Source organism: Bubalus bubalis, chromosome 9, assembly GCF_019923935.1.
Source record: "Bubalus bubalis isolate 160015118507 breed Murrah chromosome 9, NDDB_SH_1, whole genome shotgun sequence".
Classification (NCBI taxonomy): domain Eukaryota; kingdom Metazoa; phylum Chordata; class Mammalia; order Artiodactyla; family Bovidae; genus Bubalus; species Bubalus bubalis.
Genome location: NC_059165.1, coordinates 99,267,124 through 99,804,421, shown reverse-complemented (window position 1 = coordinate 99,804,421; position 537,298 = coordinate 99,267,124). Strand labels below are relative to the sequence as shown.

The window sequence follows — 537,298 nt, the reverse complement described above, 5'->3', positions numbered from 1 at the left end:
CCTGAGGGCCAGCTCACTAGCCCCGGGGGATCCAGCTAGAGGCAAACAAAGCAGCTGGGGGGGAACTCGTGGAGCTCATAGTCTTCCAGGAAACAGAGACTTCTGTTTTAGTTTCCTGCGGCTGCTGTGACAAAGTACAACGAACTGGGAGGCCTAAAACAACAGGATTTATTCTCTTGCAGTTCAGGCAACCACAGGGCCAAAACTAAGGTCTCAGTAGGGTTGGCTTCTGCTTTAGGCTCTGAAGGAGCCTAAAGTGAGTTCCACACACCTCTCCCAGTTTCTGGGGGCTGCCAACAATCCTTGGCCTTCCTTAGCTTGTAGCTACATCACTCCAATCTCTGCCTCTATCTTCACAAGAAGCCATCTATCCTTCCTGTCTCTGTGTTTTCTTTTTTTTTTATTTTATTTATTTATTTATGGCTGCTCTGAGTCTTCATTGCTGCTCATGGGCTTTCTCTAGTTGCAGCAAGCATGGGCTTTCCATTGCAGTGGCTTCTCTTGTTGTGGAGCTCAAACTTTGGGACATGCAGGCTTAGTTGCTCCTCAGTATGTGGAATCTTCCCAAACCAGGGATCGAACCCATGTCCCCTGCATTGGCAGGCAGACTCCTAACCACTGGACCACCAGGAAAGTCCTCTGTATCTTCTTTTCTGTCTTTTAAAAAGGACACATTGGATTCAGGGCCCATTTAAATCCAGGATGATCTCATCTTGAGATCCTCAATTTATTTAATTACTTCTGCAAGACTTTAATGCCAAATAAGGTTATAGTCACAGATTCAGGCACACGGGCATGTCTTCTAAGGGCCCACTATGCAACCGACTGTAGTGGGCAAAGTATGGTACTTCCCATCACCAGAGAGCTTGGAGAGAGGACGCATGCGTGGCAGGTCCTGGGCACACCATCCAAGGTACAGGAACTTGTCAGGGCTCAGAGATAGGCCATTGGAGCAGCAGCCCCATGGATAAAGCTCCAAGGAAGACCAGGGGCATGCATAAAGCAGGTCTGAGCTGAAGAACATGAGGCCCTGGAGGCCTGGTGTGGGTGGAGCAGAGAGAACAGGAGAGAGTAACGTGGGGTGTGCCCAGGAATGAGACAGGCCCAGAGTCAGGGCCCTGCTGAGACAGGCCCACATGCCTGAGGCAGAGGAGAAGCCAGTTGAGAGTTTGAGTCAGGAGGGACATGGCATGATCTGCTTTTACCCAGAAATTTGAGCTGAGGTCTGGGTGGTTTGTCTCAATGGGGGCCCAACTTTCCTTGGGAAAATAATGCTGGACAGTGTGGCTGGGCCTGACTCCAGATGAAACATTTCACTGAAGTATTTCAAGGGCACATGGCCTCTTGGTGTGGGGGTCATCAGCAGTGAAAGAATGGGATCAGACTTGGGTGCTCACAGGTGCCCTCTGGCTGCCATGGGGGGAATAGATTGGGACAGGGCGGGGGTTGGGGGGGGTGGGGGGGGCGGTGATCCAGGGTGGAGCTGGGAGATCAGGGAGAAATTGGTTGGGGCTGGACGAGGTGGGGGCCAAGGAAGTGGTAGGTAGTGACTGAATATGTATTTTGAAAGGAGACCTGCTCATTGTCCCTCCAGAAAGTAGTCCTACTGATTTAGGAGTTGTTGTTTATTTCTAAAATATTTATTTACAAACCCATTGGAAGGTTGCCTTTGGGGATGGGAGGAGAGTAGGAGTATTTGTTTCAGGTATTTATTTTAAAAATTTCAAAGCTAGGGCTTCCCAGTGGTCTAGTGGTTAAGAATCTGCCTTGCAATGCAAGGGATGACACAGTTTGATCCCTGATCCAGGAAGATCCCAAATGCTGATGGGAAACTAAGCTCATGGACCACAACTACTAAGCCTGCACTCTAGAGCCCTCGAGCCACAACTACTGAAGCCCACGTGCCCTACAGCCGATGCTCCGCAACAAGAGAGGCCACTGCAATGAGAAGCCTGTGCTGTGCTTATTCACTCAGTCGTGTCTGACTCTTCCCAACCCCATGGACTGAAGCCTGAGTATCACAAATAGAGTAGCCCCCACTTGCCACAACTAGAGAAAGCCCATGCACAGCAACAAGACCCAGTGCAGCCAAAAAAAAAAAAAATATATATATATATATATATTTTTTTTTTTTTTAAATTTCAAAGCTTAGAAAACTTACACGAATAGTAAAGTGATACCCATATTCCACTCTCCTGGTTCAGCAGCAATTGTTATTATTTTGTTACATTTGTTTTCTCTGTCTCCCTATATGTTCATAGGGATGTATACAATATTATAATATGGTATATAAAATGATTTATACATGTATAATTTTTTCTGAACCATGTGACAGTTGCAGGCATCGGGACTTTAACACGTAGTAATTCAGTGTTTGGACTTCTCAGGTGGTGCTAGCAGTACAGAATCTGCCTGCCGATGAAGGAGATGTAAGAGACCCAGTTTCAATCCCTGGGTTGGGAAGATCCCCTGGAGGAGGGCATGGGAATTCACTCCAATATTCTTGCCTGGAGAATCCCATGGACAGAGCAGCCTGGCGGGCCACAGTTCATGGGGTTGCAAAGAGTTGGACACGACTGAAGCGACTTAGCACACAAGCAAATCAGTGTGTATGTCCTAAGAATAAGAATATTCTCTTGTGTAACCCGGAGAAGGCAATGGCACCCCACTCCAGTACTCTTGCCTGGAAAATCCCATGGACGGAGGAGCCTGGTGGCCTGCAGTCCATCGGACACGACTGAGCAAATTCACTTTCACTTTTCACTTTCATGCGTTGGAGAAGGAAATGGCAACCCACTCCAGTGTTCTTGCCTGGAGAATCCCAGGGATGCCGGAGCCTGGTGGGCTGCCATCTGTGGGGTCGCACAGAGTCGGACACGACTGAAGTGACTTAGCTGCAGCAGCAGCTTGTGTAACCACAACACAACACTCACACTTAGGAAATTTAACGTGGATATGGTATTATTGTCTAATATTCAGGCAACATTCAAATATCCTGGATCATCCCAAGAATATCCATCATAACTCTTTTACCATTCTTTGAAATTCTTATCAAGGATCCAATCAAGAATCAAAGACTGATTTTTGTTGTCTTCTATCTTTTATCTCCTTCGATCTAGAACCATTTACCAGTCATTTATTCATTTAATTAATGGATTGATTTTACCTTTCATGACATGGATCTGTTTGAAGAGTCCAGACCATTTTGTTTTTGTTTTTTAAAGAATGTCCCTCCATCAGGTTGTGTCTATTGTTATTGTTGTTTTCCCTAGTAATTAATTTGAGCAAACTCCGGGAGAAGGTGAAGGACAGGGAAGCCTGGCATGCTGCAGTCCAGGGAGTTGCAAAGAGTCGGACACAACTAAGTGACTCAACAACAACAATCAGATTCAGGTTAAACACTTTGGGCAGGACCAAGTTCTTCGAAGGTGATGTGTCTTTCTGAGTAATACATCACAGCAGTAATAGTGAGACAGCCTATTCTATCAGAGGTCATATCTTTTTATCACTTGGTTATGGTGGTGACTGCCAGCTTTCTCCACTGCACCTTTTCCAAGGTAACTTTTTCACCACTGAAATTAACAAGTGATATGTGGGCTGGTTCTTTGACAGTGAATATCTACTGCCCCATTTAACAAAGAAATGTCTGAATCAATCATTCCTCTGGTGGATGAAAAATGGTGCTTTTCTAATCTGATCTTTCCTTCTGCATCTATTAGTTGGCATTCCAGAACTCCACCCCCAACTCCCCACACACAAGGGTAGAGGCAGCATTCAAATCTGAGCTCCTGACAAGGGCGTGGGGGACGAATTGAGAGAGAAACACGGAAACATATACACTATCATGTGTAAAATAGATAGCCAGTGGGAAGCAGCTGTATAGTACAGGGAGCTCAGCTCAGGGCTCTGTGATGACCTCGATGGGTGGGATGGGGGTGGGTGGGAGGGAGGCTCAGAGGGGGATAATATATGTATACTTACGGCTGATTGTTGGACAGCAGAAACCAACACAACATTGTAAAGCAATTATCCTCCAATTTAAAATAAATATTAAAAAAAAAAAATCTGAGCTCCTCGCCAGCTGGGCCTCCCAACCTCTTGAGCTATAGAATCAAGAAGGAAGGAGATACCCAGTGTTGCTCTGTGCCCTTGGGCAACCTGCTCACCCCTTCCTAGGCACTTCCTCATCAGTCAACAGGTGGCTTCATGTGGATTCTGCTCAGGACTCTGTTATCCCCATGTCTCACATACCGTCTCTCCAGGTGTGTGGAAAGAAGCAGCTCAGATGTCAGGCACAAGCAGCACAGTGGAGACAGTCCCACAGAGGGCACTGGCCTAGCCAGAGGCAATTGATAGCTCAGTGGGGGTGGCAGAGGTCAGCAGAACAGGAAGAGAAGGACAATAGCTGTGCCCGCTGCCACAGCAGTTTCAGTATTTGCCAGCTGGGTGGGGCTGGCCAGGCAGCCCTCAGCAACAGCCCAGGGCCCACTCCCCCCTTCACTTTACCGCTCTGCAGGCCCTAGCCCAGCTGGAATGTGCAGCAGCTCACCCAGGGAACTGCAAAGACTCATTCCATGAGGCTTGAACAGTTGAAGTCTCCAAGAACTACAACTCCCAGAACACACAGTGAATCCTTGATCTGGCCCCAGCTGTCCGAGTGGCTGTTGTTCCTAGAACAAGGAAATGTCATCTGTCCTGGGAACTGACAGTCCTGGCCTATTGTTGTTCAGTCACTAAATAGTAGCTGACTCCTTGCAACCCCACGAACTGCAGCACGCCAGGCTTCCCTGTCCTTCACTCTCTCCCAATAGTGAGATAATCAAAATTATGATTTGCTCAAAATCATGTCCACTGAGTCGGTGATGCCATCTAACCATCTCATGTTCTGTCGCTCCCTTCTCCTCCTGCCCTCAGTCTTCCCCAGCATCAGGGTCTTTTCCAGTGAATCGGCTGTTTGCATCAGGTGGCCAAAGGTGGAGCTTCAGTATCAGTCCTTGCAATGAGTATTCAGGGTTGATTTCCTTTAGAATTGACTGGTTCAATCTCCTTGCTGTCCAGTGGACTCTTGTCTTCTCCAGGACCACAGTTCGAAAGCATCACTTATTCGGTGCTCAGCCTTCTTTATGGCCCAACTTTCACATCTCTACATGACATCTGGAAAAACCACAGCTTTGACTATACAGACCTTTGTTGGCAAAGTGATGTCCTTGCTTTTTTTAAAATATGCTGTCTAGGTTTGTCCTGGCCTGGGAAGGGTGCATTTGTGTCTTTGTTTCTTGTACCTGCTTCTGCCTAAGAAATCTCAGTTACAAGCCAAACCTGGAGATGGTGAGATTACCTAGTTCCTTCATCCACATATGTATACTGAAACCCCGCTCTGTGCCATTCTCAGGACTGGAGGGTCGGGGACAGAGGGGCAACAGAGATAAAGGAGACAGACTCGTGAATGTCAGCTCCCTGAGGGCTGAGACTTGGGTTGGCTGGCTATCCTTTGCAATCTAGCACAAAATATGTGCTCAATAAATATTCGCTGGTCAACCAGCAAGCAAACAGACCGTTTTGCCCTTGTCTTTCGTACCACTGCAACCTAAAGATGCTTTGGTAGCTGCTTTGCAAGCTCCTTCGCTATTGCCCTCTTCTAAAGTGTGCTGTATCTCTCTGTCCGCCCTCCAAGCCTTTGCATGCCCTGTTCCCTTTACCAAGAGCACATTCATTCAGCTTACTCGTAGACGTATCTGTTGAGATAGGACAGAGCCTGGCACGGAGCAGGAGCGCCTTAAATATTTGATGAGTGAATGAATGAATGAATGCCCTTGTCCATTGTCCATCCAGGACGCCGGACACGCGGGACCCTCCCTATTCATCTCAGTTCCCCGCCCTCCCGCCCAGAATGAATACATCTTTTTATCCGCCCTGAGGATGGCCGAGCTGGGGCATGGGCAGGCCGAGTGGAGGACTGGATTAGGGACAGCCCTTGGCTCCCTCCCGGTATCCGAAAGGGTTCCATTTTCTGGGCTTTGGAAGTTTGTATCCTTTCTCCCCGCACCCCCAAACTCAGTATCGGTCACCTGACTTCCACGACTGGTCCCCCGCCTCTTAGCACCCACAGCACCCCACACGGACACTTAGCCAAGAACACGTGGTCCGGGGCCCCCAGCTTCCCATTGGCCGCTGGCCTCCTTCCTCCCAGAGATTGGCTCGGGCTCGGCCTCAGCTCCCCCTTCCGCAGCCTCGCGGTGGTACAGCCCGCCGCGGCTTAGGAGGGGCGGGAAGGTCCAACGCTTCGCGGCGCGGGGGAGGTGTCGTGAAGAATCGAGTGAAACGCAGGGATCCCTCTGGAATGTTTCCTTCGGGTTCCACCCGAAGGGGGGCGACGTGGAGTGGATTGGCCGCGAGCGCCGGGCGGCCGCTTCTGATTGGCCAGATGTGGGCGCCAGCCCCGCCCCCTGGCGGTGGCTGCGGGAGAGGCCCGAGCCAGAGTTTGCCGAGAGAAGAGGTGGGCGAGCTGGGCGGCGGCTAAGGAAGCTCAGGTGAGTATACCCTGCAAGGAGGTGGGGAGGGGGGGGTCCATCGCGGCCGCTCGCGGGGACCCCGGAGCAGACCCGCGAGATCGCGGACCCGCGGGGATTCGGCCTATCCTGCGGGGTGGGGCCGGCCCCATGGACGCAGCTGGAGGTCTAGGCTGAGTTGGGTGGAGGGGCGGGACGGGGGGAAACGTCCGAGTCCCATTCCGGGAGGGCCGCCTGCCTTCCCTCTAGGGTCAGGGGTGAACGCCTCCCGGCGCCGGGATGGCGTCTCCAGCCGCACCCCAGCCCCCTGCACCTCTGGAGAGTTCCCGTCCCGGTGGGGACAGGCGCAGAGTCGGTATTTCGGGCAAGTCCCCGAGGCTGGCCTTGTCCCAGAAGCTGGCCTTGTCGCAGAAGCTGGCCTTGTCCCAGTCGTCCAGGGCCTGGGGAGGGGGTGGGGTGCTTCTTGGGAGGATCGAGGTCCCGATTGTAATAATGAAAAAAATCACCCGGGCTAGCATTCATTGAACACTTCCGTGTCAGGTATTTACCATGCGGATCATTGAATCACCCCTCATGGAAGTTGCTGTTACTTCTTTCAGAGGTGAAGCAGCAGACCCAGAGAGGTGGAGTGTCTTGCCTAAGGTCACACAGCGAGTAAGTGGCAGATCTGGGACTCAAACCCATGCCTCAGAGTCCAGAACTGGAATCTCCGCCACTAGACTAGGTATCCAGTGGCTTCAGGGCTCAGGTGTTTCTGACCAGCTCCTCCCACTCCATTCCCTCCAACCACACAGCCATCTGGGGCACACCTGCTGGTCTTTGCTTTCACCAGCTGCTCAGACAGGAAGCTGCCCCCATGTCCCTTTTCACCAAAGCTGGAAAAGCAAGACCAGAATACTGGGTCCTGAGAAGAGAGGGACATCTGTGGGAGAGATAGGTGGGTGGTGGGGACCACTGGGGTCCTGTGGCTGCTGGGCCCCTGGGGAGGCCTGGGCCCCGGACAGTAGGCGTTCTCCCTGGAAACACCCATGAGCCGGTTTTTCAAGACTGATTCAGAGGCCTCCCGCCCTCCTCTTCCAAGCAATACACTGCGGAAAAGGGGAGCATGGGCGTGGTGTCCCCTTCCCTATCTTGCGTGAGCTCTCAGGAACCCCCTTCCCCATTTCCTGCTCCTCCCATTGCAACTCTGTGTGGCTGTAGGCTTGTTAAGTTACGGGCCCTTCCCAGTGAAGAGAGGGTAGGGATGTGGGATTCCAGCCAACCTGCTCAGTGCCACTAGCTGACTTGAAGCTCATTTCCTCCATACCTGTGTTCAAGTTTAAGAGGAGACTGGGAGTGTGGTAGGGAGGTGGCAGTTTGAAACTGTACAGTAGGCATGTTCTGAGGATAGGGGGGCTCGGAGAGTAGTCAGAATGAGGGCATAAGACACATTATTCATTCATTCTGTACATATTTATTAAGTATCTACTATGTGCCAGGCGGACTTCCCTGGTGATTCAGTGGTAAAGAATCCTCCCGCCAGTGCAGGAGACACAGGTTTGATCCCTGGGTCGAGAAGATCCCCTGGAGAAGGAAATGGCAACCCACTCCAGTGTTCTTGCCTGGAAATCCCATGGACAGAGGAGCCTGGTGGCCGTTGCAAGAGTTGGACAAAACTTAGCAACTAAACCACCACCACCACCACCACAGGCCAGGTACTGTTCCTGGCACAGAGGGTACAGTAGTGACCACAACAGAAATCCCTGCTCCTGGGCAGCTGCCATTCTACTGCGGGGTGAACAGGCAACAAACAAGTTGTTCAGTTCAGTTCAGTCGCTCAGTCGTGTCCGACTCTTTCCGACCCCATGAATCGCAGCACACCAGGCCTCCCTGTCCATCACAAACTCCTGGAGTTCACTCAGACTCGAGTCCATCGAGTCAGTGATGCCATCCAGCCATCTCATCCTCTGTCGTCCCCTTCTCCTCCTGCCCCCAGGCCCTCCCAGCATCAGAGTCTTTTCCAATGAGTATGATGAGGTGGCCAAAGTACTGGAGTTTCAGCTTCAGCATCATTCCCTCCAAAGAAATCCCAGGGCTGATCTCCTTCAGAATGGACTGGTTGGATCTCCTTGCAGTCCAAGGGACTCTCAAGAGTCTTCTCCAGCACCGCAGTTCAAAAGCATCAATTCTTTGGCGCTCAGCCTTCTTCACAGTCCAACTCTCACATCCATACATGACCACAGGAAAAACCATAGCCTTGACTAGACGGACCTTTGTTGGCAAAGTAATGTCTCTGCTTTTGAATATGCTATCTAGGTTAGTCATAACTTTCCTTCCAAGGAGTAAGCGTCTTTTAATTTCATGGCTGCAGTCACCATCTGCAGTGATTTTGGAGCCCTAAAAAATAAAGTCTGACACTGTTTCCCCATCTGTTTCCCATGAAGCGATGGGACCAGATGCCATGATCTTCGTTTTCTGAGTGTTGAGCTTTAAGCCAACTTGTTCACTCTCCACTTTCACTTTCATCAAGAGGCTTTTTAGTTCCTCTTCACTTTCTGCCATAAGGGTGGTGTCATCTGCATATCTGAGGTTATTGATATTTCTCCCAGCAATCTTGATTCCAGCTTGTGTTTCTTCCAGTCCAGCATTTCTCATGATGTACTTTGCATATAAGTTAAATAAGCAGGGTGACAATATACAGCCTTGACATACTCCTTTTCCTATTTGGAACCAGTCTGTTGTTCCATGTCCAGTTCTGTTGCTTCCTGACCTGCATACACATTTCTCAAGAGGCAGGTCAGGTGGTCTGGTATTCCCATCTCTTTCAGAATTTTCCACAGTTTATTGTGATCCACACAGTCAAAGGCTTTGGCATAGTCAATAAAGCAGAAATAGATGTTTTTTTTGGAACTCTCTTGCTTTTTCCAGGATCCAGCAGATGTTGGCAATTTGATCTCTGGTTCCTCTGCCTTTTCTAAAACCAGCTTGAACATCAGGAAGTTCACGGTTCACATATTGCTGAAGCGTGGCTTGGAGAATTTTGAGCATTACTTTACTAGCCTGTGAGATGAGTGCAGTTGTGCGGTAGTTTGAGCATTCTTTGGCATTGTTAATAACAAGTAAATAAAGAAAACACTTGCAGAGGTTGATAAATGCTGTGAATAAAATATGAGGGAGTGGCATGGTAGAATCTGTAAGAAAGGGGGATCTCAGAAGAGGTAACTTTGGAGCCAAGATCTGAATGACAAAAAGAAGCCAGCTTTCTAAGGATCAGGTAGGGGGCACAGCCAAGGCAAAGCCTCTGAGGCTGGGCCAAGCTTGGCATGGTATGGCTGGGGCAGGAGAGAACCCAGAATGTGATTCTGTGGGGATCTGTGGGTCACATTAAGGAGTTTAGAGCTTTTCTTCTATCACATGGGAAACCGATGTAAGATTTGAGGCTGGGGAGCAACACAATCTGGTTTATGTTTTAAAATAGAGACATGAATTTAAATAACAGCCTAAGACTGGAAGACAAGAGTTCTGCCAGAACAGCATGTAATTAAGTCCATGGTCCTGAGTTGTCTGGACCACAGGGGTAGTTGTAACAGGCAGGGACAAGCGGAGGAGGCTGCTTGGAGGAGGTGGCCAGGAGTAAGCCTTGACAGGCAGAGAGGACTGGGATGTTCCTGGGCAGGGCAAGGGAAGAGGCAGTAATAACAGTGAGAGTAATAATTTTCTTAAATCAAATGTCAAGCAAAGTGCTAATTGAGTTACTTGCATAAACTCTTTGGATTCCTATAAGCACTCTAAGAGACAGTAATTCTGCCCATTTTTCAGATGAGGAAACTGAAGCCCCATCAAGTGAAGTGACTTGCCCACAGCCACTCAGCTGGTAAGTGACGGGTGGGATTTGAACCCAGGCCACTCTGCCTCTTCTGGCCTGGAAAACAAATTCATAAACCACCCACTTACCACCATTATTTCCCTGTCCTGGGTAAGACATGAAGCCAGCCTGAACCAGGGCATCAAGTGTAGGCAGAGTAAGGAAGTTGGGAGTTGGTGAGCAGGATGTAGGGGCCCTAGAAAAAGAGGGAGTTTGAATCTTGGCAGCTGACTAAAGATGGTACAGATAGAAATAGTAGTAATTGTCACCAGCCTTTGTGGAACTCTTACTGAATCCCAGGAGCTGTTCCAAACACATGTATGATTTCTTTGGAACTCAGAAAGGTTAAGACATTTGCTCAAGGTTGCACAACTAATAAGTGGCGAATCCAGGTTTAATATTTATGTTCTTTGCATTCTGCTAAGATGTACAGGGAGTGGTAGGAGGGGAGCCAGGGGAGGTGATGATGTGGGGTTTTTTGTTGTTTTTGGTAGCATCATTAAGGGAGTATAGTGAAATAACTTGACAGAGCAGTACCAGTTTATTCATTCAGAATGTATTTTATTTCTAGTATCTAGAATATATAAAGAGTTCCCACAAATCAATAAGAAAAAAGACTAGGCATTGCAATTAAAAACAGACTGTGCAGTTTTAGAGACTTCCCTGGTGGTTCAGTGATTAGGACTCTGCTCATTCACTGTTGAGGGCCGGGATTCAATCTCTGGTCAGGGAACTAAGATCCCATGAGCCACATGGCATGGCAAGAAAAAAAATTGTGGTTTTTAAAAATGGGCAAAGACTTAAGTAGTTTACAAAAGGGCAAATCCAAATGGTTTCAAATGTTTTAAAGGTTGTTTAGTATCATTGATTAGAAGGGGAGTAAAAAACAAAATCTCAGTGTCTTCATGGTTAGATGAAGCACCTACTTTGTGTCCAGAATTATGCTGGGAAGCAAGGAATAAGGGACCCCAGAGGTAGGACTTATACTGTTGCTGGGGAGACAAGATCCTACTGAGGGCAGATGCTACGGCCTGTGCTTCTTTGTCTCCCCAGAACTGGGCATAGAGACCGGTGGCTGGTGACTATTAGATTCATTAATCCATCCACTCATTAATTCCCCAAGTATTTAGTAAGCAGCTGCCCTGTGCCAGGCCCTGTGTTCTCTGAGCTAATAGAGGAATGAGTAAGACAGGCAAAGTTCCCTGCCCTTTTTGGAAAACAGACAATGAACAAGCTAAATGAATGAAGTATGGCTTCCACCTGAAAGAGGTAAGAGAGTGAGTTGGATGGCTACCAGAGGGCACAGCCAGTGCAAAGGCCCTGAGGTTGAACTTCATCCAGTGTGTTGAAAGACCAGGGAGGGGGCCCTTGTGTCTGCAGGGAATGAGCAAGGGGGACAGAGGCAGGGAGTGAGGGCATATGGCTGATGTGGGCTGGTCATTTGGGGCCCATGGGCCAAGGGGAGGACATTGACTTTTACTCCAAGTGAGGTAGAAGCCCTGGGAGGGGTTGGAGCGAGGACAAATGTGACCTGACTTATGTTTTACAGGATCACTCTGGCTGCTGTGTTGAGAGACCATTGAGGGCAAGGGCAGAAGCTGGGAGACTCAGAGAAGGCAGCTGCAGTCGTCTAGGTGAGTTGTTTTTGCTTTTAAGATTTATTTATTTATGGTTGCTCTGGGTCTTCATTGCTGTACTGGGGCCTTCTCTAATTGTAGTGTACAGGCTTCTCATTGCAATGTTTTCTGTTGTTGTGGAGCATGGGCTCTAGGACATTTGGGCTTCGGTAGTTGTGACGCATGGGCTGAGTTGCTCCATGGCATGTGGGATCTTCTGAGCCCAGGGATCAAACCCATGTATCCTTCATTGGCAGGGGACTTCTTTACCACTGAGCCACCTGAGAAGCTCTAGGTGAGTGTTGATAGGACTGGACCAGGTGATGTTAGAGGAGGTGTTGGAGAACAGATGAATGAATGAAAATGGGTACAGCTCAGGGGCTCTACTGAATCCAGGAAAGCCCTAGGGAAGAGGTGATCTGAAAGGAGGGAGCAAGAAGTCCCCCTTACATAGAAAAATATAATTTGGCATAATCTGATCCTTACCACAACCTGGCCAGGTGGATGGAATGTCCCCATTTACAGGTGAGGCATCTGAGGCCCAGGGAGACTGAATCACCTAGGGGACAGCATCACTGTGATGAACTTGGGCTTGGGAGTCAGATCTGAGGGTTGGGGCCAGTTTCTGTGACTTTGGACTTAAACATGAACTCTTTGCTAGTCTATAAAGGCCTATACAGTTGACCTCCATTGCTTCTTTATTTTTTTTTTTTCTTTTTTAATATTTATTCATTTGGCTGCACCAGGTCTTAGTTGGGCATGCAAACTCTTAGTTGCAGCCTGTGGGATCTATTTGCCTGACTGGGGATCGAACCTGGGCCCCCTGCATTGGGAGCATGAAGTCTTAGCCACTGGACCACCAGGGAAGTCCCCCTTCGTCACCTCTTTTACCTGCCCTCTTCATGTTCTCCCATTGCTCACTCCACTCTAGCCACACTGTTTGCTAGCTTAATTGTGAATCTGCTCAGAATCTCCCATGACTGCCATTTCACTCAGATCAAAAGCCCAAGTTCAGCCTCTGGCCCACAGTGTCCTGCAGTCTGCCTGTTACCTCTCAGTTCAGTTCAGTTCAGTCGCTCAGTTGTGTCTGACTCTTTGTGACCCCATGGACTGCAGCACGCCAGGCTTCCCTGTCCATCACCAGCTCCCAGAGCTTACTGAAACTCATGTCCATCAAGTCAGTGATGCCATCCAACCATCTCATCCTCTGTCGTCCCCTTCTTCCTCTGCCTTCAGTCTTTCCCAGCATCAGGGTCTTTTCCAGTGAGTCATTCCTTGCATCAGGTGGTCAAAGTATTGGAGTTTCAGCTTCAGCATCCGTCCTTCCAGTGAATATTCAGGACTGATTCCCTTTAGGATTGACCAGTTTGATCTCCTTGCAGTCCAACGGACTCTCAAGAGTCTTCACCAACACCACAGTTCAAAAGCATCAGTTTTTCGGTGCTCAGCTTTCTTTATGATCCAACTCTCACATCCATACATGACTACTGGAAAAACCATAGCTTTGACTAGGCGGACCTTTGTCGGCAAAGTAATGTCTCTGCTTTTTACGTCTCTGCCCTCACCTTTTCCCACTGTCCCTCTTACTTGGGGATCCAACCACACAGGCCTTGCTGATCCTCAAGCATGTCAAGTAAATCCCCACCTCAGGGCCTTTGCACTAACTGTTCTCTCTGCCTGATGTTCTTGCCTCATATCCTCCTATGGATATTTTCTGCTGTATTTCAAGTCTCAGCTTCGCCTGCTCAGAGAGGCAGGTCCTCTGTGACCTTGTCTGTAAAACTTGTTTTATTGTCTTTATAGCACTCTTAGAAATTATATTGAATATTTACACATCTGCTTGCTCACTGTACAGCTTCTCTGAACTGTATGCTTCTGGACAGCATGGACGGAGCCCCAGCTAGCTCACCTCTGCAGCAACTAGGAGTGAATTCGAAAAATGCAACCCTGGGTCTGGTGCTTTGGCACAGTGAACAACCTGTGTAACTGCTCATGATGGCCCTAGTCAGGGACCTTACTGCTTGTCTTTTTTTTTTTTTTTTTTAATAATTGAAGTTATTTTAATATTTGCAGCATACATTTTGCTCAGTGGTTCAGTAATGTGCTTGAGTCATTCACAGAGGTTTTCTCTTACCTTCACAGGTATACTGTTTAGCAAACTTTTATGAAATTATTAATTACAGCTTTGAATTATTAAATAAAGCATTTTTTTTTTTGACTGCACCACATGCTTGTGGGATCTTAGTTACCCAACCAGGGATTGAACCCATGCTGGGTCTTAACCACTGGACTGCCAGGGAATTCCCTAACTAAAGCTTTTAAAAACATATACACACACACACACACACACGTATCCACTTAAACACATACACCCATGGTGTATACACACACACACACACATACATATGTATGTGTATTTGTAAACTCTTAGAATTTATCCATATAAGATTGTTTTCTTCATCCATTAACCCTTCATCACAGGCTCCTTATTTACTCTGGGTAGGGAAATGTGGGACCTTGCTTGTCTTATTGAAGGCAATATCTACAGTGGTGCATGGAATATAGTTAGTGCCCAAAACATATTTGTTTGAAGGGAGGGACGGAGGAAGAGAGATAGAAAAATAGAGTGGAGGGAAAGGAAAGAAAAAACATGTATCAGTCAGGATAAGTTTTGCTGCAGTAATAAGCATCCCCCAGAATCTTAGCAGTCATACTCTACAATGGTTTATTTTTTGTTCCTGCTGCATGTCCATTGCAGCTTAGCAGGGGGGTTTCATTCATTGTAGTCACTCAGAGCCGGCCTGGTGGGGCTGCCACCACATCAAATGTGGCTGGTCACCCTACTGGGAAAATTAGATCTGTGGAGGTTCTTGCTCCAGTAATTAAATGCTTCAGCCCAGAAATGTCACGTGTCACTTCCTCTCACAACTCATTGTCCAGAACTGGTCATATGCTTACCCAGTCATAAAGAGGCCAGGAATGCCATCTGCTTACATGCTTGGAAAGGGAAGAGTCAGAAATTTTTTGTGCACGATTGCAACCAATAGAAAAATAGAGAAACGTAGACCGTGAGCCTCCATTTTCTCATCTATTAAATGGGCATAATCACATATTATGGTACATCATGTAATCACATCAGGACAATAATATGGTCCCCATGATATGATGTGAGGATAAAGTAAGATCACAGAGCAATTAGCAGTTATGGTAGATATTAGCTGATATTATTTCTGTGCAGGTGTGTAAGTGCTAGGACCAGGTTTTTTTTGTTTTTGTTTTTTTTTTAAGTGAAACAAAGTATTTATTAGGAGGGAAAAGAGTGTGAATAGGCACACATGAGGGACTTAGAGTGTCATGCCCTCGTGGTAGTTTGAATCACTTATATGAGGCATTTTTCCCAGGTTCCCTTTGGCCAGTCATCTGGCTGGGTGATTGCCTGGCTCTGAGCTGGCACCCGATTTTGAACTGAGGCCAGCCTGTTCTCTGAATAACTTCATTGGGCCTGTAGGGGCAAGGCGGCGTGAATTTCAACGCAGGCCCTGAACACCTTTTCCTGTCCTGCAGATTTCCTGGGTGCGCCCCCTCCTCTCACTGCTCATGCCACTAGGACTGGGGCGGCGGAAAAAGGCGCCACCTCTGGTGGAAAATGAGGAGGCTGAGCCAGGCCGTGGTGGGCTGGGCGTGGGGGAGCCGGGGCCCCTGGGCGGAGGTGGGGCGGGGGGCCCCCAAATGGGCTTGCCCCCCCCTCCCCCCGCCCTGCGGCCCCGCCTCGTTTTCCACACCCAGCTGGCCCATGGCAGTCCCACTGGCCGCATCGAGGGATTCACCAACGTCAAGGAGCTGTATGGCAAGATTGCTGAAGCCTTCCGGCTGCCAGCTGCTGAGGTACCTACTGGGGAGCTGGGCACTGGGGTTCCCTGATGGTGAGCTAGAGAGAGGCCGGAGTATGCATCCTGTTTGTGAGCTGTGGCTCAGGTGCTGAAGCTGCAAATACTGAGGCTTTACCCCAGTGACTTATGGGGAACTAGAGGCAGGGCTGGATGGTGAATTTCATCAGGCATTGGGAGGCCTATGCCCCAGTGGATTATGGGGGCTGGTGGCCACAGCTGGATACTGAGTTCCAGTCAGGCATGCATTAGGAGACCTGCAGCCCAATGTATTGTGGGTAACTGGAGACCAGAACTGGGTGCTGAGTTCCCGTCAGCACTGGGAGGCCTCAGCCCCAGTGGATTGTGGGAATGGACAGCCAGGGGTGGATGCTACATTCCCATCTTACATTGAGGGGTTTGTAGCCCAGCGGACTGTGGGAGCTGGAGGTCAGATGCAAGATTCACCCCGCTGTGATTCATTGGGAGGTCCAACCCTAAGGATTTCAGGGGCCAAAGGAATGGAGGAAGCAAGGAGGGTGACAGTGAGATCTTGCAGGAAGTAGATGCAGGGGTCTCAGTAGGCAGGATGGGTATCTGTGCCCCTTCATTCATTCCAAAAGCATTTTCTGATCACCTACTGCATGCCAGGCTCTATGCCCTGGAACCAGTAGGGAGTTTTTTCTAGGACAGAAACCCAGCCCTAGCAGAGCTGACATCCTAGTGGGGACCTTGACTGAGCTCTGGGGTGGTCAGGCACTGGGGGGATACCTCCAGGCCCTTCCCAGCACCCCTTCCTTCCCCCTCAGGTAGCAGTTGGCAAAGGGCATGGGAGAAAGGTGAGGGTTTAACGTTTCCCACTCCTGCAGGTGATGTTCTGCACCCTCAACACCCACAAAGTGGACATGGACAAGCTCCTGGGGGGGCAGATCGGGCTGGAGGACTTCATCTTTGCCCACGTCAAGGGGCAGCGCAAGGAAGTGGAGGTGTTCAAGTCGGAGGAGGCGTTGGGGCTCACCATCACAGACAATGGGGCTGGCTATGCCTTCATCAAGGTACCTGGGGGTGGGGCACCCAGAGTCTGGAGGGTAAGGCCTAGCCTATGATGGTAGGACCCAAGGGTGGCACCACAGGGGCTGAAAGCTCCTTTCCCCACAGCGCATTAAGGAGGGCAGCGTGATCGACCACATCCAGCTCATCAGTGTGGGTGACATGATCGAGGCCATCAACGGACAGAGCCTGCTGGGCTGCCGGCACTACGAGGTGGCCCGGCTGCTCAAGGAGCTACCCCGAGGCCGCACCTTCACACTGAAGCTCACAGAGCCTCGAAAAGCCTTTGGTGAGGGGCTGCTGCCTACCCCCTTGCCAGCCGCCACCCCCCACCCCACGCCCGCTCCTGCATGCAGTACCAAAGGCCACCAGCAGGTGGTGCCCAAAGCCCAGCTGGTGGTAACGGGTGGGAGAGGGGGTGGGGCAGCCCCACCCTTTCTGCGGGGAGAGGGTTGGCTCTCTGCCCAGCTCAGGAGGAGGATGGAGGCAAGGAGGAAGTTGCCCCTACACCCAGCTTCCAGAAGCCATTAGCCTAGCCAAGCGCCCCCAACCTGGCCAACCCCCTAGCCCCAAGAAGCCAGGCTTGGCTGCCCTATGCCAGCCCCCCTACTTTTCTGTCCAGCTTCATTAACTCTCAGGAATGGGCTCAAGGTCCCTGGCGTGGGGGTGGGGGACTCTAAAACACTTTCCCAGGCAGATAAGGTTGGTCTGCTGCCCAGCAGCTAAACCCCCTTGGCCTTGGGGAAAGTAGCTAAAGACCCAGGACCCATTCCCTTCCCGTCCCTCTGGCCCCAGGGACAGGAGTGGTCCCCTCCAGCCTCCCAGCCCTTTTCCATTCCTAGCCCCTGGCTGTGCCTCCTACACCCCGGCCAAGCCAGAGTCAGGAGACCTGCCCTCCTGGGGTCACCTCAGCCCCCAGCACCCCCAAAGCCTACAGAAGCTTGGAGAAGGTGGAGGGTGGTCTGAAGCCGGGATGTCTGGGTTTCTGCCCAGAACATGCTGGAACTGGGCTCCTCCAGTCCTCACCCCTTCCCCCTATCTCCCACAGACATGATCAGCGTGCGTTCAGGGGGTGGCCGCCCTGGCTCCGGACCCCAGCTGGGCACCGGCCGAGGGACCCTCCGGCTCCGATCCCGGGGTCCAGCCACAGTAGAGGATCTGGTGAGTGTTCCAGCTGAGCCTAAGTCCCTCCCCACTCGCCCCCCCAACCCCCACCCCCACCCCCACCCCACCCCCCCCGCAACCACCACTTTCCTGTGAAATTCATAGGTGGCAGCATCACTCTTAGCTGAGGGCCTCTGGGCACTGGATGTCCGTCCACCTCTGCCACCTCCCAGCTCTAGGACCTTCCTTGAGCAAGTGGACCTCAGTTTCCTAATCTGTGAAATGGGGCTAATAATACTGCCACTTTTGGGGTTGTTGTGAGGAAGAACCATGGGTTTCTATACCAAAAGTGGTGTTAAAAAAAAAACTGCGCTCAGCGCTCAGTATAATTACAGGTATATTCACATTATCATAATGTCGTCATCCCTCTTCCCACCCCCAGCCTTCAGCCTTTGAGGAGAAGGCCATTGAGAAGGTGGATGACCTGTTGGAGAGTTACATGGGCATCAGGGACACAGAGTTGGGTAAGTGAGGAGGGGGTCATCAGGGTCTGGGGATGGGTGGGAGTGTGGGAGAAAGGGGCTTGTAGGTCCTGTGGGGCCGAGTCTGCCCTGAGTCCCTCTGTCATCTGTGCCTCCATTCTGCTCCCCCGTCCTTCCCCCTCCAGCGGCCACCATGGTGGAGCTTGGAAAGGACAAAAGGAACCCGGACGAGCTGGCTGAGGCCCTGGATGAACGGCTGGGTGACTTCGCCTTCCCGGATGAGTTTGTCTTTGACGTCTGGGGGGCCATCGGGGACGCCAAGGTTGGCCGCTACTAGGCCTTCCGCTGGACCTCAAGATGACTTGGGCCAGTGGGCCAGGCCCGGTGGGAGCCTCTGGGGCAGAGACACCGTAGCCCGGACCCCAGCGTCTGGCTCGGGCCCAGCTCAGTAGCCCGGAGATGATGCAGAGCGGAGGTGGGGCCGGGCCTCTGCCCCTCCTCCAATCGGTACCACCCCCTCGCCAGTTCCCAGCCTGGCTGGGGCGCCCAGCCCCCTGCCCCCGCCCTTCTCCCCACCTACCTCAGCCAGGGTCAGGCACAGCGGCGGAGAGGGACCAGCCAGATTGGGTGGCCACCCCCACCTCCCCGCCCCCAATACTTTCCGCCTCAGCTGCCAAACTGGTCCCTCCTATCTCCCTGGGGCCTCGGGTTCTGTTTGGGGGTCGTGACCTCCCTAGTTTCCTGATGCAGGGAATGCAGGAGGGGGTGTGTCCCCCCCTCAGCAAATGCAATAATACCCTCCTCTTCCACTCCCCACCCCCACCCCCATCTCCCCAGAGGAACCCCCTCACTGTGGAGTCTGTTACCTCCACATTTGAAACACTAGTCTGCTGTGAAACCCCCCCAAACTCCCTCCCTCCCCAGCCCCCCTCATGTCTCCCTCAGCTCAGCCCCAGACTGAAGGGGCAGGAGGGAGGGATGATGGTGGTGGGCTTTTGTACCTGAATTTGCTGTCTGGAACATAAAGAATCTATCTGCTGTTGGATCTGTGTGGTGGCTTCGGGGTGGGAGAGGAGGGTGGGTCGGGGCTGGGAAAGAATGCAGCAGCTGAAATCCATCTTCTTCAGGCTCCAAATTGAATTAAGAGCTGGCCCCAGCCACCCACCCCCTCCCACCCGTTCCGCCTGATGAGGCTCTTGGCTGCAAGCCACCAGGCTTCCAGGCAAGGCCGGAGCTTCTTCGCCTACTCAGGGTGCAAATCTTGCTCCCTTTTGAACAAAGCTTCCCGCCACCCTCTGGCCTGATGTAAACAGTGGGCAAGAGGCAGTGGGCCCTTGTCTGTTCCGCCCCAGTGGCCCGGAGAGCCCCCAGGCCAGAAAGGGAAAGTGTTACTCGCTCAGTCCTGTCCAACTCATTGTGACCCCGTGGACTGTATAGCCCGCCAGGCTCCTCTGTCCATGGAATTCCCCGGGCAGGAATACTGGAGTGGGTTGCCGACCCAGGGATCGAATCCCAGTCTTCTGCATTGCAGGCAGATTTTTTGCTGTCTGGGCCAGAAGGTATGGAGAAAGAAAGATGAGGTGGGCTTCAGATGGGGTCTCAGCCTGCCCCAGTCAGTGCTGATGGGGAGGAGCCCACCCCAAGGCTCTGCATTGTGGGGGGAGCAGTCACGATGCACCCTCACTCACCCCACGCCCCCTGCTCCACCTAGGCTGACTCTGGATGTGTGGGGTCTGCCAGCGTCCAGGGCACACCATACTTCTGTGCTGGATGTAATAAACCTGGAGTGCTTGTTCTGACAACCCACTTCATCCTTGAGGATTGAGGGGGGACCAGGGCAGGGGTGGGTGGGACCCTCGCCAGACCTGGAGGGAAGAGCAAGGATTGAAGCAAAGGGAACCCAGCCAGAGGTCCCCACAGAGGTGAGCTGAGAGGCAAGGTGTGAGCCTCCCTGCTCCCCATTTCCAACATGCAGGCAATGGGTCCTGGGAGGGGGGCACAGGGACAGAGGTTACTCCAGGATTCCCCGGGCACCTGTGCGCACTTTGTATGTCTGTGTTAATTGCTCAGGTTGTGAAGGGGTGAGCCTCTGAGTCTGGGTGTTGAGAGGAGTAGGACTGTCGCTCGGTGTTGGTGGTTTGTACTGTGTTGAGGGAATAGGGTGTGACAGCTGTCTCTGCATTCCAGGGTGTTTGTAACTGGCAGGGCTTGTGTGTGGAGTGTGGCTGTGTGACTACATCTTGGGGTGTCCAGTGCCGTAAGCAGGCTTCTCTGGGTGTTGCTGTTACTAGGGGTGTGACCAGCTAGATCTCGGAGTATCTAGGGGGTTACCATCCTTATGTCTCAGGCATATACAGTGTGTAACCTGTGGGGCCTGTCTTGGACTGTTAGGGGGCATCTCTGGATGATTTTGGGTGTGGCTGGGGGGCTCTGTCAGTGTTAGCGGTTGTGAGCACTGCTCAAGGTGCTGGGTCAGCCTATTTGATGGCACTAAGGGGTGTGATGGACTTCCCAGGTGGCTCAGTAAAGAAACCACCTCCAATATAGGAGTCGGGGGTTCAATCCCTGGGTCCAGAAGATGCCATGGAGAAAGAAATGGCAACCCACCCCGGTATTCTTGCCTGGGAAATCCCATGGACAGAGGAGCCTGGGGGGCTACAGCCCATAGGGTTGCAAAAGAGTCAGACACAACTTAGTGACTCAGGAACAAGGTATGTGATGGTCCCTTTCTCAGGGGCCTGTATTTCAGGCTGTTGGAGTCTGTAACAATGGGTGTATCTGGTGTTGGGGGTGACACTGTCTCAGGGTGACAGAGGCTGACGCCAAGGGTCTGAGGAATGTGGCTGCTGCTGGGCTGGAAACAGGCCATGATGGTGGCGGGGTCTTGGAATGTTAAGGGATACAATTGTGTATGTTTGGGTGTGAGACCATTGTGTGTGCGCGCACGCATGCATGCGCACATGTGCCCCTGCAGGATGTGATTCTGCTTCTTGGGGCAGGAGGTGAGGATGCAGCTGTGTGCCCACAAGTGTGGCTGTGTGTGTGACTTGGGACCGCGTCCTAGAGCAGGATCTAGGAGACCGCCTACCAGTCACCACACCTCCTGGTCCCCCTGCCCCGCTTTGGCCTCCTCCTCCCTCTCCCTTCCTGGGGGATGACTGGCTGCACGCCTAGGCTTTAAGCCCCTGTGTAAATAATGGGCGGATCTCCTAGGCTGGCTGGACCTGATCCAAACTGATCCACCCAAGGCTCTGCCCACCACCACCCACCCAGCATCCAGGAAGGCACTGGCAGGGCAAGGGGCTGCCACTGGCCCCACTCAGGGCTGGCTCTCCCACCTCACAGCCCTGCTGGGGGTAGCGGCAGCCCCCCTAAGCCACTCCCGCCTGCCCTGGGTGACACTCACATTTTCCAGTGTTTAGATTTTATCCGCTTTATTAATGAGGCAGGCAAGAGGCCCACGCCTGGGGGGCGGGGAAGGGGGCTGCTCCCGTCCCACCAGGGGAAGAGGGTCACGGGGCAGGGAGGACAGGCCAACTTCCTGGAGGCCCCCACTTACTCAGGAGAGGAGCTAAGGTCTGGGAGTGGTCCCTGACCATTGCCAGGAGTGCAGGGGGGTGGTGGTCCCTGCCAACCCAGGTCCCCCGAAGGCATACACCAAGTGGAACGGCCTCTGGAGGCTGGAGTGGGCAGCGGGAGGAGGCAGGGAGCGGAGGAGCCGCCCCAGGAGGGAGGGAGGGGGGAGGGAGCGGCCTGCCGGAGAGCGGCGCAGCAGGCTGGGGTGCAGCTGGGCAGCGGAGCAGCAGGGGCCAAACGGCAGGCGATGGGGACCCTGCATCCAAGGCAGCACTGGGTAAGAAGGCTTGGGCCTGAGGACCGTCACTGGGGGAGGCAGGCATGGAAGGATGGGGTACCCCCAGCCTGTGCTTCCTGTGTTCTTTGACTCTCAGCCCATCTGTCTGTCCCAGTTGATCTTATCCTCTGTCCGGCCTCTCTTTCCAGAAGACCTAGCAGTTCTGCCCTCTCAGCCCTCACCAGGGGGTATCAAGGAAGGGATGGTGATGGGTCAGCCTTGAGGCCTCTGGGGCAGGGGGTGGGGAGCCAGCAGGAGGAAACTGGGCAGCCAAGGGGTGGCAGCAGTGGTCAGAGGTAGGGTCTGGGTGGGAGACAGCAGGAGAGCTCAGAGGTGGGAGTGTGGGGCGCAGGGCTGGGGCTCTGAGGACAGGCCAGAGGTGCCGAAGGGGTAGGTCTGTGGGCACAGAGATGGGGCCTTGAGGACAGAGATGGAGTGATGGGGACAAAGATGGGGGCTGAGGGGACAGGGAATTGGCCCGGGGGGTAGTGTGGGGGAAGCGATGTGCCCATGGTGGGAGAGGTGGGCTGTGAGCATGTAGGGTGGGGACAGAGTAAAGGGTGATGGTCAGAGATGGGACAGTGAGGTCAGGTGGGGCCCTGGGATCAGAAATGGGTTAATGGTTACCAGAGAGGGCTGGGGGCCCAGGAATTTGTGGTGGTGTCAAAATGGAAGGTGGGTGTCTGGTGGGTGGGTAAGGCTCAGAAGTGGGGTTGGAGACAGGTGGATTGAAGCCAGGTGAGCCCTGATGATCAGAGAAGGGGTGCAGTGGGGGCCGACTGGAGCCGGGAGCGAGAGATCGGCCGATTCGGGGCAGCGGAGGAGAACTGGATCAGGCGTCGGGAAGCCAGAGTCATTTAGAGTTGCCATGGGTACAGGGTCCCTAAGAGAACTCTTATAAAGTCAAATGGGTCGGGATGATCTAGGAGGGGAGAACCAGCTGGTCCAGGCCAACGGCAAGACTTCACCTTCTCCTTCTCTCCCCAGCCCCACCCCCAGCACCTGACATGAGCCCTTGTGGGCCCCTCAACCTGAGCCTGGCTGGCGAGGCGACCACGTGCACGGCACCCGGGGCTCCCAACACGTCCGCCGGACCACCGTTGGGCCTGGCGGGCGCATCGCCCGCGCTGCCCATCTTCTCCATGACGCTGGGCGCCGTGTCCAACGTGCTGGCGCTGGGGCTTCTGGCGCAGGCCGCGGGCCGTCTGCGGCGCCGCCGCTCAGCAGCCACCTTCCTGCTGTTCGTCGCCAGCCTGCTGGCCACGGACCTGGCGGGCCACGTGATCCCGGGTGCGCTGGTGCTGCGCCTGTACGCGGCGGGGCGCGCGCCTGCTGGCGGCGCCTGCCACTTTCTGGGCGGCTGCATGGTCTTCTTCGGCCTGTGCCCGCTGCTGCTGGGCTGCGGCATGGCCGTGGAGCGCTGCGTGGGCGTCACGCGGCCGCTGTTGCACGCAGCCCGCGTCTCGGTGGCCCGTGCGCGGCTGGCTCTGGCAGCGCTGGCCGCCGTGGCCTTGGCCGTGGCGCTGCTGCCGCTGGCGCGCGTAGGCCGCTATGAGCTGCAGTACCCCGGCACGTGGTGCTTCATCGGGCTGGGCCCGGCGGGAGGCTGGCGCCAGGCGCTGCTCGCCGGCCTCTTCGCCGGCCTTGGCTTGGCTTCGTTGCTCGCCGCGCTCCTGTGCAACACGCTCAGCGGCCTGGCCCTGCTGCGCGCCCGTTGGCGGCGCCGCCGCTCTCGACGGCACTTCCCAGCCGGAGGAGGCCCCGACAGCCGCCGTCACTGGGGAGGGCGCGGACCCCGCTCGGCCTCCGCTTCGTCCGCCTCGTCCGTCGCTTCGGCATCCGCCGCCCCGGGCGGCTCTCCGGGCCGTGGCTCCTCACGCAGAGCCCGCGCCCACGACGTGGAAATGGTGGGCCAGCTCGTAGGCATCATGGTGGTGTCATGTATCTGCTGGAGTCCCTTGCTGGTGAGGGGCGCACAGGTCCACTCCAATCCTGCTCCTTCCCACGCCCTCCGTGACCCCTCCCACCCTTTTCCATTGTGTCCTTTCTCCCTGACCCAGCCAGCGCTCTGCCCTTTTGCCCCCACCTGCCAGAGTCCACCCTTTGTTCTCTCCCTCTGACGTCCCACTCTTTCCAGGCCCCTTGTCTTACTCCTTCCTGGGGTCTGTATAGGTCACCGGATCCAGGCAAGCCTCCCCTTCCAACCCCACCCTCCTAAGTGCCTTCATTCCCTAGCTCCCTTCTAGCATCACCACCTCTTTCCTTTTTTTCCCCTATTTTATTATTGGCCGTGCTGGCTGTTAGTTGCTTCTCGGGCTTTTTCTCTCGTGGTGCGCGGGCTTCTCTTTTGCCCAGTGTCTTATTGCCTGGTGCGGGCTCTAGAATGCATGGGCTTCAGTAGAAGAGGCATGTGGGCTCAACAGTTGCAGCTTCCAGGCTCCAGAGCACAGGCTCAGGGGTTGTGGTGCTCTGGCTTAGCCTCCCAGCTGGCATGTGGGAAATCTTTCCAGACCAGGGATCGAACCCGCGTCTCCTGCATTGGCAAGCAGATTCTTTACCACTGAGGCACCAGGGAAGCCTTTTCTTCCATCCTCTGTCCTTTGGGGTATCTGGGACTTCTTTCTCGCCTGAGCGCACACCCAATGAAGGCCTTTGCTTCTGCCATGCTCTGTAAGGCCCTGCTTGCCCCCACCCCCCTCTCCACAGCTCCTTCCCAATTAGACTCCCACTTACTTTTACATTGCGTCCCTCCTCACAGCCCCCTTACTTCCCAGGCACACTCCCACCCATCCCAACCCTACCCTTCCCCAGACCCCTTTTCTTACACCGCCCCACCGCTCACACCACCTTTTCCCGCAGGTGGTGGTGGTGCTGGCTGTCGCAGGCTGGGGCTCCAGCTCCCTGCAGCGGCCGCTGTTTTTGGCCGTGCGCCTCGCCTCGTGGAACCAGATTCTGGACCCCTGGGTGTACATCTTGCTGCGCCAAGCAGTGCTTCGCCAACTGCTTCGCCTGCTGCCTTCAAGGGCAGGCGCCAAGGGCAGCCATGGAGGGCTGGGCCTAAACAAGAGCACTTGGGAGGCCAGCTCGCTGCGCAGTTCTCGGCACAGTGGCCTCAGTTCTTTTTAGGCACACCCGGCGTCTAAGCCAGACCACCCGGGACCGGCCTCAGGTCCGCAGGGCAAAGACTTCGGGGAATGAAATCTTTTTGCCGACAAGCCCAGGGCGGTGGGTCCTGTCTGGGCTGCAGCACTCTGGTGGCCGCGCGGAGGCGGCAGAGGCGCTGTGTAAGCCTCCGGGGTGTGCAGTTCTTGAACTTGCCACGCGGGGGCATAGAGATGCAGAGCGGGAGTCGCGGGAGCATGCGCGAAACGCCATGGTCGCAGTCCTGGGGGGAGCTCCGCTGGGAGCAGAGCAAGAGGGTCTGGGGACGCTAGTCGCCCCTGTCGCCATCAGGAATGACTCCCACAACCATTCACTCATCGTGGCCCTGAGGTCCCCCAACACAACCCCAAGTCCCTACCCACAAGTCACGCCCCATCACGGGACTCTACACAACTCTGAACCCTCTCCCATCGCAGCCCACCTAGGCTCTCCACCAGTCACAGGCCTGAGTCTCCACCATCCCTTGGCCCCTCTTCATATGACCCCCCACCAGGGCATCTCCCCATCACTCCCTACACCGCCAGCCACCCATTGCTTCCCTTCCCAACTCTTCCCACCTCCAAGCACTCCTCCCCGCCCCCATCATCACTGTGCACAAAAAGAAACAGGATGCATGGATGGGGCAAACCCCAAAGGCCTTTTTAAAAACTACTAACAGCTCGGTGAGGGCAGGGGTGGGGGAGGGGGCTAGCAGCTCCCAGCCACAAAGTCGAAGTCCCGGAAGGCCGCCTGTTCAGTGGCTGTGAGGGGCCGTGCGTCGCGGGGTGGGCTCAGCGTGGGGGCCTCCCCTGTGAATTCCTCGTCAAAGTTGCTGACATCAGTGCGGCCGGCCAGCGTGGGTACGAAAGGCGGCGGCAGGCGCCGGGCCAGCAGGGCATCCCAGCCCAGGGTCTGCAGGGCGAGGAAGGGGAGAGGTCACCAGGGGAGGCTCGGGGCAGACCACAGGAGGGTCTGCTCCTTGCGACGTAAGTCTGGGTCTTTGAGAATCAACATAGAGTCACACGACAGAGGTGGGGGGGGGGGGCATGCTGGGAGCTCAGGAAGGGTTACAGCATGAGTGTATGGGGAGGGGCGGCAGCTGGGCTCCGACACAGCAGTGCTCCCAACAGGCCAGCCTGCAGTTAACTTGGGTGGGTGTAGGAAGGTCAGTGGGGGTAAATGGGAGGAAGCAAAGGCAGGTGGGTGTTGAGGGGAGGTAACAACGTTGGACGTGCAGCCACTAGGTCTTGGGCATGGGGGAATGGGTCCTGGGGGTGGGAGACTTCACCCTGAAGAAAGGCTGTTTTTTCACATCCTCAGCGTCCCTCTCACTGGATCCCAATCTCCGCTCTGGATTCCTCCGCAGCAGCTGGGTGGAGGGAGTTCCATGTTAGCGTTCCCCTTCCCAGCCCCAGGGTCACTTCTCCTGGCTCACCCCGAGTTGGGCAGGGGTCCTTACCCTGCGCATGATGCCAATGGCTTCAGCTGACAGGAAGCGGGGGTAGCGAACCTCATCGTTGACAATGCTGTCAAATACCTCCTCCTCATCGTCCCCTGGGAATGGGGACTGGGACAAGGAGAGCTTGGATGAATTAGGCCCCTCTGACCATACCACACCTGGTTCCATTCACCCAGGGCTCTAGCTGTACTTTGACACGGCTCACTTGAGAGGGGAAGGACCCCAATTTACAGATGCAGAAACTGAGGCCAAGGAGGCAGAGCTACTTGTCCTCAATCAGCCAGCCCATAGTGGAGGGTGAATCTGACACCCTCCTCCTACTGGCCCCCCTGCTGGATCAGCAGCAAAGAACCCGCCTGCCAATGCAGGAGATGCAAGTTTGATCTCTAGGTCAGAAGATTCCCTGGAGAAGGAAATGGCAACCCACTCCTGTGTTCTTGCCTGGAAAATCCCATGGGCAGAGGAGCTTGGCAGGGTACAGTCCACAGTGTCACAGAGTTGGGCATGACTTAGTGATTAAACAACCCTCCCACCTCACCAGCACACACTCAGGTTACCAGGGACAGGCAGGGTGGAGCGCCTGGGATCTCACCTCACCAACCAGCATTTCATAGAGTAACACACCCAGTCCCCACCAGTCCACCGCACGAGTGTACGACGTGTCCGTCAGCACCTCAGGTGCCAGGAACTCTGGGGTCCCGCAGAAAGTGCTGGTCCGGTCCCCATAGCCCATCCCTGGGGGGCGGGGGTAGCAAGGCCACGTGAGGTTATGGGCGAGGTCACAGCTCTAGCCCAGCCCAGCATGGGGTGGTCTAGACAGCCAGCCCTAGGAACCCAGTAAGGTAAGCCAGGTGGGGCTGGGGGGCTCCATTACCTCCCCTCTCTGTCTGAACCCCAGAAGTCAGCCCCCCAGATCCGAACCCCGCCTCTCACCCTCCTTGCAGAGGCCAAAGTCTGCAATCTTGACATAGCCCTCGGTGTCCAGAAGCAAATTGTCCAACTTCAGGTCCCTGTGAGAGGGGGTGGAAGAATGTAAGGAGGGATGAGTGGGGATGTGGGTTCTGCCTGAAGCCTGAGGGCCCCCCAGTGGGCAAAGCGGGTATGTGCACGTATGCACGAGCCCACAGGCATGAACCCGCACACGCACACACACCTGTAGACAATCTTGTGTTCATGGAGAAACTGCAGCCCCAGCACCACACAGGCCGAATAAAAGCTGCAGAGAGAGGCTGGTATGAGGGAGCCGGGTCTCCAGGCAAGGTAGGAGGGTCACAGAAGGCTCCCACATCGTCAAAAGCCCCCCGCAGTCCCCCGTAACTCCAGGAGGTGTGGGGAGGCAGGGTGCCAGGCTCACACAGCACGGGGCTCCGAGAACACATCACTGTGGATGTGCAGCATCAGGTCCCCGCCAGCTGAGTACTCCATCACGAAGCATACATGCTCTGGTGTCTGGAAACAGCCAAACAGGTTCACCAAAAAGGGGTGTCCCGCATTGGTCACAGCTGCCAAGATCCGCTTCTCACACATCAGGCTGGGCAGGGCAGGGGGGAGGGGGATGGGGGTCAGAGAACACAGCAGCTCACTACCCCGGACTCCCGTCATTCCCTAGTCTTCAATCATCAGATGTTTGCTCAAGGGCCTTGAATGGCTGTGCACACTTGGGCAAGTTGCTTAATGCGTCTGAACCTGCTCAAGAGGCACCCAGAATCCATCCATTGTCCTAGTAACAGTCCCCTGACTTCCTTTTGGGAAACCACCAGGGGAACTGTTACTTCCCTTCAGAGCACCCCATCTCCCAGGCCAGGAATGGTTCATGAACGGGCAAGCCAAGCCAATGGGTTCAAACTCAAGATTTCTGCTAGAATGAATAAGGGAGAAGAGCCAAAGCTGGCAGATGAGCCCTAAAGTGCTAAAGCAGGAGGTATCTCTGACCCTATGAGGGGAGTACAAGCAAAGCCCACACAGATAAAAGCAGAAGTGAGAGACGTCAACTGAGCACCTGGATACAGCCATGCCTGAAGGTAGTCCACCCCTGGACTTTTCTGATCCAGAGCAATAAATTCCTCTATTTGCTTAAGCCTGTCTAAGTCGGATTCCTGGTTAAAAAAGGGATGTCAAGAAGACTGGGACTATCTCAGTGCCTCTACTGGACATTTACAGGGTGCAAGGCACTCTGCAGAATGATCTAGAGGCATCCTCCCATTCAATCCACCCAGCAACCCTGCAAGAAAGGATTACTCCCCTTTTATAGATGGGGAGGCTGAGATTCAGAGGGTAAAGTGAACACTCAAAGGTTTCTATGCACATCTGTAGCAGAGGCAGGATTTGAACTCAGGGTCCTGACCCCAAAGCAGAGTCAGTACATGGCACCATTAATAGCACAGGCTTCAGAACCCAAGTCCCTAAGTTCAAATCCCAGACCTGCTGCTTACTGGCTATGTGACCTTGGGCAATTGGCTCAATTTCTCTGTGCCATCAGAACTGGGACCATAACAGTGTTGACCTCTTAGAGCTGTTGTGAGGAAGGAGTTACTGAATGTAAAGGACATGATGGGTGCTTGCTAAGAGTCATTAAATACTGGTGGCTCAGTCGGTAAAAGAATATGCCTGCAATGCAAGAGACTACCTGCGATGCAGGAGACCCGGGTTCGATCCCTGGGTCGGGAAGATCCCCTGGAGAAGGAAGTGGCAACCCACTCCAGTATTCTTGCCTGGGAAATCCCATGGACAGAGGAGCCTGAAGGGCTACACGGGGTTGCAAAAGAGTCAGATACAACTTAGCAACTCAATAACAACTAGCTTAGTAAGTAGGAATGATTGTTATGAATCATTCTCACAGAACTCCCAGGAAGGGAGTGCTCTGTCTCCCACTTCCCAGAAGAGAAGACTGATGTTCTCAGAGGGCATGAGCAGGCTCCCCACCTCTCCACCTCGTCTCGGGCCACAATGTCCCCTTTCTTCAAAGCCTTGATGGCGAACAGCTCCCCACTGGGCCGGAATTCAGAGAGCAGCACCTGAAACCACAGTGGTCACAGGGGTGGCCTTAGTGGCCAGTCTAAGGACCTGGGGTGTGGACCCCCAGCCCCCCAACTCCTTACCCCCCCCATACCTCACCTTCCCAAAGTGACCCCGGCCCAGCACTGCCAGGAACTTGAAATCCTCGAGGGTCAGGGGTGACTTCCTCAGAGGGCTGCAGAAAGACGGGACTGGTGGGGAAGGGACAGTGGGCAGGGGTGGTGGGTGGTGGCCAAGGGAGGGGTGTCACCTGCACAGCATGGGGCCTGGCGTCTCCTGGGTCTCTGAAGGCAGCTCGGGAGTGGTAGTAGTTGCCTGGATCGGAGAACTCTGTGACAGAGAGAGGAGGTCAGAGTACAATAACCCGTAACCACAATGGATATGACCCATCTCCAGTCTGACCTCTCATCTCCGTATAATCAAAACTATGTGTTTTCCAAGAGTCATGTACAGATGTGAGAGCTGCACCATAAGGAAGGCTGAGCGCTGAATAACTGATGCCTTTGAATTGTGGTGCTAGAAAAGACTCTTGAGAGTCTCTTGGACAGCAAGGAGATCAAACCAGTCAATCCTAAAGGAAATCAACCCTGAACAATCATTGGGAGGACTGTTGCTGAAGCTCTAATACTTCTAACCTATTGCCTTTATTGGTAACAGCCTTATGGAACAACCTAATTCTTTACATCATATGAATATATAATGAAGAATCAAAATTAAAAATTAAATTGGAGAACATTTACCTACTGGTCCATCATTCCCACTATAGAGATAGTTTTAAAAGCCCAACCAGTGCAAACAGGTAAACAATAGGAAATACAGTTTTTCCTGCCCCAGCTGCTCTTCCCAGAGCCAGCTGCTGTTAATGATATCGTGGGTACCTTTCTAGATGTATTTTATACTCATTCAAGCATTTTTGTGTGCATGTGTGTGAACGGCCATCACAGATATCCAGGAGTGGAACATCTAGGTCAAGATAACACCCATTTTTATCTCAACCAGCTTGCCCTCCCAAGAAGATGTAGTGATTCACATGCCTCCCACTGACTGCCTGCCTGTTCTCCCGCATCCTCTCCAGCATTCAGTGTTAGTCAACTTCTGGATTTTTTTTTTTTTTGCCAAATTCATCTATTTAATGATCTCATTTAATGCCATGAAGCATATAATATTATCGCTGCCATTTTTTAGAAAATGAGGTATAAAATGCATTCAGTGGGGTGGGTAATGGGACCAGCTCTTACATATGTGTCTACCCAGATGCCTGTAAGCTACACCAGGGGTTGGTAAACTCCGAGTTTTGTACAGTCTGTAAGCTAAGAATCATTTTTATGTTTTTAAAGGGTTGAGGAGAAAAATCAAAAGAAGAAAAATAGTTTATGATTCCTGAAAGGGATATGACACTCAGTAAGGCTTTCCCAGTGCACAGCCATGTGTCTATATCACGTTTTGCTGCTTTCTATGAGAGTGGTATTGACGAGACATCACTGTGACCCATCTGACCCACAAAGCTGAAGATACTGATGATATGGTCCTTTCCAGAAAAAGTGTACTTGCCCTCTGACCTAGATCAAGCTTCAGAACATTTTCATCATGCTGGCAGGCTCTCCTGAGTCCACCCTCCTGTCAATAAACTGCCTGGAGGAAACCACTAACTTGACTCCTGTCATCGACATGAGTTTTAAACTTGATCATTTTACAGGGTGGTGTGCTAACCGCCAAGAGGTAAAGCGGCTTGGCGTGGGTCACACAGATAGGCAACAGAGCAGGAGTGGGGCCCACGTGGCCTGGCTCCCGAGCTCATGTGTTTGTCTGGGATAGAAAATGAGACCCCAGCTCTGGCAGAGATGAGCTGTGTGACCAAGGAAGTTCCTGGTGAGAGCTTGGAACCTGAGCTGGGCCAAGGTGGGGTGCTCACCAGACTGGATGGGCTGGAAGGAGGACCCAGAGGGCTCTTCTGGGGTGAGCTGTCTGTCTCAGTCCCAAGGTTCAGCTTCTCCACAGATATGTCACTGCGGCACAAGGAAGGAAGGCGCATCTAAGACCTGGCACCCAGGAAAGCAGGCAGGGGCAGCGGGCCTCCCAGGGCCCCGCCCCCGCTTACCCTGTGGACCGAGCCTCAGGTCCTGGTGAAGCCCCCGGGCTGAAGGTACCAGTGGCTGTGGCGTTGGGGATGAGCCTGCGGAGCAGCCGTACCCAGGTGGCGACGTCAATGTTCATCTGCCTAGCGCGCTGAAATGCCTTCCCTGGGGAGGGGCGAGGGAGGGGGTGGACGTTAGCCTCCGTGACACGCGCGGCACCCCTGGTCTCTGCCCTGCCCCGGTTCACCCCCTCACCTTGCTGCTTGGAGAAGATCTTCTTCTGTCGTCGGAGCCGGGGGATCCTCTCAATGACAGGGTTGCGGAAGGTGACCTGAGGGGAGGGGCTGGCGTGAGGACCCTGGCCCTCCTCTAGCATCTCGCTGGGGGAAGCTTCAGGGTCATAGGTGTGCACACCCGTACATTTCCAGGGTTCCAGTCACTGTGGCATCGCATCCAACCACAGAGTACCATGCAGCGTATTAAGGGGTCACAAAACCAATCCATCCTTTGACGGGACCACCTCTTGAAAGCCACCCTGGAAAAGCAAGAAGCAGGCAGGCAAGCAGGCCCTCTTCTAGGGGTGGGGAGCAACTCTGATCCAACAAGACCTACGGACGACTCCAACAAATGGGAACTACCCTTCCTCTAGTGTCCTGCCTCCCCACCTGTGTTCACAGACCAGCATCACCAGCATCACCTGGGAACCTGCTGGAAAGGCAGATTCTCAGCACCTCCACCCACCCTGGACCCACTGAATCAGAAACCCTGGGGGTGGAGCCCAGGAGTGTGTGTTCTAGCAAGCCTTCCAGGTGATGATGCTGGTGTCCACTCATGTGGGGAAACCACTGGTCTCCTGGAATTCTCCCAACTGCATCACATCTTCTGGAAGGTGCTGAATTCATAGAACCGTGTGACTTTATGGGTGTCCCGGATCTGGTCACCTCTAGCCACGTGCGGCTACTGAAATGAAGTAAAATGTAAGCTGACTGAAAACGTCAGTCCCCCAGCCACACTAGCCAGACTTCAAGTGGCTAGCGGCTACTATATAGGAGGACGCAGACACGGAACAATTCCATCTACGATAGAACTCAACTATTGTAGGCTCATCGACAACAGAACTGCAGAAGGTTCTACAGGATGGTGCTTTGGGGAGGACAAAATAGAATGTTGTAAGTAAACCCTGGGGGCTTCTCTGGTGGTAAAGAGTCCGCCTGCCAATGCAGGAGACACAGCTGATCCAGGCAGATCCCACATGCCGCCGGGCAGCTAAGCCCATGAGCCACAACTACTGAGCCTGCGCTCCAGAGCCCGTGCTCCGTCACTAGAGAAGCCACGGCGATGAGAAGCCCGCCCGCCACAACTAGAGAAGAGCCCCAGTAGCAACAGAGACTCAGCCAAGACAAAAATAAAAATAAGTACCATTTTTTTTAAAAAGAAACAACAATCTTTCTTAAAAAAAAAAATAGTAAGTAAATCTTGAAGACAAGCAGGACTGCCTCAGCACTCTCACCCCTGGCCACCCACCACTACTGTCCACTTGGGTTTTGGACAGTCCTCCTAACAGAAGAATAATTTCATGGCCCTGTCGTGTGAAGTCAGCTCTTCTCTGCTCCTTTCCTTCTGTGGTCCTGGATTACGAGATCATGTAAGAATTTTTACCCAGATAGTAAGATAGCCCTTGACTATTTCAAGAATTTTTCTAGATATTTTTAGGAATTAGTAAATTAGTTAGAAATTAGTGAAAAGTGACTAATGTTTTGAAATTCTGAAAGCATTTTCTAGTGAAAACTTAGAGTAATATAGATTTTTGGTCTCTACAGGCTTCCCTGGTAGCTCAGCTGCTAAAGAATCCACCTGCAATGCAGGAGACCTTGGGTGGGGAAGATTCACTGGAGAAGGGATAGGCTACCCACTCCAGTATTCTGGCCTGGAGAATTCCATGGACTGCATAGTCCATGGGGTCGCAGAGAGACACAAGTGAACAACTTTCACAGCCAAGGAAAAGCTTCTTTCAGGTTAATCTTTAAACTCACTAGAACCCAATGACTCTCTTGATATTTATCCCATTACTGAAAACAGAGTTAATTATACAGATGTTTTTTATAATACTGTGCACTGGGAATTTTTTATACTAGGGTTTCCCAGGTTGAGCTAGTGGTAAAGAACCCGTCTGCCAATGCCAGAAACATAAGAGATGCAGGTTTGATCCCTGGGTCAGGAAGATTCTCTGGAGGAGGGCATGGCAACACACTCCAGTATTCTTGCCTGGAGAATCCCACGGACAGAGGAGTCTGGTGGGCTAGACTTGCAAAGACTCTAGCATTGCAAAGAGTAGGATATGACTGAAGTGACTTAGCATGCATACACTGGGAATTCTGTTTCTTTTTCACATTTCTGATCTTTTTCACATGGTCTGATCTTTTTGCAAAGAAAACTGGTATTTAAAAATCTAAGCAAGTGGTGGGGACTTTCCTGGTGGTCCAGTGGATAAGACTCCACACTCTCAATGCAGGGGGCCCAGGTTTGAGCCCTGGTCAGGAAACAAAGATCCCACATACAGCAATCAAGTCTACAAATTACAACAACTGAACCCAAGCACTCTAGAGCCCAGGCGTCACAACTAGAGAAGCCCGAGAGCTGCAATGAAGACCCAGCACAGCCAAAACAAATAATAAATTAAAAAAAAAATCTAAGCAAGTAGCAAAATGAAAAAAAAAAAAGAATTTTCCCCTAGGGTTAAGGACATGGGGAGATATATCTATACATACATACATACATATATGTATACACACACACACATGTGAAATGAAAGTGTTAGTCACTCAGTCGTGTCTGACTCTTTGTGACCCCATGGACTGTAACCCACAAGGCTCCTCTGCTCATAGAACTCTCCAGGCAAGAATACTGGAATGGGTTGCCATTTTTTCCCCCAGGAGATCTTTCCAACCCAGGGATTGAACCCAGGTCTCCTGCATTGCAGGCGGATTCTTCACCATCAGAGCTACCAGGGAAGCAATTTATATACGTGTGTGTGTGTGTACTGGATTGGCCAAAAAGTTTTTATGAGTTTCTATAAGATCTTACGAGAAAACCCAAACGAACTTCCTGTTCAGCCCAATACATAAAACAGGGTACATTAGTATTTTAGGGGCAAATTTAAAGAATTTCTGAGAATAATTCTGGTTAAATGAGGGGGCCAGTGACTTTCTCTGTGTCTGTTTCCTCCTCTGTCAAGCGTAACTAGTAGCGGTCCCTCTTGCACGGGTTCTTGTGAGGATTTATAAGTCAGTGCCAGCAGAGCACTTAGGACAGGGCTTGGCCACGCGACAAGGGGTCAGCTAGGAATGTCATTTAGACTATGGCTCTCGACCAGGGGCTGCTGGCCATGTCTGGAGGCATTTTTAGTTGTCACAACTTGTGCGGGGTTGCTACTGGCATCCCGGGGGTGGGGGCCGGGGATGTGACTCGGCACCCCACAGTACACAGAGCAGCCCTGCAACCAAGACCTACCCAGCCCAAATGTCCATAGTGCCGAGGGTCGGGGGTGGGCTCCCCTGATGAGGACCCTCACCCGACAGCACTGGGGAAGGAATCTCTCTGCTCAACTGTGGCTCTCATGGCAATCCCCATAATACGTTGCTTGGTTTTGCTTTTCTTTTCTGGCTTGACAACATTTTGCTATTTCTTCTTCTTTTTTTAATATCTTGTTTCAGAATGAAACCAATCCCAACTTTAGTCATACATCATGGGACTAATTAAATGTACTTTCCTATCAAGGTTCAGAGACTAAGGGGAAAACACATCCTCCCCTTCTAGAAAACCAGGAGAAAGAGACACAAAAAGCATTTTCTGGGCTTTCCTGGTGGCTTGGTGGTAAAGAATCCGCCTGCCAAGGCAGGAGACAGGTGTTTGATCCCTGGTCCGGGAAGATCCCACATGCTGCAGAGCAACTAAGCCCATGTGTCCCAACTGCTAAGCCTGAGCTCTGGAGGCCAGGAGCTGGAACTATTGAGCCCATATCCTGCAATTACTGAAGCCCATGCACCCTAGAACCCGTGTTCCACAAGAAAAGCCAACGCAATTAGAAATCCACATGTGCCGCAACTCAAGACTAGCCTGAGCAGCAACGAAGACCCAGCACAGCCAAAAAAAAAAACAAAAAAAAAGCATTTTCTCAGGGTGGGGGTCAGGCTGTATGTACCTCAGCCACCAGGCAGCCCTGAGGTTCCATGTCCAGCTGCACCTCATGCCTCTCGTTGTCCAAGAAATCCTCCAACTTCAGGAATTTGAGGGCACACAGGCCCCGCTGGTCCCGCCAGAACACAGCCAACTCCAATTCCCGTGCCTCAGGGAAGAAGAGGGCTGTCACTTGGGGTGCCTGAGGCCCCAGGCGCTTCCTCCTCCCAGCCCTCTCACTCGCCCACCTAACTCACCCTCTCCAGTTCCAGGGTAAAGCTCTGGTCCCAGGCGTTGGGGCCACACGGCTTCCAGGATGTCTGTCCCACCACTGTGTTATCCAGCTTGAGCACAGTGCTCACCTCATCTGGAACAGGGGTGGGGGGAGGGTGTCAGGAGATTCTGGGGAGGAGGATAATCTCTTATATCTTATTAATAAAGAAATCCTCTCTTCCCCTATAATATTCTGCTTTGCTATCTGACCAAGCTCTACAGTCCTGCCTTTCACATTAAGCCCTTCAATCCATCTCCAGTTGATTTTGGTGTGTGGTGTGAGGCAGGGATCCAAATTCACTTTTATTCTATATATAAATCCCAGCAATATATTCCTAAGTATTCAATCTAAAAAAATGCCAGCAAGTATACATTGGGAGATGCATAAATATGCTTATGTAATAGCTCTAAACTAGAAACATCTGCCTATGAATTAACATATACATGGTAATATAGGGTTATTAGCTAAAGCATGAAATCTATTATTTACAACTATTTTTTACCTAAAAAAAAAAAAAAAAAGACAGCAATTTGAAATGGCTCAGTCTAAGACAATTAAACCGGGCTAAAAATGAATGAAGTATAATTTCATGCAACGGTATGAATAAATCTCCCACACAATGTTGAAGAAAAGAAGCCGTTACCATGGAATACATTCTGTATGATTCCACATATGTGCAGTTCAAACACAGACAAATTAAACTGCATTGCTTTGAGATGGTACATGGGCGCTAAAACTACAAAGAAAAGCGAGGAAATGATAGCGGTAAGAGTGAGGAGAGTAGCTACCTCTAGGACAGAGGAAGGGGCTGGAATTGAGGAGGGGGCATGAGAGGGCTTCCAGAGAATTCTATTTCTTGACCTGGGTGGTGGTAACATAGGCGGTTACTCTATTGTCATTCTTCTTTTATCCATACTTTTACACGTGTGCATTCATTTCTTTTCACATTGTGGTAAAACTCACATAAAATTTACCATCATTATCATTTTCAAGTATACAGCTCAGTGGTACCAAGGACGTTGATACTGTTGTGTAATCATCACCACCGCCATCTCCAGAACTCTTCATCTTTCCCAACTGAAACTCCGTCCCCCTGGGTAAACAATAACTCTCCATTTCCCCCCCCCAAACCACTAGCAACCACTATTCTTTCCATCTCTATGAACGTAACCAACGTAGATACTTTGTATAAGTAGACTCCTATACTACTTGTTGGCTTCCCAGGTGGCTCAGTGGTAAAGAATTTGCCGGCCAATACAGGAGGCGCAGGCACATGGGTTGAACACAGGGATTCAATCCCTGGGTGGGGAAGATCCCTTGGAGAAGGAAATGGCAACTCGCTCCAGTTTTCTTGCCTGGGAAATCCCATGGACCGAGGAGTCTGGCGGATTACAGTTCATGGGGTTGCAAAAGAGTTGGACACAACTTAGTGACTAAACAACAACAAAAAGACAAGAAGTATCCCTCATGCTAGCTTCTAAGTCATATCCGACTGTTTTGTGACCCCATGGACTGTAGCCCACCAGGCTTCTCTGTCCATGGGATTTCCCAGGCAAGGATACTGGAGTGGGTTGTCCTTTTCTTCTCCGGGGAATCTTCCTGACTCCGGGATCAAACTCGTGTCTCCTGCACTGGCAGGCGGATTCTTTACCACTGAGCCACCAGGGAAGCCCACTTGTCATTTTACAGCTGGTTTATTTCACTTATGTACTCAAGTTCATCCATGTTGTAGCGTGTTTCAGAATGTCCTTTTTTAAGGCAGAAAAATCCAGAGAATTCTATTTCTTGACCTGGGTGGTGGTAACGTAGGCAGTTACTTTAGCGTTATTCTTTTTCTACTCATACTTTTAAACGTATGTATTCGCTTCTTTTCACATTGTGGTAAAACTCGTAACATAAAATTTACCATCATTATAGATGTATTTGTATAGAATAGAATCGATTTCTATAGAATAGACTTCTCTGGAATCCACTGTGTGGATGGACCACAATTTTTTTATCCGTTCATCCATCAACAGACACTGGGTTGCTTCTTTCTGCCTTTTGACCACTGTGAATAATGCTGCTATGAACATGGGTGTATACCAAAATCTCTTGGAGATCTGGCTTCCAACTCTTTTGAGTATTCATTCAGAAGCAGGAATACTGGATCTATGGTAGTTCTATGTTTCATTATTTGAGGACCTGCCATGCTGCTTTCCATGGTGGCCACACAATTTTACATTCCCGCCAACAGTGTAGAAGCCTTCCAGCTTCTCCACATCCTCCCTAACACCTGTTATTTTATCTTGTTCTATTTTACAGTATCCATCCTAATGAGTGTGATGAACGACTTTTTCAGAATGTTACCATTGTGGGAAATCAGGGACCACCCCCGGCCTACCCCACCTCATCCCTCCCGGACATCAGTGCCACTCACTGGTGTTCTCGGCTTCCGCTTTGAGGCTGCTCCTGCCACTGAGACTTCCGGTTCGGCTGTAAAGACCTCGGGCTGGGCGGCTCAGGAAGGGGGTGCGGCTGTCAGGGGTCCCAGGCCCCCCCACCGAAGGTGAAGGGTTCCAAGGGATGGTCTCTGGAAGGTCTCTGCAGCCCACCACACGCACCTCCAGGGTCCCTGAGAGAGGGGCAGGCTCATGGGGTGGGTTACATCTGGGGCAGGACGAGGGCTGCAGGTGAAGTGGGCATGTGCAGAAGTGGCCAGCGTGCAAGTAGGAGTTGGTGAGGGACAATTGGGGTGAGGCAGGGGGTCTGCTGCAGAGATGGCTGTGCCAGAAGAGAGAAACAGGGGACAAGGGGGAGGGGTGGGACAGTCTGGGGAAGAGCTCTAGATGCTGAGGTTCAGTGACAGAAGAGTAGTTCAGAGTGCAGGCCGGAGGTCCAGGCAGGGGTGAGCCAGGTAGGACTCGGGGGGTCCAGGGTAGGATTCAGTAGGCTAGTCTGAGGTCTGACCCTGGGGCTGGGGTCTATGGTAGGACTGGTCTGGGGAGGTAGTGGCTGACGGATCTAAGAAGGGAGGGGCTGGCTAGTCTGGGGGTGGGGGGTCAGAGGTTCAGGACTGAGGATTCTGCGAGTGAGGAACTATGAGACTGAACTCTGGCTGGAGAGAGAAGCCAGGGCCCTTCAGGGAGGGGTGGGGAAAGTGAGGATGGGACTGTTGTTGCTGCTGTTGTTTAGTCACTCAGTTGTGTCTGACTCTTTTGCGACCTCATGGACTACAGACTACCAGGCTCCTCTGTCCATGGAATTTCCCAGGCAAGAATACTAGAGTGGGTTGCCATTTCCATCTCCAGGGAATCTTCCCCACCCAGGGATCAAGGATGGGGAGATGAGGGCAAAAGTCTCTGGGAGGGCAAGGTAGGGTGGGAAGTCTAGGGTCCATGGGTCTGTCTGGCGTAGGGAAATGGGGCGCAGGGCTACAGGGTTGGAGTGAATGGAGAAGGGAGAGGACAGTGGAATGGGAATCCAGGACTGGGGAGAATGAAGATCCCAGTTGCAGGTTTGGGGCTGGGGGCTCAGAGGGGCAGGAGTCTAGAGCCAGGAGGGTGGGGTCCTGATTTGGGGCGGAAGCGGGGAAGGACAGGGGAGGTGTCGGGACCCACCTGTGAGTGGTGCAGGCTTGCTCAGGGTGCTGTAGTGCGTGGCGGGGAACGGCCCGGCCAGGCGGGCGCTAAAGGCTGCGGACGAAGCCGCGGCAAGCTCTTCGCGCAGCAGCCGCCCCTTCGGGTGGTCAGCGGGGAGCTCCCCAAGCCGCCGCTCCAGCGCCTCCCGAAGCAGCCCCAGCTTCTGGTTGGACTCGGTCAGCTTCTCCTGGGCCTGAGGTGGGAGAAGCCTGGCCGGGCTGCGGGCGGGATCCGGCACTCCCCTCCCCCAGGCCGGCTAAGTCCCACCTGGAGCTCCTCCCCAGAAGCCCAAGCCCTCAAATCATCTAGGTCCGACTTGACACATGAGTCCCCATCCCTCGCCGAAGCCCCACCTCTTCGGGTCGACGCCCCGCCCCTCACCTCGCTGACGGCTTTGCGGTCCGGAGCCTTGGCGGCGCTGAGCAGGCGCAGCACATTCTTGGCACCCTCGGCCACCGCATGCTCCACTCGGAAGTGGTGACGCAGCTCCTCGATGCGCAGCTCCACTGCCCCCAAGTCCGGACTCCCTGTGGGCGTAAGACACGAGGCAGTGAGGCCAGCTTGAGCCCCGGCTCCAACCATCCTGGTTCTAGAGACATGCACCCATCTGTAGGAACAGGCACTGGCCAGGGACAGATAGCCGTCAACAAGCATCACTCCCTCCCAAGGTAGGGGGTCATGGGGACAGTCACACTGTCACCCACGGGTAGACAGCCACACATGCACCCGGATGCTGTCACTCTTTTATCCAGACACCATCACCCACAGAGCCAGTCCCAGGGATGTAGTTAAGCTGCCACCCAGGGGCAGACTTATATACAGACACACAATTAACACATACTTAGGGGAACTTCCCTGGTGGTCCAGCAGTTAAGAATCTGCCTTCCACTGCAGTGGATGAAGGTTCGATCCCTGGTGAGGGAACTAAGATCCCACATGCTCCGGAGCAACTAAGCCCATGTCCCTGCAACCACTGAGCCTGCGCACCACAACTGGAGAGTCTGTGCACCGCAAGGAAAGAACCCACATGATGCAATGAAGATCCTGTGTGCCACAACTAAGACTCAATGCAGCCAAATAAATAAAAATAAAACACACACTTAAGAACAGATACGTTGCTGATGGGGACACAAGTTGCTTTCCAATGGAGGCAGTTTGGCGATTTCTGTCAGAATTATAAATATATCTACCTTTTGATTTAGCAATCCCAGTTCAGGTACTTTATCCCATAGAAACAACTTTGCACTTGATGTATGTTGTTTTGTTTTTGTTTGGCCGTACCATGCAGCATGTGGGATCTTAGTTCCCTGACTAGGAATTGAATTGCACCCCCCCACCTCCCCTGCAGTGGAAGTGCAGAGTCCTAACCACTGGACTGCCAGGAAATTTCCCTTGATATATGTATTATACGTGGTTATTCATAGTCTTTTTTTTTAAGAGCGAAAGATTGGAAGATACCTCATTTCCTCTAGTAGGGGTCTGAGTAAATGAATGGTGACCACCCACACCGTGAAATACAACGTAGTTGGAGGAACAGGAATGGTGTCAGATAGATGTCATCAGACTGTCTCTCAGAGGGTGACAATGAGATTGTCACTTTGTCATTAGTGTAGGCCTTAGAACACACATACCCACACACTCTTACAAAGATGCCACCACACTGCCACACACGGGTAAGACCGATATTACAGACACAGATATATACCTTGTCTGTGCTGTGCTATCATTTCAGTCGTGTCTGACTCTGCAACCCCATGGACTGTAGCCCCCAGGTTCCTCTGTCCATGGGATTCTCCAGGCAAGAATACTAGAGTGGGGTGCCATTCCCTTCTCCAGGGGATCTTCCCAACCCAGGAATCAAACCTGCAGTTCTTACGTCTCCTGCATGGGCAGGTGGGTTCTTTACCACTAGCACCACCTGGGAAGCCCTATGCTGCTGCTGCTGCTGCTAAGTCGCTTCAGTCGTGTCAGACTCTGTGCGACCCCATAGACAGCAGCCCACCAGGCTCCCCGTCCCTGGGATTCTCCAGGCAAGAACACTGGAGTGGGTTGCCATTTCCTTCTCCAATGCAGGAAAGTGAAAAGTGAAAATGAAGTCGCTCAGTTGTGTCTGACTCTTAGTGACCCCATGGACTGCAGCCTACCAGGCTCCTCCATTCATGGGATTTTCCAGCCAAGAGTACTGGAGTGGGATGCCACTGCCTTCTCCGGGAAGCCCTATACACCTTGTCAACTCCCGGCAAAAGGAAAGTGTCACAGGGACAGAGGGAAAGTCACAAAACATAAACACCCTAATGGGACAGAATCAGTCAGTCAGTTCAGTCGCTCAGTCGTGTCCGACTCTTTGCGACCTCATGAACCGCAGCATGCCAGGCCTCCCTGTCCATCACCAACTCCTGGAGTTCACCCAAACTCATGTCCATTGAGTCGGGACAGAGTCACACAATGGCAAAACTCCCAGGGCTCTAATTCCAGCCCAGGGAGGATCACGGCAACACAGGCACACTGCCACACAGATAAGGCACAGGGACAGGCAAAGAAATGCCCGCACAGGACTTCCCTGGCGGTCCAGTGGTTAGGACTTCGCCTTCCAGTGCAGGCGGCACAGATTTGATCCCTGGTTGTGGGGTGAGGGTCCCACGTGCCTCACAGCCGCAGAATCAAGGCATGGAATGGAGGCAGAGTTGTAGCAAATTCAGTGAGGACTTGTGGACACAGTCGGGGAAGGACAGGGTGGGACGGATAGAGAGAGTAGCACTGACATATATACACCAGCACGCATAGCACAGCCAGCCAGCGGGAATTTGCTGTATGGCGCAGGCAGCTCAAACCAGTGCTCTATGACAACCTAGAGGGGTGGGATGGGGTGGGAGGGAAGGTTCAGGAGGGAGAAGACGTATGTATATACTTATGGCTGATTCATGCTGATGTATGGCAGAAACCAACACAATATTGTAAAGCAATTATCCTCCAATTAAAAAATTTTTTTTTTTTGAAGAACAAAAAAAATGGTCCACATTGAAAAAAAATCTTTAAAAGAAATGCTGTCATGATGTCATACAGTCAGGGCAGCATGAGCAATAATCATAGACACACAGACCCAATGTCACAGGGAAACAGGCTGGCTTCACACTCAGAGTGAAGTCCCAGGGATGTAGCCACAGCCCAACAGAGGACACAGCACAGTCACCCAATGGAACAGGGAGTAGGTGCAAGGACACACTGTCACCTAGGTGCAGGAAACCTGTCACCCACAGGCACAAGGTCACAGTCGTGCTTATCCACGGCTGTAGACTTCAAGGACAGTCTTGCAGTCCCACATGATGACCTAGACTCAGACTCAAGCATTCCTACAGTCACACTCGCCCACAGCTGTGCGGCACCCACCAAGACTTTTGTCACATGTGCCCAGGTGGTTGTCAAGACTTTTACACTTACAGGGGCAAGATTAGGCTGTCACCAAAAGTTACAATGCGAGGACAAAGTAAGGAGACAGCCATCTATGAATCTGGAAGAGGGCTCTCGCCAGACGCTGTATCTGCCAGCGCCTTGATCTTGGACTTTCAGCCCCCAGCACAGTGAGAGATAAATTTTGTTTACATGCCCCCTCATCCCTAGTCCGTGGTATTGTGGTGGAGCAGCCCAAACACACTAACACCCACCAACAGCTGACACACTCTCATGGTGACACAGGAACTCTCATAGTTACGGGGCATGTGTACAAACTCTGGTCCCCAGGGCAAATACCACCTTAACACTGACAAACGTTCACTAATACAGTCACCCCTGCAGGTGAAACCTGGAGAGCTGATGCATACAATACAGCCCGTCTCAAATTCAGGACGACAATTGGGTTGAGACGGCCTCAGGCATTCAGACACTGAGATACAAGGGAAACACACACAGGCTGTGGACACCCACCGTTTCATATTACGGGGGCCAACACGGCAAGGCAACTGCCGAGCCCAGGGGTCCACACGTTTTTCCCATCAAGAGCCAAAAGGTAGGACCTCCCTGGTGGTCTAGTGGTTAAGAGGCTGCCTGCCAATACAGGGGACGTGGATTCAACCCTAGTCCAGGGAGATTCCATATGCCGCAGGGCAACTACACGCCTGCTGCACAACTACTGAGCCTGCGATCCAGAGCCCGTGAGCTGCAGCTACCGAAGCCCAAGAGTCCATGCTCGACAATAAAAGGAGCCACTGCAATGAGAGGCCTTCACACAACAACGAAGGCCCAGCACAGCCAAAACTGAATTAATTATTTTTTTTAAAGAGCCAAAGGGTAAATATTTTTGTCTTTGTGGACCACAAGCTCTGTTGCCACTACTTGGCCCCACTGTCACAATGCACAAGCAGTCCTAGGCGACAGTAAACGAATAGGCATGGCTGGGTCTTCAGTATTTCCAAAACAAACAAAAAAAGGCAGTAGCAGATTTGGTCCAAGAGCTGTAGTTTGCCAATAACTGATCACGTGCAAATCTCGAGTGGGACAGAATGGGAAACTGGGGCCCAGAGAGGGTCAGGAACGCATTCTAGCATGGTGAGTCACAGCACCCATCTCCCTGCCTTAGAAAGGGACCCCTTGTGGGGCTGGGAGCTGAACTCTGCAAGGTGGAATGCAGGGGAGGCTGTCTCAGGGTGATGGACTCACCTTGAGCCTCGTCTGGGGCCGCCTGGCTCTCCAGCTGGCAGGCCTGCAATGCCCGGCGCAGTTGCATGCGGATGATATCTATCTTGGTCTTACTGTCTTGCAGCATCTGCTGGGCTGTCAGCAGCAGCTTCCGATCCTGATGGCAGAGACAGGCCGTGAGGGGAAGACTGGGCAGGTGGGGGCCTGACCACCCGTCCTGGTGTCTACCCCAGGCAGGCTCTGGGTGACAGAGCATTCATGTGTGGGTGTGAAAGAATGTGTTCCTGGGTATTGAAGGGAGATGGAGCCTTGGCATGTGAATCCTGACAGCTGCCACCTAACAGCTGTGTGACTTTGGACAAGCTGCTCAACCGCTCTGGGTTTGTCTGCTCATCTGCGGGAAGGGGAGAGTACTAACAGCACCAACCACCACTGGGCTGAGGATTAAAGCAGGTAATCTGTGTGCAGGGCTCACAACTGTGCCTGGCACCAGCAGGCACTGTATTTGTGTCAGCTGTTAGAATGGCGTATGTGTATGTGTTCCCCATAGTGGGCGTAGCCTTGCCTGTAGCCACATGGGTGAGTCCAGGGCTGACTGGGTGTGAGACAGTTGTAGGCAGTTGCAGGGAGCAGGGTCCTGATGTTGGTGTGTGCAGTTCAAGCTACAGGGTTGACTGGACATAGCCAAGGACCCTATGTGTGTACAGGTGCCAGGAACTGGTGGTGGATTTTTCCATTGACTTGGTGCTATGTTCAAAACCAGGCACTGACAGACTTCCCTAGTGGTCCAGTGGTTAAGAATCCACCTGCCAATGCAAGGGACACAGGTTCGACCCCTGGTCCGGGAAGATCCCACATGCAGCAGGGCAACTAAGCCCATGTGCCACTACTGAGCCTGCGCACCCTAGAGCCTGTGCTCCATGACAAGAGAAGCCACTGCAATGGGAAGCCCATGCCCTGCAACTAGAGAGTGGCCCTCTATGCTCCACAACTACAGAAAGCCTGAGCGCAGCAATGAAGTCCCAGAGCAGCCAAAAATTAAAATAAATAAAATAAATTTTTAAAAAGCCGGCACTGACAATCTGTGATAAAAGAAGACTGGGTATTGACTGAAGGGGGCAGGAGGGCACTTCTGGGTGACAGGAAAGGTTCAGTAAGGGCGGTAGGTACCTAGATCAAGATTCACTGGCTGTACACTTAGGTTTTCTGCACTTGATGTCCATCTGTTACACCTCAATAAAAGGTTAAGAAAAATGCTGCACGGTCTGTGTCCTCCGGTGCAATATTCACGTTTGTGTGTGCACTCACGGGCATGAATGCTCTCTGGGTCTCTAGCTGTGTAGGTCTAACTCTGCCCGTGGGTGTAACTGTCTCTGGGTGTTGCTGCCAACCTGTGACTGTGTACTTGGTGTTGGTACAACTGGGGGTACATCTGTGTGACAACGCTGATATCTGGGTGTGAAAAACTGATGATGTGTGTGTCTGTGAGTCTAGGTGTCCTGCTGGCCTGAGCTGTGTGTCCTGGGTGTTCTATGATGGTGTGCGTCTATGTCTAGAGGTGACCGTGGTGGTTATCCTCCACGTGCTTCCGAGAGTTGTTACTGCTGTGAATCTAGATGTTATGACGGTATGTGTATGTGTCGCAATGGTGATATGCCACTGTGTGTCTCTAGAAGCTGTTATGACCATGGGTGTGTCTCTAGATATTATGATAGTATATACATCTGGGCTTCTCCAGTGGCTCAGTGGTAAAGAACCCGCCTATCAACACAGGAGACATGAGTTCAATCCCTGAGTTGGGAAGATCCCCTGGAGAAGGAAATGACAACCCACTCCAGTATTCTTGCCTAAAAAATCCCATGGACAGAGGAGCCTGGTGGGCTACAGTCCACAAGGGTGCAGAGTCGGACACGACTGAGCCACTAAACAGTCACGTGTGCATCTAGGCGTTGATCTGTGTGTACATGTCAGAGATGCCACCAGCAGTGAGAGGCTGCATGTTGCCCCGTCTCTGGGGGTAACTGAGTATGGGGGGGGATTCTCTGCCATGTGTCGATCTGACATCACCCACAGTCATCCAGTTTCCTCTCTGCCCCCACCCAAGCTGCCCACACTCCAATCCTGCTGCAGAGTCACTCAACAGCCCTCTGTCCCCAACCCAGAGCGCTCCAGCCTCCTAGGGAGCAGATGGAGGTACCAGCCCGGCCCCACCGCAGGCTCCAGTCTGTGATGCGCCCGCAGGTGTACATGCACGCGGGGGGGGGGGGGGGTTGTGCACGCATGCTGCTCCCACCTTGGTGCTGCCGTTGCTGTATGTCTGGATCATGTTCTCTGCCCCCTGCTTCACCTTCAGCTCGATGGCCAGCTGCTTCTCCAGACCGGCTACGCGGCTCAGGTTGGTGGCTGAGCAGGCGGAGTCGCCTGTGCCAGGGGACTGGGGGGCATCTGGAGGGGTGGATGGGGCAGAGTCACCGCAGCCCTCCTCTCCAACTGCCCAGGTGCTTTTGCGCCAGCTGAGAGGATCCACCCCTGGGCCTGGGAGGAGGAAGAGCTGGGGGCCAGGGGCCACAGGGCCCACTCCCCACCAGCCCTCATAGGGAAACCCTTTCAGGGCTGGGGCGGGACCAGTGTGAATGAACACAGGTGTGTGTGAGTCCTTGGTGTGACCGTATATACCTTTGTAGAGAAGGTATATACACCCCAACAATGTACACGGTTGTGTAGGCGTCAGCGGGTGTGGCTGCGGTTAAGTCTGTGACCTTCAGAGTGCTGGCATAACTGAGTGTGTGCCTCCCCAGGTGCTAGTGTAACTGCGAGATGTGAGGTGTTAGAATGACCTTGTGAGATTCTGGGTGATGGGGATGACTCTGTGCACATGTTTGTGACTGTCAGCACAACTGTGCAATCAGATCTCCTGGCACTGGTGTGACAGCGTCCGAGTGTTGGAACAGCTGGACATGTGTGTCTCTGGAGGTTGGCACAGCTCTGTGTGAATCTCCAGAGAGTGGTATGACCATCAGAGGGACTCTGGGTACAGCTGTGACAGGATGAGGTTTTTGAGCGTTGGCTGAACTCTTTTTCATCACCTGCAAGTGTTGATCTGATAGTGTTGCTGCTGCTGCTAAGTCGCTTCAGTCGTGTCCGACTCTATGCGACCCCACAGATGGCAGCCCACCAGGCTCCTCCATCCCTGGGATTCTCCAGGGAAGAACACTGGAGTGGGTTGCCACTTCCTTCTCCAATGCGTGAAAGTGAAAAGTGAAGTCGCTCAGTCATGTCTGACTCTTCGCGACCCCATGGACTGCAGCCCACCAGGCTCCTCCGTCCATGGGATTTTCCAGGCAAGAGTACTGGAGTGGGGTGCCATTGCCTTCTCCGTCTGTTAGCCTCCAGCTGTTGACACAACAAAGAGGTGTGTGGGTGCTGGGCTAAGTGGTGCTGAGTCTCAGGTCTTGTCCAGTTGTGTGTTTAAGTCTCCGGCTGTTTATGGGTTGGTAAACACCTGTGACAGCAGCTCTGTGTGTCTGAATCTCTGGGGGTTGGTGTGAGCGTGTGTGAGTCCTTAGGTTTCGTGTACGTGTTGGTGTGATGGAGTGTGCATTTAACTGGGTCCTGGTTGGCAGTATGGAAGTCTCTGGGTATTCACAGAATGCTGTTGCTATTTAGTCATTCAGTCATGTCTGACTCTTTAGCAACCCATGGAGTATAGACGGCCAAGGCTTCTCTGTCCATGAGATTTCCCAGGCCAAGAATACTGGAGTGGGTTGCTATTCCCTTCTCCAGGGGATCTTCTCGATTCAGGGATCGAACCCACATCTCCTGCACTGCAGGCAGATTCTTTACCGCTGAGCCACAGGGTAGGCCCTTGGAGTTGTCTGGGTGCTGGCGAGACTGTGTGTGAGGGTCTCTGGCTACTGATGTGATGTGTGTTACATCTTTGTTTTTAGTTGTAAGATGAAAAAGTTCTGCAGATTCCTTGCACAAAAATGGGAAAATACTCAATACCACTGAGCTGTATGCTCAAAAATGATAAATTTTCTGTAACATGTTTTTTTCCAAAACATTTTATTTTATATTGGAATATAGGTGATTAAGGGCCTTCCCTGATGGCTCAGTGGTAAAGAATATGCCTCTTAAGCAGGAGATGCAGGTTCAATCCCTGGGTTGGGAAGATACACTGGAGAAAGAAATGGCAACCTATTCCACTATTCTTGCTGAAAAATCCCATGGACAGAGGGGCCTAGCAGGCTGCAGTCCATGGGGTCACAAACATGGGGTCTAAACAGAAGCAATAACAATAGCCAGCTAACAACGCTGTTATACTTTCAGGTGCTGTTATGTGTTTTTTAATCACAATTAAACATTTTTTTTAATCAGCTGGAGCCTTTAGGTGTTGTCTGGGTGTGGGTGTGACTGTGAGTCTGGATATTTGTGTGATACCATGTAAGCCCTTTGGTGTTGCCCAGCTGTGGGTGTGAGTATGTGTACCTTTCCCTGGGTGTCGGTTTTGGCCTTTGGTCTGCCTGTATTTGGGCCTCCCAGATGGCACTACTGGTAAAGAATCTGCCTGCCAATGCAGCAGACGCAAGAGATGCAGGTTCAACCCCTGATCGTGAAGATCCCCTGGAGAAGGAAATGGCAACCCACTCCAGTATTCTTGCCTGGGGAATTCCACTGGACAGAGGAGCCTGGCGGGCTACAGTCCATGGGGTCACACCGAGTTGGACACGACTGAGCACTTGCAGCAGTAATAGCAGCCGCCTGCATGTTCAGGTTGGACACTGCCATGACCGAGTGTGTCTCCCTGGGGGTCAGTGGCAATGGGCTGGCTGGCCTTACTTTGGGACACAGTGGGTGAGCCCTGGGCAGTGGAGGCCCCCAATCCCGCATCCCCCACCCCCCACCCCAGGGAAGCCTGGCTTACCGTGCACGCCCACCGCAGGGTCGGGCAGCACCACGTGGGCATGCAGCTCCTGCAGCTGCTGGTGCAGCAGGTCAAGCCTGCGTGTGGAGCCGCGCAGCACCAGCTCCACAGGGCCCAGGTTACGGCCCAGGTCGGTGGTGGCTCGCCGCAGGTTCTCTGCACCCTCTTTCAGCTTCAGCTCCTTGCGGATCTCCCGCCGCAGACGCTCCCGCTCCAGCTCCAGCTGCTGCTGTACCCCAGGGGCTGCCAGGTCGGCACCTGCCAGGCCCAGCTGCTCCAGCAGGGACCAGCTGCGCGGCTCACTCTGCGGGGGACGAAGCAGGGTCAGTGGGGCCAGGGCGGCTCTAGGGGTGCAGACCACGTTCAGCCGGCCTGGCCCGGCCTCCTCCGGGGGGGCACTCCTGACACAGGGCCTGGTCCATGGCCTCCGACGGTCCCCCAAAACTGGGAGGTGAGACAAGGCCCTGTGCCTGCTTCCTGACACCTCCAAACTGTGAGGTCCCAAGGGCAGGGCCTTCTCCTTGCCATCCCCTCAGACAAGAGGACCATAGGTACAGTTCAGTCTCGCCCCGTCCTCATGCAGTGGGATCCTGCAGGGCAGATTGCACTGCCCCATCACTGGGTCCCCACGGCTCGGGGTCCCCAAGGTCAGGCCCTATCTCTCCTTCCACTGTCCTCCCAAATTAGGGGAGCCCAAGAACAGGCTTTGTCTCCCTCTGTTGCCCGCAAATGACCAGGTCCTGAGGGGAGACCCCCTCTCCCCTCTGCTGCCCCCCTAAACTAGGAGGTCCCAAAGGCAGGCCCCATCTCCGCTCCCTTATGCCCCACATTAGGAGGGCCTGAGGGCAGCTTTCCTTCTGCTGCTCCCCAAATGAGGAAGTATCAAGGGCAGGCCTGTGATGCCCCCCAAACCACAAGGTTGGGGTTACAAGAGCAGGTTCCTTCTCCTCATGGCTGTACCCTTGAACCAGGAGGACCCAGGGACAGGACTTGTCTATTTCCTGTTGCACCCTCAAACTAGGAGGACCCAGAGACAGGCCTCATCTATTCCCTGCTGTACCCCAAAAGTAGGAGGGTATGGAGACAAGCTTTGTCTATTCCCTGCTGTACCTCCAAACTAAGAAGACCCAGAGACAGGCCTCATCTATTCCCTGCTGCAACGCCAAACTAGGAGGATCCAGGGACACGCCTCATCTATTCCCTGCTGCAACCCCAAACTAGGAGGGCCTGGAGACAGGTTTTGTCTATTCCCTGCTATACCCCCAAACTTGGAGATCCTGGGGCCAAGCGCCATCTCCCCTCCTTTTGTTGTCTACAACTGAGACCCTAAAGAAAAGAGCCCTGTTCCCTTCCTCCTCTATTTCCCCAATCTGGAAGCCCAAAGGGCCCCAAACAGTTTCATCTTTCAAACAGAAAACTCCAAAGCCAGCACCCCACCTCCTCCCCTCAGTCCAAAACCGAGAGGTCCCAAGGGCAGGGCCCCTCTGTCCTGTGCCACTTGGGGTCCTCTTCTGCTGCCCCTCCCCCACAAGGACCCCAGCCCCCACCTCCAGCTCCCGGTCCAAAGGGGGATCAGCCTCCGCCATCCTGGGTCCCGGCTGAGGGCCCCGCCCTCTTCCTGAACCTCAGCCCTGCCAGGGCCTCTCGCCTGCTACTTCCTCTTTCCTGCGGGCTCCCAGCAACCCCTGCGAAGGCCAGCTCTGGGGCTCTGGGGCATCAAGAGGACCTTCCTCTCAGCCCCGACTCAAGGGCTGAGCCTGCTTCTCTGGGGTCATCCCAGGGGTGGCCCCTCTGCTCCCTGTCCTGAGGATGCCCAAGGTGTACACAACAGGCACACACACAGGGGCCCACTAGTGTGGACATGAAGAGCAGCCTTCCCCACATATACAGCTTTCCTACAACACACTCTTATACACCTACAGGCATGTGCAGGTATCACAGGCTGGCCAGTGTGTGCCCACCCCCCACCCCCTGTATATACTTATAAACACCAACACCCACAAGTGCTTACATGGGCGGCCCAGCCCCCTTCCTGTCCCAACTTCCGGCTTCTTCTCAGCTAGGTTGCCTGCTGCTGCTGACCATAGCTTGGAGGCCTGGGGGCCCGGCCGGCCCTGCGGTACCTCCCTGAGGCCCCACATCATGAGGAGACAGCTCTGCAGGGCTGGGGTGCGAGTGTCTCCACTCAAGCTCAAATATGAATATTAAGAACCATGGTGGTTACTACAAGCTGCACGCCAGGTCAACTAATGCCGTTCCAGGAGGTGCTATTATCACTCCGTTTTCCAGATGAGGAAACCGAGACCTGGGGCGGTGACCTAACTTGCCCAAAGTCCCACAGCCAACAGGAGACAGAACTGAGATTTCCTACAAGAGTGCCCAGAATCGGAGCTAGTTGTCAGCCAGGCAGGAAGAGCCCCACGTATATTATCTGCCACCATGGTGAGACTCGACTTTAGAGATGAGGAAAGTCAGGGTTTGCTCTCCATCAACTTCAAGGGCAGCTGCCCCCAAGGAAGATTTACTTCAGGCCTAAAGTGTCACTCCCATGATCCTCCTGACCCCTCAATTTTATCCTGAGCAGCTGCCATATTTCCCCTCCCACTTTACAGGTAAGGAGACTGAGGCTCAGAGGGATGGCAGCAGCAGTTCTCGACGGCAGAGGGGATTGCCAACACTCCCACCTCACTTCTAGGGGCAGTTGGCAATATCCAGAGCCATTCTGGGTTGGTTGTCATAACTGGGGCTGCTACTAGGCTCTATGGGGTTGAGTTCATGGAAACTGCTTGACATTCCACTGTAAACACGAGAGCCTCCACCTCCAAGAATGATTCAGCCCCAAATGTCAATAGTGCTGAGCTTCAGAAACCCTGGATTAAAGGACACAGACTCACACCCTGAACTGCTGACCATGACCACTGGTAAGGATTTCACAGCAGCCCCACCTGCAAGGGGCTGACCTGGTCTACATCCTTCCTCACCGTGAAAACCCTCTGGGCTACATTTTCTTTTTTTCAATTTTGATGGCAGAAACCAAGGCTCAAAGAAGGAATGGTGCTGGGCCTAGGACACACCGTGAGGAAGTGACAGCTCTGGAATTTACACCCAGGGTCACCTCCTACCACCTGCTATCAACCAGGTCCCACCGGCCACCCAGCCCCACCCTGTCCCCAGCAGGCAGAGCAGCGGTGCAGCCAGGAGCAGGGCCAGCTCGAATGAGGGGAGTCCGGGTGGTGGGGAGGAGCAGGATCCCTCAGCCCCACCTCCTCCAGCAGCTGAGGGCTGAGAATATGCAGAGGGAGAGAGGGAGGCTGGGCCTCCCAGGTTCTCCTTCCTTGGGTGACTCACTCTTATCCAGGGCAGAGGTCACCTGAGGGCCAACCAGATGAACCCATGAATCAGGAGCCTGGCCTGGCCTTGGGGAATCCCCAACACCCTCCAAGAAGCAGAAAACGCCTCCCCCGCCCCAGGTCCAGAGGGTCCACTTCCCAGAAATTCCCTCTTCCTAGAGTGACCAGGGATCTAGACCCCATGTCCGGAGATTTCAATGCATTGGGCGTTTCTGGAATCCGGACAGGACATCCGTTTGCCGGACACAGAACAGACAGGCACACACACTGGGACAGACAGAGGGACAGGGGTAGCAGACCCAAGCAGCCACGAGAGAGGAATGACCAGGACGGGGTGGGGGTGGGGGTGGGGTAGGGAGAAGAGAGCAGGCAGGAGACGGGAAAGGGGACCAGGGCGCAGGTCCAGCCTCGTTCCAGGAATCACAGTCTTCGTCCAGGCCATGTCTGCTACATGCCAAACGCATGCATGTGCCAGGGGAGTCCTACACTGTCCTCCCAGGGCTGATGGGGTAGAGGCAGGGACCCAGGCCCTCCCCAGCCCCCAAGGTCTGACCTTGTGTGATCGGCAACACCAGATACGCCCAGCTCCTCGGCAAGGCTGGCAGGCCATCAGCAGGACTGGGGCGGGGGACAGGGGGTGACGGGGGAGACACAAAGGGGATGTGGGGGCAGGTGCAGAAGGAGATGAGAACCCAGTTACACAGCAACCACAGGACGATGGAGAGCTGATGAGGCACTGTGGGGGCACCGGAGGTACAGGACATGTCTCAGATTTGGGTCACTGACCCAAAGAGGTTTCAGCAGTCACTCCGGCCCTGCTCACCACAGGCAGGGAAGGTGAGTTCCAGGCTGTGATGTCCACAAGATGGCACAGGGAGAACCTGGGTGGGTGGCACTTCGGTGTCAGTCACCTGTGCCTGTGTGTGTGTTGATGTGTGGGTTGTGGGGTGACCCGGTCCAGGCAGGATTCCAGGTAAAAGAGAATCCCCAGTTCATTGACATGGACACTCCCCACCTGGAATCCTGGGATAAGGTTCCACCTGGCAGCCGAGTGGCTGGCTGTGTGGGTCCCTGGTCCCCAGACCTAAAGAGGTGACTCTGGCACTTCCGCCAACAGGTGCCAATCTGCAGCGTCGCGACCATCGTAAAGCTCAGTCCGGAGGTGGGGGTGCCGCCAGAGCTTTGTTGTGCGTGGGGGAGGGTGGGGGAAACGGGGCGAGTGGCCTGCGCCCTTCCTGGGGCATCGCGCCAGGCACCTGCTCAGGTGGAGCGGCACCTGCAGGAGAACCGAACGCTGAGGAGAGGGAGCGAGCGGCAGGGTCGACTGGCACCGGGATGCCCAGCTAGCCACAGACACCCGAAGTCGAGCCTTCGCTGGCCCTCTCTAATTCTCAGAGAAGGGCGGAGCTGGGAATGCTGTAGGACACCCCTCGCTCCCACACCCTCCCCTGTGCGTACCTCCACCTGCCGAGGAGACTGCGTTGGCTCCACAGTGCCGGCCCAGGGAGGGGGCGCCTAGCGCTCGGGGGAGGTGGGGACCCACCCTGGCCGCCCGGATCCCGGGAGCTCCGGCGGTGCGCGGGCGGGGGTCCCCAGCGCCGGCTGGCCGCTGGGCGGCTGCAAACGCAGGTGCGCCTACCTGCACAGCGTCGCTGGCCATGTCCACACGCAGCCCGCCAGGGGTCCCCGCGCGGAGGGAGGGGCGCTGAGAGGAGCGCGCGTGCGCCCCGCACGGGGCGGGGCGGGGGGCGGGCGCGGCGCGACGCCCCCGACAAGGCGCAGGGCCGGCTCCGGCCTGCTCGGCTCGGGCCGCGCCTGGCCTGGCCGCCGAGTCCGCGCGCCGCGCCCTCCGGCCCCAGCGGCCGCAGGGCCCGGTCACGTGACCACCGAGGTCGGCGCCCGGGGAGGGGGCGGGGCCGAGGGGCGGGGCTCCCGACGGCCCCCGGGGCTGCGGGGTCCTGGCCGCCGTGCGCCCCCCTCCGGAGCGGAAGCTGCCGGGTCGGTTTCGCTCGCCTTTCCTTCTTTCGGATTTCTCCCTGTTCCCACGGGTCACCCGATTGAGCGCGCGGGAACCAAAGGAAAAGAGGGAGCCACGTTAAAGCGGGGAGCTGTGGAGGCCTTTGGACCTCCCGGGACCTCCTCTCAAAAAAACAAAAACAACTCATTTTCTCCCTGTGTTTGCAAGTTCAGGCTTTCTTGGAACGGTCTGTCATTCAAGGGCACCGGAGCTTCCCCCACAGGCTTGAGACAAGCTCTGAGCAGACTTGTGTTCAAATTCCAGCACCCTATGCCTTGGGGGAGTCCCCCAAACCTAACAGCCCCTTATCTGTATAAAAAAAAAATAAAGAAGAATTGACCTACCCACCCTTGGAGGTGTTGACAAATGAAATGAGACAATGCATGCCAAAGTGCTGTGAACGCAATAAGCGCTGGACAAAGGTTAGCTGCTGTGATTTTTAGTGTTTTTGCCGTTGTTATGTAAAGAGATTTGACCCCTAAATCCGTCACGGACTCGCTGTGGGCCCTGTAGCGTCTAATCCTCAGTTTTCGCCTCTGTAAGATGGGAACACGCCTCTTCTTCGGGGCTGCTGCGTGCAGGTGGCGCTCTACGGTGCAGACTCGTGCCGGGTCGGAGGCAGAAGGTGGAGACCTCTGAGGAGCTTCTCCAGGGTCTCCGGAGTCCCTGGAGCATGCAGCCTGGCTCGTGGCAGACCGGGCACTCCCTTTCAAACCCAGTGACTGAACCAAGCTGCGGTCCCTTGGGCGCGGGGCAGAGAGCGCTCCTCCGCCTTGGCGCCCTCCTGGGACCCTCCAGAGCGCGGGAGGCTACCTTGGTTACCCGCAGCTTTGCATGGTATACGCGGTCCCAGAGATCGGGGCGGGGTGTTTTCTCTTTCCCTTTGGGCGACTCTTTGGGGCTGGGTAGTGGTGGTGGTGAACAGAGGAAGAGGAAGAGGAAGAAGAGAAATTATACCAATCTACAATCTGCCCACTTCTCCCCTCCACGGTCTCCACCAAGTCCATCTTCATCATCGTTCACCTGGACCAGTGCAATCGCCTCCTGTCAGGTCCCTGGGTTCCTCCCTTGACCTCATAGTCTCTTTTCCCCACAACAACCCAGGGATGCCTAGGAATGTCTAAGTCAGGTAATGTCCCACCTCTGCCTAGATCCCTCTTTGACTCCCAACTTCCCCAGAGGAAAAGCCAAAGTCCTACCAGAAACCCACAAGGCCCTTCACCTTCCTTCTCTCCTCTTTTCCCACCTCTTCACCTTGCTCACTCTTTGCAGCTCTTTTGCTTTTGATTTAAATATGAGGAAACTCAGGCCCCTCACCCTCAATGAGCTTCCCAGGTGGTGCTAGTGGGAAAGAACCCAACAGTCAATGCAGGAGACTCAAGAGACACAGGCTACATGCCTGGGTCGGAAAGATCCCCTGGAGTAGGGCATGGCCACCCATTCCGGTATCCTTGCCTGGAGAATCCCAGGGACAGAGGAGTTGGGAGAGGGGACTACAGTCCACAAGGTCATGAAGAATCCAGACATGACTGAAGTGACTTAGCACCAATTATAAAGTCTTCCTCTAATTTTCCAGCCCACCCATTTTACAGATGGGGATGATGGGGCCAAGCAAGGCTGAGAGCCAGTCTACCACCTTATCCAGGGACGGGCCCTCTGCTGCCTGACAGGTTTCCAGGCTGCTTCCCTGGATAGAGCTGGGGAATCCTGCCAAAGTCTCACTCCAACCTTCTGGCATTCATTTACTCAGTGAATATTTATCGGCACCCACTGGGGACTTCGGTAGCACTGGAAACAAAATTTCACTCTGGGCTTGAAACACCAAGGACTTATTGTATAAACTCAGCCAAATATGATAACTGCACCAACACCTCCCTGTGCCTCCTCTGGCCTCTTTCCAGTCCTCTCCAGGGCCTTAGAAGCCCTAAATCACCCCCAACATAACCCACCACTGCCTGCTGGAAAACCTGTTTCTGGCACTCTGGAGCTCTTAGGAAAAACACCACTCCTCGTATGGCCTGCAAGGTAGTCCAGTCCAGCCTCTGCCCACCCGTCCAGCCACATCCCCCTCCACTTCCCTCACCCCCATCTAACAAAACTGGCCTTCTCTCCATTCCGCAAATAATCTCACCTTACTTCCAACCACAGGGCCTTTGCACTGGCTGTCCCCCAGTCTGTAATGCCCTTCCCTCACATCTCCCCAAGGCTGGCCTCTTCTGATCATTTAGGTCTCGGTTTGTATGTCATCTCCTCTGAGAAATCTTCCCAGAGCACCTCCATATCCTGTCATCTCTGGCCCATGGCTCTACTTTTTTTTTTTTAAGATTTTTTTTTTTTAAATGTGGACCATTTTTAAAGTCTTTGTTGAATTTGTTACAATACTGCTTCCATTTTATGTTTTGTTTTTTTGGCCACCAGGCATGTGGGATGTTAGCTGCCCGATCATACCCACAACCTCCTGCGTTGGAAGGTGAAGTCTTAACTGCTGAACCACCAGGGAAGCCTGTTTTCTTTCTTTTAAATATCACTTGTCTCTGAAATTTCCCAGTAACTGGCCTAAGCTCACTCAGTCTTTGTGGAAGGAGTAAATGCACTGAGTGTGAGCTGTCAGGAGAAAGGTAACCCAGCCAGTGAATGCCTTGGGAGGACAGCTGCCCAAGAGGAGGCAGAAGGGCTGGCACTAAGGGACAAATTAGGAAATTGCCAAATAGAGAAGAAAAGGGTGTGTGGTGGAAGGAACAGCAGAAGCAAAAAGGCCCAGAGGTGAGTGAGGTAGAACCTGGTATATCCTTCTTCCTCTGCCCTAGTCTCCCACTCACATCCCCTCATTCATTCCACTCTGGCTGCATAGCCTCCTCATCCATGCTGATTCTTACCTCAGGGCCTTTGCACTGGCTGTTCTCACTGCCTGCAACGCTTTTCCTTCTCATCTTGGCATTCTCTCTTTCTCACTTCATCTCCATTTTTGTCTAAATGTCACCTTCTTAAGGAAGTCTTCCCTGACTGCATCTCCACCCAGAACAAGGCCCACCCCATCTCTACCAAGCTCCACCCCTCACATACTTTTTTCATCCTTGCAAAATTTTAATAAATTTGACGACTATATTCTTTCTTGTCAGACTTTACCAGGAAGATGTCAGTTCCCAGAGGGAAGGAGGGGCTTCCCTAGTGGCTCAGTGATAAAGAATCCACCTGCCAAGCAGGAGACATGGGTTCGATCCCTGGGTCGGGAAGATCCTCTGGAAGAGGAAATGGCAACCCACTCCAGTATTCTTGACTTGAGAATCCCATGAACAGGGGAGCCTGGCAGCTGCAGTCCACGGAGTCGCAAAGAGTCGGACACGACCTAGAGACTAAACAACAACAAAATAGGATACGGATTTTTGTCCTGTTCACTGCTGGGTCTCTGGCTCCTTGTTGTTGTTCAGTCCCTAAGTGGTGACTGACTCTTTGTGACCCCATGCACTGCAGCACCGCAGGCTTCCTTGTCCTTCATCATCTCCTGGAGTTTGTCCAAACTCATGTCTATTGAGTTAGTGATGCCATCCAATCATTTCATTCTCTGTTATCCCCTTCTCCTCCTGCCTTCCATCTTTCCCAGCATCAGGGTCTTTTCCAGTGAGACGGCTCTTCCCATCAGGTGGCCAAAGTATTGGAGCTTCAGCTTCAGCATCAGTCCTTCCAATGAATATCAGGGTTGATTTCCTTTAGGATTGACTGGTTTGATCTCCTTGCTGTCCAAGGGACTTTCAAGAGTCTTCTCCAGCACCACAGTTCGAAAGCATCAATTCTTTGGCGCTCAGCCTTCTTTATGGTCCAACTTTCACATCTGTACATGACTACTCTTGCTCCTAGAACAGGGATTAGCACACAGAAGGTACTCAAAAAACAGCTGTTGGATGAAAAGATGAACAAACCAGGTCTCATGAAAGCATGGCTGGAGTTGGGTTGGTTTTTTTTTTTTTTTTTTTTTTTTGCTGATGAAACTGGAGTAGAGAAAACTCCAGATGTTGCCCATAGTGGGAGTGGAATTCAGATCTGACCCTGAGGACTGTGGGAACCACTGGTAGATTCTTAGCAGGGGAGGAACTGAATCAGGATTATTTCTCAAAAGATAAGGCTCTTTGCAAAGCAGGTCTTCACCAGCGGGGGAGCATAGGGGGCCTGAGAAAAGAAATGGGAGTAGATTCATTTGCCACCAGAAGAACTACATGTATCAAGGAGGCTAAACTCAAAAACATCATGTGGAGGGAGGGGATAAAGAAGCAAGGTTAAAAAATGATAGTTTGCTATTATTTATATAAATTACAAAAAAATCCAGAAAGGGATATTATGTATCAAGTTTGTGGAGCAGTTCAGAGTAGTGGGCAGTATGCCTGACATCCTGGCTGAGGTTTGCCAGGCTGCATGCGTGCTAAGTTGCTTCAGTTGCATCCGAGTTTTTGTGACCCTGTGGACTGTAGCCCGCCAGGCTCCTCTGTCCATAGGATTCTCCAGGCCAAAATACTGGAGTGGGTTGCTATTCACTTCTCCAGGGGATCTTCCCTACCCAAGGACAAACTCACATCTCTCATGTCTCCTGCACTGGCAGGCGTATTCTTTGCCACCTGGGAAGCCATCTGGGTCCAAATTCTGGCACCACTGCACAGGGACGGTGAGACCCTGGGCAAGTTTCTTTTTTTTTTTTTTTTTTAATTATTTTTATTTATTGAATGAATTTATTTGACTGTACCAGGTCTTAGTTGTGGCATATGGGATCTTAGTTCCCTGACCAGGGATCGAGCCCAGGCACCCTGCATTGGGAGCATGGAGTCCTAGCCACTCAGCCACCAGGGAAGTCCCTGGGAAAATTTCTTCACTGCTCCATGCCTCAGTTTCTTCATCTGTAAAAAGGGATGATCATAGTGCCATCTCCCTCATAGGGTTGCTGGGAAGTTTAAATGAATTAATTCTCATAAAGCTTAGCATGTGTGTGCATGCTCAGCTGCTCAGTCATGTCCAACTCTTGGCATCTCCATGGACTGTAGTCCACCAGGCTTCTCTGTTCATGGGGTTTTTCAGGCAAGAATACTGGAGTGGGTTGTCATTTCCTACTCCAAAAGCACGGAATAGGGCTGCAGTCATTGTTCAGTTATTTTTACTTAAGCTGTTTCTGTAGTGGGGGAGGGGAATGGAGTTGGGGGTGTGAATAGAAGTGACTTTCACTTTAACAATAATGTTATGTCTTTTACTTTAAATTATTGATTATTTTGATTGAGGTGCAACTTACATATGGTAAAGTACACAGATCTTTTGGCATGCAGCAACATGAATGTGTATATATGCACCTACCTCTGTGGCCCCCACTCCCCTTTTGCATAAGTTTTACTTGTGCCCTTTCCCTGGCAAGCTCCTCATGTAGATTCTACATAAATTAACTTTACCTGTTCTTGAGCTTCATACTTCATGGAATCATTTTATGATTTTTTTAAATGGCTGGACTTCTTTTCTCTTTAAGTTTTTTTTTTTTAATATGGACTATTTTTAAAGTCTTTATTGAATTTGTTACAATATTGTTTCTGTTTTATGTTTTGGCTTTTTGGCCACAAGCATGTGGGATCTTAGCTCCCAAAGCAGGGATTGAACCCACACTCCCTGCATTGGAAGGTGAAGTCTTAACCACTGGACCACCAGGGGAGTCCCCAAATGTCTGGATTCTTTCCCTTAATATTTATTTTGTTTTCTGTTAATGTAAAATTCACCCTTTTAAAGTGTACAATCCAACGTACACTAGATTGTACACTGTACAGTGTATGTTTGCAAAGAACATGGTGTTTTTAATATTTATCCATCATGTTGTGGATGGCAATCATTCATTCCTTTTTATTTCTAGTGGTATTCCATGGTGTGAATGGGCCACAGTTTCTTTCTTCATTCATTTGTTGATGGACATTTGGGTTGTTTCCAGTCTGGATCTGTTATGTATTAAGATAACTTTTTGACCACACCGTGAAACATGTGGGAACTTAGTTCCTGGACCAGGGATCAAGCCCACAACCCCTGCATTGGAAGCATGGAGTCTTACCCACTGAACCACTAGGGAAGTAAAAGTGAAGTCGTTCAGTCATGTCCAACTCTTTGGGACCCCATGGACTATAACCTACCAGGCTCCTCAGTCCGTGGGATTTTCCAGGCCAGAATATTGGAGTGGGGTGCCATTTCCTTCTCCAGGGTATCTTCCTGACTCGGATCAAACCCGGGTCTCTGGCATTGTAGGCAGACGCTTTACCATCTGAGCTACCAGGGACTGCGCTGAACCAGTTCATATCTTTTTGTGGACAAAAAAAAAGTTTCCTTGGACTTCTCTGGTGGTGCAATGGATAAGAATTCACTTGCCAATGCAGGGGACACGGGTTCAACCTCTGGTCTGGGAAGATTCCACATGCCAAGCAGCAACTGTGTCTGCGCCCCTTAATTACTGAGCCCATGCTCTAGAGCCCACGCGCCACAGTTACTGAAACCTGCACGCTCTAAGACCCGCAAGACACAACTAATGATCTACTAATCAGTCGCTCCTGTGCTGCAGTTACTGAAGCCTGAACACCTAGAGCCTGTGCTCGGAAACAAGAGAAACCACTGCAATGAGAAGCCTGCACACAGCAACTAGAGAGTAGCCCCCACTTGCCGCAACTAGAGAAAGTCTGCGTGCAGCAATGAAGATCCAGTGCAGCCAAAAATTGAAAAAATAATAACGGTGTGTATATGTAAAAAAAATTTTTTTTAATGTTTCATTGATTGGTATGAGGACAGCTTAGTCATGACATAGGTGCCTCTTCAATGCAATGGGTCTGATTGGAGATGATTTTTTCTGTCTTCAGGGGTTGGAGGTGGACATTAGCAATGTCTGGAGGCATTTCTGGTTTGGAGACATTGAGGCATGGGTGTTACTGGCATTGAGAGGCCAAGAATGCTCCTAAACATCCTACAAGGCACGGGATGGCTCCCACTGCAAAGAAGGATCCGGCTCAGATGTCAAGAGTGTTGGGCTCAAGGTTCCCTAGTTAACCTTATTACAAACTGCCAAATCATTTTCCGAAGTGGTCTTCTTACTTCTGGTTCCTCCACAGCCTCTCCTCCAACCTCGGTACTGTAAGTCTTTTCCTTTTTAGCTATTTGGGTGGGTGTTTAAAAATCTTTCCTATCTTAAAATAATTCTGAAATGAATCAGGCCAATATGACAAATGTGAACATTTTTTCATCTTGGGTGGTGGATATACTTTAGCTGGCTCTAATCTTTTCTGGATTTAAAGTTTGTGGGATTTTTGTTTGTTTGTTTCTTGTGGCTTTCTTGTTGCTTGTTTTGAATAGTAGAAGCTCCCCCTGGCTGCATAGATGGTGAATGCCCTGTTTTTTCTTTTCTTCCCCCTTGTTTTCCAAGACTTCTTTACTGGACTCAACTGGCTCCAGTCTCCTCCTTCTCCGGCATCATCTCAGATAATCTAATTCCTCCAAGGTCACCTTTCACCTGCTTTCCTGGAGCTCCTCTTCTTTCCCCAGGAACTGGTTTTCTCCAGCTTTCCAACTTAGCTGGCTTTGGCCTCTATCTCCACCTATAGACATTCTGTTGTTCCATCACTAAGGTGTGCCCAACTCTTTGTGAGATAGAGGTTTTGGCTAATAAAGAGAGCTGGCTTTGTCTTGAATTCCTGCCAGCAGTGTGACTTTGGGACCGAGATTAACTCTCTCTGGAGCTCAGGTCAACCACCTGACAATAGATATGAACAATGGATGTGCTAATACACACAGCTCATCTATTCCAGGTGAGAGTTAATCTGTTGATATATTTAGATTTCTCAGAACAAGGCTGAGCACCAGGACAGACACTGGGGTGAAAAGTAGGGGAGGCACTTGCCTCCAACACAGCATTTAAGGGGGTTCCCCCAAATTAAATATAAACATGTTTTATGTGTTTTTATGTGCAATTTTCGGAGAAGGCAATGGCACCCCACTCCAGTACTCTTGCCTGGAAAATCCCATGGATGGAGGAGCCTGGTAGGCTGCAGTCCATGGGGTCGCTAGAGTCGGACACGACTGAGCGGATTTCCCTTTCAACTTTTCACTTTCATGCATTGGAGAAGGAAATGGCAACCCACTCCAGTGTTTTTGCCTGGAGAATCCCAGGGACGGGGGAGCCTGGTGGGCTGCTGTCTCTGGGGTCGCACAGAGTCGGACACAACTGAAGCGACTTAGCAGCAGCAGCAGCAGCATGTGCAATTTTTAAAAAATCAAAAGTAATGCAAAAAAAAAATCCAAATAAAGACAGGATCAGGGCTTCCCTGCTGGCTCAGTGGTAAAGTATCCACCTTTCATTGCAGGAGACACAGGTTCAATCCCTAATCTGTGAAGATCCACATACCTCACAGCAACTAAGCCTGAGTGCCATGACTATTGAGCCTGTGCTCTGGAGCCCTAGAGCCACAACTACTGAGCCCACATGCTGCAACAACTGAAGCCCGAAAGCCCCAGCGCCTGTGCTCCGCAGCAAGAGAATCCAACAAAATGAGAAGCCCTCTCATCACTACTAGAGAGCTGTCCCCACTTGCCACAACTACATTGCCCACACAGCAACGTGGACCCAGCACAGTCAATAATAAATAAGCAAATAAAATCATTATTATTTTTTTTAAAAGACAGGATCAGTAGTTCTGAACGTTTCCTTTTGCAGGTGCCAATATGGCTTGACGTGGCACTGTTATGGCAACCCACTCTAGTGTTCTTGCCTGGAGAATCCCAGGGACGTGGGAGCCTGGTGGGCTGCCGTCTATGGGGTCGCACATAGTCGGACACGACTGAAGTGACTTAGCAGCAGCAGCAGCAGCACTGTTACTGACCCTGTCTTTACTTAAAATTTTGATATTTTGCTCATCAGATATTTTAGAGAGATTTTAAACATTAACTTCAACTTTAAAATACTGCATTCAAATATTATTTATCTTGATGACTCAGTTTTTTAAGATTAAAAAAATTATTTTTTTAGTTTTGGCTCTGCTGGGTCTTCGTTGCTATGAGTGGGCTCTCTGTAGTTGCGGAGAGCAGGGGCTACTCACCGTTGTGCGTGTTTCTCATTGCAGTGGCTTCTCTTGTTGTGGAGCACAGGCTCCAGGTACACAGGGTTCAGTAGTTGCAGCACTTGGCCTCAGTAGCTGTGGCTCTCGGGCTTAGTTGCTGCACTGCATGTGGGATCTTCCCGGACCAGGGATGGAACCCACGTCCCCTACATTGCAAGGCAGATTCTTAACCACTGAACCACCAGGGAAGTCTCATGAGTCTTTTGCTTTGTTTGGTTTGGTGTTTGGTGCCCCCCTTTAAGTTTGCATGCCTCACCCTCATTCTGGCCCAGCTTCCCCACTTCCGGGTATAGAGGAAGTGCTCTATCAGTGTTCTGATGTAATTATTACACACAATATCTACCTTATGTCATGTAAAGCCTCCCTCTGGATTGACTGGTTGCTCTTCATTGGGCTTTTTGACTGAAGTTATACCTGTGATGACTTTAGCTCTGAATTTGTCTCAGACATGGACTCTGAGGTAGCTTTATACTAAATGAAAACGGAAATGCCTGAACCTCTTTGGAAAACTGTGGAGAAAGATTTAATTGTGTCAAGGGCTTAGGGAGACTGGAAAGCTGGAGCAGGCTTATGGAGTTTGCCCTACTTATTTTCCTTCCTCCTTCCGACCCCCCAAATCTCTCATAGCTGAGAAAAGACTGACAGTAGCAGGTATGGCAAGAATTAAGAATCACTGGAACTTTCACAGGGCGCTAGTGAGAATGTAAAGTAGAACAACCACTTAGAAAACTGCCAGGATCTACTAAAGCTGAACACTCACATGACCTTCCACTCACCATTTCACTCCCAGGTATTTGCCCTAGAGAAGTAAATTCGTTTTCACAAAAATACTTGTATATGATTTATTGATAATGGCCAAATATTGGAGAAAAAATGTCTATCTATAGGTGAATGAAGAAACTACATTGGCTATATTGTGGAATAGCCACACAGTGGAATACTACTCAGGAGTAAAAAAGCAATATGCTGTACATATTGCTATGTACAGCAATGTGGAAAATCTCAAAACATTTTGTTGAGCAGAAGCCAGACACAAAAGACAATCTACTGCATGATTCTGTTTATATTAAATTCAAGAACAGACAAGATTATAGTGATAGAAATAAACACAGTGGTTGCCTGGTTGGGGCAGGAGGGAGGAAAGGGGTGTGGCTGACTTGAGAGGGACACAACAGAACTTTCTGTGGTGATGGAAATGTTCTGTAACTGCACCAGGCAATTGTCACTCGGGTATCAATCATCAGAACTCATGGGAACGCTCAACTCGGTAAAGCACTGGCGGGATAAAAAGGCTAGGAAATTTTCATACAAAGAAAACTAAAAGTAACAACAACAACAAAATTTTTATAACGAAAACATCCTGGTTTTGGTTTTTTCGGCCTGAACCTGCATGGCCACTCGCACAGTGTCTGACCAGGACTCGACTTTCAGCAAACAGGAATTGTGGCTTAGGACCATTTCTCTCACTCCCATGCCCTGAGGGGCCCCTTCTCTACTAAAGTTGCAAAATGTCCCTCCACGCTGGCATCATTCCAAGCTCCCTAGCCTTTTCAGAACTCTTTCAGAACCTCTACGCTGCAGGACCACTTCAAAAACTTCTTTCTTCGGCGTAGAGACCATATTTCATAAGGGCGAGACACTCACCCTGGGCCCACATCACGGCTTCGGTTGCCTGTACTAAATATGGTGGCACACGAGCCGGTTACAACGTCGACCACGTGACGGTACGCTCGCAGACGCCCGCTTCGGTCAGCCCACTCCGGCGCCTACTTTTAGATTGACCAATGAATCGGAGGTATGAGGCACGCCCTTTTCCCCTCTCCACCAATAGCCTCCAGACGCCTTCCGCAGAATCCAATCATCGCTTCCGCCTCTCTTGAATGAAAAGCGAGCGGTCCAGTGAGCTGTGCCGCAGTCGGACGCAGGAGACAGGAAGCGCTACAGCGCGTGTCGGGGCTCGAGAACGGTAACTGGAGTCGGGTGGCTCTCTTCGCAGCACGGGGAAGCGAACGAGGAATCAGGTGAGCGGCTGGCCCAGGCGCGGGGTCGCGGTGCGGAGACGTCGGATCTGCGGGCGAGCGGGAGATAGGAGACGCCAGGAGTTGAGGGAAGCCGTCCGGGCGCGAGACAGGGGGAGGCGGGTCGGTTGTGGTGTCCCGAGCGCGCGTTGGCGGCCGTTGGGCGTTAGGGCGCATGCGCGAGGGGTAGCCTGGCCGTTGGAGCGCGGGTACGGGTCCGCTTCCGGGAGGGGCTGTCATGGCCGTCTGCAGGCTGAACCCCACCTTGGGGCAAAGTCTGCCTGTTCTTGGAAGCCCGAGGCGATTTGGGGAAGGGTCAGGAGGCGACGCGGGGATCTGGGGCCGCGGAGCGCGAAGCCGGAGCTTGTAGACGTGACGATCTTGAAGATCGAAACTCTTCCTCCGTTCTTGCTTTGCGTTTCAGGGGGTGGATTCGTAGTTCCAGAGATTTAGGGCAAAAAAATGATGTTCCAGTAAGGAACAAAGTCTTAAATGAAAATTCTCTTGGGGGACACCTCAGGGTGAAAAGGGTACGCCAAAGGGTCTGAGTTGTTACTTAGTCGTCTGTAAGCTTTCAAGTTGATCAGCTCTTGGGGTCTCTGCCACCTTCTCTGGGTGGAGCAAACAGCGCCAAATCCTTTCCTGATCTAATTTGTTTTGATTTTTAGGTTCTGCCTAGCCAGTCCCTAGAAATTTTTGTGTGTCAAGCTTAGTCTGTCATTAAATTTGTCTCCCCATTAACACAAAAAGAGTTTCTTCGAACTCTTCTCTTATTTTTTGGAATGCACATCTCCTTCCGGATTTGAAGCCCAGAGTAGACGACGCTGCCTCTTTTATGTCCAAGGCTCCCCGAGGGGTTGGTCCTTCCCTGTAGGGTGATCCATCCTCTTTTCCCTCTTTAACAATGCTCCCATCGTGGTTAACCCTCTTTCATTTGGTGTCTGGTTTTCCCTGCTGCTGGTCCCTTAACTTACTCCATCTTCTCTGGAGTAACTTGGTCTTGAGCAAATCCTGATTGAGTCACAGCTAAAAACCTAATCAGCGATTTCTTATTGTTCAGCGAATTAAGTATGAATGCTCTGGGCCTAACCAGCTTGGTTTTCTGCCTCTTGCTTCAAGCAGCCAGTTCTTACCAACCCCTGAAAGGGTTTGGACTAGTGGTTTCTGGACTGCCCTTTGCTGGTGCCTTTTCTTCTCTTTGATGCTTGAAGTGAGCCTTCCTGTTTACACCAGTAGGAATCCTCAGTACTTGGATTGCCTCTTTCAAGAATCCAATAAAGATACTTGCTTAGCCCCTAAACTCTGCCTTGAGGCCCCGATTCTGATTCCATTCATTCAGCCATTTGCTCTTGAGTGCTTACTGTTATGTACTAGGTCCTGTTCTGGGTGCTGGGCTGGCATGACTGGAGGGGGTGTTTTTTTAGTTGGACCCAACTTTAGAATATGCCTTTTTGGAACAACAGAACAGCTTCCCTGATGTTCAGTGGGTAAAGAATCTGCCTGCAGTGCAGGAGACACAGAGATGGGGGTTTGATCCATGGGTCGGGAACATACCCTGGAGGAGAAAATGGCAACCCACTCCAGTATTTTTGCCTGAAAATCCCATGGACAGAGGATCCTGGTGGGCTACAGTCCATGGTGTCAATAAGAGTTGGAAACGACAGGGTGACTAAACAATGGAAAATGCCTTTTTGAAACAACAGAGGTTTGAAAAAAGTGGGGAAAGCAAGTTGAAAGGTGCTGAGGCATGTTTGAGGCTCAGCAGCAAGGCCTGTGTGTGCGGGTGACGGGGGTGACAAACTCTGCATATAGAGGGAGTCAGGTTGTGCCGGGCTTGATAGGCTGTGGTGAGGACTCTGTTTTACTCTGAACACAGTGGGATCCTGTGGAGGGGTGTTGAGCAGAGGAGTGGCTTTCTCTGACTTAGCTTTTTTAGGCTCCCTTCAGCAGCTGAGGGGCATTGAGGGGGAGTGGGAGATGGAAAGCAAGGAGCCCAACAAGGCGGCTTTTGGCATAATCCAGGCAAGAGGTGACAGTGCCCAGGTGCCCCTCAGCTGACAACGGCTAAAACGAACTGTAGTATTCCAGTAAAAAGGAATATTCATCAGCCACAAAAAGGGATGGTGTACTGATAACATGGCCACAATGTAGAGGAACCTTGAAAAATTATGTGAGTAAAAGAAGTCAGACTGTCACATGTTGTATGATTCCATTATATGAAATGTTCCAAATAGGCAGATTCATAAAAAGAAAGTAGATTAGTGGTTGCCAAAGGGAGTTGGGGACACAGGATGGCAGCCTAAGGATTCAGTCTTATTGACATGAGGAAATGTGTGCTAAAGATGATTGTGGCAGCAGTTGAAAGTATTTGTGACTGCACAAGAAACCAATAAAATGTGCCTTTTAAACAGTGCCTTGTATGGCATGTGAATGTCTCCATAAAGCTGCTCTAATCTAAAAAGAAAGGTGATGACAGCCTGAGAACCAGTGACGTAGCAGGGGTGAAAAGTGGCCTGATTGACCTGCTTGACTTTATTGGCTGGTGGGACAGGAAAAGAGAAAAGACAGAACAGTTCAGAGAATGGAGTTGCCTTTTCTCAGATGCGGGTTGAGGGGAGAGGTTGTCCATAGAGAGGCTGCACAGAGGTGGTTAAGGCCCTGGGGCTGCATACTCAACAGAGGATGAGTGGCAAAAGGGCCACAAATTGGGCCTGGGACCATCAAAATCCCTCTCAGGAAAAGGGACTATTTTTAGCACTTCCACCCCCTACACTGGGCTTCCCTGATGGCTGAATGGTAAAGAACCCGCCTCCCAGTGTGGGAGACATGGGTTCAGTCCCTAGGTGGGGAAGATCCCCTGGTGGAGGGCATGGCAACCCACTCTAGTATTCTTGCCTGGGAAATCCCATGGACAGAGGAACCTGGCCAGCTATGGTTCGTGTGGTTACCAAGAGAAACGACTTAGCAACTAAATGACAGCAACAACCACCCCCTTGACTGGAGGCTGGGGTGCAACAGGGAGGACAAAAGACAGTATTCTCATGTTTGGGTCCCTTGTAGCCTGCACCCACTAGGTGCTCTGTGTGTCTGAATTAAATGAAGCCAGGAAGTGATAGCACTTTGTATTAATTCTTTTTACCATCTTGGCTGTATTCTTACTGGCGCCAGGCCCAATGGGAGGTCTTTTCATGAGAGCACTTAATTATTCCCTTGTGCAAACCACAAATAGCAGGAGCAGCTGGGGCTGGGTAGACACTGGCGAGCTCACAAGCTCCCATCTCTCCAGCATCCTGGCAGTTGCATTTCCAGGCTCAGGGTGGGGTCCTTGGGGAGTGAAGGGGGAGGGGAGTCCTTGAGACTAGGGGTCTGAGGCTATTCAGTAGAGCTGAGACCTTGAAGCTGGGAAGGAGGCATTTATTTGTTCAGAGACCAGAAGTAATGCAGCAGAGTCATGTCTGTGGGGCTGGGCGACCTGAGCTAGGGTAGAGGCTCAGTGAGTATCAGCAGCCAAATGAGGCTGGGGGTGGCATGGAATGGGGTGGGTAGGGGCCAGAGAGGGAGGTTGCAAGTGGAAAGGAATTGGGGTTTCACTTGGTGCACCTGTGGTTGTGGCCTGAAGGGTCCCAGGGAGAGGTGAGGCAGCTTGGTGGAGGGTGGTGGAGATGTGGGCACAACAGGTGGAAGCTGGGGAGTGCTACACAGGTAGAGTAGTGGGACCTGCTGTTGGAGTCAGTGGTGGAGGTGAGTTAAAGACAAATCAGAGAATGATGTCCAATCTTGGCTTCAGTGGCTGGGTGGCCAGACCTGACCCCAGGACCTCACCCACCTCGGACTTGTGTCAGCAGCTCGCAGCTTCTGTGCAGCCGGCTCCCTCTTCCCCCTCACTCTGGGAATTTTCCTGCCTGCGTCAGTCACCGTTATTGCTTCACTGAGCCCTGTTCCCCCTCCTCTGTTCTCAGCAGCATGGCGGAACAGGATGTGGAAAACGAGCTTCTGGATTATGAGGAAGATGAAGAGCCCCAGGCACCTCCAGAGAGCGCTCCACCTCCCCCCAAGAAAGACGTTAAGGGTTCCTATGTTTCCATCCACAGCTCTGGCTTCCGGGACTTTCTGTTGAAGCCAGAGCTCCTGAGGGCCATAGTGGACTGTGGCTTTGAGCATCCATCAGAGGGTACGCACCCCTGGGTCCTCCCTTCCTCGGCTCTCCTCTCACTGCTTCGGCATGGTCCCCTCGGGTGAGGGGCCTGCACGGAGGGAACGTCCGTCCGGTTTCTGATAGCTCATGTGCTCTCTTCCCTCAGTCCAGCACGAGTGTATTCCACAAGCCATCCTGGGCATGGACATCTTGTGCCAGGCCAAGTCAGGGATGGGCAAGACAGCGGTTTTTGTGTTGGCCACTCTGCAGCAGATTGAGCCCGTCAACGGACAGGTGGGTGGACACCCTTCCTGCCAGGCCCCAACTTCCTGATGCAGCAGGAATCATGGGTCCTCTTGTTAAAAATCCTTGTTCCTGCATCCTCTTTGTGGACTTTTAAAATTAACTACGGTAATTAGTTCTACTGGAGTAGGAGATGGCAACCCACTCTAGTATTCTTGCTTGGAAAATCTCATGAACAGAGGAACCTCACAGGCTACAGTCCATGGCGTCACAAAGAGTCAGACGCAAGTGAGCAACTTAGCACGCACACACTTAGTTGTTACCAATATCGCCCCCAAAATGATGAGCCAAGAGGAAAAACTGAAAAGTGCCCAGTCTGACCACCCGGCAAGATGGCTGTTATTTCCACGTGTGCTTTTCTGGATCGTGCACATACAGGAAGGTGGTCTTACACCGAACATGGTTTTGTTACTGCTTTTATTGCCGACAGAACACAATTGTCTTCTCATGCCTTGAATGTTGTAGTTCACTACTTTGAGGGGATAATTGCGGCGCTTGCAGGTGTCCTGTTCTTGACATGCTGGGGCACACCTCCCTGGGTGGTGTGTGGGTGCATGAGCCCTTGTTACTGACCTTAGGGTGGGTGGTCTCAGAGGGAAGGTTTCATGGGAGGCCGTGGTGTGGTCTCAGTCCTTGGCATTGTGGGCCAGGAAGGTGTGGTAGCCTTCCCCTGGTGGTCATAGGCCAGCCAGAGGGCAGGCTTGGGAAGCTGTTAGCATGGAGGGTGTCACCAGCTAGGCGTCTCCCTGGCCTAGGGGGACACACCTGAGTAGCTATAAGGAGATGTAGGGAGGCCTTTCCTGGTGGCTCCAGTGCAGGAGATGCAGGTTCAGTCCCTGGGTTAGGAAGACCCCTTAGAGGAGGAAATGGCAACCATGGACAGAGGAGCCTGATGGGCTACAGTCCATTGGGTCGAAGAGTCAGACATGACTGAGGGACTAAACAAAAACAACAAACAGTAAGTCTTATTACCTGCTAGGGAAAAAACTAAAAATGAATATACAGGGAGTGAGCAGCAGCTGATAGACTGGGAGAAGCTGGGGCCATGTGGACTGGACCTTCCAGGGGACCAGCACCAGGGTGGGCTCTGGCCAGGGGAGGACTTCTGACATTGCCTTAAGGGTCTGTGCCCCACCTGCCCCACAGGTGACAGTCCTAGTGATGTGCCACACTCGAGAGCTGGCCTTCCAGATCAGCAAGGAGTACGAGCGCTTCTCCAAATACATGCCCAGCGTCAAGGTGAGTCCCCAGACCGAGGGGGGCGTCACGTGACCCTCTGTAGCCTTGCTGGCCGTGGCGCTGGCCCAGCCGGCATTAACCAGGCTTGGCTGCAGTGGCTGCCTTTGAGGTCTGTGGTGGTTTACGCTCCTGAAAAGCCTGATGAATTATGAATGGCCCCCAGAGGCCTGTGCCAGTCTCAGTCCTGGGGCTGCTTTTCAGTGGAGCTGGGGCCAGGCTCTGAGGCCTCTCCTGTCCCCAGGCACCAGGTCTGGCGTGTCAGTGGGGGCTTCGCAGGGTCGTGAACTGAGTGGCCGCAGTCACTGGAGTTGGATGTGAGCTTTCGGCCACCAGATGGTTGACGGCAGCTTTCTGCCCACATAGGTGTCTGTGTTCTTTGGGGGCCTGTCCATCAAGAAAGATGAGGAGGTGTTGAAGAGGAACTGTCCCCACGTGGTGGTGGGGACACCAGGCCGGATCCTGGCGCTTGTGCGCAATAGGAGCCTCAACCTGAAGAATGTGAAGCACTTCGTGTTGGATGAGTGCGACAAGATGCTGGAGCAGCTGGGTGAGTGTCTGCGCTGGGTCTGCAGGCTGTGGAGGCCCCTTGCAGCATCCCCCAGACTTCAGAGCCAGGCCCTGACAGGGCAGGCCAGAGGTTTCCCCAGAGTGGGGTCGTGTGGGTGGCCGGCAGGCAGGTCTCCTGGAAACAGATTTGCGGGCAAATCCTGGCATTTGGCAGAGTGAACTGCGGCTTCAGAGCTAGATCTTGGAGTGGGACCACAGGGCCCAAGATAAGCCGTGTCTGGGCACATGTCCATGTTAGCCGAGGACTGTGGCCTTGCCACCTGCTGGTTTAGCTCTAGGCCCCCGCCTGCGCTCAGGGAGCCCTGACAGGGCTGGTGGGAACTGGGGCTTGTGCCTGGGAAGCGGCTGCAGCTCTCACTCCAGTGGCTATCTCTGCCTCAGGCTCCCCACCCTGAAGCGTGGCTGGAGGTGCGCTGGCACGGCTGCTCCGCTCTGGCAGCGTGTAAGTGGATTGCCGCTCCTCCCGCGCCTGTGCTTATTACCCTAAGTCCGGGCCCTCAGGCACCTGGGGCTCCCCCCCTCAGGCCAGTCTGCACTCACACCGCCCTTGTCATGGGGCCAGCGGCTCCCTGGCACAGGTTGGGAGGGACAGGATCCAGTCTTGGGTGGGGGTCATGGTCTGGCAGGCGCTCACGCCCCATTTCTTGCCAGATATGCGGCGGGACGTGCAGGAAATCTTCCGCCTGACCCCCCACGAGAAGCAGTGCATGATGTTCAGCGCCACCTTGAGCAAGGAGATCCGACCTGTGTGCAGGAAGTTCATGCAAGATGTGAGTAATGGCGGAGAGCTCAGTGCGGTAGCTTCAGCCTCCGAGGGTGCAGGCTCTTGCCGCTCCCCAACATCCACGCTGCCCTCATGGCACAAGCATGCTGGAAGGCCGGCGGAGCCTCTTCCTCTCTTGTCAAACTGGGAGCTGAGAGCTTGGTCTACACCTGAACCGTGCCGGACCTTAGATCCAGCTATTGGGAGACAAGTATTGGGGGTACAGAGGCCTCTTTGAAGTATTGCAGCCATGGAGTCACTTTTGGAAGGTTCTGGGCAGGCAGAAGGCCCAGAAGTAAGCCCCGCCTGGCTCTTCCTGCTCTCCTCCCTGCACAGCCCATGGAGGTGTTTGTGGATGACGAGACCAAGCTCACGCTGCACGGGCTACAGCAGTACTACGTGAAACTCAAGGACAGTGAGAAGAACCGCAAGCTCTTCGACCTCCTGGATGTGTTGGAGTTTAACCAGGTGATGCTTCTGCACTCCCGTGGCCTGTGCTGGGGTTCCTGGCCTCGGGGAGGGACTCTGGCCCTGACCCAGGTCTGCCCCTCCCTCCCTCGCAGGTTGTGATCTTTGTGAAGTCAGTGCAGCGCTGCATGGCCTTGGCCCAGCTCCTGGTAGAACAGAACTTCCCAGCTATTGCCATCCACAGGGGCATGGCCCAGGAGGAGCGGTGAGTGTGGGCCACCCTCAGCCCCTGGCAGGCCCCGTGGAGGGGATGCCACCCAGGGTCCCCGTATCTGATGGCCACCCCTTGTTCTTCTCGCACCTAGCCTGTCGCGCTATCAGCAGTTCAAGGACTTCCAGCGGCGGATCCTGGTGGCCACCAATCTGTTCGGCCGAGGCATGGACATTGAGCGCGTCAACATCGTCTTTAATTATGACATGCCTGAGGACTCAGACACCTACCTCCACCGTGTGAGTGGCCCACGGGGGTGTCCCTTCCCCTCCTGCCCCTTTCTCAGGGTTGGTGTTGGATGGGGACCTCTGTCTGTTCTCAGCCTGACCCTTGCTCCTGTCTCCCTGCAGGTGGCCCGTGCGGGTCGCTTCGGTACCAAAGGCCTGGCCGTTACTTTCGTGTCTGACGAGAACGATGCCAAAATCCTCAATGATGTCCAGGACCGGTTTGAAGTGAATGTGGCAGAGCTTCCAGAAGAAATTGACATCTCCACATACAGTAAGTGGCTCAGACAGGGCTGGGGTGTCGGGAGAGGTGGGGGACAGTGGTGGGGCCTCTGTCCCCACGCCCCCTCCTCACTGGCTTCCCCCATCCCCCGTGTGTGTCTTACAGTTGAGCAGAGCCGGTAACCGCATGCCCTGACGACCAGAGCCACTCTACTTCCCACGTGCTGCTTCAAGTCCTCTTTCTAGGCGACACTGGGCCTTTCATTTTACTGTTTAAAAGTTGTAGATTTGTGCAAGAATTAAGTTTGTATTATGGAAGTCTGGCTCCCACAGTGTCTATTTCTGTCAGCTCACTGCATTTCATGGACACCAGGGGCCCGTGGCCTGGTCAGTGAGCCTCTGGCCAGCAAGACATGCCACCTTCTGTGTCAACATGAAATTTAATTCTTGAAGTGTCAACACTGAAAGGTTTATACAGATTTTTAAAAAACAGACAATGTCCACAGCCTTCACATCATTTGAACCCTCTGCCCTGGGGCAGATGGGCCTTAGTACCATGAGCTTTCTTTGGCAAGGGGCTGAGAAGGGCCCTGCCCCTCTCCCACCCAGCCTCAGTCTTAGCTTAACCTAGAAGCAAAGTCTCAGCACCTTGGCCTCTTGTTCTGTAGCAAAGACAGATGACGGGAAAGGGCCAGGCTGGGCACGAGTCCTCATTCTGTCCTGGCCTGGTGTACTTGAGGGGGCTGTCCCTACCCTGGGTGCTGACCGGGGTGGAGCTGAGAGGCAGCAGGAAGTAGGTCCGACCCTCCACCCTTGCTGGGTGTTCAGGGGTTCGGTACCAGACGGCTGTCACCCTCCTCTCCGTGGTGTGTGTGGGGCCCGAGGCAGGAGGGAGCAGAGCAGAGAGGGAGGAGAGGAGGTCATCTGTGTGTGCAAAAGCTGCTGAGGCCACAGGAGATGCTGGTTGGCCAGATCTGCACCTTCACATGCCAGACTCTGAGGGCCTGAGGGCCTGGAGAGAGAGGAGCACAGCGTGAGAACGGAGCCCAGAGACCCGGGGGCCTTCTGTCCTGTACCCCCAACCCCAGGCTCAGCCGTTACCTGAGTCTGATTGTGGCTAGAGCCAGACCCAGAGGTGGTTGTGGCGAACTCGGAGTACTTGTTCCCAGCAACCATGCAGGCCCACTTGCGGTACTCCTCTCTCACCTGTGGGGCACAGAGGCCAGGTCAGGGGAGGACAGGCCCCAGGATAGGAGGAGAGGCCCGGCCCCGCCCGCAGCCTGGCCTGCGGCCCACCTTCTTGTTAAGGAGGCAGTACAGCACGAAGAGGAAGAAGCCCTGCAGGCAGTTGAGGATGCTGAAGATGTAGGACAGCACCCAGCTCTCCGGGTCAAAGAGGAGCAGGCCGAAGACCCAGGTGCAGCCCAACACGAAGAGCTGGGCGATGGCCGTGATAGTCAGCACCCTGCGGGGAGGCAGCCAGTTGCAGCTGGGGGCCCCACCTCACACACCCACCTCTTCTGTCAGCCCCCCTCCCTGCCTGTCTTCTCACCTGGCTTTCTTTAATTTCTTTATGTCAGGGTTGATTTCAGAAAACTTCTGAGTGAGTTTCCAGACAGTAATCACAAAGATGATAGCATTGCCCTGGGCAGGGAGCACAGAATTCAGATTAGGGGGTATCCTTGGAACTTGCAGGGAGAAAGCTGGTACAGGGGCTCAATGTGGAGCCGAGTGCTTCAGATTTTCAAGGGTGTGGGGTGGGGCGAGGTGAGACAGTTACCAAAACGATGAAGGTCACAGGTCCCACAAAGCTCCAGAGGAAGCCACCCTCGAAATTCAACCAGCAGCTGGGCAAGAAGGGAGGGTCTGGTCAGCACCCAGTAAGCCCAGAGGGGAGCAAGGGCTCCGTGCAACCCCCAAGCCCTGGCCCTCCCAGCACCTCGCGCTCACAATTTCTCGCGGCCATAGCCTTTGCTGTAGGCGCCTGCTGAAATGCCCACGATGATCAGGGGCACGCCGTAACCGATCAGGCAGAGCCAGAGCTTTCTCAGGCCTTGGCCCTGGAACACGCGCACCACGAGGAAGTAGAGCTCCACACCCTCGAGGCTCATCCAGCAGAAGGCGGCCAGGAAGCAGTAGTGCAGCAGCACGGCCACCAGGCGGCAGCGCGTCCCCACCTGCGGGGACGAGGGCGGAGGGACGGGGCGGTGACGTCAGCGGTGGGCGGGTCTGGGACTGGACGCAGAAGCAGTGAATGGGCGGGGCCGTATGCTTCGCTGAGGGGAGGCCGACCACCCTACCCAGCTGGGAGTAGGCGGAGCTATTCCATTCCAGGCCCTCGCAGGTCTAGCGCCCAGGTGAGAGTGGGGCACTCCACGGGGCGGGGCCTCACCTCGCCGCCTTCGTTCTCTATGCCCGCCAGGAAGATGGCAGAGCCCACGAAGAGGCAGATGCAGAGGTGCAGGTGCACTGTGGTGCGCGAGCCCTGGATGGGCCGCACCAGCAGGAAGGTGAGGATGCACAGCAGCAGGCAGGCCAGCGACAGCGCCAGTCCCACCTTGGTGATTAAGGCCAGCTTCGGGTCCTAGATGCAGGACGGGACGGGTGGGGCTCCATCAGCACCCTGAGGCCTTCCTGCCCTCCTTCTTGTACCCCACCACCCACACCCACCTGGGACCTGGCCTGCAAGACTCTGATCAGGTGGCTCATCTCCGTCCACCTCCTCTACCATCAACATCTGAATAAACCTACTATGTCTCTCTCACCCTAAATACCACCATCCCTGCACCCATGGGTGCAGCAGGTATCCCCAATTTCTCTGGATGAGTGCCCCCACTACACACACCCAGACAGTTCTTAGAAGGTCCCCCGTGTATCCTCAATGGCTGCAACCTTCTTTCCCTACACTGATGAGCCCACCTCTCTGACCCTCATCTCCATCTCATCTCTTGCCTCTCCAACACCTTGCTGCAACTATGAGCTCATCAAAACCCACATTTGTGTCCTTCCTGGGCCTTGGGCCTGGACCACCAGCCTCCCCTACTCTGCCTGACCCATTCCAGGTATTCACATGGCCCAGTGTATCTATGGATCCCTCAGGAGCTTTTAGTGATATTTAACAACTTGATGGAGCTTCCCCAGTGGCTCAGTGGTAAAGATTCCACCTGTCAATCCACTAGGAGATGCTGATTTTATCTCTGGGTCAGGAAGATCCCCCGGAAGAGGAATTGGTAGTATTCTTGCCAGGAGAATCTCATGGATAGAGGAGCCTGGCGATCTACAGTCTGTGGGGTCCTGAAAGAGTTGGACACGACTTAATGACTAAACAACTTGTTGGGGGTGGGCCATCAGAGGGGCACTGGCTGAAGTAAGGCCCGCAGTGCCAGGCCACTCTGTTTAGTTGCTGAGTCATGTGGAGGTCTAGGGGTCCCAAGCAAGGGGCTGCATCTGGTCTGTGCAACCATGCGGAACCTCTTGGACCATTCCACTGAAACCAGCTGCTTGTCCCGCCTGAGCCAGCCATGCCACAGTGGGTTTCTGAGGATGGCCCCGTCTGCTCACCTCCACATCATAGTGGGCCATGAGGATGGCAAAGCTGCTTAGGTGGCTGCACTGGCAAGTGATGCTTCCGTTGCCTCTGCCCATCTTCCAGCAGCCTGTGGTGGCCCAGGACCCATTCCCATTGCTGTCCTTCTTCCAGAAGGCACAGATCAGCTCCTGCCGTGGCTTGAGCTCAGGCTGTTCCTAGGGAGAGGCAGTCATAGAAGTTAGCCTGGAACCCTCTTGTGGGTACTGGGCTTGGGTGGACCCCAAAGAGGGCTGCTTCTCCTTTGACACTTGTCTACTGAGCACCGATTGTGTGTGCCAGGCCAGGGGACCTGGGAGTGAACTGGGGAGACAGAAATCCCTGTCCTTCTGGGCTGACATTCTAGTGGGGGAGACAGATAGAAAATAATACACCTAATAAGTAAACTAGATAGTGTGTTAGCAAGTGCTGAATGTGAAAGAAAAGAGCAAAGGGGAAAGGTGGGGTGTGATTACAGATTGTAATTTAAACAAGCAGGTCCAGGAAGACCTAGATGAGTAGGTGACGTGTGAACGAGCTGACAGGTAAAGGACTGAAACATGGCAGAAAGGTGCCCCAGGCAGAGGGCCTGAGGCACGTGTGAGGAAGCAGCACAGTGGATGGGGTGGGGAAACGAAGGCTGCTAAGAGACCACGGGGACCTTGGCTATGGGGTGAGCAGTGTGGCTGACTGTGCTCCCCACCCCAGGACTCACATGGAGGGCGAAGGCAAAGGAGACATTGGAGTCGAGTTTCTCGGTGTTCGTGTTGCTCAGAAAGACAGAGCTGACCGCTGAGAGAAGCATGACCTTGGCACCTCGGACAGGACTCTTGTAGGTCTCTTTCAGCTTCTCCAAGTCCAGTTTCAAAGAGGCATTGGCCAGCAATTTTTTCATGTTCTGACTGGAGAGGATGCCCACCACGGTGGGGCCTAGGGGACAGACATGCTGGCTACCTTCTGCTCTGCTTGCTTCCATGCCCCATCCTTCCTCTGAAGATGTCTAATTCAAGCTTGCTAGTCTGCCATGATGCCCAGAGTCCCGCCCCAAGGCTTGGTTTCCTGTGGCTGCACATTCTGAAGCTGTGTTGCTGTTGTTCAGTCCCTCAGTCCTGTCCGACTCTTTGCGACCCCATGGACTGCGGCTCGCCAGGCTTCCCCGTCCTTCACCATCCCCCGGAGCTTGCTCAGACTCACATCCATTGAGTCAGTGATGCCATTCAACCATCTCATCCTCTGTCGCCCCCTTTCCTCTTTCCCTCAATCTTTCCTGTATCCTAGCCATATCCTAGCTTCTCCCTCCCTGTCCCTGGAGTGCCCGCTCTGGTTGCCTGCCATTACCCGACTCCCCGCCTGCAGCTGCCACGGCCCAGTCCAGCAGCATCCGTGCGTGGCTCTGGCCCACGGTGACGTTTCCTTTCCCCTGCTCCTGGACCACCACGGACAGCTCTGAGAAGAGAGGGGGCAGTGATCGGGGGCTCCAGGTGTGGGAGGGGGTCCTAGGGGGCTGGGGTGGGGCAGGACGTGGTCTCACCTGTGTCGTCAAGCGAACGGTAGGTGAAGGAGTCTTTAGGTATGGCTTTGGCCAGGGTCCTCAGGATCCGTTCAAGTTCTGAGAGCAGGTGAGTGACTGTGACGTGCTTGGAAGACTGATCCAGTGACTCCAGGTCTCCTGAGTTTTTCAACAGGTCATCCACTGACCCGACGAGGTCCTGTGGGTGACGAGTGACAGCTCCTGGGTTGCTGCACCACAAGAGCTGCCCGAAGGACCCTGGTATCTCGTCTCCCCTTACCCCACCCCCACAACTGGGGTACACACTGGAGAACCAACTGGGTTGCCTGGGGGACAGAACCAGGGGAATCATCAAGACACGGCAGTAGCCAGAAGATGAGTAAGGGGGTTGAGCATGTGCCTATGTGCACATATTATAACAGCAACAGTGTTTAACATTTATCACGCACTGCTTTTATGTCAGGCCCTGTTCTAAAGTCTGAGGCTTTTCTGGTGGCTCAGTGGTAAAGAACCCACCTGCCAATGCAGGAGACGCGGGTTCAATCCCTGGGTCAGGAAGATCCCCCAGAGAAGGCAACGGCTACCCACGTCAGTATTCTTGCCTGGAGAATCCCACAGACAGAGGAGCCTGGCAGGCTACAGTCCATGGGGTCGTAAAGAGTTGGACATGACTGAGCGACTGAGCACACATGCAGGCACTTTCTAAGTCTGCACTGCCTGAAACAGTTGCCCTGAGCCCCAGATGTCACTTGAAATACAGCTCCACGTTGAAATGATAATAGTTTTAATCTATGGGGTTAAATGCAATTTTCACCTTAATTTCACTTGTTTACTTCTTTTTTTAAAAAATTAATTTTTTAATTGAAGGATAATTGCTTTATAGAATTTTGTTGTTTTCTAGCAAACCTCAACATGAATCAGCCGTAGGTATACATATATCCCCTCGCTTTTGAACCTCCCTCCTATCTCCCTACACATCCCACCCTTCTAGGTTGATACAGAGCCCCTGTTTGAGTTTCTCTGTCTGCTTCTCCATTGCTGCCCTACCGTTTTTTCTAGATTCCATATAGGTTAGTATACGATATGCATCTTTCTCTTTCTGACTTATTCTGTATAATAGGCTCTAGTTTCATCCACCTCATTAGAACTGACTCAAATGCGCTCCTTTTTAGGGCTGGCTGAGTAATATTCCATTGTGTATATGTACCACAACTTATCCATTCATCTGTAGATGGACATCTAGGTTGCTTCCGTGTTCTAGCTATTGTAAACAGTGCTGCAATGAACAATGGGATACATGTGTCTTTTTCAGTTTTGGTTTCCTCAAGGTATATGTCTGGGGTGGAATTGCTGGGTCATATGGTGGTTTTATTCCTAGTTTTTTAAGGAATCTCCATACCTTCTCCCATAGTGGCTGTATCAATTTACATTCCCACCAACAGGGCAAGAGGGTTCCTTTTCTCCACACTCGCTCCAGCATTTATACTTCTACTCTTTAAATTTATTCTTTACCTTTATATTTTAAAAATGCAGCTACTGGAAAAATTCAAATGACATAAAGGGCTCACATATTTCTCTTTTAAAAAATTTATTATTATAATCTTTTTAGAGGCTCAGTATTTCTACCAGGCCAAGCGCATATGACATATAGTATTTATATTGTATGCCAGGCACTTTTCTTTGAGATTCACTCCTATCAGTTCATTTAAACCTTTCCCCAACTGAACAGAGGTTCAGAGAGGGGGAGTCACTTGCCTGAGGTCACACAGCAAGAACTGGCAGTGGGTGGGATGAGGGGTATTTGAACTCTGTGGCCTTGCTCCAAAGGTGAATTCTCAACTGCTCCATTCCATTGACATTATATTCCTCTCAAACACGTGTGTGTTTGTGTGTGTGTGTGGGGGTGCTTCCCTGGTGGATCAGTGGTAAAGAATCCACCTGCCAATGCAGAAGACACAGCTTGGGTCAGGAAGATTGCCCTGGAGAAGGAAATGGCAACCCACTCCAGTTTTCTTGCCTGGAGAATTCCACGGACAGAGAAGCCTAGAGGGACTGAGCAACTAAATAATAGCAATCTGTGACTTTTGTAGACAGATGTATGCGTTTGACCAGAGGCCTCTGCTTGGGCATCTCCATTCACACTGAAACATCCTCCAGCCACCCCACACTGTCCTGCCCTTACCTGCATGGATTTCTCAGCCATGTCTGGTTTAAAGTCTCTGCTCATTTTCTGGACTCTTTCGAAGAAGGCAGAGAGACTCTGGAGAGAGGGGAAAGGTGGGGAAGTCAGAGAGTTTCATCCTGGGTTGGGGAGCTTCGGGGAAAATGAGTGATTAGGGTGAGCTGGTTGGAGGGATTTTTTGCCGCTGGTCCCCACTGGGGCCACTCACCCGGCTCTTGATTCCAGGGGGAGTGGTCCAGGTGGGGAAGGAGATCTCTGCAGGGGACAGGACAGCAGTTCATTAGCTGTGGCAGTGTCTGTGTTTGCTGTGGGCGGGGCCTGGGGTCAGGGCAGGACAGGTACCTTTACAGATGGTGTTCCTTTGCTTATCCTGGAATCCAGGTTTAGGCTCCCAGCCTCGGCGGCAGTGGCACCTGTATGAACCCACAGTGTTGACGCAGACGGTGGAGTTGTGGCACTGATGCCACCCGGAGCTGCACTCATCCACATCTGGGGGCAAGAAGGAGGGGGTCAGGCTCTGCCCCAGCCCTGTGAGGCCCCTGTCCTCCTCGTGCCCCTCTTTTTCCCATATTAGTCCCCCAGGAGGTGACCACCTGGTGTCCGCACATCCTCGAGTGGTGGACACTAAGGTTATTTATGGGAAGTGTGCAGAGTTCTGACACACAGCAGATGAGCCCCGCACAGATAGGCAAGTTGTGAAAATACTGAAGTATCTTTTCTCGTGATTAGAAAAGACCCTGATGCTGGCACGAGGAGAAGCGGACGACAGAGGATGACATCACCTACTCAATGGACATGAGTTTGAGCAAACTCCGGGTGATAGTGAAGGACAGAGAAGCCTGGGGTGCTGCAGTCCATGAGTTGGCAAAGAGTCCGACAGGACTTAGCAACTGAACAACAATTAGCTGCTTCCCAGAGTCCCTGGGAGCCTTCCCCTTCGTACCCCAGCTCCTTCTCCAGGACCCCCCAGATCTCACATTTAATTAACACATTAATCACATTCAATTAACAAGAATTAGTGCCTGGCATAGCAGGACACATCCAGCATTCATTGTTTGGTTTGTGTGGGTGCCACTGAATATGTGATCGGATGTTTTGAGTGTGGGTCTCCAAGAGTGTAGGCTTCCCAGGTGGCTCAGTGGTAAAGGCTCTGTCTGCCAGTTCAGGAGCCCCAGGAGATGTGGGTTTAACCCCTGGGTCGGGAAGATCCCCTGGAAGAGCAAATGGTAATCCACTCCAGTATTCTTGCTGGGATAATGCCATGGACTATAGTCCATGGGGTCGCAAAGAGTCGGACAAGACGACTTGAGCATGCACGCACACTCCAAGAGTGTAGCATCTGAGCTCCGAACCTTCACAGACAGTGTTGTTTGGGCCATTGGGGGATCCAGCAATAGGCTTCCAGCCGGGGCGGCAGCGGCACTCATAGCTGCCCACGGAGTTGAGGCAGTGGGTGGAGCTGTGGCATGGGTTTCTCCCAGAGGTGCATTCATTCACATCTGAGGACAAAGCCAGAGGGTCAGCGCCACCGCCACTTCCGCTTCTCACTGCCCAGTACCAAGGACCCCACTGTGACTGCATGTGTCAGCACCTGGTGGCCTTCAACTTGACTCTTAAAAACACCTGTAAGATGGGCGTGGTAGGGGCCATGGTCCTCAGTTTATAGGCAGAAAAACTAGGAGTGAAACTGAGTCACAGGGGCTGGACCTTCCAGACCAAGGATTCTTGCCTCTGGGGCCCTGGACCAAGGTTCCCCTTCTAGGAACTGGAAGTGAGAGCTTCCTCTGCTCAAATGTGGCAGATGTGGAAGGGGTGAGGTCTGGGAGATGTTCACAGAGCCAAGTTTGGGGCCCGAAGTCTCTGCTGTCTCCCTGGTCTGTGGTGGGACCATTCGGGGAGGCGATCCTTAGGCAGGGCCCTGGCAGACCCTTGTCGTCACAGGAACTCGAGTCTCTTCTCTCTGCTGCTCGGGCTCTGGGAACTGCCTCGGCTCCTTCCCCAGCTCCAGGCCCGCCTCACCCTTTCTTCCTGGGGTCTCTACCTGTGCAATGCCTCAGGTCCTCTGGGCTGAACTCCAAGCCAGGTGGGCACTGGCAGGTGTAGTTGCCCTCGGTGTTGATGCAGACGCTGCGGCCTTTACAGACTCGGGGTCTGTGCTGACATTCGTCCACGTCTGCAAGGGGAAGGAGAGCGTGATGGATACCTGCTGTTGTGGACAGCCTTCGGGCCTGGAGTTTGGCCACGTTTTCTGGTATAGAAGGATCCAGAAGGGCCCACTGTCTCTCCCCTGGTGAGTGGGGGCCTTTCCTCATTCACACGGAGGCATCCTATGGCGAGCATGGTGGCCCAGACGTTCTGTTGTCCAGACGTGGCCAGAAGTGGCCCAAGTCCTCCCCGTCTGCCAGTTCTGGCTCCCTCAGCCTCCCTGGGAAGCTCCCAGCTTGGATGGGAACATCACAGCTGCCTGTGTCCCAGTCTGAGGATTTGGACGAAGGACTGGGTGGGCCTTCCTGGAAGCTGAGTGTAGCTGTGTTCCCTCAGCAGGGCCCATCTTGGCTCCTAGTGATGGACTTTGTCCTGACTCCCCCAGGGCGAGTGCTGCCATCTGAGTTCTCCTTGGATCCTGCTGACTCGGGCAGGACAGCACTCTCCTGTCCGTGCTAACTCTGAGGCTCCAGCTCCATGAAGATGGACCAAGATCCACCCTTGAGTCAGGCAGCTCAAGGACAATGTTTTGGGGCAGTGGCATGGAAGATGAGGATGACAGAAAAAGGTCAGGGCCACCTGGGCAGTGGGCACCAGGCCATGCTCAACAGTGGGGCTGATGTCTGGCCAGGCAGCCTTGGGGCTATGAAGGTACCTTTTTCTGATTTCCATGAAGGCTTCCCCCAGGCTGGCAGGAAGTGGTAAGAATCCATATCTGAGCAAAGTTCACAATGAGCAAAGGCTAGGTGGCTGGAGCAGGGGGCAGGTGCCCTTGGGTGAAGGGTGGCAGGTGTTTCTGCCATCTTGGCACTTGGCCTCCCACTAGAGACATAGACCTGTGCATCCTGCTGGGTGGGGCTCAGCCTCCACCTTCTGGGTCACTGTGGGGCCTGGATTGGTCTCCTCAGTAAAGGGTCAGGCCAGGGGAAGTGGTCTTTAACGACGTCTCATCATCTGGTCCAGATGGAAGCCTCTTTGTTCAACTGACTCTTGCAGTGGGTTGGGGGTTGATGTCACCCTGGGACACCCCTGACACAACATCCTCCCAGGCCTCGGTCATCAGAACTGCCTCAGGTCTGTGAACCGGAATTACTGGGGAGGGTCAGGGTGGAGCCTTGGATGGGGCGGGGAAATAGATGGAGGCTGAGAAGCTGAGATGTGGGGTCAGGGTGACAGAAGGCGTCTTCTCCAGGCAGGTTGCTGGGCCAGGGCCATGGCCAGCCGGGGACAATGGACTGTTCCTTGAATCTCCTCCTTCAGCATTTCTAGACAGGTCCCCAGAGTCCACCACGACCCAGGGTGTCAGAGGCCCCAGTGGGGGCAGGTCTCCTCCCAGCAGTCATTAACAATGGCAAAGAGGACAGATATGGTTCTGGGACACATGGTGCTGTGACCGCACCGAGTACCTTGAATGTCACCCCCATGACAGTGGGGTGGATGTTCTGAACATTCAGAAGAGCCCCTCTGCAGAGGTTCTGAGCCTTGGGGTTCAGAGAGGGCTGGGAGACCAGGTAGATGCACAGGATGGCCCTCTGATGCCGGAGAAAGTGGGATGAGGAAGCCAGGGAGCAGCCCCTGTCTTCTGCCCATAGCAGACCCCACGGCCTGGACACGGATGGACACGTGCTCAGGTGCAGCCAAGGCTGGAATGCTGAGACGGGGTTGCACAGACAGTCCAGCTGAGCCCGCCAGAGAGCTAGGTCTTCAGGCGGCAGGCTTTAGTCCCAGTCAGTAGGCTGCTCTCTGCCTGGCACCCTCCTTGAGGCCCTTGGAAGTCCCTCTCCCAACTCACTCTTGTTCATGCGTGTCTCTAGAGGAACTCACAACAGTAGGTGGGCGGCACACCCAGGCCAGATACTGAGTGGGATCCACGACCACCATGTACTGCTGTGCAGGCTGATCACTGCACAAGGGTATCCAGCCAAGGAGGCAGGTGAAAACCAGCTCACACTCCATTCCCCAAACACACAGTTCAATGGGATGACAGGGAACTTTTCCCTATTCACGTGAAGGCTCTGGCCAGGCCACATGTTTCAAGCACAACATCCACCCACAGAGCACCCTGTGAACCAGCAGAGACCCCACAGATGCAGGACCCCTCTTCCCTCCTACCAGGGAAGCTCTGCCGCCCTCTATCTGCAGGGCAGGAGGGAAGGGGCTGGGACCAAGGTTGCGGGCTCTTTTCTGTGCAGAAGAGTGGGTCAAAGGACCCTCCTCAGAGTCCTCTGGATCCTGGGCTCAGCCCCCTTCTCACCTCCCACCTTCCCTTTCCTCCCCTCCCCATCCTCTGTATTCAGGTCTAACCATCTCCATGGAGCCCTCTCTGCCCACTGCTGGTCTCCTCTGCCCCTTCCCCTGCCTATCTTCTCCCACTGGAAAGGGGGCAAAGCCTAGCGATGTATGGAGGCCAGGCTCCTCCTGGGTCCCTGGTGAGGGAGTGGACAGGACAGCTGCTCCTGAGCACCCACCCTGGGGCACAGCCCCCAGGGATGCCCATCCTGGAAAGGGTGAGTTAGATCATGATGGCCATAATTTAAAACGCCAACAGCCCTCACTGTTTTGTGCTTTGTTATTCTTCTTCTTCTTATTTATACCCCAGCAACTCTATGAGGTAACCACCATTGTTACCCCCTTTTACAGATGGGTAAACTGAGGGACAGGGCAGTGAAGTAACTTGTCCAAGATCACACAGTTAGTAAAAGGCAAAGCTACTTTTGTTGTTATCCGTAAAAGACACTCTTTTTGTTTGTTCGTTTAAAGCATAAACTCACAATTATATTATGACATCTCACATGTTAATGACTTCTTTTTTTTTTTTTTTTGGCTGAGCTGTGCAGCATGTGGGATCTTAGTTCCCTGGCCAAGGATTGAACCCATGTCCTGTGTATTGCAAGGTGGATTCTTAACCACTGGACCACCAGGGAAGTCCCAAACAGTGATTTCTGAATCAGTATCCTGGCTAAGGTCACACGCAGAGCGATCAGAGGGCAAAGCCAGGACTTGGGCCCCTGGTTCATCATGCCACCCTGCCCCTCTGTGCAAGTGGCAAGGCATAGGTACACCTGTCTCAACGCAGACCTGGGTGCCACACCTGTAACCAGGATGCTGCAGGAAGGACTCAGCATTTGAGGCCCCAAACCTCAAGAATGAGAGGCGGGAAGCGCAGCCTCATTCTTACCTCGACATGTGTTCTCACTCTCATTCCGGAAGATTGTTGCCCCAGAAACAGGCTCGTATCCTGGGCTGCATGTGCAGTGGTAGCCCCCTTCTGTGTTCTGGCAGTCTGCTGAACTTCCACAGTACACTGGTGAGGGTGGGCCACACTCGTTGATGTCTGGAACACAACAGGATAAAGGTCACCTCCCAAAGGCACGAGTTTGGTTAGTGCAGCGATTCCCAACCCCTACCTGACTCCCCAGCTTTGGGCCTGAAGTTTAATCAGTATCCTTTTCGAAAGAATTAAGACTCTCAGGCCATACTGCTGAGACTGGGCTGTGGCTGGAGCAAGCCATTCCTAAAGCTTGTGCAATCAGCTCTGTTCTTCTTGGCCCTCTGGCTGTCACCCTGGATTTAGACACAGTGGGAAGTGCTGAACTGGGGTGTGGGTAGAAGCCCTGTGTCCCCCTCCTCAGTCCTGAAAGGACAAACTGAGGCACAGACTCCAGACTCCTGGAGACCCAGCTGTGCTCTCTCTAGGAAGCCATGTGTATTCATGTCTCATCTGTCCATCTTCATATCTTTTCCTTTCTCTTTTTTTCTGTTCTTGATGATGGACCTGAGGACAAAGGCTGAGGCCCCCAAGCAACAACCATGTCCCCCAGAAACACTGGACTGTACCCCACAATATCTGCATGTCACGCCATCACCCCCAAGCCGCCGTACCGTCACAACTCTCCAAGGGGTCGGTGAAGATCTCCCCAGAAGAAGAAATGAATCCTGGAGTACAGCGGCAGGCAGTGCCATTGACACATGAGGAGTTCGGAGGGCACCGCAGAGCGCAGGCTGTGGGGATGGAGACCTTGGTCAGAAGGTGAGGGCTGAGCCAGGGGCTGGGGATGGGGACAGGATCAACTCCAGGAGATGGGGTGCTGGGAAGGCGTGACCCTGACCTTCCCCCTGTAACCGGTTTGTCTCCTGCTTGGGCTGAGCAGTGCGGGCGGAAGTCTAGGGCCCCTTCCCCAGGCTCCAGCTGTGGACCACGTTGCTCCCAGCAGACTCACCCTTGCTGTTCTGGGATCCAACTTCCGCCAGAGTCAGCAAGAAGCACAACACTGGAACAGAGAGGGCGGGGCATCAGAGGGGCCACCAGCAGGGAAGGGCAGATGCAGTCCCCAGAGTAATGCAAACGAGGAAGAGGGGGCTCTCAGCCCCTCCCAGGCTTGGGCTCTGTCTCTGTCTGTTGCTCAAGGAGAAAGTGGGTACGTGGCATCTGCCTGCGAATGAACACCCACGGCCAGGGGATCTGCCACCTGTCACCTGGAGGTGGGTTTCAGAAACTGAGGGATGGCAGGCTTCCCTCGGGGCTCAGTGATAAAGAATCCACCTGCCAATGCTGGAGACATGGGTTCAATCCCTGGTCTGGGAAGAACCCATATGCCACGCAGCGATTGAGCCCATGTGCCACAACTACAGAAGCCCGAGAACCCTAGAGCCTGTGCTCCACAACAAGAGAAGCCGCCACCATGAGAAGCCCACAAACCACAGCTAGAGAGCAGTTCCCGTGAGCCACCACTAGGGAAAGCCTGTGCCCAGCAACACAGACGAAGCACAGCCAAAGAGAAAGAAACTGAGGGATGAGGAAGAGTTCCAAGCACCGAGGGGTCCCGGCTCCCGGGGACAGGTGTGGGCAGCAGCTCAGTAATCAGACTGGAGCCAGGCGGTCCCAGGTCTCATCCTGGACTGTGGTCAGGCGACCTCATCTCTCAGAGCCTCAGCTTCCCTTTCTGTGGAGTGGGGATGATGACAGGACCCATTTCCTACAATACTGTGAGAATTAAGCCTGCAGATATCGCCTGGTGCACCAAAGTGTACTATCATCAACGTTTCTTTTCTTCAAGTCATATTGGAGTATAGTTGACTTATAGTGTTGGGTTAATTGCAGGTGAACAGCAAAGTGATTCAGTTATACGTGTACATATATTCATTCTTTTTCAGATTCTTTTCCCATAGAGGTTATCACAGAGTGTTGAGTAGAGTTCCCTGGGTAACGTTTCTTTACGTAAGGAGGGGGCTGGATCAGGCAGTTTTCTCAGATTCCACCCCCAACACTGAATCTAAGATCCTCTAGCTCCCATACCCTTCCTCAGGGACACAGGTTCACCCACCCCACACCTGTGTCGGTCAGTCCTGATGGCTGTCTTGGGACCCAGTGGCGACATTTAACCTTGGGGTCCCCCTGCCCCCACCCCAGCGCACAGGAAGATGCTGTGGGTTCACACTGGGGGTGTTGCTGGAAGGGGGTCCTCTCTGGCTGTACTTACCACCCAGGGGCACCCCACTCTAAGGGCCTCTTCAAGTCATCAGGGCCTTTAGAGATGGGGATCTCCTTACGATTCACCAAAGAGAGACAGACAAGAAGACATGGAGAGAAAATAGAGATGAGAGAGAGGGAGAAAGAGAGAGATGGAGACAGAAGAGGAGAGACAGATGGAGAGAAACACAAAGGCAGAAGTTCAGGCAGTGATAGAGAGAGATGGTCAATCCTAAAGGAAGTCAACCTTGCATACTCGTTGGAAGGACTGAAGCTGAAGCTCCAGGAACTTTGGCCACTTGAGGGGAAAAGCCGACTCATCGGAAAAGACCCTGATGCTGGGACAGACTGAGTGCAGGAGAAGAGGGTGACAGAGGATGAGATGGTAAGATAGCATCACTAACTCAATGAACATAGATTTGAGCAAACTCCGGGAGACTTTGGAGGACAGAGGAGCCTGGCGTGCTACAGTCCATGGGGTCGCAAAGCCTGGGACACGACTTAGTGACTGTGCAACAAGAGAGAGATGGACAGAGAAATAGGGAACTCCGCAAGAGAGAAACAGACGTGGCCAAGATTGGACAAAGAAACACAGAGATGCGGAGATTGAGAGGGAGATAGGGAAACAATTAGGAGGCGGGGATGGAAACAAAGGGGGAGGGAGGGGGAGGACAGTTCAACCACAGGGGGAAGCATGGAGGGCTTGGGGGAGGCACCCAGTCCCTGCCCACCTGGGAATGCTGTAGGAGGCTGCACAGACCCCAACAATCCAGGGAGACCCAGAAGGGGGCAGTGGGCGGATGGATGGGGCAGGAGGAAGGGCAGGAGTGAGTCACTTCCTGGGCCAAGGGAAAGCATGACTCACATACAGCTCGTTGCCCCTGGAGGGAGCTTCCAGGGGAATTCTGGGGTCTGTCATTGTGAGCCCGGCTTGAAGGGCTGTGAGGGGTCAGCAGACCGGAGGGTCCCCTGGCCACTCAGTCCCTAGGTCCAAACTTGATATCCTTAGGTTGGCGGTGGGCATGGAGTCCCTCCCAGAAGCCCTCTCAGCAAGGGTAAACTGAGGTTGGGATGCCCTTCCCCTTCCTCGTTTGAGGATTTCTCTCGTCCTCCTCTCGGGTCACAGGGCTTGGCTAGCTCCCCCCTCGGCTGGGACTCAGTTCCTCTTTGCAGGACAGACCCAAAATTATTGCCGCACCACCCCTCCCCTTCCCCACCGCAGCAGGATTATGCAGCCTGGGCTGATTCGCCCCCATTTCCCAACTTCCTGCTCACAAATGCCCTGTTTGTGTCCATTCTGCAGATGGACAGATTGAGGCCTGGAGCCTAGAAAAGGCTCAGGAAGAATCTGGTGAACAGAGGAGCTTGGGAAAGATGGGACTGGGACTTTCCTGGTGGTTCAGTGATAAAGAATACACCTGCCAGTGCAGGAGACATGGTTTTGATCCCCGAACTGGGAAGATCCCACATGACGAGGAGCAACTAAGTGCGCCACAACTTCTGAGCTTGTGCCCTAGAGCCCGGGAGGTACAATTACTGAGCCCGCGTGCCTCTAAGAGCAGCCACTGCAGTGAGAAGCCCGTGCACCGCGACGAGAGAGTAGCCCCGGCTGACAGCAACTAGACAAAAGTCCTCGCAGCAGTGAGGACCCAGCAGAGCCAAAAATAAATAAAAAACAAAAAGTGATAACACTTAAACAGAAAAGGTGGAATGGGGTCAAGTTTCCCAGACCCTGTGTGGGGGTGGGACAGCTCTTCTGAGCCCCATGCCCTCCGCCAGGGCGGGGTTGGGCTCTGCTCCCCCACCACAGAGGCTCCCAGGCCACAATTTCTCCATCTGGGTCCTTGGAGGTCGCCCAAACAGGAGCTGGGAGAGGCGCTGCTGGTCATCTGCGCCCAGTCCCATCTGGTTTGCATTCCCCCTGGCGAGTCCTGAGCGGTTACATTCCTGGGGTGGGGGCAGGACAGGCAGCCTCTCTTTGCTCCTCCTCAGACCCTCCAGTCTCCCCCCAGATCCACCAGTAAAATAATAACGTGTGTGTGCTCAGTCGCTTCAGTAGTGTCTGACTCTTTTCAACCCTTATAGACTGTAGCCCACCGGGCTCCTCTGTCCATGGGATTCTCCAGGCAAGAGTACTGGAGTGGGTTGCCACGCCCTCCTGCAGGGAATCTTCCCGACCCAGGGATCCAACCCACATCTCCTGCATCGCAGGTGGAATCTTTACCGCTGAGCCAATAAAAATATTGTTTACTTAATTCTTCCTGTGAACTAGGAATAGTTTGCTTTGGAACTCACTTAACACAGCCCAATAAGGTGAAGATTGGTCTTCCCCATTTTACAGATGTGCAAAGTGAGGCTCAGAGGCAGTGAGATTCAGCTCCAGTGACACACCGCTTCCCCCTCCATCAGGTGTGCCCCACACAGACTCCTCTTTCTAGCTTCCCCGCCCGGGAGCCACTGAGCTTATGCCTGCCAACCTGGGCCAGCACGGGGAATCCCGTCCCAGGGCGACCTGGGAAGCCCTGGTTGGCACCCCAAGGGCCATTTCTTCATTCTCTTTGTTGCTTGGTTGCTTAGGCAACCAGCTGCCCAGATAACCGTTAGAGCCACCCTGGGTGGGGCGGGAAGGGAGGCCCTGGGGAAGTCACAGCAAAAGTTCAAACCTGCCACCAGCGCCGGTAAAATCTTTTCCACCCACCTGCAGCTGAATCCCAGCTGGATCCGGGGGAGCGAGAATGAGGGTCTCTGGGGCTGATTTTGCCACTGAGACAGTGTGGGACATGTTGGGGGTACCCCCACCTGCAGTGAAGAGGTCCAACCCCCCAGTCCTCCAGCCCCCTAGGATCTCCCTAAAACCTGTGTTAAGAGCCGCCACGTGTGTGTGTGTGTGTGAGAGAGAGAGAGAGACAGAGACAAAGACAGAGACAGAGATAGGGAGGGTCTCAGCACTCCTTTTTGCCCCTCCTCCTTCCCCAAACCTGTTTCCCACTTTGGGAGCAGTTCAAAGAGCTCAGAGATTTCTTTGGGACAGGGACAGGCTCTAGAAAATGCCGGGGGATCCTGCCACCTTGTGGGGGTGCCTGGCCCCTGGGCCCAGGCCCCCTCAGCACCCGCCCCCACGCCCGGCCATGTGACTCCCTTCCAGGCTGGCCCCAGAGCTGCCAGCTGCACCTCGCATTTCTCCAAGGAAAAGAGGGCGCGGGGGCACCACAGGGTGCTTCCGGGGGCTCCCTGGCCGCTTGCCCCGACCCCTCAGGGCCCCAGAGCGCTCACCGTGAAAGAGAAGAAAGGGGCCGCCGTGGGGGCCTCCCATGGTCCGAGCTGCCGCAGGGGAAGCAGAAGATGGGGCAGGGCTGTTTCTGCCGCCGAGCTGGGCAGCTGTGCAAGCTTTCCCAAGGCCCGCCTGGCCTTTATAAAGAGGGGCGGGGGAGCAGCCGCGGGCCCAGGGCCCTCCCCGGAACTGGCGGGGCAGCTGGAAGCCAACAGGAAAGTGGAGCGAAAACACAGACCCAGGGGCGCCGCACCCGCGGGCGCGCACACACACACATTAAGGTACAACCTGCCCTTTGGGTGTCTGCACTTTCTGGCCCCTGTGTAAAACGGCTGGCGGATCCCAGGGCCTAGGGCAGGGGGAGGAGTCTTCCCAGGACCTGCTTGCCTTGTTTGGCCGGAGGCGTGTAGGCTGGGGAGGGGCCGCGTTCAGAAATAACTCGGGGCTCCCACGTTGCGGGGACCACCCTGTGTTGGCTGCCTTGTCTTGCTGAATCTCCAACGCCAGTTTCCCGCGCTAACAGAAACTTCCTCCTTTGTTTTCCAGATGAGGAAACTGAGGCCCAGAGAGGCCAGAGTCCACATGAGAGCTGTGCGGGGGGTGGGGCACAAAGGGGCCCTTCGTGGAAGCCAGGCTGGCTGGCGCCAAGAAAGCGGAACTGCGGGGCCCCAGGGCCGAGGAGGTCCGAGGTCCAGGAGCTGGCCTTTTCTGGGCCAGCGTTTCACCTGGCGGGAAACTTATATTTCAGGGATTCATGGACACTGCGTTAATCAACAGAGAAATCATATCATAGGAGAGTTGTTTCCTTTTCTAATTAATCATGTGACTGACTTGTCTCTGAAACCATCTCATCATTTAAAACAAACAAACAAAAAAAACACACTAGTATTTGTAAAGCACTTAATCTGAGCCAGGCCAGATTCACCTAGAGAAAGTGAAAGAAAGTGTTAGTGGCTCAGTTGTGTAGCTATAGCCCGCCAGGCTCCTCTGTCCATGGAATTCTCCAGGCAAGAATGCTGGAGTGACCATACCCTTCTCCAGGGGATCTTCCCGACCCAGGGATTGAACCCAGGTCTCCTGCATTGCAGGAAGGTTCTTTACTGTCTGAGCCATCATGGAAGCCCTCTAGAAGATTCAACTAGAGTTATCTATTTCAATTCACTGACTCCTCAAAATACCTTTGAGGCAGATGTTGCTATGATCCCCATTTTGCAGAAGGGGAAAGTTGAGGCACAGTTCACAAGTAGCTAAACGGAGATCCACAGGCAGGCAGCAGGGTCCCCAAGTGTCTGCAAGGAGCCCAAGCTCCAGCAGAAAGTCTCAGTTGGGTGCTAATGTGTCTTTAACACCCTGGTAGCCCTGAAGTTTTTCCAGCTAGAATCCATAGCTTTATGTTCCTTGTGTTATTATATATTTGTTAAGCTTACAGACTATCTGAGGCAATGAGAAGGGTTTTTGAATTAGGACATCAAAATAAAAGATTCTTTTAAAGGAATGGATTCAAGAATGCAATAGCATAGACAATTAAATAAAACATTAAGTACATAATAGTCTAAAAGGAGGAGGATTGTGGTCATGGAAAAAAAAGGTCACCCTCGGCCAAAGACAGACAAACATTATCCCAGGGGTAGTGGAGCACCCCAAGTTGTAAACTTAACCCTTTCCTGCCCTTGCTGTCCTTTTGATCTGGACAGGGTATGGGAAGGGGGCCCCATCAAGGAAACTGGGGCCTCTCTGGACCTCAGTTTCCTCAGGGGGAGGGGAGTGGATATGAGAGGAGACTGGGAGGGGAGAGGGCTAGACCAGGCCCAAAGTGAATTTTTGGCTTTTTTCCCTTAAAACTGGAAACGCCAGGGCTGGACATCCTCCCATCCCCAACAGGTCTGACAGCTGGTGCTTACAAAAGCTGGGGGTGGGTGGGGGTGGGGGTTCCAGCCTAGGGAGCCACTGCCCTCCCCCCAACCCAGGGATGTGTCTTGGGCCCTTGGAGCAGGTGTAACCAGCTCAGGACTCAATTTTCCTTTCTGGAGAATGGGACTATAATGCCTGTCTACTGGCTTCACACAGCAGGTTGAGTGATATGAGAGAGAAGGCTTGGGGAAGGCATGAAGGGGGACATTACACTCCCCAACCCTGACCCTGGCTCCTCCCCCGCCACCCCCTCCATAATCTGGCATAATCAGCAAGTCCTACAGCTCTGCCTTGAGATAGACCCAGAATCTTTGTACTTCTCCTTCTTATTGGACCCCACCCTGGTCCAGCCATGTTATCTCCTGGGTCTGTGTTCCAGCTTCTGCCCCCCCAACCCCCACTCCTTTCCCCTCCGAGAAGCCCAAGGGTGCCTGAGTCAGGTCTCATCTCTCCTCTGCTCAAGAGCACTCCATGGCTCCCTCTTTCCTCGGAGTAAAACTGCACGTCCTCTTTCAGCCCATAAGACCCTGCCTGCTCTGCTGGGCCACCTCCCTGCCCTCACCTCCTCCCACTCTCACTTGGCTACAGTTTTTCTTTTGGAAAACACTGGGAGTGACCACAGGGCCTTTACACAGGCAGTTGTCTCTGCCTGGAGCACTCTTACCCAGAGAACCAGATCACCTCTGTCTCCTCTCCCTCCTTGCCCAAACATTCCCTGATCTAACCTCCACCCAGGCGTCCATGTCATAAATCTAATTCTCTGGATACTCCCTGCTTTCTGAGTCTGTCACAGTTCACCATCCGCCCATCATAAAATCTACCTTCTTAATTTGTCTACTGTCAGACCCCCACCCCCACCCCCCACTAGACTGTCAGCCTGGAGGGCAGAGCTTTGGTTCATTTGCCTTTCTTCAGAAGCAGAGCTTCTAGGGTAAAGAATCCACCTGCCAATGCAGGAGATACAGGTTTGATCCCTGGGTGGGGAAGATCCCCTCAAGAAAGAAATGGCAACCCACTCCAATATTCTTGCCTGGGAAATCCTATGGATAGAGGAGCCTGGTGGGTTACAGTCCATGGGGTCGACTTAACAACTAAACAAGATACAGAGCACAGCCTGCACCCAGTAGGGCTCCACTGAAGGAAGTCCCCTGCAGCCTTCCTGATCTGGCCCCTGCTGAGGTGTCCTGGTGTTTCTCCCCCACCCTCTGCCCTGAAGTCCCAGCCCCAGTGCCCCTGGACAATCTCATGACCTCTGGTCCACAACTGTGTAGGGCAAGGAGGGAACATGGGTCCCTGTTGATCATCTGGAAAACCAGCACGTGGGTGAGGTGGGGTGGGGTGTGATCGGGCCGCTGGCCTGCGATTCCTCAGCTAGGAAGTAACTGATCCAGGACTAGTAAACCAATCAGAATGATAGCTGAATATATTATATTTTTAGTATTGTAGCTGCCATGAAACACGTCATTGGGCTTCCCAGGTGGGGCTCAGTGGTACAGAACCTGTCTGCCAGTGCAAGAGATGCGGGTTCTATCCCTGGGTCAGGAAGATCCCCTGGGGTTGGAAATGACAACCTACTCTAGTATTCTTGCCTGGGAAATCCCACAGACAGAGGAGGAAAATGATGGGCACAATCACAGGGCACCCCAATCTTCTATCGGAGGTCTGAGGCAAACCCAGTCTCTTCTGCTTTTCGACTGTGTGGTCTCAGGTGGGTGATGTGGCCATTCTGGGCCTCAGTTTCCCCATCTATGAAATGGTCGGAATCTCGCAGCAGGGCTGATGGGAATCATAACGGAGTGAGTGAATTGTAGGGATGTAGCTGACAGTAGGGACTTCCCAGGTGGCTCAGTGGTAAAGAACCTGTCTATCAATGCAGGAGATAAGGGTTCCAATCCTGGGTTGGGAAGATCCCCTAGGGGAGGGTATGGAAACCCACTCCAGTATTCTTGCCCGGAGAATCCCATGGACAAAGGAGCCTGGCCAGCTACAGTCCATGGGGTTGCAAAGAGTTGGACACGACTTAGTGGCTAAACAGAGGCAGCAGCAGTAGCTGAAGTTATACAGTTAGTGAGCACATCAGGAGCTGTTAGGATGATTCCCTTCTCTTTGGTACTGTCTGGGGTGGGGAGGCAGGGGGGACCCCAATATCCTGCCCCCTGGCTTCTGGCGTCACCAGCCCATGCCCAGCCATACTTGCAAGCCTGGGCTGAGGCAGGGGGTCAGATGGGGTCTTTGGGCGGAGAGGGGCATAACAGGAAGCCCCCTGTTAGGGAGACAATGGCAGAGGAAGGGGTGGGCCAGCCCCCACACAGATGAGCCCAGCTGCCGGCTCCAGGAGGGCGGCACAGCTATTGTGAGGCCAGACAGCTGTCCCTGCGCCAGGAAACCCCAGGGAGCAAGGGAAGGGGGTTGGAGGCCGAAGGCCGAGGGCCAACCCTGACCCTCCACCCGGGGGAAAGAAAGGCCCAACGATGGGTCCATTGTCTCCTCCTGCAGGCTGGACACCTGGGTTCCCTTGAGGCCAGCCCTCCAGAATCCACCTGACCAGGGACTCCTGGCACAGACCCTAGCCAGCCCCAGCTGGCATCCTCCTAACCCCTGGCCCCCACCCGGCCTAGCCCATGGTGTTGGGAGCTAGCAGCTGAGCTGGGCTGTATTTATAGTTCCCTGGCACTGCTGAGCAAACCCCTAAATATAGAAGCTGAGCTATTTGGGGCCACGGCCCTGGGGCAGAGTTGGGTGGGGGGGCCACGGCATGTGTGCCTTTTTAGCCTGGACCCCCAGGACTGCCCAGGCCTCTCAGTCTCCTAGGACTGGGGTATGGGGACGGGGTCTCAGGAGCACTCTGTTGTATCCCATTTGAGTGGGGGACAGAGAGAGATGTGGTGGAGGAGCTCCAAGCCAAAGAGGGGTGAAGCGAGACGAGAGGCTGTGATGCCTCAGAGAGGCCCGTCAGGGGCTCAGGATCGGGTATGGGGTTCCCAGCGCCCTGTTCCACCTCCTCTCTCACCCCAAACCAAAAAGGGGGTTGAGCTGTTGCTTCAGTGTTCTCAGCTTCTAGGAAATGAATGCCTACAGGAAACTGCACGGGGACATTCAAACCCCAAACAAACCCCAGAGCTTAGCAACCTCTTCCCCTTCCCCATTAGCACTGAGCTCACTGGTGGCCCCAGGGTGCAGGGGCTGGTGACGTGGGCTGGGGGAGGTGGGGCTATAAATAGCTGATTTATAAGCAGCTGCAGGGACATCAGGGCAGGGGTTGGCCATGGATCCAGGAGCGCTCTTCAGGGTAGCTAGACCCCAAAGTGTCTCCTATGTCACCCCCCCACACCCAGCAGCCAGCAATCCCCAAGATTTGGGGAAGAAGAGGGAACAGAGGGGCGAGCTGCTTGAACACCACCAGTGGTTTGTTAAAGGCAGCCCATTATCACAATGGCTTTTAAGAGATTCCACAGCAGGAGGCACCATTTCGATCCCCAGTCAGGGAACTGAAATCCCATATGCCTCGCAGAGTGACCAAAAATAAATAAATAAAAGAAATAAAATACTGTAATGGAACGTTAATGCTTACTCGGCAGCAACTGGAAAAACAGTGGAATATTACACAGCTGTGACAAAGAGCCCCAGAGGGGTCGCTGCCAGGTGGCTGGGTCCTGGCAACACATTCTTTCCTTCTTAAAAATTGAGTTCAGTGTGCCATGCTGTGTGTGCTGCACTTAGTTGCTCAGTCGTGTCTGACTCTGCTGTCCCATGGACTGTATCCCGCCACGCTCCTCTGTCCATGGGGATTCTCCAGGCAAGAATACCGGAGTGGGTTGCCCCTCTCCAGGGATCTGAGTGCAGTGTAGATCTTAACTTGCAGCTGGACAGATTTCATAGTAGATTCTTTAATCTCTGCTCCCACCCCAGCTTTATTGAGGTATGACTGACAAAACTGTAATATATTTAAAGCCTATGACTGGATGATTTGATCCTAGTCGAATCTTCAGCTTGGAAGAAAAGCTGTCGCCAATGTAGAATGCATATTAAAAAGCAGAGACATTACTTTGCCAACAAAGGTCCGTCTAGTTAGGGCTATGGTTTTTCCAGTGGTCATATATGGATGTGAGAGTTGAACTATAAAGAAAGCTGAGCGCCAAAGAATTGATGCTTTTGAACCGTGGTGTTGGAGAAGACTCTTAAGAGTCCCTTGGGCTGCAAGGAGATCTAACCAGTCAATCCTAAAGGAAATCAGTCCTGAATATTCCCTGGAAGGACTGATGCTGAAGCTGAAACTCCAATACTTTGGCCACCTCATGCAAAGAGTTGACTCATTGAAAAGACCCTGATGCTGGGAAATATTGAAGGCGGGAGGAGAAGGGGACGACAGAGGATGAGATGGTTGGATGGCATCACAGACTCGATGGACATGGGTTTGGGTGAACTCCGGGAGCTGGTGATCGACAGAGAGGTCTGGTGTGCTGCAGTCCATGGGGTCGCAAAGAGTCGGACACGACTGAGCGACTGAACTGAGCTGAACTGAATCTTGAGCAAAAAAGAAGTCCCCAAAGACTATACAGAAACCACTCGCATCATAGAGCTCAGACAGAAAATGAAACAAGTTTTCAGATGTGTAAGAAAACAAAAAAAATAAAGGAGGAGTGAGAGAGTAAGAAACAGAATTCAGAATGGTGGAGGGAGGGAGCAGGGCCATCTCCTACTTCTTGTTGGGGGTTTGTGGGTATACCTAGCAAAAAATTTTTTTTTAGTTAATGAATAAAGTAAAGTAAAACCGGTCATGGATAGACCTGTGGTCATGAGAATGACGTTTCATCACTTCTGTGAACTAGGCCCCATCAACAGGTTTATGAAATTGAAAAATATTTAAAGCATCTCACGAGAAGCAGTTAGAAGAAGCAAAGAAAAGAGAGACGACCAGAGGTGGCCAGAGGTGGGGAGACCCAACTGGGAAAGGGGCACAGCTGGTGGTGGGGTGCGGTGGTCAGGGAAGGGGAACTGGCAGCCGCCAAGCAGAAGCTCTGCAGTCCAGAGCTGGGAACACCACTTAACTCCTGCTGGTGTTTCTGCCTCTTGCTCTCAGGTCTCAGCTTCTTCCCCATTCTGCGAGGGCTCTGGGACCCCCAAGCTGGGGGCTGACAATGCCCAGTGAGGGTGGACACCAGCCTTCCAGGGGCTCTGCAAGGGGGTTCCAGAATGTGGGGCGGGGGAGGGGAAGGAAAGGGGGTTAGGCTGAGGGCCCTCGTCCATCTCTCCCCCAGCCTCAGTTTCCCTATCTGGGCGCCTGCATGACAGGTTTCCAGGGTCCTGGGTAGTCAGGCCATAGTGCTGCTGATGATCATGACCAGTGCTAGAAAGAAGTGCTGTATTCTGGGCCAGGGGCTTTGGGACAAACAAACCCATCTCCAGGACTCTATCAGACTTAGTCGCTAAGTCATCTCTGACTCTTTGGGACCCCATGGACTGTAGCCCGCTAGGCTCCTCTGTCCATGGGATTTCCCAGGCAAGAGTACTAGAGTGGGTTGCCATTCCCATCTCCAGGGGATCTTCCAACCCAGGGATCGAGCCCATGTTTCCAGGATTGGCAGAGTTCTTTACCACGGAACCACCAGGGAAGCCCATTCTATCAGCTATGGGTCTGCTTTCCACAGTTGTGGGAAATAGTCTGGCAGTTCCTCAAAAAGTTAAGTATAGAGTTGTGTTATGAACAAACAATTCTTCTTTTAGGTCGATACACACAAAAAAATGGAAAGCAGAAACTCCAACACACACTTGGACACCCACATTCATAACAATGTGATTAGAAACTGCCAAGAGGTGTAAACCACCCAGGTGTCCATGGACAGATGAATGGATAAACAAAATGTCCATCAGCCTGCTGGAATATCATTCAGCCATAAAGGAGAATGTATTTCTGAGATGTCTACAACATGACTGGAGGTGGTGATCGAACAGCATTGTTCAATATACTACATGACACTGGGTTATTCATTTGCAAATTGTTGTTGTCGTTCAGTCTCTAAGTCATGTCGGACTCTGTGACCCCATGGACTGCAGCAAGCCAGGCTTCCCAGTCCTTCACTATCTTCACTTGCTCAAATTCATGTCCATTGAATCTGTGATGCCGTCCAACCTTCTCATCCTCTCTTGCCCCCTTCTTCTCCTGTCCTCAATTTTCCCCAGCATCAGGGTCTCTTCCATTGAGTCGGTTCTTCGCATCATGTGGCCAAAATGTTGGAGCTTCAGCTTCAGCATCGTTTGCAAATAATTAACTTTATATCATGTGAATCTCACTCCAATTTTAAAAAATTCTGAGTGGGTCACAGCAGTGTCCCCCAACCCAACTGTGGGCATCTCTCCTTTCACTCTCCTTTGGGGCTCATAGGTCTCCCCTCATTTCATTTCCACTGCCCTGAGATGAGTTAGGCATTGTCTTCTTCCTTTTATGGATTTGACAGTCATACATTCACTCAACAAACATAGCATGCCAGGAATTCCCCAGTGGTCCAGTGGTTAAGACTCCATGCTTTCAGTGCCGAGGGCCGGGGTTTAATCCTTGGTCAAGGAACTAAGATTCCATAAGCCGAGTGGTGGGACATAATTAATTAATTAATTAAAAAGAAAACACAGCCTGCCAGTCACTGTTCTAACACTGGGGAGCCAGGTGGTGGTGGTGGTGGAGACGTGAACGAGCCGGACTGTCTGTCTTATGAGGCTGATATTTCATGGCAGGTGAACCCTGTGAATATGATAAATAAGAACATTGCAGAGAATGTTAAGAATGGGAATATTAAGCAAGTTAATGAAAGAGGTCCCATCACTTCATGGCAAATAGATGGGGTGGGGGGAATGGAAACAGCAACAGATTTTATTTTCTTGAGCTCCAAAATCACTGTGGATAGTGACCGCAGCCATGAAATTAAAAGACGCTTGCTCCTTGGAAGAAAGGCTATGACCAACCTAGACAGCATATTAAAAAGCAGAGACATTACTTTCCTGACAAAGGTCCACATAGTCAAAGCTACAGTTTTTCCAGTAGTCATGTGCGGATGTGAGAGTTGGACCATAAGGAAAGCTGAGCACCAAAGAGTTGATGCTTTCAAACTGTGGGTGCTAGAGAAGACTCTTAAGAATTCCTTGGTCAGCAAGGAGATCAAACCAGTCAATCCTAAAGGAAATCAACCCTGAATATTCATTGGAAGGACTGATGCTGAAGCTGAAACTCCAATACTTTGGCCAAGTGATGTGAAGAGCCGACTCACTGGAAAAGATCCTGAAGCTGGGAAAGACTGAAGGTGGGAGGAGAAGAGGGTGACAGAGGATGAGATGGTTGGATGGCATCGCTGACTCAGTGAGTATGAGTGTGAGCAACTTGGGGAGATGGTGAAGGACAGGGAAGCCTGGTGTGCTGCAGTCCATGCGGTCACAAAGAGTCTGACATGACTTAGCGAGTGAACAACAATGAAAGAGAGGGAGATGGGTGGTGGGAAGGTTGCTGAACTGAACAGGGCAGTCAGGGAAGGCCCTTCAGAGAAGTTATTTGAGAAAAGACTTGAAGGAGGTGAGGAGGGTGGAACTATGGGGAGATCTGGGGAAGAACCTTCCAGGCAGAGGGAACAGCCTGTGCAAAGGCCTTGAGGCTGGTGTGGAAGAGCAAGGAGGCCTATGTGGCTGAAGCCGAGTGAACAGTGGGGAGAGAAGCAGGAGAGAAGGCCAGAGAAAGCATGGGGTGAGATTGTGTGCAGCCGCTAGAAAGTCAGAGGTGATATTTAAAATACGTTTTAACACCTAACAAGTGTGGAGGCCAGCTAGTGAGAACAGAGTTAGCCCCATGTGGGTGCTCTCCTGTTCCCCTTATCTCTGAGGGCCTGGGGGCACCGGGATCCTCCATAGGTTGTATCCGTCATGCACTGTCCACGTCCCTCCAGCACACGTGCTGCGGTCAAGGCCATGTCCCTGTATCTCACAGAGTGCATGCTCCATGGCTGTGCTCAGTAATGGCTGCCGGGATGAAGGTGCACGTCTGAATTTATTGTGGCTGTATCTTGACACTTATCCCCCTTTCTTTCTTAAAAATTGAAGTGTATTTGATTTACAATATTGTGTTAGTTTCAGGGATACAGCAAAGTGAGTCGGTTATACATACATACGTATGTATGTATTCTTTTTCAGATTTTTTTCTGTTGTAGGTTCTTATAAAATGGTGAGTATAGTTCTCTGTGCTATACAGTAGGTGCTTGTTGTTTACCAGTTTTATATATAGTAACGTTGGACACGACTGAAGTGACTTAGCAGCAGCAGCAGCAGTGTGTATATCGGAGAAGGCAATGGCACCCCACTCCAGTGCTCTTGCCTGGGAAATCCCATGGACAGAGGAGCCTGGTAGGCTACAGTCTGTGGGGTCGCGAAGAGTCAGACACGACTGAGCGACTTCACTTTCACTTTTCACTTTCATGCATTGGAGAAGGAAATGGCAACCCACTCCAGTGTTCTTGCCTGGAGAATCCCAGGGACAGGGGAGCCTGGTGGGCTGCTGTCTATGGGGTCGCACAGAGTTGGACACGACTGACGCAACTTAGCAGCAATAGCAGCAGCAGCAGTGTGTATATGTTAATCCCAAACTCCTAATTAATCCTCTGCCTCCCCCTTTCTCCTCAGGTAACTATAATTTTGTTTTTCTATGTCTGTGGATCCGTTTTGTTTTGTAAAAAAGCTCATTTGTATAATTTTTTATTAAGTGATATCACGTGATATTTGCTTTTCTCTGTCTGGCTTATTTCTCTTAATGTGATCATCTCTAGGTCCATCCATGTTGCTGCAAATGGCACTATTTCTTTTTTTATGGCCGAGTAATAGTCCACTGTCTGTATTTAAACACCACATCTTCTTTACTCATTCATCTGTCAATGGATATTTGAGTTGTTCCATGTCTTGGCTCTTGTAAATAATGCTGCAGTAAACACTGGGATGCGTGTATCCTTTTGAATTATGGTTTTCTCCAGGTATATGCCCAGGAATGGGATAGCTGTATCATATGGTAACTCTATTCTTAGCTTTTCGAGGCACCTCCGTTCTATTCTCTGTGGTGATTGTTCCACTCTACATTCCCACCAACAGTGTAGGAAAGCTCCGTCTCCCCCACACCCTCTCCAGAATGTATTGTTTGTATGCTTTGGATGGCCATGACCATTCCGACTGTTATGAGGTGGTACCTCACTGCTGTCTTGATTTGCATTTCTCTAATTAGTGATGCTGAGCATCCTTTCATGTCTGTGGGCCGTCTCTGTGTCTTCTTTGGAGAAATGTCTATTTAGATCTTCTACCCATTTTTTGATTGAGTTTTTGGTTCTTTGATTTTGAGATGCATGAGCTGTTTTTGACATCTTTCAACACCTCAGTAAACTCTTTCCATTTTCCGTTATTGTCTTTTTTTTTTTTTAAAGAAAGGAAACAGTCTTTGATTCATGGCTGGACTGTAGGATGAGGTCAAGGCTCTCAGGCCCCTGGGAGTGAGGCCCAGCCCTGAGAGCCAGCAACCTTTTAAATTTTGCTCCTGAGTGCCTCACTCTCCTCACCCTATTCCCAGCTCTGAGTCTTAAGAAGGCAGTGGCATTAGCTGATTTAATATGGCCTCCACACTGTCCCTGCCAATGTCGTTCTTTTTTCTGCTGTCCTCCACTATGAAAATGGCCTTATTTTCCTTTAGTGGCAGTGGCATCAAGGTTCTTTTTCTTTAAAATTATTTTTTATTGGAGTAGAGTTGACTTACAATGTTGTGTTAGTTTCTGCTATACAGCAAAAGTTTCCTTTCAAGATAAATTCACTCAAGAATTAAAGAAAGGTGGTGGTCCAATGGCTAAGACTCCGCGCTCCCAATGCAGGGGGCCTGGGTTCCATCCCTGTTCAGGAAACTGAATCCCACACGCCACAACTAAGACCCGACGCTGCCAAATAAACAAACAAAAAAATTAATTTGAAAAATATCTTTTAAAAAGGATTAAAAAAAGGAAAAGTTGCTTGAAGGAAGACTCTGTGGGCAATGGAGAGAGGAATGAATGGTGTTTGGGAGCTGTGAATCAACTCCATGCTGCAGGAGGTGAGGGTGGGGCAGCAGACCTGGATCCCGTGCGCAGGAGTGATGCTGCCTTGGCCAAAAGTGTCTTGTAGGTGATGCTACTCTGAGACAGGGTGAGAGAGGGGCAGAGGGCCCCCCGTGGGCAGACAACATACTTTTCTGAGTGGTCGGAGAAATGACTTTTCTGAGATAATTTCCTGTTGGCATCCCCGTGTCTGGGGCCAAGGGTGTCCCTGGGATTTCCAGGGTGCCAAGTGACAAAGTTCAGCAGGACTTCCTTTGTGGGTATGCCACCACAATGTCTGCCTCTTGCCCCTAATTTCTGTCTGGCTTAAGGAGCCAGCCCTGGGCACCCCACAGGCTGCCTGATGCCCATAAGACCGGGAAGCTCTGGCATTGACAAGGAGACTGGCACCCATGCCCTGAGCTTTCTTTGAAACTGACTCGTTAAAATCCCTGGTGGGAGACTTCCCTGGTGGCACAGTGGATAAGAATCCACCTGCCAATGCGGGGCACACCAGTTCCATCCCTGGTCGGGGAGGATCATGCCTCAGAGCAATTAAGTCCGTATGCTACAAGTACTGAGCCCACGTGCTGCAGCTGTGTAAGCCTCCGCGCCTAGAGCCTGTGCTTCAAAACAAGAGATGCCACCACCATGAGAAACCGGCCCACTGAAGTTAGAGAGCAGCCTCCGCTCTCCACTAGAGAAAGCCCAAGCGCAGCAATGAAGACCCAGTGCAATCAAAAAAAAAAAAAAAGAAAATCTCTGGTGGGGTAAATGACCATTAAAAGATGCTCAGGATCACTAATCATCAAGGAAATGTGAATCAAAACCACAGTGAGATACCACCTCCCACCCATTAGGATGACTACTATCAAAACAGAAAATAACAAGTGTTGACAAGGATGTGGGGAAATTGGAACCCTCATGTACCATTAGTGGGAACGTAAAATCGTGCAGATGCTGTGGAAAACAGTATGGCAGTTCCTTTAAAAATTAAACAGAATTAGCATACCACTTCTGGGTGTATAACTTCCCCAAACTGAAAGCAAGGTCTCAAAAAGATATCTGTACATCCATTTTCATAACAGCATTATTCATAATAGTCCCAAAGGGGAAGCAACCCAGTTTATATAAGTGGGCGAATGCATAAACAAAACATGCTACATCCACGCAATGGAATATGATCCAGCTTTTAAGAGGAAGGAAATTATAACACACAGGTGAAGACATAACACTGAGTAAAATAAGCTAGTCACAAAAGGACAAAAATCCCATGATTCTACTCACATGAAGTGGTCAGATTTGTAGAAGAATGTCACTGCTTGCTGAGGGCTGAGGGGAGGAGGAGGGGAGTTGTTTAGTGGGTACAGAGTGTCACTTTTGCAAGATGTAAAAGTTCTAGTGGCTGATTGTACCCCAGTGAGGGTTACTTAACATTCACTGAATGAATACTTAACACTGCTGAGCTGTACACAAAATAGTTACAATGGTAAATTTTATGTTATTTGTTTTTAACACTTAAATTTTTTTTTAAAAGGAAATATATTTAAACACATAGTACAATTTGGATGAAACTTGAGGACATTATGCCGAGTGAAATAAGCCTAGCACAAAAAGACAAATACTATACGATTCCACGGGTTCGCTCTCTGGTCCGAGAGGATTCCACACTCCCTGAAGCAGCTAGAAGCACATAGCAACATGGAAGAGTCAAAATCTTGCAGAAAGAAGAAAGGTGGGTGCCAGGGGCTTGGGGAGTGAAGAATAGGGAGTTATTAATGGGGACCAAATCAGTTTGGGATGATGCAAAGGTTTCTGGAGATGGATAGTGGTCATGGTTGTACAACACTGTGAATGTACGTCATGCCACTGAGCTGGTCACCAAAGATGGTTAAAATGGTAAATTTTGTTATGTGTATTTTGTCACATTAGTTAAAAACTCAGGGTGGGAGGTTAAGATGGGACTGAGGCTGGACCCACCAGCCCATGAGGCTGTTGGACAGATGATGGACCCCCATGGAGTCGATACCAATTATATCCTGAAGCCTCATGTGTTTCTGTTCCCATGTGGACCTTCCAACCTAGATTCAAACACCCAGCTCCTCCTCAATCTCGCCTGGGGCTGCTACAGTGGCCACTGGGTTCTGTCACTACCATTCCAGCTTCTCTACTTGCAGGCGGAAGGGAAGAAGGAGCTGCCCCGCCCACTCATGTGGTCATATCACTTGCTTTGCCCAGTGAACAGTGAGCAGTTATGACACATGTCATTTCATGGTGGAAGCTTTAAGAGCTGGGGCTGGCCCTGCTGTGTTTCTTTTGCTTCGGCAACGGGCAGCCTGCAATGTGCCAGATGGTGGCCAAGTGTGAAGCAAGATCTGTGATGTCTCAAATCCCTGAGATGTGGGGCTCACATGTTACTGCAGCAGAACTGAGGTTGCCCTGCCTCTGACACAGTGACTGGCATTTGAGTCATCTCCTCTGTGTGCTGATGACCTTGGACCATGAACCCCAGGGCTGGAACGAGGGTGAGAAGTGAGGCTTTCACCACAGATAGCAAAATGTAAGGGGATGACAAAGAACTCTATTGTCAAGATGAATATTTTTTAAAACTTTATTTTTATTATTATTATTTTTTCTTTTGGCTGCGCCATGCAGCATGCTTTAACCAGGGATCAAACCCAGGTCCTCTCCATGGAGTCTTAACCGCTGGACCACCAGGGAAGTCCCAAGGTGAATATTACTTCAATGCAATGTTCTGAATAATTGAAATGAATGCAAAACGTTTATGATGAATAAAAAGGTAAAATTTTAAATGAAGATGGGATCTGTCCAAGTGATACGCCAAGACATATTGAAGCTTATCGTTGTTGGTTAGTTGTTAAGTCATGTCTAAATCTTTTGCAATCCCATGGACTATAGCGCACCAGGCTCCTCTGTCCGTGGGATTTCCCAGGCAAGAATACTGAAGTGGGTTGCCATTTCCTTCTCCAGGGGATCTTCCCAACCCAGGGATCAAACCAGAGTCCCCTGCATTTGGCAGGCGGATTCTTTATCACTGAGCCACTAGGGAAGCCACCAGAGAAGAAGAAGAGGGAAAAATCAACCTGTGCACCTCACTCACCTTACTCTAGTCCCATCCCTGATAAACACCCAGGATGCTCTGCCTGGGAGCTTTCTCCACAGGTTTCTCCATGGACCACAGGTCTGGACTGATAGGACGTTAACATGCCTGGGAATAATCCTTCATCACTTTGGGTGGATCGGTATACCAGCTCCCTCACCCCTCATATGGGATAACTAAAGTGTGTGTTCTACACACTCTGTCAGAGGTGCCCCACAGGGACTGAGTCCCAGGTGTTCAGAGCAAAAATGTGCTCATTCAGACTTTCAGCATTTCCTGTCCGCCCCTCTGTATCTCACTTCCCTTTTTCTCCACTCATGCTGTCCAGGATCCCCTTCTAATGAAGCACCTGCACTCAAATCCTTGTCTCAGGCTCTGCAACTGGGAGAGGCCAGTGATGATTTTTTTCAACATGGCAAGCACTATAATTCCTGGTTCCCCTCCTAACTTCTGGCCGAACCTGCTGCTTGTTTTTCCATTGCTCAGTCGTGTCCGACTCTTTGAGAACCCATGGACCGCAGCATGCCAGGCTTCCCTGTTCATCACCAACTCGCGGAGCTTGCTCAAACTCATGTCCATGGAGTCAGTGAGGTCATCCAACCATCTCATCCTCTGTCACCCTCTTCTCCTCCTGCCCTCAATCTTTCCCAGCACCAGGGTCTTTTCCAATGAATTGGACACCGAAGCTGGGGTACGTTTCCCTGGTTGGCAATACTCCATGCATGTTGTCGCAATCCTTACTGGCAGAACTGAGAGCTGTCAGCATGACCCAGAGGGGACAACTGGAAACTCGTGTCTAGTCTCTCGAGAGACTGACCCATGCACCGCTGTTTCTTGCTGATGTTAATCTCGATCTTTTTTTCCTGCGATAAACTGCAACTACGAGTGTAACAACTTTTCTGAGCTCTGTGAGTCCTCCTAAATCACTTACTCCAAGAGAGGTCTGTTTTGTGTTTTTGTTTAATATTTATTTATTTATTCGGCTGCATTGGGTTTTAGTTACCGCACACAGTATCTTCATTGCGTCATGCGGAATCTTTTGTTGACGCGTGTGAATTCTCTAGTCGAGGCCCGGGGGCTTAGTTGCTCCATGGCATGTGGAATCTTAGTTCCCTGACCAGGGATCAAACTCACATCCCTTGCATTGCAAGGCGGATTCTTTTTGAAAAGAAATTTATTTATTTTTTGGCTGTGCTAGGTCTTCGTTGCTGCGCGGGTTTTCTCTAGTTGTGGCACACGGACTTCTCACTGCAGTGGCTTCTTTTGCTGCGGAACAGGGGCTCTAGGGGGCTTCCCTGGTGGCTCAGAGGTTAAAGCGTCTGCCTGCAATGAAGGAGACCTGGGTTTGATCCCTGGGTCGGGAAGATCCCCTGGAGAAGGAAATGGCAACCCACTCCAGTATTCTTGCCTGGAGAATCCCATGGATGGATGAGCCTGGTGGGCTACAGTCCATGGGGTCCCAAAGAGTGGGACACGACTGAGCGACTTCCCTTCCACTTCCACTTCCAGGAGCTCTAAGATGCCTGGGCTCAGTAGTTGAGGCTCCTGGGCTCTAGAGTGTTAGCTCCATCGTGGTGGCACATGGGCTTAGTTGTTCAGCAGCATATGAGATCCTCCTGGATCAGGAATCAATGAACAGTGTCTCCTGAACTGGCAGGCAGATTCTTTACCACTGAGCCACCAGGGAAGTTCCCCCGAGGGTGGTCTTGGGGGAATCTCCAGCCCGAGCCTCCATTCCCCAACCAGCTGTCCTCTTTGAGATCTTCATCACCCTTGTCACTGAAGGATATTCTTGCTCACTTGCTATTTCCTGTCTCTCTCGCTTGGATTGAGAGCTCCTGGAAGGTCAAGACCTCATTTGTGGTCAAGAGATCGTCCCTGCTCAGCCACTTTCTGGCCCTGTGACCCTGGGCAAGCAACATCTCCTCCCTTGTGTGTAAATGGGAACAGAAACCCATCTTGTTCCTTCTTAGAGTTGTCGGGAGATGGATGGGCTGATCTAATAATGGCCAGAAAGGCCTCTTTACAAGTATTAGCTTCTAAGCGTCGGCCAGTCTGTCTCCCCCATTATAAGAGCTCAGTTTGGCGGCTTAGTGGTCAGCAAAGGGGCAATGAATTAAAGCGACCTCTCCAAAGCCTTTGACATGGAGAGGGAGGAGGGGACCAGAGATCCCCAAGTGGTGGGGAGGAGGAGGGAACACAGAGGTCAGAAGATGGGGGAGGGTGTAATCCCTGCCTTGTGGCTCTGGCCACATAATGGCCCTGCCACAGCTATTTGGGGCTGCTTGGGGAGCCAGGCCCACTGTGGCCACCAGGGAGGCAGCCTAAGGAAGTGGCAGAGCTGTGTAGAGACGGAGGGGGTGGGGGAACCAAATCCCATAGTCATGGCTCTTAGGAGGAAATACGTGGGAGGCCTGGGGGGAAGATCTGGGCAATTGAAGCCGGGGCTGTGGGCCAGTCCCCAAAGAAAGCATGTGCCGGGCGGCAGTCGGTCTGGCCCAGCCTGGGAAGATGCCTCCTTTACTGCTGGATGCCCGGGAGATGCCTCTGGGCTGCTGGACACAGCCCTGACCATCCCCCACTCCCCGGGAGGAATGTGCCCCCTCCCCCGCCACTGCCTCTACACTCTTCCACATAAGGCTTTCGGGGGGCAGCGAGCGGGGCGGGGTGCTCACACCATATGAGTTCAGGACAAAGGAATCAGAAACACATGGACTGGATTCCCCAAGGAGGAGAAATTCTGGAAAGAAGACTGAAATGAAGAGAGTAGAGCCTGAAGGGGTGCTAGGATGGGGACCTGGGAGGAAGCAGGGGTAGGTGCCTGGTTCTGCCCGCAGTGATACACACACCCCCAGGGCTCTCAAATCAGCCTCACCTGGGGATGAGGTCCGTCCTGGACCCTTGTGCAACCTGCTCCATCCCCTACCTCTCTGAGCCTCAGTTTTCTTCTTAGTGGCCCAGAGGCTCAGGTCAAAATTTTGGAAGTCATCCATATCTCTCTGGGCTATTTTCATCTTCTTCTCTTTTTTCTTCTTCTTGCTCCACATGCCGCACCACCCCCCAACCCCGCCACCTTCTTCCTCCTTTCCCCTTCTCCCCCTTCTCTCTCTCTCTCTCCTGCATCAGCAAACCCAGTGGTCCAGGGGTTGCTGACCACCAACTCCCCATTATGCATAATTCAACCACATTTCACCTCCTTCCCGGCCTCAATCATCTCCCACTTGGACCAGTGCCATCACCTCTGCCTGGATCTTCCAACTCAGACTCTCACGTCTCTACAGGCTGCTCCCCCAATAGTGGCCAGAGGACACCCTCCCCTGCTCAAGAACCCTGCTTGGCTCCCACTTCACTCAGAGCAAAAGCCAAAGTCTTCCCCAGGACCACCAGGCTCTGCACACTCTGCCCCGTCCCCTCCCTGCCCTCACCTCCTCCACTCTCCCCCTGGCTGTTCCTTCTGCCCCCCACTGGTTTCTTCACTGATCCTGGCATGCTCCCACCACAGGGCCTCTGCACCTGCCATTCCCACTGCCTAGTACCTTTCTACCCTAGATTTCTGCACGACTTTCTCTTCACCTCCTTCAGGTCTTTCCTCAAACATCACCTCCTCAGAGAGCCTTCCCTGACCCCCAACTTAAAATCGCATAATTTTTCGTAACACATCAGCATCTGACAACTCTGTAGATTTTCGTTTCTGATCTTGCTTCCTGTCTGCTCGTGAGAACATCAGTTTCACACAGGCAGGGTTTTGTGGGTTTTTTTGGTTTGTTTTCTTCCCCACTGGGCTCCCAGTGTGAAGAGTAGCTACTTGTTGATCTAACTGACTGAATGATGACAATCCCATCTGAAGATGGTTGGGGCAAGTTTTTTTCCTAGCTTTCTTGAAGTCTAATTTATATTTTGTTTAATTCACCTGGTATCTGCAGTCAGGTGATTTTTAGTAAGTTCAGGGTGTTATGCAACCACCACCACAATCTGGTGTTTGGGAACACTTTTGACAGTTCAAAAGTTCTCTCCTTCCCTTTTGGGTTTGTTTTGTTTTCTTTTCTTAAATTTTGTCTATTTGGTCACACGCCTGGTCTTAGTTGCAGCACATGAAATCTTAGTTCCCAGACCAGGGATTGAACCTGGGCCCCTTGCATTGGGAGTGCAAAGTCTTAGCCACTGGACCACCAGGAAAGGCCCCTCTCTCATTCCCCTATATAGTCTTTTCTCCACTGCCCCCTAGTTTAGGCAACCACTGATCTGTGTTCAGTCTTTTAAGCTTTGCCTCTTCTAGAAATTTCTCAAAAATGGAATCATACAAAATGTAGTATTTTGTATCTGGCTTCTTTCACTTGGGGTAATATTGTTGGGGATCCATCCATGTCGGTGTGCTTATCAATTCTTTGTTCTTTTTCATTGCTGAGTAGTATTCCATTGTATGGATCTACCACATTCTTTTTATTCATTATCAAACTGTATATCTGATAAAAGTCTTGTATCCATAATATATAAAAAGCTCTCAAAACTCAATAATGTCTCAATATCCACTCATATTTAAAACTCTAAGCAAGGTAAAAAATAGACGGGAACTTCTAAACTCGGATATAAGGTGCCTACCAAAAGCTCATAGACATTTCGGTCATTGCCACCGTTGGGCTATTACAGATAAGGCTGCTCTGGAGACTCGTATGCAAGTTTTGTGCAGAGTCTACTTTCATTTCTGGATCATATGGGACACAAATGTTTAACTTTTTAAGACACTGCCAGATGGTTTTCCAAAGCGATGGTACTATTTCACTTCAACACCAGAAGCAATGGAGGGTTCCAGTCCCTCCATATCCTAATACTAGGCATTATCAGTCTTTTTTATTTTACCTCTCCCAAATGGTGTGTGTGGTGGTATCTCATCATGGTGGTTTTAATTGCACGTCTCTAACCACTAATGATCTTGAGTATCTTCTCCTATTTTTATTTGCCATCCAAATATCCTCTTTGCTGAATTATCTGTTTAAAACCGTTAAAAATTGTTTTTAAAAACATTTATGTATTTGGCTGGACCAGGTCTTGGTCGCAGCACACAGGATCTTCTACCTTTATTGTGGCGTGTAACATATTTTAGCTGCAGCACTTGAGATCTTTAGTTGAGGCATGTGAACTCTTAGTTGCAGGATGTGGGATCTAGTTCCCTGACCAGGGATCGAACCGGGGCTGTCTGCATTGGGAGCACGGAGTCTTAGCCATTGGAGCACCTGTGGTTGTTCAGTTGCCCAGTCGTGTCTGACTCTTCATGAGCCCATGACTGCAGCATGCCGGGCTTCCCTGTCCCTCACCATCTCCTGGAGTTTGCCCAAGTTCACGTTCATTGCATCAGTGATGTCACCCAGCCATCTTATCCTCTGTCGCCCTCTTCTCCTTTTTACTCTTAGTCACCATCCAGTAGTTTCCCAGAGCTGCAACTTTTGTTTTTTTTTTTTCTTTTCTGACTGTGCTGCAGGGCATGTAGGATCCCAGTTCCCTGACCAGGAATTGAACCCACATCTTTTGCATTGGAAGCTTGGAGTCCCAACCACTGAACCACCAGAGAAGTCCCTTAATTGAGTTTTTAATTCTTTTATTGAGTTTTTTTTTGTGTGGAGGGGTTTTGTTGTGGTTTTGGTTTTTTGGCCATGCTCTACAGTTTGTGGAATCTTAGTTCCCCAACCAGGGATTGAACCCAAGCTGCAGCTGTGAAAGTGCTGAGTTCTAATCACTGGATGACCGGGAAGTTCCCTGTTTTTGTTTTTTATTGAAGTATAGTTTCTGTACAATATTATTTGTTAGAGGTATACTATGTAGTGATTTATAATTTTAAGGTTATACTACATTATAGTTATTATAAAATCTTGCCTCTATTTCCCATGTTGTACAGTATCTTATTATTTAGTTTTTTAAAAAGTTATTTTTCAATACCTTGTTGCTGACATATAGAAATAGAATTTATTTTAAAGTATTGATCTTTACTCCAATAAAAATTAGTTATTAAAAAAATTGACCTTGTATCCAGGGATTTTGTTAAAGTCACTCAGTTCTATTAGTTTAGCAGTAGATTTTTTTTTAAAGCATTTTTATTTTACTTTGTTGGGCTGTGCTGGGTCTCTGTTGCAGCATGCAGGCGTCTCTAGTCATGGTGCCAGGGTGACATATGGGATCTAGTTCCCTGACCAGGGAGTGAACCTGGACCCCCTGCATTGGGAGTGCAGAGTCTTAGCAACTGGACCACCAGGGAAGCCCCTAGCAGTAGATTTTATTATTTATGCAATGTACATAATAGTGTCATTCACTGACAGTGAAGGTTTTAGTTACTGCATTTCAATCTTTATGGACTTCCCTGGTGGCTCAGATGATAAAGAATCTGCCTGCCAATGCAGGAGACCCAAGTTCGATCCCTGGGTCAAGAAGATCTCCTGGAGAGCAGAATGGCTACCCACTCCGGTATTCTTATCTGGAGAATCCCATGGACAGAGGAGCCTGGCAGGCTACAGTCCCTAGGTTTGCAAAGAATCACACACAACTGACACTTTCACTTTTCAATCTTTAAATCTTCTATATTCTTTCTTTATTACCTTGGCTAGGTTCCCTATTGCAATGTTGAAGACGAGTGGTGATAGGGGCCATTTTCTCTTGTTCTAATCTCAGAGGGAAATCTTTCACTATTTCACAACTAAGTTTGATATTTGCTGTGACGTTTTGGTAGGTACCTTATATCAGAGTTTAGAAAATCTCATCTATTTTTACCTTGTTTAGAGTCTTAAACATGAGTGGACATTGAGACTTATTATTGAGTTTTGAGAGCTTTTTACATATTATGGATACAAGTCCTTTATCACATATGTGATTTGCACATACTTCCTCCTGGTCTGTGACTTGTCTTTTCATTTTCCAAACATTTCACTTAAATGAAGTCCAAGTTATTCATATTTTCTTTTACAAAACATGCTTTTGGAGGCATAGTGCTAAAATTTTTTTGCCTAAGCCAAGGTCACAAAGATTGCCCCGTTTATTTTCTCCCAGAACTTTTATAGTTTAAGGGGAATTTTTGTTTTTGTTTTCTTTTGGATTTTTTTAAATTTTTGTTTGTTTGTTCTGGTTGCACTGTGCGGCTTGTGGGATCTTAGTTCCCCAATCAGGCCCAACAGTGAAAGCACTGAACGTCCTAACCTACTAGATCTCCGAGGAATTCCCTATAGTTTTAGGTTTTATATTTAGGTCTATGGTTTACTTCCCAGGTGGCTCAGTGGTAAAGAACCTGCCTGACAATGCAGGAGATGCAGGAGACCTGGGTTTGATCCCTGGGTGGGAAGATGCCCTAGAGAGGAAATGGCAACCCATTCCAGTATTCTTGCCTAAAAAATCCTCTGCATAGAGGAGCCTGGCGGGCTACGGTCCATGGGGTCGCAAAGAGTTGGACATGACGGAGCGCACATGCATGCTCTGGTCTATTTAGAATGACTTTTTGTGTAGAACGGGAAATAGAGTGTAAGAGCTCCCCCCATCCACTCTTCTCCTTCCTCTTCCTTTTGCATGTGTATATCCTATTCTTTGGACAATTCAAACGGGGGTTATTTTGGTTTCTGGTTGAGTGGGTACTTGGCTCCTGCTTGCCTGTCTGTAATTCTCCCACCAGGGTCAGGGCAGGACTGCAGGAGAGAAAACCATAGACAGGATGCCCAAACAGGATGTTGCCCAACCTCTCAGGGCTGAAATCCAGCTCAAGGGTCCTTATCGGCCCTTCCATCAACAGCTCTACTCGAGCCAGACCACAGGGCTTGCCACCTTCCTACAGCCCCTGGCTTGAGATCCAAACAGAGCCCGGTGCCAGCAAAGCCTGAAATAACCTCTGGACCCCTGTGCCTTCTCTGAGGGGGCAGACCCTGTGTCCGTAGGACTTCCTGGGTTATGTTGGCTTCTCAGTGATCAGCTTCCTTCCCTCTTGCCCTGCTCCAGTCAAGCTAGGTCACGTGCCCTTGTTCCCCGAGCCACTCCTGTTCCCACCAACCTGCAGAAGGCAGAAAGCAAACACTTTCCCAGAAGCCTTGCCCAAGTGCCCTGGATCAGGGTGGGGCTGGGGGCTTCCGGGAATGAGAAGCTCGAGGTATTATATTGTTCTCCCAGCCCTTCACCCAACCCATACCTCCCCCTGTGGGTCATGGGAGAAGGTCACAAACCCAACTGAAACCATTCACCTCAGATTGGGACCTGAACCCACATGGCCGGGGCTCAAACCTGGCCAAAATCCACAGTCTTCCAATAGAGATCACACAGCTGGTTTTGGGACCTAATGGAACTCAGGTTCTTGATGTCTCCTTGTAGAAAGAATTCAGTGAGAGACAAAGTGATAGGTAAGAAGTTGATTTATTTAGAATGAAACACGCTCCACAGAGAAAATGTGGAATGTCACAGAGGGCAAGTGCAGCCTCGAAATGTGGTGTGGGGCTGGGTAATTTCACAGGCTAATGAGTAGGAAGACCATGAGCTCAGCTGCTAAGTCGTGTCTGACTTTTTGCAACCCCAGGCTCCTCTGTCCATGAGATTTCCCAGGCAAGAATACTGGAGTGGGTTGCCATTTCCTCCTCCAGGGAATCTTTCTGACCCAGGGATTGAACCCGAGTCTCTTGGCAGGCAGATTCTTTACTATTGGCACCTGGCGGGAGGATTATTCATCTATTTTGAGGAAGGGGTGGCAACTTCCAAGAACTGGGCCACCTCCCACTCTTGGGTCTTTGAAGGTCAGCCTTGGAAGTGCCATGGCACCTGTGGGTGTGTCACTTAGCTTGCTGATGTGTTACAATGAGCATATACTGAAGTTTAAGGTCTAGTGGAAGTCCACTTGTCTGCCATCTTGGACCCATTTGGTTCCAATCGGTTTATGTTGAGGTCTTGGGCTACGTCGTTCTTTTCAGTGTTCTGCCTTGCCTTCTTCCTTCCTGTTTCAGAACCTCAGGGAAACACGGGGAGAGGATGGTAGTGGGCAGATCAGCAGGGATCACGGTGCGTAGAGACCCAGCCTCTCTGTGTGTGTCTATGACAGCTGCTTTGTGGGTCTGACCATCTATTCTTTCCGTGAGTCTGGTCAGGTCCCATCTTTCCTCTGCTCAGAACACTCTGTGGACCCCATCTCACTCAGGCCAAAATCCAAAGTCCTCGTGGCCCACAAGGCCCTGAACAATTGGCCCCATTGCCTCCCACCCTCCTCCTCACGCATTTCCTCCAGCCACACAGGCCTCCTCACCGTTCCTCAAACACACCCGGACACAGTCCAGACTTGGGGCCTTTGTACAGGCCGTTCCCTCTGCCTTTCCCAAATATTTTTACTCCTTTTGCTTCAAGTCTTTGTTCACATACCATCTCCTGTTTAAAAAGATCTCAGCTCCTTAGGACTTCTCTGGTGGTCCAGTGGCTAAGACTCCCCGTTCCCAATGCAAGGGGCTGGGGTTTGATCCCTGACCAGGGAACTAGGTCCCAAGTGCCCCAACTAAGGATTCACATGCCTCAAATAAAATCTGGTGTATACTAACTATACATTAGTGTATAGTTTAATGAAGAAAAATAAGGTGTGGTATAGAGAAAATTAAAGCAGGGGGAAAGGATAGAGACATTTGAGGAAAGGGAACTGAGTTGTTTTTATTTTTTAATATTTATTTATTTATTTGCCTGCACCAGATTTTAGTTGAGGCATGTGAATCCTTAGTTGGGGCACTTGGGACCTAGCTCCCTGACCAGGGATCAAACCCCAGCCCTTTGCATTGGGAACGGGGAGTCTTAGCCACTGGACCACTACCAGTGGGGTGAGGAACGGTGAGGAGGCCTGTGTGGCTGGAGGAAATGCATGAGGAGGAGGGTGGGAGGCACTGGGGCCAATTGTTCAGGGCCCTGTGGGCCACGAGGACTTTGGATTTTGGCCTGAGTGAGATGGGGTCCACAGAGGGTTCTGAGCAGAGGAGAGGCGGGACCTGACCAGACTCAGGAATTTATTATTTTGGCTGTGTTGGGTCTTTGTTGTGGTGCACGGGCTCTCTAGTTGTGGCATGTGGGATTTTAGTTGCCCGACCAGAGATCAAACCCACGTCCTCTGCATTGGAAGTGGATTCTTAACCACTGGACCACCAGGGAAGTCCCTATATACCACACCTTCTACTGTCATTATAATTCACGTCTTTACCTGGAGTATTAACTCCATGAGCACGAGGGGTGTTTCTGGTATATTTCCAGCACCTAAAGCAGAACCAGGCATGCAGTAGGTGCTCAATAAATTCATTGAGTGAGTTGTCTCTTTCTCATTCACACTTTGTCCACTTAGGCCTGGCGGGGCCAGGCCCACCCCCATCACCAGGACCGAGCACAAGATCAGACCTGGTTCGTGGACACACTCCACTTTTTTCTGGCTACTGTGATTGATTCCTAAATGACACGGATCCCAGTCTGTCCAAAGCCAGGCAGCCCCAGGACTTTTGCCAGAGCTATTGTCAAAGTAGCTGTCTTCCCTAGAGTTTCAGGGCTGATAAGATATAAACCAGGGATTGTGAGGCCATTTAAACCCCATGGAAAATGGCTGTCTGAGTGTGAAGCTCACTAGAGGACAGCTCATTTGAGAGAAGGGCTTCCCTGGTGGCTCAGACAGTTAAGAATCTGCCTGCAATGTGGGAGACCGGTGTTCAGTCCCTGGTTTGGGAAGATCCTCTGGAGAAGGCAATGGCAACCCACTCCAGTATTCTTGCCTGGAGAATTCCATGGACAGGGTCCATGGGGTCGCAAAGAGTTGGACATGACTGAGCAACTAACACACACACACACTTTTGAGAGGGGAACATTACTTTGTTTAAGCCTCCGGATCCAGTTGTGCCTGAAGCCAACATACCTTAGACTTTTCAGCTGTATGAACCATTAAATTATTAATATTTTTTGTCCTTAAGTCAATTTGGGTTTGAATTTTCACTTGCCACTGAAATAGTTCTGACCAGTTCCTTCTCCCTGCTCCCTCTTTCCATTCCTTTCCTTTCCACTTCCTTTTTTCTCTTTTTTCCTTCCTTCCCTTCTTCATCTTTCTCTCTCTCCCTCCATCTCTTTCTTTCTCCCTCCTTCCCTTTTTCCCTTCTTCCCTCCTATCCCTAATTTAATCCTTACCCCATTCTGGTCTAAACCATCATTCTTGCCACCCCTCCCGCAATGCAGCTGACACAACTGAGTCAAATTGCACTTTTTACCTTCCCTCCTAACAACCCTCCTCCCATCACCGCCTCCCCAGCCTCACCCCTCCCTAATTCAGTGCCTGTGTGTTAGTCACTCAGTCGTGTCCAGTTCTTTGCAACCCCATGGACTGTCTGTACTCCACTAGGCTCCTCGGTTCATGGAATTCTCCAGGCAAGAATACTGGAGTGGGTAGCCATTCCCTTCTCCAGGGGATCTTCCTGATCCAGGGATCGAACCTGGGTCTCTCTCATTATAGGCAGATTCTTTACCATCTGAACCACCAGGGAAGTCCCTACAGGACTCTGCCAAATGTGGGTCTGAAATCCAGCTCTCCCACTAGAGGGCTTTGTGCCCTGGGTAACTTCCACCTCCTTAAGCCCCAGTTTCCCCACCTGTAAAACAGGTGAAAACAGCCTGATGATCGTTCTCAGGTCTGCCTCCTTTCTAACTTCTTCTAATTGCTCACCCGAACTTCACTTCGCCTGCCCTCAACTCACTACCCTTGAGCATTGCTCAGAATCTTCATCTCCTGGGACCCTGCAGAAGGATGTCCCAAATCACCCTGAGCCCTGGGGGTCACCACAGTCATGGTCCAGGACTCTGATGGGACTGCTGACGTCATCCCTACTTTACAGATGAGGAAACGGAGCCCCGGGTCACCCAGCCTGCGTATAAACAAGGCAGTTTCTCAGAGGAGTAAAGCATGCTAGCCTGGAGAACTCAGGGGAAAGGAGCGGTGCCTGGGGAGACAGTGGTCAGGGAGGGTTTCCTGGAAGAGATGACATTTTGGGGTCAGAACTTCCCAGACACAGCATCATGGTGGGGGGCGGGGGAAAGGAAGCCAGGTAGAGGGCCTGCCAGGGCCTGAAGTGGGAAGCAGTGGGTGTGTCTAGGGGCCTGGGAGGGCATCAGGAGAAAAGCAGGGAGGGGGGCAGTTCTTGATCTCCTGAGCCCAGCAGAGGGCTCTGGGAGGAACAGAGCGGCCCCAGGTGCTGAGTGAGCCCCCACTGATGGAGCCCCCTCTGGGCCCACTGGGTCTCTTTTTTGCCTAGAAAGTGGATTCTCTGCCAGCAGACTGGTGGCTTCAGACCCTCCCTGTCCCACCGCTCTGATCTGCCCAGCCCACCCCGCATCTCCATGCAAGGAAATTGAGAAGATTCGAAGTAGAGGAGGGGCTTCTGGGAGGGGAAATATTTGGATTCTCCGAAGGCATGAGAATTGCCTGATTCCCAACCGATTAGGGGTAATTAACCCTTCGCAAGGCAGTAATTAAGTCTGTGCCTCTGAAACCGTAATTAGGAGCTCCAAGAGGCTCCGCCCCCCTCCCAAGAGGCAGACAATCCCCAGTGCTGAGGCCAGCTGGGACTGGGGGCAGGGCTCTCTTTCCCTGGCAGGGTTGCGGGGTACTCACAGCCTGCCAGCCTCCCTCAGCACCACCCCATCCCATCCCAAAGCAGGGATGCAGGGACCAGCGCCCATGGAACCCAGGCATTTTCCTTTTGGGGTTGTCAGGCCACACAAGGAGACTTTGCTTTTGCGGGGCATGAAGTCAGGGAGATGAGGCTGGGCAAGGGGCCTGGGGTGTGGGGCTGGCAACAACCCTTAAGGGTTTTCCTCTCTGGCCAAGGGGAGCGAAGCAGAGATCCCAAATCAAAGTGGGTGAGGACCTCAGGGACACGGGCTGGCCACAGGGAGGATGGGGGCAGTCTTAGGGGGCTCAGTGAGGACAGGAGATGCCCACTCACCACAGCCAAGAGGCATTGGCCTCAGGAGTCAGGCTGACTGTGTGCTCTCCGGGTCTCCCAGGGAGGTGGCCAGGAGATGAGGAGCAGAGATGCAGAGTTCCTGGTGTGGGGCAACTGGTGCACAATGATCCCTGGGACACTCAGGTCCACAGAGACCCCCTGCTTTGCCCCTGCCCCATCTATCTAGCCCCCGGCATCCACCAAGCAGACTTCTTTTTAAAAATAATTATGAATTTAAGCTGTCTTGGGTCTTAGATGTGGCATGCAGGAACTTTGATCATTGCAGCTTGCAGGATCTTGGTTCCCTGATAGTGATTGAACTCAGGACCCCTGCATTGGAAGCACGGAGTCTTAGCCACTGGATCACCAGGGAATTCCCCCTCAGCAAGCTTTCTGAGGCCAACTCTAGGTCCCCACGTAGAGTCCCATTCCTCTCCACTCCACATGCTCTTTGGTGGTATAGCTGGAGTCAGTATCCTCAGAGGCAAATGCCTGGGAGAGGGAGGCAGGTCACATGGTCTGGGGTTTTTTCTCTGGTGTGTGTGGGGAGGTGGGGGGGCACTTGCTCACAGGTGTTCATGGTGGGTTGGGAGGATGGTATCTATGTGGAGCTGAGTGGTGATAGAGGGCTTTCAACTCAGTCTGAGGTTTATTCTTTTCTTCTCCAGCTCTTAGGAGACGACACCTCAAGGAGGGGCACGGAAGCAGGGAGACCTGTTGGATAGGGAGTGTAGGGTGGGATTTGTCTCCAAAAGAGTATTTGACATCCCACCTGACCTCTCCCTCCACTGCTCAGCTCTGGCCACCCTGATCCTTTCTTGTCCAGTACCTCAAGCTCCTTTCTCTCTGCCCCAGGACCTTTGCACCGGCTATGTCCTCCACAGATGCCTTGCCCCGGTCTTGGGGTGGCTGGGGCTTTATCCCTCTCAGTGCATGTTTAGTTGCTTTGGTCGTGTCTGACTCTTTTCGACCCTATGAGCTGTAGCCTGCCAGGCTCCTCTGTCCATGAGAATACTCAACTGGGTTGTCATGCCCTCCTCCAAGGGATCTTCCCGACCCCGGGATTGAACCCAGGTCTCATGTCTCCCGCGTTGGCAGGTGGGTTCTTTACCACTAGCGCCAGCCACCTGAGAAGCCCATATCCCTCTCAGGCCTCAGTGCAAACGTTGCCGCCTCCGAGAGCCCCCGCTACTCCGCTTATTCAGAGCAAGCTTCCTGTCCTCTTACATCCTTATGTTCACTTTCACCTTCAGAACACTCATCCCAACCAGGAACAGGCTCCTGGGTGTCTCTCCCCTTCCTCATTTGTGTTCCGCGAGACTGAATGTTTCAGAATAGCAGGGAGTTTTACCTATTATGTTCCTTCTGTGTCCTCTGAACCCAGAACAGAGTTCGGTACAGGTAAGTGCTGATAACTGCTGGTGATGGGAAGTAAATGGGCGACAAGATTACAATGTGGAAACAGTGGCTGGGAAAAGCGGAACGTGGAGGAGAATTTTGTAGACGGACGGCAGGGGCTGCATCCAAAACTGTTGAGCGGCCTCCCACCCTACAAGTCCTGGGTGGGGAGAGATGGGAGGGGCGACCCACTTTCCGAGTAGTCGCACGCACCTCCCCCCGGTGGCCCACAGGTGGCGCTCGCTCCGCGCACTTTTAGCGGCGGGAAGCACAGGTGGGAAAACCTGAGCTTTTGGTGGCTGAAGAGGCACCTGCTGATTTAATCCCCGCCCCTATCTTCCTGGGGTCAGCCCCTGGCCGCAATTTGGACGCCACCAGGGGTCTCAACTTCTGGGGGTGTCGGAGGCACGGGGACGGTGGGTCTGAGAGGAGCTGAGGGCTCCGCCCCACGTTTGGCTCTTGCTCACGCATAACGAGTTAAGCAGCCTGAGGAAGGGTACCTTGAGGGTAGGGGAAGTGCTTGCTCTGCGCATGTCCTGTCTTAACCCTTTATAAACTGGATCTGGGTTCCGTGTTTGGCCTTGGTGGGTCCTCAGAGCCTACTTGTTGAATACTGAATGGAGGGATCCCCACTTTACAGAAGGGAAAACTGAGGCTCCAGGAGGCCCGGGTTCACAGAGTTGGAAAATGGTGAGGCTGGGGTTAGAGCCCTGCTGCTGCTAAGTCACTTTAGTCGTGTCCGACTCTGTGCGACCCCATGGACGGCAGCCCACCAGGCTCCCCTGTCCCTGGGATTCTCCAGGCAAGAACAGTGGAGTGGGTTGCTATTTCCTTCTCCAATGCATGAAAGTGAAAAGTGAAAGTGAAGTCGCTCAGTCGTGTGTCCAAACTCCAGCATCAGATGGTCAAAAAAAAAATTAAAGAATGGATTTGTTAGTTATCCACAGGGATACAGGAATCCCTTTAGAAAGTCGAAATCTTCCCTGAACCTCATCTCAGGCCCCAGATGGTGATGGGGAAGGTTCCCTCCCACCTTGCTTTCTGTCCTCACAGGTGCCTACACATACCACCGGGGGCCCCTATATTTCTAGCTGGGGCCCCGGGCGTAAACTCCTCTCTCAGGGCCTCAGTTTCCTCACCTGTAAAATGGGCTTAATTGTCAGGGGTTTTTTTGGGGGGGGGTTGTTTTACTTTCTTTCTTTTCTTTTTTTTTTTTTTTTTTTTTTTTTTTTGCTGAGCTGTGTCTTCATCGCAGTGCATTAGCTTAGTTGCTCTGTGGCATGTGAGATCTTAGTTCCCTGACCAGGGATTGAACCTGAGTCCCCCACACTGGAAGATGGATTCTTAAACACTGAACATCAGGGAAGTCCCAGCTTAAATGGTCACTGAGCTATCTCCCCAGATGGCTGTGAGTGTCCAGTGGATTATTCCCATGAAAAGCTCTCAGAGCAGTGCTTGGCACGTGGGCTGCGTCCAGACTGTGCAGATCCCCTTTGGCAATGCACAGGGGACCTGTGTGTCCTGTTGCCTAACACATCATTCTTGAACGTTCCTGCTATTTGCCTACTATGAGGGCCTGGTGCCTAGTGCATCTCTGTGGTCTGAGGCTGCCTGTGAACCCCAGTGCTGTCTGCATTGGATATGTGTGCATTCAGCTGCTTCTACATGGAGGTCAGTTCTACGTGGATGCCAAGGTATGCAAGGCAGTTGGGTTCCCATGGACTAGAGTTTCTCAGTCTCAGCACTCTTGACACAGGGGCTGGATCTTGCTTCGCTGTGGGGGAGGGGCCGTCCCGTGCACTGTAGGGTGTTAAGCGGCTTCATGTGCCTTGACCCACTAGATGCCAGTAGCACCTCCTCAGTTGTGACAACCGAAAATGTCTGCAGGCTCTGCTGAACATCCCCTGAGGGGCGCAACCACCCCCATTGAGACCTACAGCTGTATACCCTTCTGGTAGGTACCCACCCAGTCAGTGTACAGATGTGCATTTCTGCTTCTCTGTGAGTGCCTTGGGCTGGCTTCCCTCAGAAGCAGACTGTGACACAAGAGGGGGAAGGCACAGGGCTTGTTTGGGAGATAAAATGGATGCTTGTCTTTCTGCCAAATTTCTATGTTGAAATCCTAACACTCAATGTGATGGTATTAGGAGGTGTGGCCTTTGGGAGGGATTAAGTCATGAGGGTGGAGCCGTCGTATAAAAGGGACTCAGAATGGACATGAACACACTGCTGTATTTAAAATGGATAACCAACAAAGACCTATCCTATAGCACATGAAACTCTGCTCAGTGTTATGGGGCAGCCTGGATGGGAGGGGAGTTTGGGGGAGAATGGAGACATGTATATGCATGACTGAGTCCCTTTGCTGTCCACCTGAAACTATCAAAATATTGTTCATTGGCTAGACACCAATACAAAATAAAAAGTTTTTAAAAAGGCACCCAGAGAGGTCCCTCTTCCTCTTTCTGCCACGGGAGGACAGAGCATGAAGTTGGCCTTGTTTGAACCTCAAAGGGAGCTCTCACCAGAACTCCACCATAATCTCGGTCATCCAGTTTCCAAAACTGTAAGAAGGAAATTTCTGCTGTTACAAGCTACCCAGTCTAGGTATTTTTGTTAGAGCAGCCAGAACAGATGAAGACAGGAGATGAGGGGGAAAACTTGAGGGGGTGGATAGAGTGCAGAGGGGTGGGGAGACAGGCCTTGCAGATGCTCCAGGGGCGCCTGGAGGCCCATGGACCATGTAGCTGCGAGGAGAGGGAACAGAGGTATTTATCCGCCAGCTCCTTTCCCACTTGGACTAAGGCCTGGTTGCTGGGGGCGTGCATTGGTGCACGTCTGGCTCCTGGCCACAAGCACTGCACTGGTCAGGGGCCTGGAAGTGGGCCAGGCTTGGCAGCATCTGCGTGGGGGTGGGGGTGGGGGTGGGGTTTCTTTACCTTCCCGTGTGGCCGTTCCTGGGGGAGGGTGTGGGCTGCGGGCTGACTGGAGCCGGGCTGTGCGGCAGCCGGCTGTGTGTATATTTGGTGTGCCAGTGTGTGTTTATCTGCCGTGCATGTGTTTGCGTCTGTATTTATCTGGCGGTGAGTGTGCGACGTCTTTGTTTTCCCTTCTGCTCCGTCTCCGCGTACGTGGGGGAGACTTCTGTTTTTAATCAGGGGCCAGGGAACCGTCTCGTCGCCACGTTTGTGATGGCGATATTAATTTAAGGCCTATTGGAAGCGATCTTTCTGAGTCTTCGGTGAAGTGGGACCCTACCCTGGGAGCCTTCTAAAGGGAGGGGCAGCAGAGGGGAATCTTCCCTGCTCTTTGTGTGCAGAAGAGGGGAAACTGAGGCACGTGGCTGCAGAAATCTTCTCCCTAGGCAGCCAAGGAAAGGAAGTTTGCAAGCAAACCATTTTACAGGCATAAAATCTTTTTATTTATTTATTTATTTATTTTTGGCTGCATTGTCTTCCTTGCTGTGGCACAGGCTTTCTCTGGTTGCAGCAAGTGGAGGCTACTCTTCCTTGCCCTTGGTTAGCTTCTCGTTACTGTGGCTTCTTTTAGTCTAAAGCACAGGCTCTAGGTGGTTGGGCTTCAATAGTTGTGGCTCACAGGAGCTTCGTTGCTCTGGAGCATGTGGAATATTCCTGGACTAGGAATTGAACCTGTGTCCTCTGCATTGGCAGGCAGATTCTCATTTACTTTACCACCAGAGAAGTCTAACATGCATACACTCTTGATGATTCTCCTTGCATGTAGAAGAAAAAAAGACTATTGGCCCCATTTACAGATGATAAATGGAGAAGGAAATGGCAACCCACTCCAGTGTTCTTGCTGGGAGAATCCCATGGACAGAGAAGCCTGGTGGGCTATAGTCCATGGGATCACAAACAATCGGCCATGACTGAAGTGACTTAGCACGCATGCACAGATGAGAAAACTGAAGCTCAAGGGATGGGACCCAGAGCTCACATGAAGCCAGAGGTTCTTGGCCTCTTGCCAAGGCTGGTCGTGTTCTTTCAAATGAAGGGACTTCCTCGGTGGTCCAATGGTTAAGACTCTGCCTTCCAATGCAGGGGTTTGTGGGTTTGATTCCTGGTGGGGGAACTAAGATCCCATGTACCATGGGATGCAGACAAAAAATAAAAGAGAAAACAAAACAAATGGCAAATCCCTTCTGAAGCTGTCCAGGGCTGCTTGCTCTTCACCTGCGCCTCTGTTTCCCTGCTGGTCACCAGGAACCCTTCCCTGCCTGCCTGCCCTTGGCAGTCTGAATAATCCCCATTTCTAGGAAAAGTGCCAGCTTTCTCATACTTCTCTTCCTTGGATGCTCCAGGCCCAGGGGCCTGGATGGCTCTGTGAACACAGATATTACTTAGCATTAATTAATTACCCCTTGTGGGGTGAGGGTGGTGCCTGTGGATGCCCAAGCTCTGAGACACCTAGAGGTTGACTTGGGTCCCTGGTATGGGTGCTCTAAGCCTGGAGTGGGAAAGGGCTACCCGTTCCAAGATGCTCCAAGTTGTTGTTGAGTCACTAAGTCATGTTTGACTCTTTTGTGACCCCATGGACTGTAGCCCTCCAGGCTCCTCTGTCCATGGGGATTTTTCCAGGCAAGAATTCTGGAGTGGGTTGTCATTTCCTCCTCCAGGGAATCTTCCCGACCCAAGGATTGAACCTGCATCTCCTGCATTGGCAGGTGGATTCTCTACCACTGTGCCACCAGGGAAGCCCACACCAAAAACAAAACAAAACCAAACTAAACTAAACTAAAACCGCCTAGTGATGCCACATTCTAGTGGAAACAGAGCTTCTGTGTCAGGGAGAGCTGCCGAAGCTTTCTTCACCCATCCCCTGGGTGCTGAGGACTGAAGTGATTCTCTCAGGGATCTGGTTTCCCTGGATCCTAAGGAGGCTGGGAGATCCAGGTTGTGGTTGATCTGGAAAGTGACCCCAGGAAGCAAGGTTAGGGGAGAGGCCGAATAAGGGAGGGAAGGCATTGGATGAAAGTGTCTTCACGACCAAATCTCCACTGCAGGCAACTTCGGCTCAGTCCTGCCAGGGAAATGCTGAGACACCAAGTAGAACACACCTCTCAGAGTTTCCCCACCGGGGGCCATGGGAGCTGGGGTATTTGCCCCCCGCTCTTCCCCCATCACTGGGCAGGGACTGGTCCAGCAGTATGCTTGCTCTCCATCACCTTCTGCCCAGCCTGGCAATAGTGCAGCAGCCGGGGGTGGGTTGTCGGAAGCTGTGGGGTCAGTGTGCCCAGAAGTGGAGTCCGTTGGGGATACAAATGGGCGCTGATGTTCCAAGGGAGCAGAGACAGACAATAAACAGTACAAGTAAACCACAGGGCATGTTTGGAGGGGTATGAGTTGGAGAGAAGAGGGGCAATGAGGACTTCCCTGATGGTCCAGTGGTTAAGAACTCGCCTGCCAACGCAGGGGACACAGGTTTGATCACTGGTCCGGGAAGATTCCACATGCCACAGAGCAACTAAGCCCATGTGCCACAACTACCGAGCCTGCACCCTAGGGCCCATGCTCTGCAACAAGAGAAGCCACTGCAATGAGAAGTCTGCACTGCAACTAGAGAGTAGCCCCCACTCGACACAACCAGAGAAAGCCCAGGCGCAGCAATGAAGACCCAGCACAGCCAAAGATAAATAAATAAAATTTAAAAGGGGGGAGGGTGCAATGAGGTAGAGCAAAGCGAAGTCGAGGATGCTGTGGGTGTAAGTTACTGACTCCGAGCTCGGCCTCCCATCAGTTCAGTGCAGTCGCTCAGTCGTGTCTGACTCTTGCGACCCCACGGACTGCAGCATGTCAGGCTTCCTTGTCCATCACTAACTCCCGGCATCCCATAGACGACTAATAAATGTTCTGTGATTCTGTCTAGTCCGTGAAGATGGAGAGAGAGGCGAAAGGGTGAGGGAGAGAAGCTGGTGTGGAATAGGCACCTGGGCAGGGTGGGAAGGGAGGGAGGGAAAGGCTGGTAATGATGTGAAAAGTAATCGGCCCTTCTCTCTGGGAGGCGGTGAAACTCTAATTAGAATGAAAATGTGGTTTAATGAGGATGAAAACGGTAATTGTGCTGGGCAGCACTGTAGTCCCCATGGTGCCACTTTCCCAGGGGGCCCTTTCTGGGCCTCTGAAGACAGAGATGTGGATGAGGGGGACTCGGGGCTGCGGAGGGGTGTAGTTGGGACCCCATCCCCACTCCCAGAGGGTCCTCCCAGGTGACACCAGGTAAAGACACCACGCAGAGCCCTACCTGCCCCCAGGGCTGGTTCCAGGTGCCCTGGGGCCCTGCTTTTCCATCTAGCCCCTTATCCTCAGTGGTGGGCTTCCCTGGTGGCTAGACTGTAAAGAATCTCCCTGCAGCGCCAGAGACCAGGGTTCGATCCCTGGGTCGGGAATATCCCCTGGAGAAGGAAATGGCAACGCGCTCCAGTATTCTTGCCTGGAAAATTCCACGGACAGAGGAGCCTGGAGGGCTCCAGTCCATGGAGTCACAAAGAGTCGGACACGACTGAGCGACTAACACTTTAACACTATCCTCAGTGGTAACACAGTGGAACTGAGAAACAGTGATGTTGTTTATTGAAGACCTACTATGTGCCAGGCACCGTTCCAATCCCTTTATAGATGCTGACTCATAGAATCCTTAAAATTCTCTCCATTTTACATATGGCAATACTGAGGCACAGAAAGGGACTTCCCTGGTGGTCCAGTGTTTAAGAACCTGTCTTGCAAGGAAGGGGAGGCGGGTTCGATCCCTGGTCAGGTAACTAGGATCCCACACTCCGCAGGGTATGCCACAATGACAGACCCGCATGATGCAGCTAAGACCTGGTGCAGCCAAATAAATATTAAAAAACAAAACAAAAGAGGCACAGATAAGAATATACTGAAGAGTGGTCGGTTCAAGCAGCCAAGGCCATTCTTTCTTCCTTAACCATATGTTTGCTGGGGGCGCCAAGGGATTGACTGCCATCAGGGTCAAGGGACCCGTCCTGCCTGCCTCCTTCCTTGTACAGTTTTTCCATAACTATGTTTGAGGGACAGCCATTTCTATTTTGGGGCTTCCCAGGTGGTGCTAGTGGTAAAGAAGCTGACTCCCAGTACAGGAGACTTAAGAGATGTGGGATCAAACCCTGGGTGGGGAAGATCCCCTGGAGGAGGGCATGGACACCCACTCCAGTATTCTTGCCTGGAGAATCCCATGGACAGAGGAGCCTGGTCGGCTATATTCCATGGGGTCGCAGACCTAGCACCCATTTGTGTTTATCCGCTGCTTCGACTCTTCTAGAGGAGATGGACGTGGCTGAAGAGGGAGACTTTGTGTTCAATGGGCGTGGCTTGGTGCAGAGGTGGGTGTGGCTGGATTTACCAATCACTGGGAGCTCAGAGGGTAAAACTGCTGCTGCTGCTGCTAAGTTGCTTCAGTCGTGTCCGACTCTGTGCGACCCCATAGACGGCAGCCCACCAGGCTCCCCCGTCCCTGGGATTCTCCAGGCAAGAACACTGGAGTGGGTTGCCATTTTCTTCTCCAATACATGAAAGTGAAAAGTGAACGTGAAGTCGCTCAGTCATGTCCGACTCTTAACGACCCCATGGACTGCAGCCTACCAGGCTCCTCCATCCATGGGATTTTCCAGGCAAGAGTGCTAGAGTGGGGTGCCGTTGCCTTCTCCATTTGCCTGCAATGCAGGAGACACGGATTTGATCCCTGGGTCGGGAAGATCCCTTGGAGAAGGAAATGGCAACCCACTCCAGTATATTTGCCTGGAGAATTCCATCGACAGTGGAGACTGGTTGGCTACAGTCCATGGGGTCACAAAGAGTCAGACATGATTCAGGGACTAACACTTTGATTTTCACACTTTCCAAGCTCGGAAGAAGCAGAAGCTGAAAATTGCCCTGTAGAATCTGGACAAAATGCTGGGGGTCCTGACTCCGAGGCCTGAACTTTCTTGCCATGAAAAAAGCCAAGAGGTTTTTCAAATGTTGGTCTGAATAAAGACTGAGGTTTGTAAGATCTCACTGGTCCCCACTTTTGCTTCTGAAGACATCACCAATAAAGTACTGCCTGTTATGAGGTCTTGTTGGAAAAGAAACCTTGGAGCTTCACTGGTGGCTCAGTGGTGAAGAATCCCCCTGCCAGTGCAGGAGACACGGGTTCGATCCTTGATCCAAGAGGCTCATACATGCCATGTAGCAGCTAGGCCCCTCATGCGCCACAGCTGTTGAGCCTGTGCTCTGGAGTCTGGGAGCCCTGAAGCCTGTGCTCTGCAACAGGAGAGGCCACCACAATGAGAAGCCCCTGCATGGCAACTAGAGAGTAGGTCCCGCTCACTGCAACTAGAGAGTAGCCCTCACTCACCACAAGTAAAGTCCGAGTAGCAACAAAGACCCAGCACAGCCAAAAATAAATAAAGTAAAAACAGAAACATTTATTGAGGCCAGAAGTGCAATACAAACAGACTTGTGTGGCTTTTCAAAATCATCCCAGGTCAAGGGAAATTAGGTTTTTGACCACATGTATGGCAGACAAAGCATTAACAGCCTTAATATATAAAGAATCCTTATGGTTCAATAAGAAAAAGACAAATGTCCCAGATATGATATTGGCATAGGGCTCACAAAGGAATGAAAAAAATTCAATAAACCTCTGTAAAGATGTGTCACCTGATCAGTTATCAGTTAAAGGATCTCTTTTACTTGTCAAGTTTACCAGCATGTGTGAAATTTTGAGAAGACACACTGGTGCACTCTCACGGGAGTGTAAAGTGATACACTGGAGGCCAGTGCAGATATTTGTAGTAAACATTTAAGTCTGTAAAACTCTCTGACCCAGGAAGTCCATGTCTAGGGATATGCCAAGATTTATAAAGAGGAATGCAGAGTGGTTAAGTGCCCCAGAGTCAGATGGCCATTGTTCCATTCCTGGTTCCTTCACCTACAAGCTATGTGACCTCAGGCAAATGACTTGATGTCACGGAGCATATCATGAAGATTCCCTGAGGTAATGTGTGCAAAATTCTCCTACTAAGCACATGATAGGTGCTTGCTATTATTATCATCATTGCAAAACCTTTAAGGAAAGCTATTAAACTGTGGAAGAGTCTTTGCCTAGAAAGATGCCCACATATTGGGTTGGCCAAAAAATTTGAGTTTTTCTATGATGTTATGGGAATGGGAAAGACTAGAGATCTCTTCAAGAAAATTAGAGATACCAAGGGAACATTTCATGCAAAGATGGGCTTGATAAAGGACAGAAATGGTATGGACCTAACAGAAGCAGAAGATATTAAGAAGAGATAGCAAGAATACACAGAAGAACTGTACAAAAAAGAGCTTCACAATCAAGATAATCACAATGGTATGATCACTGACCTAGAGCCAGACATCCTGGAATGTGAAGTCAAGTGGGCCTTAGAAAGCATCTCTACGAACAAAGCTAGTGGAGGTGATGGAATTCAAGTTGAGCTATTTCAAATCCTGAAAGATGATGCTGTGAAAGTGCTGCACTCAATATGTCAGCAAATTTGGAAAACTCAGCAGTGGCCACAGGACTGGAAAAGGTCAGTGTTCATTCCAATCCCAAAGAAAGACAATGCCAAAGAATGCTCAAACTACCGCACAATTGCAGTCATCTCACACGCTAGTAAAGTAATGCTCAAAATTCTTCAAGCCAGGCTTCAGCAATATGTGAAACGTGACCTTCCAGATGTTTAAGCTGGTTTTAGAAAAGGCAGAGGAACCAGAGATCAAATTGCCAACATCCTCTGGATCATCAAAAAAAGAAGAGAGTTCCAGAAAAACATCTATTTCTGCTTTATTGACTATGCCAAAGCCTTTGACTGTGTGGATCACAAGAAACTGTGGAAAATTCTGAAAGAGATGGGAATACCAGACCACCTGACCTTCCTCTTGAGAAACCTATATGCAGGTCAGGAAGCAACAGTTAGAATTGGACATGGAACAACAGACTGCTTCCAAATAGGAAAAGGAGTACATCAAGGCTGTATATTGTCACCCTGCTTATTTAACTTCTATGCAGAGTACATCATGAGAAACACTGGGCTGGAAGAAGCACAAGCTGGAATCAAGATTGCCGGGAGAAATATCAATAACCTCAGATATGCAGATGACACCACCCTTATGGCAGAAAGTGAAGAGGAACTAAAAAGCCTCTTGATGAAAGTGAAAGTGGAGAGTGAACAAGTTGGCTTAAAGCTCAACATTCAGAAAACAAAGATCATGGCATCCGGTCCCATCACTTCATGGGAAATAGATGGGGAAACAGTGGAAACAGTGTCAGACTTTATTCTTTTGGGCTCCAAAATCACTGCAGATGGTGATTGCAGCCATGAAATTAAAAGACGTTTACTCCTTGGAAGGAAAGTTATGACCAACCTAGATAGTATATTCAAAAGCAGAGACATTACTTTGCCAGCAAAGGTCTGTCCAGTCAAGGCTATTGTTTTTCCAGTGGTCATGTGTGGATGTGAGAGTTGGACTGTGAAGAAAGCTGAGCGCCGAAGAACTGATGCTTTTGAGCTGTGGTGTTGGAGAAGACTCTTGAGAGTCCTTGGACTGCAAGGAGATTCAACCAGTCCATCCTAAAGGAGATCAGTCCTGGGTGTTCATTGGAAGGACTGATGCTGAAGCTGGAACTCCAATACTTTGGCCACCTCATGCGAAGAGTTGACTCATTTGAAAAGACCGTGATGCTGGGAGGGATTGGGGGCAGGAGGAGGAGGGGACGACAGAGGATGAGATGGCTGGATGGCATCACTGACTCAATGGACATGAGTTTGGGTAAACTCCAGGAGTTGGTGATGGACAGGGAGGCCTGGTTTGCTGTGATTCATGGGGTCGCAAAGAGTTGGACACGACTGAGCGACTGAACTGAACTGATGATGTTATAGAAAAACCCAAATGAAATTTTTGGTCAACCCAGTACATAGTAGAAAATGAAAATGATCAAACCTATATGTATTGGCACCACATGACCACTGCAGTATATTTACTGAACAAGAAAACAGGTTTCACATGTTGTGTGTGCTGTGCTAAGTCACTTCAGTCCTGTCCAGCTCTGTGTGACCCTAGGGACTTTTGGCACCAGACTCTTCTGTCCGTGGGATTCTCCAGGCAAGAATACCGGAATGGGTTGCTATTTCCTTCTCCAGGGAATCTCCCTGACCCAGGGATTAAACCTCTCTTACATCTCCTGCATTGGCAGACGGGTTCTTTACACTAGCGCCACCTGGGAAGCCCCAAATGTCATATATTTCAAGCATTTTGATCAGGGGTCAAGGAATTAATTTGTCACTTTGCAATGTCATCTACCCAGGTTCAAAACTGACAGGAAAAGTTTATGAGGTACTGTTTGTCCTTTCTCTATGCAGTGGGTTCTTTTTAAAAACTATTTCTTTCGCTGCCCCAGCTCGTAGTTGGGTCACACGGGATCTTTAGTTTCAGGATACAAACTCTTCATTCTATGAGAGAACAAACTCCTGTTGTTTAAGTCGCCCCAGTTTGTGGTCATTTGTCACCGCAGCCATAGGAAACAAATAACGTCTATTTTTCTATATTTTAGCTTAAATGTTGTCAAATGTAAAGACAACTTGAAAGACTTGTCCAGTGAATACACACCCACCACCTAGAGTCTACAAGGGACGTCTGGCTCCATTTGTCATGATCTGTCTTTCTATCCATCTATCCACCCACCTTTTTTCTTTTCCACTTCAGTTTATTACAGAACATTGAATATAGTTCCCTGCGCTATGCAGTAGGTATACATATTGTTGCTTATCTGTTTTATACACAGTAGTTTGTATCTGTTAATTCCAAACTCTTAATTTATCTACCCCCCACCCCCTTTCCACTTTGGTAACCACAAATTTGTTTTCTATGTCTGGGAGTCTGTTTCTGTTTTTATAAATAATCTCACTTGTGTCATGATTTAGATTCCATATATCAGTGATACCATATGCTACTTGTCTTTCTGACTTCAACCACCTCTTTGAATTTTTTTTTCTAATTAATAATTTATTTTTTAGAGGGATTTTAGGTTCACGGCAACATTGTGGGGAAGGAACAGAGGTTTCTCATATACTTCCTGCCCGCGTCCCCAGCATGCATAGCCTGCTCTACTTTCAGCATCCCCACCAGCATGGTGCAATTGCTACAATTGATGAACCGCCTCTTGGTGCTGTTCATTCTGTGGGTTTGGACAAATGTATAATAACGTGAATCCACCATTACAATCTCATGCAGAATCGTTTCCTTGCCCTAAAAATTCCCCGAGCTCCACCTACTCGTTCCTCCCTGCCCCTCATCTTTTTACTGTCTCCATAGTTTTGCTTCTTCCAGAAAGTCATAGAGCTGGAATTATACTGTATGTAGCCATCACATATTGCCTTATGTTACTTAGTAATATGCATTTACGTTTTCTCCATGTCTCTTCATGGCTTGCTAGCTCATTTCTTTCTAGCATTGAATAATATTCCATGTTGTGGATGCACCATAATTTACTTACCCATCCATCTACCTCACTTTTTAATGCATTTCAAGGTAAGACCCTGCTTCTTCCCCATTGATTTTAGCACAGCACCCAAAGCGATCTTGTAACAAATCAAGTACCTGTCCTGTTCAAAATCTTCCTGGGGTCCTCGTCTCACTTGAGTGAAACCTGCACAACTCCCTGTGCTCCCAGGGTCCCCTTATCCCTTTTGCCTGTTCCCCACCATCCTCTCACGCTACATCAGCCCACATGGTCACCATTAGCCACATATGCTTCCTCAGCCCTTGAAAGTGACTGATACAACCTAAGTGTGCATCAACAGATGAATGGATAAAGAAGATATGGTATACACATACGTTGTTGTTCGGTTGCCAAGTCGTGTCTTACTCTTTGTGACCCCATGGACTGTAGCCTGCCAGGCTCCTCTGTTCGTGGGATTTCCCAGGCAGCAATACTGGAGTGGGTTGCCATTTCCTCCTCCAGGGGCTCTTCCTGACCCAGGAATCAAACCCGTGTCTCCTTCATTGGCAGGAGGATTGTTTCACTGAGCCATATACACCATGGAATACTACTCAGCCATAAAAAGAATGAAATCTTGCTATTTGCAACACGGGTGGACTTGAAGGGTATTAGGCTAAGTGAAATATGTCAGAGAAAGACAAATACTGTATGAGATCACTTACATGTGGAATCTAAAAAATTAAACAAACTAGTGAATATAACTAAAAAAAAGATTCACAGATATAGAGAACAAACTACAAGTTATCAGTGGGAAAAGGGAAGGGGAGGGGCAATACAGGGGTAAAGGATTAAGAGGTACAAACTATTACGCATGAAGTAATTCACAAGGATATATTGTACAACAAATGGAATATAGCCAACATTTTATAATAACTATAAAGTAGTGTAATCTTTACAAATTGAGAATCACCATACTGTGCTGTACTGTGCTTAATCGCTCAGTCGTGTCCAACTCTTTGTGACTATAGTCCCTGAGATTCTCCAGATAAGAATCCTGGAGTGGGTAGCCTTCTCCAGGGGATCTTCCCGACCCAGGAATTAAACCAGGATCTCCTGCATTGCAGGTGGATTCTTTACCAGCTGAGCCACCAGGGAAGCCCTTCACTATACTGTACACCTTTAAATTATATAATAGTGTACATCAATTGTATTAAAAAAAAAAAAAAGTCCCTGGGAATTCCCTGGAGGTCCATGGTTAGGATTCGGCACTTTGACTGCCAGGGCTTGGGTTCACTTTTTGGTCGGGGAAGCAAGAATGCCAGTGAGAAGCAGCAAAAGCAAACGAACAAACAAAACCATTCCAAATTGAGGTATGCTATAACTGAAAACGTACAGGATCTCAAAGTACTTAGTACTGGGGAAAGGATGTAAAATATCTCATGATTTTTAATATTGATTATATGTTGAAATAATATTTTGACTGTATTGGGTTAAAATAAGATATATGATGACAATTCATTTCATCTAGTTCTTGTTGACTTTTTAAAGAATGTGGCTACTGGAAAATTTTAAATTACATATGTGTCCTCCTCATTTGTGGCTTCATCATATGCTATTCCAGCAAGCTCCTGGAGTTGATGATGGACGGGGAAGCCTGGCATGCTGCAGTCCGTGGGGTCGCAAAGAGTTGGACACGACTGAGCGACTGAACTGATGATTCCTGTTGTGGACTCCAGGAGAGGAGGTGATGCTGGTTTTGATCTTTAGATTTTACACTCAGTAAATACTTGTTGAATGAATGAATGCATGCATGCGCGAAGGAAAGAACAGGAGCCTGAATGACTTAAAAGAGGTGGGTCTACGTCAAGATTGATTGGCGGCTCCCATAAGGAAGACCTTACCTTTCACCTTTCATGGGGCCACTCGGGCTCTCTGTGCCTCTAGTGAGTGGAGCGGGGATTAGGCGTAGGGGCGCAGGCAGGCTCATCGCAGTGCAGCCCGCAAGGGTGGCTGCCTGGGTAACCCTCTCCAGTAACTGGACGAGATCAAGTCACCGTGGCTGGGATTTCTGGGGCTAGAGAAGGAGGGGCGTCTGAGGAGGGGGACCTGAGTCAGACGTGGGGCTGGGCGGAGCAGGCTCCACCCCAGCCCAGGTCCCTTCCCTGGAGCTGGGCTGGCGGGAAGGGGTTGGGCTGCCAGGCAGGCGGGAAGGAGCCGGGGTGTCTGCTATCGACCGCCTGGGCCTCTGCAGAGAAGCTTTTAGACCTGCTAGCGCATCCCACCCGGGGAGGGGGGCGGGGTGGGGGAAGGGAGGCCTGGACTTCCCCAGCTCCTCAAGGGCCCCAGATCCTGCCCACCAGCAAGGCTTGCAGGCCTTGCCTTGGAACTGAGTAGGAAATCCCATTTGCTTCTCACCCCATTGTTATCACGCCAGGGTTGCAACTATTCCTCACCCACCCCTCCCTCCCCTCCTACCTCCTGCCCTTTATTGAGAGATTATGTACATCCTGTGAGGTCGGATGACTGCTGCATCTCACGTGCCTCTGGCCCCTGGGCCCCCACCGCATCGAAGCATGGAACATTCTCATCCAGATGGTCCCAGAATTTTCACATCCCCCTCATCCCCAATCCTAATCACTATTCTGGTTTCTGTCAACATGAGTTAACCTAGCCTTTTGGAGAATTTCATACAAATGGAACCACACGAGGAGGCCTCTTTTGTCTGGTTGCTTCTCCTCAGTATCTAACATCCTGAGATCTTTATCCACTTCCCTTACAAGTTATAAGTAGTTTGTTCCTTTTTATTGCAGCAGAGTATTCCGTGGTGGGCTTCCCAGTTGGCTTGGTGGTAAAGAATCCACTTGCAATGCAGGAGACATGGGTTCCATTCTTGGGTTGGGAAGATCCCCTGGAGGGGGAAATGGCAACACACTCCAGTATTCTTCCCTGGGAAATCCCATGGACAGAGGAATCTGGCGGGCTATAGTCCATGGGGTCCCAAAAGAATCATTCACAACTTAACAACTAAACAACAATGACATTCCATGCTATGAATGGACCTCATTTTGGTTTTGTTTTTCTTACTTTTTACTTTGTATTTATCTATTTGGCTGCACCAGCTCTTAGTTGCAACATGCAGTATCTTTTTAGTTGTGGCATGCAAGCTCTCAGTTGTGGCATGTGGGATCTAGTTCCCCAATCAGGGAACCCACACACCCTGTACTGGGATCTCAGAGTCTTGGCCCCTGGACCACCAGGAAAGTCCCTGGACCTCAATTTGTTTATCCATTCTCTTGTCCTCGACATTTGGGTTGTTTCCAGTTTTTTGGCAATAACAAAAAAAGCTGCTGTGAACATTTGCCAACAGATCTTTGCACCAACGTATGTTTTCACTTCTGTTGGATAAGTACCTAAGAATTGAATTTCTGGGCTGTATGGTAACTGTGTAACTTTATAAACAAACCAAAACAAACCTGGCATCTGCTCTGACAGGCTGGCTGAGGATGAGCGTTCCAGTTCCTCCCCGTCTTATCAACACTCGGTATCATCAGCCTCTAATATTGGCCAGCGTGTTGATGGCTTGTAGCCTGGACCATTGCAGTAACCTCTGTCTCAAACCTCTGCTTCTCCTCTCACTCTCCCACAGTTTTATTTCCATTTTTATTATAGAAAAATTTCACACATGTGCTAAAGTAGAGAGAAGAGTATGAAGGGCCCATATGGTCCTGTCCCTGACTTTTATGATAATCCACATTTTGCCCATCTTGTTTCATCTCTCACCCCCCACCCCAATGTGTTTTTAAGGGAGTCTTTTAAAATCTCTTTTTTAAAACTGAAGTGTAGCTGATTTACAATGTTGTGTTAATTACCGCTGTATAGCTAAGTGATTCAGTTTATACATATATGTATACATTCTTTTTCATTTTCTTTTCCAGTATGGTTTACCACTGGATATTGAATATAGTTCCCTGTGCTACACAGTTAAGACCTTGTTGTTTATCCAGTTTCTGTATACCAATTTGCATCTGCTAATTAAGGGAGTACTTTAAAGCAAACCCCAGGTACCATATTACTTCCACAAGTATCATAGGAATCGCCTCAAACTATGAATTAGATGACCTATGCCTTGCCTTGGAATTGGCTGGTGGTTTCTCAATGCTTTCAGAAAAAAATTTCCGATTTCTTCCCATGGCCCTCAGGATGGCTTCTGGCCTCTCTGCCTTCATGCTGGGTCCTTTTCCCTTACTTAGTCCCTGCTCCAGGCACATTGTCCTTTTCCCCCCAACCACAGTCCAAGGTTGTTCCTGCCTCAGGACTTTTGCACATGCTGTTCCTTCTGCCTTGTATATTATTCCCAGATACCCACATGATTCCTATAGTAGGCAGTGTCAATGAGATGGTCTTCCATGGTCCCTGCCCTTCTATAATTTTTTTCATCTTTCGTGTCGACTGAACTGCTCACTTCTAATCAGTAGAAGATGGCCAAAGTGACGGAGTGTTACATCCATGATTAGGTTTTAAGGCTGTGACTTCTGTCCTGCTGACTCCCCCTCTTGCTAGCACTCTTGTCTCTCTCTGATGAAACCAATAACCAGGATGTGTGCCATCCTAGGGAGAGATCTGCTGGATGGAGAGTAGCCTTCAACCAATCACTGGTGGGGAATTGAACTCTGCCAAGGCAATGGCACCCCACTCCATTATTCTTGCCTGGAAAATCCCATAGACGGAGGAGCCTGGTAGGCTGCAGTCCATGGGGTCACTAAGAGTCGGACACTACTGAGCACCTTCACTTTCACTTTTCACTTGCATGCATTGGAGGAGGAAATGGCAACCCACTCCAGTGTTCTTGCCTGGAGAATCCCAGGGATGGTGGGGCCTGGTGGGCTGCTGTCTATGGGGTTGCACAGAGTCGGACACGACTGAAGCGACTTAGCAGGAGCAGCAGCAGCAGCAACAGTCTTGTGTGTGCTTCTCCCCATTTGAACCTTGAGATGACTATATAACATCAGTGGCTGCCTTGACTGCAGCCTCATGAGCCAGAGGACCATCTAAGTGGTACCCAGATTCCCGACTCCCAAATCAGTCATCCATGTTGTTGTTTTTTATTATTTTTAAATGGTTGAATGCAGTATTTTTTTTTTTTTTGGTTGCACTGAGTCTTTGTTGCTACATACAGGCTTTCTCTACCTGCAGTGGTTGGAGGCTACTAAGTTGCCGTGCACAGACTTATCATTGTGGTGGCTTCTCTTGTTGCAGGGCACGGGCTCAGAAGTTGTGGCACTCAGCTTAGTTGTCTGGTGGAATGGAATCTTCCTGACCCAGGGATTGAAACCACATCCCCTGCATTGGCAGGCAGATTCATAACCCCTGGACCACCATGGAAGTCCTATGTTGTCCAGAGCCGTTAGATTTTGGAGTGATTTGTTCGGTTCAGTTCAGTTCAGTCACTCAGTTGTGTCTGACACTTTGCTACCCCATGAACCGCAGCACGCCAGGCCTCCCTGTCCATTACCAACTCCCAGAGTCCACCCAAACCCATGTCCATTGTGTGGGTAATGCCATCCAGCCATCTCATCCTCTGTCATCCCCTCCTCCTCCTGCCTTCAATCTTTCCCACCAGCAGGGTCTTTTCAAATGAGTCAGCTCTCCGCTTCAGGTGGTCAAAGTATTGGAGTTTCAGCTTCAACGTCAGTCCCTCCAATGAACACCCAGGACTGATCTCCTTTAGGACGGGCTGGTTGGATTTCCTTGCAGTGCAAGGGACTCTCAAGAGTCTTCTCCAACACCACAGTTCAAAAGCATCAATTCTTCGGCACTCAGCTTTCTTTATAGTCCAACTCTCACATCCATACATGACCACTGGAAAAACCATAGCCTTGACTAGACGGACCTTTGTTGTAATGACCTATGTTGTAATGACCAAGTAATGTCTCTACTTTTTAATATGTTGTCTAGGTTGGTCATAACTTTTCTTCCAAGGAGTAAGCATCTTTTAGTTTCATGGCTGCAATCACCATCTGCAGTGATTTTGGAGCCCAGAAAAATAAAGTCAGCCACTGTTTCCACATCTATTTCCCATGAAGTGATGGGACCAGATGCCATGATCTTAGTTTTCTGAATCTTGAGTTTTAAGCCAACTTTTTCACTCTCCTCTTTCACTTTCATCAAGAGTCTTTTTAGTTCCTCTTCACTTTCTGCCATAAGGGTGGTGTCATCTGCATATCTGAGGTTATTGATATTTCTCCCGGCAATCTTGATTCTAGCTTGTGCTTCATCCTGCACAGCATTTCTCATGATGTACCCTGCATAGAAGTTAAATAAGCAGGGTGACAATATACAGCCTTGACGTACTCCTTTTCCTATTTGGAACCAGTCTGTTGTTCCATGTCCAGTTCTAACTGTTGCTTTCTGACCTGTATACAGGTTTCTCAAGAGGCAGGTCAGGTGGTCTGGTATTCCCATCTCTTTCAGAATTGTCCACAGTTTATTGTGATCCATGCAGTCAAAGGCTTTGGCATAGTCAGTAAAGCAGAAATAGATGTTTTTCTGGAACTCTCTTCCTTTTTCAATGATCCAGCGGATGTTGGCAATTTGATCTCTGGTTCCTCTGCCTTTTCTAAAACCAGCTTGAACATCAGGAAGTTCACAGTTTACATATTGCTGAAACCTGGCTTGGAGAATTTTGAGCATTACTTTACTAGCGTGTGAGATGAGGGCAATTGTGCGGTAGTTTGAGCATTCTTTGGCATTACCTTTCTTTGGGATTGGAATGAAAACTGACCTTTTCCAGTCCTGTGGCCACTGCTGAGTTTTCCAAATTTGCTGGCATATTGAGTGCAGCACTTTCACAGCATCATCTTCCAGGATTTGAAATAGCTCAACTGGAATTCCATCACCTCCACTATTTGTTATATAGCACTATATAACTTAAATGGCTCTCTCACCTCCTTCAACTCTTTGCTCAAAAGTCAACTTCTCCATGAGATCTTCCCTGGCCACCTGATTAAAATAGTAACCCATTCCTGGCACTCCTCATTCTTCTCTGCTTTACTTTCCTTCCAGAATTTGTCACCTTCTATATTTTAAAAAATATTTATTTATTTATCTGGCTGTACTGAGTCTTAGTTGTGGCACTCAGGATCTTTGATCTTGGTTGCAGCATGCGAGATCTTTTGTTTCCACATATGAATTCTTAGTTGCAGCATGTGGGATCCAGTTCCCTGACCAGGAAATGAACCTGGGCTCCCTGAATTGGAAGCGTGGAGTCTTAGCCACTGGACCACCAGGGAAGTCCCATCACCTTGTATTTTATTGAACTAATTCATTGCCTCCCTCTCTGTTGGAACATGGGCTCTGGGAGGACAGGGACCTCTATTTGTTTTGTTCATTGCTGCATCTCCAGTCCTAGAATACTGCTGGGCACATAGTAGGTTTTGCTGGATCTAAAGACATACTTACTACTGACCCACCAAACCCACTTCTGGGTGTATACCCAAAAGAATAGAAAGCAGTGTCCCAAAGAGATATTTGTGTACCCATGTTCCTAGCAGCATTATTCATAGTAAAAGTGTTAACCCATCAGTCATATCCGACTCTTTGTGACCCCATGGACTGTAGCCCACCAGGCTTCTCTGTCTATGGAATTTTTCAGGCAAGAATACTGGAGTGGGCAGCCATTCCTTTCTCCAGGGGATGAGGGGATCTTCCTGACCCAGGGATCTAACCTGGGTCTCCTATGTTGCAGGCAGATTCTTTACCATCTGAGCCACTAGGGAGACCATAGTAGCTAAACCATGAAAGCAACCCAAGTGTCCATCAACTGATGAATGGATAAATATACCAAATGTGATGTATTCATACAATGAGATTTTATTTGGCCTTAAAAAGGAAGCTTTGCAATATGCTACAACATGGATGAAACTTGAGGACATTATGCTCAGGGATAATCCAGCCACACAAATATTGTATGATTCCACTTAGGTGAGGATCTTTGATTAATCAACATCAGAAAGACAGATGGTAGAATGCTGGTTGCCAAGGTCTGGGAAAGAGGGAGTGGGGATTTATTATTTAATGTGTATACAATTTCAGATTTACAAGATAAAAAGACTTATGGGGATGGATGGTGGTGATGGTTGTACCAGGGTGTGAATGTACTTCACACCACTGAACTGTATGCTTAAAAACAGTTAAGATTAAAAATGGTAAGTGTAGGACTTCCCTGGTGGTTCAGTGATTAAGACTCCATGCTTCTAATGTAGGGGGTGTGGGAGGATTCCCTGGTTGGGGAACTAAGATCCCACATGCTTTGCAACACGGACAAAAAACCTGGTACATGCTATGTTATATGTATCTTAACACGCATACACACAGGCTTCCCAGGTGGTGCAGGGTAAACAACCTGCCTGCCAATACAGGAGATGCAGGAGACCCAGGTTCAATCCCTGGGTCAGGAGGATCTGCTGGAGAAGGAAATGACAACCCACTCCAGTATTCTTGCCTGGAAAATTCCATGGACAGAGGAGCCTGGTGGGCTAGCGTCCATAGGGTTGCGAAGTGTTGGACACGACTGAGTGTGCACACACACACAGAGATACACTTATACATTCCGTCCCCCTGGGGGTGAGGCTTGGTTTCCAGCTTCGGGTTTTATAGTCAGGTGTCACAGGTTGGGGTCCTGGGTCTCCCCTCCTCCCTCTGTTGAGCTGAGCAGCGTGTGTGTCTTTCCTGCCTCCCATCAGCTCTGCATGCCTTTTATGTCTTCCCAGCTTCTCTGGAATGTTTTAGGGATGAGAAATCCCCTTCCTGCCCAAATATAGAACCAGAAAACATCCATCTATGTCTACTGAATGTGAACTTGGAAAGCTGGAGACCTTGGCTTGGGCCCCATGTTTTGTCTGCTCTGCAGCTGCCTCTGACCAGCCTTGATGAGCAGAGGGGTCTGAGAACCCGTGTGTGTGTGCATGTGTGGGGTCATCAGCTCTGGGGACACTCTCCTGCATGGATCACACTTTGGAGAGGGCTTTGACAGCCTACCCTCATGCCCCATCTGTGGATGCATCAGCCACTGCAGGGCCCAGCAAGCCCCACTCAGTCTTCCTGCTCTTTATCAACAGCCCAGATTCACAGAGTGGCTGCGAGCCCAGCACCGAAATCTCTGGGAGCTCACAGTCTGGCTCCATGCTAGATGTTCCTCCATTTATCTTCTTATGGACTGGATTATGTTCCCCCCAAATTAATATGTTAGAGCCCTATCCCCGCCCTGTGACTGTCTGAGGAGACAGAGCCTTTAAGGAGGTAATTGAGGTTAAATGAAGGCTTCCCCAGCCTGTCCATGCTGGAAGTGCGGGTTTCATCCCTGGGTCGGGAAGAAGCCCTGGTAAAGGAAATGGTTATCCACTCCACCTGGGAAATCCCATGGATAGAGGAGCCTGGCGGGCTACAGTTCATGGGATTGCAAAGAGTTGGACATGACTTGGCAACTAAACAACAGCAGCAGCATAATTTTAAAGAGGGAGTTCCCTGGTGATCTAAGGATTTGGTGCTTTCACTGCCAAGGCCCTGGGTTCAATCCCTGATCAGGAAACAGATCCCACAAGCTGTGCAGTGTGGCCAAAAAAAAAAAAAAAGGTTAAATAAGGTCATAGTTGTTGTTTAGTCATTCAGTCTTGTTCGACTCTTTGGGACACCATGGACTATATAGCCCACCAGGCACCTCCTCCTCCTCTGTCCATGGAATTTTCCAGGCAAGATTACTGGAGGTCATAAGGGTGAAGCCTGATGATCTGATATGACTGGTGTCCTTATAAGAAGAAGAGGCTGCAGAGACCTTTCTCTCTCAACGCACACACAGAGGAAAGGCCACACGAGGACACAGTGAGAATGCAGCTGTCTGCAAGCCAGGAAGAGAGGCCTCATCAGAAACCAGACCTGGGACTTTGCTGGTGGTCCAGTGGCTAAGATTCTGCATGCCCAATGCAGGGGGCCTGGGTTCAACCTCTGGTCAGGGAACAAGATCCCCATGCCGCAACTAAAGACTGTGCATGTTGCAAATGAAGATCCATAAGCCACAACTAAGACCTTTGTTGTTGTTCAGTAACTCAGTTTCCAACTCTGTGACCCCATGGACTGTAGCCCACCAGGTTCCCCTGCCCTTCACTATCTCCCAGAGCTTGCTCAAACTCATGTCCACTGAGTTGGTGATGCCATCCTACCATCTCATCCCCTTCTCCTCCTGCCTTCAATCTTTCCCAGCATCAGGGTCTTTTCCAGTGAGTCAGTTCTTCGCATCAGGTGGCCAAAGTATTGGAGCTTCAGCTTCAGCATCAGTTCTTCCAATGAATATTCAGAGTTGATTTCCTTTAGGATTGACTGGTTTGATCTCTTCGCAGTCCAAGGGACTCTTAAGAGTCTTCCCTGGCATCACAGTTTGAAAGCATGACACAGCCAAATAAATAAGTTAAAAAATATTGAAAAAAAGAAAGAAAGAAAAAGAAACTAACCATGCTGGCACCTTGATCTTGGACTTTCAGCCTCCAGAACTGAGAAAATAAATGTCTGTCACTGAAGCAATCTGCTCTATGTTATGGCAGCCTGAGCCTAAGACAGGGTAACAACAGCTCCCAGCTCCTGGCAGCCCTGGGTACATCACCACCTCCTGTTGATTTCCCTGGACGTGGCCCACACCTTCACTGAGACCTCCTCCATGGCCCATTTTGGGTGCATCACCTGTCTCCTGCTGCTGGTCTCAACCTTAGACGCCCACTGGGTTCACCTGTGGAGCTTTAACAGTGTTCTTGGGAATCCCCAGGTGGTCCATTGGTTAAGTATCTGCCCTCCAATGCAGGGGCCACAAGTTTGATCCCTGCTTGTGGAACTAAGACCCCACATGCTGAGGGGCAATGAAGCCAGCACAACCGGCACCTACAGAACCCACAAGCCGAGACCAGAGAGAAGCCCGAGTGAGTCCACAAAATATCCCTCCTGCCACAACTGAGACCTGATGCAGCCAAAAATAAAAAAAATAATTAAAGCAACATCAGCAAACAACCCAAAACAAACAGAATGAACAATGTTGACCCCTGACCTCACCCTCGGAGACTCTAAGGCAATTGGGTGGGGCTGGCTTTGGGAAGCTTTCAGACTCTTGCTGCTGCTAAGTCGCTTCAGTTGTGTCCAACTCTGTGCGACCCCATGGACTACAGCCTACCAGCTCCATCTATGGGATTTTCCAGGCAAGAGTTCAGACTCTTAGGTGAATCTAATATGCAGACAGGGTGAAGAATCGCTGACCTAGAACAGAGTTTCTCAACCAGAGGGGATTCTGCCCACGCCTGACACCAGGAGGCATTTGGCAATATCTGGAGACATTTTTGGTTGTCACACTTAGGGTGTACCTGCGTGTGTGTGTGCATGCTAAGTTGCTTCAGTCATGTCTGACTCTGTGTGACCCTATGGACTGTAGCCTGCCAGTCTACTCTGTTCACGGGATTCTCCAGGCAGGAATACTGAAGTGGGTTGTCATGCCCTGCTTCCCGACCCAGGCATCGAACCCGCGTCTTTTACATTTCCTGCACTGGGAAGCGGGTTCTTTACTATGCTGAGCTTCCCTGGTGGCTCAGACAGTAAAGCGTCTGCTTGCAATGCGGGAGACCTGGGTTTAATCTCTGGGTCAGGAAGATCCCTTGGAGAAGGAAATGGCAACACACTCCAGAACTCTTGCCTGGAAAATCACATGAACAGGGGAGCCTGGCGGGCTGCAGTCCATGGGGTTGCAAAGTGTTGGACACAACTGAGTGACTTCACTTTTTTTCTTTATGAGTGCCCCCTGGGAAGCCCCACTTAGGGGGTGGGTGCTACCAACTTCTAGCGGGTAGAGGTTGGGAATGCTGCTAAACATCAATATTGCCAAAGTCCAGAAACCCTGCTTTAGAAGTCCATGAGCCAAGTATTCTTTCTCTTTTTTTAAAAAGATTTATTTATTTATTTATTGACTGTGGTGGGTCTTCGTTGGCTTCCCTGGTGGCTCAGACGGTAAAGAATCTGCCTGCAAAGCAGGAGATCTAGATTCAATTCCTGGATTGGGAAGATCCCCTGGAGAAGGGAATGGCAACCCACTCCAGTATTCTTGCCTGGAGAATCCCATGGACAGAGGAGCCTGGCGGGCTACAGTCCATGGGGCTGCAAAGAGTCGGACAGAATTGAGGGACTAAGCACGCATGCGTGCACAGGCCTTTGTTGCTGCACGAAGGCTTCCTCTAGTTGCAGCAAGTGGGGGCTATTCTTCATTGTGGTGCACAGGCTTCTCACTGCAGTGATTTCTCTGGTTGCAGCCCACAGGCTCTAGCTGTGCAGGCTTCAGTGGATTCAGCTCAAGGGTTCTAGAGTGCTGGTTTAGTGATTGTGGTGGATGGGCTTAGTTGCTCTGTGGCATGTGGGATCTTCCTGGACCAGGGATTGAAGCGATGTCCCCTGGTGCATTGCAGGGAGGATTCTTAACCACTGGACTACCAGGGAAACCACTCAAGTATTCCCTTCATGAAGGTGCATGACACCACGTCGGGGGTAAGTTCTATTATACACCCATTTTGCAGAAGGGAAATCAGGCTCAGAAAGAGGAAGTGACTTGGCCATGCTCAGAGAGCAGAGCTGGTGCTCACACTGGCCTCTAGCAGGCAAAGCAGGAAAACATGCCCACAATGTACTGCAGAGGAGATTAAGCTGGGCAGTAATAAAGCCCAATGGTTGCGTGAACAGATTCAGCAGCCAGTCTAATTACTCTCTGGTTCTGTGCCTCCAGCTCAGTGCTTTACCTCCCAGTGTCTCAGTGATCCCACTCATCAAATACGGATATGGCAGTAATGACATCTGCATGGTTAGCCACCACAGGGGGCTCAGAAGGTACTGGACTGCTTAGGGGGCAGGGCTGTCAGGAGGATGGGATGGGGTTTGCTCAGAGTGAAGTTGTTGTTCAGTCATTAAGTCATGTCTAACTCTTTGTGACCCCACGGACTGCAGCACGCCAGGCTCCTCAGTTCTCCACTATCTCCCGGAATCGCTCAAATTCATGTCCACTGAGTTGGTGAAGTGAAGTGAAGTGAAGTCACTTAGTCGTGTCCAACTCTCTGCGACCCTATTGACTGTAGCCCACCAGGCTCCTCCATCCATGGGATTTTCCCAGCAAGAATACTAGAATAGGTTGCCATTCCCTTCTTGGTGATGCTATCTAACTATCACATCCTCTGTCGCCTCCTTCTCCTTTTGCCTTCAATCTTTCCCAGCACCAGGGGCTGTTCCAATGAGTCAGTTCTTTGCATCAGGTGGCCAAAGTATTGGCGTTTCAGTTTCAGCATCAGTCCTTCCAATGAATATTCAGGGTTGATTTCCCTTAGCATTGACTGGTTTGACCTCCTTGCAGCCCAAGGGACTCTCAAGAGTCTTCTCTAGCACCACAATTCGAAAGCACTCAACTTTCGTTATGGTGCAGCTCTCACATCTGTACATGATCACAGGAAAAACACAGCTTTGACTCTGGGGAAGTTATGGTAGGGAGGACTCAGTTACTATTTAGAGAAAAATCATGCCAGGCCAGGGAACAGTGAGTGCAATGGCCCTGGGATGGAAGGAAGGCAGGAAACCTGCTTCACCTTTCTCCTTTTCCTCTCCTTTTCTTGAGCCAAAATTGCAAAAGGACTAATTCCAGGGCAGGAGATGACACCCAGTGGTGTAGCCCGGTTGGATCAAACTGGCTCACAAGAGACATTAGCGTCCGTCTTTTCCTAGCTCGTGGCTCAGGGATATCATATTCACAGCTTGAAATCTGCCAAGTTTGGCCATGGGCAAACACTATAAGGCATGTGCCTTCCCCCCAGCTGGTTTACAAGCACACTGTAGCTTATGCCCACCTAGCGACCCCCTCGTACTTCCTGTCTGAGTCCACTGGGGCTGCTATAACAAAATTCCATAGACTGGTGGCTTATAAACAATAAACACTGATTTCCTACAATTCTGGAGGCTGAAAGTCCAAGATCAAGACCCGGGCAGATTCATGTCTGGTGAGAGCTCTCTGCTGTTTCATAAATGGCATTTTCTTACTGTGTCCTTACATGGTGGAAGGGGTAGCTCTCTGGATCTCTTTGATAAGGGCACTAATCCCATTCATGGGGACTCTGCCCTCATGGCCCCATACCTTCCCAAAGGTCTTACCTCCAAATATGATCAACTTGGGGATTAAGATTTCAATATGTGAAATATTGTTGTTGGTTTTTTTTTTTCAATTTCTGACCACATCCTGTTGGGACCTTAATTCCCCAACCAGGGACTGAACCCACACCCCCTGCATTGAAAGGTGAAGTCTTAACCGCTGGACTGCCAGGGAAATGTCTCAACATGTGAATTTGGGGGGGTAATAAACAGTCAGGTCCATCTAGTCAAAGCTATGGTTTTTCCAGTGGTCATGTATGGATGTGAGAGTTGGACTATAAAGAAAGCTGAGTGCCAAAGAATTGATGCTTTTGAACTGTGGTGTGAGAAGACTCTTGAGAGGCCCCTGGACTACAAGGCAATCAAACTACTCAATCCTAAAAGAAATCAGTCCTGAATATTCATTGGAAGGACTGATGCTGAAGCTGAAGCTCCAATACGTTGGCCACCTGATGCAAAGAACCGACTCATTGGAAAAGACCCTGACGCTGGGAAAGATTGAAGGTGGGAGGAGAAGGAGACGACAGAGGATGAGATGGCTGGATGGCATCACCAACTCAATGGACATGAGTTTGAGCAAGCTCCGGGAGTTGGTGATGGACAGGGAAGCCTGGCGTGGTGCAGTCCGTGGGTTCACAAAGAGTCAGACATGACTGAGTGACTAAACTGAAGTGAATAGCACCTCCTTCTTCTCCTCAGAGACAGCACTTTCACAGCTTGAAATTGACAGAGGTGGGAAAATCTACACCCTGGAAATTGGCAAACATTATAAATCCCAACTGGTTTACTAGTACACCATTTCTTACATCCTGAGGACAACTGCCCTAGCTAACACTTTCCCACCCACCTTTCAAGACAGGCAAAACCCCTTACTCTCAGGTGGGGCAAGGCAGGAGGCCAGCCTGGTGAAGGGAGCAGATGACACACAAGTATCATGTCAGAGAGTGACAGAAGAAAGGACATGAATTCAACTATGATGGGTAGAGAGAAAGTGAGGGACAGGAGCTGCTGTGTTGTTGTTTTTTTTCCTGCCCATGTAGCATGCAGGATCGTATCCCCTGACCAGGGATGGAACCTGTGCCTTCTGTGTTAGGAGCCTGGAGTCTTAACCACTGGACCACCAGGGAGGTCCCAGGGGCTGCTGTTTTAGATTGGGCACCCTTCTCTGCCCCCTTTGGGCTTCTCTGGTAGCTCAGCTGGTAGAGAATCTACCTGCAATGCAGGAGACCCTGGTTTGATTCCTGGATTGGGAAGATCCCCTGGAGAAGGGATAGGCTACCCATTCCAGTATTCTTGGGGTTCCCTGGTGGCTCAGATGGTAAAAATCTGCCCACAATGCAGGAGACCTGGGTTCGATCCCTGGGTTGGGAAGATCCCCTGGAGGAGGGCATGGCAACCCACTCCAGTATAATTGCCTGGAGAATCCTCATGGACAGAGGAGCCTGGTGGGCTACAGTCTATGGGGTAGCAAAGAGTTGGACAGGATTGAGTGACTAAGCACTATCTTTGTCCTTTATATAGCTCCCCCACCTCTCAGTCTTGCATCTTCCAGCACCCACCCCTCCTCCATCAGCCACTTGGGTACCACACATGACTTTGAATGCCCTTAATCTTTCCTTTTAGCCCTTCCACCCTCTCCCCATCCTGGGTCCTTCTTAAAGCCCTTACCCAGATGCCCTGAGTCTGTCCTGCTCCCTGGAATATTCATCACACAGAAATTTGTCAGGTCCAAGCCCATTTCTGCCCAAAGAACTCATCTTCACTCGAAATTGGCTTTGCTGCCTGTTCTGGGAAGGCTCTTTGCTCCTATTTGAATGGACGAACATGGCAGTGATGAGAAGGTCACTCTGCCCTTTTGCAAGCTACGTGGTCATTGCCTTACTCCATCACCAACATCATAGCCACTGAAGGGGCTCCTTAAACTGGTGGTAGCCCCCTTTTTCCAACAGCCACTGGGCAGACTCAAGGATGATTTGTGAATGAGAGTAGTTTAGGGAGAGCATCAAGTACACACTCTATGATCCTGGCTTCCTTGCCTTTCCCAGCCTGTTACCCATCTGCTCATCCCAGCCTCTCCGGGAGGAGGCTTTGCAGAAGAATTCCCAGACACGCAAGGATAAGGCAATACCACCTCTCCACTCTTCCTCCTCTTGACAGCGTGGGCCGCTCAAGACGGCCTAGGGCGTCAGAGAATTCTACGTTTAGGGTTTCTTTTTTCTTATACCCTTTGACTTGCAGAATCTTAGTTCCCTGACCACAGATTGAACCCCAGCCCTTGGCAGTGAGAGCATGGAGTCTTAACCACTGGACCACCAGGGAATTCCTGAATTAGGGAATTCTCGGTCTTTCTCAGATCCACTGTTATCAATCTGGGCACCCAAATGGTGGCAATTCCTGCTAAGCTTTGACCCGACTGCTCCCATCTTCCCAGCAGCTGGGAATCCTCCAAAATCTTAGAAGCCCAGCTGAGCCCCCTTCTCTGGCTGTGCCCACCCTGAACCCCCAAAATCTCGCAGCTGAAGCCAGAAGCCAGATCTTCTGTTTATAGATCAGTGAGGGGGGAGGGGGCGCTGGCAAGTTTTAAAAGCTCATTAAGGCCTGAGTTCTTTTTATAGATGAGGTTTCCTGCGCCTTTCCTTTCCTCCTCCCCCCACTCCGCCCCTCCTGGCCTTCCAAACGCCGTATTTATTTGAGTTAGAAAAATAATGAGGTCCCTGAGGTCGTACACAACACATCAGCTCTCTAATCAAAGTATTGCTGTGGGATTAAAAACATATAGAAATCTCTGTGTGTTGGCTCGCGGGCCGCCAGCCGTGGACGCAGGGCACAGTCACCCAGTGCCAGCCTAGCCCCAGGAGACTGGCTTCAGGGGAGGGGCATAATTAGCTGTTTTCCAGCAAAGTCTCTGGGAGTGGAGAATGGGGTGGAAATGCCCAGGGGGCCAAGGGATGGAGTGTAACCCACTCGGAAGGCATCAGGGCCGAAAGGAAGAAAGATCAAGGTGCTGGATCCACCAGGCTGGAAGTGGTTTGAGTTGGGGCCTCAGGGGACAGGAGTCCCAAGGGTGGGGCAGAGGCCAGATTGGGTGCAAAAGGAAAGGAGATTGTCAGAGAGGGAGATCACCCAGGGGTGCATCTAGCCTGAGAGGCCAAGGGACCCCACTGTTTAAACTCCAGGGTATCAGATTGAATCTGGTTTCTCTCCTGCCCAAATTCCCGTCCAACAGGAACCTCAAAATGCGACCTTATCTGGGGGCTTCCTTGTTGGCTCAGTGGTAAAGTATCCACCTGCCAATGCCGGAGACTCAGGTTTGGTCCCTGATCCAGGAAGATCCCACATGCCGCAGAACAGCAAAGCCGGTACGCCACAGCTACTGAACCTGGGCTCTAGAGCCCAGGAGCCGAAGCTACAGAAGCCCACGCGCCTAGAGCCTGTGCTCTGCAACAAGAAGCTGCCGCCATGAGAAGCCTGCACACAATTAGAGAGTAGTCCCTGCTCACCACAATTAGAGAAAAGCCCACACAGCAACGAAGACCCAGTACAGCCCAAAATAAATAAATAAATTTTTAAAATAAAAAAAAAAAAACGAATGTGGTTTTATTTGGAAATAGGGTCTTTTTTTTTGGCTGCCTTTGGTCTTCGTTTCAGCCAGGAGGCTCAGTAGTTGCTGTGCTCAGGCTTAATTGCTCCACCACGTAGGGGAACTTAGTTCCCTGACAAGGGATTGAACCCACGTTCCCTGCAGTGAAAGGCAGATTTCTTTTTTTGTTTTGTTTTTTAAAATGTTTTTATTCATTTATTTGGCTGTGCCAGGACTTAGTTCTGGCATGCAGGATCTTTAGTTGTAGCATGGGAATTGTGCAGCATGTGGGATCTAGTTCCCTGACCAGAGATTGAACCTGGGCCCTCTGCATTGGGAGAGTGGAGTCTTAGCCACTGGACCACCAGGGAAGTCCCTGGAAGACCGATTCTTAACCACTTGACTGCCAGGGAAGTCCCAGAAACAGGGTTTTTGCAGATAAAATCAGTCAAGGATCTAGAGATGATCCATTCTTGAGCAATGGGCCCTAATTCCAATGACAGGTGTATTTAGGGAAATTAGAGGAGTATTTGGACATAGAGAGACACAGAGAGGAGGCCATGTGAGGACCCAGACAGAGACTTGAGGGATGGGGCCACGAACCAAAGGCATCTGCAGCCACTGGAAGCTGAAAGAGGCCAGAAAGGACCCTCCCCTAGAACCTTCAGAGGGAGCATGGCCCTGCCCACACCTTGAACTTGGACTTCCGCCTTTCAGAACTGTGAGAGGATACATTTCCGTTGTTGTAAGCCACATGGTTTGTGGTCATTTCTTACAGCAGCCGCAGGCCATAAAAACCCAGCTAGAACCCTTAAAGCCCTCCACGGACCCAGATCACTTGGAATTAAACGCTGACCCCCAGCAGTGGGTCCCAGACCCATCCCGAAGCAGGTGGCTTCTGCCTTCCGTTGGCCTCCTCGTCCCCAACTCTGTCTGTCCCTCCTCTGCCCCAGACAGGTGAGTTTCCCTGCTGGCCGGTTGGACCCCCTCCTCTTGGCCTTTGCCTGTGCTGCTTCCCCTGCTCTTCCCTGGCCCTCCTCACTCAAATCAGCCTACAAATCTGGCCTTTCCTCCACCACGGTCCATTCCAGCTTTATTTTCCTCTAATATCCCTTATCGCGACCTCACACACACACGTGTTTGTTTAGTGTCTACCTCTCCAGGACGTCGGCCCCCGTCAGGCAGGGATTTTTATCTTGTTCACCCGGGTGCCCCCAGAGCACAGCGCAGGGTCAGACAGAGGAGACGCTCAATCAAATATGCAAAGTGAATCCAGGAAGGAACAATGACAAAGGATCTCAGTCGTCCTCATCGTGGCCCGACCCCCTCCAGCCCATGGGGCTGGTCCTTCTTCCAGCTGTAGCCTGAGGCCCGTGAAGTACCGGGATTGGCCAGTTCTGGTTACAGAAAGGTGGCTCTCTCTCTCTAAATCTGCCCAGTCCTTAAGCAGAGGGGTCTGGTGGGGAGCTGAGGGCATCAGGACTCAGCTCACTGTTCGCCTCCCACCCTGGCCTCCCCCCAGCCTGCCTGGGCCAGAGCATCACAGCCGGTGATATTTACAGAGTCTTAGGGTGGCTTTGGTGGAGGGGAGGGGGGCTCAGTCAGGGGAAACCACGAGTGTTTGTAGAGCCTGTGTGTGTGTGTGTGTGTGTGTGTGTGTGTGTGTATACACATGAGCCTGTGAGGATGTGTGAGTGTGTGCAACTGTTGTGACTGTGGGTGATTGCATGAACATGAGGTGTGAGAATTTGAGGGTGTGTGAGATTTTGCATATTTGGCTGAGCACTTCCTGTGTATCTGACCCAGTTCTGGGGACCAGACTGAACAAGATAAATCCCTGCCTGGGGCTTTGCTGGTGGCGCAGTGGATAGGAATCCACCTGCCAAGGCGGGGACAACAGGTTCGATTCCTGATCTGGGAAGATCCCGCATGCTATGTGGCAACTAAGCTGGTGCACCGCAACTACTGAAGCCTGCATGCCTAGAGCCTGTGCCCCGCAACAAGAGAAATAACTACAGCAAGAAGCCTGCACACCGCAGCAAAGAGTAGCCCCTGCTCACCACAATGAGAGGAAGACTATTTGCAGCAACAAAGAACCACCAGTGCAGCCAAAAATAAATAAGTGAACATTCTGCTTGCATTGGGCTGATGTCCTGGAGACAGACATGAACCATACAATTGTGAGTGCATGTGTGTGTGTGTATGACATAAGCAGACTGTGTGAGTGGGATTGTGTAAGAGTATGTGTGTGTGAATGTGTGTGAGTATATAAGAATGTGTGTGAGAATGTGAGGTGTGAGAGTGTGTATGGGAATGTGTGTGAGTATGTGTGAAGATGTGTGTGGACGTGTGACAGTGTATGAGAATTTGAGAGGGTGATTATGTGTGTGAGAATTTATGTGAGCATGTGTCTGTGTGAATGTAAGTAAATAACTGTGAGAGTGACTATGAGCTTGTGAGGGTGTGAGGAGATGAACCTGTGTGAGTGTGTGAGGATTTGTGTGTGTGAATGTGTGTGGCTGTGAGTCAATCTGTGTGAGTGTGTGTGTGTGAATGTATGTGAGTGTATCACTGGTCATGTGTGACTTATGAGAATTTGAGGTGTGGGAGGGTGTGTCATTGAGTGGGCAATGTGTAAGTGTGTGGGGCTGTGTGGGAACTTGAAGGAGGGGGTGCGAGGGTGTGAGCACGTGACTGGGTGGTGGTGGAGTGTGTGTGTTTGGGGGTCAAGGTAACCTGCTTGCCCTGGATGCACATGGACACTGGGCCTGGGCCTCCCTGGACAGACCCACAGGGCTCACTCCATTTCCGCCCCTCTCTCATCACATCCATCCCTTTCTCCTTGGGGCTTAGTTCCTCCGTCCCCTCAGCCTCTATTCCCATCTTATAATTTCAGCACCCACACTTCACACTTAGAGCTTGTCTCCCCCATCCGCCACCTCCATGCACCTCAGGAGGGTCAGGAGGCCAGGGCCCTGTACCCAGGGAGGTCTGGGGACCAGGGAGGTGGAAGGAGACCCCGGCCCAGGCCAGCGTCTGTGTTTCCGCACACAGGTTCTTCCTGGCCCTTTGCTAACAGACTTGAGAGCCCTGTAGAGGAAAGAGGGAGAGAGGCCTGAAAACCAACCCTCCCCACGTGGTTCTTGGCTGCACATTAGCAGCATCAGGGGGGCTTTCGAAATGTCGCTGGTGTAGTGTCGGCCCTCCACCCGGCTGCGCTGCAGTGGGAAGGCTGCACCCCGAGTCTGGGAGTAGAGTCTCACTCTGGGAACTGCTGACAGTTGGGACCAGATCGTTCTTTGCTGGGATCCCTTGCCCTGGAACGTGTTTAGCAGCATCTTGGCCTCCGCCCACTAGCTGTGGGGTAGCAACACCCTCCTCCTGGAGTTGTGACAACCAAATAGGGCTCTAAACATAGCCAAGTTGTCCCCAGAGGGGCAGAATTGACCCCTGTGAGCCCCTCTGGGCTGGGGGGACAGGAGGGTCTTGGATGGTGCCCAAACACAGTACCCCCAGAAAACTCTGGCCCTTGCTTGGTGTGGGGATGGGGGGAGGGGGGAAAAGTTGGGGGGGACAGGATTCTTCTTGCCACATCCTCCCCCAAAGCCCCTGGGTCAGGAGAGTAAGTGGGTGAACAGAGAATAAGCAGGACCCGGCTTGGCAGGGGCTGTGGGCCCAGCACTGCGAGAAACGGGGGGTGGGGGCTCCCCCTCAGATGCCCTTAGCGCCGGCTGGCACTGAAGGAAATGATTTCCACCTGCCTTCTCAGCAGCGCTGCCCCAAGGCTGCAGATTAAGAATCAATTAAGAGCGGGAAGGAGGATTTGCCAGGCGGAGGTGGGCGGTGAGAGCTGGGGGCTCTGGGCCGCAAGATGGATGGGGGTGACTGGCAGCGGTGGGAGTGAGGGGCTCAGTGGGCCCCAGGTGGTGAGGAGAGGGTCCCTAAGACTGCAGTCTTGAGTGGTGGTGAAAACAGCGCTTGTTTTGTAAGTTACTGTGAAGATTTAAATGTGTACAGATCTTAGATCGGTGCCTGGCATGCTAAAAGATGAGAGATAAGTATTTGATAAACAAAAATGAGATAAATGATGGGGCTAAACTGCTCACTCCCTCTGCCGGCTATAAATGGCTGACAGCCATTTCCGGAGACATTGCTGGTGTCCCCACCCAAACCAGATTCCCTTTTCTGGGTCAGCACACCCCTCTCCTTCCTGCTTTGGTGCTGGCTGCGAATGGCTGTCACCTGGCCCTTTTCTGGGGACTGTCTTGTGCTTGTGAAAGCCCCCTTCTCTAGAGATGCGGTGCAACCCACACCACCACCACTGGCTGTCTGACTGAGGGGTGCTAAGGGCCAGCGCCCTCGCCTCAAGTTGAACCAACTCTATGGGGCAGTTCACAGCAGGCTGTCCCTCCACCCCATGGAGCTGGACCACATCCTTCCTGCCTCTCTCACCCTCTCTCTCTCTCTCCCGAGAGTCCTTCCCCCACAGAATTACAGGTGTCTAAGTCCCCATTCAGGATCCGCTTCTAGGCAGGTGCTTTGGGCTGGACCGTATGTATGTGTCCCTCCATCAAATTCACACATCATTGTCTATTACTACCGGGATGAATTACTGAAAAACATAGCAGCTTAAAACAAACAGTTATCTCACAGTCTCTGAGGACCAGGGATGTGAGAGTGACTTAGCTCCGGGTTTCTCATGAGGTTGCTATCAGGATGTGGCGGGGACTAGTCATCTGAAGGCTGGAGTGAAGTTGGAGGGTCCTTTTCCAAGATGGCGCACCCACATGGCTCTTGGTAGGAGGCCTCCGTCCCTCACCTTGTGGGCATCTCCAAAGGGCTGCTCGAGTGTCCTCACAGCATGGCCAGTGGCTTTCCCTAGTGATCCAAGAGGGAGGCTGAAACTGTCACATGTATCACTCTATTCATTAGAAGATGGTCACTCAGTCCAGCCAATACTCAAGACGGGATTGGAGGGCTTGGATGAGGCTTCATTTGTTTGTTTGATTAATTAGTTAACTTTTGACTGCTCCGAGTCTTCATGGCTGTGCTCAGGCTCTCTTTAATTGCTGTGGCTGTTCTTCATTGAGGTGAGCGGGCTTCTCACTGCAGTGGCTTCTCTTGTTTCGGAGCACAGGCTCTAAGCTCACAGGCTTCAGTATTTGTGGCACAAAGGCTTAGTTGCCTATTGGCATATGGGATCTTTCTGGACCAGGGATTGAACCCATGTCCCCTGCATTGGTATGCAGATTCTTAACCACTGGACCACCAAGGAAGTCCTGTTAGTTGTTTTGTCATTTTGGCTTCTCCCTGTGACTTGAGGGATCTTAGTTCTCCTCCCAGAAGTTGAACCCAGGCCCATGTCAGTGAAAATGCCAAGTCCTAACCACTGGCCCAACAGGGAATTCCCAGGGGCTCCAGTTTTTGAAAGGAAGAGTATCAGAGAATTTGTGGGTATATTTTATTTACTTATTTGTTTTAAATTTTTTTAATTAATATATAATTGACATATAACATTATAATAGCTTCGGGTATACATACAACTTTTTTCCAGTAGTTATGTATGGATGTGAGAGTTGGACCATAAAGAAAGCTGAGCACTGAAGAATTGATGCTTTTGAACTGTGGTGTTGGAGAAGACTCTTGAGAGTCCCTTGGACTGCAAGGAGATCCAACCAGTCAATCCTAAAGGAAACCAGTCCTGAATATTTATTGGAAGAACTGATGTTGAAGCTGAAACTCCAGTACTTTGGCCACCTGATTTGAAGAACCAACTCGTTGGAAGAGACCCTGATGCTGGGAAAGACTGAAGACAGGAGGAGAAGGGGACGACAGAGGATGAGATGGTTGGGTGGCACCACCGACTCAATGCACATGAGTTTGAGCAAGCTCCGGGATTGATGATGACAGGGAAGCCTGGTGTGCTGCAGTCCATAGGGTCGAAAAGGGTCGGACACGACTGAGTGACTGAACTGACTGATATATGCAACTTAATGATTTGATATATGTATATTTTACAAAATGATCACCACAATAACTTAGTTAACATCCATTACCACACAAGTTACAATTTTGTTTTTATGTGTGAGGGGAAACTTTTAGAATCTACTCTCAGCAACTTGCAAATATACAGTATGTGATCTCTGACTATGGTCACCATGCTGGACACTCTATCCTCGGGCCTTATTTATATTATAACTAGAAGTTTATACCTCTGACTACCTTCACTCATGGGTGAAATGGAAGTAGGGGGACATATTTTAGACACAGACGTAGAGAACAGACTTATGGACAAGGGGGTAGGGTAGGAAGGAAAGAGTGGGATGAATGAAGAGAGTAGCATGGAAGCATATACACTAACATATGCAAAATAGATCGCCAGTAGGAATTTGCTGTGTGACTTGGGGAACTCAAACTGGGGCTCTGTGACAACCTAGAGGGGTTGGAGGTAGGAGGTGGGAGGGAGACTCAAGAGGGAGGGGACATAATGTATGTCTATGGTTGATTCATGTTGATGTATGGCAGAAACCAACACAATATTGTAATTATCCCTCAATTAAAAACAAATAAATTAAAAAAAATACAAAAACTCCAAAAAAACCCACCAGGACTTTCCTGGTGATCCATGTTTAAGAATGTCTTTCAATGCAGGGGATGGGGGTTCAATCCCCAGTTGGGGAACTAAGATTCCTCATGCCTCAGAGCAACTAAGCCCGTGCTCCACAAGTACTGAGAAGGTACACCACAGCTAGAGAGCCTGTGCGCCACAATGAAAGATCCTGAGCGCTGCAACTGGGACCGGATGCAGACAAAGAAAGAAATGAATATTTTTTAAAAAAGCAAAACCCCACACCCAGGAATTTGTTGGGAGTTCAGTGATTAGGATCCTGTGTTGTCACCGCCGATGGCCTAGGTGTGATCTAGGTCGAGGAACTAAAATCGCACGAGCCACATGGTACTCCTAAAAAAAAAAAAAAAAAAAAAAGAAAAAACAAAAAGCTCACCACATCCTATTGTATTTTAATTCTCTTTCCGTATAGACACCTAAAATTTTACCTATATATAAAAATTTTATATATACACATAGATACATAAAGATAGCTAGATGATAGCTAGCTGGCTAGCTAACACTCATTTCCTTATTTGTGGGCTATCTCGTCTGCAGCTGCAATGTAAAGTCCCCAAGAACAGAAACTGTCCTCTTTGTTCTCCAGCACAGAACACCTGCTTAATAACCAGGTTTTAATCCGGATTTCTCAGAGCAGAGTCTGAGATAGTGGTTCAGAGGCAAGTAATTTATCTAGGCGGTGACCCCAGGAAACATCCGTCGGGGAGAAGGGAAGGAAGGAGTTGGTGATGGGTGTGTCCTCAAGCCAGTTACCGTTGTGATGGAGCCCTCCGGGAGGTGGTGAAGGACACTGCCCGGAGCGGAGCGCGGTGGTCCATTTGACCGCCTACTCCCATCCTATGGAGAGGCGCTCCTGGGGTAGGGAGATCCCCGCCTGGCGCTTTCAGCCCGCCGTGCTCAGGGCAGAGAACTCTTCAAAAGCTTTGGAGAGAGCCCTCCGGCCAAAAGCTGCTGCAGACAGCGGCAGCTGGACCGCAGCAGGAGCCTGTCGAAATGGTGAGGCCAGAGGGATGTGAATTGGGCATCAATAGCTTCTGCTACAAACTATTAGTTGAATAATTGAATAAAAATTTCTCAATTGTTCCCCATAGCCTAAAGGACAAAATCCACACTTCTGAGCTGGCACATAAAGCCACTGTGACCCAGCTTTATGTCCCAATGCTACATCAGGGATGACAAACTCAAACATCTGCAGAAGCCACTAGGCAGGAAAGACAAAGGATAAAGCCAGCTGAGGGTGAGAAGCACATGTGCTTAGTTGCTCAGTGGTGTCTGATTCTTTGTGACCCTAGGGACTGTAGCCCTCCAGGCTCCTCTGTCCGAGGAATTCTCCAGGCCAGAATACTGGAGTGGGTTGTCATTTCCTGAGAAACATGTAGTTCTCCTGGATTTTAAAAAATCTCCCCTTTTAAATTTGTATGTGTATTTAGGCTGTGCTGGGTCCTTGTTACGTTCTCTAATTGCTGTGTGCAGGCTTCGCATTGCTGTGGCTTCTCTGGTTGCAGAGCACAGGCTCTAGGCGTGCAGGCTTCATTAGTCATGGCTCACGGACTCAGTTACCCCATGGCAAGTGGAATCTTTCCAGACAAGGGATCGAACCCATGTCCCCTGCATTGGCAGGCGGACTCTCAGCCACTGAACCACCAGGGAAGCCCTCTGTTTTTACATGGAGACACGAGTATGGCTGGTCTTGCTCTAGGGAAGGCAGCCAGTGCTGTGAATAAGATGGTAACATGGTAACGGGGCCTTCACCACAGTGTTGGGAGGCAAAGGACTGGTGGGGACTGTGGGAAATTGGAAAACGCATTTTCATCATGCCTTGTGGGAATGAAGGCCCAGAGCTACCAGATTTTCTGATTTTTGTAGAAAAACCAGGAATCTAGATTTTTATACAAAATCATTAAATGTTTAGATCTTGGCAATCAATGTGTTTCTTAAAACAAAGAACATCCATGGGCTGGTTTTGACCAGTTCACATCCTCTACACTAAAGCTATTTTACAGTTCGGAAACCTGCCATACCCTTTAAAAACTCCAAGTCTTTATATGTGCTGTTCCCTCTGCCTGGTCTGCCTTCCTACTCTCACAGTAAACCCCTATTCATCCTGCAAAACTCTACTCAGAAATTACCCAGGGCGTCCCCGGTGGCTCAGTGATGAAGAGTCTGCCGGCCAATCCAGGGGTCACCGGTTTGATCCCTGATCCTGGAGGATCCCACATGCCTCAGAGCAGCTAAGCCCGTGTGCCACAGCTCTTGAGCCTGTGCTCTGGAGCCCAGGGGAGTCCTTGGACTACTGAGTCCTCATGCCATGCCTGCTGAAGCCTGCGCGCCCTAGACCCCGTGTTCTGCAGCAAGGGGGCAGCCACAGGGGGAAGCCTGCACACCGCAACCAGAGAGAGACCACCACTCGCCACAGCCGGAGAAAGCCTGGGCAGCGACGAACACTCAGCACAACCAAAAATAAAACAAACAAACAAACAAATAAATAAATCTTTTTTTTTTTTTTTTTAAAAAGAAGTTACCCAAAGCAAGCACTCTTCTGGAGCTTCTATTGAGTATTTTATTTTGCTGAGGAGATTTATTTGTCTCTTTCCCCCAACAATGTATGAGCTCTGTGGTGACCATCTCGGTGATGCGAGTGGAAGAGGCATCTTAAAGTGTAAATTGAACCAAAGGCCTTTATGACTCCCTGTGGCTTTTAGAATAAAGTCCAAACCAGCATGCCTTTTGGCCTCTGTTGGCCTTTTCCATCTCTGCTCTCGCCACGCTCCCTTCCTCACGGCTCTCTGGCCGTTTTCACGTTAGCCCGCCTCCAGGCCTTCTACTCAGTGTTTCTCCCTTGAAGGCTACACCCTCCATTCTGTGTTTTTGGCTGTACCGGATCTTTGTTGCTACATGGGCTTTTCCTCTAGTTTCAGCAAGTGAGGGTACTCTTGCAGCACATGGGCTCAGGAGCTGCAGCTCCCGGGTTCTAGAGCACAGGCTCAGTAGTTGTGGCTCACGGCTTACTTGTTGCTCCACAGCACATGGGATCTTCCTGCACCAGGGATCGAATCCATGTCTCCTGCATTGGCAAGCAGATTCTTTACCGCTGAGCCTGCAAGGAAGCCCTTACACCCTCCATTCTTCACTGGTTAACTTCTACCTCCCCTTCACTCAGCTCAAATGCAAAGTATTGAAGACAATCCCAACTTCCCTTCCAATCTAAATCAGCCCCTGGGGTTATTCTCCTAGCTCCCTGTTCTTTTGCTCTGAGGCATTTATCACAATTGAGTAGCGACAAATTTGTGTAATTTAGGTATTTATTCCATCAATGTCTAGTTATCAGTCATGTTCTATTTCTTAACCAGGGTTGCAGGTATGTAAGTGCTTGTCTATCAAATTATACATTTTAAAATATGTTGAACACATATATTGCCCTTAACTCTCTGTTAATCTAATCAGTTTCAAATATGAAGTCCTTTAGTTTAGGTGAATTCATTTCACTTTTCAATTATTATGAGATGAATGAATTAATTTCAATTTTCAAATATTAATTCATTTCACTGGATCTTTGAAATAGTCTTATGAAGTAGAGTCTATTATCCTATTTCATAGATAAGGATATAGAGGTACAGAGACAGTATCTTCTTCCCAACCTCAGAGGCTCAGTGTCCTCTCCTGCATCCTTCACATCTGATTGGCTAACTCATGATGAGAGGGTCCTATCCTAGACACAGAGCAGTCACTTCCTCTGTATCTTATTGGCCAGAACTCGGCCATATGACCTGCTTAGCCACAAAGGAAGTTGGGAAATATAGTCTCCCTTATGTGTACAGGAAGAGGAGACAGGTTTGGTGAGACCATGATTTTGTGGTTGCCATATTTCATGAGAACCTATTAAACGCCAGGCATCTTATCCATGTTATCCTGTTCGGTGATGGTCAATACATGAATAAATAAAGTGACAAATAAGCAAATCCATAAGAATAAGTCATTTAAAAATAAAAACATAAGTAAATTTTGAAATAAATTATAATAAAGTAATTACATAATTTGCATGTGTGAAGTAGAGCATCGGGGGTTATGGATTGGGGATGATCTCGTCCCTCTACATGGGGCCAGTGGTCCCAGATGGCAGATCCCAGTCCCAGATGGAAGAGATTCACCCAGCAAGTTGAATACTATTCATAGTTGCCCCCAGCATTCATTCTCCTCTTTCCTTTTAGTATTAGAGTGTTCTGAGTTTTAACTGGGCACATGGCTTCCTTGCTAGAGACTGGATTTCCAAGTCTCCCTTATAGCTAGGTTTGGTCATGTGACTAAGTTCTAGCTTATGGAGTGTGAGCATAAGTGATTTGTGCCGCTTCCAGGTATGTCCTTCAAAGGAAGCTTTGCCCTCCACTTCCTTTTTCCTGGTCCCTCTGGGATGTGAGTGGCAAAGCTGTCCCACAATGCCTAACACCTACATGAGTAAGAAATAAACTCTCAAACACTGTACTCTCAGGGACCATTTCTACATTTACACAACAGAAATTGAGTCACAGATGTAACAAGCAAACTTATGGTTACCAGGGGGAAAGCAGCAAGTGATGGGAAGGATAAATTGGGAGATTGGGATTGACATATACATACCACTCTAGCTAACATAGATAACTAATAAGGACCTGCTGTACAGCACAGGGAACTCTTCTCAATACTCTGTGATGACCTATAGGGGGAAAGATCTAAAAAAGAGTAGATATATGTATAACTGATTCACTTTGCTGTACAATAGAAAATAACACAATAGTGTAAATCAGCTATAGTCCAACAACTTTTTTTTTTTTAAAGAAACTTTTATCTTGTTGTAGTCACTGAATTTTGGGGCCTCTTTGTTACAGCATCTCGGCTTGTGCCAGACTAATGTGACATCAGTCCTCCCCTCCAGGCTAGTCCCTTGGGTCCTGACCAAGCTCCTAGAGTCCTAGCTCCTAGAGTCCTAGCCCCACAGTATCTAACTCCCTCTCTCTGACTCTGATGTCCTGAACAATAATGCACAAATCTTCCTAGACCATGTTCTGTGTAAATATCATTATGTAAGAGACAAGAGTCAGACAGAGAGGTTATGTCTAGACTTCATTTGTTCAGGGTCATAATGCTCTGGGCTGATGGCAACTTTCAGTTTCAATTACCAACCTACACTGAATCTAGGCTCATAGAAGTCTGATGCTTTTGCTTCTCTGGCATCTCGTTCTTTTTCTACAATTTTCCTTTGATGAACCACCTCTAAAATCACTTTTGGTCAACGTGGAACACCATGGCAGCGTTGGATTCCCTTCACTTCTATTAGCAAATGTGTGGTCCAAGATGGGTCAGTCATAACATTCTCTCCCTCTTGATTGGTTCAAGGACGGGCCTGTGACCCAAGAAGGGTGGATGAGAGTCAGCCCTTACACTTTTTACTGCAACTGTTGGGAAGGAGATGTTTTCTGTCTGCTAAGGTTTGCAAGTTACAGTCTCTAGTCAGGACAAGGGGGACTATCCTGCCACCACTTGTTGAGAGCTTGTCTGAGAGAGAGGCTAACATGGGAAATCTGAGTTAAGAGATGGACAGAACTGGACTCCTGGTGACATCACCTAAGCACCTGGATCCAGCCATGCCTGAAGTCACACTACTGTTGTGCTTTTCAGCTGTATGACTCAATGCCTTCTCCTTTTAAAATTAATTATGACAATCAAGGGTTCTGTCATGTGCAAACTGCACTTTTGGCTACTGAAAAGACTTCTCCTCAAACCTCGCCTAACCAGAAGGGTGATAGCCCATTGTTTACCCCAATAGAGTCATCATGCCCCTCCCACTCCAGAACTCACCCTCTATCAGAAAGGAAGAAGAAAACCCACTGCTCAAGCCAACATAAACAATAATAGTCACTCTCTAGTTGAACAACAAATTCAGAGTCAGGGCATTTCCTGGGTTGGTTGTTCAGTCACCTGACGACATTAACAACTCAGGTTCTTTCTACCTTCTCTTCATCTCAACTTTGTCCTAAGGTTGACTCTCCTGATGGTGCCAAGACAGCTTCCCAAGCTCCAGGCAACACAAGCAGAAATAACGGATTCCAGTGGAAGAAGAGATCATCTCTTACATATGTCTTTTTTCAAGGGACCCTTTCCTGGTTCTCTCTAGCCTGAAATTTGTCACATTCTTTCTGAGTTTGGAGTCCTCTAGAAGTACACTTGGAGGTATGAATTTGAGTGCAAGCAGTTTTTCTGGGAAGTGACTCCAGGAAACACTAACGGAGAGAAGGGAAGTGAGATGAAAGAGGGAGGCCAATGAATGCAAAGTGTAAACGTGGGTATACTGCTGAGGGCAACGATAGCTCAGTCCCTCTGGGGTATGCTGCAGAGAACAGGTAGGACACACAGCTCAGGAGTGTTCCACCCAAGTGGAGAGGGAGCTGGGGAATGTGTTCTTCTCTTCCCATCCATTATAAACAAAAGGCTGTTTGTAGGGCCACTTCCGACCTATCCCACCTGTGAGGCAGAAGAATGCTCCCAGGTGGAGAGTTACAGGTAATTAAAAATCCCGTCATGGAAACCCCCTGGTGGTCCAGCGGTTAAGACTCTGCCTTGTAATGCAGGGAACACGGGTCTGATCTCTGGTCAGGAAACTATCATTCCACATTCCTCACGGCAAGTTGACCCAAGCACCAAACTAGAGTCTGTGCACCGCGGCCAAAAGATACACATGATGTGAGGAAGATTCTTTGTGCTGCAACGAAGATCTGATGAGGCCAAATAAATAAATAAAAACTTTAAAAGAATGCTGTCAGCATAAACTTGCCCAGCGGTGAACAAACTCTGTAAAGGTCCAGACAGTAAAGATTTTCAGCTTTTCTAGGGTTGGACTGTCTCTGTTGCAACTATTCAACTCTGCTATGTAGTTGTAACAGGTAGGGCAAAAGCAACCATAGACAATTTAAAAATGAACATATGTTCATGTTTGAAACATGTTTTGCACACATGAGTGCCAATAAAACTTTATTTGCAAAGAGGATACTTTGCCCAGCCTTGTGCTAGAACAGTGCTGAGTGGAGCCTACAACTCCTGCGGCTGTGCCTGACCAATCATCAGCCAAGGCGAGAGAATGCGGGATGGATCTGTACCAATCAGGACCAGCCCTTAAATCAGTCGTGTCCGACTCTTTGCGACCCCATGGATTGTATAGTCCATGAAATTCTCCAGGCCAGAATACTGGAGTGGGTAGCCTTTCCTTTCCCTTCTCCAGGGGATCTTCCCAACCCAGGGATCGAACCCAGGTTTCCCGCACTGCAGGCTGCTTCTTTACAAGCTGAGCCACAAGGGAAGCCCAAGCATACTGGAGTGGGTAGCCTATCCCTTCTTCCCGACCAGAAATCTTCCCGACCCAGGAATTGAACCGGGGTCTCCTGCATTGCAGGCGGATTCTTTACCAACTGAGCTATGAGGGAAGCCCCCTCTAAATCACCTGACTACTCAAAACGGAAATGGATCGACCTCCCAGCACCTCCCTAGGTTGTTGTGAGTCAGGGGTGTGCAAGGCCGGGGAAAGAAACCAACTGCCCATGGTAATGATCATGTCCACAGAGCCGGCACTTGGCTCTGGGATTTGGTTTGGCTTTTTTTCTCTATGGACTGTCAGCGGCTGGAGCAGGAGCCTGAAATCCTCTCACTCTGACTCAGACACAGCCTGTTTGTCCCCGCTCTGGTCGGACTGACCAAAGACCATGCAGGTTTCCAGGAATTGGAAACAAGAGGAATTGGAGTGTGGTCTCCCATCTCATTAGTTCAGGTCTGGGACTTCCAGGCGGAACATTCCAGAAAAGTATTTTCTTCTTCTTCTTCTTCTTTTAAAGCACATCTTCCAACGCTCTGCAGCCATTAAGCAGAATGAGGCGGGTTTGGATGTGCTAATTTGGGGAGGGTGTCCAATGTATGTAATTAACTGGAGAAAAAGCAAGTGAGGAACAGTGCATCTGCAACGATCCCCATTTGTGAAAGGAAAAGAGAATATTTTCATACAGATGCTGGCGTGTGAATACAAGACGTCTGAGTGGATACAACGGGCGGGACTTAGCAGGGCTATATCAAGGTGAAGGGAGCGGCATAGAGGCAGACTCGGCACGCCCCCTTAATTCAATCGGAATCGAGTACCTTTTCATTTTATCATGAGCGTGTATTGCCTTTCTGAGAAAAATTCTGTTCATTCTCTCACTTATGCTTTGTTGCTACAAGGGTAGGAAAGAGGTTATAGTGGGAATCCCGTAGGTCTTAGGCTAAGTTCCCCTAAGGCAAACCCCGAGGCAGCCACTGAGGTGCAAGAAGTTTAATCTGCAAGGTGATTCCAAGAAACAACGAGGAGAGAGGGGAAGGGAAGGCAGTGGATGCAGTTCCACTGGGGACCTCTGGGAGGCAGCGGAGAGCACATACTGCGAAGTCATCCCACCTGTAGGCCAAGAAACTGAGGTATTTATCCTCCAAAATTCTGTCTCTTGTTAGTAACAGTCATATCTGTGAATGACAGCTCCAAGCATTTCCTGCCTGCAAGACCCATAAAAACTCTCAGGCAGAGAAACACACAGTAATAGAAAACAAAGTTAGTAGCTGAGGAGATGTGATGGTTAATTTTATGTGTCAACTTGGCTGGGCCATGATGCCCAGATATTTCATCAAACATTATTTGGGATGTTTCTTTGAGGGTGTTTATTAGAATGAGTTGTTGTTCAGTTGCTCAGTCGCGTCTGAGTCTTTGTGACCCCATGGACTGCAGCACACCAGGCTTCCCTATCCTTCACCATCTCCCGGAGCTTGCTCAAACTCATGTCCACTGAGTCGGTGATGCCATCCAACCATTTTGTCCTCTGTCATCCCCTTCTCCTTCTGTCTTCAATCTTTCCCAGCATCAGGATCTTTTCTGATGAGTCGGCTCTTTGCATCAGGTGGCCAAAGTATTGGAGCTTCAGCATCAGTCCTTCCAATGAATCAGTTCAGTTCAGTTGCTCAGTCGTGTCTGACTCTTTGCGACCCCATGGACTGCAGCATGCCAGGCCTCCCTGTCCATCACCAACTCCCGGAGTGTACCCAAATTCATGTCCATTGAGTCAGCGATGCCATTCAACTGTCTCATCCTCTGTCGTCCCCTTCTCCTCCTGCCTTCAATCTTTCCCAGCATCAGGGTCTTTTCAAATGAGTTAGCTCTTCGCATCAGGTCGCCAAAGTATTGGAGTTTCAGCTTCAACATCAGTCCTTCCAATGAACACCCAGGGCTGATCTCCTTTAAGATGGACTGGTTGGGTCTCCTTGCAGTCCAAGGGACTCTCAAGAGTCTTCTCCAACACCACAGTTCAAAAGCATCAATTCTTCAGCTCTCAGCTTTCTTTATAGTCCAGCTCGCACATCCATACATGACTACTGGAAAAACCATAGCCTTGACTAGACGGACCTTTGTTGGCAAAGTAATGTCTCTGCTTTTTAATATGCTGTCTAGGTTGGTCATAACTTTCCTTCCAAGGAGTAAACGTCTTTTAACATGGCTGCAGTCACCATCTGCAGTGATTTTGGAGCCCAAAACATTAAAGTCTGACACTGTTTTCACTGTTTCCCCATCTGTTTGGCCATGAAGTGATGGGACCAGATGCCATGATCTTAGTTTTCTGAATGTTGAGTTTTAAGCCAACTTATTCTCTCTCCTCTTTCACTTTCCTCAAGAGGCTTTTTAGTTCCTCTTCACTTTCTGCCATAAGGGTGGTGTCATCTGCATATCTGAGGTTATTGATATTTCTCCCGGCAATCTTGATTCCAGCTTGTGCTTCATCCAGCCCAGCATTTCTCATGATGTACTCTGCATAAAAGTTAAATAAACAGGGTGACAATATACAGCCTTGACATATTCCTTTTCCTATTTGGAATAAGTCTGTTGTTCCATGTCCAGTTCTAACTGTTGCTTCCTGACCTGCATACAGATTTCTCAAGAGGCAGATCAGGTGGTCTGGTATTCCCATTTCTTTCAGAATTTTCCACAGTTTATTGTGATCCACTGGCGTAGTCAATAAAACAGAAATAGATGTTTTTCTGGAACTCTCTTGCTTTTTCGATGATCCAGCAGATGTTGACAATTTGATCTCTGGTTCCAATGAATATTCAGGGTTGATTTCCTTTAGGATTGACTGGTTTGATCTCCTTGCAGTCCAAGGGACTCTTGAGCATCCTCTCCAACACTGCAGTTCGAGAGCATCAACTCTTTGGTGCTCAGCCTTCTTTATGGTCCAAATCTCACATCCATACATGACTACTGGAAAAATCATACCTTTGATTATATGGACCTTTGTGGGCAAAGTAATGCCTCTGCTTTTTAATACACCGATTAACATTTAAATCAGTGGACTCTGTGGAAATCAAATCACCCACCATAATATGGGTGGGCCTTGTCCAATCAGTTGAAGGCCTTAACAGACCAAAGACTGATGTTCCCTGAACAAGAAGGAATTCTGCCAGCATACTGCCTTTGGACTTGAGCTGCAGCTCTCCCTGCATCTCCAGCCTGCTGGCCTACCCTAGCGAGTTTGGACTTGACAGCCTCCACAATTGCGTGAGCCAGTTTCTTAAAATCAACCTCTCTACACACACACACACACACACACACATATCCTGTTGGTTCTGTTTCTCTGGGGAACCATAATATAGCGGAACTTTATAAATTGTCTCTCTGGTCTACATCTACCCATTACCCCTACTTTATGGATGAGAAAATTGAGGCCCATAGAAGGGAGTGATTGCTCAAGGCTTCCAGAGACACTGTCTGTCCCTAGGAAGAGTTTGACAACATTCTAGCTTTCATTATATTTATTTTACACTTTTAATATATTCATGACCACTCATGGTAGTTCTTTCTTTTTAAAAAAAAAATTTATTTATTTTTGACTGTGCTAGGTCTTCACTGCTACACATATGCTTTCTCTAGCTGTGGAGAGTGGGAGCTATTCTCTAGCTGCAGTGCATGGGCTTATCATGGCAGTGGCTTTTCTTGTTGCAGAGCACAGGCTCTAGGGCATGCGGACTCAGCAGTGGTGGTACACAGGCTTAGTCGTCCTGTGACACGTGGGATCTTCTTGGACCAGGGATCAAACAGCTGTCCCCTGTATTGCAAGGCAGATTCTCAACCGCTGGACCACCAGGGAAGTCGCCATGGTGGTTTTCCATTCATGGCCCTGACAGTTCCTTTCATGAGTGAATTAGTTTAAACTTAGAACAGAGTAAAGTCGATTTTGTAAATAAAATTTTAAAAAATGCGAAGAGGCATTCCTTCTTGCCCAGGAAACATCATCTCTGTTTGCTTAAGGCCTTCAACTGATTGGATAAGGCCCACTCACATTATGAAGGGTAAACCTCTATCCTCAAAGTCCACCAATTTAAATAAATGTTAACCTGGTTCAAGATGCACCCTCACAGAAGCATCCCCAATAATGTTTGACAAAATATCTGGGCACCATGGCCCAACCACACTGACACATAAAAAGCAGCGTGTCTCCACCATGGCATGTGGGTGACTTTGCACATATTCCCACAGACCACGCCAGCAAAGGCTTGAATCTCAATGAATCAGCCTTCTGTTTCGTTCTTACTTCTTTTATTCTGGAGTGTGGGACGGGCTATCAGGGGACTTCTCCTCCTTTCACTATTCATGTAAACAATAAGAACAGAATTTTAAAATGACTTCTTGTGTTTTTACCAGGTGAATCCATCAGGTTGTACCCATTGGGTGCTTGACAAGGTGGTGTGCAGAAAGTGGAGGTGAGTGGCTGAACTTTGGGGGACACTGGGGTGCCCACCTGGGCTACTTTAACCTCACACCTACTCCTGCTCTTTATCCCAATCTATTTCTGTCCAGTGTGGGTGGACATGGCCTTTAAATGCTTTGCATTCAGGCTTCCAAAATTTCCCACCCCTTCCTCTCTCCGCATGTTCTCTTTTCCTTTGTTACCTCCAGGCTGTACAGAAAAGGTCACATGGAAGGTTGTTGTTGTTTTTATCACACTTCAAAGCATATGGGATCTTGGTTCCCTGACCAGGGATCAAACCCACACCCCCTGCATTAGAAGTACAGGATCCTATCTACTGGACGGCCAGGGAAGTCCCCACATGGAAGGTTCTGAGGTGTAAGAAGGAGGTGGTACCACAGTCCACAGGAAGGCGAGGTTTGCAAGTGGACAGAGTCACCTGCCACGTGAGTGAGAAATAAGCCTGGAGTGTAAGTGGCTGGGATTTGGAGATTACTTGTTACAGCCACTGGGGTGTACTTATTCTGACTAATGCCATATTTGAACTTGCTTAATCCTCAAAACAGCCCTCCAAGGTAAATGCCATGGTAATCCCTGGCCAATAGACAAGAAATTGAGGCCCAGAGAAGGTCAGCTATATACTTGAGGTCATACAGGAGGTGAGAAAGCTAGAATTCTAACCTGGACTCACTGACCCACCACAGTAACCAGACGGTACAACTCAGAACAAAGAAATTTCTCTTCCCTGGTCCCTGCAGTCTCTCCCCTTACGGTGGATGTCCTGTTTCTGTAGGGGTGCGGCCCTAGCCTCCAGCCTTGTCCTTCCTGTTGTATCAATGTGCAAAGGTGCTTTGACCTGCTCTTCTAAAAGGAACCCACCTTGATCTGATGTGGGTGGGGGCCTGGTGCAGTGCTGGTGGACAATAAACTCTCAATAAATATTTGAGATTATTAATATCATTGACAGTGGCAGGGCATTGACCAGGGTAACTCAGTGCTTAAGCCGGAGGAACTGGATTCAAATCCCATCTCCATCATTTGCTAGCTGTGTGACCTTGAGTAAGTTGCTCAACCTCTCTGTGCTTGTTTTGGAAATGGACATGATGTTTTCTGTTTCACAGGTTGTTGCAAGGATTAAGATATAAAATGCTCCAACAGTGCCTGCCACTGATATTTTAGGTTTTACTATCATTCTAACATTTCCCCTATTCAGTCTCATCTCCCAGGTCCCCAGGCATGGCAACAGCTGGTTCAGTGACCAGAGCCTCCCCAGACTGCCCACTCCCAGACTCCCCTGCCTCCCTCCTTCCTTGGCTCCTGGGCACCCCTGCCCCCAGCCTAGGTTCCAACACCATGTCTTCCCCTGTCATTTGCCCCTCAGCCTCGGGGTGACCAGAACCCCTGCCTCATGGGACAGCTTTCCAGCACTTTCCCCCTTTTAAGAGATTGACTGCAATTTCTATAATAACATCACATTAGCAAGAAATTAATGTCCTCATTAAGACAGCAATTAGGCACATTAGCACAGCAATAAAAGAGAAGCTTATGAAATAATTGCTGGTTCCAAAATGCCTTTAATTTAGTATTTTATATTGTGCTGTGTTATTAATTTTTTCCCTCGGCAGAAGATAATAAGAGAAACATTTGAATTGTGGGGAGGTTTAAAATTTTTTTTTAAATGTTTAAAGGAAAGCAATGTTGATACCTGGGCTTCCCAGGTGGCACAGTGCTAAAGAATCCATCTGCCAATGCTGGAGACATGGGAGACTAGGTTTCAATCCCGGGGTTGGGAAGATCCCCTGGAGTAGGAAATAGCAACTCACTCCAGTATTCTTGCCTGGAAAAATGTCATGGACAGAGGAGCCTGGTGGGCTACAGTCCATAGGGTCACAAAGAGTTGGACACGACCAAGCGACTGAGCATGAACACACTCAATGTTGATACCTATAGACAGACGATATTTTTTCTCCCAAAATCCCCCTTCAGTTCCAGAGTCTATGGATGGTACTGGTGATGGAGGTGCACCAAGGGTCAGGCTGTGTCCTGGGACTTTGGGCCAAGCCTGGAGTTCAGAGGAGGCTAGAGTTGGGTAGCCTTGGATCCCAGAAGCAGGAGTGGCACCACGTTTCTTTGCCTTAAACAATGAATATCTATTTGATTTTTTTTTTCCCCAATGGGCTCCATCTTCCGAATTCAAATTCTTTCAGCCAATGTTTCCTTGGTATCTGGTGGTCCATCTCTGGCAATGTGAGGTTTCCAGCCTAATGAAGAAGACAGATGCATCAATGGGGAAATGCACCGATAGACTGTAAATAGCAGTTTTGCAACTGAAAATGAAATCATGGGTCTGGGACATGACCATCCATGGATGGTGACATCATTAGGGGAAAGGCAGATGAAGAACATATTCCTGGTGGGCTCTTTTGCCCCATGGGAAGTCCGGGGTTGACCTTAGCATCCCTAAGTATGATATTACTGGAGGTGAACTGGCTTCCAGTAGGATCAACAGATGGTACCTAGGACTACTGGGTGTCCTTGACCCAAACCTAGAATCTTCTTTAGCTGTCTTGGATTGGTTAGGATAACTTTGAGACAAGGATTTGAGGGCAAGTATTTTGTTTAGGAATTGACCAGAAAGTGCATGGTGAAGTGAGACAGGGAGGGGAAGGAAATAATTTCAGGTAGTGTTAAGTTCTGGACTTCTCAGGTGGCGCTAGTGGTAAAGAACCCACCTGCCAATGCAGGAGACATAAGAGAGATGGCTTTGATCCCTCAGTTGGGAAGATCCCCTGCAGGAGGGCATGGCAACTTACTCCAGTATTCCTTCCTGGAGAATCCTATGGACAAAGGAACCTGGAGGGCTATAGTTCATGGGGTCACAAAGAGTCGGATGCAACTGAAGCGATAGCACATACACGCAGCGTTAAGTGGTGTCAAAACAAAAATTAAAGGAAAGGGTGGAATTTCCCTGGTGGTTCAGTGGCTAAGATGCTCCCAATGCAGGGGTTCTGGGTTTGATCCCTGGTCAAGGAACTTAACCCTGTATGTCACAACTAAAAGATCCTGCCTGCTACAAATTTAGATCCTGCATGCTGCAACAAAGATGGAAGATCTCATGTGCTGCAATTAAGACCCAGGGCAGCCAAATGATTTTTTTTTTTTTTAAAGGAAAGAACTGGGGGAGGATCAGAAGACAGCATACTTTTCTGAGTGAGGAAGGGCCTCTCAGTGGAGTGGACAGAGGAGGGATCCATGTGAAACTCTGAAGAAAGAGGGTTCCAGGCAGGGAAGCAGCAGGTGCAAAGGCCCCTGGGGTGGAAACAAGTTTGGCAAGTATGAGAAGGTTGATGTGTCTGAATGGAAGTGAGAGAGGGAGGGGATGCAATCAGAGAGATGTCAAGTAATGAAAGAAGCGGGAAGGATTCCTAGCGGATATGCAGATAATGGCAACCAAAACAAGAGTACCCCAGGATGTGAGTCCAGCGCTTTCCCGAGGAGGGACAAGTTGTGCCCAATGAACCTGTCAGTTCCCTATTGGCCGCTGTGCTGTGTAACAAACAACCCCCAAATTCGGTGGCTTAGACAATCAACAGTAATTATGGTTCCACAGCCCACGGGTGAGCAGGACCATTTCTCTGGTCTTGGCTGGGCTCCTTCGTGAGTCTTTGGTCGCTGTGAGCCAGGGAGGAACATTCTGTTTACCCATGTTGGGCTCTCCACATGTTTGGGGTTTGGCTGGTCTAGAATGGCTCAGCTGGTGTAACAGGTTTCTCCCCCATGTCCCTCCTCCACCAGCAAGCTAACTCCAGCTTTGCTCATGCGGCAGAGGCAACATTTTTGTTTGGTTGGTTTCTAAGCAGCTAGTAGAAACATGCAGCATCACTTGAGACCCAGATTCAGGACCGCCCTCGTACTTCTGTGGCATTTGATTGGTCAAAGCGGGTCACAAGACCAGCTCAGATTCCAGGGTGGAGATAGACTCCTCCTCCCCATGGGAGGAGCTACCCAATGAGGAGGCAGAGAGCAATGATGTTGAGAGTGTAGAACTGGGTGCATTTAGCTGTCAATCCACGCCAGCTCTGTTATGTCTCTGGGGGCTTTTAATATTCACTCCCTGTCCTTCCTTCTTCAGCCTGTCAGTCTACAGTCCTTGACGCCAACCTTGCCCCTTTTAGAAGTTACTCCTGCACGTGTTTGCTCGCTAAGATCCTGAAGGATCTGTAGCTTGTGTCGTTCAAAACCCCAATGCTGTCAAGTCTTCTCCTCCTCCTCAGTTTTGGGGGTGTGACCAGAAACGGATTTTTTAAATTATTTATTTATTTATTTGGCTGTGCCACGTCTTAGTTGCAGCATGTGGGATCTAGTTCCCTGACCAGGGATTGAACCCTGGCCCCCTGCATTGGGAGCATGGAATCTTAGCCACTGGACTGTCAGGGAAGCCCGGAATTTTTTATTGACATAGTTGGCTGTCTTAATAGTGAACTCTAGAGTCGGTGTCACCTAGGACAGGGCAGAGGTTAGTTCATAGGGTGCTCCCGAGCAAAAGAGAAATGGGCACTCGTAGCATGGCTTGAGCTCACACAATGTCCTCTTGTGCAGTGCACAACCTGCACAACCGTACCAACCCACCTGATTAGGGGATTGAGGAGGTAAAGAGAAAAAAAAAAAGAAGGGAAAAGAAATTCCACTGGGAACCCGGGGCACTATTTAACTTTAGCCCTCTGGCCAAGTAAAGGACCTTCCTCAAACTGATGAGGGACCACGAGGGACACCGGGGGAACCACAACCCAGCAACCCATCCAGATAGGCTGCCTGGCCTCCATGAAACAAGGCTGGCTCAAGCCCTTCGGGGAGGGGCGGGGGACCAAAGGGAGGAAGGAGTAGGGCAGAAAGGTCCCAGCTAAGAGGAACGTCGTCTGTTTCCCATTCCCCACGCCCCCACCCCATCCTGTATCCCAAGGAAATAAAGTGCAGCTGGGTTCTTGGTTGCCATGGAGACTGACACAAAGAATTTGGGGGGAAAACACCCCGGGGGCATGAAGAAGCAATTTGCTCTCAGCTCTGGGAGGCAGGGGATTGGCGGGGAATAAGGATCAGCATTTCCTGAGGAGGAAAACGCGCTGAGAGAGAGCCGGACCAGGGTACGTGGTGTCCAGAAGCCTGGAACCTTCTGTGGCCTCCGCCACCAACCACCCAAGGGACAGAGGGCCCGGGGCTGCTTTGGCTCTGGCGTGGAGGTTTTTGAATCTAAGCTCTCACTTCCGAGGCTCACCAGGGCAGCCGCAACCTCCCCATCCTAAGCCTTCTATAATACACACCTCTACCAGGGAGCGGGAGCGGGGCAAGGGCGGGACCTCCATACAGATTTCTTTCTTTTTTAATTTGCAATTCCGCCTTGGGATAGGGTACTGACTAGGGGACTGCAGAAGCCTGATATCCATCAAATTCCCCCAAATCCCGCAAGGGGCCCCAACCTCTCTCCCCAGCACCCCCCTCTCCCCCTTCAGGTTACGATGGAAAGGTCCAGACATCCTCGGATGTAGGGAGGAGGGAGAATTTTTAAACCCCCAGAGGGAACCTGCAGCCTACTTCTCCCTTCTAGTTTCCCTAAACCTCCAAGAAAACAGTGTGGTGGCAGCTGTGGGTTTTTTTTTTTTTTTTTAATCTGTTAATAAAACGCAAGTGAATCAAATCAGCTCCGAGGGAAAGGCGGAGGGGGGCAGCGAGGCAGGGGCCTTGGTGTTTGCAGAAGTTGGAAATTTAATAAGAAGGAAAAATAAAAATAGCCACTGTGCTGGAGAGACAAGAGAGGGTTGGAAGGAGTAGGCGGGTGTGGGACTCCAGGCTAGGCGGAGATGCAAGCAGAGGGGAGAGGGAATGAGGCTGGGGACAATGAGGGGCCCCAGAGTCTGGAGGGGCAAGGAAGGTATAGCTGAAGGCAACAGGAAAGGAGAGTTTGGGGCACCACCCAGAGTGGCCCAGTTCCCTGACAGATTTTCCCCAGGGCTAGCTGGGCACAGAGATTGGGGATTGGTCATCTGAAAGCCTAGGCAAGGGGGTACAGCTCCTGATTTCTTGGTCTTCACAGTGCCCCTTACCTCCCCCACCGTTCAGATGAGGCACCACACAGACAGGGTTGCCATGAACAGCTGTGTAGTTTGTGCACTGCACAGGAGTGCCTGATAGGGACTTCCCTGGTGGTCCAATGGCTAAGACTCCATGCTCCCAATGCAGGGGCCCAGGGTTCAATCCCTGGTCAGAAAACTAGATCCCACATGCTGCAGTTAAAGATCCTGGATGCTGCAAAGAAGACCAACTATCCCATGCACCACAACTAAGATCCAGCACAGCCAAATAGATAAATCCTTTTTTTTTTAAAGAGTGTCTGACAGAAGTCTGAGCAAGGGCTGATACCATCTATTCCCCTTATGTCCCCCAGAGAAAGGGGTGCCTTTTTAAGATCCACACAATAAAGGTGGAAATAACCCAAACATCCATTAACAGATGAACTGATAAGTTCATGTGGTCCATCCAGACAGTAGAATATTATTCAGCCATAAAAAAGCAATGATGTACCGACACATGCTACAATGTGGGTAAAACTTGAAAACATCATGCTGAGGGAAAAGAGCCAGGCATAGAAGATTGAATGTTATATGATTCCATCTGTATGCAATGTCCAGAATAAGTAAATCCATGGAGACAGAAAGCAGACTGCTGGTTGCCTGGGACTGGGGATGGGGGAGGGGAAGATTGGGGAGTGACTGCTTTCATGGATACAAGTTTCCTTTAGCGGTGATGAAAAATTCTGGAACTAGGTAGAGGTAATGGTTTCACAACATTGTGAAGGTACTAAATGTCACTGAGTTGTGTAGTTGTATAGTCCAATGGTTAAGACTCTGCACTCCCAATGCAGGGGGCCCAGGTTCGATCCCTGGTCAGAGAACTAAGATCCCACATGCTGTAACTAAGACCCAGTGCAGCCAAATGAATATTTTTTTTTAATTTTGTTTTTAAAACAGTTGTAAGGATGATAAAGCTTAGGAAAATAATAAAATGGTTGATTTTACGTTAGGTGAATTTCACCACCTGCCCTCAGCCAACAAAAAAGAAATATCCATGCAAAGATGGAGGACATATGGCTGATCACACCCACCCCTCACCCCTAGAAAGCCCAGGATTGCTGACAGGCCCAAGCAGCCTTGGGGGCCCTCTGGGAATAGCTAAGTGGAATTCATTCATTCATTCACTCCACAGATATTTACTGAATTATTTCATGCCAGGTGCTATGCTGGGTGGTGAATGAATGAACCTGTGCCCTGGGGCTGATCCTCCAGTGGGGCAGACAGACAGACCCAACAAACACAGCCTACAGTACCTGTAGTGGTGGTGTGTGCTGTAAAGAAAAATATTGCTGTAGAGAGAAATATTCCATAACATCTCATGGAAAAATGCAAATGACCTTTTAGGCCAACCCAATAAAAGCTGCAGGGGTATAAGCAGGCAGGGGTACTGCCTGCAGCTTTAACTGGCTGAACTCACTGAGGAGGTGGCATTTGAGCATTTGAGCGGGCTAAGAAGAGTCAGTCACATGACTATGTGAGGGAAGAGCATTCCAGGCAGAGGGAACAGCCCGTGCAAAGCACTGAACATTGTTACCTGAAATGAGAGCCTCGAAATGTGAGTTGGGCTTCCTTGGTGGCTCAGTGAAATCCATCTGCCAATGCAGGAGACCCTGGGTCAGGAAGATCCCCTGGAGAAGAAAATGGCAACCCACTCCAGTATTTTTACCTGGAAAATCCCATGGACAGAAGAGCCTGGCAGGCTACCATCCATGGGGTCTCAAAAGAGTTGGACCCGACTTAGCAACTAAACAACAAACAACAAATGTGGGTTATTTAATCATAATTGAGGTTCCATTAGGACTTTATTTTTTTTTTCCCAATTTTTAAAATTAATTAAGTAATTTATTTTTTGGCTGCTCTGGGTCTTCATTGCTGTGCACAAGGCTTTATCTAGTTGCGGTGAGCAGGGGGATACTCCCCAGTTGCAGTGCGCGGCTTCTCATTGCAGTAGCTTCTCTTGTTATGGAGCACAGGCTCCAGGTGCATGGACTTCAGTTCTTGTGGTGCACAGACTTAGTTGCCCCGAGGCATGTGGAATCTTCCCAGACCAGGGGTCGAACCCATGCCTCCTGCACTGGCAGGCAGATTCCCAACCATGCGACCACCAGGGAAGTTCAAAAAATTTTCAATTCTGACTTGGATGAGGCACCAGCAGGGAGATGGCACAGGCATGACCACCATCAAATCTCCTGGAAAGCCAAAAGCCTTGCATTTCTACCACCAGTGGATGACCCACGTCTATGCCAGCACCAGAACAGAAGTCACAGCAGCAAATCATAGGTAAGACTTACTGTCTTATCTGCCTCTGTATTTACTCACTTAACCTTCACAGGGAACTTCAGTGACGTCAAAAATGTTACCTCCGTTTTTGAAGTGCGGAAATGGACTTGAAACTGAGAGATGAATTGTCTCACCCAAGCTGACAAGAGCTCTGGATTCGAACCCAGGACTCCTGTCTGCAGATCCAGATGGGTGAGGTCTGTGCGTTTCTTCTAAGGCCGGACCTTGATGGGGTCCCCAGGCCTCCAGTCTTGCTTTGGAGCTGCCTCTGGGTCCTGGGGCTCACAGATGGGCCAAGCTCGGCAGAGGGTCCCCAAGCGCGAGGGAGTTAGCGTGGGCGGGTGATTGATGGTTTAATATCTCACGCTGCGACCCGGGCCCCTCAGAGAGGCAGCGATGGGATAATTCAGTTACGGGAAAGAGAACGAAAATTCCAGAGAGAGAGAGAGAAGCGTGCACACCAGGAGCGAGCTGGGAACTGGTTTGGCTGGGCTCACAAGAGAGGGAGGAGGCAGGTCCCCGATCCTTTTTGGGGCTGGAGTCTCCCAGCCCGCCCAACCCCGTCCCTCTCCCACCTTCATCTGACTTCCGGTCTTCCGGTCTTGAAGAGAGCAGATGCGATGAGTGAGAGGCCTTGAGGCAGGATCAAAGGCTCAGAGGAGAAGGCAGAATATGGCCTCCACTTGAAAAGGCTAAATCAAGGCTGGGGGGACAAGAAGGGGAGTCGGGTGCTGGTGGAGCTGGGAGCGGGAGGGAGCTGGGGGTTCCAGACGCTCAGGTCAGAAGCCTCCAGTCAGCGCTGACTTGATTCCTTGCTGCAGGGGATCATCCTGACCCAGGGATCGAACCCAGGTCTCCTGCATTACAGGCAGATTCTTTACCATCTGAGCCACCAGGAAAGCCCCTCTCTCTCTGTCCACTCACATCCAAATCTTGGACTTCACATCTCCCCACCTCCATGGCCCCAATCTGGTCCAACCCAGCTTCCCTCACCTGGACAGTGCAGCCTCTCTGCCCTGGTCCCAGGCTCCTGCCCTCGCTCTGACGTCTACTTCTCCCGCAGCCCCCAGGGGGCGCCGGTGAACACCTGAGCCGGGTCGCCTCTGTCTCTTGCTCAGAACCTACCTGGTTCCCACCTGGTTTGAGTTTCCTGTTGCAGCCATTCTAATTCCCATAAATGTAGCAGCTTAAACAACACGCACATGTATCATCTCACGTTCTGCAGGTTAGAAGTTTGGTTCAGGTCTTGGTGGGTTAAGATTCAGGTGTGGGTGACTGCAAGGTTCTAGGGAAGGATCCTATTAACTGCCCTTTCAGGTATTGGCAGAATTCAGTTCCTTGGGATTGTAGGACAGAGGTCTCTGTTTGCTTGCTGGTTGTCAGCTGAAGCGGTAGCCTGGTACTCACTGGCTGATGGCCCCTCCATCCAACTTCAAAAACAGCAAAGGGGAGTCTTTTTCATATGGCATCTCTCTGATCCCCCCTTCTGCCTCCTTTTTCTTAAAAATTAATTTTTACTGGAGTGTAGTTGCTTTACACGGAGAAGGTGATGGCACCCAACTCCAGTACTCTTGCCTGGAAAATCCCACGGACAGAGGAGCCTGGTGGGCTGCAGTCCATAGGATCGCTGAGGGTCAGACACGACTGAGCGACTTCACTTTCACTTTTCACTTTCATGCATTGGAGAAGGAAATGGCAACCCAGTCCAGTGTTCTTGCCTGGAGAATCCCATGGACGGGGGAGCCTGGTGGGCTGCCGTCTATGGGGTCGCACAGAGTCAGACACGACTGAAGCAACTTAGCAGCAGCAGCAGTTGCTTTACAATGTTGTGTTAGTTTCTGCTGTACAGCAAAGGGAATTGGCTATGTGTATACATACATCCCCCCTGTTTGTATTGCCTTCCTACTGAGGTCACCACACAGCATTGAGCTCCCTGTGCTATATGTAGGTTCTCGTTAGTCATCTATTTCATACATAGAAGTATATGTATGCAAGTCCCAGTCTCCCAGTTCACCCAGTCTCCCCTTCCCCACCCCCTTGGTAACCATAAGTTTGTTCTCTACATCTGTGTCTCTATTTCTGCCATGCAAGTAAGTTCATCTCTACCATTTTTCTAGACCCCACACACAAGCGATATTATTCGATATTTGTTTTTCTTTTTCTGACTTACTTCACACTGTAAGTCAGTGTGATTGTTTAACAACATACATTACAATCACAAATCACATTACAATGTGATTGTGATGACAACAATCTCTAGGTCTGTTGTGTCTCTGCAAATGGCACTATTTCATTCCTTTGTATGGCTGAGTAATATTCCATTGTATATACGTACCTCATCTTCTTTATCCATTCCTCTGTTGATGGACATCTAGGTTGCTTCCATGTCCCGGCTATTGTAAATAGTGCTGCAATGAACATCAGGGTGCATGCCGCCTTTTGAATTATGGTTTTCTCTGGATATATGCCTAGAAGTGTTATTTCTGGGTTGTATGGGAGCTCTATTTTTAGTTTTTCAAGGAAGCTCCATACTGCTCTCCAGGCTTCCCAGGTGGTACTAGTGGTAAAGAACATGCTTGCCACTGCAAGAGACATGAGGTGCGAGTTTGATCCCTGGGTCAGAAAGATCCTCTGGAGGAGGGCATGGCAACCCACTCCAGTATTCTTGCTTGGAGAATCCCCATGGACAGAGGAGCCTGGTGGGCTACAGTTCATGGGGTCGCAAAGAGTCAGACACAGCTGAAGCGACTTAGCATAATACTATTCTCCAGAGGAGTTTTACCAATTTACATTCCCACCAACAATGTGAGAGGGTTCTCTTTTCTCCGCACCCTCTCTGGCATTTCTTGTTTGTAGAATTTTTGATGGTGGCTATCTGACCGGTGTGAGGTGATACCTCATTGTAGTTTTGATGTGTATTTATCTAATAATTAGTGATGTTGTGCATCTTTTCGTATGTTTATTGGCCATCTGTCTGCTTCCTTCTGCCATACTTAAGGACTTGTGTGGTTAGATTGGGCCTGCCCTATAATGAGGATAACTTTGTCTGAAGATCCTTAATTACAAAGTTCCTTTTGCCAGACAAGGTAACACATTCACAGGGCCCAGCGATTAGGACATCTTTTGAGGGCCATTATTCTGTCTATCAAGCTCCTCACTCAGAGTGAAACCCCAGATCCTTACCAAGGCCATGAGATCCTGCACACTCTGCCCCCGTCGCCTCCCTGCCCTCATTTCCCTCCACCTCCTCCCCTCTCTCCCTCCCTCCCGTCACAGGGCCCACTCCACTGTTCTCCAAACTCATCAGGCACATTTCTGCCACAGGGCCTTTGCACAGGCTGTTCCCTCTGCCTGGATCAGCCTCTCCCAGATATCTGCCTGCCTTCTCCCTCACCTCTTCCAAGTGTCCCCTCACCTGTCCCCTCCCCAGGGCAGTCTTCCCTGTTACACACAACTCCCCTACCACTGATTTACAACCATTACCAACCCCTATCACAGCTTTGTTTTTCTGTATCACACTCACCACCTTGAGATACAGCCAGAGATGTTTACTCGTTGTTTGCCTTGTCTCTTATCTGTCTCTCCCACCTATCAGAGGACGTCAGCTCACCAGGGGAAGTACTGGTCCATGGCCCAGGGGTTGGGGAACACTGCTTTAACATATGAATGGTGGAGGAAGCATATTCAGTCCATAACACAGGATTACAGAGCTACTGAGTGCTGGAGCTGAGATTCAAGCCCAAGCTCCTACCCACTGATTCTTATAGAGGATGGAGAAGCAGAAAGCTTGCAGAGGGAAGAGAGAACAGATCAGAGAGCCAAGAGAATGCCCTGATCTCTACCCAAGAAACCTGAGCCCACTTGGGGCCAAGAGCACCCTAAGGTTTTTCAGTGTGAGTTGTTGCTTTAAACCCTAAATTGGACCTGGTCATTCTTTTGCGCAAACCCTCCATTGGCTTCTCATCACTCTTAGAAAAAAGTATGGGCTCCTCCCCATGACCAATGAGCCCCTGTCACCTCCCTGCTCTCATCTCTTGTCACCATCCTCCCTGACTTCACTCCAGCCCCCTTGATGCTTCTCAAACACACCCAGTGAGTGCGAGCCTCAGGGCCTTTGCACATGTTTTTGCTGGCATTTGCAGGGCTTGCTCTCTCTTCATTCAGGTTTCAGCTTCAGGCATAGACTGTTTCCTAAATTTCCTTTTTCCTTATTTTTTTTGGTAAGGAATTCTTTTTCATTGTGATAAAATACCCATAGAAAAAGTTTAGTACGTGAAGTATATTCACAATGGTGTATTCAACCATCACTATTGTCTAGTTCCAGAACTTTGTCATCACTCTCAATGGAAACTCCATCCATGCTCATTGTTCAGTCATTCCCCATCCCCCCTCCACTTTCCTTTTTTTGGTTTTGTTTTGTATTTGGCTGCACTACATCTTGATTGTGAGATCTTCAGCTGCAGCATGTGGGATCGTTCCCTGACCAGGAATCAAACCCAACCCCCCTGCACTGGAAGCGTGGTTTCTTAGCCACTGGACCGCCAGGAAAGTCCCTGCACTGGGTCTTTTTTGCTGCACTCAGGCTTTCTCTGGTTGCCCTGAGCGGGGACTACTCTTCGTTGCAGTGCACAGATGCCTCTCTGAGCTGGTTTCTCTTGTTGCAGGGCATGGGCTCTAGGCACTTGGGCTTCAGTAGCTGTGGTGCTCAGGCGTGTGGAATATTTCCAGGCCAGGGATTGAGCCTGTGTCCCCTGCATTGGCAGGTGGGTTCTTAGCCACTGGACCATCAGGGAAGACCCTGTCTTTGTACTAATAGAACAATCCCATTTTTTAAGCTAGGTGCACAGCCATCCAAGAAAAAGACTACATTTCCCAGCCTCCTTGAAGCTACGGCAATGTGACTTTATTCTGACCAACCACACGTGAGCAACTGGCAATGAGTGCACCCTCTGGGCAATGCCCTTGAAGGGGAGGGGTGGAGCCTCCTCCTGACCTTTCCCTGTGCCGTTGGCTGGATGTGATGAGGGATCATCTTGTCCCACTTTAGAGGTAGTAGAACAGAAAACAGAAAGAGCCTGTGTGGCTACCACAATGTTACCAACTATTCCAGCCCTGGACCATTTATACCTAGCTTAATAAGTGAATGCTTAATAGACCTATTTCTTATTTGAGCCACTGTAACATTAGGTTTCTGTTCTAGTAGCCAAAATATTTTTTTGTTTGTTTTTAAAAATATATTTATTTGACTGTACTCAGCCTTAGTTTTGGCACGTGGAATCGTCAATCTTTGTTGCAGCATGTGGGATCTCTTAACTGTGGCATGTGGAATCTAGTTTCCTGACCAGGGATCAAACCCAGGCCCACTGCATTGGGAGTAGGGGATGGTCTTAGCCACTGGACCATCAAGGAAGTACCCAAAATGATATTGTAACTAATACAGAATTTGGTAGTAGAATCTAAACTAGGTGGAATTTCCTTGGCAAGTGGGCAACTGGTGATGACTGAGATATGACAGGTGAGGAAATGCATGGCCTCTGTTATGCAGAGACAAAACATTTAGGAAGCCTACTGCTATAGACAGAATGTATGAGCCCCTCCAATTGAGAGACTGAAACCAAATCACCAGTGTGATGGTATTAGGAGGTGGGGGCTTTTGGGAGGTGATTAACTCATGAGGGTGGAGCCCTTGTGAATGGGATTAGCACCCTTATGAAGAAAACCCTGGAGAGCTCCTGGCCTCTTCCACCAAGTGAGAACATGGGGAGAAAACAGCCATCTATGAAGCAGGCCCTCACCAGACACCAAATCTGCCAGGACCTTGATCTTGGACTTCCAACTGGGATAAATAAATGTCTGTTGTTTATAAGCCACCTGGTTTGCAGGATTCTGTTATAGCTGCCCAAACAGACTAAGACACCTGCCATCTGTCCTATCCTTGAAGACAGTGTGTAGCTCTAGGGAGAGTGGTTGTCTTTCCAACACAAACCATGCACCAGTTATGACTATTACGTGAGTCAGAAATAAACTTGTATGTCCTTGAAGCCATGATAATGTTGCCCTCAGGCTTCCCTGGTTGCTCAGCAGTAAAGAATTCACCTGCCAATGCAGGGGACATTGGTTTGATCTCTGGATTGAGAAGATCCCCTGGAGAAGGAAATGGCAACCCACTCTAGCCTTCTTGCCTGGGAAATCCCTTGGACAGAGGAGACTGCCAGACTACAGTCCATGGGGTTGCAAAGAGTCGGATAGGACTTAGTGACTAAAGAACGACAACATTGCCCTTGCTCTCCATGTCCATTCAGCTTCTGAGTTCAGATGGCAAGAGTCTGGATGGCCAGTTCAGATAGTGATGGAGATTGCATTTTCCAAATAGCAGACTTCTGGGCAGGGAAGGGTACCTGCTTTTGGGGGCCTTGTTGTTACAGCAGCCTAACATTTGCCTTAACTAATACTCACTCACAAAATGGACTGCTTCCTTTATTGAGTATTACAAGGATTCAAGGAGGGAATACACACACAGCACCTACTGTGTGCCAGGCACACAGTAGGTGCTTAGTAAATGGTCATTGATTTTTCCCCACCATCATCACCTCTGGTTTAGGGAAAGAGATGTTCCTTCTCAAACTTCTGGGGAAGATGCTTTGGTATCTCTTGTTTCGAGACAAAAAGACTGGTCCCCAGACTGGCTTCCTCTCCAGCCACAGCTCCCATCTGGCAGCCCCCCTCCCCACAGCTCATTCACTCTCCTCTCTCTTCTTCTAATAATGCTGTTCCCTCCCAGTACTCCTTCTTGCCTGATTATTTCCTTTCACCCTGCCCTTATTCCTTCCTTGAATTCCCCTCCACCAAAGCTGTAAGCTCACGGCCAACAGCCAGCTGCACAGATGAGGGCCAGTTTCTCACAAAACTTTTTATGAACCTCCCTTGACTACTAAGTGGTTAAAAATATCCACTCCGCCCAGGCAATTTTGCTAAGCTGGTGTCAGGGGGAGAAAGGGAGACGCAGGAGAGCTCACAAATGAAGCAAATTGCTGAAAATCGGATTTTTACTGTCTTATCTAGGAGCCACATGAGAGGAGAGGAGATTGCAATTTCTGCCGGAACTTTCTCACATCCCCGTGTCTGAGGCGAGAAAGTGGCAGAGAGGAGGGGAGAGGCGAGTGAGAGAAGAGAGAACAGAAGGAAAGAGAGAGGCTAGGGATTTCCCTGGCAGCCCAGTGGTTAATGCTCCACACTCCCACTGTAGAGGGTGTGGGCTTGATCCCTAGTCAGAGAACTAAGATCCCACAGGTTGTGTGGAGCAGTGGAGGAGAGAAAAAAAAAATTAGAGGCTCAAGAGGGAGAGAGCGAGAAGGTCTGGATGCTGCAACCCCAACCTGGGGCACTTACTCGGGCTGCATCTCTCTCAATGGCTCAGCAGGTAGAGAATCCGCCTGCAATGCAGGAGACACAGGAGGTTGAATCCCTGGGTCAGGAAGATCCCCTGGAGAAGGAAATGGCAATCCACTTCCTTCTTGCCCGGAAAATTTTTAAGTATTTTCAGTAAAAAAAAAAAAAAAAAAAATCAGTATTTTTTTCAGTATTCTTGCCTGGAAAATTCCATGGATAGAGGAGCCTGGCGGGCTACAGTCTGTAGGGTCACAGGAGTCAGACACAAGTGGGCACACACACAGATCTCTCTCAAAGCCCCTTTGGTCACAGCATCCAATTTTTTAAAACTTTATTAGTATTATTATTATTTTGGCTGCCTGGCATGTGGGGTCTTAGTTCCTCGACCAGGGATCAAACCTGTCCCCCTGCATTGGAAGTACAAAGTATTAAGCACTGGACCACCAGGGAAGTCCAGCATCCAGTTTTAACTGCTCAAGTTGGTGTAATAGGGAGGAACCACTCACCCACTTTACTGATGAGAAAACTGAGGCTCAGAGAAGGAAGCCTTTGCTCAATCATAGAGCTGACTCGCTCGATGACTAAATGAGAGTCTAGAACAGGGGTGGGGAAATTTTTTCTGTAAAGGATCAGAGTAAACATTTTCAGCTTTGGAGGCTACATGATCTCTATAGCAAAGACTCAACTCTGCCCTTTTATGGTGCCATAGACAACAAGTAAAGGAATGGGCATCTCTGTGTATCAATAAAGCTTTATTTACAAAGCCAAGTGGGGAGCTTCCCTGGCAGTCCAGTGGTTAGGGCACCATGCTTCCACTGCGAGGAACACAGGTTCAATCCCTTGTCAGGGAGCTAAAATCCTACGTGCCACTGGACGTGGCCAAAAAAATAAATAAAACAAAACCAAGTGGCCCACTGGATTTGGCCTGGGGCCTTAACTTGCAAACCTCTGGTCAAGTGCTATACTGTCCAAGATGGTAGCCACCAGCCACCTGTGGCTACTTATACTTAAATCATCTGAAGTAAGCAAAACTAAACATTCAATCCCTCAATCATGATAACCATGATTCAAGTGCTCAATGGCTGGACTTCCCTCGTGGCTCAGTGGTAAAGAATCTGCCTGCCAAGTCAGGGGACACAGGTTCAATCCCTAGTCTGGGAAGATTCCGCATGCCTTGGGGCAAATAAGCCAGTGCAGCACAGTTACTGAGCCAGCGCTCTAGAGCCTGTGCAACAAGAGAAGCCTCCACTCGCTGCAACTGCAGAAAGTCTCATGTAGCAACGAAGACCCAGTGTGATCAAAGAAATAAATAAACTTTGTAAAAACGGAACTCAAAGGCTGCGTGTGGCCATGCATGGGGGTACTCTTAGATAGCCCAAAAGGGACCATTTCTATCATCACAGAAAGTTCTATTGCACAGTGCTGCTCCAGAGCTTCTGTCTCTAGACCAGGGGCTTCTCTGGTAGCTCAGTGGTAAAGAATCTGCCCGCCAATGCAGGAGATGCAGGAGGTGCGGCTTCGATCCCTGGGTCAGGAAGATCCCCTAGAGGAGGCAATGGCAACCCACTCCAGTATGCCTGCCTGGGAAATCCCGTGGACAGAGGAGACTGGCGGGCTACAGTCCAGGGGGGTCACGGAAGAGTCAGAGACGACTGAGCACACACACAATGGGCTTTTTACTTTGCTTCCTCACCTCCCCACACATCTCTATTCTATAAAATAGACACGACTGAGCATGCATGCACGTGTTTTCTATTAATAGTAGTTGAAGAAATGATATCTGGGTCTGTGGAAAGGCCTTTATACTTTCATTTATTCAAACAACAAACATTTTGACCACTGTTCTCTGAGTGCCAGACCCTGCTGTTGGTGCCAGGGGCACAGAGAAGATGGAGACAGGCCCATTCTGGATTCATTCATTGCTTTTTTTGTCTCTCTGAATCACCTTCCACCCACATATCTGTGTGGCATCCTCCAATGCTTCATTCAGGTTTTCTCTATTGCCACCTCCTCCAGGAAGGCTTTCCTGACCACAGAAGCTCAAAAGAGAGCCTCTTTCTCATGCTCTTTACTCTGCTTGATTTCTCTTCACAGCTCTCCCTGAAGCTGTGTTATATATCCACTTATCTGCTTATTTGTTTTCACCTTTTCCACCAGAACTGAAAATCCGTTAAAGCAGGAGTTTAGTTCTGCTTTCTCTTTGACAAGAATGGTGGCTGTGAGCCCATGTTTTGGAACTGACTGCCTGGGTTTGCATACTTCCCTCCCTTCTTGCAGGCTGTATGATGTTCAGCCAGATGCTTGGGCTTTGTCCATCTCCGTTTCCTCACCTATAAAATGGAGATAATAATAGTATGTTGAATGGTGGCCCCCAAAGACACACCCATATGCTAATGCCTGGACTCTATGAAGTGATCATATTTTGAAAAAGGATCTTTGCAGAGAATTCCCTGGTGGTTCTGTGGTTAGGACTCGGTGCTTCCACTGCAGTGGGCATGGGATCTATCCCTGCGGGGAACTAAGATCCAACATGCCTCATGGCACAGCCAAAAATAAGAAAAGGAAAGGGATCTCTGCAGATGTATTAAGTTAAGGATTCGAGATGAGGTCATTATCTTGGATTATCTAGGCAGTCTCTGAATCCAATGACAAATATTCTTATAAAAGAAGAGAAAGGGAGACAGGTAAGAACATGATCCAACCTAGAAGTGACACACGTTGGTTCTGCTCAAAATTTATTGGCCAGAACTCATCATGTGGACCCAGTTAATTACAAGGGGGCCAGGAAATGTGATTCTGCCTAGAATGGGGAGAACTGGAAATATTTGGAGAACAGCAGTCATGACTTAAACACACGGCATGGAAGGGTGGTCTGGAGAGACAGGGAGAACTCCAAACCCAACATTTAGTGACTGGGTGGATAAGGACCCTGTAAAGGAGGTTATAAAGGTAGGGATGAGGTGGGCTCTGAGACTTTTCTGTGTGTTGTTCTGATGGCTGCTACAGGCAGAGGAAAGGTGACCCTAAAAAGGGCCAGGAACTGAGTGATGAGAGCACGTGAATGGCCAGGCTGGAGATCTTCCCTACAGTGGTCCAATAGTCCATCCTCCCCAATATCCCACTGCATTAGATAGGCTCAGGCTAGGAAGACAGAATCCGCTCTAGGTATTACAACAAGAAGGGATTTAATGCTAGAAATCAGCCTGCAAAACAACTAGAAGGGTTAGAGGAAGACCTGCCAGCATCCAAGAAGGCAGAGCCCACAGGAACCAGGGAGAATCGTTGTTGTTCAGTTGCTAAGTCATGTCCGACTCTTTGCAACTACATGGACTGCAGCACGCCAGGCTCCTCTGTCCTCCACTATCTCCCAGAGTTTGCTCAAATTCATGTGCATTGAGTTGGTGATGCTAAACATCTCATTCTCTGTTGCCCCCTTCTCCTCCTGTCTTCAATCTTTCCCAGCATCAGGGGCTTTTCCAATGAGTTGTCTCTTCATATCAGGTGGCCAAAATATTGGAGCTTCAGCTTCAGCAACAGCCATTCCAATGAATATTCAGGGTTGGTTTCCTTGAGGGTTGACGGGTTTGATCTCCTAGCACTCCAAGCGACTCTTAAGAGTCTTCTCCAGCACCACAATTCAAAAGCATCCATTCTTCAGCACTCAGCCTTCTTTATGGTCCAACTCTCACATCTGTGCATGACTTCTGGAAAAACCATAGTTTTGACTATACGGATCTTTGTCGACAAAGTGATATCTCTGCTTTTTCATATGCTGTCTAGGTCTGTCATAGCTTTTCTTCCAAAGAGCAAGCGTCTTTTAATTTCATGGCTGCAGTCACTGTCTGCAGTGTTTTTGGAGCCCAAGAAAATAAATTCTGTCACTGTTTCCACTTTTTCCCCTTCTATTTGCCACGAAGTGATGGGACCGGATGCCATGATCTTAGTTTTTTGAATGTCGAGTTTCAAGCCAGCTTTTTCAACTCCCAGCCTCAACATCAAAGCGGGTGTTTGCAGGATGATGCCCAGAAGAAACCTCACAACTGTCATTTGCAAGCCCTGAGTTACTGCTCAGAGCATCCCCAACCAGAGCAGGGATGGCTCCTGTTTCTCTCCTGTCTCACCAATCTTCCATGAATGCCTCTTAATTGTAGACTGCATTCTCTAACCCTGCTGACAGTGGAGTTTTAGATGTGTAGTTCCCAGAGGTGCAGAGTTGCTAGCAGACACCCCAGCACACCCCAAAAAGGTGAAACATGGAGATGGTGACGAGAAGGATTCAGAGCAAGAAGTTGGAAGTGATCCTGAGCCATGGTGGGGATCGGACCCCACTCCAGATGTCCAAGACAGCCTCCTTATTCCATGAGGTTTTTCCTCCCCAGGTGTCTCTTAAATTGGGGTCTTCCCTACAAAAGCAACAAACACTGGGCAACAAAATAGAGCCCTGGTGATGAAGGAGATGTTTAAAAGTAAAGAATGGAGCCATATTCATTGGTCAAAAGAAATGAGCTACCAGAGGACATGGAGGAAACTTAAACGTATTACCGAGTGAAAGAAGCCAGTTTAAAGAGGCTGCAGACTCTGATTCCAACTATATGATATTCTGGAAAAAGCAAAACTATAGAGGCAGTCCATAGAAACTTGTTGCCGGGAGTTCTGGTGGAGCTGGGAGGAATGAGTAGGTGGAGCACAGGAGGGTTTTCAGGGCAGTGAAACTATTCTGTATGAAACTTTCATGGTGGATCTGTGACCTCTTGCAAGAGTGAAGCCTAATGTGAACTTTGGACTTTAGTTAGTAATCAATATTGGCTCATCAATTGCAACAAATGTACCACAGCAATGCAAGATGTTAATAATAGGAGAAATTGGCAGGAGACATTTGCAAACTGTCTGCACTATTCGTCCGGTTGTCCTATAAACGTAAAACTGCTCTAAAAAATAAAATCTCCTAATTACAAAAAAAAAAGTAGAGTGACTTCTTGGGGCTGAATCGTGCTCCACTGTGCAGGTGTTCTCTGATGATCAGAAGGAGCCGATTGCTTGAGCTGCCATGAGTGTACTAGGCAGTGAGCTTCCAACCCACTAGCAGTCATGAACTACTCACCTTGAGCAGAGCTGAGGACTAGCCTGGCCTGCTTCTCTTATCTAACTCAGAGGTCTGTCTCCAGGCTCCCTTGGCAAGAACTATCTTGGTCTCTCCTATATTAGTAAGCAAACTGGACCTTAGTTTCACGGTCTGTAAGTGGAGATATAATATGTAGTAGTCAGGACAGCCTAGGTTATGCTACATAACAAACAAGCCCAGATTGCTGAGCTATAAGGGGCTGTGTTTACAGGTTCCAGACACACTGTCAGTAGTCGAGAAAATGTGATTTTCAAAAAAGGATCCGTTATATACGGCAGGCCCAGGTTTGCAGCAGATAAGAGGGGCAGGGCAGATATTTCCGAGTTTCCACTGTAGAAACAGAAAACCCAGAGATGCAGACACTTTCGTAAATGTGGCTGCCGGCCCCCTGCCTGGAGCCAAACAAGGAGACTGAACAGTTTCAAACTCAGCCTCTCCCAGCATCCACTCTCCCGGTCCCAGAGCAAGCCCCATTCTGTTTTTCTCCCTGCCCCACATTCCTTCAGAGCTGGACGTTAATAAACTCATCACTGATGAGCAGGGAACACATCTGCTGAGGTTTTAATTACAGCAGAAAATTGGCCCAATTGGTATTTAATGTAGAGTAAGTATTGAGTTAACTGGTCAGGGCAGGAGTTGCTGAGGTTTGCATGGAGGTGTCCTGAGCCCTGCCTGGCTAGGTATCCCTGGGAATCTCTGAGGGCAGGTGGGGGCATGGTTCTTGTTCTCTGGGGGCTTCAGGAGGACCTCGCAGGCCCTGGAAGAGGAAGGGAAGCAGGCTGGGGAAGAGGTGAAAGGACATTTCTAAAACCTCAGCTCAGAGCTCTGCTCTCTGGCCTTGGAAATTTTCTCCCCTGTAATACTTGATCACCAGCTCATACAGGCAGCAGTGGAGGAAGGGTTGGGGCTCCCACATGAAGGTGTAGGAGGTGGGGAAGGAAGTGGAGGTCTGCTAGGACTGGAAGGATTGGGCCCCCAGATGGTCAAGTTTATGCCAAATGAATTAAACTTTCTGAGTGAGGACTGGGGAGGAGAAAGCTCCCTGTCCTTTTACCCAGCTTCCTGTGTCTCCCCCAGAGGATGTGATAGAGCCAAACCTTCCAGGAGAGCTAGTGCTCATGAGAGAAAGAAATGAAAATCCCCAATCAGAGGAAACAGGATAGGAGGAAACAACCCCACCCAGAACCCACTGTGGTTTATGAACTTTCCATACATTCCTGGTCCCCAGGATGACTGCATCTCACCCAGAAAGACAGTTTAGAAATCAGAGCAGAGTCCCTGGAGTCAGGTTGCCAAGACACTATCTCTGACAGTGTCTCTTACCAGCTGTGTGACTGAGGGCAAGTGACTTAAACTTTGCCTCAGTTTTCTTACCTGTAAAATGGGGGTATAATTTCAAACCATTAGGCAAGACTAGGCCCAGCTGCAGAAACAAAAAAAAACCAACGTCTCAGTGGCTGAAAATCACAGTTTATTTCTCACTCGTGTTTTATGTCTGTTTTGGGTCATTGAGGGGAGGCTTTGCACATCATAGTCATTAGTGGGGCATTCACATTCTGAAACATTCCTGGCTGTCACACCAGAAGGAAGTAAGAGCTTTGGAAGTTCCTGCACAGGCAATTCGGAGAAGGCAATGGCACCCCACTCCAGTACTCTTGCCTGGAAAATCCCACGGATGGAGGAGCCTGGTAGGCTGCAGTCCATGGGGTCACTAAGCTCTAGCATGGGAATAATGTGTGTCAGTTTCACTCGCAGCGCATTGGTTAGAACTAGTCACATGACCTCACCCACAAGATGGGCAGGAAGCACCATTCTTGGCCAGCAGCACTGGCTGTTGTGAGTCCATAATGAGTGTGAAGTGCTAAGGATCAGGCCTGGCCCGTAGTGAGCACCCCGTGCGTGTTCCCAATTTTGTGTTTCAGCAGGAAAAGTGATTCCATTCAGATGCCTGTTGTCCTTCTGACACTGGTTGAGCAGGATCAAGATGGACTAGTGGCCAGAAGCCTGGAAGGTACGCTCCAGGTATGCACCAGGTGTATCCCAGGGATGTCCAATCACTGAGGTCCAGGCCAGGGCATACTTGTGCCTGATCCTGAACCTGGACAAGACCATAGAGTTCCATCATGTATTCTGGGCTGGGAAAGGTGAGCTGGAGCCTGCCCTGGGCCAACAGGCACCCCCCAACCCTACAGAGACGCACCCCACCCCACACCATCCATGCTCCCTGGGCAAGGGCAAGTGCTCCTGTCAGCTCCAGCCTGCAGCCCTGAACCTTTGGGAGAGTTAGGAGTCTGCCATACCCCGCATTGTCCTTCATGTATCTGCCGACTGACATCCTTTTCTCTTGATTCACTTGGAACCGAGTCCTTTCACTCACTCAGTTCTCAACCCAAATAGAGGAAGTGACAGATCACAGGTAAGGAAACAGGCTGTCAGAGGCAAAGTCACCCACTCAGTGTCTGCCAGCAGAAAGGGATGGAGGCAGAATTCAAATCCAGGCTGCTCTGTCTATGGAGCTTGTAAAAATGTCTCCAGGGACTTCCCTAGTGGTCCAGTGGTTAAGAATCCATCTGCCAATGTAGGGGACACGAGTATGATCCCTGCTCTGGGAAGATCCCATGTGCCGAGGAGCAAGTAAGCCCTTGAGCCCCAATTACTGGAGCCCACGTGCCCTAGAGCCCAAGCTCTGTAACAAGAAGCCACAGCCATGAGAAAGCCAAGAGCTACAGCTAGAGAGCAGCCCCACTCACCATAACTAGAGAAAGTCTGTGTAATGAAGACCCAGCGCAGCCAAAAAATAAAATTAATTAATTAATATTCTAAAAATGTCACCAGCCTGCCTCTCTGAGGCTGCCCTTGCGTTCCCCACTAGCCACCGAAGTGTCCCACCAGCCTCCCACAACCTTCCCCCTCAACCCAGCCCCTGAGAGCAGCAGTCATGCAGAGGTACTGGTTTTACCATCATCCAACCAGAGCTCCCTTCCAAAGTGGGAACTGAGGCCTCCTAGGCATCCAGGTAGCCACCCCCCCCCCAAAAGGTCACCATCACCCAAGGGCTTGAAAAGAATTGGCAACTCGAGTGAAAGTCCAGGCGCCCTCCGCGGATGCAGCTTAATTACACCAACAGGGCCCAGCCAGGCAGCTCCTGGGCCAGGAGGCTTCCTCCAGCAGCTTCGGCTTCAAGGAGGCACCAGAGAAATGCAGCTTGCCAGCTCTGAAATCCTCATCCAGCCCCTGTGGGAACGGTGGGAGGCCTCGGCCAGCCTGACCAGGAGGGGCCCTTTACCTGGGCTTTGTAGCCACATCGGTGGATTCCCAGATGGGGAGAGGAACGGGCAGTGTCCTGGCATGCTGGCAGGCACAGGGAAAGACGTGCTTGCCTGCCCTTCCCAGGGGGATTCATATATATATATATATATATATATATATATATATATATATATACACATACACATACATACACACACACACACACACACACCACTGCCCCTCCTCTGTTACAGGGGGTCGAGAAGCTCCCCCCACCTCAAAGCTTCCCAGGCTTCCCAGGTTTGATTCCTGCAAGCTAAACCCTGCCTGGGGCCTCCCTGCCCAGAAAGGGCAGGAAAGGAGAGTTAAGGAGGATTTAGAGACCCGCCCACCTGCTGAGAGATTAGCTGAGATCAATATACAGAGAGCTGGGCCAAGATCCCCTGGAGGGGCTCGTTAAGACCCGTGACCCCGAGAGGTAATTAACAGGCTTGCAGGGGTTGGGCGGGAGTACCACCCCACCCCCACCCAAGTGCTCAAGCAGCCCCCAAAGCGAGGGCTGGAGTCCCGGCTCCCTCCTTACTCCTCCACACCAGCCCTCTGTTCCGAATCTGGGTCTTCCAACCAGGTATGCTCCCTGGGGTATTCTGGAGGGAATCATCCGAATAGTCACTATCGTTTATTGGGTGCTTGCTGTGTGCCGCTACCTGTCACACAGTTCTGACCACAATCTGGGAGCAGTCGCTAACACAATATCTACTTTTCAGACGGGGCACAGAAAAGTGAAGGAGCTTGTCCAAGGTCACATCACCAGTAAATGATGAAGACTTCCCTGGTCAGAGAACGAGACGGTTGGATGGCATCACCGACTCGGTGGACATGAGTTTGAGTAAGCTCCGGGAGTTGGTGATGGACAGGGAAGCCTGGCGTGCTGCAGTCCGTGGGGTCGCAAAGAGTTGGACAGGGCTGAGCGACTGAACTGAACTCCCTGGTGGTCCAGTGATTAAGAATCCATCTGTCAATGCAGGGGACACGGGTTCTATCCTTGGCCCCGGGAAGACCCCATACTCCGCAGGGCAACTAAGCCGGCGCACCACAACTTCTGAGCCTGCGCTCTAGAGCCCTTGAACTGGAACTACTGCGCCTGCACGCTGCAGCTACTGAAGTCCATGCGCCTAGAGCCTGTGCTCCACAACAAAGGAAACTGCCGCAACGAGAAGCCAGGGCACCACAACAGAGAGCGGCCCCCACTCGAGGCAACTAGAGAAAGCCCACAAAGCAACAAACACCTGTGCAACCAAAAATAAAAATAATTAATTAAAAAAAAAAAGTAAATGATGAATCTGGGATTCAAATCCAGGCCCTTGGGAACCAAAGCTTGGGCCCCCACCCTTGTGAACTACAGTTGCTTTTACTTTCTCCCCATCCCCTGACCTGCTCAGACTGCTAGACAAGGTAACACCAATAACACCACCATATCGTCCCCAGTTATTTTTATGGCACCTTTAACCACTTAGAAGTCAACTGAGCATCCAGATGAAAGGAAAAAGTAGCTAGGCAATAAAGCACGTACTACCAGCCAAAGCACATAGCCCAGAAGGTCTATAAGCTCCAGGAAGATGGGGATCCCATAAATCTTATCTTGAGAAGCATAAAGACCAGCATGGGGTGAGTGGTCAGTATCTTTTTGTGGAGATGAATCGGACTCATGGTTGTGGCCCTGACATATAGCCTATTTACTCATAGAATGGCAACCCACTCCAGTGTTCTTGCCTGGAGAATCCCAGGGACGGCGGAGCCTGGTGGGCTGCTGTCTCTGGGGCCGCACAGAGTCGGACACGACTGAAGTGACTTAGCAGCAGCAGCAGCGATAGTGAACTCACTCAGTCGTGTCCGACTCTTTGTGACCCCAGGGACAGTAGTCAACCAGGCTCCTCCGTCCATGGGATTTTCCAGGCAAGGGTACTGGAGTGGGTTGCCATTTCCTTCTCCAGGGGATCTTCCCAGCCCAGGGATCGAACCCGGGTCTCCTGCATTGTAGGCAGATGCTTTACCATCTGAGCCACCAGGGAAGTCACATTTACTCATAGTTTAGACATAATAATAACTACCATAATAGTTGGTTATGTTAAATGAGCGAAGGGAACTAATCAAGGTGGACAAACCAACAGTGATGAAGGCAAGAGATGGGAGGAAATCTTCCTGTGTCTGGATTCCTTCTTTTGTAAAATGGGTTATCATAAGGGTTACTGAAAGGTGTATCTTTCAAGTGTCTAGCATGGTGCTTGTCACTTAAATATTAACTTGAATTTTTGAGGAGGCCAGTGTGAAAACTACGAAAACAGACACAAAATCTCAAAAAGCATGGCAGCCTAGGAACAACCTTGTGAGATTTGAGGAGAGCTATTGAACAAGATCAGAACTTGTTTCCGCCACAAAAAGCAGGACTAAGATCCTGTTATTTACAGAAAGCCTAATGGGGATTTGAAAAACTACGTATAACATTGATATAAGTAACAAGAGCTGACATCTATCAGCTCCAGGGCATTGGTACCTCCCTGCAATTGAATGAAATGGATACTGTAATAATGCCATTTATAGAGAAGGAAATAGAAGCTCAGAAAAGTGAAGAAACTTCCCCAAAGTCACCCAGCATACAGTGGTCAGGCTGGGACAAGTCCCAGCTCTGTCTGACCCCAAATCCTGCCCTGAGAAAGATTAAAAGGATAAACACCTGAAGATCAACAGTGATTTCCTCAAGGCCAGAAGTTTGGGCAGAATTTATTGTCTTCTGGTATACACGGAGTATGTTTCCTGCCTGTAATAAGAAAAAAGCCAAATATTAAAAAATTCTCCCTAAATATAGGTAAGAGGAAAGTTCAAGAGGAAGAAGCCTTTTTGGTTAGGGTCCCCACGGGAAGGACAGGAAAACCTGGCGTCCTGCAGTCCATGGGGTCGAAAAGAGTCGGACATGACTTAGCGGCTGAACAACAACCGCACAGAAAGCAGACTCTGAAATTTAGGGATGTGACTTAAGGTCTGTTATAAAGATTCAGGAAAGGCCCTTCCTGGATGTCCAGTGGTTAGGGCCCCAAGCTTCCACTGCAGGGGGCACGGGTTCAATTCCTGGTTGGGAAACTAAGATCCTGTAGCCTTCATGGTGTAGCTAAAAAAAAAAAAAGTTTAAGGAAACTGTAGGAAAAGTTCCTACAACTTCCTGGGGCCCAGTGAGGTTGGGGAACCATTACCACCCCTGGGAGCAGTGGTTTCTGGTCAGGGGAGTGACCAGTTTGCAGGACAGGCTTAGAGCTATCCCCCCACCTCTCCCATCCACCTTCACCTACTGGGTACCTCCTGAATCCACTGGAAGCCAGAGGACCAGGGAGACTCCGATCCACTCCAGCATCCTAGGCTCGATGGAGGGGAATGAAAGTGGGTCTTTTTTTTTCAATTTGGCTGTGCTGGGTCTTAGTTGCAGCACATGCCATCTTTAGTTGAGGCGTGCAGGATCTTTTAGCTGTGTCATATGAATTAGTAAAGCCATGTGGGATATAGTTCCCTGACCAGGGATCGAACCCAGGCCCTCTGCATTGTGAGCCTGAAGTCTTATCCATTGGACCACCAGGGGAGTCCTAAAAGTGGGTCTTGAAGGCCACATGGGAACTAATTTGTCCTACCTCATATCCCCTGGTTGTTGAAGAGTCAACTCTGGTGGCTCAGACGGTAAAGCATCTGCCTACAATGCGGGAGATCTGGGTTCAATCCCTGGATCGGGAAGATCTCCTGGAGAAGGAAATGGCACCCCACTCCAGTATTCTTGCCTGGAGAATCCCATGGATGGAGGAGCCTGGTAGGCTGCAGTCCATGGGGTCGCAAAGAGTCGGACACGACTGAGTGACTTTACTTTCACATATCCCCTCTGGAATGTAAATGAGCAAGGGACAGGATCAGGAAGCCATCCGGACACAAGTCCTGAAGCAGCTGTGACTCTTAACATACAGGAAGTGAGAAGGAGGCAGAGGGCAGGCAGCCCTTCTCTGTACCCTCAGTGGGGCCATGGGTCCATTTTAGAGCTGTCAGCTTGGGTGGTTCAAGGGTCCAGGATTACTAAGAGTCTGGGGAATGCTCTCATTTCCAAGAGTGCTCAAACCTCAGTTCCCTAATCCATGAAATGGGTATAATCATGGCTATGCCACAAAGTCACTGTGAGAGTTAGCGACATCATTACACATAAAAGGACCGGGAACATAAAAAACGGTAATAGACGTATTGAGTGACAGTTATGTGCTACAAGTTGTTTAATCGCTTTTCCCGTGTTAATCCACTTAAGTCTCACAATAACACTATAAAGTAGGATTTAGAGATTCAGTTTTGTGAAAGTGGAAATAGGAAAGTTAAAGAATGAGCTGGGGCCCCACAGTGAGGCTGCTGGACCCTTGACCTTCCTTTACCAAATGCAGTGGTTTTTCTACCCACAACCCCGTAACTCCCATGGAAAAGAACAGATGAACAAATGGAAGAATGTCAGAGCTGGAGAAAGACTATATTTTCTTGGGCTCTTCTTGGAGCTGGTGGCAGGTGGAGGTGGGTGGCTAGTATAATAACCCAGGGAGCACGTGTACCCATCCCTCTCCTTTAAAAAAAAAAAAGTGTTTATTTATTTGGCTGCACTGGGTCTTAGTTGCAGCATGTGGGATATTTGGTTGAGTTATGTGGGACCTAGTTCCCTGACCAGGAATCAAAGCAGGCCCCTTGCATTGGGAGCTTGGAATCTTAGCCATTGGACCAACAGGGAAGTCCCCTCCCTCTCGCTTCTTAACCATTGAGTTCCACTCAGACCTTTCTTGCCAAATCAGGGAGGGGTTTGGGGCAAAACTGGTAGGGGGAAGCATCTTTTTCAAGATCAGAGGAAGGGGGCTTCCCCTCTCCTGATTCTCATTTCACTTTTATCGGGGAAAAGCACCCCCCCATGCGATGAGATGAAGCAATGGTTCCTGGGGGCCTCATGGCCCCATTGCCATAGCAACCAGACTCACTAGCAGTTTCTGGTACAGAAACATTGCTTGGACCCACAGCTTGGGCTGGAGAAGTTGAAGGGTAGAAAAGAAACTTTAAGAGCTTTCTTTTGCTCTGAGAGCGGACCACTTACTCTCCAGGGCCAGTGGAGACTAGAAGTCCAAGTCCCAGGACACGGGGGAGAGGCACTCCCACCCTTGGCCCCCACTCCTGAATCTGGGGCAGCTGCTTAAATTTTCCAACTTTTGTTTGCACCAAAGACTGTTGTGAAACATCTGAGGAGGAAAGTGTCAGGCAGGATTCACTCAGCATATAGGTCACTTATAGCTCTAGGGGACTTTTTCTTTTGTTTTTCTCTTTTCCTTTTCTTCCCTTTGAATGAGGTATAATTTGCATAAGGTAAAGTGATCAGATATTGTTTCAGCTTGATGAATTTTTGTGTGTCTATACCACCCAGCTCAGGAGAGGTCAGGTCCATTCTTCCAGAAAGTTCCCTTACACCCTTTCCTGAAAGTCAGTATTCCCCAATCTGACTCTATCATCACGGGTTAGTTTTACTTGTGCTTGAACTTCATGTAAGTGGAACCCTGTGTCCTCTTCTGTATCTTGTGTATTTCATGTTATGTTCAACCTCCGGTGTTATTAGCCTGTTCTTTTTTGTTGTTGTATTTTGTTGTAAGGATTACTCTGTTTCCTTGCTCTACTGTTGATGGATATTTGAATTGTTCGCAATAACTGGTTACTGTGACTAAAGCTGCTATGAACATTCTTGTATGTGTCTTTTGGGAAACACAAGTTCACATGTCTGTTGGGTAAGTACCCAGGAGTAGAACTGGTGGGTAGTAAGGCAGGTGTTACATGTAATCTTAGGAGATAGTGCTCGTTTTCCAAAGTGGTTATAGCGTTTCACGTTCACACCAAGAGTGCATCAAGGTTCCAGCTTCTCCACATTCTGTCAACAACACTTAGCATTAGTAGTTTTTCATTCTAGCCATTCTGGTGAGTCTGATATTTCATTGTGGCTTTATTTATATTTCTGTGATGACCAATGACACTAAACATTTTCCCCAAAGCTTATTGGCCATTTTGATAACTGTCATTTCAACTCTTCTATCAGTTTGGTTTTCTTGATTTGTAGATACTCTTTATATATTCCAAATATGAGTCCTTTGTCAGATATCAGTTCAGTTCAGTCGCTCAGTGTCCAACTCTTTGTGACCCCACGGGCTGCAGCACACCAGGGTTTCCTGTCCAACACCAACTCCCAGAGCTTGCTCAAACTCAAGTCCATCAAGTCGGTGATGCCATGCAACTATCTGATCCTCTGTTGTCCCCTCCTCCTCCTGCAAATTTCTTCCTTCTGGGAGAACATGTCCTACTCCGAATTTTCTCCCCAAATTTTGTGCTGGGAGTGACCACAAGAACAAGATTATCCTTTCCTAGTTCCATCATCATAAAGAAAGCAGGTGCCCTGCTTTATTGAATACCTGTGATATGTCAAGAACTTTACATCAGTGAAGTGAAAAGTGAAAGTGTTGGTTGCTCAGTTGTGTCCAACTCTTTGGGACCCCATGGACTGTAACCCTCCAGGCTTCCCTGTTTATGGAATTCTCCAGGCAAGAATACTAGAGTGGGTTGCCATTTCCTTCCTCAGGGGATCTTCCTTTCCCAGGAATAGAACCTGGGTCCCCTACACTGCAGGCAGATTCTTTACCACCTGAGCCACCAGGGAAGCTCAAAATCAACAGGTCCTGCTGGGATACGAACCCAGGATCTCCTATTTACATCAGTCATACCCTTAAATAGTCACAACATTCTTATTTATTTAACTTACTTATTCAACACATATCTGAAAATAGAACAGGTGCCAGAAATTGTTGGACACAATGAGAACAAGAGTCAGGGTCTAAAAAGAGACTGTGTTCCAGTGGCAAGTGGTGAGGCATACTGTACACATGAAAATACAAAACCAAGGCAGGATCAGAGGGTGGAGGGTGCTGGAAAAGTGGTGGATGGAGAGCAACTGGGGTGGTGGGGAAGATCCCATGGATGTGAGATGGAGCTGGGGCTTGAAGATCAAAGTCAAACCAGCCATGTAAAATCTAGGGGGAACAGTGCCTCCAGAGGTGGGGGAACAGCTAGCATAAAGGCTCAGTGGGGCCAAAGTGGAGTAAGAAATGGGAGAGCGATCCAGAAGAGGCTGAGTGAAGGATTTAGATTGAATCTAAGAGCCATGGGGATGGACTGCAGCGTCCTGAATACTCAATCCTGACAGCAGAGAGAGTTGAAGCTGGGAGTTCAAGGCAGAGGCAACTGTGATAAGCCAAGTAATCCTGACAGGGACAGGACAAGGGTGTGGGACACAGGAATGGGAAGAAGTAAGTGAATTCAGGCTCTATTTGAAGCCGGTTATTATGGACAGAGGAGCCTGGCAGGCTACAGGCCATAGGGTCGCTAAAAGTCAGACACAACTGAAGCGACTTAGCACGCATGCACATTATCATCCACAATTTGGAGGGGACAGAATCTCAAGAGAGGTCAAGTGATTTGCCCAAGGTCACACAGCTCAGAAATGGGGAACAGGGAAGAAAATTCAAGCCTGACTTGTCAATTATATGAAAGATGTCAGGTTGTCAATTATATGAAAGATGTCAGGTTCTGGACAGAGTGACCTCAGGAGACCCAGAGGTGGGGATCCAGGGTGCTGGTGGGGTACGGGAGGGGGCCTCAGACCCAGAAAATCTACCTGTCCTTAAGTTGGACTCTGCTTGTCCCTGGACTGCAGGGCTGGTAAGCAGCAAGCTACAAATTGAACGGAGACCCAGTGACCAGACGTATGAGAGGTGATCCAAACTAGTCTGGACCCCGTACAGCCAGGGTAGACCATTCAGAGATGACAGGGGCCATGGGTCGTCAGAGACCCTGGAAGTCCCACCCGATCTTTGTGGGGAGGAGGAGGTTGGGCGCTGCGGCTGCCAGCCCCATTAGCACCAACGTCATTATCCTAGATTTATGTGTATAATTTTTCTCCCCCCACTCCAACCCCCAATAGCTCCAGCATCTCCCCTGGCTGCAAACTAGACTCCCCCGGAAACAGCCGGGGAGCTGCCGGCTTCGCGGTCATTAGCACGCAGGGAAGGGGGTGTGGGGGTAGGGAGCAGTCAGCACGAGGAGGGGGGTACGGGGAGAAGACGAGAGAGGAGGAGGGAGGCAGCAAACGGAAAGGATGGGAGTGAGGTAACAAGATGGAAGAGAAGAGGGGAAGGAAACCGGGCCGGGAGGGGAGGAGGAGCCACGGCGGGTTCTGGGAGCGGGCACGAGTCCCAGACGGCGTGGCAGCAGAAAGCGGGTCCCAGGGGCAACCCAGGGTCTCCAGAGCCTTTTCCGGCCAATGCCGAGGCCGACGAGGGACTCCTTCAGTTCAGGAGTTACTAGAAAGCCAGAAGCCCGAAACCCCTTCTTCTAGGAATCAACGCCCAAGGCTGGCTGCCGGGTCCCCGGCGCCCCCCCACGGCCGAGCGAGCCCGCCTGCGGGGGCTGCCCCTTAAGAGCCCAAGCCTCCGGGTGGTGGTCGGGGGGAGCCAAGGCCCCTCCATTCCGAAGGAAATCAATGCCGCGTTAATGTAAGATTTCCAGGCCGGGGGCAGGAGGCGCTTCATAAAAGATGTATTGTTTCGACCGCACGCGCTCCTCCCCGGCATCCTGCAAGATGGCGGCGGCCCCGGCGGAGGGGAGGGCGCGGAGCCGAGCCCGCCGGCCCGGGGAGAGGGGGTGGCAGGAGCGGGGAGTGCGGCCCTCCTGCTGGGGAAAGTGGGCAGAGATGAAGGAAGGGAGGAGAGAGAGAGAGAGAGAGGGAGGGAGGGAAGGGGCTGGGAGATCGAAGGGGAGGCGGGAGCAGGGCCGGCGGGCTGGGGACGGGTGGCGGGGAGGGCGGTACTGAGTCGCCCCCCTCAGTAGGTGGCGAGGATGGCTGGGAACCGGAAGGAGGGAAAAGAGAGGCCGCCCGAGGAGGTGGCGCCGAGAGTGACAGGACAGCACGCCGGAGCTGGGGGTGGGAGACAGGCTGGGGAGAGGTGAGGAGCGGGGAGGGCGGGGGCCGGTAAGCGAGGTGAGCTGGAGTGGGCGGGGCGAGGGAAGGAGGCAGTGAAAGAAAATGAGAGCAGGAGGCAGAGGGGCGCCTGGACCGGAGGGAAGGGCCCCCCCACCCCCACCCCGAGCTGTCGCGGGGCTCCTCCCCGCCCTCCAGCCCAGGCTCCCCGCCGGCTCATTGCTGGTTCCTATGCACTGCCCCCACCCCAAGACTCGAGCCTAGGAGCCCCCCCTTCAAGGAGGTGGCTACACCCCATTGGCCTGTCTCCTAACCCTCTTGTCCTGGCACCAGGGGTGGCAAACGAAGAGGGAACAACCTCCTCCATCCGTCTCTCTCTGGGCATCCTGCCCTGCCCAGGGACTGGCATGTATGTGGCAATACCCGCAGTGTCCCCCAACTCAAGGCCTCCAGGGTTGACCCCAAAGAGCCCCCTTTCCTTAGCGGGAAGGAGGTTTGGGTACATCTACATCCATCCTACCTTCTGGAGAGGCATGCGGAGGTTCCAGAGAGGGGAAACTGCAGTAGAAGAGAGCCAAAGCACAGTATGGACCGCCTCACCCCTCCCAAGGGTCCCACCCTTAGTGCCCCCCAGTCCCCCCACCACCCGGCTCCTGGCCTACTCCCCATCCTCCGTGGCAACCACGGTGAGTTTCAAGCCCCCCTCCCCCTCTTCCAACCTTCCTGCTTCACCATAGGGGAGCTCCCAAACGCCTGAAAATATCTTTAAATTAGGAAAAAGAGCTAAGCCGCCAGGGTCCTTTGGTCTGTTAAAGGAGGAGCAAAGGCCACGGGCGCCCCCTCCCACCCCCCCCCCCCTTACTCTGGTTTTGCATTTGAAGCCCAGACAGGATCCAGCTGGAACAATGACGGGGGCCTGCCCAGCCAGCCCCAGCTGCTTCCTTTTCAGTGGCCCTGTGCCCCCTGCCAGGTGTGCCAAAATTAGAATGGCTCCCTTCTCGGGCCCTTTTCATCCCCCTCTCCCCCTCTGTCCCCCTCCCCTCCCCCCGGGGGCTCCTGGGGTTTCCGAAGCACTAATGAAGCTCACATCCCTGCCTTTTCTTTAAGCAGATCCTGACTGGGGGAACTGGAGTCTGGGTCCACGATGGAAATCTGCCCTTGAAGAACTGCTCCCAGGGATGGATTCCAGTGCTATGCTCCACGCAGCACCTTCCCTACCCCACTTCCTACTCCTCAAGCCCCTCTAGGTCCTGGTGACATCCACTCCTCCAGGCAGCCCTCCCAGCCTGCTGGCGCTTGCTCCCTACTGTTTCCCATGGGGCTGGGCAGTGGGCTCTGGCTGCCTAGGTTCAGATCCAGGCCTCACCTCTTTCTGCCTCTATTCCCCCGCCGCCCCCCTCCTCCCCACCGGCAGCTTGGTTAACCATTCAGAGCCTCAGTGTCCCCATCTGTCAAACGAAGGTGGCTTTGGAAACCTATGTCATGAGACTTTTATGATGCTGAAAGGTCATATGTGCAAACTGGGTAGAAGAATCCCTAGGCCTGTTGCTGGAGCCACACCGGCTCCTCATGTGTGCCACGTTGCTTCAGTGGTGTCCGATTCTTTGTGAACCTATGGACTGTAGCCCACCAGGCTTCTCTGTCCATGGGGATTCTGCAGGCAAGAATACAGGAGTGGGTTGCCATGTCCTCCTCCAGGGGATCTTCCTGACCCAGGGATCAAATTCAAGTCTCTTATATCTCCTGCACTGGCAGGCGGGTCCTTTACCACTAGCGTCACTTGGGAAGCCCTTATACTGGCCCCTCACTAAACCCCAAACACACCCGGCATGCTCCTACCTCTAGGCTTCCCACTGGGTGTTCCTTCCAGATGTCCCCACGGCTCCCTCCTCCCTTCACTCACATCTGTGCTAGTGTGCCGCCGCCTCAGAAGGACCCTCCCAAGCCATCGCCAGGCTGTTAGCCATCACTCGTTTATCACCACCTGGCATTATATTACTTACCCGAGCTTAGGCTCCGCAACCCAAAGGCCCTGGCTTCACAGTTATTGGCTGTGTGACCTTGGGCATGTTACTTAACTCCTCTGAACTTCAATCCCCTCATTTTTAAAATGGGGATAGTAATAAAACCGGTCTCATACAACTGTTGGGTGAATAAGTGACTTAGCAGATGGAAAACCTTCAGAACAGTGCGTGGCCCACACTAGGTGGTATTCCCAAAACTACTTTTGTTTCTCTTATTTTTGAGTACCCTCTCTCCTTCCCTCCCAGCCCCACCCCCAACTAGAATGTATGCCCTCCTGAGGGCTAATACTTCAGGGGGCAGTCTTTGTTTTATTCACTGCTCTATTCTCAGTACTCAAATGACCTGGTATCTAATAGATGCTCAATACTTGTTTGTTAAATGAATAAGAGAGGTTCTACTGGACCTGTCCGAGTCTCAGTTTTCTCATCTGTAAAATGGGATGATAATAGCATGTACTTCACAGATGTTGAGGACTCCATGAAAAAAGCGCTATTACTATTTTTTGCAGTAATTCAGTGAGTCTACAAACATAATACCTAGTATTAATACTTAGTACACAATGTAACTGTGTATTATATATGTAATTGTATATCATATAATATTGTATATAATATATAATTCTAGATCTAGAAGCAGGGAGAATTATGCGAGATACCTTTTACTGCCTTCAACACTCTTGGTTTCTTCCTTTGCTAACAGAGTATTTGCTCTGATTGGTTGGCCGATTCCCTGTTCTCTGCTTCCCGCCCAGCCTCCCTTGCTTCTCATTGGCCATAAGTGTGGCTGAGTGACACATTTCTAGCCAATGAAACCCAAGCCAAAGTTGGCTGAGGGGTTCAGGGAAGGATGAGCCTCTTATATGAGCCTCCATTGCCTTATGGGAGAAGGTAATGGCAACCCACTCCAGTACTCTTGCCTGGAGAATCCCATGGATGGAGGAGCCGGTAGGCTGCCGTCCATGGGGTCGTTAAGAGTCGGATATGACTGAGCGACTTCATTTTCACTTTTCACTTTCATGCATTGGAGAAGGAAATGGCAACCCAGTCCAGTGTTCTTGCCTGGAGAATCCCAGGGATGGGGGAGCCTGGTGGGCTGCCGTCTATGGGTCGCTAAGAGTCGGACACGACTGAAGCGACTTAGCAGCAGCAGCAGCCATTGCCTTATATATAAAATGGGGATTAACAACAGCAACGAGCTGGGGTGAAGATCACACAACTGACCTAGAGGGATATCCAGGTGACCATGGGAATCCAAGTGGTGTTAGCCGTTGGTTTCCAGCAGCACCAAACTCCAGATTGTCTGGTGAGAAAAAAGCAACTTTTTGTTTAAGCCACTGGTGTTCAGGTATTTTTATATTTGCAGCCCAATGTATTCCCATATAATAACACTGAATTTTTCTGGATCTCCAAAAATACTCAGGATAGGGTTTTGTTGTTTAGTCACTAAGTCATATCTAACTCTTTGCAACCCCATGGACTGTAGCCTGCCAGGCTCCTCTGTCCATGGGGTTTTCCAGGCAAGAATACTGGAGTGGGTTGCCATTTCCTCCTCCAGGGGATCTTCCTGACCTAGGGATTGAACCCAGTCTCCTGCATTGGCAGGCAGATTCTTTACCACTGAGCCACCAGGGATAGGGTAGCTGTTTATGAACATTTTTATGTTAACAAAATATAGATTGAGACTCAGGCACTGCAACATTAAAAAAAAAAAAAATGGAGAAGTGTGTGCATTTAACTGGGCCCCTGTGCAGCCCAGGAAGAGGTGATAAGAAACAGTCTATAAGGGAAGGAGAGAGTTACAAGGTAAATTGTGTCCCCCCTCCAAAAAAAATACATGTTAAAGTCCTAACTCCCAGTACCTCTGAATGTAACCTGATTTGGAAAGAAGGTTGTTGCAGATGTGTGTAGTTAAAATGATGTCATACTGGAGTAGGGTGGGACCTTAATCCAATATGACTGAATTATATTATACATTTCTTCTAAGGAAAGAGACAGACACACAACGGGAGAATGCTACATGGTGATGGAGACAGACTGGAGTGATGTGTCTACAAGCCAAGGAACGCCAAGGATGACTGACAACCACGAGAAGCTGGGAGAGGCATGGAGAGACCTCAGAGAGAGTGGGGCCCTGCTGACACCTTGATTTCAGAGTTCTGATCTCCAAACCTGTGAGATGATATATTTCTTTTTTAAATTTTTTTGCTATTTATTTATTTATGGCTGTACTGGGTCTTCGTTGCTGCACATGGGTTTTCTCTAGTTGTGGCGAGTGGGAGCTACTCTGTTGCAGGGCACAAGCTTCTCATTGTGGTGGCTTCAGCTCCGTGAAAGTGTTAGTGGCTCAGTCATGTCCGACTCTTTGTGACCCCATGAACTGTAGCCCTTCAGGCTCCTATGTCCATGGAATTCTCCAGGCAAGAATACTGGAGTGGGTAGCAATGCCCTTCTCCAGGGGGTCTTCCTGACCCAGGAATCAAACCAGGGTCTCCTGCATTTCGGGCAGATTCTTTACTGTCTGAGCCACCAGTGAGGCCTTTCAGCTCAATGACTTGGAGCAAATCTTTTGCCCACTCCTGGCTTTTGTATGCTTAGCACTCTCTGCAGTCCCAAGGCATAAAGCTGGACAACAGGGGTCCTCTGTCCATGGACATGGCATCACTTCACATACTGCGAAGCCCTTCCAGCCTTCCAGAATCTCCCCAGGCAGAATTAATGCATTCCAAGTGCCTCAGTGTAGGGTTAGGTGGCTGCTGTCATTACTGAGAATTTAAGGCTATTGATGTCCTTGTTTCTCCAGCAAGTCAAGAACCTCCCTGAGAGCAAGAAATGGCCTTTCATTGATGCAGCCCAGTGTGACAGAACTATCTTCTGGTAAAACAAAGGGGTGTAACTCCCTTTAGGTGCACAGGCACTCAGTAATGTCCATCTGGTCAAAAGCAAGAGAATTTACATGTGTGACACAAGCTGAATCTCAGTGAAGACCCCAGTGCTGCTGTTAAAATGGCCTGGGTTCAAATCCCAGTCCAACCTAGGACTGGCTGAATCAATTGTAAGTGAGTGACTTTGTTGCTCTGTGCCTCAGTTTCTCTGACTGTAAAATGGGGAATAGTGGCAATCCTACCTGGTTGGACCATTTCAAGGATTATGTTTTTTTTTTTTAAGTTGAAGTATAATTGCTTTAGGGCTTCCCTGGTGGCTCAGTGGCAAAGAATCCACCAGCAATGCAAGAGATGCGGGTTCAATTCCTGGGTTGGGAAGATCCCCCTGGAGGAGAGCATGACAACCCACTCCAGTATTCTTGCCTAGAAAATCCCAAGGACAAGAGGAACCTGGTGGGCTATAGTTCATAGGGTTGCAAAAAGTCAACATAACTGAGCGACTGAGCACAGCACACACACACATAACTGTTTACAATTCTGTGTTAGTTTCAGGTATGTAGCAAAGTGAGTCAGTTATACATACGCATATATCCACTCTGTTTTAGATTCTTTTCCCGTATAGGTTATTACAGAGTATCAAGTAGTTCCCTGTGCTATACAGTAGGTCCTTATTGTTTATCTGTTTGATATACAGTACTGTGTATATGATGGATTAAACCTTTAATCCATTTGAGTTCATTTCACCAGTGATATAAGAAAGGGATCTGGTTTCATTCTTTCACATGTGAATATCCAGTTTTCCCAGAACCAGACTTCCCTGGTGGCTCAGACGGTAAAGCGTCTGCCTGCAATGCAGGAGACCCGGGTTTGATTCCTGGGTTGGGAAGATCCCCTGGAGAAGGAAATGGCAATCCACTCCAGCACTCTTGCCTGGAAAATCTCATGGATGGAGGAGCCTGATAGGCTACAGTCCATGGGGTCGCAAAGAGTCGGACACGACTGAGCGACTTCACTTTCACTTTCACCTTTTCTCTATTGAATCTTCTTGGGTCCTTTGTCAAATATTAGTTGGCCAAATATGTATGGGTTTACTTCCAGGCCTCTTGATTCCATCCTACTGGTCTATGTGTCTTTTTTTAATGCCAATACTATACTGTTTTGATTACTATTGCTTTGTAATACAGTGTGAAAACAAGATATTTGATGCCTCTGGCTTTGTTCTCGCTCCCTTCAAGGATTAAATGAGATCATACCATACTCGGAAGTTAGATGCACAGTAAGTGTGTAATGAGTGTTGGTTCCACACATGAGTGGGCAGCACTGGCAGAGTGTGTGCGTGGAGAAAGATGTGAGGCCAGCAAGCTGCCCCCCAGGGGCCATACAGTCAGCACCAGTGGACTAAGAACTCTTCCCTTATATCATTTTCTTCCTTATGCAGGTACAGGAAGGGAAAGGGGCTGACCGGGGGTGATGCGAGATCCAATCTAGCCTAACTTGACACTTTACTCCATCATTACTGAGCACCTACTGTATGCCAGCGTATGATTTATGATACAAAAGCCTCTTAGCAGGAGAGAATCAGCTGGATGGAGACTGATGGGGAGGAGGGACTCCTGCTTTGATGAAAGTAAGAGACAAGGCTAGCTTGACATGAGCTAGTGGCAGTGCAAGTGGGGAAACGTCTATGGATTCAAGACAGATTTTGGAGTTTGAATTGACAGGGCTTGTGAGTGGACTGGATATAAGATGTGAGAGAAGGGGAAGTCTAGAGTGATCAAGTGGATGGTTTACCAGTTACTGTTTTGTTTTTTAAATATTTATTAGTTTTTGACTCTGCTGGGTCTTTGTTGTTGCATGGGGTTTTTCTCTAGTTACAGTGTGTGGGCTTCTCCTTGCGGTGGCTTCTCTTGTTGTGGAGTATGGGCTCTAGGGCACATGGACTTCAGTAGTTGTGGCTCCAAGGCTCTACAGCACAGCCTCAATAGTTGTGGCACACAGGCTTAATCGCTCTGCAGCATGTGGGATCTTCCCAGATCAGGGATCAAACCCATGTCTCCTGCATTGGCAGGTGGGTTCTTTACTACTGAGTCACCCAGGGAGCCCTGTTGTTGTTTTTTTTTTTTTTTTTTTAATGATGCTTTTTCTATCTTAGAAAAAAAATTTATTTGGCTGTGCCAGATCTTAGTTGCAACATACAGGATCTTTGTTGCTGCACCCCACTCCAGTACTCTTGCCTGGAAAATCGCATGGACGGAGGAGCCTGGTAGGCTGCAGTCCGTGGGGCCGCTAAGAGTTGGACATGACTGAGCGACTTCACTTTCACTTTTCACTTTCATGCGTTGGAGAAGGAAATGGCAACCCACTCCAGTGTTCTTGCCTGGAGAATCCCAGGGACGGGGCAGCCTGGTGGGCTGCCCTCTATGGGGTCACACAGAGTCGGACATGACTGAGGTGATTTAGCAGCAGCAGCAGCAGCATGCTCTTTAGTTGCAGCACGTGGGATCCAGTTCCCCAACTAGGGGTTGCTTTGGGAACTCCAGGTCTTAACCACTAAACCACCAGGGAAGTCCCACCAGTCACTGTTTATGTGCCTTCCCCCATGTCCCTGTGGCACTCAGCATTACCACATAACAAATTATCCCCAAACCTAGTGGCCTAAAACAGCATGTACTTATTATTTGACAGTTTATGTGGCTCAGGAATCCAGGTGTGGCTTAGTTGGGTCGCTCTGAGTCTCTCGCACAGATGCAACTAAGACAGTGGCTGTGGCCATGGTCTCGTCTGAAGGACTGACTGGGGAGGATCCACGTCCAAGCTCACTCTTTGTTGGCAGGATTCAGTCCCTCACTGGCTGTTGGTCAGAGGCCTCCTTCAGCTCCTCTCCACGGAGCAGCTCACAACATGATAGCTGGCTTTCCTCAGAAAGCGCAAGAGAGAGTGAGAGGTACCCCAAACGGAAGTCCCTGAGTTTTTGTAACCTAGATGTGGAAGGGATATCCCATCACCTTTGCCACATTCTTTTTTAAGATTTTTTTTTAAATGTGTACCATTTTTCAAGTCTTTATTGAATTGGTTACAATAGTCCTCCTGTTTTATGTTTTGATTCTGGCTGCAAGGGATGTGGGATCTTAGGTCCCCAATCAGGGATCGAACCTGCACTCCCTACATTGGAAGGCAAAGTCGTAACCACTGGACCACCAGGGAATTCCCTCCCTTGCCACATTCTGTTGGTTAAAAACAAGTCATAGAGCCTCATCCACACTCAAGGAGAAGGAGTCACACAAGAGTGCGGGTTGATGGGAGGCATTTAGAGATTGCACTGTGCACATCGGTCCAACGGCTCCATATCACCAGCACCTGCAACTCTGCCTGGCAGCTCCCTCTGGCTGCGGAGGCAGCTCAGACCTGCCTGGGAGTAACCAGACCTTCCGGAGAATCCATTCCCCTGCGAGCATCCTTCAACCAAAGAACACACCCCAGCTCCCTCAACCCTCAACGAGATGACTCTGAGGTGCAGGTGCCACAGGTCTCCGGAGACGGAGGAGAATTAAGTCCTAGGTGTTCCAGTATAACCTGCTCATGAATATGCTCTTTTTAAAATTTTATTTATTTTTAGGCGTGGGATGGGGAGGGAGATGGGAGGGAGCTTCAAAAGGGAGAGGGATATATGTATACCTATGGCTGATTCATGTTCAGGTTTGGCAGAAACAGCAAAATTCTGTAAAGCAATTATCCTTCAATAAAATAATTAATTAATTCAAATTTTTTATTTGTTTTTGACTGCACTGGGTCTTCACTGCTGCTCGAGGGCTTTTTCTAGTTGCAGCCAACAAGGGTACTCTCTAGTTGCAGTGCGTGGGCTTCTCATTGTGGTGGCTTCTCTTGTGGAGCACAGGCTCTAAGGCACACAGCCTTCGGTAGTTGCTGCACGTGGGCTCGGTAGTTGTGGCACACTGTCTTAGTTGCCCCTCAGCATATGGGGTCTTCCCAGACCAGGAAGGAACCTGGTGTCTGCTGCATTACAAGGCAGATTCTTAACCACTGGGCCACCTGGGAAGCCCCACACTCTTTAAAACAAACGAACAAATAAACATTTATTTAGTTAAAATGATTGTGTGGGGTCTTAGTTGCAGCATGCAAGCTTAGTTGCCCTTTGGTAGGCGGGATCTTAATTCCCCAACCAGGGATCAAACCCACATGCCCTGCATTGGAAGGCTGATTCTTAACCACTGGGCTACCAGGGAAGTCCCCATCAATACACTCTTTGCTGGGTGCCCTCCCTCCCCTATCTTCCCCCCACCTCCCCTGCCAGTGCTTCCTGCAGTCGCCTTCCAGGTAAATCACTTGTACTCAAATCAAGGTGTCTCAGAGCTCGTTGTGGAGAACACAGCTATGTTTGCTTCCTAGGGCTGCTGTAATAAATAACCACAAACTTGGTGGCTTAAGACAACAGGATTGTATTGTCTTATAGTTCTGGAGGCTAGAAATCTGACTTCAAGGTGTGAGGAGGACTGTTATCCCTCTGAAGGCTCTAGGGGAGAATCCTTCCTTGCCTATTTCCTGGCTTTTGGTGGCTGCCAGCCATCCTTGGCTTTCCTGGGCTTGCAGCTGTATCACCCCAGTCTCTACCTGCATCTTTTTCTCTGTGTGTCTTTGCCTCCTCTTAGCATGATGCCTCATCATTGGATTTAGAGCCCACCCTAGGTGGCTCATTCAGTAGAGAATCTGCCCCCAAGGCAGGAGACCTGGGTTCAATCCCTGGATTGGGAAGATCCCCTGGAGTAGGGAATGGTTACCCACTCTAGTATTCTAGCCTGGAGAATTCCATGGACAGAGGAGCCTGGTGGGCTACAGTCTGTGGGGTTGAAAAGAGTCAGACACAATAGCATCTAACACTTTCACTAGGTCCAGTACATACCACCTCAAGATCTTTGGCTAACGACATATGCAAAGACCTTATTTCCAAGTAAGGTAACATTCTGAGGTTCCAGCTGAATGTGAATTGGGAGGCATTGTTGTTCAGTCACTAAGTCACATCCAACTCTTGGCGACCCCATGGACTGCAGCACATCAGACTTCCCTGTCCTTCACCATCTCCCGGAGTTTGCTCAAACTCCTGTCCATTGATTCAGTGATACCATCCAACCATGGCACCCTCTGTCACCCCCTTCTCGGCCTGCCCTCAGTCTTTCCCAGCATCAGGGCCTTTTCCAATGAGTCGACTCTTCACGTCAGGTGGCCAAAGTATTGGAGTTTCAGCATCAGTCCTTCCAGTGAATATCCAGGGTTGATTTCCTTTAGGATTGACTGGTTTGATCTCCTTGCTGTCCAAGGGACCCTCAAGAGTTTTCTCCAGCACCATAATTCAAAAGCATCAATTCTTCAGCACATTATTGGGGCGTGTTATTCCACCCATTACATGATGGAGAACAGTGATGCTGCCATTAACTGAGATGGGGAAGATAGGAGAGGTGCAGGTTTGGGGTGAGTGGAGGGATCAAGAGTTCTATTTCGGGACTTTGCTGGTGGTCAGTGGTTAAGAATCCACTTTCGAATGCAGAGGACATGGGTTCGATTACTGGTCCAGGAAGATTCCACATGCTGTGGAGCAACTAAGCCCATGCCCCACAACTGCTGAGCCCTTGCTCTAGAGCCAGGGAGCCACAACTACCGAAGCCCACGCACCACAACTAGAGATTAGCCCATGTGCAGCAACAAAGGCCAAGAGTGGCCCAAAACACACAAATAAATAATATTTTTTTCTAAAATGAGCTCAGTTTCAGACATGATACCTGGGCATACCCATCATGTTTCCAAGTGCAGACACCCAGGGAGGCAGCTGAAGGTCAGTGGAGAGGCTCAAGCTGGAGGTGTCATTGGAAGATACCATTGTTAGATCTAAGTGGCATTTAACTCCTCAAGGCTGGTCAAGATCCCCAGGGAGCTGACCAGAAGTAGACAAGGAATAAAGAGGGCAAGCCCCATGGCTCTCTCTCCAACATTAAGGACAAGGGATGAGGAGAGTCAGCAGAAGACAATGAGCAGGGGCAGCCAGGGAGGTGGAAGCAGGACTCGGGGAGCATAGCATCTTGGAGGCTGAGAAAACACCCTTGAATTCAGCAGGATGGAGCCCTTTCCTCAGCTGGGCAGGGGCAAAAAGACAACTGGAGCAGGAAGGAGAGGGCATTAGAGGGGGAGGATCTGGAGGTGGGGAGGACAGACAGCTCTTGGAATGATTTGCTGGGGACATTGAATGTATTTTTGGCCTTCCCAGGTGGCATTAGCGGTAAAGCATCCACCTGCCAATACAGGAGACATAAGAGATGCAGGTTTGATCCCTGGGTTTGGAAGATCCCCTGGAGGAGGGCATGGCAACCCACTCCTATATTCTTGCCTGCAGAATCCCATGGACAGAGAAGTGTTTGCTTCCGGTGGCTGCTGTAACAAATAGTCATGATCTGGGAGGCTTAAATACCACAGAAAACAAAAACAAAGCAAAACCAGGGCTTCCTGGTGGCCCAGTGGTTAAGAATCTGCCTTGCAATGCAGGGGATGGATGGGAGTTCAATCCCCAGTTGGGGTACTAAGATCCCACATGCTGCTGGGCAACTAAGCCTGCGTGCTGCAACTGCTGAAGCCCAAACGCTTTAACTGTTGAGCCATACATGCCACAGCGAGAGAATACGTGCCCTACAACGAAAGATGCTGCATGACACAGTGAGGGTCCTGTGACCCACAGCTGAGACCTGATGCAGCTAAATAAATAAAATAGAGCAAAACCAAACCAGAAAACCTATAGAAATATGTTTTCTCACAGTTCTAGAGGTCAGAAATTCATAAGCAGTATCATCAGGCCAAAGTCAAGGTCGCCCTTGGGGAGAGTGCATTCTTGGCCTCACCCAGCGTCTGGCATTTCCAGGTGTGCCTTGCTGTGTGACTGCATCACTCCAACTTCTGCCTCCATCTTCATGTGGCCTTTTCCACTGTCCTTTCCTCTTCTCTTCTAAGGATGCTGGTCAGGAATTCCCTGGTGTTCTGGTGGTTAAGGCTCCATGTTTCTGATGCAGGGGACATGGGTTCAGGGAAGTTCTGCATGCTGTGAGGTGCGGTCAAAAAAGGAAACAAACAAACAAAATGTAAGGACTCTGGTCAATAGAGTTAGAGCTCATTCTAATCCAGTTTGATCTCATCTCAAGATTTTTTTTTTTTTGCCATACAGTCGGTCCTTGTTGTTTATCTATTTTAGATATAGCAGTGTGTACATGTCAATCCCAAACTCCCAATCTATTCCCTCTCTCCCTGCCTTCTTCTCCTCTGATAACCTCCCAAATTCCCAATTATTCCCTCTCTCCCTGCCCTCTTCTCCTCTGATAACTATAGTTTGTTCTCTAAGTCTGTGAGTCTCTTTTGTAAATAAATTCATTTGTATAATTTTTTGACTCTGCATATAAGTGATATCATATGATATTTGTCTTTCTCTTCACTTAGATAGGCTTCCCTGGTGGGTCAGATAGCAGAGAATCCACCTGCAATGCAGGAGACCCTGGTCCGATCCCTGGGTTGGGAAGATCCCCTGGAGAAGTCAAGATTCTTAATTTAGTGATATCTGCAATGACTCTCTTTCCAAATAAGGTCACATCTACAGGTTCTGGCAGTAGGAATGTGGACATATCTTTAGGAGAGGGGCCACCATTCAACCCACTACAGGGAGGAAAGGAACAGGGTTGGGGATGGGGAAGATGAGGCAGTGACCTTGGCAATCCACATGGCCTCCCAGAGCTGCTCTTTCCAAATAGGCAAAACAAGGACTGGTTTTGAGACTAAAGGTTGAATATGCACAAGACTGTCATGGCTCTATCTCATGGAGAAACCCTCTCTACCCAGAAACAGGGAGAAAGTCCCCAAGTCTCTGTCCACTGATACACACCACTCCTTGTAACCCACTTAGCCCTTGCCTACACTGGACCCATGACTTTTCTCCTGGATCTGAGCCTGCACCGTATTCTTTCAAGCTTTAAGATGTTTGCCCAGGAAGTCTCCCCTGACCTGGATGGCATTCCCTCTTGCAACTCTGTCTATCCTCCAAGTTTCAGCTTAAGGGTCTCTTGCTTCATGGATGGGGTTGTAGCGATGCCCAAAGTCCCTATAGTGGATGCTGTCCACTCCATCACACCACAGACTCTCTCTCCTGAAGAGTTTCCATGATTGTAATTCCATAGTTTTCCACAATTATTATGTTTTATTTATTTTTGGCTGTGCTGGGTCTTCATTGCTGTGCTCGGGCTTTTCCTAGTTATGCCAAGCCAGGGCTACCCTCCAGTTGCGGTGCACAGGCTTCTCACTGCGGTGGCTTCTCTTGTTGCAGAGCATGAGCTCTGGGTGTGCCAAGTTCAGTGGTTGTGGCTCCCGGGCTCTAGTATGTGTGTGCGCGTTAGTCGCTCAGTCATGTTGGACTCTTTGCAACACCATAGACTGTAGCCCACCAGGCTCCTCTGTCCATGCGATTCTCCAGGCAAGAATACTGGAGTGGTTTGCCATTCCCTTCTCCAGGGAATCTCCCCACCCAGGGATCAAACCTGGGTCTCCTGCATTGCAGGCGGATTCTTTACTGTCTGAGCCACCACACCAGGGAAGCACAGGCTCAACAGCTGCCGCGTTTGGGCTTAGTTGCTTTGCATGTGGGATCTTCCTGGACCAGGGATCAAACCCAATCCCCTGCATTGGCAGGCGGATTCTTATCCACTGTGCCACCAGGGAAGTCCAATTATTTTAAATTATTACAATTTTTTACAATAATTTACAATTATTTTTAAATGTCAATCCCCCCCCTTCCAGAATGCTGGCCTAGGGAGGCCAGGCCTGGGAGATCCCTGTGACCCTTGCATCTAGCTCAGGTATAGCGCACACACAGCAGGTATCAGAATGTGCCCAGTTTTCTGAAGGAATTCCTTTGTCCAGGTGAGGGGGATGTGCTGGGAATCACCCAACTAGACAGGTGACTTGGTGTCTCAGTGATATTCTGGAATCTTCTCTGAGATAAGGGGACGCTAGGCACAAGTGAGTGTGTGTGTGTGTGTGCACGCGCACACACACACACACACACACACAGACAAAATGAGCCCCCAGCTCCCAATTTCTCCACGGAATATTTTTTCCCCAGGGCAGAAAATGAACCATTATTAAAACAACAGGGCAACCGGCTGGGAAAACCCATTTTCAGCGATTTATATCACATCACGTGGCTGCCGAGAGGAAATGGGAGAAGCACGGGGTTTTAAGCACTGGGTGAAGAATCGCGTTCCATCAGAGGAGGAACAGATGGGTGTTTTTTCTCCCCTCTCTCCGCCTGTTCGGGCTCCAAGTCAGGAATCCACGTCAGCCCTGGGTTTGTTCTCAGGTGTGATGGGGGCAACTCTGGGAGGAGGCGGCCAGGCTGCTGGGCCCCAGGGGACCCACCCAGGATGCCCTGTCTCCCTGCCCACTGCCTGCCCTGCCACCTGGGCTGGTGGGCTGCCTCCCCTGATCACCTTCTGCTGTTTTACATTTTCTTATCACCACCTGAAATTTTCCTTTCCCTTTATTTCCTCCCTCATCCACTGCCCCTTTCTTCGAAGGCAGTACCACATCCTGTCCCTTCATCCCCGGCGCGGAACACACAGCAGTTGATCAAATATCCACAGACGTGGGCTAACTCATTACCCCCGCGCATCATGTTCTGAGGTTATTATTTACGCATCTGCCCTCCTCGCCAAGCTGTAAGCGCACTCAAAGGAGGGGGCTCTTTCATTTCTTTCGCTCATCTATGGAGCCACGGTCCTTCCACCCGCAAAGAAAGCCTGATCCACAGCCAGCCTCGGGGTGGAGAGACACAAGGCTGACTGAGTCATTCGGCTGTTTAAAAGCCATCCGTGGCTTCTCTTCTTCAAAGCTGACACCTGTTAGTGTGACTCCAATGGCCCCTCCCAATCTAGACCCCCAAAACACCTATTCAGTTTCATCCTAACGTCCCGCACCTGCGCACCTGCCCTGGGCCCCAGGCCCCAGGCCCTTTCTAGTCAAACCAGCGGGCTGATCCGCGGTCCCCATCTCACCCATGATGCTTTGCGCGGCTGCCTCTCTGAACCTCCCAGTTTTCACAGTTGGGTATGCTGCGCTGTCCGCTTCCACCTTCTGAACCAGGGGCTTGACACCCAGAGCCCAATCCAGCCCACACCTGCGATTTGTTTTGCCCATGCAGGATTTGTAAAATGGTAATAAGGTACCGGCTCTTAAATACCTGGTGATTGTTGCATAAAAATCTGTATTCCTGCTTTCCATCAAAAGACACAGCCTCTGTGAATCTCAGAGGCAGTGCTCAGTAAGACTGGACCCCACCCCCAGGAGACAGCGCAGGTCTGCCAGTTCTCACATGGTGAGTGATTCAAGGGAACTGGACCCAGGCAGAGTCACTGTTAGGGAATCTTCCGCTTTCCTCTCTTAGAACAATTCTCCTGGCTTCTCCACCTAGCTTAGTGTCTCGGGAGTCTGGGCTGTGTGGACCACACCGCCGGGCTCCTGGGTCCTCAGGCTCAGGTTGGATTCAGCCAGTGAGGGGAGAGGAAGTGAGGGAGATATTTGTTCCCCAGTTCAGCCTCTGTGGCTTCTGAGGGCTGCTCGCATCCCTATTGGAGGTCACAGGTCTCCCCCATCCACACAGCATGTAGTGTCTCCAGTTCATAGCAACTGCCCACTCCCCTTGCCCCTCAGACCTAGGGGTGCTAATAGCTCCCACTTGTCCTAGTCCAAGGCGTGGCGTTATTCCTTGTGGTTCCTGTGGTACATCTGTCCATGCTGTGTAATATTGTCCCATCATTTAGCTCTGCTCAGATTACCCAGTTTGAAATGTACCATCAGTTTCCAGCCCTACAGCCTCTATGCCTCAATTAAGCTCTCTGGTAAATGGGGATAACACCTGACTGTAGAGTTATGAGAAAATACATGAGTTAATACTGTGCAAGGAAAGAACTTAGCAAGTGCTAATCAACGTTAGCAGTTATCATTATTCTGTGTCAGTCACCGCTCCTTATTGCCCCTTGACACTGAAGTGAAGGTCACCTGTGCCATTGCTCATGCAGATGCCTTCTTGACTGCTCAGACTGTTTGTATTACCTGCTGTCCCCGATAAGTAGTGGCGTGTGTTGTCAGCAGCTGTGTGATGTCATCCCTGCTATAGAGTTCCTAGGCAGTCCTCCACCCCACGGGATGTCCATCCTTCCACACTGACCCCAGGAATTCGCTGGCAGTCCAGTGGTTAGGATTTAGTCCAGTGGCTACTGCCGTAGCCCAGGTTCAATCCGTGGTCAGGGCAGTAAGATCCCGAAAGCCTCATGGCATGACCCTTTACCTGTACCCATCTATCCATCTATCTATCTATGCATATGTGCTCAGTCAGTCATGTCCATCTCTTTGTGACTCCGTGGACTAGAGCCCACCAGGCTCCTCTTATCCATGGAATTTTAAGAATACTGGACTGAGTTGCCATTTCCTTCTTCAGGGGATCTTACTGACCCAGGGATAGAACCAGCATCTCCTGCATTGGCAGGCAGATCCTTTACCACTGCGCCATCTGGGAAGCCCTATTGTTCAGTCACTCAGCCGTGTCCGACTCTTTGCGACCCTATGGACTGCAGCACGCTAGGCTTACCTGTCCTTTACCGTCTCCTGGAGTTTGCTCAAACTTATGTCCATTGAGTTGGGGAAACCCTTATATATATACAGAAGTGATCCATTCATGTGTTTGCTTTCTCCACTGTACCATGATCCTTTCCAGGGGCTTTGTAAATATTCAGAGAATTGACAGTCAGGGCCTCTATTATTATACTTCCCTAGGGCTGCTTTCTGGAGAAGGAAATGGCAACCCAGTCCAGTGTTCTTGCCTGGAGAATCCCATGGACGGGGGAGCCTGGTGGGCTGCCGTCTATGGGGTCGCACAGAGTTGGACACGACTGAAGCGACTTAGCAGCAGCAGCAGCAGGGCTGCTATCGGAGAAGGCAATGCCACCCCACTCCAGTACCCTTGCCTGGACAATCCGATGGATGGAGGAGCCTGGTAGGCTGCAGTCCATGAGGTCGCTAAGAGTTGGACACAACTGAGCGACTTCACTTTGACTTTTCACTTTCATGCATTAGAGAGGGAAATGGCAACCCACTCCAGTATTCTTGCCTGGAGAATCCCAGGGACCGGGGAGCCTGGTGGGCTGCCATCTATGGGGTCGCACAGAGTCGGACATGACTGAAGCGACTTAGCAGCAAGGCTGCTATAACAAAGGACCATAAACTGGGTGACTTAAAACAAGGGATTTATTCCCTCACCGTTCTGAAGTCCAAAGTTGACATCAAGGTGTCAGCTGGGTGGTGCTCCCTCTAAATGTTCTAAGGGGGGATCCTTCCTGGCCTCTTTCAGCTTCTGGTGGCTCTGGGCTTGTGGCCACATCACTCCAATCTCTGCCTCTGTTTTCACATGGCCACCTTCTCCTCTGTCTTCACCCCTTCTCTTCTCTTCTAAGGACACTTGTCATTGGATTTAGGACTCACCCTAATCCAGGATGATCTCATCCATCGAAAGAGTCTTAATTACATCTGCAAGGGCACTGTTTCCAAATAAGGTGACAGCCCCAGGTTCCAGGTGTTCATATTTTGTGAGAGTCACCATTGGCCCCTACCAGCCAGGACCCCCAGCTTCCTGGAGCCCTTAGCTTGCTTTCTCTCTTCACTCGTTCAAAATTTTTTTTAATATTTATTTTATTTATTTATTTGGCTGCTTTGGGTCTTAGTTGAGGCATACGAACTCTTTTTAGTTGTGGCATGTGGGATCTAGTTCCCTGAGCAGGGTGTGAACCCTGGCCCCCTGCATTGGGAGCATGGAGTCTTAGGCACTGGACCACCAGGGAAGTCCAGTGGAGACTCAAGATCCTGGAACCCCATCCCCTGGCCCCTGGTCTCTGGCTGCTCACAGTGGGTGGTTCTCCCCTTCCCATCCCCCCACACAGCAGGGGGTGGGTGGGAGGGAATCAATAGGTCCAGTGTCCCCCATGGGTTTCTGTTTCCAGTGCAGGCCAAGCTCTCAGGAAGCCTGCTCCTCTGTGAGCCCCCATTGCCCCCTTTCAGCTCTCAGAGAACATCCCCACGACCCCCCTGCAAGCACTGTGGGGGTGTTGATCATCCCTCGGTGGCGTCAGGCTGGGCTGAGTGGTTGTCATTTCTCTTCCACCCGTCAGAACTCTGTATTCCCTTCAACAGCTTGCAGGCTAGCCTCTGACCTGCCTGCGATTTCTTTCCAGGGCTGACAGGTTGGGTTAAGAGAGAGCGCTCCCCTGAGCCAAGACATACTTTTTGCTTCAGCCCTCCCTTTTCCAAGAAGGCCCACAGTTCCCGCTTTGCTTCACACTTTCTCTGGACAGAGGCTGTCTATCACCTCACTTTCCCACCATCCCCTCCCTCCATCGCAAAGTGGCCAAGCTGGCCCAGGCCCCGGTCCTGTTCAGCTTGTTTGAGTTGACTCTATAAAAAAAAAAAATTCTGGGACTTCTTTGGCGGTCCAGTGGTTAAGACTTCACCTTCCAATGTAGGGGGTGTGGGTTCGATCCCTGGTTGGGGAGTTAAGATCCCACATGCCTTGGGGCCAAAAAACCAAAACATAAAACAGAAACAACGTTGTAACCAATTCAATAAAGACTTTAAAAATGGTCCACATCAAAAACCTTTTTAAAAAAATAATTTGTTTTTAAGGTAAAATTCACACAAGATAAACCATTTTCAAGTGAACAATTAAGTGTATTATTGTATAGTGTTATACGACTAATTCCAGAACATTCCCATCACCCCAAAGGAAACCCCAGACCCATTAGCAGCCACTCTTCCTTACCCACTCCCTTCACTCCTGCCCCCAGCAACCGCTCATCTCCTTTTGTCTCTCTGGATTTGCTTCTTCTGGACTTTTTGTATAAATGGAGTCACGTAACCTGTGGCCTTTTGTATCTGGCTTCTCTCACTCAGCATCATGTTTTAAGGGTCATCCATGTCGTAGGGTTCACTCTTTTATCGTGAAGCATATGCTTCCTAAAATACAGCACTGTGTATTTTAAAAATATGCTCCACCTTGATCATCACCATAGCTCAAGATAGAGAATATTCCAGCCCCTTGGGAGCTCTCCAAGGCCAATTTCTAATCATTGTCTTACCTCAAAAGATCACTTTCCCATGCTTCCCTGGTGGTCCAATGGTTAAGAATCTGCCTTGCAATGCAAAGGACACTGGTTCGATCTCTGGGCTGGGAAGATCCCACATGCCGAGGAGCCACTAAGCCTGTGCACCACAACTACTGAGCCCACTCGCCGTGGCTACTGAAGCCTGCATGCCTAGAGCTCGCGCTCCACCACAGGAGAAGCCACCGCAGTGAGAAGCCCGCACATGGCAACAAAGAGTAGCTGCTGCTCCCGCCACAACTAGAGAAAGCTCACGAGCAGCAGCGAAGACCCACCACAGCCAACAAATAAAATAAATAAATCTTTAAAAAATATGTCACTTTCCTAGTGATCCTCACCTGAAGCTGACTGTGCCCCCTCAACAAGGGAGGGCACAACTAGGCAAATGCTATTGGCATATGGTGGGGGAGAGGACGGGGATACTTTTTCCACATCCTCCAATGCACAGGATAGGTCCCATGCAGCAAAGAATCAGCCAGCCCCAAATGTCAGTGGTCCATGGTTAGGAAGCCCTGGGCTCCCTAGCTCCACAGATTACTTCTATCTGTCCTTGAGTGATAGGAATGTCGTCATGCATTGCATCCCATTTGTGTCCTGTGGGCTGTGTATGTGTTCATGCATTGTTCTTTTTCATCACTGTATTGTATTCCATTGAATTTACTCCAAAGTGAAAGTGAAGTGAAGTCGCTCAGTCGTGTCCGACTCTTTGCGACCCCATGGACTGTAGCCTACCAGACTCCTCTGTCCATGGGGTTTTCCAGGCAATAGTACTGAAGTGGATTGCCATTTCCTTCTCCAGCGGATCTTCCCAACCCAGGGATGGAACCCTGGTCTCCCGCATTGTAAACAGACGCTTTACCGTCTGAGCCACCAATATATATTCTAAACAAATATACTCCAATTAATTTCCCATTTGCCAGTCAACGGTCATATGGCCGGTGGTCAGTATCTGGCGATGGTGAATGAAGCTGCTGTGAACATCCATGTATGTATATATGTCTTTTGGTGGCAGAAACTCCCATTCCCATTGGGAATAAACCAGGGAATGGAATTGCTGGGCCACAGCAATTGATAGCAATTAGTAGATCAGTCTGAGAGAATTAAAGCTCAGGGAATTTTACACAAAACACCTGACTTCTAGCTTCTCTTGAAGAATCCGTACCAGCAATTCCAAGAGCCTGGCTTCCCATGTGGTAGCTCTCAGCTGAAGCTGAGGAATAGCAAGCAGCTGCTGGCTTAAAAGGGGGTGCATCTCCAGCTCCCCACAGCTGTCACCCTCCCTTCTCACTGCCTCACCCCTGCCCCATTTCTGTTTCTTGTTCCCGTGTCAGCATCTGGCATTGAGGGCCCTGGCCCTGGCCCGTGCAAGGTCAGGCATCACTTTTTCCCCCTTTTTATGGCTCTACTGCAGCCTAGTCTCTGCTGGCATTTTTATTGTCAATGTCCTCAGAATCTCCTCTCTGTCCAGACCATCAGGGTCTTCGATGTTCAGCTGATGGATTCTTGCTGTCTGCTTACAAGTCACTTCCCCAGGGCAACCTTCTCTGAGCCCCCTGGCTGGGGAGGGCCTCTGGCCTGAACTCTCCCACAAACCCTGTCTTCCATCCCACACATCCGTGGACATCTTGCTGGTTTCCAACCAACGGGGACTGCCTCTGTCTCATTCATCTGCTTACCACCCAGCTCAATGCACTGTGAATCCCAGCCATGGGGGTACAGGGTATGAAGGAGAGCCCCAGTGCCAGATTGCAGAAGCAAACTGGGCTCCTGCGTGGAGCCTGGCCTGCACACCTCACTCCTCAGAAGCTTTCCCCCCATCTCTGACCCATGGGGTCAAGATCTGAGAAACTATCCTCCTCCCCCCTCCCACTGTCCGTACCAGCCACGACTGGCAAAGTGCCAGGCGCCTTCTCTGGGGTCCCTCATTTCCCACAGACCAGGCCCAGCCCTCAACCATCCCAGCAGTCCCCACGCACTGTCCAAATGTCCCCCAGTCACGTCCACCTCACCTCCAGGGCCATCCCTGACTCCTCACCTGCTCACCCATCTTCCTTCCCTCAACTTTGCTCTATGCCCTCAGTTTCCTCCCCTCCCCAACTCCTCTCTCCTCCGGACACCTCAACTCCCTCTCCTCGCCCCTGCTTTCTCGAAAGCACTCAGTCAACCATCTCCGGCTCCTCACCTGCCTCCTCCAACCTCGCCTCTTTCAGCATCCTCTACATGGGACTCGCTCAGCTCTCTCCCTTCACCCCCATTTCGTCCCCCCAACTCCTCCCCCAGCCCTGCACTCTTTACTCCAGTCCCCTGCCCTCTCGACCAACCAGAGCACCTGCTGGGAAGAGGCGGGGCCTCCTCCTCACCTGGCGGCCGCAGAGCAGCGGGGCAGCGGCCCCTAGCGGTCGGGGTGGGAAGTGCAACCCAACTGGCCTCCCCTCCCAGTTGGTGCCTTACTGGGAATGGACCACCATTGCTGCCTGCCAGCTGTTGCTCAGACTGGACCTGGGTGGCTTCCTGGACTCTTGTTTCCTGGGAGTGAGGAAGGTGCAGCCTCCGCACTGTGATCCAGAGGTGAAATTTGAGAAGTTCTGCTGGGGAAGGGGGATTCAAAGACTAAGGTGTCCTATTGGCTCTGTCCCTAGGCTGTGCCTCAAATCTGGCCCTTTCTCCCCAGCACCCTGTTCCAGGCCTCCATCACCTCTCACCTGGATTGACTGTGGAATCCATCTCCCCAGTCTCCTGGCTCCCTCTCAAATCTTACCACGGCCAGAGGGTTCCTGTGAACATATAAGTCAGGGGAAAACCCTCCTCTGCCTAGAACCTTCCATTGCTCCCAGGTGACTCTGATTAAAAACCAATTCTCCCTGAAGCACATCAGGCCAGGACGGTCTAGCCCATTACCTCCCTACCCTCACCTTCCTCTCCTTTTGCCCTCACCCCCTCCCTCCAGCCACACAGGCCCTCTCATTGATCCTTTGAACACCCAGCATGTTTCCACCTCAGGACCTTTATGCTGGCTGTTCTCTCTGCCTGGAACCCCCTCCCCCCCATCCCTGGTCTCCCCAGGACTCCTTTTAAGTCTTTATCCAAATACCACCTTCTTAGTGAGCTCTTCCCTGACCTCCTCTACCTAAAACTGCAGCCATCACCATGTTCTGCTGCTGCTGCTGCTGCTGCTAAGTCGCTTCAGTCGTGTCCGACTCTGTGCGACCCCATAGACGGCAGCCCACCAGGCTCCCCCGTCCCTGGGATTCTCCAGGCAAGAACACTGGAGTGGGGTGCCATTTCCTTCTCCAATGCAGGAAAGTGAAAAGTGAAAGTGAAGTCGCTCAGTCGTGTCCGACTCTTAGCGACCCCATGGACTGCAGCCCACCAGGCTCCTCTGTCCATGGGATTGTCCAGGGAAGAGTATTGGAGTGGGGTGCCATTGCCTTCTCCGGTCACCATGTTCTAGGTCTTCCTTAATTTTCTTCCATAGCACTGATCATCCTCTGACATCCTGTACCTTTTAATTGTCTGATTTCTCATCTGTCTTTCTGATTGGAATGTCAGCCCCAAGAACAGAGAAGCTTGTCTGCCTTATTCACTGCTGTGTTCCCAGCAGCTAGCACAATGCCAGGTGCACAGTAGGTGCTCAACACATGCTTGTTGACTGAATGCATTGCCTTGCCCCCGCCAATGACAGCAGTTGGAATTAATCCTCACCCACACAATATCCTCCCAGCTCAATTCTGAGACCCCTTTACCTGCCTTTTCACTTGAGCCGAGGCATAAAGGACAGGATGGGGCTCCGGCAGTGCCCAAGGTGGGGGTATAGGAAGCCTCCAGGAGAGCCAGGGGCACACAGAACTCCACCCCACCCACTCTTCAAGGCTTGGACAGTTCACCATCCACTCCCCTAGCACCCTGCTCACTTTACAGGGCTATTTCCATCATGCTTTCTGTGCCTGCCTTACCCACTGAACAGGGATGCCCCAGAGAGGAACTCCAGTCTTACTGGCAAGACACTAGGGCATTCTCAACATCTAGCCCCCAGCCACTAAAGGCTGTAAGGGGTCCTCCGTGTTTGAGGAATACATGGAAGGAATGAATACACTGAATGAGAAGCCCCTCAGGGTCATACATGCTGGCTGAGTGGGCTCTAGGTGTGTCTGGGCTGCAGGTGCCTGGTGGGCAGTGGAGGGCTGAGCATTTTTCCTGAGACCAGGAACGTGTTTCATTACCAACCCCAACCCCTGCGACGCCCTCCCATGAGTTCCCGCACCTCCGGCACACGGACCTAAGGAACACGAAGAAACAGGACACCCACGACTGAGGGCGCCAGCCCTGAGGTAGAGGACTCAGAAGATCGGGGACAGAGGAAGGTGGACGAACGCAGCACCCAGGTCGGTCAGCACTGGTCCACACACGTGGACACAGGAGGAGGGCACAGGTGAGTAGAGCTATCCACGTCTGAGGTCAGGGTGCGCCAAATGCTAGATGCGCAGAATGTAGGGTCTCCAAGACGCCGGGGGATCCTTACGTGGGGTGTCCTAGGCGCGGGCCACCTGGGTGTGAGGGTTTTCTGGCATAGGGTAAAGAGAAAAGTGGATGTCCAGGCGCCGGATGGACAGGACGTTGGGTATCCAAGACACGGGTCACGCTGAGCGTGAGAATCCGAGGCACAGGTAGGATGCGCAAAGAGAGAAGCGCCTTGGGAGTAGGGCGTCCTGGGCGCGGGTACGGACACGCGCGGTGTTGGGCGCCGGGAGCTGGGGCGAGACTGCGCGGGCGCGGACGCGTTAGTTTCAGGAGCCCGGCTGCTGGCGCGGCCTCAACTGCGGCTGCGCAGCCGGGGGTCTTCGGGGAGAAGCGCTGGGGCTCTTTTGCGCCCCCAGCCTCTACTCATCCTTCGCCTCTTGAGCCCCTCGCCCGCGAGGCCTAAAAACCGCGATAGAATGGAGGCTAGTGAAACCGATCCCGGCCACAACACGGGGCGCTCTGCTGACCACGGGCTTTGGAGAAAAAAGAGGAGGGTTTGGGGGAGGGGAGTCTTAGCCAGGATTTTTCCAAGCTGAGCCGGGGGTTCCTTAAAGCATGGCACTCCTTTCCCTCGTATAAATTAAAGACACCGCTTCTCGCAGCCACTGAAGAACGCAAGTTAGTACCGTCCCCCAGGCACATTCATTGGTTCCGAGGGTCCCTCCATAGAGCAGGTGGGTGGGCTACTCAGGGCTGGACGGCAGGGTGGTGGGAGGACTAGGAGCCAGGGGGCTCTGGAGATGCTCAGCCTTCCTTGAGCTGCACGTTCGTCCCCCTTTCAATCCTGCCAGGTTTATAGAAAGCTGGCTGTGTGGATGTGGGGGGAGGGTTCCTGGTTGCCCCCTGCGGTACCGCCAAAGCCTTTCATGGATTCTACCAGGTGCGGCGGAGATATTTCAAAGTGGGAAACTGACGTGTGGAGAAGCCGAACCTCCCCCATTCTCCCATCCTGGTACTGCACCAACCATAAATGGATAGGACCCCCTCCGCAGCCACCAACCTCCACTTCATACATATTTGGTCCCTTAGATCCAGCCGATGGGCCTGACCATCCGTATTTAAGGCCCAAGGTCTACAGCCACGGAACCCTGCGTGTGAAGGAGGAATGAAGTTAGCCCGCCCACTGTCTCCACCCCTGAAGTCTGAGGGCTGGATTTGGCCCCAGTTCCAGGCTATGAGAATCCCTGCCCAGTCCTGAAATGATGGTTGCCCACAGAAGCAGGTGGAGGGTGGTGGGTGCCATAGAGGTAGCCCCCGGTTACCCGGTCAGCCTGGAAGTCTGGCGTCTCTGTGCGTGCTCAGTCACTCAGTCCTGTTCGACTCTTTGCAACCCCATGGACTGTAGACTGTGTCCGTGGAATTTTCCAGGCAAGAATACTGGAGTGGGTTGTCATTCCCTTCTCCAGGGTATCTTCCCGAGCTAGGGATCCAACTCACATCTCTAGCATCTCCTGCACTGGCAGGTGGATTCTTTACCTCTGTACCACCTGGGGAGTCTCTGCTTTTCCCTAAATTCAGGCTTCTGGGAAGGGATTTTTAGAGGACGGGTTTATTCACTTGCAGATGTTCCTTTTAGGGTTTCTTAGATTTTTATAGCTCCCCTCTAAGCCTGCCCCAAGTTTTGTCTATTTGTCACCCCAACCCTTTCCATTGCTACTTCCACGCTGTTTCTCAATTCCTCACCCATTCTGCAGAGCCAAGTTGGAATGGCAATGCATTCTCTTCCCTGGAGATAGAGACCAGGGTTTGCCACCTTCCTCGTCCTCAGCACATCCCCTTCCTCTATAATCCAGGTCCGGACTTGTCTGCCCCACTCTCCCCACTATTGCCTGCTCTGTGTCTACCTGAGATTCAGCCGGGACTTGGTATGCCCTGGCCCGTGTGCTAATTAGACCTCCACTGGATGATTCCCTTCCCTAAGGATCCAAACCAGGGATTTGCTCCTTCCCATCCATCAGTCTTCCCCTTGCACCCATCCTTCATAAAACGCCAGGCTTCCAGGTCCGCTCTCCCGAGATCCTCACCGGATCTTACCTCTCAGGACCTTCTAGTACCCGCTCCCCTCTAGTTTTTCCTCAGCCCCTACCCTGCACTGAGCTGTCTATTCTGCCAAAGTGCCTATTTTTGGCCTGGGGCCCGGTTTTATAGCCCCCACTGTGGGTCTTGGCAGTCACAGCTCTGGCTCTGGGAATCCACGCCAAGTCGGACTGCCTTCCCCAACCAGGGAGATGGGGTGCGGGGCTCCCTTCTGCAGCTGCAGCATGAAGCCGGCCCTAGGCCTCACTCGGCCAGATGCCTAGGAACCCGCTGGTTCCTTGTCCTACTTCAAGTCCACCAGCTGCAGTATAGTTGCTGGGCTGCGGAAATCCATACCGAGTTTTTGCACTTACCGAAAACCTAAAATGCAATTTTTTCTCTCGGCAGCCCCATCCCCTCCAAAGCAAGACCTTTGAGGCGTTTATAGATACTAACCTCCCCCAAATACCCACCCTCTCCGCTCCTGCGACCCGGTCAGTTCCCAGTCCTTGACCAGTTGCCACAGATCTTTAGCTAGGGTCTTGTCCCATCCCGCATATTCCAGTCCTGGCTTTGCGGTCTTCCCTTGCCTTATATTGTAGGTCTGGTCTCCCAGGGTAGCGGCCTCCTCATTGCATTCCCTTCGCATCGCCCCTGGATCCTGAAACCGCTTTTACCTGCCTGCTTCGGTGCAGCCGGCGCTCCAGATCCTTTCGTGCCCGAGTCCAGCCCTCCTTTTGCCCCTCCTTCTTGCACGTCGCTGCCAGGAAGACGAGGGCAGCCCACGCCGCCTCAGCCACTAAATAGCCCCCTCCCGGAGACCCCTGCGAGCCCAGGTCTGGGAGCTCTAGGCCAGGTCTTGCTTATTCCCACTGCATTAGGCATGACGCATTACTCCGTCTCCCGAGGAAGAGTCCGGCCCGAAATTTGCGTGCCCGGGGTGCATTTGGCCCTGTCGCAGCTGCCTTCGTTCCTCCCATCTCTGTCTAATCCAACCCGGGTTTTGCAGACGCCTTCCAGATCGCTCCCATTTCTCCCCTCACCGGGCAAAGCTCCTTTACTCCACTACCTGCAAAATCCGCTCCGGGTCTTCCTCGAGCCTGTCTCCCCTCCCCCACTTCCCGTTCCAAAGCCGGGATCCAGCACAACTCCTTCCCTCTCCCGGTTTTTCCATAGGGACAAGAGGGGGGGGCGAAGGGGAGGAAAGTCCATTCCGGGTTTTCGGACCGGCCTCCGGTGCGCTTGGGCAGGTTGCGGCGGCCGGTCCCGGGCGGCGGCTCCGGGCCGGGTTTTGCGCGTGCCCGCCGCCCCCCTCCCGGAGCGGGTGCGCCGGGGAGAGGGGCGAGCAGGCGGCTTGTCATTGCTGGTGCCCGGCGCCCGCTCGGTCCGCGCGTCCTGCGGTGCCCACGGGCCCGGCCCGGCGCCCCCCCATCCGGCCACCCCGGGGGCGCGACGCCGCCGCGCCCGCCTACAACCGCGCCCCCCCAACAAGCTCCGCGCCGCCCGCCCCCTACCCGAGCCCCCCGTGGCCACTGCGGGGAGCCCGAGCCGTCGGCGCGGGAGTTGTCGGCTCTGCGGCGCCCCCGCCCCGCCGTCTGCTGAGGAGGCCCCGGCGAATGGGGCCGCGTGGGCCCCGGAGCGGCGCCGCCGGGCGGCGGGGGGCTGCAGGGGCTCCCTAGCTGCTCGGTTAACCCCTCGGCTGCTGCCGTCGGAGGGGGCTGGGAAGTCGCCTGGGCGCACACGTGCCGCCTCCGTCGGGGCCGCGGAGCTGCGGGGAAGATGCGGGCAGCTGTTGGCGCCGCCTCGGGGGGCTCCGCCTCGCCCCAGCCCCCGGAGCTCTGACACCGCCCCCGCCCCGCCGCCTCCGCCGCCTCCCTCCCCGGGAGGGGCGCGGACGCTCGCCCCCAGCCCCGAGTCTCTGCCGCCGCGAGGGGGCCGCCTTTGGAGCTGTGTAATCCGCTTCTTCTTCTTCTTCTTTTTTTTTTAAATTTTTGGTTGGTGACAGCGGTTCTGGGCCCCGCCACCCCTCGCCCGATTTCCCCCCTGTCCGGGTTCCGGGAGATGTGCCGGGCAGGGGTCCTGGGTTCGCGGAGCCGCAGGAGACACGCGCAAGGCCGACCCCGGAGCGGCGCTGGACAGGTGAGTGTCTGAGGACCCCGGGCGAGGGAGACGCCGTACCTGGACCAGGTGTGGGGGCCGAGGTAGGAAGGATGGGAGCCCGGGCCTGTCCGGGCCAGGAAGGGGGAGGGGATGCTGGAACCGCGGGTCACAGCACCTGAGCGCGAGGGGGATGGAGAGCGGCCTGCACCTCACCCCACCGGTGAGGGGGCCGGGAGGGGCAGCCCCCGTGGACTGTCGGGGGTGCGGATGCGCGGCCGCGGGGTGCCCGTGGGGGGAGGGGACCGCGAGTGTGCCCGCGCGTGGCTGCGTGTGCCCGCGCGCGCGCCAGCCTTTGTGGGGAAGCGGCGCGGCAGTGCCTGCGTGTCCCCGGTGCGTGTGCGCGCGGGTGCTTGGCGCCCTGTTTGTGTAGGTGTCTGGGTGTGAGCGGAGAGGGTGCGTGTGCGCGCCGCGCGCCGGCCCCAGCCCCCGGAGGAGCCGTGTCGGGGGCTGGCACCCCACGAAGCCGGGCTGGGGGTTGTTTTTCTCTGGGAGGCAGAGGCGCGGGGGATGGGGAGGGGTCTGTCTGGGTGTCTGGTCGGCTGTAGCCGTCCACAGCATCTTCCCTCCGCGGTACCGCGTTAAGCCTGGGAAGCTGTTGGGTTTCATCCATCCGGATTCGGGCTTTGAGGTCCAGCCCTCCCACTCTCCCAGGTGTTCGCCGAGTAGAGCTTGGGGTTTCAATTGTCATTTTTCCATCTGCCTGGGACAGGAGTCCGTGCCAGAAGAGCCTGGGCAGCGCTGTGTGTGTGCTCCCGCCGTGGCCAAAGTGGCCCCACAGGCACACTGCCCCCCGCCTGCACACAGCCCTCAGACACATCCCTGGCCCTAACCTTCCAGGCTCGGTCAGCACCCAGCCCCATCGCTGCCCGGCCCCTCACTGGACCTTCCTCGCGCTCCGCTCCTCCCTCCCCCGCCTCTCCACCCCCCCGCCCCCCGCGCGCACACAGTCATGGCAGCTGAGTGGGTGTCCCTCCATCGCAGCCTTGAGACAGGGCCCCCTTTCCTCCTGGTTCCTGCAGGACCCGGGGCCTGGGTTCCTCGGCCCACATCCAAACATGTGGTGAGCTGGGGGAGCAGGGGGAGGGGTTCAAGATGGCTGCCAAGATGGCTGGTTGCCTTTCCGCCTCTCTCTCTTTCTCTGCCTCTCTCTCCCTCTCTCGGCTTGCCCTGTTCTCTTCGCTGCTACAGGAGTCACCGATGAGAGGGGTTTGGACAGTCTGAGGGACAGATATGGGGGACACATGAGAGTACTTGTCTGCTCAGGGCTGGTGGATCTCAATTCTGCTTGGGAAGAGGCGGGTGATCCCTGCTCCCCTCTCCAAGCACCCAAGGGCCGGGCGGGAACCTGTAACCTGATCGCAGACCCCAACTCCTTCACCCCCGGGCCTAACAGCCTGGGAGCTGCCCGCCCTCCACCTGGTCTCCTAGGCCTGGCACCCTGAATGGGTCATCAGGGTGTCCCACGGAGGGTCCCCGTCTCTCATTCTCTCCATCTGCCTGATGGCCAGGGACTGAGCACTACCCGCTGATGGGTCAGGCCCCAGCTGTGGGGGCAGGTGACTTCTCCTTCCTCCCCATTCCCCCACCCCCAAATTCTAATGCCGATTTTATTACTTAAAAGTAGGATGAAAACAGGGAGAATAAGAGAAGGAATACAACCTTCATTATCATATCGAGAAAATTATCCGTGATTTTCCTAACTAGTAATTTGCCTGCCATGCTGTTCAGAACTGACTTGCCCATTAATTACAGAGATGAAAAATCATCTGGAAAGCGGAAAAGGGAACTAATTCAATCCCTGGCTGGCAGCAAGGGCCCCGGTGCACCAAGCCACATATGTGTGTGCTCACATGTGAGTGCCCGGCCTTCCCACTGGCATTGCCACCTTCTTCCTCCTCTCCCTCAGGGAACTCCCTCAGGGCCTCAGCTCACCCCACGTTTGTCACTCCTGCTCTGCATGGGGTGCCCACCCCAACCCCCTCTCCTGGGGAGCTGGCTGATCCATGCTGATTGCTGCCCTTGGGCGTGGAGAGGATGCCTAGGGTTGAGGGAGGGCAGGGAGCTGGGGACCAGCTGCACCTGGGTGCCGTTGGGCCTGCAGGGAGGAGGTGGAAGGCAGGAGACTCGCAGCCTGGTTTCTATTCCCAGCCTGCCCTGGGGAGCCCCTTCTCCTGGGAGGTGGGCCATAGGGGAGGAGCTCAGGGGGTCCTGGCCCCTCTGGAGTCTGTCTACATCAAGCAGTCTGGTCCTGGCTTGGGCACCACCGCCATGTGGGGGGCTGACAGGAGAGAGCGTGGTGCTTCAGCCCCAGCCTGGGCATCAGGGGTTGGGGGTGCCAACCCCAGGAGGCTGTGCTGCCTGGCCCCAGAGGGGGTGCCCCTGATGGAGAACAGGAGGAGCAGTTCCCCGCCCCCCCGCCTGCCATCCCCGTCCCAGCCCCTGCTGGCCACAGGGAGCTGAAGTTGTCAGTCACTGCCCCCTCCTACCTCTCCAGCTAGACCCAGACGTGTGACCAAGGACACACAGAAGGCTCTGGTTTCTGTGTGGGCTCCTCTCGAGGATTCAATTTCCAGACGCCAGACAGTTCCCCTCTTCCAGACCCTCCAGGGAGGTGAGGAGGGGGGTGATGCTCCTGAGATGGGGGTTCCCTGGGTCTAGAACTGTACCTGACTGCACCAGCGCCCCTCCCAGCCCTGGGCTCAGCCACCCTGATGAAAGAGGAAGCGGGGTCCCAGGTGGCAGGGGGGCTGCAGAACAGAGGTCTGGGAGCAGGTCCCACCGCCCTGAGAATCCAGGCAGCTGTGACCTGTGGGTATGTGTGCTGTGATTAGGATGGTAACCTGGACAGGCCTGTGTGTGGCCACGTGTCCGACAGGCTGGTCCTGTGTTCATAAGGTTCTCCTGGGTGCTAGTGTTTGTGAGTTTTGCAGAGGGGATGTGTGTGTGTTTCCACGTGTCAGGAGCTGTCTGTGTCTTGTGTGCACCTGCTGTGTGTGCACATGTGGCTCCTGGGAGCAAGGCTGAGCAGACCTCTTCATGAAACCTGTGAATATTTGCCAAGTGTCTTTTCCACTTGGCACTGTGCTGGGGACGCCAGGGGGACAGTACCCCAGTCCTGTCCTCAGGGAGCTCACAGTCTAGTGACGTGAGCAATTTCAGTCAAGGGGCTCCTAGCATAGGAGTTGGGAAGAAGGCATATATCTCCCCTCCAGAGTGGCCAGAGCCCCAGCTGGGGTGGGGCAGCCCCTTCATCTTGGCACCCCAAGCATGGGGTGTCCCAGGGTCCAGACCTTCATGATCTTCCCTGTCACCCCTTCCACCTCGCCCCCTCTCTCCTCACTGCTCCTAAGCATGCAGTTCGACCACAGGCCCTTTGTACTGGCGGCTCCTTCGCCCGGGCCCCTCCCCCTGACACGTGCAAAGCTTTTGCTCCCTCACCCAGGGATGAGGGTTGTCCCCTCCTCAGTAACCTTTATCTATCCCATGTAGCCTGTTTAAAATTTCAGCCTCCCACCCGCCTCCTGACTTTCCCTAGCAAGGATGACTTTGCCCACATTCTGTAATTTACTGATTTATTGTGCCTGTTTGTTTATTGTATGTCTTCCCCGATCAGGACCCGAGCTCTTGGGGAATTTGTTCCCTGGTTTGCTTTTGGACGCCAGGTGCCTAGACTCAGGCCGGGCCCACAGTAGGTGCTTGAGAACTCTTAGCTGAGTGAATGGAGGTGGGGGAGTCTCTCAAAGGACGGAGACCCCAAGGGACTCCCCCTCGCCGGCTTTGCACATTGAGGGGTCCCTGTGGACCCTGGTCCTCTTAGGGGAGCCAGGGCTACCCACCAGGGGCCAGGCCAGGCCAGCCCAGCACCTGCCCGATGCACACACTTGTGAGGCAGCTCCCTGAGAGGGCCTCATGGGTGCCCCAGTGTGTGAGGGTGTCCCTGTGGGCAGGCATGGGGCAGTGTGCATATAGGGTTTAGAGCCCAGAGGGTCACGTGGGGGCCCCTGCCTTTGCTGGGGGTAGGAATGTCATGGTCAAGGCCTGAGCAGCTTTGATCCAGGGGGACACTGACTCAGACTCTCATAGGATGATGGGACCCCACCCTACCCTTGTTTCAGATCCTAGGAAATCAGCCAAGCAAAAGCTCCCCTGCCCCCCACCTCAGCTCAGCTCAGCTCTCAGTCATGTCTGACTCTTTGCGACCATGGACTGTAGCCCGCCAGGCTCCTCTGTCCATGGGATTTTCCAGGCAGGGATACTGGAGAGGGTTGTCAGGTCCTCCTCCAGGGGATCTTCCCGACCCAGGAATCGAACCCACGTCTCTTGCGTCTCCTGCACAGGCAGTCAGGTTCTTTACTACTGCGCCACCCCCTCCCACACCATCCTCCCCCAAATCCAAAATTTGGGGAAGATAAAAATTGCAATAATTAGATGCTCAGGCTAAAAATACCCTTGTTCCCCCTCTCCCAAAACTAAAAATAGCCAGGGCTCTTCCCTCCGAGGTTAAAAATACCAGACAGACCAGGAAGCCAGGTGGGTGCTCCTATCTGGTGTCAGGGAGGTGAGGCAGACAGGCGAGGGGCCCAGGGCAGGGTCTCCCAGCCATGGCGTTCCTCACATTGGGGCTGTGTCGTTCATTCTTTGAGAGGAGACCTGGACTTTTCAGCATCCTTTGCATCCACGCTCTAGATACCAGGAGCAATCCCCCCACCCCTGAGTTATGACACCTAAAAAGACCTCCAGATTTTGCCAAACAGCCTGGGGCAGGTGGGGCAAAATCATGGGCCCTCCCAGGTGAGTACCACTGCTCTAGATCGAGGGTCTGCAGATTCCCTCTGTGAAGACCCAGACAGCAAGTGTTGGAGACATTGGCAGGCTTAGCAGCTCTGTTGCATAAATTTCCTCCTCCTCGTCTTCTTAATCCTTTGAAAGCGGTAAAGCTTATTGGCTGGGTGCAGTGCCCAGTCCATAGGTAGTCAACTCCCATCCTGGCAGACCCACCCACCCTTTTTTGCCCCTGGTGATGGAGGTCAGGGTGCCCTTGAATGCACCCTCATCAGCAGAGGGGTGAGTCTGGTGGTGTTTGTCCTTTTCACCTCCCTGCCCACACCCCCTGCCGTTCGCCTGTGCCCACTCTCTCACTGGTTGTCAAACCAGTGGGGCCTCCGCAGAACAGCCCCAGGGCCTTTGCACAAGCTGTGCTTGCTGCCTGGAATGCTCTTCTCCTCCCTGGGCACCTCTGTGGCTCCTTCCTCACCTTCCCAGAGCTTTATGACATGTCTGGCTTTTCTCCATCACTGTATTTAACGTTGCGCAACACACAGACACACACACACACACACACCAACCACTAGTACATCACAGGACTGACTTTTTTTTAGTGTTCTTTATGTCTGGCTCATTCACAGCTGTCTCTCCACACCTCGATCAGTGCCTCACACATAGTTGGTGCCCTAAAAGAGATGTGTGGGGACTTCCCTTGTGGTCCAGTGGTTAAGATTCAGGCTTCCACTGCCTTGTTCCAGATTCGATCCCTGGTCGGGGAAACTACGGTCTCACAGGCTGTGCAGGTGTGGCAAATAAATAAGATAAAAGAGTCATGTAGAATCGCTGAATATTATTTCTAAGCCCCACAACCACCATTGTGAGACTTTCGTCCCATTTCCCCAGGACAGAAGGCAGAGGAGGGACCGTGGTGGGGGCAGGGGGAGTTGCATCGTCACACAGCCGAAAGTGGGCACAGCTGGGATTTAAACCTAGGACCCTGAGACCTGGGGCCTCTTCCCTGTTGCCCCGCTGAGCACCATCTCCCTCACCCTCTGGTCTCTGCCGCTTCACTGCCAGCTTGGTGGTAGCAGAGGGCCGCAGAGCCTTCTTCCATGTCTGCCACAGGCCCTGGCTCCCATGACCATTTTCAGCACTGCTCTGCAGTACCTGGGGGGTTCCCAGGTGGCTCAGCAGTGAAGAATCCGCCTGCAATGCAGGAGACCAGGGTTTGATCCCCAGGTTGGGAAGATGCCCTGCAGGAGAGCATGACAACCCAGTCCAGGATTCTGGCCTGAAGAATTCCAGGAACAGAGGAGCCTGGCGGGCTACAGTCCATGGGGTCGCAAAGACTTAGGCACAGCTGAGTGACTAGATAGCATCTACGGGACCTGGAGTGTATGTGAGGCGTGTGACCGGTCAGGGAGCACCTTGGGGTGGAAATGGGTCTCGGGCCGCCCGTGGTTCCAACCCGCTGTGGACAGGAGCATCGAAGAGGTGGCCGGATGGCCTGTAAGGGAGAGCTTCCTGGCGGAGAGGGCTTCCCAGCCGAGGCCTGGAAGGGAAGGAGGGATAAAGTGGAGGGGAGTCAGGGAGAGTTAGTGAAAGGAAGGGACCCGCCCTGAGGTCAGAAAGAAGTGGGCAGCTCAGACGGGAAAGGAAAGACATTCCCTGGCCAGGCAGGGAGACAGGACGCGGGTCCTGGGGCCCGAAGGACTGTTTTGGATTTGGGTTTCTACTTGTGCACAGGGCTGAGGAGGCCTGGGAAGGGGTCAAGGCCATGAAACGGGGTTAGAATGTTTAGTATGCGCTCCTTCTGGCTGCTTCATAGGCGGGAACTGTGGAGGGCAGGCGGGAAGGGAGCCCAGGCAGGGGGGGTGGGGGCGAGGCCGGTGTGGGTGGAGCCACCACGGCTGTCAACATGAAGGCGGGGGCGGGGCCTTGAGACCTCAGAGAGGGACCCGTGCAGGGCTTTCGAGACAGAGTTGACATGATTCAGTGGGTGACCAATTGGAAGGCAGAAGGAAAGGAGGGGGCGGGGAAACTGCAGGCTTCTGGTTCAGACAGCAGGATGGACCTAGAGAAACGAAGAGGGTGGGGGCAGGGAGCACCTTCCGCCCTCATCATCACCCCCCACACATAGAGTCTCATCTCCCCTCGCCCGAGTCAGGGCACGTCTTGTCCCCACTCAGTCTCAGCGTGGGCCTTCCCTGGTGGTCCAGTGGCTAGGACTCCACACTCCCAATGCTGGAGGCTTGGGTTGAATCCCTCGTCAGGGAACTAGACCCCGTATGCCACAACTCAACGTTCATATCCTCAACTAAAGATCCCACGTGCCGCAACTAAGACCTGGCCTAGCCAAATAAATAAATATTAAAAAAAAGAAGCTCCACTGCTCCCGGCTCACTCCTGCAGGCCCTGCTCGCTCTGCCCTCTACACCTGCCCTCACCCCTTCCCACTCTCCCCTTTCTCTCTGAACCAGAGGCACGCTCTAGCACATTCCTACCTACCTCAGGGCTTTTGCGTGTGCTCTTCTCATGGCCTGGATACTCTTTCTCCAGTACCTCAGTGGCTCACCTCCTTGTGACCTTTGCTAAATTGTTACCTGTTTAGCCAAGCGTTCCCTGACCACCCCATCTATGTTTGTATTGACACATATTCCCCACCCCACCCCCATTCTTTCTCTGCCTCGAGTCTATTTTCCTCCAAAGTACTTGTGACCAGGTGGGAACTGGGTAACTACCCCCTGAATGGACGACCTCTTCCAAGGGTCTGTTTCATCTTTGTTCATTAAACGAATTAACGAGAACGCTCTCCTCACCAGAACTGGGCATGCAACAGAGAGCCAGGCCAACCCATGATGGAATGTTCCCTGATGGGATAGATAGACTTTCAGCTGCAGAGCCCAAGTCCAATGAGGGGAGCAAAATGTGGAGGCCCAGTGTGCCGCTAGTGTGGGTTCCAACGCAGTCCTGGGGGACAGAGCCTTTTAGAGGAAGAGGGCACAGAGGGCAGGAGTCCTCTGGGTATGTGGGTGAGAGATGTGGGGGGTGAGGAAAGAATAGGCTGGAGCAGAGAAGGTGATGAAAAAAGCAGGAAATCCAGGCCTGAAATGCCAAGTCGCAGCCTCTGAGACAATAGGGAGCCATGGAGGGTTGTAGGCAGGCAGTGATGTGGAGTTTTCATTTTGCCAAGAGCACTCTGGGTGCAGGATGGAGATCAGAAGGGGTGGGAGTGGCAGATAGATGTGGAGGAGACCAAGGAGGAGGCATCCGTGGAGAAGGGAAGGCTTTGAATAGTCCCACCCCTGCCACTGGACTGCCAGAGTGACCTTTTAAAATTTATAGGCAGACAAACCCCACCCTGTGGCGCCGACATCTAGTGGGAGAGAGATAATAAGCAAATAAGTAAAACGCATGGAGAAGGCAATGGCACCCCACTCCAGTACTCTTGCCTGGAAAATCTCATGGACGGAGGAGCCTGGTGCGCTGCAGTCCATGGGGTCGTTAAGAGTTGGACACGACTGAGCAACTTCACTTTCACTTTTCACTTTGATGTATTGGAGAAGGAAATGGCAACCCACTCCATTGTTCTTGCCTGGAGAATCTCAGGGACGGGGGAGCCTGGTGGGCTGCATAGTCCAGTCTATGGGGTCGCATAGAGTCGGACACTACTGAAGCGACTTAGCAGCAGCAGCAGCAGCAGCATGGCAGGCATGATAGGGATGAGTGCCAGGGAGAGCAGGATGCAAGAATGTTGGGGCTAGCAGGACCTCCCAGAGCTGGCAGCGTCTGTGTAAAGACTTGAAGAAGGCAAGGGAGGAGCTTTGCAGGTCTGGGGAGGAGGGAACAGCCTGTGCAAAGGCCCTGAGAGGATACTGTGCCTGGTGTTTGTGAGTGAGGAGGAAAAGGTGGAAGGAGGTGAGGGTAAGGACGGGATGGGGCTGAGTGCACAGGGTCTTGTGGGCCGAAGAAGGGCTTTGACCTTTGCTCCTAATGTGGTGGGAGCCATGGAGGGTTCTGAGCCGGAAAGGGACAGTGTGGGGACTCAGGTGCTCACCGGCGCCCTCTGGCAGCTATAGGGGGAATAGGCTGGGCTGCAAGGGTGGAGAGCAGGAGAGAAGGGAGGAGGTGGCAGGGCTGGACCAGGGAGGGGACCAAGGCCTGAGGAGACAGTGAGCAGATGCCGAAGGAGGAGCCGCAGGAGCCGCTGCGGGGATGGGAGGAGGAGAGGTTCTTGAGCACCTCGGAGGACTTGGGCTGCTTTCTGCTGAGATGTTGGAAGATGAAGGGGTGGAGCTAAGGGTTCAGTGGGGACCCTAGCCTGACCCCACCCCCAGAGCCCACAGCCCCCTTCCTGAAGAAGGTTATGTGCCGGACACTCTCTGGCACTTGCTCCACCTCTGTGACGGCAGTCTGTCAGTCCCAGAGTTGGGATGGGGAGATGCGCTCAGAGAGGCCAGGAGTCTGGCCTGAGAGCAAATAGCACACAGCAGGTTCAGACCCAGGAGCCAAGTCCCTGGCCTTAGCCCAGGTCTGCCGCTTACCCACTCGGCCACGCCTGAGGGTTCCCTGGAGGAGGCTGGCCCATGGAGCTGGGCTCTCTGGCTGCTGGGTTTGGGGAGGACTCAGGCTGCTGAGGAGGGAGCAAGAGGAAGGAGATTTGTTCTCAGGGGCCCAGAATCCTGCTGGTGGTGTCCCCCACCTCCAGACATTCAGACTCCCACCCACTCGAGCACAGAGGGTTGCCATGGCAACCACACTCTAGGGCAAGCTCGCGGCTCCCCCTCTCTGCCAGCAGCCGGTTTTCCTCCTGTCGCCCTCCTCTGCCCCATCCCAGGGCACCTGAGGACAGAGCCTGGGCTGCATCACCCGCCCCCAGGACATCCCTGCTCTTGCCCCTTGACTTGAGACTGAGGTGGGGCTCAGGCAAAAACAGAGGCAGGTGTGGGGTCAGTGGGCAGCCTGCATGACCTGGGGGTCTAACACACCTGGGGCCCAGTCTCCCTTCTCAACGTGAGGGTGGCGAGCCCTGTTTCCATGGGTTAAATTGGGAAACAAGTTTCCCAAACACTCCAGTTCCCTGAGGCTCGAAGTGGGGACAGACACAGGTGTGTGCTCACCTGACCCCTGGGGGCATGCCCACTTTGGAGGCCACTCAGGCTTACAGAAGCAGTCTGGGCCCAGAAGAGCGACCTCTTGAGGGCCCCCAGGTCTCCCCAGCTTGCCGTGATCAGCCTGGGGTTCCAAGCCCCCTTGCCACTTGGGTGCCCTTGGTATCTCACTTTCCTCTCCTATAAAATGTGGGTATGCACCCCCCATCCTTACTAAGTCCTTATGAGGATTACATGAGATACAGGCATGCAGTGCTCAGAATGGGGCACAGCGCTGTCAGCTGCTGCCCCTGGCCATCATGGGTGCTTCTGGCAAATGGGAGGTCCCAGCTGACCCCCCACACCCCTGGAGCAGAAAGGTTTTCTTGAAGTTGTGAGGCTCAAGGCCCATCACACATCTCTGCCTGCCCTGTCTGCCCTGACCCCCTGTGTGAGTTCGCTGGGGCTGCTGTTAAAGCCAGGCTGGGTGGCTTTAACAGAAATGTATTGTCTCCCAGTTATAGACACCAGAAGCCCAAGATGGAAGCATTGGGTTGGTTCCTTCCAGGGGCACAGAGAAGGAACCTCTGCCCCAGCTTCTGGAGGTTGGCCAGCAATCCCTAGCTTGAAGGCGCGTCATACCAATCTCTGCCTCGTCTTCACGGGGTGTTCTCCTTGGGGGTGTGTGGGTCTGGGTCCATGTCCTTTTTATAAGGACAGCAGTCTGATTGGATCAGGGTCCACCGTACTGGGGCTTCCTAGGTGGCTCAGTGGTAAAGAATCCACCTGCCACAGCAGGAAAAGCAAGAGATGAGAGTTTGAGCCCTGGTCTGGAAAGATCCCCTGGAGAAGGAAATGACAACCCACTCCAGTATTCTTGCCTGGGAAATTCCATGGACAGAGGAACCTGGCGTGCTGCAGCCCATGGGGTCACAAAGAGTCAGACATGACTGAGTGCGCGCAGACACACAAACACACACACCCCACCCTGATGACCTCACTCATTTTAACTTGATTACATCTTTATCTCCAAATAAGGTCCCATTCTGAAGTGCTGGGGGATAGGGCGCCATCTTATCTTTTCTGGGGGGAATATAGTTCCATCCACCCCAAGGCCTCAGGGCTGGTCAGGCCTGGATCTCCCAGGTGGTTCCCACCTCACCATGTCTGACCTCGCCTCCTCACTTAAGTGAGCACCAGGTGCCAGGAGAAACTGCCCAGGGCCGAGTGGATGTGCAGTCAGGCCAGGAAGAGAGGGGATAGAGCTGCTGTGCCCAGCTCCCCCGACTCCAACCCCGAGGTGGGGACAGCCCTGGGGATGCCTGGGGCTTCGTGGGGGAGCTGCTCCAGGGATGGGGCTTCCAGGAGCAGCAGCAGCCCATAGGGAACACTTTCTGTGCCCCTGAAGCAATGGTGCCCAGCCCGTGTGGGTCAGGTTTGGCCCCTAGGTCACAGGGCAGATGCCCTGCCCAGCCATCCCCACCACCATTCCTGTGTTCATTTGGTAAATATTTGTTTGTGGACCTATTATACATCTGGGCTTCCCTGATAGTTCAGTGGTAAAGACTCTGCCTACCAGTGCAGGAGATGCAGGTTCGATCCCTGGTCCAGGAAGATCCCCTGGAGAAGGAAATGGCAACCCGCTCCAGAATTCTTGCCTGGAGAATCCCATGGACAGAGGAGCCTGGCAGGCTGCAGTCCATGGGGTTGCAAAGAATCGTGTACAACTGAGCAACTGAACGACAGCTAGTACTGCACATATAAATGCCAGGGGGAGCCTCGGGAGCTTCCCTTCTTGGGGGCGGGGGAGGAGTACGAAGGAAATCCGCCAGTGGACAAGTCGAGTCACATGGCAGTGGCGTGACTGGTGGGCGCGGGGATGACAGCACAGCAGGGGACACCTTGAACTCACTGCACACCAGGCAGGGCCCTGCATGTTCCCTGGCTGTGAATTCATCATGCTGTGCAGCTACCCTAAGCAGCAGCCCCATTTTACTGAGAGAAAAACGGAGCCGTGGGAGGTTACGGGACGGTGGGAATGGGCCAGGCGGGCACTGGCTGCCAGCGGCTATGGTGCAGGGTGGTGGAGGCCCACCGCATCTCTGAGGGGGGGACATGAGCTGAGATCTAAGGGGCACAGGCCAGGACTGTGTGGCCGGAGGAGCGGGGAAGGGGCAGGAGCCGGGCGTGTGTGGTCTCACAGGATGTGAAGTGGGAGCTCTGGCAAGGATTTAAGCAGGGGCGCAGTGTGTTCAGATTCTTTTTTTTTTTTTTGGCTGCGCCACATATCTTGTGAGATCCTGGTTCCCCAACCAGGGATTGAACCCGGGCCACGGCAGTGACAGCACCAAGCCCTAACCACTGGACCGCCAGGGAGGTCCCAAGATTGTCTTTAGAAAGTCCCCTCTGTGGAAGAGACTTACGGACGTGGGGGCCGGAGGGGTGGAAGGAGAGGGTGGGATGAATGAAGACAGGAGCATAGAAACATATACACTGCTGTATGTAAACTAGACAGCCAGTGGGGATTCGCTACATGACTCGGGGCTCAGGTCAGCGCTCCGCGACAACCTAGAGGGGTGGGATGGCGCGAGAGGTGGGAGGGAAGCTGAAGTGGGAGGGGATGTATGTATATCTATGGCTGATCCGTGTTGATGTCTGGCAGAAACCAACACAGTATTATAAAGCAATTACCTTTCAATTAAAAATAAATAAATTGAAAGAAAAGGTCCTCTCTGTGGAAACAGCCTAAGTATCCGTCACTGATGAATGGATAGGAAATTCCCTGGTCATCCAGTGGTTAGGACTTCACATCTTCACTGCCTAGGTGTTATTAGCTGCTCAGTCTTGTCCAACTGTTTGCCATCCTATGGGTTGTAACCCACCAGGGTCCTCTGTTCATGGGATTTCCCAGGCAAGAATACTGCAGTGGGTTGCCAGTCCCTTCTCCATTCACTGCCTAGGGTTAGGGTTCAGTCCCTGGTCAGAGAACTAAGATGCTGCGAGGCACACGGCATGGCCAAAAACAAACAAAAATAAATTGACATATACAGACTACTCTGTTAAAATACGTAACTAATAAGGACCTACTATATAGCACAGGAAACTCTATCAGTACTCTGTAGCGGTGTATACATGAAAATAATCTTTTTAGAAAGTGGATATATGTATATGTATAATGGATTCACTTTGCTGTATACCCGAAACTAACATAACCTTGTAAATCAACTATATTCCAATTAAATTTTTTTATCCAAATGGATGAAGAAATGTGGTCCATTCGTACAATGAATATTACTCAGCCAGGAAGAGGAACCCAACCGACACACTCTTCCACATGGGTGAACCTCAGAAACATCTTGCTGAGTGAAACAAACCAGACGTAAAAGGCCACTGATTATCTGATTTCACGTGTGTGTGATGCTCAAAACAGGCATATCCATTGATACAGAAAGCAGATGAGTGGTTGCCAGGACCTGAGGGGAGCGGGGAGACAAGAGTTCTTGATCAGCAGGTACAAAGTTTCTGGTGGCTCAGATGGGAAAGGATCTGCCTGCAGTGCAGGAGACCCAGGTTCAATCCCTGGGTCAGGAAGATCCCCTGGAGAAGGGAATGGCAACTCACTCCAGTATTCTTGCCTGGAGAATCCCATGGACGGAGGAGCCTGGTGGACTATAGTCTGTGAGGTCACAAAGAGAGTCGGATACAACTGAGCGACTAACACACACACGTTTCTCTTCGGGGCGATAGAGAAGTTTTGGAAATAGATAGAGGTGCTGGTGGTACAGCATTGAGAATGTAATTAATGCCACTGAATTGTATACTTAAAAATGGTTAAAATCACAAGTTTTACATCATATATATATACACACACACACATATATATAGGGCTTCCCTGGTAAAGAACCTGCTTGCCAAGGCAGGAGATGCAAGTTTGATCCCTGGGTGGGGAAGATCCCCTGGAGAAGGGAATGGCAACTCACTCCAGTATTCTTGCCTGGAGAATCCCATGGATGGAGGGGCCTGGTGGGCTACTATCCACGGAGTCGCAAAGAGTCGAACACAACTTAGCAACTAAACAACGGTGCGTGTGTGTCTGTGTGTGTGTGATACCACAATCTTTTAAAAAGCCTCTCTGGCTGCCAGGGGAAGCCTGGGATGTGGGAGTGGAGGTGCTGGAGGGCAGCGGGGAAGGGATCAGAGCTCTTTGGTGAAGATGGGAATGCCCAGGTCTGGAGGACAGATGCTGAGAATGGACAGAGAGATGCTGGGCTGTTCTGGAGGTGCAGACCCCGGACTTAATCCTGAACTGACTGTGGGGGTGAGGGAAGAGGGAAATCCCAGATTTTGACTCCTTGAATTCTGACCCAAGGCCCTGGGAGGATGGTGCCAGGGGGGACCATGCCCTGAAACTTGGAGTTTGGTCGGGTCGTTGTCGGGTCAAGGTGCTTTGGAGATCCAGACAGAAGTGTAGATGTGAGGACAGAAACGGGGCTGGGACTCAGAGGCGGCAGTTGTCACGGGTACAGATGGTGTCTAAAGCCATGAGGCTGGTGGAATCCCTGAGTGGGGTGTGGACAGGAAGAGGGCTGGGGTCCTGGGGGTCCGGGGAGCGGGGCCAGGCCAGAGGAGAAGAGCTAGCTCCTTCATGGATGCTTCCTGGGTCCTGACCCTCCTTACTCTGGGACAGCATCCTCTGATGGGCCTGTGCTGGCCTACTGTGCATGTAGGCTGCGGTCCTTATGAGAACCCTGCAGAAACAAGGTGTCAAGGGAACTGGGGGTGGGGGACCCACTCAGGGCCTTGGGGCATGAAATGACCGAGTCGGACCCCAGACCCATGTTGGCCGGCCGCACCCAGAGCCTGGCATCTGGCAGCCTCTTCAGCATTAACCAGGCGCTAACTGGTTTAACTCCCTAAGGGAGCCAGAGGGAGAATGCTAACCAGCTACACTCCCTAGGGGAGAGCCAGGGAGGGGAGCATCCAGCAGCCTAGCGCCAGTTCCCCTCTCCACCCCGAGTCTGGAAGGTAGAAGATGCGGGTGGGAATGAGGTGATGCCTCCCACCCCACCCTGCCCCAGACCATGTAAAATTGAAGAATGCTTCAAAATGAAAGGAAACCATCCAAGGCCACATCTGGACAGGGTTGTGGGATGAGAGAGATGATTGTGGGCTGAGGAAGTAGAGGGGAGAGTTTGCTGAAGGCTGGGAGCTGGGGAAAGTCCTGGGGGTCGGGGTGGGGGAGCTGCGCCGGAAAATTACTTTCTATTTCTCATGAGAGGAGACAGCCCTGGAGGGATGTCCTGCCCCATGAGTGAGCAGCCCAAATCTTCATTCCCTGAGAAGCTGTGCTGAGTCCCTGCCCTCAACTGGCTCATGATCTAGTGGGGAAGGCTGACAATAGACCTGCTTATACAAGAAGGTGATTTCAGGGCCTTCCCTGGTGGTCCAGTGGTTAAGACTCTGGGCTCCCAATGCAGGGGGCCCAGGTTCTATCCCTGGTGAGGGAACTAGATTCCACATGCTGAAACTAAGAGTTAGTGCAGCCAGATAAATAATTTCTTTAAAAAGGCAAAATGTTTAAAAGAAAAAAGAAGGTGATTTCAGGTGCTGTGAATTAAACATGGGGCTAGGGACTCCCCTGGCGGTTCAGTGGTTAAGACTGTGCGCTTCCACTGCAGGAGTCAAGGGTTCGGTCCCTGGTCAGGGAACTAAGATCCCACAAGCTGCACAGTGTGACCAGAATAAATTAAAATAAAAACAGGGCTAAAGAATGGCAAGCGAGGGTACAGGAGTGCTGGGGGCGGTCAGGGCAGGTTGCTCTGCTGGGGTGACCTTGAGGGTGAGCCCTGAGTGTTGAGAAGCTGCAGCAGGCGATGGGGGTACTGGGAGACTGTTCAGCAGAGGGGCAGCCCAGGCAAGGGCTCAGGCCGGAAAGAAGCTGGAGCTCCTAGGACTGCGAGGAGGGTTGCATTGGAGAACGTGTGACACCAGCCCAACCAGCAGCCTCTGGGTCCTGGTGAGGAACGGAGACCCCAGGGGAGAGCAGAAGGGGAGGTTAACACTCAAATTTACATCACTGAATGCTGGCCTTAGCACTGAGTGGAGGCAGTGAGGCTGGGAAGAGGAGGAGGCCAGGACAAGCCTCTGGGGGCAGCAGGGTGGCGGCTTGGGCCTGGTGGTGGCCCTGGGGAGTCGGCAGATTGACAGGGTACTTTGGAGGGAGGCAGAGCCCATGGAACTTGCTGGAGGAGCTTATGAAGGGGAGGGGAGCAGAGAAGTTGGTAATTGAGGAGGATTCCTAGGTTCGGGTTCTGAGACTGATTCAGCGTGGAGAAGGGAATGGCAACCTACTCCAGTATTCTTGCCTAGGAAATCCCATGGACAGAGGAGCCTGGCAGGCTGAAGTCCATGGGGTCGCAAAGGAGTTGGACGTGACTGAGCAACTGAACAACAGCTGTTCAACAAACATTCAGGCCTGTTGTGGAAGCAGGACCAAAACAATGCAATGATCCCTGCCTGTGGAGGGGCACATCCGTGAAAAAAAAAGAAATAGTCACATTTGAACCAAGGTCTGAAGGAGGCCAGGGAGCAGAGGAAGAGGCCGTGTGAATAACTGGCAGGCAGAAGATTCACCCAGAGGAAGTGACAAGTGCCGAGGCCCTGGGGCAGGGTCTGGGCTGCTTGAAGAAGAGCAGGAGGCAAGAGTGGGGTCAGGGAGCTTACCGGGCTGGTTGATAGGCTTTCAACTGTGGGGGAAAAAGAAACCAGTCGTCAGGGCTCTTTTGTGAGATTCCAAACTGTAAATAAGAGGCTTGGAAAGTATGAGCTTGTCCCTGGTGTTGAGACCATAGGACAGACGGGGGGGATGCGAGTAGAGGACAGACCAAGGGTTTGCACACTAGAAGTGAAGTGAGAGTCACTCAGTCGTGTCCCACTCTTTGCGACCCCATGGACTCTGCAGTCCATGGAATTCTCCAGGCCAGAATACTGGAGTGGGTAGTCTTTCCCTTCTCCAGCGGATCTTCCCAACCCAGGGGTCAAACCCAGGTCTCCCACATTGCAGGCGGATTCTTTACCAACTGAGCTATCAGGGAATGAGAGCCAGTTAAAACATGGGGTGCTGGAACTTGCCTGGTGGTCTAGTGGTTAATAATCAGCCTTGCAATTCAGGGGGTGCAGATTCGATCCCTGACCGGGGAACTAAGATCCCGCACGCCACAAAGCAACTACGCCCAGGCCGCACAACTACTGAGCTGGTGAACCATGACTAAGAACGCAGCCAAATAAGTAAAAGAGAAACTGTTTTAAAAAAGAAACATGGGTGCTGACCCTCCTCAAAGAAGGTACATTTCTAGCAAGTTGCTGTCCAGGCTGGTGCCCCTGGGCCAGGGTCATACTTGAAGAACCGGGGTGTAGATGGAGCAAAGGACCAAGCGTGGAGATCTGGGTGTCCCATCTTAGGAGTATCCCAGGGGAGACAGAAGCAGTGAGAAGAGGAGAGGCTGGGAGGGAGAAAAAGTGGTCAGAACTCGGCTCTGTGCCCTCGAAGCCGCTGTGCCTGGGAAGGACAGACTGGGGAAGGGGGGCTAGCCTGGGAGGGCACACAGCTCCCACCCCTCCTCCAGCCTCCCCAGCCCCCCCAGGGGCTGCACCCACCTCTCACCCCGCCTGCCCATCTCCAGCTCACCCTGAGGATCCCCCCGAGAGGAAAGAGGGGACTTAGTTGTCCCTGGTCCCTGATCTGTGGCGCCAGCCAGCTGGATTCTAATTAGCTTCCAGAGCCAGAGAGACAGGAAGCCAAGGGGCTGGGGGTGGGGCCCTGGACTCCTGCCCAAGCCCGGGAGGCTGCAGGCTGGGGCCAAGACGCCTGGGTCCCCCACCCTGGACGCCGTGCTGGATGAGGTAGCTGGGGTACGGGAGACGAACTGGCAGGGTCTCAATTTCAAGAGGCTTCCAGAGGGTTCTCCTCTGGGATGGAGGGTCTGGGGCCTGCCTGGGTGCAGGTAGGCCCTTCTTAGCTGGTACTGCCCGAAGAATTACCCCAGCCACCTGGGGAAGGGGGCACTGGCAGACCCCAGGAGGTGCTTCTGGGAGATCCAAGGTGCCCAAATGGGTGGGTCCACCTGTTGGGGTGGGGGGGTTGCACCGTGAGCCAGAGGCCTTGGAGGGGTCAGCCTCTGGCCCAGGGGTGCCGCTTCTGTCAGATACGGCCGGCTTGGTCCACCCCTCTCGGGGCAGCGGGCTAGAGGCCCTTGGGCACCTGCAGAAAGAGAGGGGACCTGCCCTCCTCCTCGGCCCGCCCTGCCCCCTGCCTCACTCTCCCTGTCCTCCACAGGCTGGTGGACCAGGCCGTGGTGCCCACTTGGTGATGTGGGGCGAGGCCCCCTGCACAGCCCTCTGAGCCGAGAACGCGCCCCTGGCCGCCGCCATGGCCCGCCTGGCCGCCGCGCTCTGGAGTCTCTGCGTCACAGCCATCCTCGTCACCTCAGCCACCCAAGGTAGGTGTTGAGGGGGCCGAGGCAGGGTTGGGGGGATGAAACCCCGAAATACCCCTGGCCAGGGCTCCCCTGGTGGCTCAGCGGTAAAGAACCTGCCTGCCAATGCAGGAGACCTGGGTTCAATCCCCGGGTTGGGAAGATTCCCCTGGAGAAGGGCATGGGAACCCACTTTTTGCCTGGAGAATCCCATAGACAGAGAAGCCTGGTAGGCTACGGTCCGGAGGGTCGCAAAAGAGTTGGACATGACTTAGTGACTCAACCACTACAACCTCCTGGTCCCTTGTTAAGAGAATCAGGCCCCCACCCAGCCTCAATCTGGCAGACCCGGAGCAGAGAAAGACTTGGTGATCACACACCCTGATTCAAGGGGTCCCCAAATCAGCCCCTCACCCCCAACCCAGAGCTCCAGGGCTCATCCCGCCAGGGGTCCTAGGGCCTGGGATTTGGGCTGTGGCCTCCAGGACCAGGACAGGCCTTCCTGGTGAGGCTCTTCTGTCTTCTCTGTGTGTGTGTGTGTCTCTCTGTGATTACATCTCCGAGGCTCTCGCTGGGAAGAAGGCTTAATTAAAGCATGCCCGCTGACGTTTATTTAAAAACAACTAATTATCCGGCTCAGCCCTGTGCCGGCCCCGGGATCCCGCATACGCCACAATTAGTGCCCGGAGCCTGCCCGCCCACCCTCACCCGATTATTCAATTACTGTCCCCACGGTGGGCCCAGGCGGGGGCAAGGGCAGCGCGGGATGAGAGGCAGAGAGAGGAGGCCTGCCGGCCTCACCCTCGCCCTGGGGGTGCCCCCTGCCTCGCCCTTCCCAGCCCTGTCTGGAGGCCACTGGTGGTGGGCCCTGCTCACCAGCGCTCCCTCTCACAGAGAGCCTCAAAGGTGGAAGGGGCGTCATTCAGCCATGCCACCAGGCCTTGGCACTGCTCCGGCCAGCTGGCACCCTCCACTCCCGCAGCACCAGTGTTCTCTGCCCGTCCAGGTCCTGCCCTACAGTCCCAGTGGGGCCGGGCGGGGCTGCTTCCACCCCCAGACCCATCTGAGCCAGCCCTCCACCCCCAGCCTCCTTCCCAGACCCAGGAAGGACTAAAATTAGACGTGGGAGCAGATGGCGCTGGAGGAACACATGTAAAACTTTTCCCCAAGTGGGACTCAACTCACCCCAAAAAACCCCGAGGGCCTGGCTGCCAACCCTGTTGGGCCCCCAGCTGGCATCAGAGGGACTAGATCACAACACAGGGGGTCCGTCTGTCTCTGCTGCCAACGCGCACTGGGACTTTCTCTCTATCCGCCAGTGACAGTCTCCACGTTGGTGGCTTGGGGCCCCGCTGTGTGTCCCTGCTTCCCTCGGACCCCCGGCATAGGCCTGGCTGGGACCAGTGTGCAAGGAGGTGGCTGCTCTGGCAGGCGTGGGTGGTGCTGCAAGAGCCAGGCACTCCCGTGGCAAGTTCTTCCATTGTCATGGCAACCCTAGGAAGTTTCCCAAGTGAAAGCCAGGGCCCCCTCCCTGGGATGCCCTCGCTGTCCACAGCACCTCCTTCCAGAACATCTTCTAGCACAGAAGCCTCCCAGTACATCCCTGGGCTGTGGTTTGCCCATTTTACAGATCCAGAAACAGGCCTGGTGAGGCGCCAGCAGCAGCTGTCCAAACGAGAGTGTGCATGAGAATCATGGGTGGGTGTACCCATTCAGGGGCTCCTGGTTTCACCCCAGAGATTCGGGATCAGCAGGCCTGGGTCTGGGGACACTCAGAATCTGCATTCTGAACACAGTGCGGATATGCCCAGGGCCACACTGGGAGAAACCCTGGCCCAAAGGACCCACCTGGCCTGTCAGCTGGGAAGTAGCAAAGCCAGGCTCTGTGGTTTCTTCCAGAACGTGAGGACATTCCCTAATATACCCTCTCTGCTCTGTGCGTGGGGGTGGTGCGAAGTTAGAGAAGTGCCCCAGGCCACTCTCAGCTTTGATGATTTGCCTGAAGCATTCATGAAATTCACAAGCACCATTATTGTTGTTTACTCGCTCAGTCGTGTCTGGCTCTTTGGGGACCCCATGGACTGTAGCCGCCAGACTTTGCCACTGAGCCACAAGGGAAGACCATCCCTTGCGGTTATAGTTGATTACTGGTGGCTCAGATGGTAAAGATTCCTCCTGCCAATGCAGGAGACCCAGGTTCGATTCCTTGGTTGGGAAGATCCCCTGCAGAAGGAAATGGCAGCCCACTCCAGGATTCTTGCCTGGGAAATCCCACAAACAGAGGAGTTTGGCAGGCTACAGTCCATGGGGTCACAAAAGATTTAGACATGACGTAGTGACTAAACAACAACATCGTTGACTACAGTGAAGTGATACAGATGAAAATCAGCCAGGAGAGGAGGGGCATGGGGCAACATCGGGAAGGTTCTGTGCAGAGTGGCTTCTGGTGGTTCCCTCCCAGTGCAGTCGCAGACAGCAGGAACTCTCTAGGCAACGATGAGCCACACCATGCATGTTATACTGCTAACCGGGGAAGCTCTTCTGAGCCTTGGTGTCCAGAGTCTTTACTGAGGCTCAGTCACATAGACATGGCTGGCCTCAATCTCCAGCCCCTCTAGAGGTCAACTGATACATCACCCAAAACACCTACCTGAAACCGCATTGTTAGTGAACTATTAATAGTTTGCTAGGACCATCATGACCAAATGCCACAGACTGAGGGGCTGAAGCAACAGAAAGGTATTCCCTCCCAGTTCTAGAGGCTATACATCCAAGATCAAGGTGTGGGCAAGATTGGTTCCTTCTGAAGGCCACTGGGGAAGGGTCTATTCCAGGCCCTTCTCCTTGGCTCATAGGTGGTCATCATCTTCCTCCCTGCATCTCCACGTCATCTTCCTTCTTTGTGTGCCTCTGGGTCCAAATTTCCTCTTTTTATAAGAACACCATTCATATTGGATTTGTTGTTGTTCAGTCATTCAGTCACATCCGACTATTTGCAACCCTATGGATTGAAGCACACCGAGCTTCCCTGTCCTTTACCATCTCCTGGAATTTGCTCAAACTCATGTCCATCGAGTTGGTGATGCCATCCAACCATGGCATCCTCTGTCAACCCCTTCTCCTGCCTTCAATCTTTCCCAACGTCAGGGTCTTTTCCAGTGAGTCAGTTCTTCACATCAGGTGGCCAAAGTATTGGAGCTGCAGCTTCAGCATCAGTCCTTCCAATGAGCATTCAGGGTTGATTTCCTTTAGGATTGACTGGTTTGATCTCCTTGCTGTCCAAGGAACTCGCAAGAGTCTTCTCCAACACCAGTTTGAAAGCTTCAATTCTTCGGCACTCATATTGGATTAGGGCCTACCTTAGTGGCCTCATTTTAACTTGAGTACCTCGGTAAAGATGCTATCTCTAAATCTGCTCGTAACTAAGGCAGGGGTCCCTAGCTCCTGGGCCACAGACCAGTAGTGGTCCATGGTCTATTCAGAATCAGGCTGCAGAGCAGGAGGTAAGTGGCGGGCCAGCAAGTGAAGCTTTGTCTGTATTTACAGCTGCTCCGCATCATTTGCATTACCGCCTGAGCTCCACCTCCTGTCAGATCAGCGGTGGCATTAATATTCTCATAGGAGCATGAGCGCTACTGTGAACTGTGCATTCAAGGGGTCTAGATTGCGCGCTGCTTATGAGAAACATCTGAAAACAATCATACCCATACCCCTGTCCATGGAAAAAATTGTCTTCCATGAAACCAGTCCCTGGTACCAAAAAGGTTGGGGACCGCTGTTCTAAGATACTGGGGGTTAGGGCTTGATTTCAGCATATGAATTGGTGGAGGGGGGAAGATCTGATTTAACCCATTAACAGTTCACACAGGCTACCCTGGCATGGCTCCAGGCCCCCAAGTAAAGACACTCTTCTCACAAAGGACACTAGAAGGGCTCACAGGGCACCTCCCAGGAGCCAGACTCTTCTTGGGCCAGGCTAATGGCCTTACTACACAAGTGGTCACACCGGGAAGCCCATTTCACAGATGAGTAAACTGAGGTTCATACAGCCCGCAGGCCGATACAGTCAAGCTGGAGGTGGAGCCTCTTCAGTGGGGTTCCTTCCCACCCCTCCTGGGCCTCGTGGTGACCGACTCCCTCCCTCTTGTCCCTGAAGGCCTGAGCCGGGCTGGGCTCCCATTTGGGCTGATGCGCCGGGAGCTGGCATGTGAAGGCTACCCCATCGAGCTGCGGTGCCCGGGCAGCGACGTCATCATGGTGGAGAACGCCAACTATGGGCGCACAGATGACAAGATCTGCGACGCCGACCCTTTCCAGATGGAGAATGTGCAGTGCTACCTGCCGGATGCCTTCAAGATCATGTCCCAGAGGTGAGGGGCTCCAGGAGGAAGGGGTGGCAGCAGTCCCGAGGGGCCCCAAATAAGGTGCCTGTCCTCTGCGCGCCCCATGGCCAGCGCACCCTGTTCCCCTTCACCCTTCCTTGTGGGCATTCGACACATGTTTCCTGAGCAGCTACTAGGGGCTGGGTGCCACGCAAACAGCCAGTAAGACCCAGCCCACCCCCTGCCAGCCTGTCACCTCCCCAAGCCGTACCCTTCGCCAAAAGCCCGTTGCCTCCAGACGCTCATCCTAAGATTAGCGGGGGCTTGCAGGGTAAGAGCCAGGGCAGGACAGGGGGCGGTGTCAGAGGAGCTGAGGGACAGCCCAGAGGGCTTTCCTGAGGAGGTGACGCTAAACATGGACAGCAGAACGTTATGTGCTTGTGTCAGAGAGAGGTGTGTGAGAATGTGAGGGAGTGAGTGAGTGTGAAGACTGTTCCTTTCTGTAAGTGTGTGTTTGAGTGGGGGTGGGAGGTGTACAAAGCTACACACTCAAGCCAGACCACCTAGAGCTCATCAGCTCTTCCTTCAGATTTTACCCAGATTTAGGACTTCCCTGGTGGTCCGGTGGTTAAGAGTCCGCCTGCCAATGCAGGGGACATGGGTTCGATCCCTGGTCCAGGAAGATCCCACATGCCACAGGGCAACTGATGCCGTGTGCCACAACTGCTGAGCCCATGTGCCACAACTACTGAAGCCCGTGCGCCTAGAGCCTGTGCTCTGGAACAAGAGAAGCCACCGCAATGAGAAGCCTGAGCCCCACAGCTAGAGAGTAGCACCCGTCGCCGCAACGAGAGAAAGCTAGCACACAACAATGAAGACCCAGTGCAGCCAGATTAAAAAAAAAATTTTTTTTAACCCAGGTTGATTGCTGCTTCCATGCCAAACCCCCCACGGCTGCTTACAGTATGCTCTGCCCCCTCTCCATGCCTTCTCTTGCCTGCCTGCTATAGTCTGTTCCCGCCATAGCAGCCAGAGAGCGCTTGTGAGCACTTGAGTCAGGTTCTGCCCTCCTCCTATCAGATCCCTCCTTGGTGCCCACTCACTCAGAGCAAAAGCCTAAGTCCTCCTCAGGTCCACAAGGCCCTGGACACTCTGCAGCGTCCTCTCTAATCCTCACCTTCTCCATGCTCCTCCTCACTGGGTTTCAGTTACCTGGCCACTCCTTAGACCCATCACCCACCTTCTGCTAGGGGCTCCCTCAGGACCTTTGTGCTGGCTGTTCCCCCTGTCTGGAATCCTCTTCCCCGAAACCCGCATGACTCCTCCCTCCCCTTACTCAGGTTCTTTCATTTGAATTATGGTTTTTTGCTGCACCCAGCTACTAGCACGTGGGATCTTATTTCCTCGACCAGAAATTGAACCCATGCCCCCCCACTGCATTAAAAGCACAGAGTCTTAACCACTGGACCGCCAGAGAAGTCCCCCATTAAGGGATTTTTTTTTTTTTTTTTTTTGCCTAACTAGCCTCTTAATGAGGTCTACCTGACCACACTCTAAAATCACAGTGCCCCCCGCCCCACTTCCCAGCCCCTTCTCTGTCTCTCTCTCTCCTAGTCCTGACTTCTGCCCACAGTTCATTGGCTGTATTGCCTCTTTATCATGTCTCTTTTACGTCTTCCCTCCCTGGGCTGTCAGCCCCACAGGAGAAAGGAGTGCTGTCTGTCTCCACTGTGTCCGCAGCCAGCTATCCCACAGGCGCTCACTGAATTTTTGCCAAATGCCTGAGAGAGAGCAGGGTTCACTCCAGGAACCTGAGCAGAAAATTAGAAAAGGGAAGGAGGCCTGGGGCCAGCTCCACAGCCCCTCGGGGATTCTAGAATCCCTCACTGGATGGGTTCACCAGAAGCCATCTGAGAGCTTGGGGCAGGGAATGGGCATGGTCAAGTGGCTCAGGTGGGCGGGCCGGGCTGGAACCACGTCATCCTCTCCCTTCCACCATTTCTTTCTCAAACATCTACTCTCAGGACTTCCCTGGTGGTCCAGTGATTAAGGCTCTGAGCTTCCACTGCAGGGGGCATGAGTTTGATCCCTGGTCAGGGGCTTCCCAGGTGGTGCTAGTGGTAAAGAACCCACCAGCCAATGCAGGAGACATAAGAGACATGGGTTCGATCCCTGGGTTGGAAAGATCCCCTGGAAGAGGGCAGGGCAACCCACTCCAGTATTCTTTGGGGACTTCCCTGGTAGCTCAGATGGTAAAGAATCTGCCTGCAGTGCAGGAGACCTGGGTTCAATCTCTGGGTCAGGAAGATCCCTGGAGAAGGGCATGGCAACCCACTCCAGTATTCTTGCCTGGAGAATCCCCATGGACAGAGGAGCCTGGTGGGCTATAGTACATAGGGTCACATAGAGTAAGACACAACTGAAGCAACTTAGCACGGAGAAATAAGGTCCACAGGCCGTGCGGTGTGGCAAAAAAAAACACAAAAAAACAAAAATCTATTCCCCTGCAGCAATCTACTCCTTCTTCCCTAATTTCCATCTCCCAACACCCCTGCATGGACCATCCCAGTCCAGCCTCCCCTTTCTCCTACCCACTGCCTCTCCAGATCCTCCCTGCCCACTTCACTCGGACCAGCCTCAGGGTCTGTGGTGGTTTTCGCCATCTCCCCAAGTTGCTTGCACAGAAACTCGCCTAGTTTCCAACGCCCATGGGGTCTCAGTTCTGGGGCAGAGGGGTGGGGGACACAGTAGTGCGGTCACTGGGGCCGAGCGAACGTGATGAGGCCACTGCCCCCACTGTCGTCACATGTGGAGACCCTACGTTAGTTCAGGGTCCAGCTCTGTGACTCTGACAGAGACACCCCAGAGTAAGTACAGTGACCTAAACAGGATCGGCTTCCTAGGTGAGGCTAGTGGTAATGAACCTGCCTGCCAATGCAGGAGATGTAAGAGACACAGGGTCTGTCCCTGGGTTGGGAAAATCCCCTGGAGGAGGGCATGGCTACCCACTCCCGTATTCTTGCCTGGAGAGTCCCATGGACAGGGGAGCCTGGCGGGTTACAGTCCATAGGATTGTAAAGAGTTGAAGACGACTAAAGAGATTTAGCTCACAAACAGGATCAGAATAGAAAAGACCCTCAGCACCTGCTTCTATCTGAGTACTGAAACCCCGCCCCCCACTTCCACCCTGGGGCCACTCCCTTAAAGGCTACATCATACCCACTCTCACCTCCTGGGTTAGAACTCAAGTCACAGGCACTTCCCAGCAGGGGAGGCTGGACATGCGGTTTTTCCAGGAAGGCCAGCATTTCTGTGTTTTTCTTTTTGTTTTCATAGAGGCGAAATCCACATAACAAAAGATTCACCATTTTAAAGTGAACAGTTAAGTGGCATTAATTACATTCACGATATTGTGCAATCTCTGCCTCTGTCAAGTTCCAGAACATTTTTATCACCTCAAAAGGAAACTCTGTCACCCTGAGCAGTCACTCCCCACCCCCCTCCTCTCCCCTGAGTCCCTGGCAACCACTAATCTACTTTCTGTCTCTGGATTTGCCTGTTTTGGACATTTCATATAAATAGAACTGTGAAACACGTGGCCTCTGGGGCTGGCTTCTCTCACTGAGCATGATGTTTTCAGGGCTCATCCATGGTGTAGTATTAGCGCTTCCTTCCTTTTTATGGCTGAATAATGCTCCACTGTGTGGGTAAGCTGTGCTCCATTTATCCACTCATTCGCCCGTGGGTTGTCTCTACCTTTTGGTGATTGTGTGAATGATGCTGCTGTGAACATTCATATACAAGCAGTTGTACACAAATACACCTTCAGTGTTGCAGGAGATGAACGCACCTGCTTTCAGTTCTTTGGGTCGTAGGTAACGAAGTCTGTTTAACCATCTGAGCTCAGTGTTATATATATTTTTAAATTTATCTATTTTTAATTGAAGGATAATTGCTTTACAATATTGTGTTGGTTTCTGCCATACATCGACATGCATCAGCCATACGTATACATATGTCCTCTCCCTCTTGAACCTCCCTCCCACCTCCCATCAGTGTTATATTTTTGAAAAGGGGAGGTGAGGGGTGTGGGTATGAGCAGATGCTCATGAGTTAAGCACTCATTGGTTAAGAGCAGGATTGAAGTGAAGACGCAGGAGCCCCCTCTGCCTCATACCTGTCAGGAAGCCCCCCCACAACCAAACCACTTCTTTCACACCCACAGTCAAGGTGCTGTCCTGCGCAGCCAAGACTCGGCTGCTCCAGGAAACAGAGACCTTGACCGTGGGTATAGACAGCAGAGAAGAAACATCTTTTTGTTGTCGCTAAGTAGACTTCCCATTGCGTGGTAGCCAGACTCCTGAGAAGTTGACAGGGACTTGGGGAAGTTCTGCATGGGGAACCAAGGATGGTTTCAGCATGAAGGGACGACTCTGCCCCTCTCTGGCTGCAGAGCCTTGCGGCAGCTCTGTCCAAAAGGTGGGACGTGTCAAGATGTGGTATGAGGTGGCAAGCACTGAGCATTTCATCAGTGTTCACAAAGATACCACCTTGTATGTATGGCTTCACATCTTATTGAACAAAGGACAGGTTTTATGGTCAATTTATGGGAAAAAAAGAGACATAATGGCACAGGTGACACTCAGGAGGAAAGTGATGAAGGGTGACTGGAAAAACAGTTTATGGAGTGACCCCTCTGGCATAGCCTTGAGCTTCCTGCTGTGCCAGGCCTGAGAATAGAAGACTCCTATCTGGAAGGAGAGAGCAGACAGGAGGCAGAAAACAACACCCACATACGGCCCCTGGCATGGTCACCGTGGTTCCTTCCCCAAGTGGAGATGTCCCTTCCTCTCCTGAGCCTGGGCCTCCCCCGCCCAGTTCCAGGCTCGTCTTTTCCCAACCCCCCATCTCTCCTCCACAGGTGTAACAACCGCACCCAGTGTGTGGTGGTCGCTGGCTCCGACGCCTTTCCGGACCCCTGCCCTGGGACCTACAAGTACCTGGAGGTGCAGTACGACTGCGTCCCCTACAGTGAGTCATCTTGTTCCTCACGCGACACGGGCCCTTCCCCCTCCCAGAAGCAAGTGAGGAGGAGACACCTTGAACACACACACACACACACACAAGGCCCAGCTGGGCCAGGAACACAGGGATGGCTGGACCCGCTCCCCCCCTCACAGATTCTCTTTGTTCTGACTCCCTTGTCCACACCGCTGTCTGCCCCACCTCCACCCCCACCCTTGACTCTGTCCCCATCCACTGGGCACCTTCTCCAGCTCCTGTTACTCTGGCCTGCTCACCCTGCTTCTTCACCTGCCCTTGGCTTATTTATACACTTCAAGCCCGCACCCAAGTACTCCACTTGGCACACTTATTATCTCTCCTCTCCCCGGACCTTGACCTCACTGCCGTCTAAATCCTCTTCCCCTGCTCTTCCCACATCCCTTCCCTTCCTGACCACCTCTTACACACATGCTCTTCCCTCTAACCCCGCTTCCTCTCAGCTCCCTCTCCTCTCTCTTATCCTTCTCACTCCTCACAGGCCCCCACTCCTGCCCCTTCCCAATCCTGGAAGCTGGACATTATACCCATAGAAAAGCAGGTCATCCTCTGAGGCCTGGCAGCAGATCTCATGTGAAGGGCTAGGGGCAGCTTCCACAGATTCCTAACTCTTGGTTGGTTTGCCTGTTAGCATGCCAGTACTTCCTGTCTGCACAGGAAGTGCTGCCATGTTGGACTGAGGGTGGCACCCAGGCATCCTGAGGAAGGTGATCTGGGGAGCCAGGGGCCTTCCATTCTTGCACCCAACTAAAGGAAGCAAACCATCAACAGGGTCTCTCCTCCTCAGCACCCCACCCTTAACATGGCCCTTCTTTCCAGCCCTCATGCTCCCCCCACCCTTCCTCATCATCCATTCCCTCCTCTCCACCCCCAGCTTCACGTAGCCAACCTGGAGGTAGGGCCCTCTGGGCAGAGGGGGGAGGAGGCAGGGCCACCAGGGTGTCTTAAGTGTGGGGGGGCAGGGGCGGGGGAGCAGGAGGCCCTGTGACTCTCTCTCCTCTCCCCTCCCACCCCAGCCTTCCCCCCAACCTTTGATTTCTCCTCGCAGGTGACCGCAGATGTGCTGGGGGAGATAGGAGCCTCATGTGCTTCCATAGCTTTCTTCTTTTACTCCTTACCCTTTCCTTTCAGCGATTGAGGCCTCCAGTCACCGCCTGAGGGGGACGCCCATCTGATCCTTGAAGCCTCCCCACAGCACTGGGGACACTGCCCACCCCCTGTGGGCTGGGGCAGCAGGGGAAGGGGGACAGGAGTTGGGGAGCACAGCACAGTGGAAAAATCTAGACTGGGTTCGAGGTTCAGCCCCGGCCCTTGGGTTTTCTGGCTCGGAAACTGGAGCAAATGACTTAAATTTCTCTGGGCCGCTGCAGAAGAAGGCAAGAGTCTGGGAGGTCATGTGTGCAAGGAGCCCAGCCCAGGGCCCGCCACAGAACCCAGTCATGGTGGCAAAGTGCTGGATGTAAACTCCTCCCACAGGGCAGAGACTGCATCTTCAACCCCCTCCCCAGCGCCCAGACCCAAGCCTGGTTCGGGATGTGCTCAGTAATGGTTTGGGTGCCCTTTCAATCCAGCTGAGCCTACACCTCCCTCTGTGATGCTGGGAGGGGATCAAACACCTCTGAGACGCTGCTGGGACTCCGGAGAACATGGGTAAAGAGCTCTCTGTGCACCCCCAGCGGGAGATGTGAAGGAAACTGCACCCGTTCTGTTTGCTTCACTTCATTGAAGTCATGTTGCTTCACTTCATTGAACCTGTTTCCTCATTTATAGACAGGATTCTCGAAACGCTGCCAGAGGGGTGCTTAGCTTGCTTCCTGGTGCCTGATAAGCGCTGAGCACTTAGTAGTCGTTGCTTTTCTTTTGACCACTCACCATGACTTTTACCAATTATTATTGCTATTGGTAATCAAAAATAAAACTAACACCAGCTGACAAGCCCAGTTTCTCCTGAGACCAGGCAGATAAAAAGCAGGGGGGAAAAAAATCTCCTGGTCCAAGTGGTGTGCAAAAGCAAGTGGGAAAAAAAACAAAAACAAATGAGTGGATACTATGCAGGTATAGAAGCAGGGAAGAGGTGTAGAGACTTCCTAGAGCTGAACCTCCGAGTGTGGGCGGGAGGGCATGACCCACAGAGACCAGGAGGGCTCAGGGAATGGGCAGCCCCCAGTCTGATGGGAGAGAGCTACCTTGAGCCCTGGGAGAGGCAGTGGCACACGCGCTTGGGTGCGCACGTACACACACACATTCTCACACTCACACTCACTGACACGGAGGATGTATCTGGGGGGCTAGGCTAACTCCTGATCCCAGAAGAAGAGGGCTGGCATTCCAAGGGTGATGGAAGCCAGGCCACCAAACAGGGAGGCCTGGCACTCACTTAGCCCCAGACTCTGAACATCTCCTGTGTACCAGGCTCTGGGAGAGGTGCTGGGAAGGGAGTCAGACACTGCCCCTCCCGGCAGACAGGTGGCAGGAGAGCGAGGCCTGGGTCAGAGGTTCCTAAGGGGCCGGGGGGCCCAGAGCCTGGAGGGGGCACAGCCTGGGCAGCCCCTCTTGCCATGGGCTTCAGAGGCTGGGGTGACCCCAGTGCTGGTCGGGGGTGGGTGCGGGGCTACCGTGGGAAGGGAGCAGTGGGTGTGTGGGGCACCCCCCCACCCCCCCGGCACATGGACCTGACAGGCCCAACTAACGCTGGATTTGCCTTGCAGCTGAGCACAGTTTAACCCGTGCCCCCTTCCTCCCCAGGTGCTGCCCGCCTGCCCATCCCAGCCGTGGGCTGGGGAGCTCCCAGCTCCTAGGCCCCCAGTGGGGAGCTGGGCAGAGAGACTGAGCCTCGGGCTTGCCCCCAGGGGAGCGGGGGAGCGTGTCTGTGGCCCCTCCTGCTGTCCTGCCCGTCTGTGATGTCGCCCCCAGCCCAGCCTCTTCCCTCTCTGCCTCGTCTCCCCCACGGGGCTCTTGGAGGCCCCGGGCTCCGCCTGTCTGCCTCTCCATCATTCTGTGTCCAACCTGCCACCCTCTCTCTGTGTTGGCTTCCGGGTGCGGGTGGGGTTCCGAGGGTTTGGGGAAACGCAGCTGGACTCTTTTTAAGGCCAGCACAGAAGGGAAGGGCATCCTGCGTGTCTTCTCTGTGGTGCTCCCAGGCTGAGGGTGGCACTGAATCCCCTCCTGGGCCCCCGGTTCTAGCACAAGGGCAGCAGGCAGGGCTGGAGGGGACCAAAGGGTTCCTCCACCCCCCCACCATCCCTTCCTGGTGCCCCCTGGAGCGGAGCTGCCTCCCGGCTGGGGCTCCCCCTCCCCAGCCTTGCTGCACTGGGGGTGCCCCCTCTGGGCTGAGGGCTCTGTCCGTCTGCCTACCTGTATGCCCCCTCTCCCCGCCCCCACCCGTGTCTCTCTTGGTCTCTGTCCTCCCGTGTGTCTCCCTCCTCCCTGTGACTGTCTCCCCGACATCCTCCCTAGGAGGAAAGGACGTGGGGGCGGGGGCTGACGCTACCTTCGGGGTTGGGGAACCAGGAGTGAGGAAAAGAAAGGAAAAGGGGGCGTGTTGCCAGAAAAGAAACAAAAGCAATTTAATCTTTTTTTTTTTTCTCTTTTTTTCTTGCACATTTTTTTTTTCAATTTGTTTTCTCTCTCTCTTCCGATGCTTAAAGTAGAAGTGGAGCAGAAAGGTAAACGCACTGTTACCAATGCTAACCCCTAACTCAGACTTTGTTTTACCTGTACCACACTTATGTGACCTGCCCTCCCCTCCGGCCCCTTCTTCTACCCCCCACTCCCCAACTTGGTCCAGTCGCTCCCCACCCCACCCCGGTGTCCCCCCACTGGTGGGGCCAGCCCTGGTGCGACCAGGCAACTCCACCCTCCAGACACCCAAGGGAGCTTCTCTGAGCTCTGGCAGGACCTTCTGCTCTCTCTGCCTCTGTCTCTCTCTCCTCTCACTTTGTCTGTCTCTCCCTGTCCCTCCTTTCTAGTCCCTGGCCCCTGCAGGGATGGGGGGGGGAACCTGACCTTCTCTCATACTTCTTTTGCCTCCTTCAGGAGAAGTCTATAAGCATCCAGGGTGGGTGGGGAGGGAGGGACCCTCTTCCCTGGCTCCCGACTGGGGGCGGAGGGCACGGGGGGAGCTGGCTGTCTTCTCTTTTCTTCCTGCCCCAACTTTTGTGTCTGGTTCAGGGGAGGCAGGAGGGAGGGGACACCTTTGTTTTCCTTTTGGGGAGCAGATTATCTCCTCCTTCTCCTCCTCCTCTCTCTCTCTTTCTCTCTCTCTCTCTCTCTCTCTCTCTCTGGCTCCTGGTGGTTTAAGTTCCTTCTGGTTTGGCGTTTCCAAGGCCCAGAGCTGTTTCGGAGCACGGAGCACCAGTTTCCCCCACCCCCACCCCATCCTCCACCAGCGGGGGGTGGTGGGGGGCAGCCCCTGGGGAGAGGGGTGTGAGTTGCCCCCAGCCCGGGGAGGGCGCCTGCCAGATCACTGGGGGGCCCGAGGGGGCGGGGGTGGGCCTCACGGTTGGGGGAGCGAGGGGCGGGGGAGCGTTTGTTTGTTTTTTTTTTCTTTGGTTCTAAAATACTTGCAAAGCTGCAGTCAGGGTTTCTTCTGGGCTGTTGTGGTTAGAGGACCAGAGAGAGGGGGGCGGGGGAGGCACAGGCTGGGTCTGGGGGCTTCCGTGAGCACCGTAATTTCCACAGCAGTAGGGAGGGCGGCTGGGCTGGGCTTGGCTGTCGTGGAGGGCCACTGCCTCCCCTGGAAGTCTTGGGAAATGGACAGCGCTGAGGCGGGGATGGGAGAGATGACCTTTTGGGATCACGTTGGCCTTGAAATTACGGTGGTCAGTGGAGCGTCCCCTTTGAGGGAGGCAGGGCGGGGTCCCTCCGAGCTGCTCCCCTCCCCCTTGTCCCTCCCCCATCTCATAGAGGCCTGGGCCACCAGCCCACTGCCCTGCCCCTCACTGCACCCCACCACTCTCTCCCTCTCTTTCCTGGAGTCTCTCCGCCCAGCACCAGACACTCTTCTTGCAGGCCCGGTGGTGGTTGGACACGCAGCCTGGGATCTTTTCTCTTCAAGGGACGGGTGGGAGGAGGCTGGAGGGCAGAGAAGGCTTTGGGAGCTTGGCGCTGGGGCAGGGTCCTTGCTGGCAAAGGCCCCGAGCAGGCCCTTCCTCATCTTCTCCCCCTTCCCCCCAAGGTAACCTCTAACCACGTTTTCCTTCTCCATGCCCTGCCCACCAGGCCGGGCTCTGAGACCTCCCACTGCCCACCCCCCCCTCCAACACACACACAAACACATCTGTCAGGCGTCACAAAGCTGGCTGGGGGGCCCGGCTTGGGGAGAGGGAAGACCCAGGCACAGGAGAAAAGGGCAGAGGCCAGTGGGCTGGACAGAAGGTGCAGGCTAACCCTTCAGGGCGCTGGGAACACAGCGCTGGAGCCCCAGGCTTCCCTCCCCCTCCTAAAGCAGGGCATGCACCTGGCTGCTTTGTGACCCAAGACCCCTGGATCAGAAAGTCCCTGACATTGTGGCGGGCGGGCTGGAATCCCCAGCCACCCACCTAACCCTGCTGAAGAATGGGGCTGGAATTGGAATGAGGAATGGTTCCTGGCCAAGGCCCTCTAGCCACTGGGGCCACGCCCCTCCCCAAGCCAGCACCAAGTCCCAGCCCTCTCTTGTCCCCTCGGGCCGGCTGCTTTGGTGACAGGCCAAGCAGGAGCAGAGAATTCACTACAAACTCTCACCCCGGCCAGTCCTCGGGTTCTGCTAGTTGGGCGGCGCCGAGAGGGAGGCCCCCAGCCATCCTGGTTGGAGGGACCTCACTGCTGTGGGAGAAGGAGGGGAGCCTGGCCACACTGTTTGTGCAAGCCCAGACTCCCACCGGGCCAGTAGGGGGAGTTCAGGAGTCAGTGGCGCTGGGTTGTGACTGGGCAAGGGTGGGCAGGCCGTTGGTGGCCAATGAGATGCAGTTGAGGTTTTCCTCCTTTTCAGGGAATGGGGGGGTGGGGCGGGGCCCCCCACCTTTCTGACATCAGCGCTGCCTTGGTCCCTCCTCCCGAGCCGGGGATGGTTGCAGGTAAATCGGGTCGGGGAAGGGGAGGTGGGGGGCCTGTCGGGGGCGGGCTGGGTCTTTATCCTAGCACCTGGTTCCCTCCCTGGCCCCCTCTGAGCTGGACCTGGGACTGCCCCCCCAAGGGACCCTCAGTCGGGCCTGGGCCTTGGAGTGAATTCTCTGCTCACCCCCCTCTCTCCTCGCCAGCACTAACTCTTTCTTCCCAGGTGCTCTCCGGCGTGCCTCCCTTGGAGCCAGGACCTCGCCGAGCGCCCCCACACCACCACTTGTCTCTCTTCCCTCCACACAGCTCTCCTCCCCCCTACCCAACTCTCCCGGGAGGCCCCTCCCTCTGCCCTCGCCCCACCACCTCTGTGCACCAGTATCAGTGTCTGCTGCTCGATAAACCCCATGAGAGACCCTGCCGGCTGGGGGCAGGGCTGGGCACCCCTCAGGAGGGGCTGGACTTTTCCGAAAACTCTTCCTCAGTTCCTGATTTCCTGGGTGCTGGGTGGGGGGTTGTCACAGGCTGCGTCAGGAACCTTGGGTGCCTCTCTCACCCTGGAATAGGAGTGCGCTCCTGACACCCACCCACAGTGGGTACAGAAACATCACTCTACCTTGCAGTTTTTGCAGGAGGAAGAAAATGGAGTTTAAAAAAAAAAAAGTATATATATATATATCTCTGTGTCCTGGTGTGGTTGGTGAAAGATGGGACCTTTGACCCTAGCTCTTCCATAGGGGCGCAAATGATGGCGAAGGGACAGGGCCCTGAGTCCCTGGCACCTCAAAGCCACCAGTGGCTCCAATGAGGAAATCTCTCCATCCCCCACTAAAGGCACATGAGACTGACTCTTGGATGGCTCTTGCCAAACCCCTTATCCCCAGCCTGTGGGGTCTCTAGCAGCCAGGGAAGGAAAGAGGGGCACCTCCTCCCCCCTCCCCAACCACTAACCCTGCTCTTAATGGCCTCCAGGGTTGACATCTCCAGGGAGAGGGGCAGCTGGGCGGGGCAGGGGTCCCAGCCCAGAAACCCCCTTCCCATCACCAGCCCTACCAAGCAACCGTGACTGCAGCAGCAGGAGGGGACAGCCTGGCTCCCCCCGCTGGCCGCGTGACCAACTCGCCTCTCTCTCTCCCCCTCCCTTGCCACCCCCGTCCCCCCCCCCGCCCCCCCCCCCCCCCCGCTCCTCCTCCTCTCCCTGTGTCCTCCCTGCCCCTCCCCGCCCGACCCAGTCTTCGTGTGCCCAGGGACCCTGCAGAAGGTGCTGGAGCCCACCTCAACCCACGAGTCGGAGCACCAGTCTGGTGCATGGTGCAAGGACCCGCTGCAGGCAGGTGACCGCATCTACGTCATGCCGTGGATCCCCTACCGCACGGACACGCTGACCGAGTACGCCTCGTGGGAAGACTACGTTGCAGCGCGCCACACCACCACCTATCGCCTGCCCAACCGCGTAGACGGCACGGGCTTCGTGGTCTACGACGGCGCTGTCTTCTACAACAAGGAGCGCACGCGCAACATCGTCAAGTACGACCTGCGCACGCGCATCAAGAGCGGGGAGACGGTCATCAATACGGCCAATTACCACGACACCTCGCCCTACCGCTGGGGGGGCAAGACCGACATCGACCTGGCAGTGGACGAGAACGGGTTGTGGGTCATCTACGCCACTGAGGGCAACAACGGGCGGCTGGTGGTGAGCCAGCTCAACCCCTACACGCTGCGCTTCGAGGGCACGTGGGAGACTGGCTACGACAAGCGCTCCGCGTCCAACGCCTTCATGGTGTGCGGCGTCCTGTACGTGCTGCGCTCGGTGTACGTGGACGACGACAGCGAGGCAGCCGGCAACCGCGTGGACTACGCCTTCAACACCAACGCCAACCGTGAGGAGCCTGTGAGCCTGGCCTTTCCCAACCCCTACCAGTTCGTCTCCTCTGTCGACTATAATCCTCGCGACAACCAGCTCTATGTCTGGAACAACTACTTTGTGGTGCGCTATAGCCTGGAGTTTGGGCCGCCCGACCCTAGTGCGGGTGAGGACAGCTCGAATTCATTCCCCAACAGCCCCTGCCCCTGGGTCTCAAGCGGAGGGGGGTGCACTCTGAGCTCCTAGAGGACCTGTAGGTGCGTTCAGGGGAACCCTGGAGGTCACAGAGGTAGCAACGGGACAGGTTGTTTTCAGCACTTTGCAATTAACTCCTCTGATCCTTGCAGTCTGAGAGCCAGGGCTTACTGTTGCCTCATTTACAGATGAGGAAACCCAAGCACTGGGTCAGCTTCCTTGCTGGCTCAGATGGGAAAGAATCAGCCTGCAATGTGGGACACCTGGGTTCGATCCCTGGGTCAGGAAGGTCCCCTGGAGAAGGGAATGGCTACCCACTCCAATATCCTGGCCTGGAGAATTCCCTGAACAGAGGAGCCTGGCAGGCTACAATCCATGGGGGTCTCAGAGTTGGACACAACTGAGCGACTTTCATAAACACAAGCACTGGGTGGATGTGAGACTAGCTAGCTTGCTTATTTGAGAAGCTAGACCAAGGACTCTGGGCTTTTAGCCAAGCTGCACTGAGTCTCCTAAGGGCGTTTTGAGCCCTGGAGCCCCTTCAACCCCAGTCTTGGGTGGGAGTACCAGTAAAACAGCAAAGCTGAACTGCTGATATTGACTAGGATTGGGAACCCCTCGGCAGTCTCGTTCTAACCCCTCAGCCACCCTGAACCAGCTCTGTGCAGCCCCACAGCTCAAGAAGAGTCCCCTCGAATAAAAAAGGGGGAACTGAGGTCACCAGAGGGAAGGGATGTGGCCAGGCCAGAGAGCCCAGAGTAAGAGGAGCATGAGGGTGGGAGCCTGCAACACTACCTTCCTGGTTTGTCCTCTGCGGTTGCTCTCAGACCTCAGAGGACAAATGAGTGGATTTCTGCCACCTTCTGACACTGTGTAGTCCCAGGGGTGTGCAGGGCCTCTGGGCAGAGAGGGGCTAGGGGAGATCTCTCAGACCTAGTGGGAGACCAACCCTGGGGGTAACCGCATCTCATATCCCCTCTCCCTTCCAGGCCCAGCCACTTCCCTACCCCTCAGCACAACCACCACAGCCCGGCCCACACCTCTGACGAGCACAGCCTCGCCCGCAGCCACCACCCCGCTCCGTCGAGCACCCCTCACCACGCACCCCGTGGGTGCCATCAACCAGCTGGGACCTGACCTACCTCCAGCCACCGCCCTGGCCCCCAGCACCCGGCGGCCCCCTGCCCCCAATCTGCACGTGTCCCCAGAACTCTTTTGTGAACCTCGAGAGGTGCGGCGGGTCCAATGGCCGGCCACCCAGCAGGGCATGCTGGTGGAGAGACCCTGCCCCAAGGGGACTCGAGGTGAGTGCTGAGCCTAGGTGACCTTTGCTGCAGCTGGCTTGGGGAAAGGCCACTGCTGGCCTGGCCAGGGAAGGGACAGGGGACATGCCCCTAACTCAGCTTGGATGCACTTACCTGTCCACCTTCCCTGCCAAAGAGGACTATATGCAAGGGTCATGCTTCATGTCTGCAGCTGTGTCTCCAGGGCACAATCACAGCTCAGTTAGTGCCCCCTGCTCCACCCCTGTCCCCTCCTGCAATTCTAAGCACCTGCCATGCCAAGCCCTGGATGGACCCTGCAGGGAGCCCCTGGGAGGTAACCTGAGTCCTGGCCTCCGACCGAAATGGACACAGGCCCAGGAGCAGCTGGGGGTCAGGACACAGCAGCTGACGCGCCAGAGAAGGCAGGGCCGGGACCACAGGCTCCAGGGATCTGAGGGAAGGGTCAGAGAGGCTTTGCGAGAGGCGTGGTGGGGCTTCCAAGGTAGGCTTGACCGGAAGGCTCCGACTGTGGTAGGCCAAGCTGGAAGAGGAGCCGAGAGGGAGGGTTTAGGGGAAGTGGGTGGCTCATGTCATTTCAGAGTGACACCTCTCTTTGACTGTCTGGCCTGTTTCATGTCCGGTCTTCCGTGCCCCCTCACCTCTTCCCTCACCTGCTCGTCCCCCTCTCTCTGCCATCTCCTTTTTCCTGCTCTGGCCCATCCCCCTCTCCCTCCCCGTGGCTCCCTTCTCTGTTCCTGTGTGTCTGTCCCTACAGGAATTGCCTCCTTCCAGTGTCTACCAGCCCTGGGGCTCTGGAATCCCCGGGGCCCTGACCTCAGCAACTGCACCTCCCCCTGGGTCAACCAGGTGGCCCAGAAGGTACCAGCAGCCACCCTGCCCCCAGACAGGCACACGTGCTTACCCTGCTGGCCCTGGGTGCCCAGGCACAGGGCACAGCGGGGGGCGGTGGAACTCCTGGGGAGACAGGCTGGGGTCCACCCCTAGTCTCCAGAGGGGACAGACAGATGGGGAGGGCCAGGGCAGGCAGGGAGAAGGGACCACAGAGAGGGATGAGAGAGAAGCAGGATGGTCCCTGACGAGACTGGGGCCTCCCCCTCCTGCCTCCTGCAGATCAAGAGTGGGGAGAACGCGGCCAACATTGCCAGCGAGCTGGCCCGCCACACCCGGGGCTCCATCTACGCGGGTGACGTGTCCTCCTCTGTGAAGCTGATGGAGCAACTGCTGGACATTCTGGATGCCCAGCTACAGGCGCTGCGGCCCATTGAGCGCGAGTCAGCTGGCAAGAACTACAACAAGGTGGGCCTGGCGGCAGGGGCCGTGGGGCAGGGGCACCGCCCTAGGAACTTGGGAGACACCCAGCCTGGCACTGCAGAGCTGGGCGGCCATCCACGGCCAGGAGAGGAGAAAGCGGGACAGAGCCCAGGCCGGCCGGAACTCCCTCCTGGATGGTCCTGGGGGCGCGGGGGCTCCCATGGGGCTCCCTTAGCAATGGCTCTTGCTCGTGGGCTAGCCCCAGGTCAGTGGCAGAGACAGAAGAGGAATCTCTCTGGTGCCCAGACGTGAGTGTCGGGGTTCGAGGAGAGAGGGGCTGGGAGACCAGCCCTCACCCCACCTCCTCCTTTTCCCAGATGCACAAGCGGGAGAGAACTTGCAAGGACTACATCAAGGTGAGGCCCAGGGGCTCCTGTCTCCTGAGTGAGTGGGGCTGGCCCCAGGTGGCACTGGGGGATAGAGGTTCGGAGAAGGGGGTGCAGAGCCCAGCTGGAGGGACTGAGGGACAGAGGGGGAGTTGCAGCGTTGCCCCGCCACACTTGCAGGCTGTGGTGGAGACAGTGGACAATCTGCTGCGGCCGGAGGCCCTTGAGTCCTGGAAGGACATGAATGCCACCGAGCAGGCACACACGGCCACCATGCTGCTGGACGTCCTGGAAGAGGGTGCCTTCCTACTGGCGGACAATGTCAGGGAGCCGGCCCGCTTCCTGGCCGCCAAGCAGAACGTGGGTGAGTGTTGCTGTCAGCTGGGGGGCAAGTCGGGGTGCAGAACTTGAACGGGGGGGATCCCTGTTCCTCCTGGACAACCCAGGGCTACCCTGGCCCTCAACCTTGCCCAGGCCTCTGGACTGTGGACAGACCCCAACCTTGTGTGCCCTGCCACCCCCTGTCCCCACAGTCCTCGAGGTCACAGTCCTGAACACCGAGGGCCAAGTGCAGGAGCTGGTGTTCCCCCAGGAGTACCCGAGCGAGAACTCAATCCAGCTTTCTGCCAACACCATCAAGCAGAACAGCCGCAACGGTCAGTGTCCGAACCCTGAGCCGGCACCCCAGCTCTTCTCATGGGGAAGTTCTTAACTCTGACAGGCTGAAGACTCTGATGAGAGGTTGGAGCCCATAGCAACACACAGAGGTGTCCTTCATCCAAGCTAGTGTAACTTTTCAAGGGATTCAGGGGGACCCCAGAAAGCCCCACAGAACCTCAGACAGTTTGGAGGGCTCACTCCTGTGTGACAGCAGCATGATCCTCAGAGTTTAGGGCAGGTTGTGCCATTTGAGATTTAAGGCCCGGAGAGGTTAGGGAATTGCTCAAGGTCACACAGAAAGTGAGAGGTGGGTGAGGTGTGTCCTGGACCACTACCCTGCCATTGGGAACTGCCTGCAACTGAGCAGCAGTCCCACGGAAGGGCTCCTAGAGCCCCGCTTGCCTGGGCGGCAGCCTGACTTCAAAAATCCCAGCGGCCAGTGTAACTGGAGGGCGGCACCAGCCAGGGGCTGACACACGCCTGCTGGGCCTGTCCTACCTAGGAGTGGTCAAGGTTGTCTTCATTCTCTACAACAACCTGGGCCTCTTCCTGTCCACCGAGAATGCCACGGTGAAGCTGGCGGGTGAAGCAGGCTCAGGGGGCCCAGGGGGCGCCTCCCTGGTGGTGAACTCGCAGGTCATCGCAGCGTCCATCAACAAGGAGTCCAGCCGAGTCTTCCTGATGGACCCTGTCATCTTCACTGTGGCCCACCTGGAGGTGAGCTGAGATGTCCACTCCTTCCGTGAGTGTTCCAGCACCCTCCACTTTCCCAGGCTACAGATCCATACCCCGCACTGTGTGTTCATCCACCCCGAGAGCAAGTTACAACCCCTCCCTGGAGAAGCAGCCCCCCAGCCCCCACCTTAGCATCTCGGGCCATCTGTCCCCAGAGATCTCAGGCTGTGACCTGGAGCTGGAAGCCCCAGGCGTGTCTCCTGCTTGTCCCCATGGTGGGGTGTGGGGACTGGGGCTGGACTCCCAGCTCTGAACCCCTGGCCCCCACCCCACAACAGGCCAAGAACCACTTCAACGCTAACTGCTCCTTCTGGAACTACTCAGAGCGCTCCATGCTGGGCTACTGGTCAACCCAGGGCTGCCGCCTGGTGGAGTCCAACAAGACCCATACCACATGTGCCTGCAGCCACCTCACCAACTTTGCTGTGCTCATGGCGCACCGCGAGATCGTAAGCTGGCTGGCACCCCGCTCCTCCTGGCAGGCCTGCTTCCTGGCTCAGCCTTGCATGGCCTCTTGGGTGGTGCCAGGGAAGGCCACCTTCATGGGCATGGGGGGCCCTGAGTCTTGCCCAGGGCAGGAGGCCACATGTCTGGCTCTCCCTAGTCCAAGTTCCACCTTTTCCAAAGGCCCGCTGGAGAAGCAAGTTGGTGTCAACCTTTGTCATGTCTCCACAAGCCTGCCAGAGCATGGGAAGTGAGCGTGCCACCTGTAGAGGGGTGGGGTCCTGGCTAGTAGACTGGGGTGGGGCAGAAGGCCAGGTAGGTGGCAGAAGGCCCAGTGGGTTGCAGCTCGTGGCCCCCGGCCTGGCCCGTGTGTGTGTGCAAGGCCAGAGGTGCTCAGCATGCCCCCTGCTCCTTCCCCAGTACCAGGGCCGCATCAATGAGCTGCTGCTGTCGGTCATCACTTGGGTGGGCATCGTCATCTCCCTGGTCTGCCTGGCCATCTGTATCTCCACCTTCTGCTTCCTGCGGGGGCTGCAGACCGACCGGAACACCATCCACAAGAACCTCTGCATCAACCTCTTCCTGGCAGAGCTGCTCTTCCTTGTCGGGATAGACAAGACTCAGTATGAGGTGGGCGGGACTCTGGGGCAGGAGCGGAAGGGGCGGGGAGGAGAGGTGTGATGCCCACTGGCCGGTCAGCAGCCAGGGCAGCCCCTTACCTGCGTTGCTTCCCCACCCCTGCCCCCAGATCGCCTGCCCCATCTTCGCGGGCTTGCTGCACTATTTCTTCCTGGCCGCCTTCTCCTGGCTGTGCCTGGAGGGTGTGCATCTCTACCTGCTGCTGGTGGAGGTGTTTGAGAGCGAGTACTCCCGCACCAAGTACTACTACCTGGGCGGGTACTGCTTCCCTGCCCTGGTGGTGGGCATTGCGGCTGCCATCGACTACCGCAGCTACGGCACCGAGAAGGCGTGAGTGCCCCCTCCACCCCTCCACCCAGTCTCTCCTCCTTCTGGTTCCCTGCTCAGCAGCTTCCCTTGAGCCAGGACCCTCAAGGCACTGGCCTCCCTTCTCCTGAGCTCTGGGGCCCGAGCCATTAGAGTCCCTGGGCCCTGGGGGTCAGAGGGAGGGAAGGGCGCACCCCCTGTCCCCTGCCCCCCTCACTTCTCTTCCCCGCCACCGCCACACCTCTCTTCCCGGCCCTGCTTCCTTTACAGGTGTTGGCTCCGAGTGGACAATTACTTCATCTGGAGTTTCATTGGGCCCGTCTCCTTTGTTATTGTGGTGAGTTGGAAGGCAGTATCCCCAGCATTGAGTCTGTCCTTCATCCAGACCAGCTCTGACCCCCAGACCCCCATTTTCCCCAAGCCCTTGAAAACTGAGCAGCCAACTGAGGCAAAAAAGAGCAGGTTGTGTCTGTAAAGCTCCAGCACTGAGGTCTGTCTGTCTAGCTGTGGTGTGAGCTCCTGCTCTATGTCAGGCCCCCGAGCCCTGTCCCTCCAGCCCCAGGAGCCACATTAACAGGCACCTAGGGGCAGGAAATGGCCACCCACTACAGTATTCTTTCTTGGGAAATCCCACGGATAGAGGAGCCTGGGGGGTATAGTCCATGGGGCTGCAAAAAAGTTGGACGTGGCCGAGCACACACACCAGCAGAGGGGACCCTGAGGCGGGGGTGGCAGCTGGGATTCGGTCAGAAGCCGCTGCCTGGAGGCAGAGGGGCCGCGGGCCAGCCCTCCCCTCGCCCGCCCGCAGGTGAACCTGGTGTTCCTCATGGTGACTCTGCACAAGATGGTCCGGAGCTCATCCGTGCTCAAGCCTGACTCCAGTCGCCTTGACAACATTAAGTGAGCACCCCTCCCTGCACCCCTGCCCTGGCACCTCTGAGCTGGGCCCAGCCTCTCCCAGGCTTTCCTGAAAGGTGGTGTTCTCACCTCTTGTGTTGCTTTTTAAGGACAAAGGTGGTGTTTTACTATGTTCTTTGTGTGTCTGTTTAACGAGTATTAGACAACACGGTGTTAGCACATCCAATGAAGGTTTCAGGCACATCACCGCTTAGGGTGAGAGAGTTCACAAAGCAAGCGCAGGGAGTCCCCTGGAGGTCCGGTGGTCAGGATTCAGTGCTTTCACTGCCAAGGGTGTGGGTTCAGTCCCCGGCTGGGGAACTAAAGATCCTGCAAGCTGTGCAAGGTGGCCGAAAAAAATACGCGAGTCCATTTCAGGGTAACTTAAAGACACATAGGCAGCAAAAGATAGATTAAAGGTTTGGAAGTGTGGCCAAGAGGATGAAGGATACAGGAGAATGACCGGCTATTCAGAGAACCCTGACCCCCAGACCTCCACATGCCCCCCAGGCCTAGCTGGGCTGATGAGTGTCGCTGGGCAGGCCCGCTCACGCCACGGCACTGTCCAGACTTGCTGAAATAGGGATGCGCAGCAGGGCCCTGGGGGTGGTGTCCCCGACGGTGGGGACTCTGACGTCCTGTCTCCTCCCCACCACCCCCCCCAGATCCTGGGCCCTGGGGGCCATTGCGCTGCTCTTCCTGCTGGGCCTCACGTGGGCTTTCGGCCTTCTCTTCATCAACAAGGAGTCCGTGGTCATGGCCTATCTCTTCACCACCTTCAACGCCTTCCAGGGGGTCTTCATCTTCGTCTTTCACTGCGCCTTACAGAAGAAGGTGAGTTCTGGGGAAGGGGGTCAGGGGCCTGTCTTCTGCAGTGGGACCTGTGTCTGCCTGGAGGGAAGCACAGGCTCAGGCAGGTTCTAGCCCGTGGTGAGGAGGGTTCTGGAAGAGAGCAAGACACAGGAGCCCAGAGGAATGAGAAAGCAAGACAGATATGGGGAGTCGGGAGAGCTCAGGGCCATGGCTTGGGGTGTAGATCAAGCGTGTGGAGGAATACAGCTCCGGGTGCCACCCAGACAGAACATTTCCTACTTTAATAGTCGCAGGGTAAACCATGAGTTTTGTGGTGACAGGAAGTTTCCTTTATAAATAAAGGGTGTTAAAGTCTGAATCTTAAAAATAAAATAAAGAGGTAACAGAAGCAGAGGAATGTAGAGAAGAGCGTACAGGCTGTAGACTCAAGACGGAAGCCAGGGAAACGGAGCCAAGGAGTGTTAGACTTCGTCTTGAAAGCAGTGGGGAGGCCCAGTCAGGCCGTTGTTGGTCTCGGAGGACAGTGAGGTGGGTCATGGCTGCACAGGGAGTGAAGAAGGCAGGGGTCACTGGTCTTGGCTGCAAGGTCAGCTGTGTTCCCGTTCTGATGACAGGTCCGCACTGGACGCACAGCGACAGTGGCATCCTTACAGGGCTCCCCCACTGGCCCACGGGGTCCGCCCTGGGCCCCCCTTTTCTCCCCGTTCATCCAGCCACGCTCTTGTCTTCTGTCCACAGACACTCAGGCGTGGGCCTTCCTCGGGGCTTGTCCCCTCCCCCTCCCCAGATCTCTGCGGGGCCCACTGCCTTGTTTCTTTCAAGTCTTTGCCAAATGTCTCCTTAGTGAGTCCCCCCACTCCCCCATCTATTGGAAATCACCACCCACCCCCGCCGCCAGCCCTGCCTAACCCCCAGCCATGGTTCTCTGGGCAGACAGCCCACATAACGCACTGCTGCTGTAGAGGTGTCCAGTCTCTGTCTGCTGGAAGATACCAGCTCTGAGAAGGAGGGCTCTATTTCTGATTTGCATCTGTCCTTGGGGCCTAAACCACACTTGGCACATAGAAGATGCTCCCTGAAGGTCTGCTGAGCAGATGAACAGATGAGAACTTAATGGTAAAGGTGGAGAAAGGAAGATGGGCCTGAGTGAGAAGAGAGCCTGCTGGGCTGACTGCTGGAGGCAGGAGGGGATGGCAGGGTTTCTGGTGCCCACCAGCAGCCTGGTCTTGGGTCTGCCAACTGCCTGCCCTCCTCGCCCACCCGCAGGTGCATAAGGAGTACAGCAAGTGCCTGCGGCACTCCTACTGCTGCATCCGCTCCCCACCCGGGGGTGCGCACGGCTCACTCAAGACCTCAGCCATGCGGAGCAACGCCCGCTACTACACAGGGACCCAGGTACAGGCAGGGCCCGCACCCCGGGCTGAGGGCCAGACCTAGCGCCCCAGGCGCAGGGCACTTCTCCGCCCAGTCCCTGGTGGTACCCATTGGGCATGGGGAGGATGGGCAGCCTGAGGGCCCTCATGTCTGGGTTACGTCCCCAGAGCCGAATCCGGAGGATGTGGAACGACACCGTGAGGAAGCAGACGGAATCCTCCTTCATGGCGGGCGACATCAACAGCACCCCTACCCTGAACCGAGGTGAGGGGGCACTCCTGAGCCCCGCCTGCGCTCCCTTTGAGGTTCTCCCAGCTGCCTCGTGACGTCCTCCCTCCTGGGCAGGTACCATGGGGAACCACCTGCTGACCAACCCTGTGCTGCAGCCCCGTGGGGGCACCAGCCCCTACAACACCCTCATTGCTGAGTCGGTGGGCTTCAACCCCTCCTCGCCCCCAGTCTTCAACTCCCCAGGTGAGGGCATGCTGGTGCCGGAGAGGGTGCCAGGTCTGGGGGTGGGGAGGGTCTCTATGGGGGGCACCCTCGTGCCTCCCGAACTGGTCAGAGCCTAGACCCGGCATTCTGAGCCTGCTCTCACCTTCTCTCTCTTCCCTCCTGGCTGGCACCTGCAGGGAGCTACCGGGAACCCAGTAAGTGTGACTGTTTCCTGTTGATGTTTCCAAGGGTGGGACAAGAGGGGAATGCGACAGCGGCCCCCTCAGGTGACCACACCTTAGAGAGAACTGGGGTGCCCCCCCACACAGACAGGAGTCTCTGGCTTGGCAGCCGGCTGGATGATGTTGCATTAGGTGGGGAGTCACGGTGATGGAGATCACGGGAAAGGGACCTTGCCACCCAGGCTCCTCTTACTGCTGAGACTCCAAGCCCCCAGATCGGAGGGGACCCTGGGGAAATAAGTCCCCACCCCCACTAACCGTCTGCTGAGCTGGTTCCCCACTGCCAGTGAGGAAGAGAGGGAATAGAAGACCCCAAACCCCAGGGACAGGGTAAACCCAGGGAAAGCCAGGTGAAGGCAGACACCCACCTCCCATGTGGCCCACATCCCTTCCACTGCCCAGCTCTCCTCCTGAGCTGCTCCCTTCTGCCTGCAGAGCACCCCTTGGGAGGCCGGGAAGCCTGCGGCATGGACACGCTGCCCCTCAACGGCAACTTCAACAACAGCTACTCCTTGCGAAGCGGGGATTTCCCTCCCGGGGACGGGGCCCCTGAGCCCCCTCGAGGCCGGAACCTGGCTGACGCCGCTGCCTTCGAGAAGATGATCATCTCGGAGCTGGTGCACAACAACCTGCGCGGGGGCAGCAGCGGAGCCAAGGGTCCTCCACCGCCGGAGCCCCCTGTGCCGCCAGTGCCAGGGGGCAGCGGGGAGGAAGAGGCCGGCGGGCCCGGGGCTGACCGGGCAGAGATCGAACTTCTCTACAAGGCCCTGGAGGAGCCACTGCTGCTGCCCCGGGCCCAGTCGGTGCTGTACCAGAGCGATCTGGACGAGTCGGAGAGCTGCACGGCGGAGGATGGAGCCACCAGCCGGCCCCTCTCCTCGCCTCCGGGCCGGGACTCCCTCTACGCCAGCGGGGCCAACCTGCGGGACTCGCCCTCCTACCCGGACAGCAGCCCCGAGGGGCCCAGTGAGGCCCTGCCCCCACCCCCACCCGCACCCCCTGGCCCCCCCGAAATCTACTACACCTCGCGCCCGCCGGCCCTGGTGGCCCGGAACCCCCTGCAGGGCTACTACCAGGTCCGGCGGCCCAGCCACGAGGGCTACCTGGCGGCCCCGGGCCTTGAAGGGCCAGGGCCCGACGGGGACGGGCAGATGCAACTGGTTACCAGTCTCTGAGGGACCTCACAGACCGGGGGCTGGTGGCCCGGGCCAGGGAGGGGCCTCTGGGCGGGGCTCGTGGGAGAGGGAGACGGATGGAGACCGTGGCCGATGGGCCACTCTCTCCAGGCGCCGTGGGCCCTCCAGGCCCCTTGGGGGCTGCACTGTGGGGGCCCGAGGTGCAGGGTTCACAGACAGGGTTTCCCACCAGCCATGTGCACCAGCTCAATTCGGGGGAAGTGCAGTGAGGAGCCAAGAGGCCCCCAGGGGAGTGAGGAAGGAGACATTGGAAGGGTGCAGCCCACCCTTGACTTCCCCCGCCCCCCTACCCTTCCTGGTCCCTGGAGGGAAATGAGGGTTCTGCTTGCCCTGGGCCAAAGGCCCTGCTGGATGAAGCCTGTCAGCTGCTCCTCTCTTTGCAGCCGGAAGTGCTGCCGGCTGCACCCAGATGGAGCAGTGGGCGCAGGACAGATGGACAGGTTCCTCTGCACTCCAGTTCCCTGCTCCTCCTCGGAGACTGGGGCCACTGGCCTGGGAGAGCGCCCTTGGGGGGAGAAAGCCCCAGGGTGAGAGGAATGGGCGGTTGTGGCTGGTGGTTTACAGGTGGAACTTTCTCTGAAGCTCCTTCTCTCTGCTCTTCGTCCCTGCTTTCCCCGGCAAGCCTGCCCCCTCAGCCCTCCCTGAGTGCACCCAATGACCCCCTCCCTTGGGGCGACTCCTGATGAAGCACAACTCCCCGCAGGGCCCCCAGCCCACAGGGGTGGCCGTATTTGAGCAGTTCCCAGTCCTGTGGGCTCGGCTATCTGGGGAGCAGATTTTGGGTCTGGAGCTCCCTGGGGAGTGGGTCCTGGGCTTGGATCTTTCCCTAGGGGGCCCTCTTACCCCCTCCTCTCTCTTTCTCCTCCTCCTCTTCCCCCATTGCTGTAAATATTTCAATGAAATGGAAAAGAAAAAAAAAGACAAAAAAAAAGAAAGAAAATCTCATCACTTGAAGCCACCGGGAGCCTGCGGCCTGGCCAGCCCGGGATTTTTCCGGAGCAGAGCTGCGCCGCTGGGCCCTGGCAGCCAGGACTTCTCCATGTATGTGTGCATCCCCCAGCCGGGGTGGGCGGGCCACCAGAGCAGCTTTTTACAATCCAGAGACAACAAAATCTAGAAGCAACATCGAAACAAAGAACCGTTTCCTTCCCCCGGCACCTGGTTCTGTCGCCCTCCCCCCCCTTCCCCGACCCTCCCGGTTCGCCTCTCCCCGGCATCAGTCAGCCCTCCTGGGGCGTGTACCTCACTGTCTGCCCCAGGGCTCGGCCTGTCTCCCCTGCCCTTCCCCGTGGCCCGGGGAGGCACCCTCATGCCCAAAGATGCTTCTGCTGAGATGGCTGCGCTGTCCCTTTGAGTTCCTGCTTCTTGTATATTGCTTCTGGGACTCAGGGCCTGGGAAAAAGGGGCTGATTTCCTGCCTAGAGACGTTGATGGGAAGGAAAATGAGAGCAGCGGTGTTTGCTGGGGGCGGGTAGGACTGGGAAGGAAGGAATGGGAGTGGTGAGGTGGTCTTTCACCGGGTGGGGAGGCCGAAGCTGGGAGGTCGCCTTGCCTCCCCTCCACCATCCCGCAGGAGAGGCAAAGCCAGGTACTAGGGCCTGGTTGGGGTGTCTCCTGAGGACCTCTCCCTGCCCCCTCTCCAGTCTGTCTCCCTGGCCTTCCCAGCAACCCTCCCCCTCCCCCGACCTCTTCGGGGGTAGTGTAGTCCCATTGCCATAGCCCAGCCCTGTCATTGCCATTTCCCCAAGGGTAGCCCTCCACCTTTGCTCTGACCCCTCATCTCTTTTGTCCCTCTTTTCTCACAAGTGCCATGAGTTTTCAAACATCTTCGGGTCTCAGCCTGCTGCTGCCATGAACTTCGGGTTCAGGGGGAGGGACTCTAGGGAGGAACTGGGGAAAGGGGCGGAGGGGTGGCTGGAGGGACCCTTTTTGCTGCTAGAAAGCCCCTCCCTTCTCCTGAGGAGCTGGGGCTGGCTGGTCCCCATCAGTTAGGGGAGAAGGGGCCAGACCAAAGAAGCTGGTTTGTCCCATGCCGGGGGACAGGAATGGGGAGAAGGTAAGGCTGGGTTCCATCTGTTTTCTGGAAGGGAGGGTTAACCCCTTTCACCAGACCATGGGCAGGTCTGAGCGGGGAGGGGAAGGAAGGATGGGAACGGTCTTGCCCAGGTGGCTCCGTGAGGAAGGTATGGGGCAGCTCCACCGCTTTCCTCGACTTCATTAGGCCAGAACTCCTCTCTGGGGACTAGAGAGCTGCTGGGAGACGAGGGTAGGTGGAAGGGTGGGCCTGGCCCAGGCATCAGCCAGGCTATAGAGTCAGGCCGCCTCTGGCACCAGCAGAGAGGTCTGGAAGAGCTGGGTGCAGTGGGGGGAGAGGTCCGGGGGACTGGAGGCAAGCAAGGTGCCCCGCTTCCTCTTCCCTACCGAGTCCTTTTCTCTCTCCAGACTCCGACAATCAAGGGGAGAGAGGGTCCCGGGGTCCCACTCCAGCCAGAATCCCCAATGTGGGCTCCCAGGCCTCAGAGCTGTGTGGCAGGGCCCCCTGGTCGGTAGGTCTGGACACGCCGCAGTCCAGCACGAGGCTACCCTGAGCGCCCAGGTGTCCCCCCACCCCCGCCAGACCTGGTGCCTTGACGCCCCCACCCCAGCTGGGACAGTGTAGAGAAGGAAGGGTCTTGGTTTCCTCTCCTACTCCCTTCCTTGGGCTCCTGAATTCATTTGCTTTGAAATCTTGTTATTTTTCTCTGGGTTTGGTGTTTTTGTTTTTTTGGTTTTTTTTGGGGGGGGGGGTTTGGTTTTCCTTGCCTTCCTTTCTCAGTGTCTCCACCTCTTCCCCTGTGTCTCACTGTCTCTGTGTTCCTCTTCTCTCACCCTCAGTTTCTCTCTGTCCATTCGGGCCTCCTCCCCTCTTCTCCCATGACCCCAGTCCCTCCTTGGTCTCCTTTTCGATATGCCAAACCAATTTTGGGTCGAGTGCATTTAACGAGAACAAAACAAAAGGCTCATAACAACAAGAACGTTTCAGAAAAAAACAAAAAGTTAAAAAAAAATTGTTGAGTCAAAAATCAATAAAGAAATTAAGATTTCTTGGAATGACAAGAGTGGCATGACTCATTGAGGTGGGGGCGGGGGGCGGTTGGGGGTGTGTGGTGAGTGAGCGGCTCTTTGCAGAGCATCCCTGTGAGGCTGTGACACAGGAGCCTGCACTGCCGTTCAGAACCCACGGCAGACGTCTGGTGAGTCAGCCAGTGTTCACAGCACTTGGTGGGCTCAAGGGCCTAGCTGGTTAATTCAGATGCAATTTCTCTCTCAAGCCTCATGAATGCTTTGGGTGGAGGGTGCTTGCGCTCCATTTGACAAGTGGGGAAACAGGCCTGTAGCACCTGGATGCACATCCCAGTCTCTGGGCTAGGCCACTGTGCCACATGGTGTCTCAGCCAAGCCCTTCTTGGCCCAGACAGCTGTCCACAGGCTATGTTGAGAGCCAAGCCCAGGGACCATACGCTGCGCCTTGTGTGATTCCAACTGCCATTCCTGGACTCCCACATGTTACTGGAGTGGTGCATTTTTGATTGTGACAGCACAGTGGGATGGCATCATGTGTATTTCACTTTCTCAAATACAGCAGCCAGTGTTCAGAGAGAGAGAGGAATGACCAAACAGTGCAAGAACCTCTCTCCATGCCCGTCTGCCCTCAACACAGGCATCTGGGGTACCACCCTCCGCCATTCCTCTCCCCAGCTACTCCTTCCCAGTCTCCATGCTGGTTCCCTCTCATCTCCTGACCTCTTAATGTTGACAGGCCCAAGGGTTCAGCCTTGGACCTTTACCTACACTCACTCCCTGGAAGATCTCATCCCATTTCATGGTTTTAAATAAAGTTGACCCTTGAGCGCTCAACACACCACCACACAGATCCACTCAGATGAGGATTTTTTTTTTCAATAAGTATATTGGAATCATTTTTGGAGATTTGCAACAATTGGTAAAAACTCAGGTATAGACTAGAAATATTAAAAATTAAGAAAGGAATGTCATGAATGCATAAAATACATATAGATACTATTTTATCATTTACTACTATAAAATGTGGGCTTTCCAGGTGGCTCAGTAGTAAAGAAACTATCTGCCAATCCAGGAGACCCTGGGTCGATCCCTGGGTTGGGACGATGCCCTGGAGGAGGAAATGGTAACCCACTCGAGTGTTCTTGCCTGGGAAATCACCTGGACAGAGGAGCATGGCGGGCTACAGTCGTGGGGTCACAAAAGAGCCAGACATGATTTAGTGACTAAACAACAATCATAAAATATATACATATCGATTATAAAAAGTTGAAGTCAAAACTTATCAAAGCTTTCGGACTTACAGACCATACATGGCGCCACTGACCACGCAAGGCTCCCATAAAGCAATCATTGCTGCTGCTTCATTACCAATGTGTGAAGCATTATACCTGTAAATAAAAATGAATTTCTTTTTCACAGTTATCTAATTTCATTTTTGATGTCCACTGCTAGGAATATGTGTAACATCTATAGTGTTTTTTGTATCATATAAGAAAACATTGATGTAGATACTGAGAGACAATTCATCTTGTAGACAGAGAAGGTAAACTTAAATGTATTTTCTCTTTCTTATGATTTTCTTAATAGTTTCTTTTCTATAGCTTATTTTACTGTAAGAATACAGGATATAATACATATACAAAATATGTATTAATTTACTTTATGTTATTGGTAAGGCTTCCAGTCAACAGTAGGCTATTAGTAGTTAAGTTCTGGGGGAGACAAAAGTTATACATGGAGAGACTTCCCCAGGAGTCCAGTGGTTAAGACTCTGTGTTTCCACTGCAGGGGACACGGGTTCAACCCCTGGTTGGGGAACATGCTGTGTAGTGCAGTCAGAAAAAAAAAAAAGTTACACATGGATTTTTGATTGCCAAGGGTCAGCACCCCAAACTCCTGCATTGCTCAAGGTCAGCTGTACCATCTATTCTACTGATGACTTCCAAATGTAGAGCTCCAGCCTGAACTTCTATCTCGAGCTCTAGATTCATTTACATCTGATGAACCACTCCACATCTTCCCCTGGGTGTCTGGTAAGATCTCAAATGTAATGTGTCCTGAACCCAGCTACATACACCTGCTCCAGTTCCTCCTAATGTAATGTGTCCTGAACCCAGCTATACCACAGATACACACACACACACACCTGCTCCAGTTCCTCCTACCGGCTTCACCTTGATTAACAGCAAGTCCATCCTGAGATTCAAGATAAGACCCTTGGAGCCTCCCTTGAACTCACTCGCTGTTTCATACCCCACATCTAATCTGAAGCAGATGCAATGGTGGCTCTACCTTTAAAATACCCAATTAACTAGTTCTTACTACCTTGGTTCAAGCCCCCACTGTCTCTCACCAGGACCATGGTAACAGTCCATGAACTAGCTCCCTTGTCTCTCTTCAGGCTTTTCTCAACACAGAAACCAAAGTGATCTCAATAAGCATACTTTTGTCCCTTCTCGGCTTAAAGCCCAGAAGGCCTCCTCCTGGCCCAGACAAAAGGGCCAGGACAACAAAATGGCCCATAAGACTCTCCAGCATCAGATCTCATCCCCATGGCTCTCCTCCTTCCCTCCACTCCAGTCACATTGGGGTCCTCACCATCCACAAACATGCAGGCACTCTCCTATCTGCCTCAGGACATTTGCACCGGCTGTTCCTAGGGTTCACCTATTCTCCTTGCAGGGCATATGAAAATCAGAGCTTCCCAGCAGGCCTTACCAGGCTACTCCATTTAAATGGCAATTGCTGCTCCAGAATTTCCCAACCCGTCTTGCTTTGTCTCCCATCTCACAAACTATCTTTTTTGCTTGTTTATTGTCTGCCTCCCAAACTAGAATATAATGCACAAGTCTCATCCAACTCTTTGTGACCCCAAGGACTATACAGTCCATGGAATTCTCCAGGCCAGAATACTGGAGTTGGTAGCCTTTCCCTTCTCCAGGGATCTTCCCAACCCAGAGAAGATTGCAGGTGGATTCTTTACCAACTGAGCCACAAGATAAGCCCAAGAATATAATGCATAAGGGTCTTTTTCTTTTCACTGCTGTTTCCTACTGTTTAGCAGTGTCTGACACACTGTAGGTGATCAATGAATATTTGTTAAAAGACATAAAGCTGAACTGAGCATCAGACCCAGAGTAGGCCTGAGATGAGTTAAAACCCTTCCCTCAGCAGCTCTCAGCTCCCACACACTGTTCTGTGTGATGCTGATGTTAGCTCAGCAAGGTCCTGAAATCTAAGTTCAACAGTTTAGCTAATGCCCAATGATATCCTATGCTGACGAGAAACTAGTTCTACTGGACTTACTGAGAGATGCTCTGTGAGCAAATTTGGGAGATTTAAGCATAGTTAAACTTAATTGTATATGATTCTGATCTCATGCTCTTTGAAATTTAATCCTGGCATAAGATGAGATTCTACAACAAGGCCAGTTCTTCCACCTTTTTGCCCAGCACTGTACACACGACTCCTTCCTCCGCACATACAGTGAAACCTGCCGTGCCGGACAACCTGTGACCCTCAGGGCTTGTTACTGGCATCCGTCCACACTGGGGTCAACCATATGCATGTGCCCAGGAACAGTAACACTTAAGTTGAGACTCCTTTCAAAGCTCTTTGCTACATTTCATCTTAATTATCATAAGATATATATTATTATCCCCATATCAGATGAGGAAATTGAAGTTAAGAATAATTAAATGACTTACTCAAGTAAGATTACTAAGCAGTTCAAAGTGCCCACACCCTGTATATACCTTACGTATACTGTCCAATTTAATCCTTCCAACCACCCAATGAGACAGGTTTTACTTAGTTCCATTTTACACGTGCAGAAGCTGAAACACACCGACGTTCACCTGGCTAAAAAGAGAAAGTTGGACCAGGCCTCCATCTTGGTCTTCTGATCCCAGGGGCTGCATCTAGGGTTGTCTGCACTCAGCTGCGGTTTCCCAGCACCGTCCCCCTTCCTGCCAAGCCCACTCAGATCAGATCAGATCAGATCAGATCAGTAGCTCAGTCGTGTCCGACTCTCTGCGACCCCATGAATCGCAGCACGCCAGGCCTCCCTGTCCATCACCAACTCCCGGAGTTCACTCAGACTCACGTCCATCGAGTCAGTGATGCCATCCAGCCATCTCATCCTCTGTCGTCCCCTTCTCCTCCTGCCCCCAATCCCTCCCAGCATCAGAGTCTTTTCCAATGAGTCAACTCTTCGCATGGGGCGGCCAAAGTATTGGAGTTTCAGCTTTAGCATCATTCCTTCCAAAGAAATCCCAGGGCTGATCTCCTTTAGAACGGACTGGTTGGATCTCTTTGCAGTCCAAGGGACTCTCAAGCGTCTTCTCCAACACCACAGTTCAAAAGCATCAATTCTTCGGCGCTCAGCCTTCTTCACAGTCCAACTCTCACATCCATACATGACCACAGGAAAAACCATAGCCTTGACTAGACAGACCTTTGTTGGCAAAGTAATGTCTCTGCTTTTGAATATGCGATCTAGGTTGGACATAACTTTCCTTCCAAGGAGTAAGCGTCTTTTAATTTCATGGCTGCAGTCACCATCTGCAGTGATTTTGGAGCCCAGAAAAATAAAGTCTGTTCCACTGTTTCCCCATCTATTTCCCATGAAGTGATGGGACCGGATGCCATGATCTTCGTTTTCTGAATGTTGAGCTTTAAGCCAACTTTTTCACTCTCCACTTTCACCTTCATCAAGAGGCTTTTTAGTTCCTCTTCACTTTCTGCCATAAGGGTGGTGTCATCTGCATATCTGAGGTTATTGATATTTCTCCCAGCAATCTTGATTCCAGCTTGTGTTTCTTCCAGTCCAGCGTTTCTCATGATGTACTCTGCATATAAGTTAAATAAACAGGGTGACAATATACAGCCTTGACCTACTCCTTTTCCTATCTGGAACCAGTCTGTTGTTCCATGTCCAGTTCTAACTGTTGCTTCCTGACCTGCATACAAATTTCTCAAGAGGCAGGTCAGGTGGTCTGGTATTCCCATCTCTTGAAGAATTTTCCACAGTTTATTGTGATCCACAGTCAAAGGCTTTGGCATAGTCAATAAAGCAGAAATAGATGTTTTTCTGGAACTCTCTTGCTTTTTCCATGATCCAGCAGATGTTGGCAATTTGATCTCTGGTTCCTCTACCTTTTCTAAAACCACCTTGAACATCAGGAAGTTCACGGTTCACATATTGCTGAAACCTGGCTTGGAGAATTTTAAGCATTACTTTACTAGCGTGTGAGATGAGTGCAACTGTGTGGTAGTTTGAGCATTCTTTGGCATTGCCTTTCTTTGGGATTGGAATGAAAACTGATCTTTTCCAGTCCTGTGGCCACTGCTGAGTCTTCCAAATTTGCTGGCATATTGAGTGCAGCACTTTCACAGCATCATCTTTCAGGATTTGGAATAGCTCAACTGGAATTCTATCACCTCCACTAGCTTTGTTCATAGTGATGCTTTCTAAGGCCCACTTGACTTCACATTCCAGGATGTCTGGCTCTAGGTCAGTGATCACACCATCGTGATTATGTGGGTCGTGAAGCTCTTTTTTGTACAGTTCTTCTGTGTATTCTTGCCATCTCTTCTTAATATCTTCTGCTTCTGTTAGGTCCATACCATTTCTGTCCTTTATCGAGCCCATCTTTGCATGAAATGTTCCTTTGGTATCTCTGATTTTCTTGACGAGATCTCTAGTCTTTCCCATTCTGTTGTTTTCCTCTATTTCTTTGCATTGATCGCTGAAGAAGGCTTTCTTATCTCTTCTTGCGAGTCTTTGGGACTCTGCATTCAGATGGTTATATCTTTTCTTTTCTCCTTTGCTTTTCGCTTCTCTGCGTCTCACGGCTATGTGGAAGGCCTTCCCAGACAGCCATGTTGCTTTTTGGCGTTTCTTTTCCATGGGGATGGCCTTGATCCCTGTCTCCTGCACAATGTCATGAATCTCATTCCATAGCTCATCAGGCACTCTATCTATCAGATCACACTAAGGGGGGCTGACTATATGGGCTCCCCACATCAGAGATGCCCAAAAACTGTGCCACACCCTGATGGTCCCCACGTAGCTAGTATGTTAGAGGACTATCCAGAGTGGATTCATGTGAGTTAAGCTAGAGGGAAGGCCCTGATGCAGAGCAATGGCGGATTCTCTCAGATACCCAAAGGGCTGAAAACACTGGAGCCTCTGTTGTTGAGAAAACCTCCTCTCTCCCATGAACTCTTGGGAAGGTCTAGAGGTGCTAGGCTGAGGCTACCCCTTTATCCCCACAATATCCTCAAGTTTATTCTTTTTTTAAAAATTTATTCGGCAATTGAAGGATAAATGCTTTACAGAATTTTGTTGTTTTCTGTCAAACCTCAACATGAATCAGCCATGTGTGTGTTAGTCGCTCAGCCGTGTCTGACTCTTTGCAACCCCATAGACTGCAGCCTGCAGGCTTCTCTGTCCATGAGATTCTCTAGCCAAGAATACTGGAGTGGATTGTCGTTCCCTTCTCCAGAGGATCTTCCCGATCCAGGGATCGAACCCTGGTCTCCTGCATTGCAGGCATTCTTTACTATTTGAGCTATAGGGAATCAGCCATAGGTATACATATGTCCCCTCTCTCTTGAACCTCCCTCCCATCTTCCCCCTCTAGGTTGATACAGAGCCCCTGTTTGAGTTCCCTGAGATACAGTATTCTTTCTTATTTTTGGCTGCACTGGGTCTTCGTTACTGCACATGGGCCTTCTCTAGTTGCGGTGAGTGGGGGCTGCGCTCAAGCTGCGGTACACAGGATTTCTCGTGGCTTCTCCTATTGCGGAGCATGGGCTCTAGAGCACATGGGCTTCAGTAGTTGCAGTGCCTGGGCTTAGCTGCCCTGTGGCATGTGGAATCTTCCCGGACCGGATACTAAACCTGTGTCCTGTTCATTGGCAGGTGGGTTCTTAACAGCAGGGTCACCAGAAAAGTCTCTCCTCAGGCTTATTCTGCTCCTCTCACCTTTTCAAACATCTCAGTCATGGCAACAAGCTGCGATGACAGGACCCGCTCCCACCTGCATCCCTTCCTATGTCACTGGGCCTCTCCTTGATGAAAACCCTTGTAACCACGACTCTTCTATCTGTCCTGGCCACTGTTTTCCACCACCCTTTGCCTCTGTCCAAGTGATCCCAGCTTCTCACAACCTGAAGCCCTCATTTTAAGCCAACCAGTCCTCTCCTGGGAATTGATCCTAAGGAAACACCCATGTCCATGAAGACTGCAACAAGAAGGTTCACTGCAACAAGGCTTCTAAGAGTGAAACACTAGATAATCTAAAATTTCAGCACAGAGAACTGTTATGTGAATAATGCACATCCATATGCAGCCACTTAAAATGATAATATAGAAGAACACTAAATAATGTGAAAATATATTCATAATAATCCTAAGGGTAAAAACCTATATATAAAAACAAGGTAAAGTATGACTTTACTTTTGTTGTGATGGCATGTATATATAAAAAGTGTGTATACAGAAACATGACACTGTATGTATGTGTATAAATATAAAATATATGCAGAATATAAAGCTAAACATCAGAATATTAACAGGGGTAACTTTAACTTTCTTGAAACTCTGTATTTTAAAAATTGTTTGCATTACACATATATTACTTTTGCAACAGGAAAAAGTATTTGTGTGTCCTACTTTCTATGGAGGAACAAAAGGCCAAGGATAACCAACACAAATGGAAGAAGAAAGAACAAGGTGGGGAATTAGCCTTGCCAAGACTGGTTATAGTGTGTTAATATTTCACACAATGGGGTGTTGGCAGGGGAAGAGACGAAAAGTCTGAGGGAAGAGACCTGTGGCTAGATGAGAACTTGCTCTAGGCAGAGATTACAAATCACTAGGAAAAGGATCGGAGAAGGCAATGGCACTCCACTCCAGTACTCTTGCCTGGAAAATCCCATGGATGGAGGAGCCTGGTGGGCTGCAGTCCATGGGGTCATGACGGGTGGGACACGACTGAGTGACTTCACTTTCACTTTTCACTTTCATGCATTGGAGAAGGCAATGGCAACCCACTCCAGTACTCTTGCCTGGAGAATCCCAGGGACGGGGGAGCCTGGTGGGCTGCCGTCTATGGGGTCGCACAGAGTCGGACACGACTGAAGAGACTTAGCAGCAGCAGCAGCAGCAGCAGGAAAAGGATGGATTAATCCAGAGGATCTGATATTTTCTGGTCTTGAGCTCCCTTCACTTTTAAAAACTTTATTTTAAAAATAATGGTAGGGAAGGGGCTGTTTGGGAGGAGCACAGAGGATTTTTAGGGCAGTAAAGATACTCTGTATGATACTATAATGATGAATATATGTCACACATTTGTTGAAGTCCATAGAATGTACACCAAGAGTGAACCTTTCTGTAAGTTGTGGATTTTAGGTGATAATGATGTGTCAGTATAGGTTCATCAATTGTAACAAATTCACCACTTTGGTGGTGGATGTTAACAGTGGGGGATACTATGCAAGCAGGAGGCAGAAGGGGATGTGAGAAATCTGTCATGAACCTAAAACTGCTCTAAAAAATTAATTTTAAAAAAATTAATGAGGACCCTAATGAGCTGTTCTTTATGGGACTACAGATTATATCTATTTATATTTACTAAATTGGAAATTAAAACTGAGAAAAATTTAAAATATTTAGATTAGGTAATAAATCTTTTAAATGTTAAAATAACCTATTAAAAATAACTGTGTATTTTGAAAAAACAGGTAGTGAAAAGAATGGCATTGTTTTACATATTTGTAAAGTTCCTACCCTCTAGCGTAATAGAAGAGCTGGATTCTCACATAGGTTTCTACAATCAATCCATTGCAGTATGCTGTTCTGGTTGAAGTATATGAAGAAAAGCCAGCCTAACAAAGACATATAGTTGGAAAAGGGAGGAGTATTATAGACTTTTCAACTAATTTGGGATATTTTACTTGGTTACTATATCAAAACTCAACAAGTGGTAGTGTATTAAGTTAGTTACAATGTAGAGTATGAAACTCTATCAATAAATTTTTCATACTGTTACACTGGAACTCATTGGTCTATTTTACAAATTTTGATCTTTTATGACTGATTTTATAACATCATGCATTGGTCTTTAGGAAAACATTAATATGCTGAGTTATTATATTTCACTATATAGTATTTTTTAAAATATATGTTAATTGTATCACCACTGATCTCATCAGGAAAGCCTTCAAATACGGAAAAGTTGGGGACTTCCCTGGTGCTCCAAATAGAGAGCATGGGTTCAATCTCTGGTCAGGGAACTAGATCCCACATGCCACAACTAAAGATCCTACATGCCACAATGAAGACTGAATATCCCATGTGCCCCAACTAACTAAGAGCTGGAACAGCCATATATATATATATATATATATGTTATCAGGCTCACGGTGATGAATAAAAGCTTCCCAAATGTCTGTTTTGCTTAAAAGCTCAAATATTATCACTGACAACACACTGTCAATCTTCCTCCTAGTGACAACTCACTTCATTCATTTCTGAGAAAATACATGGCCAATATCCTAATCTGAATAATTAATAATTAGCGATTATTCAGTAAAAATGGTGTTCATGAAAAAAGTAGGCTGTTCCACCTCCACTCAAACTGGATAAGTGCATTACCTCCTTACCGTCATTCTCCAGCATGCAATACAAGTGCTCTATGCAAAGGTCCCATTTCACCACCCATAATATTAGGAAGACCTGCTGCAGAGCTAAGCTTTAACACAATTATACTTTCACTGCTCCTTCAAGGACATTCTTCAGTGAAACTGTTTCAACACTGAGTGTGTGAGGTGGTGAGGAATACACGACGACCACTACATAATACAGTGACGCTGCACTGATTGCTGGAAGCAGCCAGTAGTTTTACTAACTGTTGCTTCTGTACCAACAGTACACAGACAACAGAGCACCAATGAAAAAGGCAAATAATGCTTAGAAAATTATGAAAACAGTTTATCTCATGGATTCCCTGAAAGGGTCTTAGGGATCCCCAAGGGACTATATTTTGAGAACCACTGGACTGCTCAATAAATGGAGCTGAAGCTGGAACAACTGGTTATCCATCTGAAAAAAATTAAACCTACCTCACATCATAAACAAAAATAAATTCCAGTTTGATTTTTTTAAGCTAAATATGAATAGAACTTCCAGAAGAAATATAGCAAGATATCTTATTGACTTTAGTGTAAGATTTCTTAAGCAAGACACAAAAACACAAACCGTAAGTAGATTTATAATTCTGATGACATTAAAATAATGATGATGGTGACAGTAATAATAATAAATTCTGAACATCAGTAGACATCACAGCGCAACTTCTCTGGCAGTCCAGGGGTTAAGAATCTGCCTTGCAACGCAGGGGATTTGGGTTTGATCCCCAGTTGGGGGACTAATTGGAGAAGGAAATGGCAACCCACTCCAGTACTCTTGCCTGGAAAATTCCATGGACTGAGGAGCCTGGTAGGCTACAGTCCATGGGGCCGCAAAGAGTCGGACACAACTGACAGACTTCACTCACTACTGGGGAACTAATGTTCCACATGCCTCAGACCAACTAAGCCTACACGCCACAACTAGAGAGAACTAAGACCCAGTGCAGCCAAATAAACATTTTTTTAAAAAATGAAAAAGACACCATACAAACAAAAAGGCACACCTCACTTATAAGAAGTCCTGCACTCAGTAAAATGAAGACAATCCAGCAGGAAAATGGACAAAGATATGAACAGGCAATTCACGAAAGCAAATGGTCAAACAAACATGAAAACAGTTCAATTTCCCTTGTTAATCAGGGTAATGCAAACTGAAACCAGTAATTCACACCCCTCATAAGGACAAGTCTGACAACAGCAAGTGTAATAAGGACACAGCAACAGCAACTTTGTTGGCAGGAGTGAGAACTGGATCCATCCTTTTGAAGAACACACTAGCAATATCTAGTCAAGGTAAATATTCCCAAACCTCAGCAAATCATCACCTAAGTATGCATCCCAGGGAAACTCCTGCACATGTACACCAAGAGCCATGCACAACAATGAACACTACAGTGCTGTTTTTAAGAGTAGAAGACTGGAAACTGGGCTTCCCTGGTGTCTCTATGGTCAAGAATCCACCTGCCAATGTAGGAGACATGGGTTAGATCCCTGGTCCGGGAAGATCCCACATGACGAGGAGCAACTAAGTCCGTGTGCCACAAATATTGAGCCTGTGCTTTAGAGCCCAGGAGCCAAAACTACTGAAGCCTGTGAACCCTAGAGCCTGTGTTCTGCAATGAGAAGCCACCGTGGTAAGAAGCCCACACGTCACAACTAGAGGGTAGCCCCTGCTTGTCACAGCTAGAAAAAAGCCAGTACAGCATCGTGACCCAGCACAGCCAAACATAAGTAAATTTTTTAAATTTAGGGAAAAAATAGAAAAGTGGAAACAAGTAACAAGCAAGAGGTGGATGGATAAGTAAATTCTGTCCAACAAAACTTTCTGTGATCAAGCAAGTATTCTTTATTGGAGTTGTCTAATGTGGCAGCCACAAGCCATGGTGTCTATTAAACATATGAAGTGTGACTAAGTAACCAGGGAGCTAAATTTTTCATTTAATTTGGATTAACTGGAAAAAAAAATAGCCACACATGGCTAATGGCTACCACATCATACAGCACAGCTATACAGCAGGGAAAATAAATGACTGCAGCTATACATGTGTCACAAATACATCTTAAAAGTATTATGCTTGACCAAAAAAATGCAAGTTTCAGAAGGTAGGGCTAGCACCAGAGGCAAGCTAGGTGTCTAGACAAAATTGTAGGAGGCACTTGCCTTCAGAGTCATACAAGTACAGGTTGGCACTTGTGTGACTTGGAGGGTATGTCTCCCCTTAATGCCAGCCCTGATGGGGTATATCTGGTATGACACTGCGTTGGGGGTCCAAGATAACCCCTACTGCTGCTGCTGCTAAGTTGCTTCAGTCGTGTCCGACTCTGTGCGATCCCAGAGACGGCAGCCCACCAGGCTCCCCCATCCCTGGGATTCTCCAGGCAAGAACACTAGCTTCTATGATTCATGAGGAGGATTCATAGAATTTAGCATCTAGTCTACTCAAGGTATGATTCTGTTTGGGTTTTTGCTTTTGGCTGCACCATGCAGCATGTGGGATCTTTGTTCCCTCACCAGGAACTGAAACCATGCCCTCTGCCATGGAACCACGGAGTCCTAACGACTGGACTGCCAGGAATTTCCCAGGGTATGATTTCTTACTGTGAAAGGACACAAAGCAAAATCAGCCAAGAGAAAAGGTGCATGGGGCAAGGTCTGGAGAAAACCAGGCACAAGCTTCCATAAGTTCTTTCCTGGTGAAGTCACATGGGACTCCCTGAGTTCCTACAGCAGAGTTGTGACAACACGTGTGAAATGTCTACCAGGAAAGCTCAGTACCCAGGGTACCTGGGGCAGGAGGGGGCTGATCAAGTTTCAAACTTCCAGACTCCAGAAGGAAAGCAGGTGTTGGACCCAAATCACATTGTTTGTACAGTTTAGGCCCCACCAGCCACTTGTATCATTTAGGGAATGGTGGGAACTCTCCTGAAATCCAAGTTCCTATACACCAGCTAGGGCCAACCTTGCAAATAGGGCTTTCTAAGGACAGTGGTCTCAGGCCTGATACAGTTAACTCTTTTGTGCACAGGTATCACTTCTGCAGGGCTTCCCAGGTGGTGCTAGTGGTGAAGAACCCTGCCTGCCAATGCAGGAGACGCAGGTTTGATCCCTGGGTCAGGAAGATCCCTTGGAGGCGGGCATGGCAACCCACTCTAATATTCTTGCCTGGGAATCCCGTGGACAGAGGAGCCTGGCAGGCTATACAGTCCACAGGGTCGCAAAGAGTCGGACACGATTGAGGTGACTGAAGTGAATAGAGTTCCCACCATTCCCTAAATGATGCAAGTGGCTGGTGGGGCCTAAACTGTACGAACAATGTGGTTTGGGTCCAACACCTGCTTTCCTTCTGGAGTCTGGAAGTTTGAAACTTGATCAGCCCCCTCCTGCCCCAACTACCCTGGGTACTGAGCTTTCCTGGTAGATATTTCACACGTGTTGTCTGTCACAACTCTGCTGTAGGAACTCAGGGAGTCCTTTGTGACTTCACCAGGAAAGGACTTGTGGAAGCTTGTGCCTGGTTTTCTCCAGACTTTGCAGCAGTATCATTTCCATAAAGTTGTGACATACAATACTATATATAGTTTGAAGACACCTATTAAAGATGTACAAGCATGTACAGAAAGATAAACACTAAATCCAAGATTGTAGTTACATCTGTAAAAAGAGGAGGAATAGGTCTGAGGCAGGGATATATAAGACCTTTCAAATGCATCACTAATGTTTTACTTCTTAAGCTGGGTAAGGAGTAAAAATGTACTTTGTTATAGCATTTCTTCTTCTTTTTTGAGTGAGTACACCTGAAATACTACGTAAGTTAAATGATGACTATGAACTGCTAATGTTTCTTATTTATGAAGTAGTTTTCACATTCCAGGTACCATGTAAGCCCTTTATATGGATTTATTATTTTTTAAAAACAATCTACTGAAAACTTTCTACATGTGAGGTCCTGTGCTAAGCTCTGGAAATACACTGAGAGGTCTGTATGAGACAGGAGGGATCACTGTCCTCAACCAGTTTTCAGTCTACTGAGGGACAAGAGTTCCCTGGTGGTCTAGCAGTTAGCATTTGGGGCTTTCACGGCTGTGGCCCAGGTTCAATCCCCAGTCAGGGAACTGAGATCCCGCAAGCCATGCAGCGGAGCCAAAAAAAAAAACACATGTCTACAGATTCTGATAAGTGCTCCTAATAAGCAGGCTTTTGTGATTAATGAAGGTCTACTTTAACTAGGGTGGTCCAAGAAGACTTCTTCTGGAGAGACATCTGAGGTGAACCATAAATGAGAATGAGACAGCCCAGCAATTATCTAAAGGAAGCACATTCCAGGCAGAGGGAACAGCAAGTGCAAAGCCATGCAGCAGGAATAAAGTTGGGTGTGTTGAAAGACAGGAAATAAAGCCAGCAGGGCTTGGGAGTGGTGACAAGAGGGAGACTGGCAGATGAAGTCAGTTGAGGCCACTGTGCAGGGCCTCCTAAGCCACAGTGAAGATCTTAAGTTTCATCCTAAGTATGATAAGCCTTTGAAGGTTTTAACCAGAGTAATGACATGATCTGGTTTACAATTGAAGATTATTCAGCCAGCTGTAGGGAGAAGGCATTATAGACAGAGACATAATACTTCTGACTGATGAACTTTTCAGGGGCTATGAAAAGGCTGGGGCTGAGAATAAAGGAAAAAAAGTTCCACAATGCAGAAAGAAAACTACAAAGTTGTAATGAATAAAATGTTTAATATCTAGAAAACAAAATATAACAACTTCATCAAAGTTCATATGCATAAACAATTGAATTACATTTGGAAACAATTTGAAAATTTGACCTTCTCAAGTCACAAAAATTCCTAAGGATGCCCAATGACTGCCAAGAACCCAGAGCCAATCATAATGGGAATTTTATTGCAGCCAAATCGTTTCAATGAGGGGAAAAATCCTTTCAATCCTACTTTATTTGAGATGGAGATACAAAAGAAAAAAAAAGAGAGAGAGACAATATTCTGAGCATCACGAGGCCAAAGAGGAGGATGTTTAAGAAAGGCTGCTGCTGCTGCTGCTGCGTCGATTCAGTCGTGTCCGACTCTGTGCGACCCCATAAACGGCAGCCCACCAGGCTCCCCCGTCCCTGGGATTCTCCAGGCAAGAACACTGGAGTGGGTTGCCATTTCCTTCTCCAATGCATGAAAGTGAAAAGCGAAAGTGAAGACGCTCAGTTGTGTCCAACTCTTAGCGACCCCATGGACTGCAGCCTACCAGGCTCCCCCCGTCCATGGGATTTTCCAGGCAAGAGTACTGGAGTGGGGTGCCATTGCCTTCTCCGATAAGAAAGGCCAGTGGCTTGAAATATACCGTTCAGGCTTATGTTCTACGAATTTGAATGTTGTTCAGGGGGCTCTTGGATTTTCCGAAGAAGACATCTGAGAAAGACTTGAAATAACAAGGAGGCACCAGAAAAGAGGTTGGGGCTGTCACGTCAGATTTTATGGAAAAAAAAAAAAAAAGGTTAGATTGGCTGAAGTTGGTATTGGCTATCCAATATCGGAACGCACAGGGGATGACAAGCACCTGAATGTGGCTAGTGCCACTGTGAAACAGAACATTCCACGTCGCTTAACTTTCATCAATTAATATTTTAATTTATCACCGTCATGAGATTGAGTTCATGGGAAATTTTAACGTTATGTTGGGAAACATTTGGGCATGTGAATCTCCATTTCAACTGTAAATTTTTGTGAAACCTTAACTATTTCCGGTGAAAACCTAGCGTCCGGATCACAGATGTGGTGTAACGTGTAAAACACACAGGTTTTCAAACCGTTAGTACTAGGTAACAAAACATACCTCAGGTTCGTGTTTTTTTTAATACCGACCACATGTTGAAATATTGTGGCTATAGTACATTAAATTTAATATATATATATATTTAACGTGGTTTCTATAGAAAAGTGTAAGATTAGATTTGTTGCCGCCGGACTGAGGGAGTGCGGAGGCCCCTCGAGTCTTCCAGACAGGGGGAGACGGTGGTCCCGCCTACGCCTGGGAGTGGAAAGAAATTTCTAGATGTATTATGTAGTCATAAATCAGGCCAGTAAATCTTCATGATCCCGTTCAACGAGCAGGGAAATGAGGCCTCGGGTGGTGTGTGGCAGAGGCCGGATTCGAAATCCCATTCAGCGCCGTCCACCTGAAACCGCCCCAGAGGCTCTCAAGTAAGAACCTGATTCGAACCAGGCCCGACTACCGGGTCCCGGGCCCCAGAGCGCCGCGTTACCGCGGCACCGTCTCCGCTCAAGGGTGAGTTAAACGTTCACAACGTTCACAACGGACTCCCAAGGCTGCTGGGCCTGCGGGGCCAGGAGCCCCTTAGAGAAACTTCCGGCAACGCTCACCTGCTGACAGACGCCGATGCCGCAAACGCTGCTCCATTCTCTTGACACTCGGCTCAACCGCGTCAGCTGCCGACTTCCGCTCTACTTCCACGAATCCCCGGCCGAGTCTTCTCTTCTCCCGCCCCCGCAGCCAAGTCAGCCAATCATCTCTCAGAAAACCTGCCTTATCTCCGCCCCATTTCTGCCTGCCAATCATGGCAAGTCCAGCACCTCCCTTCCTTCCCGCTTAAGCGAGCGCTGTGCGCCACCACTCGGCGGTTGACTGCGCGGCCCCCAGCTGGAAGTCTCTCCCGGAAAGGCGAGGCTAATCGCGGACCACGCTGGTGCGGGGACCCTCGGGATTGGCCAAGAAGAGCCCGGCGCTCTGACCCCGCCCACCCCTCCCTGGACATCCGAGTCGGAGGCTCTGGGGATTGGTTCCCTGCGGACACCAAAGAAGCCTAGAGACGGTCCCGCCTACCTCGCTCATCCCCTAAGATGGAGCTCCACGGATTGGTCCCGGGTGTCTCGGCGCGCGCCGACCGGCGCTCCAGGATTGGCTGAGGAAGCGCTCGCGCAGTCGTGGAGCGTTGACGGTGATTGGCCGTAGGGTGAGAGCCGGCTATTTGAAGGAGGCGCGCGGACTAGATACGCACTTCAGATCGCGGTCGGAGGAGGCGGGAGCGGATTTGGGCAGAGCTTCTCCGCTGACCCGACGGGACCCAGCCGCGGGCTCGGCCCCAGCTCTGGCCTCAGCCGCGACCCTACGAGGCGATGGCTAAAGTGTCAGTATTGAACGTGGCGGTGCTGGAGAATCCGAGCCCTTTCCACAGCCCTTTCCGGTTCGAGATCAGCTTTGAGTGCAATGAGGCCCTGGCAGACGGTGAGATTGGGCCCTTGTGGAGACCCCACTCCCCTGAGCTAACCCCGACCTCCCTTTGCAGACAACCCCGAGGCCAACCCTGCCAAAAACACTCCCTCTCCCCCTCCCCCAACCGCGATCTCCCTTGAACCAAAGCCCGCCCACCAGCCCCAACCCCGCCCCTTGGAGACTACCCCCATCCCACCCCACCCCCATGGTTACTCCTCTTTTTCCCTAATGGAGACCACTTCATCCCCATCTTTCTCCTGGGCCGTTCCTCCTGAGCACCTGTTTTCTGTGTAGAGACCTCAGCCTCAGTTCTTTAACTTGCAGAGACCCTCAGCCTCCCCATCTTCCTTGTAGCAAGAAACCCCCCATCTTCTATTTCTGTATGGGCAGACTACCATTCCAGCCACCCAGCCTCCCCCACCAATCCCCTCTCCCCTACCAATGCCCTCTCCCCTGTGGTGAGACACTTCTACCTCACTCTTTTCCTGTGAAAGCTTAAGAGATCTAAGATCTCTTAGAGCTAGAGATCTAAGCTCTAGCCCCCTCCCATGTCCCATATAAAAACCGCAGCCTCCTCCCCCATTGTCCCTGTGAAGATCCTCCCCCTCTGGCAAGACCTCACACATCTTTATCTCCCCATTTGTCTCCCCATAATATCCCCTACCTGCTGATACTTAACCCCACCCCCACCCCCCCTTCTGCTTGTTTTCTATCTCAAAGCACATACCCTAGAACCTGGCTTCCCTCCTTAGTCTGGCCCCAACCCTCTACTTCCTCAAGAGAGGCATGACCTGGCTTCCTGCTCCAGTGTTTGAGGATGATCTGGTCTCCCCAGCTCCTCTTCCTTCCTCCTCCCTGACTGTGGGCTTCAATGAACACACTCAGATCTGAGGAGTGGCATGGCCAGGCACACGTTAGCTGGTTCCTACCATTGGCCTGCTGGATTCCTGCTGACCCACTGCAGCAAAGCTTGCAACACTTTTGATGGCCTGACCTCGACTTGCACGGTGTGGGTTGGGTGTGCCAGGCCGAGCCATGGTGATGTTTGGCTTCAGTCTGGGAGGTCACAGCCTTTTGTGCATCTTTTCCAATGTGCTTTCACAGATGTGCTTATTCATCCCTGTGACAAAAGGCAGACATGGCTCTCATCTCACAGATGAGAAGGCAGGAGACAGAGAGTAAAAGACCTTTCAAGTTAAAGGTCTATAAAAACCAGAAAAGCTAAGGTCGTTCAGTGAGTCTTGGCACCACTTTCAGGAGCAAGTACTTCCATTAGACCTCTTCTCCACTTGGTGGTTAAAAGAGAAGAGGCAGCCTCTAAGGAGGTAGAGATCTGGAAGGCCAGGGTGTGCTAAACTAGCACTTTTCAGTGGTCGGTGGGTCGTTTGCCTGCAAATGGGCTTCTCCAACTAGCATGGGATTGAAGAGTTTTGATGTCCGTGTGCTTGGGTGGGGCCATTGGATCACTCCCTGCTTTCTCTCCTTTTTAAATCAAGGAGTCATTCTACTTATGACTAACTATAGAATATGCCCAGTTAAATCCTTTCTGGAACAAGGCAGGGTGTAAATAAATAAATAAAGTGTAGAATGACCTTGTGGAATAAGACTTAATTTTAAAGCCAGGAGATGTAAGGAGCTAATAGTTCAAGGGATTCATAGTTCCCAGATGGCAGGAGATCGGGTTTCAATCAGCCTGTTTGAGCTCCTGGCATTTAAAAATGGTTGCATGGTCATTATCTAGTACTTTCATTCCTGCAAAGCCACTGCCCTGTTACTTTACTAATCTGTTCATAGAATCAGGAGAGCCTAAAGTCAACCTGCTCGTCATTGTTTTTTATTTGTGTTCTATTTTATTTAAGATTTATTTATTTTTGGCTGAGCTGGATCTTCGGTGCTTTGCTCAGGCTTTCTCTAGTTGGGGTGAGCAGTGACTACTCTTAGTTGTGGTGCATTGGACTTCTTGCTGCGGTGGCTTCTCTTGTTGAGGGGCACAGGCGCTAGGTGAGCAGGCTTCAGGAGCTGTAGTGCTCGGGAGTAGTTGCTCCACAGCATGTAAGATCTTCCCAGACCTGGGATCAAACCCATGTCCCTGCTTTGGCAGGTGGATTCTTAACCACTGGACCACCAGGGAAATCCCTAAAGACAGTTTTTTCTTTCCCCAAGGTCATTATTTTTTTAATGGAAACAAAATGATTTTTCCAAGGTCACACAGCTGGTGTGTAAAATTATTAACGCTAGGTCTTGTCTCTGAGTTCTGAGTCCAGGGTTCTTTATCTTTGCTATATACTGGAAAAGAATGCACCCACTATTTTAGAAGTGGGACATAAACAGGACAGAAGAGGGCAACAGGGTCCTATTATTGATTATACCTAGACAATAAAGCTTTTGCTCAGAAGAATTCTAGTTGGAAAGCCAACTCTGGACTGGAAGTCTAGACTCTCTGGTTGTACCTGTAGGGCTGTGCTTCACTCTGACCTGTCAACTTGCTTTCTGCCTCTTCCCACAGAGCAGAGAGGATTTGTCTCCTGCCTCCCAAACAAACGGAGTAGGCCTGGCTTTAGAAGTCTCTTAGATTCTGGAGAAAGTCTCAGTCAGCCTTATTACCTGGCAACTGAAGATCTGAACACCCAGCCCCCAGTCTAAGCCATTTCTCAAGGGCTCTGAATCTCTTCTACTCTCTCTCTCTCTCTCCTCCTCAGCAGCATGTGGAAATAGATGCATCCAAGGCCTGGGTCTATATTCAATATATTGGGTGTGTTTTCCCCCAGTTTAGTGGAGAGATTCATGAGGTACTGCCTGAACAAGCCTTAGAGCCAGATTTTCTGACCCACACCTAACACGCTATGGTCAGGCCAAGGTTCAACTGTATTATGAACAAAGGGAAAGTGATAAACAGAAAAAGGCCTACTAGATAAGTTGTTGGGGTTGGGGTTGTTTTGGTTTTTTTTGATTGGCGGTGTGTGTGTGTGTGTGTGTGTGTGTGTTTGGCTATGATGGGTCTTCATTGCTGCACTTGGGCTTTCTCAGGAGCTGCTCTTCGTTGTGGTGCTTGGGTGTCTCATTGCAGGAGGCTTCTCTTGTTGTGGAGCCTGGGCCCTGGGATGAGCAGACTTCAGTAGCTGTGGCACATGGGCTCAGTAGTTGCGGCGCATGGAGTTAGTTACTCTGAGACCTGTTGGGATAATCCTGGACCGGGGATGGAACCCATGTCTCCTGCACTGCAGGTGGATTCTTATCTACTGTGCCACCAGGGTATCCTGTTGTGTTTTTTGGGGGGCAGGAAACAGATTCTCCAGCAAGTTAAACTACCATAATTTTTTTATGTTTTTCATCATATCGTTGGTCTGGATTTTGTTTTCATACATAGTGGAGGAGCATTTTGTGCAGTGGTTAGATGATAAAGTTAAGGCATAAAGACAAAACAATGGAATCCATTTACCCTTGGAATTACTTAGGCTAGGCATACGTTACACGTGTGCGACCTTAGCTCATATTCAGTAGGGATGGATTTGTGCTGTTTGTGACTGATGTCCCACATCTCATTCAAAAAAGTGAAGTCACTTCAGGATGCCTCTGCTTAAGAGGCAATTCCAATTTGTAGGTCCTTGTTTCTATCATCTTCTGTCTTCCATAGATGATTTTATAAACTCTTTAACTCTTATTATTTTTTAATATTTATTTATTTATTTGACTGCCCCGGGTCTTAGTCACAGCATGCGGAATCTCTTCAGTTGTGACATGCAAACTCTTATTAGCAGCATGTGGGATCTAATTCCCCAACCAGGGATTGAACCTGGGCCTGCTGCATTGGGAGCTCGGAGTCTTAGCCACTGGACCACCAGGGAAGTCCCTCAGCTCCTTAATTCCTGAGTGAGTATTGTCGTCCTTGGTTAATTCTCTGGTTTCTTTCTGACCTGGCTACTGGGAACCACTTCAACCCATTCACCTGACCACCTGCGTTTCTCTCTTCCAGTCTGCACCCACACAGGCTTGTTTAGGTTTTGCCGACAGGTGTTTTTGGGTTTTGGCCATTCCATGCCAAATTTGGGATCTCAGTTCTCTGACAAACAGGCCACAGCAGTGGAAGACGGGAATCCTAACCACTAGGCAACCAGGGAACTCCATTGCCAACAATGTTGAAAGCTGAGTGGTGTCGTATCCACCAGGTCCTATTGTATTAAAATCTCCCTTTTGTATCCACCTTCAGCACATTAGTTAGGCTTCCCAGGTGGCTCAGTGGTAAAGAATCTGCCTGCCAATGCAGGAGACTCGGGTTTGATCCTTGGTTGGGAAGATCTCCTGCAAGAGGAAATGACAACCCACTCCAATATTCTTGCCTGGAGAATTCCACGGACAGAGGAGCCTGGAGGGCCACAGTCCATGGGGTCACAAGAGTCGGACACAGCTTAGCCACTGAGCACATATGCAACACGTATGTGACTCCACTGATGATGGGGAAGGCAGCCAGAAGGAAAGATACCAAATGAGAGAACTGTGTCAGAAAGGTGAGAACAAGGCTAGCTTGTTTTCTGTTCATCCAAAAACATGTTATTTCCGGTTGTGTCACTACTTGTATCAAAAATAAATCAGTAAGCTTAACTCCTTCCTGCAAATAAGAGAATGGGGTTTGACTGAAGCCCAGTTCAGTCCAATGGCCACCCACATCCTGTAGACCTGCTAGGGTCCCTAAGTAGAAGGCCGGGTGTCAGCTGTGAAGGGACAGGAAACCAGTGTATCGAGGAAGGGCGTGGAGCTCAGGTTTCAGACCTCCATAGTCGTGGCCCGGCATTACTGTGCTTCCGAAGTTGGGTGCTCTGGGACTTCCCTGGTGGTCCAGTGGCTAAGATGCCAAGCTTCCAATGCGGGGGGCTCAGGGTTCAATCCTTGGTTGGGGAACTAAGATCCCATGTACTGTGTGGCAAAGCCAAAAATAAAATAAAAGTTAAAAAAAGAAACTGCCACAGGTTTTAATTAGATTTAGGACATGCTAAGATTAATAAGGAACAGGGGTCTAAGGATTATGAGAGGCCATTCCCCCCGCTCCTCACAAACACTTCAGACAGTCAGGGGGAGACTTCTCAGGCCCTTGTAGACATGTGCTCAATTGCTCAGTCATGTCCGACTCTTTGCAGCCCCACAGACTGTAGCCCTCCAGGCTTCTCTGTCCATGGAATTTTCAGGCAAGAATCCTGGGGTGGGGTGTCATTTCCTTCTCCAGGGGATATTCCTGACCCAAGTCTCTTGGGTCTCCTGCACTGGCAGACAGATTCTTTACCAGTAGCACCGTTTACAGATGTGGGGGTGACCTTATCCATTCTCAGCCCTACCCTCATTCACTGCCCTCTGCCTCAGAGTAAAAGGTCAATTCAAACAACAGGTGTTTCTAATTCACCTGTGTGCATTTTAAAAGCAGAAACAGTATCGTTTCAGTCAGGAACTGTCTCAGGAAGACATATGTTCCTTTGGCAAAATGTACTCCAATTCATTTCCTAGGATGAGCCCTCTTAGAGGCATGTGATGTCTATACTGCCTGAAGGGCCAGGTGATTTTAGAAGGACTTCCCTGGTGGTCCAGTGGCTAAGACTCCGAGCTTCCAATGCAGGGGGCCCAGGTTCGATCCCTGGTCAGGGAACTAGATCCCACATGCCACAACAAAGAGTTCACAGGCCACAACTAAGACCCGGTACAGCCAAATAAATAAATATTTTCTTAAAAAGGCACCAAAGTTGGGTGCTCTTGTGGGACACTAGACCAAGGAGCAGGGCAATGTACAAGACAGTGTGCTTCCTGTGAAAATCACAGCTTGGGAAACTTCTCCCCCAGCTGCTGCAGCCCATAGGTTGTGTAATTTCAAAGAACCTAAAATAAGTTTCAGGTCTCCGGCCAGATTTCCCTGTACTAGCGTGACCTTGCCCCTGATATACTTGGCCCTCCTGCCAGAGCTCTCAGTCACTGGGAATTTCCTGTGTTTGATAGGCGGGGTCTCATGGAGCACTTTTCCTTTTATCTGGCCAGAAGAGATCCAGGAATGGGGGTCTCCCAACTGGAGAGGATGCCAGGGAGTTGGGGTTCAGGATGGCCTTAGGGTGCCACGTTTGTGGACTGAGTCGCTGTCACCCGAAGGTCCGAGAGCAGGTGTGACTTGGTGTTGGATCTGGAGGACCCAGGGACTGGCCAGCTCCCCTAGCGACCTCATCTCCCCCTCCTGCCGGCTGGCTCTCCGACCAGATTGCAACCCGCCGCCCTGCCCTAGTTGTCGAGGGATCTACTCAGTTCGGTGGCACCAGTCCCTGTGTGTGAAAGAGGATGCTGCCTCCTGTCCCAGCTCCCTGCTCTTCCCTCCTCAGCATGTCTCCGAGCCTCCGTCACGTGGCCCTTAATTCAGCCTCTGCCATACGGTTCACCCTCAGCTCCGAGAGGCCTGAGTTGCCCTGGAGGTGCAGAGTCAAGGTCACCTGGCCAAGTTAGGCCCACAGGAGAACTTTCCCCACTGGAAATAGAGCTTCACGCCTGCTCTGGTGACCAGCGACACAGTGCCTGGCCCTGGGTGCCCAGTGGATGTCAGGTGTTCTTTATTAAAATTAAAAAAAAATTTTAATAGATTTTATTATTCACAGCAACCCTCCCAGGTTTTCCCCATTTTACAGATGCAGAAATTGAGGCATGGCGAGGTTAAAGAATTTCTCAAGGTCACAGGACAGAAAGGGGATTCAGACCTTGGCAGGTTACCTGCAGTGGATGTCAGATGTCCTTGAGAATTAAAATCTACCAATGTATTAAGGACCGATGCAAAACTACCACGAGAAGGCCCTTTCCCAGCTTTCTTGCTGTTAAATTATTTCTGTTCCTAACACCCGTATCCTTGCAGACCTGGAGTGGAAGATCATTTACGTTGGCTCAGCTGAGAGCGAGGAGTTTGATCAAATCCTAGACTCGGTACTGGTTGGCCCTGTCCCAGCAGGGAGACACATGTTCGTCTTCCAGGTAAGAAAGACTTGGCCTTGGTCCCTGACACCTACAAACATCCTCTCTGACCCAAAAGCACACAGATGGTTCATTGGTCCGAGTTCAGGTTCAGATCCTGGCTCCACTCTCAAGCACTGTCTGACCTCTCAAAGGTAGTTCAGACATCTCCCATCTCTATTACGTCATAGCTGTTACCATGAGCCACCAGTTTACAGCTGATTCTTGTTACGGGAGTTCTGAAAGTTGCTGTGGACACTGAATTAATGAATCCCAAACCACTGCCCTGGAGCAGCTGTCGCCAACCTTTTTGGCACCAGGCACTGATTTCCGGGAAGACGACTTTTCCACGGACCCAGAGGGGTGGGGGGATGGTTTCAGGATGATTCAAGCACGTTACATTTATTGCGCCCTTTATTTCTATTATCAGCTCCACCTCAGATACCATCAGGCATCAGATCCGGGAGGCTGGGAATCCCTGCCCTAGAGGAAATACAGTGTTAAGTTTCTGCAAGTCAACATTTTTGTCAACCGGTCAATGCATAATCTTGTTTTATGTGTTTTTCTGTTTAGAGACACCTTATTTTCAATTTATTCACAGTGCCCACAGGACTATAACTCATGCCTGAGCAGACCTTACCTAACGTATGTGTTTTCTCTATAAGGTACATCCCTTCTTGCTTTTAGGAACACGGCAGCCCTCACTCAGCACCACGTTTAGGGCCCTTTTAAACAGCAAAATTACCAACAAAAGCGCAGAAACTGTGGTCTAGAGATGGCAAAAAAAAGACACGTTTAGTCTGAGATTGCCTCGTTCTGCCTCAAGTAGGAACATGCACACTGAGCTACTCAGATCCCACCTGTGCTCTGTCTGTCCATGTCCTTCAATGACTGTGAAAGCCCCCAAATGTTGATTTGGGGGTTGCAAATAAATTTGAGCAAATAGTCGAATTTTCAAATACATGCAATGTGTGAATAATGAGGATCCAGTGTAGCTTGTAAGTGGCTCCACTCCAGCGTCACGGGCTTTCCCGGTGGCTCAGGGGTAAAGAACCCACCTGCAGTGCAGGAGACGCAGGTTTGATCCCTGGGAAAAATCTCTGGTGGGAAAGATCCCCTGGAGCAGGAAACAGCAGCCCACTCGGTAATCCTGCCTGGGAAATCCAATGGACAGAGCAGCCTGGTGGGCTACAGTCCGTGGGGTCACAAAAGAGTCAGATACAACTTAGAAACTAAACAACAATCCAGCATCACAGGGGTTGTCAGAAATGGAGATTTCTTGTGATTCTTAGACACTGCTGCTGCTAAGTCACTTCAGTCGTGTCCAACTCTGTGCGACCCCATAGACGGCAGCCCACCAGGCTCCCCCGTCCCTGGGATTCTCCAGGCAAGAACACTGGAGTGGGTTGCCATTTCCTTCTCCAATGCATGAAAGTGAAAAGTGAAAGTGAAGTCGCTCAGTTGTGTCCGACTCTTCGAGACCCCATGGACTGCAGCCTACTGGGCTCCTCTGCCCATGGGATTTTCCAGGCAAGAGTACTGGAGTGGGGTGCCATTGCCTTCTCCATTCTTAGACACAGTAAAGTTTAAAAGCCAGGGCTCAAATCCATTCACTTACCTAATCCTGGCTATTCCTGCCCCAATCTCAGGAACCTCGTCCAATCACTGAACTCCTTGCCCACCTCTACCCCATCCACTGGCCAGTCCCATCTACTCTACCCCACAACAGGGGCATGCAACCCATACAGCCACACAGGACCCCACACTTGCTATAATGTTCTGCCATCACTGGCTGAAACGTAACTAATTTTTGAACCCGAGGCCCCATGGTTTGATGTGTTAGTCTCCTTTTGCACCAGTTGTATAGTGGTCCTGTCCTTAGCAACACCCCCCGAAATCTGTCCACTTCTGTCCTTCTCTAAGGCCTGTTCTAAGCCACTGCCCTGTCTCCAGGATGACTTCTGTAGCCCCTGCCTGGTCTCCCGACTCCCACTTAGCTCTTCTCCTATTGCAGCTGCACTGACCTCCGGAGTCGAATTTTCAGATGGGATGAGCAATGCCACACCTGTCTCCGGCTAAACATCTTCAGCCTTTCCCAAGCCTTTAACTCACCTCTTCAGCCTCATTTGATCCCGCTCCACCTTGCTTCTCAGGTGTCTCAGTGGTAAAGAATCCCTTTACCAATACAGGAGATGCGAGTTTGATCCCTGGGTTGGGAAGATCCCCTGGAGAAGGAAACAGCATCCCACTCCAGCATTCTTGCCTGGGAAATCCCATGGACAGAGGAGCCAGGTGGGCTAACAGTCCAGGGGGGCGCAGAAGAGTCGGACACAACTAAGCACCTAAACAACAACCACCCTCTTGCTTATTACGTTCCTCCTCGGTGCCATGTACGTCTCCTTGGTGGCATCTGCCCCATTCGGCGCTTTGCGGGCATGGGTATGATGGATTCTGTCTTCCTCCCTCAACTGAAAACTCCTCAGAGCAGGGACCACCCTTTTGAATCTGTAAATACACATTGCCTGAGAATCATATTACCGGGTAAGATGAGACTGTCAGTACTCAAGCCCAGCATGTGTTTCCCCAGGCGGATGCCCCCAACCCATCCCTCATCCCGGAGACCGATGCCGTGGGAGTGACCGTGGTCCTCATCACTTGCACCTACCATGGACAGGAGTTCATCCGAGTCGGCTACTATGTCAACAATGAGTACCTCAGCCCCGAGCTGCGCGAGAACCCGCCCCTGAAACCAGACTTCTCTCAGGTGGGGCTCTTCTCCACACTTCTGCTTCAGACAGGCTGGCTCCTTTGCCCCTGGGGGTAGCTGAGTCCCCGGAATTAAGAGCCAAAGTCATTTATTAAGGTTTTCAAGTGGTGCTCAGCTCTCACAGCACCGGGCTGGAATAAGAGATAGAAAGGTCTTTGTTTCTCAGAACTTTGCCTCACAGAATCAAGATTAGATAGGCCCCAGGACTTCCCTGATGGTCCAGTGGTTAAGACTCTGCACTTCCAATGCAGGGGCCATGGGTTTGATCCCTAGTTGGGGAGCTAAGATCCTGCATGCCATGCAGTATGGCCAAAATAAAAACAATAATGTATTCTTTCTCAAGCCATTATCAAATGTAGTAGAAAAGCTTTTGTGTATATATACACACACAAAAGCTTTTTTTGTATATAATATATGCTGTTACTGCTGCTAAGTCACTTCAGTCATGTCTGACTCTGTGCGACCCCATAGACGGCAGCCCAACAGGCTCCCCTGTCCCTGGGATTCTCCAGGCAAGAACACTGGAGTGGGTTGCCATTTCCTTCCCCAGTGCATGAAAGTGAAAAGTGAAAGTCAGATCACTCAGTCGTGTCCAACTCTTTGCCACCCTACGGACTGCAGCCTACTGGGCTCCTCCGTCCATGGGATTTTCCAGGCAAGAGTACTGGAGTGGGGTGCCATTGCCTTCTCCATATAATATATGTAATGTGTATATTTTAGAAAACTTATGAATTTTTGCCTAACTAAAAAATTTATGACATTTTGATTCCACCTGTTTGACTTAGTATGAATAGGATACTAGATTTCCAATTAAAAAAAAATAGATATGCATACAGTTATGTAAAGTTTAAAAATAAAATAAAAAAAAAATAGATATGCTACAAACAAAAGTTTACTGAATATATAACACAGGGAATTAGAATCAATATCTTACAATAACCTATAATAGAAAATAATCTGAAAACTAATATGTGTGTAACAATCATCTTGCTGTGCACCTGAAACATTGTAAGTCAACTATACTTCAATAATATATATATATTAAGAAAAAAATAATAATGATAAAATTAAGATTAGATAGGCCCCAGCCCTAAGTCATGGCACACAGGCCTTCCCTGAAGTTGTACACATGTTGATGGTAATGGAATAAGCAAAGTCGGCTCTTCCTGGGCTTCGGGAGGGGGTTTGAGAGTGCACTGTTCTGTGGGAGGAACACGAGGGCATGCTAACGAGGGTTGGTGTTGCTTTTCCTGCCCCAGCTCCAGCGGAACATCTTGGCCTCAAACCCCCGGGTAACCCGCTTCCACATCAACTGGGACAACAACATGGACAGGCTGGAGGCCATAGAGAACCAGGACTCCACCCTGGGCTGCGGTCTCTCCCTCGGCTGCACCCCCATCAAGGGCTTGGGTCTCCCCAGCTGCATCCCGGGCCTCCTCCCTGAGAACTCCATGGACTGCATTTAACTGTGGGACTCCAGGCCCTATTTGGGCCCAGCTGGGACCACGGCCAGTCTCTCCTGGCACATCTGGAAGGGGCAGCCAGGCCTCCCAGAGAATGTCGGGAAGGCCACGTGGAGGACTTTGGGGCCATCAGCTATATCCAGGCCAAACTCGGCCCCCAGGAAGGAAGGGGCTTCTGGTCTTTCCTAGCCCTGGCCCAGAGGGTCATCTCCCCTCTACTGCCCAGGCCTGAAAGAACCTGGTACTTCAGTTCTTAATTCTTTCTGTCTTGTGTCCTTTCTCTCTTCTACACATACTATATACTCCACCTGCGGGCCATTGTGCCACCGTCATCCCAGGAGTGCCACTGACCCACAACTTTTGCAACAGACCTTCCTGGCCTGCCTTGAGGCTTTCTTGGTCAGTGCCTGGCAAGGCTCTGACCCTGTTGGGCCAAAGGCTCTGCCATTCATTTCCCTTCGCAACCATCTGAGCAGAGCCACCCAGCTGCCTGGAGTCCCAGGCAAGGAGTCTTGGTAGAAGATAGACTCGGACACAATTTCTGTCCTTTTGCAAGGATGATTTTTTTAAGACTTTTCAATTCAACAGCCCTCTGGAAAACTCTGTTCCCAAAAAGGTGACCAGCAGGATGCTGAGGTAAGATGGTTGACTCTCCTTTGGGTCACAGCCACCTTCCTCTTGCCTCCCATCTGAATCGGGCTTTCCCTGGAGGCTGCCCCTTGGAGACAGTGGCATGTTGGAGGGGTCTGCTGTTCTCAGTCTGTCTCAATATTGGTGTCAGGACCCCTCTGCTTCTGGCTGCCTTGATCTGCACTCTGCCACGACCTCATGTTCTCAGGCCACAGTGCAGACCAGGGAAACAGTAGAGACCCTGAAAACCTTCCTTCCCCTGCCATACTCCTCACCCTCACCCCTGTTCCCTCGCTGCTACGTGGATGCTGTTGTGATTGCAGTTTGTGTATTAAAGGGTTTTTATATTAAATGTTTGGTTGGTCTGAAAATAAAAAGCACTTCATCTAGACTCTTTCTGCTTTTGTCTCCACTAGGCTGAGGCGGTTTTGTCTCTCCCCATGATGGAGGCGGGGCGCGGGGCGGGGGGGGGGGGGGGCGGCGGGGGCCTCTTGCCTCAACAGTAGGTTGACTGCCCCTTTCTCCCTTACTCGCTTCTTTTTATTGTCTTGTCATAGTTGTATTCCAGACTGAGGTCCAGGAAGATTCTTTTGTCAAAACTTAAGCAACCCAGCTGTTCTGTAGATAGAGCATGCTAAGTTGCTTCAGTCGTGTCCGACTCTGTGCAACCCCAAAGACGGCAGCCAACCAGGCTCCCCCGTCCCTGGGATTCTCCAGGCAAGAACTCTGGAGTGGGTTGCCATTTCCTTCTCCAATGCGTGAACGTGAAAAGTGAAAGTGGAGTTGCTCAGTCGTGTCCGACTCTTGACGACCCCATGGACTGCAACCTACCAGGCTCCTCTGCCCATGGGATTTTCCAGGCAAGAGTACTGGAGTGGGGTGCCATTGCCTTCTCCGAGATAGAGCATAACCAGTGATTTTTCAGACTTGTCATGACCTTGACCCACCAGAAGAAATTATCGTTGCTCTCTGAGGACCCACATATCAATACTTGTATTAAATTTTACTTAAATTTTGTAACTCCACATCCCCAGGTGAAGTAGTGAGCCATTTCCCCATAATTCACAGGAAAACCCAGACTTCTCTCCCTGAAACTATGGTGGACTTAGGAACATGGGTCTAGATGGCTGCTGGGTGGAGTGTACAGGTCATACCAGTCCAGGCTCAGAGCAGCCATTTGGCTTGTAGACCTTAGACCAGTCAGCCTCAAGCTGAGGGGGTGGCTAGCTCATCCAGTCCCCTGCCCCTGGCATCACCTCCTGTTTGGCCTTTCCTCTACCTCAGTGGTTTCAGCTGGGCAGCAGTTTTGCCCCCAACCAGGGCACATTTAACAATGTCTAGAGATGGTTTTGGTGGCAGGTGGCACTAGTGGTAAAAGAACCTGCCTGCCGATGCAGGAGACTTAAGAGATGAGGGTTCAGTCTCTCCCTTTGGAAGATCCCGTGGAGAAGGAGATGGCAACCCACTCCAATATTCTTGCCTGGAGGATCCCATGGACAGAAGAGCCTGAAGGGCTCCAGTCGATGGGGTTGCACAGAGTTGGACACGACTGAAGCGACTCAGGATGGCAGAGATGGTTTTAGCTGTCACAGCAGCTAAATGGTGTTTCCACTAGCAGAGGAAAATGAGGCTCTACTGGCATGGGGGTGCGGATACTGCTGAACACTACAATGTACAAGGCAGCGCCCCACCCCCAGCCCAGCATAGACTGAGCCAAACCCGAATGTCACAAACGTGACGGTGGGAAACACCGTCCTCACACTGTCTGTATTATGACCAACCTAGATAGCATATTCAAAAGCAGAGACATTACTTTGCCAACAAAGGTTCGTCTAGTCAAGGCTATGGTTTTTCCTGTGGTCATGTATGGATGTGAGAGTTGGACTGTGAAGAAGGCTGAGAGCTGAAGAATTGATGCTTTTGAACTGTGCTGTTGGAGAAGACTCTTGAGAGTCCCTTGGACTGCAAGGAGATCCAACCAGTCCATTCTGAAGGAGATCAGCCCTGGGATTTCTTTGGAAGGAATGATGCTAAAGCTGAAACTCCAGTACTTTGGCCACCTCATGCGAAGAGTTGACTCATTGGAAAAGACTGATGCTGGGAGGGATTGGGGGCAGGAGGAGAAGGGGACGACAGAGGATGAGATGGCTGGATGGCATCACTGACTCGATGAACGTGAGTCTCAGTGAACTCCAGGAGTTGGTGATGGACAGGGAGGCCTGGTGTGCTGCGATTCATGGGGTCGCAGAGAGTCGGACACGACTGAGCGACTGATCTGATCTGATCTGATCTGAAGGAAGAGGGGCTTTCCAGGTAGTAAAGGATCTGCCTGCCTTTGGAGGACACACAAAAGACGCAGGTTCAATCCCTGGGTTGAGAAGATTCCCCTAGCAGAAGAAATGGCAACCCACTCCAGTATTCTTACCTGGATAATCCCATGAACAGAGGAGCCTGGTGGGCTACATTCCATGGGGTCACAAAGTTGGACACGACTAATCATGCACGCACGCACGCTGAAGGAAGGGGCATCTCGCTACTCTGTTCCAGGAGATGAGGTTCCTTTTGCATTGCCCAGAGGGAATCCTCAACCTGGCTGTGCCCCAGATTGCTCATCTGTAAAATGGGAGTGATGATAATAGTACCTACTTGAAAGGAGTATGGTGCAAAGTAATGTATTTAACAAGTTCCAGCTCTTACTGGCATGAGGCCAGGGTAGGCACCCAGCAAAGAGGTGTCTACTGAGTGCCCCACTCCCAGAGCCCAGCATCCTCCTGAAGCTCCTCCAGCAGGGTCCCATCCTGGACCCGACCCTGGTGCTGCTATCCTGAGCCAGGCCTTATGAATGACGACGGCCGGCGGCCCGGCGACCTATGACCCACGGCGCCTGCCGCGCCCCTCCCCCGCTTGGCAGGTGGACAGCGGCTGCGCCGGGGTTGGGGTTGGTGGGGGCCGAGGCGCCAACCTTGGCTGGCCCGCAGCCGCTGCCGCACTGAACGGGGGCGGGGGACTGCGGCGCGCACGGGGCCGGGCGAACGCCTGCCTGGACCGCCTCCTGGGCCTCAGAGCGCTGCGCGGCCGCCGGCCAGCGGCCGCCGGCGCGCCGGGGCAGCAGACTGCGCCTCCGCCCCGCCCTCTCACCCAGGGATTGACACTGAACGTTCTGCCGGGGCTTGCCGGACAGCGCGCCTCCACCAATTGGCAGCCTCGCTGGGCGGACCCTGGGCTCTGTCGGAAGCCTCCGCCAATCAGACGTGTTGGCCCGCCCAGTTAGGGTCTCGCAAGCGCTCGAGTGGCCAGGCGTCCTAGGAGCGCGTCATGAGGCCGAGAGCCTATGGCAGCGCGGGAGGATCGCGAGGAGCCAATGAATGGCAGCGTAGCGCCGTCAGTCAGGGCGGCCTAGGCCAATGAGCTGCGAGCTGCGGGGGCGTCACGGACAGCAGCAGCGGACTTGGGCTGAGGTTCCCGGGCGGGCGGGCGCGGAGAGACGCGGGAAGCAGGGGCTGGGCGGGGGTCGCGGCGCCTCAACCAGCGCAGCCAACCCGAGGGGCCGCCGCCGCCGCCGTCCAGCGTGCTCCGGGGCCGCGGGCCGCCTCCAGCACCCGCCGCGCCGCAGCTCCGGGACCGGCCCCGGCCGCCGCCGCCGCCGCGATGGGCAACGCCGCCGCCGCCAAGAAGGGCAGCGAGCAAGAAAGCGGTGAGTGCCCGGGCCGTGACCCCGATCCCGGTCTCGCGCTGCCAGCCTCCTCCCTGTCCATCACTGCTTGGCCCCTCCCCCCACGCCCCCCCCCCCATTTCTCTCTGCTTACCCCCAGGCGCCCCTTCCCCGTGCCTGTCCAAGGTTGGGGCCCAGGGCCCGCAGAAAACCTCGTAGGAACCCCGTTGCCAAAGACCTCCCCTCCACTGCAAAGACTGTGCTCCCCCCTCAGCTGTCACTGCCAACCCATGGCACGTATGACCGCTGGGCCCCCACATGGGGCCCTATCACCACCCAACTCCCGACTTTCCTGGTCCCTCTCCGCAGATTCAAATCCCCCCACTTCCTCACTCACCTCTTCCACAGATGAGACCCACTGCCGAACCCCGACCCAGGCTTCTGCCGGCCTGGGAGTGCTCTGGGGTCTGCCTCCACCCCACAGGGACCTTGGCCACTTGGTGACCACACCCCTCCCCCCTCCAGCCCCCGCCATCTTTCTCCTGCCCTTCCCCTCTTCACCTTATCACAGCCCCCCTTCAAACCCACCCTTGAGCATTTCCCAGAGCCACCTCCAGCATTGTTTTTCCCTTCTGTGTCACTTGGCATGGGGGACAGGATCTTTCTGGGTCCCTCTGCCCCTCTCTCATCCTCTCAGTCACTGCTTCTCTGCTTGTGCTTCCTTCTCCAAGCAAGCGTCTGTCCCCGGCTGGGGTCGCACACTGTTTCTGAACCTAGAGAACTGCTTCTGTGCTTGCAAAGCCAGGTTTGAGCCAATCATGCTGGAATTCCATGCGTCCTCTTCCTTGGCTTTGGGGGTGAGGGGTTTCAGCAGAGAGCCCCTTCCCATCTACTGCTGTGCAGTGAGCTCTAGGCTCTTTGGAGGGCCCCTCAATAAATGGTTGTGTCACAACTGAGGCTTGATCATTCACCCAGTCCCTCAGGCTTCTTTACCTGCTTGGGATGAAAAGTGGGGGATTAAGAGTGAGTTTACCAGGGCTCATTCAGCTAGAGCTGGGATGGTGAGAAAGAGGACTCAAGGGATGACAGTTAGGAAGAGTAGTGGGTGACATCTAATGACTTGCTTTGCCAAGAGACAGATTGTGATCATCCCCAGGGTTCACCCAGAGGGGGGCCTGTTTCCACCCTCAGCCCCCAAATCATATTGGCCTTTTCCAGCCAGCCAGGGGAAGAGATTCTGTATCTGGAAATGCCTTCAGAAATGGTCTTGAGTTCCTTCCTCAAGTCATCCGGCTCTCAAATTGTCATCACTCCAGCCCTAAAGTTGGGCCTCAACTAGGATCCCCTTCCAGTTACCCAGAAATAGAGTTGAAAAGGAATGGCCACATCCAAATATGCCTTTCCCAGTTACCTGTCTCAGATCCCAGTGTCTGAGTTCCCTGAATGCTCCCTCCCAGAAAGACCCAAGCATGGAAGCCAGGGAACTTTATTTCCACCCAGATTCAAATAGCAGAACTTATAGCTGCTGAGCAGCCATGGAGAAGCCTGACATGTCACCGATGGGCGGGGGACAGGGAGGCAAGTGCCTGTAGCTGAGCGCTTGATGACAGAGGAGCAGGTGGGTAGTGACCAAAAATGGTCTGGGCATGAGCTTGGAGGGGACTAGACAGAGGGGGAGGGGCCGGGCCCCCAGCAGGTGAGGCCGGCCCGGAGGTGGAAGGTAGAGGCAGACAGTTGTATATTTCAGTGACTCAGTTGAAAGCTGGGGAGATGACATAGTCCTGGAAAACTTTCAAGGCATATCAAACACATGCAGTGGAGAGAGGTGGGGTGGCAAAGCCACACAGGGATAAGGATTCCCAAGAAAAAGATCAGAAGCTCCGGAAGGAACCGGTAATTCAGAGTACAGTCTGGACACCCAGGAAGGGACTATCAGGATAAAATAGAGCCACTATTTACTGGGCAGCTAGGATGTGCCAGGCTAAATGGTCTCCATAGATCTATCTGCTCGAGTGATTTTTCATAACAGGCTGTTACCTGAATTTTACAAAAGAGCTCTCTGAGTTTGACATAGATGATGCCACAGAAGCAGGATTCACATCCATTTCCATCTACCAGCCAAATTCCTGGACCCCAGAATTTCCCAGCTCAAACATTTCCAAGCTGCCCCCCTGATTTTTCACTATATTCACTTCTATTTTGTTAACTGAAATAAAAATTTTGACTCACTTTTGTTCAGATGTAAGTTTCGATCCGTCCTGAGAAATAATATAAATGAAATCATGGGATTGCTATACCAGTTATATTCTCTCTGGTACACCTTAAAATACAATGTAACTAGAAAGGCAAAATATCCTTAACATCAGTTCGTCCCCAGCCAGTGGGACCTGGTCACACTTTGGGAAACACCCTAAGCTGTACTTCCTTCCAGAGATTTGCAGGGGCTCTTGGAGAAGAAAAGAGGATGAGGAAAGAAGCCCCTCTTTGCTTCAAAGCTCCGATTCTGAGAGGTTGGAGTTAGACAAAATTTGCCCTCTCCCACAACTAGGATGAGGGGGGGGGAGTGGGGATAGTAGCGAGGCCAGCCTTCAGGGGGCACCTGAATTTTATCTGCCAGACATCAGCCCAACTAGAGTAAGGAACGTGCCAAACCTTAGTAGGCACCATTTGGCATCCTGCAGCCCCCTGTGCTGCTGTCTCCATGCTGGGGCAGGACAGCCTTGGCCTCCTCTCAAGAGAGCAGGGATTCAGAACCAGCCCGGGAATGGGGTGGGGGAAAGTGTTAGTCACTCATGTCAGACTCTTTGCCACCCCATGGACTGTAGCCCGCCAGGTTCCTCTGTCCATGGGATTCTCCAGGCAAGAATACCGAAGTGGGTAGCCATTCCCTTCTCCAGGGGATCTTCCCGACCCAGGGATCAAACCCGGGTCTCCTGCATTGCAGGCAGATTCTTTATCGTCTGCGCCACCAAGGAAGGGGGAAATCTGTACCCAAAGATGCCAGAGCCACTGGCGGTAGCCTGGGTAAGATGCTAAGAGGGCAGAGGAAAAACAAGATCAAGCTCAGGGCTCTGAACAAGCTAGAGGAATTGAAAGAGGGCAGTAACCCCAAGAGGCCCTGGGGACGGGTGCCAACTGGGGCTCCAGCCTTGGCTGCCCTGCCCCAAAAGGTACCCCTAAGAGCTAGTCCATGGAAGAAAGTACAGGACTGGTAAGAGGAAGCCCTCCAGACCTCCCCTAACCCCTACCCCAGCTCCCAGAGACCAGAAGATTCACGTGCTGAGAGTGAGAATTGCCCCCAAGAGGTCCATAGATGGGAAGACTTGTGGCCCTCGTAACATACTACAGAAGCCTGAGAGGGCCAGACACCGTCTGTGTGTTGGCAGTTGTACAGGTGCCCAAGAGGGTCCTGCCAAGACAGTTTTTCCTTTAAGTCCACCTGGGCTTAAAGAAGCTTGAGGGTCCTCTCTGCCCCTCCCCTGCACCCGCTGGCCCCCAGGTTGGGTTTCTCTTCCTGCCACCACCCCACTACTCCCTGGCTCCCCCTATAGGCAGGGCTCTGGTGATAAGCAGCTAAGCTGGTGCAGCAGGTCTCATGAGCCTTCCCAGCCACCGTAGTCCCGGTGCTTTGAGAGGAAGACTGAGTGATGGCTTCCAACCCCAACGATGGTGAGGCTGAGCCCTGTTGCTATAGCAACTTCCCAGGCACTCCCTGACCCTCAAGTCAAGGAGGGATTACAGTAGAGTTTAGGGCGCAAGTGGACAGGAAAAGGCTGTGGACCCCTGACTGGCCCTGGAAACCCTTCCTAACAACCCTGAGTGGAGATGGGTGGTTTAGTTCAGACAAGGGGGTGGGGGGTGGGGTGGATGATCCACCCAGAGTGGGGATCTGACCCAGACCCAGGCAATGGGTTAGACCAGCTCAGTGATGGGGTTCAGCTCAGAGTGGGGGTTGGTCCAGCTCAGTGATGGAGTCCAGGTGGTACTAGGCAGTGGTCCAGTCCAGTGTTGAGGTCCAACTCAGACAAGGGGGTGGCCTAGCCTACGGCTTGGCTTTCCTGCCGCAGACTTTTCAGGACGAGCAGGTTTCAGGGAACAGGGGGTCCTGAGATTTTTTGGGGGGCGGGGGGAGGAGATCTGAGGCTGGGATCCTGCCTCCTGCTGGGGCCCTAGCGTTTTGAGGGCTGTTTTCCCTGTGAGCCCAAATGGAATCCAGACCAGGGTGGAAGCTGGTACCCCTCCTGTGGGAAACAGGAGCAGGCCAGGCCTACAGTCTCCAAAGACAGCAGCTAGCTGGGTTTCCCTTCTCTGGCACTTCCTGTTGTCAGCAGGGGCCGAAGTTGCCGGGCACTCCCGGGAATAAGTAGCTGCCACTGACCCTGCACTTCTTTTGGGGATCTGGAAAGAAGGAGGAAGATAGTCAAAGCTGCCTCCCCCTCCCCCACCCCTGGGTTTAGCGTTTCGTTTCCGGTTTGGACTTTCTGGGCTGAGAGCAGAGCCAAGCACAGGGCAAGGTTTGACAGAGGCCAAGGACATCCCGGGATGCCATGCCCCTCTCCGCCCCTGCACAGGAGCAGGGCTGAGTTAGTGTTACCCATTTCTCTCTCAAAGTAGCCAAATTTGAGGGCTCCAGCTTCAAAGAGCACTTGCGGGAGGAGATAGGGTGTTTCTAACTGCCCCCCCCCCCCCACCTCCGCCTTTCTCTCCAGCTGCTCTTTCAGCTAATTAATGGAGTTTGGGGCCTCCTTGACCCCCAGGGAGGCCCCGGCTGCTGCCTGGGCCTGAGCCTTAACTCCTTCCGCTCCCCAGTGGGCACTGCCCTGGGCACATTGGATGCCATCCTCTGGGCAGTCTAGCACCCACTGAGAAAGGCAGGGCCTGGCAGCAGGGAGCAGTGAAGTCCCTGGAACAGGAAGTTAGCTTTAGCACCCCGCCCCCAGGGCAGGCAGGCCAGCCAGGAGGGACACCCTCAGGAGACTCTCCCACCACCTGCTGCCAAGGAGGGCCTTTACCAACCTTGGCCAGCTGGGAGCAGGTAGCTTTAAACGCTTCCCTAGCAACCAGCTCCTCCTCCCCTGTCTACCCCCACCCCCAGGCCCTCCCAAGGAAGTCAGCTCAGAGACTCTGCTGTATTCCTGGTTTCCCTGCAAAGGGAACGTTCCTGGGAGAGTCAGGGCGGCCTGGGATGGATCCGGGGTCAGGCAGAGGCTGGGATGGGGACTCAGAGACCACCTTCCAGCTGTGCCTGCAGCTGCTTCTCTGGGGCCATCTGATTGTCCGCCTCCTGGGCTACCTGCACCATACCCTCTGGGCACCTAAGCCGCAACCAGCACCTTGAGCCTCCCTGGTCACGGGCAGACGGGCCCCCGATCACCCCATCCCACTCCACTCCCCGCCCTTGTACCCTCTGCTGGAAGAGGCAGAAAGCAGAGGTGAGTATGGGGACTCCTGGCTGGGTTTTCCCCCCATCATTATTCCTCTTTATCTGCCCTCTCTTCCTGCCACTGCCACACCCTGTCCCTCACCCCCAAATCTGGCAAGCTGATGAGAGCGCACATAGCCTGGTCCCTCCCGCACTTTGGAAAGGTCGGAGCAAGGCTGTGTCAGGATCAAGGCGTCCTTGTGGAGCCTCTTAGTGGGGTACCAACAGACAGAGATGCCGACCCACCACGTTGGGAAAAAACAGGATGTGGCATTTCTCAGGGATAACTGAGAGGAAAAGAAGAAGCAGGACCTAATTTTCTCCTGGATTCCTCTCAAATGCACTCCTCTCTGCCTTCTTGGGTGGGTGACGGTAGAGTCCCAAGAGGGTACTTCACCCCCCTGCCCCCCTGCCCACCTTCATCCAGCATTCAGTGTGTACGTTTGGAGGTTTCCAAGGAAGGTGTCGTATGTCAAGAAAGATTGTGCTAGTGAAACCCTTGCAAGCGGTACAGCCCCCAGGCTCGGAGAGTTCTCAGACAAGTTGGTGGCTCAGCCAGGCATACCAAGCGAGGACCCTCGACCATTCCTGACTGCCCCCTCTCTGCCTGGTCATTCTTCATAGGGCTTTCCTAGCCAACTATCTGTCCTCCATCTGCCACTCTTGTGGCCCCCCACAGAAGGCTCTTCTCTTGGAACACTGAGGGAGAGTCTTAGGATTGATGGGGGGAGGGGTGTGGCTACCCACAAGGCTGTGGGCATTCCTGGCACTGCCTACGGGTGAGATAGGCAAATAACAGGCAAAGCCAAAGTACAAGTGTGCAGGACCCTCTCTGGGTGGCAACCATCCCAGGGACATCAGGGTTGAGGATAGCTCTGTCCGTGGGCCACCCTGGTGCCCTGGGACCCGTCAGAAACAAAGCACTTAATCTCGTGGGTGTGAGGGACTGTCTGGAAAGTGGTCGGAGGCCAGTCTTCTCATCTGTCCAATGAGAGTAATAGCAGCTCTGAGCCGTCAGTGTAGGAGTTAAGCGTGGAAAGCACTGAGTGTGCCACAGAGCTGACACACAGAGAGGGTCCCGAACAGCAGCACGGCTGGCCCCAGGTGGGCCGTTGCAAGGACAGGTCCATACCGCTAGAGTCCGTCAGGCCGCGCATTCAAGATCTGAGCATTCAGTGCTCTACCTGTATTGTATACCTCTATTTTAAAATACACTTGAACCTCCCTGAAGACTCCACGCTTCCACTGCAGGTAGGGGGCGCAGGTTCCCATCCTTCATCAGGGAAGTTCTGCCTGCCATGCCATGAGGCCCCAAAAACTTAAAAAAATACTTCACAGCAAAATTAATAGCTGACATTTACATAGCACTTACACCCTGTGCCAGCCACCATCCAAACCCCCTTTGCCAAGATTAACTCCTTGAGTCCCTACAACTACGCTACTGGGTCAGTACTATTATTATCCCCAGTTTACGGATAAGGAAAACTGAGGCCCAGAGGTCAGTCACACAGCTCCTTAGGGACCAGGCCAGGAGCTGAACTTGATCTTATCCCAGAGTCCTGGCCCCTACCTACTTTGCCGGGGTGCTGCTCCATACTGGTGGGAATGCCTGTTTTCAGGCTTCAGTTCAGGGGGGTGGTGAATGGGGAGAACAGATAAAAGGAATGTGGCGGGGGCTGGGGGGGAGGGGAGGGGGGCGCAAGTGAACCAAAGGAGAGAGTGGACACAAAGTAGCAAGCCCAGGGTCCACAGGGAAATCTTCAATGCTAGCTGGATGGTGGTGTTCACCTGGGGCTGCTGAGGGGCCTGTAGGGGGCAGGCATCAGGCGAGGCTTTCTCTGAAGCGGCTCAGGAGCCAGGGGCCCTCCATTGGCAAAGGCGGGAATGGAGCCAGCTGGGGGCCAAGGCAACAGCTGAACCCCCCAAGGGCGCCTGCTACCCGAGCCCCAGAGGCCTCCACCCCGGCCGGCCTCCCCAGAGAAGGGACCAGAGGAGCCGCCAAATCCAGAGGCTATAAATACCTCGGCTGGCGTCGTCCCTGGCCCTGGAATGTCGGTCAGAACTGGGGCGAGTGGGGGTGGGCTGGCCCGGGCACTGTTCTCTGTCCCCCCACCAAGAGTGACCCCCCAAGTCGCCCTGTCCCCCATTGTAGACAGAGTTGAGACTGGACCCCAGCTCTCTGTAATAAAGAGGCCCCACACCCCAGCCCAGATCAGGCCGCCCCACCCACCCAGGATTACCCTCAGACTCAGCCAGGACACCCAAAGGCACAGGGAGAAGGTCAGGCTCTAGGTTAAGGCGACTGCACCCCACTTTGCACAAATCAGCATCTCCCCAGGAATAGCCTGGGCCCATGCCAGCAACATGGGGTCTTCACCTCACTGTCTTCCTCTCTTTCAGTGAAAGAGTTCTTAGCCAAAGCCAAAGAAGATTTTCTTAAAAAATGGGAAAATCCTGCTCAGGTAAGCCCCCTGGGTACAGAGTCCCGGGAGGGGTGACTGACGGCCCCCTCACCCCCAACCACATCCAGGTGACATGGCTAGGATTTTGGGGCCCTGTAGAGGCGCCTCACCTGCCCTCATTAACCCCATTGATGCTCATGGGGGCACCTGATCACACATTGCCAGGCTCCTCCACCCCACCACCCCCTTCCAACGGGCGGCCCCTGCCCCCCCAGGCAGCTGCCAGCAGCTCCTGGGCCCCTGGCCAGGGCTGGATCTGGACCCTGCCACCAGCCTTGAGGAATGCGCCCTCTGCCATCTTGTTTTTCCGCCCCCGTCCTTACCGGCTTTGCTCCACCCGGTGCCCACGGCCCCCTCTGCTGGTGGCAGAGGGGATGCTCCAAACTTGGGCCGCGCAAGCTGCAGGGGTTGGGGTGGTCCCTGACCCTCCAGAGCCCTCTGCCTGCAGAACACAGCCCACTTGGATCAGTTTGAACGAATCAAGACCCTGGGTACGGGCTCCTTCGGGCGGGTGATGCTGGTGAAGCACATGGAGACCGGGAACCACTACGCCATGAAGATCCTCGACAAACAGAAGGTGAGTCTGGCCCTGCGACACGGCCCGGGTCCCGGCTACCAGGGCTCTGCCCGGGCAGTGGTCATCGCCTGGAGCACCTCCATAACGTGCCAGACCTGGGGGCAGGAAGGGTACCATGCTGCCTTCAGAAAGTTTCCCCTCCCGGGGAGCCACCAGTGCCAATCCCAGCATGGATGCGGCATCAGACACCTAGCCTGTCTTGAGAAAGCCAAGCATTTTCCAGCATGAGGGGAGTGATGTCTACGCAGACCTCCTTTCTGTAAATATTTTTGCCAGGCAAAATGCTCTACAGCAGCACTGTCCAGGAAATATATCACATATGGTTTTACATTTTCTAGACTCCTCATTTTATTTTTTTTTATTTGCCCAAGTGGCTTGTGGGATTTTAGTTCCCTGACCAGGGATCGAACCCAGACCCTCAGCCATAAGAGCATGGAGTCTTAACCACTGGACCACTAGGGAATTCCCTAGAACCCTCATTTTAAGAGCTTTAAAAAAAATACAAGTGGAATTCATTTTAACAGTGTGTTGTAATTAAGTCAGTATATCTCCAATATTATCATTTCAACATATGTATCCAGTGTAGAAATATCATTAACGAGACACTTTACATTCTTTTTTTCCATACTAAGTCTTAGAAATCCAGAGTGTACTTTACACTTAGAACACATCTTCGTTTGGATGTTCATTTTCACTGGAAAGAAAAGAAAAAGACAAGTTGAAAAAGCAGGTTCACATAACCCAAGTTGTTCCAAACAGGCTTGAAAGTTGCCCAGTAACTGCACTGAGTATCAGTTTTTAAATTTTCGTTTTAAATACTTTGACTTTTGTTGTTTAAAACATCTTTTTTGGGGCTCTGCTGGGTCTCTGTGGCTGCTCAGGCTTTTCTCTGGTTGTCGCAAGCGGGGGCTACTCTCCAGTTGTGGTGCACAGGCTTCTCATTGCGGGGCCTTCTCTTGTTGTGGAGCATAGGCTCAGTAGTTGTGGCACGTGAGCTTAGTTGCTCTGAGGCGGGTGAGATCTTCCCGGATCAGGGATCAAACCTACATCTCCTACCTTGGCAGGCATATTCTTTACCACTGAGCCACCAGGGAAGCCCCAAGATACTTTCCATTTTAAACTCCATCTGTCAGTCAACTAGCCAGGTTTCAAGTACTCAGCAGTCATACGTGGCTAGTGTGGACTGTCCTGGACAGTGCAGGTATAGACCCAGAGGATGTCGTGAACAAAGCAGAAGAAGCCCCATTGCAGTGGGGCTCAGAGCTGACCGAGGGGCCAGATTGCGTGCGTGTGACAAGCTGGTCTGAGGTTGACTAGCTGCATGTGACCTTGGACACCACACTTCCCTTCTCTGCATCTGGACTTCCAGACATGCATGTTCCCAGTGCATCCTCCTCAGGACTCCTGTCAGTGTGTGAGGCGGCTGCTGGGGATGGCTGAGGGCGGAGGAGGAATTAGCCCTGGGTTCAGGTGGATTGTGGGGAGGGGTGCGCTCTAGTTGCAAGGAAGGTATTTCTAAACCCCCCACCCCTTGGGTGCCCCTTTTGCTTGTATGTTCTGTTTCAGCTCAGCTGCCCCTTCCTCCACGAAGCCTTCTCTGACTCCTCAGACTTCACCGGGTGCCTTATCTGGGCATCCACAGGCCCCCAGCTTCCCCCACCACGGCTCTGACCCCTGTGGCCTGGTGACTCATGTGTTCTTGCCCTGAATTGCATGACTGCATGCCATGTGGGGACAGGCACCTGGCCCAGGGCTTGACAGTCCCCAGGCACTAAAACAGTGTGTGTGTGTGTGTTTTTTAGGTCAAAGCTTATTTATTTATTTATGACTGCACTGGGTCTTTGTTGTGCAGTGCACACAGGCTTTCTCCAGTTGCGGCGAGTGGGAGTTCTCGCTAGTTGCTATGTGGTGTACGGGCTTCTCATTGCCATGGCTTCTCTTGTTGCGGAGCATGGGCTCTAGGGCATGCGAGCTTCAGTAGTTGGGACTCACAGGCTTACTTGTTGTGATGCATGGGTTTAGCTGCCCCATGGCATGTGGCATTGTCCCAGACCAGGGATCAAACCCGTGTCCCCTGCATTGGCGGCAGATTCTTCACCACTTGAGCACCAGGGAAGTCCCCACTCATACAATTCTAGATGAAGGACCTGGCCCAGCCCTGGCACCTCTCCTTTTTTTTTGGGTGGTCAGGAGGGAAAGGACTCGCTCACACCCCGTCTTCTCCACTCTCCCCTCCCACTCCTGCAGGTGGTGAAGCTGAAACAGATTGAGCACACCCTGAATGAGAAGCGCATCCTGCAGGCGGTCAACTTTCCGTTCCTTGTCAAACTCGAGTTCTCCTTCAAGGTGGGGTTCCAGTGGTGGCAGACTGGGGCCGCTGCCAGGCAGTGCAGCCTCTGGGTTCCCAGAGCCGGGGCCGGGCTGATCACCACCAGTGGCTGTCCACTGATGGGGCGGGGGTGTGCAAATCAGCTTGGGGCTCTGATAGCCCCAAGTTCAACTGGGCCTGCCAGCGTCTAGCTTGATAACCTGGGGCTAGTCCCTCAGTCTGGATAACGTCCCTCAAAATCATCACTCCGTTTATAGCAAGAATCTGACACATGGCCACAAGCCATGCCACTCAGCCTGGGTTCCAGTGCCAGCCCTGTTCTTCCTGGCCGTGTGACCCTGGCCAGGGACTTTACTCCCCTGAGCCTTGGTTTCTTCATCTGTATAATGGGTATCGTGGCAGTCCCCACCTGGGGCTGCCATAACAGTTCAAAGCACAGCATGAGCGCCCTGTGTGAGCTGTTTTGGGCATCATCCTAAGCCTTGACTGCGAGAGCTGGGAAAGGCCACTCAGGGTCTGTGACCCCTGCAGTCACAAGGGCCCTGCACTTAGTTTAAGCCTCTGCTGCCACCTTCTTGAAATTGATAATCATGTTTTTTAACAAGGGGCCTCACACTTTTATTTGGGGGGCCCCACAAATTCTGTAGCCCATCCTGGTCCCAGTTGACAGATGATAAAACTGTGGCCCCAAGAGCCTTGGTCAGGACAGTCACAGACATGAGCCACCATGGAGTTCTGACTGCAGCCCTGACACCGGCTGTACCCCTCATGTACCCCTAACCGGCCCTCACTTTGGGCCCCTGTGAGCAGGATGACGGCTGCCCCTAGTTTCTCTCAGGCAGAAGGAAATGAGACAGGTAATTGGTGAGCACAGCGCCTGGCACGTGGGACGCGCTCCACTTGGGAGCCGAGATGGTTGTTGTCACTTTCTGAACACCTGCCGGGCCAGGGCACTAGGCCTGCAGATGGGGCCCGGGGCTTGGGGAGCAGAGCCCTGATCACTTGATGCTTCCCACAGGACAACTCAAATTTATACATGGTCATGGAGTACGTGCCCGGTGGGGAGATGTTCTCACACCTGCGACGGATCGGGAGGTTCAGGTGAGCCCGACGCCCCACCCCGCCACCTTGGGGCTGTCCATGGGCATCATCCTTGAAAGTGGTCTCTCGGGGTCCCGGTGGGTTCTCATTCCCCCTGAGCTGAGGAATCTGAATCTACAACGTCTCAACTACCATGAAACAAAACAAACACAGTGACCTAGGTGTCACCCCGTGAGTGGGTGATTTTATGTCCTTTAAATTTATGCTCTCGTTTTATTTTACTTATTTATTTAGCAATACATTTTATGTACAATAACGCACAGGTTTTCAATACCCGGTCCCATGAGTTTTGACAGCTGCACAGATGTGTGTAGCCATCATCCTGGAAAATTCCCTCGAATTCCTTTCTAGGCAAATCACTGGCCCAACAAAGGCCAACGTCCTTTCTGGCTTTCAAACACCATAAGTGCGTTTGGTCTGGGTCTGGACTTGATATAAATGGACTCACACCATTCATATTCTTTTGTCCCTTTCTTCTCTTGCTTCACATAATCATTTTGAGACCCAGCCACATTGTTGGGTATATTCCTCATTTGTCCTGGTGGTGGAGTTGGGTCCGATCCCATTGTATGAATCTGTTGCAACTTGTGATTCCATTCCTCTGCTGATGGACACATGGGCTGTCTCCAGTCTGGGGCTGTAGATGAAGAAGGTTGCTCTGTGGGTGCTTTTTTTTTTTTTAATCACAAAATAAGGCTTTTCATTATTCAGCTTCTTAGAGTACTCACACAAGAGAAACTGACAAATCCATCTCCTTGTTGTTTAGTCGCTTCGGTCGTGTCTGACTCTTTGCAACCCCATGGACTGTAGCCCTGCCAAGCTCCTCTGTCCATGGGATTTCCCAGGCAAGAAGATTGGAGTGTGTTGTCATTCCCCTTCTCCATCTGCTGATGCATCATGATCACCTAGGCTGGAGGCAGCTCCACAGGCCCACCTGCTGGACTGCTCTGGGGTGGGCGGGTGCTGTGGGTATGGCCACTCCCACTCACCCATCCCCTCCTCTGTTATCTCCATCAGTGAGCCCCACGCACGCTTCTACGCCGCCCAGATTGTCCTGACCTTTGAGTACCTGCACTCGCTTGATCTCATCTACCGGGACCTGAAGCCAGAGAACCTCCTCATCGACCAGCAGGGCTACATTCAGGTGCCCATTGGGCCGGGCGAGGGGGCAGCCCCAGGCAGCCCCGGCCTGAACCCTCCCGCCCTCCTAGCCAACCGCCCGTCCTGTGCCCGCAGGTGACAGACTTTGGTTTCGCCAAGCGTGTGAAAGGCCGCACCTGGACCTTGTGTGGGACCCCCGAGTACTTGGCCCCCGAGATCATCCTGAGTAAAGTAGGCACCTCCCAACCCCTCCCACCACCCGGAGGCCTGTTCCGCCCACGCCCCTCCTAACCCTTCTCCTCACACCTGCACCTCACCCTTCTCCCTCCAGGGCTACAACAAAGCTGTGGACTGGTGGGCCCTGGGGGTCCTCATCTACGAAATGGCCGCAGGCTACCCGCCCTTCTTTGCCGACCAGCCCATCCAGATCTACGAGAAGATTGTCTCTGGGAAGGTGAGGCCCGGATGTAGGGGGCTCAGCCCTAAGACCATCCTGCCCACTGTGGAGCCCTGCTCATCACTGTCAGAACAATCTCGGGAATTCCTTGATGGCCCAGCGGTTAGGACTCCGCGCTTGCTTCCACTGCAGGGGGCTTGGGTTTGATCCCTGGGTTGGGGAACTAAGTCCCACATACCTCAAGGGGCAACCAAAGAAAAACCAAAAGAACAATCTAGAAGTTCATGAAGTTGGGCCAGGTGGTGATACCAGACACACCCACCACACTGAGGCCACCATTTCACACAGCCTCACTCATCTCTGGACCTTCAGTGCCGAAACTCCACAGGTTTCCAAAACTCGCTCAAACTCCTGCCCTGCCTGACATGAGGCTCATCTCACCTCTGTGTGACCCTCTTAGCCTGAGTTTCCATAAGTTTGACATCAGAAAAGCAAGTGTGTTCAGTTCCCAAGCAGTACTCTAGAGCCCTACAGGGAGTCACCCAGGACATATAGCCCCACCTCCTTTCCCAAATGCAGACTTTCTAGGTTGGAGGATGTGGGTAAGGGGTGGCTGAACTGTTAGAGCCCTGGAGTGCATTAAGTGCCTACTGTCCCGTGCACCCCCTGGGTCGCACAGCACTGTGAGGGAGGAGGAAGCTGAGGCCCAGAGATTGGACATGTCTGGTTCAGGGTTACACAACACTGTTGTCCCGAAAGAGGCTGGGAACCCCATGTCTGCCTTCGGTTCACCCACCTCCCCTGGAGGACCAGCCATCCCTCCACCTGGCTCAGAAAGTGGTGGAAGTGGCTCCCAGCTCAGCCTCGGTGGGCAGACCTGGTTCTAAGTCCCAGCTCTGCCATCCATCAACTTTGAAACCTCAAGCCAATATCTTTGCTTCTCTGAGTCTCATCCATCTCAGAACTGGGGAACCAAGCCACTTGCCTCTCAGGGAGGTTTAAGAGAGTCACCAACTACAAAGTGGAGTCGTTAAAAAAGGGAAAGATGAGGTGTCTGCCACAAGGCAGAATAGAGGTTGCCAAGAAAATGGCCCAGAGTGGGGAGAAAAAAAGTCATAGAAGTTTCTGAGGGGGAGAGGAGAAGATGAGCTTGACTCCTTTCTTTGTAGCATTTTGCAGTTCCCACGCACCCACAGCGGGATTATCTCCCTCATGCAGCCTTGGGATATCTGTCCCATGCCAGAGAGGCAGGCACAGGCCCAGAGAGGTTAAGGCGGTGGCCAAGGTCACACAGCATGTAAGAAGCAGAGCGGTGCTGGAAGTCAGTTCTTGCAACTGTAAATCCACTGACTACTTATATACAAGGCTGTAGCCTCAAAGCATTTGGGGGAAGTTTCTGGAAGAGTTACACTGAGCCTTAAAGAATGGAAGAGCCTTAGCTATGCAGAGAGAGAGAAATAGAAAAACGATTATTTCTCTCTGAAACATGAATATTTCTGAAGTCCCCCAACCCCAGCAGAGCTACCTTAAGAAGCTGTGGCTAAGGATGCACGTTTTGGAGTCCATCAGACCCCACATATGGAACCAACCTGTCCTGCTCCTCAGTGTGACCTTGGGCAAGCTTTTTAACCCTGCCAAGCCTCAGTTTCCTCTTCTGTAAAATGGGAACCTCGGGAATTCCCTAGCAGTCCAGTAGGTAGTCTCTGCTTTCACTGCCAAGGACCCAGGTTCAGTCCCTGGTCAGGGAACTAAGATCCCACAAGCCTCACGGTGAGGCCAGAAAAATAAAAAATCAAATGGGAACATCATAGCTCTTACCTTGCTGCAGCAGTTCTCAAAGTGGTCCCCTTTCCAGCAGCATCAGCATAGCCCAGGCACTGGCTAGAAATATAAGCTCTCAGGCCCTACCCAGATCTCCTGAATCAGAAACTCCAGTGGGCCCAACAAGCTGTTTTAAATGGGATTCCAACACACAATCCAGTTTGGGGTCTTCCACCCAATAAGACTGTTGGGTGAGGAAGGCAGTGTGCTGGGCTCCCCAAGCTCCAGAGGGGTTTCCCAGTCTTTCTGTGTTATCCACTCTTCAGGTGCGGTTTCCGTCCCACTTCAGCTCTGACTTGAAGGATCTGCTGCGCAACCTCCTACAAGTGGACCTCACCAAGCGCTTTGGGAACCTCAAGAATGGGGTCAATGATATCAAGAACCACAAGTGGTTTGCCACAACTGACTGGATTGCCATCTACCAGAGGAAGGTAGGGCACCCCCTTCCTTCCTCAGGTGCTCTGGGGGGTTGGGGAGAAGGGAGGAGTATTACCAATGGAGAGATGAACAGGGAAGGGGAATCTAAAAATAGCCTTCAGGCTCTGGGTGAATCTAGATGTGGCAACTTAGAGCAGTGGGGGTCTAGAAACAGAGTTGCAGAGTCATTTGGCCACTTTGTGACCTTGGGCAGGAGACTATTCTCTCTGGAAAGTATTAATAATTTGCCCATCAATGTGTTGGCTATGGGCAAATTATTAATACTTTCCAATAATTTGCCCATCAATGTGTTGGCTATCGGAGAAGGCGATGGCACCCCACTCCAGTACTCCTGCCTGGAAAATCCCATGGACGGAGGAACCTGGAAGGCTGCAGTTCATGGGGTCGCTGAGGGACACGACTGAGTGACTTCACTTTCACTTTTCGCTTTCATGCATTGGAGAAGGAAATGGCAGCCCACTCCAGTGTTCTTGCCTGGAGAATCCCAGGGACAAGGGAGCCTGGTGGGCTTCCATCTATGGGGTCACACAGAGTCGGACACAACTGAAGTGACTTAGCAGCAGCAGCAGTGTTGGCTATAAAATTTTTTTTTTTTTTAATTTATTCATCTGCACTGGGCCTAGTTGCAGCATGTGAACTGTTAGTTGCAGAATGTGGGCTCTAGTTCCTCGACTAGGGATCAAACCTGGACCCCTTGCCTTGGGAGCACAGAGTTGTAGCCACGGGACCACTAGGGAAGTCTCTATAAGATTCTTAAGATGAGTCCACACTAATGCTAAGCTCAGGCCTGGGTCAAAGTAAGTTATGTTATGAATGTTAACCCATTCACATTTATTGTTGTAATGATGATTATGTTGACTGCTGAGGTCTGAGTGGTTCTTGACCCCTCTCCAGGTGGAAGCTCCCTTCATACCAAAGTTTAAAGGCCCTGGGGACACAAGTAATTTTGACGACTATGAGGAGGAAGAGATCCGAGTCTCCATCAATGAGAAGTGTGGCAAGGAGTTTTCTGAGTTCTAGGGGTGTGCCTGTGCCCCATGGGTTTTCTTTCTTTCCCTTTTTTTTTTTTTTTTTTTTGGTGGGGGGGTGGGAGGGTTGGATTGAACAGCCAGAGGGCCCCAGAGTTCCTTGCATCTAATTTAACCCGCCCAGCCCCACCCTCCAGGGTAGGGGGAGCAGGAAGTCCAGGTATTTGGGTCAAAACACCAGCTGCTCCCCCTCACCCCCTTTGCCCTCCTGCCTCCCCACCCACTGCTTTTGCCTTCCTTCCACAGCCCCCCACCCCAGCCCACTTCTGCCTGTTTTAAATGAGTTTCTCAGTTCTTCCCTTCTTCAGGTCAGACCAGGTCTCCCTGGTTTCAGGGACAGGGTGTGGCAAGAGGGGCCCAAACTTAACTACAGCCACCCCTCCCCCTCCCCCCCAAAAAACCCGACAGGCACCACTCTGTAATGGCGAATGAATGAAAAGCCAACCTTGCCTTCAGAATAATCCTGCCAGGGAAGGAGAGATTTTAGTGACACGTTCAGTGGGCCACTTGGTATAATTTTTTTAAAAAATACAATTTACAATCTTATTTAAGTTCCATCAATGCCGCCCTCCCTCCTTCCTCTCCCATCCTTTCCCATGCCCCTCCTCTTCAAATCTTTTTTTTTTTTTTTTTTTTAACAAAAACTGGGAAGCAGACTGACTGTACAGGAAGGAGCTGGGGTTTGAACCTCTCCCCCAAGCTGCTAATCTCTCCTGCCTCCTCCCCCCATCCCTTCCCCCAGGATGCCCTGCCAAGCCTGGAAGGGTCTCAGCCCCTTTAGGAAGCCCCTACTCTGTTCTGCCCCCAACAGACCTGTCTTCACTCTTGGGCTTCGGGACCCAGACAAAGCAGCTGCCCCTCTCCCTGCCAAAGAGGAGTCGTCCCCTGAAAAGACAAGAGGGGAAGCCCCGAGCCCAGGGTTGTCCCTCCCAGTAACACTGTCCCCAAACTCCTTGATTTTATTCTCAGCTAGATTTTAATGTCCAGCTTCCTGTCAATTGGGAAGGCAATCACCGCAGAAGGAGGTAGAGCGCCCCCACCCCCGGGTTCAAGGCCAGGGTTGCTGGCGAGGGGCTGCTTATTTTATTCACCCAGCAGCCTCCGCCCTCCACCCCCCATCCTGGGCTCTCCTCCTTTGCTTAGCTGTCAGCTGTCAATCACCGGTTCTCCCCCCCACCACCGCCACCACCCATTTGTGGTTTTTTCTCTCTTAATAGAAAAGTCGGGAGTCACCCCATTCATCCCCACATTTGTTCCTCTCATCATTTCTCCCCATCCTAGGAGGAGCTCTCAGGCCTGGGGTGGGACCCCGGGTGGGCGCGGGGGTGATTCAACCTGTGTGCTGCGAAGGACGCAACTTCCTCTTGAACAGTGTGCTGTTGTAAACATATTTGAAAACTATTATCAATAAAGTTTTGTTTAAAAAAAAGTGTCGCTAGTGTTCCTGACTTCGGTCACCCACCCACGCACCCCCAGGGGGTTGGAAAGAGAATTTCGGACCCCAGCGTCCAAGCTGATCAGCACCTGGCCTGGAGTCCTTGTAAAGCTGGGTTTAGCTGGAATTCCGCCACTCCCCTCCGCCCTGCCTGAGAAGGGGGCGCCAAACTGCCCTCTGACCCAAGATTAGGGGTCCCCACATTCTGAGGCGCACCCCCTCTGCGTCCAACGAGAGGCCGAAAGGGCGGGAGCTCTAGGGAGACGCTGGGGCCGGGAAGCCGAGCGGCGGCGGGGGCGGCCCTGGCAGGGGGGGTATGGGGTGGTGGAGACCGTGCGCGCCCCCCTCCCCGCGCAGGGCCAAGCACGCCCAAGGGGCGCGGAGGCGGCGGTGGTCCGAAGGTCCCTGCGGCGCCGGGCGAGTGCAGTGGCCCGGTCCGCGGGCGGCGAGTTCCCGGTAAGTGCAGTCCCGAGAGCGGAGCGCGCCGGGGAGGCGTGGAGAGGGGGGCTGGGCGCCGGGGACGTCTGGGTCCCGCGCCCAATGGCTGGAGGGCGGCCGAGCACCGCCCGCGCGCCCCGCCCGCCCCCTCTCCCCTCCCCCCGGCGCTCCCCTCCCCCTCCCCCGCCCGCCGCTTTCCCCCGCCCCCGCCCCGGCGCCAACTCCGCGGCGCCTCCTTAAAAAGCGCGCGGGAGTTGTAAGGGGGGGCCGGGGCGAGCCGGAGTGAGCGAGAGCGCAGGGTAAAGGGGGCGGGCGGGGGGCCCGGGCTCCACCTTAAAAGCGGGCGCGTGGGGGTGGGAGGGAGGAAGGCGGGCGGCGGGGAGGAGGGAGGGAGGGAAGGAAGGGGGGCCGGAGTGTCCCGGGCGCAGGGCGCGCGTGCGGCGGCGGCGGCGGCGGGGAGGGGCCGGCCGCGCCGCGCTCCCCTCCTCCCTCCTCGCATCCCCGGCCCCGCGCGCGCCCAGCAGAAGCGGGTCTGTGTGTGCGTGCGTGCGAGTGAGTGAGTGTGTGCATATTTTTTTCTCTCTTTTCTTTCTCTCTCACTGTTTTTTCTCTCTCTCTCGCTCCCTCTCTCTCTCTCTCGTTCTTTTTTTTTTTTTTTTTTTTTTTTTTGCAAAGAAACAGCAGCGCCGCCGCCGCTCCGCCGAGGCGCTGCGCCCCCCGGGGGGGGAGGCGGAGGAGGCGGGCAGCGGCGGAGGGAGGGGTGCCGGGGAGGGGGGCGCCGCGCTGGGAGGGAGGCAGCGCGCACGGTGCAGCCGGGCCGGGCGGGAGGCATGGCGGGGCCCCCGGCCCTACCCCCGCCGGAGACGGCGGCGGCCGCCACCACGGCGGCCGCTGCCTCGTCGTCCGCCGCTTCCCCGCACTACCAAGAGTGGATCCTGGACACCATCGACTCGCTGCGCTCGCGCAAGGCGCGGCCGGACCTGGAGCGCATCTGCCGGATGGTGCGGCGGCGGCACGGCCCGGAGCCGGAGCGCACGCGCGCCGAGCTAGAGAAACTGATCCAGCAACGCGCCGTGCTCCGGGTCAGCTACAAGGGGAGCATCTCGTACCGCAACGCGGCGCGCGTCCAGCCGCCCCGGCGCGGAGCCACCCCGCCGGCCCCGCCGCGCGCCCCCCGCGGGGGCCCCGCTGCCGCCGCCGCGCCGCCGCCCACGCCCGCCCCGCCGCCACCGCCCGCGCCCGTCGCCGCCGCCGCCGCCCCGGCCCGGGCGCCCCGCGCGGCCGCTGCTGCTGCCGCCACAGCGCCCCCCTCGCCCGGCCCCGCGCAACCGGGCCCCCGCGCGCAGCGGGCCGCGCCCCTGGCCGCGCCGCCGCCCGCGCCCGCCGCTCCTCCGGCAGTGGCGCCCCCGGCCGGCCCGCGCCGCGCCCCCCCGCCCGCCGTCGCCGCCCGGGAGCCGCCGCTGCCGCCGGCGCCACAGCCACAGCAGCAGCCGCCGCCGCCGCCGCCGCAGCCACAGCAGCCGCCGGAGGGGGGCGCGGCGCGGGCCGGCGGCCCGGCTCGGCCCGTGAGCCTGCGGGAAGTCGTGCGCTACCTCGGGGGTAGCGGCGGCGCCGGCGGCCGCCTGACCCGCGGCCGCGTGCAGGGTTTGCTAGAGGAGGAGGCGGCGGCTCGGGGCCGCCTGGAGCGCACTCGTCTCGGAGCGCTCGCGCTGCCCCGCGGGGACAGGCCCGGGCGGGCGCCCCCGGCCGCCAGCGCCCGCGCGTCGCGGAGCAAGGTGAGCGCGCCGCGGAGGGGGGCGCCGTGCGATGGGCAGGTGCTGGCGAAGTTGGTGGCGGGGCGAGAGTCCCAGGAGGAAGCGGGCCGCGGGCGGCCGGGGTTTTGCGCTTCTTCCCTGCGGGCTCGGCGGGTGGTGACCTTGGCAAGTGACTTAATCTTCGCCAGCCTCAGTTTCCTCCGCTGTAAAACGCGACTTAATAACAGTAGCGACCTCTTGGGGTTGTTGAGCGAGTTTAGTGAGATTTAGCTACTGAGAGCTTTATTAACACAGAGCCTGGCACGGAGTGGATGTGTAAAAGTTAGTCCGTGTTGGTATTAAAGGTGGTGGTGAGGCAGTCCGCTTGGTCCTGGATCCCCGGGTCGGGCCCAGGGCTAGAACAGCTACTGCCCTTACGGACCTCCTTCTCTTGCACCAGAGGGGTGGAGAAGAGCGAGTGCTTGAGAAGGAAGAGGAGGATGAAGATGACGAAGAAGAAGATGATGAAGATGAAGTGTCTGAGGGCTCCGAGGTGCCCGAGGGAGACCGTCCTGCAGGTCCCCAACACCACCAGCTTAATGGCGAGCGGGGCCCTCAGAGTGCCAAGGAGAGGGTCAAGGAGTGGACGCCCTGTGGACCCCATCAGGGCCAGGATGAAGGACGCGGGCCAGCGCCAGGCAGTGGCACCCGTCAGGTGTTCTCCATGGCCGCCATGAATAAGGAAGGAGGATCAGGTAAGGACCCCTCTGGGGGAGGGGGGGAAGGGTGGCTGGTGGGAACGAACCAAGCCCCAAGACAAAACCACAGGCATCTGTTTTTTATTTCCCAGCCTCTGCTGCCACTGGGCCAGACTCCCCATCCCCCGTGCCTTTGCCCCCAGGAAAACCAGCCCTACCTGGGGCTGATGGGACCCCCTTTGGCTGTCCGTAAGTTGCAGTGTTTGAGACGCGGGGTGGGGGGTGGGGGTGCTGCCCAGGTGTGTGTAACAGAACCACGGGAGCGTCAATACTCACTGGTTTCCTCTGTTCCATCGCAGTTCCGGGCGCAAGGAGAAGCCGGCTGATCCTGTGGAGTGGACGGTGACAGATGTGGTAGAGTACTTCACCGAGGCTGGCTTCCCAGAGCAGGCCACAGCTTTCCAAGAACAGGTGGGTTCCGCCCCCTCAACTTAGCCCCAGGGTTTCAGGGTCTCAGTGGGGGTGTATTCTGACCCTGCTCTCTCTCTCCCTTTCTCCTCGGTCCCACCCAGGAAATCGATGGCAAGTCTCTGCTGCTCATGCAACGCACAGACGTGCTGACAGGCCTGTCCATCCGCCTCGGCCCAGCCCTGAAAATCTACGAGCACCACATCAAGGTGCTGCAGCAAGGCCACTTTGAGGAGGACGATCCCGACGGCTTTCTAGGCTGAGCGCCCAGCCTCACACCCCTGCCCCGACCCACTCCAGTCTCCATCTCACCCAAGACCCCCAAGAGTCTGGGAGCTGGACCGGGAACACCCTCAGCCCTCATAACAGATTCTAGTGAGGGGGCATTCCTACTCACCTTTCCCCCAATATACACACCTCTGGCCCCCCAGCACATCCTGTACTCCCTGACAAAGGAGTATGGGGTGGTACAAGGCCTATTCCTTTCACCCCAGGAGGCCAACCCCTCCCTGCCCCGGCCAACCCAGTCTAGGACATTTTGGGGGAAGAAAATGGGGACTTCCCATCTTCCCTAGATCCTCTTCAGTTCAGCCAGATGTTTCCTAAATCAGTGTTTTATTCTGCCTGTTCATTTTGGTGGGTGGCCTTTCCTCTCTCCCCCACCACCCAGGCCCCTCCCCAGTCTGGCCCTGGCCTCCAGCCCCTGGTAGCAGCTGGGAAAGGGGTCCCTGGATCTTCCCTATCCGTCCTCCCCTTTTCTTTCTGTTCATTGTTGCTCCAGCTGGCCGTATTGCTTTTTAATATTGCACCGAAGGTTTTTTAAATAAAATTTTAAAAAAAGAGAGAAGAAGAAAATGGTATGGAGTCCATTTCATGAAAGTAGTCTGGGGAGAAGAGCCACCCTGGCCCCCTGGGAGTCTTGGGTTTAGGACAAAGGTGTATGAGGAGGGAGACTTGGTAGTGAGTGGTGCTGCCTCAGAGCTGACTGTAATTTTGACAGTAACTGTTCCAGGAGAACAGGATTATTTGTTTCTTCTGCCATCTCTCCTTTCCCAGAATAGTCCCTGGGCACACAGTAGGTGCTCGAATATTTGTTAAGTGACTAGCAGTTAACTCTAGGTTTTATCAGCATTCTCTGGGTTCTCACCAGAGCCCCATGAGACAAAGCTCATTAAAAACACACACACACACACACACACACACTTTATAGACCTGGCAGCTGGTTCATCACTGCAAAGATGCTGGCTCGGTGTCACACAGGGTGGAGTCGGACACCTGTCATTCTTTACCCAGTGTCTTTTAAGTATAATTAATGTATTTGGCTTCAGACCTCTGTATCTGATAACCTTTGCATGTTAACAAAGAATCCAGCCTACAACTTGCGGGGCAGAAGCCTGTTCTGGGCCCATGGTAGGGTCTCCAATCCTCAAGATCTTTTTCATAAAAGGGACAGGAGGGACTGGGCCATCAGATGAGATCATGAGATGGGAAAATCTTTTCCAAGTGAAGATTTTTATTGTTAGTAATAGTGACAACTACTACATCACAAGAGCCTAGTAAATTTTAATGCTGTTTCTCAATTCCATTAGGTTTTGTTAATACAGATTCCAGGGCCTGGGGGTCAGAGTCAGCGAGCGGGGCGGGGCCTTCCTTGATTTCTATACTTCCAACCCCGGGGGTTTGACGCGCGGTGAAGATCCCTCCTCCCTAGGAAACCACCTCCGGGAGTGAGATGCGCTGGCCCCAGGCCGCGCCCCCAGGATACCGCCGCGCCAGCAGCAGCCCAGGTCACCTCCCCCGGAGGCGCACCCCACGGTCAGGTTCCGGGAGCGCGCGTGTGCGCGGGGCGCCGCTGCCGCGCAGCGCGGGCAGGAGCGGCGCGCCCCTCCGGCGTGTTGAAATTCAAATGAGGCGAACTCCTTCCACGCGGCGCCGGCAGGGAGGTCGAGGCTGGGCTGAACTGGAGGAGGGACGCGCTCCCAGGCCAGGCAGGTCTGAGGTACCTTGGGCGGGGTCGAACCCGCGGCCAATGTGAGCAGCGGAGGCTTAAAGAGCTCCGGTGGTCCCCGCCTCTTGCCGCACGATGGCAACCGAACAGTGGTTCGTGGGGCCGCTCCCCGCGGGCTCTGGGGAAACGCCGCCCCTGGACGACTTGGAATCTGGGGCACAGCCCTGCGAAGACCCCTCGTGGTCGCCTCCCCCTGGCGGACCTGGGAACCCACCCGAGGCGGAGCCCGAGAATGGTGTTCAGGGACAGCTGCCCGAGGCCTCCACCTCTACGCCTTCACCGGAGCGTCTGGCCCCAGGCCCCCGGCCCACCCCTCCTCGCCTGCCGTTGGACACCATGTTCAGCCCCATCACCGAACAGCTCTGCTACCTGCTTAAGAAGGCAGATGATTTCCAGAGCTACTTGCTCTACAGGTGATGCTCGACGGAATCCTAGATTCTACCATGGATGAGAAAGAGGAGGGTTTAACAAAATGGGCGAAATACACTAGGTTTGCATTGGGAGCTAGACGAAGTAAATGACGCTAGCTGATTAGCAACCGAAGTTCAGAGTTATGAGAACTGTGTAGAAATTTGGGGTTAGGGAGGGCGGACTACTATGTGGGCTCTTGAGGTTGCCAAACTGCTAGAACTTTTCTCCCATTTTTTAACTGTTGGCTTAAGTTTCGAACCTTGGGCAGGCTAAACAAAACCTATCTGGGCCAGATTTGGCCTGCTGGCTACCAGTTTGAGACCTCAGAGGATAATATGATTCCCAGACCAAGGGAAGGGGGACTGTGATGCTCACAGATCAATGTCCATTGGAATCCCCTGGGAGGTTGTTTAACTCCTAGATTTCTGAGCTTCACCCAGGGAATAGGAGTAGGTCAAAGTCAGATGTGGGACTCAGGTGTCTGCATTTTAACAAGTGTTTCACATGTCTTTGATGGTGGTCCTGAAAGGTCCTCTGAGAAAGGCCTGACTGCAGGAGTTTGTTCGTAGTGGGAATCCAGGCCAGGGATACAGGTGGGAGGGGTGAGTAGAATAGGAGAAATTGGTGGGGGAGCCAAGGACTCAGGCAAAGGCCCGCTTCTCCCTTCAGCAGGGACCGAGTGCAGAAGGAACAGTTGGCAAAGGCCATGCCCACCTTCTTGCAGATGTGTGAGCCCTACTTCCTGTACCTGGAGGCAGCTGCTCGGAGCGTGCCCCCCGTCTATGGAGCCCTGCAGGAGCTGATCCGAAAGGGGGTGTGTGTGGAGCAGGTTTCCCAGACCCTGATGCCCCTTTCACATCCCTCAGGCCTGGGGGATGGGGAGGATGCTCCTGGAAGGCCAACTAATCTCGTTATGCCCCCTCTTCCATACAGCTGCTGGAGATCTCCCAACAACTCACTCTTCGCCTGGAACAGCTGGTCCTAATGTATGCCTCATTTGGGTTCGTGAACTTGGAGGAGACTGACCCCCTAAGGTAAAAGCATAAGAGATTTGGCTTGGGGTCAGGGGTGGAGGAGCCCAGGGCATAGCCTCATTCCCTACTCTTGAATCTCCTGCCAGCATCTCTTGTTTCTTCTGCGGGAGGTTCTCCATCAGTCCTTCCCACGAGGTATCCATCTTCAGATACTGTGCCCCTGCCGCCTACACCGCCAGCCGCTTCCCCCGATACCTCTATAAGAAGATGCGCTGGAACCTGGAAACCACCCCAGAGCCCAGCAGCCGGGAGCAAGATTCCCACGTGGATTAGTGAGTCCCCTTATCAGAATCCAAGTCCTCCCCCTCGCTATGGGAGAATGCCAGTTTGGGCCACTGAACCACCACCAAAGTGGAAAGCCAAGCAGGAATTCAAGAACCTTTGCAAGGTCATCCTCACCTTAAATATACATACATACATAGATGCCCCCATCAAAATAGAAGTACTTATATTAAAAAAGTAGGCTGACAGGGAGAAAAGGCCTCAGTATTGTCACATGCCTACCTGAGAACCTGAAGGCAACTTTTGATGAGTTTCCACTTTACCTCTAAAATTAAAGCCCTCAAACAGAAGAACTAAGAAACTACTCACTGCTCACTTTTAATTGCTGCCCCTTCCCCTCCCAGCTACTTCCTATGCTATAGAGATACATGGGAAGACACAGGCAAGAGTCCCGCCAATTCCTGCCCCCAGATTCAGAAGCTGTGGTCCATCGGCCGATGGGTGCCCCTAGGACCAGCCGAGGATGACCTTTATTCATGGTAGGAGCCAGGGCAATGGTAAGGTGGGTGGGATCTGGAGGGAGGGACAGAAACCAACCAGAAACCATCTGCCTTCCTCAACACTGTTATCATTGATAATAATGAATTTTATTGTGCCCTGAAAAGCGTTTATGCAGACTCATGTAACAACCCACTGAAGTCTATACTACTAGCCCCATTTTACAAAGGAAACAGGTGTTCAGAGAGGTTAAGTTACCTGCCGAAGGACACACAGCTCGTTGAGCAGTCAGCCAGGTCAGGGATAAAATTGCTTAGCCTCCCAGAGCCTTACCCTCTAGGTTTCTCATCAACAAGGAAACCACTTTCCCACCCCCAGCTGAAACAAAGCCTCTTTCAGCCACAGCCTTTCGCTCAAGGGGAGGGGCTCCCGAGTGGCAGGGGACGCTCACGTCCTGGCCTGTCTGTCCCCGGCCCCCAGGATTTTGTGCCCGCAGCCGCCCGGGGACTACCAGCAGCTGCTGACCATCGGCTTCGAGGAGCCGTCGCACATGCTGGCCACCGACCTACTGGTGCAGATCCTCACGGGCCAGGCGGGCGTGGCTCGGCCCCCGAGCGCCGCCGGGCCCGCGGCGTGGGCCGCGCAGGAGTCTTGAACCTGGAGAGAGGGTGGGAGCTGGAGCTTGACAGTTCCAAACTCCAGAAGAGGGGGTAGGGGAGGGGCTCACTCGTTCTCCTAGTGCGGCTCGGCCTGCCTTCCAAGGGGCCAGGCCGAGCTGGCCCGTCCGCACTGGATCCGGCCCGGCCGCGGAGCCCTGCTTATGAACACACCAGTTTTGTGTTAAATAAAAGAAAGAGGTCACAGGCTCAGCGTCCGCTCGGTGCGCCGCTCCCCTCCCTCCGGGGGAGAGGAGGCCCCGCCCACTCGCTGTGGCCTTCTGGGTAATGTAGTCTTCTGGAAACAAAACTGTGGTCCGCCGACTGGCCAACGGGAGCTCAGAGCATGCGTAGGGGGCTGGTACGAAGCAAAAAGGGAAGTAGCGGCTCCTGTCAACAACCGGAACCCAGATAACCGCAAGTTTTGGGTAGCGAGGAAATGCAACGCCCACTGTGAGAAGGAACGCAGGGCTACGCCCACTCTCATGTTTTGACCCGGAAATTATTTCCCTGTACCAAAAAAGACTATATTTCCCGACGTGCCCCAGGAAAGGGCCAGCGATCAGCTTCCTAAGCGCCGAGGTTACATCTTTTTCTCTTCCAGCTTTTGGGTCATGGCTTGGGCAGGTCGCTGTACCCTCCTGAGGTGTTCGGGGCGCGGGCTGGTGGGAGAGCGGTGAGGCACTCCAACTTGGGAACGCTAAGCTTCACCCTAGCCTTGGACTGAAAAGGAAAACGGGTTGAGAGGTGAACCCGCCTACCTAGAGCTTCAGAGACCAAGTGGTGGAACCTGGACCTGATAGCAGCTGGTCACTTGCCAGGGGAGGAGTGTATTTCTCATTCGGCTGTCACTCAGCTGCGAGTTACCCACCCCTCTCCCTTTAAACTAACGGACACCTTTTGATTCCCTCTAGCATTTTCAGAGTTGAAGAAGAGCCTTGGAGCCCTGCTTACCTAATAGTCCCTGACACATAGTATTACCATGTGTTATGATTATCCCAGTTTACAAATTATAAAAATAGAAACGTGAAATGAATCAGATTAACCAAAACCTTTGTCTTTTTGGAGTGGGAGTAGAGGCTTCTGGTGACAATTTCTGACTGCACCAAAGATTTTTTGGTCCACAACCCAGGAGTTTGAATGAGCTCAAACGGGTTCTGAAGTTCCCTAATACTGAGTCAAGGCCCCTCTGAGTTCACCACCACCACTGTTTAGACTCAGTTCAGTTCAGTCGCTCAGTCATGTCCTACTCTTTGCGACCCCATGAATTGCAGCACGCCAGGCCTCCCTGTCCATCACCAACTCATGTAGCCTACCCAAACTCATGTCCATTGAGTCGGTGATGCCATCCAACCATCTCATCCTCTGTCATCCCCTTCTCCTGCCCTCAATCTTTCCCAGGATCAGGGTCTTTTCAAATGAGTCAGGTCTTCGCATCAGGTGGCCAAAGTATTGGAGTTTCAGCTTCAACATCAGTCCTTCCAATGAACACCCAGGAGTGATCTCCTTTAGGATGGACTGGTTGGATCTCCTTGCAGTCCAAGGGACTCTCAAGAGTCTTCTCCAACACCACAGTTCAAAAGCATCAAGTCTTTGGCGCTCAGCTTTCTTTATAGTCCAACTCTCACATCCATACGTGACTACTGGAAAACTGTTTAGTCCAGTCCAATAGAAATTTGAGCCACAAATGCGAGTCACCTATGTAATTGCAAATTTTTAAGAGCTATATTAAAAGAATAAAGAGGCCAGACTTTTAGTGATATTTTTTATTTAACCCCAGATATCCAAAATATTTTTGCAATATCGATGTAAGAAATTGAGGTATCCCCCTTTTTTTGCACTAGGTTTTTGAAATCTGTATATTCTGCACTTACAACACATCTCAATTTGGACTAGCCACATGCAGCTTTAATTTATCTTCCCTTAAGACAAATCCACAGGCCACTTAAAATTAGATTACTGGTGGGTGGTGGCAGTACTGGGAGAAGGAAACAGGTTTGATTTCCTGGGTCCTGTTGGTCAGGAGGGAAGCCCTGGTGGCTCAGTGATAAAGAAACTGCCTGCCAATGCAGGAGATGGGGGCGGGGGGGGGGGCCGGTTTCCATCTCTGAGTGGGGAAGATCTCCTGGAGAAGGAAATGGCAACCCACTCCAATAGTCTTGCCTGGGAAAATCCCATGGACAGATGAGCCTGGTGGGATGTATAGTCCATAGGGTTGTAAAAGTCGGGCACAACTTAGCGACTAAGCAACCAGTAGTTGCTCAGGAACTGTCTACACCCATGATTCTCTAACTTTAGAATCACTGGAGGGTTTGATCACTAAGTCTGGGATGGAACTTTTTTCTTACAAGATCCCAAGTGATGCTGATGTTGCTCATCCAGACACCACACTTTTAGCCTGTTTCAACCTATATCGAGCCTACATTGACCTGGTGTCTCTCAAACTTGGCTCCATGTTAGAAACACTTGAGGAGCTTTATTGATGCCAAAGCCTCTATCAGAATCTGATTTATTTGACATAAGCATGCCTCAGGTAACTTTAATATGCAAAAAAGTTCATGAACCCAGGTCTATACTTAAGTTCTGTCAACTCGACATATTTAGCTCTTAGCTCCTCTGCATGGGATTAAGAACAGGTTCTTGGTGTTTCCATTTTCCACCTTGGCAGTGCTGGCTCTGAACTGTGGTGTTGAAGGCTTGAGAGTTCCTCAAACTGCAAGGAGATCAAACCAGTCAATCCTAAAGGAAATCAATCCTGAATATTCATTGGAAGGACTGATGCTCCAATCCTTAGGCCCCCTGATGCAAAGAGCTGGCTCATTAGAAAAGATCCCGATGCTGAGAAAGATTGAAGGCAGGAGAAGGGGACAAGAGAGGACAAGATGATTGGATGTCATCACCAACTCAATGGACATGAGTTTGAGCAAGCTCAAGGAGATGGTGAAGGACAGGGAAGACTGGTGTGCTGCAGTCCATGGGGTTGCAAAGAGTCAGAGATGATTGAGCAACTGAACAATAAATGCTGGCTCCTTCTTGCCTTTCTCTCCATTCCTCCCAGAGTCACGGTCAAGCGTGTGGTCAGTGTGCTGATGATGCAGTCGGGGGTGGGTCTTTGGGCTGAGCTACTGTTGGGGTGCAATGCTGTGTGAGCTAGACCCAGGCATAAATCCAGGAGTTTAAACAATGATTCTAAAACAGTCTTTTCTGGATTTCAGCACACCTCTAAGAATTTGATACATTAAAACTGCAGAATATACTGCACTGATGCAGCTTTACAGCTTATCTTGAACCCCATCGGGGGGCCTTGGACCCCTTGTCTTGGGACCAAGGGAAGTTAAGGAGGGCTTGCCAACTGAGCCACACATCCTATTGCAAGAGGTATTGTTTTCTGTCTGCTCCTGTTGCTGCTGCTAAGTCGCTTCAGTCGTGTCCGACTCTGTGCGACCCCATAGATGGCAGCCCACCAGGCTCCCCCGTCCCTGGGATTCTCCAGGCAAGAACACTAGAGTGGCTTGCCATTGCCTTCTCCAATGCATGAAAGTGAAAAGTCAAAGTGAAGTCGCTCAGTCGTGTCCGACTCTAGCAACCCCATGGACTGCAGCCTACCAGGCTCCTCCATCCATGGGATTTTCCAGGCAAGAGTACTGGAGTGGGGTGCCATTGCCTTCTCTGTGTCTGCTCCTACCTCCCACCAATTAAAGTTTTCTAAATAATCACAATTATTTAAAGTTCAGTAGATTTCTCTTTTAAAGATGATTTCCAGTTACTTTGGGGCTTTTTGTTTTTGTTTTTGTTTTTTTTTTAGATTTTTTGGCTGCACCACAGGGGTTGTGGGATCTTAGTTCCCAAACCTGGGATTGAATGAGGGCCTTCCTTCCGCAGTGAAATCATGAAGTCCTAACCACTGGACTGCCAGGGAATTCCCTCCAGTTGCTTTTGGAAACCAGAGACTTGACACCACTCACACTTTGAGCTCACTCACTCAAAGCACTGGTGATATGGAGGAACTCCTACCTCCTTCCTGTTGAAACAAGGTCTTTGTTTTACAGCACACCCTCTCTCTCTTTTAATATCTGGGGTCTGTAAGGGCTTCCCTGGTGGCTAAGACGGTAAAGAATCTGCGTGCAATTTTGGAGACCTGGGTTCCGTCCCTGGGTTGGGAGGCAACTGACTCAGTATTCTTGCCTGGAGAATTCCATGGACTGAGGAGCCTGACGAGCTACAGTTCATGGGATCTCAAAGAGTCGGAAACGACTGAGCAGCTAATACACACACGCTGGGGTCTGTAAGCGTGTGAGGTTTACAATTGCTAGGCAGATTATAAATGGCCTTACATGCCCTGCTAAGGAGCTTGAACTACCAACACCACTTTTTTTTTTTTTGATAGCTATTGTTTATATCCCCAGGACGGGAACAACCTCTTATCACTTCTGTCTAGCCAGCACCATGCGCGGGGCACGTCGTTTGGCACCAATAAAAGTTGACGAATAAATAAAAGGGCATGAGTTCGTTTGTCCCAAAGCCGCAGTTCGCGCCCGCATCGCTAGGGGGCACTAGGACCCCGGCAGGGCCGGGGGAGACCAGAGGCCACGGAACCCGGCGACAAGGGGACATTCTGCATTCCGGCTGGCGCCTCCGTGTGTCTCAGGCCTTCCTCGTCTCGCCGCGCTCCTCCCCCACCCCAGGAGAAGAGAACCCAGAAGAAAACAGCCTGCACTGTCCAGAAAGAAAGGGCTTTATTGGGGAGTAGGCCCAGCCGAGGACTCCTGTCCTCTAACAGACAAGGCCAGAAGGAGAGGCTAAGTGGCGTTTGCAGTTAGGCGGAGAAGAGCTGGGCAGTTTTACTGGCGGGGTGGTGGCGGCGGTGTTTCCCAATGGGGACTAACAGTTTTATAGAAGATTCTGGTCAGTTTCACAAAGTCATGTTCAAGGATGCTGATCTATTGCGTCTTCCCCGGCACAGACCTGTGGCCCTTCTCCAGGCCTTCCGCGGATCCGGAGGGCACTCCTGGGCGCCCGGGCCTGAGGGTCTGCCGGGCATGTTCCTTTCCTCCGGGGACCCCAAAGGGCCGGAACCTCAAGGCTCCTCCTGCCAGGGGGAAGAGCCAGACCAAAGGCAAATCTTAGCGGCGCGCGCACCGCGAATGGGGACACCCAGGCGCCGGATGGGGCAGTATGGGCCCCACGACCACTGCCTCCTTCTCACCGCAGGCCACGCCCGGGACTTTGGGTCCTAGCCCGATGACTTCCCCGGGAGCCCTTTCGCTAGCCCAGTTTTCTCCCATGCAGAGGGCTGGGGTAAGGGCAGGAGGGGAAAGGGGTTCCCACCTGTTCCAGACCGTTCTCCGAAGGCTTTCTGCGAGGAGGCCAGATCACCGCCAGCTTTCCGTCGCCCCTGCTCACTGCGGAAGAAGGGGCGCTCAGCTGGGATTGCCCTCCCCCCATGCCTTACCAGCAGGAGGCAGCCAGGACGAAGGAGAGCGGCCGCGCCCCTTAAACACACACAGGCGTTCACCCCCCTCCTCCCCACGGAGGCCTCCGTCCCGATGGAGGAGGGAGGAACCCCAGGGATGGGGAAGGCGAACAAACTCAGAGTGAGGAGGTAGGAACCAGAAAATTCAGAGGGGGAGATCCAGGTGTGCCAGAACCCAGGGAGGGTCCCTGGGAACCCGACAAAGACATCTAAGATCCTCCTCCCTTCCCCCACCACAAGCCTAGGTGGGGTGTGTCTGGGACTCCGACGAGGGTGGGGGTGGAGCATAGGGACGGTCAGTCCAGAAAGGGTGGGCAGAGAGAGGAGAGTCGAGAGGGGTGTCCGGGGAGTTTGGGAGCCAGGAAGGGGGACCCTGAGGATTAGAGGGCCATTGGAGTTGGGGAGTCGGTGAAAGCGGCTGGAGCCCTGGGAATCCCCAGCGCTGGGACGCCGGTGGCTTACCCGTTAGGCTGGGCGCGGGCTCCTTGAACTCGGCGGTGCCGTAGAGGCTCAGCCGCTGGCGCTGCAGCTCCCGCTCGCGCTCATTCACCTCGCGCACCTCCTGCTCCAGCAGCGACTGTGCGATGGGCGGCGGGGCGCGAGCCAGCACCGGACACCGGCCCTGTACGACTGAATGCGGCCGGCCTCCGGGCTCGGGCAGCCGCTGCGCGTCTGCGCTGCCCTCCGCCGCGGGTGAGGAGGAGCACCCGCCAGCAGCCTCGAAGAAGCGCTTGAGCTCGCCCAGCGGCTGCGGCGGCGGCCGGGCGCTCTGCTTCGGGACCTCTCGGCGCGCCAGCGCCGCCTGCCGATAGGCCTCCCGCTCGATGTCTCGCTGCATCTGAGCGCCCGCCCGAGCGCGCTCCAAAGCGCGCGGGAGCGCGGGGCTAGGGCCCGGCAGGCTGAGCACCGGCCGCACGCGCAGTTCGACGAGTTCACTGCCCGCGCGCCCTGGGCTCAGGCCCCGGCTCCGGCGCAAGCTTTCCTCGCGTTCGCAGCTGCGGCGAATTTCGCGCTCGATGGGCGTCTCCATGAGTGGCTCCTCTAAGGGATGTTGTGGGGTCTCCGAACGCAACTGGAGGGCTTCCGAGTTCGACTCAGAGAAGGTTTCCGGACCTTGAGAGAGACACTGCTCCAGGAGCCCCGTGCCTGGCGCTTCAGACGGTTCAGGGTCGTCGCTTCCTTGCCCAGGACTCTCAAAGCGCCCAGCTGCGGTCCAGCCCAGGACGCTCTGCGACCTGCCTCGCTGATGGTCCGAGGACTTCCCTCTCTTGCTCGGGGGTCTCCCGCCCTGGTCTGGGGAGGGCACGGGGACGTCGGTATTCAGCTCTGCGGCGGGCTTGGGAATTTCGCTATCTAAGCCGGGGGGTTCAGGCCCACGCGCTTCGGACCACCCCAGGGCTCCGTTCTGCCGCCCAGGGGCCTAGGTGTCCAGGGTTGGGAGCAGCTCGAGAGCCTTAACTCCCAGCGCTGGAATTTTGATGCCCAGAGCTGGGACACCCTGCCCTGCGCAGCACCTGTGGTTGCAATTGCCGTCCGCGGGTTCCAAGGCGTCGCCCGCACGGGCCACTTCTCTGACCCGCCCCTGGCCTCCAAGAACTGCCCTCGGGGGCAGGGCCGGGCCCCGCCCCCTGCACCTGCCGGCCGGACTCGGGGCCCCGCCCTAGCCCCGCCCCCGAGAGGGGGGCGCCTCAACTGGGCACTGGGTTTGGTCCACTAACGCGCCTGTCAGCTCGGGGCATTGGATGTTTTAGAAGAGAGCTTCCCTAGACCTAGCCTGCTACCTGGGGGCGCCAGTCTAGATGCAGTGTTCACTCAGTGGGCGCCACCTTGGCACCTTTTCGGGCTCACGTCCCCAGCATTACCAGGGGGCTTGGTTCCCACCCAGCTGCACGCCTGGCTGAACCTCTGAACCACTGTCTTCTGGTGGGGTGTCCTCCGAAACCATCTTTCCGGGGCCTGGCCTGGCCCGCCAATCCTGTGTCAGCCCGCTGGCAGCCACACCAACGAGCTCCGGCTGTCCTTTCAAGTTCCACCCCTGCAGCGCACAGTTCGGGCTGGAGGGGGCGCCAGGAACCGCCTCTTCGCCCGCCCCAGTCTGTCTCCCAGGGCCTCGGCTCACACTTCCGAGCCGAGCGCCAGGCCCATAGGGCGCTTCCCCTCACCCCACCCGGAAAAGTTCGCGAGCCGGCCGCTGCCAAGCGCACTCCCAGACCGAGGGACGAGGCAGGCAGGCACACACAGCGCGCCCAGGACCCAGAAGAGCGGCTGAAGTTGGAAAGGCGGTCACCTTGGGCCCAGGCGACTTGGGAGATCCAGAGAAGTATCCAGGCTTGTGGAGGAAGTAGCTCCCTGCAGCTGGGGCCAGATTGTGGTGTTCTTGGCCAGGATTGATGCCAGGAACAGGCGACCTACTCCCAGGGACATCATTTTCCACTCTCTTTCACTGGCTTTCGCCAAAACCTGCCTCCACCCCTCCCCCTCCATTTTGGGATGACCAGTGAAAAAGATTTACCTGAAGAAAGGAGGGGGCGGCTACACAGTCTCAGGAGTGCCAATAATCCCCCAACTCTGCCTACCCTGGTGACTCCCTTTTCCATCCACCCTCTCACTCCACTCTCTCCTGGATCCCAATCTCAAGCAGCTACCCTCCTCCCTCTGACTCTATTGGCCCAATTGGAATTGGGCCCACCTGGGTTCCATCCCACTGAGAACCTGAGCTAAGTGTCAGCCTTCTCCAAGACTCAGTTTCTTTATCTGTAAAATGGGGATGGCAGTACTTACCCCTTTGGGAGGTGATGATGATGAAAACTCTACTTCTGGAATGAGTTGTCTCTACAGTGGACTCTCCACTTTATCACCTCCTGTTCCTCTTCTTCCCTGATGGCTCAGTGGTAAAGAATCCGCCTGCAATGCAGGAGACATGGGTTCAACCCTTGGGTCAGGAAGATCTCCTGGAGGAGCAAATAGCAACCCACTCCAGTATTCTTGCCTGAAAAATACCCATGGACAGAGGAGCCTGGCGGTATAGCGTCCAAAGAGTCACAGAGTCAAAAACGACTTCTCATGAGTATGTGCATCTCTCTTCTAGCCATGCATACTGTGCTCTTGGTTCCACCACACCACTGACCCTTCTCTCTCCAAGGACCTCCTTGACCTCTATTTACCAGACCTGGTCACTGGCTTTTCCCTGAGTTCCTTACCACTAGCTCCTTAGTCTTGGAGAATGGTACCCACTTATGGTTTATCCTCTGACCTCCCAGGTGCCTCTTTTCAGACTTCTGGTTCACCTGCATCAATGGGGTTCTTTCTCCTCTGGCTTCCATTGGGTTTGGCTGATGGGAGAGAGGAGAATGAGAGATCAGGATGTTTATCCCATATGTTCTTCCTCCAAGCTTTGTTGGCTGTGTCCCTCCACTGCCGGCCGCAGCTCCAAACAGCTCTCTCTCCAGGGCTATGGGGTGGTAAGAGCTCCCAGCTGATGCTAACCCAGCGAGTGCACTATGCCTTGTTTATTTCCTTCTATTGAGTTCTGATCAATTACTCAGTTTAAGTATACAATCCCTTTCCTGCCAACACTCAGACCTTGACAAACTCCAATTTCACACTTTAAACACCATCTCTATGCAGATGTCTCCCAAATTTATATCTCTAGCTCTAATTTCTCCTCTGAGTTTTAACTCATACCCAACAGTCCCCAGTCTAATATATAGGTCAAACTGAACATTTTCAAAACTGAATTCTCAGTCTCCCCCGCAACTCTACTTCTCTTTACTACATACAGCAACTCACTCATTCTGTTTTTTATGTCCCAAAATGTAGAACTCAGCCTCAATTTCTTTTTTTTCCCTACCCACCCCCAGTTCATTCATATATTGGATTGCTGTTTGCTCTGCCTCCAACACATATTATGAAGTCGTCCACTTCTCTCCACCCTGTTCCCAGCCATTCATTGCCCTCCGATATCTCTCCACCAAACTTAGGAGAAAAATCCAAATTTCCTACCCTGGCTCAAAACCCCTTCCCACTTCTCAGATCTCATCTCCTGACACCCTCTCCCTTGATCCCTCCTCCATTTGAACCTTTATGCTTTCCTCAAACTCTGCGATTGCATTCCCACCCCAGGGCCTTTGTACTGGCCTTTCTGTCTGCTTGGAATGACTCAGCATATGGCTGGGTTCTGCTATTCAGATGTCACTTGATTCAGATGTCACTGCTTCGGAGAAGTGGTCTCTGATCACCCAGCCTACCTCAAACACAGCTCTTCTCCGTAACTCTATCCCTGCCTTTTTTATTTTTTGTAATTCACCCAGTACTACAGTTGGGCTTCCCTTGTGGCTCAGATGGTAGAGCATCTGCCTACAATGCAGGAGAACCAGGTTTGATCCATGAGTTGGGAAGATCCCTGGGAAAAGGGAATGGCTACCTACTCCAGTGTTCTTGCCTGGAGAATGCCATGGACAGAGGAGCCTGGTGTGCTACAGTCCATGGGATCACAAAGAGTTGGACACGACTGAGCGACTAACACTTTCACAATACTCTAGTTATCATCAATTACCTTTGTTTCTTTATTTGTATATTATCTATCTCTGCCCGCCCCCCACCTCAGCTGGAGAGTGAGTGGTATTAACAGCATTTTCTGTCATGTTCACCCAGCTCTCTCACGCCTAGAACAGTGCCTAACACATAACACTTACCAAAGAATGTTCCCAAAATTGGGAACAAAGAAATAGACTTGGAATTTGCCGTTGAGTTTAGGAGACAGACACAATTATAAACAGAACAATCTTGCCTCAAGGTGGAACCCAGGACAAGAGTATAAAGAGAAGCCTATATAAGTGTTGATCTAAATAGCTAACCGGAGAAGGCAATGGCACCCCACTCCAGTACTCTTGCCTGGAAAATCCCATGGACGGAGGAGCCTGGTAGGCTGCAGTCCATGGGGTCGCTGAGGGTCGGACACACAGAGTCGGACACGACTGAAGTGACTTAGTAGTAGTAGTAGCAAATAGCTAACAGTTATAAAATCAAGCTACAAGCAATGAAGTAAAATACAAACTCTCCTCCAAAAGGTGCTGCTGCTGCTGCTAAGTTGCTTCAGTCGTGTCTGACTCTGTGTGACCCCATAGACGGCAGCCCACTAGGCTCCTCTGTCCCTGGGATTCTCCAGGCAAGAATACTGGAGTGGGTTGCCATTTCCTTCTGGGAACAACCCAAATGTCCATCAACAAATGAATGGATAAGCAAAATGTGATGCATTCATACAGTGGAATATTATTCAGCCATGAAAAAGGAATGAAGCACTGATTCAGGCTAACATATGGATGAACCTTGAAAACGTTATGGAGAAGGGAATGGCAACCCACTCCAGTATTCTTGCCTGGGAAACCCCATGTACAGAGGAGCCTAGTGGGCTACAGTACATAGGGTCACAAAGAGTCAGACCCTACTCAGCAATTAACACTTTCTCTTTTGAAAAAATTATGCTCAATGAAATAAGCCAGACAGAACAGGCCACATATTGTATGATTTCACTGATTTAAAAAAATGTCCAGAATAGGTAAATCTATAGAGACAGATGCAGATCAGTGGTTGCCAGGGTCTTGGGGAAGGAGTGTCTGTTTAATGGGTACAGAATTTCCTCTTGGGGTAATGAAAAGGTTCTGGACCTAGACAGGGGCCAGCTGTACAACGTTGTGAATGTACTAAATGCTACCAATGGTAAATTTTGTTTTGTGTATTTTACTACAACTAAAAGCTAATTTTTAAAAATGTGTTCTCTAATGTCTATTATAGCAAATAAGCTTTTATTTAAAAAAATTTTTTTTGGCTGACTTGGGTCTTAGTTGTGGCACAAGAGATCTTCGTGCCTCACGTGGGATCTTTCGTTGTGGCGTGTGGGCTTAGTTGCCCCACAGCATGTGAAATCTTAGTTTCCAGGCCAGGAATCAAACTCATGTCCCCGTCATGGCAATGCGGGGGGTTCTTAACCACTGAACCACCATGGAAGTCCCCCATATATGCTTTCAGGAGGATCTATTGGGCTCGCCAAAAAAGTTCACTTGGGTTTTGCCATACCATCTTCGGGTTGTTGTTATGAAAAAAATAAAGTCACAAAGGAACATTTTGACCAGCCCAATAGAAGACCAGGTTCAACTGAAAATACTTTGAATCCCTAGGAGCTTTGTACTTGGCACAGGAAAACCCCAGGCCTCAGTCTGGCCCCGTTTGTTTCCCACCCCAAGTCTGTCCTACACAACGAGGGGCCCTGTACATGTACCTAGGGACCCCGTCCTATGTACCCAAGCTCTTTCCTCGCTCCTCGGCCACTTTTTGGCCATCCTGAGTAGGATCTAGAGCAGGGAGGAAGGATTTAGTTGGGCACATTCCCTTTGTTCCATGGGGAGCAGACCCTCTGAAGCAAGGAAGGGGCCTAGGAGACTTCCCTGGCGGTCCAGTGGTTAAGGCTGCAGGGGCCATGGGTGCGATCCCAGGTCGGGTGGGGTGAACTAAGACCCTGCATGCTGTACAGCTTGACCACAAGAGTGCTGGGGGCTGCAGCAGACCAGCCTGGAGAGTAGAAGATGATTTCCCCAAGAGGATGGTTGGATAAAACACATGATCAGCTGAGAAAAAGGGCTCTGCTCCTTTAAGAAAGGAATGGTGGGAGGATTGAATAGGGACTTTCAAGACTTGGGTAAGAAGTTCTCTAGACATTTCTCATCACCACACACCCCCAATAATTATCACATCCAAGGGGCGTCCCGTGTCCTGGAGGCTATTTGATCGAATTATCTCATTTTCCGAAAGGGGAAACTGAGGTCCAGAAACAGAAGTTGCCCTGAGTTGTCCAGAGCTCAAGCCTTCTGGTTCTCATGAGGCACAGGCTCTGGTCTCCAGAATCTTCTGGTGGGATCAGCCCTTCCTCCTCACCCCAGAGATCAGGGTCCAAGAAGGGAGGGCAGTAGTATGTAAAAGCAGCAGTATTCGAAGGCAGGTTACCCTTGGTGGGCAGCCGGACTTGAAATGTCTAGGGTGCCAAGTAAAAGTGCCCTTGTCTGAGGGGGTTAGGGAGTCCCAGCCCTAGTCCACAGGCTTGACCAGGCATGTGAAAGTGTGTTTGCCGGGAGGCAGCCGAGTGCAGCAAGGAGGCCAGTGGCTGGTAAATAATTGATCAGGACAGCTGATAGTACCTCCCCAGAACTGCCCGCCAGCCCCCAGCCCCCCTGAGCCCGGCCCAGGCGTCTCCCGCCTCCTGGCCCAAACCAGCTGGACCAGCTCTCCCAGTGCCCGCCTGCTGCCCCCCCACCCCCAACTCCCGACAGCCAAGTCACAGCCTCCGGGGCACCTTTCGGCAAGCACCCGGAGTGGTAGGTCTGGAATTTGGAAATCAGAACGTGGGCTTCTGGGCAGAGATGGCCCTGCAGAGCCATGTGTGGTCTCTGGCCACACCCATGTAAGTGTCTGGGGTCAGGGGGGCCAGTGGGCAGGGCCTGGGAGGGGCTCATGGAAGACGCTGGCCTTCCTATGGGGGGACGGCGGGGTGGGGGTTGTCGCTGGTTAGAGCTCCAGCTAGCCTCTCCTAAGGGGGCCAGGAAGAGTGAAGGGCGGCTGGCAGCCAACCCTGCAGCCTCTTCAACGCCCCCCTCCCCAGAAAGTCAGGTGGGAGATGTGAATTCTCACCCCCTTGTTTTTTTTGGGATTTTCCACTGGCAGGCTTCAAGCCCAAAGTCCAGCCAGAGGCGGGGTGGGGCTATGACTTGAATGGGGGATGGGGAATGTCAGGGTCTCTCACTCTCATATTTTGCCTCTAAATTCATCCTTTGGTGTCTGTGGTGGGAAGAAATGCTTGAGATCCAAAAGGAAAAAAAGTTAACAGTTCCCAAACTGGAAAAGAGGATTTCAACAGGGAAATGATTACCTGCTTAATGAAATGACCACCAACTGTCCCTAGCAGGGCAAAAAGCTGAAGATTTAGAAACAAGCAACATTGAACAAAGTGTGCAGATTGTTTTAATATTTGAGATGTGAAGGCCTTTGAAAGTCAGAGGATGGAGGGGGTTCCAGAGGTTTGTAGAGACTTCTGGAAAAGGGGCTCCCTCCAGGGACCCCAGTTGGGTCCCTCACTCTTTTGGGTTCCCCCGTTGCATTATTCACCAACTACAAACCTGGTTGCCTAGCAATGGGAATCTGATCTCCCCCCACCCCCCCAGCAAGGAAGAGGCAGGGTGATTACATCTTGGGCCTGGGAGAACAGAGGGGGTACTTTAGCCTCCCCTAGGGCAAACCTATTAGCAGGGGGTCTGAGCTTCCTTTGGGACACCCTGTAAAGCATGAACTTCAGCATCCTGCCCTAATTGGAACTAAGACCCACCTCCCCAGGTTGATCTCTGGTCCCCTGGCTGTCAAGATGAAGATGCCTGAACTTCCATTTCTCCACAGTGTTCCCAGTATTTGGGCTCTAAGAGCCTTGAGTTCCAATCCTGACTCAAAGACCTCAGACAAGTCTTCTGCCACTTCTCAGAGCCTCAGTTTCTTTTTCCGTAAAATGGGGACAGTAGTACTACTTACCTTTTAGGATGGTCGAGAGGGTTAAATGTTACTAAAGTTTTTTGAAAGTAAAAGGTGTTCAGTCATGTCTGACTCTTTGCGACCTCATGGACTATAGCCTGCCAGGCTCCTCTCTCCATGGAATTTTCCAGGCAAGAATCCTAGAGTGGGTAACTGTTGCCTTCTCCAGCGGATCTTCCCAACCCAGGTATCGAACCCAGATCTCCCGCACTGCAGGTGGATTCTTTACCATCTGAGCCATCAGGGAAGCCCCAAATGAGTTACTAGGAGTAAAGCATTTAACGGTGTCCAGCACATGGTGTGCACTGGCTAATGGTTGGCTGATTTTCTTCTCAGTTGGAATGTCAACTCAGCAAAAAGTTGACTACAGTGTCTCAAGATCAGGGCAGGGAGGAGGAGGCGGAGATGGCTGCGGGAGCCTAGCGGAAGCCCCGTAGAGCACTTAGAGAGCTATATATAGTAAGTGCTAAATGCGAGCTCACTATTATGCCTTCATGGTGAAGCCAGAGAAGATCTGAGAGGCCCCACCAGAGTCTGGGCAATGAGGTTTAATCTCATCCGATAGGATAGTGCTCAAATTAATAAATGTTTGAGGGCTTGCTCTGTGCCCACCCTGGGCTACGTATCAGGGCCAACAGGCAGATAGATATATCCTTTTAGATATTGGAAGCACCTCCATGTAGCTGGCACTCAGTGCATCTCTGTGATGGTAAGTTGTTGTGACGATGAATGTCCCCGACGTGCACTGCAGTACCAACCAGTCTCCAGCTTCCAGGGGGAGCCCAAATGGACTAGGGGTGCCCCGGAGGCTGAGAATTGGGGATCCTAGGGTGCTTTGAGGAGGACAACGATAGGAGAATTGCAGGTTAAACCTTAAACGGCAAGTCCCCCTCCCCCCAGTTCGGAGTCCAGCACTAGGCAGTGTGACCTGGTGATCCTTGCCCCCTGGGAGGGTGGTTTGCAAGTGGAAGAGGCAGCTCTGGAGTTACCATGGCAATGCAATGTGTCCACAGTGAGATGGACACTTCTCTCCCAGACTCTCACCCCCTCCCTCAACCCGTACATAAGGGATTTTGGGTAACAGCCAAGGTCCAGAGAGGGTGTGGGTTTGGGAAAAAATACAGAGCATGTTCTGGCCTGATGCGATCCGAGCTTCTGGGAATGGTTATTATAATTAATTTAAAACATTATTAGTCATGGGAATTATTTAAATTATCATTATTTTTCTTTTTGACTTGTGGGATCTTAGTTTCCCGATCAGGGATTGAATCTCTGCCCTCAGCAGTAAGAGCCCAGTCCTAACCACTGGACCGTCAGGGAATTCCCTAAAATTATTATTAATATAAACCATGCTACTGTTTTGGGGGCACAATGTCCTAAGGTTTTTCCTGCATGGATAGATACTTCCCTGCAAGGGAATCTCTCTCTGCAAGGTGAGGAAGGGTCAAGCTATACTGGTCCATTTTACAGATGGGGAAACTGAGGCTCAGAGGGGTGATGTCAAGCCTCCGAAGGGATTTAGCTCAGCCTGTCACGGCCTGGGCTCTCTCCCCGTCACAGGACCCCTGTCCTCTGCCCCGACTCCTCCCAGGTGCAAAGGAGAAATAGAGGAAAGTACTGGGTTTGGTTGATTTCCAAGCAGTTCAGGGATCTTGGCTCAAAGATGGGTGTTCAAGAGATGGGTCTGCTGAGGGTTGGGCCCCCGGGAGGCTCCTTTCGCAGCCCAAGCCGGCCGCCCCTCAACCCCCGCTCCCCCTCAACCCCCGCCTTCTCCCTGCAGGCCCATGGCGGAGAGCTCCCTCTATCGGCAGCGACTAGAGGTCATCGCGGTAAGTGACGCCCTACCAGTGCGCTGCGCCCTGAGCCCTGGGCACCCCTCTCCATACCCAGGCCTCTTCCTCACCTCTTTCCTATCACAGCGAGCAGGCCTAGCGCTCTGAACGTGCGGGGAGCACCCTCAGCTCCAGCCGTGCCTGGAGCGCCCCACCAAAATCCTCAGGCCCCTCTGCTCCTCAGTTCTTCTGTATGATCATCAACATCCCCAGAATGGAGCTCTGCGGACTCCGCACTCTCAAATCTGCAGCATCTGTTCCATTCTTGAACCCTGTCTCCCAAACACACCATGTCTGAAGCCCCCTCTCTCAGACCTCCATATCTGGACCTCATCTCTCCGAACCTCCATCTCTGAATCCCCATCTCACTAATCCTCATCTCTCTGGACCATCTCTACATCCTAGTCTCGCTGGATCCTCACGACTGCACCTCCATTTCCGACTCCCCACCTCACTAGCCCCCTCCATTGGACCCCCATATGTGGACCCCCATCTCTCTGAATCTCATCCCTCTTAATCACTTATCTCAGACCCCTCCCCCTCTGGATTCCCATTCCCCGGGCCCTCCCCATCCACAGACCCCGCCCCCCTTCCGCCGGGGCGAGACCTCCGCAGCATCTGGGGCGCGGCCGGCCCCGCCCCTACCCGCTGCTGACTCAGCGCCTCCGCCCCCCAACTTCTTTCCCGCCTGGGGCCCCGACGTGTGTTCCGCTACACGGTGCGACTTGCAGCCCCGGGAGTCCCGGGAGCCCCCGGGAGCCTCGGCTAACCCGGCGGAGGAGGGAGGGTGGAAGGGGAGGCGGCGGCCCCGCCCGGCCCCACCCGGCCAGCGGGCAGCTCAGGGTCCTCTGTGCGCAGGAGAAGCGGCGGCTACAAGAGGAGATACGCGCGGCGCGCCGCGAGCTGGAAGAAGAGAAACTCCGCGTGGAGCGGCTCAAGGTTGGGGGCGGGCGGGGGCGCCTGCTTAGCCCGGGCAATGAAGTGGGGGTGTCTATGAGAGTCAGTTCTGGGAACCAAAGGAGTCTCTCTTTAGACATGGGGTTGGGGGAGTTGGTTCCAGCTTCGGGGATGGGCGTCTTCCCCAGTTTGGAAAGAGTGGTTGTTCCACCTTTGGGAAGATCTTGGGAACGTGTTTGTTCCGCTTTGGGGTAGAAAGGGGCTAAGAGGGACGTTGATTTCCCCTTTGGGGGTGTCTGTCCCATTCTGGAAAAGTTGGGGAGATTGATGGGTGTTTCTTCCAGCGTGGGAAAGCTGTCGGCTGGGAACGGGGTGGCTTCCCACCTGGCATTATTAGGGCACGTATCCCAGCCTGAGGCAGAAATGTCTGTCCGTCCACATGCCCCTTCCCATGGCCAGAGGAAGTCTCTCCGGGAACGCTGGCTAATGGACGGGGCAGCTGAGGAGCCAGAGCGGCCCCAGGACCCCACCTCACAGGACCCCCAGTCGCCTGAAGACCAAGCTCAGGCCCGCATCCGGAACCTGGAAGACAGCTTGTTCACGTGAGTAGAGCCCCCTGCCTGGTGGCTTTGCCCCTCTGACTAGGCCGGGCCCCTCTGCCTACTTCACTGAGACTTCCGGTGGGGGTGGCCCATTGAGCCTTGGGTCCAGGCTCCCAGCAGCCCCTTCTCTTCCCCAGACTCCAATCCCAGCTGCAGCTGCTGCAGAGTGCGTCCACAGGTGCCCAGCACAAGCCCTCAGGCAGGCCCACCTGGCGACGACAGGTGAGGAACTAGGGGATGTGACCAGCAGAGCTCAAAGCAATACCTCTCCAAGCACAGTTGTGTTTTTTTGTGACCCTGCCATGTGGCTGTCTTAATTCCCTGACCAGGGATCGAACCTGTGCTTCCTGCAGTGGAAGTGCAGGTACTTAACCACTGGACCACCAAAGAAGTACCCAAGCACAGTTTAGATCCTGGGTACTCTTGTGGTCTTGGGCAAATTGCTTTCCATGCCTAAGCCTCAGTTTCCCCATCTCTAAAATGGGGATATATAACAATAGCACACCGCCTGGAAGAGGCGTGAGAGAAAGTCAATGAGATCATAGCTTGGTACCGGAAGCCGGCACAACGGAATGTTTTGATATGTTGTTGTGCTGTGTTAATCGCTCAGTCGTGTTCGACTCTTTGCGACCCTATGGACTGTAGCCTGCCAGGCTCCTCTGTTCATGGAATTCTCCAGGCAAGAATACTAGAGTTGCTATTTCCTTCTCCAGGGGATCTTCCTGATCCAGGGATTGAACTAGGATCTCCTGCATTGCAGGCAGATTTTTTATCATCTGAGCCACCAGGGAAGCCCTATTTTGATATTTGATTGCCAATATGACCTAAATGAGGAAAGTAGTCAGAAAATGTTGTGGGGCAGGGTTGGGGCTGGGGGGCTGGGGCTGGGAGTTTCCTGGCGGTTAGGACTTGGTGCTTTCACTATAGTGGTCTGGGTTCAATCCCTGGTTGGGATTACTAAAATGATCCCACAAGCCGCACAGTTTGGCCAAAAAAAAAAGAAAAGAAAATGTGGGGATGTGTTCTCAGAATTCAGCCCCCAAAATGGGAAAAGGATCCCCATGAGATGGTCTAATGATTTGAGGCATCTCCATGATTTGAGGGGTTTGGGATTTTGTTTTGGTAATGCCTCTATTAAGATATAATCCACATGCCGTACAACATATGGGTCTTTGAAAACTAAGATGACTTTAGTTAAAATCTGGCTCTCTGGGTTGTCCTTGAAGTCCATACCATAGATCCAGTAACATTATCCAGTATCCATAGATCCAGTAACTGATGCACCTGGCCACAGTAAGCTGTGGGTTTTCCACAGCCCCCACCTCTCCTTGATGCCTTACTTTGGCTCCCAGGTGCCTGTCTCAGGACAGAAGGGGAGAGGAGACCTTTGGACAGAGGAGGGTAGGATTGAGACCTATGAGGAGATCTGTGGGGTTTGGTTAAGGTGGTTGCATGGCCAGGTCCCCAGCTCCCCTCCCTGAGCTCATCTTTCCCTCCATCCCTTCCTCAGTCCACTCCAGCCACCCTGACCCTTTTCTATCCCTTGAACTTGCCTAATTCATTATAGTCCCAGGGCTTTGCACTTGCCTTTCCCCTCTTCCTGGAATGCCCTTTCCCACCTCTTGACTCAAGGCTGGCTCTTCTCACCTTTCAGGCCTTTCAGGTTTAATGTCACCACCTCCAAGAGGCCCTCCTGCATCTTTTTTTTAAATACTTATTTGGCTGCATCAGATCTTAGTTGCAGCATGTGGGATCTAGTTCCCTGACCAGGGGTCAAACCGGTGCCCCTGCATTGGGAGCATGGAGTCTTAGCCACTGGACCACCAGGGAAGTCCCCCTCCTGCATTTTATACCTACAGGAGGCACCCCATAACCTCCCAGGCATTTCTTAGCCCTTTCCCCCTGCTATTACAGCCCTTTGCACTTCCTGAGTTATAGATTTGTATTTTATGTTTATTACCTGCTTCCTCCCACTGGAATTTAAGTTCTAATAGCAAAAGTCTTACGTATCCCTTAAGTGGGATTTCCTAGGTGACTCAGTTGTAAAGAATCCGCCTGCTGGTGCAGGAGATGTGAGTTTGATCCCTGGGTTGGGAAGATCCCCTGGAGTAGGAAATGGCAACCTGATCTCATATTCTTGCCTGGAAAATTCCATGGGCAGAGGAGCCTGGCAGGCTACAGTTCACGGGGTCGCAAAGAGTCAGACACGACTGAGCACGTATGCATGTCCCTTAAGTAACCTCAGTAGTTGGCAGAGTAGATCCCCAATAGAGGGAGTGGCTGCATGGACACAGGATTGACTGGGTACATACGATGTGCAAGGCAGTGCAGCAGAGGGAGATAAGACAGCTGAGGAAGACTCATGGTTTGGTCCGAAGTAATGGGGAGCCATCAGGGGAGTTTGAGCAGAGTAGGGGTGCTGGCATGCTGGAGGCTGGAAGTGAGATGTGGGCTGCCCTGACCTTGTTTCTGCCATCCCTGCAGGGTCACCGTCCTCTCTCCCAGCCCAACGTGGAGTCAGGTCCTGCAGGTGGGTGTTTTGAGGTCTGGGGATCACAAGAGGAAGGGCCTGAATCTCACTCTGTTGCCCCATCTCTCCTCTTCCCTGACTCCCCCAGGCCAGACCAATCTAAACAAGAGAGCCTCCTTACCAGTTGGACCGGTGGGCGCATACCCGGAGTCCCCCTCCGAGCCCAGAACTGAGGCTGCCGGGGTTCCAGCAGCCCCGAGGCGGGTCCCTGGGGCAGCAGGGACCTCCTCAGAAGCCAATGGCCCCTGCTCTGGATCCAGCCCCACCCTGGAGCAGGAGCCGAGTCAGGGGGTAGTAGCACCTGAGGGGGCAGTGAATGAGGCCAAAGGAGGAGGCATGGTGAAGGTGGTGTGGGAGGGGCTGAGGCCCACAGAGGACTGTGCCATCGGGGCCACAGGCCTGGAGCTGGAGGCTAAGGTGGAGGAGATGGTGCTGGAGGCCATCGGGGACAGACAGGAAGCCAGCTGTCCAGACCTCCCCTCGTGGGTCAAGGAGGACAGGGCCATTGCGGAGGTGGTCTGGGAGGGGGTGGGGGGCACAGAAGGCAGTGACTTGGAGGCCATGGCAGAGGCAGGCAGGGGCCCAGAGGCCGTGCAGACCAGCTCCCTGGGGCTCCGGGAGGGATCGAGGGGAGCAGCTCCTGGAGAAGGTGCCCCCAGGAGCAGCCCTGATGGTGATGGGCAGGGGGTCTTTGGAGAGGAGGGGTCCTTCATCTGGGTGGAGAGAGTGACCCTCAGTGAGGAATGGGAGGAGCTGGAGGTGGAGGGGTTAGAAGGGCCAAAGGCACTGGGAAGGGAGGAAGAGGATGAGAGTCCATTGGGGGCGGAGGGCAGAAGTGAGGAGGAAATGTGGGAGGCGGAGAGGAGGCGGGTAGAGGGACCTGAAGGCGCAGAGAAGAGAGGCAGTGAGGGGAAGGCAGGCACGGAGCCAGAAGGAGCAGAGACGTCACTGGCGCTAGAGAGGAAAGGAAGCCCGGACTCCGTGGAGCCAGAGAGAAGAGGTGAGGAACGCGTGGAAACAGAGATGGCAGGAGGTGACGAACCATTGTCAGACGAAAGAAAAGAAGTTAAGGGACCTCTAGGGGCAGAGAGGGGAAGAGATGAGAAGCCATTGGGAGTAGAGCAGAAAGGAGGTGAGGAAAAGCTAGAGGCAATCCAAGAACCATTGGCAGCAGAGAGAGAAGAAGGGGAGGAGTCACTGGCGGCAGAGAGAATAGGAAGTGAGAAGCCATTGGATGAAAAGGGAAAAGGAGATGAGAAATCACAGAGGGTAGAGAGAATGGGAGATGAGGAGCCCTTGGAAGCAGAGAAAACAGGAGACGAGAAACCACAGAAGGAAGAGGAAACAGGAGGTGAAGAGCCACTGGAGGCAGAGAAGACAAGAGATGAGAAACCACAGAAGGTAGAGAGAACTGGAGGTGAGGAGCCATCAGAGGTAGAGAAAAATGAAGACGAGGACTCACTGAAGGTAGAGAGAATGGGAGGTGAAGAGCCATTGCAGACAGAGAAGACTCGGGGGGTTGAGGAAGAGCAGAGAGAGTCAGAAGAAGAAAAGGAATGTCAGGCAGAGGACGTGAGTGAGGCAGGGGCTCCCCCAGAAGCCAAGGAGGCGCCAAGGCCGGAGGATGAAGGACAGCAGCCCCAGGAGAAGCAGGAAGGCTCCCCAGAAGCAGAAGTGGAAGCAGTGAAGCCCCAAACTCCTGCTGAGGGCCAGGACCCCACTGGAGATGCCACCCCACTCCTGGCAGAGATGTCAGCTCAGGATCAGCCCGCTGAGTGCCAGCCACTGCTGCAGATGGAGGGGCCCAGGGCCAACCCCAGTGCCCGCCCCGTGCCCACCTATGCGCCTGCCCGGCAGCCGGAGCCATCTGCCCCTCCAGAAGGTGAAGAGGCAAGCGGCCCTAAGCAGAAGACGTGCCAGTGTTGTGCGGTTATGTGAGCCCGTGCCCTCCACCCAACTCCCAGCTCCTCTCACAGCTACCTCGGCCTCTTGGCATCCAGCAGGCAGTCCCAGGCGCAGATGGGGCACCAAGGGACTGACCATGGCACCTGGGAGCCAGTTGGTCTACACGTCCACCTCCACCTGGGCTTCCAGACCCCTCACCCGCTGCCTGTGACCCTGGCCCTCTTCTGTGACAAAGCCTTTTATACTTGAAAATAAAAGTTAAGCATTCGGACAGTGTGAGTGTGTGTGTTGCCGGCCCACAACCACCTCACCGTCTGCTGGTGGGAAGTGGAGGGCTTGACTCTGCTAGAAGCAAAGATTGAGTCAGTGAGAGTTAAATAGATGTGGCTGCTGTAACAAAAAGATCTCAAGCTAGAGTAGCTATCAAAAGAAAAAAATTTATTTCTTTGGACACTTCTATGGGATCACTTGGAAACTCTTGTTTTCCTTCTGTTTCTTGCGCTGCCTTCAGCTTGGGTGTGCTCAAAGCCTCATCACAGGGCACACCAATGCTCCAGCTCATCGGAAAGGGAAGGGAATGTGGAAGAGCCCCCACCCAGGCCCAGCGTTGGCACATGTCACCTCTGCTTATGTTTCACCAGTGAGAACTCAGTCCATGGTTACACCTAGCTGCAAGGGAGGCTGGGAGTGCATCCGACTACAGTTCTATTATAGCAGCAGGACAGATCTGGGGAGTAGCTGCCACTCTGGATATCACGTATTTTTCATTTGCTCCCTCATCCATCCACATTTTCCCCGTAGGGCCAGGCCCTTCTCTGTAGGGGTCCTTTAGTCTCAGCTCTTCCTTGGCTGGGTGTCCTCAGGCAAGTGACTCAGCTCTGAGCCTCTATGTCTTCATTTGTCAAAGGAGCTCCCCTCTCCCCTCCTGAGGTCAGTTCAGGCCGTAGCCTGGAGCCTGCAGTGGGGCTCAGAAGGCCCAGCTCTTCAGGTGTGGGCAGGAAGTGTTTCTCATACCCAGAGTCCAGTGGTGCCAAGGGCTGGAGGGGCTCCTTAACTGGAACCTGCTCTATTTCCTCCACTTCCAGGATGGGTGAGTCACCAGGGGGCTGGGCCTGGGGCACCTCCTGGGGAGAGAAGAGACAGAGATTGTTCCCCTTGTACCTGTGAGTGTGCGTGCTAAGTTGCTTCAGTCGTGTCCGACTCTGCAACCCTATGGACCGCCAGGCTCCTCTGTCCATGGGATTCTCCAGGCAAGAATACTGGAGTGGGTTGCCATGCCCTCCTCCAGGGATCTTCCCAACCCAGGGATCAAACCCACGTCTCCTGCATTGGCAGATGGATTCTTTACCACTAAATCCTGGGAAGCCCCTTCCCCTCATACCCCCCACCCTAATTCTCAACTATTCCCCACTGTCCAGCTTTCCCCAACCCCCTAGAGGGCCCCAAGAAGCCAGGCTTTTCACTCACCTTCATGTGTGGCAGGCTGAAGTTGCTATTGGCAGGGTCAGGAATCTTCTCCCAGACCCAGTGGGGCAGTACCTTGTGCTGCAGGTGGACACACCTGGCAAGCAGGTTAAGAGTCAGGGCAGGGAAGCCAGGTGGCGAGATACCCATGCCCAGATGGCAAGGTCCAGGAATGTCACAGAGCTCTGAAGCATCATCTCCTTATCCCCAAAGCCCCTGCCCCCCCCCCCACCAAGCCAAGCTCAGCGATGCCCAGCTGCCCTCCCCACCTGGGCAGAGACCTGTGTGTCTGACAGCCTTACCTTCCGCAGGTGGCCAGGCTCACACCACAGCCGGTCAGGAGCAAACCCCACAGCAGAAAGACAACTGACAGAACTTTCCAATTCAGGGTGTTATCTGGAGGGCAAGGGGGAGGGGCAGAAGAGCATTTGGACACCAAGAAGGCCGGGACAGCTCAGGGAAGGCTCATGGGTGGGGCAGGGCACAGGTAAGGAAGCGGATAAATGGGCAGGGCTCATGAATGGGTGAGGGCTTCTCAAGTGGCCCAGTGGTAAAGAATCTGCCTGCCAATGCAGGAGATGCAGAAGACTCGGTTTCAATCCCTGGATTGAGAAGATCCCCTGGAGAAGGAAATGACAACCCACTCCAGTATTCTTGTTGGAGAATCCCACGGACAGAGGAGCCTGGTGGGCTACAGTCCATGGGGTCACGAAGAGTCAGACATGACTCAGCGACTGAGCCTGCACACATGAATCGGTAGGGGGAGTCTCAGAGTAGGAGTGGGACTTGTGAGAAGGTCAAGGTCAGGGATGGGTGAAAGGGTCAAAGACACACATTGCCTGTTAATCCACAGCAGTATTTAGCAGCATCAAAATGCATCATCGACATCCCCAAGTCAAAAGGTTGTCTACCCAATGAAGTTCAGTAAGGATTATGTAACCCCTTCCAGTGGAACAGGGCCCCTTCCCATAGCAGTCCCACCCCAGACCTCTACCTGGTAGGTGAAACTGGAGGCTTGGACCAGGTGGGCCCTGTCCTGCGATGGTGGAGGCAGTCATCCACAGCTTGCAGGGACCCCAGTGAAGGTCAGGCAGGGTGATGGTTCGGGTACTGCTAGTCACTGAAGGACATACCCAGAGAGGTGAGGGAGGCAGTCAAGTCCTGCCTCAGGACCTTTGCACATGCCATGCTGTCTGCAACACTGTCTCCCAGATATCCACATGGTTCCCTCCTCCCCTCCTTCAGCTCTTTGCTCACAGGTCACCTATTTAGTGAGAACTTTCCTGACTGCCCCCCCAACCCCAACCAATTAAAACATCGCTTGCTTCTCCATTCATCTTCCTTGCTTTATTCCTCTACCCAGCACTTACCATCATCTGACACACTGCACAGATAGTATTTCCTTTATCTATGCCTGCACGTCCCCCATGAGAAGTTAGGGCCACGAGGGCCATATTCCTAGAGTCGTGTCCAACTCTAGTCAGTGCCTGGCACATAGAAAGCACTAAAAAATGATGTACAGTTGACCTTTGAACAAGGCAGGGGTTAGGGGTGTCGACTCTTAACTCTGTTAAAAATCCAAGTACAGTATAATTTGTAGTCTGCCCTCCTTATCTGTGCTACTGCTGCTGCTGAGTCAAGTCTGAATCTTTGCGACCCCATGGACTGGAGCCCACCTGGTTCCTCTGTCCATGGAATTCTCCAGGCAAGAATACTGGAGTGGGTAGCCATTTCCTCCTCCAGGGGATCTTCCCGACCCACAGATTGAACTCGAACCTCCTGCATCCCTTGCACTGGCAGGCAGGTTCTTTACCACTGAGTCACCAGGGATGCCCTCCTTATCTGTGGTTCCTCAATAGGGGCTTCCCTGGTGGCTCAGATGGTAAAGAATCTGCTTGCAATGCAGGAGACCTGGATTTGGTCTCTGGGTGGGGAAGATCCCCTAGAGAAGGGAATAGCTACCCACTCCAGTATTCTTCCCTGGAGAATTCCATGGACAGAGAAGCCTGGTGGGCTACAGTCCAGGGTCGCAAAGAGTCAGACACAACTGAGCAACTAACACACACTCTGTAATTCCTAGTTCTACATCAGCAGATTCAACCAACCATAGATAGTACTGTTAAAATTTACTATGGAAAAAAGTCATGTATAACTAGACCTGCACAGTTCAAACCTGTGTTGTTCAAGGGTCAAGTGTGTATTGGAACAAATAAAAGAATGCATGAATATCATATCCCTCAGGATGCACAGGATCCAGTGAAGGGAAATTTGCTTCAGACCCGGGGAAGACATCTGCACCTCCCAGAACTGTTTTTGTTTACTTCTTTGACCGTGCCTTACAGTTGTGGGATTTTCGTTCCCCTACCAGGGATTGAACCCAGACCTTCAGCTCTAAGGGTCCTAACCACCTGTCCATCAACTATTATCAGTCATTGATAAAGGGCTGCAACTGAAGGGCCTTGATTCCCCAGCACTTCATAGCTGTTGAGGCAGGCAAAATGTTTCAGACCAGAAAAAGCCCTCAGGCCAGGAATGCAGGTGCCAGAGACTGGGAGATAAACTCTGGCCCTGATGCCACCCATCACAGAAAATAAGGCTCCTGAAATCCTTTCTCAAAATCTGTGGTGCCAGATAGCCTTCCCCAACTGTGAATTTTCCAGAATTGGGGCTCATCTTCTTTTGTCTATATGTACTCATGGTCTTGGGACTCCATCCTTAATCTCTCACTCAATGCCTTTCTCAGGCTGTCTCAAGTTCTTTACACCAAGGACAGACTGCAGTGTTAAATCTCAGCCTGGAACTTATTGCTAGATCTGAAACTTGAGTACCTGAACATCTCATGGACAATCCCATTTGGATGAGCATGTCACGTGCAACAAATCCAAATGGGTCCCCCAAATTCTTCTCTAAAGTCCTTTCCACTGGACCGCCAGGGAATACCCTGGCGGTGTATGCTTTTTAACTGAATATGCCACATAAAGCTATCCAAGCTAAAACATCAAGTAGAAAAAGACAGCTGTAAAACATTAGTCATAAGCTTTAGGGGCCTATAACATGGTTCTCTTTTAATAATAATAATAGGTACATGTACTCATAAAAGGAGAAAGGGGAGCAGAGGATGAGACGGTTAGATGGTATCACCCACTCAACAGACATGAATCTGCACAAACTCCGGGAAATATGAAGGACAGGGGAGCCTGGCATGCTGCAGTCCATGGGGTTGCAAAGAATCAGACATAATTTAGCAACTTCTGCTGCTGCTGCTAAGTTGCTTCAGTCGTGTCCGACTCTGTGTGACCCCATAGACGGCAGCCCACCAGGCTTCCCCATCCCTGGGATTCTCCAGGCAAGAACATTGGAGTGGGTTGCCATTTCCTTCTCCAATGCATGAAAGTGAAAAGTGAAAGTGAAGTTGCTCAGTCGTGTCTGACTCCCAGAGACCCCATGGACTGCAGCCTACCAGGCTCCTTCATCCATGGGATTCTCCAGGCAAGAGTACTGGAGTGGGGTGCCATTGCCTTCTCCATTTAGTAACTGAACAACACATAAATATATATGATTTTTAACCCAGTGATATCTATGTACTCATGCAAAGTGCAGTTATGGCAAAGTAACTATGTTTTAAAAAAATAGGCTTTATCAGTTAGAGACAAAGGCAGAAGTACCAAATTATTGAAGGGTGAAATGACACCAAAGACACACTAGGTAAAAAGCATGGGGGATACACTGAACAAGAATGATTAAATGCAGTTAACTATTGAAACCGGAAGGTGGGTACACAAGGGTTTGCTACACTGTTTTTCCTACTTTCGCTTGAAATTTTCTATAGTAAAAATGTTTAATATTTTCAAACACCACAACTCAAAAACAACACAAAAAAACACAACTCCCATCTTTGTGTTAATGTACACAGGGCAAAATATGGAAGCTGCATGATCAGTATCATTGAAGTGATGAGAACGCTGATATATTACCAGTCCATTCTAAAGGAGATCAGCCTGGGATTTCTTTGGAAGGAATGATGCTAAAGCTGAAACTACAGTACTTTGGCTACCTCATGCGAAGAGTTGACTCATTGGAAAAGACTCTGATGCTGGGAGGGATTGGGGGCAGGAGGAGAAGGGGACGACAGAGGATGAGATGGCTGGATGGCATCACTGACTCGATGGATGTGAGTCTGAGTGAACTCCAGGAGTTGGTAATGGACAGGGAGGCCTGGCGTGCTGCGATTCATGGGGTCGTGAAGAGTCGGACACGACTGAGTGACTGAACTGAACTGAACTTTAATGTGTCAGTTTTTAAAATACTTTCATTTTTTTATTTTTGGCTGTGCTGGGTCTTTGTTGCTGAGCAGGTTTTCTCTAGTTGTGGCGAGCAGGGGCTACTCTCTAGTTGTGGAGCACAGACTTCTCATTGTGGTGGCTTCTCTTGTTTCGGAGCATGGGCTCTAGGTAATCGGGCTTCAGTAGTTGCAGTACGTGGGCTCAGTAGTTGAGGTTCTCTGGTTCTAGAGGACAGGCTCATAGTTGTGGCACGCAGACTGCGATGCTCCGAGGCATGTAGGATCTTCCTGGATCAGGGATCGAACCCTTGCCTCCTGCGTTGGCAGGTGGATTCTTCACCACTGAGCCACTAGGGAAGCCCCAGTGTGTCAGTTTTTAAAACAAGAACAGATAACTTTTATAATCAGAAGAAAAGAATATTTTGAATTTTTATTACTTTTTAAACTTTTTATGGTATGTATTGGAGAAGGCAATGGCACCCCACTCCAGTACTCTTGCCTGGAAAATCCCATGGACGGAGGAACCTGGTAGGCTGCAGTCTATGGGGTCGCAAAGAGTCAGACACGGCTGAGCGACTTCACTTTCACTTTCCACTTTCATGCATTGGAGAAGGAAATGGCAAGCCACTCCAGTGTTCTTGCTTGGAGAAACCCAGGGAGGGGGAGCCTGGTGGGCTGCCCTCTATGGGGTCACACAGAGTCAGACACGACTGAAAAGCGACTTAGCAGCAGCAGCATGGTATGTATGTGAGATGATGGATGTTAACGAAATTTATATGGGGAATCATTTCACAATGTTTATAAGTCAAACCATTACAATGTACACCTTAAACATACACAGTGTGCTTGTCAATTATATCTCAACGTGACTGTGGGGGAAAGGGTAATAAAGATAATTTAGGGACTTCCCTGGTGATCCAGTGGTTAAGAATCTGCCTGCCAAAGCAGGGGACACAGGTTTGATCCCTGGTCCAGGAAGATGCCACATGCTGCAGAGCAACTAAGGCCATGCACCACAACGACCGAAGCCTGAGCACCTTAGAGCCCGTGCTCCACAACAAAAGGAGCCACTGCGATGAGAAGCCCGTGAACTGCCGCAACTAGAGAAAGCTAGCAAGCAGTGACGGAGACCCAGCGTAGCCAAAAAAAGAAAGGTACTTTTAAAAGGAATTTGTGCTCAGAGTAAAAATTTAGCCTATATCCAAAGGTATAAAAAAAGAAATAAAAATCATATGTAATTCTAAAATCCCTATTGATGCTGTGGAGGAATTTCTTTTCATAGTTGTGTCTCTGCTTTGCTCAGTGCTGGGTTTATTGTATAAAAGTGGAACCATCCCGCAAAGTTTTATAATCCTTTTATCTTTTTTCACTTAATAAAATATGACAGGCATCTTTCAATGTCAATAAATATAGATCGGACTCTTCATTTTAAATGGCCACATGACAGTCTATTACACTGATAGCCACCAGGGTTATTACCCACTGGGGAACCTAGGATATCAGGTTTTCTCGTAGGGGCTGAGAGGGAGCCAAAAGGTTCCTTGGGGGCAAGGGGAGGGGTGGACTGATAGGGGCTGGGGCAGAGGCAGTGGAGCTCACCGTTCTTGCAGACAGAAGGCCTGGTTCCACTCTGTGTACACAGGGTATAGTGGGTGAGATGGCCCCGAAGTTGCTGCCTTGGGACCTCTCCCCATGCTACAGCAGGGGTCCCTGAGGGGGCATCCTGGATTCTCCAAACCACTGGCCCCGATAACGGTACTGGCGAGAGAAAGTCAGTGGGTCAAGTTCTGCCAGTATTTCAGAACCCTCCATCCTCCAAGCCCACCACTTACCTAGCTCCTCTCTGAACTTCCAGACGGAGGGGGCCGGGGCCAAGCCCCACGGAGAGATCGCAGTCACCGTTATTCGGTAGGGGACCCCTTCCTTGAAATCCACTGAGTAGGGCAGGAGCAAAGACCAGTTAGAGCTGGCTCCCCTCCCCAATGCGTTTCTTATTTTGTAAGGAATCTTCATTTGTGTCTCCAGAGGGACACTCTGCTACAAGGGTTTTGAGGGAAAGTAATTTATCTGGGAGGTAACCATAGACAACACCAACAGGGCAGTGGGGAAATGAAGTGGGGAAGGAAAGAAACCCAGGCAACTGTGCGTTAGAGAACAAGTTCCCAATACGACCAACCAAGGCTCAGTCCCACCGGTGCCCTCTGGGTGGCAGAAGAGCTGACAATCCTGAACTCCATCCCACCGAAGGAGGGAGGGAGTTGGGGTATTTATCCATCGACCATTATCAGTCATTGGTGAAGGGCTGCATCTGAGGGGCCTTGATTCCCAGGCACTTCATCTGACTAGGCAGGCAAGATGCTTCAGGCCAGAAAAAGCCCTCAGGCCAGGAATGCAGGTGCCAGAGACTGGGAGATAAACTCCGGGCTCTGAGTGGGGCCCTGACATCATCCATCATAGTAAATAAGGCTCCTGAAATCCCTTCTCAAAACCTGTGGTGCCATATAGCCTTCCTCAACCGGGAATTTTCCAAAACTGGGGCTCCTCTTCTTCTGTCCATATATACTTATGGTCTTGGGACTTTATCCTAAATCTCTCACTTGACACCGTCTCAGGCTATCCCAAATTCTTTACACCAAGGACAGACTCCCCAGTGTTAAATCTCAGCCTAGAACTTATTGCTATTGAGTATCTGACAGTGTTAAATCTCAGCCTAGAACTTATTGCTATTGAGTATTTGACAGTCCATGGGACTGTCCCACTTGGAGGAGCATGTCAGGTGCAACAAATCCAAATAAGTCCCCCAAATTCTGCTGTAAGACTCCCCAACAAGAACCTGCCTGCTTCTCTCCCTTCCTTTGTTCCCTCCCAGAAGGAGCAAACACAGACCTTTCTGAAAGGGAAAGTGTTACTTCCTCAGTCGTGTCCAACTCCTTACAACCCCATGGACTGTAACCTGCCAGGCTTCTCTGTCCACGGAATTCTCCAGGATAGAATACTGGAGTAGGTCGGCATTCCCTTCTCCAGGGAATCTTCCAGACCCAGAGACTAAAGCCAGGTCTCCTGCACTGCAGATTCTTCACTGTCTAAGCCACCAAGGAAGCCCACAGTCCTGGGTTTCTCAATTCCAGCCCTCACCCTCCCAGTCTGTTCCTCCCACTGCAGCCAGGGGGCACCTGTGAGCAACTGAGTCAGGACACACCCTTCCTTCCTCTGCTTACAACCCTGCGTGGCTCACGCCTCACCGGCAGAAAAAATCAAAGTCTTCTCCATGAGCCACAAGGCTTTGTACATTCTGCCCCGTCCCCCTCCCACTTTCCCCTTTGCTCATTCTACTCCAGCCACACCGGCCTCCCCGCTGTCACTCTAACACATAAGGCACATTTCTGCCTCAGAGCCTTTGCACTGTTTGTCTCCTCTTGTTTTTCCCTGAGACCATGGATCCTTCAGGTCTTAGCTTAAATGCCATTTTCCCAGAGAGACTTTTTCTTTTTTTTTCCCTAAAATAAATATCTTCCCTCCTCCCCCTTTACTTTGCCCCGATTACATTACAGGGGTTTCCCTGGTGGCTCAGCGATAAAGAACCCTCCTGCAATGCAGGAGACGCAAGTTCGATCCCTGCGTCAGGAAGATCCCCTAGAGAAGGAAATGGCAACCCACACCAGTATTCTGGCCTGGAAAATCCCGTGGACAGAGGAGCCTGGCAGAGTCGGACACAACTTAGCAACTAAACAACAGACTGCATCACAGAGGTATTTGGTTTTTGTTCCGCTGGTTGCCGGCCCTACAAGATGAGGATGGAGATGTTGGGGGGGATGAGGGTAGGGATGCTGTTGAGAGGACAGTACAGTGATAGTTTAGGGTTTGGCTGCTACGGCTAAGTCGCTTCAGTCGTGTCCGACTCTGTGTGACCCCATAGACGGCAGCCCACCAGGCTCCCCCGTCCCTGGGATTCTCTAGGCAAGAAGACTGGAGTGGGTTGCCATTTCCTTCTCCAAGGAACCTGACTATGTGGTTCAAATCTTGGTCCCACCACATACTTGCTGTATGGCCTCAGGGGAGTTGCTTAACCTCTCTGAGCCTTTTTCTTTATCTTCATGATAATAGCAGAAACCTGCTTTATAAGGAAGATTGAATGGTTTCATGCTGATGGAAAGGCCAGTACACATCAGCTGCCATCACTCTGTTTGTTGTCGTTTAGTTGCTAAGTCGTGTCCAACTCTTGTGGCCCCACGGACTGTAGCTCTCCAGGCTCCTCTGTCCAGGGGATTTCCCAGGCAAGAATATTGGAGTGGGTAGCCATTGCACTGCATTGCACTGCCTCTCCCGCATTGCAGGCGGATTTTTTACTGCCGAGCCACCGGGGAAGCCCATCATTGTGTACCAGTCTCTAGAACAGGGCTTGGCACACAGTGGGTAGTCAACGAATATTTCTTGCATGAATTAATAATACTTGACCACTCCTCTGCAAATCCAGCCTCTCCTCTGTTCTCCAACAGCTGAAATGGGAACTCAGGTGCCCTTTGGCCTCACCTGGCAGCACTGCACTGAGGTTCCCAGGAGGAAGCCGGACCCAGTTGAGGTTCTCCACGGGGTCACCATCTCGAATCCAGTCCACCACATGCTCCTGCAGCTCCCCAGGCTCCTGTTGCCAAGTCACCAGCAGCTCTGTGTTTCCAGGGATGCTCCTGACCACCACGCCATGGGGGGCAAAGTCTGGACCTAGAGGATGGGGAGGTGAAATCTCAGCTGTCTACTTGGGAAGTCTCCACTTGCGCCTCCAGGGAATCTCACAAAGGAAGTTCACAGCCTCTTACCCAAGCAGGTCAAAGAGAGGTTGGTAGGAAGCTCCCATCTTGTGGCATTCACGGCAGACACCCCCACCCACTCCGCTTGGGTGGGGATGGAGAAGTTGCAGTAGGGGGTCTCCTCCTGGATCACCTCCTGATCTTTAACCTGGATCCAGACTCTGTAGGTCACCTGCATGCAGAGCCCTGAAGCCTGAAGGATGAGGGGAAGGAGGGGTGAATCTCTCTCCTTATCAGGCACATACTGTGCATCTCAGTTAGGTCACTGGATAAACGTATCAGTGAAACATTTTTGTTGGTTTCACTGTTGTTTAGTCCCAAAGTCATGTCTGATTCTTTTGTGACCCCATGGAGTGTAGCCCGCCAGGTTCCTCTGTCCATGCGATTTTTCCAGGCAAGAATACTGGAGTGGGTTGCCATTTCCTTCTCCAGGCCGATCCTCCTCACCCAGGGATTGAACCTGCATCTCCTGCACTGGCAGGTGGATTCTTTACCACTAAGTCACCATGGAAGCCCTGGTTTCACGGTACAGGTGAGGAAACCAAGCCTCAGAGGGGCTCAACAGCAGAAGTGAGATTAGAATACAGCTCATGAGCCAGAACTAGGGTGCAAAACAAGAAAGGATACAAAAATCCAATCAAGATAAATTATATTTTAATGCAATATTTTTAAAATTTATTTTTACTGAAGTATAGTTGATTTATGAAGCTGTGTTAATTGCTGCTATAAGCAAAGTGACCCCCCATATATATATATACACACACACATATATATATATATACATACATATATATATATACACATTCTTTTTCATACTCTTTTTCATAATGGTTTATCACGGGATACTGAATATAGTTCTCTGTTCTACAGTAGGACCTTGTTGTAACATAGTATTTTAATCAATCAAAACTAAAAAAAAAAAAAAAAAAAAACCATGACAAACAAATTATCAAGATTTTAAGTAAGGGATTTCCCTGGTGGTGGAGTGAATAAGAATCCGCCTGCCAATAGGGGGAACATGGATTCGATTCCTAGTCTGGGATAATTCCACACGCCGCGAAGCAACTAAACCCATGGGCCAAAACTACTGAAGCCTGCTCACCCTAGAGCCAGCAAGCTGCCAGCTGCTGAGCTCACGAGCTGCAGCTACTCAAGCTGTCTATAGCCTGTGCACCACCAGAAGAGAAGCCACTGCAGTGAGACGCTTATGCACCGCAAGTAGAGAGCAGCCCCTGCTCTCTGCAACTAGACAAAGCCCACATGCAGCAACGAAGACCCAGTGCAGCCAAAAATAAATTTTTAAAAAACAAGAGGAAATAAAGTGATTTCTAAAAAAATATTTTAAGTAAAGACAAAATCTGGCCACGCACTTATATAACCCTGCCTCACTCAGCTTACTCCATTCTGTCCTGTGTGGTTCTTAGGGACTGCAAAACTCCCACTGTTGTACAGAGGAGTGGTTATGTGTAGCAAAGAGGATGGTACCCTCCAGAGTCCTTTGGGGAAACTTGTGAGAATATCTGGTTGCCTCAATGATTGGTATTTGATGCTCAAGAGCCAGGGACACTACCCTCTCCTAGAAACAAAAAGTTGTCCCACCTCCATTGTGACTTTAGAATGTCATCCCAACTGGAAACTTCTGTAGATAAAAAAATCTAGCAATTTTAGCTGATCCTAAGATCAAACACCATTTGCTGTATAAATACAAAACCTCTGGGGACCTGGTTTTAATATTCACTGAATGTTAAAATATTCTGAACATATAGGGACTTTCCAGGCAGTTGTGATTATCGATTTCCAGCACGATCTGTGTTCTGATCAGAGAATTTCTCAACGTGTCTTGCATTGTCTCATCCCTTTGAAGTCCTGGGAAACTGGCTCAATAGTCTGGCATGTGGACGACTCTGGTAAATGTCCTGTTTGGTATGGAAAGAATGCATGTTCAGATGTTTCCTATGTGAGTCCACTTGAGTGTCTGCTACTCACATGTTCAGATCTTCTAGATCTTGACTTGTTTTCCATCTGCTTGTTATGAAATTACTTAGAGGAGCATGTTAAAAATCTCCCACAATGGTTATGAATTCATAGAGTTCTCCTTGTAGTTCTGCCAACTTTTACTTTATGTATTTTAAAGCTATGTTATGAGGTACATGGAGCTTCCCTGGTGGCTCAGACGGTAAAGAATCTGCCTGCAATGCAGGAGACCCGGATTCTATCCTTGGGTGAGAAGATACCCCAGAGGAGGGCATGGTAACCCATTTCAGTATTCTTGCCTGGAGAATACCATGGACAGAGAAGCCTGGCGGGCTACAGTCCATGGGCCCACCAAGAGTTGGATACCACTAAGAGACTAACACAACCCTGTCAGGGAGGTACAGATTTAGTACTCATGTCACACTGGTGAACTGAATACCTTGCCATTATGCAGTAGCCTTATTTCCCCTTTATTTCTACTGAATGTTGCAATACACTGTACACTGTATGTTACAACAGAATATACTGTATTTATACGTTTTTAAAAATATATATATATATATGGGTTATAAGAACTATATTTCTTTTTTATAACTTTACTTATGTATTATTTATTTGGGGCTGTAATGGAGCTTCATTGCTTCATGGGCTTTTCTCTAGTCGCAGAGAGTGGGGGCTACCAGCTGTGGTACTTGGGCTTCTCAGTGCGGTGGCTTCTCTTGTGGAGCACAGGCTCTAGACGCACGGGCTTCAGTACTTGCGGCACATGGGCTCAGTTGTGGCTCCCGAGCTCCAGAGTACAGGCTAAACAGTTGTGGCACACAGGCTTAGTTGCTCAGTTGCATGTGGGATCTTCCCGGACGGGGGATTGAATCCCTTTCTCCTGCACTGGCAGGCAGATTCTTTACCACTGAGCCACCAGGGAAGCCCTGAGCTGTGTACTTCATTTCAGTTTGGTAAAGGGGCATTATAAGGTATGTGTCATAAAACAGAGGCACTGAGGGACTTCGCTGGTGGTCCAGTGATTGACTCCATGTTTCCAATGCAAGGAAGCACAGGTTTGATCCTTGGTCAGGGAACTAAGACCCCACAGGCCCTGGAGCATGGCCAAAAAAAGTGAAAAAAAAATTAAATAAGTAAAGGTAGTGAAACTGTGAATTATGCTTTGAAAGCCAATAAACATCAGCTCTGCCGTGTACCAGTTGTGTGGTTTGGGGCAACCTCTCTGCATCTCATTTTCTCATCTGTAAAGTTTGTCAATATAAATAAGTGTGTAGGCGAGGACCGGGCACACAGTGAGAGCTCTAGAAATATTACGCATGGTTAAAGTCAGTGATGTTATTAGATGGTGTGGCCCAAGAAAGTGAGAGCCCTGTTATTTGGTTTCTCGCCATGTTTACTATGAGTCAGGGCCTTGCAATGCAAGGTGCTTAACAGACTTGGGTCAGTGAGAACTGTTTCATTCTTGTCTGTCATCTCACACGCCCTGTTTTTGTTTTGTTTTGTTTTTAAAAAAATATTTATTTTTTTATTTGGCTGCACCAGGTCTTAGTTGAGGCACACGGAATCTTCAATTTTCATTGCAGTAAGTGGGGTCTTTTAGCATACAGGATCTAGTTCCCTGACCAGGGATCGAACCCAGGTGCCTTGCATTGGGAGCTCAGAGTCTTAGCCACTGGACCACCAGGAAATCCCTACAATGCCCCCTCCCCCCACCTTTTAAAATTATTTATTTATTTTATTTTTGGCTGTTCTAGATCTTTGTTCCTGGACTCGGGCTTTTTCTAGTTGCTGCGAGCGGGGACTACTCTAGTTTTGATGCTCGGGTTCCTCACTGTGGCGGCTTCTCTTATTGCAGAGAACGGGATCAAGGGCACGAGGGCGTCAGTAGTTGTGACACCTGGGCTTAGCTGCCCCAGGGTATGTGGGACCTTCCCAGCCCAGGGACTGAACTTGTGTCCCCTGCATTGACAGATAGATTCTTAGCCACTGGATCATGAGAGAAGTCCCTACAATGCCCTTTTGATACTAACATCAAAGCCCTTAGCATACCTGGCTATACTTTGTGGAACTGAGCCTTGTATTGCTTCTAAATCTTTGCACCCAACGTCCCCCACTGCCTGGAACACTCGTACCCATCTTCAAGTCTCAGCTCAGATCCCCTACTTTCAGTCAACCCTGGTGGAGTCTTGCTCTGAGCCTCCCTGGAGTCTTGCTCTGAGCCTCCCTGATGATCCCCCTCCTTGAAGCCCTGAAGCAGCCTCAAGAGGGCAGCATAGTAGCCTCTGTTTTTTTTACATCATTGTTTTTTGGTTTGGGGGCGTTTTGATTTCCAGCAGTGGGCAGCTTGTGGGATCTTAGTTCCCTGACCAGGGATTGAACCCACGACCGTGGAAGTGAAAGGTCAGAGTCCTAACTGCTGGACCACTAAGTAAGTCCCTGCATCATTGTTATCTAGGGTTTCCTGACATGGGCAGAGAAATGGGTTTTCACAACTCACCTTCCACAGAAGCAGGGGTTCCTGTCCACCTGGTGCCCCGCAGATGTTCCCCATGATCCACACATCTTTTGGAGCTGGTGAGGATGGAAAAAGAAGAGACAAATGGGAATGGTGTGATGGCCTGACTTCCAGGAGAGGAAAAGATGGGAAGCCCAGAGATCCTCACCAGAGGGTGGTGTCTGGAAGGGCAGAATGGGGCTCCACTCGCCCCACAGATCCTCCTCTTTGTCCACTTGGCAGCGGCCGAACATCTCGTACCCAGTGGCCAGTTCCAGGTCCTGGATCTCAATGGGCATCAGAGGTATAGACTTCACTTCCGGTTCCAGCTGGGGGAGTGACATGTGAGTGATGAGGCTGAAGGCTGAATTGAAAGTTGACCTTTTATATGTCGATGTGTGTGCTCAGTCACTTCAGTCTGGTCCAACTCTTTGGGATCCCCTGGACCGTAGCCCACCAGGTTCCTCTGTTCATGTGATTTTTCTGGCAAGAATACTGGAGTGGGTTGCCATGCCCTTCTCCAGGGAATCTTCCTGACCTAGGGATAGAACCCATGTCTCTTGCATCTCCTGAATTACATGCACATTGGTTACCACTGAGCCAGCTTGGAAGCCCTTAGCTGCCAGCAGGATGACCAGTACTGTCTTGCTTTGCCTGGGAGACAGAGTGGGTTCTCAAGACACAGGGCTTTCAGTTTTAAAATTGGGACAATCCCTGGCAAAAAGAGACAATTTGATTATCCTCTGTGCCAGGTATAGCAGTAGGTGGGAAATTCTATTATTGTTCTCATTTTACAGATGAGGAAAACTAAGGTCATGTGAGGGAAAGTGACATACCCAAGGTCACAGAGCTGGTGAGTACTACAGCTGAGATTCATTCCCAGGCAGTAAGATTTCAAGGTCTGTATCTTAGCACTGTTCTGAACTGCATGAACATTCCCAATGAAAACAAGTCTACCCTACCCTGTGGTGCTTTGCACCCCAAGCCGTGACTGAGATAGTTGGTTATCCCCAATACCCCTTCTCGGCTGCTTCTTTTGGAAACCCTGAGTATCTGTCAGGACCATGTGTATCAAGAATAAAGACCACATTTCCCAGTCTCCCTTGCAATCAGGTGAGACCATGTGACTACGTTTTGACCAATGAGATATGAGATGAAAGATACATGCAACTTTGTGGTTGTGCTCTTAAAGTGTTTGGACAGGCTCCCCAACTCCTGGGGTCCCATTGCTCTGGAGCTTTCGTCCTTTTTTTTTGCTGTGTGTGAGCTTGGGAAAGTTGCTTAACCTCTCTGAGATTCAGTTTCCCCAACTACAAAACAGAGATCATAAAATAATCTATCTTAGGGAAGTCGGGAGTACAGTCCTCATTAAGGTCATCCATGCAGATTGCTTAACTTGGTACCTGATGCATGGCTGGTGCTTGGAAATATGAGCTTCTTTTATTATTAACACTTTCAAGTGTTTATTGAAAACCAGGCTCTGTTCCTCATCTGTAAAATGGGTAGGCACAAAACACATCTACCTCAAACAGTTCTTGTAAGGATTTGATAAAGAGCCTCCAACAGTGTGTGGCACACAGCAGGCGCTAAGTAGTATCTGCTATAAACCTTTTTTTTTTTTTTTTAGTGTTCATTTATTTATTTGGCTGCACTGTGTCTTAGTTGCAACATGTGGGATCTAATTCCCCACCCAGAGATTGAACACTGCATCGGGAGCATGGAATCTTAGCCATTGGACCACCAGAGAAGTCCCCTGGTGTTAACCTCTTCCTTTAAGGTTCATGTAAGTTATTTGAGGAGACAGCAAGGAGATCAAACCAGTCAATCCTCAAGGAAATCAACCCTGAATACCCATTGGAAGGACTGATGCTGAAGCTGAAGCTCCAGTACTTGGGCCACCTGATGTGAAGAGCCAACCCATTGGAAAAGACCCTGATGCTGGGAAAGATTGAAGACAGGAGGAGAAGGGAATGACAGAGGATGAGATTGTTGGTTGGCATCATCGAGTCAATGGACATGAGTCTGAGCAAACTCTGGGAGATAGTGAAGGACAGGGAAACCTGGGGTGCTGCAGTCCATGGAGTCAAAAAGAGTTGGATACAACTTAGTGATTGAACAACAACAATTCATTAAATGGCAGTGTTTGAGGAAGTTTACTGAATTTCTCAAGAATTCCAAGTAAAGGGAATTAATTCCCCAGCTGTCCAATTGTTAGGACTCCACGCCTTCACTGCTGACGGCCGGGGTTCAATCCCTGTTCAGGGAACTAAGATTCTGCAACGTGCATGGCATGGCCAAACAAGAATAGAAAAAAATTCCAAGTGGGACTGCATGGATTTTATAGATTATCTTGGTGGGGGTACATTTTTTAGCTGAACAAGATGCATGTACAGACCTTTCATGAGGGATGTGGACAGACTCCAGGGGCAGGTGAGGAACGAGTTCTGGGCTAGGTCGCTGATTTGGGAATGATGTCCCAGGCCCCACCAGAGTAGGGTGGGGGGAAAGGTTCCCTGATACTCACCATCACCCAGGGCATCCGGCACCTTCGGTAGTAAAACCGGCAGACCAAGACCTTATGGGGTGGCCACGTAGGAGGGGACCACTGGACAACGGCCTCCAGGGGGTCATCTTCTGAGAAGTCCACGTCAGGGTATAGGTGGGGGGCATTTGGCTTTACTGAAGAAGGGGAAATCCATTGAGCAGGGGCCTCCAGGACCACCCACCCCACACACAGCGCATCCCCAACACTCCCGCCCATTACTTCGGGTTTCGAGGTTCACAAATACTGGGGACCAGAGAAGCTGGCCAGCCTTGGCCGCCCAGACAAGGAGTTCGTCAGACGTGGTGAGCTGTTCCCGTGGGATGGTCACCCAGTTCTGTCCGGTGGGCACCGCCACGGTCCAGGTTTTGTTGGAATGGCTGTGAGGAGAGATGGGGAAATCAGAGGCGATAGACAACAGGCTGGGCCCCGAGTCGTTATGATAACATCTGCTCTGCCTGGGTTCAAGTCCTAGTTCTGCTTAAGAACTGTGTGACCTTGAGCAAGCAACTTCACTTCTTTGCGCCTCAGTTTCTTGACCTACAAAATGAGGGTGATAAAAGCGCCTGCGAAAAGGCTGAATAGTGAGGGGAATCAATGCGATGAGGTATGAAATGCATTTAGAACAGCAAGCAGGACTTCCCCGATGGTCCATGCACGCGTGCTCAGTCGCTCAGTCCTGTCTGACTCTGCGACCCCGTGGACTGTAGCCTGCCAGGCTGCTCTGTCCATGGGATTTTCTGAACAAGAAGACAGGAGTGGCTTGCCATTTCTTCCTCCAGAGGAACTACCCAGGGATCAAACCTGAGTCTCCTGTGTCTTCTGCATTGGCAGGTGGATTCTTTACCACTGAGCCACCTGGGAAGCCCTTCCTGTGGTCCAGTGATTAAAAATCCACCTTGCAATGCAAGGGATGCAGGTTCCATCCTTGGATGGGGAACTAAGATCCCAAGTGCTGTGGAGCAACTCAGCCCGAGCACAGCAACTATTGAGCTCTCGTGCCACAACTGGAGAGTCTATGCACAGCAATGAAGGTCCCTCATGCCACAACTAAGACCCTATGCAACCAAATTAAAACATTAAAGAAAATAATAGCAAGCATCTGGAGCATATACATGATATATAAGCATTGGTTATTTTATTTATTGAGCATCTATTATATATATCCACATTTACTTCTATATTTTCTTGGGGTCCAAAATCACTTCAGTGACTGCAGCTATGAAATTAAAAGATGCTTGTTTTTCGGAAGGAAAGAATGATAGCTATGATAAACCTAGACAGTGTTTAAAAAGCAGACATCACTTTGCCGACAAAGGTTCCTACAGTCAAAGCTACAGTTTTTCCAATATTAACATGTGCAGCTGTGAGTGTTGGACCATAAAGACGACGGAGTGCCAAAGAACTGATCCTTTCAAATTGTGGTGGTGAAGAAGAAGACTCTTCAGAGTCCTCTGGACAGCAAGGAGATCAAACCAGTCAATCCTAAAGGAACTCAACCCTAAATACCCATTGGAACGACTGGTGCTGAAGCTGAAGCCACAATATTCTGGCCACCTGATGCAAAGAGCCAACTCATTGGGAAAGACCCTGGTGCTGGGAAAAACTGAGGGCAAGAGAAGAAGAAGGCAGCAGAGGATGAGATGGTTAGATAGCATCACCTACTCAATAGACATGAATCTGAGCAAACTCCAGGAGATAGTGGAAGACAGAGGAGCCTGGTGTCCATGGGGTCAACAAGCTTCAAACACATCTTAGTGACTGAATAACAACAAAAACAACTATTCAGTCACATATTGTGGGCCAGGCCCTGCTGTAGAAGCTGAGAATAGGACCGTGACCAAAGCAGGCAAGGATCCCCTCTCCAGAGCTGGTATTTCAGTGGAGGAGGCAGATGAAACACATAAATATATAATTGATGGTGGTAAAAGCAATATAAAGAACAATCAAGGGAGTTCCCTGCTGTCCAGCGGTTAGGACTCCACATTTCCACTGCAGGGGGCACGGGGTTCAATCCCTGATAGGGGAACTAAGATCCCACAAGCCTCCCAGTGAGGCCCAAAATACAGAAATAATTATTTTAAAAAAAGATCAAGCAGGATGAGGAAGATGAGGCGTGCTGAGATGAAGAGTGACAGTGGTATTTTAGTAAACGTGGTCAGGAAAGCTCTCTGGTGAGACATGTGAATAACGGCCTGAAGGAGGCGGGTGCACAGTTTGTGAAGGATCTTCCTAAATGAAGAGCACTTTAAGAAGGAACAGCAGCCAAGGCAAGGGTCCCGAGGCCAAACTGTGCCTGGTGCTTTTTCTTTTTTTTCTTTTATCATTTTATTTATTTATTTTTGGCTGTGCTGGGTCTTTGTTGCTGCACACGGGCTCTTCTCCAGTTGCAGCAAGTGGGGGCGACTCTCGAGTTGCGGTGTGCAGGTTTCTCATTGTCGTGGCTCCTCTTGTGGAGGACGGGCTCTAGGGGCACCGGCTTCAGTAGCTGTGGTGTGTGGGCTCAGTAGTTGCTCCAGAGCACAGGCTCAGTGGGGCTTCCCAGGTGGCGCTAGTGGTAAAGAACCTGCCTGCTAATGCAGGAGACATAAGAGATGCAGGTTTGATCCCTGGGTTGAGCAGATCCTCTGGAGGAGGGCATGGCAACCCACTCCAGTATTCTTGCCTGGAGAATCCCAAGGACAGAGGAGCCTGGCAGGCTACCATCCATGGAGTCGCAAAGAGTTGGACACGACTGAAGCAACTTAGCACACGCAAGCACAGGCTCAATAGTGTGGCACATGGGCCTAGCAGCTTTGTGGCATGTGGGATCTTCGCAGACCAGGGATCGAACCCGAGTCTCCTGCACTGGCAGGTGGATTCTTTAGCACTGAGCCACCAGGGAAGAGATGGTTAGATAACATCACCCACTTCTGACTCAATGGACATGGGTTTGAGCAAACTCTGGGAGATAGCGAAGGACAGGGAAGCCTGGCGTGCTGCAGTCCGTGGGGTCACAAAGAGCTGGACACGACTTAGCGACTGAACAACAATGACCCCAGGGAAGCCCCTGTGCCTGGTATTTTCTGAGAAACAGTGAGGAGGAGGCTTGCACCCTGGAATAGAGTGAGTAAGGCGGAGGTGGGAGGAGGCGAGGACAGGGAGGCGATAGCAGATTGTTCACATGACAGCAGGAAGGATTCTGGCTTTTACCCTGAGTGAGCAGGGAGCCCTGCAGTGCTGTGCGCAAGGGAGGGAAGTGCTCTGATGCAGAAGTTCACAGGCGCCCACTGGATGCCATGGTAGAGAAGAGACTGTGGGGCTGAGGATGGAAACCTGAGTCCTGGGAGGAGGTGACTGTGGGGTCCAGGCCAGCGATAATGGGGACAGGATCATGGAGGAGGTGCTCAGGAAGTAAGGAGTGCCAGATTCTAGATAATGTTGGCAAGGCCTGCTGATGGATGGAACGTGGGTTAGAGAGAGAGGAGTTGAGGATGTCCCAAAGGACTGGATTTCAAAGGTTCAAATCAAGGCCTTCATTAAAACAAAGACAAAAACACATATGCTGGCAAAGATGTGGAGAAACTGGGGCCCTCTTACATTGCTGGTAGGAACATAAAACAGTGCAGCTGTTGCAGAAAACAGTTGGTTCCTCAAAAAGTTAAACAGAATTGCCATATGACCCAGCAGTTTTACTCCTAGGCATATACCCCCAAAGAACTGAAAAGAAGGACTCAATTCTCAGTAGCGCTAGTCACAACCACCCACAGCAATTGCTCAAGGGTGGAAACAGATGAGTAGATGAACGCAGTATATCCGTTACAGTAGAATACTGTTCAGCTACAAAAAAAGGAATGAAGTTCTAGTTTATGCTACAACATAATGAACCTGGAAAACATGCTAAGTGAATGTATATAGATATATCAAAGACCACATAAGGTATGATTCCACTTATGAGAAAGGTCCAGGACAGGCAAATCCAAGGGATGGAAAGTAGATCAGTAGTTGCCAAGAGACAGGGATTGACTGCTGTTAGGGATGAAACTTCCTTTTGGGGGTAATGGACATGTTCTGGAATGAAATAGAGGCACTGGTTGGACAACAGTGTGAAGTACTAACAGCTACTGAACTGTTCACTTGCAAATGGTTAATTTCACCTTATGTGAATTTCACCTCATTAAAAAAAGAAAAAAAAAAAGCTTTCCGAGGGGCAGGTCCTGGTGCTTGACGGCCAAGGCCATCTCCTGGGCCACCTGGCGGCCATCGTGGCCAAGCAGGTGCTTCTGGGCCGGAAGGGTGTGGTCGTGCGCTGTGAGGGCATCAACATTTCTGGCAATTTCTACAGAAATAAGTTCAAGTACCTGGCCTTTTTCCGCAAGCAGATGAACACCAACCCCTCCCATGACCCCTACCACCTCCGAGCCTCCAGCGGCATCTTCTGGCGGACAGTGTGAGACATGTTGCCCCACAAGACCAAGTGAGGTCAGGCTGCTCTGGAGCACCTCGAAGTGTTTGATGGGATCCCACCAACCTATAACAAGAGAAGGCGAATGGTGGTGCCCGCTGCCCTCAAGGTTGTGTGTCTGAAGCCTACTCAGAAGTTTGCCTACTTAGGGCGCCTGGCTCATGAGGTTGGCTGGACGGACCAGGCAGTAACAGCCACCCTGGACGAGAAGAGAAAGGAGAAAGCCCAGATCCACTATCGGAAAAAGCAGCTGCTTATGAGGCTACCAAAGCAGGCAGAAAAGAACATCGAGAAGAAAACTGACAAATTCACAGAGGTCCTCAAGACTCATGGATTCCTAGTCTGAGCCCAATAAAATTGACTGTTTATTCTTCAAAAACAAAACAAACAAAAAAAGAGAGACTTTCTTTTATTCCCTCATGCAAGCATGCATGCTAAGTTGATTTGCAGCCCTCTGTACTGCAGCCCGCCAGGCTCTTCTGTTCCTGGGACCCTCCAGGCAAGAATACGGGAGTGAAAGAATACTGGAGTGGGTTGCTATGCCCTCCTCCATGGGATCACCCCAACCCAGGGATGGAACCCATGTCTCTTACATCTCCTGCATTGGCACGTGGGTTCTTTACCACCAGCGCCACCTGGGAAGCCCTCTTACTTTCTCGTTCTCTACAAATTAAAACCCTTCTGGACATGGATGGTGGCGATGGCTGCAGAACAGTGTGACTGTACTTAATGCCACTGAACTGGACACTTAAAGATTGAGGGGACTTCCCTGGTGGTCCAGTGGTTAAGAATCTGCCTGTCAGAGCAGGGGATGCGGGATAGATTCCTGGTCAAGGAACTGGGATCCCACATGCCCTAGAGGCAACTAAGCCCATGCACCATAACTAGTGAGAATCCTTCAAGCCGCAACTAGAGAGTTGGAGCTGCGAAGAAAATCCAGCACAGCCAAAAGAAAAAGATTGAGGAAAAAAGGGGTAAATTTTATGTGTACTTTACCACCATTAAAAAAAAAAAAACCAACCTCCCATGCCAGTTCCTATCTTCAAATGCTCCTTTTCCTCTCCTCTCACAGCCAAATTTGAAATGAAGTTGAGTTTCCAAATGTGATTCATCATGAAGCAATATCAGTCACCCCCTCAGACTGTGGGCTCCATGAGGCTTTCTGTGTCTCTTTCACTGTTGCATCCCCAGCACCAGATCAAATGATCTTTCCCTGTTCTCAGAGAGGTTAAGCTACTTGCCTAAGGTCACACAGCAATAAAAAACAACTTCTAATCATTAAGCGTTTTCTCTTTCCCAAGTGCCTAAACTCACTGAATTCTCAGAACCAATGCTGGGAACCAGGTTCCATTATTATCAGCATTTGATAGAGGAAGAAACAGAGGCTCAGAGAGGGAAAGTGACTGGTTCATGGTAACACAGCAAGGAAATGCGGGAATGTGGAAATGAAGGGCTAGAGAGTGGGGTCGGGCTGGGAGGTGAGGGTGGGCAGGGCAAATGGGTCCTCTGAGAAGGCTAGAACCTGAGTGGCTTCAGTGTCCCCAAATTACCCCACTGTACTCACTATTTCTGGCTCTGCACATACAGCATGGAGGGGGCTCCCAGGTCCCCATGAGGCTCCCAGGAGCAGTTCAGGTCCCCCAAGGGTCCAACTCCATAGCACTGCAGTGGCCCCGGGCTGCCTGGAGAGGGAGGCAGGAGGGTTCCAAGGAAGGGGATCAGTTCCCCCAGCCTCGGGCACACCCCAGAACTTCTGACAACTGTGGAGGGCGATCCAGGGTCCCTTACTGAAGCGAGCAGCAGGAAGGGGGCGCTGGCCACCGCTCCCCAGGCTTTGGGCATAACTCCTCCCCTCCCACCAGCCACATCCTGTTAACTACCCCCCCACTCCCGACAAAAGCCCTTACCCTACCGCCGCCCCCCCCAACCCCGGCCTCAAGTTCCCACCTCGCTACCGCCCATTCCCCAACCTCTCGCATCGTCCGGCCCCTGCCCCCGGGCCGGGGAGAGCAAAGTGGCTTCTGGACCTCTGCCATTCATTCCGCAAACTTGAGGGTCACCCTGGAGGGTGATGGGCGCGTTCGCGAGCATGAGACACGAGCTCGCTCCAGAACTCACCCTGGGGCCGAGTCCGGCTGAACAGCAACAATAGAAGCAGCAGCAGCAGCAGCAGCATCGGCTTCGGCCGCGGTGGGAAGGGGGCGGCCGGGGCCCCCCGCATGGCACTCCCGCGGCCCCCCAGTCCGGCCCGGCCTTGCCCGGCCCAGCGCGGCCGCGCCGCCCGCCTCGCTCTCGGGCACCAACGCCTGAGCGGCGACGGGAAGCAGAGCCACCCCTCCCGGCCGCCTCCGCACCTTGCGCTGCGGGTCCCCGCCCCTTATCTGCACCGGAAAGTTCCCGGCAGAACTCGCAGGGGCTGGGGCGGGGGGAGACTGGGGAGCGGGTGGGGGCTGCGCTGAGGGCGTGGCCGAAGCTCCCTTGATACCTGCCCCTTCCCTCCCTAAACATCACACATTGCCAGGTCTTTTGCAACTTTTTATTTTGAGGGGCTGGAGAAGGTTCTGATCCGTTCCCACCACACACACACTGAGCTTTCCACCCCAGGATACGAAGAAAACCCAGGAGTCCTTCCACCAACCCTGGGGTCTACAGCTTTAGAACCTCCCCCCCTCCCCCAGCGGGCGGGGTTGGAGGGAGAGGGGCTGGCAGGCAGGAAGGCTGGAATGGGATGGGGGCATAATTTGGGCTGGCGAATGGCCACAGGTGGGACAGGAGAGAGTCACAGTTGGGACAGGAGAGAGTCGCAGCTTGGGCAAGGTCTGAGTGTGGCCAGTTTGGGTAAGTAGAGACAGGAGACAGAACAGGCCAGGAAAGGCATCGTATGGGCTGCTCAAACGTCAGGGTCCCCATCTGGCCAGGTTGCGGCATAGCTTGCTCAGGGGTGGGATGGACTGCTCAAAGATCAGGGTTGGGTGGAGGGAGTCTGAGCCCACAGTGCCGGACTTCTGTGACTTGCTGATGAATGAACGCGTGAGGGACCAGAAACAACTACCCAGCCGGACACCAGTCAGGTGGATGGCAGGGCTGGGTATTGACCCCGGTGCCCCCCTGCTGCCCAGTTTCGCTTCTAGCAGAGTCTGCCGATTTCGCTCTTGCTGCACCCCCGCTTGCAGCAGCTGCTCGACAAGCCAGCCAGGACGTCGCGTCTGCCCCTCAGAGACCATGGGGTTCCCTGCCAGTCCTGTCGGCCCCCATAGAAGGCCTGAGGGGACTTGGTCAGGGCCAGCCACTCGCTGGAGGCCACTGCCTCATCCAGCTCACTCTCCGAGTCAGTGTCCACCTCTGGGAAGGCATCTTCTGCAAAAGATGAGAAGAGTTAGTGCTCGGGACTGTGTCACACCCTGAGTCCCAGCTCTGGGCTGGCCCAGCTACTTCTCTGTTCTTGAGTGTGAATAAGCCTCGGGAGTATAGACTTTGATTCTGCTCAGACGTGGGTTCCCTTCTTTGATGAGCAGCTTAACCCCACTGAGCTTGACTTTCCTCTTCTGTCATAGGTTTTGCCCTGTGTGCCAAGTCATTTCAGTTGCGTCCGACTCTTTTCAAACTTATAGACCATAGCCCACCAGGCTCCTCAGTCCATGGAATTCCCCAGGCAAGAATACTGGAGTGGGTTACCGTGCCCTCCTCCAGAGGACATTCACGACCCAGGGATGGAACCCAGGGATCAAACCCGCGTCTTGTCAGGCAGGTTTGGATACCACTAGGGCCACCTGGGAAGCCCAGCTTTTCCCCTCCTACTTAGTTATTGAGGACCTGATGGTGAAAAACACGTGTCTGGGAGCTGAACTGACTGAGCCCTAGTCCAGTTATCATCCTTGAGCTTCAGCTTCCTTGCCTGCAAAGTGGGGATAGTAACTCCTGGGACTTCCCTGGTGGTCCAGTGGTAAGGCGTTGCCTTCCAATGCAGGAAATCCAGGCTTGATCCCTGGTCAGAAAGCTAAGATCCCACATGCTTCTTGAAACAGAAGCAGTATTGTAACAAATTCAATAAAGACTTTAAAAATGGTCTGCATCAAAAAATTTTAAAAAGCTTCTACCTTGTAGAGTTTTATACAGAGTAGATGACTTAACTGATATGCATTAAAAAAAAAAAAAACTTTAAATAGCATCTGATATAGGGTAAGCACTCAGTTTTGTCCTAATCAGTTTAGACTCAATTTTGCCACTTAACAAACGTGCAAGATACAGGAGCTGTGCCTCCTATTTGCAGATAAAGCTGATCAGGGAAGAAAAGCAACTTGGTAGGAGAGTCACCTATTAGGTGGTAAATCTAGCCTTGTCCTCACCATACTCCTCTTATTCCCTTCCCTGAGGCTTGGAAAACACTTTAGTTTTGGCTTCTGAATGGCACTGACCAGGGTTGGGCAAACAGCAGCCTTGCGTAACACAGGGCTCACACATAGCAAGTGTCCCAGACTTCTAGCTGGTTCAAATGGTTTGCCGCTCACCCCACCCCCCCACCCCCATCTCAGCTCTGCAGCTCTGCCAACCAGCTCCCTCAGCCTTGGCACAGCTTCAAGGGCCTGGCCCATCTCCCCAGCTGCATGTGGTGAAGGGAGGAACTTCCTGCCCCAGTCCCTCATCTCACCTCCATCTCTGGTTTCTGGAACCCACCTCATGAGCATCAATCCCCCGGCCACACACACTACCTCCCCAGCCTTACCCACAGCGTCGTGGGCACGTCTCCACCGGGAGCCCCCACAGGTGAAGATGACCGCTCGGATGAATTCACGGCCGCAGAGTTTCACTCCGTAGGGTGTTGCCCGGGCCTCGGTCCTCGGCAAGAGCTCCCCAGCCAGCACCCCCAGGGCCAGCAGCAGCAGGACCAGGTGTCTGACCATGCTGGACGGGGCTGCCTGAGAGGCGAGAATGGGCACGGCAAGGCAGCTTCCTGGTGATTGGTGCCTCTACTGCCTCCTGGCCCCTCATTTATACATCCTAGCTTCCCCCTCCTGTCCTGTAGGAGCTGAGTGACCTCCTTTATCTCCATCAGCAGAGGGGAGGTGGGCATGCCCCCCTCCAACCCTGACCTTTCCCGTTTCCTGGACCAAGTGATAACCTTTCGAAGGAATAGGGTGACATGGCCCAGCTGTCATCTCAACAGAGAGAGGTGAGAAGGCCTCCGCTCAGCAGAGACCAGTGAGGGAGTCAAGTCTTAGGTAGGTTGATAAGAAGTCCGGGGTCCCTAAGGAGGAGAAAGGGGTCTAGGAGTTCTTAAGGGTGAGATAGGGGTCTGGAGTTCTCAAGGAGGAGAAAAAGACAAATGTTTTTTTATCTTTAAGCCCTGAGCTGCTGCTGTTGCTGCTGCTAAGTCGCTTCAGTTGTGTCCGACTCTGTGCGACCCCATAGAAGGCAGCCAACCAGGCTCCTCTGTTCCTGGGATTCTCCAGGCAAGAATACTGGAGTGGGTTGCCATTTCCTTCTCCAGTGCATGCATGCATGCTAAGTTGCTTCAGTCATGTTTGACTCTGTGCGACTCCATAGACAGTAGCCCACCAGGCTCCTCTGTCCACGGGATTCTCCAGGCAAGAATACTGGAGTGGGTTGCCATTTCCTGAGCTGATGATTACACAGCAAAACAACTCATCTTGCTCAAGGATATGTTTTTCCTTAAATTCTGTACCAACGACTATATAACAACAATGTATCCTGCTTGAGGACCTGTTTCTCCTTCCTGAGAACCTTCTGACTAATCCTATCACTTTATAAAATGTATATTGTGGGAGTGGGTCTGTAAGACCTTTACAACCTTTAGACATTCTTTTGATTTACTGTTAATAACCAACTGAAAAGTATATAGCTCCTTGCTAAGACTAGTGAGTGGGGCACTCTCTGTCCCCCTTCTGATGTCTATATCAGAAGCTTTCTCTGTCTCTTTTTCACTTTAATAAAACTCTGCTATACAACAGCTCTTAGTGATCAAGCTGGTACCTGGTCCCAAAGATAAATCTTCTTCGGGGATCATGAATCTGACACCGTTCACCGTAAGCTATCAGCAGGAACCCAGACCCCCACCAGACTGGGAGGGAGGGCACGACCAGCCCCTCATTACCACCCTACTGCTAGGGTCCTGGGCCTCTTCTGTAATAACAATAGTGAGCGCTTACACTGTGTGGGCTATGGGGCCAGGCAATGCTCTAAATATTTCAGATATTGTTTAATCAATTTAATCCTCTCCATAACCTATGATAGTCGTGTCCAACTCTTTGCGACCCCATGGACTGCAGCCCACCAGGCTCCTCTGTCCATGGGATTCTCCAGGCAAGGAAACTGGAGTTGGTTGCCATTTTCTTCTCCAATAACCTATGATAATGGTTCTCAAAATCTGAGCCAGCCTCAGAATCTGGAGGGCTTGTTAAAATACAGATCGCTGGGCACCATTTGCAGAGCATCTGAGAATCTGTGTGTGTGCACGTGCTCAGTTGTGTCTGACTCTTTTGCGACCCCATGGACTGTAGCCGGCCAGGTTTCTCTGTCCATGGGATTCTTCAGGCAAGAATACTGGAGTGTGTAAGGAAAGGGAGTTAGAGAAGGCGAGGTTTGAGAAAAAAAACAAAAGACCGGCACTTTACAGGAACATATCACCTTTAATGAGGCGAGAAGAGGCAGCAGTCAGATTAGTGGGCTGCTCCACTAAGTGGAGAAGAGAGTAGGTATATATAGAAAACATATAAATGCAGAGATGCATCATTTTGAGGGGGTCTGTTTTTCCTCAGACAGAGGAGTGGGTTGCCATTTCCTTCTCCAATGCATGAAAGTGAAAAAGTGAAAGTGAAGTCGCTCAGTCCTGTCTGACTCTTCGCGACCCCATTTAAAAAATAATTTTTATATGTTTAACTAATATCATATATGGGCTTCCCTGGGGGCTCAGATGGTAAAGAATCTGCCTGCAACACAGGAGACCCAGATTTGAACCATGGGTCAGGAAGATACCCTGGAGAAGGGAAAGGCTACCCACTCCATTCAGAGACGAACTGTCATGTGTGGGGCAATGTTTAGCAGTGGGCTCTCCAGATACAAAGGAACTTATTTACAAAATGGAAATAGACACACAGAAATAGAAGACAAACTTATGGTCATCCAAGGAGTAGGGGAGAGATAAATTAGGAGGTTGGGATTAATATATACAGCCCGAATGCATGCATGCTAAGTCACTTCAGTCATGTCCGACTCTTTGCGACCCCATGGACTGAGGCCCACCAGGCTCCTCGGTCCATGGGATTCTCTAGGCAGGAATACTGGAGAGGGTTGCCATGCCCTCTTCCAGGGGAACATATATACACTGCTGCTGCTGCTGCTAAGTCGCTTCAGTCGTGTCCGACTCCGTGAGAAGTGGACTGCAGCCTACCAGGCTTCTCCGTCCATGGGATTCTCCAGGCAAGAACACTGGAGTGGGTTGCCATTTCCTTCTCCAAGGCACTGTACATAAAATAGATAACCAACAAGGACCTACTATATATAGGGAATTATGCTCAGTATTTTGTAATAACCTACAAGGGAAAAGAATCTGAAAAAGAATGTATATATATATGGGCTTCCCTGGTGGCTTAGATGGTAAAGAATCCGCTTCCAATGCTGGTGATCTGGGTTCGATCCCTGGGTCAGGAAGATTCCCTGGAAGAGGGCACGGCAACCCATTCCAGTGTTCTTGCCTGGAGAATCCCATGGACAGAGGAGCCTGGCAGGCTACAGTCCAAGGGGTCACAAAGGGTCGGACATGACTGAGCGACTAAGCACAGCACACATATGTATATGTATATGTGTATATATATGTCTGTACCCCTGAAATGAACACAACACTGTACATCAATTATAGTTCAATTTTAAAAATATGAAAAAACATGGCAAAAAAAAAAAGGAAAAAACAACTCAAGGGACTCTCCAGAAACAAAAAGGTCCTGATTTGTAGCAGTTACAGGTTTCTGGCCAATTTCAAGCTACCAGTATGATATTAGAGTGATATAGCCAATTTCCTGAAAAGTTATTAATCAGTTCTCATGTCAGGATAAACCGGCTCTAGGACACCACCAAAATATGAAAAAAGAAATCTCAATTTGTGCAATTAAAAAAATAATAATGATTCAAAGACTTTCCTGGTGGTCCAGTGGCTAGGACTCCAGGCTCCGGATGCAGAGGGCCTGGGTTCGATCCCCAGTCAGAAAAAGAGATCCCAGCTGTTGCAACTAAGAGGTCGCATGCTGAAATGAAAGATTCTGCATGCTGTGACTAAGACCTTGCACAACCAAATAAATGAATATATTATTTTAAGTAATGATTTTTTAACACTCGTGTCGTCATTACCCAGATCAGGAGGACAGTGCCAGCACCACTGATGTCCCCCCCACCCCCCATCACAAGTCCTTCTTCCATGCCCAGGTAACCATCATCCTGGCTTCAGCTGTCATCATTTCTCTGCTTTCCATTTGTTTTGTTTTCCCCTGGCTGCTGGCTTGTGGAATTTTCAATCCCCAACCAGGGACTGAACCCAGACCCTTGGCAGTGAGAGTACTAACCACTGGCCTGCCAGGGAATTCCCTGCTTTTCATTAGTTTATTTTTTTATTTTATTTTTGGCCATGCTGAGTCACCGTTGCTGCTCTTGGGCTTTCTCTAGTTGCAGCAAGTGGGGGCTACTCTCTAGTTGCGGTGCATGCCTCCTCATTGTGGTAGCTTTTCTTGTTGCGGAACAGGGGCTCAGTGGTTGTAGCCCATGGGCTTAGTTGCCCCTCAGCATGTAGAATCTTCCAGGAGGAGGGATCTAACCTGTGTCCCCTACATTGGCATGAGGATTTTTAACCTCTGGACCACAGGGAAGTCCTGGTTTTCCTTAGTTTTTACACCAATAGGGCATCTCTGAAAAAGATAACTGAATCTCTGAATCAAAACTGAATCTATTTCTTTTTTTTTCCTTTTTTTTCCCCTCCATTCCAGCAAGTTGCACTTTCTATCAAAGTGTGACATGCATACAGAAAAGTGTCCAGACCATCAGTGGATATCGGAAGGACTTTCACAAACAGAACATACTTCTGCATCCATTACTCAGGTCCAGAAACAGAACATTCCCACTCTTCACCCAGAGTGGGGGAGTTAAGCTCTACTGTCTTGAGGAGGAGTATGGTAGAATTTGTGGACATATGTTAAACAGAGGATGAGATGGTTAGATAGCATCACTGACTCAATGGACATGAATTCGAGCAAACTTTGGGAGAGGATGGACAGCAGAGCCTGGCGTGCTGCAGTCCGTGGGGTCACAAGGTGTCGGACATGACTTAGTGACTGAACATCTACAATGTCAAAACCATACTAGCCAATAAATACTTTGAGTGAGATGCTGTGAGGTGATGCGAAGATCCTGTTTCCCATTCCATCCACTGAGTTTAGCCTTCGTTGGTGGATTGTGTGTGCAGAAATTATTACTGTGCTATTTGTTTACTAGTAAGTTTCCATTTACCTCTCTCCTTCTGCATTTGTTATTATTTATTCTTTGGAATTCTTCTGTAAGGAAGAGCTGATTCATCTCCATTTATTTACTTGCACCATCATTTATTTATACCAATATGGACTCACGAAGAGTCTTTTTATCCTTTGGGTGAAAAATCAAGTACTATTATTGCTTCTTTCTCCACCCAAATTGTTCCAGCTTTGGCTGGGAGCTCTTTCAGTTGGCCCCTGTTCTGAGCATTTTCTCTCAGGCCCTGGTCTTTTGACATGACTCCATATTTCTTTTTGAGTACTTCCTTACTTTCTGGCATCACACGATGTTCCAGGCTCATCTTACATTTTCCCTGCCCCAGTCCCAGAATCAGCCATTTTCCCAAAGATTTGGGAATTCCTTTCCCGGGTTTCCTTTACTGGAGAGTGGTGGCAAGATTGAGAAGTCAAGATCGGGATGTTGAGTCTGCTTGTGGCTACTAGGGGTAGAGGTTGACGTTGCTGCTTCTGGGCCCTCTCAGCTGATAGCATTACTTAAAAAAAAAAAAAGAAATATTGGACTTCCTAGGTGGTCCAGTGGTTAAGAATTCACCTGCCAGTCAGGGGCCACAGATTTAATCCCTGGTCCTGGAAGATTGTGCATGCCATGGGACAGCTAAATCCATGTGCCACAACTGTTGAGCCTGTGCTCTAGAGCCCGGGAGCTGTAACTACTGAAGCCCACATGCCCTGGAGCCCGCAATGAGAGAAGCCCACACACAGAAACTAGAAAGTAGCCCCCACTCGTCACAAAGGGACAAAGCCTACACAGCAGTGAGGACCCAGCATAGCCAAAAATAAATAGGCATTGAGGTAAAATTCCTATGAAATAAAATGGACCACCTTTCACAAAAAATATTTATTTGGCTGCACTGAGTCTTAGTTGGAGCATTTGAGATCTTTGATCTTTGTCACGGCATCTGGGGTCTTTAGTTGCCACACGTGGTGTCTAGTTCCCTGACCAGGGATTGAACCCAGGCCCCCTGAAATGGGAGTATGGAGTCTTAGCCACTGGACCACTAAGGAAGTCCCCCCATTGACCATTTTAGAGTCACATGTACACACATGTTCAGAGTCTCACTAGTCACAACAGCCAAAGAGTGAAAACAACCCAGATTCCCATCACGAGATGAATGGATAAACAAAATGTGGTCCATCCCAAACAATGGAATATCACAGAGTCATAACAAGGAATGAAGCAATGACACACACTACGATGTGGCTGAACCTTAAGAACATAATGCTGCGTGAAAGAAGACAGATATCAGAGGTCACATCGTGTATGCTTCCATGGATAGAAAATGTCCAGAAGAGGCACACCCACAGAGGCAGAAGGCAGACTGTGGTTGCCGAGGGTTGGGAGGAGGCAGGAATCGAGAGTAATTGTTGCCAGGTATATCTTAGGATGATGAAACCATTTTGGAACTAGACAGAGGTGGTGGTTTCACAACATTAGGATTCTACTAAACACCACTGAATTGTTCCCTTTAACATTGTTAGTTTTCTATTATGGCAGTTTCCCCTCAATTTATTTATTTTTAATTTCACCTCTACTTAAAAAAAAATCATCCATAGGGGCTCTGGTGATGGGCAGAGCTGAGTTTGAATCCCATCTCTGCCTAGGTCCTGCTGTGTGACCTTTGACAAGTCACTTAACCTCTCTGGGCCTCAGTTTCCTCATCAGCAAAACGAGGAGGATTCAGTGAGTGCGTCAAATTCTTGTAAAAGTCTGTGGCATGCAGTAAGTGCTGCTTAATTAAATGTTATTTCTACTTGACACATCCCCTTTGGATTCTAACTTTATTCCTTTGTCCTTTCTTCATGACAAACTCCTGGCCTCAGTTGCCCCCAAAGCCAAAGGCAACACTCCAGAGGCAGGAGTCAGAGCTGATGGTACTGCTTCCAAAGGCCTGATGAATAATCCTCACCCCTCCTCTGCCTCTTCTTTTTCCGGCTACTCTCCAGGGCCACACCCTTCTGCCCTTTTCTCCATATCCCTGATCTTGGTCCAGGGGTTGCTGATGAACAAACACACCAGAAAATATTTGCTCTCTGACTGTTTGCCTTTAATGGACTGTCCCAAGACCAGAAGTCTCTTTCTGTGCCTCACACAGAATCAGAGTTTTGAGCCCAACAGTTCAGTTCAGTTCAGTTGCTCAGTGGTGTCCGACTCTTTGCGACCCCATTAACCGCAGCACACCAGGCCTCCCTGTCCATCACCAACTCCTGGAGTTCACTCAGACTCACGTCCATCGAGTCAGTGATGCCATCCAGCCATCTCATCCTCTGTCGTCCCCTTCTCCTCCTGCCCCCAATCCCTCCCAGCAGCAGAGTCTTTTCCAATGAGTCAACTCTTCGCATGAGGTGGCCAAAATACTGGAGTTTCAGCTTTAGCATCATTCCTTCCAAAGAAATCCCAGGGCTGATCTCCTTCAGAATGGACTGGTTGGATCTCCTTGCAGTCCAAGGGACTCTCAAGAGTCTTCTCCAACACCACTGTTCAACTCTCACATCCATACGTGACCACTGGAAAAACCATAGCCTTGACTAGACAAAGCTTTGTTGGTAAAGTAATGTCTCTGCTTTTCAATATGCTATGTAGGTTGATCATAACTTTTCTTCCAAGGAGTAAGCGTCTTTTAATTTCATGGCTGCAGTCACCATCTGCAGTGGTTTTGGAGCCCAAAAAAATAAAGTCTGACACGGTTTTCACTGTTTCCCCATCTATTTCCCATGAAGTGATGGGACCAGATGCCATGATCTTCATTTTCTGAATGTTGAGCTTTAAGCCAACTTTTTCACTCTCCACTTTCACTTTCATCAAGAGGCTTTTGAGTTCCTCTTCACTTTCTGCCATAAGGGTGGTGTCATCTGCATATCTGAGGTTATTGATATTTCTCCCGGCAATCTTGATTCCAGCTTGTGCTTCTTCCAGTCCAGCGTTTCTCATGATGTACTCTGCATATCAGTTAAATAAGCAGGGTGACAATATACAGCCTTGACATACTCCTTTTCCTGGGTTCAAATCCCATATCCCATGAGCAAGGTATGGCGCCTCTATGAGTTCATTGGGAAGATGGAGATAATAAGCATATGTTACTTTATGGGGCTGTTTGAGGACTTGGGTGAAGTGATGTAAAATGCTTACCACTGGGCATAGCAACCAGTAAGGGAAGCAGGTTGAATGCTGAACTGCAGAAAGATATATCCACGTCCTAACCCCCAGGACTTGGAACATGAACTTATCTGGGAAAAAAGGGGTCTTTTAAAAAGTATTATTTATTTGGCTGTACCAGGTTGCAGTACGTGCGTGCGTGCTAAGTCAGTCGTAGCATGCCAGGCTTCTCTGTCCATAGAATTCTCCAGGCAGGAATACTGGAATGGGCTGCCATGCCCTCCTCCAGGGGATCTTCCTGACCCAGGGATCAAACCCTCGCCTCTTTGTTGTTGTTGTTCAATCAGTCAGTTGTGTCTAACTCTGTGACACCACGAACTGCAGCACACCAGGCTTCCCAGTCCTTCACTATCTCCCAGAATTTGCTCAAACTCCTGCCCATTGAGTCGGTGATACCATCCAACCAACTCATCCTTTGCTGCCCCTTCTCTTCTTGCCTTCGTTCTTTCTGAGCATCAGGGTCTTTACCCATGAGTCAGCTCCTTCCATCAGGTAGCCAAAGTATTGGAGCTTCAGTTTCAGCACCAGTCCTTCCAATGAATATTCAGGACTGATTTCCTTTAGGATTGACTGGTTTGATCTCTTCAACACCACAGTTTGAAAGCATCAATTCTTCGGCGCTCAGCCTTCTTTATGGTCCAACTCTCACATCCATACATGACTACTGGAAAAACCATAGCTTTGACTACACCGACCTTTGTTGGCAAAGTGATGTCTCTGCTTTTTAACACACTGTCTAGGTTTCTCACAGTTTTATGTCTCCTGAATTGGCAGGCGGGTTCTTTACCACTATCGCCACCTGGGAAGCTCAGTTGCATTACACAAGACCTTCAGTCTTCTTGCAGCACTCAGGATCTTCAGTTGCAGCATGTGTACTCTCAGCTGTGGCTTATGGAATCTGGTTCCCTGATCAGGGATGGAATCGGTGCTCCCTGCCTTGGGAGCTCGGAGTCTTAGCCACTGGGGGAAGTCCCAGGAAAAAAATGATCTTTACGGATGTAAAGGACTTTGAAATGACATCATCCTGGATTATCTAGGTGGGCCCTAAATCTGATGCCAAGTGTTAAAGACGCAGACAGAAGAGATTAGGCCAAGTAGAGCTAGAGGCAGAGATTGGAGTGATGTAGTCAAAAGAGGCCCAAGTCATGCCAGGAGCCACAGAAGCTGGAAGAGACAAGGAAGGATCCTCCCTAGGCCCTTTGGTCTTCCCTGGTGGCTTATCAGTAAAGAACTCACCTACCAGTGCAGGAAACCCAGGGTCGACCTGTGAGTCGGGAAGATCCCCTGGAGAAGGACATGGCAACCCGCTCCAGTATTCTTGCCTGCGAAATCCCAGAAACAGTCAGAAACAACTCAGTGACTAAAACGGCAAACGAAAGAGGCTTTGGAGGGAGCCAGGGCTCTGCTGACACCTTGCTGATTTTGGGCTTCTGGCCTCCAGAGCTGTGAGGGAATAAATCTGCATCGTTGGAGGCATCCGATAATGATGAACAGTTACAGAAGCCATAGGAAACTATAGAAGAATTTCAAAAGGTAATCTGCTAGCAATCTCACTGTGGGCTTCCCTGGTGGCTCAACAGTAAAGAATCTGCCTGCAATGTGGGAGATCCAGGAGATGCGGGTTTGACCCCTGGGTTGGGAAGATCCCCTGGAGTAGGAAAGGGCAACCCACTCCAGGATTCTTGCCTGGAAAATCCCAAGGACAGAGGAGGCTGGTGGGCTATGGTGCATGGGGTTGCAAAAGAGTCGGACACGACTGAGAGACTGAGCATGCACACACCAATATCATTATTGTTATCACCATCCTCATTATCATGGTCAGCATAAAAATGCACTCAAATCTTTCCAATCCTGGGGCCTTCCCTAGTGGTCTGGTGGCTAAGACTCCACACTTCCAATGCAGGGGTCAAGGGTTCAATCCCTGGTCAGAATACTAAGATCTCACATGCCATGAGGATGTGAAGTAAAAAATAAATTAATAAAGTAAAACAGGGAGTGCCCTGGCGGTCCAGTGGATAAGATTTAGCCTTCCAAAGCGGTGGATACCTGAACAGGGAGATAGTGAAGGACACGGAAGCCTGGTGTGCTGCTGTCCAGGGGTCGCAGAGTCGCACACAACTGAGTCACTGAACAACAACAGGAAGCTAAGACCCCACATGCCTCGTGGCCAAAAAAATTAAAAAAAAAAGAAAACTATTATAACAAATTCAAAAGACTTTTTAAAAATAAAATAAAATCTTACTAATCCTAAATAGAACCATTCTCCAGATTTGTAAACTAATTTTATTTTTGAACAGTTAACACATTCTCATGCTTCAACAAGCAAAGAGTGTAAGGTTATGTTGCAGGATAAGCCTTAGTTACCCTCCCTTCCCCCACAGGAACTCACTGCTCTTGATTTCCTGAGTATCTTTCCAGAATTTCTGGGCACATATAAAAAGAAATCCAAATTTGGGTCCTTATCCCCCCACCCACTCACACACACCTGCTTTTATTTATTTATTTGGTTGCTCCAGGTCTTAGTAGAGGCACTCAGAATCTTTGATCTTTGTTGCAAAGTGGGGTCTTCAGTTGCAGCAGGCATGTAGAATCTAGTTCCTCGACCAGGAATGGAACCCAGGCCCTTTGCATTGGAAAGGCAGAGTCTTAGCCACAGGACCACCAGGGAAGGCCCTCCCACACACCTGCTTTTATGTTAAAGGTAGCATTAAAAAGTTTCTTTTTATTGTGGTTATATATATATATATATATATATATATATATAGGAGATCCAACCAGTCCATTCTGAAGGAGATCAGCCCTGGGATTTCTTTGGAAGGAATGATGCTAAAGCTGAAACTCCAGTACTTTGGCCACCTCATGCGAAGAGTTGACTCATTGGAAAAGACTCTGATGCTGGGAGGGATTGGGGGCAGGAGGAGAAGGGGATGACAGAGGATGAGATGGCTGGATGGCATCACTGACTCGATGGACATGAGTCTGAGTGAACTCCGGGAGTTGGTGATGGACAGGGAGGCCTGGCATGCTGCGATTCATGGGGTCGCAAAGAGTCGGACACGATTGAGCGACTGATCTGATCTGATATATATATAAAGCATAAAAATTTACCATTTTAGCCATTTTTAAGTATACAGTTCAGCGACATTAAGCACTTCTACATTGTCGTGTACCTATCACCATCATCCAACTCCAGAACTTTTTCACTTTCCCCAGCAGACACTCTGTACCCAATTAAACAGCGATTCCCTGCCCCCCATCTCCCGGTTTCTGGTCACCACCGTTCTACTTTTTGTCTCTGTGAATTTACTTATTCTACGTACTTTACAAATTAAAACCAGACAGTATTTGCCCTTTTGTGTGTAGCTTCCTGCATTTAGCATAATAGTTCAAGGTTCACCCATGTGGTAGAATGTGTCAGAATTTCAGTTGAAGGTAGCAGGTTTTACATATTCTTCGACAGGTTCTTCCTCCCCCACCTCCCCACACACTTAACAACAAATGCTGGCCATCTCTCCTTTCCAAAGCTGTCTTGATGCACTCATCATTTTCTGTAACCACAAAGTATTCTGCCACTTAGATGGCCCATAGTTAATTTCATGGCTGGAGACAAACATATTTTCATCCGTTTGTTCTGAGGTTAACACTGAAAGTGAAGACTCTTATACAAACATCATTTCACACACGCGCGAGTGTAGCTATAGATAAATTCTGCCAAGTGAGATTTCTGGCTCGAAGATTATGTGCATTTGTAATTTTCACAGATATTACCAAATTTCCCCCTTTGAGGGTTAGGTTAATTCATACTCCCTCCAGCCACAGGTAAGAGTCCTGTTTCCCTTCAGCTTTACCAAGAAAGTATCATCAAACCTTGGATGTTTGCCAATAGGACCAGCGAAGAATGTTATCTCAGAACAGAGAACATTTGCATTTCCCTTACCACAAGCCAGGCAGAACATATTTTCATAGTTCCATGTAGTTAAGAGCTATTTATAGTTTTCTTTTGCCATTCTGGTCACCTTCCTCGCCCGTTATTCTTTGTTGATCTTTTCCTTCCTGATTTCTAGGAGGGTTTTTTTGTTGTTGTTGTTAAATTGTTGTTGTGCTGTTCATTTAAGAATGTCTTTTTGGCTGCTCCACATGGCTTGCAGGATCTGAGCTCCTTCTCAGGGACTGAACCTGAGCCGTGACAGTGAAGCCTCAGAATCCCAACTGTCGAGGCAGTCTGAGCGCGGGTTGGAAAAGAATTTCCAGACACAGAGCATTTCAGAAGGGAGTGAGCTTTTATTAAGAACAGAGAGCAGAGAAAACGTGGGCACTGCGAGCACAGAGGGCCAACCTCCTGACAGACCAGGGAGAGTTGACAGCTTTCATGAGTTAATAGACTCAAGGCAAAGAAAATTCCTGCTGGAAGGGTGGCGTTAGATGACTGGTCAGGGTGCTATAGGGTGTTAACTGCAGTGGGCATCTTTGCCTAACTTGTATCAGCTTGTTAGTGATATCGGGGGGCTTTTGGCAATGGTTACAAAGGGGCTCAATCAGCTTCAAAGGTGACCTCTGTTCTGGGCTCCGTTTCTACGGCCTTGGTGCAAGGCCTTGTACCTGTGGCCTTGGGGGCAGGACTCAACACTAACCACTGGACCACCTGGGAACTCCCCTAGGAGCTCTTTATATACTAAGGAAGCTTACCATATGGTTATGAAATGTGTAGTAAATATTTTTTCCCAGTTTGTCCTTCCTCCAAACTTTTAAATTACTGACCACTAACATTTATTGAGGATTTGCTGTAAGTCTGGTTTTGTCTTACATACTTTAAAGGCACTATCTCCCTTTTTTTCTTTTCTTTTTGAAAAATATTTATTTATTTGGCTGCATCAGGTCTTATTCATGGCACGTGGGAGCTAGTTCCCTGACCAGAGTTTGAACCCAGGCCCCCTACATTGGGAGTGTAAAATCCTAGCCTCTGGACCACCACGTGAGTCCCCACATCATCCCTTTTCAATCTTACTACCACTGTTTTTCATCTCTAAATACTACAACACAAAGTTCTGAAAATTTTCACACCTAATAGCAAAATATTCACTCATTTGTCAGTATCATCTAACACCAGAGCAAATATCAACATTTCCCCAAGTCTCTGAAATGTCTTTTTAGAGATACTTTAGAGCAATGATGGCCAATTGAACTTTCTCTGATAAGAATGTGTTTTGCAACACAGTAGCCTCTAGTTATTAATACATTTGGCTGTTGAGTGCTTTAAATGTATCCAGTGAGGGCTTCCCTGGTGGTCCAGTGGTTAAGAATCTGCCTTGCAAGGCAGGGATCGCTGATTCAACCCTGGGTCTAGGAAGATCCCACATGCTGCGGGCAACTAAGCCCCTGAGCCTACATGTCACAACTACTGAAGCCCACATGCCACACAGCACGCTCCACAACCAGAGAAGCCACCGCAACAAGAAGCCCTCGCACAACTACGGAGTAGCCCCTGCTCTCTGCAACGAGTGAACGCCCATGCACAGCAACGAAGACCCAGCACAGCCAAAAAAAAAAAAAAAAATGTGTCCAGTGAGACTGAGGAACAGAATTCTTCATTGTATTTTATTTTAGTTTCTTTAAGTTTTAATAGCTACTTGGAAAATTACAGGCCAATATCCCAGATGAAGTTAAATGTGAAATGTAAACAAAATATTAGCAAATCAGGGACTTTGTGGTTAAGACTCTGGGTTTCCACTGCAGGCGGCTTGGGTTTGATCCCTGCCTGGGGAACTAAGATCCTACATGCACTGTGGCACAGTCAAAAAAAAATTAGCAAATCAAACTCAACAAGGAGTTAAAAGGATCACACACTGTGATCAAGTGGGATTTAGTCTAAGGATGCAAGCAAGCTCAACATCTGCAAATTAATCAATTTGATATACCACATTAATAAAATGATGGACAAAAATCATATCAAAAATCATATCAAAACAATCTTCCAATCATGATGAAAAATCAAGAACCTTGAAACCCTGCCCTTGATGGTCTACAGAAAATGCTGACTTTGTTTTTGTAATCCCCCACCCCCACCCAAAACCTTGCTAACTTTGATTAAAACACTGAAACCCGGAATAAGAGATCAACAGACGCAGAAAAAAACGCCTGACAAATTTCAACATCCTTTCATGATAAAAAAAAAAACTCAACAAACTGCTACTTAGAGGAAATGCACTTAATGTAACAAAGGCCACATGTGACATACCCACAGCTAATATATTCAACACTGAAAACTTTTCCTCTAAGATTAGGAGCAAGACAAGGGGGCCCACTCTTACTGCTTTTATTCAATATAGCACTGAAAGCCCTAGCCAGAGCAATTAAGCAGGAAAAAAGAAATAGTAGGCATTCCCTCCCTGTAAAAATAGCCACACAGGACTAGCAACTACCATATGAGACGATGCAGGTTTAGAATCTGACTTCCTCACCCAAATATATCTCAGCTGTATGCACTGTCTCCATTCGTCCCCTCCCATTTAGCCCGCAGCCTTTTGCAGTGTGGCAGCTGTGCCCCTGCCCCTACAAATGTCACTGAACCCAGGTCTCAGCCATCTCTGCCTCTTCCTAAACTCTGTCATACCTTCATCATGCAAAGCTCTTGCTAGTTTTATTTCTGCCTCCTCCATCCCAGAGGGCTTCCCCTGTGGCTCAGCTGGTAAAGACTCTCTGCAATGAGGGAGACCTGGGTTCGATCGCTGGGTTGGGAAGATCCCCTGGAGAAGGGAAAGGCTACCCACTCCAATATCCTGGCCTGGAGAATTCCATGGACTGAGCAAATTTCACTTCCATCCCAGATTCCCAGTTCCTTGCCCTTTCCAAACCACTGCCAGCATCTCTAAGGCGTTTGCTACATGTTCCTGAACTGGTAAATATTCTTAAATTAATAGGATGTATAAGTTTGTATGTTTCTACAGTTTATTTTGCATGTTTATACAAGTGTGTTGTAATTTGCACAGTGAAGCTGTGTACCAGATCTCCATCTGTATCTTTTTCAGTGATACACTGTGGTATTTTTTTGTTTATTTTGTTTTGTCTTTTTTTTTTTAAAGCACATAGAAAGCATTTTTTAACTTCTTTCCTTCAGCTTCCTCCCCACAAGAAGATGTATTTCTGCTGGAAGTGGGAGTGCAGAGGGGTGGGGATAGAGACACTGGCTCATGCAGATTTAGGGCATCGTCTCTTAGATCTAAGTTTTTATTTTCAAATCTCAGTCCATTTCACAGGTCTTCCTTCCTTTTAGTGCCTCCAGGAGTAGAATTACAAGATTGTCTTTGTGTATCAAAATCCTGCTTCCAATATGTTTCCCCAAACCTGATTAAGTGCATGTTCCTGACATTGGGCTTCCCTGATGACTCAGACACTCAAGAATCTGCCTGCAATGCGGGAGACCTGGGTTTGATCCCAGGTTGGGAAGATCCCCTGGAGAAGGAAACGGCAACCTACTCCAGTATTCTTGCCTGGAGAATTCCATGGATTGAGGAGCCTGACAGGCTAATAGTCCATGGGATCAAAAAGAGTCGGACACGACTGAGCAACTTTCACTGTTCACTGTTTCTGACATTAGACTCCATTGTATTCATGCATATGTCTGCACAGTGTTTACATACCAAATATATATATATATATGCTACTGCTGCTAAGTCGCTTCAGTCGTGTCCGACTCTGTGCGACCCCATAGACCGCAGCCCACCAGGCTCCCCCGTCCCTGGGATTCTCTAGGCAAGAACACTGGAGTGGGTTGCCATTTCTTTCTCCAATGCATGAAAGTGAAAAGTGAAAGTGAAGTCGCTCAGTCGTGTCCGACTCTTAGCGACCCCATGGACTGCAGCCCACCAGGCTCCTCTGTCCATGGGATTTTCCAGGCAAGAGTACTGGAGTGGGGTGCCATCGCCTTCTCATATATATATATATATATACACACACACACACACACACATACCTATTGTGTACATAGTTTGAAAAATTAGAAGAACCAGCTTGCTAATCATTCACTACACCTCATGTTTAACAAGCAGAAATGCACATGCTTTTGAGATGAATTTTCAGTGTAACAGAAGGACATCTTGTTTGTATTTCAATGTACCAAGTGGCAGTTTCTTATTTCATTATTGTTGGCACTTTAGTGGATGGCTCTTAATTGTTTTTTCCTCTCTCTCTTTTTTAGCAAAATTCGATGGAGACGTCTCACTCTTGCCACTTGGGTCAGGTGTTGCTTTATTTTAAAATGCTGTAGTGTCTGAGTTTCACCCCATCAGCACCACAATTTTAGAGAGCTACTTCATTGCTTTCAGTGTTGGCTTAGTATTCTGTATCCTGCAATTCTTAGTTCATCTTTCTGGTCCCCTAGGGACGGACACCTTCATTGCTTCCAACTTCCTATTTCAGTGTGCATTCTTATCTGGTGCAAAACTCAGTAAATATAAAAACTTGGAACAATTTCTTTACCACTGAGCTTTCCTGGTGGCTCAGTGGTAAAGGACCCGCCTGCCAATTCAGGAGACATGGGTTCAATCCCTGGTCCAGGAAGATGCCACATGTGGGAAAGCAACTAAGCCTGTGCACCACAACTATTGAGCCTGTGCTCTAGAGCCGGGGAGTCACAACTGCTAAGCCCCTGTGCAGCAACTTCTGAAACCCACGTGCCCTAGAGCCTGTGCTCCGCAACAAGAGAAGCCACCGCAATGAGAAGCCTGTGCACTGCAACAAGAGAGTAGCCCCCGCTCACCGCAACTAGAGAAAAACCCTGCAGAGCCAAAAATAAAATAAAATAAAACTTGGAACAGAATTAGCCAAGTTGTAGTTCTCTCAGTTTAACAGGGATACAACAGCTAGTTTAAACGAGAGACTGTCTCTACTGGCAGACAGTCTAGCGATCCTGGGTCCTTTGGTAAGTTGCTCCACCATCCTCCAGGACTGCCTCTTCAAGGACACTTGCCTGTGTCTGGAGACACCTTTGGGGCTTCCCTGGTGGTGCTAGTGGTAAAGACCCTGTCTGCCAGTGCAGGAGATGTAAGAGACACGGGTGCGATCCCTGGATCGGGAGGATCCCCTGGAGGAGGAAATGGCAACCCACTCCAGTATTCTTGCCTGGAGAATCCCATGGACAGAGGCGCCTAGTGGGCTACGGTCCAAAGGGTCGAAAAGAGTTGGACACAACTGAAGTGACTTAGCATGCATGCACGCACGCACACCCAGAGACATCTTTGGTTGTCACACCTGGTGAATGGAGAAGGGTCGTGTACAGCTGGCAGTAGTGAGTGGTGGCCAGGAATGCTGCTCAGTTCTCCACAGTGCACAGAATGTACCCCGGGGGACAAAGAACAATTTGGCTTCAAATATAAATGACGTCACCCGCCCTAGAATAGTCCCCACTCCGTTTTGTCATGACTGACACGTGGAAGAGACTGGGACGGTTGTCCTGCAGCACACTCCACTCAGCTGTTTCCTCATGTCGTTTAGCTTGTTGCTCTATGCTTCCTATTTCCTGCAAACTGGATGTTGGGTGGAAAGATTTGATCAGAGTCAAGCTTAATGTTTTGACAAGGGGTGTCCTGGGAGAAGCTATAAACTTCCTTTGGTATCGAATCAGGAGGCCCAGGAGGCCGGAGGGTCCCTCTCCTGTGAGCTTCACTGCAGCTAATGCTTTTGACAGTCTGGCCTCCGTGATGAAGTCTGCACCCGCACACCTGGTGAACCCTCTGAAACCCTGTGCATATCTCTCGCTCCACCATCTTCTCACCTGAGGCTTTTTAAAATTAATTTTTTCTTTTGCCTGTGCTGGGTCTTCACTGCTTGTGTGTGTGTGTGTTGCGGGGTAGGGGAGTGCTTTCTCCACTTTCTACTCTTCCTTGCAGTGAGCGGGTTTCTCATTGCAGTGACTTCTCTCCGTGCGGAGCACGGGCTCTAAGGTTCACGGGCTCCAGTAGCTGCAGCATTTGGGCTCACTAGTTGAGGCTCATAGGTCCCTAGAACATGGGCTCAGTAGTTTTGGTGTACAGTCTCAGCTGCCCCAAAGGCATGTGGATCTTCCTGGACCAGGGATCAAACCCTTGTTCCCTGCACCAGGGAGGCAGATTGTACTCCACTGTGCCACCAGGAAAGTCCTCACCTGATATTTGGTAACACCCATTGATGATTACCCTCTAAATTAATTACTGCATTGGCTTTTGAAAAATGGTGGGTTTTTTTGTTTGTTTGTTTTTTTCTCCAATTCTCTCCTTCCTTCCACATTTTTTAGCTGGCATTCTTGGGCTCTTTGGCGATCAAGGAAAGCTACTACTGGGAAGGCCAGATCATGCTAATTCCTTACTTTTCATAAGTAACGTTTCCAGAAAGGAGTTAGTTAAGAGCTACTTCCAAAGGGTTAATGTGTGTCTGTTTTAACTTCCAAAGTGAAGTGCTCAGACTTGTTTCTTTTTTTGGCCCAGCAGCAGGATCTTAGTTTCCTGACCGGGGATTGAACTCAGCCTGGTGGTGAAAGTGTTGAGTCCTAACCACTGGACTGCCAGGGAATTCCCCAAGTGCACAGATCTTAAATAGAGAGCTCAGGGAATTTTGACATCTGTATACCTGTGCAACTGCCACCAGATAAAAATATAGAGCATTTCTAATCCCACACTGCCTTTCTTGCCAGTTTTTTTTTAATTGAAGGATATTTGCCAATTTTTTTTTCTCGTTGTTGTTGTGCTGGGTCTTCGTTGCTATGAGCAGCCTTTCTCTCGTTGCAGCAAGTAGGGGCTACTCTAGTTGCAATGTGCATGCTTCTTGTGGTGGCTTCACAAGTTGTGGAGCACAGGCTCTAGGTGCATGGGCTTCAGTAGTTGTAGCACGTGGGCTCAGTAGTTGTGACGCACAGGCTTAGTCGCTCCCTCGCATGTGAGATCTTCCTGGATCAAGGACTGAACCCATGTCTCCTGCACCAGGAGGTGGATTCTTTACCACTGAGCCACCAGGGAAGCCCCCCCACCCCAACCCCTGCCCACTCCCATTAAGTTATATAATGAGTAGTTTTGATTGAAGAAATGATTTCCGGGTTTGGTTGGACCCAACTTGGGGTTCAAGGACTTCAGGAAGATGGGGAAATGGGTGGGAAGTAAAAATAGGGCTTCTTGTACCCCACCACTCAACATGGCTGGCTCTGACACCCAAAACTGTCTCACAGAATTAGCTGAACGGGTTGAGTGACTTGCTTTGCCAACCAGGACTTATTCTGGGCACTCCTTCCTGGAAGTCTCATTAATTCTTGAGGCTCAGTGAGCATTTCCAAGCAGACTGCTGCTCCTTGTCTTCCATCTAGGGTCACACTCAGGGGCAGCAAAGCACGCTGGGAAGTCCCAGAAAAGGAGACAGCCTGTCTGGGTGCTGCTGCCTTCCGTTACATGACCCCAGAGGATTCTCCTTTCCCTCCTGAGCCTTTGTTTGCTCACCTGGCAAGTGGGGGGAATATTCCACATTGCTGGGTTCTTGGAAGGATTTCCGCAGAATCTAACTACCTTTATGTTTCTGAACTCACCTCCTGGTGCTTTCCTCTCTGCTCATCCCACTCCAGCCAGATGTGTGGTCCTGTCCTCAGATGTCTGCTCCTGCAGTTCCCTTCATCTCTGTTTTTTGGGGGCTTGCTTGCTTCTTCTCACCACTCAGGCTCGGTTCAAATGTAACCCATGTAACTCCTCAGGTTACATGGGTTCCAGCATCACTCTTATCACACATAGTCTTATGTTGCTCTCACAGCTTTTCATTTTTTTTAAGAGTCTCTGTTGCTGTTTTTTAAAGTATAGTTGATTGACAATGTTGTATTAGTTTCAGGTGTACAACAGAGTGATTCAGATATATCTATATATATTTTAGATCTCTCTCTCTCTCTCTATATATATATATATGACTCTTTGCGACCCCATGGACTGTGGCCCGCCAGGCTTCTCTGTCCGTGGGATTTTTCCAGGCAAGAATACCAGTGGGTTGCCAGTTCCTCGTTCAGTAGATTTTCCTGACCGAAGGATTGAACTTGTGTCTCCTGCATTAGCAGGCAGATTCAGTACTACTCAGCCACCTACATATTCTTTCTCAGATTATTTCCCCTTATAGGTTATTACAAAATGTTGAATATAGTTCCTGTGTTATATAATCAGTCCTTGCTGATTATCTATTTTATAGTTAGTAGCACCTCACAGCTCTTATGAACCTTTTTTTAAGATTTTTTTTTTTAATGCGGACCATTTTTAAAGTTTTTATTGAATTGGTTATAATATTGTTTCTATCTTGTGTTTTGGGTTTTTTGCCAGAGGCATGTGGGATCTTGACCAGGGATGGAGTCTGTACCCCCTGCATTGGAAGGCAAAGACCTATCCATTGGAACACCAGGGAAGTCCCATCCTAGACTCTTAAGTGTTAATGTCACTGCTTACTGTGTCATTTAGTAGGGAAGGGGGACTGCACTCCACACCCTGCAGGAAGTTATTTTAGTGCCCTTTGCAGAGATAGGCCCCAGGCAGTGGGAGCTCCGAGTCCTAACCACTGGACCACCAGGTAATTCTCTTATTAAGTCTCTTATTTGTGGTAGACCACAGAATCTAGGGACTTGTCTTCTTTTTTCACTTTTACTACCAGGGCCTTGCAGAAGAAAGTGTAATGTTGGCAGAACTAGGAAACAGCAGCTCAGAGAGGTGAAGCCACTTTCTCAGTGTCACACAGCAGATCTGAATTAGAACGTCAAGTTCTGAGTCTCTGCTTTCTTTTTCCTTTCTCCTTGGTCTCTAGTGGGAGTTGGAGCACAAAATTTAAAGTGTTAAAAACTGTCATCAAGATATTTTTAAAGGTCAAAACTCATGCCAAAAAAAAAAAGAGTAAAAGGTAAGATTCTACCCTATACTTGAATGATTTCACTTCTCCCTAATCCCAGTCCTGACGGATTCTGTGTTTATTTAAAATTTTGCTATTTTGTTCACTATGGATTTATTCCCCCCCATTAAATATGATATTTAAAACATACTGCAATATTGCATTAGAATATTATTCATCTCGATGGTCGAATTTTTGTACCAAAGACGCTCACTCTAATACAGACCCCGCTTCTGTCTCTTCTCCTCCCCTAGAGAAACTGAGGCACGTAGGAGGGCGGGAGTGGGGCAGGAACGGGGGAGGGATGGGAGAGCCGCGTGGAGCCTGGTTGAGCAATCCGAGCTGCCCCGGGATAGGGCTGGACGCTGACCTTTGCTTATCGCTCACAGTGGAAGCAGCTAATTAAGTCCCCCGCCTGTGGGAGACCTTTCGCAGGGCGGCCCGCACCTCCTGCGGGGCCGAGATAGCCGCAGTCGCCCCGGCAGCCGTGACCTTTCCCGGCCCGAGGCGGCGGGGAGGCGGGAGAGAGCCGGACGAGCCTAAGCTGAAGTGGTGGCTGGTGTCGCTCTGAGGCTGGGCCCCGGGATCGAACCCTGGTCTCGCATCCCCACCTTCATCCCACCGTCTTAGGGCAACGGCGTGGTGGGGGAGGAAAAGAGCGCCCGGTGACGTCATCGAACCCGGAGCCCGGCCTCCGCCACCAACGTCACAGACAAGCAGCTCTGCGTCACCGTATTCCTTCCCTGACGTCAGCGCGCGAGACCCAGAACTGGCCCACAGAGGGAAAGGGAGAAGTCTGAAGGAAGAGATCTTTCCTTTCTCGCTCGTTACATTTGGTAAGGCGTTTAAAGTATGCAGGAACGGACTACCACTCCCAGGGGGCTTTGCGTGGCGCGCATGCGTATAGGCGCCAGCTAGAGCGCGCGGCAAACCTTTGGGTTAGATTGACATCCCTTTAGTCTAACCAGAAGACAGGCTTTAAGGCAGCAAACCAATCCCGACCTCACAGACCCCACCCCTTTATTCTTAGCCCGACGCTTTCTTGGGGGAGTGACGGGCTCCACTGCCTTTGAGGGCTCAGTTTCCTTTGATGGACATTAACACCGGTGAATCAGAGCGCCGGGAACTCGAGAGGGTGTTGAAAAGCGTGCCTTGGGGCCAATAGGTTAGCGGCAGGGCCTGGCGCCGTCCAATCACTTTTCCCGGTGTCGCCAATCACCCTGGACCCCGCCCCCCGAGCGTGACGTAAGTAGGGTGGGTAGCAACAGTTGCCCCGGTGAGGGAAACGGAGGCGCCATAGCCACGGTAGTCGTGGCGACCAAGCAACCCGGCAACGCGAGTCAACAACAACAACCGCCCGGCCGACCCCCACCCCCACCCCCCCGGCCCGGCCCGGGGACCCCGGCACGTTCTGTCCCCCTCCCAACATCGCCTCCGAGACCTCTGGAAAGCCCTTCCGCAGAAAGAAGTGGGAAGAAGCCGAGGTAACCCGGGCGGCCCCAGGGTGGCAGGCCGGGCCGGGGAGGGCGGCGGGGCCCGGGCGGCGGGTGTCGCTGTGGTCAGAGTCTTGGGGGAAGGGGCGGGCGATCAAAATGGCGGCGGCGACCGTCGGGGCCGTGGGGGAGGGGGCTGGGGCCAGGCTGGGGCGACACCACCCGCCCCCGGGCCCCGCGGCCCGGCCCCCGCGAGGGGCGGGAGTTCGCAAGCCGGCGGCGAGTGGAGGTCGGCCGGCCCGGGCGGGGGGCTTTTATATGTCGGGAGGTACAAGGGGGCGGGACTTGGAGGGTTGGGCCAATGGGAGTGAGGGAGGGGCGAGGCGGGATCTAGGTGGATGGGCGGGGCCAGGCTGTAAGGTGTGGTTGGGGGCCGGCCGGTGCCCCGGGAACGGGGTGGGGCAGCTGCCGCCTAGGCCTTCCTGCTCCCTAAAGCAATGGAGGCCACCTGTGCCTCGTCATTTTAGAACCTGCCAGTACTCAGTGCCTGCCACACCTAGGCCTCAGTTTTCCATCCTGTAAAGTGGGTTCAGTCATTGCCATCTCTCCTCTTTTTTTTGCATTTCAGGGCTCCTAATTCCTTTCAGACATTTCTCTAGGGCTCATCCTTGAATTTTTTACTCCTATCTACTGTTTCTGAAAGTGTTTTATAGATTAACTGTTGGTCTTGATGTCAACGTTGCTCTTCCCTCCCAAATCTACCTTCTGTTTGAGAGGAGGTGAGGGTGGAGAGTTTTTTGAAGCTGCAGGCTAGGGGTAATGACTTTAGTCTGGATGATTTGGTTTGCAGAGAGCAAAGGCCTTGGCTGAGAGACATGATCTTGGGTGGCTGAGTTAGAGGAACCGAAACTTGATTGCTTCTCTCTGGGCAGCTCTAAGATCTCCTTCCTGTTGTCCCTGGGCAGGGGGCTTATTCCTGGAGATGGGGCCATTCCTAGCTTTTCAGCCTATCCTGGGCTTCCTCTCTGGGCATGGGGAGTAAATGGCTCCTGAGGAAGTTTCTGAAGCGGCTTCTCTTGGTCAGACACATGTTTTTGTGTCAATCAAGTTGGTGTCAGCTGGATCACATGTCATTGAAGAGGTACCAGCCTCCAGAGCCACGTGGGGAGGGAGCGGGGACACTGAGGTCAGAGACAAGGGGAAGTGCTCTACTTTGTTAGAGGAGAATCTGAGTGACTGCTTTGCTGGGCAACAAGATCTGCCAGCTTGGGGAAGATTTTTTTAAATAGCCAGCCAAGCCAAGTCCACTGTGCTTATTCTCTGTTTTGCTTTGGAGCTTGGCATCGGCAGGGCTGAGGGCAGACTGCAGCCGTTTTCTTTTAAAATCAATCAATAAACTTCAAGGAGAAGAAATGTTCCAGGTTCTCCTAAAGCTTTCCCCCAGAAGTTTGAGATAAGGCTGGGAGAAGGGATGTCACTTCTCTAGGGACTTTTCCCAGGTCAGGGGTGGTAGAACCTCTTGAAATTTAAGAAAGGGAGAGATTTAATTTTTCAGTAAAAATCTAAAATAACCAGGTTGTCAGATCATCAGCACCTGTTAGAAAGGCAATTCTGAGGCAGAAAGCAGTGTTACTGATGATCTAGTCTCATTGACTGCTTCTTCCACTCTCTGTGACCCCCCTTCCCCACCCCACCCCCATATCTTAGGCATTTGAAAGGCCCAAGCCCAGTGCAGTTATTAGACTCCAGAAGGGAATACTGGCTTTGGTTGCTTGCCTTTGAAACAATCAACTGCTCTCTAGCTGTGTGCTCCTGGGCAAGTAAGTTAACTTCTCTGGGCCTTAGTTTCCTCCCATCTAAACTAGGGGCAGTGATCATCGGTCACGATTTTAATCTCATGTTACGGTACTGTGGATCCCATAAAAGAATACATGTTGAGCATCAGATACATAGTAATTGCTCAGACTATGTTGACTGCTACTGTTATTATGACAATTATCACTTCCTGCTCAGCCCTTGGAATTATACCACTCACATTTATTTTTATCATCTCAAATCGGGTGACAGCCTAGTGGGTTTAAAGCTTGACTCACTTGCTGGTCCATGTGGGCCGATGACAGGGATCCTGGGAAGCCGGGTCCTAGGACTCCAGTTTTTAGTCGGAAGGTGTCACTCTCCTAAGGCCCTTCTCCAGCCTTAGGAGAGGACCCAGAGAGTGGGTTTGTCCCTGGGCCCAGGCTCAGACGCAGCCTTCTGGGAAGCAGCTGGATAAGCTGGGGCACTGGGTGTCATGGGAAAAGTGGGGATCTGAGAAAGGCGTCCCTGGGGCTAAGCGGCTCACCCTCCCCTCCTGCCACACGCTCCAGCATCTTGGGGCTGAAAACAAGGGTTGGGCTAGACAGGACTCTTCCCCACTCCTCCACCTGCCAGGGACACCACCTCCAGAGAGCAACTGCTTGGTGCACAGTCTTCCTGGCCTAAGGGGCCTGTTCTGGATTCGGAGGCATCACCTGCCCCTGTAGCACAGCTGCAGGAGGCAGTAACTTTTCTGCAAGCCTCTCTCACCAGTTGGTAGATTTCAACCGGCTTTGACATTCACTAGCAGTGTGTTGTTCCCAGCATTGTGGACACTTACTTGGCAGTGAAAGTGGAGCGGAGTCCCAGCTGTGTGCTTGAAAGTGTTCTCGTAGCTGGGAATAGAGTGATGGGCACCCTTACCTTGTGGAGGGAAGAAGAAAATAACCAAACAGGGTACAGGGCCAGGGAAAAAATTAAACAGGAGTATGTGCTCCAGAGGGCTTGTAAAGGGGGTGCTTGAGACCTGACAAGGTGACCTATGAGCTGAGATGTGAGTGATAAGGAGCCAGCAGGCAGAGGTGAGGAGAGCATGCCAGTAGATGGAAGAGCTGGGGCAAAAGTCCTGAGGCAGGGTGAGGCCCGGAGTGTTTGGGAAGGAGAGAGATTGTGGCTAGAACATTCAGAGTGAGAAAGGGGCCTGGAAGGGGCCAGAACCCTTGAGGCCCTGTAGGTCATGGGAGGGGCTCTGGTTTTTATTTATTCTCTGTTATGGAAAACATTGGAACCTTTTCAACAGAGGAGCGACACAATAGGATTTGTGTTTCAAAGACTCTTACAAAGGCAAGAGTGAAGCCAGGAGCCAGTGATGAGTGGGTCCAGGCAAGAGACGACGGTAACCATCAATACTAGCATGGTATTGATAAAGATGGAGGGAAAAGTCCAGCCTTAGGATCTGTTCTGGAGGAATTATTCAGTCAGTTCAGTTCAGTTCAGTCGCTCAGTTGTGTCCGACTCTTTGTGACCCCATGAATCGCAGCACGCCAGGCCTCCCTGTCCATTACCAACTCTCGGAGTTCACTCAGACTCACGTCCATCGAGTCAGTGATGCCATCCAGCCATCTCATCCTCTGTCGTCCCCTTCTCCTCCTGCCCCCAATCCCTCCCAGCATCAGAGTCTTTTCCAATGAGTCAACTCTTCGCATGAGGTGGCCAAAGTATTGGAGTTTCAGCTTTAGCATCATTCCTTCCAAAGAAATCCCAGGGCTGATCTCCTTCAGAATGGACTGGTTGGATCTCCTTGCAGTCCAAGGGACTCTCAAGAGTCTTCTCCAACACCACAGTTCAAAAGCATCAATGCTTCGGTGCTCAGCTTTCTTCACAGTCCAACTCTCACATCCATACATGCCCACTGGAAAAACCATAGCCTTGACTAGACGGACCTTTGTTGGCAAAGTAATGTCTCTGCTTTTGAATATGCTATCTAGGTTGGTCATAACTTTTCTTCCAAGGAGTAAGTGTCTTTTAATTTCATGGCTGCAGTCACCATCTGCAGTGATTTTGGAGCCCCCCAAAATTGATAAGTCTTAAAAACTAACTGGTGGGACTTTTCTGGTGGTCGAGTGGCCAAGACTCTGTGCTCCCAATGCCGGGGGCCCAGATTTGATCCCTGGTCAGGGAACTAGGTCCCACATGTTGCCAATCCTGTGTGCTGCAACTAAGACCCACACAGCCAAATAAATAAATAAACGTCTGGTGGTTAGGACTCTGTGCTTTCACTGCTGGGGCTCAGGTTCAACCCCTGGCTGGGGAACTAAGATCCTGCAAGCCACGTGGTGTGGCAAACAAACAAATAAAAACACCCCCCACACACACACCAAAAAAAAACCACCCAAACTGGATATAGAGGATGAGGGAAACTCACACTGTTATATTTAATTTCCCCATTCCCCCAAAAGTTCATTTTTGAAGCCAGTCTACAGGTGAGGAAAGTGAGGTTTTCTTTTCATTTCCTTTGGAGGGCCTTGTCCAAGATGTAAACCATTACAGCTAAACCTTCACCTGTTTTTTACGGTCTGTGATCTGAGAATGTTTTTACATTTTTAAGGACATTTTGTGACATGAATAATATATCATGATATGTGAAAATTATGTAAAATTCAAATCTCAGTGTCTAGAAATAAACTTTTATTGGCACACAGCCACGCAACTGCTTGTTTACATATTGTCATGGCTGTTTTCACAGTCCAGTGGCAGAGCTGAGTCACTGGAATAGACTTGTCTGTCCTTGGAGTCAAAAATCTTGACTTCTGGCTGGCCCTTCACAGAAATATGCCAGCCCCTGTCCTAAAGAATGGATTCAAACATTCTCCAAAAAACAGGTGTTGGCTTTGAAGATAGGTGCAGCCCCTGGTGCATTTTTTGGCAGTTTCATTGCTAAGGAACAGATTTGCTGAGTCATGCTCAAATAGATGGGGAGCGCACCTCATCCTGTATAGGTATTTGTGACTTATTCCTCTCCAGGGAACACCCTACCTAACTCTGCTTAACCTAGCCTTCCACAATTGGAAAAAATAAAAAAAGGGAGGTTCCCTGGTGAAATAATGATGGGAAATTTGGCATTCTGTATCATTCTTCCTGGAGACGAACAGTGACAATGCTGAGAAGGTCTCCAGTAGAGAAGCTGGCTTAGCTGTTTTATCCATCTCCCCTTCCCCGTTTTGAGCTCAGTTGTGTCAATGCCACCTCCCCCTGTCCTTGAGTGGAAACAAGGAGGCCTGCAGGGTTTGCACCTTGAAGGGGAGAAAGCACCAGCAAGTGCGGAGGTTTTAAAGCCCTTTTATGGTGGGAGGGGACCACAAGGGGCCACTCTCCTAAGGCTGGGAAAGTCCAGGCCAGGGCTTCTCAGTGTCCTGTACAACCTGCCCCAGAATTATCCTGGCGACTAGCTCAAACAGCAGACTCCAGGGTCATCCCAGACTCTGTCAGTGGGCCTAGGAGTCTGCATTTAACTGACTCCCCAGGTGAGGCTGATGAACACCAGAGTCAGAATCTCCGCTTGGTGCCTGTTTCCAAGAGCTTGAGGATTGCATCTCTCTCCTTTCCCCTCCAACTCCATGGATGCTTGTTGAGTGAATAATGATAATAGCAACTTCTACTTCTCAGTGCTTATTTGGTGCTCTGCTGATCACATTGGATCTTTGCAACAGCCCTATGAATCAGGTGTTATCATCCCCACACGAAGGATGGGGAAACTGAGGCCCAGAGGAAAATCAGTTACATGTTTTAAGAGACATGAATTAAGAGACAGGCCAGGGTTCAAGTGGAAGTGAGTCTGATACTGGTAGACAGGCGCTGATCAGCAGCAGTGACTTGAGCATCCGATCTGGACCAGGGTTTGGACCCAGTACTGCGAGGAGGTCTGAGGAGGTGGGCCCCTCTAATACTGGCAGGAAAGAGTTTGGGGAGGGCAGGGGCTGGTGGAAGATGTTTTCCCTGTGTGCTTGGCAGGCAGTAGCCTCTCCCTCTCCACATGAGCAAGTTCTCCCTGCTACCTGAGTCCCTGGCAGGCCACCTTTCCATCCTGCCCAGTGGGCAAGCCCACAACCACTCCCTCAGACCTGGACCAGGGCCCTTGTCACTGTCCCTCTCTCTGTAATGACCAGGCTTGGCAGGGAGGGTGGCCTCAGGGCTCTGCCAGCTCTGTTCACACCAGCCATCGGAGCCTGGCATACTCAAGCCTACCAAGCCCACCTGAGTGCAGACAGCAACCCTTGTTTCCTTTGTACTTAGCAGCCCAAAGCACGGAGGCAGGGCCTGGAGGCTTATAGTCTTGCCTAGAGCCTTGCTCAAGGGCCCTGGGCAATGAGGGGAACCAGAGCCATTTCTTAAGTGTTCAGGCTGCACCAGGAGCTTGGCCAAACACTGCCCACACCATCAGACAGAGCTCTGCAGCAGCCTTGCACTGTAGGCCTGCTACCCTCCCATTGCACAGATGGGGCAGTTGAGGCCCAGGGAGGGGACACCCTCCTCGCAAGTCACACAGTGGGGAGGGACACCCTCCTCGCAAGTCACACAGCGGAGAGGTAGTCAATTTCAAGTTGTGCACAGGCCCATCCAGGGTTTGTGACTCACCTGCTTTGCCCCCTGCTGACCTGGATTCGTCTTGGGTTTGGCATCCAAGGGCAGAGTCCAGATCCGCAGAGAGCGAGGTACAGGGAAGTGTGAAGAACACAGGCACCACAGTGCTGGCTGGCCTGCGGTCTCCCTCGGGCTGCTCTGGTGGGCTCCCTGCCCCTGAGTTCTGCTGTTCCAACCAGGCCTTGGGTAGGTGGCATTACCTTTGTGGGTGGGCCTTAGGTGTCTCCATCTGAAAAACAGGAAAGATGCCATCTACCGACTGTGAGCCCTGGGCCTGGCTCCCTGAGTAGGGCTGTGGGCTAACAGCACATATCTGGGGGTCAGAGAGACCTGGCTTCAAATCCTTTTTCTTGCTGGTTGCCGCCGCAGGCCTGTGCAGAGGTCACTCCTGAGCCTTGTTTTGTTCATGTGTGAAATGGGCACAGTGGCTCCTCCCTTGCCAGCCTGCTGTGAGGAGGTAATCACAGTGATTACCTGGGGTTTCTGATCACCAAGTAGCAGTTATTTTTCTCTTCCCCTTGAAAATCTCTTTTAGTCCCCCTGCAGCTGGCTGGCCATGGCACACAGGTGCTCGAGGATTATTGCAGAAGAGCCTCTGGCTCAGCCCTGCAGTGTCATGCTGCTGAAGGCCACAGGTCACCGCGACCCCGCAGGCAAAGCTCTTACACTGAGATACGTCTAGGGCCATCAGGGACCACGTAACTGTGAGGGGTGGAGCTTCTCTTAACCTCTCGTGCATTTGTTCCACTGTCCCTAGAAGCTCCTTAGTGAAGGAGTCAGGAAACCGGTGGCCCACTCCCTGCTGAGGTGGGGCTTAGCGAGGGGCGGGGCTTATACTGAGGCTTTGCCTCACCCACAGTACTTGCCTCACACCCAGCGCCTGAGAGAGGCACCACAGACAGTTAGCAGCCAGAAAAGCTGCCTCTGCGTGGTCAGGTGGGCCCCGTTCTGAAGTCAGCGGGGCCTAGCAGGCCTGCTCTGTGGCCAGGGCCTGCTCCCAGCCCAGTCGCCCGAGGCCCTAGAAGGCCACTGTTCAGGGAGGAGCTCACATCTGGCATCACCACCTACAAATGCCCTCATTTCTATGGCCGCAAGCAGCTCAGGGGGCTTTTTGGACTCAAAACACCTTCTCCGTGTCTGGCATTCCGCACCCCCCCCCAACCTCGGGGAATGGCACTCAGCCAAGAATCCAAGCCCAGATGGCAGGCAAGGAGGGGACTGGAAGAGGCTGGCTGGGGGACAGCTTTCCCCATGACCTTCCTTCCCAGCAGTTAGCCCACTAGTCCAGTGCTCAGAGTGCCCAGGGTTCAGACTCAGTCCCACCTCTTCCCTGCTGTGCGGCCTGGGGCAAGCTCCTTAACCTCTCTGAGTCTCAAGCATGGATGCGATTGTTGCAGAGTTTTAAATTAAGTAATGTAGAAACTCGGAGAAGGTAATGGCACCCCACTCCAGTACTCTTGCCTGGAAAATCCCATGGACGGAGGAGCCTGGTAGGCTGCAGTCCATGGGGTCGCTAGGAGTCGGACACGACTGAGCGACTTCACTTTCACTTTCCACTTTCATGCATTGGAGAAGGAAATGGCAAGCCACTCCAGTGTTCTTGCCTGGAGAATCCCAGGGACGGGGGAGCCTGGTGGACTGCCGTCTATGGGGTCGCACAGAGTCGGACACGACTGAAGCGACTTAGCAGCAGCAGCAGCGGCAGAGACTAGATTCTGTGTGCTTCCACTGCCTGGAGTAGGGGTTTGATCCCTGGCCGGGGAACTAAGATCCCACATGTCATCCAGCATGGCCAAAAAATTAAAAAATTAAAGTTAATTGTAAAGAAAGTACACAGGACAGTGCCTGCAGGCACTCTCAGGAGAACTGTATTATTTGTTTCTGGGCAAAAGTCAGAGGTCTCCCAGCCCAGGGGTCCACCAGGCGCCGGAGCCTGCGAAGGAAGAAGGCAGGAATCCTGGGTCAGGGTGAGTGGAAGAGGCATAGACCAGCCCTGGTCCATCCTCAGTTGCTGTGCAGCAGCGGGTTGGTTAGATCTTGCACCAGCCTCGGGATGTAATTAAGTTGCTGATGAACCCAAACGTGTCTCTGGGGAGCCAGGAGCTGTCCCTGGTTTCCTCTGCCTGTAGATTAATTCTTGTTTTTCCTTCTTTTTCTCCCTCCTCTTCTCTCTCCCCCCTCCCTCCTTCTTCCCAAGCAAGCAAGAAAAAAAAAAGAAAAAGCCTTATTTATTATCATTTTCCCCACTGTTGGCATGGCAACACAGGCGTACGTTACTGAGTTACAGGCGGCCCCGCAACCATCCCAGCCACCACAGGCTCCGCCGCAAGCCCAGCCGCCACCGCCGCCCTCTGCGGCACCCCAGCCCCCCCAGCCCCCCGCCACCGCCGCCACCCCCCAGCCCCAGTATGTCACCGAGCTGCAGAATCCGCAGCCCCAGGCACAGCCACCGGGCAGCCAGAAGCCGTATGTGACAGAGCTCCCGGCTGCCCCCACGCCCTCGCAGCCGGCCGGCGCACCCACCCCGTCCCCGGCATCCCAGCAGTACATCGTGGTCACCGTCTCCGGTAAGTGGACGCGTGCTCGGAGCCAGGGCACCCTGTGAACAACTCCAGCAGGAGTTTGGGGGAGCCTAGCCTTCTGGATGTGGGGGCATCCCAGAGCCCTCCCGTCATCACTTATTGTGCCTATCACCCGGAGGGCAGCTTTTTAACTGTCTCAGGTCCACAGGTGGGATTTGCGGTACATCTCTGGGGAAGGCTTCCCTGGTGGCTTGAGACAGTAAACGATCTACCTGCAGTGTGGGAGACCTGGGTTTGATCCCTGGGTCGGAAGACCTGGAGAAGGGCATGGCCACCCACTCCGGTCCTCTTGCCGTGAGAATCCCAGGGACGGGGGAGCCTGGCGGGCTACAGTCCATGGGGTCGCAAAAGAGTCGGACACAACTGAGCGACTAACACTTTGACTTTTTTCACTTTCTGGGGAAGAAGTAGTCCGACGAAGCAGGGAGGACTCTGTGCCCCCCAAAATCCTCCCCGCCAGGGCAGCTCTTTGAGCTGGTTCTGTCTCTGTCTTCAAGTAAGATGTCACTCAATGAAAGGCTTGGGCAGTAGAGTTAGTTTGCAAACGCCTGCCAGAACTGGAGGGGAAGCATTTGGCCATCATCCATAAAGGGACCGTAACAACTTCAAGTGACTTCCCTGGTGGTCCAGTGGTTAAGAATCCACCTTCCAACGCAGGGAACCCAGGTTCAAGCCCTGGTTGGGGAAGAACTGAGATCCCACAGGTGGCAGGGCAGCTAAGCCTGAGCGCTCTGGAGCCTGCCCAGCTGGTACAACCAAGACCCAACCCAGTCAAAAATTTTAAAAACAAAAAGTAACAGTTTTGAGCTCAGGGGCTGCCTGTGAGGTGCTCCCAGCTGCAGTTCAGGGAGGTCCACTGGGAGGTCTGGAGGGGTTGCTCCCCCTCCCTTCCGTTTCATTTTTGACAAGACTTGGGCCAAGCAGGGCTCTTGGCTGGGTGCGTTCGTGAGTGTGTGATGTGGCCAGGGGATCCTGTTTGTCACTGCAGCCGCCCCCCTGAGGCTGTGGAGCAAATGACCAGGAAGCTTGGGCCGTGGCACCCATGGTTCCTGCTTCAGAGCATCTGCCCTATGCCCGCTTCCTCTAGAATGGGCATGGGCTGAGCAGAGGGAAGTAGAAGCAGAGAGTCAGGACAGGTGGTCACTCCCCGGAGGGACATGGTGGAGCTCAGACGAACTTCCCTGGCGGTCCAGTGGTTAGGACTCTGCGCTTCTACTACAGGGAACACAGCTTCCATCCTTAGCTGAGGAACTAAGATCCTAACATCCCACACGCTGCATGGTGCAGCCAAAAAAAAAAAAAACAGGTGGCGCTCAGGACAGGACTGGGCATCTTTAGTGGTTTCTGGTGTTCCCTGTGTAGAGGGGAGGCTGGCCCCAGTCTTTCCGCAGTGGAAAAGAAAGTGGTGGGGATCCTAAGGGCATCTTGGGAGGCTGTGGAAGGTGCAGGTCAATTAACTTGACCCTAGGACAATGAAGAGTCAAAACTGGTGGCAACTGACACGGCCCCGTGGGACCACGATGGAAGCAGCTGGGCCCCGGTAGTGTCCTGGAAGCTCCTGCAGTGTCAGGGTCCCCAGGGAGGGCGGGGGGCACGCAGGGGCTCAGGACAGTGACTTTGTGACACAGACTGGTGTAGAAGGGAGCTGGCATGGGAGAGTCAGCTGAGTACAGAGCGAGGCCAGGCACAGGATGTGGCCGGGGTCACCTCCAGCACCTCCCTCTCATTCTGTGTCCTTAACCCCCCACCGTGCTCCCGACCTCACTGTGGACAAGGCATCGTCATGTTACAAGAAGGGCCCCATCTCCCACCTACCCAGCCTCCCAGCACCCAGGGTCCATCTGCACCCACCAGCTCTGCTTTCCTGCTGCTGGAAGGGTGAAGTGGCCCCATGGCAGTTCCAGGCTGCCCCCTCCAGGACTTCTGCTGTCCCAGCCTCATTACTTAGTCCCTCTCTGGTAGATCTTTTCTACCTGCTTGTAAAAATACAGCAGCTCCCATTTTAACCAGGGCCCCCAGGCCCTGCACCCGCTACCGCAGTCGTCCCGTTTTCTTCCCTTAGTTGTTGTTTAGTTACTAATTCATGTCTGATTCTTTACGACCCCACGGACTATAGCCCACCAGGCTCCTCTGTTCATGGCATTCTCCAGGGAAGAATACGGAAATGGGTTGCCATTTCCTTCTCCAAGGGATCTTCCCAACCCAGGGATCGAACTCATGTCTTCTGCATCTCCTGCATTGGCAGGCGGATTCTTTACCACTGAGCCACCTGGGAAGCCCTCCCTTTAAGTCAGAATTCCTCAAAGGATTCATCCTCCCTTCCTTAGTCTCTGCCCCTTCACTCAGAGCTCTGTCTCCTCAATCCCAGAGTCCCGGGCAGGATCACCCATGGCCCCCATCTTGTGGACCCACTGGTCACCCTCTATTCTCCTCTCCCCTGGCCTCTGGGCAGCACATGACAGTTTCTCCCCTCCCCCCGCCCCCCCAGAGATGCCCTCCCGCTCTGGTCTCTGCCCACCTCCCTGCCTCCCCATCTCGGTTCCCCCTTGCTCTTTCCTTCTCATGTCCCTTACCTTGTGCACCACGACCTCATCAGCTGAGGCCTCTTCTCTGCTCCAGGGCCTTGTCCTGTCCCTTAGCCTCTGATGCCACCTCTGTACGTCAATGCCCACGTTGTCGGCCCTGAGTCCTCGCCACCTGTGACCCATCCACGTGGTTCCACAGACCTCTCAAACCAGCATGGCCTGATGGCAATCTGGAATTTCTTTCCTTCTTCAAATCTGGCCTCCTTTGAGACTTCCTTGTCCTAGTAAATATCACCTTCTCTCTCCCCCTACCCCAGGCCTGGGTCAGCCTTGACTCCTGTCTTACCCATCCTTTTTTTTTCTCCCTGGCCACATGGCGTGGCATGCAGGATCCTAGTTCCCCAACCAGGGATCGAAACCATGCCGCCCCTGCAATGGAAGTGCAGAGTCGTAACCACTGGACCACCAGGGAGGTCCCCTGTCTTACCCATCCTTGAGCAAGCAAGCTGTCTTGGCTCCATGTCCTAAATCCAACCAGAGCCCACCACCTCTCCCACCTCCCTGGCCCCTACCCTGGTCCAGCCTCTGTTCAGACCCTTCACAGTCTTCCCCAACAGCAACCAGAGGGAGCCTCTTGATAACTGTTGATTCGATTCCATTATGTCCCAGCTCAACCCGGATTATTCCAAAGCAGGTGGCCCTGGGGGCACTCTCTGAGAAAGCCTGGCCTGGCCTTTCTTGCCTCTAGGAGATCTGGATCCCTGTGATAGGGACCAGCTCCACACTCCCTGCGCCGCTACTGACAAAAGTCCAACCTCCTGACTCTGGCCATCCAGGCCTGCTGGCCACCCAGTGCCATCTGGTATCAACCTTCCCCCCTACATTCCTGCTTCAGCCCCACTGGCTTTCCTGTGGCTCCGCAAACCTTCCAGGCTCAATTCATCTCTGGGCCTTGGCACTCTCGTTGCCCTCTGCCTGGAGCTTTCCCATCCCAGACCCTCTGGTGGCTTATCCCTCATGAATGCTGACCTGACCCAGCTCAGCACTCCCATCCCATCTCGGGGCCTCTGGGCAGCGGAGAGCAGGCAGGAGGGCTTGCCTGTTGCCGTTAGAGGACTTTTCATAGCCTCCACTTATTGGCCCTGGACCAATATTGGCATCTTATTGGCCCTGGACCTCCTGAATGCTGGCTTTTGTTGCTTGCCGTGTCTGGGGTCCCAGAACAAGGGTCTGGAATGGACGCATGACTGTAGACCCCAGCATCCCCCAAGTCCCAGCCCGTCTCCTCTCTTCCCTTGTCTTCTCCAGCTCCTTCCACCACCCCCCTCCTCCACCCTCAGGGAGCCCCTGGTACCTACTGGTCAAAGCCTTGGTTACCCCCCTCTCCTGGCCCCCATCATGCTGTGGGGCACTCAGTGTGGGTGGGTAGCGGTGTTGACATGACCAGTTGTGGATGTGAATCTCAGCCTCCCTTCTTTGGTCAGTGGCCTCATTATCTTTCACAGTGGTCCTGGGGAACTGCCTGTCCCTTCTGCTCCTGGTTCTGCCAGCAGCAGGCCTGTCCCCGGAATGGTTACCAGACACTGCTTCCTTGATTTGTTCTATGAGGACTCCTGTGGCTTTGTTGACCCCTCCCCCACCCCTGGCAGTGATTTCTGAGGGTTCCTTTGTAACCCTTAGTGTCCCTTTTATCTAAGGGTGGCCTCTGGGCCATGTGAGCTGGTCCTAGGGGTGGAGGTGGGGGTGTAACTAACACCAGCAAAGGCTGCAGCAAGGTGCCTGGGGCTCCTCCGGAGCCAGAAGCAATGTGAGCTGAGCAGGGACCCAGGGAGTTGCAGGCAGGAGGCAGGGCGGGGCCCGGGAGCCACACATGGAGCCCAGACTGGAAGCCAGCCAGGAGCGCTGCTGTAGAAGCAGCTTCTCTCGCCCAGTCCTCAGGAGCTCTGCCCTAAGGTGACTTTGGAGGTGATGGGAAGGAAGCTCAAACTTCCAGCTTAGGAACAATCCTCTAGATCCATAAGTCCCCATCCTCAGAGGCCACCAGGCTGTCACCCGAAACCCAAGTGGAAGGAAGACCTTGTGAGTCCTGCCGGCTGTCCCTAGAAAGATGAGACCAAGCCGGTGGAAGGGGGTAGGGCTGGACTGAAGAAGGGATCATGTCCAGCCTCTCTTCCCTGCTTCTGTCTCACTTGGAGCCCCTGGAAGTCCAAGACTTGTGTCAAGAAGAGGGACCAGGAAGGTGTTTATCAGTGTCCCCAAGCATAGATGGGGAAACTGAGGTCAGGACAAAGGGACCCAGGGCCCTGGGGGCATCAGGAATCCACAGGCTCCCCTCCCAGCGAGCTGTTGACTGAAATCATTGGCAGGACGGGAGCAAAGGATCAGGAGGAAGAGGAACAGACAGCCCCATCTGTGGTCCGTGGTGACCTGGGTCCCGTCTTGGAGTCCAGCCTCTCAGGCTTCCCTCTGTCCTCTCCCAAGTAGCTCAAAGTGGCCTATGAGGCCAGAGTAGGTCTCAGTGAGAAAGTAAGTGCAGGGGCCAGGGAGGAAGAGAAGCTCATCAGATCGAGGGACAGGAAATCAGCTGCCGCTTCCTGGCTAGAGATTTGAGACGGCGGGGCCTTCTCTGGCCTGTGCGCATGTGCAAAGTGGAGGTTGCAGACAGATGCTGATGCTCGCGGACTCAGGGTCCCTCAGGCACACACGCGCACACGCAGAGCCAGGGCGAGACACTGTGGCAGGAGTCCACCTTGGCCACAGGAAGCCCCTCGTCTAAAGAGTAGACTATAGAATCTCACCTGCTCATCCTCGTGATGCAGCCTGGCCAGGATGGGGGCTCCAGCCTTGAGGGCCACCCCTGAAGCAGGAGATGGGCAAGACTGCCTCCCAGATCTTCCTTGTCCCAGGTGATGCTGGATCCCAGCAAGTCCCCAGGCCTCCAACTGCTCCGGGTCCCCACTCAAGGACCAACCTTGCCCTTTTCATCAGAGTACCAGGGTGTTGGAGGGGACGGGAGAAGCCCCCAACTCGCTGCCCACCCTGAGCCAGGCTGAACCTGCCACGGGCCTCCTGGGTCAGGCACTGTCCGTTGGGCCATGGACACCCAGGTGTGCCGGGGCCCTCACGGGACTGGGTGCTTTCTCGGGTTTCTCCCCGCGGGCTGGCTCAGTGAGGGCCTCCTCTTTGATGATGACAGGGAAGCCTGAGTGGTTGCGAGGGATGATTCCAGCAAAACAGAGGAATCAGTGTCTCCTCGAATGAGCTGCAGAGTTGTCCCAGGGTCTCCCCCACGTCTGGCCCACACCTAGCATACACAGTCACGTGCTCTGCTTCAGACTTGGCCCCTGAGGTCTTTGCTTCTACCTGCATGCGGCCACCTTTCTATTCTAGCCAGTCCCTTCTCCATGTCTCCCTGCAACAGCTGAGGCCTAGCTCCCCAGTTTAGAGGCTGAGACCCAAAAGGACGCTCCGAGCCTTTTGTGTCCCCCACAGGCCCTCGGCTCAGACACATGCCTCCTTACCCACATGCCTGAGTCTACATCCCCCTGCCTTTGGGGCCTCAGCCTAGGCCTGGCCTGTGACTCTGGTCCCAGCCCCACCCCACCTCTGAAACTGCTGGGAGTAACCAGGCGATAAAGGGGGTGGGGTGGCTGGTGTCCCAGCTGGGATGAGGGTCTCCCAACCAGTGCCTCTGGGGACACTCGCCCCATGCCCCTCCCCCTCAGTTCTCCTGCTAATCACTTAGCAAGATGTGCATGAAACCCAACCTGCGCCTTCCTGAAAGCATCTCTGGGTACCAGCCTCCCTCTTGACCCCAGAGCGTAGCCCCAGCCCCTCAAAGGCCCCGCTCGGGCTGGGAGGGAAGTATGTTTATCCCAAGAGGACTGCCAGGAGCGCTGGGGGGATTAGCTCCCCAAGGTTGCAGGTATAAAGCCGCCTGCGCACCCTGCTGTTCTGGAGAGGTGGGCAAGGATCAAGGAGTGCCGGGCAGGCTCCTGGGGACGGACGGGCAGGGGCTGGGGCGGGAGGGGGGCACCATGTTCTATGACTGCCTCTTCTCGGCTGCCTATCAGCGTGAGTACCCGCTCGCCCAGCTCCTGCCCCCCACCCCCACCGAGGACAGGGAGGCTCTGACAGTGGCCAGGGAGGAGGGGGTGTTTGACAGCAGGCTGGTGAAACTTTCTGGGCTCACTCCTCTGACCAGCTTCCGATCCTGGGAAGCCAGGGGTCACCTCAAGGCAGGTGGTCCTGATGCTTTCCAGGGCTGTGGGACCCCTGGGAGGTGGGGTTGATGGGGTCGGTCATGGTCCACAGTCCTGCCTGCTGGGCAAAGGAGTTCATCTCCCCAAGCCTCCACTGCATCTTGGCTTGTCAGTCAACCCTTCTGGACACTGACTTCAGGACAATGAGGTGGAGGGGGCGGGGGTGGCTGCTAATGGGTGTTAAGGATTATAGGTCCTTGTGGCCCCCAGCCCACTCCAATGGGCAGTCTTGCGGCTGGACAGGGGCCAGACAGGATTCCTGGAGAGGCCTAACCTCATCTGGAGCTGGCTTCAGGCAGCAGCATCTATCTCGACGGCCTCAGGCTCAGGGTGGGGGTGGAGGCAGCAGGCAGAGCTGACCTGGTGACCTTTCCCCACAGAGGGTGCCATGCGGGCCAGCGAGACTGTGTCAGAGGCCAGCCCCGGCTCCACGGCTAGCCAGACCGGAGTGCCCACTCAGGTGGTTCAGCAGGTGCAGGGCACCCAGCAGGTAGGACACGCCCCGCCCCCAGGGTGGACAGAGAGCACGCCACGCGGGCAGCGAGGCTATGGCTATAGTGACCTTGCTTCCCCCACCCCCAGTCCTGCTGCTGGAACCATCTGCTCGCCTGTTCTTATCAAGATGCTCACTGCTAAAAAAAAAATCCCTACCCCTCCACCCCGCCTTTCCCCCACCCCGGCCAGGCCTCCTTGGGGAAACCAGCCCGGTTCAGGCCCTTCTTCCTTTCCCCACAGCGGCTACTGGTCCAGACAAGTGTGCAGGCCAAGCCGGGCCACGTGTCACCCCTCCAGCTCACCAACATCCCGGTGTCCCAGCAGGTAAGCGCCCCGCCTCTGGCCCCCACACCCCACTCTCAGAGCCCTCCCAGGGTGTACAACCAACCCCCGCGGCCTGCTCGGATCTGCCCGCACCAGCCTCGAGGATGTGGGGCCTACCCTGGGGTGGCCGGTGAGGCCGTGTCAGTCAGGGCCCATTGGGCAAGAAGGGGCTGCAGGAGTCATCTTAACAGAGAGACCTGAGGACTGACAGGAACATGGCTGGTGGGTCCAACCCTGACGTTCCAGAGCAGAGAACCCAAAGCCTGTTAGGAACCAAGAGCCCAGCACTGGGAGCAAGTGCACGGTGATCTGTGGGCTGCAAGGCTGCACAGCGGCTGCTGGGGTCTGGCATGGACTGGGACAAAGTCCTGCCCAATTTTCAGGGTGGGAGCACATTTTGAGGCCCATGGAGCCAGGCGCCCTGGGAAAACACTTCAGCTCTGCTGAGTATGGGCTCCAGGACCTTGGGCAATTGCTTCTGCTGTCCTAAGCCTCGCTGTCACCCTCTGAAATGCAGGAGCCACCACGCATCAGGACTGTGTGGGCGATTCCGGGAGCCTGCAGGCAGGCAGCGCTAAGATAGCACCTGGCTCAGGTCATTGTTGTTGAGTCACTCAGTCGTGTCCCCCTCTTTTGCGACCCCACGGACTGTAGCCCACTAGGCTCCTCTGTCCATGGGATTTCCCAGGCAAGGATAGTGTAGTGAGTTGCCATTTCCTTCTTCAGGGGATATTCCTGACCCAGGGATTGAACGAACCCACATCTCCTGCATTGGCAGGTGGGTTCTTTACCACTGAGCCACCAGGGAAGCCCCTGGCACAGCACAGGTGCACATTAAAAACACACAGGCCAGGGGATTCCCTTGGTGGTCCAATGGTTAAGACTCTGCACTTCTAATGCAGGGAATGCGATCCCTGGTCCCGGAACTGAGATCCCACATGCCTTGAGGAGGGCAAAAAAGAAAACCTACACGCACACAGGTCATTGTCAGTGAACTACGGTCCTTCTCCCTTCTCGCTCCAGGCTCTCCCCACGCAGCGTCTGGTAGTGCAGAGCACAGCCCCGGGCGCCAAGGGCGGCCAGGTCTCCCTGACGGTGCATGGCACCCAGCAAGTGCACTCACCCCCCGAGGTAGGTGGTGGCCCCTTCGGCCATCCTCCCCGCCCCTCTCCCCCACGGAGTGAGGACTCCCTCCTCTGAAGTCCCTGTTGAGCCTGGGTGTGGGGGGCTCGGCCGCTGGACTCTGCTCTGCTGGCTCTGAGCTGAGTCTGGCTCCAGGAGGAGGCACCTTCTCTCCTGGGCCAGAATGAATCTCAAAGTTCCAGCTCTGGGCCCTGTATCCCAGGAAGCAAAAGTGGCTGTCTTCCAACCATAGTGTGAATACTGAGGACCCCTAATTCCCATGAGGATGTGGAGGCAGGCGAGTTGTGGATGGCTGGGAGGATGGGTGTCAGCAGTCAGACTTTGAGGTCCCAGGCTCAGACATTCAGTTCTGGGGGTCTCTGGGCAGGCCCTCAGAGCCTTCTGAGCCTAGAGTTTTCTAGGCATGAAACAAGTAATGACACCCACCCCTCATCTACTTCCCATGACACAGAGCTGATGGGGGCTCTGCAGCCAGCCCACCCAGGGTCAGCACTTGGTGCCACCACTCACAGCTGTGTGGCCCTGCACACGTCCCTTCCCATCTGCGCCTTCACAACTCATCTGGAAAGTGGGGACCCCCAGACATAGCCTTTCTCACCTCAGGGCTGCAGCCCAGCTGCTGATGGAGGCAGCTGGGGGCCACTGAGCGGAGGCCAAAGTCCTCACCCTCCTCACTGGGGAAGACGGGCCTCCCCAGCATCTCTGGGCTGAACTCTGAGCCTTGCCCTGGGATCCCTGGGGCTGCAGGAGGGACCAGGCGTCTGGACGCCCGGGACAGTTATCAGCTTAGGTGGCTGGGAGATGTACCCCCCAGCTGTTGTCCTCCCCGAATAGCTCTTGGGACAGGGTTTGTCAGGGCCCGGCTGCCCCACACACTCGCTGTGCCTCCTTCCCTTGCAGCGGTCACCGGTGCAGGCCAACAGCTCCTCCGGCAAGACGGCCGGGGCCCCCACGGGCACGGTGCCACAGCAGCTGCAAGTCCATGGCGTCCAGCAGAGTGTCCCCGTCACCCAAGAGGTGCCAGGCCAAGGCGGGCGGTGGCAGGGGCAAGGGGTGCTGGCCCAGCGGCCTCTGCATCCTCCTACAGCTGTTTGTCGGGATGGTGGTGGGGAAGCCCGTGGGGGTCCAGCCCCAGCCGGCCACCGGGGCCTGCGGCAAGCAGCTCTGCTTCTCTCCAGACTCTATGTTCTCATCTAAATACTGGCTTCTGCCCTGAGGGCCAGGGAGCTAGGTGGTTGAGGCTGCTGTTGAAAGCACCTCAGACTGAATAAGCACTAGAAACAGCTTCAAGAAACAACTGTGGCATCTCCAGGCCCATTTGCCTGGAGGCAATCCCAAGGCCAAGTCCTGGCTCGCCCCCAAGGGGCTCAGGGAGAGGCCTCAGCCTGTTAAGTCCATGCCCCGTCTTCCAGAGGAGTCCTCACTCTGAGCTGCCAGCCACCGTGGCCAGAGCAGGTTATAAGGCAAGGGTTGTCTGTCATCTGGTCATTGCCAGTCAGGTAGGGGGGTGGTTCCCAGCCCCTCAGAAAACCAGTTGAAAGCCATAGATCCTCTCCCTGGAGGAAAAGCAGAAACTCCACCCTGAAGGACTCAACAGATATCCTCCAGCCAGACACCACGGCCCCTCGGAATCTAGCCCTGGGTTCGTCACTCAGCTGCTCCCCGCCTCCCAGCCTCTGTCCCTCACTTTGTTCTGAGGGTAATGCCGGCGTCCCCGCCATAGCATGGAAGTGAGGACCTGCTGGATGCCGAGGTGCGGGATGACCATGTAGGCAGTGGGGATGGGGAGCAGGGACCCCACTCTGTCAGCTCCAAGTTCAGCTCTCAGTCTTACTTCTTGTCAGCCTCACCTGGTAGAGCCTGGGTTCACCATAGCGCCAAGAGTCAACCTGCTAAGGGACCTGGAAGCCACATCGTGTGGGGCCAGCAGTGAAAAGCTGGAGAAAGGCTGATGCCAGTGCTGGGGACGGGTGGCGCTTGAGGACAGGCGGGCAGCCATTCTGGCCATGGCTATCGCAGTCTGACTTGCCTTTCCCTCCCCCCAGAGGTCGGTGGTTCAGGCCACTCCACAGGTGCCCAAAGCTGGCCCCGTGCAGCAGCTCACCGTGCAAGGACTCCAGCCGGTCCATGTGGCTCAAGAGGTATGTGTCTCCCCCACATGCCTCTGGGCAAACTGGGGCTCAGTCGGGGGCAGCGGAGGGGAGGGGGGGTGGTGGGGAGGTGCAGGCCCCTCAGGCCGCAGGGAGGGAATGCAGCCCCCCTGGGGGGGGTCTGGGTAGAGGGAGGCAGCTGGAACTTTGAGAAACCCAGCCCCACCCTGGACTCCAATTCCAACCATGGGCCTCAAGCCTTCCTCTTTGCCAGCACCGGGCAGTTCAGGGCCCAGGCTTTGCTAAGAGAGAGCTCTGGATTGCCCCTTCTCTGACACCGGGTGGGGTCTTCTGGTCGGGTTGCTGCCTAGTGTCAGCAGCCCGGTGGGCGGTGGAGGCCTGGACACCCGCCGGCTGCCGGCCCCGGTGACCCCTCAGTGTCTCTGTTTGTCCTCCAGAGCTCAGGCAGTCAGTTTCCCGCTAGGAAGGCAGAGCAGCAAGAGCCCTGGCCCACGCCGCCACCGGAGCCGCCGCCGCCCCGGCCGCCCACGCCTGGGCCCGGGCCGGGTGCGCTGGCCCCGGAACCGCCAGCTTGCCGCGGGGCGGCCGCGCAGCTAGGCAGCCCTGAGCCGCTGCCGCCCCATTACGAACCGGGCGCCGAGCAGTGGGTGGAGCTGGTGGGCTTCCTGCCCCCGCACCTGCTCCTGCCGCAGCAGAAAGTGGTCCTCGAGCCACTACCCGGGCTGCCGGCCCGAGCCAGCCCCGACCAGAGGGTCAGGATCCAGAGAGTCCCCCAGGTGCTAGTGTTCGGCACGGCCGCCACGGCCCTCAAAGTAGGTGGCGGACGCACGGGCGGGGGTGCGAGGGGCGGGCGGGGGCGGGATCCGCCGGCCCCGGCCCGCGCCCGGCCCTGCAGGCCCTTTAGACCCCACCTCCACCCAAACAGCCTGGGGACCCATCTCTGATTACCCACCTTCCCCACCCTACCAAAGCGGGCTCCTGGTCCCAGGCTCTGCCCCTACAGACTGGGATGGGGGATGGGTGGGGAACTCAGGCCCCGCCCCCGCCCCGCTTTGTCAGTAGTTACAGATTCTGGCCCACCAGTGGGGCCCCAGCCCTGGTCCCGGCTCCGCCCGTCGCATCCTGTGCACCTAGGCCCCACCCCCATAGGCAGGGTCCGTCCCTGAGGCAGGCGCCTCTCCTGTAGCCATGGCTAGTTCCCGGCTCCGGCCGGCTTAACCGTCAGGCTTGTACCAGAACTTGGCTCTGCCGCTGGGGTTCAGCTTTCATGCTCGCAGTAGGACCCTGCCTGGGGTCCCCTCCACCCACCTCATCTCAACCCTACCCTTGCTGTCCCCAGTCCAAGCAGAGAGGCCTGGCTTTTCCTGACGCCGCTGTGCCTCATTCCCAGCCCTGGCCCTGTCCAGGGTGTTCAGAGAGCCCCTAAGTGCAGCCTCCCAGCCGGGGATCTGGGAGTCCCCGTGAGCTTGGCCAGCTGCCAGACTTTGAGAAGCAGGGAGGTGGGGAGCCAGCCCACCCCTGACCCTCTGTGTCCCCTTCCTCCCATGCCAGGTGCAGCAGCTCCAGCAGGTGCCGGTCTCACACGTGTACCCCAGCCAAGTGCAGTACGTGGAGGGTGGCGATGCCAGCTACACGGCGAGTGCCATGTGAGTGGGGCGGGGGTGGGGGAAGGGACAGGAGGAGGAGCATGGGTCTGCTCAGGATCCCTTCCCAGAACTTGAAGCCCCAGTCTCCAGCAGACCAGCTAGCCTTCAAGGTGAAAACAGGCGATAACAGTGAAGCAGAGGGGACCCTGGCATGTTGGGAAAGGCATTCCAGCATAGTGTCAGGCTTTGGAGTCAGGGAGGGGGCTTTGGTTCTTTGCAAAAAACAAAAAAACATGGACTTCCCTGGCAGTCCAGTGGTTGAGACTGCACTTCCAATGCCAGGGGCGCAGGTTCGATCCCTGATCAGGGAACTAAGATCTGACACGTCACAAGACATGGCCCTAAAAGAAATTGCAAAAAAGGAAAAGAAGTTTAATTTTACAAGATAAAATTTTTAATGAGTAGGGAACGTTAAACAGTGAAAAAGAAATCTTTGCTCCTGATCCCCAACCCTGCCCCAGAGGAGATGCTGCACCCCATTTCTTTGTTTCCTCCCTGAGATATTCTGAGAATAGAAATTACCTGCTTTGTGTGTTGAGAAATAGAGGCAGTGTGTTCTGTCCCCTATTTCTTCCCCTGCCACATAGCTTGGAGCTCTCCATGTGGGTCTCGGTTATCCTCTTTAATCTCTGTGTGTAACTCCACTGCTCAGTTGCAGCATGAATGTCATATGGCCAGTCACCCCCAGCTAGCACGTAGACGACTTCCACTCTCGGCTGCTGTACATGGCTCTGCCTCAGTACCTGCCATATCAGGCATATGTCAGCCCCAGGCCTGCCCTAACCTCGGCTCTGGCTTCTTGCTGGGGATCCTCCACACACCACCACCTTCTGTCTCCCCTTCTCCACAGTAATAATTCCAGGACTTAGAGTTATTCTAGTTGTCCATTCAGCTTCCCAGGGGGCGCTAGTGCTAAAGAACCCGCCTGCCGAGGCAGGAGACTTGGGTTTGATCCCCGGGTTGGGAAGATCTGCTGGAGAAGGGCATGACAATCCACTCCAGTATTCTTGCCTGGAGAATCCCATGGACACATGAATTGTTTGAGTTTTGAGAAGTTTCATTGACTTTCTTTGCATTTGCCTGATGTCTTTCTCATGTCCCAACCACCTGTCCCTGTGGGCATGACACTGGGGGTGGATTAGCTCATGGATTGACTTGATCCCTGGGTCCTGATGCTGTGGGTGTAGGGCCCCGGCCCCTGAGTCATGGTCTACAGCATCCAGCGACCTCATGGTTCTGTTGATTTATTTCCCGCACTGCCTGGCTCTCATCTGTGCAGGTGACCAGTGCTGGCGGGGGCCACAGAGGACATTCCAGAGAGGAGCCTAGCTCCCGAGGGCCCCCAAGGGCTCTTCTGCCTCTCCCTGGTCTGTCTTTGGCTTCTGATTCAATTCTTCCCTCCGTGACTATAGTGTGTGAGTGATCACACAGAGTCCGCTGTTACCATCAGATTCTTCTGCTGTATGACTTTCTTGAGGGCACCATATCTTCTATCTCTCTCTCACAGTGGGTCATTTCCACATTTCCAGCCCTTTGCTGGTCTGGATTCCTGCTCTGACTAAAGCCACACCCCCTGGGCTTCTATCCATGGCCCTGTTTAGCCTGTGTCCAGTTGTTGTTGCTAAGTCGTGTCTGACTCTTTGTGAACCCATGAACTGCAGCACATCAGGCTTCCCTGTCCTTCACTGTCTTACGGAGTTTGCTCAAACTCACGTCCACTGAGTCAGCGATGCTATCTAACCATCTTAATCTCTGTTATCCACTTATCCTCCTGCCCTCAATCTTTGCCAGCATCAGGGTTTTTTTCCAGTGAGTCGGCTCTTCATATAAGGTGGTCGAGGTAGATACACACATTCATTCTGGTAGTCATTCGGCAAACAGTTGCCATAGCAACATTTTCTGAGAGCACAGTGTTGCAGGTAGGGTGCTGGGCTGGTTTTGGTTCCTGCCAAAGGGGGTGGCAGGGGCACTTAGCAGTACTGGCTCAGGTCACACACTTCTGGAGTCACTCGTGCCATGGATGTGGACTATGTAGATGTGTGAACCAGGACACAGTGAACAAGAGCTGCATCCTGGGGCCTGATGGATGATGCTGTACACCAGGAGTGACCACACTCCCACCACCACCCCAGTTGCTCTCCTTGCTGCCCTGGGAGGCCCGTAGGACTCCCCTCCCCGGCATCCTTCAGCACCTTCTGGGCCAAGGACACTCCTGACGGGCCTCCCTCCCTTTCTGGATTTTAACATTTTAGCTTATGTTTTTTATAATTACTTTTATTTTATTTCTTTATTTTTGGCTGTGCTGGGTCTTCAGTGCTGCGTGGGCTTACTCTAGCTGTGCCAAGCGGGGGCTTCTCTAGTTGCGATGCACAGGCTTCTCATCGCAGTGGCTTCTCTCGTTGTGGAGCACGGGCTTTAGAGCTCCCAGCCTTTAGTAGTTGGAGCTCCTGAGCTCCAGAGCACAGGCTCAGTAGTTGTGGTACATGAGCTTAGTTGCTCCACAGCGTGTGGGATCTTCCCAGACCAGGGATCAAACCCATGTCTCCTGTATTGGCAGGCAGATTCTTGACACACTGAGCCACCAGGGAAGCCCAGCTTATGTATTCAAACGCCTAATACATTGTGCGTGTGAGCCAAGTTGCTTCAGTTGTATCTGTCTCATTGTGACCCCACAGACTATAGCTCACCAGGCTCCTCTGTCTATGGGATTCTCCAGGCAAAAATGCTGGAGTGGGTTGCCATTTCCTTCTCCAGGGGATTGAGAGGGCTCAAAAATCAAACCTGTATCCAACCATGTTTAGTGAAGTGGCTGCCCCTGTCCACACACCCTTCACCCCAACGAATAGCAGATACAGATAATGAAATGCCATGCGATCTCTCCCTTCTTCCCAAAGTATCATCCATACCGCTCCCTGCCTCTTTTGTTCACCTAATGGAACATACTGGACCTTGTTCTTTGGTGGAACCTCAAGACCTTCCTCCTCCTCTCTCACCCCCACGTAGGATATCATCAGCTTTTAACTTGACATCCCAGTAAAGGTAGACCCCACCCCCCACCCCCAACCATCCATGTTATTCTTGCTACGATTTGCAGCCTTGAGTTCATGTGACCGAATAGTTGGAGACCTCTCCAGGGCGGGATGGGTCGCTGGGTCAAAGCAAAACATATGTTTGCCTTAATAGTCGTCGCTGACCAGCCCCTCATGGTGGCAGCCAATGGATTTAGAAATAGAGCTCTCACTTTTCCCCACCCACTTCCTGCGCCTCGTGTCCCTTGACATGTGCCACCTTCCAAAGTGCCCTCAATTTACCTTTGCACTTGGCTTCTCCTCTGGCTCCCTTGCTAGGACATTAACCTCCCCCAGACCCCAAGGTGGGGCCTTTTCTCTCATGTCCACTGTTGAGTCCAGCGTACCTAGAACACTGCCCAAGCAGGCCTTCAATAGTTGTTGGTCTTTTTTTTTTGGCTGCACCACCAGGCTTGAGCAATTTGAGTTCCCCGACCAGGCCCCCCAGCAGTGGGAGCGAGGAGTCCTAACCCCTGGACAGCCAGGGAATTCTCTCAATAGTTTGTTTTCTGAGTGACTGAAGTGTTTAGCCCGTTGCAAGTTACTCAGCTCTTCCAGTCTCAGTTCCTCACGTCTAAAGCGGGGACTCCCAAGTCACGGGACTGCTTTGAGGATTCAGCGAAGAATTGCCCATCAGGCACTGGGGGGGTGTGCAGTGCATGGGGCTGTTGCTGTCCTGCTCCCCCTTTCCCCCCAACTGCAGGGCCCCCCTCATTATGCCCCTGGGCCACCCAGCTCTTATCCCCTGTCTCCTGCCCTCTACTTCTTTTGTAGCCGCTCCAGCACCTACTCCTACCCTGAGACGCCACTGTACCCACAGACGGCAGGCACCAGCTACTACGAGGCCGCGGGCACGGCTGCCCAGGTCAGCACCCCTGCCACTTCCCAGGCGGTGGCCAGCAGCGGCTCCGTGCCCATGTACGTGTCTGGCGGCCAGGTTGTCGCCAGCTCCACCAGCAGTGGGAGTGGAGCCGGCAGCGGCAGCAGCAGCGGCAGCGGCAGCGGCAGCAGCGGCGGGGGTGGTGGGGGTGGGGGTGGTGGCGGCGGCGGCGGCGGCAGCGGCGGTGGAGCAGGCACCTACGTGATCCAAGGCGGCTACATGCTGGGCGGTGCCAGTCAGTCCTACTCGCACACCACCCGTGCCTCACCAGCCACCGTAAGTGCCCACCCAGCCCCAAAGGAGGCAGGGGTGGGGGGGGCCCTGGGCAGGGGCAGCAGGCGATGGGTGCCGGCCACCGTCCCCAGGAGTCTGGGTAGCCTGGTGCCAGGGCGCTCGGGTGAAGAGGTCCTGGGGTTGACTCCTCACTGTGTGGCCTCAGGGAACCTCCTCAGCCTCTCTGGGCCTCAGCTAATACGCCTGAAGCTCTTGGAGCTATTACCCAAGGAAGTGTCATCGAATCTGATAGTAACTGGCGATGGCAGATAGATGGCATGGGGCGGGAAATGCAGGCACCACCATGCCAGGAGCTACCCGGAGCAAGGATCTGTGTCTGTCTGGAAGGGCAGTGAGATAACCCTCCTGTGCCCAGAGCGGCTCTGTGGAACAGCCCTAGGGCCTAATCCTGATGGGGCTTGTCATCAGCTCTGTGACTGTGGTGGGGTGTCCCGGCATGGTCCTTGTCCTCCAGGAGCTTGAGGTCTGAGCGATGGCTTCCCGTCATGTTTAACTCCCGCTCTCTCCCACGGCCACCCATTGTGGACATCATTACCAAGACCGAAGCTTTCTCAGAAGACAGGACCTCCCTCACGCACGCAGGCAGCCTGGCTTCTAGTCTGAATTTTTTAATGCTGGTCATGACCCCCATAACTGACTTCATGACTCCCGAGTGGGTTCTGAAAATGTGTTCCCCTAGACCCGTGCTGTCTGATAGAACATCCTCCGGTGATGGATATGTTCTTTGCTTGCTGCCTAGTGTACAGGCCTCGGGACACATGAGGCTATTGAGTGCTGGAAATGTGAGTTTCACAGTCCCAGAAACAGAATTGTTGTTATTTTTTTATTTTAGAATTTTTAAAAAATATTTATTTTTGGCTGTACTGGGTCTTCGTTACTGTACTTGGACTTGTGCCCAGTCTGTGTCGTTGCGGGGCACAGACTTCTGACCTCGCTGGCTTCTCTTGTCGCGGAGCATGAACTCTAGAGCGTGCGGGCTTCAGTAGTTGTGGTGCACGGCCTTGGTTGCCTCATGGCACATGGGATCTTCCCAGAACAGAGATCGGACCCATGTCCCCTGCATTGGCAGGTGGATCCTTAACCACTGGACCTCCAGGGAAGTCGCTGAGTTGTTTTTTTTTAAAAAAAAAACGATCTTGAAAGAATTATGGTCACAGAAGCTGCAGAGATCCCCGTGGACCCCTCACCTAAGTTACCCCACTCGTTACAATTTACATAACTGTAGTACAGTATCTAACTCGGAAACTGACAATTGGTCTTATACGGGGGTATCTACTTCTGTGTCTTTTTATAACATTGGTAGATTTGGGAAACCACCATCAAACTCAGAATGCAGAACTGTCCTGTCCCCGCAAAGATCTCCCTGGTGCTACCCTTTTAAAGTCTCCCTTACCCTCCTCCCTTCCAGCATTCCTGACCCCCGGCCATTACAAATCTGTTCCCCATTTCTCTAACACTGTCATTTCGAGAATGTTCTGTGGATGGACTCATACTTGACGTGACCTTTTGACACTGGCATTTTCCATTCCGCCTACATTCATTTAACAGCTCTCCGCAGCTAGTGGTGACGGCCTGGGACAGCGCAGTTCTAGAGCGTTCTGCTGGATTTAGTTCCCATGGGCAAGGGTGACATGACACCCTCGCCAGCATGGTTGTCAAGATCACAATTGGAAATAAATAGAGCACTTAGTGACGAGCACTTGAGAAATGGAAGCCGTTCTTAGCATTCTTCCGATTCTTCCATGCCCCTCGGGCCCCAGGTCCAGTGGCTCCTGGAAAACTATGAGACGGCCGAGGGCGTGAGCCTGCCGCGGAGCACCCTGTACTGCCACTACCTGCTGCACTGCCAGGAACAGAAGCTGGAGCCCGTCAACGCCGCGTCCTTTGGCAAGCTCATCCGCTCCGTCTTCATGGGCCTGCGCACCCGCAGGCTGGGCACCAGGTGGGGCCACCTGCCCCTGACAGCCCCCAGGGGCTGCAAGGCCCGCCCTCACCCTAAGTTTTCAAAGTCCTCCGCTCCCCTTGTCCCTTCACTCCTCTCCAGCCCCGCTGGCCTCCGTCACAGTTCCTCTGACACTCACATGCTCCTGCCCCAGGGCCTTTGCACTCTCTGTGCCTTTCCCCGTCTGCTGACTCAAATATCCCCTGGCCCTCCTAACTAAAACTTCAGCTTTCCCCTACCTCCCTGGCATCCATCTCACTTAGTTTTTCTCCTGAGCACCCATCCAGGATGCCTTTCATGTTACTTCTCATTTCTGATCTGTCTTCTGATGCTGAAATGCACACCCCTTGAGAGTGTGGGGGCTGCACACAGTCATTGCTTAATCACAGCCTGTGAGTCAGTGAATTCACAGAGGAAGGAGCAAGGAGCCCTCCCGTGAGCCCACCCTTCTCTGCCTCTCCTTTGTGATCCCCCACACCTTTCTGGGCTGAGCCCTGCTCTTCTCTTGGTTCCAGTTCCCAGTTCAGGCCTGAGTGTCACCCCATTCAGGCAGGCATGCATGTAGAACCTTGGGCAGAGTCCCTCATCTCTCTGTGCCTCCGTTTCCTCAGCTATCAGTCTAGGATGCTAGGAGTACCCTTCATAGGGTAGAGATGAGAAACACGTGCCATCGCATGTGCTCGGTGCTCAGAACAGTGCCTGGCAAATTGGTATGACTAGCAGTCAGCAAAGACCTGCTAAGTGCCTGCCCCCAACTTTGGTCCTATCTTCACAGAGCTCAGTCTGCAGATGGGGGCCTCTCCTGGCCCCCATAGTCCCCATGGCTTCCCCAGCCCAGCACCCCCAGCTCTGTGGAACATGGGTCTTACCCCCTGGGCTCTGTTTGGCCCCCTAGCAGAGAGGAGGTGGGTGCGATGTAAAGTTCCCAGTGGATAATCGGGGGCTACCCCCAGCCCAGCCCTCACCCTCTGCCTCCCTCCCAGGGGCAACTCCAAGTACCACTACTATGGCCTGCGCATCAAGGCCAGCTCGCCCCTGCTGCGGCTGATGGAGGACCAGCAGCACATGGCCATGCGGGGCCAGCCCTTCTCCCAAAAGCAGAGGTAGGAAGGCGGCTGGCTGGGTGCTGGCAGGCAGGGAAGGGCGTGGTGGCCTAGCTCCCCATCCCATTGCCCACCCATCCCTTCTCCAGGCTGAAACCCATCCAGAAGATGGAGGGTATGACCAACGGTGTGGCCGTGGGGCCACAGCAGGCCACTGGACTCTCGGACATCAGCGCCCAGGTCCAGCAGTACCAGCAGTTTCTGGGTGAGGTCTCCCCGGACTCGGGTGGGGCCCAGGGCAGGCTGTGCAGCCCCCAGAGAGCCAGCAGATGGTTCCCTTGCCCTCCCTGAACCTCATCACCCCAACTGGTCGTGGGGGAGCTTGGTAGCCAAGTGGTGCCAACTTAACAGGATCCCAGGATGAGGCTGAAAGGGGTGGGCGGGTGGGACTGGAAGGGGCTCACGGTTTCTTCTCTGCCCTCCAGATGCCTCAAGAAGCCTCCCTGACTTCTCAGAGCTTGATCTCCAGGGCAAAGTGCTGCCCGAGGGCATCGGACCTGGGGACATCAAGGCCTTCCAGGTCCTATACCGGGAACACTGTGAGGTAGGGCACCTGGGCAGTGGGCAGGGGTGAGGGGCACCATACTGCCCCCCGACCCCCTCGAGCATCTGGCCTCCCCAACAGGCCATCGTCGATGTCATGGTGAACCTGCAGTTCACACTGGTGGAAACGCTCTGGAAAACCTTCTGGAGGTACAACCTGAGCCAGCCCAGCGAGGCGCCGCCGCTGGCTGTGTGAGTGCCCCGGGGGGAGGAAGGGAGGAAGTTGTGCACCTGCGAGTCTGACCTCAAGGCTGGGGTGGCCAGACCATGCAGGGGCGGGGGGCTCCTCTCTGACCCCCACAGTTTGTGGGGCCCCTGTGGCCTTGTGAACCCGCCTCCAGAGTGTGCCTGGGTATCAATCTGATGCTCTGTGTGTGGGATGGTGGGCCCCACCGAGCCATTTCCTCCCTGCAGTGGCTAGGTGCCTGGGTCCCCATGTACAAGATGTTGAGATCCCTCTCTGACCCTGGGGGCAGTGAGGCCTGTATCAGCCTGACCCCGGGGGTCTTCAGGAGGCAGAGGGTACCTGCCCGAGCCCAGGGTGGGGTGAGGGTGCTGTGCCCTTCTGACCCTGGGTGCAGGACTGCGGAACAGCCTCGTAATGCCTCGGGCCGGGTGGGTGCCCACAGGCACGATGAGGCTGAGAAGCGGCTGCCCAAGGCCAGCCTGGTGCTCCTCTCCAAGTTCGAGCCCGTGCTGCAGTGGACCAAGCACTGTGACAACGTGCTGTACCAGGGCCTGGTGGAAATCCTCATCCCCGATGTGCTGCGGCCCATCCCCAGTGAGTGCCCGCCTCCGCCCTGCCCCGCCCCCACTCCCCGTGCCCCGCCCCCACTCCCCGTGCCCCACCAGCCCCCTGCCGCCCCCAGGTGCCTTGACCCAAGCGATCCGGAACTTTGCCAAGAGCCTGGAGAGCTGGCTTACCCACGCCATGGTGAACATCCCCGAGGAGATGCTGCGGGTGAAGGTGAGGGTGTGAGGTGGGGGCGGAGGGGCCAACTTGGGCCCACAGCTTCGGGTCCTCCCTCCTGGTTGGGGGCGCTGGGGGCCTCAGCCTCCTCTGCCTGCCCAAGGCAATAAGATGCGTCCCCGTGTTTGTCCCCTCAGAGTGAGCTGTGGGTGTTGTCTTCACAAGCCAGCTTCCTCAGGTGCCCACTTCTGACATAACCCACTTGTGGTATTTCTGTATGCAACACATCATCTTAAAATAAAAACCAAACGCAAACGTGAAGTAGTTCTCTTCAGAGAGCTTCAGCAGAAAGTGCTTTACATGTTCAGAAAGAGATAACGTTAAAACTACCAAGATGTTTGGAAATAGATGGGATAGGCTTGCTCTTGAGCAAAAGGAAAAAAGAAAGAAAGAAAAAAAAGCTGTTAAAGTCCTGAAAATGCTCACAAGACTGGATGTCAGAAGAATGACCCCTGGGGTCTGCTGGACAGAGGGCTGGGCTTGGTCTGTGGAGAAACTAGAAACTGGATCCAGGGGGAGTCCTTCGGAACTGGCAAGGCTTATGTATTCATTCATTTATTACACACGCGTTTATTGAGCACCTGCTGTGTGCTCAGCCTGGTTCTAAGTGCTGGGAGCACAGCAGTGACCAAGATGGACAAAACTCCAGCCCTCCCGGAGCTGACATTCAAGGGAATAATAATCCAAACAGAATGAAGCAGAAGGTTATGGAAGCAGTGCCCTTTCTGGGCTGTGCCCTCCCAGATCTTCTCGTGTGCTTTGATTAAAAATAGTAGTGTTCAGATACATTGATTTTTCTTTTTTTTTTTTTTTTGGACACATTATTTGTGTGGCTCATGACCCAAAGTTTAAAAATCCTGACCGTTTTATCTCCCAACAAAAGGAACAAGGTTTTTTCTCCCTTTTCAGAGAAAGAAACAGGCTCAGGGAGGTCACAGTGGGTGGGGGAAGGGACCTGAGTGGGCGGGGGCAAGGGTGAATTCCAAGAAAGCCACAAGCCCGGGGCCCCACAGGTGGCAGCGGCCGGCGCCTTCGCACAGACCCTGCGTCGCTACACGTCGCTCAACCACTTGGCACAGGCGGCACGCGCTGTGCTGCAGAACACTGCACAGATCAACCAGATGTTGAGCGATCTCAACCGCGTGGACTTCGCCAACGTGCAGGTGAGCGCCGGTAGGGCAGGTGACGAGCGTGGGGTAGCCCGGCGGGGCGGGCCCCGGGGGCGGCAGCTGAGTCGCGGGCGCCCGCCTTCTGCTCTGTCCCAGGAGCAGGCCTCGTGGGTGTGCCGCTGCGAGGACCGCGTGGTGCAGCGGCTGGAGCAGGACTTCAAAGTGACGCTGCAGCAGCAGAACTCACTGGAGCAGTGGGCGGCCTGGCTGGACGGCGTCGTGAGCCAGGTGCTCAAGCCCTACCAGGGCAGCACCGGCTTCCCCAAAGCCGCCAAGCTCTTCCTCCTCAAGTGGTCGTTCTACAGGTGCGCCCCAGCTGGGCGGGAGGAGCTCGCTTTGCAGCAGGGCAAAAGGGGGCAAGAAAAGGCCCCGCCTCTTCGAGGAGGGTGGGGCTAGACGAGGACCATCTCCTTGAGAGTGCGGCAGGAGAAAGCCCCGCCTCCCTGAGGGACTGGATACCTTTTAAGAAGGCCAGGAGAAGGCAATGGCACCCCACTCCAGTACTCTTGCCTGGAGAATCCCATGGACGGAGGAGCCTGGTAGGCTGCAGTCCATGGGGTCGCTAAGAGTCGGACACGACTGAGCCACTTCACTTTCACCTTTCACTTTCATGCATTGGAGAAGGCAATGGCAACCCACTCCAGTGTTCTTGCCTGGAGAATCCCAGGGACGGGGGATCCTGGTGGGTTGCCGTCTATGGTCGCACAGGGTCGGACACGACTGAAGTGACTTAGCAGTAGCAGGACTCTGCTGGAGGTGGATGGGTCTAGGGCCCTGCCCCTCTCTGATGGACGCCCCGGGGAAACTTGTTCGGGGCTGGGTGGTGGTAGGTGCGTTTGCTCAAGCCTGGTTCTCATGGCAGGGAAGTGGGGTGAGAGGTGGGTCTGGGCCTGAGGGTCTTCTGTCTGTTGCCGTCTCCAGCTCCATGGTGATCCGGGACCTGACCCTGCGCAGCGCCGCCAGCTTTGGCTCCTTCCATCTCATCAGGCTGCTCTACGATGAGTACATGTACTACCTGATCGAACATCGTGTGGCCCAGGCTAAGGGCGAGACCCCCATCGCCGTCATGGGCGAGGTGCGCGCAGCGGGACGCTGAGGGCATGGGGCAGGGCGACCCTGGGCAGGACCCTCACCCCTTTTCTCTCCCCACCTTCCAGTTCGCCAATCTGGCCACCTCTCTGAACCCCCTGGACCCGGACAAAGGTAGGTAAAGCCAGGACCTGAGTTTGGAGGTCGGTACAGGGGGGCTGGGATGGAGGAGGCGCCAGTTGGGGCGCCGCGTAGGGGCCTGGTGGCGCGGCCGCCCTGCGCTGAGCCAGGCCCCGGTCCGTGTGCCCCAGATGAGGAGGAGGAGGAAGAAGAGGAGAGCGAGGATGAGCTGCCGCAGGACATCTCGCTCGCGGCCGGCGGCGAGTCGCCTGCGCTGGGCCCCGAGGCTCTGGAGCCACCGGCCAAGCTGGCGCGGACAGACGCGCGCGGCCTCTTCGTGCAGGCCCTGCCCTCCAGCTAAGCCCGCGGCCTTCCCTGCCCCACCCTCCCTCCCCCACCGCCCCTCCTCGCCAGGGTCCCTCACAGCTTCTGTGGCTTCGCTGTCACCGCTCCAGCTTTGGCCAGGGCCAGGAGGGGGCCTCCAAGACAGGGAAGGCTAGGGGGTACCCCCCCCATGGGGCCCACACAATCACAGGGCCGGGCGGAGCCGCAGCTGCAAACTCTGACACAAAAGACGTGCCTTAAGGAACCCGCCGCCGTGCCCAGGTGCCCCCTGGGGCAGCCAGCTTGGCCCCTTGGCCCCAAAGGCTGCATCATCTCCCTCCCTCCCCCAGCCCCACCCCCACCACCCCAGGGGGCAGGCAGGCAGGCCCCCTACCTTGCAGAACTGTTAACTTATTCAGCTCGCTGGCTTTGCACAGCCTGTCCTGGGCCCAGCCCTGAGCTCCGGGTGGGCGCAGGTGGGCATCACCTGGGGACCCACCACTGTCGGCAGCAGCAGCCCCGGGACCCCTCCCTCAGTAACCCCACTGCTTCCCCCTCCTTGGTATAAGTGCAATTAAAGCCGTGGGTGTCGCATCTTCTCCAGTGCTGGACCCTCCCGTGCCCCACAGCCCCAGAGGGGGGCACTGCCCAGCCTGGACAGAGGGGGAGGGCAGAAGGGGCACCATCTCTGGCTTCCAAAGAGCAGCAGGCTGGGCCGGGCGATGAGCCCGGAAGGGCCTGCTGCAGGCAGCGGGCCCGGAAGTGCCCACGCCTGCCCCGGCCGGGGCTGGGTGCTCCGCTTGCTCGTATCCAAGCCCCCTAGCCCCCTTGCCGCTGGTTTGTAATGGAATCTCCACGCTCCTACTCGACCCCCACCTCCGCTCCTGGAGACCGTGCTTCTCCTCCGTGTGTGGGACCTCTGCCCCCTCCCCACCCCCACATGACTATTGTGCGATTTGTGAGCGGAGTCGGTAACTCGTTGGGTTTTTTTCCAACCATCATGGCCTTATCTGTTCCGGTTTTCTCAGTGTTTTCAACCTGTGAGATAGATGTTTATGGCAAAAAGCGAAAAAAGAAAAAAAAAAAGAACCTGACCTATTGTATAAAAATCACTATTTTGTGTGCTCCGCGTGCTACAGCTTTTGGGAGTGGTTTGCCCACTCCCTCCCCCACTCCTCTGGGCCTCCCTTCTCCCGGCGGTGAAAGTGTCCACGCGTGTGGTAGTCTAGTGTGCCGAGCTGTTTTCTATCTTTTTGTAGTCTTTCTTAAAACACAATAAATTCCACTGTCATATTTGGCTACTGCTGACTTGCCGGGCTTTGGTGGGAGCCTGGGGGCTGGAGGGGGGCCAGCTGGGCCCCAAGCTCATGAGTAGCAAGCAGTGAAGGGAACTGATAAGGTTCAGAAATAAAACATTTATTATGTGAAGAGGAACAACAGGGCCGGGAGGGGGAGGTGTGACGGCCACTAGGTTCTCCACCTCAGGTAGGGGTGACGGAGGGTGATCGGGGCAGGGGTCTGGGATCCATCTGGCCTCCCTGGGCTGTGTGGGGGGCCTTGTCCACACCTGTAGCTGAGGAAAGGGGCGAACTCTCGAGGAACGAGGGCCCGCGCCCAGCTTAGGGTGAAGGCGGGCGCTCAAGGCAGGTGGGGCAGGGGGCTCTCTTCCCTCTGCCCCTCCCCACTTAAATAGGCATAAATAAGAAGCGTCCAGACTCTCAGGCCACCAGGGGCTGCCCGGCCCAGCCCCCTTCCCGCAGCCTAACACTAGTGCCGGTCATCGGTTGGTCGGTTGGTTGGTCGGCCGGCCGGCCGGCGGCTACCAGGAAGGCGGCCAGCTCCCAGGCCGCGGAGGTAGTTGGAGTCAGTGTCCAGGGCGGCCGGGCCCTCACAGCACAATCCACGTGTATCGCTCACTGTCTGCCAGAACTTTCAGTGAGCACCCTGCAGGGGAAGGTGGGGACAAGGCCTTGGAACCTCTAGCCGGCCCAGTCTGCAGGAGAGGCTTCTCTCTTTCCCTGACCTGATGGCGGCCCAGAAGGCTCTAGCAAGGCAGGTGCAAGTTATCTCTGCCTCGGGCCTGCAGCCATTCAATTAATGTCTGCTGAATGAGTGAATGGCTGGGGGGCTGTCAGGTGCCACATCTGAGCTGGCCCCCTGACCCTGGCCTGGGCTGCCCTCGCCTTCACTCCCATGCCACTGCTCAGCCAATGAGCTCCTTCATTCAGCACATTTAGCAATTAGCGCCCGCTCCAGGCCCCGTACAGCCCCAGGATCAGGACCCCAGTCCCGAACTGTCGTCAGGTCAGTGCCCCACCTTTGTGCAGAGCCTCGTTGGTCATCCTGTTGACGTATCGGCCGCTGCTCTCAGGTACCAGCCACTTCATGACCATGTCCACGCAGCTCTTGCGATATGAGCTCCAGACGCTGCCGCTGAGGAAGAGGATATGAGTAACTTCCAGCCCTGGGCCCAACCCAGCCCTGCCCCACCTCGACCCTGCCTCACCTGGTCTGCCCTTTGACCTCAGTGAGGTCGCCCACGCTGACTGTCACAAAGATGCCCGTGTTGAGGTCCCATGCCACCTTGAGACTGGTGTGGTAGGTCTTTGGTCTAGGGGAGGGAAAGCTGGTGAGCACAAGAGAAAGGGGGACTACAGGGTCCCTGAGCTGGAACCCAAGCTACCCTAAGTGGATTTTATCTTTGGAGCAATAATGGAATAGCCTATCCAAGCTTTGGGGAGCCAAGGGGAGTTTTATCATATGCCACCTCCCCGCACTGAGCTATCATGAGCGCAGGCCCTGCTGGGCAAGGGTGAAGGCAGGTCCTTGCCCACTCACCGGAGCTGGCCTTCCTCGGTGGGGGATGGGAACGCCAGGAGCAGCAGGCCAATGTTGATGAGGACCTGGTTGGTCTCTGGGCAGACCTGGGGGGTGGACAGTGACAGCTACTGAGAGGGCCACCAAGACCAGGGAGGCCCTGGACCGCCCTGCCTGACACCTGGACCCACCTCCAGGATGACGATGTCATAGTCGCTAAAGGAACAGAACTGGTGACCCCAAGTGGCGTCGTGGCGGATCACCTCGTTGATGACATACTCGAAGTCCAGTGTGAGCTGCTCGACTGTCAGGTACTGACCCTGTGGACAAGGGCAGGGGGAGAACTGCGTCCACTGCCATCCCAGGAGGTGCCCCAGGAGCTGCCCCTTGGCCTCCCCACCACCCACACCCACCTGGACGACGGCCTGCTCCCGCATGGGCCGCAGGTTGCGACCGCGGAGATCGGTCACCACGAAGGGCAGGGAGATCTTGTCATCCTCGAACTCTGAGGGGGCAGGACAAGGGGGTAGGGATGGCAGTGGGAGGCCTGGAGGCTCTCAAGGCCAGCCTCCCATGCTTGGGGCCCTGCCCACCAGAGAGGCTCCCCACTCACCATCCTCTGGCTCTGTCCCCTCACCGGACCCCAGCACGTAATAGAGCTTGGTGTAGTTGACGTATCCAGGCTCCGGGGCGGGCGCCTCTGCTGCAGGGGGGCTGTCCCGGGGCACCGCCTCCCCACCTGGGCCAAGAGGCTCAGAGGGCAGGCGGCAGCGGCTGCCTGAGGGCCCTGGGCAGGGGGGTGGCCGGACTTCCTCCAAGGTCCCACCCTTGGCCTCTTTGGCCCGGCGGAAGATATCAGCCACAAACTCCTTGGCTTTGGCAATGGCAGGCGAGGGATCGGGGGTCCCAGAGGGCCAGGCTGGGGCTGCTTCAGGGCAGAGGCTGGGGAGAACAGGGGGCAACTCTGGGCTCTGGGGTCCAGGGGGGCTGGGAGGGGCTGGGGGGTAGGTGGTGTGGTCGTATAGGATCTGGCAGAAGCTGCTATCTCCTGGAACATACAAATAAAAAGTGAAGGAGACAGAAGAAGTCAATAGATGAGTTTAGGTCAACGCTTTCCTGACCTCCCTCATTACCCTGGGTGGTGGGGGGGGGTGGTGGCGTGGATCTTAGAAATCCAAGAGGAGGCCCTCCTAGAAGACTTACATATGCTGAGATCAGTCCGAACCAACCAAAACAGAAAAAGGCCTCACACACACACGTTCATTCAAACCTTCCTCTTAAGCATCTGCCGTATGCCCCAAACTGAGGACACAGGAGTGAATAAGACAAAATTTCCTGCCCTTGGGAGCTAACATGTATGGATAACAGCAGTCATGTATGGATGTGAGAGTTGGACCATAAAGAAAGCTAAACGCCGAAAAATTGAAGATTTTGACCTGTGGTGCTAGAGAAGACTCTTGAGAGTCCCTTGGACTGCAAGGAGATCAAACCAGTCAATCCTAAAGGAAATCAGTCCTGAATATTCATTGGAAGGACTGATGCTGAAGCTGAAACTCCAATACTGTGGCCACCTGATTCGAAGAACTGACTCATTAGAAAAGACCCTGATGCTGGGAAAGATTGAAGGCAGAAAAAGAAAAGAATGACAGAGGATGAGAGGGTTGGACGGCATCACCGACTCGACAGACTTGAGTTTGAGCAAACTCTGGGAGGTGGTGATGGACAGGGAAGCCTGGCGTGCTGCAGTCCATGGGGTCACAAAGAGTCAGACACGATTGAACAACTGAACTGAACTGAACCGGGGAGCTGAGAGTTATGATGATGACAGAAGATAAAAGCTACATAAGGGCTTCCGTGGTGGCTTAGTGGTAAAGAATCCGCCAGCCAATGCAGGAGACACGGGTTCGATCTCTGATCTGGGACGATCCCACATGCCCAGGAGTGACTAAGGCTGCGCGCCACAACTCAATCTGTGCTCTTGACCCACAACTGCTGAAGCCCGCACAACTGGAGGCTCTGCTCTACAACGAGAAGCCACCCAATGAGAAGCCCACGCACGACAACTAGAGAGCAGTCCCCGCTCTCTGCAACTAGAGAGAAGCCCACACAGCAGTGAGACCCAGCACAGTCAAATAAATAAGCCACAGAGGTCTGACAGTTTACCACACTGTCCTCTGTCCTTTTCAACTTGAGACAGACCAGCACAGGCACAGCCTGGCTGGATCCCTGGCCTCTCTGTGGCTCCACCTAACCCTAACCCTAACCCTAACCTGACTGGGGGCCAGATCTCCCTGTGGAGCATCTCAGTGTGAAGAACCCAACGCATCCACCAAGCAGCACCACTACCGGGCACTGGGCCCCCCCGTAAGCAGCCCTTGTAGAGGGGAGCTGTCCTCCCAGTTCAGAGACTCGGGGCCAAGGCTCAGAGAAACTTGTCCAAGCTCACACTGAGAGATAATACAAGTATGCCAACACGCTCATGTCTGCCAGGGCGGTGGCACTTCTTCCGGAGAGGAGGCGGACAAGTAGAAAATGTTCGCGTTAAACCCCACCTCTGTGTAAATACCCTCCTAGGGTGAGAGGGGAGAAGGCAATGGCACCCCACTCCAGTACTCTTGCCTGGAAAATCCCATGGACGGAAGAGCCTGGTGGGCTGCAGTCCACGGGGTCGCTAAGAGTCGGACAGGAATGAGCGACTTCACTTTCACTTTTCACTTTCATGCATTGGAGAAGGAAATGGCAACCCACTCCAGTGTTCTTGCCTGGAGAATCCCAGGGACGGGGGAGCCTGGTGGGCTGCTGTCTATGGGGTCGCACAGAGTTGGACACGACTGATGCAACTTAGCAGCAGCAGCAGCAGCGGGGTGAGAGGAGTGTCAACACCGCCGATAGTGCCCCTCACCTGGGCTGTGCGCACGGCCGCATCCTGTCCTGTGCGGCCCTTCCTAACGGGGTGGGGGTAGCTGCCCCCCCGTCCAGGCATAGCTTGTTGGGGGATCACGGTTTGGCGAGAAGCAGAGCCTTGCCCACGCTGGTACAGGTGGCCAGGGCAGGGGTGGGAGGCCCCTGGAAGAGCTCGAGGACAAGGCGCACTGCCCCTTGCTGGTCTGTGGGCTCAGTTATATATACATGTATAACACATCCATGGCTTCCCCAGTGACTCAGAGGCAAGGACTCCACCTGCCAATGCAGGAGACCCAGGTTCAATCCCTGGGTTGGGAAGATCCCCTAGAGGAGGAAATGGCAACCCACTCCAGTATTCTTGCCTGGAGAATCCCCATGGACAGAGGAGCCTGGCAGGCTACAGTCCATAGGGTCATAGTTGTACATGACTGAAGCAACTAGGCACACACACAAGCGTATATATAGAATCCTCTTCTCACGTCCATTCCCCTCCCTCCCCAAGGGGCGATCATTTTAAATGCAGGTAGTTGATATCTTTTTTTGGCCATGCTACTCAGTCTGCAGGATCTTAGGTCCTCCCCAGCCAGGGACTGAACCTGGGCCCTCGCAGTGAAAATGTGGACTCCTAACCACTGGACCCCTGGGGAAGTCCCAGTGGTCTTCTTTATTGGACTGGATTCTGGCATAACTGGAACACATTCTAAACTCATATATAAACGGCATCAGTAACAGGTTACAGATCTCCCTGTGTTTCTTTTGCACATGAACATGTCTTTAAGGCACACTCTCCACAGACATGCATGCTGGGGCACTCCCTGCTGATCCGGGGGAGGTAACCACCCAGTCCTACCTTCCCAAATGCCAGGCGGGCCCCAGCTTCTGCCACTAAAGCCTCGGACACACTTGGGCGCAGGGCTGCTGCTGGGCCACAGGCACCCTCTGTTGCCGTAAGGCCCTGGGAGAGCAGGAGCCCCCAGCCCCATGTCAGCAACAGCAAAAACCACGAGACAGCCCTCTATCCACTAACCACTCCCTTATGTTTTTAATCAACCTTTCTCTTTTTGAATAGAAGGATGCACTGCATGGTGGACATGGGACTATTTTAACTTGACATCACTAAAATTAAACAACTCAGTTCCTTGGTCACATGAGCCACTGTCAAGTGGCTACTGGGGGCAGCTGTAGCAGATACCCCAAACATGGACCCTCTTAGCCCCATGGAAAGTTCCAGTAGGCAATGCTGGGGCGGGGGTTGGGGGGCAGGGTGGCTCGGTTTGGAGCCCACACTGCCACTTCCTGAACAAGCGACTGCACCTCTCCGGGGTCTCAGTCACCTCATCTGTGACGCGGGGCAGTGACGGCACCGACGTCAAGGGGCTGCTCGGCTAAGTCATTGGGTCACAGGGTCCTGCGGCTGGGAGTGTGTACGCAGGGCCCGTCGGCAGACCCGGGAGCCTACCTGCCGAGTGCACCGAGACGGCGCAGGCCACTAGAGAGTAGCTGGTGTTGAGCAGCACCACCTGGTCCTTCTTGAGCTGGAAGGCGGGCTGGAAAGTGGGGAAGGGGTAGACCACCTGGTACTTGGTGTGCAGCATGAAGCCATGCCGCAGGCACTGCGCACTCGGGTCACCTGCAGCGACACAGGCCACGCGGGCTCAGCTGTGGCCGTGGGCAGGGAAGCAGGCCGCCCAGCGCCCCAGGCCCCCAGCCCCTCACCTGGGTGGGCGCGGCTGGCGTCCCGGCAGGCAGCGCAGCGGCCCGGCGGCGGCACGGCCACGGTGCTGATGTAGATGTCCCGGTGGTTCTCGTCGCTCATCACCATCATGTTCATGAGCATGCCGTTGGCTGAGCGGGTGCTGGGGGCCGGCGGAGCCTCAGAGCCTGGCCTGGGCGCCCGCCCCCACCCACGCCCCACCACCCTATCCCAAGTCTCACTTGAAGCCGAAGACAATGACCTTGGAGGCGTCACTGGGCCACTCGCACACGGTCAGGTATAGGTCACTGTAGATCTCCTCGTCCTGGAAGAGCCGCACCTGGCGGACCTGAGCAGCAGGTTCTCGTGGGGGTGGGGTCTGAGCGGGCCGGGGCCAACCTGAGGCTGCACCTGCCGGCGATCTCAGGCCAGGGAGCCCCAAGCGGCCTTCACCCCACACCCCGCTCAGCCATCCTGAGAACACGCTGAGGAGGCTAACAGGAATTTCCCCTCACAGGTCGGGGACACAGGGAGGCCAGGCCTAGGATAGGACGCAGCCAGAGCCATCGGTTCCAAGCCCGACCCACCCTAAGACCGGTTCACCTCTCTGAACTCACGTGGAAACTGGGGTAACAGCACTCACCTCCCAGGGTGGGACATTTGAGGAGTCAAGGTCAGGGCTAAACCAGGCATGGCAGCCTGCTTGGTTCTAACAGACCTAATGGGTCCCTCCTGCCTTGAGCTGTCAGACCATAGGAAATCCTGCCATTTACCCACTTTCGGCTCTGAAGATGGCAATTTCCTACAGTTCGACCTAACACTTGGAGTCCTGACAATGGCCCTGCGAGTACACTATCTTCAATTTGTGGCCATGGAACTTGAGGCTCAGACTGGGGTCATGCGGTCAGAAAGGGAGGTGGCCTGGCCCTACCAGCTTGAGCTTGCTGTGCACATTGAACTCCCACCAGTACAGGTGGTAGATGTAGAAAGAGAAGTCGTCGTCCCCACTGCTGCTCGTGTAGGAGAGAACGTAACGGCCGCACTTGGAAAAGCCCAGGAAGATGTGTCTGTGGGGATGGCAGGGAGGGGCCAATGGCCAGGTCAGGGCTGGCCGGCCGTCCCACCCCGCCAACCCCTGCCTGGCCCCTGCCTCACCCTGCGTAGAGGAAGTCTTCATCCACAATGTTCTTGAGAGAGACGCAGACCCTGGGTGGCAGCTTCCGGAAGAGGCGAGGAGAGAGCTGCCCACTGATCTGGGGAACGGGCAGCCAAGGCTCTTAAGACACCATGTGGAAGAAGCGGCCTGCAGCACCCCTATTCCCCTCACCAAAGGCAGAGCAACACCTTTGGGATCCAGCCCAGCCACACAGGCCTACTTCCTACCAACCATAACCAGGGTGGTCCAAGCTCTCGAAGGTGTGAATGGCTTGCGCCTGTCTCTCCACCAGGGCCCCATGCCACCCTCCCAACTCCACAGCCTAAGGGCTCCTCTTGCCTGTGGTTTCCCTGGTGGCTCAGATGATAAAGAACCTGCCTGCAAATGCAGGAGACGTAAGAGACATGGTTCGATCCCTGGGTCGGGAAGATCCCCTGGAGAAGGGAATGGCAACCCATTCCAGTATTCTTGCCTGGAGAATTCCACGGACAGAGGAGGCTGGCAGGCTATAGTCCATGGAGTCACAAAGAGTTGGACACAACTGAGTGACTGACATTTTCACACGTTCCTCTTCCCAGGCTATGAGGACTATCACTGGCATTGCTTCCCCCGGTCACCCCTGGTCCACACTGGGCCACCTAGCTGTTTTCCTGAAGGCTACTTGAAGGCACAGTAAGCTGTTGACATTGAGGATCACTAAGGAGGCTGAGATGGGGGCTTGACCAACTCCACTCACCTGTTCCCAACCCACCAGCCTATACACAGGGCGCTTAGGTCCCTGGGGGGCTGTCTGTTGAGGCAGACAGAAGGATAAACCTGACTAGTGACTGTCCAACTCCTGCCCGACTCCCCCTTCTCAATTAACAGCTGCCCTCCAACTGACTCCCTCATCCCAAAACTTCGAGGAAGGTTTTGGGTGGGGAGCAGGCCCAAGTTGAGCATTGAGGAATCAGAGCACCTCGGATCCTGCTACCCAGTCTAATGGGGGAGATGCAGCCCAGCCCTCGAGGAGATCACAGAGTGGAATAACCCTGTCAGCGAGGGCCAGGCTGACTGGGAGACACAGTCCCCCGCCATGGAGCTTCCAAGCTAAGGGCGGAGCCACAGCCCAACCCAGGGAGCAATCAAGCTGAGGGTGGGGACTGTCTCTGCTCCAGGAGTTCTAGTCAAAAGAAGACACAGCCCTGCCCTCACAGAGTTCCCAGACTGATGGAGAAGACAGCACGACTCCTGACCCACGGAGACACAGACCTGCCCCACTTGCTGCTGACTTGACAGCAGATTTACACGCTTGCCCTCCCAGAGCTGGCAACCCGATGGGGAAAAAGATTCCAGCACGCTGAGAGTTTAGTCTCATGGGGAGACAGAGCCTTGCTCAGGTAGCTGAAGATCAGGCCCTCTCCAGGGAGCTCCCTCCCATTCAATGTGGGAGGCAGTTACAGGAACTCCCAGCTCTCCTGTGGTCAGAGCTGGACAGAGAGAGGAACTCCAGGCGGAGGAATCCCAAAGCCGGTAGCAGAGACTGTGCCAAGGGGGCGGTAAGGCTCCATAACGGACGGGCCAGGGGAGCAGGGTTTTGAAAAAACGAGTCTGACCCTGCGTCGCCCCCTTTCTCTTCACTCCTCCAGCGGCCTCTAAGGCCCCCTTCATCCAAGTCCGTCCTCGGGACCCCGCCCCCAGCCCCTCCATCCAAGCCCCCTCTCAGGGACCCCGCCCCCAACTCCCTCCATCCAAACTCCCGCCGCAGCACCCCCAATCTAAGCTCTCTCCTTGGGGACCCGCCCAACCCCCCCTCCTCCAAGCCCCCTCCCCCGGGGCTCCGCCCCCAACCCCTCACCCCGCGAACGCCCTCCCTCCCCGCCGCCTCCCTCGTCCCTCCTCCCTTCCCTCCGACGCGCTCCTCCGAGACTCCAGGCCTCACCTTGACCCGCTCCAGCTGCTTGAGGACGTGCTCCCGCCGCCGCCCCGCTGCCCGCTTTCCTCCGGCGCCCCCGGGGCCGCCGCCGCCGCTCCCGGCCCCGCTGTTCCGCTCCGATTTCGAGCTGGGCGCCATTTTCACCCCCTCCCTCCACTTCCGGAGCAACCGGCCTCTTCGCCCCACCCCCGCCGCCTCTTCATTGGCCGTTGCTCGACACTGCGGCCCACCGGTTGGGCGAAAGCCCGCACTCTGGGCTTTTTCCCGCTACGCCTGTCCATCATTGCCACCTCGACCCTTGATTGGTAGAGACGGTACAGTCCCGGCGGCCCGTCGCCGTATTCCCGCCTTCCCGCAAGGACGCACCCGTCAGAGGCCCCATTTGCGCCCCTCGCTGAGATGACTTTGACCCAATAGGCAGAGGACTCTATCCGTCTCCAGGGCGTCACGCCCCCTTGTGGCTGGTGGGTTTCCATGGAGATGCAGGCGGTCCTGGCCTGTGGGCGGGGCGATGGGCGCCTGTGGTCCAGAAGGGTCATAATCCCCAGCACAAGGATATCCGCGCCCAGTCTGGGTACAGCGGTTGCCTGGCAAACATACTGGGCCCACCGGCCGGGCTGAGGAAAGGGGTTTACAAAATAAAAAGATGAAATTGATTAAAACATCTTTCAGGACTTCCCTGGCGGTCCAGAGGTTTCAGGACTTCCTCATGGCTTCAACTGCAGGAGGTATGGGTTCCATCCCTGGTCCAGGGACTAATTCGCACGGTGCAGAGGGGCGTGAGAAAAAAAACAAATTCAAATGGACTGGCGGGCGGCCTGACCAGATCATGCTGATGGTAATAACAACAACATTAATCACTTATATAGTACTTTATACTTACAAGAAACAGTTCTGCACTTAGAATCCTATGTAGTAGATCACTGTTATGCCCATTTTATAGATAATAGTAATAACAGTTGTTTAATGTCAGATATGAGTATCATCTTCCTGTGCTTTAGCTTATTTTAACTTTCAAAGCTGTTTTCCAGATGGATCCTTTAATTATCTTCAATTTTAAACGTGGTGAAAATGAGGCTTACAGTGTACTGCTCCTGAACACCTGGCACATATATATATATACACCTCAGATGCGTGAGTGTTGTGACCATAATTAGAGAAGAATAGAATGGATCTGGCTTTCATATTCTTCCAACCTCTGTCTTCATTTATTCAATAAATACTGAGCACCTACTATGTCTAGTGAATAAGACAGGGCTTATGTATTTATGTGGCTGTTTCAGGTCTTAGTTCCATCATGGGAGATCTTTTGTTGATGGCAGCACACAGACTCTCTAGTTGTGGTGCGTAGACTCCGGAGTGCACGGGCTCAGTAGTTGCCACTGGTGGGCTTAGATGCCTCATGGCATGTGGGATCTTAGTTCCCCCACCAGAGATCAAACCAGTGTCCCCTGCATTGCAAGGCAGATTCTTAACCTCTGGACCACCAGGGAAGTCCCTAGTGACTCATTTTTAGAAAAAAGAATGGAAAGGGAAAATGTAGTCTGGCAGTGAAGAAACTTGGCAGATAACACCTCAATCAAGTGATCAAGTTTATCATTATAGTGATAAGTTGTGTGCATGTCATGGGCACTTGATGTGACGTGAGGACACTTGCACTTGTCTGGTATTCTCTCCAAAACCCATAACCTCCATCTAATGAGAAAACATCAGGTGATTGTCCCAAACGGAGGGACAAGACTGTCTACAAAAGTCCTAACCGGTATACTTCAGAAGTGTCAAGGTCAAGAGAAAGCATGACCAAGAAACTGGCATAGTTTAAAGGAATCTAAGAAGATGACATGATAACCAAATGAAATGTTAGATGTGATCCTGAACCACAAAAGGACATCAGAGTAAAACCTGGGGAAACTGACATTATGTCTGTAGTTTAGTAAATAGTGTTATATCAACATTAGTTAATCTCTTAGTTGTGACAAATATGCCTGGTTAGGCAATATATTAACATTCGGGGCAGTTGGGCAGAGGGTAGACAAAAATTCTTTGTCCCAACCACCTTTGCAAATTATAGTCTGGTCAAGCTGCTATAGCAAATATACTACAGACTGGGTGGGTTTGCAACAAACATTTATTTCTCACAGACCTGGAGGCTGGGAAATCCAAGATCTAGGTTCTGGTAGATCTGGTATTTGGTGAGGGCCCACTTCCTTTATTGTGGACAGCATCTCCTTGCTGTACCCTCATGTGGCAGAGAGACACAGAGATAGAAACAGAGATAGGGAAGGAGGGAGGAAGAGAGAGAGGCACAGAGTGTGAAAGTTCCCTTATAAGGGCACTATGTGCTGTGCAGTACTAAGTTGCTTCACTTGTGTGCGACTCTTTGCTACCCTATGGACTCTAGTCCGCCAGGCCCCTCTGTCCGTGGGATTCTCCAGGGAAGAATACTGGAGGTGGTTGCCATGCCCTCCTCCAGAGAATTTTCCTGAACCAGGGATCAAACTCATATCTCTTACATCTCCTGTATTGTCAAGCAGGTTCTTTACATATAAGGGCACTAATCCCATTCATAAAGGCTCCACCTGCCTGACCTAATTATTTCCCAAAGACCCCCATCTCCTAATACCATCAAACTTGGGTTTAGGGCTTCAACCTTTGAATTTCAGGGGGACCCAAGCACAGCCTGTAGGACAAGTCGTCTGTAAATCAAAAAGTATTCCAAAATAAAAAGTTTTTAAAGAATTGGGGGGCAAGTCATTATGGTTGCTGTGTAGAGGATAGTTTAGGGGATTAAGTGCAAGAATGGCCTCAGAGAGGCTAGAGAGGGAGGTGATGGTGCCTGGAATTCAGATAATAGCAGTAGAAAGAGAAAAGTGATCATATGCAAAGGTGATGGGTGATGCTCATGGCTTGGGTATTGGGATGGAGGCAAGAAAGGAAGACAGTGACCTCCTTCAGCAGGATGAAGGAAACCAGACAGGAGTCCCCCTCATCCCCTTCCAGAGTCCCACCTACCCCAGTGGAAGAGATCTTGTATCAGTTATCCATTGTTGTATAATAAACAACACCAAACCCAGTGGTGTAAAATTACAATAATTGTTTAATCATTTTTTGTATATTTATGCATTTATTTGACTGGGTCAGGTCTTAGTTGTGGCATGCAGCCTTTTCATCGCTACATCATGCAGGGTCTTTCTTTGCAGCGCACGGACTCTCTAGTTGTGGCATGTGAGCTCCAGAGCACGTGGGCTTCAGTAGTTGTGGCACGCAGCCTTAGTTGCTCCACAGCATGTGGGATCTTAGTTCCCTAACCAGGCATTGGACTCACGTCCCTTGCATTGCAAGGTGGACTCATATATACATATCTCTGTTCACGTGCTGGCTTTCTCTAGTTGTGGCAAGTGGGAGCTACTCTCTAGTTGCAGTGCACGGGCTTCTCATCACGGTGGCTTCTCTTGTTGTTGAGCACAGGTTCTAAGGTCAGAGGGCTTCAGTAGTTGCGGCGTGAGAGCTTAGTAGTTGCAGTTCTTGGGATCTAGAGCTCTGACTCAATAATTGTGGTGCACAAGCTTGGTGGCTCCAAGGCCCATGGGATCCTCCCAGGCCAGGGATGGAACCCGTGTCTCCTGCGTTACATGGCAGAGTCTTAGCTACTAGACCACCAGGGAAGTCCTAGTCATTTAGTATTACTATTTCTTAGAATCCTAAGAGTTGGCTGGATTCAGCTGGGCAGTTCTCACTTGAATCCTTTCGTGCATTCCATTCAGATGATGTGCTGAGGTTGGAGTCAACTTAGCACATACATGTGGACTTAGCACACACATATGCTTTGTATAAGAATAAAAATATTGTCAGTATCATTGACGATCCCCTTATCTTTATTCCCTGTCAAGGTAACAACATCCTAGGATTTTGTCCTCGGAGAAGGCAATGGCACCCCACTTCAGTACTCTTGCCTGGAAAATCCATGGACGGACGAGCCTGGTGGGCTGCAGTCCATGGGGTCACTAAGAGTCGGACACGACTGAGCGACTTCACTTTCACTTTTCTCTTTCATGCATTGGAGAAGGAAATGGCAACCCACTCCGGTATTCTTGCCTGGATAATCCCAGGGATGGCGGAGCCTGGTGGGCTTCCATCTATGGGGTCGCACAGAGTCGGACACGACTGAAGTAACTTAGCAGCAGCAGCAGCAGCAGCAGGATTTTGTCCTACCATTCTCATTATGTTTATATCTCTAAAGAACATAGTGTTTATTTTGCCTGCTTTGTACTTTTATACAAATGAATTCATAATGGTGGGACTCCCTTATGATTTGCTTTTTTCACTCAACAATATGCTTCTATGATTCATCCATATTGTGTGTAGTTGGGGGTGTGTTTGTTTTCACTGTGCTAAGTTGCTTCAGTCATATCTGACTCTTTGTGACCCCATAGACTATAGCCCACCAGGCTTCTCTGTCTATGGGAGTCTCCAGGCAAGAATACTGGAGTGGGGTGCCATTTCCTTCTCCAGAGGATCTTCCCAACCCAGGGATCAAACCTTTGTTGCTTATGTCTCCTGCATTGGCAGGCGGGTTCTTCACCATTAGCACCAGCCGCTTGGGAAGCCCTTATTTTCACTACCATATCGTGAATGCACCATAATTCTCTACTGTCCTGTCCGTAGAAAGTGCAGCTGTTTCCAGTTTGAGGAAACATCATCAATGATCAATGCTTGATCATCAGAGCATGATGAGTGCTTCTCTGAGCCCTCTTGTACATATCTCCCAGAGGACCTGTGCAAGAGTTTATCTGAGGTCATACGTTGGAGTGGAATTGCTGGTATGTGTCAAATTGTTTTTCCAAAGTGGTTGTATCCATCTACACCCATAACAACAATGTGTGAGCATTCCAGTTGCTCCACATCCTTAGCAACACTTGACATTGTCAGACTGCTTCACATGTGTCCTTTACCAGGTGAAAACACAGCAGTCTGGTGTCATTCATCCCTGCTGGGAGCACCTCAGTCAAGAAAGGTATCCATATTCTAGTTAAAAAAAAAAAGATGCAAACTTCCCTGGGAAGCCTCCTGCCCAAAGCTTGGTGCCCTCTCTGTGTCTCCTTCTCCCAACACGGCAGTGTTACAGCTTCCAAGGACTTGTGGTTGACACACGTTTAAGATATGTAGATTCTACTGTATATGTAGACCCACAGAAAGATGTGGTAGGTTCTGAGTAGGGGGTCCATCTGTTGGGGCAGAGACAGCATGGGATTGAAAGGATACAAGATGACCTTAAGAAGCCACTGTTGGGAATTCCCTGGTGGTCCAGTGGTTAAGAACCACCTTCTAATACAGGGGACTCGGGTTCAACTCCTGATCAGGGAACTAAGAGTCCACATGCCACTGAGCAGCTAAGCCCACATGCTACGACTACTGAGTGTGCTCACTCTAGAGCCCGTGCTGCACAGCCAGAGAAGCCCCCTCACACTGCAACTAGAGAAAGCCTGTGTGCCACAGTGAAGACCCAGTGCAGCCTCCCACCTTTAAAGAAGTCACTATAATTTACTCTGACCAAACCTGTATATAAACTAATATAGTTTATTTTTAATAAATATGAACAATTTGTGTGCATATTCTATACAGTTCAGTTCAGTCACTCAGTTGTGTCCGACTCTTCACGACACCATGGACCACAGCACGCCAGGTCTCCCTGTCCATCACCAACTCCCAGAGTTTACTCAAACTCATTTCCCTTGAGTTGATGATGCCATCCAACCATCTCCTCCTCTGTTATCCCCTTCTCCTCCTGCCCTCAATCTTGCCCAGCATCAGGGTCTTTTCAAATGAGTCAGCTCTTTGCATCAGGTGGCCAAAGTACTGGAGTTGCAGCTTCAGCATCAGTCCTTCCAATGAACACTCAGGATTGATCTCCTTCAGAATGGACTGGTTGGATCTCCTTGCAGTCCAAGAAACTCTCAAGAGTCTTCTCCAACACCACAGTTCAAAAGCATCAGTTCTTCAGTGCTCAGCTTTCTTTATAGTCCAACTGTCACATCCATACATGACCACGGGAAAAACCATAGCCTTCATGAGACAGACCTTTGTTGGCAAAGTAATGTCTCTGCTTTTTAATATTCTGTCTAGGTTGGTCATAACTTTCTTTCCAAGGAGTAAGCGTCTTTTAATTTCATGGCTGCAATCACCATCTGCAGTGGTTTTGGAGCCCCAAAAAATAAAGTCTCTCACTGTTTCCACTGTTTCTCCATCTATTTGCCATGAAGTGATGGGACTGGATTCCATGATCTTAGTTTTTTGAATGTTGAGCTTTAAACCAGCTTTTTCACTCTCCTCTTTCACTTTCATCAAGAGGCTCTTTAGTTCTTCTTCACTTTCTGCCATAAGGGTGGTGTCATCTGCATATCTGAGGTTACTGATATTTCTCCCAGCAATCTTGATCCCAGCTTGTGCTTCTTCCAGCCCAGCATTTTTCATGATGTACTCTTCATTTAAGTTAAATAAGCAGGGTGACAATATACAGTCTTGATGTACTCCTTTTCCTATTTGGAACCAGTCTGTTGTTCCATGTCCAGTTCTAACTGTTGCTTCCTGACCTGCATACAAATTTCTCAAGAGGCAGGTCAGGTGGTCTGGTATTCCCATCTCTTTCAGAATTTTCCACAGTTTATTATGATCCACACAGTCAAAGGCTTTGGCATAGTCAATAAAGCAGAAATAGATGTTTTTCTGGAACTCTCTTGCTTTTTCCATGATCCAGCAGATGTTGGCAATTTGATCTTTGGTTCCTCTGCCTTTTCTAAAACCAGCTTGAACATCTGGAAGTTTACGGTTCACGTATTGCTGAAGCCTGGCTTGGAGAATTTTGAGTATTACTTTACTAGCGTGTGAGATGAGGGCAATTGTGCGGTAGTTTGATCATTCTTTGGCATTGCCTTTCTTTGGGATTGGAATGAAAACTGACCTTTTCCAGTCCTGTGGCCACTGCTGAGTTTTCCAAATTTGCTGGCATATTGAGTGCAGCACTTCCACAGCATCATCTTTTAGGATTTGAAACAGCTTAACTGGAATGCCATCATCTCCACTAGCTTTGTTTGTAGTGATAATTTCTAAGGCCTGCTTCTGTTAGGTCCATACATTTCCATCCTTTATTGTGCCCATCTTTGCAAGAAATGTTCCCTTGGTATTTCTAATTTTCTTGAAGCGATCTCTAGTCTTTTCCATTCTATTGTTTTCCTCTATTTCTTTGCACTGATCACTGAGGAAGGCTTTCTTATCTCTCCTTGCTATTCTTTGGAACTCTGGATTCAAATGTGTATATCTTTCCTTTTCTCCTTTGCCTTTAGCTTCTCTTCTTTCTCAGCTATTTGTAAGACATCCTCAGACAACCATTTTGCCCTTTTGCATTTCTTTTTCTTGGGGATGATCTTGATCCCTTTCTCCTGTACAATGTCACGACCCTCCATCTAGTTCTTCAGGCACTCTCTCAGATCTAATCCCATGAATCTACTTGTCACTTCCACTGTATAATTGTAAGGGATTTGATTTAGGTCACAGCTGAATGATTTAGTGGTTTTCCCTACTTTCTTCAATTTAAGTCTGAATTTGGCAATAAGGAGTTCATGATCTGAGCCACAGTCAGCTCCTGGTCTTGTTTTTGCTGACTGTATAGAGCTTCTCCATCTTTGGCTGCAAAGATAATCAATCTGATTTCTGTGTTGACCATCTGGTGATTTCCATGTGTAGAGTCTTGTGTTGTTGGAAGAGGGTGTTTGCGATGACCAGTGTGTCCTCTTGGCAAAACTCTGTTAGCCTTTGCCCTGCCTCATTTTGTACTCCAAGGCCAAATTTGTTTGTTACTCCAGGTGTATCTTGACTTCCTACGTTTGCATTCCAGTCCCCTATCATGAGAAGGACATCTTTTTGGGGTGTTAGTTCTAGAAGGTCTTGTAGGTCTTTATAGAGCTGTTCATGTTAAGCTTTTCCAGTCTTCTCCAGCATTACTGGTTGGGGGCATAGACTTGGATTACTGTGATATTGAATGGTCACATAGACATTCTGTTTCATAGATAGGTTTATTTGCGTCATATTTTAGACTCCACATTTAGGTGATATCCTATGGTATTTGTCTTTTTCTTTCTGACTTATTTCACTTAGTATAATAATCTCCAGTTTCAGAAATAAGTTCTGATTCATATACGTTTTCCATATTTTCATTTTTATTATTTGCCACACATACCTCAATCAGAATTTTAAGATGTATTGACTTTATTTGGAGAAGAAAATACTCCAGTGTTCTTGCTTGGAGAATCCTATGGTCAGAGGAGCCTGGCGGACTACAGTCCGTGGATTCACAAAGAGTCAGATACAACTGAAGAGACTTAGCATGCCTTTATTATTTACTTTTGGCTGCGCTGGGTCTTCATTGCTGCATGGGCTTTTTTCTAGTTGTGGCAAGCAGAGCTACTCTCTAGGTGCCATGCATGGGCTTCTCATTGCTGTGGCTTCTCTTCTTGTTGGCACAGGCTCTAGGCTCATGGGCTTGAATAGTTGCAGCTCCAGGGCTCTAGAGCACCGGCTCAGTAGTTGTGGTGCAGGGCTTAGTTGCTCAGCAGCATGTGGGATCTTCCTGGACCAGGGATTGAACCCATGTCTCCTGCATTGGAAGGCAGATTCTTTATCACTGAGCCACCAGGGAAGCCTTCAGTCGAATTTTTTATTCAACAGATACACGAGTATGTAACGTGGCAAGGCCCACGTCTCCTCTCAGCCCCAGCCACCCAGTTCTCCCCTCTGAGACAACCACCTCATGAAAATTTTAGTTTATGAAAATGACTGTGATTGTTAGCCTCACTCTGCAACTTTTCTGTCTTCATGTTAGCTCTCCTCACTCTAATCCATGTAGTGGTTTGAATGGTGATCCACAAACAGATGTGCTGACATCCTAACCCCAGAACATGTGAGCATGACTTTATTGTGGAAAAAAAAAAGAGAGAGAGAGATGTAATTAAATTAAGGATCTTTAGATTATCCTGGATTAGCTCTAAATCCAGTGACCAGTGTCCTTAAAAGAGACAGAAGAGGAGAAGCATAGACAGACACACACAAATAGAGAGGAAAAGGCCACCTGGAAAGCAAGGCAGGGACTTGGGAGACAGAGCTAGAAACACTGGCAATGGCAAAGATTGCCAGAAACCACTAGAAACTGGGAGAGAGACAAACAAGTAATTTCGAAAACGAACCAAGCCTGCCAACACCTTGACTTCAGACTTCTAGCCTCCACAAGTCCAAATAAATAATTTGGACTTCTGAAATGAATCCATTGCTGCTGTTTAAAGCCATCCAGTTTGTGATCCTTGGTTACAACAGCCCCAGGGAGAAATGAATAAAGTATGTGAAGATAAAGTCCGCAGTGGATCCAAGATCTGTTTGCCTATTATTTCAACACGACACATTTTTTTTTTTTTTGGTCTATTTATCTATTCCCCTCTTCTTTTCTATTTATTCATTTATGGCTGTGCTGGGTCTTTGATGCTTTCTCTGGTTGCGGCGAGCAGGGGCACTACTCTCTAGATGCGGTGCTCGGGCTTCACATGGTGCCATGGTAAAGAATCCGCCTACTGATACAGGAGACATTGGAGACACAGGTTTGATTCCTGGGTCAGGAAGACCCCCTGGAGAAGGAAATGGCAACCCACTCCAGTATTCTTGCCTGGGAAATCTCATGGACAAAAGAGCCTGAGAGGCTACAGTCCATGGGGTCGCAAAGAGCCGGACACAGCTGAGTGACTGAGCACACTCATCCTCTTGTTGTGGAGCGCAGGCTCTAGAGCTGGGTCTCAGCGTTTGTGGCTCACCGACTTAGTTGCCCTTAGGCATGTGAAGTCCTCTGGAACTTACGTACCCTGCACTGGCAGGCCGACTCTCAACTATTGGACCGCAAGAAAGTCCTACTATTTCCCTCTTAGCCAGATTTTTCTCACTGATCACCTGGTATGTGAGAGGCCCTGTTCTCGGTCTGGGGACACAGCAGTGACTATGGCCAAGTGCCCACCTCCGTAGAGCTGATACTCAGGTGGGGAGGATGGACAGTGGGTAGATATATAAATCAGGATGTGAGAAATGCCAGGAAGAAAAATGAGGCAAGGAAGAAGAAACAGTGGAAGAAAAAAAAGCAAACCTGCTCTCATCAGGGGATTTGGTGAGGGGGTTCTCTGAGGAAGTGATGTGAAATTGCTAGCTTTGTGGGATGAAGGGCGACAGAGAGTTTTTCCTCTGTTTAATGACTCTGCAGAGAACAGTCTTTGTGTGGACATGTTGGGGGCTGTGTAAGAAAAAGAGATGGTTGGTCCTTATGTGTCACGGAGAGGATAATACTGCAAATATTCCACTTGCTCCTCTCCCTCCACCCGATTACCCAACCACCCCGACCTCCTCACCCCATTTCTCCCTTCCTTGCATTCAGGCAGGACCAGGTGATGAATCCTCACCAGTGAGACAGGAGCGGGAGGGTAGATGGTCCTTCTGAGTGAAGGCACTGAAAAAGTGATAGGGAGTCTCTTCAACTGCTCCAGCCATGCGCAGACTGCTGTTCAGGTCCGTGCAGCCTCTGTTGGACTGGATCCCAGCATGACTATGGCTCTGACTCCCTGCTGCTGATCTGTTGAGACTGGTGTTTAGTCATTGATCTTTGCGGTCATTTGTTATGTAGAATGGTCTTGCCTGCCTCCACCTCTCTCTCTCTCTCTCTCCCCCCCTATATATATATATATATATATATATATATGACCCTTGAATACTGTGGGGGTTGGAGGTCATACCTCTGCAGAGTCAAAAATCCGTGTGTAAGCTTACAGTTGACCCTTCAAATTTCAGGTTCTGGATCTGCAGATTCAGCCCATCATGGTGTGACACTGTTGAAGAAATTCAGTGAAAAAAAATCCACATATAAGTGGAGCCATGTAGTTCAAAGAAATACATGTGTGTGTATGTATGTATGTATAAATATATATATATATATACACACACACACACACACACACACAATATTTTACATGTTGCTGCTGCTGCTAAGTCACATCAGTCGTGTCCAACTCTGTGCGACCCCATAGACGGCAGCCTACCAGGGTCCGCTGTCCCTGGAATTCTCCAGGCAAGAACACTGGGGTGGGTTGCCATTTCCTTCTCCAGTGCATGAAAGTGGAAAGTGAAAGTGAAGTCGCTCAGTCATGTCCGACTCAGCGACCCCATGGACTGAAGCCTACCAGACTCGTCCATCCATGGGATTTTTCAGGAAAAGTACTGGAGTGGGTTGCCATTGCCTTCTCCATATTTTACATAAACACACATAATATATATATAGTGTGTGTGTGTATATATGTAAAGAAACCTGTATGCAGGTCAAGAAGCAACAGTTAGAGTCGGTTCCAAATTGGGAAAGGAGTACATCAAGGCTGTATACCGTCACCCAGTTTATTTAACTTATATGCAGAGTACATCATGCAAAATGCTGAACTGGAGGAAGTACAAGCTGGAATCAAGATTGCCTGGAGAAATATCCATAACCTCAGATATTCAGAGGACACCACCCTTATGGCAGAAAGTGAAGAAGAACTAAAGAGCCTCTTGATGAAAGTGAAAGAGAGTGAAAAAAACTGGCTTAAGACTCAATATTAAAAAAAACAAAGATCATGTCATCCAGTCCCATCACTTCATGGCAAATAGATGGGGAAACAATGGAAACAATAACAGACTATTTTCTTGGGCTCCCAAATCACTACTGATGGTGACTGCAGCCATGAAATTAAAAGACGCTTGCTCTTTGGAAGAAAAGCTATGATAAACCTAGACAGTGTATTAAAAAGCAAAGACATTACTTTGCCAACAAAGGTCTGTAAAAGCTATGGTTTTTCCAGTAGTCACGTGTGGATGTGAGAGCTGGACCATAAAGAAGGCTGAGTGCCAAAGAACTGATGCTTTCAAACTGTGGTGTTGGAGAAGACTGAAAGTCTCTTGGACTGCAAGGAGATCAAACCAGTCAATACTAAAGGAAATCAGTCCTGAATATTCATTGGAAGGCTCTCCCTGATAGCTCAGTTGATTAAGAACCCACCTGCAGTGCAGGAGATCCTGGTTCAATTCCTGAGTTGGGAAGATGAGCTGGAGAAGGGATAGGCTGCCCACTCCAGTATTCTGGCCTGGAGAATTCCATGGACTGTATAGTCCATGGGGTTGCAAAGAGTTGGACACGATTCATTGGAAGGACTGATGCTGAAGCTGAATCTCCAATACTTTGGCCACCTGATGTGAACAGTGGACTCAGTGGAAAAGACCCTGATGCTGGGAAAGATTGAAGGCAGCGGGAGAAGAGGGTGACAGAGGATGAGATGGTTGGATGGCATCACCGACTCAATGGACATCAGTTTGAGCAAGCTCTGGGAGATGGTGAAGGACAGGGAAGCCTGGCGTGCTGCAGTCCATGGGGTCGCAAAGAGTTGGACATGCCTGAGGGACTAAGCACAGCACACACACGCACACACACACATATAATGTATGTATTGTGCATTATGCTCAGTTGCTCAGTCGTGCCTGACCCTTTGCGACCCCTTGGACTGCAGTCCACCAGGCTCCTCGGTTCATGGGGATTGTCCAGGCAAGAGTACTGGAGTGGGTTTTTGCCCTTTTCCAGGGGATCTTCCCAACCCAGGGATTGAACCCAGGTCTCCCGCACTGCAGATGGATTCTTTACAAACTGAGCCACCAGGGAAGCCCAACAATACTGGAGTGGGTAGCCTATCCCTTCTCCAGGGGATCTTCCCAACCCAGGAATTGAACTGGGGTCTCCTGCATTGCAGGTAGATTCTTTACCAGCTGAGCTACCAGGGAAGCCCATATATATGTATATGTGTATGTATATATATTATATATAATGTGTATATATAATATTTTGTGTATATAAAATATTGTATGTGTTCTATGTGTATATATAGTACTTGCATATATATAATAGTTACTATATATATATTTTCATATATACCTATATGCATATCATTTTCTGTATGTAAAATCTATATAAATACGAGGAGATTTAGCATGAGGAGTTGACTTATGTGATTATGGAGGATGAGAAGCCCCCAAGCTGCGGTCTGGAAGCTGAGGACCCAGGAAAGCTGGTGGCGTTATTCCAGCTTGAGTCCTGAGGACTAGGGAAGCTGATGGCGCGCCTCCCAGTCCTGGGGCAAGAGAAGACCAATGTCCTAGCTCAAGCAGGCAGGATGAGAGAAAAGGCATGATTGTCTCCTTCCTCCATCTTTTGTTCTGCTCAGGGGTGCTGTAGATTGAATGATGCCCAGGCACAGTGGGGAGGGTCATCAGGTTTACTGAGTCCACTGATTCCAACACTAATGTCCTCTGGAAACACCCTCACAGATGTGCGCAGGAAGAATATTTAATCTGGGTGTCCCGTGACCCAATAAAATGTTATCATGTGATTTTATATTTGACACATACAATGAACCATCACCAACCAGTACACAGCAGGCACATCTTCAGGTTTTTTTTTTAATTAATTAATTACATTATTTATCTTTGTGCTGGGTCTTCATTGCTGCACTCAGGCTTTCTCTAGTTACATTCCATGGGCTTCTCACTGTGGGGGCTCCTCTTGTTGGAGAGCATGGGCTTTAGGGTACACAGGCTTCAGTAGTTGTGGCACGTGGGTGCGGTAATTGTGGCTCTCGGGCCCTAGAGCACAGGCTTCATTACCCCACAGCAAGTGGGATCTTCCTGGACCAGGGATCGAACCCATGTCCCCTGCATTGGCAGGCAGATTCTTTTATCACTGGACCATCAGGGAAGTCCAACATCTTCCGTTTTACCAGATACTTTCAGTTCCTTTCTGACCCTCCTTCTCCATGGCCGTCAAGGGCTTCTCTTTCACCCACACCTCAAACCTAAGCATCCTTCAAGGTCCTCCCTTTGACTCCCTTCTCTTCTCCTTCTACGTGTTCTTCTTGGCGAACAGCATCCATGCTATGTCTCCAATTCTCACCTCTGTGGATATCTCCTGTGTCCACTAGGATTCGGTTCAGTTAGTAAAAGTGTGGGTGGGGGGACTTCCCTGGCAGTCCAGTGGTTAAGATGCTGTACTTCCAGTGCAGGGGTGCAAGTTCAAGCCCCAGTTGGGAATTAAGGTTCCACATGCTGTGCAGCCAAATAAATAAATATTTTTTTAAAAAAAGGATGGGTAGGTGGGTAGGGGACACAATTCTAAGTCACCTGTGAAACAAACAAACAAACAAAAAAATATATATACACACACACATATATATGGAATTTCAAGAACACAAAGCTAAATGATAATAAAAACATTACATATAAAAACTTGTGAAATGCAACCAACGTAGAACCTCAGAGGAAATGTTAGACCCTGGTGGTCCAGTGGTTAGGACTCTGCACTTCCACTGCAGGTAGTGCAGACTCCATCCCTGGTCGGAGACCTAAGATGCCGCAAATCGCAGGTTGCGTCCCTTCCTCCCTGCCAAAAGGGGTGGGGGGTTGGGAGGGAGAAAAAATAAAAATTAGAAATATAAAGAAAATTTAAAATCCAAAATAAAAATGGCTAACCAAGAGAGATATCTATTTTTCCCTCCTGGTCAAGATAACTGGTGTTGCTTAGGTGGAAAGGCCTGAAATTCCATGGGCTGTTTTGACCTCCTTGACCCTCACAGGGCCCCCCCTCTAGGACTTCAGTGTAAATTTCTCCACTTTTGTCAGATATGCACCCCCACCCCAACCACCTGACTCGTTTCTCTATCAGCCAGAGCAGCCGTCCCCCATCTGGTCCTTGACCTAAGGCGTTTTACCTCTCCGGAAGTCAGAAATTATTCAGACAAGCCAATCACATCCTCAAAAGGGAACCAGAGGTTAGCCCACTCTTCTGTCACTACCAAGGTTGTCTCCTTGCAGCCCCTGCTTCTTGACTCTGCTCCTGAGTGCACCCCCACCTGGTGGCTCAGTGTCTTCCTCCACTTCCGGCCCGTGAGTGTGTGTGACCAATTAACTGAGGATGACCTCATCTATCCTGTTGGGTATCATGTGTTGGGCTCTCATGTGTTTGCACTATTTAGGGCATGTGATCCCTCTTTCTGCAACAGGGCCAATAGGAGGGGATTAAAACATTGGTCAATTCATGGACAGCACAGTCTTCCATGGTATGTGAGATTCAGTTTCCTTCTACAATATCTTGTTGCTCCACCATTCGAGGCTTCTAGTCCCAAGGCAGTGTCATGGCCCGAGATAGCTGATGGCATTCCAGCCATCACGTCTATGTTCCATCAGAAAATAAGGCACCCTCCTTTCCTCAAAGTTATACATATCACTCCTGCTTACATAGTCATATGGCCATATCTAGGGCTTCCCAGGTGGCAGTGGTTAATAACCACCTGCCAATGCAGGAGATGCAAGAGACACGGGTTTGATCCCTGGTTGGGAAGATCCCGTGGAGGAGGAAATGGCAACCCACTCCAGTATTCTTGCCTGGAAAATCCCATGGGCAGAGGAGCCTGGCTGACTGCAGTCCATGGGGTCGCAAAGTCAGACAGGACTGAGTACAGTAGGACAGCAAGGCCTTGTCTACCTGCAAGGGAGCCTGGGAAATGTAGTATTTTATTCCAGGCAGCCATAAGGCCTGGTTACGTACCAGTTAGTTTTATGGATTGGGTCCAGATCCTGAGGGGCTTATCAATCAGATGAAGGCTGATTGAGGAGTTTGGCCTTAGCCTGTGAGTTAAGACTGGATGCCATTAGAGGATGAGGAGGGGCAGGCCCAAGGTATGCCTTGGGATCATTAACTGGTACTGAGTTAAGACCCCTCCTTTTTCTCTTCTCATCGGGAACTACATTTTCCATCCGTTTCTTTCTCCCTCCCACATCAACCCTGCCCCTCTTCCCCCCAACCCAAAATGACACCAGATCAAGACTTTCCTGGTGGTCCAGTGCCTAAGATTCTATGCTCCCAGGGCAGGGGGCCAGGATTCAATCCCTGGCTGGGGAACTTGATCCCACATGCCACAACTAAAGGATCCTGTATGCTGCAGCTAGAGATCTTGAGTACTGCCCCTGAGACCTGGCACAGCCAAATAATAAATAAATAATTTTTTAATTAAAAAAAAATGTTGAAAAACAATATGAGATCAGATTGCTGCCCTAGCTCCCACGGTGTTCCTGCAGCTATCTTTTGTCCCCCTGATTCCACAGTCGTCCTTACTCTGAGATCACAGCCCCAGGAAAACCAAGAGACACCAACACCCCCTCCTCATGCAAACATCCCCACACATACAGACACAATCCTACATGCATTTTGATTCTGCCAGGCTCCACATTGGTAGACCATACTCCTTTACCACCCCTGTAGAACTTCCTCTTGGGCAGGGCAGAGCTGGGATGGGCTGAACCGGGCTGGGCACGGCACAGTGCAGAGAAGGGGGTTTGTTGCAGGAAGATAAGGCCTGTGGGTCATTTACAAGAGTGGTGGTTATGTTCCCCACCAATCATCACATTCCATCTGTCTAGCCACAGGGACTGATTCCAGATGGACATGTGACCAATGCTAGGCCAATGACGTGTAACCTTGGGGCTTTCAGCTGGACTAAAGCTGGGGATATCTTGGCACCACACAGAGAAGCCTGCTGGTAGAGCTGAGAGGTAGACAGAGTTTCCATACTGAAGATGTCATTTGAGCCCCTGTGTTGTAGGAAGGGGGAGGGCCCCCTACAGGGCCCCAAGAGTGGGCTCTTGTCTAACACTCGGAAAAGAATTGTCCGAGGAGACACGTCCTGACAAAGCAAGAGCTTTTATTGGAAAGGGCACCCGGGTGGAGAGCAGTAGGATAAGGGAACCCAGGAGAACAGCTCTTAGATCCTGGACGAATTGATAAGATCCATCTGTTTTTTTAACAGGCAAGATTGGAGTATTGTAGGGAGACTCACAGGTAATTAGAATTCCCGTATCTCGGTATTTGTTAATTAATGGTCTAAGACCCTCAAGAGCTTCTGGTTTTACGGGATATTGTCTTTTCCAGGGGTAGGAGCATTTGGCCTCAGAAGAATCTTTACCGGTGGAACATTTATGGCTAGACCAGGGCTGGAGACATCCCACACCTGGGAATTGACATCATCTAAGAAAGGGACAGACTCCTCCTTTTCTACATCTGACCGTAAACATTCAGACACTACGCAAAGGAAATTATCGACTTTTAGCTTTCCCCAAGTCACTCTGGTCCAGAGGGGGCAAAGAAGGTCTCTCCCCAGTACCAGGGATGTATAAGAAGGGGTGGGTTCCTTGCCAATTGCCCACCTTACAATGGAGGGGCTTAGTAAAATTTCGGCTTTGGGGTTTTCCATCTACCCCTATCACCGTTTTAGTCTGGGAGTCTAAAGGTCCTAAGCGGAAAGGAAGAACAGAGAAGGCAGCCCCCGTGTCTAAAAGAAAGTTCACATCCTTACCTTCTGTTTGTAGAGTCACCCAGCAGTCGAGAGGAGTGATCTGGACCTCACCATTTGCGGGGGTTTCTCGAGCCGCTGGGCACCATCAGTCCCGGTGGCCCAGGACTAACACAGAGGGAGCAGGTGTAGGGGTCTCCATACGCCTTCCCTTAGGGCAATATGGGCACTCCCTTTTCCAATGCCCACCCTCTTTGCACTAGATACACTGGGTGCGTCTCAGCCGCGGTGGATTGTTAAGATCCTTTTTTCTTCTTTGCTCTCCCCGGACTTTCGCATAGTGGCAGGATGAATCAAGGCCAGGATCTTAGCCTGTTGTTGGGCCAAGGCCTGGGTCTGCCTCTCTATTCTCCTATCTTTTCGGGTTTCCTTTTGCTCCCTTTTTGCTTCCTCCTCCCAGTCCCTGTTCAAAAACACCCTATTTGCCTCCTCCACCAAATCGGAAATTGGGGTCTCTGGTCCTTTTCCTAGTTTTTGTAATTTTCTCCTTATGTCTGGGGCTGCCTGGGTCATGAAGGAATGGGCCAACAGGACTCTTCCTTCCATACTTTTTAGATCTGTCTTGGTAAAGTTTTTAAAGGCTTCTGTGAATCTGCCCCAAAAAAAGAGCTGGATTTTCATTTTCTTCCTGTGTAACCTCTTTTATCTTATTATAATTAACAACCTTTTGGACACCCTGGGTCATTCCCTGTAGTAGGCAAGTAATGAGGTGTCTTAAGGATTCCTTTCCTGCCCTTGTATTAGGATCACAGTCTGGCTCTGTAGAGGGGATTGCCTCTTCGGCAGAGGCCAAACTGACATCTACCCGCTGTCTTTCATCAGCCACTTTTCTAGCCTGATCTAGGATTCGAACTTTTTCCTCATCATTACAACACCAGGTGAGGATGACCATTATATCCCTCCAGATGAGGGAGAAGTTAAGGCTAAAACGCTCAAATTAATCCTTAAATTTTGGGGGGTTCTCAGAATATGAGCCCAATTGTTCCTTGCACTGAGTAATGTCTTGCATAGAGAACGGAACATGAACGTGCATGATTGCCCCCTCCACATCTGATATCTCTCTTAGAGGGCAGATTTTGTCTGAGGATGACTTTTCCTTCTGTGGAGGACAAAGCTTACTTCCTGATTGTAACCCCATGGGGGAGGGGGCATATGGAGGAGGAGCCGAGGCGATTGTGAGTGACTTCCCTTCAGATCTCATAACTTCCGGGCCCAGCCTCGTGACTTCTGGGTCTAACCGCCTTACTTCCGGGTCCAGGCTCGAGACTTCCGGGCGTGTCTGAGCCTCCTTTCCCATGACCTCTGCTGAAGCAGAGGAGGTCAAGAGATGGTCAAGGAGATTTGTTTCAGATCTTGCTAAAAGGATTTTGGAAGAGCATTTATCAAAGTCCTCAAGCTTATATTTTCCCTTTTTTTCGGAATCCTGGTAGAGGGCCATAAAGGCCTGGACGTAGGGAACCTCCTTGTATTTACCCTAGCGTTTGCGGTATAGACTGAATGGTGGTGTATCCAAGTGATCCCAACTGGGGCCATTTTCCCCCTCCTCCCAGGGAGTAAGTAGGCCAGTATTGAGTACAGTATTTGATAAGTTTTTTCTTTTTTAGCCCTTCCAGTTGGTATCCCTCCCAGTGGGCCAAAAGATAACCCAGCGGGGTGTCTAAAGGGAAGCTAGGCTTATTTCCCATTTTAGCGATGGTATAGTTTATATCTCGTTCCCAGGGGACCAGTATTGGGGTGGATGCCCCTATATCTAACCCTAGAGAGATTGTAAGCTCTCTCCTGGTCCCAAATTGGCTGATTGTATATGCGCCAAAGGAAATGTTCAGTAGTAAGCACAATCAAGGGGCTGTAGGACTGGGCCCGAAGAATTAACCCCTAAGGATGTGTCTAGGGTGTTCATTTTCACCCAAGATCAGGTGCGACTATACTGAACCCTGTCAATCACTTCCACGTGGACACACTCAGCCAAATGCTCAATTAAATGGCTGAATTTAGAGAAACAGCACCTGATGGAGGGCTTCTAACCCCGATTGTCTCCCCAAGAACAGAAAGCACAATTGACAGGGAGCAGAGAGCATAGCCTCTCAGAAAGTCTCTTGCAAAAACCCAGAACTTCAGGTCCAAGTATTGACAGAGTAAATGGAAATAACTTGGGTCTTCAAAGAGAGGAAAAGAGGCCAGGTTGAGAGAAGGAGTAGGAAGAGACAAAATGTCTAACAGTCGGGGAGAGAAAGAAGAAAAAAAAGGGGTGGACTTACAGACGTCTCCTGCCACCTGCAGATACCCAGGCATTATGGGACTTTTCCCTGGGCCTCCAGAGAAGGGAGGACTGGAACTTGGCCCTACCAGAACCAAAATTCAAGTTCTCTGCCAAGAGGAGGTGATCAGTCTCCAATCAGCTCAGGCGGAGGCCCTTTGACCAGATTCTTGCATCCAGGACCGGGGGACAGGAAAAATAGGATGGGATAGGATAGGTTGAAAGGAGGGGTGAGATAAAAGGGGTCAACAAAATCTGTTGTTCCTTACCCGGTCGGGGCACCCTGGCCAGTTGTCCACGTCAGGAGGAGACTAGGGACAAACGAGTCCCAATTGCGGCCGCTGGGTCAGATCCGTCGGCAGGCGAGCTGGTCCTGGGGTACCCCGAGTGGTCTGGATGTCAGCCCCAGTAAAAATGGGGGTGTCCCTTCATGGTTGCCAGTTGTTGTAGGAAGGGGGAGGCCCCCACCCCCTTACAGGGTCTCAAGAGTGGGCTCTTGTCTAACACTGGGAAAAGAATTGTCCGAGAAGACACGTGCTGACAAAGCAAGAGATTTTATTGGAAAGGGCACCCAGGTGGAGAGCAGTAGGGTAAGGGAACCCAGGAGAACAGCTCTGCCACGTGGCTCACAGTCTCGGGTTTTATGGTGATGGGATTAGTTTCCGGGTGGTCTTTGGCCAATCATTCTAATTCAGGGTCTTTCCTGGTGGTGCACGCATCGCTCAGCCAACATGGATGCTAGTGAGAGGGATTCTGGGAAGTGGACGGACACGCAGTGTCTCCTTTCGACCTTTCCCGAACTCTTCTGGTTGGTGGTGGCTTATTAGTTCCATATTCCTTATCAGGATCTCCTGTCATAAAACAACTCAAGCAAATGGTTACTATGGTGCCTGGCCAGGGTGGGCGGTTTCAATCAGTGTGCTTCCCCTAACACCTGGACCCAGCTATGCCTGAAGGACACCCCTTCAACATTTCTGTTCATGAGTTAATAAATACCCTGGTTTGTATTCGTCCGTTTGGCTTGATTCTCTATTCCTTTGCATCTTTAAGTTTCCTGCTAGAAGCTCACATATTAATAGTTTGGGCCTCATTGTCACGTCCTTGTGGCTAGGATCAGTTCAGTAGTTCTTTAACTCCCTGGGGCTTTATTTACTCTATTACTCTCTAATTACTCTGTTACAGAGACTAAGAAGCTGCTACACAATGTCCAAGCTAGTGCTTGTCAGTCCCACATGGAGAACTTGGAGGCCTGTTGTTCTCTTCTGGTCGAAGCTAAGTCCTGTCTTCTATCTTAGCCCTGAGCGTCCCATTTCCGGAGGTCATGCAGTTCTAGGAAACATGGTTAAATGACTACCTCTTTGGGTCCAAGTTTTTTCTTATGTAAAAGAGGGATTAATAATACAGACACCCTCTCTCTGTCCATCGTTCTTCCACATCGTGGTCCTTTCTTCCCACTGACCTTATGCACTTCACTTCCATCACCCCATGGCTTGACGACCCCTCCCCCCAAACCCTCTGTAGTTGGTTCTGTCTGGGGCTTACCATGCCCTCCTCGGGCCACACCAGCAAACATCTCATATCTCTTTATTTTAAAAAATATTTATTTATATTTGGCTGCTCTGGATCTTGTTGCCCCACAAGGGAGTTTCACTGTGTCATGTGGGATCTCTCCTCATGGCCCTAGAGTGCTTGTACTCAGTAGTTCTGGCTCATTGGCTTTGCTGCCCCATGGCATGTGGGATCTTAGTACCCTGACCAGGGATCGAACCTGTGTCCCCTGCATTGCAAGGCAGATTCTTAACCACCAGATCAGATATTAGGGAAGTCCCTAATATCTCTTTAGGGGTGGAACCTGCTCTACCCAAATTGCCAGGGAATTCAGGTCCCTTGGGGGTAGCCCTCAACCAGTGACCAGCGGAGGGAGTTGGAGGATCAATACCTCAGCTCTCTCACCCCTGGTGTGGGATGACTCTGATCTCCCAGGCCTCCCTTGCAGGACTGAGCTCCAGCTGCCTGCAGTGAAAATTTGCTTGATTATGAGAATGACCAACCATCCCAGTGTGCCCAGGACTGAGTGTTCCTGGGGTGCAGGATTTTGAGAGCTAAAGTTGACAAGTTCCAGGGCAAGTTGCGTACTCCAGTGATATCTCATCAATTACTAACTGCTCCCTTCCTTCCTTCTGCCACATCCCTGCTCCCCTACAGCTGCTGTCTCTGAGGCAATGGCACTAAATCTTCATCTCCGTCTGTTTTGGAGAGACCCCAACCTCCATCATGCCCTTTAAGCGGCCCATCAGCCGGTCCCACCCAAGCTGAGCACTTTGGGGGCAGTTGCTTAGTTTTTTTCTTCCCACTATCTGGTTTTTGTCTTGTGACAGCCTCTTTTCTTAAAAATAAATAAATAAATAAATTTTATTTGTGTGGCTGCTCCAGGTCTTAGTTGTGGTGTGTGAACTCTCGGTTGCAGCACATGGGACCCAGTTTCCCGATCAGGAAGCAAATGTGGGCCCTGCGCATTGGGAGCTCAGAGTCTCAGACACTGGACCGCTAGGGAAGTCCCTGTCTGGTGACAGTCTTTTGAAAAAGGATCTTCTGTCATCTTCACATTATGTGTGGGAAAGCAGAGGTTTGGGCAGGGAAATGACTTGTCTGAAGTCTTGCGGTTAAGTGGCACGTCTCAGGGGATGGGACCTGGGGCAGAGATGGGCTTCCTCACCCCTCGGCACACACTGCCACTCTGCTGTTGAGGGCCTGGTATGTGCCAGGTGCTATCTTACCTTTGTCTTTTTTTTTTTTTTTTTTTTTTAATTCATGCATTTGGATTTCCCTGGTGGCTCAGTGGCAAAGAACCCGCCTGCCAATGCAGGAGATGCAGGTTCGATCCCTGGGTTGGGAAGATCCCCAGTATTCTTGCCTGGAGAATCCCATGGACAGAGGAGCCTGGCGGGCTCCAGTTCGTACGTAGAGTCACAAAGAGTCGGACATGCCTGAGCGACCAAGCACGCGAACACATTCAAGCATTTATTTGGCTGCGCTGGGTCTCAGTTGCAGCACATGGGATCTAGTTCCCTGACCGGTAATCCAGCCCGCTCCCTGCGTTGACAGCACAGAGTCTTAGCCACTGGACCACCAGGGAAGTCACCTCTCTCACGTCCTTCTTATGCATTATCTCATTTAATCCTTACCCCACTCAGGAGGGCAAGACAATCACTCCCCCACTTTGCAGAGTGGGAAACCAAGGCCAGGAGAGGTGGCAGAGCCCAGGTTCAAGCCCAGGCAGGCTGCCACTGAGCACACATCCTTAACCACACGGCTGGTGCCTCAATACTTGTAATTTCCTCTTGGCTGAGGCGGCTGTGGCCATTTGGGTACAGGGGGAGTCTAGCTGCCAGTGAGTCCAGCTGGCAGAGGGGAGGAGGGGCCCAGATGGCAGGCCTGACTGGGAGCGCCCCAGGCTGGTGTCTGGACTGGCAGGCTGAGCCTGGGCCTGCCCTGGCACTTGCTCCCAGCCCCGGCTCCTTGGGGACCCTCCTGTGCCCTGAAGTGTCCTCCACTCTTCTGCCCCCACCCCTACTCCTGCGGTCGGCCCAAATACCAGACAGGGCGAATCTCAGCTTTCCCCCAAGCATTCCTCGCTCCTGTGGCCCGGCCCAGGCTGGCCGAGGTTACGCAAGCAGAGCTGGGGTGGTTGGGGGAGGCGGGTGGGACCAAGGGGATGGGCTGGCCGGTCCTCACCACCCCATCCGGCGCCTGCCCGCCCTCCGCAGGGCGGGGAAAGGGTGGGCCAGCTCCCCTGAGCCCCTGGGGGAACGGGCTGGGGGGGAGGAGGGAGGTTTGTGTGAGATGGGGGGCGGTGGAGGCCACAGAACAACCTCCAGAGGTGACCGCCTGGTTTCCATTAAGGAACCCTGGTCAGCAGTTCGGGCGAGACGGCAGAGCGGGGCTGGCTATGGTAAGGTGGGGCGGGGGTGGGTCTGAGGGTGGGGCCTGCCCGCCTGCTGCACACCCCCCACCAGGCGGGGATGCTTCCGTTGCCATGGTGACCCGGTGCCTAGTCTGGGGACACCCTGACCTGTCCCTCAACTCCCAGCGACTGAGCCTGTTGCTGCTGCTCCTGCTGCTGCCTGGCCCCCAACCCGCCCTTGGCATGGAGGATGACGCCTCCTTCCCCCACCTGGGGGAGAGCTCCCAGCCCCCACCCCGGGCCTGCCCCCCACGCTGCTCCTGCCCCCGGCCTGACACGGTGGACTGCGACGGCCTGGACCTCCGGGTGTTCCCGGACAACATCACCAGGGCTGCTCAGCACCTCTCCCTGCAGGTGGGGCCAGCGTGTGGGTGCAGGGAGGCTCCCAGGGTGGACGGGGGAGCCTGCAGAGTGCCGGGGCTGGGGGTGGAGGGTCCCCGTGCAGGGGTGAGGAGCTGAGCGTGTGGGTCGTGACACAGACGGGAGTTGGTCTTGATGAGCACACAGGGGTCTGTGCAGGAGTCAGGTGAGAGGAGGTGGGGGGAACAGATGCTGAAAGTGGGAGGGGCTAAGGTCAGAGGGGTCAATGTCTGCTGATTACCGGGTTGCTTGAGGTCAAGTGTAACGAGGCATCCGGGGTCAATTGTGGGGGTGGATGGGGCGTTGGGGGTCAGTGTCTTTTTGTTACAGGTTTGTTACAAAGTAATGCCTTTGGGATCAAGTACAGGGTGAAGGTTCAGTGGTAAAGAACCCTCCTGCCAAGCAGGAGATGGGAGTTCAATCCCTGGGTCAGGAAGATCCCCTGGAGGAGGGCATGGCAACCCATTTCAGTATTCTTGCCTGGAGAAGCCCATGGACAGAGGGACGTGGTGGGCTACAGCCCATGGGGTCAGAAAAAAGTTGGATATGACTGAGCGACTCAACAACAAACAACAGGGTGAAAGGGTGTCAGGGCTTTCTGCTTAGGCTGACAGGAAGCTGAGAAGCAGGGCTTGGGGCCATCTGTTGAGGGCCCAGGGTCGCGGGGGTCAGGATGTGAATGTCGCCCCCCACCCCGGCCTGCCCTGCAGAACAACCAGCTCCAGGAGCTCCCCTACAACGAGCTGTCACGTCTCAGTGGGCTGCGGACCCTCAACCTCCACAACAACCTCATCTCCTCTGAGGGTGAGTTGGGGGGACAACGGGAGGAGGCCCCTCCACAGCCCGGTCCCTGCTGCCCTCTCCCTCCCCAGCTGGGTCTGTGGGCAGTTCTGTGGCAGTTCCCAGAACTGCCCTTTGCTGAGCAGGATGGAAACTCAGGGGATGGGGGGCGGGGGCTGTGGCTTTTGAGGACACAGTGGGGGCGGGGCCTGGAGGAGCCTCTGCCAGCCTCCAGGCTGGATGGGAACACAGGCTGCCCCCTGCCCTCGCCACCCGCCAGGAGGGTCCCCTCACTGCCCACCTCACGCACAGGCCTGCCCGACGAGGCCTTCGAGTCACTCACACAGCTGCAGCACATCTATGTGGCCCACAACAAGGTCAGCACCCCGCCGCGCCCCACCCCCCCACCCCCCGCCCCAGGCAGGGCCCAGCAAGGGCGCAGCCAGCTGGGAGGTGCGGGGCAGGCGGGGAGGGGCAGGACGGTCATGCCACCGGGACCACTGCTGCTGCGCTCCCGCAGCTCTCTGTGGCCCCCCAGTTTCTGCCCCGCTCCCTCCGGGTCGCTGATCTGGCTGCCAACGAAGTGACTGAGATCTTCCCGCTCACGTTTGGGGAGAAGCCGGCGCTCAGGTATAGCCCCTGGCCCAGCCCAGGCCCCGCCGGGTCTTGTGTAGGCCTGGGGTCATTCTGCACCCTGGGTTCTAACCAGGGTCATGAGCCAACCCTGGGAGGCTCTGGGTGGCGGGGGAGACAGGGCCCCGGATTCTCTGTCTGGAGAATTTCAGACTGGAGGAGGGTGCACACACACTCACACATACACTCCACACACACAGTCACATACATACACCCACACATTCACACAGGCATTCACACACACACACTCATTCACACACATTCACTCAACCCACCCACCCACTCACACATCATACACTCAACACACTCACACACTCACACATTCACATACTCACACTCAAACTCACACATACACTCAACACACACAGCTACACCCACCCACCCACACAAATCACACCCACACCACTCCCACACACACTCTGACATGCACACACACACACACACACACACAGACTCTGAAGCCTGCCCTGAGCTGGGGCACTGGGTGGCGGGGAGGCCGGAGCTGGGCTGGTGGCAGGAGCCTGGCTCCCCTCAGGTCCGTGTACCTCCACAACAACCAGCTGAGCAACGCCGGCCTGCCCCCTGACGCCTTCCGCGGCTCTGAGGCAGTGGCCACCCTCAGTCTCTCCAGCAACCAACTCAGCTATGTGCCCCCCAGCCTGCCGCCTTCGCTGGAGCGGCTCCACCTACAGGTGCCCCTCTCCGCCCGACCACTCCCACGTCCCCACTCCCCTCGGGGCCCTGCACCTCCGTCCTGGGGGATCCCTTGTCATCCCAGCAGTCAAAAGTGTCTTTGGGTCCTTTCCTCCGGCATGGGTAGCTCACAGGCTCTCTCTGAGCAGCCTTGCTCAAAAGAACACCTTGTCCCTTACTCAGGAGCCCCCTGTGCCTCCCTATTGCCCTCTGCCCTGGACCCTCAGTCTCATTCTCTCCTCCCTTCCCAGAACAACCTCATCTCCAAGGTGCCCCGAGGAGCCCTGAGCCGCCAGACCCACCTCCGTGAGCTTTACCTTCAGCACAACCAGCTGACAGACAGTGGCCTGGATGCTACCACGTTCAGGTGGGGCCTGGAACAGGGGTTTGGGGGGGTGTAGGCTCGTGCTGGCAGTAGGGTCTGAGGACTTAGAATCTGGGAGCCCCAGCCCTCCATTTCACCCTCGCTTATGGCCAATTCAAAGCCTCATTTGGTGTGTGCCTACCATGTACCAGGTGTGGCCAAGCACCTGGCCTCCAACCAGCTGGTGCCTTGGTCTTATTACCCAACATCACAGCTGCCACATGAAGATCTCAGACCCAGAACTCTGACCTAGTCACCCCAGACTTACTTCCTGCCCAGATCTCTCAGCTCGTCACCCCTAAATTGAAATCTCCACCTTACATCTCTCAGGTGTGTGCTTCATGCTCAGTCATGTCTGACTCTTTGCAACCCTGTGGACTATAGCTCACCAGGCTCCTCTGTCCACGGGATCTCCCAGACAAGACTACTAGAGTAGGTTGCCATTTCCTTCTCCAGGGGATCTTCCTGACCCAGAGATTGAACCTCCATCTCCTCCTCCCCTGGCAGGCAGGTTCTTGACCCACTGAGCTACCTGGAAAGCCCAGACACCTCTCAGGACAGCTCCTCAACTGCCCCAGCCCAGCCTGCCCTGCAGTATCCATCAGGGGCCTCCACTCTGGATGCCCAGCCCGACGCCACCTTTCTCTCTCCTGTCAGCAAGCTGCACCGCCTGGAGTACCTGGACCTGTCCCACAACCAGCTGGCTGCGGTGCCCGCTGGCCTGCCCCGCACCCTGGCCGTGCTGCATCTGGGCCGCAATCGCATCCGCTGGGTGGAGGCAGCCCGGCTGGGCGGCCTGCGGGGCCTGCGCTACCTGCTCCTGCAGCACAACCAACTGGGGGCCACGGGGCTGCCAGCCGGAGCGCTGCGGCCACTGCGGGGCCTGCACACACTGCACCTCTACGGCAACAGGCTGCACCGGGTGCCCCAGGCGCTGCCCCGCCGCCTGCGGGCCCTGGTGCTGCCCCACAACTGTGTGGCTGCGCTGGGCGCCCACGACCTGGCCTCCACGCCCCGACTGGCCGAGCTCAACCTGGCCTACAACTGCCTGGCCAGCGCCCGTGTGCACCTCCGGGCCTTCCGCCGGCTGCGGGCCCTGCGCAGCCTCAACCTGGCTGGCAACCAGCTGACCCAGGTGCCCTCCGGCCTGCCCGCTGGCCTGCACACCCTTCGGCTACAGCGCAACCAGCTGAGGACCCTCGAGCCGGAGCCGCTGGCTGGCCTGCACCAGCTTCAGGAACTCAGTCTGGCACATAACCTACTGCGTGTGGGTGGCATTGGGCCTGGCACCTGGCATGAGCTGCAAGCCCTGCAGGTCAGGGGCAGGCTAGTTGGCCATACTATCCACAGGCAGCTCCTTCACCCCTGTCTGCTTGCCCAGCTCCTCCCCTGGAAAGCCTTGAAATGCTAGAGAGCCCCCACTGTATGTAGGCTAGCCCTGGGATGCCACTCCCTCCTCCAGGAGATCTTCCTGACCCAGGGATGGAACCCGGGTCTCCTGCACTGCAGGCAGATTCTTACCGTCTGAGCCACTGGGGAAGAATGGGGTTGGCCCCAAAGTTCATTAAGCTTTTCCGGAAGATGTTATGGCAAAACCCGAAAGAACTTTTGGGTCAACCCAATACTGTCTTTGTGAGTCATCAGCTGCATCAGTGGCTCCCATGGCAGGGACCCTATCTGGGTCCCCATCACCTAGAATGAGGCCTGCCCCAGAAGGGACTGTTTACCTCTGTGGAGGGCAGGACTTGGCAGCCATGAAGTAGGTGGGGGGAGGGGGCAGAAGAACCAGGTTGCGTATACAGGAGGGCCTGGGAGGGGAGCAGGTTGGGGCTTGGCTGAACAGGTGGCCCAGGGCCTGGGGCCACCACGGCGCCATCTCTGCTTGCCTGCCCAGGTGCTGGACCTCAGCCACAATGAGCTGTCCTTCGTGCCCCCTGACCTACCCGAGGCCCTGGAGGAGCTGCACCTGCAGGGCAACCGCATCGGCCACGTGGGCCCTGAAGCCTTTCTCAGCACACCACGCCTGCGTGCCCTCTTCCTCAGGTACCCTGTGGGTGGCCGGGTTAGGCAACTCCAGGTAGACAGGGCAGGGCTGTGGGCTATGAGAGGGCCCAGGTGGGCCTCTCCCCGGAACATGCCCTCACACCCATCTTTCGGTCCAGGGCCAACAGGCTTCACATGACCAGCATTGCACCCGAGGCCTTCCTGGGCCTCCTGCACCTACGCGTAGTGGACACGACGGGGAACCCCGAGCCAGTCTTGGTCCGCCTGCCGCCCACAGCCCCACGTCAGCCACGGGCAGCAGGCCCCTGAGCCTAGAGGAGCCCAGTAGAGACTAAGGAGACAGTGCCCACCTGGGGCCTTGACCTGGCTCTCCTGGGCCTGGAGGGCTGGGCCTGCCCATCCTGTGCTGGCGGGGATACTGGGACGGGCCACCACCCAGACACCCAGGGAGCCCAGGAGACTGGAGCAGCCACGCGCACACTGGGCGTACAGGCAACCCGGGCCCTGCTGGACGCTCCCCCACTGCCTGTGCAGATGGAGACAACAACAATAAAGCCTAGCCCCAGCCTTCCCTGGTGGTCCAGTGGTCAAGATTCCACGCTTCCACTGCAGGAGGTGTGGGTTCAATGCCTGGTTGGGGAACTAAGATCCTGCATGCCTTGCAGCGTGACCAAAAAACAAACAGAAAAACACCCCTAGCCCTTTCAAGTGCTCACTGCAGACCAGGTGCCCTTCTGCTTGTGGCAGGGGCTCTCATCGTGCTGTATCCAGCAGCGGAAGCTGAAGCTCTGGGATGCTAAGTGCGTCCGGCAGTCTAGTCCAGGTCCTGGGGCCCACGAGTGGCAGGGCTGCCTTGCAAGGCCCTGAGACGCATGTGGGTCACCAAGCACCACCACATATGACCTGACCTTGTGTGTAAACCCAGATACGCCCAAGGCCACCAGCTGGAGAGACACACGCAGATGCCCTCAGGTGCACTACAGACCCCAAGGACACACGCATGGGCCTTCACACACATCCCTGCAGAGTGTGTGCACAGCCCATGTCCTTCATGGGCACGCTCCCTGCCAGCCTGCTCCTCTCGCAGGCACCTCTTCATCAGCCCCCTGGGGTGGGGCAGCCCGGCCCAGGCACGGCGGGCAGGAACAAGAAACAAGGGCAGGACAGAGTGAGCCAGGTGCGGCCCTGGCTGTTTATTCCATGTGTCTGCCCTGGGGGCCCAGCTGGGCCAGAGCAACCCTCTGGGGAGCCTGGCTGACCCTGGCTCGCCTCAGCGGCTTCTTTGGGGTGTGGGTGGGCATCAGGGTTAAGGCTGGGGAGGGACAGGAAGTAAAGTGCTTGCAAGGGCCCTGGGGGCTTGGTCCCAGCCACCCTCCCGCTTTGGAGGCCGGCAAGGGGCTGTGCACCCCTGGGCTGTGCAAACGGACTTTCTGGGGCCCACCCAGCTGGGCCTGGGTGAGGGGCACACACAGGCTGGCAGACCCTGCCGACGCCCCCTGCCGGGGGAGGCTCCAGCTAGGCCAGGTGAGCCCAGTGGGGGATGTGTCCATCCAGAGTTGACTGTCCACTGATTGTCTGCTTGTCTGGTCTGAGGTTGTGGCAGTATTGGGGCCTCAGGCCCGCTCCCAGCTCTCCGGGGGCCACCTGTCCCTTTGCCCCTCACCGGCGGAGACGCTGCAGCTGCGGGGAGAAGCGGCCTGGGTCAGGATGGGGGACACGACCACACTTGCCCACCTGGGTCTCAATGCCTAAGCTGCTCACCTCACTCTCGACCAGGTTCCGTCTATACAGTGCCTCCTTGGCGGCCTCCTAGAGGGTGAAGAAGGAGTCAGCAGGCAGCCCCTGGTGGCCCTGGCCATGCCCCCACGCCTGCCCGGCTCACCCTGCTGCCATCATTGCCCAGACGCCGGGCGGCCTCCGTGTAGAACTGTAGCTGGCGCTCCAGCTGGGCCATGTACTCTGAGGGATGGAGGTGGCGAGGGGCATCAGGATGGGGCCTGTGGCCCCCACCCCTCCTCCGACACCCATCCCTGAGCTCCTACCCCGCCGCATGCCCGGGCCTCCCTGCTCCAGCTGCGCCCGCTGCCACTGGCTGCGCTGCATGATGTCCTGGTACTGCTGCGCCACCTCGGGGGGCACCGGCCGCCGCGCCTGCCTGAGGGCCAGGATCTGAGGTGGGGGGAGAGGATGCAGAGGGAGCTGTGAGGGACCTGCGGACCCCCCAGTCCTGCCCCACTGAGCCTCGCAGGGCGGTACCCACCTTCCGCTCCAGACGCTCTTGGTCGAAGGCCAGCACACTGAGACTATGCAGGGGCCGTGCTGATCTATGGGGTTGGGGATGGGTGAGGGGCTGCAGGGAACTCCCATTCCCAGCCCTGTTAATTCAACAAACATACTGGGCCCCGGGGAACAGTGGGAATCAAGCCAGGCCCACCCCTGTGTTGCTGAATCCACAACCTGACAGGGACAAGGGGTGTACACCCAGGCAACTGTGATGCCAGGTATCAGGGAGGCCTTCCTGGAGGAGGTGACAGCCAAGCTGGGAATCAAAGGAGTCAGAGTTGGGCAGAGGAGCAAGGAGCAAGTGTGGTGATAGGGGTGCTCAGGGTATTATAACACAGAGTAGCCAAGAGGCTCCTGAAAACTAAATGTAGCCATGAACCAACAGGAAGAAGTGGGGGAAAAAAGGCTGGATTATTGACAATAGTCTGATCACAAAAGGTCTTAAAGATCAAGCTGAGGAGTTTAAACTAGATGCTCTAGGAGAAGAGGAGCCAGGAAAGGTTTTGAAGCAGGAGAGAGACATGCTTTAATTTGTGCTTGATGATAAGTTGTCCAGGAGAGGCTGAGATAAGAGGGGCATTCTCTCCAGCACAACTGGGCCCAGTCACCTACCTGTTCCCTGGCTCCCTCGTAGGAGCAGGTATGGGAGGAGCCTTCCCTTTGGGCCCAGCAACCTGCTTCAGAGGACAGAACTAGTCTCGTGAGTCTCGGCCACCTTGACACAAGCCCCCCCTTCCCCCCAGGGCTGCTGGTGGGCAGGGGTCTCACTGTGGGCATGGATGCTGGCACGGGGTCGATGACCAGCCACCTCTCAGTCGTGGTCTCCAACTGCTGGGCTGTCAGTGGCTCGCGAATCCGAACCATCACCTCCAGCCGCCCCCCTGTGGGCCTGCGACCATCCAGGACCTGGGGGGAGTGAGGGGAGGCTGTTAAGAAGCAGGCAGTGGGGATTCCCTGGTGGATCAGTGGTAAAGAATCCACCTGCCAATGCAGGAGACGTGGGTTCGATCCCTGGTGTGGGAAGATCCCACATGCTGCTGAGCAACTGAGCCCATGTGCCACAACTATAGAGCCTGTGCTCTAGAGCCCGGGAGCTGCAATTACTGAGCCCCTGTGCCGAAACCACTGAAGCCTGTGGGCCCTAGAGCCCGTGCTCACAACAAAAGAAGCTACCACAACGGGAAACCTGCGTACCACAGCTAGAGAGTCGCCCCCGTTTGCCACAACTAGAGGAAAGCCTCCGCAGCAACGAAGACCCAGCACAGCCAAAATAAATAAATAAAATTACCAAAATAAAGAAATAAATAAAAGCAGCAGCAGGCTGTGGCTGGAGGCTCAGGGCTGGGCTCCAGGACAACCAGGGAAATTTCCAAAATATGAGCCCCTGGGTATGGCTGAGGCACCAGCTGCTCTTAATGGAGCAGGGTGCAGAGGGTACTTGGGGCTGGGTAGTGGGGAAGCCTGCTATTTCCAGGGAGGGGCTGTGCCTGCAGAGAGGACCTTTGGGAGGCTCAGGGCAGGGAGCATCTGGTTGATGTTCGTGAGTGGCATGGCTATACCCAAGTGTTCAGACCAATGTCCACCTCTCACCTCAAGGACCTCTCGGATCTCACATGCCGTCTCCAGGGCATCCAGTTTCAGCTGGGCTGTGCCCAGGACCCGGTCGGTCTTAAAGAGCCCCCTGTGTGTGTGAGAGGGGACAGGATGGTTGGCCCCGGGCAGCTCCCCCTCCTCTGGAGGCCCAGACAGCACCTGTGGCCCCAGCTCACCCCTTGTGGACCACTTCGAACTTGATGCCTTTGGTCTGGATGGCCCTTCGGAAGCCACGGTGGCTGCGGTTGATGCAAAGCTTGAACTGCTCCTTGAACTCTGCCAGGGGAAGGAGGGAGAGAGGAGGGGAAGGAGGGAGAGAGGAGGGGCAGGGTCAGCTTATGGTCTCATGGGCTTTCTGCGGGGAGGGGAGGCGGGGGGCTGCTTCCTGCCAGGGCTCACCAGGGGAGTCTGTGTTTTTGATCACACTGGTCTTGTCTTTCTGAGCTTCTTCCTGTGACCAGACAGGTGAAAAAGCTCAGGGGCTGGGGCCTGCCCTTGAACCCCTTCTGGACCCACACCCTCCAGGCCTGAGGGGGCTGGAGCCCATCCCCCCTCAGCTCCCCATGTACCACGTTGGGATAGGGGAAGTCGAACCGAACAAAGACATCCAGGTCACCAGGAGACAGCCCTGTGGGAAGACAAGGGTCAGAGTTGGGCAGATGGGTGGACCCCACAGCCCTGCCCCTTGCCTGGTGCCCCCTCACCTGGCGGTGTGGGCAAGCTGATGCCCTTCACGATGAATAGGAGCATGTCGTTGCTGCTGAGGTCAGGGAAGATCCTTCCGGGAGGGAGGGTGGGAGACAGGCACTCAGTGCCACTGCCCTGCCCGCCTTCTCGGCCCTTCCCCCAGTCTCTTGAGGGTGTCTCAGGTCCTAGGCTTGAGTTTTAGAACCAGACAGACCTGCCACTGGCTACTTGTTTAGTCTTTTCATAAATATGCACATATTTATTTGGAACCAGCTCTGCACCAGTCAGTGGCCTCACCTCTGTGGGACCTCTTCCCTTGCATAAGATTTCTGGAACCTTCTAGAATTTTCTGGAATCTTCTACAATTCACCAAGTGCCCTAGCTGCTGTGGGACCTTCTCTTTCTCTGACAAGGTTTTTTGAGCATCTACTATATGCCAGCCAGTGTCCTCACTGCTGAAAATACAGAGGTAAATGAGGCAGACCATGCCTGTGTTCAGGGAGCCCTGGCTAGCTGAGTGAATAGATGACCCCTGAATATATAAACAAACAAAACAAAAACAACTCTGCAGAGGATTAAAACATGGGAGTGTGCTTGGGAGGTGCTGCTCTAGACAGAGCCATCAAGGAGGGCTTCTCAGGAGAAGTAACATCATAGGTGACTCTGAATGTCAAGAAGAGGCTGCTACAGGGACTTCCCTAACAGTCCAGTGGTTAAGACTTCGAGTTTCCACTGCAGGGGGCATGGGCTTGATCCCTGGACACGGAATTAGGATTCTACAGGCCATGCAGTGCAGCCAAAAAAAACTTTTAAAGAAGAAAAAGAAGAGGCTGCTACATGGTAATCTGCTTAAGAGGGTCTAAGCAGAGGAGACAGCCGATGCAAAGGCCCTGAGTGGGAACACAGCTGATGTGTCTGATTGACCAAAAAGAAGTCTGTGTGGCTGGGGGTGAGAGAAGTGGGGTCAGTGAGAGGAGATGAGCGGGTGACAGGAAGCCAGGCTCTGGAGATGTGGGGGAGCCAGGGTGAGGGGTGCAGGTTATCCTAAGTGGTGATGTTAGGTTACCCCAGTGGCCACCCCTAACCTCGTGTACAAGTGGGAAAAATGATCCCGACTCCCTGGAGTGTGAGATGATGCAACAGGAGCAGGACCCACCTCACCACTCCATGAGCTTGCCCAGGCCTTTGCATTCACTAGACTGTCCCCATTTCCAAACGTGTCACTGTCAACACTCCACTGCCATCCTTTACTTACAAGCACGTCTGCCTCAGGACACTTGCACACGCTCTGCTCCCACCAGACCACCCAAACTCTCCTCCAGAAGCAAGTCCTCTGCTGGCTTCTGGGCAGTGTGAACCCCTCTCTCCAAAAGGGCCAGTGGCAGGGTAAAGGGGGCCTTACTTGATGACGCTGAAGGTTCTCTGTTCAAAGCGAGCAGTGGGCGTGGGGAGACCCCGGGCAAAGGCCTGCTTCAGAATCTCCATGCTCCGCTTACAGTCCTCCGCCAGCTTCTCAAATCTGCCAGCAAGAGGGCTCTGCTCAGGTCCCTGGTCCCAGGGGCAGGCTGCGGGGTGCAGAAGTTGGTGGGGCATGGGGGCTGGGCTTCTTACTTGCTGGTTTCAGCGATGTTGCCTAGCTGAGTAAACTGGTTAGAGTGGTTCAGGCACATCTAGGGGAGCAGAAGAGAGTGAGGGGAAGGTTGGAGGGGCACCGTGTGCCTGGTGATGACCTGGGCAGGGAAGCCCCCTTCACCTCGTGCTGCTGCCTTATGAGCTTGGTGAGTTCGCCGTAGCGTCGGGCAGACTCCTGAGACAGACCTGGGCCAGGACGCTGGACCAGGGCAAAGTCATCCTTGTTGACGGGGGCAGGCGGCACCTGGGGAGGACGAGGCTTGTCAGGGAGAGGCCTGCTGGACAACCATGAGCAGACCCTCCCAGGGCTCTGTGGAAACATCACACCTCCTTCAAGAGGCCTTCCCTGACTACAGCTTCATCCGCAGGCCCTGTTCTTCTTTCCCAAGGAGAAAAGTAATTCTCAAAGAGAAGTGGATGGTCTGTCCCACATGGCACAATTTGTTACCCTGATGTCCAACTCCTCTTCTCTAGTAATGGAGTTCTGGCTGGACACACAGCAGCCCAGCAAGAGACTACATGTCCCAGCCTCCCCTGCAGCTAAGTGTGGCCACATGACTCAATTCTGGCCAATGGGAGGCAAGTAGAAGTGATGGTAACTCCACATCACTGCCCCATAGCCTGGATACAGATAAGGCATCACTTATCTGGTCAAAGGTCAATCCACTTTGACCACAAGGACAAGAATGACCTCCTAGGGTGTCACAGAGTAGCAAGATGTAAAGAATCTGGGCCCTGAAGGGCTTTTTTAGAGGTCTCTTTTAGAGACCAGAATGCCCTAAGTGTTACATACAGGAAACATAAATGTCTGTCTTATTTCAGCCACTGTCTTGGGCCGGGAAGAGGAGTTTGTTACAGCAGTTTAACCTGGACCCTGATGAATACATTCTAAGTCATGTGACTGCTAAGTGGCAGAAGTCCGAAGGGTGAGTGCCTGGGAAGGTCCAGAAGGCCCAGAGGGTTCACCTTGGTGATGTCCACAGGCAGCCCGTTGCGTGAGGCCTCCAGCATGGGCTCCAGCCCCTTGGCCTGGCGCAGGTGCATCTTTGCGCCCTCCACGTCATTCTTCTGCTTGGCTCGCAGCGCAGCCTGCAGGAGCTGCTTCTTGCGGCCCTCCAGGAAGGCCAGCTGCTGCTGGGCTGTGGGTACAGGGGTGTCTGCGGGTGCTGCCCCACCCACAGCCAGGCAATTGCTGCCCAGGTGGGGAGGGCCGTACCTACCTCTGGTGGATGTGCCTTTGGGGGCTGCTTTGGCTATGGGGGCAGATCCTGATGGGGGTGCCTTTGAAGGTGGAGCTTTGGGCTGGGCTGTTGGGGCTGCAGGGCTGCTGAGCTGCAGAGGGATGGAGAGCAAGTCAGAGCTTTCCCAGCACCTGTGATGAGTCTGCTGCCCACAGGGTCGAGGCCTGACAGCAACAACACTGACCACCTCAGTTTCTATTTCCTCAGCACTGAACACAACATGTGATCTTGTTCACACTAACCCTTGGCAACAGCCCCAGGAGGTAGGGACTAGTACTGTGCTCACTGTACAGAGGAGCCCGAAGTTCAGAGGGCAAGATGACTTGCCCATGGCCTCATGGCCAGGAAGTAGCAGGCCCGGATATGCAGCCGGTTTTTCCTGGCTCATGGCCAGGACTACTGGGGCTTTGCTTTGCTGCCATGCCACTCCCCTGCCTCACCCCAAGGCCCTGGCCCTTCACACCTTCTTAGGCTCCTCGTCCTCTTCGTCCTCAGGGCCTTCATCCTGGTTGGCCAGCTTCATGGCGGTCTCCAGGACCCCCACCAGGCTCTGCTGGGTGGGCTCGGTGGCCTCCAGGCCCTGGATCGGGGGGAAGCCTAGGTGGCCAGTTGGGACCCGGTCAGGAGGGTGAGGCCCACACTATAATGGTTGAGACACAGGTTCTTCCCCTGCTAAGGAGCTTCAGGCCTTTGAATCCATGTGGGTTGGCCAGAAAGTCTGTTCTGATTTTTAAACCCTGAACAAACTTTTTGGCCAACACAATACTTTGCGTTTTCTTGGTTCTTTCTTTTTTTTGTGGAAGGGTGGGGTGGGATGCACCGCAAGGCATGTGGGATCTTACTTCCCCAACCAGCGATTGAACCCACGCCCCCTGCAGTGGAAGCACGGAGCCTTAACCACTGGACTGCCAGGGAAGTCCCTGAATCTATTTTGAATGCAAGGAAGGAGCTGCCGCTGGTTTGGTGGAGATGTCAGATCATTCTAACCTCCCTCTTTGCTCTTGGCTCCTCTTGCCTGACCCTGGTTGGGTCTTGACCAGACTCCATCAAGCAAGCACCATGTGAGGTGGCATGCTGGGCATAAGAGGTGGCCCTGGGCCTGGAGGGACTCCCAGGGGACCAACGTGCAGAACCATAATTGCTCTCGTGGTGGACACACAGGCAACTCTGAGATCCCAGAAGACACCTCCAACCCACTGGCAGGGGTGATGGGAGGCTGGGGAGATCTCTGTAAAACTGAGAGCTGATGACTAGGAAGGAGTGAGTCAAAGAAGAAATGACCAGGGGCTTCCCTGGTGACTCAGTGGTAAAGAATCCGTCTGCCAAAGCAAAAGACATGGGTTTGATCCCTGATCCGGGAAGATGCGACATGCTGAGAAGAAACTCAGCCCCAGTGCCACAGCGTCTGAGCCTGGGTTCTAGAGTTCAAGCTGCAACTACTGAAGCCCACATGCCTTAGAGTCTGTGCTCTGCAACAGGAGAAGCGACCACAATGAGGGCTGTGTACCACAACTAAAGAGTAGCCCCTGCTTGCTGCAACTAGAGAAAAGCCTATGCAGCAATAAAGACCCAGCACACTCAAAATTAAATATATAATGTTTTAAAATAAATAAATGACCAGACAGTGGTGGGCTGGTGAACAGAATCTTCAGATAAAAACCTCCTAATTTTTAGTGTTTGCCAATTTCTGTGGTGTAAACATTCCCATGGTAAATGATTTTAAGGTACCCATTGTCTAACAAGCTTGCAGAATTTCTGAAGGTGCAGCCATCAGCTCCCTGGGACTGGAGAGCTGGAGGGAACAGCACCTGCGAAGGCTCAGAGGTTGGTGGAATGGGGCTGGGGGCAGGGCCTACCTGGAGGCACAGGCAGCTCCGCCACGTCCACCGCTCGGCCAGCCTTGTGGGCTCGAATGGCGTCTTGGTATTGCTGCAGGGAACACAGGTGTCAGGGCTTCCTGGGCAAGGTCTCTAGGGGTGGCTGACCCGCCTACTTGGGTCTCCACGCACCTTGACGATGCGCTCATGCATGCGAGCCTTCCGCTGGTCCCCCTTGGTCTTGGCTTGAGCCGCAGCCACATGGTACCGCTCCATCCGCTGCTCTAGTGCCTCCAGGAGAGTCTTCGGGGGTGGAAGAGCCTCTGGGCCAGACCAGATGGTAGAGTTAAGGGTCTTGGTGAGGGGAGACTGTCTTGCTCCGGCCGGCCCACCCCACAGGGTCCCAGGAGCCTACCTGGCGTGGAGGGCACCACAGCAGGAGCTGGAGGCTGCACAGGTGGTGGTGGGCCCTGGGGCAGCTGGTCTGTGGGTAGAGAGGTCCAGTCCAGTGGGGGGCTTATTTGTGGCTGCCCTTCCCCCGACCAGGCTAGTCTGGCCTGAGGCTGGGGTCCCTGGGGTCCCCCTGACCAAAGGGGTGGCAGCATTAGCAAGAACGTCCTGGAGACCTCCAGCAGTCCTGGAGGATGGGCAGGGTGGGGTCCTCACCAGGTGGAGGGGGCAGGCGCGACAGGTCCACAGGCTCCCCCCGACTCAGGGCCTCCAAGACAGCATCAAAGCTCTGCGAAAAGGAAGATCAGGGGAGGAGGCTGCAGCTGGAGGCTAGGACCCCATGGGGAGCCTCCACGACCTGCCACATGGCAGATGACTCCCCACTCTGTCCCTTCCTTTGCAGCAAGCATCTTTTTAAAATTTTTATTTTTGGCTGTTCTGTGACCAGGGATTGAACCTGCTCCCCTTGCAGTTAAAGTGCAGACTGACCTGGTGGTCAGTCTCTGGACCACCATGGAAGTCCCTTTGCGGTATCTTGCTCAAGCCTCCTCCAAACATTTATGCCCATTTCACAGAGAGGGTAAACTGAGGCTTCAGGAGGTGCAGGAAACTATAGTCACGGAGTGACCAGGATTCAAATCTGGGTCTGTCTTGACTCCAGAGCCCCTGTTCTTTGCTATCGCACAATGTTAGAAGCATCCTGTCCTCTACCTCCAACCCTGACCCCGCTGGACGCACCTTGGCCACACGGAAGTGCTTGGCGGCAGTGGCGGTGTCTCCCTGCTGCTTGGCGTGGAGGGCAGCCAGCTTGTACTCGCGCTGGCGGCTCTGCAACTGAGCCAGGGGGCCAGGGCTGCAAGGACCTGCGAGAGGGAACGGCGCACAAACTATTTCTACTTAATTCTCACGACAAAGGCCCACCTTAGAGATTTGAGAACTGAGGCTCAGAGAGGGGATGCTGTTTCCCCAAACTGCACAGCCTGAAGAAGGCATAGTGAAGACTCAACCCTATGACTGTCAATCTCTAGAACCAATGCTATTTTGCCCCCAAGAGAATTCTGGAAAACTTTCTGTACTCTAACACATTTTTAAGTCAACATCTAAAACTTCATTTTGAGTTGAGACAGTGGCAATGGCTGTTGTTCCTAGTGTCTTCAAACACTGACATTTGAGAAAGAAAATCATCACACTACTCTTTTAAATCAAATGTATCCTAACTACCATGGTGATCTGAAACTCACCAATATTTCCCTTTTATTTTTTCAGATTGTGGTAAAATACACACAAGATAAAATTTACCATCTTAACCCTTTATAAGAATACAGTTCAATGGCATTAAGGACATTCACATTGTTGTACAACCATCACCACCGTCCAACCCCAGCACTCTTTCCATCTTTCCCAACTGCAACTCTGTCCTCATTAAACAGTAACTCCCATCCCCCTCCCCCAGCCCCTGGCACCCACTGGTCTACTTTTTGTCTCTGGGAATCTGCTTCCCCTAGGGACCCCCTACAAGTGAAATCATACAGTATTTGTCCTTTTGTGACTGGCTTATTTCACGCAGCATAATGTCTTCAAGGTTCATCCGTGCTGTAGCATGTGTGAGAATTTCCTTCCCTTTTCAGGGTGAATAATATTCCATTATATGGATGGACCACATTTGTTTATCCATTTACAGGCATAAATTAGACAGTGTAGGTCTGGTTCCAGGTCACCTCAATAAAGCAAATATTGTAATGAAGCGAGTCACTCAGTTTTTTGGTGTCCCGGTACATATACAAGTTACTATACTACACTGTAGTCTATGAAGCATGCAATAGCATTATGACTAAAAAAAACAATGTACATACTTTAACATAAGAAAATGTCATTGTTCCGCAGGGTAACTAAGCCCACGCACTGCAACTACGGAGCCTGAACACCCTACAGCCCGTGCTCTGCAACAAGAGTCGCCACTGCAACGAGAAACCTGCTCACCGCAATGAGAAACCTGCCCACCGCAACTAGGGAAAGCCCGCGTGCAGCAGCGAAGGCAGCCAAAGATAAACAACTCATGAGATTTAAAAAAATGTATTGTTAAAAAATGCTAACTACCACCTGAGCCTTCAGCAAACTGTAGCAGTAAAACCGAAAATCACGGATCACAGATCCCCATAACAAGTATAGTAATAATGAAAACCCTTGGAATCCTTCGAGAATTGCCAAAATGTGACAGACAGACACAAAGTGAGCAAATGCTGTTGGAAAAATGGTGCCAACAGACTTGCTCAGAGTACAGTTATCACAAACTGATTTGTAAAAAAAAAAAATCACAGTAATCTGTGAATTGCAATAAAGCAAAGCTGAAGAAATCCAGGTGTGCTTTATCTGTCAACAGAAACTGGACATGTGGAAGCTTCTGGGATTGACCAGGGATTGAACACGTGTCCTCTGCATCGGCCAACGGATTTCCAACCACAGGACCATGAAGTCCTACTTTTTAAATATACGCCAGGGTTCACAACAAGCAATTGGGAACTTCAGATCTTCCCTTATTTACATACACGTTTCCAGCAGAATTGTATCGTAACATGATGCATTTGGGTACTCAAGAGTCTTTAACACCTTATTGTACATTTAAATGTATCTTTCTGCAGTGTATCAGCAAAGTTGGGAAACAGGATTAAATGGCTTTTAAAACACTATATTAGATACAGATTCAAATAATATACCTAATATGTTCTTAGGAGAAGTATTCTTAAATTGAAACCAATAAGTACAATTGTTGGTATTAAAAATAAAATACAATAGATACACCACCCACCACCCAGATATACATCCTAGAAACACCTGGAAAACAGTACAAAGTACCTGTTGTACTTTTTCAGACTGATAACTGGACTCACTGCTTTGTTTTGGTGGACTTGCCTGAGAAGGTGTCCAACTTGAAGCAAAACAACTTGACATTTTTTTTTTATTGAGGTATATTCAACTTACAGTGTGTTAATTTCAGGTGTATAGAAACCTGATTAATTTATGTATATATATAAATAAATATTCTTTCTCAGATTCTTTTCCATTATATATATAAAATATATAAATATATAAATCTACTGTATAGCATAAGTTCCCTGGGCTATACAGTAGATCCTTGGTTTTTTTGGAACTATTTAAGATATAGTAAGATGTATCTGTTAATCCCAAACTCCTAATTTATCTCCCCCTGCCCAATATCTTGACATTTCTTAATGTGGACCATTTTTAAAGTCTTTATTGAACTTGTTACAATATTGCTTCTGTTTTACGTTCTACTTTTTTGGTCCCGAGGTATGTGGGATCTTAGATCCCCGAGCTGAGATTGAACCTGTACCCCCTGCATTGGAAGGCAAAGTCTTAACCATTGGACCGCCAGGGAAGTCCTGTAACACCCTGACATTTCATTGGCTTTATCTCCTGCCACTGAAAGTCCCTCTCAGTGTTAAAATTTTTTTTATTTTGGGGCAGAATTACTGTTGGAATTATATCTTGCACAAAACTGAGCAAAGCTTAACTATATCGAGCTTTTTTGATAAATAATTTTGATATACTAAGAGTAAAACTGTACTGGCGAGGCAGCTCTTGTTGACAAGGTGGGGGCCGGGTCCACCCACTAGCACTTAGCTCCTGTTTCCTTGTTCATTCTTTTCCTACTTTCCTTTTTTGTTTTTAATGTGCAAAGAAACCTGCTTCACATTATCAAATAGATGGGAAGAGACAGTCTTACAGATGTCACGTGATTCTCAGGGTCCCTGCGCAGCTATATACAAAAAACCCCATTATGAGAAACTGTTGGTGATTTCAGCTGAGAATCTCAGGTCACGATTTTCAATAGTCATCCTTGAGCTTTACTAAAAACAAAAGCTTAGAAACCAGCTTGGCTGAAGCACTCAGAGACTAGGGGTTCACTTTCTGAACCTCAGGGCAGCATTTGGAGTATCTCCTTTGGTTTGCCCCATTTTCTTAAGGCGGGGGAAGAGGAGGTTAGGGGAAAGAAAACTTCTTGGGAGGTGTGTTCTCCAGCAAGTGAGTTTTAGGAACGATGGACAAGCTGATGGCTTGGGAACTATTCACTTAATACTCTATGGGTGGGGGCCTTCCCTGGTCATCCGGTGGTCAAGAATCTGCCTGCCAGTGCAGGAGACATGGGGTCGATCCCTGGTCTTGGGAAGATCCCACGTGCAATGGAGCAATTACGCCTGTGAGCCACAACGGTGGAGCCTGTGTTTTAGAGTCCTCGAGGCGCAACTACTGAGCCTGTGCACTCAGAGCCCATCCTCTGCAACAAAAGAAGCCACCACAATAAGAAGTCTGTGCACCACAATGAAGAGTAGCCCTCGTCGCAACTACAGAAAGCCCGCGAGCAGCAATGAAGACCCAACGCAGCCATAAATAAATAAAAATAAACAAATCTTAAAAAAAGAAAAAACTCTATGGGGAATTCCCTGGTGGTCCAGTGGTTAGGACTTTGCACTTTCACTGCCGGGACCTGGGTTCAGTCTCTGGTCAGGAAACTAAGATTCTGCAAGCCACCTGGCACACCCAAACCAAAACAAAACCAAAAAACCATAATGCTGTTCAGTTCTAAAAATGAATGGCGTTCTGACACATGCTGTAGCATTCTGCTAAGTGAAGGAAGCCAGACACAGGAGGACAAACACTGGATGATTCTATTTCTGTGAAATATCTATAAGAGGCAAATCCAGAGACAGAAAATAGAACAGAGGTTCCTAGGGACTGGGCAAGGGAGAATGGGGAGTTAATGCTGAATAGGGGAGATGAAAAAGTTTTGGAAACTGATAGAGGTGGTGGTTGCACAATATTGTGAGAGTGACAAATATCACTCAATTGCATGTTGAAAAATAGTTAAATGGCAAATGTTTTGTTAAATATATTTTACAGCTACCACAGACAGAAAACCTCTCCTGTGAGCCTGTGTTTCCCTTGGAAAGTAGGATCTGGGGAGGGAAAGGTGTTAACAAATATCTAAAAATCAGGGCAGGCCCTGTACCTCCCCACCAAAGGGGCAGCCACTAAATGAATACCCCCTCATCAGCCCACATCAGCCAGCCCTGCCTGTGGCCTACCTGGGGGTGGCTGGGGCTTAGCTGAGGCCAGAGACGAGGATGGAGCAGCGGAAGGAGGACTCTCCACGACGACCCGGGGATCTGGGGCCAGCGGGTTCAGAGGGGCCGGCTGGGTGGGGGCAGGTGTGTGGCTGGGTGTGGCCACTGGACCCTTCCCCACAGCCACAGGCGGTGGGATGTCCCCTTCGTCGATGGCTTTGCCCTTCCGGACCGAGGCCAGCAGGTTTTCAAGTGTCTGGGAGAAGGTGTGAATGTAGGTTTGGGAGGAGCCTGGAGCTGGGTGCAGGGGGCAGTGGTGAGGACCTGGTCACCCTCTTGTCTGCCCGCTCACCTTAAGCCCCCGGTCGTAGCGCCGCACCTTGGCACTGTCTCCGGCTTGCCTAGCGCTTTCGATCGCGGTCTGGTAGAGGGCCAGCCTCTCCTGCAAGGTGGCCTCCAGCCCTGGGCTGGGGGTTGTGGCCTTTGGCTGCGGGAGGGGCCAGGTGCACAGTCTGGGTGGTGACCCCTTTCTTCCTGGGTTGAGTACCTACTGTATACCAGGTGTGTTGCCCCCTCTAACCCCGAAGGGGCAGAAATCATCACCCATCTCCCAGGGTGGAGAACTGGGGATCAGAGGCACCCCACCACCTGTGCGAGGTTCCGAGGTTGAGAGGGGAGGAGGGAGCCCTTGAGCCCTGGGCTGCACAGACCAGTGTTGTCAGGGGGATACCTGGGCCACAGGAGGGTGGGACTCGGAAGCCTTCTGCTCCTCCCCAAGGACCTCATTCAGTTCCGCCTGCAAGGACACACGGCCGGGGGCCGGTCGTGAGGGACTGCTGGGTGGACACCAATGGGAGGGAAGTCTCCTGCTCCGCCCCGGCTGCTCACCAGCAGGTCATCATCAGCCTCCACGTCCTCCTCGTCTGTTCCCTCCTCTTCATCCTCATCCGGGTCTCTCATGCATAAGCTGGCCATCTTCTCAATGGCTTCCATGGGCAGGGGACCTGGAGGCAACAGGAGGCCCCAGTTGAACCAGGATCCTTCAAGAGTCCCCAGCCTCGTCCCATTCACCCATGGCCGTGAAAATTAGGGTAGCAGGCAGTGATCAGTATGTCTCCCTCTCCTGGGTCTTCCATGGCACCCCACTGTCCTTGGGCCAGCAGGCATGATCCTACTCCCTGTCGATCTCCCTGGCCTCATCTCTTCCTTGACAAGCCTGAGTTGGAACCCCAGATCTGCAACTTTCTTACTGTGGGACCTTGAGCAAGTCACTTCACCTCCCTGGGCCTTAGTATTCCCATCTGTTAGATGGGGACAATACCAGTTTCTCCCTCACCATAGACTGCAGGGACTAAAGGTAAATGCAGCTCTTAGAACAGCACGGTCAGCATTTTGTTGTTCATGTAACTCTTGTTATTCACGGCACCCATGTTCTATAAAGTTGGAATTAGTGAATAATGAACCAACTGGCCCTGAAGGAAATACAGCATTAGGTTCCCATGAGCCTCTGGGCACAACACTGTTGTCAAACAGGCAATATATATCCTTGTTTTATGTGTGTTTCTACTTAAAGACACCTTCTTTAATACATATTGTTGATTCATTAACATGGAACTCAAGGCCAACAGCACTATAACTGATGCCCGAACGAAGCTTATCTACAAGGTACATCCTAGTCTTCTCATGCTAAGGAATAGGAGACAGCACTCTGGCACTACGCTTGGGGACTGTGTGGATCCGCAAAATCAACAAAAAGCACAAACATGAGAAAAGCGTGACATTCAACAGACCAAGAAAAGGACACTATTTGTGCGCTGAGACAAGAAGGCAGAGTGTCACCTCGGCAGGGAACAGGCACACCGGGTGACTCAAACTTTTGGCAGCTCCGTGCATGTCTGTGAATGACTGCAAAAGCGCGACAAGCAACTGATTTGGAGGTTACAAATAAATTCAAACCAATAGATGAATTTACAAATTTGGACTCCGTCGCTAACAAGGATCAACTGCATTAGCTATAAAATGTAAAGGTTCCATGTACCCGAGCTCCAGCACCACTTGACCACTGCAGAGTCCCCTGCCCCCTGCCACCTCTTCCAGGGCCTGTGCACAAACTGTGACTCACCCCCTCCCCCACTCTTCACCTGGCCCTCCCCATTGCAGGTGCCTCCTCCTGGAATCCCAGTCCAGTTCACAGGTCTCCCCCGATCCCAGCCCTGATAACAGAACAATGGGTTGGAAGACATGCCACATCCATTATTGGTGATTATTCCCATTTTACAGACAGGGAAACTGAGCCCCATATAGTTGCTGAAACTCAGCAAGTCACACAGCCAGTTAGTTGCAGAAGTGGGACTTGAATACTCATTTTGGGGCCAGAGCCGATCGCTTAACTCTTCCCCAGAATTAGGCTGCCAGGCAGACAGGGACCCTCTCGGTCTCCATATTCTCATCGCCTCAGTGCCCAGCTCCAAACAGGAGCTCAGAAAATGTTCAGGGGTGTACTGAGAGTCTCACCTTTGCCTTTAAGCTTCTCCAAGGCTTGGGGCTGGCCTCCCACCAAGGCCAAGAACTCAGCCTCCAGTTCCTCATCGTTAACTCCATCTTCGGGGATCATCAGGCCATCTGGGGAGAGGTCAACTAGCAGGCCCAGCTGTGGGAACAATGGGGGTTCAGTCATACCATAGGATGCACCCTGGCCAGCTAGAGGCAGCTATGATGGACCTGGAGTCCCCTGGGGAGGAACCCAGGGCTCCTGGGGAAAGCCAGTCAGCTGGAACAGGCCCCAGAAACAACAGGTGTCCCAAGATGGGCCAAGTCACTCCTCTGGCACATCAACATGAGGCAAAGGGCAGGTAGAGAGAGACCCAACTGCCTGCTCTGAGCCCACACCCATGATGTGTTGCTAGCCAAGTTCAGTGGTGAAATAAGGCCCTACACCCTGCCCCAAAGCAAAGTCACTCTGCACAACTGGGTTTTTCCATTCCAGCATCTTCAGCAAAGGGAGCTGTGCGGGAAGACTGGAGGTGTCAAGAGTAAAAGGAAGCAGAGACAGCGCTGAAGTTGGAAGTAAGGTCTTGGCTGTGTGAAACACCTGTCTTCCTATCCTATCCTTATTAATGACCAACCATGATGTGATAATATTAGGCTGAAGTACACAAATTACCCCCCTTTCTTTGGGTCAAAAATGGCCAAGTATCAGCAATCATACGCGCTCCATCTAATGGTAATGATGATGACACCATTTATTGAGCGCTATGTTCTAGCACCCTCTGTAAACTATCACAGTTGTGAATTAAGAGTGTTGTGAATTTTCACAACTATCCTGTGACATACACTCTTAAGGCCTCCATTGTACAGATGAGAAGACTGAGGCTTAGAGGTGTGAAGCCAAGTATCCAATATGCAGAAGCCCGGAGGGAACTTCAAGTCAGCCAGACTAATACCTGGGCACTAAGTTTTGGCCTGAGCTCCTTCCATCAAAGAAAAATCAAACTGTCCCAGTGCCTAGGAAAAAGGTAATGAGTGAGGGAGACGGGGCCCAACCACAATTCTGTGGGCTCACGGCAGGCAGTCTGGATTTGCCCTTAGCTCTGGCCAAGCAGTTGATCCCTATGACCTTGGACAGGTGTCTTCGCCTCTCTGGGCCTCAGTGTCCTCATCTGTACAATAGGGATAAAAAAGTATGACCTGGCCAAGCTGACGCCAGGGTTCCACGAGTGCTCAGTCCAGGAAAGCCATAACTGTCTTTCTTATCCCAGGTTCGAGGCCTTCTCCTCCCGGACTGGAGCTGCTACTGCAACAGGTGGCCCTGAGCCCTGGGCGGGGCGCCAGGAGCTGGGGAGCCCGGGCCAACAGGCTTTACTGTGGGGGTCAAACCTAACCTAGGGGGCGGGGACGTGGGCTCACCTGAGAGTGGAGAGCCGGTTCCCCCGGGGGGTGGGGCCCTCCCTTGAACGTGTGACAAGGGTGGGATGGGATACCTCAGCGGGGCCATGGGATACAGACTCACCTGGCGGGCGGTGGCGGCGCCTCGGCCCGGGGGTCCCGGGGGTCCCTTCCTCTTGTGCATCTTCCAGGCTGGCTACTCGGACCACTGGACCCCTGGCCTGGCCTTGCCCTGCCTCCTCCCCCGGGGCCTATGGCAGCGCACGCGCCCTTCCTGAGTCCCACGCCCCTTGTCGGCGCCCCGAGACCGCCGACCCCACGCCCTCGGCCCCCAGGTGGCTGCCCCACTTCCGCCTTGGCCCTCGGGCGCCGCGGTACCGGAGCTCAGCCACTGGACTTGCCGGGCCCACAACACAGAAACTACAATTCCCGGCAGGCAGTGCGCGAGTGCGCAGGCGCATTGCCGGCGATGGGCGGTGCCGGCAGGTTGCGCGGGAAAGAGGCGGAGCGTGCGCAAGTGGAGAAGGGAGGTTCCGCCATAGCGCGTGCGCGGCAGGACTTCGTAGTGCGCGGGAAAGAGGCGGAGCGATTGCAGGTGTGAGGGGTGGTGGCGGCCTCTGGTTTCACGGTGTGGCCGGTTCACCTGCGAGCTCTGGTCTTTCCTGGTTTAGGCAGTTCTCACTTTCGGCGCCCCGGGTAGGGTTAGGATGGGCCTGGTCACCAGAAGCCAGGTCCGCAGCACTCGGGCCTCAGACCTTGAGGTGCCCGGCCTCCGTGAGGGACAACTTTGCCTTTAATTGTTAAAAAAAAAAAAAAAAAAACCTTACAGAAATAACCGAATTATCCCCCAGCAGGTCCAGGTAGACCTTCCCAGTTCCTGGTAACGACAGAGGGACCTCAACAGCTTCTCTGGCCCAGGTCAGTTTGGGCTTGTCTGGCTCCTAGGCTGGAAGGAATGGACCTGTGGTGGCGACTCCGGCCTCCCCCAAGGCCCCAGGCATCCTCCAAAGGGCCTCCCCATCCCCTGAAAGGCCCCAGGTGTCCCCTCTAAAGCCCTCAGATGACCTTGCAGGCCCCATGTGTCACCTCGAAAATCCTGGGGTGTCCCTGGAAGGGTCCCAAGTACCCCAGCCTGGAGGAATGGAGCTTCACATAGGCTGCCCCATCTTAGAGACTAGAGGGGCCATACCCCGGCCCAGGTGCTCTCAGATTCTGGGCAGAAAATAGGCAGTTCCCTCTCTGCAGCGTGGAGAAGTTTAAATTCTCACGCCGAGATAGCCCAAGGTAGCTATGATTCCCATCCTCTGCCCTACCGGGGCTCTGTTGACCCCTGGGGCAGCCAGATAGGTCTAGGTGGGGGAGGGGTGGCCTCAGCCAAGGCCACTGGGTCCTGTAACCCAGAGATAGGAACTGCTTGTAATGATGAGATTTGCTCCTTGTTTTCAGATTTCTCTAGGGAGAGATAAAATGAGTAAGAGGAAGAAGCTTCGGACCTCAGGTATTTGGATGATCAAATGGACACGTCTTTATTGCTGCTTCTGCTTTTAGGAGGAATGTGGGCTTATTGCAGAAATGCTAAGGTGACCACACCAAGCTCCTTGAAATAACAACAACAATGATTTAATACACATGTGACTTAGTGCAAGTGTAAGTTATGGAGAAGTGCTTATAGTAAAAAGTGAAAGCTTGTGGAGCTTCCTCCAGCCTGTAGTGGGATTCCACAGCCTAGGGGAGGCCTGCAGGCTTCAGGGAGGGGTACAGGTTCTACCCAGGTCCACTCTCAGAGATGACCTGTGAATAGAGCTTGATGTGCTGGTATGTGGCTTGAGCAAAAACCCTAGATTCATCTCCCTGTGTGGTGGCAGATAACTTACTTTTTGTCTCACTTTCCTCCTGTAAGTAGGGGATAATAAAGAGCACATACCATTTCCTTTATTTTCTTTTTAAAATATTTTAAAATTTATCTTTAATTGGAGGATAATTGCTTTACAATATTGTGTTAGTTTCTGCCACATATCAACATGAGTCAGCCATAAGTATAAGTATGTCCCCTTCCTCTAGAACCTCCCTCCCACCTCCCTACCTTGTCCTTTAGAACAGTAATTCTCAACCTGTTGTGGGGAGCAGTTTGATTCCAGAGGACATTTGGCAATATCTAGAGACTTTTTAAGTATTGATTCATTTATTTGGGTGTGCCAAGTCCTAATTGTGGCATGTGGAATCTTTCAGTTGTGGCCCGTGGGATCTAGTTCTCTGACCAGAGATTGAACCCCCTGCATTGGGAGCAGGAGTCTTAACCACTGGACCACCAAGGAAGTCCCTAGAGACACTGTGGGGTTTTACAACTGGTGTGTTTGTTTGGGTGGGTGGGAGGTACTGGCATTTCATGGGTCGAGAGCAGAGATGCTGCTCAAAATCATAGCATGCAGAGGACAGCCCCCCCAGCCCAGAATGACCTGGCCCCAAATGCCAGTAGTACCCCAAATGTCAATAGTGCCAACGCTGAGAACTTTGCCCTAGAGCTCACATGTGGATTAGTATTTGTAAAGCACTGAAAGTAGATGCATGGCGGGACACAAATACATGCTGCTGTTACGATTGTCCTTTCATATTATTATTTTTTTCATTTTGAAACAATTTTGAGCTTACAGAAAAGTTGTAAAAATATTTCAGAGTTCAGTCTACCCTTTCCTCACCTTCCGCTAATGTTAAAGCCGCCCATAACCATAGGATGATGGTCAACCACGTTGTTGTTTAGTTACTCAGTTGTGTCCAACTCTTTTGCGACCCCATGGACTGTAGCCACCTCCCCCCCAGGCTCTTCTGTCCATGGGATTTCTCAGGCAAGAATGCTGGAGTGGGTTGCCATTTCCTTTTCCAGGGTATCTTCCTGACCCAGGGATCAAACCCGTGTCTTGTGCATTGGCACTCGGATTCTTTACCACTGAGCCACTAGGGAAGCCTGGATCAACCACATCGTGTAGCATAAAAAACAGGAAATAAATCTCAGTACCCTACTTCTTCCAGACTTTTTCTTTATATACACAAATACAGTGTTTTTATTGGGTGAATATAATCATCAACATACTGATCTGCAACCTCTGATTTTCAGCTTCATGGGTTTTGAAGATCATCTTTACCTCTCAGTACACATAGAGATGGAGAAGGAAATGGCAACCCACTCCAGTGTTCTTGCCTGGAGAATCCCAGGGATGGGGGAGCCTGGTGGGCTGCCATCTCTGGGGTCTCACAGAGTCGGACACGACTGAAGCGACTTAGCAGCAGCAGTAGCAACAGAAAGTAAGGGAGTTCCAGAAAAACACATAGAGAATTGCCTCGTTCAGAAGGAAAACATCCAGTATTATGTGGTATAGCTCCATTCCGCTGTCATTGGCTAAGGAATTTAAATTTCTTAAAAATTTAAGAATGATCCCTTCACCTAGTGGCTAATGAACTTCAAGAGTAGGATGTAGGGCAGGAAAGAAATCAACAGATCAAAGATGTTTGGTATAAGGGCTTCCCTGGTGGCTCAGTGGTAAAGAATCCACCTGTCAGTGCAAGAGACAGGGGTTCGAGCCCTGGTCTGGGAAGATCCCACATGCCATGGAGCAAGTAAGCCCCTGCAGCAGAACTACTGAGCCTGCACTCTAGAGCCTCGGAGCCAAAACTACTGAAGCCTGTGTGCCCTAGAGCTTGTGCTTCACAAAAAGGGAAGCCACTGCAGTGAGAAGCTTTATACCACAGCTAGAAAAAAGCTTGAGCTGGGACAAAGACCCAGCACAGCCAAAAATAAATAAATAGAATTATTAAAAAAAAAAAAAAAAAAAAGATGTTTGTGCAGAGATGAGTAACAAGCTGCTTGGAGGCACAGGAATTTCTGAGACCTTGGAGGAGGAAGCTGGGGCCAGCCAGGCCCACCCACAGTAGGTCATTCGGGGCCTCTCTTGGCAGTGGACTCCTCAGCTCAGTGGACCCTGAGCTGGCCCAGGAAAGTTCTTTCTGTGTGTCCTGGATGGGTGGGGAAAAAGAAAAACGATTCTGGCAGGTGGTGAAAGAACCCTTTCCTTCCTGATGTCTTTGGCCTTTAGTGTTGAACACAAGGTTCTGCTTTCGTTTTTCTTAAATTAATCCTGTGGGGATGGATCACAGGAAGAAAATGGGAGCCTCTTCACTCCTGTTGGTATTTTTGCTTTTTATTTGGTACTAATAAATGTCCATTGGATGAGCAAAGCAAGCTAGTGTTTGGACTTCTTAAGAAACTAAACAAATGAAGCCGCTATATTTTTGCATTTCCTGGCAGACCACAAAGTGGAAATGTGTTTGTACAAGAAGCATTCATTGGAGCTTTGCTCTGGGTGCAGTGCCAGGGTGGATCCATAAGGTGGGCGGGGGTGGGAAGCATGGTGAAGATGAGATCGAGATGAGATTTAGATCCTGCAGTTGATACCTTCAAAGTCTAGTCAAGGGGAAAGGAAAAATGCTTCTCACCAAGGGAGCTAATCAAATACACAGCAGTGGGGTAGAGTTCTAAATGGGTCCGTGTGAACTGTAACTGACAGAACTAGGAGAAATTCCAGGAAAGTCACTGTGGTCTAGTGGAACCCAAAAAGCCAAATGGACGCTGAGGAGGACCCTAGCATTAAGTGTTGGAGGAAGGGAGCTCATTCAATGGATTTGTTGTTTTAGTTATGTCTGACTCTGCAACCTCATGGACTGTAGCCCTCCAGGCTCTTCTGTCCATGAGATTTCCCAGGCAAGAAATACTTGAGTGGGTTGCCATTTCCTTCTCTAGAGGATCTTCCTGACCCAGGGATCAAACCAGCGTGTCCTGCATTGGCAGGCGGATTCTTTACCAATGAGCTACCTGGGAAACTCTCAGTGGGTTTACTTCAAGATATATAAGGAGGATAAGGGGACAACAGAGGACGAGATGGTTGGATGGCATGACTGACTCAATGGACATGGGTTTGAGCAAGCTCCAGGAGATGGTGAAGGACAAGGAAACCTGGCATGCTCCAGGCCATGGGGGTCACAAAGAGTCGGACACAACTGAACAACAATATAAGGAGCTGAGTTTGGAAAGGTCTTTGTGACAACCTCCAGAAAAATCAGACCTGAGTTTGGTTTATCTTTTTGTTTTCACTGCCTGGTCAGAGGAGATGCAGTATATAGTAGGTGTTCAGTAAGTGTTCAGGTACACTTAAGTGTGAAGGCTCTGGAGCTAGACTGCCTGAATCCTATTTCAGAGTCTTTGGTCTCTCCAGGCCTCAGCTTGCTCATCCGTAACATGGGCATAACATGAAGACTCTACCTCGAAGTTTTATAACATACCTGAGTCCTCAGGACAGTGTCTGGCATGGACCCGAACTAGAGTCAACCCTTATTATTTGTTCATTGAATAAATGGTTCATTTGGGGCCAGATTTTTGGAGCATTCTGTGAAGTCAGCCACTATTGGCAATTTCTATATAAGGGAATTCCCTTCATTAAACAAATAGAAGTTAATAAGCACCTTTAGGCTCTGAATTGCCTTCAGTGATGGGAAAGGTATTTTTAGGAATGTAGCAGGGACCAAGAGGCAACCGAGCTGAGAAGTCAGCTCCTTACCGCTCGATGACTCTGGGTCCCAGTTTTCCCGGGTTGGATATTCTGCAAGTGTCATGGAAAACCAGAGTGGTACGTAAAATTTAATGTCATCTGCATTTTCTGGGAGGTGATCTGGATTTTCTCATGCATTGACTCAGTCATCTTCCAAGTATTTATTGAGCGGTTCTCAACCCAGGAATGAAACCAGGGTCTCCTGTATTGCAGGTGGATTCTTTACCAACTGATCTGTCAGGGAAGCCCCATTATTGAGCACCAATAGTTTATTAGATGCTCATCTAGCCACTAATAAATGAGGCCCCTCTTTGCATGGACATGTTGTAGTGGAGGAGACAGTAAATGACCCAGTACATCGGATGCTTGCAGAAAAGATGTAAAGTGAATATGACAGAGCATGGGTCCTAGAGGAGTTGCTCTATAGAAAGGGCAAGAATGGCTCCTCCGGGGATGTCTCTGGTGGTCCAGTAGTTAAGACTCTTGTGTTTCCACAGGGAGCACAGGTTTGATCCCTGGTTGGGGAACTAAGATCCCGAATACCCTCTCACCAAAAAAAAAAAAAAAATGGCCCCTCTGTAGGGACAATTTGAGCTGAGATCCAAGGGAACCAGCACACACCTCTCACCACTTCCCCAGAGAAACAGTCAGCTGGACAGGTTGTCTTGTGATTCTGAGCCAGGCCAGGTCACCTCAGGATTCAGCATCTGTCATGACTAGACCACAAGTTAAAAGCCTTTGAATCCCATGGCCCCATAAGTTCATGGGTCCCACCTGGATGACAGTCCATCCCATCTCTCACTCTCCAAGCAAGCATCAGAGCAGGAATTTCCTGCCCTTTGCACAAGCCTGCTCATGTTGCATCAGCGACCCAGATGTGTTTGGTTGTTGGTCATGGCAGTGTGTGCTCCCACTGTCCCCCACCCCTTCAATTCTTTTTTTTCTTTTCATTTGTTTATTTTTGGCTGTGCTGGGGCTTCACTGCTGAGTGAGGGCTTTGTCTAGTTGCAGCGAGCAGCGTCTGCTCTTCATTGCGGTGCACAGGCTTGTCATTGTGGTGGCTTCTCTTGTTGGGTTCCGCTAGACGACACTGACTTTCCTGTAATTCATCCTAATTCTGTCAGTAGTGGCCACGTGACATGTAGGATCTTCCCAAAGCAGGGATTGAACCTGTGTCCCCCTCATTAGCATGCAGATTCTTAACCACTGGTCCACCGTGAAGGGAAGCCTCCTTAATCTTCTTTTGTCTCCAAAGCAGGAAGGGAAGGACTCCATCTTCCGAAACTTTCAAAGAACCCAAGGATAGAAGACTCTGATGGGGCCACCAGCCAGAGTTCCCTGTTAGACTCTTTGCGTCACCCTGAAGAATCAGAAGGTGGATCAGGACTCACTCCTTCTGCAGAGCAGAGTGGGGAGGAACCAGGACAGGCAGCCTCCAGGTAGGTGGCTCAGAACATCCAGCAAGTCTCTCCACTGATGGTGGGCACAGCACAGTGACCTAGTGGACGGGATGCAAAGGACGGGGAACCAGCCAACATGACCCAGCCAGTGCTGTGCCTCCCCAACAGGGGTCAGGGCCCTTGGATTGAGGTTCTTGAAGTTTTGCTCTAGAGACTCCTCTCTAGTGAGAAAAGTATATATATATATATATATATATATATATATATAAATTAAATTTTATTTATTTCTTGTTTACTTATTTTATTTTTGGCTGAATTGAGTCTTTGTTGCTGTGTATGGGCTTTCTCCAGTTGCAGACATTGGAAGCTACACTTCGTTGCAGTACATAGGCTTTTCATTGCAGTGCCCTTTGTTGTGGAGCACAGGCTCTAGGCATGTGGGCATAAGCAGTTGTAGCACACAGGCTCAGTAGTCGTGGTGCACAAGCTTAGTTGCCCCATGGCATGTGAAATCTTCCTGGACCAAAGGTTGAACCTGTGTCCCCTGCATTGGCAGGCAAATTCTTATCCAGTGTGCCACCAGGGAAGTCCTCCCACATTCCTTCTTAATGGGACTGAAGGAGTTGTGGGTCTGTGAAATAATAACCTATAGGAGAGGATTAAGCATCTTTATGTTCCAGGAACTGTGTTAATAATAAATACTTTACACACATCCACTTATTTAATCCTCATGGCACTGTGACACAGGTTTTTAACCCCATTTGACTGATGAAGACTCTGAGGGTTCAAGCAATCAAATGACTTACCCAGGGCCACTAAGCTCATACAGGGTGGGCTGCGGTTCTGGCTTCGTCTGGTTCCTGTGCTCTTCACTACTATGGCTTCCCAGTTCCCATATATTTTCAAGAAATATGTAATTAAACATGGTGGGAAGAAAGGAAATCTCTGGCGAACCATTTAGTCTCCATGGGGGTAAGCCATATGTAACTGCAGCAAAGTAGAAAGGGTTATTAGGAGTTGGGATAAGGAAAGTTCCTGCTTTCCGAAGTCTTCAGAGAAACCACTGTGGATTGGTATAGCACATTTTTTGCATGAAAAAGTAAGGCATGCGGTCAGGCTGACAGGACCATTTTCTGGGGTGCGTGTCTGATCTCAGGTCTTGGCAGTCTTAGGGCTAAAGCTGCATGTGTGATAGGAAGAGAGGGGCCACATGTCTCAGCTAAGCCACTCTCCCAGACACACATGATGGTGTCACCATGTCCCTCACCCCAGAGAGGCCATCAGGTCTGATGGGGTCATGACCGCTGCCCACCCTGCTGTCTGAGTCCATAAGAATAATCAGAACCCACAGAAGTGGGTTCCAATCCCTTTGTTTCTGTTTTTTTTTTAATGTTTTATTAAGAAATACCGCCTGTGCCGAAATGTAGCAGAAAAAAAGCAACATGAATCAATCAGCCTAGCACATTTACGTTGAGAAATGAAACCTTGCCAGTACCCCAGAAGCCGCCCAAACAACCCATCCCAATTAAAAAATTTTGAGCAGACGGTTGCTCTCAGTATCTAGACTTATTCTGTCTCCATAACCTCCCTTGGCACGATCCAAGCCCATTAGTGTAGCTTCGTGCTTTATCCTGCTCCACTTCTAAAGTTGAAATCATGAAGTTTCAGTTCCAGATTCTGATTTTTTTTTTTTTACAATATATATATCCACATTTGTTTGGATATAACCATAAGTCTCACCAGTTTTTAAAAAATACTTTATTTTTTTAGAGCAGTTTTAGGTTTACAATAAAATTGAGAGGAAGATACAGTGATTTCTGATATACCCTCTGCCCTCCCACATCCCTCGAGACTGCCATCACTCACCAGAATGGTACATTTTTTTTACCAAGGATGAAGCTACGGTAATGTGGCTTGTGGCATGTGAACAGGGAAGCCTGGTGTGTTGCAGTCCACGGGGTCGCAAAGAGTCGGACACGACTGAATGACTGAACTGAACCTACACTGACACATGTTAATCACCCACAGTCCATTGTTTACTTCAGTTTTTTTTTTAATTGTTTAATTTTGGTTGTGCTGGGTCTTTGTTGCTGCACAGGCTTTTCGCTAGTTGTGGCAAGTAGAGGCTCCTCTGTAGCTGTGGTGCATGGGCTTCTCATTGCAGTGGCTTCTCTTGTTGCAGAGCGTGTTCTTTAAGGCATGCAGGCTTCTGTAGTTGCAGCTCCCCGGCTCTAGAGCACAGGCTCAGAAGCTGCGGCAGTCACACTTAGTTGCCACGCAGCATGTGGGATCTTCCTTGACCAGGGACTGATCCCAAGTCTCCTGCATTGGCAGGTGGATTCTTATCCACTGGACCAGCAGAGAAGCCCCAAAGTTTATGTTCTGTGTGTTGTACACTCTGTGGGTTTGACTAGAGGAATAATAACATGTATCAGTGCAACAGGGCCTCCTCTCTAGTTGTGGTGTGGGCTTCTCATCGCTGTGGCTTCTCATGTTGCAGATCACAGGCTCTAGGACCCATGGGCTTCAGTACTTGCAACACATGGGCTCAGTAATCACGGCTTTAAATCAGGGGCTCAGTAGCTATGGCACATGGGCTTCTTGTCCCCTTCGGTATGTGGGATCTTCCCAGACCAGAATTTGAACCAGTGTCCCCTGCATTGGCAGGCAGATTCTTTACCACTGGACCATCAGGAAAGGCCTACCACAGTTTAGTTATCCAGTCACCCGCTGAGGGCCTCTCAATTGCTTCCACATTTTGGCAATTATGAATACACCCGTGTTTTTAGACACTGTGTTTTTTTTTGTATCTGCAACTTTTTAGCATTTGTAGAATTGGGGGCTGGGATATCAGTCCAAATGAGAATCCCTGTTCTTATTCCAGGAGCCAGTTACTGGGATTATAAGAGTAAAGTGCTGCCAGAGAAGGCAGCTTGGCTTCTAGGCATGGGACTCTGAACGGCTTCTTGGCAGTCACACGTCCCTTCTCCACCCCGCCCTTTCTCAGCAGGTGCTCCAGGGCCGCCCTCTTTGGAGACTCTGAGCACTCCTCTGCCTTTGGATTCCATTGTTTGTCTTACTACACAAGTTAACGGCATAGGAGGACTTGAGAACCTCCCCTGTTTTGTCTTTCTCCTTCCAGCTCTCCTGATAATGAAGCAGACTCTCCCTCCGGGCTCCTTGGGCAGCCAGAAAGGGAGCCAGTTCCCCTTCCTCCTTCCCAGGTGAGCCTGCTCTGTAGCCTCACATAGGCACAGAAGATGCTGGGGAGCTTGTCTGTGTCCAGCAGCAGCAGCTGCTGGTGGGAGTGTGCGCTGGGGCTGGAAGGCACAGACTGCAAGACAGAAACCGGTTTGGGGGTTTTCGTGCTTGATTTCCAAGACCTCATTCCTCCTTTATCTTTACTGCTGTTTTGTTCTTGTTGTTATCTGCTTCACAGAACTCAGTGGGGAAGTTCGTCCCCCAGTTTGCAAAACCCAGGAAGACAGTGACGAGACAAGCAGAGAGGAGGGAAGAGGGCCTCGGGATGGGGGTGTTCAGCTCGGTAAGGTCCTACCATCAGCCAGGCTGAGCTCTGTAGATGTACCACCTCTTGGCCCCACCTCAGCAGCCAAGTTCAACCTTGGTTTCCTTTGACAATGACTAGGCTTCCCAGGTGGCTCCGTGGTAAAGAACCTGCCTGCCAGTGCAGGAGATGCAGGAGACACGTGTTTGATTCCTGGGTCAGGAAGATCTCCTGGAGAAGGAAATGGCAACCCACTCCAGTATTCTTGCCTGGGAAATCCTATGGATGGAGGAGCCCGGTGGGCTACAGTCCATGGGGTCGCAAAGAATCAGACACGATTGAGCATGCACACAGCCCTGCACTTCTCCACAGCCCCGCCACCACCACATTTAGCACTAAAGGCATCTGTGGACAGCAGGGGCTGTGTCAGCAGCCTGCGGGCCTGTGAGAGGCGCTCGGGGCAGCGTGCCTGCACTGAAACTGTGGAGGCCAGAGCTCTGTGCCCCAAATTGGGTGAAAGTAGCGAAACTCAGAAAGGTAGCCTGAGCATAGCACAGGGAGCTCACCTCAGTGTTCTGTGATGACCTAGAGGGCTGGGGTGGGGGACGAGGTAGGAGGGAGGGGATTTTATATATATATATATATATATATATATATATATATATATACACACACACACATACACACACACATATATATATATATATATAAAATTACAGCTGATTCACATTGTTGTATGGCAGAAACCAACACAATATTATAAAGTAATTATCCTCCAATTAAAAATGAATTAAGAAAGGCAGCCTGAATTTCTGTCCCTAAACCCCTTTGCCTCTCAGAAGCTTTTGCATGAGCCGAGGGGGCTCTTACAGCATGCTGTCTTGTCCTTACCCCTGTGAGCTCCTGGGGTCACGATCGCTGTCTCTGGAACACATTCCCCTAAAAAGTGATTGGTAGGCATTCCCAGCAGCTGTGTTTGTAATTTCCACAGACCAGAAACACCCCACGTATCTTTCAGCGGGTGAATGGTTGAACAAATCGTGGTTCATTCACACCACAGAACACAATTTCCAAAAAAAGGAGCAAACTAGTGTGATACATATAACCACTTGGATGGATCTCCAGGGCATTAAGTAGACTCAGAGGAAGGTGTAAAAACCATATGGCCACAAGTGTCTGTTGATGGATGAATGAATTAAACAGAACATGGGTAACATCCATAAACAGAACAGATATTTGTGTATCCACGTTCACTGCAGTATTATTCACCTTGAACTCAGGTCTCCTGCATTGGCAGGCAGATTCTTTACCGCTGAGCCACCAGGGAAACCCACCCAGGATCCACACAGATCCCTGTTTGGAGGCACTGTCAGCCTCGTGGCATCTGAGGCTTCATACGGGGCAGTGATGACTAGAAAAGTCTTCAGAGCAGTTGATTATTGAAGGCCCAAGGCTGAGTCTTTCTCTCTCCACAGGGAACACTGCCAGAACCCAGTGCACAGCAGACCAGGAGCCAGCCTCAGGAAGAGTCCCCAGGACTTGCCCTCCAGGAGGCCAGGGACCCAAGACACCAGACCCAGGCAGATGGCACCTGCACCGAGCCCAGTGGCCTGAGCCCCATGACCCATGGGCCCAGTGATGCGGATCCTCAGCCCTCCGTCTCCACCAGCGCCTCCCCAGAGTCGGGGACGGTGCCCTCGGCCTCAGAGAGAGCTGGCCAGGACTACCTGTCAGAGCCTGGGACCAATGTGCCCAAGGGTGGAAGCACGGAGGAGGGTTGGGCTCCAGGCAATCAGGGCCAGAAAGGGCCCCTGCCAGGCAGTGACTCTGGAGAGATGGGGCCAGAGCGAGGGGCCCCCCAGCAGGGAGGTGCCCAAGGGCTAGCAGGTGCTGACCAACTTGAGGGGCTCCGGGAGGAAGGAGGTAGCCTCCTGGGCCCAGAGCCTCCATCTGCAGCCCTGGGCCCTCCTCTCCCCCTGCAAACCCTTGGCAGGGAAGCAGAATGGAGCTGGAGCGGCCCTCGGTGCCCACCACTTGGGGCCATTGTTATTGCAGATGTGAACACAGACCCTGCTGAGCCAGAACACAGGGCTCTGAGGGTGGCCGGGCCAGACAGGGAGGTCAGCACCAGGGTGCCCGCCTCTCCCAGTGGGAAGGCTCCCGACGCAGGCTGCAGCGGGGCACTGCTCAGCTGCACGCCTCTCACTGCGGTGACCAGTGGAGGCAGAGGGGAGGCACAGTGGGAAGACGAGCCCCCTGGTGACAGCCTGGGGTGCTTTGCAGCCTCCCTGCCTCTGCCTCATGAGACCCAAGAACCCACACTAGGAGCTGGGGATCCCAGCCCTTCAGCCTTAGAAACGGGCCCAGATGTTGGTCAGACCCAGGTGCCAGGCCCGGATCAGGAAGGGTTGGGAGGTGTGCGCTCGCAGCCTGGGCTGTCACAACCTGCAGCTGAGCTACGGAGCCCGAGCCGCAAACAAGACCTCCAGGGGCTCGGTTTGTCCCTCAGAGCCTCTGCCACACTGATGTACCAAGAAGCAGTGGGCGGCCCTCCCCAGGATGCTGGGGCAGGCCAGAGCAGCCCAGACACCCCCACAGGCCCTGTAGGCCAGCCCTGGCGCCCCGCTGACTCTTCCAAGCAGGCCATCTGGGAGGGGTCACCAGCCATGGAACTCGACTTCCTGCCAGACAGTGAAATACAGGATGCCCTGGAAGCCCCTGGCTTTGAAGCCCCACCTGAGCAGGTAAGAACTTCCCCCATTTACAGCCACATGCCCCAGGGCACCGGACGGCCACGAGCCCTCCCAAAGCATCCAATAGTTGGGGGAAAAGGGGCACGTGGTGACCTGTTTATACAGCAGATGAGTCCTGGGGTCTGAGTCACGGCTTCAGTGGGTGTGGAGCCAGTGACGTCCTGGGAAGGTTAGACCTGCCTTTCTCTTAGGGGCCTGTCCGTCTGGGAGCTGAGGAGCCCCGAGGCGTGATACACACACGTTTTGTTGGCCCAGGCAGCGCCCCCGGTGTACCTGCGTCCTGCACACCTCAGTGCCCAGCTCTGCATGGAGGTTCCTTGGGTGTCTAGAGGGCGCCAGACCACAAGGGGCTACCTGAAGAAGCGAGGGCCCTCAGAACTGGGCCCATGGGAGGGGACCTCACCCCCCTGCTGGGAAGAACCTCTGTCCATCTTTAGGGTCGCCTGATACCATTCTTTTTCAAACATACACATGGACTTTCGTTTGTCTGCTGGAGTTTTTGTTTATTTTTCACTTACTGTGCTTTGCAGTTGGTTTTTTGTTTTTTCTTTTTTTTTTTTTAATTTTATTTTATTTTTAAACTTTACATAATTGTATTAGTTTTGCCAAATATCAAAATGAATCTGCCACAGGTATACATGTGTTCCCCATCCTGAACCCTCCTCCCTCCTCCCTCCCCATTCCATCCCTCTGGGTCGTCCCAGTGCACCAGCCCCAAGCATCCAGTATCGTGCATCGAACCTGGACTGGCAACTCGTTTCATACATGATATTATACATGTTTCAATGCCATTCTCCCAAATCTCCCCACCCTCTCCCTCTCTCACAGAGTCCATAAGACTGTTCTATACATCAGTGTCTCTTTTGCTGTCTCGTACACAGGGTTATTGTTACCATCTTTCTAAATTCCATATATATGTGTTAGTATACTGTATTGGTGTTTTTCTTTCTGGCTTACTTCACTCTGTATAATAGGCTCCAGTTTCATCCACCTCATTAGAACTGATTCAAATGTATTCTTTTTAATGGCTGAGTAATACTCCATTGTGTATATGTACCACAGCTTTCTTATCCATTCATCTGCTGATGGACATCTAGGTTGCTTCCATGTCCTGGCTATTATAAACAGTGCTGCAATGAACATTGGGGTACCCGTGTCTCTTTCCCTTCTGGTTTCCTCAGTGTGTATGCCCAGCAGTGGGATGAACCTGTTTTTTCTTTTACAAATTGAAGATTTGGGGCAACTCTGCTGTCAGATGATGGTTAGCATCTTTTTATTTATATATTTTGCTGCGCTGGGTCTTCGCTGCTTTTGCGCGGCCTTTCTCTCGTTCTCAGCGAGTGGGGGCTACTCTTTCGCTGGTGCAGTGTGAGGGCTTCTCACTGCAGTAACTTCTCTTGTTGTGGAGCATGGGCTCTAGGGCTTGAGGGCTTCAGTAGTTGTGGAGCAGGTCCTCAGCTGCCCCGGGGCATGTGGGGTCTTCCTGGACCAGGGATCGAAACCATGTCCCCTGCATTGGCAGGCAGATTCTTATCCACCAGGGAGGTCCTGTCTGCTGGCATTTGCAAGGGCTTTCCTTCGGGGATCTGCCCACCTGAGCCTCAGTGTTTTGTGGCCTCACGCTCAGAGGTGGGCGGTTCTCTTTCCACACACAGGGTATGGCTGAGAGGCTGAGGAAGGTGGGGCACCTGCCTGCCATGAGGCAGCCGGGAGGGAATCATGCCCAGGTGGCCTGATTCTACGGCTGTTCCTCAACCGTTCTGAGCTGGAACCAATACAGAGCCCATGTCACTTCACAAACGTGTCCTCCATCTCTTTGGCCATCCTTGTTTTAAAACTTTATTTTTTGGGTGTTTGAAAAAAATTTTTTTCAACTTTTATTAATTTATTCTTTATTTTGGTTGCTCTGGGTCTTTGTTGTGACATGTGGGCTCTCTAGTTGGGGTGCTCAGGCTTAGTTGCAGCATGTGGGATCTTAGTTCCCCTACCAGGAATCGAACCTGGGCCCCCTGCATTGGAAGCATGGAGTCTTATCCGCCAGACCACCAGGGAAGTCCCCTGTTTGAAAATGTTTTTGAGGTTTGAGAGCCTGCTCTGTGGCATGAGTGAACAGATCTGGATGGTCTCTGCCCCCATGAGGTTTTCAGTAGTGCCATTCCATCTGCCTCTCCCAGAGTGAGCATTTTGTACCCTGTCATTTCTGCCCTTAAAGAGTCTCTTCCTAAGATGCAGCCCCCAAACAAGCAAAGGACATCATCTGGTGCCCAGCTGGAGGAAGCCAGCTGTTCCAGCCGTGGAGGGAAACCATGTCTGGGTCGAGGAAATGTGGGTCTCAGGCGCTGCCTTCCCAAGGGATGGCCAGGGGTTGTTTGTGACACAGGCCTCCCTGCCCTGGCTCCAATTCTTTGTACTGTGCATCGCATGTTGCTGTGATCACCAGACAATCAAGATTACAGAAAGCGAGTCACAGTGTGGCTAGATCGTAGCCTTTAAACACAGATGCCCCGGAGAGGTAGGCACTCAGGTTCTGGACAGAGCTGAAACGTTGTAATTAAAGCCCCAGCCCTTGAAAAATGCACACCCCTCTCTTGGAAAGAAGAGCTGGGTCATCCCCAGTCTCTGCCCTCTTGGGCCGTGGCTGAGGGAGAGGGCTGGGGAAGCAGCTGGAACCTTGGGCGCGTCTAGCAGGCCAAGGAGAGCCCTGCTGGACGTGCCGCCAGCGAGCACACTCAAATCACCACCGAGCCGGGAGCGCCAGGAACCCAGCAGCGCCCAGGGTGGACGGGCCCGCTGCAGGAGGCACTGCCCTGGCAGGGCCGCGGATGCCCAGGCACGCTCTGTTTTGACGCTGGGCCTTCCTGAACAAGTCGGGGCGACCCGAGCACAGGTTCCCGTGGGGAGGTTCCAGAAGGCAGGAACCCTCCCTGGCAGGAAGGCCCTGTGGGAACAGAGTGCCGGTGGGTGGCGTCTCGGCCTGCGACCTCAGCGTGCTCAGCTGTGAGCTCCACTGCTGAGGGGGGGGCCCTGGGGACTCGCAGCAGTGACAGGCTGGCTGCACACCCAGCTGCCCTCTTATCGTGGCTCTCTGGGGACATGATGCTCACCCCAGGGCCGGTGGAGCCCCCTCTACTCATAAGGAGGGCCGCATTTAAAACCCTGGCTCCCACGTCCCTCTCATGGCCCCCGTGGGTGGCCTCCGAAGGGGGAAGCTGCACTACTGTCCCTTCAGGACAAGCACTGCCTTTGTCAGGACAAACTCCTACACAGCCCTGGTAGGAGCCGTGGTCCCTGTTGGGAAGGAGAGCATTCCTTATGACCAAACTTAAGTGAATCTGTGGCATCGAGTTTTTTTTTTTTTTTTTTTAAATTTGGCTGTGCTGGGTCTTAGTTGCGCCATGCAGAATCTAGTTTCCTGATCAGGGATCAGACCCGGGACCCCCTGCATTGGGAGCGAAGAGTCTTAACCTCTGGACCACCAGGGAAGTCCCTGAATTGTATTTTAAGTCACAGAGTTGCCTCCGTGAGAGTCGGCTGTGTGCATGGGAGAAACTACTGCCTAGAACAGTCGTGCCAACCTTGGCACTGCTGGTGTTGGGGGCCTGGCCGCCGTCCTGTACATGGAAGGGGGTTGAACAGCATCCCTGGCCTCCAGCCCCCACCCTCTGAACACAAGGAGCACCCTCTTGCAAAGGCGTGACAACCCAAAATGTTTGCAGACACTATGATGTGTCTTGGGGCTGAAGTCATCCCTGAGTGAAAGCTGCTGGGCTGCAGACAGTTCTTCATGTCCATTCCTTTGTATCCCGGGACCCTCGGCAGGTTGAGCTCAAACCCTTCACGGCATCCCCCACCCAGGACTTGTGTCTCCTCAGAAGAACAGACAGCCCTGGGCCAGCCGCTCCGAAGAGGCAAAGAGCCGTCACCTGCGCCACTGAGCCACTGAGCCTGACATTTTCCATGAAAATTAAACCACCGTTGACCTTTAGAAATTTAAGCTTCTCAGGGTTATCTGGCTCTCTCTCCCCCGTTAATTATGAATGTTCCCTTCAAAATGTATTTGCAAAATCTTTTCCTTGACATGAAACTCGGGGCTTCTCTGGCCGACTCTGCCCCTCCATGCCAGCCGCCCACCTCACCACAGTCAGCACCCCCGGGGTCCTCTCTGACCCCTCCTAGATACCGCAGGACAGGCCTGAGACCACACCAGGCCTCAGGGGTCAGGGACAGAGAATATGGGATGGAACCACCTGCCAGTGGCTCAGATCAGCTTGTCCGAAGACTGGGGCCCAGGAGAGGACCCCAGGGTCAGGCCCAGTATCGAGGAGGGAGGGTGAGAGCCGCCGGACTGGTGGCCTGCAGGTCTGGCTGTCACGGCGTCTGTCCCCCACACCACTTTTCCTCTGCAGGAGGAAAGCACGCCTCAGCCTTCCGAGTGTGGTGGAGGAGAAGCCAGACCTGCGTGGCTCCTCTCCTTCTCCCAGCCGGGTCACTCACATGTGTGCGCGCTCTCCTTTTCCAGTTGTTTCCTGCAGGAGGCGAGCTGGACCCCTGCCGGCCTGGCACCGGCCCACGTGCAGACAGAGGCCCCTGTGCTGAGGCCCAGCCGAGGTAAGCAGAGTGGGAGGCACCGTGGGACCTTGCCTTGGCCGGAGTCCTCCTCTTGTCTCTGGAAGGGGGAGCGTGGCTGCTTTCCTGGGGCTGGAGCCCCCACCTCTCCCCCACCCCAGCCTTTTGAGCTCCCACTTTGTGAATGAGAGTGATGGAGGTGACCCTGGCTCTCCCTTGAGGGGCCTCACTTTTCTCTGTCTAATAAGGTTGCTAAGCCCTGAATTTCTTACTTATGTGGCTGCGCGGGGTTGTAGTTGCAACATGCTGGATCTAGTTCCCTGAGCAGGGATCAAATCCAGGCCCCCTGCACTGGGAGCATAGAGTCTTAACCATTGGGCCACTAGGGAAGTCCCCAAATTTTTTCATTTTCGCTTTTCGGCCATGCCACTTGGCATGGGATCCTAGTCCCTACCGGGGTTCGAAGCCAGGTCCCCTGCATTGCAATGCGAAGTCTTAATCACTGGACCGCCAGGAAGGTTCCCACTCCCACTTGCAAACTTCCCATGCCCCCTGCTCCCTGGGAGTGGAGAACTCCCAGTCAGCACCCTGTACCCAAGCTGGCATCTCTCCCTAGGTCCCTTGGGATGGTGCCCCCAGCTCTGTGGTGGTTTGAATGCATGTTGTGCGTTTTATTGGAGAGAAAGTCCAGAGCTTTCCTTGAATCTCCATGGAGGGAGTGGGGACCCAGTCAGAGCTCGGAGCCACTGGCCTGTGTGACCTCGGGGCCACCCCTGCTCTGGCACCCTCGGGCCTTCCAGAGTCCCCAGTCTGTCCCATCTTCTTTCCTGCTTGGTTCTGTTCCCCAAGGCAGCCACCTTCTCTCCCTCCTACAGGCACCGGGTGTGCTCCTCCAGCCCATGGAGGTGTGTGTTGGGAGGGTCCTCTCTCCCCACCCCAGAGCTTCCCTCTCCCAGTCCATCACCTCCGTTCATGTCCTTTCTCCCAGACTTGCTGACCGCCAGCACTGGGCGACAGTCCTCTCCTGTTACCTTGTACTTAAACTGCAGAGCGGTGGCCGATTGATTATTTATGGCCAAGTTTCTGTTTCTGTCTGGCAGGTGTGGAGGAGAGATGAGGGATGCAACCCTTGCCGGAATTTGTCTCCTTTCTCTTCCTCCTGCTCCTCCTCCACAGGGAAGAGGGGGGCATCCCACCCCCTTCCCTTGCACACATCTGTGTATAGTACCTGTGGTACCACACGTTGCTTCCCCTGACAGACACACGCACCCGCTCCCTGCCTGGGGACCAGAGGCAGTTTAATCAACGTGGCCCCACTGTTGTTTTTTTTAACATTTATTTTTGTTGTGCTGGGTCCTTGCTGCTGCTCACAGATTTTCTCCAGTTGCAGAGAGCAGGGGCTCCTCTTTGTTGCAGTGCACAGGCTTCTCACTGTGGTGGCTTCTCTGACTGCAGAGCACAGGCTCTAAAGCATGGGCTTAGTGGCTCCGCAGCATGTGGAAGCTTCCCAGACCAGGGATCAAACCCATGTCCCCTGCACTGGCAGGCGGATTCTTAGCCTCTGAACCACCAGAGAAGGCCCCTACTATTGCTTAAGCAAAAAGGAGGGAGATTCGTGTGTGAATCTCTGACGGCCTCAATGCAACCCCACGTGGATGGCTGGAAGCCCCCAGGTGGGTCCTGGGGTCTGCTTCTATGGCCCTTGGCCAAGAGAGAAAAGGCAAGAAACTGAGGCCCAGGCTGACCAGTCATCTCAGGGTGACTAAAGCAGGGGGAGCAGAACCACAGTTCCTCTAGTGACAGCCCAGGAATCTGCTAAGCTGTATGACCCTCTGCCCCCTCTCCCCACAGGCTATACCTATTAGATACGGTGGTGCCCCGCCTGTCTACCCCTTCTATAGGCACTGATGCCCTCCAATGCCAGGTCTTCCAGGACCTGCTCTGGGCACTGGGGAGAAACACAGAGCTTCTCCCTAGTTGGGTGGGAGCTTGGGGGGTGGTGGTGAGCAACAGACAAATCATTAGCTGGTCAGATGGCAGAGTGCTGGGGAGAAAAAGACAGCAGGGGAGGGGTTAAGATTTTAACCTGTGGTGGATGGGGAGGAAGAGGGGGGTCGCCCTCCTGGCTTCTCCCTCCCTCACCCCCACGGAGGAGACATTCTGGAAAGAACATTTCAGAGCCCTAAGAAGTGCTACGGGAATGGCCAGGGATTCAGTGTGGCTGGAACAGGGGAAAGAGGGACAAGAGGGAATGGGTGGGTCTGGAGGTACAGTGGATGGTGTATGGCTGCGGGGAGAGATTTGGGCTGGGTTTCCATTTCCACAGCCCCCCGCACCAAGTCACTTGAAGGGACAGGATATAAGGGCAGGAGGTGGGGGCCGAGGAGGGTGTGGCAACTGCCCCACAGGAGCCACCTGGTGGGGGAAGGGGCTGGATTCTGGGTGTATTTTCAGCGGTAGAGCCACGGGGCTGGCCATCAGGACCCTGCCTGGTGGGAGGGGGCGTCATGGCTGTCAAAGGTGTTCATCTCTGGAGAGATGGCTCAAGGCTCAGCAGAGCGCCCCCAGTGGAGGCTGGTGGGGCTCTCCAGTGAGCTCTCCTCCTGCCTCCCTTCCCGCCAGGACACAAGTGGGGATCAAGACTTGTGAGGCCGCCAGCATAGAGGACGCGACAGACACCGTGCGGGGCCTGGTCATGGAGCTCTCCAATCTGAAGTAAGGGCTGGGCTGGCACCACGGACCCACAGTCCCTGGGACGGGCAGAGGGAATGGAGCTGGGGGCGGGTGATGGAGGCCCCCGTGTACCAGTGATCTGGGGGAGCCAGGCTGGGCCCAGCCCTCCCGTGAGGGGCCTCTGGGAAGCTTCTCCTTCACAGAGTTGTCAGGCTCTGAGGAGGGGCTAGAAGGGTCACAGCCTGCCTGCAGCAGGCTGATGCGGACTGTGCACACGCCTGTGCTTATGTGGGTGTGACCCGAATTCCCATGAGCGAGTGAGCTTATGTGAGCAGCCCAGTGTGCCCGAGTGTGAGGTGGGGCACAGCCCAGGCCTGTTTCCTCCCAGCCGGCTGATTATGAGCACCCACCGGGACCTGGAGACCTTCAAGCGCCTCAACTACTACCGGAAAGCAAAGCCGGCCGGGAAGGCCCCCACACCCTACACCGCAAAGGGGGCGGGGACCCTCCCCCGAGGGGAGCAGTCCTGGAGGGATCTGTAGCTGGTTCCAAACTGCCTGGGGTTGTGGTGTGTGTTCCTGCAAGCTCACTGGCTCCCAGAAATGTCCTGCCCAACAGTGGGGAACAATCCCTCTGCAGACCCTGTGTGCTTGCTCCCCCCACCCTGCCATCTTGACCTTCTGACATACCGGTCCTGGGGGCCCCAGAAACCTTCCCTCAGCTGACCAGGAAGTCAGCTTCCCACGGGAAACACAAGAGGCCCTGCCTCTGTCATCGGCCTCCCCTGGGAGCTGCGTGGGGCGGGAACCTGCTCCTCCCTGTGGCAGGCCTTCTGGGGCCCCAGGAAGCCAGCTGCTTCTGAGCCAGGGGCCCGGGGCCACCCAGATGTTTATCTGAGTTTGCAAATTTCAGCTCCTTAGCTGAGGTTACTGAAGGTTCAGAATTTGTTTCTTTCCTGAAGGAGAAAAGGGCTCGCTTTGTTGGTCATACCCTTGTTTTTCACCGGATTTCCATTTCTTCTGGGAAGCCCATTAATAAATGATGCCTTAGCCAGACCTCAGACCGTGTGACCGACCTGTTTGCAGTTGGAGGCGTTTTCAGTTCCTTGATGGCCTGCCCACAAACCTCCCTAACCACCTCTTTCTCCTTCTGTTTCTCATGCTCTTTGTGAAGACAAGTTGGTGTACTGCCAGGGGCCCCCACTCCCAGATGGAGTCTAGGGGTCCCCATGCGTTAGCAAGTGTCAGACTCTCCTGGAGCAGGTGGATATGTGCAGAGATGTGCATGTGCACAAATTCCAGCACACAAGTATCTGTGGACCAATCAGCCCACTGAGACATCTTGACTGTCCAAGCTGGAGTTCAGTGCTGAGTTGGCCTTGCCTCTCCTCTGTGGGACAAGCTGCCGAGAAGCCCTGGTCTAGGAGGTAACCCTGGGTGGGAATTATTACTGATGCAGACACAGCTAATGCCTGGAGGGTGCCGAGGGCAAGCGTGCGCACACCCTGCCCCACCAAACCTCACCACAGCCCCAGTGAGGTCACATTGTCACTAGCAGTCCCAAGTGCTGCTGTCAAACCCGTTTTGCAGAAGACATTGCTTCTGTTAAACAGGTCACCACTAGGTGGACCAGACCCAAGACTAATTTGTTACTCTGCCTGTCGCCCCTGCACCCTAACTCCTAGGACCAAGGCAGGGAGGGCCCTCCTGCCACCACCTTCTTATACCTGGTACATCCCATTCAGGTGGCTCAGAGTCTCAGAGTCCCCCAGCCTTTTTACCCTGCAGAATGTACAGCCCCTTCCTTGAACCCACCAGAATGTGCCCAGTCACCCCGTTCCCTGGGTCTCAAGCCCCAGTGGCTCTGGCTTATACAATTAGCATTTGTACGTAGCTGAGAGTGGCTGGGGTACTGTGTCCCCTGACTCCATGTGAAACCCTTGGCGCTGCTGAGGAGGCCTCCCTCATGTCTTCTTTCTCCTCCTTCCCTTTTCTCTCCAAGCCTGGGCAGTAGGCTGTCTTCAAGAGCCGTCTCTGATCCCTGGCTCACCGCAGCCCTCCTCAGGTGGCCTTAGGTCCCAGATCAAATGGCAAAGCCAAGGGCAAATTCTGGGAAGTCCAAATTCTGCCCTGACTCAACCCCAGGAGACCTTGTAGGAGAACTTGTAGGCTGGGGGTGGAGACCAGGCTCAGGCCAGCCCTCAGATTGGGGAAGGAATGTGGACTGGCACTTCTCACCTGCTGCTCCCTCAAGGCTGGTGGAACAAGATCTGGGGGTGGAGACATGGGGTGGGGATCCCCCCAAGCCAAGCGTCCCAGGAGAACCAGATCACACTACCTGGGTGGGGATGCACCTCTGTCCCCTCCCACTCCTGAACACGTACAGCCTCCACAGTGCCCCTTGCCCAAGCCGTTGTCTGGCACAACTGACCAGGACATATTCCCATTCCTTATGGCCCCCAACCCTCACCCTGCCCCAACCCAGAAGTCCTTCCTTTGTTCTGAAGGGCCTGGCATGTGACTCTGGCCCCCAGTTTCTGGGGCATCGATGGTAACCTAAACATTCACTGAGGGCTTCTGAGGTGAGGACAACGATGGGGGGAACCTCTGTTTCTCCACTGCCCCCTCAAATCAGGCCCCCACCTCCAATGTGCTGGATTCTACCCATCTGACGTGTTAATATGCAAGAGGTGGCCAGAAAAGTTTGCAAACACAAAAGTCACAGAAACAAGATTCATGGCACTAACTCCACTGCAAATGTCTGCTCAGAAGTGCTGGGCTGGGGCGACCCCCCAGGACCCCGCAGCTGCCATTTCTCGGCCCAAAGCACCTCACCCTAGTGCCCCAGGGCGAAAAGAAATCCAAATAGCAGTTGAGGAAACCGGAGATCAGAGTAACATGTGGAGGCTGAGGGACGCGACAGCCCCAGCGGCGCAGTTCACGATACCTTGTCCCAAGACCGGGCTTCGTATGACGCTGATCCATTCGTAAACATTTATTGAGCGCTGACTGGCTGCCCAGCGTTGGGGAAGAAGGGCAGGGGTGCCTGAGGACCACCCCCTTCAGTGACGGGGGCGGGCGCGCTTTGGGCGGTGGTCCCAGACCCGGCTCCTTTGCCAAGCCCCCATGCTGGAGGCACCGTGTAGGGGCAGATCCTCGGAGGGTGGGTCTTCCCTGAAACCCAGCCTCCACTGAGCCTGGGTCCCCATCCCCAGGTGAAGGCGTCATCCTGCCCACGCCAGTCTCCTTAGGCAGAAGTAGAGGGGCAGCAGGAAGAGGGAGGAGTTCCAGAAGACTTCCTGGCACCTTTGGAACCTAGATTTTAAAAGCAGAGTTGGGGGGAGGAGAAAAGCATTTAGTAATAGGGATGATTCGATGATCCGGAAGTTCCGACTCAACCTGCAGAGCTGCCGGGGCTCTGGCGCCACCTGCAGGCTCCTTCTGGACTAGCACCCCTGTGCTATTTCCAGCCCCGGGCAGTCCCAGGTGGGACCCAGAGCCAGACACAAAGCAACGGAAACTCCCAACTCTGTCCTGCCGTGCTGCCCCCTCGCGGCCGCAGGGATCCTGGAACCCCGGATTTGTTACACTCAGAAAGTTTCCTGCGAGGACAGCCTCAAGCAGCCTTTCCGTGCCAATATCGTGGTGAGGGCTCCCCGACCCCACCCCACCCCTGAGTCAAGTTTTCCTGTTCCCTCGGGCTTAAGGGGAAAAAGGAAGATTCTGAGACCATCGTCTCTGTGTCGCTTCCGCTTCCTCCCTCTCCCAGTTGGACCTTGTCAGACCTCGCAGGAATACTATCCTCTCCCGCAGGCAGTCTCACAACCCTTCTAACGTGTTTCCCGCACAGCCGCCGAGATGGGAAGGGGTCCTCCCTTCTGGTGACTTCCCGAGGGGCCCCCAGTCTGAGAGAGGCAGTACTGGGGTACCGCCCCGTCAAACCGGTCCCTCTGTTGGCTGACTTCCCCAAAGTTGCTAAAACGGATTTCTCTTATAAACCTGCAGAAGCGGAGATCTTTCGAGTCTGTAATAGTAACTGCTGATACGTAAGCCTAGCTACTCAAAGCCTGCCGGCTACGGAGGTCAAGGGGATCCAGTTAGAAGTACAAACGCTCTGGCCTCACTCAGACCTGCAAAACTGGACTCCGAATTTGATGAGCAAGATGGAGGGAACCCTCTGGCTGTGCAGACCTTAGGGAGCCTCCAGCCACCCTCCCAGGTGTGACCCACACACAGCAAACTCATGGTTCTTTCCCTCCAAACTGATGCCAACTCGAACACCTCTGCCTGGAGGACCAACTTCTTCCAACCCCCTCATATCCACCCCTACAGTCCAACCCATTAGCCACGGTCTAACACACGCTTAATACACAGACCTGCTCTTGTCCCCTTCTCAGCTCCCTAGTACCCAAGTCCAAACTCTTCAAGGCGATCAGCAAGGAGCCCTTCCCCGAAATTTCCGACACCTTCCCCTCCACCCTACATGCACACATACTCCCATCCCAGACGCACGGAATTTAACCAAGTTCCCTAGTGAGCCCCAGTGCCCAGACCCCCTTCAGCATTTCACCAAACTTAATGAGGTTTCCAGGAGTCACTTCCTCCAGGAAGCCCTCCTGACCGCTTTGTCTAGCTCGGGTGCTCCCTTTAGACTCCCCTGTTTCTGTTATAACTGTCACTGTCCCATCTACCACTGAAGGCCAAGCCCAGCCCAGTGCTTGGCACAGGACAAGCCTCACAAACCACCTGGCGAATGAGTGGACAAGTGAGGCTGTTTCCCTCTGGTCACATGGCACCTACATTCCGCACAAGATTGCAGCCCTTGCTGTACCTGTTGCCAGACCCCATCACTAGTCCCCACGGCCTCCCTGCTAGCTCACCCTGCGCCTGAAAACAATGTTCCCTCTATGGGCCCAGAGAAGGAAAGTGTCTTGCCCAAGGCCACACAGGGAACCCCAGCCCCAGCTTCCCCACTGGGGCAACAGTTCTAGAACACGGTTCTAAGCATTCTATTGTGTATGGATTCTCTCCCCCACCCAACCCTCTGAAGTGGGTCAGCCCAGGGGTTAACCCACTTCTCAGAGGCTCTAAGTCAGCCCAGGGCAGACCCCCCTCTGCAGCGAGTCCCCCCAGCCACCTGCACAGGCACCTCCTCCTCCGCGCGGTCCGTGTCCAGGGTCCTGCGTCCTCGCCTTGTCCGAGCGGACCAGCTTCTTGCCGGCCGAGTTCCGGGTGGTGTAGCTGTAGACGGAGGTGTAGCCCTGGCCGGTGAGCGGGCAGAAGCGGCGGGTGTGGGCGCGCTCGCGGGTGGCCCCGCACTGGGGGCACACGTAGTCGCGGAGGATGGGGCACAGCACCCGGCCCGCTTCATCCTTGAGCACGTGGGACTGGTAGATGGCCCGGGACTCGCCGTTGTGTTTGCAGAAAGAGCACAGGCGCTCGGGAGCTGGTGAGGATTCAGGGCTGGGTCGCTGACCCCCCGGTTCGGGCACTGCTTCTGGCTGGTGATCCAGCCTGGTCTCTGGCTCCTCTTCTTCACGCTGAGCCCCAACCAGGCGTGCCAAACCCAAGTAGTCTGTCCACAGGTTGAAGGTCCCCATGGCTGGGCCCCGTGTGCCAGGTGGAGGGGCAAAAGACAGGAGAAACCCAGCCGCCCCCAAGCTGGTCTCTCTACCCCTGCCTCCTCTGCCTTCCCTTCCCCTCTCTGGAGCCGAGGAGTCTGGGCTGTCAGTTCCCTCCTTATACTCCAAGGGGGTGTGAAGAGGGAGGAGCAGGCTGTAGGAGGTTCCCTATTGCCACAGGGGGCTTGCTGCAGCTCCCCCCAGAAATACACCTGCCACGGGGCTGCATGGCCTCTGGGTAGGCTAGGGGTGAGGGGGCGTGACAAGACACAGGCTGCAGGGGGTACCAGCAATAAGCAGCCACACACCCCACCCAGAGGGCATTGAGAGGGCTGCCCTTGTCTACTCCTTCAGGAGAACCAGAGTGATGCAGGTGGGGGTATTGGAAGCCCCACCCCAAAGACTAGCATTGCTGTAGCCAGTAACTTAGTAACTTCTTTCTTCCTTCTCCAGGACTGGGGGAGGGGGGAGGAGGAGCCGCTGACCTTCCAGCTGACTTTGGAAGGAGGATGGGCCTGACTTATTGGGTGGGGGGGACAAGGACCAAGGCCCCTACCTCTGGTCACCCTCAGGGAGCTTTCACACCCCTTGTCAGTGGAACCTCCTTTTAGCTGATGAACAAACTGGGGTTTGAAGTCACCTGCCCTGGGGTTATTCACAAAGACAAACACAAAGCCTGCTTCCCCCACCAGTTACAGGAGCCTTAGGTGTTGTGGAGTCAGTCTCTCCTGGTCCTGGGGTGGAAAAGGGTTTGAGACTGAGGATTATGGTGAAGAAGAGAGCACAGGCGCAGGTGGGGCTAACGGGGCAGAGGGGAGACCCCTAGCATTTGCCAGCACCTTGATCGCCCTTTCAAATGAGACCTGCGCTCCATCTCAGGAGCATGCGGTGTGCCCCTGAGTCACCCAGGTGGGACACAGACTGGCAGGTGATCAACGGGCATCAGGTGCTAGGTGGGCAACTGAAGGTAAAGGAGGGGTCTGCAGGTACCAGGTAAGAAGGGTGAGAAAGCAGGGCCTGAGACTGGAACTCAGAGAAGAGGTGACGTGCTGCCTACACACCTCATTCATTCATTCATTCATTCAATAAAGCTTCACTGAGCCTTCTGGACGCAGGGCCCCCTAATCCCTTTCAGAAAGGTTTTTCAGCTGCCCAGTCCTAAACTTGTAATTCCTGTCCACAGCCCTCCAGGATTGATGCCCCCAAATCCAGCCTGTGTCTGTAAGTATCCCAGACACCAGCCCTCCTCGAGGGGTAAAAGGCCAGGGTCAGGTTCTGGCTGAGCAGTTTTGGGGGGCGGGAGGGGGGGAGTCGGGGTGGGTTGTGTCCCCCATCCCATTCCCCAGAGGCTGTGTCTGGCCCAGCCACAGTGACATTCATCCCTCGGTGGGTCTGGTCTCCGTCACAACCCACCGACAACAATGAATGTTGATTGTGACCTTCGCTGTGGCCTAAGGGAGGGGATGTGTTCGGGATCCCCTGCCCCTGCCCCAGATCTGAAAGTTGGGGGTCGTGATGGGTGGGTGGGTGGACGGCAGTTCCAGGCCTCGGGGTCCACTCAACGGTCGATGGTTTGCCTGAGCTGCCCAAACTCACCGACAGGTTGAATGTTCCCCCAAACCCTTGGCAACTCCTTGGGGGGCAGGGAGTGGAGGCTGGAGGGGTCAAGGAACCGGGTAGGGTGAGGGAGGGGAAGGGAATGAGAGAGTTAGAGAATCTATTAAGTCAGGAAACAGATAGCAGGAAGGAGCCAACTCTGCTCCAGGACACAGAAAGAGGAGATAAATCTAAGAAATAATAACAGCAGATACTTCTGTCACCTTTGCTATGCAAATATAGCAGCAGTGGGCGCTGGGCTTCTAACCCATTTAGTCAAAGCATTCTCAAAAGGGCCCTCAAAGGTGCATATTTCTTCCGATTGTCAGTTTGGGAGACAGGCCAGAGGGCACCCTTAGCGAGAGGCAGAGGAGGGATTCCGAGAGGCCCCAAGAGGTCTGGAGGCCAAGTGGTTCTGGCCCCGGGGGCATGGATGCAAGGGAGAGATAAACAAGTCATTTTAATACAATGTAATACCTAAGTGAGCTTCACCGTGTTCCGGACACAATGGTTTATGAATCACAACAACCCAAGGTGGTGGGGGGGAGGGTTGTCTGAGTCTGCACTTTGCAAATTCGAGCCCCGAGGTGGGGCCGCTGCCTAGCCCGCCTGTGGGTCCACCTGCCGGTTGGACAAGGGCGAAGCTAGAGGATCGCAGAGGGTCTCGGGCTTCCAAACTCAGGCCCTTGTCGGATCAGACGGGGGCCCAAGCGCATAACTAAGGGAGGGTTGCCCCGTTAATGCCCTTCCCCATTTTTTTCACCCTCAAACCCGGTCCCCAGTCCCTCCCTCCAGGGGCCGCTGTAGAGTTAGCCGCCCGCCCCCCTCGGGTGCCCCCACGCACAGTCTCAGAGAAGGCTGCTCCCCACCTCCCTGGGTCTGGGAGGTCTGGGACCCCCTCCCCCCGAGAGAACGGCCTGGACTTCAAATTTCCAGTCCCCTTCCATTTCACTGAGGGCAATATCGAGCCTCAAAGGATAAACCGCTTGTCGTAACACTTAAGGCAAACCAGACCCCCCAGGTGTGCTGAGCCTGAGTGAACCCAAAAATGACCTTCCGCGGAGGCGGCCAGAGGCAGCACGGCACTCGGAGCCCCACCCTCGAGATCCCCACCTAGAGCCAGCCTCCAGAGACCTGCCCCTCGCAAGCCACCGACTCCAGTCCGACCCCTCAAGGCCCGCCCCCTCGGAGCCCACCCACAAATCGCACATCCCTAGGACCCCCCTCTAGAGCCCGCCCAGATAGACTCCCACGTAGCCCGCCCCCAAACTCAATCTCCATAAAACACGCCTCCTAAGCCGGTCCTCCAAGAGCCCACCCAGCTCCTCTAAGGCCCGCCCCGGGGCCTCGCCCTCTGAGCCCACCTCCGCTGGCCTCCCATCCACAGCTGTCTCCGGGGGCCCCCGCTAGGGCCTCTCAAATCCTCCTGCCCAGACCCCCAGAGACCTCTCCCTACGCGTCCTCAAGGTCGTTCCCAGGGATCTCAACTCCGCGAAGGTCCGCCGGGGACCCCTCGGACCCCAACTCCCGTAAGACCCGCCCCCGCACCTCCACCTGGATCGCGTTCCCCAGAGCCCGCCCTCTCGCCCACCCGGGACCAGTCCGGTGCCCACCCCTGTCTGGAGCTCCGCGCGGAGACTCCTCTCCCAAGGACCATCCGCCCGCCTTGCAGAGCCCTCCCCCATTCAGGCACAGGGTATCCAGGCCTTTCTTAGGGCGCGTGTTGGGAGAGGTGATCACCTGCAGGGAGGACAGCGGTCCTAACAAGCAGAATGCTGGGAGAGGAGGGTAGGTTAGGAGGGCAGGGGTATTAACAACAATGACAGTAATTCTAAAATGATGCTTTACATAATCACCCTGTTATTAGGATACACTGAGGAAGGTGAGGTTTTATCAATGAGGAAGGTGAGGTTCCGAGAGTTTGGACCAGAACTCTCTCAGCAGTTCTTAACGACCAAGAGGTTAGAATGCCAGGTCATGGAGAGGCATCGTGGCGACAGTGCGCTGGGGGTGGGAGAGGGGGCTTCCTGGGACCACTGCTCCTTTCCCTGAGGGCTTTGACTTTGACCTACCTCAGGTAGGTCCTAGTAAGGGGTCTCCGCAACTCAGGAAGGCAGGGCTGGGGCCAAGGATGGGCCTTGGGATCAAAGAGAAGTGCCCCAGGCCCGCAGCCCCCAGCACCCCCCTATGGGGGAAGGGCTGTCCGGACATAACCTGGGGTCTGACTGTCTCCCTTTGTCTGTCGTGGTGGGTATAGGCTTCCCACCCTGCTGTCTGTCTGGGTCCTCCTGTCTGGGTCTGACTGTGCCCCTCGAAGGCCAGTATCAGTCTGGGTCCCCAGCCTTGCTGTGTGCGCCCCTCCCTGGCTGTCTGGGGTCACCCGTGTCTGGCCCTTGCCACCTGATCTCCCCTATGTCCATCCGCCTGTCCCCTCCATGTCTGGAGCTGCCCTTTGATGAAAGGCGGCCTTGGATCTGTCTCCTTCTCTGTCTGCACCTGGGGCCCTTCAGCAGGCAGCTGAGTGCTCCTCCCGCCAAGTGTCCTGAGGCCTTCTCCGGGGATGAAGGGGCCTCCAGTCTGACTTTGAAGCCCAGCAGGGTGGGAGGCAGGGAGCTGTCTGCTCCCACCCCCAATCTGGGGCCCTGCCTCTTTCTCCTCCTTATCCCTGGGACCCCACACCACAGCTGGGAGGGCCTGTCTGGGCTGGGAATGACTGGGTGGGGGGCAGCCTTTCAGCAGCCAGGCTGACCCAGAGCCTATCCCCACCCCCACCCTCATCCTAAGCTCAGGAAGGCAGAGCAGCTGGCATGGGGTCTGGGGGTCAGGGGTCGGAGGTGAGAGGTTCCAGTGGAGCCAGATGGGCAGGCAATGGGTGGAGGCAGCTCTGCTGTCAAGTTGAAGAGCAAGGTGCTGGTGTGGAGGTGGGAGTGGGGAGGACCACGAGGTTCGAGATGCAGGGCTTCCGGGGTATCTAGTGGCTTGTGTGCCCCTCCTGTGTCCCAGTGTGCATATGTCCCTGTGTCTGTGCCCTTGTGTGTGTGTGCACAGGACCTGGGGGCGGGGAACACGCGGAGGAGGAGGTACTCAGGGCCTGGCAGACAAAGAGCCCATTATGGAATGTGCAGTGGCAGTGTACATAGGAGTCCCCATGTGGGGTCTCGTTGATGGCCCAGGCTGTCTAGACTGGCAGGCAGCGGGCCCCTCATTTCCATGATACCTACATGGCCTCTCAGGTTGCCACCCCGCCCTCCCCAGGCTTCCTCTCCACTTGCTGGCTGCTCAGGCTTTTGACTCCACGTCCTCAGACAAGGGGCTTGTCTGTTCTGCTCAGGACCCTGAGGGGCAGCCAGTTCAGCCAGGAACCTGAGTTTCCTTCTCAAGCCCACCAGATGTGGGGCCAGGGCTGGGGGAGGCGAGAAGCCTCCCTGGAGTTGGGGTTGGGGGCCATGAAGAGGCCTGGGAGAGGCTGATGAGAAATTCAGACACTTCTACCAAGGCTTGTAGTGCAGAGTGACCCTGGGTCTGGGTCAGGATGGGCCCCATCTGCAAAAATGTAGGCAGCAACTGCCTATGGGCCTGTTACTTGGAGGCTGTGATGGGCTTGAGGGTCCAAAAGCTACTTTGGTGGGCTATTTTAGGGGGTCTGTGGGTGTCCGTTAGTTCAGGTAGGCATGTGCCATAATGGGTGGCTGGCTGTCTCTACGCCAGTTGTCTGTGTTGGCACTCCCATGGGCTTCTGTTTGTGTGTGGATGTCAGTGTGACTGTGGATATGTGTCAGGCTAATTGTGGGTAATTGCAGGTCGATGTGTGATCCGGTGTACATGGGTGTCTGGCATCTGTCAATGTCACTGTGGGTGACTGTGGTCTGTGTCATCTGATGATGGTGCCCCCCTGACCCCTCCTCACTAAAAATTCAGCTCCAGGAGGATAGGGATCTTCATCTCTTATAACCCCAGTAGAGAACAGTCCCTGGTACCTAACAGATGCTCAATAAACAAGGGCTGGATTTGTGGGCATTCAGGTGACTGTGGATTTCTACACGTCTCTATGTCCTTTTCCTGTATCGTTTTCACTGCAAATGTGTTACTGTGTCTGTAGGTCAGTGTTTTGGGTTTTTTTTTTTTGCTGCACTGGATCTTAGTTGTGACATGTGGGATTTTCAGTCTTTGTTGCAACATGCGGGATCTTTCATTTCAGCGTGTGGGATCTATTTCCCTGACCAGGGATTGAACCCAGGTCCCCGTGTATTGGGAGCATGGATTCTTAGCCGAGGGAGCACCAGGGAAGTCCCAGGGGTGTCTAAGGGTATAATCAAGTGTCAGGGAGGGTGACTATGGGTGTTGGTACTATTGGACTGTTCATATCTGTCTGTGGGTGACAGTGTTATAATGGTTGTCTAGGAGAGTCAGTTTAACTGTATGTGTGTAGATTAAGATTACTATAACCTGATGTCAAAATCTCCATCATCTGTGCAGGCCTTTACCGTCTGTGTGTGTGTGTGTCAATTTGCCTGGGTGACTGGTTGTGTCCTTGCCTGGGCAGGCACACAGAGATCTATGTGTGCATGTCCAAGTTCTTGGGAATAATGGTGTCCATGTGTCCCTGTGTTGGGGCATTTACCTAGCTTCAGTTGTCAGATTACTCTGATGACAGCCTGTGGGTGCCCTTGGGACAGTGAGCATAGGAGTGTCTGTGTGTGCAACAGAAAACTATGTGTGTGTGTCAGTGTTATGTGCAAGGATATGTCTGCCACGGTCGGTGGCAGCTTCGTTTCTCTGTGGCAATGTTTTCCCAGGTGTCAGCCCTGGGTGTTCATGTCATTGTGGGTGATGTGTGCCCACGTGGCAGTGTTATGATGGGTGACTGTGTGTGTACATCAGCGTTCTGGCAGGTGATGTGAATAACAATGGGGATGATTTATGCGGGAGTATAGAGTGTTGATTTGGGGTCTTCATCTAATTGTGACTCTGTAAGTGTATCTGTGAGCAGTCCAGGGAGGTGGAGAATCCGTGGGAAAGGAGATGGGGGAACTGAAATGTAGTGGGATGCAAGGTACATCTCAGATCCCATCAGCCAATGAGGGGTCTTCTCCGTCCCCTCCCCCCGACCCCAATGCATGTCCTCCAGGGCGAGGTCCCTGTGAAAGGCGCCTTGTCGCTTTAAAAGGGTTCCCCAGCAGTGGGATTCCCGGCCAATTTTTCCTTTTTACGGCCACTTTTTGAGGGCGTGTTCCTGTTAGCAAACCTTGGCCCCGGTAAATACTCTGCATCCGGCGGTAATGACAAGCGGGGGCAGCGGCGGGGGGCTGGCTGCGGAGGGCCCCGGGGCTCCGGCAGGCGGCGCCGCTGTCGCCCCTGGCCCGCCGCCGCAGCCAGGCCCGAGCGGGAAGCCCCCGCCGGGATCCGTCTCCGCAGGGCCCGCACAGGCCTGCACGCCCGTGAACTTGGCCGGGAGCGCCTTCTCGAACGCGCGCGCCGGCTCAGAGCCTCTCCCGGTCCGGGATATCCGAGGCCCCCATCCGCCCTGCTCCCCCAAGAACAAAGCTGGCCGCCGCCCGGCCCCAGGGCCTCCTACGGTCAGGTGTCAGGAGGCCCGGCACCCATGCCCCTCCGACCCTCAGCCTGCGTCCCCTCCCCACAGGGGCATCTCGGCCCGCCCTCCCCCCGGCGGCCCCCAGCTGGCCTGGGACTTCTGGGTCTGTCCCCTGTGGAGGGGGGGTCTGGTCCTCCGGGGGCCCCTCTCGGGGAAGGCGAGACACAGAGAAGCCGCCAGGGCCTCCCCGCCCCCCTTCCCCAGCCGCCGCAACAATGGAGGGCCGGGCTGCAGAGGCCGGGGCGCCCGCCCCCCGGCCGCGAGCAGGTGCGCGAGGGGGCTGCGGCGGGTCCCGCTGCCGCCCCGCCCCGCCGCGCCCCCTCCCCGCGGGCGGCCCCCGCCCCGCTCGCGCCCCGGGCCCGCCCGGTGCCCGCGCTCACCTCGTTTTGGGGCCGCCGCCTTGTTTCCCCCTCTTCTGTCCAAAACCCGCCCGGAAAAGCCCCCCGAGCCGCGAGGCGCCGGCACGGGAAATTGCATTTTGGCGGCTCCGGGGCTGGGCGGGGGCTCCCCAGGCCGCGGGCAGGGGGAGGGGACCGCGGGGCTCCGGCGCCGGCTCGAACCCGCGGCCGCCGCCTCCCACCCGCCCGCCCGCCTGTCTGTCTCGGTGACGTGCCCGCGCTCCCCGCTGCCACCGCCCCCTCCCACCTCCCCGCTCCTGCCGGGCGGTGGGTCTAGCCGCGGCCGTGTGCGCCCCGAGGCCTCCCGCCGGGCGCACCAGGATGCAAGCGGGGATGCCCACGGGACTCCAGGACGCAGCTCCCGGGCTCCGCGCAGGGGACACGGGGACACGGGGGCGCGAGCGGGCGCACGCTGGAGCCCAGATGCACGCAGACCTCAAAGGCGCAAGGGGAGCAGACGCGCACAAAGGCACGCGGACCACAAACACAGGGAAGGGTGTGCGAGGGACTTCCATACACAAACCCAGCGGAGGGAATGGTAGGACACAGGGGCACCCGCCACACAACCTTGTTCATAAAGCCCACTACACACGTAGGGGCACCTGGGGCCACACAGACACATGCAAGATACAGACAGGCACCACATCCAGGGACAAGAAGAATGTCTTCAGAACTGAAATAGAGTACACAGAGCATCCCAGGGGCATACACAGAAAATACTGGCACAGAAACAGACAGACTCGCAGGAATGGCCCCAAAACACGTACACACACGCCTAGGGTCTCACACAAGGTACACAGACATACCGGTGTAAACATAGAACCAGCACACCTCCCCACTCATCAAGTGCACAGCCATGGGAACACCCTGACACACAACAGTTCAGCTCACATGGATGGATACACAGACACAAGACGCGGTTATAAACACAGAACAGAAATACACCCATAAGACATGTCAGGTACACAATCTCAGGGGTACACACAGACACACAAAGTCCCCCCTTCCCCTGGCAGGTCCTAGGGTTACAGGGTCCACACGTGCGTGCTAAGTCGCTTCAGTCATGTCTGACTGAAGCGTGACCCTATGGACCATAGCCTGCCAGTCTCCACCATCCTTGGGATTCTCCAGGCAAGAATACTGGAGTGGGTTGCCATGCCCTCATCCAGAGGATCTTCCCAACCATGGGATCACACCTGCATCTCTTATATCTCTGCGTCGGCAGGCGAGTTCTTTACCACTAGTGCCACCCGGGAAGCCCAAAGGGTCCATAAAGACACACAAAATACAGGGATGCTTGGGGCCATGTGTACCTGGGACCATCCAGTGTAAATACACAGACAGGCCAGGTACAGAGGTCACATACAGGAGATGGACTCAGAAGTTGTGCATGAGGTGGGGCTCCCCTGATCCCCCCGAGATGCTTACACGGAACCCCCGTGGTCACACACACACACCAGGTACATGGCACACACAGCAGCAACAGTACACTGCTGGAGGATTCCTCCAGGAATTTGCACAGGTCCCCTCTTACACTTCCCATCAATACACACAATGCTGGCCTGCCATGGCCACCTCGACTGGCAGAAAGAAGTCACTTCAGAACAGTCTGTGGTGCCAGCCGAACTTCCATGGCCCAGGACTGAGCTGACCAATTTCTCATTCTGTGTTTTTCTTTCCTGCTCCAGTCTAAGACGGGGTAAAGGAAATCTTCGAGCCCCTCACCTCCCCAAAACCCAGGCCTTAACCCTTGTGGGGTCAGGGCCCTGCTCCACCAGGCAACGGCCCTCCCCTTCAGCCCCCTCAATGCCCTGCCTCAGTTTCTCCTTGATAAGTCTCCTTTTCCCACACCTGCCTTCTTTCCTCAGGTCTCAGCCCAGAAAGCCAAGCTCCAGCAGGCCTAGGAGGGTGGATATTCCCTTGGGAGTCCCCCAGAGGCCTTTGGGGTTCAGCCTTACTCTGTACCTGACTTCGCTGCAAATAGGGGCTAATTCCTTGGAGGAGAAGGAAGAGGATGCGAGTAAACAGTAATTGGGCCTCAGCAGGTGGAGACAGCTTTGCGGATGTCCCTTATGCACCCTCCCCATTCTAACTGAAAAAGATTGCATTGAAATGATGTCTTCATTCAATCCCAGCTATCGCAGACTCTTCCCAGCAAGCCAATGAAGCGAATATTGTGATTTTTACATACGGGCAACTGAGGACCAGAGAGAACTGCTG

General features: G+C 52.2%; 21 protein-coding genes, 8 long non-coding RNA genes and 4 other non-coding genes across 74 annotated transcripts; 18 read left to right on the top strand and 15 right to left on the bottom strand.

Annotated features, from left to right (window-relative positions):
• Window positions 1–6,385: 6,385 nt before the first annotated feature.
• On the top strand, window positions 6,386–19,514 carry GIPC1 (GIPC PDZ domain containing family member 1). 6 transcript variants are annotated; one of them, XM_044948234.2, is made up of 11 exons: window positions 6,386–6,530; window positions 7,109–7,233; window positions 10,308–10,362; window positions 11,903–11,987; window positions 12,227–12,264; window positions 15,534–15,854; window positions 16,705–16,890; window positions 16,994–17,174; window positions 17,934–18,046; window positions 18,432–18,513; window positions 18,657–19,514. In XM_044948234.2, exons 6-11 carry the CDS (start codon window positions 15,567–15,569, stop codon window positions 18,806–18,808), a joined length of 1,002 nt encoding a protein of 333 aa, XP_044804169.2. In that variant the 5' UTR covers window positions 6,386–6,530; window positions 7,109–7,233; window positions 10,308–10,362; window positions 11,903–11,987; window positions 12,227–12,264; window positions 15,534–15,566; the 3' UTR covers window positions 18,809–19,514. The 6 variants fall into 6 exon arrangements, with proteins under 6 accessions (XP_044804169.2, XP_025149479.3, XP_044804166.2 ...); XM_025293694.3 differs by lacking the exon at window positions 12,227–12,264 and having other exon boundaries at window positions 6,387–6,530; window positions 7,109–7,163; XM_044948231.2 differs by lacking the exon at window positions 12,227–12,264 and having other exon boundaries at window positions 6,387–6,530.
• A 2,500-nt stretch (window positions 19,515–22,014) lies between these two features.
• Window positions 22,015–25,949, top strand: PTGER1 (prostaglandin E receptor 1). The gene is made up of 3 exons (XM_006066544.4): window positions 22,015–22,324; window positions 23,312–24,288; window positions 25,184–25,949. The coding sequence occupies exons 2-3, from the start codon at window positions 23,332–23,334 to the stop codon at window positions 25,448–25,450; spliced, it is 1,224 nt and encodes a 407-aa protein (XP_006066606.3). The 5' UTR covers window positions 22,015–22,324; window positions 23,312–23,331; the 3' UTR covers window positions 25,451–25,949.
• Window positions 25,950–26,096: 147 nt separating this feature from the next.
• On the bottom strand, window positions 26,097–54,821 carry PKN1 (protein kinase N1). 6 transcript variants are annotated; one of them, XM_044948229.2, is made up of 22 exons: window positions 54,630–54,821; window positions 49,641–49,944; window positions 47,010–47,251; window positions 44,738–44,873; window positions 40,466–40,611; window positions 40,064–40,277; window positions 38,884–39,078; window positions 36,448–36,557; window positions 36,216–36,359; window positions 32,270–32,345; window positions 32,038–32,179; window positions 31,852–31,945; window positions 30,190–30,269; window positions 30,039–30,114; window positions 29,847–29,938; window positions 28,279–28,455; window positions 28,078–28,140; window positions 27,858–27,934; window positions 27,517–27,659; window positions 26,925–27,032; window positions 26,754–26,834; window positions 26,097–26,377 (listed from the first exon to the last, which is right to left on the bottom strand). In XM_044948229.2, the coding sequence occupies exons 1-22, from the start codon at window positions 54,648–54,650 to the stop codon at window positions 26,174–26,176; spliced, it is 2,925 nt and encodes a 974-aa protein (XP_044804164.2). In that variant the 5' UTR covers window positions 54,651–54,821; the 3' UTR covers window positions 26,097–26,173. The 6 variants fall into 6 exon arrangements, 5 of the variants coding, with proteins under 5 accessions (XP_044804164.2, XP_006066608.4, XP_044804163.2 ...); XM_006066546.4 differs by having other exon boundaries at window positions 47,010–47,161; window positions 54,630–54,819; XM_044948228.2 differs by lacking the exon at window positions 54,630–54,821 and adding an exon at window positions 51,188–51,307.
• An 11,150-nt stretch (window positions 54,822–65,971) lies between these two features.
• Window positions 65,972–74,582, top strand: DDX39A (DExD-box helicase 39A). The gene is made up of 11 exons (XM_044948227.1): window positions 65,972–66,135; window positions 70,092–70,303; window positions 70,434–70,561; window positions 71,717–71,809; window positions 72,173–72,356; window positions 73,028–73,146; window positions 73,476–73,607; window positions 73,703–73,812; window positions 73,913–74,057; window positions 74,169–74,316; window positions 74,431–74,582. The coding sequence occupies exons 2-11, from the start codon at window positions 70,096–70,098 to the stop codon at window positions 74,445–74,447; spliced, it is 1,284 nt and encodes a 427-aa protein (XP_044804162.1). The 5' UTR covers window positions 65,972–66,135; window positions 70,092–70,095; the 3' UTR covers window positions 74,448–74,582.
• A 103-nt stretch (window positions 74,583–74,685) lies between these two features.
• Window positions 74,686–92,757, bottom strand: ADGRE5 (adhesion G protein-coupled receptor E5). 5 transcript variants are annotated; one of them, XM_006066537.4, is made up of 20 exons: window positions 92,470–92,753; window positions 87,947–87,997; window positions 87,609–87,728; window positions 86,905–87,060; window positions 83,563–83,694; window positions 82,874–83,020; window positions 81,864–82,010; window positions 81,730–81,776; window positions 81,522–81,599; window positions 79,361–79,538; window positions 79,168–79,275; window positions 78,545–78,759; window positions 77,826–78,008; window positions 76,657–76,848; window positions 76,215–76,441; window positions 76,045–76,111; window positions 75,817–75,908; window positions 75,561–75,729; window positions 75,366–75,470; window positions 74,686–75,276 (listed from the first exon to the last, which is right to left on the bottom strand). In XM_006066537.4, exons 1-20 carry the CDS (start codon window positions 92,507–92,509, stop codon window positions 75,247–75,249), a joined length of 2,484 nt encoding a protein of 827 aa, XP_006066599.3. In that variant the 5' UTR covers window positions 92,510–92,753; the 3' UTR covers window positions 74,686–75,246. The 5 variants fall into 5 exon arrangements, with proteins under 5 accessions (XP_006066599.3, XP_025149462.2, XP_044804161.1 ...); XM_025293677.3 differs by lacking the exon at window positions 83,563–83,694; XM_044948226.2 differs by lacking the exon at window positions 82,874–83,020 and having other exon boundaries at window positions 92,470–92,751.
• Window positions 92,606–93,321, top strand: LOC112586996. The gene is made up of 2 exons (XR_003111557.3): window positions 92,606–92,748; window positions 93,014–93,321. It is a non-coding gene; the product is annotated as an uncharacterized LOC112586996 (long non-coding RNA).
• An 18,357-nt stretch (window positions 93,322–111,678) lies between these two features.
• TRNAG-CCC lies at window positions 111,679–111,751 on the bottom strand. The gene has a single exon. It is a non-coding gene; the product is annotated as a tRNA-Gly (tRNA).
• A 7,524-nt stretch (window positions 111,752–119,275) lies between these two features.
• Window positions 119,276–196,296, top strand: LOC112586993. 4 transcript variants are annotated; one of them, XR_006553545.2, is made up of 6 exons: window positions 119,276–121,929; window positions 136,031–136,153; window positions 170,551–170,609; window positions 179,054–179,198; window positions 193,435–193,534; window positions 195,529–196,296. It is a non-coding gene; the product is annotated as an uncharacterized LOC112586993 (long non-coding RNA). The 4 variants fall into 4 exon arrangements; XR_006553546.2 differs by lacking the exon at window positions 119,276–121,929 and adding an exon at window positions 124,660–124,694; XR_003111541.2 differs by lacking the exons at window positions 119,276–121,929; window positions 136,031–136,153 and adding an exon at window positions 152,919–153,148.
• On the bottom strand, window positions 172,408–180,534 carry LOC112586994. The gene is made up of 4 exons (XR_003111542.3): window positions 179,995–180,534; window positions 179,577–179,858; window positions 178,256–178,349; window positions 172,408–172,857 (listed from the first exon to the last, which is right to left on the bottom strand). It is a non-coding gene; the product is annotated as an uncharacterized LOC112586994 (long non-coding RNA).
• Window positions 196,297–196,761: 465 nt separating the features above from the next.
• Window positions 196,762–196,833, bottom strand: TRNAC-ACA. The gene has a single exon. It is a non-coding gene; the product is annotated as a tRNA-Cys (tRNA).
• Window positions 196,834–197,509: 676 nt separating this feature from the next.
• LOC123335167 lies at window positions 197,510–230,558 on the bottom strand. The gene is made up of 3 exons (XR_006553549.2): window positions 230,186–230,558; window positions 215,631–215,827; window positions 197,510–197,579 (listed from the first exon to the last, which is right to left on the bottom strand). It is a non-coding gene; the product is annotated as an uncharacterized LOC123335167 (long non-coding RNA).
• Window positions 203,106–208,099, top strand: LOC123466189. Its single transcript, XR_006641442.1, has 4 exons — window positions 203,106–203,400; window positions 204,707–204,795; window positions 204,936–205,072; window positions 207,834–208,099. It is a non-coding gene; the product is annotated as an uncharacterized LOC123466189 (long non-coding RNA).
• Window positions 230,559–231,109: 551 nt separating the features above from the next.
• On the top strand, window positions 231,110–281,231 carry ADGRL1 (adhesion G protein-coupled receptor L1). Of its 7 annotated transcripts, none has more exons than XM_006066534.4 (24): window positions 231,114–231,647; window positions 249,858–250,020; window positions 254,153–254,366; window positions 259,240–259,349; window positions 263,027–263,044; window positions 266,648–267,448; window positions 268,467–268,781; window positions 269,518–269,621; window positions 269,874–270,059; window positions 270,392–270,430; window positions 270,581–270,764; window positions 270,934–271,056; window positions 271,563–271,777; window positions 272,074–272,244; window positions 272,660–272,869; window positions 272,988–273,208; window positions 273,455–273,521; window positions 273,993–274,084; window positions 274,747–274,915; window positions 276,161–276,289; window positions 276,436–276,532; window positions 276,614–276,742; window positions 276,901–276,918; window positions 277,381–281,231. In XM_006066534.4, exons 2-24 carry the CDS (start codon window positions 249,951–249,953, stop codon window positions 278,118–278,120), a joined length of 4,422 nt encoding a protein of 1,473 aa, XP_006066596.1. In that variant the 5' UTR covers window positions 231,114–231,647; window positions 249,858–249,950; the 3' UTR covers window positions 278,121–281,231. The 7 variants fall into 7 exon arrangements, with proteins under 7 accessions (XP_025149461.1, XP_006066596.1, XP_025149459.1 ...); XM_025293674.3 differs by having other exon boundaries at window positions 231,115–231,647; window positions 263,030–263,044; XM_025293673.3 differs by lacking the exon at window positions 231,114–231,647 and adding an exon at window positions 232,580–232,728.
• Window positions 280,892–297,719, bottom strand: LOC123335166. The gene is made up of 2 exons (XR_006553548.2): window positions 297,284–297,719; window positions 280,892–282,592 (listed from the first exon to the last, which is right to left on the bottom strand). It is a non-coding gene; the product is annotated as an uncharacterized LOC123335166 (long non-coding RNA).
• A 60-nt stretch (window positions 297,720–297,779) lies between these two features.
• Window positions 297,780–310,347, top strand: ASF1B (anti-silencing function 1B histone chaperone). The gene is made up of 4 exons (XM_006066533.4): window positions 297,780–298,145; window positions 305,002–305,117; window positions 307,684–307,860; window positions 309,123–310,347. The coding sequence occupies exons 1-4, from the start codon at window positions 298,037–298,039 to the stop codon at window positions 309,327–309,329; spliced, it is 609 nt and encodes a 202-aa protein (XP_006066595.3). The 5' UTR covers window positions 297,780–298,036; the 3' UTR covers window positions 309,330–310,347.
• On the top strand, window positions 303,693–303,765 carry TRNAW-CCA. Its single transcript has one exon. It is a non-coding gene; the product is annotated as a tRNA-Trp (tRNA).
• TRNAG-UCC lies at window positions 308,072–308,144 on the top strand. Its single transcript has one exon. It is a non-coding gene; the product is annotated as a tRNA-Gly (tRNA).
• Window positions 310,348–313,384: 3,037 nt separating the features above from the next.
• On the top strand, window positions 313,385–330,918 carry PRKACA (protein kinase cAMP-activated catalytic subunit alpha). Of its 2 annotated transcripts, none has more exons than XM_025293672.3 (10): window positions 313,385–313,650; window positions 321,431–321,492; window positions 321,941–322,069; window positions 324,317–324,415; window positions 325,417–325,499; window positions 326,517–326,643; window positions 326,736–326,831; window positions 326,932–327,054; window positions 329,085–329,249; window positions 330,151–330,918. In XM_025293672.3, the coding sequence occupies exons 1-10, from the start codon at window positions 313,605–313,607 to the stop codon at window positions 330,274–330,276; spliced, it is 1,056 nt and encodes a 351-aa protein (XP_025149457.1). In that variant the 5' UTR covers window positions 313,385–313,604; the 3' UTR covers window positions 330,277–330,918. The 2 variants fall into 2 exon arrangements, with proteins under 2 accessions (XP_025149457.1, XP_006066594.1); XM_006066532.4 differs by lacking the exon at window positions 313,385–313,650 and adding an exon at window positions 317,241–317,277.
• Window positions 330,919–332,626: 1,708 nt separating this feature from the next.
• Window positions 332,627–335,911, top strand: SAMD1 (sterile alpha motif domain containing 1). The gene is made up of 5 exons (XM_006066531.4): window positions 332,627–333,932; window positions 334,351–334,645; window positions 334,741–334,837; window positions 334,948–335,059; window positions 335,161–335,911. The coding sequence occupies exons 1-5, from the start codon at window positions 332,988–332,990 to the stop codon at window positions 335,317–335,319; spliced, it is 1,608 nt and encodes a 535-aa protein (XP_006066593.2). The 5' UTR covers window positions 332,627–332,987; the 3' UTR covers window positions 335,320–335,911.
• Window positions 335,912–336,886: 975 nt separating this feature from the next.
• Window positions 336,887–339,884, top strand: C9H19orf67 (chromosome 9 C19orf67 homolog). Its single transcript, XM_006066530.3, has 6 exons — window positions 336,887–337,477; window positions 338,145–338,289; window positions 338,409–338,509; window positions 338,596–338,781; window positions 339,136–339,270; window positions 339,710–339,884. Exons 1-6 carry the CDS (start codon window positions 337,140–337,142, stop codon window positions 339,882–339,884), a joined length of 1,080 nt encoding a protein of 359 aa, XP_006066592.1. The 5' UTR covers window positions 336,887–337,139.
• Window positions 339,885–344,604: 4,720 nt separating this feature from the next.
• Window positions 344,605–346,888, bottom strand: MISP3 (MISP family member 3). The gene is made up of 3 exons (XM_006066529.4): window positions 345,821–346,888; window positions 345,214–345,287; window positions 344,605–344,974 (listed from the first exon to the last, which is right to left on the bottom strand). Exons 1-3 carry the CDS (start codon window positions 346,386–346,388, stop codon window positions 344,963–344,965), a joined length of 654 nt encoding a protein of 217 aa, XP_006066591.3. The 5' UTR covers window positions 346,389–346,888; the 3' UTR covers window positions 344,605–344,962.
• A 409-nt stretch (window positions 346,889–347,297) lies between these two features.
• Window positions 347,298–347,978, bottom strand: LOC123335165. Its single transcript, XR_006553544.1, has 3 exons — window positions 347,871–347,978; window positions 347,646–347,766; window positions 347,298–347,393 (listed from the first exon to the last, which is right to left on the bottom strand). It is a non-coding gene; the product is annotated as an uncharacterized LOC123335165 (long non-coding RNA).
• Window positions 347,979–352,598: 4,620 nt separating this feature from the next.
• On the top strand, window positions 352,599–361,960 carry PALM3 (paralemmin 3). Of its 3 annotated transcripts, XM_044948217.2 has the most exons (8): window positions 352,599–352,811; window positions 355,707–355,755; window positions 356,617–356,697; window positions 357,115–357,257; window positions 357,395–357,479; window positions 359,742–359,787; window positions 359,876–360,787; window positions 361,535–361,960. In XM_044948217.2, the coding sequence occupies exons 1-8, from the start codon at window positions 352,771–352,773 to the stop codon at window positions 361,723–361,725; spliced, it is 1,548 nt and encodes a 515-aa protein (XP_044804152.2). In that variant the 5' UTR covers window positions 352,599–352,770; the 3' UTR covers window positions 361,726–361,960. The 3 variants fall into 3 exon arrangements, with proteins under 3 accessions (XP_044804152.2, XP_006066588.4, XP_044804151.2); XM_006066526.4 differs by having other exon boundaries at window positions 352,609–352,811; window positions 359,876–361,960; XM_044948216.2 differs by lacking the exons at window positions 352,599–352,811; window positions 355,707–355,755 and adding an exon at window positions 355,822–356,476 and having other exon boundaries at window positions 359,876–361,960.
• A 149-nt stretch (window positions 361,961–362,109) lies between these two features.
• On the bottom strand, window positions 362,110–386,071 carry IL27RA (interleukin 27 receptor subunit alpha). The gene is made up of 14 exons (XM_006066525.4): window positions 385,819–386,071; window positions 385,265–385,382; window positions 379,479–379,636; window positions 379,239–379,393; window positions 376,884–377,043; window positions 376,718–376,791; window positions 372,253–372,436; window positions 371,969–372,157; window positions 369,271–369,372; window positions 369,038–369,196; window positions 364,151–364,276; window positions 363,459–363,552; window positions 363,160–363,253; window positions 362,110–362,816 (listed from the first exon to the last, which is right to left on the bottom strand). Exons 1-14 carry the CDS (start codon window positions 385,919–385,921, stop codon window positions 362,565–362,567), a joined length of 1,968 nt encoding a protein of 655 aa, XP_006066587.3. The 5' UTR covers window positions 385,922–386,071; the 3' UTR covers window positions 362,110–362,564.
• LOC102400582 (60S ribosomal protein L13a-like) lies at window positions 383,296–384,172 on the top strand. The gene is given in 2 exon segments (XM_045166802.1): window positions 383,296–383,328; window positions 383,423–384,172. Coding segments are annotated over 2 exon segments (657 nt in total). The 3' UTR covers window positions 384,047–384,172.
• Window positions 386,072–386,254: 183 nt separating the features above from the next.
• RLN3 (relaxin 3) lies at window positions 386,255–388,936 on the bottom strand. Its single transcript, XM_025293671.2, has 2 exons — window positions 388,424–388,936; window positions 386,255–387,057 (listed from the first exon to the last, which is right to left on the bottom strand). The coding sequence occupies exons 1-2, from the start codon at window positions 388,599–388,601 to the stop codon at window positions 386,828–386,830; spliced, it is 408 nt and encodes a 135-aa protein (XP_025149456.1). The 5' UTR covers window positions 388,602–388,936; the 3' UTR covers window positions 386,255–386,827.
• Window positions 388,937–409,608: 20,672 nt separating this feature from the next.
• Window positions 409,609–444,963, top strand: RFX1 (regulatory factor X1). 7 transcript variants are annotated; one of them, XM_025293664.3, is made up of 22 exons: window positions 410,356–410,756; window positions 419,342–419,707; window positions 426,890–426,999; window positions 427,245–427,328; window positions 428,352–428,459; window positions 429,372–429,488; window positions 430,517–430,612; window positions 431,020–431,394; window positions 432,134–432,228; window positions 436,071–436,452; window positions 438,231–438,412; window positions 439,396–439,515; window positions 439,605–439,720; window positions 439,941–440,059; window positions 440,141–440,250; window positions 440,688–440,839; window positions 440,928–441,025; window positions 442,042–442,191; window positions 442,294–442,502; window positions 443,119–443,272; window positions 443,355–443,400; window positions 443,538–444,963. In XM_025293664.3, the coding sequence occupies exons 2-22, from the start codon at window positions 419,395–419,397 to the stop codon at window positions 443,705–443,707; spliced, it is 3,306 nt and encodes a 1,101-aa protein (XP_025149449.1). In that variant the 5' UTR covers window positions 410,356–410,756; window positions 419,342–419,394; the 3' UTR covers window positions 443,708–444,963. The 7 variants fall into 7 exon arrangements, with proteins under 7 accessions (XP_025149453.1, XP_025149451.1, XP_025149449.1 ...); XM_025293663.3 differs by having other exon boundaries at window positions 419,338–419,707; XM_025293668.3 differs by lacking the exons at window positions 410,356–410,756; window positions 419,342–419,707 and adding an exon at window positions 409,609–410,108.
• Window positions 444,964–445,065: 102 nt separating this feature from the next.
• Window positions 445,066–454,326, bottom strand: DCAF15 (DDB1 and CUL4 associated factor 15). Its single transcript, XM_006079894.4, has 13 exons — window positions 454,162–454,326; window positions 452,240–452,337; window positions 452,016–452,151; window positions 451,327–451,433; window positions 451,108–451,247; window positions 450,851–451,021; window positions 447,101–447,535; window positions 446,901–446,992; window positions 446,679–446,807; window positions 446,509–446,594; window positions 446,177–446,281; window positions 445,988–446,103; window positions 445,066–445,614 (listed from the first exon to the last, which is right to left on the bottom strand). The coding sequence occupies exons 1-13, from the start codon at window positions 454,291–454,293 to the stop codon at window positions 445,559–445,561; spliced, it is 1,803 nt and encodes a 600-aa protein (XP_006079956.1). The 5' UTR covers window positions 454,294–454,326; the 3' UTR covers window positions 445,066–445,558.
• Window positions 454,327–467,891: 13,565 nt separating this feature from the next.
• LOC102410066 lies at window positions 467,892–474,555 on the bottom strand. 2 transcript variants are annotated; one of them, XR_003111539.3, is made up of 4 exons: window positions 474,177–474,555; window positions 470,489–470,657; window positions 468,523–468,685; window positions 467,892–468,426 (listed from the first exon to the last, which is right to left on the bottom strand). It is a non-coding gene; the product is annotated as an uncharacterized LOC102410066 (long non-coding RNA). The 2 variants fall into 2 exon arrangements; XR_329472.4 differs by having other exon boundaries at window positions 470,503–470,657.
• A 2,763-nt stretch (window positions 474,556–477,318) lies between these two features.
• PODNL1 (podocan like 1) lies at window positions 477,319–483,276 on the top strand. Of its 2 annotated transcripts, XM_006079892.4 has the most exons (11): window positions 477,319–477,686; window positions 477,811–477,859; window positions 477,998–478,225; window positions 478,942–479,035; window positions 479,324–479,388; window positions 479,532–479,641; window positions 480,180–480,336; window positions 480,589–480,704; window positions 481,359–482,016; window positions 482,596–482,744; window positions 482,864–483,276. In XM_006079892.4, the coding sequence occupies exons 1-11, from the start codon at window positions 477,334–477,336 to the stop codon at window positions 483,012–483,014; spliced, it is 2,130 nt and encodes a 709-aa protein (XP_006079954.4). In that variant the 5' UTR covers window positions 477,319–477,333; the 3' UTR covers window positions 483,015–483,276. The 2 variants fall into 2 exon arrangements, with proteins under 2 accessions (XP_006079954.4, XP_044804149.2); XM_044948214.2 differs by lacking the exons at window positions 479,532–479,641; window positions 480,180–480,336.
• Window positions 483,277–483,869: 593 nt separating this feature from the next.
• Window positions 483,870–501,781, bottom strand: CC2D1A (coiled-coil and C2 domain containing 1A). Of its 3 annotated transcripts, none has more exons than XM_006079889.4 (29): window positions 501,502–501,781; window positions 500,007–500,142; window positions 498,381–498,496; window positions 498,223–498,288; window positions 497,845–497,979; window positions 497,514–497,748; window positions 493,147–493,271; window positions 492,625–492,697; window positions 492,374–492,442; window positions 492,151–492,281; window positions 491,998–492,070; window positions 490,605–490,738; window positions 490,121–490,232; window positions 489,867–490,039; window positions 489,022–489,144; window positions 488,880–488,938; window positions 488,671–488,787; window positions 487,286–487,359; window positions 487,151–487,209; window positions 486,981–487,032; window positions 486,758–486,857; window positions 486,579–486,669; window positions 485,757–485,894; window positions 485,601–485,680; window positions 484,966–485,029; window positions 484,748–484,874; window positions 484,588–484,664; window positions 484,467–484,514; window positions 483,870–484,385 (listed from the first exon to the last, which is right to left on the bottom strand). In XM_006079889.4, the coding sequence occupies exons 1-29, from the start codon at window positions 501,559–501,561 to the stop codon at window positions 484,365–484,367; spliced, it is 2,868 nt and encodes a 955-aa protein (XP_006079951.4). In that variant the 5' UTR covers window positions 501,562–501,781; the 3' UTR covers window positions 483,870–484,364. The 3 variants fall into 3 exon arrangements, with proteins under 3 accessions (XP_006079951.4, XP_006079953.4, XP_006079952.4); XM_006079891.4 differs by having other exon boundaries at window positions 485,601–485,662; window positions 501,502–501,780; XM_006079890.4 differs by having other exon boundaries at window positions 485,601–485,665; window positions 501,502–501,779.
• Window positions 501,782–501,841: 60 nt separating this feature from the next.
• BRME1 (break repair meiotic recombinase recruitment factor 1) lies at window positions 501,842–522,931 on the top strand. Of its 4 annotated transcripts, none has more exons than XM_006079887.4 (10): window positions 501,842–501,972; window positions 502,232–502,295; window positions 502,824–502,875; window positions 508,233–508,413; window positions 511,517–511,598; window positions 511,814–511,918; window positions 513,355–514,623; window positions 519,152–519,240; window positions 521,821–521,913; window positions 522,260–522,931. In XM_006079887.4, the coding sequence occupies exons 3-10, from the start codon at window positions 502,845–502,847 to the stop codon at window positions 522,411–522,413; spliced, it is 2,004 nt and encodes a 667-aa protein (XP_006079949.4). In that variant the 5' UTR covers window positions 501,842–501,972; window positions 502,232–502,295; window positions 502,824–502,844; the 3' UTR covers window positions 522,414–522,931. The 4 variants fall into 4 exon arrangements, with proteins under 4 accessions (XP_006079949.4, XP_025149439.3, XP_025149441.3 ...); XM_025293654.3 differs by having other exon boundaries at window positions 508,230–508,413; XM_025293656.3 differs by having other exon boundaries at window positions 502,229–502,295.
• Window positions 522,932–524,841: 1,910 nt separating this feature from the next.
• On the bottom strand, window positions 524,842–535,271 carry NANOS3 (nanos C2HC-type zinc finger 3). 3 transcript variants are annotated; one of them, XM_006079886.4, is made up of 2 exons: window positions 527,020–528,731; window positions 524,842–525,185 (listed from the first exon to the last, which is right to left on the bottom strand). In XM_006079886.4, the coding sequence occupies exons 1-2, from the start codon at window positions 527,468–527,470 to the stop codon at window positions 525,118–525,120; spliced, it is 519 nt and encodes a 172-aa protein (XP_006079948.2). In that variant the 5' UTR covers window positions 527,471–528,731; the 3' UTR covers window positions 524,842–525,117. The 3 variants fall into 3 exon arrangements, 2 of the variants coding, with proteins under 2 accessions (XP_006079948.2, XP_006079947.2); XM_006079885.4 differs by having other exon boundaries at window positions 527,008–528,726; XR_006553541.2 differs by lacking the exon at window positions 527,020–528,731 and adding an exon at window positions 535,061–535,271.
• Between the last annotated feature and the right edge of the window lie 2,027 nt (window positions 535,272–537,298).

Excerpts from the sequence above, each read along its gene's own strand:
- GIPC1 (XM_044948234.2), top strand. The coding sequence starts at position 15,567 with ATGCCACTAGGACTGGGGCGGCGGAAAAAGGCGCCACCTCTGGTGGAA. Across the intron at positions 17,175-17,933 it reads AGAGCCTCGAAAAGCCTTTG|ACATGATCAGCGTGCGTTCA; the intron begins GTGAGGGGCTGC and ends TATCTCCCACAG. Across the intron at positions 18,514-18,656 it reads CATCAGGGACACAGAGTTGG|CGGCCACCATGGTGGAGCTT; the intron begins GTAAGTGAGGAG and ends TTCCCCCTCCAG.
- PTGER1 (XM_006066544.4), top strand. The coding sequence starts at position 23,332 with ATGAGCCCTTGTGGGCCCCTCAACCTGAGCCTGGCTGGCGAGGCGACC. Across the intron at positions 24,289-25,183 it reads TCTGCTGGAGTCCCTTGCTG|GTGGTGGTGGTGCTGGCTGT; the intron begins GTGAGGGGCGCA and ends CTTTTCCCGCAG.
- PKN1 (XM_044948228.2), bottom strand. The coding sequence starts at position 51,226 with ATGGCGGAGGCTGATCCCCCTTTGGACCGGGAGCTGGAG. Across the intron at positions 36,558-38,883 it reads AGCGGAAGCCGAGAACACCA|ATGAGGTGAGCACTGTGCTC; the intron begins GTGAGTGGCACT and ends CCCCTGTTCCAG. Across the intron at positions 32,180-32,269 it reads GATCTTCTCCAAGCAGCAAG|GGAAGGCATTTCAGCGCGCT; the intron begins GTGAGGGGGTGA and ends GCCCCTCCCCAG.
- DDX39A (XM_044948227.1), top strand. The coding sequence starts at position 70,096 with ATGGCGGAACAGGATGTGGAAAACGAGCTTCTGGATTATGAGGAAGAT. Across the intron at positions 70,562-71,716 it reads TTGAGCCCGTCAACGGACAG|GTGACAGTCCTAGTGATGTG; the intron begins GTGGGTGGACAC and ends CCTGCCCCACAG. Across the intron at positions 74,058-74,168 it reads CAGACACCTACCTCCACCGT|GTGGCCCGTGCGGGTCGCTT; the intron begins GTGAGTGGCCCA and ends GTCTCCCTGCAG.
- ADGRE5 (XM_006066537.4), bottom strand. The coding sequence starts at position 92,509 with ATGGGAGGCCCCCACGGCGGCCCCTTTCTTCTCTTTCACG. Across the intron at positions 87,998-92,469 it reads CCCCTTTCTTCTCTTTCACG|TGTTGTGCTTCTTGCTGACT; the intron begins GTGAGCGCTCTG and ends TCTCTGTTCCAG. Across the intron at positions 83,695-86,904 it reads GAGTGAGAACACATGTCGAG|ACGTGGACGAATGTCAGCAC; the intron begins GTAAGAATGAGG and ends TTCCCCTTGCAG.
- ADGRL1 (XM_006066534.4), top strand. The coding sequence starts at position 249,951 with ATGGCCCGCCTGGCCGCCGCGCTCTGGAGTCTCTGCGTCACAGCCATC. Across the intron at positions 269,622-269,873 it reads TCAACCAGGTGGCCCAGAAG|ATCAAGAGTGGGGAGAACGC; the intron begins GTACCAGCAGCC and ends TGCCTCCTGCAG. Across the intron at positions 270,765-270,933 it reads GGCCGCCAAGCAGAACGTGG|TCCTCGAGGTCACAGTCCTG; the intron begins GTGAGTGTTGCT and ends CTGTCCCCACAG.
- ASF1B (XM_006066533.4), top strand. The coding sequence starts at position 298,037 with ATGGCTAAAGTGTCAGTATTGAACGTGGCGGTGCTGGAGAATCCGAGC. Across the intron at positions 298,146-305,001 it reads CAATGAGGCCCTGGCAGACG|ACCTGGAGTGGAAGATCATT; the intron begins GTGAGATTGGGC and ends GTATCCTTGCAG. Across the intron at positions 305,118-307,683 it reads GACACATGTTCGTCTTCCAG|GCGGATGCCCCCAACCCATC; the intron begins GTAAGAAAGACT and ends GTGTTTCCCCAG.
- PRKACA (XM_025293672.3), top strand. The coding sequence starts at position 313,605 with ATGGGCAACGCCGCCGCCGCCAAGAAGGGCAGCGAGCAAGAAAGCG. Across the intron at positions 324,416-325,416 it reads AACTCGAGTTCTCCTTCAAG|GACAACTCAAATTTATACAT; the intron begins GTGGGGTTCCAG and ends TGCTTCCCACAG. Across the intron at positions 326,832-326,931 it reads CCGAGATCATCCTGAGTAAA|GGCTACAACAAAGCTGTGGA; the intron begins GTAGGCACCTCC and ends TTCTCCCTCCAG.
- SAMD1 (XM_006066531.4), top strand. The coding sequence starts at position 332,988 with ATGGCGGGGCCCCCGGCCCTACCCCCGCCGGAGACGGCGGCGGCCGCC. Across the intron at positions 334,646-334,740 it reads GAATAAGGAAGGAGGATCAG|CCTCTGCTGCCACTGGGCCA; the intron begins GTAAGGACCCCT and ends TTTATTTCCCAG. Across the intron at positions 334,838-334,947 it reads GGGACCCCCTTTGGCTGTCC|TTCCGGGCGCAAGGAGAAGC; the intron begins GTAAGTTGCAGT and ends GTTCCATCGCAG.
- C9H19orf67 (XM_006066530.3), top strand. The coding sequence starts at position 337,140 with ATGGCAACCGAACAGTGGTTCGTGGGGCCGCTCCCCGCGGGCTCTGGG. Across the intron at positions 338,510-338,595 it reads GAGGAGACTGACCCCCTAAG|CATCTCTTGTTTCTTCTGCG; the intron begins GTAAAAGCATAA and ends ATCTCCTGCCAG. Across the intron at positions 339,271-339,709 it reads GAGGATGACCTTTATTCATG|GATTTTGTGCCCGCAGCCGC; the intron begins GTAGGAGCCAGG and ends CCCGGCCCCCAG.
- MISP3 (XM_006066529.4), bottom strand. The coding sequence starts at position 346,388 with ATGGAGACGCCCATCGAGCGCGAAATTCGCCGCAGCTGCGAACGCGAG. Across the intron at positions 345,288-345,820 it reads GCCCGCGCCCAGCCTAACGG|TGAGCAGGGGCGACGGAAAG; the intron begins GTAAGCCACCGG and ends CTTCTTCCGCAG.
- PALM3 (XM_006066526.4), top strand. The coding sequence starts at position 352,771 with ATGGCCCTGCAGAGCCATGTGTGGTCTCTGGCCACACCCAT. Across the intron at positions 356,698-357,114 it reads TCCGCGTGGAGCGGCTCAAG|AGGAAGTCTCTCCGGGAACG; the intron begins GTTGGGGGCGGG and ends TCCCATGGCCAG. Across the intron at positions 359,788-359,875 it reads CGTGGAGTCAGGTCCTGCAG|GCCAGACCAATCTAAACAAG; the intron begins GTGGGTGTTTTG and ends TGACTCCCCCAG.
- IL27RA (XM_006066525.4), bottom strand. The coding sequence starts at position 385,921 with ATGCGGGGGGCCCCGGCCGCCCCCTTCCCACCGCGGCCGAAGCCGATG. Across the intron at positions 376,792-376,883 it reads CTTCCAGACACCACCCTCTG|CTCCAAAAGATGTGTGGATC; the intron begins GTGAGGATCTCT and ends CATCCTCACCAG. Across the intron at positions 372,437-376,717 it reads AACCCCTGCTTCTGTGGAAG|GCTTCAGGGCTCTGCATGCA; the intron begins GTGAGTTGTGAA and ends CTCATCCTTCAG.
- RLN3 (XM_025293671.2), bottom strand. The coding sequence starts at position 388,601 with ATGGTCAGACACCTGGTCCTGCTGCTGCTGGCCCTGGGGGTGCTGGCT. Across the intron at positions 387,058-388,423 it reads ACGTGCCCACGACGCTGTGG|AAGATGCCTTCCCAGAGGTG; the intron begins GTAAGGCTGGGG and ends CATCTTTTGCAG.
- RFX1 (XM_025293664.3), top strand. The coding sequence starts at position 419,395 with ATGGCAACACAGGCGTACGTTACTGAGTTACAGGCGGCCCCGCAACCA. Across the intron at positions 438,413-439,395 it reads ACCCGCAGGCTGGGCACCAG|GGGCAACTCCAAGTACCACT; the intron begins GTGGGGCCACCT and ends CCTCCCTCCCAG. Across the intron at positions 439,721-439,940 it reads GCAGTACCAGCAGTTTCTGG|ATGCCTCAAGAAGCCTCCCT; the intron begins GTGAGGTCTCCC and ends TCTGCCCTCCAG.
- DCAF15 (XM_006079894.4), bottom strand. The coding sequence starts at position 454,293 with ATGGCGCCCAGCTCGAAATCGGAGCGGAACAGCGGGGCCGGGAGCGGC. Across the intron at positions 446,993-447,100 it reads GGGGACAGAGCCAGAGGATG|AGTTCGAGGATGACAAGATC; the intron begins GTGAGTGGGGAG and ends CTGCCCCCTCAG. Across the intron at positions 446,282-446,508 it reads ACCGAGGAAGGCCAGCTCCG|ACCAAAGACCTACCACACCA; the intron begins GTGAGTGGGCAA and ends TCCCTCCCCTAG.
- PODNL1 (XM_006079892.4), top strand. The coding sequence starts at position 477,334 with ATGGCAGGCCTGACTGGGAGCGCCCCAGGCTGGTGTCTGGACTGGCAG. Across the intron at positions 477,687-477,810 it reads CTCCGCAGGGCGGGGAAAGG|GAACCCTGGTCAGCAGTTCG; the intron begins GTGGGCCAGCTC and ends GTTTCCATTAAG. Across the intron at positions 482,017-482,595 it reads ATGAGCTGCAAGCCCTGCAG|GTGCTGGACCTCAGCCACAA; the intron begins GTCAGGGGCAGG and ends TTGCCTGCCCAG.
- CC2D1A (XM_006079889.4), bottom strand. The coding sequence starts at position 501,561 with ATGCACAAGAGGAAGGGACCCCCGGGACCCCCGGGCCGAGGCGCCGCC. Across the intron at positions 497,749-497,844 it reads GCTACGACCGGGGGCTTAAG|ACACTTGAAAACCTGCTGGC; the intron begins GTGAGCGGGCAG and ends ACCTTCTCCCAG. Across the intron at positions 486,670-486,757 it reads TTCGAAGTGGTCCACAAGGG|GGGGCTCTTTAAGACCGACC; the intron begins GTGAGCTGGGGC and ends TCACACACACAG.
- BRME1 (XM_025293654.3), top strand. The coding sequence starts at position 502,845 with ATGAGTAAGAGGAAGAAGCTTCGGACCTCAG. Across the intron at positions 508,414-511,516 it reads CCAGGACAGGCAGCCTCCAG|CTCTCCTGATAATGAAGCAG; the intron begins GTAGGTGGCTCA and ends TTCTCCTTCCAG. Across the intron at positions 519,241-521,820 it reads TGTGCTGAGGCCCAGCCGAG|GACACAAGTGGGGATCAAGA; the intron begins GTAAGCAGAGTG and ends CCTTCCCGCCAG.
- NANOS3 (XM_006079885.4), bottom strand. The coding sequence starts at position 527,470 with ATGGGGACCTTCAACCTGTGGACAGACTACTTGGGTTTGGCACGCCTG. Across the intron at positions 525,186-527,007 it reads AGGAGGAGGTGCCTGTGCAG|GTTCCAAAGGTGCCAGGAAG; the intron begins GTGGCTGGGGGG and ends TTTAAAATCTAG.